The 564,657-nt window shown below is 42.2% G+C and overlaps 9 protein-coding genes and 2 long non-coding RNA genes across 34 annotated transcripts; 6 read left to right on the top strand and 5 right to left on the bottom strand.

Annotated features, from left to right (window-relative positions):
• Positions 1-29,962: 29,962 nt before the first annotated feature.
• OLFML3 (olfactomedin like 3) lies at positions 29,963-35,746 on the bottom strand. Its single transcript, XM_081914718.1, has 3 exons — positions 35,551-35,746; positions 34,214-34,499; positions 29,963-31,451 (listed from the first exon to the last, which is right to left on the bottom strand). The coding sequence occupies exons 1-3, from the start codon at positions 35,656-35,658 to the stop codon at positions 30,667-30,669; spliced, it is 1,179 nt and encodes a 392-aa protein (XP_081770844.1). The 5' UTR covers positions 35,659-35,746; the 3' UTR covers positions 29,963-30,666.
• Positions 35,747-49,506: 13,760 nt separating this feature from the next.
• HIPK1 (homeodomain interacting protein kinase 1) lies at positions 49,507-89,384 on the bottom strand. Of its 6 annotated transcripts, none has more exons than XM_081914714.1 (16): positions 88,949-89,384; positions 79,562-80,639; positions 76,685-76,808; positions 75,161-75,280; positions 74,110-74,196; positions 73,482-73,666; positions 72,682-72,844; positions 71,979-72,201; positions 70,584-70,705; positions 63,498-63,632; positions 57,478-57,620; positions 55,909-56,091; positions 55,267-55,482; positions 54,053-54,285; positions 52,890-53,026; positions 49,507-51,754 (listed from the first exon to the last, which is right to left on the bottom strand). In XM_081914714.1, exons 1-16 carry the CDS (start codon positions 89,016-89,018, stop codon positions 51,284-51,286), a joined length of 3,690 nt encoding a protein of 1,229 aa, XP_081770840.1. In that variant the 5' UTR covers positions 89,019-89,384; the 3' UTR covers positions 49,507-51,283. The 6 variants fall into 6 exon arrangements, with proteins under 6 accessions (XP_081770840.1, XP_081770839.1, XP_081770838.1 ...); XM_081914713.1 differs by lacking the exon at positions 88,949-89,384 and adding an exon at positions 88,754-88,910 and having other exon boundaries at positions 57,478-57,617; XM_081914712.1 differs by lacking the exon at positions 88,949-89,384 and adding an exon at positions 88,754-88,910.
• A 22,810-nt stretch (positions 89,385-112,194) lies between these two features.
• Positions 112,195-117,812, bottom strand: DCLRE1B (DNA cross-link repair 1B). Its single transcript, XM_081915257.1, has 5 exons — positions 117,677-117,812; positions 116,197-116,396; positions 115,939-116,104; positions 114,742-114,924; positions 112,195-113,574 (listed from the first exon to the last, which is right to left on the bottom strand). The coding sequence occupies exons 2-5, from the start codon at positions 116,383-116,385 to the stop codon at positions 112,460-112,462; spliced, it is 1,653 nt and encodes a 550-aa protein (XP_081771383.1). The 5' UTR covers positions 116,386-116,396; positions 117,677-117,812; the 3' UTR covers positions 112,195-112,459.
• Positions 117,789-133,255, top strand: AP4B1 (adaptor related protein complex 4 subunit beta 1). 3 transcript variants are annotated; one of them, XM_081915256.1, is made up of 11 exons: positions 117,789-117,914; positions 119,776-119,923; positions 121,711-121,935; positions 124,356-124,486; positions 124,866-125,013; positions 126,340-126,836; positions 128,504-128,587; positions 129,484-129,587; positions 130,458-130,665; positions 130,969-131,253; positions 131,488-133,255. In XM_081915256.1, the coding sequence occupies exons 2-11, from the start codon at positions 119,811-119,813 to the stop codon at positions 131,913-131,915; spliced, it is 2,223 nt and encodes a 740-aa protein (XP_081771382.1). In that variant the 5' UTR covers positions 117,789-117,914; positions 119,776-119,810; the 3' UTR covers positions 131,916-133,255. The 3 variants fall into 3 exon arrangements, with proteins under 3 accessions (XP_081771382.1, XP_081771380.1, XP_081771381.1); XM_081915254.1 differs by lacking the exon at positions 117,789-117,914 and adding an exon at positions 117,925-118,658; XM_081915255.1 differs by lacking the exon at positions 117,789-117,914 and adding an exon at positions 117,925-118,080.
• Positions 133,256-133,521: 266 nt separating this feature from the next.
• Positions 133,522-144,018, top strand: BCL2L15 (BCL2 like 15). 4 transcript variants are annotated; one of them, XM_081915506.1, is made up of 5 exons: positions 133,522-134,189; positions 137,034-137,129; positions 140,735-140,853; positions 141,118-141,333; positions 143,831-144,018. In XM_081915506.1, the coding sequence occupies exons 1-5, from the start codon at positions 134,057-134,059 to the stop codon at positions 143,867-143,869; spliced, it is 603 nt and encodes a 200-aa protein (XP_081771632.1). In that variant the 5' UTR covers positions 133,522-134,056; the 3' UTR covers positions 143,870-144,018. The 4 variants fall into 4 exon arrangements, with proteins under 4 accessions (XP_081771632.1, XP_081771633.1, XP_081771634.1 ...); XM_081915507.1 differs by having other exon boundaries at positions 137,040-137,129; XM_081915508.1 differs by lacking the exon at positions 137,034-137,129 and having other exon boundaries at positions 133,525-134,189.
• A 1,265-nt stretch (positions 144,019-145,283) lies between these two features.
• On the bottom strand, positions 145,284-148,382 carry LOC309371745. The gene is made up of 3 exons (XR_014169271.1): positions 148,216-148,382; positions 146,228-146,378; positions 145,284-145,386 (listed from the first exon to the last, which is right to left on the bottom strand). It is a non-coding gene; the product is annotated as an uncharacterized lncRNA (long non-coding RNA).
• Positions 148,383-155,161: 6,779 nt separating this feature from the next.
• Positions 155,162-192,199, top strand: PTPN22 (protein tyrosine phosphatase non-receptor type 22). 6 transcript variants are annotated; one of them, XM_081916329.1, is made up of 22 exons: positions 155,162-155,378; positions 155,473-155,583; positions 164,889-164,997; positions 168,010-168,086; positions 169,278-169,373; positions 171,538-171,576; positions 173,320-173,391; positions 173,508-173,570; positions 174,106-174,248; positions 175,005-175,071; positions 175,456-175,533; positions 176,140-176,232; positions 179,460-179,536; positions 180,381-181,087; positions 182,322-182,402; positions 183,124-183,254; positions 184,478-184,505; positions 184,958-185,038; positions 185,817-185,917; positions 186,918-186,948; positions 189,146-189,223; positions 190,865-192,199. In XM_081916329.1, the coding sequence occupies exons 2-22, from the start codon at positions 155,497-155,499 to the stop codon at positions 190,927-190,929; spliced, it is 2,304 nt and encodes a 767-aa protein (XP_081772455.1). In that variant the 5' UTR covers positions 155,162-155,378; positions 155,473-155,496; the 3' UTR covers positions 190,930-192,199. The 6 variants fall into 6 exon arrangements, 5 of the variants coding, with proteins under 5 accessions (XP_081772455.1, XP_081772457.1, XP_081772456.1 ...); XM_081916328.1 differs by lacking the exon at positions 155,162-155,378 and having other exon boundaries at positions 155,391-155,583; XR_014169572.1 differs by lacking the exons at positions 155,162-155,378; positions 185,817-185,917 and having other exon boundaries at positions 155,390-155,583; positions 190,865-190,888.
• A 5,904-nt stretch (positions 192,200-198,103) lies between these two features.
• Positions 198,104-234,554, top strand: RSBN1 (round spermatid basic protein 1). Its single transcript, XM_081916344.1, has 7 exons — positions 198,104-198,619; positions 216,478-217,148; positions 224,593-224,730; positions 225,361-225,503; positions 226,421-226,588; positions 227,387-227,495; positions 228,957-234,554. The coding sequence occupies exons 1-7, from the start codon at positions 198,163-198,165 to the stop codon at positions 229,317-229,319; spliced, it is 2,049 nt and encodes a 682-aa protein (XP_081772470.1). The 5' UTR covers positions 198,104-198,162; the 3' UTR covers positions 229,320-234,554.
• A 1,954-nt stretch (positions 234,555-236,508) lies between these two features.
• PHTF1 (putative homeodomain transcription factor 1) lies at positions 236,509-269,830 on the top strand. 6 transcript variants are annotated; one of them, XR_014169571.1, is made up of 20 exons: positions 236,513-236,676; positions 237,456-237,531; positions 239,284-239,340; positions 241,173-241,242; positions 244,156-244,314; positions 252,246-252,411; positions 253,575-253,718; positions 254,686-254,824; positions 256,602-256,772; positions 258,005-258,082; positions 259,740-259,958; positions 260,917-261,045; positions 261,483-261,755; positions 263,282-263,413; positions 263,973-264,059; positions 265,994-266,149; positions 267,426-267,521; positions 267,813-267,938; positions 268,332-268,437; positions 269,005-269,830. XR_014169571.1 is itself a non-coding variant. In XM_081916327.1 (19 exons), the coding sequence occupies exons 2-19, from the start codon at positions 237,487-237,489 to the stop codon at positions 268,350-268,352; spliced, it is 2,268 nt and encodes a 755-aa protein (XP_081772453.1). In that variant the 5' UTR covers positions 236,513-236,676; positions 237,456-237,486; the 3' UTR covers positions 268,353-269,830. The 6 variants fall into 6 exon arrangements, 5 of the variants coding, with proteins under 5 accessions (XP_081772450.1, XP_081772449.1, XP_081772453.1 ...); XM_081916327.1 differs by having other exon boundaries at positions 268,332-269,830; XM_081916324.1 differs by lacking the exons at positions 268,332-268,437; positions 269,005-269,830 and having other exon boundaries at positions 236,509-236,670; positions 267,813-268,303.
• A 530-nt stretch (positions 269,831-270,360) lies between these two features.
• MAGI3 (membrane associated guanylate kinase, WW and PDZ domain containing 3) lies at positions 270,361-383,150 on the bottom strand. 4 transcript variants are annotated; one of them, XM_081916276.1, is made up of 22 exons: positions 382,752-383,150; positions 339,309-339,425; positions 334,879-334,998; positions 331,771-331,980; positions 327,608-327,788; positions 325,776-325,855; positions 324,669-324,726; positions 318,575-318,669; positions 317,083-317,271; positions 312,991-313,599; positions 310,835-310,881; positions 305,844-306,000; positions 301,060-301,151; positions 298,808-299,000; positions 296,828-297,016; positions 291,493-291,678; positions 284,948-285,050; positions 282,638-282,740; positions 279,970-280,113; positions 277,837-277,975; positions 276,436-276,524; positions 275,180-275,319 (listed from the first exon to the last, which is right to left on the bottom strand). In XM_081916276.1, exons 1-21 carry the CDS (start codon positions 383,083-383,085, stop codon positions 276,475-276,477), a joined length of 3,396 nt encoding a protein of 1,131 aa, XP_081772402.1. In that variant the 5' UTR covers positions 383,086-383,150; the 3' UTR covers positions 275,180-275,319; positions 276,436-276,474. The 4 variants fall into 4 exon arrangements, with proteins under 4 accessions (XP_081772400.1, XP_081772399.1, XP_081772402.1 ...); XM_081916275.1 differs by having other exon boundaries at positions 296,828-297,019; XM_081916274.1 differs by lacking the exon at positions 276,436-276,524 and having other exon boundaries at positions 270,361-275,319; positions 382,752-383,148.
• Positions 382,863-423,705, top strand: LOC309372693. Its single transcript, XR_014169622.1, has 3 exons — positions 382,863-382,953; positions 420,681-420,833; positions 422,367-423,705. It is a non-coding gene; the product is annotated as an uncharacterized lncRNA (long non-coding RNA).
• Positions 423,706-564,657: the final 140,952 nt, after the last annotated feature.

A 564,657-nucleotide genomic window follows, 5' to 3' on the forward strand; every position in this document is an offset into this window, starting at 1 on the left:
GAGGAGTGAAATGCTGACAAAGTCTTCTTGCTTTATTTGTTAGTATTCACTGTTGTAAATCACTTTTTGAATCTTTCACTGAAAAGTTGCCTGCAATTTTCTGCTTTACTTATCTCAGGGCTTCCCTATACTGGAGCAAAATGTGGATTTGCACCTATTACTGAAGGGACCTTCACATGATATTCTCCTCTTCACAGTGTTGTTCTGGACCCTTCCCCTGTTAAATGTCAGGTTTTCTAATCCTTGGTAAGTCTGAAATGACTAGCCAGGATCATATTTGAAGTGGGGAAAGGTCTGGGACAATACGAGGATAGAGAGGACATTGTGTGGATGCCCCTACATTAATGGGGATCAGGGCTGTCTTAAGCATATGCGGCACCGGGGTGCAAAGATCCACCTGGTGACCCCCCCCCCCGGTTGCCAAGTTCCAGACGCACATGAGGGCAGAGCCGGTCAGCCGCCTCAGTGTCTCGCTGGCTTGGTCGCCTCTAAACTTGCAGCGCAGAGCTGCCCGCAGCAGAAGAGCCCGTTGCAACACTCCAACCAACAGGTGGGCTCTTTCCCGGACTCAACTCTCGGGCCCCGAACTCTCGGCTTGGCGCCCCTAAGAACCTGGCACCCAGGTGCCTTGCACCCCTAGCGCCTATGGGTAAGACGGCCCTGATGGGGAGACAGGCAGGTACAAATCCACATTTTGCCTCAGAGCGGACAGCCCACAAACAGATCTCCAGCTCTAAATAGGCAGGAAAGCAGCAGTCTTGATCTTGAATCAGAGTCCCAAACCAACAGTGTGGCTCAGTCCCTCAGGCTGCTTCCAGTCCAGCTAAACATATTACAGTATTCTCTCCATCTGTGTCCAAACTCAAACAGCTACAAGCTAGTTTTTCTGTCCCTCCCACTAGCTGAAAAGTGTTACCTTCCAAAGGAGAGAGAGAGAGATTTCCAGTCATGAAGGAGCATTAAATGTTCCCTTTTGTTACGTCTCTGACCACCCATGAGTTACTTGATCACAGTAATCAAGGCAGCCAAATTTACAACAATATAAAACCTCCCGATTTGAGTTTGCTTTCCAAAAGGGAAGCGTTTTACAGAGAACCGGGAAGGGGAGGGAATGTTATTACTTAGCTAACTTCTATTAAAGCAATAAAATATTTGGCAATTAAACTAGTAGCAGCTACAACCCCACAAGGAAAGAAGTGATCCAACAGGGCAGCCACAGAACATATTTTCCGCTAACCTTTCATTACTGTAAGTGATGATATCGCATCCAAGTGCGGTGCTTTGCAAATCCAGTTCTTTTTCCAGTGCCCAGGAAGCTAATGACTTTATATGCCCATGAGATAGATTGAGGCACTCACTGAGCCCTTGGTTTGTATCCCTCAGAACAGAGTAATAATAATCCCTGTAGAAGCCTTTCTACGTGTGACATCCAAATGGAACCTGAATGGAACAAGAAGGTTGTGTTGCTTCTTTTGCAACAGACCAGTGGTCCAAAACAATCTAGAAGGTCTATATTCAAAGATTTGTCTTGGTCAGTTCAAATCAGTTTTTGACATTGATTCCCAGGCACTCTCTCTTGACTCTTTGCACTATAGCCCCATACCTTCCAAAACTCTCACATCACCTCCTACCCACCAGAATATGCCCCAACTTGTCTCTATGAACCAGTGGATTTGGCTGTCTGTTGTTTAAGCTGTTTCTCCACCCATCTATGTTCAAACTGAGTATTTGTAACTAAACACAAACATTACATAACAGCATATTGTTGCATGCCACCTCAAGATTCCAGGGGTTCCAGGCACTCACCCAGGGTTTGGTTTCCTTCAAAATTAGGTACAGCAGACACTGTGGTGTCTTTGTGATAACTGGTATATTTGCACATATACACAACCTGAGACTATGATGGAGAGATTCACAGCATTAACATCCCAAGAGGGCCATGTTTCTCCCTGGCTTTCCAGTCTGCTTCCTGCTTCTAGTAGCTTCTAGCTCACACACCTCAACTCTGGCCCTTGCGTTTCTAACCGCCAGTGAGTTGAAGGATGGGGGCCCACCCATTTCCCACCTGGCACAAAACCACTTCCTGTGTTACCTTAATGGCCCATACTTAGAGGGCCATTGCTTCACCAGGAAGCTGGCGTGGCTATTCCAGGATTTGAATCTGTGCTGGATCCAGGAATTAGAAAAGGGCTCAGGCAAACAGCCTACTCCTGGCCTTCCAAATGAAATTAAACCTGGGTAAGTAGTGTGCCCTAGAACTTCTTTCAGCATGGAAAAACCGGGTGCATGTACATGCATAGCAATACAATCTGAAGATGGGAAGGAAGCTATCTGTTTATACAGAACTGTCAGCTGAAGCAACTGCATTTCTGATGCAAATCAATTGTTCCTACATTCTGATGGATTTGGTACATTTCAATTATTGTTTCCAGCTCTCCATTTTCTTCTCCAGAGTGAGAAATGTACCAAGTTTAATTAATTCTAAGACTCAGTTCAATTTTTTATTTTTCCTCTCTGTGACCCTTATAAATATTGAAAGCGTGGGGAACAAAGAGGGAGAGATAATGTGAGGTTTTAAAATTCCAGACAGGTAGCCGTGTTAATCTATAATAGAAAAAAAAACCACAACGATGCCTGTGGTACTTTAAAGATGAACAGATTGACAGCACAATCCTGTGCATGTTTACACAGAAGTAAACCCCACTGATCTCAATGGAAGATACCTGGGATTAAACCTTATTGAACTCAGCATGACTTACTTCTGAGTAGACATGTATAGGCTTGTACCATTGTGGTGGTTAAATGTCAGAAAGATGAGATGTCTGTTTTTCTGTGGAGAGTTTACTAAGAGTGACAGGAAGGCATTGTATTTCTGTTGATGAAAAACCAGAAGATGTGAAGGTAAATCAAAGGAAATATTAGAGTTATTGAGAGGCCTGTTAGGGAAGTGAATGCTAATACTACAAATTAATCTGTGTCTGTAGCCTGTATCGGAGAGGAACATGTCCATGGAATAATCACCTGCTCTTGGTTTTGCTTTTTAGGAAACTTGGCTTACATTTCTGTTGTTCTCTCCAAGACGATAATTCAGTGAGTTGATCTATGATCTCCCAACCCTTCTAGTTTTCTGTCAAACTGAGACACTTTGTGCTAGAATAAAACAAATTACTGCAGCTAGTTCAATCACTGTATAGTCTGGGTTCTTTTCCAGGCTACCCAAGGCACAGATAAAAAGCAGATAATGCAGGCTGTGCTGGAACCCTTGTGTACTTTGCACTTACCAGTGCTGAGTTTTTAATTGATGTTCACATGTTATCCAAAATGCATACATTTCCTGTATTTTGTTATAAATATGCAAAATATATTCCTCTTCTCCCATGCCTTTGGCTAATTAAACCATCCATGGCCTTTTAAATTGTGGGTGGGGGCAGGTTGGGTTTTTTATTGTTGTTATTATGGTATGGTTTTTTGTGTTTTTATACTGCAAACTGCCTGTGATCTTCAGGTGTGCGTAGGTATAATAATAATCACAATCCATTCCTGCCAAGTAAAACACCAGGGGCCCCCTTCAAGCTCAAGCCAACAATGGCTCCTTGGCATTCTGCAGGCATTCTGCAGGCAAACACACCCTAGCTGACCCACTTAACCTGCTGTCCTGCCTCACACAGAGGCAGCAGGGAGCATTATGATGCTTCAGAGAACAGTACTTGGACCCTACCCTAGACAGATGCAGAATAATCCATTTCCATAGGGAAACGTCTGTTGCCCTTAATAGAGAGAGACTGGTTTTCAGCCCTCAAGCAGAAGGGTTTTGCTGAGCTTTCCCAAATTCACTAGCATTAACTGTTCGAGCCCTGGTCATTCTTATCCAAGCCGACAATGGCACCCCGAAGTCCTGCTTCCCAGGATCCTGCTGTAAATAGGAGAAGACAGAACTCCAAGGGCCATTGTCACTGAGGATCCTTCCATGAAAATCTGGGGAAAGCAGTAGGGAAGTCCCTAGCCTTGCTAATGATGAAACAGACCAGCATAGCCAGGCTGCAGGCAACATCAATACGTCCTGGTTACTGCTACCTGCTGCTTCCGTTCTAGGTGGGATGCTCAACACTGTTTGTGAGCATAACAGATGGCAATTGGCATAAAAGGAGCTGAAGATCGCTATGGACTGAGGTTAGCCTCTTGCCGTCTTTCACCCAGTCAGTTAGATGGTTGTGGCTTGGATGCTCTGGAAGTTTACACAACTTTATTGCATAAATCTCCAGGTCTTCAGGCACTAGGCCACTGAATACCAACCACTGGAGAGCAGCAGTAAAGGTAAAGGCAAAGGGACCCCTGACCATTAGGTCCAGTTGTGATTGGCTCTGGGGTTGTGGCCCTCATCCTGCTGTATTGGCCGAGGGAGCCAGCGTACAGCTTTTAAGTCATGTGACCAGCATGACTAAGCTGCTTCTGGTGAACCAGAGCAGCGCACGGAAACACCGTTTGCCTTCCCGCCGGAGCGGTACCTATTTATCTACTTGCACTTTGACATTCTTTCAAACTGCTAGGTTGGCAGGAGCAGGGACCGAGCAATGGGAGCTCACCGCATCACGGGGATTCAAACCGCCGACCTTCTGATCGGCAAGTCCTAGGCTCTGTGGTTTAACCCACAGCACCACCCGCGTCCCTATGGAGAGAATCAGTAGGAGAGGGCAAATACCTCCTTGCCCTGCATATGGATTTCCCTGAGGTATTTGCTTGGCCACTGTGCAAAGCAGGATGGTGGACTCGATGAACCTATAGTCTGATCCAGCAGAACTGTCCCATTAAACTTTAATTAGTTTAATGTAAATGCCCAGTGCACTTCCTTCTTTAAAAGTCTCACCACGGCAGAGGATTTCGCGCAGCAGCTAAGAAGGGCAGGAGAGGCAGCATCTTCCCAAAAAGGAGTCCTGGAGCATGCGGTTTGTAAATCAAAAATAAGGTTTATTTACAAAACACCAAAAAACAACCCTGGCGACGAACCACACATCTCAGCAAAACACACACCCAAAAGGGAGAAAGGGAAGAACAAACAAACAGGGGGACTATTTATACAGACTCATGTTCCTGGAAGCCTAATGACCTCCAGCTGCTCAGTGATTAGAGCGTTTCTGCTACTCTTTTAACCCTTTGATAGCAACACCCCCTCTCGCTCGTAACACTGAGCTGTACCAACCTTAATACAAATTTAAACCTGAACAGAAACATTTATGAGATTGCGGACTCAAAGCTTTTGTAAAACCGTCTGCGAGATTTTCTTGGCTTGGACAATACTTTAGTTCAATTAAACCTTGTTTTACACTTTGGCATACATTTTGATAACGGATATCCAAGTGTTTTGTGTGCGCCTTGAATTGACCTGATTTAGCTAGTTTAATACAAGGTTGATTGTCTTCCCACACTCTGATAGGTAGGGAACATTCTCCAAACAATTCTTGTACCAGTTGCTTATAAAATTCCAGTTCTCTACATATATCTGATAACGCATTGAACTCAGATTCAGTTGAACTTAAAGCTATAAGTGATTGCTTTCTTGATCTCCAACCAATTAGTGCATTTCCAAATTTTATCGCCATTCCTGACACTGATTTTCTATCTGGTCCAGCATCTGCCCAACTGCTGTCGGCCCAACATTCAAGTTGTGTGCTGCCCTCTGCTGATAGTTTTAAGCGAAAGCTTTTGGTAGTTTGGAGATACCTTAAAACTCTTTTTACTCCTTGCCAAGCATGCATTGATGGTTTTTCAGCTTGTCTACACAGCATGTTGACAGCATATGTTATATCGGGCCGAGTCCACTGTGCAATGTGGAGTAGACTGCCTATCGCTGACTGGTAAACCCCGGGATTACAGAACTCTGCCTTTTGCTCAGTTTGAGCATCCTTTGTGTAACTTAACTCCATTGGGGTTTTAACACCAGCACAGTTGTTCATTTTAAACCTTTCCAGCAACTGCTGGATTTTAGCTTCTTGGCTAAGCCAATAGTTACCATTTTCATCTTGCTGAATTTTAACTCCTAGATAAACAGATACATTGCCTAGTGATTTTATCTGAAACCTTTCGCCAAGCTTTGTGGCAAATTGTTGTGCAAGTTTATCATCCTTTCCACTGTATAATAAATCGTCAACAAATATCAAAACTGCTTCTTGTTCACATCCCGAGCCTTTTAGATAAAGACACGCATCTGCTGCGCTCTTTCTGAACCCCATGCTCTCTAGAGCATCGTTTAAGCAGGAATTCCAATTACGGGCGGACTGTTTCAACCCATAAATGGATTTGTGTAGGCGCCAGACCTGGTTTGGCTTGTCTCCTTCAAAACCTGGTGGTGGTGTCATATAGACTTCCTCCTGTAAGTCTGCATTTAAATAAGCCACATTGACATCAAAATGAAACAGCTTATTTCCCTTCTTAGCTGAAGAGGCTAGAAGCATTCTTAATGACTCCGATCTTGAAGTAGGGGCATAGATTTGAGAATAGTGAACACCTTTGCGCTGCGAAAACCCTTTTGCAACTAGCCGGGCTTTATATTGCAACTCTTCAGTAGTTGTGGGCTTTAAACGATATACCCATCGACAACCTACAGCTTGTTGCCCTTTCGGAAGCTCTGTACTTGTAAACACACCGAGAGACTTCATTGAAGCCATCTCTTTTTCCATTGCTTCCTGCCACTTTACGGCTTCTGAGCTTGGAAGCTGTTGTACTTCCATATAGCTTTCTGGCTCACACTGTGCCATATTTACGTATACACTTGTCACCTTAAACCGCTCTGGCGGCTTGCCCTTCGTGGCGCGTTTTGACCTGCGCAATTGCTCCTCTTGTGCCCCCTCTGACCGTTGGCTGTCAGAATCTGTCTCAGACTTTATGTCTGGACGTGCCTCTAGGGATAAAGACCTCCGTTTAGATACCTCCCTTGGGCTTGGTGTTGCAGGTGACCTGCTTTGCTTTTGCTGTCTGCTAGGCCTACTGACTGGCGAAGTTGGAGCACTCCTAGATTCTGGCTTTTCTACCTTAGGAGAAGAACCTCGTGCCTGATCAGAATCTGCATCTGAACCATGTGCACCATCCCTTTCTGGCTCATCACTCTCTGGACTTTCTTTCTCAGCATGAATGCCTAAATCATCTCTCAAAATGTCAGGGTTAGCGTGTAAGTGAGTCCATCCGGACTGCTCACAAAAATCAGCGCTCCTACTGAGGACCACTCTTGTAGTATCCCCACCTGGGTCCACAAACCTCCAAGATTTGGCATGTGGTTCGTACCCGCAAAAGATGAGTTTCCTAGCCCTTGGACTTCCCTTTTTCCTTAACGCTTTTGGGATAAGTACATAGGCTTGAGATCCAAACACCCGAAAGTAATTAACTTTGGGCTTCTTCCCATATAAAGCAAAATAAGGCGTAGTATCAATTACCGAATTATATACTCGGTTCAGAATATGAGTAGCCGCCTGCCAGGCTTCCGCCCAGTAACTTTGAGGAAGTTTAGCATCAAACAACATAGAGTTTGCCAACTCTTGCAGAACCCTATTTTTACGTTCGGCCACGCCTCCTTCTTGGGGGGAATAAGGTGTAGACAGACGATGCTTAATTCCCTTTTTCTTAAAGAAATTCTGCAACACAGACCCGGTAAATTCTGACCCTCTGTCTGTCTGAAAAGCAAGTACTCTAGTACCGAATTCAAGTTCTACCGCATGAACCCAATTTTTAACTGTTTCTGCAGTATCTGCTTTTGTTTTGAGAGGAAAAAACCATGTAACCTTTGTTTTGTCATCCGAGAGACACAGTGCATACTTTGAACCTCCCATGCTAGCAACAGGCATTGGGCCACATAGGTCCATATGCACAAGTTGGAATACTTTGTCAGATTTCCTATCTGAACTGGGATAGCTGCATCTATGAACCTTCGCACTTTTGCATGCAGTACAATCCAAATACTTATTACATTTGTTCAATTTGCACCCTTCTGATAATTCAGGTTGCCTTTTAACATACTGAAAATTAATATGCCCTAAACGGCGGTGCCATAAATGAACACAAGAATTATGGGTAGGCGTGTTCACACAACCAGCATGGACCTGTTCAACTTCATCTGGACTTGTCTCAAAATAATATAACCCATTTCTGCATTCCACCTGCAAAAGAGATACGTTATTCTTTGAAATAGTGCAAACCCCATTTTCAAACACAGTTTTAAACCCATTTCTATCAAGTTCTGACACAGACAAAATACACCCCTTCAGTCCCTTTAGCACGTAGGCATCAATTTCTGTTTGCAAACAATTTAAGAACACTGTGCCTACAGTCTCTAAGGAACGTTTAGTTGAATCTGCCATTGTCACAACTTTAGGGGTTTGCAAATGTCTGCAATTCTGCAAACGGACACTAGATGGCGCCACCAGGTGGTGAGATGCACCACTGTCGATCAACCAGCGTAGATTGCTGCTTTGGCCACGCCCTTGCATCAACGCCATTGCTGAAGCCATGTGCTGTGTGCTGTGGGAGTAGCCACGACCTCCTCCTCTTCTTCGACGTCCCCTGGAACTCCTTGTCTGGTAACTAGGGGTAACGGCCTTGTTGCTGTCTTGACCAGGTTCACGTGTGCAATTCCTGATTAGATGGGAAGGGGAACCACAGCGAAAACAGTGTCTAGCTGCAAAAGCATTTACTGTGTGCTCAAACTCAGCATCAACACTCTTAGGCACAGCATAACTCCCCTTTAAAGACAAACCTCTTTCTCTTTGCCTTTTATCCTGTTCATCCGCAAGCCGAGAAGAAATGTATTCAAGGGTTAATTCAGTTGAAGGCATAGCTTCCAAAGTTAGAGCTAGAGTCTCATAGCTTTTATCAAGAGAAGACAACAATATGTATGACTGCTGCTCCATAGAAAAAGGAATGCCCAGCTGTCTTAGTTGATTAAAGGCAGACACCATTTTGGCAATATGTTCTTTCACACACGCTCCCGGTTGGAGACGTAAATCAAACAAACATCTTGTAGCATGGATCTTGGCCCCCGCAGTGTTTCTGGAATTTAACCGCTGCAGAACCGTCCAGACCTCATGCGTGTTCTTTAACTCAGAAACATAAGGCATTTGCTCTGGTCCCACTGCCAAAACTAGTAGACCTTGGGCTTTCCTGTCGCGTTTCTGTGAAGCTGCTGCTGCTGCTTTGGCTTCTGCAGACGCGTCTGCAGCTGCCTGTAAAGGCGGTGCTTCAGTACAGCTCCACAACTCTTTTGCTTGCAACCAAACCCTTACTCTAGCCTTCCAATCTTGCCAATTTTTCCCATTGAGTCGCGTAAACGGGACAGTAAAACTTTCCTGGGACTCTGCCATCCTCCCTGGGGCTTAGGAACGATACTCACACACCTGTAGACCGTCTCCCAGCTGCTGAGGTGGCTCCTTGAGGAATCAGACGTCTTCCAGCGAGTACAAACTGCGCAGTGCCTCTTTAAAACTTTTCTAGGCACGTTGCAGGACTCAAGCTGCTTTGGAGGCTTTCGTTGTCAGCAACCGCTTCTGTCTTCACTCCAGTCCTTGCATAAATCACTCTGAACTGCTCTCCTTATCTCCTTCTTGACGTACAAACACCCATAACCTGTCCCATTAAACTTTAATTAGTTTAATGTAAATGCCCAGTGCACTTCCTTCTTTAAAAGTCTCACCACGGCAGAGGATTTCGCGCAGCAGCTAAGAAGGGCAGGAGAGGCAGCATCTTCCCAAAAAGGAGTCCTGGAGCATGCGGTTTGTAAATCAAAAATAAGGTTTATTTACAAAACACCAAAAAACAACCCTGGCGACGAACCACACATCTCAGCAAAACACACACCCAAAAGGGAGAAAGGGAAGAACAAACAAACAGGGGGACTATTTATACAGACTCATGTTCCTGGAAGCCTAATGACCTCCAGCTGCTCAGTGATTAGAGCGTTTCTGCTACTCTTTTAACCCTTTGATAGCAACAAGAACTGTTATATTCTCATTTGTTTATTATTTTTAAGTTCAACTTGTCATTTATTTCAAATGTCTTTTGAGTAGATCACCTGCATAATGCTTATGTAACTGAGCATTACCACTTCTACCCAGCAGTCTAATTCCAGTTACGGAACAGGTAGTTTATATTGCATTAAATGTATTGGCATTTCCATTGTCTACTCCTTTCAATGATTCATAGAATTGGCAGTTGGCAGTCTAACACAACTCCATAGCAAAAGGTTTGAATGTCAAGGCACCACCTCCCTACAGAAAAGCTTACGCCATTGATGGCTACCTTCTTCAGTCTTGGTAGCACTTGAGCATCCCCAACCCAAGCACAGTGTCATCAAAGAGGAGTGGAGTACGCAAATGGAGAGCATATCTTTGCAAGAGAAGGTACCCAAAGACTTCTGCGATATCAATATTGCCTTCAGCAGGATGTTTCATTTAAGAACATAAAAAGAGGCTGCTGGATCAGACCATTGGGCCATGTAGTCAAGCATCCTGTTCTTCCAGTGGCCAACCAGTGGCAGTGGGACAGTTGTCCCCACCCCCATCAAGTTAAACAATAGAAATACTAAACTAACTTACCAATCATGTCGGTTCTGTCCCCCCCCCCCCAAAAAAAGTCCTGCCCTCCCCTAACAAAAATCCTGGCTATGCTCATGAAACTGGAGTAGAAAGTGTACCTCAAACACGGCTGAAAATATATTTATTTATTTATTCAGTATAGTGACCCTGAGCCTGCAGAATCCCCTCCCAAATGAGATTGGAAAGGCACCTTTCTCGCTGAACCGCAGGCAGACGACTAAGACTTTCTTGTTCCAGCAGGCATTTAAGTCGGTGTTTGGTTTTATGATCATTTATTATTATTTTTATCCCGTTTGTATGGATTGTTCTCATCCACATCACTTAGAAAGGCAGATAATTAAGCAGTATATAAATGCCTTAAATACCAAAGGAGCACTTGTGGTTTCCAGGATCTGGTATTCAGAAGCAAGACTGCCTCTAACCATGGATTTAGCCCTTATGGATAACAGCTGGCAATAGCCTTCTCCTCTGTGGATTTGTCCAATCCTTTTTGAAAGCCATCGCTACTTCCTAGGGCAGCAGATTCCATAGTTCAGATGCTCTTGCACCAAGAGGTCTCTTAAAGTTGCTCATGGACAAAGGAAAACAAACCCTCTTTGCCCTATGTTGTCCAGATTCTACATGGGTGTGATATTTCTGTGCTTTTAATAATTGAACAGAGCTTCCCCTCCAGTGCAGTATTAACTTAGGGCAGGCTATACTGCTTTGACAAGTCCATAGAGCAGCATTTCTCAAAATGAGCCAGGAACCACTATTGGGCCTCAGGGACATAACCCCCTTGCCCCACCAGCAGTTGTGCCGTGGCCTAATGACAGCAGCAGCAGCAGCAGCACAATGCAGGCATCGTTCACAGACATGTGTATAACAATAACAAGTTGAGAGCAAGGCTCGAGAAGAAGAAAGGGGAAAGAGAGAGGGAAATAGAGAAAATGGCCAGGTGGGTGTTAGGGAAAGCAGAAGAAAGTGGCCGATGGACTGAGAGGCTGGTAAAGGAGACAATTTCAAAATAGGGATTAGGTATCAATAGAAAATGATTGCAGTAATTGCCAGATGGCTCAACCAAGCTCCGCATTGAATCTGTCACCATTTTTCAACGAGACCTATCCCTGTGCCATAATTATCTGAATGGTGAACTTCAGTGGGTCCCGAGGAAACAAAATTTGAGAACCCCTGCCATCGAGTCACTCTTGCAAATCTTTGCCTGTTGTTGTTGTTGTTTAGTCGTTTAGTCGTGTCCGACTCTTCGTGACCCCATGGACCACAGCATGCCAGGCACTCCTGTCTTCCACGGCCTCCCACAGTTTGGTCAAACTCATGCTGGTAGCTTTGAGAACACTGTCCAACCATCTCGTCCTCGGTCGTCCCCTTCTCCTTGTGCCCTCCATCTTTCCCAACATCAGGGTCTTTTCCAGGGAGTCTTCTCTTCTCATAAGGTGGCCAAAGTATTGGAGCCTCAGCTTCAGGATCTGTCCTTCCAGTGAGCACTCAGGGCTGATTTCCTTAAGAATGGATAGGTTTCATCTTCTTGCAGTCCACAGGACTCTCAAGAGTTTCCTTCAACACCATAATTCAAAAGCATCAATTCTTTGGCGATCAGCCTTCTTTATGGTCCAGCTCTCACTTCCATACATCACTACTGGGAAAACCATAGCTTTAACTATACGGACCTTTGTTGGCAAGGTGATGTCTCTGCTTTTTAAGATGCTGTCTAGGTTTGTTATTGCTTTCCTCCCAGGCTAATTCTTTGCCTATTAGACTGCAATTTATATCCTATCAGAGGAATGGGGTCTTCAGGGCTCTAGGAAGCACAGAGGGTCAGTTAGAAGACTTAATTTAAAGAAACACTTCTTCTCTCTCTCCCCCACCCCAATTTTTAATACATGAGGAATTGATTAGGAGACAAACACAGAGCAGTTAATAAGCCTTGCTGAGCAAATGAACACAGTCCACAGGGCATACGAGCCTTTCCAGGAAAAGTTTGCCTGCAGTTCTTCAGCTCTACAAAACATGCACATCTTTTCTCTAAGTGTGGCGATAAATTGACACATATTGGAAAATTCATGTGTGGCTGGAAGGCAAGGGAAGATGAAAAACGCATGGAAAATTAAGAAACCAAACAGTGGTTAAAAGAAGCCTGGGGTCTGCTCTGCAGGAAATCACTGGAGGTGTTACAGAGATATACAGACAGGCAGATTTTCAGTCCAGTGCCAAAACAGACAATTTAATCTAGAGCTGTGCACAAATGGCCTCTCAAAATTCCGTACCCTGTTTGTGGGTAGATAAAGGGGAAAGAACCATTTCACAGAGATGGACAAATCTGCCTATTTCTGGTCCATGTTGCTTCTGTGCATGTGTTACCCATAGTACCATCCCATCTCATTGTCACCTGAATACATCTCAAGAATCTCAAGATTTAATCTCAAGAATACAGAGTTTAAATGCATATTTCCTCCCAAAATAGGTATCAAAATTTTAATTGCCTCTCAGATTATGCTGCTGAGAACTGCTTTGCAATACTATTTATTATTATATATGTTGGCCACTTTTCTTACCAAGATCAATTACATTAGACATACAGGCGGCGGCCCCCACTTACACAGGGTTTACATTCCAGACTCCCTCTTGCATAAGATAACTCATGTTAAGTGGGCAGCCTCCAAATGCATATTTTTCCCTGCTCTCCAGCACTCTCCCCAATCCAGTTGAAGCTCTGGGACCGGCTGGAGGATGCACAGGAAATTGGGTGCTGCTACTGCACTGCTCCATGTGCTAGCTGTTAGATGGGGAGGCTGAGCAGCCTAAACAAAGCCCTGCTGCACCTCAGCTCTCTTCAGGGCTTCTTCTGCCCACAATGATGTCCTCTTCAGGCTCCAGGGAGGGTCTCCTTGCGAGTCGTGAGGACTCTCAGCTCTTTCCCTCCATTTCTGGGTATGATTCTCGTTATTTATTTCCCAGTGTCGTGCATAGAATGTACATAAGAGGGGGGGGGGGTTGCCTGTACATTAAAACAATTAAAAGCAACACTAAAAATCTAAAAACACAGCGAAACAGGTAAAAGGTTAAAAAGAAACCACGCAACTAAGCATTCAGAGACGAGTGATACCTGTAGGACAGGAAAGTTCAAATCCAAGAGGGCCATATGGATAAGCTGGAATATAAAGGAGGAAACAGACCCTGACAACAACATAGCATGGCTGGATTCTGGCCATCCTCCTCTTATTAGATTTTTATTACAATGTAAGTATATTATTTTGAAATTTTAATAAATTGGGGTTTTTTTAATGAAAAGACATCAAACTGGTAATTATAGAATTTATTACTATTGTCTTTTTACTGCCAGAGAAAGGCACGTGTGGGACTCTCTGCCTAAGGTACCAAAATAACTAAGCCAACCTTGGGCACTATACTTTGACTTGGGTGTGGGAATAGCATTTGCTGTTCTTTCACAGGTCACAAAATATATTGAACTGACTGCATTTAATCCAGTACTGCCTTTGTCCTTTCACTGAATTCCACTGCCAGGTTAAGGGTTTGCCACTATTCGCTTTGTCCTTTTTTATATAATTAAAACATACTTGTTTACTTGATTGTACAAAGATTTCAGTAAACTCCTTTCTGAAAGATGGTCATTTGGCTGGGGTTAAGAGTTCAGCACACACACCACGAGTCAAGTGGAGAAATTATCCAACTATGAGAAGGCTTGTTGTGTTGTCGAGTTAATTTTCAGGTCCCTTTTCGAGGATCAATAAGTGCTAAAAGAAGGGTCCTTTCTTAAAAAAAAGAAAAGTGGACAGTTGCAAATAATTAGGACAATAGATTTTGCTCCCATGAGGTAAAACAGATGGATTCAGTATTCTGTGCCAAAAAAAAACAAGTCACCTGAAATAAAATGAAGCAACGAGTAAATGACTTATCAAAATTATATGGAGTGTGATAGGCAGAAATCACACTACTCCCATAACAACAGTAGACACTGTAGGAAGCCTTGTCCCATGGAAATGACATCCCTCTCCTAATGTCTTTTATACAGGTGATTTGTACTGGTTAATGTCTCCAGAAACCTGTACCTAAAGGTTTTTGTGAACAATTTGATTAGATTCCATCTATTAGAACTCGAAAGGCATGTTTTCCATTAGAAAACAGTACTCAAAACATGTTTCTGCCAAACCTCTTTCAAGGACACAAAGGAAGACAGCTAGATTATAAACCAGCCAGGTTTCAAGTTTCTCAGACTGGCTTTGTTTTTCTCTAGACAGAATTAGTGCTGTGCTGAACCTTTCAAAGGGTCCCTCTCCTTCAGGAAGAGTTTGGGGCAAAATGAAGTTGCCAGCAAAGAGGCCAGGGTGGAGGAAGAACTTCATTGAACTTTCTGGTGAAGGAGGGGGAAGTTGGGATGACTTAGAATCATAGAATTGTAGACTTGGAAGGGACCCCAAGTGCAATCTAGTCTAGTGCAATGCAGGAATGTCAACTGGATCATACATGACAGGTGGTCATCCAGCCTCTGCTTGAAAACCTCCAATGAAGGAGAGTCCACAACCTCCCAGGGGAGTTTGTAATGTTGTATATTTTATTGTTTTAATATGTTGGTCACAGCTTTCTTTTGGTCAAAAAAATTGGCAAATAAATTAATGTGGCTATAGCGTTGCTATATAATACAAGGAAATAGAGTGGCATCACAGTGTCTCTTCCAGGGCAGTAGGTGTGTTACTGCTACAGGTAAAAGCCTTCTTCAGTAATAAACAGATCCTAATGCACCATGAGCCACATAGGACAACTTCAGTACTGTTCAACTCTGCAATTTGGGGAGATACTAATGTTCATTGGAATTAACATCTTGGTAGCGCTGAGATGTGTCAGTCTGTGAAAACCAAAAAGAAAAAAAGCAAATAGTTTAAGAAAAATGAGCCTGAAGAAGGGCCATTTTGGCATAAAAATCAAGGACTATCCCCCAAACCCTTGTGTCATGCAGGTTTCTCCTACCATTTCTGTCAATGAGTGTTTCTCCCTCCTGCTGTGTAATCTTCCCACCCTCTGTGTAAGCAGTGCTAATGATGAACATTATCCCATAGCAAAGCACATCCATCTACGCCCACATGCGTGAAGAGGCTAGCAATCGAGTACCTTGTTTATAAGTCACCTTTGATATTCTGCTTGTACTAAAAGCATGCAAGATCTGTGATGTTATTAAAATATGCATAGGTTAATGGGGAAATCAGACCCATGAGCTCTGCCAAATGCTTCATTAATGCTCATTCTTTCTCAGATCAGAATAAAGTCTAGCACAGAAATATTCACCCTTGTAATTTGATCGATTCCCCTCCCACCCTCATCCTGGTGGTCCTCACTATAATTGTTCTTCTTTTATCTGAAAGCCACCTTGAGTCCCTGTCAGAGAAAAAGGTGGGGTATAAATACATTTTATTTATTTATTTATTTATTATTATCATTATTATTACAACAAAAACAATTTGGCTGGCACTGGGAGCAAGCTCTGCTTTATCTGCAGTCTAAGGGGACTTATGTCACCCAGAAACCAACTTTGAGATAGCTATCATCTGTATAGTTCTCAAAACAAAGGACATTAATGCTGCAACCCCAAACCTACAAAGGGGTAAGCCCCACTGAACACGGTGTGATTGCTTCTGAGCTGTTAGCTGGGAGGTTGAAGAGCCTCAGCAAAGCCCCTCTGCACCTCCAGATCGTGAGGAGACCCTCTCCAGAGCCCATAGAAGCCCATAGAAGATGTCCGGGGTGGGTCTCCTCATGAGCCGGAGGTGCAGAGGGGCTTTGCAGAAGCTGGTCAGATCTCTTGTCACACTTCCGGGGGCCACCAGAGAGGTGCTGGAACACCATTCTGGAAAGTTCCAGCTGAAAAAGCCCTGGTTGTAAGTAAGCAAGGAGGCAGCCAGGCAGGTGAGGGATGGTTGAGAGCAAACTGAGGTTTTTGGGGCAGAACCCCGTTCATCCTAACAGGCCAGGCAGCGTTGATGTGACATATACAAGTGTCTGCATTTCAGTGTTAGGAATTCACATAAGATTGTTTGGTCATTTTTATATATTCTATTGACCACAGGCCCTCAACTTCTTCCTTGTAAAGTAAACATTTTCACAACCACGCTACAGAAATACATGAAGTTTATTTAGTGCCTTGACTTTGTTTATTCTTTTGCATCCATTGATTGACCAGGGATTACATTCTCTAAATTTGGTTTTATCCTCTCTACCTGGTGATCCCAAGGACTAAAAGATAATTTACAGAGATCAGTCCACTGTTTTAACGCAAACACTTTACCAGCTAGATTGCCACAGGCCAAAGGCAAGTTATTATAGAGGTGTCCTTGTGGAACTTTCATTTCCAGAACATTTGTCAATGTCCAGGCCTCAATATGTTTTTGGAAGTGATGCAAGATACATTTGCTGCCTTTTGCTTTGCAAAAGTACAAATTATATTTATGGGGAAACGCTAGAGTTGCCATAGTTTTTGAGCTATTTTTTAAGGAAAATCTCCAAAAAAAAATTCAATACTTCCACACGCCTGTGCTCTTTTAGTGATTTTTGGAAATTCCGCTCAGACGCTATTTCCGATGGATGAATCCTGGATATGTCCAGGACATCCCAGACACATGACAGCACTAGGAAACACTAAATACGTGGGAAGGGATACAAGCCACAAAGGTATCTCAAGCATTGCTGAAGTACTCAGTGACAAGGGAAGGCAGACTGACTTTTGGGAAAGGGAGGATGGAAAATGAAAGAGGATGTGGGGGATGGAATGGAATATTCTAGCATTTGGCTGGATTAATGGTTGGAACCCTGAATAGGACCACTCCACTGCAACATTTTGTTGCAAGTCCCACTTGTTAAAACTCATTTCTGCTATATGATCAGTAGCTCTAAAAGGGGTGCGTGCATAAAAGGCTTGATAGATTCAACCCTGTATTGATTTTGTGATATTGACACTGAAATACATGCACACACATACACACACACAATGCCTGTTGAGTCCATCACTGTATTCTCTTTGGTGCCTGCTAAAAACATTCTTGTTTAGACAAGCCTATCCAGATGCTTGAGGCAATTTTAATCTGCTTTAGTATTTTAACTTTTGTATGTTTTAAAGTTATGGTTGTGATTTTTTTCTTGATTCTCCTGTTTTAACATTTCTCAATCGCTTTGAGGTTTTCTAAAATCAAGCAGTGTATAAAAAGTTGATGAAATAAGTAAATAAAAGATGCGAAAAGTGATGCAAATTTGTAACAGACTGTATGGAATATTTTCAATGATTTGATCGCTGGTAAATGAAAATCTGTGGTCATGTTTGAAACGAGTAGTTAATGAAATGTTGGCTAATGAAATTGAACAAATATTCAAATAAAAGTTAAAAAATAAAGTTTCAAACATTTAGTTCACCTGCTGCTTGATATATAAGGGGTGAATGGGATTGATTGCTCGAAAGGTTTTCAGTCAAAGCATTTAACAAATCAGCCCAACTACTGTGCGCAATGAAAATGCCAGAGGAATAAGCATGGTGCTCTGCTTGGCATGGACGGTGCTTTGAAGTATCTGCAAGGTAAACAAATAACCTTCCCCTCTTTGGCCCATCGGTGAGAGTCAGGAATGCAGCTTCTATCCAGTTTGTTAAAATATACAAAAGGTGGAAAGCAATATTCCCCATGTGTCTCAGGGTGCTCTACCTGCCCTGTTGCCATGCCAACAGAGCAGTGTTAGATTACACTTTCTGAATATTATGTGGAATATGGCAGAAATTGTGTTAAGGGGAAATTATAGAAAATTGCTGTTTGCCAGATGAAAAATATTATTAGAAGGAATTTGTCTGAGAGACAGAGCAGAAGAAAAAAATAAAAATCTTAGAAATAAAAAAGCCCATGTCCTGTGATACAATGGGTTAGTGCCTCCAGCTGTTAACCTGAAGGTTGCTGGTTCGAACCCACCCAAGGATGACTGTGGGCAGGATTCCTGCATTGCAGGGGGTTGGACTAGATGACCCTTGGGGTTCCTTCCAACACTACAATTCTATGATTCCTGTCAGAGAAAGATAAAGCCCTATACGGCCTAGGACCCTTGTACCTACGGGACCATCTCTCCTGGTATGTCCCACGGAGGACCTTACGGTCTTCAAACTAAAACACCTTGGAGATCCCAGGCCACAGAGAGGTTAGGCTGGCCTCAACTAGAGCCAGGGCTTTCTCAGCTGTGGCCCCAGTCTGGTGGAACGCTCTGTCACAAGAGACTAGGGCCCTGAGGGACTTGACATCTTTCCACAGGGCCTGCAAGACAGAGCTGTTCCACCAGGCCTTTGGCCGAGGCACAGCCTGACCCCTTCCTTTGGCAACCCTCACAGAACTCTAACCCAATGGTTGCCATTAATTTGATTCTGAATTGATTTTAGAATGTATTTCAATAAACTGATTGTAATTTTATGTAAATTGTGTTACTTTTACTGTTGTTAGCTGCTCTAACCCCAGCTTCAGCTGGGGGGGCAGGATATAAATAAAAGTGTATTATTATTATTATTATTATTATTATTATTATTATTATTACCTCCCTGTGCTAGGTGGTTTCTCTAAAAAAAAGGGAGGAGCTAATAGCCAGGAGAAAAATTCATTGCACTTCACACAAGAAGCTAACACAAAGATGGGGAACCTGTGTTCCTGTAGAAGATGGTTGGACAACAACTCCCATCATCCATGACCATTGACCACACTAGTTGGGATTGATGGGAGATGGAGTCCAACAACATCCAGAGAGCCACCAGTTTCCCTGAGCTAAAGGAGCAGTCAAAGTAAGCAACTGCAGTTTGTCACTCATCACCAGCGTAAGAGCCAGTGTGGTGTAGTGGTTAGAATATTGGCTTAAGACCTGGGAGACCAGGGTTCAAGTCTTGGGCCTTGGGCCAGTCACTGTCTCTTAGCTTAACCTATCTCATAGAATTGTTGTAAAAATAAAAAAGGGAGAGGGGAGCTCCATGGAGTAAGGGTGAGATAGAAATGTAAAAATGAATCAAAATATAACTAACGTAACCCAGGGTCCGACTGCAACTGTTATGGGATATTATGAATAGCTGGAAATGCTGAGAAAGTATGATGTGTGCATACACACACACACACACAGAGAGAGGGGGGGGTATTACTCAAAACACTCTTGAGATGGAACTGGACTTTCCTCTGGTTAATACCAAGATTCCAAGATGGTGGATGGAACAGGATATTCCTGGTAACCAGCCACACTCAACCTATTCAGTGGATTAAGGTGGGATTGCCACCTAGGAAAACTTCCTCCACATCCAGGACAGCCACTGCATCTCTTCCCTGTGACTGGCAATGTGGTAGGTGAAGGGAGAAAGAGATCTGCTCAGTTTGTAGCCTTAAAATAATTCATAGGAACTCAACAGCAACAGTATCATTCATGCATTCATTCATCTTCCCATTATAGCCCACACTTCCTCCCTTGTACGAAGGTGAATTTTACATTCATTATCTGCTCACTCTTGCATCTGGCTCTGCTCACTACTGGATTGCGGCCCTTGGGAAGTTGCCCAGAACAGAATGTGGCTCTGAGGCCAAAAAGGAGGGTTCACCACCGCAATTTAAAGGAACAGCAGATCACAAAGCCTACAGAGGAAATGAAACACCCTGATTATCCTGGTCAAGCCCTTCACCCATGAAGAGGGGTCTGGAGTCCTTCCTGGATGTAAACATGAATGACGTGGAAGTATGCCTTTGTGCCCTGTTTGCTCACCACCATGCTTCCCTGGCAGTTACCAAATGCTGAAAGAAGCTATCACCCATGTTTCTGTCACATCAGTCAGTAGCAAAGGGTGCAAGCACAACCCATGGCCTTTTATTGTAGCAATAAAGTCTTGTGCATTTTGCTTACTCATGGGCTCATCAGGTTGAGCCTCAGAAAATGCTGAGGAGCAGGAGGTGGGAGGGACAGCAACCAGGCCATTCAAACCATTGCTTCCTGTGTTGTCCGCCTGCTGCTCTTCCAGAGTGAGCAGGAGTTGGGGGGAGGGAGAGCAAAGATGCAGATAATTGCTTACTTGTGCACATTTATTCCTTTAAAATAGCATGCAAATTTTAAATTGCCCAGTGCATGTGTATTTGATGGGACTGCATGCGAGCGCCTAGTTTGAGGAGCAAATGGCTCTCTCCTGCTGCTGACTTCTGTAGGTCCAGTTAATTTAAATGTTAATATCACGTGATTAGTTCCCCTGCTGCGTGTTAAGATATTCATGAGAAAGATCTAAATAGGTTGCAATTCCCTCCCCAATCACACCCACCCTCCCTCACCCACTCATGCCTTTGATTGCTTAGCTAGGATTGCTGGATGAAAGTGTGAGCAATTTACTAAGCAAAGATTTCTTTGGAAGTCACTGGCAGCGCAGCTCTTTTCTTCCCTGTCCCATCCCCACCCACCCTATTTCACACTTCTGCAGCAATGCCCACAGACAGCCATTTATGATTTATATGGTTTTGAAGACTACAAGGGAAATGTTTCAAAAACAGGATGCTAGGAACCCAAGGCGATCCTTCAGAGCCAGACCTGAGCCTATGTACACAAGACTGGCTAGGGTTGCCAGAATTCAAAAAGTAAAATGCCTGACACCTGCAAAGTTGTTGTTGATATATTTTTTAGGGAACCACCCAAATTGTTGAAATCAAGGAGGGGGCCAGGCCCCCTCAAAATTCCGTGGCTGCCGTGCACATGTGTCCTGCTGATTTTTGGAAAGTGATGGGAAAATGCACTGAAAAGTATGAGATGAACAAACAATTAATGGGAAGATGTGTTAACAAATCAGGATGCAAGCTAACCAGAATGAATGCAGGATAAATGCTCATTGTCATATAACCACCCAGAAAACAATTGGAATGATTGTTGATCAAAGACTAGGCACGGTCTAACCACTACATAAGCTTTGTGCAAGCAATTCAGGACAAATACTGAATAAACAAGCCAACTGGAGGAGCCCTGTGTGCACACAGTATTATTAGTACTTCCTAGAATGACATTGTTTGGCAACTTCCAGAAGGGTGGCCATGTACCCTTTCCCTCTGAAGCCATTCCTTTACGTTTCGTCCACTGCTGTTATATATATATATATATATATATATATATATATATATATATATATATATATATATATTTGCTTTCGTAGATTTTCACGGGTACAGGAATGCAGGTTTTGGTGTCCTCGGGTGTCTTCCCGTGTAAAAGTTGGGGTGTCTAGGCGACGTTTCGACGAGGTCTCACTCGTCATCTTCAGGCTGGTGCTTTCGGCTTCTTGTTACTGGAACAGAGCAGGATCTCAGTGTTTGAGTTCCTATAAATACTGTTGAGGGGGTGTGGTGTATAGCCTCCAATGTTCTGGGCAGAGAGGAAGTTCCCAGGCTAGTGTGCCTTTTCTTCTTTTGTTCCTTAATTACTTGAGGGATATCTTGAGTGATTTCTTGAGTGATATCCTGAGTACCACTTAGGTGGGTCATTAGGTGTGGATTAGTTGCTAAAGTCTTTGTGTCTTGACCTCTTGAACTTTGTGAAGAGTTTTTCTGAGAAGATGGCTGTACTGCACTTAGTTGTGCTCTGGCTTGGCTTCGTGTATAGGGGCGAGCTGTGGTTTTGTGGCCTGTGTCAGCCAGATCTGTGTAGGGATTGCAGGGGGGTGCAGCATCCGGAGGTGCCACCATGGTTTGGCTACTGGATGGTGTCAGATAAATTACAGACACCATCCAGTAGCCAAACCATGGTGGCACCTCCGGATGCTGCACCCCCCTGCAATCCCTACACAGATCTGGCTGACACAGGCCACAAAACCACAGCTCGCCCCTATACACGAAGCCAAGCCAGAGCACAACTAAGTGCAGTACAGCCATCTTCTCAGAAAAACTCTTCACAAAGTTCAAGAGGTCAAGACACAAAGACTTTAGCAACTAATCCACACCTAATGACCCACCTAAGTGGTACTCAGGATATCACTCAAGAAATCACTCAAGATATCCCTCAAGTAATTAAGGAACAAAAGAAGAAAAGGCACACTAGCCTGGGAACTTCCTCTCTGCCCAGAACATTGGAGGCTATACACCACACCCCCTCAACAGTATTTATAGGAACTCAAACACTGAGATCCTGCTCTGTTCCAGTAACAAGAAGCCGAAAGCACCAGCCTGAAGATGACGAGTGAGACCTCGTCGAAACGTCGCCTAGACACCCCAACTTTTACACGGGAAGACACCCGAGGACACCAAAACCTGCATATATATATATATATATATATATGCTTCAGGATTACATTTCAAGCATCCGATAAAGTAGACTGCATTCACAAAAGCTAATGTCACAAAAAGCTAATGTTAGTCTTTTAAGGTGCCGCAGGGATTCCTGTTATTTTCCAGCAAAGCTATGGGAAATATTAGTATAAATGAACTATAAGTTGTTCATGTCACATATGGTTATATATTTATTTTTTAAATGTATACCCTACTCTCCGAGGAACACAAGCCAGCGAAAAATTCACAGTCCCAAAACAATATTTCAAATTAAAACAGCCCCCATGTTAATCCCAACCATGAAAGCCACAAGAAGAAACAGCATAGTAATAATTCTAATGCAGCTCAGCACCAGACAGAAAAACAGACTTTTTTTAAAAAAGCCACCTCTTTACCAGCTGCCTAGAACCATAAAGTGATTGAGCATGGTGCACCTTGCTTGGCAAGATATCTGCAGGTGGGCAGTAATTCAGAAAATACCCTAACCCTGGTTGTGTGATGAGATGAAGAGAACTGGAACAAGGTCAGGGGTGCTGATTGGAGCATGCAAGAAGGAACACATAGAAGAAGGCAGCCCTTAGGCTATCCAGGACTGAAGCCATTAAGACTTCCAGCCATGCCTGAATGATGCTTCCAACCCATTGCTCCAAGAATTAAAAGATAGAAGTAATCAGACTCCTAAAGTCATCAGCCACAAGAGGTCACTATAGACATGTTTAAGAAGTCCAGTCAATATATGCTACACTTATGGCAGCTTGCTAAATTCTGAACTTTAAGGGGAAACTTTTCATTGCGACAGGCTTTATTACAGTTCAAGGACACATTCCAGACAGGCAAAAAACATTCAAGGAAGGTGCTAAGGATGGCCAAAGATGGGCGTGATTTGGAAATGGTCCCAAGGGCGAGACAGAGAGGCTTTGAGGGCTACATTTGACCCCTGGAGCTGAGGCTCTCCAGACCATCTGATTGAAATCTGCCATAACTGAATTATGGTGAATCTATGCTGTTTCGTGTCCCATTTTCTTTTTTCCTCGTTAATTCCATCTCCCCTTGCCCCGCATTGCATGCCCAAGTCATGCCCTAGTTGCTTGTGTCAGTATTCCTGCATGTAGGGATCTCAATTAGCAATTTCCAACTACATGGAGGGTGCCAGCAGTAGACCAATTATTTCCATCATAGTGGGTCACAAGAACCTTAGAGTGTGGGTGCCAACGACTCAGAAGTGGCAGTGTAGCACACAGTGCTAATGAACGGGTGACTTGTACTGGGAACTGACAGACGAAAAGAAACACCAGCCTTTTTTCTTTTTCTGTCTATCCGTATTAAAAGCATTTTGAGCCACTGCATTAGCCACCAGCTCATCACTGAAGAGAACAACCCCACAAACAGCAGCCTTTTCCTGACCAAGCAGAAGGTAACTTGCAAAAAAAATTCATTTGAAGGAATAGAGCTTTGCAGCAGTTCTAATAAGAAGGCTGGATTAAGCTGCAGAGCAATGAGTCTGGATCCCTGACTGAGAGCAAAACCAGCTCTTTTATCTGAACATTTTCTCCCCTGGTCGACAAAATGCTGAGCTCAGCAATTAAGAAGCTCCGAGTTTGGGGAGAGAGGTGGTAGATGTAGCTCTCCTTTCCCTCTGTGCCTCAAGGCTGGAAGCGCAGAAATTATTTGGCCTCAGGCCAGTTGCCAGCATCTGTTTACAACATGACAAAAGCCCTCGACAATGCTGTCAAAGAGCAAACTTTAGCCTCGAAGGACACAGCCCCAAGAGAAACAGAGAAGTGTGTTTGTTCCTATCAAAAGAAAGCTAAATAAGATTGCAGCCTGGAAACCATGCCTGTCTCTTTAAAGTCCTACCAGCTACAATTCCCTGCTCGTTTAACAAACGTCAGTTCCTAGGATTATTTAAGGTGAGCGCTTTAAATGTGCACAAAATGTATGGTGTAGATGTCTGCCCCATCAAAGGCATAGGTTGTCATACAGCCGGACCTAGCCGGGATTCGGCCGTCGGAAACAGCATCTGGGCAGGAAATGCTGCAATGTGGATCTTGGCCAATTTCCTTTTGAAAAGTTCAACAGCTTTGAGCAAAAATCTCAACAACTTTTGTGTCCAGATTTTCACTTTTTGAAATATGGCAACTCTAGCATAGAAACTTTTGCCAGGTTGGAAAATATAACAGGTAGTGGAAGGTGGGGGAGAGAGTTTTCTTTTTACCCACAAGCACAAGTGGCCATTTCCCTCCTATTTTCCCCTAGATGAAGTTCCTGGACCACTTATACTCTTGGGTCTTAGAATCCCAAAGAGGGAATGGTCATTATCATCCTCCTCTCCAAGCTTCAAACCCACAACAATCTCCCACCAGACCCCAAAGTCTGGGATGCACATAAACCCTGGTCATCCTTTTTTACTGAACATTTGTGATTATTTTGTCCTCTTTATGCAATTGAGGTAGCCACATGCAATCCTGCCTTCAATGCTGTTTGCACTTGAAAAAGCTTTGAGCGGTCACACTGCTTCACTTCCAGTCAGTGCATATCCCATAACTTCCTGCAGACTTTATATACCACAAATGTTCTGGTTTATTTTTGTCCTGCTTTTGTTGTGTTATTGCCCCTCCAGACAGCAATAATGTGCTGCTCGATGAACAAAGCAAAGCAAAATAAGTCCACCACTAATGCACTATTATTTGTGTTAATAACATATTGCAAAAGACATCCACAATAAGACGTTAGTCTGGAGGGGGCCTGGGGCACACCAAGAGAGTAATCCACACTATGTCTCCACACTTGCTGGGAATTTCTTGAAGCCAAGCAATTCTCCAGCCAAGCTGTTGCATAAATCTCTCTCCCCTCTTCTTTTCTGCCTATGTATTTGCAATCAGACCTTAAACTTGGAGAAACTGAAGATGCAGCCAGCCAAGAAACTGTGGAAAAGGTCCCATAGGAACTTCTGCCTAAAGTTTGCAAAATGCTTTTTCTGAAGTCCAATCGGTTCTTCTACCTTGCCAGCCCATCTCCACCCTCCACCCATCACCTTTTCTTTGGCTAACTTGCCTTTTTTGTTTTATTGGAGTATTTTTTGTGGTTTGTTTATTTTCTTCCATTCTTCCATCATGGAACCCAAGGCAGTGTGCATGTGGTTCCTAGGCAGTCTAGGACTGTGTCTCTTTGGTAGAGCATATGCTTTGCATGGAAAATGTCCCTGGTTCAATCCCCAGTGTTTCCAAGTAGCAGAGGCATAGCATGGGGCGGGTGCCTTGGTCCCAGGTGAAATTTTGAGAGGGGGCACAAACAGGCGCCCCCACAGCAGGCTCCTTCATTGGAGCCTGGCTCTGTGCTAGAAGAAGATGTGCCATGACTGTGGCACTTGTGCCTGGCACAGCTCCACTTCTGACCCAACAGCGGAGAGCAGGCCTTCTTGGTTGTGGCAAGGCATGCCCGGCTGCAGCAGCTCTGTCACTGGGTCAGGTGTGACCCGGTGGTGGAGAACAGGAGAGTTGGCTGCAAGGCACCTTGCGACCAGCTGCAGTAACTCTGTGGCCGGGTCACATCTGACCTGGCAGCAGAGAGCATCCCACCTCGGCCAAGGCGAGGTGTGCCCAGTAGCAACAGCTCCACCTCCATTGCCAAGTGAGGCCTGGTCCAGCAGCAGAGAGCAGGGGGAGAGGGAGCGGCAAAGCTGCCACCTGCTCTTCTTGGCTGTGCCCCAGCCATAGCAACTCCGCTGCCAGGTCCGCTGCCCCTTTCCTATCCTGAACTGTGGCGTGTGGGAGAGCGGCCTCTGAGCCCTGCTTCCCTTGGGGTCGCACCCCAGGCAGCGCGGGCATATGCTCCGCCGCTGCCAGGTAGGGCTCAGACATATCCCATCTGGAAATCTGGAGAGCTGCTACACATCAGTGTAAACAATACTGAATTATTTGGTCTGACTCTGTTCCTACTGTATGTCCCTCCCATCCAGGTACTGACCAGACTCCAGCCTGCTTAGTTTCAGCAAGGTAGGACCCTCACAGTCCATATCATACACAATTTTTCCATTCTGGGGTCTGGGGTTTTGTTTTTATGCTGTACCTCATCCTGGTATATGTACAGATGACGAGCAGGTTAGAAATATTTTTAAGGGGAAAAATATGGCATAAATCCTATTCAGTTCAGGAATTCCTACACACAATTTAATCCTTTTATGGTTTGGTTTGCAGTGATTTTCCAACTCTTTTCTAACTCTTGTTAGCCTGATGGGTTCAAGGCCCAGTCAACCCACAGTTTGGAACCTAAGAGTTCGGCTGTTTTGCCTTCCTGGGAGGATGAGCCATCTATTAGGACAGAAGTAGTCAAGCTGGCAGGAGATTCTCTCCCATTTGTGGTTGCATTTTTAAGACAATGGAATGATTCAAGCCAGGACTTGGCAGATGTGAGCAAATGTTTGTTAAAAAAAAAAATCTTGCTGAAGAGCCCTACAGCTATTTCCCTTTCTCCCGGCAGGGAAGGGAAATGTAGTCTAAGAAGAAGGTTGAAAGAAAACTTCTGTATCTTCTGAAAGACCTGATGCAAACAACGTGTCAATAAGCTGAGGCAGAAGAGTAATTCTTGGTGGCTACAAGCAATCATTTGCCTACCATGCAACATACCATGGTGTGCTTTTGACTGTAGGTAATGCTGACGTCTGTAGCAAATGGCCACATGGTGAGGAAAATGTTAACACATTTCCTTCAAGTGCGGATGTGTCATAAAATTCCTCCTCCCAATGGTCAATTGTATGAACACTGTACTTAAGAACCAAACCAGATGTGGCATGGGCAATCCGTGCTTCGGATTTTGTGTAGTTTTCTTTTACTAATATGCAGTCTGATATGGCTACATTGAAGATCATGGAAGAAAGAAAAAGTTCAACTACAATTTCCAGAATTATTTGGAGAGGAGTCATGTGCTTTAAATGTACGGTACACACACAAACATAGTCAGTGTCCACAGGATGGGCAAGCTGGAGCACTCAACAAGGCCTCAGCCAACAGCCAATAGCATCCAGCGGTCACATGAAGTCCATTCAGGTTAGAGGCCAGACACCTTGCTATCAACCTGGATTCACCGCAGGTGAAGTGGAAGCATGCCTGGTGAGAACTATGGAACACCCTCTTACCCCCACCCCCACATCCCCCACTCTGTCTAGGCCAGGGGTGTCCAAACCTTTTTCAAAGAGGGCCAGATTTGATGAAGTGAACATGCATGAGGGCCGACCAACATTGTTGACCTTTTTTTAGGATTGAAGTTGTGAGCTTTTTTAAGGAGTTAACCCCAGAGTTATTATTGAGCTTTTTTTTAGGATTTTAACCCAGAAAAATAAACAGACTTTAGACATGCCTTGCCTAAGCCATGGCTGTCAACTTTTCTCTTTTCTTGTGAGGAATCCTATTCAGAATAAGGGAAACATTGACAGCTACGGCCATAGCACAGGACACAATCATTGTTAGGTATAATTGTTGAATTGCACACTGACATGGATAATGCCTGCATGTGTAATGCTGAAGGGTTTAACATTGGAAAATTCCATTGTGGTATACTAAAGCTAAAAAAGAGCTTTCTGAGTTTCTAGCTGGGTCGATTGTTCTTTCCTTTTTCACATGAGTGTTCAACCTTAGGTCACATGATTAAGGTATTCAATTGCAAATTTTGAAGGGAGTTGCCTTTGTCTTTTGTTCCCAGGCACGGTGAGAGAAAGATGTGCTAATAATGCCTCTCCAGGAGAAACAGCCTCAGGCTGGAATTTAGGCTGTACGTGAAGAGAGAGAGAAAACATGGAAGCTAGGTCTGTTTCGAGTTATATAATATTTCAGAGAAGATGCGGAGCCTACGCTATGTCTTATGGAGCTATTTGGATGTATCATTGATTTGTTCTTGTACCAGTTATGAAGTTCTTGTTAGTAAAGCTTTGAATCATGTTTACGGGCCTGGACCATTTTTATTCCCAAAGGAGTCAGCATTTATGCATCCAATTGCTTCAGGCAGCGCAATATTGATATCTGCAATAATCACACCCTACAAGAGAGTTTTAAGAGGTTTCCTTGTTAAAGGACATATGGAAATCACATAACTAGCATTAGGGACATGTGGCTTAAAACACATTTTCTCAATACTTATCAGAGCTGGTTTGTGGGGAAATGCATCAGAATGCAGTATTTCAGAAGAAATGACAGGATAGATGTGGATTATGGCAAATGTTGGAGATGTAGTGCTTCCCATACAAATGGTGGGAGCTTAGTAGATGCAAAAGTAAATGGGAGTGTGTACACAGCTCAGTATGGGACGCAGGTGGCGCTGTGGGTTAAAGCCTCAGCGCCTAGGACTTGCCGTCGAAAGGTCGGCGGTTCGAATCCCTGCTGCGGGGTGCGCTCCCGCTGCTCGGTCCCAGCGCCTGCCAACCTAGCAGTTCGAAAGCACCTCCGGGTGCAAGTAGATAAATAGGGACCGCTTACCAGCGGGAAGGTAAACGGCGTTTCCGTGTGCGGCTCTGGCTCGCCAGAGCAGCGATGTCACGCTGGCCACGTGACCCGGAAGTGTCTCCGGACAGCGCTGGCCCCTGGCCTCTTAAGTGAGATGGGCGCACAACCCCAGAGTCTGTCAAGACTGGCCCGTACGGGCAGGGGTGCCTTTACCTTTACCTTACACAGCTCAGTTAGCAAAGAAAGAACCCAGAGGCAATGGCATGAGAACAGAGCCAGAATTAGACAAATCCAGCAATTAGTAAGAAACTGTAATACAAATGGAAAAGGCGGACAACCTGAAACATGACCAAAGGCTCCGAGTGCAATCAATTCTCATTGACTTTTGGAGGGAACAGAACAGCTAGATAGGAAAGCTGGGAATTGGAAGAAAGCTGACTTTGTTTTTGTTGTGAGAGATTTCAGGCAAGCCAGTCTCAGTAGCTTTCATGAGCGGCTTTCTGTATAGACTAATCTTTAACAAGGCACTAACTTTCAGGCAAACAAGAACCACCATCTCAGAAGGGGGCCACAAATCAGAGAGAGATCTCAATATGAAGGCTGGGCCAGAGCAGCTCCCTCTAGTATTTTCAGCGGCATATGAACAAAACAAAACTAAAACCGATACAGACATATTCTGATTTATAGAAAGGAGATTTAAATAGAACAACAGAAATAATAAGGTACAACAAGCAAGCAGGAAACTGCCACCTGGACTGTCCAATTAAAGCTTCTGGAGGGCAAAGGAAAGCAAGAAGAAAAATACGTTTTACATTCTTGTTAAATTAACCAAACCCTATGGGATTATTATTATTATTACTGCAGTGCCTGGCCTTAGAATTATCATGAGTGCCTGCTCACTGCCTCATTTGGGCAGGCAGCTTAAGATCCTTCTGGGCTGTCATTCTGAAAAGGGAGGCATCTATGAAATAGCAGGGCTCCTGGGGTGATGCCAATTTGATTTCTAAGGCAGTATGGAAATGTAGTGGGGTGCCCCTGCTTCAAAAATAGAGCTGATTAACTCTATTCCCCAGTATTTTTTATGTTTTCAAGCATAATGCCCCCCCCCCACACACACCTAAAAAAAAATAATCCAATTTTAAGTGAGCTGGGGAAAAAGAAAGAAATGGCGAGTCCTCCCCTCCTCAAATGCAGGCAATTTCTGCATTAAAAATGTTTCATGTATCAGGAAGTCCAGTCTACTCCATGCTTGCTGGTTTTCTAAGGAGCTGAACATGCTATGTGCATGAGTAGGCAGCTGAGTCGTATCTGCAGGGAGGCAGTGGAGCATGTTTCTGATGTGCTGTCCACCAGAGCTCTAGGCCTTTCTCAGACTTCGGTCTTCTTCTTCATCTCCATGCGGTAAATAAGCTGATAGCCATCATCCCAAGCATAGATCTGCCTCTCTTTGGGGTTGTACTTCATGCTGGAGTGAGAGCCATATCGCTTGGGGAAGTAGACTAGGGGAGCATCTTCATTTGCCATTGAGCCGCTGACATCAAAGACACACTGGATACGAGACCGGCTGGGCAGTCGCGTGTTGTACACCACATAGAGCGCACCGCAGATGACAAAAGCGCTCTCTGCATTCTCCCGGGGACATGGTGTGTCCCACATTTGCTCAATGTCCAGGGTTGCAGGGTCTAGCTTGGCCAGTTCAATGTTTCTTTCATTCTCTTGTGTGGCATAAATAGCCCAGATCCCTTCCTCGTCGGCCACCAGATCGATGTAGTTATAGGATGAAAGACCAAAGACAGGGATCTGCTCCTCGGCAGGGAAAACTGAACTATCCACAATAGTCTTGTTGGCCAAGCTAAACTTGATGACCTGGAAAGTGCCGTGTCTTCGGATATAATAAAGATGGCCTCCATATACCAAGTGTCCAGTGCCGACCCATGGATAGGGTAGCTTGATGCGTGCAGCCTTTCGTGTAGCAGAGAAGAGCGTGAACTCTCTCATTCTGGGGAAGACATACACGGTGTCATTGCTAGTGCCATCAAACACATAGATCTTCTCTGAATTTCCCACTGGGTCTTTGGTCCAGAGCCCAGCAGTGCTGCCAAACCGCTTTAGGATTTTCATGGCTTTCACCTGGGACACTGTGTCACTGCAATCTATAAAGAATAGTCATAGGATAGTTAACAGTGTGCTTTGCTCTCATTCTCAAATCTATAGCACAAAACTGCAAAGGAATCGTTAAAAATAGTGTACAGACATGTGGGCAAATCACAAATTCCAGAATATTTGTCCTATTCAGAACCTGATGCCTTAATTCCTACTGTTCCCACCCCTTGCTGAATCTGAGACTCTTGGGACTGGTTGAAAATTGCATTTCCATTCATTCGGTTGTATTGTGAAGAAGGTTGATGCCTGAAAAAGCAGTGTGTGCATAAAATACAAACATACACACATAAAATATATACCACCACCCATCCTCTTTGTGAGCTTCCTGCAGACATCTGGTTGACAAATAGTACTAGATAAGACCAAAGACCTGTCTTCAAAGTGTCTCTTGCATTATGAAAATTGCAACTCCTAAAGTGGCAGAGACATTTGTATTCGCATTATATTCACAGAAAGAATTAATCGCATGTGGAAGATATTCTCCCAGTCCTGCTAATTCTGCACTTTTCTCTGCATGGTCCTCCCTCGTGAAAGGGAACTCAATAAATCTTGCCTCCTATTCCTTTCCCCCACCCCTCAAAAAACATGCACCCTTTGGTGGACTAGGGGAACTGCCCTCAAAGTCCCAAATCACTGTTGAAGTGAAGCTAGACTTGCTTGCTTAAAAAGCAGCCTAAACAAGACTTGGCCTTTTAGTACTAATATAACAAGCTGTTTCTGATTTATTTCTGGCAAACTGAATTGATTCTCTCCTGGCTTTGGCTTCTCTACTACATTGTGCAGCTTAGCTCTAGCAACAAAGCTTTCATTACTATCTGTCTTGCAAGTCACTTATTTCAATAGCTGATTCTGCAGCAGAGCATACAGTTTCCATTGGCCGTCGCTTAAAACACTGAAGGTTGGGACTGAGTAGCCTCCTTGACCAGTTCTCCTCAAGGCCTAAACTGCAGGGAGAATGTGTTTGGAAGTTGGGAGTATATTACATAGCTGTGCAGAGTTTCACAGCTGCTCCTTTTCTGATAAGGGATCATCACTGCATGGATGAATTATAGGTCTATCAATGGCAATCTTCTATGGCAGCAGCATCCATATTCAGAGGTTGCATACTGCTCATTGCCAGATGTTGGAGGAACAAGGATGGCTCACTCTATCTTGCTCTGTTTGCTTGCTTTGCAGATGCAGATAAATACTGCCAGCAATGCATACTTGAACCAAAAACATTTGTTTAGAAATTATATTTTGTGAGAATTATGATGCCAGAAATGTATTTATATACATGTTTTCATGCAGATGATATGAGGAATCATAGATTAATGCAGAAAGGGGATAGAACAGACATGCAACTGACATGGATGAGAAACTTACAATTAATTCATGTCAAATTTATCTGTACAGTGGTGAGTGCATCTTAGCAGACTTTAATCTGGAACAAAAGGACCAAAAACAACAAAGCACTGCAGCATGACAACAGTCATATGTGAGGAGACACATGAAGAGCTAGCAATGTGGCAAACTGACTTTCTGGAATATGGTGTGATTTGTCTCAAGGGCACACAACAATGGAGTCTGTTCCAGCAGCGGAAGAAATATACTCTCCCAGCTTCCCCGATCACTAGCCCAAATGGAAAAGCCTTTCACAGGGAAGTCAGACTTGTGAGAAGCATTGGAGAAATTGCATGACTCACAAAACATTATGCCTGGGAGAATTGCTCACTTGCAATGGCTGGGATGTGTTTTAGATACCCCAGCTGCAATCTTGCTCACAGTCTGCTTAAATCTGATTGAAGCCAATGGGACTTCAGCAGCCTAACTGTGCACAGGATTCTACCCTGCTATGTCACAAACTTGTTAAAGTACGCTAGTCCCTTATTTTATGGGAAGTAGCTGCTGCACATATATTGCAAAAGATCTTCCTTTCTATGTCAGAGGTAACACATTGTCCCAAGATTCAATCTACTGTATAATATTTTCCATCCAACCAACCCAACTGCTTAGCCATTGCTATTGAAATTCCTGTGTAGACTGTAGTTGCACCGATGTCACAAATCCCTATTGGACAGTGCCTGTGACATTGCTTAATAATTAATTACCCTGCTCTAGCCTACTCCACTCCCTTCATCATTTGGCGAGCATTAAATGTTCATTTGTTGTTGTTGTTTAAAAAAATATTTAAAGGCTTTGCAGTTCCTCACAATGCATATCCACTTCCCTCCCTCCCTCCTGCTGCAGCAATGCCTCCCCATTTTGTTGCCCTCGGGACTCCTTTGCCCGAAAAAGGGCAGGAAAGAAATGCAATAAATAAAGGTTTGCTAAACAGAAGAGTCATTTTGCCAACAAAGAGACCCCTTCTTCCTTCTCACAGAACTGTGAACAGCCTTCACAAATTTCATGCTGCCATTTTCCATAGGCCTATCAGTTAACCGCTACTATCCAGAGATCGGAGGGTGTGTGTGCATTGAAATAGGTGTCCAGCTCTAGACTGCATGTGATCTAGTCCCTTTTAAAAAGTCACATAGCAATATTGGCTGTATTCCTCTCCCAAAAACACAGCTCTCTCCTCTGCAACTAATCACGGATGTTTGTGCCATGGGGACAAAATATAGCACTGATGGCCAATGCCGAGGGACTTGTAGAAGAATCACACAAAGCAAAACAACAACAACCACAACCACAACAACCATTGAAGCCTGCCTTGCAGGATCATCTGGCACGGCCATTAGTATGAGTGCATGCTGTGAGGTTGTCCACTCACCTGTCATTTTGTCATACTTCTCATTCTTGCGCTTCTTGGCATTGGCAACTTGATTCTCCATTAGTTTGTCATCCACCTCCACACAGGGTGGGGCAGGATTTTGAGTTTCAAGGTAGTCCACCTCTCGCTCCAGCCGGTCCACTCGCACTGCAGTGTTTTCCACCTCTGAGCGAAGTGTCTCCCGGTCTTTCTCCACTGACTCCAGCATGGACAAAACCTTGTTCTTGAAATCCCTCAGCTCAGTGGAGTAACGGCTGCTCTGATCATGCCACTGTGTGATTCGCTCCTAAGAGAAGGAGGAAAGAAGATAAGGCACCTTAGGAATGCCAACTTGACATGCTAAACTATTATTATTATTATTATTATTATTATTATTATTATTATTATTAAAATTTATATCCTGTCCTTCATTCGAGGATCACAGGGTGGTTGACAGTATTAAAAAACACAAAATTAACCTACCCACCCTGGGACTCTGGTCGCCATGTAGAGTCCAGGTTACATTTGTCTTGACAGATTGCACGAACATCTAAAATCAAGAATCAGGCTCTCAAAATTGTAAGCTTGGCTTTAAAGTCCTGGCGTGTTAAGATGCCTGTTCATTTTGAGATGTTCTCATCTGCCTTTTGGATTCTTAGCCATCCCTATGCACTCTGCAGTTACATTATCAAGACTTTCTGCAAACACATGCTTGTTCCTAGCGATAAGAAAACGCCATGCCTTTATTTTAGATTTAAAAAGCCTTTGTCTTGACACTTTTATTACCCTATCCTCCCAGTCAGAGAGTGCTCTGCATCCAGCTACCGATGCTCTGGATAGCTGCCGCAGGATTATCAGATGAAGTTAGCTGATAAGCATACAGAGTGCTGTAGAACCACTGAGTTTTGAAACAAAAGATCCAATTATGTTCTAAGGAGCTGCGACATTATGGAATGAGGAGCAAGGCTTTAAAGCTTGGCAAAACATTTTCAGAATGTCTTGCATTTCCACACAGGGAAAAGACCCAAGAGTTCCAGATCTACTACCCCAGACTCTCAAAGATCAGACCACCTGCACCTACAGGCAATAACCTTCCATAATGGTCAACAGATAATGGACAACAGACCATTATGGTTCCTTAGCTCGAACTGCAGTTCAATAATAATAATTTTCAAACCTCTGCAGCTCTAGAGGAACCTCCCTGCCCTGCCCCAAGTTAGGTGATTGCTATTTTTCTGTCAAAGTTAGATATTCAAGTAACTGCAGAGCCAGCACCCTTAAATCCAATCTGGAATGCCCTTCGCCCAGTGCGCACACCAGGCCCAGAGGAGGAGACCATTCTGCTCCCGTGCTCTCACCTCTAAGACAGCGAGCCTCCTCTCCATGTACTCCATTAACTGATGCTGTTGCCCGTCAACAGCATTGGCCACGATAAACAGCAGAAGCAAGGCATGTTGGGGAGCCATGGTTGCAGTACCTGGTGTCCTGCGCTTTGCCCGCTGTCTGTGCGCTGCAGTCGAGCTCACACCATTGGAATGTTTTGACAGTTTCTCCGTAAAAAATGGGGGAGGGAGCACAGCCTCATTTGCTGCACTTTATTAAAACCAGATGGCCAGTTCTGGAGGAGAGAGGCCGCTCTATCCCATGAAGAGAACAGCTGTGAGACTTAACTCTTTCACTGCCAGAATCATTCAAGCACCGAGGATGTGTGGTTGAGTAATGCCTCAATTGTGGCAATGCCACTGCCTTCCATTTCAGAAGGCTTTCCCCTGACCATTGTTTGATCATTCTTGGTACCCTTTTTTTAATGTTTCTTAATCTGCTACTATATCGGCAACAGGCTTAACCTGACCCTTAAGAACAGACCCTGTTTCTCTTTATTTGAATTCCCCAAATTCCTGCTTTTATTTGTTTCACTTATGTTTATTGGTTTTACATTGTTTTTTTTAAATGATATTTAATATATATTGTGCACTGCTCATAGATTTACAAATGATTAAGCAGTTTATCCATGCTTTTGAATGAACAAACAAACATCCGGAAGGCTGTAGTTCCCACTCTTCATTCAGAACCTGCAATACTATTAGCAATGAAATATAAGCTAAACTCTTTCCTAGTATACTTGATTTATTTTTCAGCAGCAACAACCCCTAAACAAATTTCAGCTATGATTCCTTTTTTTCTTATTTGACTTGATTATGTAAAAACAGCATTTCAGGATGGTCGAGTCCCTTTTTCCACAACAATCGCACATACGCTGTGGGTGTGAAGGTGCAGAGATTTCTCACATCCACTGGCCATGCTCCAAACAACGTGCCACAGCTGAACCTCAACAGAAAATACAACTTGTAGGCACATGGGCTCTGCATATGCAGCCCAGAAATCTCAGCCACAGGACTATCCACCAGGCCAGTTGTTGGTGGTGGTGGTGGTGGGTGGATGTTTAATACTACAATCTCTCAATATAAAATACGATAATTATGTTCTAGTTGACATAATTCCAGGATTAAAACTGCTGAGTCAAGAAAGACTTCCCCACCCACCTCCCTTGCTCATGGGGTTATCTGAGTGCCATTGATAGAAATGTCCATCGTATAAGCCAATCCATGTACTGAAGCAGAGAGAAAGGAGTGCCAAATGAATCCCAAGGAAAGAATTAAATTCAATCTTCTAGGAAGCATCTAGAAGCTATTGCTTATGTACTAATGTCAAAGCCCTAGTTCTGTGTTCTTACTTTGACATCAACCGGCCATCTCCTCTGCCCCTTCCATTCCCCTGATCTCATTCCATTTCTTGTTGTGAAAATCACATACTGAAAGAAGCAAGAGCAGAACACAGAAGTCTCTCCAAAATTTTGATGCTGCAGCCAAAGCAATGACTAGAAAACCACAGGGATGCTGATTTCTGGAACTAGAGCGAGATGCTATACATGGGGCAAGCTCAAATCTCTCTCTCTTACTTACACACATTCCTAGAGATGGAAAAATCACTCAATTTTTGTTTCAGTGTCTCGTTTCAGATACTGAATTTTCAGTTGTCCACATTTCTGCAGCAATTTGAGATTTTTTTAATTATAAAAAATCTTTTAATTTCATCAGCATTTCTGCTGATAAGCATACTTCTGCAAGCAATTTCCCCTGATATAATGTGTTTTTGTATATGTATTTGTATGCACAAAGTCAGGTTCTGAGAACGGCATCACAAAAATGTCAAAGAATAACTGTGTTTCAGTTTGCATATTGGCTTGAGAAATGTGAAACAAAATCAAATTTCACCGCTTTCCTAACCCTTCATTTTGCAGGATTTCACACAGTGGGCTGTTGTATGTCTTGTTCTTTGGAAAATGTGTTTTTCTCACCATCCCTCACCAAAGTCTGCCTCGGGGGCCTAATCCGTTCTGCCGGTCAATTTAATCCGACCCCCATGGCAGTATATGTCCTGGGGTAAATCCGTAAAAAATGCTCAGCAACTTCAATCCTAAAAAAAGCTCAATAACTTTGGTCAGCCCTCATGCATGTTCACTACATCAAATCTGGCCCTCTTTGAAAAAAGTTTGGGCACCTCTGTTCTAGAGGGTCTCATTTAACCTGTGTCCCAGGGAGCTTGCTTTGACATTTCCTAGAAAAAATGCCCTTGTCTAGTTTCTGGTCCCCAACTGCTAGGGAAATTTCTTGACTCTCTTTCTGCTAATGTGGAGTAGAGATGTCATAGGCTAGGGGTTCCTCAACTGAGGAACCAATCTGAGGGGTTTTCCATTGTTTTAAAAAAGCACAGTTATATCACATGAGATATTTCCAGTGAGGGGTGGCTAACAAGGAGTTCAAAAGAAATAAAGTTCTTATTGAGTGTCACAGTTATATGGGCAAGTCTTCAACCAGGTTCTGTGCCCTAAGAATGCCCCAAAACAAAAATATTTTGCAGTACTGGTGAGAAGTCATATTGGGCTTTATTTCTGTGCAGCCCTTTTGCTGCTTTCTTACCTTACCACCTCCCAGATTATCCTATTACTTTCCTTACATTTTGAACTAGTTTATTCAACATGGAATTTGATAGTAGAAAATAAGATCTGAATTGAGTGGATACATTTTGTACTCAGAATCTGATTCCCAAGTACAAAATAAATGCACATAGTGTCATTTATGAAGGGTGCCTAGGTACACAAATCTTGGCTTTCGCATGCTAACTAATCCTGAAAAAGTCACATATCGTTTGCAGGTGTCATCCACAATTTATACATATAGACACAGTTAATAAATGATGCCATTGCACATAAATTTTATATAGAGGAATCAGATCCCAAGTACATAGTGTATCAAGTGGCAAAACTCTTGATTTGACATAAGCAGCAAATTCTAAACGTTGGCTCAAACAATATGACAGGACCCACACATTTATGATAGAATAATGATCGTCTTGCTACTCATCCTTGGGAAGTCAATGCAGTGGTGATAACTCAAAAGGACCATTTAGGCCATCAAAGTCTTGAGTTCCAGGCAGGGTGCAAGTAGGACTATTGCATGCAAGTTTTATGGAGTAAAAGAAGTAATGGGGTACTAGTTGATGAAGTGATTATGGGAAAGACAGAAGGCTCATTCATTCATTCATTCATTCATTCATTCATTCATTATTGCAGTCTTTAATACTACCTGGGCTACTTGAGAACATTCAACAGGTGTTTGACAGATTCAGTTGCCTCACCTGCTTTCAGAACATGCCTCCACTTCATATGCAATGCCAGAAGTGCTGGTCTTTACCCACTCGGATGCTCTACAATGGTCAGAATATGTTTTCATAGGGAATGGACCTCTGTTCTCATTCAGACATGGAACACAAAACAAGGCTTCACATCTTGCTCTAAGGCTTATGGCCAAATTAGTTTATGGTTCCTACCATGTTGCAACTCTAGAGTAGTTTTCAAACAGAGGTTCCTAGAGTTTATCTATCATTTTTTCAGAGAAACTCAGTAATAGCAAGTAAAATTCCCTGGTGCCTGCCTGCCTGCAAGAGAATAATCTTGGTAGCTTTAATAGGATATCCTACTAGAATAGTTTTCCCAGTAGTGATGTATGGAAGTGAGAGCTGGACCATAAAGAAGGCTGATCACCGAAAAATTGATGCTTTTGAATTATGGTGCTGGAGGAGACTCTTGAGAGTCCCGTGGACTGCAAGAAGATCAAGCATGTCCATTCTTAAGGAAATCAGCCCTGAGTGCTCATTGAAAGGACAGATCATGAAGCTGAGACTCCAATACTTTGGCCACCTCATGAGAAGAGAAGACTCCCTGGAAAAGACCCTGATGTTGGGAAAGATGGAGGGCACAAGGAGAAGGGGACAACAGAGGACGAGATGGTTGGATAGTGTTCTCGAAGCTACCAGCATGAATCTGACCAAACTGCAGGAGGCAGTGGAAGACAGAAGTGCCTGGCGTGCTCTGGTCCATGGGGTCACAAAGAGTCGGACACGACTAAATGACTAAACAACAACAACTAGAATAGTGCACCCTATTCATTCCCATGGTTGTCCAATAGACCCAGCACGAGGGATAGTGGTGTTCCCTAGAATATGGCCCAAAATCCTCTGTTAAATTGTTCCATACAAGTCTGTTGAATATTGAGCATGTTATCTGAAGGTAGATAATCTGAAAAACCCTCCTGCCCACCCTCCACCGCAAAATCCCTTTTGCTCAAAGAAAGAGCATCACTGAAAACCAGTTTTTTTCTTAATTAAATGATTTTTGAACCATTTTCCCGATTCCTTGCTCCTATTCTTTATTTTATTTATTCCTTGTTGCATTTATTGCAATTATATCCCACATTTTCCTCCAAGGAGCTCAAGGTTCTTCCCACTTCTTATTTAATCCCCACAAACTGAAAAAAGGGAGATTTGAACATTTATAATTGAGATGAAGACCACTAACATTAACTGACATTGAAACAGTAACCAATGGAAAAAGGCCTGGAAACATTTGAGTTCAAATGCATTGCATTTGATTAAAGTGGGGGTTTCTTAATTTAAAAAAAAAACCCTCACTGACAAAGACAGTTAGAAATGAGCCACTGCTTGCCTGTATTAGCAAAGCAATCAGGTCTTCAGCAAATCTCGCAATAGATCAATATCTCTCTGACAGTCTAGTAGCATTATTGTAGAATGCAAATAGTTTCTGATTAATTTCAGGAAAGAACAAATTCCCTTTTTCTGGAGCTTCAAGGTCACATGCCCTGCCATTGGACAAGCTAGAATGGCTCACAGGAGCAGCTGTAAGGAGCAGCTGATTTGCCCACCCAAGAGAGAAGTCAGGGCTCTACACCAATTCAGATCAGTGGCCCATCTAGCTCTGCATATAACTGGCACCAGCTCCCGTCCTATTTCCAGGAATCCCTGGAGATGCCAGGGATTGATCCTGGATCTTCTGCATGCAATGCATCTGCTGAGCTACAACCCTCCCTGCAAGGAGAGAAATGAAATGGCAGGTTTGCTTAGGTAGATAACTCTCCCCACACTATTACTCCCACCATCATCACAAGGGTAGCACTGCATTTGAGTTCCAAATGTTCATCTTTGGTAGGGTAAAAAGAAAGGGAAAGTACAGTAGCATATCCAGTATTTCTTTCTAGGTTCTGCTACAAAATTTAACATGAAATTGTTGTGAACAAAAATTGCCCTTTTCCTTTATCCAAGAGCCCATATAGAGTCCTTACATAGGTTCCCTATTGGTAGGAGAAAATAACAGAGGCCAACCAGAGAATATTGAGAAGCAAAGCAGCTAGTAAGCTGGATCTTTATTGATCTGTTGCAACAGGGTGCTCCCCCTACACGCAGGAGAGGAGGAGGACCCAGAAGAATGGTGTGCAAAGCCTTATAAAGACTTTTGAAATTGCCCTCCTGTAGACCACCCCCAGAGACATCATACGTACATCACAGAAGGGGTGTAACCTAAGACCACCCCTCAGATACATCACACCTACATCACAGAAAAGGCGGTCTAAAACAGACATTTGAATATTGTTTTTCTCCTGTTGTTGTTTATCTCCTGTTTGGCAGGTTATTTGATTGGATTGCCTGGGGAGCCCGGCCATTCTTTTGTAGTGATAAATACTTAGTTCCTGGGCCAGGTCACAGGCTCACACCTGAGGAAAGAGACAATGGGGAGGTTTCCCACTTTGACCTTGCAGAGAAAATATTTGGTCAGTTTAGGAATCAAAATGGTTCCAGGTTGGCCTTCCTGTGCTGATCTGTGTATGTGCTTGGCTGGTACACTTATGAACATTACCATATATCTAAGACCATAAAATTCCTATCACAATATGAGCTAGAGATTCATTTGGTCCCCCGCCAGCAATACCAAACCACTGCTGCTCTTTTTGGCGTGCATTTATTTTTCCATGATGGGTCACTTGCCTTTAAAGCAGCGTTATTGGGCAGCCAATTTTGTGCACTTCAGATGTTTTAGCATTCCAGCTTCCATTCTTCCCGGTGATTGGCTATGCAGAGTTGTTTTCCAACAGCTTCCGGAGGCCACCATGTTGGCTGCCCCAGTCTGCTGGGTAAACAAAGCAGCTCTACATTTTTCTACCTCTTTGGCTTTTGTGTAAGATAGCTTTTACTCAAAGGCTTATGATGCCACCTAGAGGCTGCACCAAAATCATTTCAATATTATGCCATCTAAATAAATACAAACTTTAGCAGAGGCTCTGTAACTTGCTATAAGGACAAGATTACTGTACTTTTCATTAGATAGTCTTGCCTCTTTTCAAGCAGCTGAAAAGGCCCTTTATGTGTGGTATGTTTTTTTCTTTTCTAAATGTACTGAATAAGGTGGTCACTTCCTTATCTCGACAGAGGAAATGCATCACCAAAAATGACAAAAAATGAAATGAAATGTTCATATGCTAATTGATACATAAAGATGCAAATTTAGAAATGAGTAGAAACAATTTTGGGTTTTTATCTTCCAATTTTATGCTGCGAACTTCCCTGAGATCTACGAATATAGAGTGGTATGCAAATTTAATAAATAAAACAAATTGAAAAAAATTGAAGTACATCTCACATCATAGTGGAATGACCATAACCAGATGGCCTATAATGCCTGCTCATTCTGCTGCCCAGGTGTTTTTGTTTAGTCCTGTCTGACCCTTTGTGACGCCAGAGACCAGAGCATGCCAAACACACCTGTCTTCCACTGCCTCCCGCAGTTTGGTCAAACTCATATTCACTGTCCAACCATCTAGTCCTTTGTCATCCCCTCCTCCTTGTGCCCTCAGTCTTTTGCTGCCCAGGTACTAACTGCTAAAAGCAACTTCTAGGCCCCTGCTCTTCCTTGTATGGTCCTTTATCTTCAAACCAAACTCAATTCAGATCTTTCAAACAGGTGTTTGCAGGGGATGCCCTCGAATACAAAACAGTCTTATGTAAAGTAGGTCAGCCTAGCACTAAAGCAGTGCTGGTTAGGCTTATGACAGGTAGATATAATTAAGCAAGGCTTAATTTGAGCCAGGGCTCCAGACTCCAACTTTCAGTGTTAGGGCACTTGCATGCATCTGTCAGACAAGGCACCCCCTGCAAACACCTTTTCCTTACACTGCTGTGACAGTTCTCCACAGACTGAATATAGAAGCACATGAGATAATACACTAGAAACTGTTCCATTAGCTGAGACCTTAATGAGGAACATAGCATTCTTCCATCTAGGTTAACACATCCCGGGTAACATGGTTTACCTATCAGCGTTTTTCTTAAGATCTCATATGCATTGAACACCACAGTCTGTTTCAAGAACTGGTGCAACATTGTGAAATTTGGAGCTCCATTACACAAGCTTTTGTGTAACAAATAGCCTAACAGAAAATTAGGGTACTTCTGAGAATGAGCAGAGAGGGGCAGGGTTGACCAGACATTGTGGTTTCCAGATCTGATCCCCATTTCCTTTCATTATATGTAGTGGAAACAATTTGATAAAGGATTAGAGAAGGTGGTGCCAAAGCCATGCCCTCCAAATGTTGATGGACTACAGTTCCCATAATTCTTGACCACTAACCTTGGTGGCTGATGGGAGTTGGAAGTTCAGCAACGTTCAGAGGGCACCACATTGGCTACTTCTAGAGCAGAGGAATGGCCAGATTTGGGAAGGAGGGCAGGGGAGATTGTGCAGGTAATTACTTCTAATATAAACATCTGTTCATACACCTCCATAAAAAACAGTGCACATTCACAAGAATGCAAACGCATAAATGGTAATTTCCAGATTATTCAGTATAATGCTCACTAAAGCTAGGGATGCCATATGTCCGGAATTTCCCAGGCATAGCCAGTGTTCAGCCGTCTTAAACAGCATTCGGGCGGAAATTGATGAAATGTCCAGGAAAATCCGGACTTATGGCAGCCCATGTTGGAAGTGTAGATTCAAAAACCCTTTTTAAAAGAGATTTTGCAAAAAAAAAGCTCAACAACTTTGGCCTGAAAAAGCTCAAGGTTTCATAGTCCTGATATTTATAGCAAAGTACCCCAAAGTTTGCCAACCCAAATAAGCAACAAGGACTTTTAAGTATTTGCTGTTTCCACAACTTTGGCGTTTGAACTATCAACTGTCAGCCTAGCCTACCTCTCAGGGCTGTCGTGAAGATAAAAGGGGGAAGGGAATAGGGAATACTGGATGGAATCCCATGTCACAGGGTGACAAATACCCCACCTGCACAAATATTTCAGCTTGCCAGACACAATGATCCCCATTTCTCCCCGCCCCCAAACCACCGTAAGCTGCTGCAGTTATAAGGTATTTTATTGTTTTTGTCAATTCATTTTGTATGCATATTTGTGTATTGTTGTGTTTGATTATTACCCGCTTCTCACTGGCAGGTCCCTGGGCATGATACCAACATTTAAAGGTCAATGTTAAAAACAGTTAAAAGTGTCACAGGAATAGAGTGGGTCCTGAAAACCCCACCTCTCAGATGTTGAAGGCCAGATTAAAGATGGTTACTGTATATTAATAAATAGCAGCTCATTAATGACAAGCAGACCAGTAGTGATGTGGGGGTGGGAAGGGAACATAGAAAATCAAAGAGGAGGGCCTGCAATAGCACCATTTTCTTTTCTTGGTAGGAAGGAAACCTCATTTCAAGGGAGTTGCTTCTGCATAAAACATACCGAAACCAGACATTTCTGTTGTGTTCTGTAAAGGGCAGCACACTGGTGAATGAATGAAGGAAATAACGTGGACATGAAAAAAGTGCTTCCAACAAACCTACCCCAGTATCCTCCCCCATCCAGCTTCTCCTGCTGCTCTGGGAGGGACAGTGGGTCTGTGTATTCCTTCCTTCCTTCCATTCCTTAGCAACAATGATTAAATGTCCTTAGCAATGGTGTTGCCTGCCAAGTGCTCAAACATTAGAGCTGTATCTGTGTATCGGGAGGTTTGGCTGGCACCTTTATTACACACCTGTAGGCGCCTGGTGAAAATGTTCCTCTTCAACCAGGCCTTTGGCTGATTGGCATCCAATGCCCTATTGAATGGGTTGTTCTTGTTTTTACTATGCGTTTTGTAGTTTCTATATTGCAATTTTATGTTGTGAACCGCCCTGGCATCTGATGTAGGGCAGTATACACATTTAATTGAAACTGCAGCAGCAAAGAATCGGGGGGGGGGGGCTCCTGGCCTTAACCTCCCCCCATTATTATCCCTTTTACCTTCCAGCAGCCCTGCAAACACATACAGGGGCATGCACAAAGCCACCCACACTCCCTAGACAATATTTAGGGCTCCACATCAACTATCCAGAGTATTAGCACTCTTTATTTTGGTACACAGGAAGCTGCCTTATACAGAGCCAGACCATTGGTTCATTCTAGACAAGTGCAATGACTATCCGTTGCCCTCTGGGGTTTCTTGCCCCAACAATATCTAAAGATGTCAAAGACTGAACTTGGGACCTTATGCATGCAAAGCAGATGCTCTACCACTGAGATTAAAATTTTCCCAATTTTTTATTTTTAAAGGAAATCTTTCAATTAGACCTTGGGACTTGTAACCATAAAACACGAGTCATAAAACAGCAAATGAATAGAGTACAGAAAATTAACCCTTTTTATTGATGCATTGCAATTGTTCTACATTTTTACCATATTATGTAGAAAATACTTAAAATACAAGCTACTTTGTAAAACCAAAGACAAACATTGAATCCAAAGATAAACTATGTTTTCACAATGGACCATTTTCCCATATAGTTAGTATTAAATTTTTTTAAATATCTGTATTTCCTTTTGTTAAAATGATTTTTACATTACCCCCTAAGTACATTGGCAATACAAACATAGATCAGTAATTGTCAGAAACTACCTTTATCTAGCGGATTGTAAAAAGGAAGAGCACAACCAGAAAAAATTTAAACTCTACACAGTAAACTAGCATATCAAATACATTTAATAAAGTAGGAATTCCATTGCAATACCAAGGATTCAAGCAGAAATACTAACATTACATATAATGCACTGCTACATGTAGTGAGTTAGATAATAGTTCAAGCTGAATCTGAAATCACACATTATATAAAGTTTAGCAACAAACAACTATGTCAACATGCGGCACCATTCATAAGTTAAAAATTAAAATGAAAAAGCAGGGCTGTGCCAATCCAATCACCTAGAAGCAATTTAATTTCATGTATTTTTTAAATTAAAAAACTGAGTCAGAGGTATAGTGCTGCACTGGTCAACTATGTGCAAGCAGTAAAGCTCTGAAGTTGGTTTTGCAGTGGAGTATCAATAGCTGTGAGATGAGAGTTCAGCTGTCAAGGGACAACACTAAGGAATTGGTTTAACTCATCTCAAGAGTGACTAGGTGAAACATTTTATCTTATTATAAAAAAGGCAAATTACTGTGCAACCCCCACCACCGGCTGCAGAACTGAACAGTTGCACACATGCAAGTCCCACAGATTTCAACAAGACTTGCACACATTCAGCTGCGTGCAAAAATGCAGCCCCAGCATTTAAGTCTTTAATTTTACGTAAAACGTTGCTTTTGCTAAAATAGTATGTTCACATATAGACTGCACAGCTATTGCCTTACATCTCTCCATCCGCAGGGAGGCAAGCTGGATATTGCAATGGGAGAAAAGGATAGGGCCTAAGGCCTAATTCTCACAAACAGCAAATGCAGTTCAGTGTGTGAATTGAGACTAACACAAAGCCAATGTTGTGTCATACATCATTTTCTGCATGCTTTTGGGGGGGGGCGGAGAGATTCTAATTAGCTTAACACTTTTTATGTGCAGGGAATTATGCTTTTGGGGGTGTGGAGGTGGTATGCCAGAACATCCCATCATGTGCACCCCCACCTACAGCCCAAAGTAAGAGGAATCCAGGCACAGGGTTTGCAACCACATCTGCTCTTTGTGAAAACGAGGCCTTGGTCGGGCAGAACCACTAGAACTGGCCTGGCTAGTTTCAGGGCAACAAAATGTGTGTGTGTGTGTGTGTGTGTGTGTGTGTGTGTGTGTGTGTGTATATATATATATATATATATATATATATATATATATATATATGAGAGACAATTCATCAAGGTTAGTCTAGACCAGGCATAGGCAAACTCCGGCCCTCCAGATGTTTTAGTTAGGGATGATGAGAGTTGCGAGCCCCAAACATCTGGAGGGCCAGAGTTTGCCTATGCCAGTCTAGACTGACCTTGATGAATTGCCTCAGATATTAAAAAAAAAAACATTTTGTTGCTCTGAAACTAGCCAGAGCAACAATATGACATTAAATGGTTCTTATCCCTTAAAAAGACAATTAAAGCCCATCAGAGTTACGGGATAAGAAGCATTTCTAAAGATTGTCTAGACCAGGCATAGGCAAACTCCAGCCCTCCGGATGTTTGGGACTACAATTCCCATCATCCCTGACCACTGGTCCTCTTAGCTAGGGATGATGAGTTGGAGTCCCAAACATCTGGAGGGCCAGAGCTTGCCTATGCCATTAACTCTGATGGGCTTTAATTGTCCTTTTAAGTCAGAGGTAGGGGACCTGTGGGTTTCTTACATGCAAAATGTTTAAAGCAGGGGGGGGAGGCCTGTAGCAACTGGGTTTTAAAAACACTCAGTAGTAGATTTCCAATGTAAAGATGGCTTTCAGTTAAAATTTTAGGGAAACTTTCAGACCAGCATTTTGAATTTACTTCCCTAAAATTTTAACTGAAAGCCTTCTTTACATTAATCCACTGCTTGAGTGTTTTTAAAACCCAATTTCAAAAACACTCTTCAGGATTTCTGCGAGGTGCATTATGATTTTATCTCTTTGGGTGGAAAGGCACAACTCTGCCCTTAAAGGTCTTGCCATAGAATTTGGGGAGGAAAAATTAAAAATGGGCGTGGCACTAAGCAAGAAACCATTTTGATAATGTTACAGCAACAGAAAGTGTTGTTGACACCAATGATGTAAAAAAAAGAAGAAATGCCTTTTTACTCTTTTCCTCTGTATTGATATCTTTTCCTCTGTATTAATCTTGGAAAAGATTAAAAAGAACTGAGAGCAAAAGTACAGTAAAAGGTTCACAGCTAGTTACGGTGTTAACCAAACACTCTCCTATTGCCAAAAACAACAGATTCCTCATTATAAAGGAAAACTGTAAGGCTTGTGGTCCACAAACTTAATGCCACTTTCCCCAGTAGGACTAAGATCACTGAAGGAAGGAAATGCACACCATCAGCTGGCCAGTTTAAGTGTGCTTTTGTACCACACTTGATTTTCTGGGTTCTGTCAAACTACTGTTTCATTTCACCACTGCCATTATCTAGAGAATGATCTTGTCCAAATCAACTGATTTGGAATAAACTGGTTTGGAGAGTGGTATTGCTACAGCAATAAAAGTCTTTGACAGCCTTGAAAACCCAGTTTGTATTCTGTCTAGTCTGGATCATAAAGCTAGTTAGTTTTGGTACATTACAAAGAATTCAGAAATGAAGAGCCCATTTCTGAAAAATGCATGATAGCATGCTATAGCCTTGCCCAAATGTGAACAGGGCAATAACCCTGACCCACTGTTTCAGAAATGGGCTCTTCATTTCTGAATTCTTTGTAATGTACTAAAACTAACTAGCCTTATGATCCAGACTAGACAGAATACGAACTGGGGTTTCAAGGCTGTCGAAGCCTTTTATTGCTGCAGCAATACCACTCTCCAAGCCAGTTTATTCTCCATTTCGACAAGATCATCCTCTATACAACGGCAGTGGTGAAGTGAACAGTAGTTTGACAGAATCCAGAAAATGAAGTGTGGTACAAAAGCTCACTTAAACTGGCCTGCTGATGGTGTGCATTTCCTTACAATACCAAGTGCTACAGCTCTCGAATCTTCCCCAAAGCGCCACATTACTAGTGGTGTTAAATAAAACTTCAGAATATTATGTGCTTTCCAGCAGGCTCTCTTTGGTATAAAAGTTCTTAACACCAAACTAGTAATATTTTACAAGAAACAATCTGCTACACACAAGGGGGAGAAATATAATGTCACAATATAATTTATGGGAAAGTAATTGCACATGCTTAATTACCTCTGCAACATCAGATAAATTTCCCAATGCATTCCCAGCACAATACCCTATTAAAGATGCATCGACAGCTAACAGTATAGGTAATATCGGGGGTGGGGTGGGGAAAACTTTACTCCAAATAAAATACCTAGGACACAAACATTTGTGCATCACCATAGTTTGTAAAGCCATGGTTTCTCAGATTCATGTATATGTAGATTTCCTCAATTGCTCAATATAGTTGTAAAGCCAAGGTTTCTGATTCCCTGGTTTACTGACTGATAGTCAACCACGACTTGTCCATTCAGACATAACACCAACCCACGGTTAAGAAACATAGTTTGGCAAAATGAATGGACAAGTCATGGTGATGCACAAATTGACAATGACTTAGTCACTGCTCTGCCTCCTTAAGACTGCTGAGCAATTGAGGAAACCTACATATACATGAATCTGAGTGCACAGAGGACAGAAAATAAACGCAGACAAGCAGCTCTGTACCATCAGTTTTAAACTATGGTTAGCAGAAACCATGTTTGGCTTTGATGTCTGAACTGAGGCTATCAATTTCAGTTGGAATGTGTTTAGCACACCCTTAAATTTCTAGCTGAAATCAACAGACGTGAAATACTTAGCTCTGGCCAGATCATTTATGTTGGCATTGAAACTTAAAGCAACCTTTTTTTACCACTTATGTATCCTCAGTTGGATACGCTCAATGAATTGCTTCAGTTTGACGGAGAGCGGAGGGGCTTGCTGGTCCATCATAAGGCAAGCTCACTGTAAACTCTAGTCACACTACATAATCATTTAAGGCACTACAATATTTGGGGGTGGGGGTGGGGGACACACCAGTCACACATACCTGTGCAAAACAAATCAGAAGGTATCCTTGTCTCTCATGCGGCTCCATTTTTCTCTCTCTCAGTGCTACAGTGATGAGCTCTAGACAATTGCATTATTTCACATACATTCCAACATGTATCAACTCATTTTGGTTTAAATACAAAGGAATAGATAAATTTCATCCCCAGAAACATTTAAGAGTTAGACGAACACTAAGTACAGAGTTCAAGTATAACCACTACACATTTTGATTACAAAGACAGAACATTTGGGATTAGCAGGTAATTTTGCTTGTTATATTTTGTTCTAATCAATATGTACATATTTCATTTTCTGTAAAATATTAAAACACCACCATTACAAAACTTCTAAAATAGTTTTAAATTCAGTAATAAACCTTTAAAATCTGCAATTTATGTGTCATGTTTTTGCAATTCCTACATGCACTTACTGTATACAAGTCTTAATAAGAGCGCTTTAAAGTTTTCTGCCAAGAAGATCCCAGAGGGATATGCAGGAGTATAAAAAATTGTACATATCAGTAGGTTGATGTTTTGGTGAATTTTGGATTCCTCAGATAACTAGATCAGGAAATGAAAGATATGAAGGGAAAGAGACCCTTGCATTTCTGGGAAAGGAATCCAGCTCCAAATGTTATTTTAAAAAATCAAACTGAAAGGGTGTAATTGTCTGAGCTCCTGATGAAGTCTATGGAAATGAACAGGTGATGCGTTATCTCCTATTCAATTCAGCAAGTCCCAATCAGAAGAAGTTCCCAGTGGCTCCTGCCCTCAAGTCATAATGCAAACCTATGCATTTTCAGCACAGAACAAGAGCTTTCCGGCAAAACAGTCAAAAACCATAGTCTAGGCTGTGATCACACATACAACAGAAAGTAAATTCATACTTTCTGCAGGTTTTTTTTTTAATTCAACTTTATTTTAGCGATTCATACATTAAAATTTTAAAACAAGAGGGAAAAGATTTATGGTGTAAATGGAGACTGATAATAAAAATTGCTACACTAGCTTTAAACAAAAGACAATTAAAACCAAGAAACTGGGGAGCGAAATATATAGATATATATATATACATATATAAAATATACACACAGAGAAATGAGAAGGTAACTGCTTTTGCAGAATTCAGCTATTGCCTATCAAGAATGTGAATTACAAAATTAACTTTAAAATACTAACTCAAGTTTATAAATCTGCCCTAGCAACCTAGAGTTAAATGTGCATTTTTAGTGGCAATATGGATTTGTGCAAGCTGCTAAAATAATTTAAACAAGTACTAAGGTAAGTTTAAGAGTTAAAAAAATCCAGCCTTTTCACAAAGTCCTTGGTTTCCTTTCCCCATTTGATTAAGATAACAATAGCTTTAAATAAACGGGGGTTCAGGCCTTTGATGTTTTTTTTTTTAAAGCATCCATGAAAGTTTAACTGTAAAATCTGAATGTGAATATGACTCAAAAGGTTCTGCCCGGTGTTTACCTGAGCTTTCCCCCAAACAGCAGGGCTCCACCAAGTGACAACCCGACTCTAGACAGCATACAGAGAATTGTCAACAAGAGGAAGGTGGTCCCATTATTCTCCTCCGACTCTGCAGATGTTCCTGTTGTGGAGCTGTTAGAATATTGCAAAACCCACTGCAGATCTCATCACTTCTACGATCAAGTTGAAAGCAATTACCATTAATCCCTGCCCAAGAGCTACAAGTAAGAGTACTGATTAATCTTGGTAGGACTCAGTGGGTATCCAGTGTAAATAGCAGATCCTCTGGAAGCACCAATATAGGATTGGGTGGCAAACTGATGCTGATACTGAGCAGGTGCTACATTGGCAGAGGTTAGCAAGCTGGGCCCCACACTGACTGGGACCTGGTGCACAAGAGTGCTCGGGTGGGTTGTGTATGTGGTGTGCCGGGAAGAGCCCTGAGGGGAAAAGAGATGCGCGATGGAGTTGGTGGAGCCCAGAGTGGCAGCAGTAGTGGGTGCGTAGGTGTACATGTGAGGCTGGCTCGCCGTTGCTGCTGCCAAGTGGGGATGCACTGGGCTACTATGCTGGAAGGTGTAGGGAGCCTGAGCGATCGTCGTTGGCAGGGGAGCGACATAGGCCTGTTGTCTCCGTGGAGCTGGGTTTCCACTTCTCTCTTGTGAAGCCAGGACAGTTCCTTGCTGGTTCTGCAAAGCAGGGGGAAAGTGCAATGGATAAAACATTCAGACGGACATTACTCAAAGAACCCGTATTAGGAGCCATCCATGTAGATGAATAATTCGAAGGGCTAAGATGGAACAGGCTTGTTCTCTGTTGTTCCAAAGGACAGGACGGAAATTAAAGAGCAGCAGATTTTGGCTAAACATTAGGACGAACGTAAGAGCTAAAAAACAATGAACAGAGGTTCTTTGCTGGAGGGATTTAAAGCAGGGGCTGGACCACCATTTCTCTGGGGTGCTGCTGTTGCATCCTGCATTGCAGATACTCCACTAAGAAAGTGGTTGGAGTAGATTAGCTCCAAATTCTAAATATTCTAAAATTATCAGTGCTTATTCTGAAGCAACAAACTAATGGCACATGCCAACTCTGGTTTCAGCTCTAAAGAGAGATAGATATTACTTAGAACTGCTCAATATGGCATCAAGTTGTAGCACAAAATGTTTAGCTGGAAACACGAGAGAAAGACAGTATGATAGCTTAGTTTGAAAACCAAGATTCTGTGACACTGCACTCTCCCCAGTACTGAATGTGGTTCAAAGCCTAGATACCACAGCAACTCAAAAATCTTTCATATAGTAGAGGTTCCTGGAATGTGCTGGAAGGAACAATGTGTGGCAGATCTGGTGCACAGGCTTTATTTTGGCCCAAAACTGTAGGGACATGAAGTACAAACAGAATTGACAACTGAATTCAAATCTGCCTGAATACAGGTGACTCCCCACTTATTTGGGGGTTACGTTCTGGGCCCCTGTGTGCATTAAGTGAAATGGCTCACAAGGAGACATTCCTCGTGGTTCCCGAGGAGACCTTCCCCAGAGCCCAAAGAGGACATCCTCTTCATGCCCTGGGGAGGGTCTCCTTGCAAGCTATGAGGGCACTCCAGTGCTCCCCACTTCCGGGTTCCCCGCGCCATGCATGTGTGGTCGCGCACAAGTGGGGACTTGCCTCTACTACCCCTTGCAATACTCCATCTATAGCAGCTCCCTTGTGCTTCATCATTTGGAGTATTTCTCACTGTTCAGCTTCACGAGTCATTGCTAATGTCCAACACCACAGCAGGATCTACAGCCAGTATTCATCTGAAAGGAGAGCCCTGATTACCTGGCTAAGGTTGAGCGGCTGTACACCATTTGTCACCACCCGGTGTTGCCGGTATCCTGTTGGCGTGATACAGCACCCTGATGCTTGTCCACTTACAGACGCCACCGGCTTGGTCTTGCTCAGGCTACTCAGGACACCTGCAATGTTAAATCAGTGTTTAGTCCACAAGATAGCCTCACTTTGTAAAGGAGCTGAAACTAGATATTGTGGCTGGAAACCAGCATAGACTATGAATTCCCCCACCCCCTTGCCACAATAAACAGCAGATTCATGTCATATTAAAAACTACTTCTGCTAGTACCCTCCATTTTAAAACTGATTTGCCATACAGCATGACGGCAATAAATTGAACTTTATTCCAAGTGTGGTCACAGATTTCTATGAAGGTATTACAAAAATAGCAGTTATCAGAACTTTTATTGCTTCAAAACTGCTCCCTCCACAAAACAAAGTTTGAAACTGGGGAATATTAAATGCAGCTCTGTTAAAGATGCATAGCAACCAGTTACTATGGAGGGAAATAATTGTACAAGTGAAGAGGATTATCCTAAAATGACTTGATAGCTTTACAAGCAAACAAAGGAGCACCTACACAGAGGGGGGGGGGGCGTGTTCTGCAAAGCATGGTCCATAAAACACTCAACCTAGTTCCAATTTCAAGTTCAGGATAATCTTATTATTTTGAATATTTAAAGGCCAGTTCTCTGGGCAAATGCCCATCCAAATAAGAAACCTATGTTTAAATTGCTCAACATAGCAAGTCCTCCACTCATCAAGAGCAACCATACATCTATAATGAACACATGGCTGGATAACTGTTTTAACTGTTTTTATGTTTCATATATGTTATTATATAGTATATCACTTTGGGAAGCCTTGTGCAAAGTGACACAAATACAATTAAAATAAATAGAGAGATAACTTAGTGAATGACGGCGGTAGTAGAAATACTCTTATATTGGAGGGGAGAGTTGTACTGTATAGATCTTTGCCCCTCTCTAGTAACAACTTTATTGTATTTTAAATATATACAAATGGTCACAAAAGATAAATACATACAACAGGGTGTTGTCTGTGTTGTTGATATATATATATAAAACCAACAGACTAAAATGAAAATGAGCTCCGTGATGGAAGACAGTTTTGCTGGCAACCATTCTTACCTGAGGCTTGGGTGGCTACGATACAGTCACTGAGCTGTGTTTTGAGAGGCACAATAATGGTGCGGGAGTTGGAGCTTTCAGCTGCCCCTCGGCTTGGCTCTAGAGTTCCCCCGGAGCTCCTGAGCGTGGAAAGCGCATTCGATGCATAGGGGCTATTCAGCGAGGAGTCTGAATCAGGGGAGTCGTTAACGGTAACATAGCTGATGACATTGGATCTCTGCTTCATGCCCAAGCTAAGAGAAAAACATTCAACTGCATTATTACAACATTTCACCAAATGTATATCCAGGACATTCAGACACACAAAGGAGTCAAATAAAGGGCTATAATACTACTTGCTGCAAGCTTCACAATTCTAAGAATTGCATTAGGTATTATATTTGTACCCCATCTTTTCTCCCCAGTGCATACATGAGGAGTACACCATTTCATTCTCAAAACTGCCCTATTTAGGCTAGGCTGAGTCAGCTTCAGGGTGAAGTAGGAATTGAAACATAGGTGTTTCAGTCCAAGTCCATCATCCTATTCACTGCATCACTTTGACTCAACACATTTTCTAAAGCACAGCCCCCCAACCACCCCTTAGCGTTCAAGTCAGGGGAGACAAACCCAGCAAGTATTATGTCTAAATTGGTTCATACAATTGAAACTTCAAGCAACATTTCTCCAAGTCCATGCAGATGCACTGCTGCTTTTTCTCTCCCACCCCTTCTCAGCTTTATATTTAATTCTGTGCCTCCCTCAATTTTCTTTAGCTTTTACCCTTTATAAAGACAAAGAAATTTAAAGGTTTGAAGTGGTTCACATTCCTCTAAAAACCGTTTCTGATATCCCCTGGAGTGTGCCAGCTCAATTTACAGTGGAATTAGTATTTTATTACACTATAACTTATTTTCACTTACTGTTTAGTTGACTCATACAGAACAAACCTATGCGGCATAATCCACAACTTCCTTGCATGACTAAAAATGGTTGTGTATTGGTCCCTAGCTACCAGATCTAGCATAGAGTCCAGAACATCTGACTAGAGCTATAAAAGCAGTGTTCAGTTATCCACCACATCCCAAGAAAGATGAACAATCCAATGGCTATCCCCTCAACACTTAAAAATGAACCTGCTCAAAAATTCTTGAGTGGTATTCCTGACTAATCTTTGGAATTCCCTAAAGGACTGCATTAGCAATGGTCCCTTAGGAAGGAGCTAAAACCTCTACCTTGCAGGCTTGTATTTGTTGTCCTCCTCTTCATCAGTGTCACTGCGGATGGTGATTACGCTGACTGGGGGGCTGGGAGTGTCTGGAATGACTATTGGCTGGTGCTGCTCCTGCCCCGGAAGGAAAGCATTGGAGGAGGAAGATGTGGCACGCAGAGGGCTGCTCCCAATTAGAGAGTAGACTTGAGATGGAATTGCCTCTAGTGTAGATGCAGGCCTACGGGAAAATACAATGATGGTTATCATAAGAAAATCCATTGGTGGGCAATATTGACACTCCCTTGTTTTAAAGGGATTTATACTAGCTTGACTAGTGAAGCTTAAAGGACAATGTACAAATCAGTACAAAATAACATCAATTAGAAGTCACAGGAGGCCCATATCAGTGAATGTCCCAAACACCGCTTGAGATTTTTCATACTCCACGTTTAGATGGCTTAAACTACAGAAACATCTAAACTACAGAAACATCTGTAGGTGCCAATACATGACAGTTTTCAGAACAGGACTGTCAAAGTAAGATTTAACCCAGTTTTAACTTTACTATTAGGCAACACACAGAGTCTAAATAATATGGGTCTGTTTGAAAAGTGCTTTCTCTCTATTTTGTTCAAGAACCATCACAGTGGGAAGAAATCCTTACTTTGTGGCACTATGAGATGGCTGTTTGTTCTTCTTTGCTGGCACGACATTATTTTGCTGCTGCCTCACAACATGAGCCACTCCAACATTCAAAGGCTGGGTTGTAGCCAGAGTCACATGGTTGGTCAGCAAAGATGGCTGCTGCATGATTGTGCTGTATTGATTTCCATGTGAATGGGCGTTTCTGAAGGCAAAAGGAAAGAATGCAGAAATGCCCATCTTAGGTACTGTAGAAAAGACATCAACTCATTGAGTAGCTTTCCCCATCCTTGTGCCCTCCTCTAGATAATGGTGGACTACCCCAGCCAGCCTGGCCAAGTTAGAGGTCACCAGAAGGTAGGGGAGACTGCCCTAGAATGCATGATCTGATGTTTGTCCTTGGTTTGCCAATCTGAACAGACAAGCACCACAAGCTTCCCAAGAGGGATGAGGAGGGGAGAATTACATCCTTAATCCTAGTAGATTATCAATAAAGTACAGTGCCCTTTTCCCAAAAGCCACAAAAGAAAACAACCCAGTCTTGCATAGCTTTCAAAACATACCTAAACTTCACCAAACTCAGGAGAAGGAGTTCCATTGTCTCACTGCCAATTCTACATGCACTCATTATAAAAGTAAAGGTAAAGGGGACCCCTGACCATTACGTCCTGTCGTGACCGACTCTGGGGTTGCAGCGCTCAGCTCACTTTATTGGCTGAGGGAGCCGGCATACAGCTTCCGGGTCATGTGGCCAGCATGACTAAGCCGCTTCTGGCGAACCAGAGCAGCGCACGGAAACGCCTTTACCTTCCCGCCGGAGCAGTACCTATTTATCTACTTGCACTTTGACGTGCTTTCAAACTGCTAGGTTGGCAGGAGCAGGGACTGAGCAACGGGAGCTCACCCCGTGGCAGGGATTCGAACCGCCGACCTTCTGATTGGCAAGTCCTAGGCTCTGTGGTTTAACCCACAGTGCCACCCACGTCCCTCGCACTCATTATACACACACTTAAAACACTTGTGTCAGGCATACAGGTATCAGAAGGCAGAGGTCAATACAATGCTATTAAACAAGTGATATAAGCATAGATGGGGAACCTATAGGCCCTTCTGATGCTATGGACTACAACTCCCATCAGCCCCAGCCAGTATGTCAGAGATGATGCACGCCTAAGAAAATCTGGAGGACCACAGGCTCCACACCCCTGTTATATAGAAAATGAGATGAAGTTTCACTGCTTATTTTACATCTCAAAATGGTGCAAGAGTTCAATCATTCATTTCGGACAAGCCACTCCTGAGGCTCAGGAAACTCTGCTGAATGGAGCGGGCTGCGGAGGCAAATCCGTAAATACTGGGTGGAAACAACATCCAGACGTGGAGCTCCCACTTGCGGCATTTGCCTCCACCCAATTTTCAGGGACTCCTCCCCTTCTCACTGCACTACAGTTCACCCCAGAGACTGGGGAGGGAGGAGGTCCAGTCCATGGGAAGCCAATTCTTTTAGGTCCAACAATATGCCTGCATCTCCTTGTGTTTCTAGTCCCCAAAACATGTAATTTGGAAAGATTACTTCTATTTTTCTGCTCACCTCCAGTCGGCCAACTGCTGGTTGCTTCCAATTGTCTCTGGAATCACAGCTGTAGGCTGAACAGAATTGTGCAGTGCAACCCCTGGAAGTTGTTGCCAGGTAGAAGGCAACAAGATCTGCTGGGTGCCTCCAGGCCAAGCCTGCTGCAAGACAGCAAACAGAAAAAACAAAAGGTTTACTAAGATTAACGTTTTAAAGTCTGGGGAAGAAAAATCAATTTGTTCAAAGTAAAAGAAGTAAGTAGACTGTTAACTTGCAGAGATAACGGCATGTGAATGCATTTCTACAAATAATTTTACAAAGGAAGTGAACAAGATATTCAGGGATAAAACACCCCCGTCACTCTGGTTACGTTTACATCACAGAGGCTACCTGCCACAGAGTTTGATGTTCATATTGTACTGCAGAAAATGTATCAGAATGCATCCCAACTATTGGGGTGGGTAAGCCTTGGGGACTTCAGGACATGGGTGTCTGGGGAGAGGGAGGATGAGTTTTTAGTATTATTTTCTTCCAATGCCAATGGTTGGTAATCACATGGGAAGGAAGTAAATGTTCACCAAAAAAAAATTAGCCTGAAATTTGCCTTTTTGGAGTTACCTGAATACCTACCCTGCTCACCAATTAACTTAGTATACAAACTCATAGATGCTTGCACAGTGCAGCAAGCTTGTTGCACACAACCCATGCAAGGATCTCTGCATCCACACTTGGAGAATAGATGTTGGTACAGGGCAGGAGGGAAGTACAGCAGGATTGGCTGAGTCCAAATGGTTGGGGAACAACTGCTTCGAATATCACACATTATAGAAATAAAAACGTTGTGGGTATTCCAAAAGGTAAAATGAACAAGAATTGAGAGTTTCCTTGCCTGCGTATGAAATACTTTGGGCAAATACCCTTAAAAAATTGATAACTTGCTATTACAGTGGCTTTAGGCACATCAACTGCACATAAGATCCAGCTGTTAGAACTGCAAGAGAATACAATTATTTGGCTCTCAGGGGTTTTTAAGTATCTTCAGCATTTATTTTATAAAAAGAATGGCTATAGATTACAAATGAAATTTAAGTTCTTACAATTATTTCTCAGTTACCAGGGTCTGCACATTTTAGACAGGCTTTAGAGGCAAACTTTGTTTCGAGTAGACTCTGGACTCAACTGCATTGGCAAAGAAAAAGCGCTTTATATAAGTTGTTTATGCATTCTAACACTACGACACTAGATGGTGCTGTGGAGTTCCATTTTTGCCAACCCAATTTCTCCTAAAGTTTGCAACGCATTGAACTGAAACGCTTCTTTGATGTGCCTAGTGTTAGGATTCTTGCTCCTTGTTTGCAGTCATGAGATTGTTTTCTATCACATGACTGTGTATGTTTTCATTCCACAATGTGGGAAGTGATGGAGACAGGATGTTTTGATGTTACTGTGTTCCGTGAAGTGGGACTTTTGTCCTTTGTCTCTTTCTCTTTGCTATCTGATGAGAAAGAGGAAGGAGCTAAGTCAGAATGCTCTGAGTGTATTATATGTAAATAAAGTAGATTAGCCAAAATGCTGAGCCATTGAGTCTGTCACGCGAAATGCAAATACTCTGCAGGATCGCTAAGCGTGCTAATGCCTTTTGGTATCAGTCACTGTGATGTTCAGGCTGGAGAAAGCTTTTGAAGCTCCCAAATGACTGACCAGATGCCCTACTTTTGAAAATGTTGGTGGTAGTCCCTAATAGACAATGGATTTTAGGCATGCTAAAAAAAAAAAGACCAGGGCTGAGTGATATCTGGTTTTAACCATTGTGGTATATCAGCAGCTAATCATCATGATATTCCAATATATCACAATGTTGGAAATTGGAGATCAGGCATAGGGATAAGGGTAGGAGCAGTCACAGAGATAGGGCGGGTAGGGTGCTTGCAGGTCAGGTGTGGGCATGAGGCAAGGAGCAGCTGCAGGGATGGGATGGGTGTGGTGAGGAGAAGAGGAAGCAGAGTCACCTCCACTACATGTAGTTTGAGTGGGAGAGGACTAGGGGGTGCTTCAAGCCACTGTCAGTGGGCAGCTAATAAATATGAATATCCACTGTGGCCGCTGCAACTTTCCTGCTAAGTAAAGCTCCTCTACCTCAGTGCCAGGGGAAGGTAGTGCCACAGTGGCTTGAAATGAGGACCATCAGCTGCCTTGTTTTCCCTCGGCATGAGGCATAGGCACCAGGTGCAGGGGGGGCTGGGTGCTCCAGGGCCCCCTGCACATTCCTCATGAAGTGGCCAGGCACCCACAATTTTCTGCACCAGGTTTGCACACGCCATGGGGGAGCAGGGGAGAGGGAACCCGCTGGGCAGAGGCCAGCATGAGAATACTGCCTCAGCAGCAACACTGCTTTGACTCTCCTTTCCACCTCCAGGGTCAGATCTGCCCGAGGACCAGTGCTGTGGCTGGACGCAAGGGAGCTGGCGGTTGCCACACACAAAGCCCTTAACACAGTGGTGTCCAAACTTTTTTTCAAAGAGGGCCAGATTTGATGAAGTGAAGGGCAGTGAGGGCCGACCAAAGGGCCAAACAAAGTTGTTGGACCTTTTTTTAGGATTGAAATTGTGACTTTTTTTAGGATTTTACCCCAAAGCTGTTGAACTTTTTTTAGGGTTGTAGTTGTTGAGTTTTTTTAGGGTTGACCCAAACGTTGAGATGCCTTTCGGAGCAAGGAGGCAGGCTCCAATGAGGAGGTTGCGCCCCATCTCAAAACTGAACCCAGGCGTGTGGCATCTGCATACACCACGGGCATGCTGACATCAAATGCACTCAATCATGCGATGTTGGTGTTGCCTTGAAATCGGCTGCCCTGCTCTCCCTTGTGCAAGGAGTGATATATTGCTGCATATTGCCAGGTCAAAATTGTTAACACAGTGTGATTTCAAAACTGATTTTGGCCAACATATTGAAAAATCACACAGCCCTAAAACAGACCCTAACATTTGTGATGTTACCATGAAAAAAGGGAGATAAAATTAGTTGAGGGGGGAGGCAAGGGAGGGGGCCCTGGACCCCATGGGTGCGTTCCGTGGACCCCTAATTGGGAACCACTGGGATCCAGCCTCTGTGGCTCCACTACAGCAGGGGTGGCTCGTCTGGTGGGACACAGAAGCAGCACTAGCCTCCTTGCAGTGGAGTTGCTGGGATGGAAAAGGTAGGGATTGTGTGGATGCACCAGTAGGAAGGAAGGATTGGCTCTGTAAGCAAGTCCACACAACCCCAACCTTGCAGTTGCCTTTTCCTTCCTGGTAGATGGCACCAGCTCCATGGCTGAGAGGCTACTGCTGTGCCTCTGCCCTACTGAGCGAGCGACTCTAGAGAGCAAGAGATTCTGTTTTGTGCCCACTGCTAAATGACGGTTTACAAGGGAAAGGTGTGGACAGAGTGTATGTTTCTAACAACTCCTCCCCCTCCAAACGATGACACAAAGGCTGCATCCTGGTGCAAGGCATAGCCTGTTGAGATTTTCTTAACTTTAAAAACAGATTAGTGTTTTATAGAAGGTAGTTGTTTTATTGATAATTTGTTAATTATTTTTTATATTTTTTGTTACATTTGTGATGTTCTAATATGTTATTTATTGTATGAAAGCAACTTTGCAACTCGTGTGAGTGAAAAGCGGCACAAAAATACAAAAAAAGTGAAATCTCTACTGACAGCTTCTTTAAAAGCTACTCCTATGGTAGACTTCCCCTGCTCATCACAATTAAATGTGTAATGATCAGTTATAAGCTTGCAGCACTTTCCATATTTAAATTCAAACCCATCCAATAACAGTGGCTTCCCTACACAGAAAGTCTTCTTAAGATACAAGTTCTGCAGTATATATATATTTTTAGAGTTCCACACATATGGTCAAACTGTGAAACCATGCACACATGCCATTTTAAGTTGACATATTTCTGCAATTAACAGATCCACTTTACTGGTTCCAAAAAGAAGCCTTCAAGCAGAGAACTGCTAACCCCTCTGCCAATACAAGCGGAATAATAAAAAAGAGAGAATTATGTTAAAAGTCACACCATGCCTCTTTCCAAAAGCCAACACCTGCACAAGACAAAGCAGAGAGTTTAATACAGTGCGAGATCTAATGTCCCACCAGGAGGCAGAAATCGGGCCTTCCAAGCGACGAACTGCTTGACAGAGGAGGGACAAAAATATGCAAAGCTTAGCAAATGGCTAATGCAAACTTAGATGAAGCGGCAAAAGGGAGAAGTGTTGAAAGCACTAAAGGTGAGCACTTCAGGCAAAAGGCTATTAGAAGCCAAAATTCAGAGAGAAAAGCAGGACCCAAGTAGGCAGGTGGATTTAGTCGGGAGGTGGGGGGTGTAAATTCAGTCATTGCACCACACAAGTACAGAAATTAGGATGGGGTGCAAAATTCAACATTCCAAGAATGTAAGTTTTTGTCTGTGTTTTTAAAGCTAGTTTTTAGACCTTAAGGCTGCAAAGAGGTTTGAAAGAACACAGGCAGTGCCTGGTGAAATCAAAGAAAGAAGTGGGGGGGGGGCCAATCGCAAAAGGATTTCCAAGTTGTCAGTGCCTTGCAGAGCTCTTCTCCCCTTCCCATGAGCCAAAAGAGAATTGAATATATATACAAAGTGCTTAATTTGAATGATTTATACCGATCTTATACAGCTTTCCTTGTCAATGAATTTTGATTAAGAGTATATACAGTCGAGTATATACAACGCTGGATTAAGTATTCTACAATGTCCAAAGAGGAATGTACCAGATTACTGGATGAGAAACTCAAGTCTTTTACAGCAGCTAGTCACAGAACATTTAGGTTCTGCACAGGCATCCATGTTTCCACAATTGAAATTCAATCTGAATTGAATGAGGGGAGGCAGACAGGAGACCTATGAAATCTTTTAAGTTGTCTTTTCAGCACATGCAATTATATAACCTTTAAGATCCCATCCTGTCTGCCTTCTTACACTTGCTATGGTGTAAACAGCAATGCCAAAAGAAGCAGTTCCTCATCTGGTGAGACTTTGGTTCTGACCAGAGCCAACAATGCTCCAGAATGTATCTATTTGAAGATAAAGATGCTCATGAATTATCACTTTAAAGCCACAAAAGACAACGATGTATGTAACAAATGGAAGTGTGCTTTGCAAGACACGTGAGGACACCAGGGTTTCAAGTGCACTGCAATGTTTCCATAAACTTCACTGATCTGATTCTGGAGTTTCCAATTGACTGTTTTTTGGCACCTACAGTGTGAATTCTACTGAAGGTACCAGTAAAATTCAGACAGAGAAAGAAAAATTTGAAAATGGACACTTCCCTTAATATCTCCAGCAAGTTTAAGAACAAACTATCCTGAGAAACAGTTTAGAAGGTAAGAGCTCACCTTTAATCTCAACCAAGAAATGCAAAAGGAACTAAAAGTATTGGTGGGAAGCAACATCTCTCTGAGGATGATGCACACTGCCAATGATTGGTCAGAGGTAATGAAAAGCCAGGGAGAATTGGAGGTCAGCATTGTTCAACAGAGGTTAAGAAATCTGTACTGTTAAAGCCGTTTATTAATAAAGTATTTGCCGATATTAGAAGTTTTCAGTGCCTGAAACATTTCTACATGCGAAGAAGCTTTAAAAAGCTTAACTTGTCAAATCCTGGCTGCCCAGATGCGTATGGCAGAGTCAACCTAAGGGCCATACCCCTTGTTTTCAATCAATAAAATGTTTTAAAAAGATAGGAGAGTAAAGAAAGAAGAAATGCAATTACCACTCTTCTCAGACTAGGAGAAGAGATTGATCAACACACTAGGCTAGTAAAGAACAACAGTCAATGGATCTGGATTCTTTACAGAGCAACACTAAACATCAGAGTCAGACAGTGCTTCAGCAATGTTGGGGAGGAAAAACAACGAGACATTAAGATGTAGCAAGAACACAGCCACAAGATGGCACATGCTTCCATGCCCTCTGCAAGTCTAAGTTAAAACAAAAACTCCGTTAGTGAACACAATCAAGGGAGGCAATTACCAGTACTGCAGCCGTCTGTTCTACTAGCGCTGGCCGGCCGGCTGCGCAGTTCAGAGTAAAAGGCACCGCATACTGCGGCGTGATGGTGGCTACTTGAGGATGAAGAGTTGCTACCATTAGTGGTGTACAGCTTCCCTGAAATGTAGATTAGGCAGTGAGTGAAACAAATGTACTGAGGAAACAGGCCCAGAAAGGCTTTCTCCGCAAGGAAACTAGTGGCGCTTTTGAGTGGCTTGCAGAACTCATGGGTATGCTCTGATATAAATATGCTTTTCTATCAGCTTAATTCAGTATCTCTTGCCTGAAGTGATATTAAGTACTCCTGAATTTCAGTGAACAAACTTTTGTGTTTACAATATTAATCCTGAGGAATATCTAAACTAGTGCAGGGAAGGCTTGGAAAGACTAATAGCCTCCAAAATGTCCTATTGGACATGTAAGATTGCAAAACCAGTGTTCTGGTACTTTAAGATAAAAACAGCAATACCTGCCTGTCCGTTGACTTTGTTTAAATAAAAGGCAATTCAATGATCAGAATAATTTCATTAAACATCTCCACAACCAAACTGACTTAAAACTTCACTTTCTAATAGATAAGAATCATTTGTTTTGTTGCACTTACAAAGAATACCATATTGGATTTCTGTTGTGCTAGTTTGAGTAATTCCAAATGCCTTCCGCAATAGATATAAAAAAGGACAAGTTATAAAGTGCATCTTTCATTTAATCATGCCTGACCTGAACATGTTTGCAATGATATCACCCAAGTCCCATGGCAAAGACCACAAAATTATATTAGCCATTTATGTAACCGTTAGGCTTTCTGGATCTTCTGGTCTGAAACAAACAGGACTGTTGGTCTTACCTGAAATGTATTTTTCCTTTGAGTGATAAGGTGTTCTCTGGTGGAATATGAGTTCCCTCTAATGCTCAGAGACAGAATTACAGCTTGTTTAAGAAGATTCTGCTCACATCCAAATAGTTTATGGCTGTCCAATCTGCTACAGCCCACACGAACCACAAGAATATAAAAACAAACAAGGAAAACATACAGGAAAAACACTGTTCAGATGGGGTCTAGGGGCTTCATTTTGAAGTGCCAGAGAGCAGGTTCTCTCTCGGCAACCCACTTTTTCTTCACTACAGTGTTGTCATACGTAAAAGCACATGGTGAAAAGGAAACTACAGAGAGAAGTGCTGAATACCAAGGCAAGAGACCCGAAGTTTGAGTCTGGCATCAATTAAGATTAAGATTAAGAGGCTGACATCCAAAATGAATGATGTCCACTCTGGCTTCCTTCAATGGTACTCCCTTCTCTACGTTGCTGGTCCACCATGGACAGAAACTTACGTCACTGAAACTGGAACCTGTCCACGCAGGAAAAGATAGTTGTTTCCTTATATTCGTAGCCAAGAGCAATCTTTCAAGCTGGAAAGAATCACCTGCATATGACTCTTTGGAAAACCTAGAACAAGACCGAAGTGACAGAATAAAATGGCTGGTATTGGTTGCAAATATCTGTAAGTGTCAGTCATCTCTATGGATTGAACCTGGATTCAACTAAAATGTCCTTTACTACCTTCTCGCCAAAACGTTGTCGTCCCACACAGGGTTCCATGGAGAGGTTCAGATGAGAAGCTTGATCCACATTCCAATGCCACAGCCACAAGGTGCATCTCATTACCACACCAACCACCAAAGTCCAGGACAAAAAAATGTGTAGAATCCACTGAGTTGTCCGCTATAAGTACACCTTCAGCAGAGTCTTACAGAGTCACACTGGATCCTGTTGAGAATTGTCCAATAATTCTGCACAGCCACAGAGAAGCATGAGAAAATACAGGTGCAGCACAAGCACAGTTGATGCACTGGGACCACATTCCTTCCTGAGACCAAAGTCCAATTTGTGCATGTGAGTCTTCAAACTGGGCATCCCACACAAACTAAAGCAATCACCGTTCCAATGGCTGGGAGCTTTAGCTGATCCATTTAAGACTGATCCATCGTGGAAACTCATTGGCATACCGGACCAGTTCTTAGTATAGTCCTCTCTCTTTTCCAGAGTTTCGAATTTCATTTAATGGGGAAATGGGACAGAACTGACATATGATTGAACACATACAAACATGGAGTACTGAAAATAGATTGGTTCATTCATGCTCCATAAGTTGGAAAGAAAAGAGGCAATTCCAATACATTTTATTATTTCAAGGAAAAGACAGTTCCAGAATATATACAACATTTACTGTTTGCAGCATCTTAACCATGGAAAATACATTTTTCTTCCACTGGAAGAGTCAATACTTCAGAACCGCTTAAGATTCAAACAGAAGTTTACAAAAATTGACAATGCATTATAGTACTTTTTCATCAACAAACACTAGTTTAATATTGGGACTAATCTTTGAAACAGTCCTTAGCCACTGTAGGGCTTGCACTTCCCAAGGGATAACTTTATGCATCTAACATCTATCATCTCACTGGTTCTTCTGAGATGCTCAGAACAACAGGACTTTTGAGACCAATTTTAGGGCCTTGCACAAGCACCAATTCCAATCCTTCTGGGCGACAGTAGCGTATCCTTTTCAGATTTAGCAATCTGATTGATATCAAGGATGGGAAACCTACGACCTCCCAGATACTGTTGGGCTCCAGCAGCAGGTTCCCCATCCCTGGAAACAAAAATGTTTATTTTTAACTAGCATCAGCCCCTCTTTACTTCTTGTGTAATTTTCTGTGGACATTGCAGAAGCGAGGTACAGTGGTACCTTGGTTCTCAAACTTAATCCATTCCAGAAGTCTGTTCCAAAACCAAAGCGTTCCAAAACCAAGGCGTGCTTTTCCACAGAAAGTAATGCAACATGGATTAATCCGTTCCAGACAATTAAAAACAAAACAGCAAATCAACATGAATTTTACTATCTAATGAGACCACTGATCCATGAAATGAAAGCAATAAACCAGGCTGCAATCCCAGTATCAAAAACTGGCAGTGATCTGCCCACTGCCATTGGAGGGGGGAGTTTAAATGGAGGGGGAGGAGAAACACTCAAACTGGAGGGACGAGGAGTGTGTGGGCAAGGAGGTGGCTAACTAGATGTGGGAGAGGGGAGTTTAAGGGAGGGGAGGAATGTTAAAAAGGAAGCCCTGTTAAACAGGTAAATGATGGAGGAAAATCTTAAAAAGGAAGCCCTGTTAAACAGGTAAATGATGAAGGAAAATCTTAAAAAGGAAGCCCTGTTAAACAGGTAAATTATGAAGGAAAATCTTAAAAAGGAAGCCCTGTTAAACAGGTAAATTATGAAGGAATCTTAAAAAGGAATCCCTGTTAAACAGGTAAATTATGAAGGAAAATCTTTAAAAGGAAGCCCTGTTAAACAGGTAAATTATGAAGGAAAAGCAGTAAAGTGTCTTGTAAACCAAGAAATCTTTAATAATTTTTTTAAAAAATACAGTCATCAAGTGTCCTTTGTTTTAATAATAATAATAATAATTTTTATTTCTACCCCACCCTCCCCGGCCAGAGCTGGGTTCAGGGCAGCTAACAGCAATAAAATAGTAAAAACATAATAGGGGAAAGGGGGGGCAAATCAGGGTTCAGGGCAGCTAACAGCAATAAAGTAATAGTAAAAACATAATAGGGGAAAGGGGGGCAATTTAAAATACAGGTTAAAATGCAATTTAAAATGCAGCCTCATTTTAAAGTAGCTGATAAATCTTAGCCTCTAGTCTTCCTACTTTCTGAAGGGCAAGCGTCATCATAAGGCAAATAATGGTTACGAATACCAGTCCTAGGAGTTTTCACAACAGGTAGAGTAACCTGCATAATGCAAAAAAAAAAAAGCCTAGGAGAAGCAGCACGTTGTTTGCTTTAATCTTTGACCATTTGAAAGCAAATGGATCTATTCCTCTTCCTCGCTTACAGCACAGTTTTGCTGAGATAAACAATGCAGTTTACAACGAAGATGGCAACTCTTTCATATCCATTGTCCATGTTGCTCTTCCTTTCACAATATTCACAGTATCTGCCAGTGAAGTGTTGGGGGCCTGCACAGAAGCTGCCCAGGATTCACGTTCCTCCATTTTGACAGCAATGCCGGTTCAGTTTTTTACTTTCAGTAAGACCAATGAAAGGCACTGTTGGCTTGCTGAGCTGTTTCCTGCTCTCATATCTTTGGTTCATCTGATTGAAGACATTTAATATGGTGTGATCCTTTGGGACTGTGGCATCAGCAATTTCTTCAACAAGTCTGTGCTCTTGTCTGGACTTGTGCACGTGAAGGCAGACTCCCTTCGAGCAAAGTCAGACTTCTACAAATCCACCAGAATAATTACGGCAACAGGTACCCTCTCCTCGTACCATTGTGACTGTTATTACTTATATATTACTGAAGCCTCTTCCATTTGCCTTCTCTCTGGGGTGAAGCTGAGGCAACTAGAAGAAATGCAAGCCGGTTTATCCATAGGCTTGTTAAGATCCAGAGGCGTCATAGGTTTTCAGAGAAGAGGCAGGAATGGTGCCTATTAGAAGGAACTTCCTCAACCTCTGGTCCTTCACTCCAGTCATCAACGTCTGAAAACTCCTCTTCAAACACAGCATCCTCAATCTTCCAACTGCCTATAGGCAGAAAAGCTCTTACACTTCTTGTGTGCCTTTCCCTTGGGCCACTTGAATCCCATAGCTCAGCTGGTACAACAGCCGGAACTGCTGGAGCCAGAAGTGATACTGGAACAATAACTGGCTGAGGAGCTTGAGCAGACACTGCCAGGAGTGTGAGGAAATGACTGCAGGTTGTTGTTAGGCACCCGACAGCTCTTTAGCAAAGTCACCTAAGAAGGCTCCTTTAATCTGGGAACAGCATTTGTGGAGTCAACTGAAGCTGCACCCAAGTAAGATTACTGGAAGTGCTAGGCAAAGCCTGGAAGAGAGCTAAATTACAGGGCAAACTTGGATTAGAGGTCATGATGATGTTACAGAGAACAGCTGTGAACAGGAGCCTTATGAGGCACAGAAATGGCCTGAGATAGAAGCAGCAAAAAAACAACCCCAAAAAATCCTCTTCAAAAGGTGCCACAAGTCGTGACTGGACCAACATTACTTCCACCCCCTCAGAAAGGGCCTCCTTATCACCAATGGCCTGAAGCAAGCTGTAGGAAAAATATCCAAACTCCCTCCAGCCTGCCTTTTTACTCCAGGCAGATCCCAACCTTGTGCCTCCAACTGTTTTTGAACTACAACTCCCATCATCCCTGACTAGCAAGACCAGTGGCAAGGGATGATGGGAATTGTAGTCCAAAAACAGCTGGAGGCACAAGGTTGGGAAACACTGGATTAGAGGACAGCCTCAGCAGAGATTATCCCACCATGCCATTGGATTCTGTTCCACAATGTGCCTTTAGCAACCTCCAAATCAGCAGCACCATGATTTGTTAAAGCATGCTGAAACTTAAAAAGGAAACTGTCACCACAAGAGGCTGGAAGAATATGATGCTTTTAGCTGCCCTAAAGACTTTGGCTTTAGATTTATGTAGGTTTTTGTCATTGCCCCACCCCCCACCCCGCTCAAATGTGGCTGAAGTTTTCCTCAACTGCTGCAGCACTGGCTCAGAGCGAATGAGGATAATCTCCAGTGGGGGTGGGAAACAGACTAAGCTTCTGTGTCTTATGGCCAATGGCTTTGCCAAACAGCTACTTAAAAATGGTGCACTGCTTTGGCACTGGTTGGAGCTCTGGGGAGAGGCCAACAATGGCAGGGTGTCAGCATAAGAACCCAACAGCCACTAACACAGAGAGTAAAAACTGGTTTAACTCCCAAGGGCCTGAAGTGGTAGGGAAATGGCCACTAAGGAGGAAAAAAATGAAAGGGGGAAGCCTTTCAAAGAGTCACGGAAGTGAGTCAAGTGACAAGGTGAAAAAAGCAAATGTAGAAGGGATTGAAACAGTCATTGAAAGATGCTGGAAGCGGACTGCCAACCAGACCACACACAAAAATTGTCTCTCCTCAGAAAACCCCCCCAAAGCGAAGTTTCTTATTTGATATCAAACTCACAAGATCTTCCTTTCCCCTTTCTTTGAAGATGTGGCAATTTAGTTTTAGAATTCTTTTGTTCCAGCATGGGGGTAGTGGATTCTATGAAAATAACCACATGCTGAATGGAAATCGCTTCCAAAACACAATACTGAGCAAATCTGAATAGCCAAGTGTGAACCCCAACTGCCTCAGAGTGAAGGCAGGAGAAAGCCGTGTAAGGTGAGTGGATGTGAGCAAAATCCTCTGAAGCAGCTGCGATTCTGCCTTTGAAAGCTAGAGGGAGCTTTCACCCCACCTGAGAACATGTTCACTCAAAGAAAAAAAAATCGCCATTAGTTTTTAGCAAAATACAAGTATGCCTGGAAGCAGATATCACTTTGGTTTTTCTAGTAGGATATAAAATGGGATTAGGGTTCCAAAATAATATATACTGAAATCTAATTATTTGATATCATCTAAGCTTTTATGAATACAACATCACAAAATGAAACAATGCAGTTGTAACAAGTATTCTTGTTATGAATGGGGGCAGGGTAGAAAGAGTAAGGAAAAGGGAAGAGGAATCGACTTAGGACTCAACGTAGCCATATGAAATATTGCACTAATTTTTTAGCTGATTTTCAGTTGTGAACACATTCTGCTTTGTGTTTTTTTTTAATCTGTACCTGTGAATGAAAACTGCCTAAAACTCAGGACTTCATTTATAGCTAAGGATTTAAAAACCACTCCGCATTCAGATAATATGTGAGCGGTGTAGAAAAACAGAGTATCCATAATAGAATTCTAATAGTATTATAAAAACTGAGAAGAATTTAAAACAACTTTATTTTAGCTAATGGGTTAGCCCATTTATTAGGGCCAAACCTTTAACATAGATAGATTAGATAAAAAAAGACTAATTTCCATGCTTTATTGTCTTGTCTTTGGTATTGGAAGGCAGGACTCTGCCACCCAACTTTGAGTAACTTCTGGTTCCCAACTTTAATCTAGAACAAACCAGTAATTGTATTCGGGGTAATTTACTGACATTTTAAGGGCTCTCCTTACGTTTACCTGTGTGAGAACTCCGGACTGGATCTGTAATGGCTGAGCTGCTGGTGCCTGTGGCACAATTGGAACAGTGTTGTCCATCCTAACAGGGAAGCCAGAATGCTTTGTGGTTGCCTGAAGACCAGCTGTAGGAAAGAACGAAAAGAGAACAGTTAATCTACTGCTTTTAATTATCTGAACACTTTTCAGAGCCCACTTACCAACAAACGAAACAAACACAAAGCAAATAATTACTGACACTGAGAAATGCCTAAGTCTATCTACACACTTGGTGCAGAAGACCAGCTGTACAGTCTAAGCAATATTTTTCTGGAATACCACCTATTCAAAAACACCTTCCTTTGTGGCGGTGGAATGCCACAAACCCATTTACTGATTCTGCTCTTAACATTCAGGTCATAATGGCATTTGGAAATTGGGATGCCAGCTGTTGACTGAGAGGCATCTGTATTGTTACAATAAAGTTTTTCCAGCTCCATGAGAAGCTTTATCCCAGGCTGCAGCTACTGCAATCTGGAAACTGGCCATCTACTGCTTGGCTACTGGCAATATCTTTGTATTTTCCAACTTTACTGAAAGTGTTTTTTAGAGGCCAATATGGAGTAATGCTCAAATAAGATATAGGTATATCTATAGATAATGTAGCTACAGCTCTCTTTGGGATGTACAATGTGTGGCAATGCATTTTGAAATAGATTTCAAAACATGGGGAACAGACAACAAAGCACCATTGCTCTACAAAATAGAACAACTGTAATTCCACACATACTACTGATGAAGCCAACTTTGGCAAGAGGTTGGTTCTATCAGCAGGCTACTGCAGTTGAGCTCACTCAATAACTTGTCTGCTATATAAAGGTCTGTAATGGAGACTCATGTGCCTACTTCAGTAAAAGTAGCTGTACATCCACAAGAAAGCAGCCTGTGCAATACTCATGAAGGAAATGGGGGACCACCCTGCACACAATATCTGCACCCTCCCTGGACTCGCTCAGTAAGAAAGGTGTGATATAAATTGAATACATAATAATAATCCCCAAAATCCAACTCTATATGAAACAATAAATCCAAGTCTGTCCGCAGCAACCCTCAAATCATCTTGGATTCCTCCACTTAGCCTGGAATAAGCGTAAGCGAAACCATTGCTCAGCTGCACACTGTATCCTATTTTACTTATTTCAAAACTTTCAGTTTTCAGAATTTGTATACTGAGCACCATGTTAGAGTTTTACTTTTAACTCTTAAAACATGAAATGTGTCAAATTATACCTTAGTGGCATATATGTAATATATGTGCACCTTGGCTGTTATAGCTTTAAAACTACTATATATTATTTTTGTAAATAGTATGGAAAGACCCCAACACACACACACACACACACACACACACACACTTACTTTGAAAAGCAGGAGGACACACAATGAATGTTTGCTGAAATGGATCCGTCTGGGTGCAGATCTGAGTGGTTCCAGGCTGTAAGGAAACACTCTGCTGCGCCACACCAGTAACTGGTGCTGCAGATGATGGGTAGAGAGCAGACTGATAATTCAGCAGTGAAACATCTGAATTTGCCAGAGACAGAGTAGCAGCAGCTGTAGAATTTGAAGCCAACACACTAGCCTGGAAAACAGGAACATTCATCATTAGAACCAAAACATGCCTTTTGCTCAAGCATTTGAAAATCAACCACAAAAACCAATACAAAAGAAATGCTTCAGGCTTCCCGCTCACTTTAACCCAACTTTCTGTCTCGTTGACATATTTTACAGACCAGCTGGTGAGCAGTATAATACTAAACAGCTAGTTAGCTACAATGGGAAAGGGTGAGGGATGAAGGCAGGTCACAGGAGAGCTGCTCTGAGAGGTCCAAGGCCATGGTGAGCTTTAAAGGTCAATGCCTGGAATTGGGTATGGAATTCATAAGGAAGCCACTGCATAGCAGTAGCTGCCTATTACATATAGCATTGATTTCAGACTAAATTCATGATTACTAATCTAGAATAACATCTAGATTAAAGAGAATCACTCCAGGAAATGACGGAAGCAGTTTTTATTGGTTTTCATTCCTAACAACAACAACAACAACACAGAACTAATTACCTGGTGGTGCACAGTATTGAGCTGGTTGTTGAAACTCATGGTGAGGTTTGTGCTTGTGTTCGGTGCAACGTGTGTGGTGAATGGGCTTTTTATCTGATTAACTGTGTCATACATATTAACTCTTCGCTTGCATATCTCCATGTTCTGAAAGCAGGATTTCACACTAAAAGGAAATGAGATGTCAAAGATTTGTGTGGCTGTGAAACTGTAGTTAGTTACCAAGCATGTAAGGCTATGTGTGCTATGCTTCTGCACCTTATTTTAACATGCATCAATATAACCGTGAGTGCCATCCTCCCTCCATCAAAATCCCGAAGTTCAAACACTAATGATCACGGATTAGGAACCAGTATTTATCCAGATGTTGCTGGACTCAAACTCCCATCAACCCCATCTAGTATGGCAAATGGTCAGGGATAATCAGAAGATGTAGAGCAAATACTCTAGAAGGCCAGATGCTCCTGATCCTAACGGTATGCTTTTGAGGTGGCTGCTAAGCATCCACTTTATATCTGGGATATAAGGATTCTGACAATAAGAAATCAAAGGTGTTGATGGAATAAGTAGCTGCAACAACTTTTTGTTTTAAATAACTCCATTGAGGTAATAAATACACTTTGGGAATTCCATTGATTAAATCAAGTTTGCTCTAGTTTGAATTTATTTTGTGTTAATGTGAACTTCTGGAAGGCTTTCATATGCTTTCTTTTTTACTTGTCTCAACCTTGAGGGAGGGACAGGCTACAAGAGTGAATGAATAAATGAAAAGACATTGTTTCAAACATCTGTCAGAAACTTACTGGTTGCTATGTGGGAAATCCAGTAGATGGTTCATTGTCACAAACTGATGGTTCAAAGTCTTCAGCGGAGTAATTCTCTTATCTGCATCAATTGTCAACATTTTCTTTAACAAATCAATGTACTCCCTTCGATCCGCCTTCTCTGCCAACATGTCTGTTCCCTCCAAATCTGTAGACATATTTACCTTGTAGGAGAAAAAAATTGGAACTTGATCTCTGTTGCATAAACCATTGATTTTATAGCAGGGAAATTACTAGATACACAATATACTTTTATTCTAGGCTCTCAGAATGCAGAATCATTTCAACTTTAGACTCAGGATCTCATTCCTTCCTCTTCTGGTTTCTCTAATATATGGACGGTGGGGGGGGGGGAATCACACAGTTATATTACTTAAAAGAGCATGTTGAATAGAAGTGAAAATGAAATCTTACTCATGTTTACTCAGAAATAAGACCCAGTGAGTTCACTGGGGCTTACTCCCAAGAAGAGGGCACAGAATTGCAAACTTAATTCCTGATGAAGGGAATATAATTGATTCCTATGTAGAGCAAGTGTAAAATACTACTGCTCTGGGTAATTATGCTTGTAGTATAAAAGGCATCATTATTTTTCTCAGCAGCTCACCTGCGCCATGTCATCCAAACAGTTGAAAATGTACTTCCGAGCTTCCTTTGATTTTATTCCCGTCTCTAATTCATGTTCCTCTGGAGTCTATCAAATAAAATACATGTTACAAGCAACTCTAACAGGGTTTTACAGTTCAGTGCAATAAAAGCAAAGCTAGGTCAACAAGCAATCAGCCATTGACAAATGGAATGCCCTATGAAGCAGAAATGATAGGCCATCATAACCTTGCTACCTAAGCTTGTGAAAAATGACACTGTGCCAAATTAATGTTCTCATCTATATTCTCAAGGACAAATACAAGCCAACCTGAGCAAAGTATCAGATATTTTACAAGGCAGCCATAATGTGAACCTTCAGATGTTTCTAAACAGTAGTTCAAACTCTGAAAGGTGATTTTAAATCACTGGATGGCTTTACAGCAAAGGGGATTGCAAAGGGGATTTTCTGACAATATATCTTTTAGCAAAAAGAGGGTTTTGTCACTGAAAAATTTTCTGAGAACTAATGTTAATGGCCTTAAATTTTCTAATAAGATGTTATTTTGCTGGTGACAAAGAGAGCCTTCTGTGCGTGAATCTTTGTAACTCTCTAAAAGTGCTCTCCTTTCCTATAACATTCAGTTAGTTGTTTTAAATTGTTTTTGACATTGTTCTGAAAGCTGTAACCCACCATGGGACCTTATGGCAAAGGGCAGACATTAATTAAATTAATTCTAAAAAATGAATGTAATTGAAATCAAGAATATATTTTTTTTAAGTCCAGCCAAACGGAAAAGACTTGCTCCTGCATACAAATTAGTCACACCAATAGGTAGCTCTCTTTATTGTAACTGTTTCACTGGATGTACCCAGAGAAGAAATGCATGTGCTCAGTAGTTAAGCCCCACCAAATTTAATGGGGCTTCCTCGAAGGTAAAAGGGGTTAGGTCTCCAACCAAAGTTATCTTAACCTAGTGGTGAACATGCAATAACTAAAGGTTTTTCCTCTAAATAAGCTGCAAATACTGCTCTTACGACAATAAATTGAATGTCTGAAAAAAAATAAAAACCTTTAGTCTCCACAATGGGTATCCCAAGTTTGGATCTCTGTTAAAAAACCTGCTTGTTTTCGTTCCTGCACTCAGTAAGTACTCAGCTGGAAGTCCTTGCGTTTGTGAAATGTAACGAATCTGCAATGGAAAAAAGAAGTAATCTATGATAAAGGCAGAATGCTGTGTAAATAGTTAAATGCATTTCCTTAACAGATTACCATGCTGAAGCAAATACATTTCTTTGCAAACCTTAGTTGTTTAATATATTTTACTGCATTATCCAGTTCCAACCATATCTTGTGTCAGATTCCCAATTTCTTGTTAGGGCTGAACTGATTTCTAGCCTGGACCCAGGAAACAATCATTTCCAGTGGATTCCAGTGTGGTGCCAATGAACTCTGATGGCTCCACAACATATTGGGCAAGCATCTCAGAGCTGGGGTGTTGAGAAGGCCTTGTCCCACAAGCAAGGCACAGAGCTTAAATGCTCTCATGTGCTGGGTAACCTGAGCAGACATGGTGCTCTACTTGCCTGCATTTGATTTGTGCAATTTTAACCAGCCTACTTTCAACAGCATATTATTAAAATCAATTGTACTGCATGTCCAAACCAGGAGTCATGGATTGTTTCACTCCAAGCAAACCACGTCCAAGGTTTGTTCATTGATGCCACTATAAAATGTGATTTGTTCGTCCTGAAGAAAAGAATATAGCCCAAACCAATGGATTCATGGTAAACCATGAACAATGGTGTAATTGGAAATGGCAGTGAAAAAATGTGTGTGCCTTGATCAGAAGGAACCACATGACCCCCATCTACCCACCCAAATGAACATTCAAAAGAGCTGAGGGGGGTCCCACCAAGATGGACAGGCCAGGTATCTTGAACTGCAACTCTCTAAAAGTATGCCTGTAGTCAGCTTAAGCAGAGGTAGGAGGGAGCAGCACTGATTCAGGCAAAGCACAACATCAGTGAATATGTCCCATCCTCCTTCATCAACAGAGAGATGTTGTCATGGCCAGGGCAGAAGTCAGAATGTCAGCATATTATGTTATCTATCAGTAACCTATCCATTCAAAAGAAGTTTATACAGTTGGGTGATTTATATAATCCTGTAATTTCTGGTCTTGGGTATTGGAACTGAATGAAGCAATGCAAAGCACTACAACTAACCAGTGCTTCTCGCATGTGTCCATCTGAAAACAGTAGGACTATTGATCTAATCCAGCTCTCTAGATCAATTGTACAGTGCTCATGAATTAGATATTTATAATCCAATCACAAATGCATTTGCAGTGCAATCCTAACATTATTTCCTCAGAGGCAAGCCTCAATGAGTACAATGGCACTTATTCCTGATTGAATCTGCTTAGGACTGCAGGCTTAAATACCATGAAATCAGCTTAGGGCACCTTTTTGTTTATAAGAGTGTGGCTAAATTTGGACAGGCATTATCAAGTGCTAAAGTGATATTAAATCCAGTTCCAAATATGAATTCAGATTTGAATGTAAACTATATAAATATATCTACACAAACTTGCCTGATCATATTCTGATGCTCCTGGGTACAGTGGCCAACCAAGAAACAGCTCAGCTATCACACAGCCCAGCGACCACATATCAATAGCTTCACAAAATGGCAAACCAAGGATGATTTCAGGAGCTCTGAAAAACATGCAATAGTATATTTGATTACTAACAACTTCACAAATCCCATAAACTTGACTGAATTAAAAAGTTTAGATTATCAAATGTATAGCCAAGAATGAGCAAAAGTGATAGCAAAACCAATAATCAGTGCTATGGCATCTTAAAACATTTAATACAGCACCCCAGATAATGTATGGCATCTGGTAAAGTGTGCTCTGTCCTACAAATACTTATACCATAACAACGTTCCTAGCCTGTAAGATGCTGCAGTATTCCATTACTTTTAGTGCAAAAGAGTATCATTGATCACCCTCTGAAATCTATCAAAACTGATACAATTATCTCAAAGTACAATTTTTCTTCTTTAATAAATGGAACTAGCAATACATATAGTTTCTATAATACCAGCACAATGCAGTCTTCTATTCAATGAGTTCAACTTGGGTAGCCTAACAGAGCCATAGGGGTTATAACAACTGCTGTCCCTCTGGTGACAGGGGGACTCTTTGATCCAGAGATGCTCTAGAGGTTTGAGGAACCCTCTGAAACAGGGTTTGAGGTGGCACAAGGTACTGCCAAGGGTTACTGCCAAATATTGCTTCAATCCACATTCTGCTGACAGACTGTTCCTCTGGATCAAATAGATTTAATACAACAACACTTCCCAAACCTAAGCACTATATACTTCAAAGTAAAGCTTTTATGTCCGATGGGGTTTACTCTGTGGGCACAGAATCATGACTTTTCCACACAAACAACCTTCCGCTGTATGCACTCACATTTGCTAAGGTATAAGATCAGTCTGTTTATGTTTTAAAGGCAATACAGTGAGAAAATGATCTGACAAATTTAGCACACAACTCACTACAACATTTAATTTCATACAGCTTAAGTCCAGTGAGTAAAAGAAACATGGCTACGCTGGAAAATAACAACTTCATTGCCAGATCTATAGGATTATTAAAGGTTTTATCCCCAAAACAGAAGGAACATGTTGAGAAATGTGGTCGTAAACCTAAGCTGCAGTTGACCACCAAGTCCAACCTCTCTACCCAGCTCCATGTTTCTTTACCTAGTTTCCTTTCCTTTAGGAAAACAGTGGTTATCCTATGTCACTCAGTGAGTTCTAAGGAGGAATTTGAAACTATGCCCAAATTCATTATCCAGTGAGCCATACACTGACCACACAAAAATGACAAGAGATCCCAGTGTTGCGTTGAAACACTACCCTAACACACACACCCAAGCACTGTAGGTATTAATCAGTCATATTCTCCCAGCAAACACAGGAAAATCAACAAAGTCACCAACTCAACCATGTGTGATATCAAGATGGACAGCAGTTGCCATTGAACTATTTGTGTCAATCACCAAACCAAGTAGTAGATCAAATTCCCCTCCTTGTTCTAAATATATTTTGTTTAGATAACCAGCTGCATATTGTTATTTTCAGAGGCTTAAAAAAGGAATGAAGTGTTTATACATGAAAGGTACTGGGAGGAAGTAGATCACAATCCTTGTCTTCACAGTACATTTGAACATGGGATTGTGGATTATTGGAACTGAAAATCAGTCCTTTATTCTTATCTTACTAATCATGACTTGTTGGGAACAACCAACTCACAATACTGCTGGATCAGTCCATCAACATCTGATGGATGATTTATTAGGATTGGGTCCAGCATCACTTTCGCTGTGCATGTGTGCCAGTATCCATACTCAGCAGAGTTACATCTCAACACAGCTCCTTCCTGGGAAGTGTCTTTGGGGTTGAAGGTACACACAGTAGACAATAAATACTCATGGATGCCATAAAGATTCAGTCAAGTGTAGAAGTTTACTTGACAGGCATAAAAGCATATTGGTAGCGCATATATATATATATATATATACACACACACACACACACACACACACACAGGCATTCAGCACTGCTGTGGTCAAGGCAGCGAAAGTGATGCCAGACCCAATACTTCTAAAACATCCATCAGACGTCGATGGATTGATCCAACAAATATCTGGTTCAGAAATATCAATCCAGAGATCATGGCTTGCTTTTCCCAAAAGCCAGAAAGAGCAATGCAGGCAAGATTTCACTTGTGCACAGCAAGCCATGGTTTATGCTTATGACAACATGACTACTGGGTACCCATTTGAATATTGCAGCTGCCTGACAAATCTGATACAAACATCTGAGCTTCCCAACACTCCAACACAGGTACCACAATTTTAACACCAAGAGTGTGGCTTACAAGTGCCAACAGCTATATGTCAGGTTGAGCTCAAACTTGGGCACATCCAGAGTGATCTCAAACCCTTAAAATGTTTTAAGTGCTTATTCATGTGGCAAGGATGACTACCATTGGAGAAATATAAATTCCCCTTGGGGATTTGTGTGGGCTTTTGAATTCTGTCTATGTTATTCAATCTACTGCATTTTACATCCCAAATTCTAGAAGCATAGAAGTTCTTTTTCTAAATGTTAAATAATGACATTCCCCCCCCTTGCCATCTTCAGTCTGCTTGAAGCAGTCAGGCTTCTGAGTTCTCACTCAACTTTATCAACCCAGTTATTTGCAAAATATTTGTAAATATATTTCAAGTTGAAAACACAAATGGAAAAGAAACAGGCAAGGATAAATGGGAAGCAGACAGAAAGCAGACAGGCATGATTTAAGGAGACAATTTACCTATCAAGTGCCACAGGATGAATGCCATGCAAAAAAACAAAAACCCTTGTTGTTTAAATAAATGAAATGGGTACTTACCTATAATAGCGTGATTGCAAGTAAGTAGAACACACAGCTTTCGACACATGACTTGCAGAGCCGAAGTCTATGACCTTCACCCTATATGGCTGGCGTACAGGATCAACCAGCATGATGTTCTCAGGCTTCAGGTCAGCATGTATTAGACCCAGGCTTTTCAGTTTCATCAAGGCAGTGGCCACCTGCTGCAAAATTGGCCGAATGTATTTCAGAGGCAGGGGGCTAAACTTATTTTGTTTTAAGAAGTCGTACAAGTTTTGTTCCAGCATCTCAAACACCAGGCATGTGTGGTTTTTATGTTGAAAACACTCATAAGAGCGGACAAAGTTGTATTCATCAGCATTCTCACTACTCAGCCGGGACAGGATACTCACTTCAATCTGCCCCTGCCTGGCATAGGAAGGGTGGTTTTTCAGGATTTTGATAGCTACAATCTCCTTGGTGCTCCGCTTCCAGCATTTTGCCACCTGCCCAAAGGTCCCTCGGCCCAAGAACTCCAGGACTTCATAGCTGTTTGTCATGGAACAAAGGATTTCATGCTGGACCAGCTGGTAATCCCCTTCGCCACTGGAACTACTGCTTTTCGTTGTTACAGTGGTGGTAGTGGCCGCAGCACCCACCGCAGGTCTGTTTTGCAGCATGAGAGGTGGATGTTCCTCAATAATTTGCACGCTACCGTTGCTGTCAACTTCCTCACTTTTCCTTTTTAATCCACATTTTTGGTACGGTTCCAGCAAAGCAATGTTAGCCCTGTGTGTTAGGGCCTGGCTGCTTTGGAACGACGTTGTTCCACCACTGCCTGTGCTGTCGGCTGCTGTGACCACAATATGCTCAACTGAAGGAGCAGGGAGATGGAGGCTCTGGTCATAAGCAGGGATGCTGAAGTTTGCTACCTGGTGAGAGGAGCTGGCTGGCCCTTGAGCACCTGGGAGGTTTTTGCTGTGACTGTAATACTCGTCACCGTTACTCGGTCCTGAAACATCCCAGCTAGAGGGCTCCACTTTCAGTTTCTTGGCACTGCAGAAGGCACTCGAAGATACTGATGGGGGGGAGAATACCTGCAGCTGAGAGGCCATACCTGAAGAGTAAACAAAGAGCTAATTAATGAATAAGCAATAAATATATCACACAACAAGAAATCACACTTGGGAAAAAGAGCCAGATTCACAGCTCTCTTTTTACCCACTAAGTAATAATGGTGAGTGTGTGACCTCACCAAATGTTTCCCAAAGGTAACAAGGGAAATGGCTCTTTCCATAGATTGCCTACAGCTACACACAAACTGCCACATCAGCAGCCAAACAATATTACATTCTTGGTCACCCTGGCCAGCGAGTATTTATACATAGGGGGATCAGGAACAAAGAATAAAAAATATTTTTGGGGGGTACAACTTTCCTTTAAGTGGTCAAATACGTAGTTACAGGGAAAACTGCTGAAATGTTACTTTAAATCAGGTGTGGGAAACATGTGAGTTAATAATATGGCTTTGAGTAGATGTGCTGGTTAAAGTATTGTGGGGTTAACATTTGCATTAATTTGCTGTTTTATAGGTTCTATCATTTCCTTTATGGTCTACTACATACATGTGTAATCCACCTGACCACGACCAAACAAGTTGTCCATCCTACCTCTACCGAATTACAAACCACCTACAATTAAGGACAGAAGTTACTATGTCATCCCAATAATTACTCCCAAAGGATACTCCCCAACCTCACTCCTAGAAGCAAGTCATCCCTAAGGATACTTCCCAGATCCACAGCTTGACTGTGCTGAAAGTATTTTTTTAAAAAAAAACCAACCAACTGGCTTTTAGTTCATTTCAAAGGTGCCTTGAGAACATGGAAGGAAAAAAAATTTTTTAAGTACAACTTAATGAAAACTAACACTGACTAGAAAACACTAACAAGCAGAAGGGAATATGCCTGACTTCACCATCAGTATTGCAAAAGGGACACCAACACTGCCTTCAATTAAGCAATGTCAGGATCAGAGGCTACTCATGACTGGTGCTGATGAGCTGATGTTTTTTTACTGTAGCTTTACTGTTTATATTTTGCTAAATTTCAGTGCTGTGGTTCTGTGTGATAAAAAGAAATATACATTAAAGTATTAGAAGTAAACACTAGCAATTTCATTATGGAAGGTTAAAGGTAAAGTCGCGGACGACTTTGGGGTTGCACGCTCATCTCGGTCTATAGGCCAAGGGAGCCGCCGTTTGTCCGCAGACAGCTTCCGGGTCATGTGGCCAGCATGACTAAGCCGCTTCTGGCAAACCAGAGCAGCACACAGAAACGCCGTTTACCTTCCCGCCAGAGCGGTACCTATTTATCTACTTTTACTTTGTCGTGCTTTAGAGCTGCTAGGTGGGCAGAAGCTGTGACAGAGCAACGGGAGCTCACCCCGTTGCGGGGATTCGAACCACCGACCTTCCGATCAGCAAGCCCTAGGCTCAGTGGTTTAGACCACAGCGCCACCCACGTCCAGTATGGAAGGTTACCTTCAGATAAAAACATAAATGGTCTAACAGTTTATGTCTCAAGTGTCACAGAGAAAAGGCGGCAGGCTCCAACTGGCCCTTCAAAGTCCAATCCAAATATTTGCTTGTTGTCAAGCCTATTTAGGGGAACAGATTTTAATCTGCAATGCCTTACAAAACAGGTTATGGACCAGCTACCAGCAGCCCAAATAGCATGGCCAATAGCTGGAGGTGAGGGGAATTATAGTTCAAAGAATTAGTTCAAAACATTCAGAGGGTAACTTTTTGATCATTTGCTTTTACAGTGAAAGGAAAGTAAGGCTCAACAAAGGAGACTGGCAAACACTCTCTCCAACTTGCAGAGCCTGGATTTTAGAAACGTGTTTTTAAAGACTAACAGAGCATTTGCCAACAGCTATTCAAGCCATGTTTCCTGCAAGGCCTTAGTAGTAGTGTGACACCAGACCACAGCCAATTCACACATGTTTCTTTTGACTTTGACTAAAGTTTAGATGCTTTCATAACTGTTCTCATGTTGCAAACTAGTTTCTCCATTTTGAAACAATAGTTCATTCACAGAAGTGTTGACACTTTTGTGCCAGCTAACACTGAAAAGTTTGCTAGGAGTAGAAACAATGCCAATGAAGCAACTTATTCCATCAATACAATTTGACATTGTCCATAGAGGACAATGACAAGCTTCTGCTTGTGTCATCATTCATAATGGCCCATGTAAGCCGCCGCTCTTTTACTCACTGACCTGATTCACACAACACAAAGCACATGAACAAGCAAACATGCAGGTTCCCAAAGACAAGACTGGTTGCTTTGCTCCTCTTCTGAGCCCAATACTGTGGTTTAGCTTAGCTATTATGTCAAAATGCAGGCTTGCCGTTTTATTTCAATGCAGGCAAACCATGGGCCATAGTTAATATTTATTCTATGGCTTACTACTCATGATTTGTCTGGGGAGATAAACAGCAAGCCTAGGTTTGGACATAATGCTAAGCCAAACTATGGTTTAGCTCAGAGCAGTGCAGCAACAGCGTGAGAGAAGCAAAGGAGCCATGTTCTTCTCTCTGCAAATTCACATGTTTGCTCTTTCATATTAAGCCATTGTTTGGCTTACTGCTACAAGTAATCTGGGACGGTCAAAAGAGCAGCTCTGAAAAAAGTGTATCAATTTACTTAGTAGGGAGTTCTATGTAGGATTTTGGGTATGTCACTACATGCAGCTATGAAGACTGCCAAATTAACTCTAAAAATTCTCAGAAACTCAGAAATTCTAAAAGAGAAGGGAGTCCAAGATGGATGGGGGTTACTTAAAGTAGGAGGCATTTAGTATGGCAGCATAAGATCTTATGGATATTTAAGAACAGCATGCATTAGAAATTAACTCATTGTTGCCAGCAATGGTGAGACACTATCCAGAGGAAGTTACACACACTTGAACAACCAATTTAAAGTATGCTTTGGTCTCTTCTAGACTGCACATATAGAATTCAAGTACAGTATGTCTCATCAGACATGAAAACAGGGTGTTCCTTAAAATCTTTTGTGATGTGCTGGAAGACCAAGACAGTCAGAAAACAAGAAAACATGACACAGGACAAAAGCCTGAGCCAAAGCAGCCATTTCAAAACCCTGCATCAGATTGCCAACTGAAGTGACACACACATTACACAATATAAAGCTACCAATTCCTGGAAATAACAACTATCCTAAGTACTGGCAGCCTAATGTTCAACTGGCTATTCTATTATCAATTTGAGCATTTAATGCAGAATGGCAAATGTGACCTAACAGGCATTACTGAAACCTGGTGGGATGACAATCATGACTGGAATGTAAAAATTGAGGGGTATAACCTATTCAAAAGGAACAAACCAAACAGATAGGGAAGAGGAAGAGCATTACATGTAAAGCATGTATACACTTTTTAACAAATCCATGACCTGGAGAATTGAAGGCATATTGAGAGACCATGGATAAAAATTGTAGAAGGAGAACAAAAGTGACCTGACTGCAGGTGTCTGCTATAAACCTTCAAGCCAGACCGAAGAATGGATAGTGCCTTCCTACAGCTGATTACCAAACATTCAAAAAGGAGAGTTCTAGTAGTCATGGGAGACTTCAACTACCCTGATATATGCTGAAACTCTAACTCTGTCAAGAATGTATGGTTCAACAAATTCCACCACCGGCAATTTCATTTCCCAGAAGATGGAAGAAGCAACATCTCTTGGACCTCTTTCTCACCAACAGGGAGGAACTGATTGACAAAGTGGAAGTTCTGGGAGGAAGTGATCATGTCCTCTCATGTTTCATTATACAGAGGCAACGGAAAGCTGAGTGTAGTTGGACATGCACTCTGGGATTTCTGAAGGCTGATTTCAAAAAGCTTAATGAACTACGGGGAGAGATCCCATGATCAGAAATTCTAAATTCTAAGATGGATGGGGGTTACTTAAAGTAGGAGGCATCTAGTATGGCAGCGTAAGATCTTATGGATATTTAAGAACAGCATGTATTAGAAATAGAAGAAAGGAGAAATAATGAAGGAAGAGTATACAGTTGCAGGGAGAAGTCAGGTGGGCCAAACCTCAGAATGAGCTCGGGCTTGCAAGAAAGGTGAAAAATACAAGAGGTTTCTTTGGCTATGTTTGAAGCAGAGAAAGAACAAAAAAGTAGTAGTCCGCTGCATGGAGTAGTGCTATGGGTGATAGAGACAAGGTGGAACTGTTTAACACCTACTTTGTCTTGTCTTCACCCAAAAGGAAAGCAGTGCCCAACCTGGTGATAAAATAAACGATGCAAGGAGAGAGCTGCAGCCGAAGATAGGAAAGAACACCTAGCTGCTTTAAATGAATTCAACTCTTCAGGGCCTTGGAGAACCTGTGAGGTTCCTACAGTCTGGGGGCAGGTAAATGTCCCCACCTTTGAAAAGCAGAGGAAAGAAGACCCAGGTGATCAGCTTAACAGTGATACCAGGAAGTACCACTGTATTCTACCTTGGTCAGATCACACCTGGAATCCTGTGTCCAGTTCTCAGAACAATTCAAGAAGGATATTGACAAGCTGGGACGTGTGCAGAGGAGGGCAACTAAATTGTATTTCTTCCAGATACAGAGAACAGTAGTATGTTTAGTTTTTCTGAGATCAGCTAATCCATTTGTTCAAGCTGCCTCAGTGGATTAAATCAGGAGAGGTCTTCTCTTCCCCGCCCCCCAATTATGCTTTAACCACTCACTGCAAACATCTTTCATATCTTACTGTAATTAAGCCAGGTTGTAGTAAAAGTGACTGCTCTGATCTCTAAACCAAGATAGCAATGTCTTGTACACACTACTTATTCAAGGGCAGATTAAAGGAACAACATGAATGTTTTCTCTGTGATTTTGGCAAAGACTCAAGTGTTTTCAAGAGCTAAAATCCTTTCCAACAGTTTATTCCAACTCTGTCAGGAGCATGTTGCATGTAAAAACCAGTAGTTAAGAAGGGATGAGTTTGGCTCCAAGAGATGGCCTTTCAACTTCTCACTCCCAGACAACATCTGTCCCCAAGGATAAATGCTGTACTAAAAACATCATATTAAGTTTCAAAGAACAACCACAACACAAGTTTCAATTTCAGTAAAACACTTTTATCAGTATCCAGGAAACTGTTTTAACTCCCACCCCATTTTGTATGTAAGCTAGGGCAGATGCCACATCGGCAATGTTCATGTTTTATAAAGTTGATCTTAATGCAAAATGCTATCAGTAAAAATGAGCACATTTTTGCTGCCACCAATTCTTCAGCCATGTCAACAAGTTCACACTAGCCACTCATCTAGTTCTAAAAAAAAATTAGGGTGTGATCTCCACAGTGGCAGGTTCTGCATTTCAGGGTGTTGTGACCTAGATAGCTTTAGAGGTGGGACTGCACTAATACAGTGGTACTTCAGGTTACATACACTTCAGGTTACAGACTCCACTAACCCAGAAATATTACCTCGGGTTAAGAACTTTGCTTCAGAATGAGAACAGAAATCGTGCAGTGGCAGTGCAGCGGCAGCAGGAGGTCCCATTAGCTAAAGTGGTGCTTCAGGTTAAAAACAGTTTCAGATTAAGAACAGACCTCCAGAACAGACCTCCAGAAGTTCTTTACCCGAGGTACCACTGTATAGCAGATTTCATTTGCTACATCAATACACATCCAGAGCTTACGAAGATACCACAGTCCTAGACTACATAAGTATTTGGTTCTGAAGAGGGCATTTAGCTTTTGTTCATAAGCAGGAAGTAAAATTAAAGCTATATTCTGCTTCAAGCAATGTAGTACAATACTTGCTTTAAGATGTTAATATAAAGCATGTTATCCCTCATGCACTTTGTGGGGTCTGAGGAACAAACTAAGGCCAGTTTTTTCTACAGTTGATAATATCAGGCTTTGGCTTTAGTCTAGCTAAAGAATTTGCTATTTATACCTGTACCCATCTAGGAACACTGAAACAAGTTATTTGGCTACCCTCTGAATACAGCACTAAATACCTGCTTTGACTCCAAGCATAATCATTCTGTGATGTATTTAATAACAGCGTTTGCAACAACAGAATGCCACAATGCATGCAAAGCATTTGAGTTTATCAAAACCACCAGCTGTAAACCAGGAGTTCACTTGTTCAGCTACTAAAATGTCAAGTATTCTCATAGTGAAAACTTTTGCTATGGGAATAGAATCACAATACCACAGAGTGGAATTCACATGAGCACATTTTACTGAAGAATGACTTACGCTTTGGTTTTTCTACTTGTTAAAACACTAACATGTTTGCTAAAGGTTTCTAGTTCAGTTCAACAGAACCGCCTAGCAATCCCTCTGCAGCTCTCCCTCACAAAAATCTCCAAGTAGGGCTAGAGTCTCTCCCATCTGAAACTCTGGAGAGCTCGTGCCTGCCAGTGTAGACAACATTAGTGCTAGATGGACTAGTGATCTGACTCACTATAAAGCAGCTTCTTATGTCCCCATAATCCACACCCAAGCGTCCTGTTTGAAGGATTCCAGCGGACACAAGAAATGAAGACCATCTGAGAGCCTGTGCTGGACTATGGACTACCCACTCCCCACAACAGGGTCATTCTGCTACAGGGCAGGGAGAGGAGCAGCAGAAGACTTTTTAATATGTTGATTTTCTTTAGTACGTTTTCTTAAAGTGTGCTTTAATATTTGTATAATAAATGTAATTTAATATTTCTGATAAGCCACCCCACCTTGGAAGGATATATATTTTGAGAAGGGCGATAAAAACCTAAGTAGTAATTAAATGAATAAGCACAAGTACAGGAAAGCGGGCGATGGCGGAGGAATATGCCTCTGGAATAAGTTCTTAAAAGGGACTTATTTCAGTGAACCGTAGTTTAAACTTGGCAGAGGCGGAAGGCGGGCGGGGGGAGAGAGAATATGAAAATGCCCTGCCCACTCACTAACCGGAGGCCCCAGCGACGGGCGTAATGGGAAAGGATTACACAGCGCCCCACTCGCTGGACGTTTTGGTTGTTTTTTTTACAGTGAGAAGGGGAACCTTGTGGATTAACAGGTTGTTACGGAGCGGGGGCCGCATAAGCAAGAGAAATAAAGGAACCCGAGTCTCGCCCCTCGACGGGCGACTCCCCCACCTCCCAAGAACTACGCGATCTGGCTGGCAACGCTCGGCCTCCGCCTCCCCAGCCAGGCCTCAGCGGCCCTCGAGTGCGATGATGGCGGCCTCTGAACCCGAGAAGCGACCTGCCCACAGCCCACGACAGAGCGCCGTCCCCGCCCGCTGCATCCCACCGCGAGGCCTCCCCTCGAGGGGCCGCCCGGGCACTTACTCGCCGCCGTTGGGGGTGTCTCAGCCACGGGCCGGGCCGGGAGCTGCCTGCCGGTGCCGGGGGACGAGCGGGCGCATCCTAGCCCCGGGACACGGGGCCGGCCCGGGCAAGGGGGAGCGCGGCCGCCGCGGCCTTCTCGAGGCGGCCAGCACAGGGGCAGCCCCCGGGCCTCTCGGATGCCGCTGACGCCAGGCTTCGGCCCCCGTCGCCCGCCCGCCAGCGAGCCCGGCCCGGCCCCCGCCGCTCTTCCAGTCGCCGCGCCCTCTGGGCCCCTCCGCTCAGCCCAGCTGCTCCCGCTCCGTTCCGCGCCCCTCTCTCGACTGAGTCAGGCGGAGCCAGCCGAGCGCAGCACGCCAGCTAACGCCTCACGCTCCGAGCGCCCAGGCGGAAGCAGCCGAGCGCCGAGGCGGGGATGCGAACAGCCGCTTTCTTTTCCCCCTCCCCCCGCTCTCCACGTGATCAGCGGCGGTTGAGCCGCGCCGAGGAATCGAGGCTCGCCGTCGTGACGGGAGACATTTTCTCCGATCGTCGCGGCCGCGATACGTTAGCAAAAACGCAAATCATAAGCACGCAGCCCCTCCCCAGGCACCCGGATCCATCGCATTTGGGAAGGAGGGGGTGGGGGAAAGAGAGATACAACCCTGGACGATCAGAGCCCAGATACTAGGGGCGTTTCCAATGGAAACGGCAAACCCCGCTGCCCTTGAAAGGAGCGCCTCCATGTTACGTGCGCCAAGGCACAGGCCGAGAACATGGAGGGTCGGCTTCCCCGAGCCTAAACCCAGGAGACGGGCCCTCGTGGCGGGACCTGCCGCCCGTGACGCAGCCGACCATGGCCTGAAAGATCAGCCGGGGCACCTTGTTCGGGAGCGAGATCCGCCGGCCGCGGGGAGAGCCGCTTTGGGGCGCGCAGGCACGGGCAGAGCGCCGTCCTCTTCCGCGGCTGCTTCGCCTGCAGCATCCTAAAGGAAAGGCTCCCCTTTGTGGCTTCACGCGCCACGTGGCTCCCCCGCCACAGCTCGACCCCGGCAAGCTGCGCAGCGCCGCACTTACTTATTTTCCATTTCGACGTGGTTATCACCCCGCTATATTCAGTTCCTCGCGCACGCCTTTTAGTTGCCATCTTCACGCGGGTTAAGATCAGCTGAGCCCAAGTTCCCAAGTTTCTCGCCTCTGGATCGGCACAGGTCCTCTCTCTCTCTGATCAAGCCCAACCGATCCGCCGAAGACCTAGACAACGACTGAAAGGGACAGGAATCCACTCCGAACTTGTCTTCAGGATGATTCTAGAGTTCTTTGCGCTTCCAAACGGCAAACGAAGTATTTTTACCGGTCCTGAGAGCATCCGCAACCGCTGCTGAAAGAAACAACAGGCCATTTCTGGAGAAGGCGAGCCAGCCTTTATATAGTCGACTCTGGTCTCACCTGGCCAGAACAATACGATTCATATGTAAATCACATCACGTTTTAGCGCCTTTGTGAATAAAGTTTTAAGTGCTTCACGCTTAGTCCTACGGTCCAATCAACATTAACGTAGATCAGCCTTTTGAGGGGCAAATCTAATCAGCAAGAGTAGTTGCCCAGAGGGATAACTGAATATAGTCATATAATCTGTAGTTGCAAAACACTCTTAATGCTGTGATCCTGCCGTTTTGCTAAGGCAAGGGAAGTTCAACGTTCTTGTAAATTGAAATCTGAAAGGGGCTAATGGTCATGAGATAACATGCTCATTTATCATGGCTTCTAAAAGCATTTAGCAATTCAGTACATTTGCCTAAGGCAAAGCTAAATAAAGTTTACTATCCTTATTTTACAGATGGGTCCAACAAACAGTTCAACATTTCAATAGGGTACAAGTATACAGAACAAGTAGGCTCACTTTTAAGTAGAAAGCCACTCTGCCTCCATTATTCCCCTCTAAACAAAGTCAGTATCTGCAATAAAAATTAACAAAGATGTTAGTTTCAACTTAGAATTAATAAACACTGAAGGCTTTGCACTGGCTACAAAGGAATGCTTTGGGGGTTTTTCCAGCTGGGGCTGGATGCTCTATAGGCCAGACGCCAGGACCCTGCAGCTCAGGGATGCCCCAAATGACCACACAGATGATTGGGCAGCAGCAAGCAGAGCTAGTTCAGAGCCCATCAGGGCTGACACTATTCACTGCAAAAACCTTTCTTACTATTTTATGGCCAAGAGATAGCTGGCCAGGCATGTACATAATGCTCTTTAAAGGAAAAAAAAACTTAAAAAATATATTATTCTTTCTATTACAAAATGGTGCTTATTCCCAAGTAAATTTATTTACCACCCAGGCAGGAGAAGCAAAGCTCATTTTGTTCCTGCAGTCATGATGCTATGATTTAAGTGTGTTTAAAATGCAAAACTGCACATGCTCAGAGCATTTTTTTTAAATCAGGGTTGGCATGCTTCCCCCCCTCAACGTGATAACAGTGGGGGGGGGCAGAAAAGAAGTGTTAATTTGGAGCTTCACAACTGAAATATCTTTCCTTACAATATACAGGTTCAAGAGGGAAAGGGGGGCATTCTTCCCTTTTCTACTTTCCAGTACCATGTCTAGCAATAAAAATGGTCACATTTTAGTCTAGAAACCCTTATCTAGTACAGCAGAGAAATGTTTGTGGGAGGGGGGGGGAACACTGTCCTTTCTCCCTCCCCCAAGGCCTGAACAGAAGTATTTTGTTATATATCCCCATTAGTGCTAAACTGCCCATTTTACTGCAACCTACTATCCTCTGTACATCTCTTTTATAAACTGAAACATTACTTAAGAGTTTCAGGTGGAGTCTGTTAGGCACAGAAATAGCTGGGTTAAGTAAAAGGTAAAGGTACCCCTGCCCATACGGGCCAGTCTTGACAGACTCTGGGGTTGTGCGCCCATCTCACTTAAGAGGCCAGGGGCCAGCGCTGTCCGGAGACACTTCCGGGTCACATGGCCAGTGTGACATCGCTGCTCTGGCGAGCCAGAGCTGCACATGGAAACGCCGTTTACCTTCCCGCTGGTAAGCGGTCCCTATTTATCTACTTGCACCCGGAGGTGCTTTCGAACTGCTAGGTTGGCAGGCGCTGGGACCGAGCAGCGGGAGCGCACCCCGCAGCAGGGATTCGAACCGCCAACCTTTTGATCGGCAAGTCCTAGGCGCTGAGGCTTTAACCCACAGCGCCACCTGTGTCCCTTAATAGCTGGGTTACTGAAGCTTAAAAGCCCATTTCTCAGGTTGCTTCTAGACTTCACTCATGAGAGGAGCAAAGGCAAATGTCTTGTGCTTCCTGGGTCTACCCCTCTCTGTCATGTCTAAAGTAGAAATTTGATGCAACCTTTTGCTGTGAGATGTACACGCTATCCCCAAATTGTCTCCATTCCCCCCCCCCAGTAGAGTTCCTGCTTTTTAATAGCTGCATGAGATGCTAAAACAGTAAAGCTTTCCTAGCATAGGTATATAGTAGTGGAGGAGAAAGCATCACCTGTTAAATATCTTGCTGTGCAGCAGCTAAAGACACAAGGCCCAGCTATTACATGCAACATAACACACCAAGCAAATGTTTTCCTTTTAGAGAAGGTTTCTAGCTCAGTGTTAGAGCTTCTACTTTGCATACTAGAAAGTCCTGGGTTCAATCCCAGGCAGCTCCATGTAGGGCTGGGAGAGAGCCAGTTCTGAAATCCTGGGGAGCAGCTGCGAATTGGTGTGGATCATACTAATGCGAGATGGATCAATGGTCTGACTCAGGATAAGGCCGTTTCCTTTTTGGCTATTTTCTAGTGTAGGTATAAAAAGGTAAAGGACCTCTGTCCAGTCGTGAACGACTCTGGGGTTGCAGCGCTCATCTCGCTTTACTGGCCAAGGGAGCTTACGTTTGTCCGCAGGCAGTTTTTCCAGGTCATGTGGCCAGCATGACTAAGCCACTTCTGGCGAAACTAGAGCAGCGCACGAAAACGCCATTTACCTTCCCACCGGAGTGGTACCTATTTATCTGCTTGCACTTTGACGTGCTCTCGAACTGCTAGGTTGGCAGGAGCTGGGACCGAACAACAGGAGCTCACCCCGTCACGGGGATTCAAACCACTGACCTTCCGATTGGCAAGCCCTAGGATCAGTGGTAGCAAGTTCTATTGATAGCAGAATTAGTGGCTGCCCTCCAGATCTTTAATATACATTCAAAGCTCACACACAGTACACCCCAAGGATTAGGAGAATTACAATTAGTTAAGAAAGGCATTTCAGGTCTGTGAGAAGTAAAGTACAGATCCCAGGATTCTTTGGGCAGGGGTAAATATGCTTTAAAGGTATGGCGTGTATGCAACCAGTGTCACATTATTGCAAGGGATGTTTAACTCTGTTTCCGCTAAATTGGAGTAAGAAAGGTCAAAAGCATCTGAATAGTAGCCTTTTCACCCTTCTGAAAGCAGTGTTGCGACCAGAAACAGTATTTTACAGGTGAAGGTGGCTGAAAGTTAAACCCTTAACAATAACACATCCAGCTACAATCTAGGGATTGCAGAGGGGACCAGGGAGCTGCTAAGAAAACTCCAGAACCATTTCTAGTCTCTCTGCCAACCTAAGAGTCAAAATCCTAAACCAGGGGTAGGCGGTCCGGGAATCAGTGTGCTTTTACATGAGTAGACTGTGTCCTTTTATTTCAAATGCATCTCTGGGTTATTTGTGGGGCCTGCCTGGTGTTTTTAAATGAGTAGAATGTGTGCTTTTATTTAGAATGCATCTCTGGGTTATTTGTGGGGCATAGGAATTCGTTCATATTTTGTTTCAAAATATAGTCCAGGGCCCACCACATGGTCTGATGGACCGACCCCCTGCTAAAAAAGTTTGCTGACCCCTGTCTGAACCTTTGAAATTTATAAAGTTTCCTTCCAAGCCAGTGCTTCACCTGGGATAGAGGCATTAACATGATAAAAAGGGGTTGATGGCCCATCTGAGAGGAATTATTGGGCCTGGGCAGACAGAGGTTGCCATGGTGATGAAGTGTGTGTTTGAGGTGACAGGAAAAGAGAATCTTTAGAGCAAGGTGTGTTGGGAAGAAGAAAGAGAGAGAAAAGACTGAGATCCATCTTGTATAGGTTCTCTGAAGGCTGGTCGGGAGAGATGCCAATGGCTCCACTGCTGATGGTCTGGGCACTGACCAGATCCAAACCTGCTTTCCTTCAGCAAACTGGCTGCATCATGCTTTTTCAGAGTATGGCACATGAGTGTGTTGTAAACGAAAATCTGCCCTTTTCCCTTATGGAGTATCCAAGAGCCCATATAGAGTCCTTACGTAGGTTCCCTATTGGTAGGAGAAAATAACAGAGGCCAACCAGAGAATATTGAGAAGCAAAGCAGCTAGTAAGCCTGATCTTTAATCATCTGTTGCAACAGGGTCCTCACTCCCCACACGCAGGAGGGAGGAGGAACCCAGACATTTTTAATTCTCTGCCCTGGAGCTCAAGACCACCCCTCCATACATCACAGAAGGGGTGTAACCCAAGACCACCCCCCACAAACATCATATCTGCATCACAGAAAAGGTGTTGTTTTTCCTGTCCACCAGGTTATCTGATTGCCTTTCCTGATAGTCTGTCACCCATTAAAATGCTGATTACTCAATTCCTGAGACAATGGGAAGGCTCCCTGACCCCGCCCCCTCCTTACAGAGAAAACTTTTGGTTGGTTTGGGAATCAAAAATGATTTCAGGTCAGTCTTCCTGTGCTGATCTATGTAAATGCTTGGTTGGTACACTTATACACATTTAACATCTTTCTAAGACCTCAAAATTCCTATCACAATACCCCCTTTGGTGCTAGAATTAAAAAAAAAAAAAATTGCTCCACAAATAATAAGGTATGCTGTAAATGTATGCCTATGTGTAAGTATAGGATATCACATAAAAATAACACGTGTTGCATTTTGCTACTGAATTACTTGCGGCATTCTAACACTTTGGAAGAAACATTTACTCAATAGTGGTCTATGTTTCTCACTTAGCAGGAAGGTCCAATAACGATTGGAAATGCAGTTTGTTTTGTTTCTGCCTTTTTTGTGTGTTCTCAGGTGTCAAACTTAGCTCTCCTCCATCATACCACAGCAGCAACAATCCCTGGCGAATCCCTTTAGGGCTTTCGTATAGACCATGTCACCTTGCCATAGGTTTGGACATGTCGTGAGAGAGATGTCCTTGCCTTGACCTTTCTATGGGATTTTATTATTATAGGCTCTGGTTTTGCACTGTGGGGAAGTTGCTCACTTGCCCTTAAGGGACGAAAAAGCTAGTTGCAGTCTGGGTACACTTGTTGAATTCAAACTGAGTCCAATTAGAATTTAGATAGCGCCATGGTTCTCACCTTTTCAAACCAATCTGTAAAAACACATTCTAAAAAGGGCACCTGTCCAAATTAGTCAATTTAACTCTATAAGGGATCATTCCTGCTAAATCAAGGCATATATACCTTCATGAATTTGCTGTTTCATGGATCCTGAAGCTTGCCTTTTTTGTGTGAAATGAATTAAAATAATTTAAAAATGGTTAGAGAAGGTTGGCACACTGCAGAGTGCCAGGTGGAACATGATCTAATCTAAATACTGGATTACGCAATAGCCTGATCTATTAGCAGGCTTAAAATGCATGAGAATCCTCCACTGGTGTAAGCAATAAGACACTATATATTGAACATAAAAAACAATTACAGGACACACAATAATTGGGTCCCCCCTTTGTAGAACTAACATACTGTCAGACACATTTTAGCATTCCTACATAATATCACACAACAAACTAATTAAAAATCAGTTGCATATCTTGAGGCAATCGTGATCTTTTACATATCTTTTCAATCCTGGAGCACAGAGTCTTGAGGTTTAAAAGTGAGAGAGTGTCTTTGCAATTCAACTTTTCCCCTTTTGTCAGCCCCCCTCCCCCGTCAGTCTATATCCTTTGGAAAGAGAGAGCTGTGGCCACTCTGGTCTCTTTTGTTGTTGTTGTTGCTGCTGCTGCTGCAGGTAATAAATAGCCTTGCAATCAGGAGGAATTGGGCTGAGGGTTTTCCATCATTGGGTCTGCATTAACATCTGAAGAAGGGATATCCTGTAAGGGGTTTTTTAGGGACTTAAAGACACAGTTAGAAAAGGAAGGGGCAAAAGCCAAAAATAATAAAAAAAATCTCCTTGAGTTATCTTAGGAAGGTACAAATAATAAAATCTTAGTGTGTTAAGCATTTTATTCATTTGAATATTATTATCACATTTCCATATAATTATTGTTATTATCTACTAAGTTTGTTTGCTTTCATTCACTTAGTTACTCCACATATACAGGAAGAAAAGGGTAGAAATACAAGAAAGGTGAAAACAAAAATAAATTAGATTACCAGTCAGATGAAAACAGACTTGACACAAAGACATCAGATTTAGAGAAGAATTGGGTATTATTAAATAATACAAAGATATTATCAAAACCACACAGATTACTATTGGACTGAAAAATAGGAAAACATTGGGGAAAGGCTTAAAATTCACCATGTGCTATCTGATAAAAGAGAACTTCATGAAAATGGCTTACATATGGTACCTGATCCCATCCAAATCAGTCAGAATAAATAAATATCAGCAATAAGTTTTGGAGATGCAACAAAATGAAGGAACCTTATTCAACATGTGGTGGACATGTCCCCAAAGTAAAAAAGAAAAAGAAAAAAGCGCATGACCTATGAGGAACCAAAAATAAATAAATGCTAAAACACACAATTGTTAAAGAAACTCTATGCTTATCTATTTTGGCATTCTAACAATGAGCATCCCAAATGAAAAGAAAAGAGTGTTTCTTGATGTGATAACATCGGCTAGAATGTTAATAGCAATATACTGGGAAATGAGTGGCAATTTAAAGTTGTGCAAGTACCTTGAACTAGCCACAACGACAGAACTAATAAGAAATACTCAGACGAAAAGGTAAACAAATACTATTCCACAAACAATGTTTGGTTGTGCTTAGAATAATTTCATAGATATAATGGGAAAACTGATTAACAAATGAAAACAGATTATTTGTAACTTAAAAATTGTCAAAGCCACTAACACAAATGCAATTACTTTTCTGAGAACCTTGGATATAGAATATTTAAATTACTGTTTGTATCCCCTCATTATTATTTGTACTGTGGGAGAAAAGAAGGGACAAACACTTTTTTAATTTGTTTAGTCTTCTTAGAGGTTCACGTATCCTGTTTGAAAGGGGAAATTATTTCATGTGAAAATCTGTCAGGAAATGCTGTTCCTAAAATGCATAGGTATATATGCATTTTAGGAACATTATAAAATTCCTAATTTTATAACTATAAAATTATAAAATTAACTATAAAACTATAAAATTCCTAATTTTATAACTATTATAATTTTATAACTATTATAACTATTATCCTAATTTTATAGCTATTATAAAATTATAAAATTCATTAAAATCCTTTTTTTCCTTTTCCTTTTCTTTTTTTTTAAGTAAAAACTACTCAAGATTCAAACTTATAGTAGGAGTACTCTGATATTTATACCTGTGGAAAGAATTTGGCATGTTAGATTTGGAACTTGGCACCTCTTGACTTTTGATGGTCCAGTACTTAACCCCTTTTGTTTTGTTTATTAAGTAGCCCCTGGAGCAAAGGACACATAAGGGTGATTTCCCTCAATGGTTCCAAGTTTTTACATAAAGAAATTTGAATATTTTTTTCTCCTGCAGGGCAGAGCTTTGTCAGTTCTTGGTTTAAACCAGGTGGGAAGTAAGCACCAACCAGGCTTCTTTCCCATCAGGAGTCTGCGGGTTCATTTCTTTTGAATGAGGTGCACTCATTTTATAAGACTGACAAACTCTGAAAAGGGGAACCTAGAAAAACTCCTTAACTGGAAATGTGGGTAAGCTCGAAAAGGGGTTGGACCTGGCAAACTCCGAAGGGAAAGGGACCTGGGGTAATGGACAAACTCCGAAGGGAAAAGGACCTGGTGAAACCTGGACAAACTCCAAAGAAGGGGGTCTGGGGAAACCTGGGCAACTCCAAAGGGGGGACCTGGGCAAGCCCCAAAGGGTCCGAAAAGGGGGAAACCTGGACAAGCTCTGAAAGGAGAAGGACCTGGGCAAACTCCGAAGGGTCCAAAAGGGAAAAATCTGGACAAACTCTGAAAGGGAGGACCTGGACAAACTTTGAAAGGTCAAGAAGGAGGAAATCTGGACAAACTCCGAAAGGGGAACCCTCCCTCTTTTAATTTCTGTTCATCCTAACCCACTACCCGTGTGGGTTGTCCTGGCGATCCTGGGATCTCTTGACTGTTGCTTTGCTTCCTCCGGTTAACCCTGCTGGACCTCCAGTTATGTCCAGACCCTGGGATCGCTCGAGGACTAGTTATTCCTCCTGGCAAACTGCCTGGAGCGTGCTGGATCACCAGTCCTTCCTCGCTCCCAGAATCCGGGTAACCAAATGTCCCTTCGTGGGTCGCCATCTGTTGTAAACGAAAACCTGCCCTTTTCCCTTATGGAGTATCCAAGAGCCCATATAGAGTCCTTACATAGGTTCCCTATTGGTAGGAGGAAATAACAGAGGCCAACCCAGAAATTCCTATCACAAGTGCAAGATATGAACTTTCCTGTTATTTGTATGTCTGTATGAATTATACATACATATTACATTCACAAGGGCCAATAGTTGCTAAGCTTTTTTTGGCAAAGATTTTGACAAACTGCTTCCGGCTGTGTCTGGGAAATTCTGGATGTATTTCCTACTATATGGAGATTAGAACAAACCTCCCATGAGTAGAAATAAGTACTTTTTCAAGGTATTTGATTGGTTATTAAAAGCCACCAAGATTAGAATGTTATGCACATACTTACATAGGTAAAATTCCTGTTGAGTTTAGTGGGACATTTCTGAGTATACATGCACATAATCGAGCTAAAGGACAGGAAAACTACATTCAATTGATATAGGTCAGAAATTTAATTGTAATCATGGCTTCAGGGGACCCCCAATAATCAAAGATTATTATTATTATTATTTTAGTATGCAGTTGGACAGAAAATGTGGTTGGGGGAATAATGCAATTGGAAATCTGATTATGTGCAGTCTGAAAAATGGGAGGGGGGTTACATATTAGGCAAATGTTTTTATTAAGATCTTAAATAACAGACAATTAAAGGAACAGCATGTACATAGATTATATAAGTGTAAAATGTTCTCAGTTTTCAGATTTAAAGCAAACTGCCCAGGCCATATTAAAACACCACCTTTTTGGCCAGATCCTCATCTTCTTCACCTGATATCATAGTTTGTTTTAGAGGCAACTGCTGAACTGATCGGACCAGTTTCTTTGTTAAGCTAATGGCCTTAGCTTGGGCTATAAGCACCCCCCATGTGGATGGCCAAAGACCTGTTGGGTCTTCCTTCTATCCCACCTGGATGAATGGCAAGTCATACTTGAAGTAGAAGAACACTAGCCAGGGCTTAACCTTTTGTCCAAGTCTTGGGCTGGAAGCTGGGAAGAGACACAGAGGCTTGTCTTGCTCTATGTGCAGAATCCAATGCTTATAGCTATGTGAAGGAAGAAGTTAGTGAGAGGAAGTGAGAAGGGGTGCAGCCCCTAGTCATAGATCAAAATAAAGAGATCAACGTAAGCAACTGAAAAATCATGTTTGTGGGGCAAAAAATCATTTCCAGAAAGCAAAGCAAACTTGCCTGAACCATAATGCAGTTTAATGTAGCCTTTGTTGGTATGGACTGACTACTGTGCAATCAGTGTGATTACTAGCACAGCCGATGAGCATTCCACTGTCGGTCTGCAAGGGCAACAGCAAATTCCTGTGTCTATAGAACTTCCCCAGCTTTGCTGTGTTTTTCTCTCCAGGGTTGCAATGGCAAAACCCCTCGGGAGATGTGCTGCAGAACACACTAAATGCTATTTGTAGCTCACATTTTGTGCCTTTTTGCCATTATTTAAGTGGCAACAGTAGTAGTAGTTTGATGACATCAGGAGCTCATGGGGGTTAGGGGGAGGAAACCAGAGGCTTGATGGGAGATGGGGGCTAACAGCTAAGTATATGTATGCCATCTTGGGTTTAATGGCAAAAGGACGGAAGGATAGAATTGTAAAGAAAAAAACAATCTGCAAGCAGTCGCACCTCCAATGAAATCAAGCTTGTAGATGATTCCTCCCCTCTCATTTTATCCTCACAACAAACAAATGAACCAGGGTAGGCTGTGAGATGAGTAGCTCAAGGGCTGTGCACACACCACACATTGAAAGCTCAATCCTGCCCCCTGAGAATCCTGGGAACTGTAATTACGTCTCACAGAAATGCAATTCCCAGCACCCTTAGCAAACTACAGTTCCCCGGATTATTTGGGGGGTACTTTTTAATGTATGGCGTATACACAGCCAAGGTAACCCAGTGAGTTTCATGGCAGAGTGGGGATTTGAGCCCAAATATCCCCTTTTCTGATCCAGCAATCTAAAGCACCTGCTGCCCATCACATCCCTATAAGCATTTCGAAAATCATGGCACTTAAATTCATGGCACTTAAAAATACTTTCCGACCAAAAAATTACATTGAAATGTATGTTTCAGTGAACAAAAATGTCTATAATGTTTTAAACTTGCATGAAGGAGAATTGACATATTGCCAGCTCTTATTTAGAGGCTGATCCAAGCCTTGTTAAAAATTGGAGGATGTCTCCCTTTGTGCTAGTTACAGGTAGGTAGCTGTATTGGTCTGCTGTAGTCGAAACAAACAAACAAACAAACAAATTCTTCCAGTAGCACCTTAGAGACCAACTAAGTTTGTTATTGGTATGAGCTTTTGTGTGCATGCACACTTCTTCAGATACACAGGGTGGGGAGGGGTATTACTCAGAAGGATGGTGGGAATGGGTGATTAGCTGATAGATGTGATAAACCTGTTGACGACTCTTAACGACTGCAATTGGTCTTACAGGAAAAGCAAGGTGTGAGATGGCTAAAAATAGCTTTATCTTGTATAATGAGATAAGAATCCAATGTCTCTATTCAGACCAGGTCTCTCCATGGTTTTAAGTTTGGTAGTAAGTTGCAATTCAGCAACCTCTCTTTCCAGTCTACATATTTCTGAAATTGTTTGAAGAAGTTAAAACAGTTCAACGCATCATCAGAGATCTACCACCTCTCCTAGACAATGACAGTTCTCTTTCTCAAGCTCTGGGAGGAAGACAGCCTACAGACAGCCACCCAATCTTAAAGAACTCCTCACCCACAGTAGGAGAACACTTCAATCTCCCAGGACATTCTATACAAGATCTCAAAGTAGCTGTCCTATTACAAAACAATTTCAGAAATAGATACATGATAAAGCTATTTTTAGCCATCTCCTCCCTTGCTTTTTCCTGTAAGACCAATTGCAGTCATTAACCCTCTCACTATATAGAAGGGTCTGGTGACTTCTGTTTCAGTGTATCTGAAGAAGTGTGCATGCACACGAAAACTCATACCAATAACAAACTTAGTTGGTCTCTAAGGTGCTTATTATTTTGTTCCGTTTGTGCTAGTTTCAGGAAGAGATTTTTTAAAGCTGCCTTTAATATGGACTTGAGTTTTTCCTTTAGGAAAATCAGACAGAAACAGAACCTGCTTTTCCTGCTGCTGCAATGGTAGGTTGACACTCCTCACTCTCATATGACAAAGGACATTGTGCAGCTGCCTGATCTCCACAGCATAATGATTTAAAATAAAAACAACCTCCTTTTACCTTCAGTTCACCCCTATCCCCCATTGTTACCCAACAGGAACAACTGGGAAACTTATGTTGTCACTCAGTGCAACCCTATTATTAACAGAGTTTGCACATGAAAGGGGAAAAAAATACACCCCTTATCTCCTTTGTCAGATGTTCCCCTGACCAGTGTTCTGGGCAAAACCGATACACTGCTGTCCTTTCTAATGGATATGTTTGCATGAAACAGTAAAAATTAATTTGACTAAACTGTAGATTTCATTGTGAAATACAGTAACTTGAAACTAGTATCTTATTGAATAACAAAACATGTAGAATCAGACTCAGAACACAGTGGGAGGGGGAAGGATTGCTATAAAACGCCTCACCCTCGTATAATAAACTATCTGTAATCATTTTTCTTTGAGTGTGATGGGGGATGGAGAATAACAGCTTACCGTAATTACCTACTTGGAATGTGCAATACCTTAACTACCGATTTCCAAAATTCCAATGAAAATGTGCTGAGAAACACAGGGAAGCACTTTCATAATAAAATATGGTGACTAAATATGCATTTACATCTTGATTTTAGATTTCATGCTTTAGAATCTGGACACTTTTGACCACACTGGGAAACGTTACTGTTTGAGATGAGAAACACTTTTCTTTCTTTCTTTCTTTTTAAAAAAGTAACCTTTTGTCTGGCTACTGTTGTAAGTCTTTGTAGCAAGAGGCTGTTTTCAGTGTTATCTGTAGTAGGACTTAAATAAGATACCTCTCAAGAACGTTCATGATTCTCTCTATATATGGAAGTGAATAGCTTCGGTACAAAAAATAAGGTCAAAGTGCTTTTCTGAATGTGAGCCCAAACCCAGGATAAAATATGTAGGAAATTTTGTAAACAGCTCAAATCAGTTTCCTTTGCTGCTAGGTGGGGGAAGCTTAGGTCTTCCTGTTACACAATGTTTGTGTCAACAGCAGGAAAATGTGAGGCTATTTGACAGCAGACAGCAATGAAGCAGCCAAAAAACGGAAGCTCTCTATTACCGTCAGTGGGGCTACAATTTCTGCCCAATTGCAATGTAGAAAGATTACTAGAGCCATAACGAGACTGAGTGACTCTCAGAACCAAGTATTTAAAAAGGGAGATAAGAATATCATCCTAGAAACTGAGTGCCGAATATTTTTCATCTTCTAATGTAGGGCCACCCCCACCAACAAAAACCCCACCACCCTATCCTGGTCTTTAAAGTTTGAACTGCAAAAATTAGCAGGAGGTTTTAATGCCATTGAGCTAAACATGATCACACACTAAAAGGCTGAGGAGATAAGGAATCTATATAAGGAACCCTTATGTATAGTGAGAGGGTAGGGAGGGGTATTACTCAAAAGGATGGTGGGAATGGGTGATTAGCTGATAGGTGTGGTAAACCTGTTGACAACTGTTAACAACTGCATTTGATCTTACAGGAAAAAGCAATGGGTGAGATGGCTAAAAATAGCTGTCTCATGGATTCTTATCTCATTATACATGATAACGTTATTTTTAGCCATCTCACCCCTTGCTTTTTCAGACCAATTGCAGTCATTAACAGTCTTAACAGGTTTACCACACCTATCAGCCATTCACCCATTCCCACCACCCTTTTGAGTAATACTCCTCCGCACCCTCTCACTATATATAAGGGTCTGGTGACTTCTGTTTCAGTGTATCCGATGACGTGTGCATGCACATGAAAGTTCATAACAATAACTAAGTTAGTTGGTCTGTAAGGTGCTACTGGAAGGATTTTTTAAAAAAAATTTTAATTTCCCCCCAACAATATTTAAATCAGTCCAGCCCTTGTTTGTAGAGTTAGCAGAGTTGGAATAGCCCCTGAACTCTCTCTTGTCCTTTTAACAGCAAAATTCACCAGGTGAAACATTTCATGGCACACCATCAGTGACTAATAATGGCAGGGTTCCTGTGCCACTAAGAAGTTGGGACAGGCAGAAATTCAAGAGGTGCAGCTTTCCCTTCCACTGATGGGAAAAGTTGTAAAAGTATTGCCTGTCCCACAAGAGTATAGGAACCGTGCTTGGCTGGGGTTAGATAGTTAGGACAGGAGTGTCCAAACTGCTTTTGCTCATCTTACACCAAGCCCAAAGGAGACAGTTGATGGCCTTGGCAGAAAGAGCACACAACAGCAATTGAGGGTAGAAGTGTCATTTGCTCTGTCGCACAGCAAAGGACTGAGCTGCCAGTGATAAGATTCAAATATAGAAAACTGTGCTAAGAGCTCAGTGCAGACAACTTGACAGGAGAGGTTGACCTTGCTCCTGAGTTCCGAGGTTGCCCAATTGAAAACGAGGACTACAGCCCTCAGAAACACTATTTAATATTTTCAGTCTTCCTGTAAGCCTTGCTTCTGGAAAACCATGTTCATTATATAATGCTGATAAAAGTGGCAGAGCCCAAACAGGTAGGGAATGGAGCTGCGAGCCAAGAAAATTCTCAGGAGCATGCCTGAGCCAGCGCTTCTCGTGAATAGTGCTTATGTGGAAGGATATGAATGACCTTGTAATTTACAAGGCTTGGTAGCTATACTTGTGCTCCTCAAAGAAGTGTGAGGTGTTCTTTTGCATTAAAAGAGCAGAGGATGAGGTGTCAATAGTCTAAGCCAGGGGTCAGCAACTTAAGGCCCATGGGCTGGAAGTGGCCCGCGGCGGTCATTTGACCGGCCCACAAGCCACCCCCAAACTGAGCTGCCTGTGGTGCTGGAAATCAAGTCTGTGCAGACACAGACGCCGAAAATCATGGGTGCACACGCACAAATGCCGTAAATCACGGGTGCAGGCGCTTATGCACACGCAAGATCTGGCCCATGGAGGGATCTCAGCAGGACTGATCCGGCCCAGGCAAGATAAACCTTGCTGACCCCTGGCCTAAGCCATGGATAGGCAAACTAAGGCCCGGGGGCCGGATCCGACCCAATTGCCCTCTAAATCTGGCCCGCAGACAGTCCGGAAATCAGCATGTTTTTACATGAGTAGAATGTGTCCTTTTATTTAAAATGCATCTCTGGGTTATTTGTGGGGCATAGGAATTTGTTCATTTTTTTCTTCAGAATATAGTCTGCCCCCCCTCCAGGTCTGAGGGATAATGGACTGGCCCCCTGCTGGAAAAGTTTGCTGACCCCTGGCTAAGCAGCCTCAACCTGGAAATTTGCATACTGAGGCTGGCACAAAGTGGTTCATTGTTTGTATAAGGATTTGAGAAATAATTCCATGTTGATTGGCCCATACCTGGGGGAAGATTGGTGTTAGGGTTTTTAAGAAAGAAAACAAACAAGTCAGCATGCAAGTTAAAACAAACCAAAGGATTTTAAAAGCCTCAGTCATAACACAGATGCAAATTCTCGCCTTGCTGATGCAGCAAAGAAAGATAAAAGGGAACTCAAAGCTAGAGACTGTATCTTCTATGGAAGTCTCACTTTGCAGTATTTTGTGTTCCTGGCATCCCCACAGAAGGATTTCATAGGTTGAGTCTTTCTTGATCCAGTTTTAGACAACTGGATAGCTCAGTCAATAGAGTATGAGACTCATAATCCCAGGGTTGTGGGTTTGAGCCCCGCGTTGGGTGAATGATTCCTGCATTACAATGGGTTGGACTGGATGCCCCTTGTGGCCCCTTCCAACCAATTCTATGATGCTATGATTCTATACGCCATCTCCTTGGCTTGCAAGGACTATAGCTCAATGGTAGAGCATTTGGTTTGGATCCAGAAGATTCCAGGTTCAATCCCTGGCTTTTCCAGGCAGGGCTGGAAATATCTCTTCTGAAACCATGGAGAGCTGCTGCCAGTCAGTGCATGCAATGCTGAGCTATATGAACTAGTGGTTTGTGTAGGTATAAATAGCTTCCTGTGTTGTTGTTGTTTACCCATCCTTCATGCTAAGGTCCCAGGCCAGGTTCCTATTTCTTGACACACTTGAAACATCTTCACAACTTAGGTTGCTTCCTTAGTAAAAGTGTTTGAAGATATCAGATGTGTGTTCACATGATGCTTCAGTTCATGGCTGTCATTTATCACTTTGTGTTAGTCTCCTGCCTAATGGTTGTCACAACAGCTATGTGAGGTAAGTGACTATTAATCCCATTGTACAGATGTGGGAACTAAGACTGGCAGCAACTTGCTCAGCCCTCCCACATGGAATTAGATGTATATTGAATTCTTAACATTTTATTGTAATTCCCTCGCCCACAACCGAGATTGCCATTTACCCCTGTCATCCACTGCTTCCAGTTCTGGATGATACATTTTAAGAAAGATGTTGATAAAGTGTGCGAACCAAAATGGTGAAGGGTCTGGAAACCAAGTTTAATTTCAATGGGTAGACTCAATGAAATTAATGAAGCTAAATAACTTGTGTGCATTGATTTCAATGGGTTTGTTCTCTTTTTAAAAAATGTATTTTTATTAAAGATTTTCTTGATTTACAAAGGCATGTGCAATGTCTCTCTCTTGTATTTTTTTCCACGTAACACTTTTTTTTAAAAATTGGTTTCATTTGTTGAGACATTAGTAGGAATAGGGGTCAATTGGCTACAACTCCAGGTCCTCTGAGTAATGGTTGAAAGAGCTGGACAGGTTTAGCTTAGACAGAAGAGAATATTAAGGCATGAGAATTTTATTTAAATATCTGAAGGTCTGTCATTCAGAAGGTGAAGCAGACTCAGTGGGTAAGAATTTAGTGGAAGCACATTTCAGATAAACAGAGGAGTAGCAGGAGCAGGTAGAACAGACTGCTTCCAGGAGAGCCAGTGTGGTGTAGTGGTTAAGAGCAGTAGTCTCGTAATCTAGTGAACTGGGTTTTATTCCCCGCTCCTCCACATGCAGCTGCTGGGTGACCTTGGGCCAGTCACACTTCTTTGAAGTCTCTCAGCCCCACTCACCTCACAGAGTGTTTGTTGTGGGGGAGGAAGGGAAAGGAGAATGTTAGCCACTTTGAGACTCCTTAAAGGGAGTGAAAGGCGGGATATCAAATCCAAACTCTTCTTCCTACTGATTTAAGCAGAGACTGGGAGTGGTGGCCATCTGTTGTGAATTTTGAAGTGGCAAGTTTTCTTCATTGAGCAGAAGGTTGGACTAGATGCTATCCAAAGTCCCTTCCAGTTATTCTATGGCTCTGTGTGAAATTGTTCTGGCCATGTTTTCTAGCTGGAAAGAGGCAATTCCAGGTGAGTGACTCATACAGAGGCACACAGAGGGTGTGGGTTCCTCTAAAGATGGGTTAATCTCTATTTCTACATTGGGAGCTGCTGAGCAATCTAAATGAATGTCTGGTTTAGAGTTGAGAACATAAATAGCTGCACCCAGCAGAGCTGAATAAATAGACACATTTTCATGAATGCAATAACTCATAAAGAGACACAGTGGGCAGCCTCCCATGATTTAGCTGTACAGGAGCCCTCAATTGTTTCAAGAATCAATTTCTCATAGCATAGTAGCAGTTTTATCATGCCAGTTTGGGAATTAATTCCCAGCTGCAATAATCATGTTCTGGTTACGTGTTGTTATTAGGCAAAGTTTTTGGTGGTGGTGAGAAACGCTCTGATTTGATTTTTCCTGGAAGGGGATGTTATCACAGTGCAACAATCCTATGCTCTGATATAGTGCTAAACCTCAGCTATTTGTTTTTAAAAGTGAGATCTAGAGTCACAGATGACTGCAGAAGAAGAGATGCATTTCATTTGAAAATGATTGAGAATACAAATGAGTTCTGTCTACTCAAAGTCACCCAAGGCAACAGAGAGATTAAAAAACCCCTAATAAAACTGATTACAGCATGAAGTAATTAAAATATAATATAATCATAGAGGAGGAAGATCCAAACATGAAAAAGTCTTGAATAATATTTATCAGTTGCCCAATAACAATAGATCTCTGAGCAATGTCCACAAATAATAAAAATGCAAAGAACAAAATTACGAGCAGCAAAAAAAAACAGTAAGCACACCTTGCTGCTGTTGTATTACAACTAGAATAATGCCAGGGTGACAGTACAGGGGAGTAAAGGTTAGTTTAAAAAACAGCCACACTGCTAAGAAGTTATTTGCATCACCTTTTCACAGATCAGAAAAGTGCTGGGTGCATAGGCACATGCAAGCATGCTCATGCGCACACATGTACATGATAAAAAAAATCATATCTGCTCAAGGCTGTTAATGAGGTTGAGTCTTCTTAAAGCCGATAATGTTCTGGTGGGCAAAACTAGTGTCACCTGAGGGTGACTTTAGCAGGAAGGATGTTGGTGGACCAAGGGGATGTACAATCACCTGCTGTCAAGTCCCATTACTGCAGATAAGGAACACACACTCTTTACTTCAGCAGCTGCCAGCTTTGGAACCAAGTGTCATCACTCTGGGGGTTAGTTTGGCCAGACACTACCAGTTTTTCACTTTGCTGCCAAACTTGGATATTTAATGAATACAGTTAAGGAAATGCATATGTTCTTAACTGTGGATCTGTTTAATTAAACAACTGGCAGATTTTTGAGATGGGCAGACCAGAACTGCTACTTAATGTTAAATTCGGAGACATCACGTTACTTATATAATCTGTGCCGCCCATTATTTTGTGAAAACCACTCTCCTTTGATGTCAGGGTTGGAGTCAGACATAGGGCCAGCAACAAAATAATAAATCGTCCAAGACCAGTGAAGTTAACTCTTTATTCAAGGAAACATTCCACAGCTCTAGCCTGCAAGGACTGAAGTTCCCTGCCTTCCTAGTGCCCACTAGGACTCCTTCTCTCCAGGGTCTTTCCCATGCAGTTTCAGGCTCTGCTGGTTTCATTTCTTGGCATGTTCTAGGAGACCAGGAGGGGAACTGCTTGCAGCAGGAGAGAGAGACTGAGACTCCTTGGCTTCTACAGCATCCTTCCTGTCTCTACCCTCTCCAGCCCTGTTTTCTGCCTTGGAGTATGAACTGTGCTCTGTCGCAGCCTCTTCCTGTTCACAAAACCCTGTCACCTTCTCTGCTTCCAAACCACCTCCTCCCAATCTGCTCCTTCTCCCTCTGACCAATCATCATTGTCCCACCCCAGTCCCCTGGCTCTGAGCCCAGTGGCGTAGCGTGGGGGGTGCAGGGGGGGCCGGCTGCACCGGGCGCAACATCTGGGGGTTAGGGGGCACAAATTACTTGCTTTGCCCCAGGTGCTGACAACCCACGCTACGCCACTGTCTGAGCCTCCCCCTGGGGTTTCTCTGGCTGGTGGCTCCTACCACCTCAGCCAGCCTATGGCATTTGAGCAGCCTTGACCAACCTTGCACCCTCCAAATGTTTCTTCTACAACTCACAACAGTCTCAGCCATACCAGAGAACGTCAGGTTGGTGAAGTCTGCTACCACATGTGTCTCAATAAACATAGCTGTAGGCACACCTGTTCTCTCTAGCTATTGGTGGCCAGTTTAGATTTTCAGCATTTAGTTTCTTTTTGCATTGCTGTATAAATTGCTATTTTCATCCGATTGTAAACTCTCTTTGGAGTCGCTGCCTCTGAATGCCTGCTGCTGGGAACCACAAGTGGGGAAAGGGTGCTATTGTGCTGAGGTCCTAGGGTTATTAAACACCAACTTTCCTTTTTTGCAGCCACCAAGTTGACATTTCCAATGAGTGTCCTACAGCCATAGCCAATTTAGTACTCATCTGTAAAATTGGCATTTAGCTTACACTGAATCTCATCAGACTCCTTGTTTGGAGAGACCCTTTTGGAAATCTTCAGAATGTGCCTGGGATTTTTGGATATGTAGTTTGGTGTGATCCTCAAACGTGTCCAGTTTATTGTTCAGGGCTGGCCCTGGTTAATATAGGAATTAGGTAAATAACTTCATTTGCCATGCAGAACCTTGAGGGACTCCATTCCCCTGTGCTGTGAAAACTGTCACTTTAAAAAACAGGAAACCAAGGGCAGGAATAAAGAAATGTTCAGTCCGTAAATCAAAGATTTTTAGAAAATCCGTATCTGTCTGTATGTTTGTTAACACATTTTAATAATTTTAAGACTTGTGTTACACTGCATACCTTCCAACCCACTGGAAATAAGGCTTTTCGTGTATGATAAATTAATAGCCCAGCAGTTGTGTTCTTTAAGAAAACAGGGGTTTATGCCATTACTTTTTAATTTGTCTAATATTTCATCACATCTATTTGACATATTTCTCCAGCTGCACTGTCTGGCAACACTGGTTCAGAGGTATCTTCCCAGCATCTTCTCCAGCAAAAATTAGGCAAATAATTTGTTTTGTTTCCCTGCATTATTTCAGGATTCCCGTTTACATTTTTCTAATGTATTTCCTACTGCATATACAGTGTTCTGTGTCTGCTGCTTCTGGGTGAAAAAGAATCAAATTGATCTCAATTAGGTTCTCACCAATTATCTCCCACTCCTGCAAAACACTGTCTCTGATGCTGCTAACCCTCACCTATGACATACTCACCAGAGGTGCATTTACATAACCCACCCCACCTTCAGCTGCATTTTGCATGCTCTCCTATATGTGGTTTTTGCATTCAGCTTGGAAAGCTCCCTCATTTGCTTTATTACAAAACTGGCTTTAAAACAAGAGTCAAGCTCTTGCAACAGATGCCCTGCTATGCCAAACCTTCAATGAACTGTGAGCGGTAGGGAGCAACCCACTAAAAACTGGTGAGAAACTCAGCAATGGAAAATGCTAGCAATAGGCAGGAAAACTCCTTCATAACCCTCAGGTTTCCCCCTCCGCAAGTGCCACAAGGCGTAATTAAAGAGGGCCCACCTGGGCTGGGATCGGAGGCTTTCATTTCTGAGCTGCTATTGCTTTGAAAGCAATGATTACTTTAATACCACTGCTGATTACATAAGGGATATCATACAGCAGGGTGTGGTGTTCTGGGAAAGAACTACAAGTACTAGGAAAGCAAGCAGCCACAAGCAACACCAGACATGCTACTATCTCCCAGCAACTCTCTTGCTGATCTTTTTCTCGTTCTAAAGCACACTGGTTTTGTGACAGAGAGGATAGTTTATACATACTGTTCTGTCCTGCTGTTGTAGCACACAGGTTTTAGTGTGCCAGATGGCTTCTGACCAGCAGCTATTTTGCAGCCATCGCAGTGACAAAACTCTGAAAAATCGTATTTTCAAGGGCATGGCAAAACACTAGGCATATCACCAGAAGATGGGATAGTTCTGGAAAGCAGGAGATAATGAACCCATCTGACTATCTGCTCCAACAGGCCTCCCCGTAATGGCGATCTCCTGGGAGGTTCTTCCATTTGCTAGCGAACAATCATGGCTGCACTCCATTTGACTAAACTCTGAAACAGAAACATTATAGAGCTGATACAGAGCTCAGTTCCAGGGCCAAATAATTTCTTAGGCTATCAGTGCAAAGACTGTTCTTCTTCTACAGCATAATAAATTATCCCACGTGGAGACCGTGGCAACTGATAACCCTGTCTGCTAGAAGTGAACATGAAAGGCAGCTCATTTATGCCTAAAAGCAGCAGCCACTTTTGTTATCAGCCTGTCCCTATGCAAGCTGAGTATCTCTGAGTTCAGTGGGACCAACTCCTAAGAAAGTCTGTAAAGGATTGCAATGCACAAGCCCCCTGAACAATCTGTGGCTTGTTGTAAGTCGTTTAAAATGTACTATAAGTAGTACTGCTATCAGGGGCCTTCGAAAGGACACAGTGAGACCAAAGAATAAAGCAAGTTTCATAAAATCGCTATTGGCCCTGTTATGGCAAGGATAACATCAAATGCAGCACCCCACTGTCAGAAGGAATATGGGGTTTTTTTCTTTAAAAAGTAATAAACAAATTGTTACTGATTTTTGTTGTATGAAAATTCCTAGTAATTGTCTTTGGGAAAATGCAGTTCTTCCCCCCAGTAGGTGCACCATAGCTCTTGTAAATGCCTTCTGGAAAGAAACCCTAGCCTGCTTGCAAAGCCTGGACACTGGCCATGATAACACATGGTGATAAACAATTTATCATGTGTGTATGCCTATGTTGTTAAATCATCCTTTTAGAAGTGTTTTAATTTTACTTTTTACTTTCTTTAGAGGCTGAGTGCTCCTCCAAGGAACCACTCAACCATGGGAGTGTTCACCTAGCCCTCAAAAAGGAAAACAACAAGTCCCAGCAATACCCCACCATTTTCTAAATTTTATGAGTTGGATGTGCAACAAAATGATGTGGTACTGAGAGCCCCTGTTCAGTATTCCATACAATCATGTCTTCTTCTGGGGTATTCCATTCCCCTGCCCACCTAGTTTTCAGAATTCCACCCCCCTCCCACCCAAAAAGACACTCAGCGTTCTGTTGTGATTTGAGTATGCTCTCTCCTCGAATGAACTGGAGGTGTTTGTAGAGGGGGGTGTCCTGTTAGGCGCCCCCCCCAAAATATTTTCTGTATTTCTGTAAATCTTGGAGTTTCCCCAAATATTCTCTTTTGCCTAGTTAGCCACTTGGGGGCCCAGGGCAGGGCACACATGAGATGGGGCAGGGCGTGCCAGAATTCCAGTGCCCAGGCCCCGTTCCACTCTGGTGCTCTGCAGACCCGTGTTGCATTTTCAAGCAACATGGAACCTGCTGGGAGTCCACCTACCGCCTTCCCCTTGGCTGTAGTGCCTGAAGGTGCCTGAGCCACCACATCACTCCCAGGAGAGACACATGGCTCAGGTGGAGTAAGTACTGCCCCCCACCCCCCAGATTCTGGTGGTACTCACCAGCTTTATTTACTATCAGAAGAAATGCTAGGGAAATGCTCTCCCCTCGCTAACACTGGTGTGTATCTTTCCTTTTAAAGCCTTAAACGGCCTCGACCCAGTATACCTGAAGGAGTGTCTCCACCCCCATCGTTCTGCCCAGACACTGAGGTCCAGCACCGAGGGCCTTCTGGTGGTTCCCTCATTGCAAGAAGCAAAGCTACAGGGAACCAGGCAGAGGGCCTTCTTGGTAGTGGCACCCATCCTGTGGAACGCCCTCCCACCAGATGTCAAAAAGAAAAACAACTACCAGACTTTTAGAAGACATCTGAAGGCAGCCCTGTTCAGGGAAGCTTTTAATGTTTAACAGACTATTGTATTTTAATATTCTGTTGGAAGCCACCCAGAGTGGCTGGGGAAACCCAGCCAGATGGGCGAGGTATAACTAATAAATTATTATTATTATTCCTGATATTTGTAAAAACCCATGGTTTGTTGGTAAAACCCAACAGGTTAAACCCCCCCCCCCAACAACCACCATAAAGCATTTATACAATATTCTGCTCTTGCCAATGGATTTGGGCTAAGGTAAAGATAGAGCACATGCTGGCTTTGATCATTATGTTGATAACCCTCAAGAATTAATAAGCAAAGCCTCAAACTTTGATGCAGAAGTTTAACACTGATTTTACCAGTGTCTCTTATGGGCAATAAGACCTTTTATATAAAGTATGAGACCACTTCCCCCAGCAGTATTGAGGAGGATACAACTGTCCTATCTTGAAATTTATATACCAACCATACACTACTGGAGTTTTGCACAGTTCTCTTTTATTTAATTCAGAAGAAAATAAACTTTACTAGAAAACAAGTGGGTGGAATTCAAAGTAGTGTCAAGGTGATCGCTCCCATCATTGCAAGCATTTCTGCTTCTCCCTCCCCTCCCCTGCCCCACACACTGTTATTGGGGTTCTCCTCACCACTCAGTGCCAATTTGGGGAGGGGGGGAACTGAGAGAAGCCCTTTTGCATTAGCAGATGTCCTTGCACTGGCTGCTGCTAGTTCTGCTATTCCAATTGCAGATTTGCCTTCCTCGTTATTCCATTTTGTGTCTTTTCCTTTTCAAGTAGTTATCTACTTGCCAGTCGAAGTGTTGGAGAGAAAGTTGCTTTGGGATGTTGAGCGGAGATAAATCATATTCCTGAAGGAGACCTTGGGGAGCCTGTTTATCGACAGGCTGGAATGTTACATCTGCTGGAGAGGCGAACGGGTCATGTGTATCAATCTGAGCAGCATGTGATGTTGAGGGTACATGGTTCTCCAAGGCCAGATTCCCCATACATTCACTGCCTACAGAGGAACAAAGCATTCTTTCTGCATCCCTTTCAAACCAGGACAATGTATTTGTGTGTTTCAATGTCACAGTTGCCTGGCATTTTTGACACTGATTGACACTACTGCCCTTCAGCTGAAGTTTGGAAGATGTCGTAGATTCAGACGTTATTGCTCTCTGGCTCTCAAGATTTTCTTGTTTTGCCGTTATGTCTTTTTGCTCCTCCTCAACACAGTCAGAGCAAAGCAGAGATTTCTCCATGGGCTCTGGGCTGCTTTGCTGGGAAACCTCTGCATCACAGCCATTTTCACTCTCACTGCTACATATTTCTGGGGGGTCAAAGCAAACCCCTTTGGGTACATGGTGAGAGATACTCAGTTTCAGCTGTTTGGAGGGCCTTTCCCACTTACTGATTCCTTGCTGCATGAATATTTTCACTGATTCGGGGACTTTGGACTCCAGTGGTGTGCAGTTTTTAGCTGTCAAGTATTGTTGGAAATACACCTGACATTCTTCTTTCTTTACCACCGGGATTATAGAGCAGGGCTTTAGCCAAGCTACAAATTCCAGCAACTCTTGGAAAGATGAGTGGTCTGAGTAGGGAACAATGTGGATGTCAGGGTGCTGGAACTTCAGCGGCCGGCTGGTAGGGAGAACAGCTATGGTCGGATGGCTCTGGTTCCAGCAATTCATATTTGCTTGGCGGATTTCTGAAAAATCCACAGCATGAATCCTACCCATTCCTTCCTCAGAGGTGAACACATCCTCCATCTCCAGCAGTTTCATAAGTTCCAGTTTCTGGGGACTTACCACAATCCAGGTGCCAAATTCCTTGGCCAGTTCCACCAACAGCGACTCTTTTCCTAAACTATAAGTACCTAGAAGAGGACAAAGAACTGTAAGCATTTCAAAGGCCAGACGGCATGAGGCACAGTGAAGTTTATTCAGCAGCTAATAGTACCTTAATCTCAGGGCTTCTGATACAGCAGCAGCTTAGCTGTTACTCTGGAGTTCAAGGCTGTGTATACACTATATCTTTAAAGCACATTCTGAACACAATATTTTCCTCAGGAATTCTAGGCACTATTGTTTACCTCTCAGAGAATAATCATTCCTAGCAACCCTTAAACTACAGTGCCCATAATTCTTTGGGAATGTATGTGGATGCGAATGGGATCTGTTCCGGAGTGCTGTTCGCATCCCGAGCAGAACGCAACCTAGGTCCACGTGTGCCGCGATTTGCCGCTTCTGCGCATGACGTCATTTTGAGAGTCTGCGCATGTGGCGAAACCCAGAAGCAACACATTCCGTTACTTCCAGGTCGCCGCGGAGCACAACCTGAAAATGCTCAACCTGAAGCGACTTTAACCCGAGGTATGACTGTATAGTGTGTACATTTTCCAAGTAATTCTAGCCTGTCCCCAAGTGAGTGCCTGCCCCAGTGGTTAATGATCCTTGCGCTACTAAACTCAGCTATGAATTTATCATCCAGATTTTATGGATTCACATCCTTCAGAGTAATTCATTGTACAGTATCTATTTTCACATATGAATTTGGGGAAAATGTGCTTGTAAACTTCATTTGAAAAAGGTAAGATTTCTTTAATTCCCTAAGATTAAGGATTCCCAAACTGTGGCCCAAGGACCACCAGCAGTCCACAAATCCAGGTAGTCTGTGGTTATGTCTGTAAAAATGAAAAATCTTTACTTGGTTCATAAAGACCCTCAGCAAATTTCAAGTGGTCTGTGGGGGAGAAAGTTTGGGAACCGCTCCATGAGGTCTATACTTGTGTTCCTTTCTGAACAGCCATTGAAAATTCCAGTGTGTTAGCCACCCTGTTCTTCTATTTTCTATTCAGTAGTTTTGAAACCGTGCCTTAACCAACATAGGGATGGTGAACCTGTTCCTGGACTCCAGCTCCCATCAGCCCCAGCTAGCATGGCCAAAGATCAGGGATGCGAATTATAGTTAAGCAACACCTGGAAGGCCTTGAGTTCCTCACCCAGTTTAAGAAACGTCTTCCAAACCTATTAGGACTGCTTACCAATCTTAACCTGGTGATGGGGGTGGGCTCTGATCACCTCTTTGATCTGTTCAGTGGCCTTTTGCCGGGATGGTATGACAATATCGGGGTGGCAGTTGGTATTGTCCAGGTAGAGGCTGCTGATAAGCTTTGAGTTCTTCAGAGCTGGTTCCTGTTGCAGGCTGGGAGTGTAGCGGAAATCACCTGGTGAGACACGGATGTTACATACCCGTCAGGGGAAAGCCACTTGAAGGGTTAAAATGGAAATTACGGTTAAAGTTCCAAAGGACTAAGCTAAGGACAAAGCCAGCTTCTTTGGTTACTGTGGAAGACATTGCTGCAGCAGAGTTTATTATTAACTGTTTCTATACAAATTTCAAGTCTAAAATTATTGCTTTGTTCCCCCTTGTGAAACAACCAGAGTGGAAACCCAACCAGATAGGTGGGGTATAAAAAAGAAAATAATAGTAATTATTATTAACCATGTGTGGCTAGTAGGCCTGGGCAATATATCAATATAGAGGAGGAGCAGGCAGAGCCAGAGCAGCAGCTGGCTGACACGTTGTCACTAGAAAGCATTCCAGACCCACCATCTCCCAGAACCTGGTGGTCCTTAAAAGTAGGAGAGCAAAGAGCTCAAAGACAGAGGGCACTTAGCAACACCTGTAGAGGTGGTGATGATGATGAATGATGAAGTGGGAGAGAAGGGGGTGGTGGAGATTCACTCAGAACAACCCCATTATCCACAAGGCTGGGTTCTATAGACTTTCTCTGTAAAGTTTGAAATAAAAAAAGGGCTGTAAGAAACTTTCTCCCTCATCTGCCTCTGAGCTGCGACTTGCCACAAACCACTGTTGTAAATCTATACTGTCTTGCTCTTCCTCTTCCCTGGAAGGGTCAGGATGGGAGGCTGTCTCCACCACTCCTCCTCTTCTGTCCAGCCCCCGACTTCTCAATAGACTAACATGGCTACCGGTCCCAGGATATGGAAGGCACATGAGACCAGCAACTTGCTGAAACTAAGGTCTGCTTGCTACCTAGCTGGAAACCATGTTTTTGTTCCATGTTCTATCTATCTCTGTATGTATTTCATATCTATATAAGCATGTAATTTTAAAAATAATATCTGGAAATAGGCAAGGTGTTTGTGCTGAGAAACATATTAAAGAGGTAGCAAAAAGCACAAAGGAAAATGTTAGATGTCTCTCATCAACATACCTGTGTAAAGGATGACACCAAAGTAACCTTCAAAAAGGAACATGACAGATCCAGGACAGTGGTTAGCATCTATCAGGGTCACAGTCATAGTCTCTCTCTTTATCTCATCTAAGGCCAGGACATGGCTGTCTCCAACTTCCAGAGGGTAGATCCATTTTTCAGGCACCTAAAAACAGAATGAAGGCATGGCAGAGTCAACTGTAGGCATCCCCTAAGTTAAAGTGGTGGAAGATCGCACACGTGTGTGTAAAGATCTACCTTCAGTCTAAGATGCAGAATTCGACCAGTAACCGGAGAACAATAAATAGGTCGGTTCCACGTGCTGGAAAGCCCCACTGTATGGTCACTGTGCATGTGAGAAAGAAAGAACAAACGAGCCCTCCCAGCTTTTCTGATATTCCAAAAATCCACCGCAATGGGTGTGCCTGCGATGAGAGTTCCGTTCATCAGTCCAGCTCCTGTTAAAAGAAAGGCGGAAATTCTGAATACCAAAAACAAACAAACAACCACCTCAGAAAAGTCAAGGGTGGATGGGGGCATCAATAAAACTACTAATGGCCATAGAATTGGATCAACAAGAAATAAAATCTGAGATACATGTTTTAACAGGAATATAAAGATTCACAAATAAAGAGATAAAAGGAGAGACAGGGGTTGGAATAGTGGTGCTTGCAACCTGATCCTTAAATGTATTCAGAAGTTCTACTAAATTTTAGCAGCTGGTAATTACTTAATTTTCTAAATTCTGGGAAAGTGAAGGCGTAGTTTTATCACTGTCTTCTTCAAGGCCTCTCTCACAAGTAGGCATTCATCAACTGCCACATCCAGGTGTGCTCCCTCTGCTAGTTTTTATCAGCCACGAGGGGCAAAAGGGCAAGGGGCCAAGTGGTTGCTCGGAACAAACCAAGCATCTTGTTCACATCCTCAAGCGTTACCAACTAAAACTCATCCAACACAACAGGATGCAAATGAGTCACAAACAGCTACCTTTGGTAGCTACCACATCCTTCAGGCCAGACTGTGAGAATGAGAAAGGTTGGGGAGAGGACTGACAAATAAGATTATAAGAATATGAGCTCCATAGGATAGAACTTTGATACAAACTAGTATGACGGCCTAACAATTTGGATTGAGAAGCAACAGCAGGTAAGATGAGGAAGCAGGATAGTTGCAAGGGGGACTCTAAAATTACAGGAAGGAACTGTACCGGAGTGATGGTACAAAGGACACCTACTACCCTTTGGAACTCCCTGCCTATGGATACCAGGCAGGCACCTTCACTGTACTCTTTTCGGCGCCTGTTAAAAACATTTCTATTTATACAAGCCTACCTGGCTGCTAAGAAAGTTTTAATCTTTTTTTAGTCTCTTGTAACTTTCCCAAAGTTTTAAATTATTGTTAAATTTATTGTTTTATCTTTGTAAACGGCTTTGAGGGTTTTGGTTTTTTACAATCAAGCAATGCATACATTTTTATAAAATAATACACGTTTCGCATCTGGTCCCAGAAACGCTTGCCCACTTCGCCTCGGAGCTCTCGCGGTCCTGTCTCCAACCCCGAAAACCAAAAATTGTAGCGAGGAGTAAAGGGAGCTTACCAGTGGCGTAGCGTGGGTTGTCAGCACCCGGGGCAAGGCAAGTAATTTGTGCCCCCTAACCCGTGGATTTGCGCCCCCTAACCCCCCAGATGTTGCGGCCGGCTTCCCCTGCACCCCCCACGCTACGCCACTGGAGCTTACTGTGCTATTTTGTAGGCCTTCGGCATAGAGAGCAGGGAAAGGGAACGGGCGTCTCCCTCCCGTTGCTAAAATGCTTTGCAGTCAGCGGGTTGAATCGGAGCGCCGGTACTGGAGAGCTGCTTTCATTTTTGCTTGCAGGGAAGATCGCCAGGCTCCCCGCCGTTCGGATCGCCCTCTGCACCGTCGGATTTTCCCGCCGAAGAAATCAAGACAACTCTCCCGCTCCCAAGGCGCCAAGGTATTCGTAGAAACACAGCGCTTTCTGCGAAACGGAAACAGGACTGCGCCACATTCTGGTGGAGACCGGCTTGCTAGGAAGCAAACGCCCCGTGTCCTACAGTTTGGGGACGCGCGCAGGAGTAGATGCGCGTTTATTACCGAGCAGCCGTTTGTTCAGCTACTCGGTGCGTAAAAGAAATCTGGCTGGGAATTCCGCTGGCTGGAGGCGAACTCCCTTGGTTATTTTGGGGGACGGATCCCCTCTGGGAGGGCAAGGAGGGAGCAGCTGCCTGTAAGGAACAATGGAGAAATTGCAGAGTTTTAGTATAGCTGTGGCTTTACTATCCTTGATGGTAACAACAACAAGGGAATATGCTTCTTTCTTGAAGCGCTAGTTTCCACCCGCCTAACGCGCCCAGAGTTTAGGCATCACTGTGCCGTTCCGCTCCCATTTATTTCCTAAAGCCTAGACCAACACAGGTAGGCATTTCACAAGGGAGAAGTCTTGCTTCTTCTTCGCCTTGAGGGCACTTCCAACACAGGAGCCTTTTTCAAAGCGTGAGAAGCCAGGAAGCCAGTGTGGTTTAAAGTGCAAGCGAGCTTTCCTCCGCTCGGCTTCGCGCTCGTTCCCGACGACGCTTTAACCCGGCGCTCATGGAGGCCGAAACCCGGAAGGAGTCGGGCGAGAACCAGGAAGACGCCGGCCCCTTTTGTTGGTCGGTGAGAAACTGAGCGGCCGAGGGCGGGCGAGACTCGCGCCAAGGTACGTGGGGAAATCGACCGACGACCCTGGCCGGAGCCGATGTCCCGACTCCCGCCCCACCTGGCGGCTGCTTCCTTCTCTCCGGCAAAGCCCAGGGCCTTGCAAGTTGACTGCTGCGCTGGAACTGCTAGGCTTCCGAGCGCGGGGAAGGGCGCTAGCCCAAGGCACACTTTACGCACAGAAAGGGTCCCAGGTCGAACCCCTGAAATTCCTGGGTAGAGCTGGGACAAATCCTCTCCTGAAAGCCTGGGGAGCCGCTGCAAATTATTGGGCGATAGAACTTGTTTTGGCTGTATGGCATCTGCGGTACTTCTGAGTGACAGTTGCAGGAGAACATTGTTTTGTTTCTTTATTATTGCATACTGCATTTACACCCCAGCTTTCCTCCAAGGAGCTCAAGGCAGCATACGCATTCTCCATTTTTTATTACATTTATATATCACCCTCCATCCGAAAATCTCGGGGAGGTTCACAAGATAAAACTGCAGGGTAAAAGCACAAATAAAAAGAACAAAACCAGAACATTAACTCCCCCCAAAACACATTTAATCTTTGCATCCCTGCAAGGTAGGTTAGGCTGAGAGAGCGTGACTGGCCCAAGGTCACCCAGTGAGCTTCCTGGATGAGTAGGGACTTGAACCTGGATCTGCCCAGTTCTAGTTTAGCACTCCCAAATGGCTCACGATTACTCTAACCTGTCTTACTTCTAAGACTGATTCCCAGAATGTGGAAGGATATTTCATGGACTAGAACCTAGGAGGCCAGGGTTAAAAACCACTCAGTAAAGCTCCCTGTGTGACTTTGTCTTGTTGAGAACATAAGAGACTTCCTTCTACTGAGGCAGACAATTGGTCCACCTTTCTCAGTAAGTATCATCTACATACTGAGTGGCAGCAGCTCTCCAGAGTTTCAGAGTTATCTACCAGGAGATGTTGGAGATCGAATCTGGCACCATTTGCATGTGCTCTATCATTAAGCCAGAGCCCTTCCCAATAATAGGAGAGAGCTGTTATCCTTATCTTCTGCCACTGTGACAAACAGGTTTCTGTACCAAGTTAGGCCCCTTGTTTGACCTGGCAGGGTTCTTTCTCTGTTCTTACTACAGATTTCTCCACAGTCTTTTCTCCCTAGGTGTTTAGGAGTCCATCAGAGATGCCATACTTAGGCTCAGAGGATACAGTGAAGGAGCTGAAGAGAGCACTGTCTAACCCTCATGTGCAAACTGACCGTCTCCGCTACAGGAATGTTATCCAGCGAGTGATCAGGTCTGTGGCCTGGACTGCTACTTGGGCATTGTAGTTGGGGCTCCCAAAATGCTGGGTCCTTTTAGTTGCTCAGATGTGTATGAACTGAGGATCTTGTGACCCTAGTAAGGCTGTTGTTGTTGTTGTTGTTGCCTTATTGGTTAGTAGGCTCATGCTGACATACAATAAAGCCAATTAAAACAACTAAATGCAGACTACTAATTAAACGGAAATGGAAATGAAAGAATTGGTAGTATTAAGCAGTATTTTAGATTATTCAAAAAAAAAATTGAATTATTCAAATAAATAAAAAATGCAGCTCCAACACAGAATTTAATCTCACCCATTGCTTGGAAATGAAACAGAAACCTGATCAGAGGGTGAAGACCTTGTACAAGGTAGCACAACTGCCTTTTTCTGTTTGTCTTCTAGTTCCCTATTCTTATCACTCTGTCATGGACTAAGTTATCTTGTCCATGCTCTAAAAAACAAATAAAAATTCTGCACGTATGTGCCTCAAAGTTCATGTGAAATATCACTGAACACAGTGATGATGATGATTTATTTATTGAATTTATATACCGCACTATACTCAGAGAATAAAATCTAAATATAAAACCACAAAATACATAATCAGAATAAAAACAACAACCCAATAACCCCACATTTTAAAAGGGCATAGGATGTCAATCAAATCAACCAAAGGCCTGGTTAAAAAGTAATGTTTTTGCCTGGCACCTAAAGGTGTATAATAAAGGCGGCAGGCGAACTTCCCTGGGGAAAGCATTCCACAAATGGGGAGCCACTGCAGAGAAGGCCTGTTCTCGTGTTGCCACTCTCCTGACCTCTCAAGGAGGAGGCACATGAAGAAGGGCCTCAGAAGATTACTCAGGATCTGGGTAGGCTCATATGGGAAGAGGTGGTCCTTGAGGTATTGCTGTTCTGAGCTGTTTAAGGCTTTATACGTCAAAACCAGCAGTTTGAATTGGCCCCGGAAACTAATTGGTAGGCAGTGCAGTTGGACCAGGATTGGTGTAATATGCTCAAACTGTCTTGCTCCCGTGAGCAACCTGGCCACTGAATTCTGCACTAGCTGAAGTTTACGAACTTTCAGAGGCAGCCCTACATATAACGCATTGCAGTAATCTAACCTTGAGGTTACTATACATTATATTTGCATATACTTCTTATTTTGCATAATTCTACTTCTCCTCTTCTTAAAAAGAGACTGAGATATGCACAGCCCTGAAACTCACCCCAACTACTGGAGATTCTGTTTGGGTCCCTTTCTGGCTTTTAAGATTTCATTATACCCTTTCAAACAGCATATTGCCAATTTCTTCAATTTGCAGAAACTGTCCTTTAATGGACGCAGCCCTAGGCTGCAATCCTAATCACATTTACCTGGGAGTAAACTGCATTGAATTCAGTAGGATTTATTTTTTAATAGATATGCTTAGGATTGCACTGTTAGTTTGGTTTTGTGATGCAGAGATCGAGACATGGATTGCAAATTGATTTATCGCATTAGGCCAAATGCAGGTAAACCTTTTCTCTCCTGGAATTTTGCCTGCTAAACTTGCTGCTCTCTTGTGATTAAGAACTGGTTACAGTTTATATATTGTCTGATGCCATTCTTGTTATATCTTATTGTCTCTTGCCATTATTGTTATATCTTAGGAGTTTAAAGTAGGCTGATACTTTATGTAAACCACTTAGAAACTCTAACAATTAAGTGGTATACAAATGCTTTAACTGATAAGAAATACATAGATGCTGTGCTTAAATACTTTATCTCTTATTTGCAGGCATATGACCCAAGGTGTAGATGTGTCCAGTGTGTTTATGGAGATGGTCAAAGCTAGTGCCACAGTCGATATTGTTCAGAAAAAGCTAGTGTACTTGTATATGTGCACATATGCTCCTCTGAAGCCTGATCTGGCTCTTTTAGCTATCAACACCCTTTGCAAAGACTGCTCAGACCCCAACCCCATGGTTAGGGGCCTCGCCTTGCGAAGCATGTGCAGTTTCAGGTAACAAAGTGGAGTGGTGCTGCTTGTTTTGGCCTTATGGGGAATAGAACTTGTGTCATTCAGGAGTGGGAAATCTATTTCAACCCAAGGACCACATTCCTTCTGTGAACAGGGGCGCCGACTTATAAAAAATATTGGGGGGGCCCATACTGACTTATAAAAAATATTGAGGGGGCCCAAGACCTCCAAACCGCTGCTGCTGGGGGAACGAAAGGGGCGAGCCCCGGGCTGCCCCGACCTTAAGTGAACCTGTGAGGGCCCGCCCTTTGCGGCAGCCGATTGGCTGCCGCCGTGGGCGGTGAATATTAATGATGTATCATTTTTGTGCTTCATGCTGTGGCCACAGACATGTGATCTGATGTTGAATTTGGGGTGACCCAATGCAAAAATCCTGAGAATCCCTGTGGATCCATGCTTTGTAACCACGTTTTTGCACCATTGCAGCCCCAGGCAACAGTGGGTGTGTGATTTTTGGGGGGCAGGCTGTAGCCATGGACATGCTATGTCCTCTGATGGTGAATTTGGGGTGACCCAATGCAAAGATCCTGAGGATCCCTGTGGATCCATGTTTTGTAACCACGTTTTTGCACCATTGCAGCCCCAGGCAACAGTGGGTGCGTGATTTTGGGGGGGCAGGCTGTAGCCATGGACATGCTATGTGATCTGATGGTGAATTTGGGGTGCCCCAATGCAAAGATCCTGAGGATCCATGTGGAACCATGCTTTTTAACCACATTTTTGCACCATTGCAGCCCCAGGCAACAGTGGGTGCGTGATTTTGGGGGGGCAGGCTGTAGCCATGGATATGCTATGTGATCTGTTGGTGAATTTGGGGTGACCCAATGCAAAGATCCTGAGGATCCATGTGGATCCATGCTTTTAAACCACATTTTAAGTGGGGAGGGAAGGAAAAACACAGAACGGACAAGGAGCACGAGAGGGGTGTGCAGAGAAGCAGCTGGCTAAGAATGCAGGGGAGGGGTATAACGGCAAGGAGGAAAGGAAGGCAAAAGTTTTCCCTCACCTACCCACCCAAGCCAGCCAGCTCGCACGCTCTCTCTCTCTCTCTCTCTCTCTCCCCCTCCTGCCTGCTTGCCTGGAGGGGAGGGGCTTTCCCTGTTCTTTGTTCCGTTTGAGCAAACACAGCAAGGAAACAGAGGAGGGTGGGCAGTAAGACCCTGAGGCAGAATGCAGGAAAGCAGCCGCTTCCTCTTTTTGAGGGAAAAATACGGTAATAATTTTTTTAAATTATTGGGGGGGCAGAGCCCCCCCAAACGAATTTTTGAGGGGGCTCGGGCCCCCTCAGGCCCCATGGAGTCGGCGCCTATGTCTGTGAAACTTTCCTGGGGCCACATGCCCCAGACCAGAAGCAAAAGTAGGCCGAGCAATGATTATTAATTTTACCTCTGTACATAGCTTAGTTTCAACACACACATCCCACTTCCCTATATCCAGACAAGCAAGAAGTCTTGTCTGTGTTCAAGGGCACATTCCAGCCAGGCAGAAACACTTGAGCATGGTGCAAAGTAGGGCTGCTGAAGGGTGTGGCTGGGGAGATTCCTTAGGTCCAGATACAGAGGCCTGTGGGCCTGGGCTTCCCCATCCCTGTGGCTTAATGACAAGACCAGTCTTAAGTTTATGAGCATAAATATGGTCCTCTCACTAGTTCTGGGGTGCAGATCCAATGCTTGATGAATGGAAAGGAGGTACATTCCCACACTGCGCTTTGTGTCATCACGAGGGAGGGGTTCTGCTGCCAAAGTTCACTGCTCTGTTTGCCAGGGATTAGATGCCACCTTAATTACAAGGTTTTGTTGGGCTGGTCTAGCTAAATCAGCTTTGTGGAATTGTACCGCCAGCTGCATCTTATTAAGCAACAAGGGGCTTCAGGATTATAAATGCTTACTATGCAATAAAGTGTGGAAAGAAAAGGAATTAACATGCGAAGTAGTACTTTGGGGTGACTTCCCCCCATCTGACTGAAGCCATTTTAAAGTGGTTTGTGCATAGAACAGAAGTCCATCTCCTTTTTTTAAAATGAAATCTTTTTTATTCACTACACATTTAAATTAAAACATTAGGCATAATCATCAACATTTAGGATTCCCCAAATCCTTAAGACTCCACCCTTCCATGGTTTCCATTTTCAATCTTTTTCAACTGCGTCATATATTTTCCTCTATTTTTCTTAAACTAATCCATTTTTACCTTAGTTTTTAGTACATTACAAGTGTTACCCAAATCCTGCCAAAGTTTTTAGCTGTCAGAAGTCCATTTCCTTGTCTTAGCTAACTATTGGAAGCCTGTCGCAAAGCACCAGTGTCTGTTAATGTAATGAATGGCAGGTTGCAGAGTAACATAAAATACACAAACAAGGATTTAGGAGGAGTTGGAACATGATGGCCCTTTAATATTCCTAGGATGCCCAGCATACAGGAGTATATCCAACAGCCAATCCTGAATGGTTTGCGAGACAAAGCCTCCTATGTAAGGAGAGTCGCTGTCCTCGGATGTGCTAAGATGCAGAAACTGCAAGGGGACTGCGAAGTGGGTAAATATGCATGCTTATTTTTCAGTCTATTTAATTTTCCCCAGACTCACACAAGAATAAAAACGGGAGCATGTCATTTTGGTGCTGTAATGCAGAGACCGCAGCATGACTGCTGTGGCATAGTTTCACTGCACCCAAAGCCCTTGGAGGCAAGATACCACTTTAAGAATGTATTTGCCCTGCTGGTTGGAACTCTCCCTATCACCAGTCACTTGGCAGCAGTACTTTGCAAGAAGCTGGCATGCTATTGAGAGGGTCGAGTTATTTTGTTACATGTGCATGCACATAACACCACCGCTGCTTGCAAGAGGCACTCTCCTAGGCAGATGATTATTGCATTAGAGTTGGGGAAATTCTCTAACTTCCATGCTTGTTACAGATGGCGCACTAGTTAATGAGCTATATAGTTTGCTTCGTGACCAGGATCCTATTGTAGTGGTGAATTGTTTGAGGGCGCTAGAGGAGATCCTGGCACACGAAGGAGGAGTTGTCATCAACAAACCCATTGCCCACCATCTTCTCAACAGGTAAGTTCTTCCCCCAAACAGTTTGTGAAGTCCATTGTGCTTTGCTTGTAGATTCACAGAAGTCAACTGCCCAGCAATAGGTGATGCTGATATGTCACTCAGCTATTGCCCTTTTCTTGCTGTGTGAAGTTGCGGAAATGTTTATGAATTGTGTTGTTGCTGTGCATTTGTGCTAGTGTATGTTGTGTGTGAAGTAAGCCACCTTGTGGATCATTTAAAAAAGGGCATATGTATTTTACATAAGGGAAATGGGTGGTTAAGGGAAATGGATGGTTACCTTGCAAATTCTGATTCTGCTGAATAATACTTGGTTGGCAATCCAGTTTGGGAAATATCAGGTACAGCATTGAGAACTTGCTTGTTGTGGGTCTTGCTAGGAATGAATGATTGGATATTAGCTGAGGGGGGGGGCATTATTTTGAACCTACATTTGAATCTTGGGAGGGAGTTTGAGATGCCGTTTATAATCTGATGCTAGTAATGTAATGATAAAATAATTTTAGAATTTTCCTATGAAGGTTTTCTTCAAGCATGTGAGTCATTACTTGCTTAGGCCCTGCCCCACAGTTTCCTGCACTTAAATGTGTTGTGCAAGTATATGGGTGTGAAACTAACAAGTATCAGTATTGAAGGCTACTAAATCACTCTTACCTTTTTCTTAGTTCATCTCATGAGGGCATATAGGTATGGAATCTTAGTCTTCCATCCAATAATTTTGCCTTCTGAAAACCCAAATCTTAATATTTTGGGTTAATTATGTTATTTCTGTTAAATATTTGTGAGGTATTTTGGGGTTTTTTTATATTGCAAGAGAGTTCCCTGCAGTGGAGAAGGGGTTCTATGAATGGATTCCTTCTCCCGCTCACTCTGCTAGGCAAGACCAATCAGAGTTGAACATGTGGATGACTGAGCAGAAGAGCCAGCCTTGCCTTCAGTTCCTTCCTACTCAGTTCCCCCTGTTTTTTATTAGCAGCAGTTATTTTGGTATCCACCAAACTCTTCAACCTATTTTACCCTCTCTCCTTTTCAGTTCCCTTTAGGGAAGGAAGAGTAGTTGTCACACCTGCTACAGAAAATGTCTTGTTCTAATTAAAACATAACAAGTAGATAAGTTGAGACTCCTATTTTTGCACACCTAAATTGTAAAGTAATGTGGAAGTGCAGAATTAGTTTTCCAGCAGGTCTCTCAGACTCTGCCTTACAAGTGGTGGGTAAAGATGCAAGTCTAGGAAAGAAATGGCCGGAAGATTGTGGAAGCCAAGCGAAGGTATTGCAATTAGCAATTCCAGTAGCCAGTGTACTGATTTGGGTTTCTTCTCTTGGTAGGATGCCTGACCTAGACCAGTGGGGACAGAGTGAAGTGCTGACTTTCCTCTTGCGCTACAGTCCCCGCTCTGAAGAAGAGCTCTTTGACATCCTTAACTTGCTGGATGGATATCTCAAGAGTAGCAGCTCCAGTGTGGTGATGGCTGCCACGAAACTTTTCTTAGTGCTGGCCAGAGACTTTCCGCACGTGCAGGAAGATGTGCTGGTGAGAGTGAAGGGCCCGCTCCTGTCTGCTTGCACCTCTGAGAGTCGGGAACTCTGTTTCACTGCCTTGTGTCATGTGCGCCAGATCTTAGACAGCCTTCCCGGCCATTTCAGTAGCCACTACAAGAAGTTCTTCTGCTCATATTCAGAACCGCATTATATCAAGTGCCAGAAAATGGAGGTTTTGTGCAAGCTGGTAAACGATGAAAATGTGCCACAGATACTGGAGGAACTAAGAGATTACTGCACTGACGTGTCAGCAGAGCTTGCACAAGGGGCAATCTTTGCCATCGGTAAGTGAGCTAGCAGGATTCCTCCATGCATATAAATATTCTCTAAGACTGGGTGACAGAAGGACATATGCTTTATTTGCCAACGCCTTAGAAACTGAGAAAAAGATTAAGACCCTCAGAATAGAAATAAGTGAAACAATCTGTTCCATAGTAGTTTCATGGTTGAAGTCTTGAAGCCATGTAGTCCAAAATAACTTGCTGAGGTTTACCAGTGATTTCAGCAATGCTGCTGAAAAGACAAACATTTATTGCTTCTCTTGATAAAGTTCATCTGAGATTCTTCTGATAATACGTGGAAATGAATTCTCAACAGTATACAGGATAACATTACTCATGTTCAATGAGAACGGAACAGCACAGCCCTGTGCATGTCTACTCAGAAGCTAGTCAGTGTTCAGTGGAGCTAGTCTGAGGACTGCAGCTTTATTTAACTGTTTAGTTCTGATCTAAGTAGTTGGGAATTTGAGGGATTAGACACAACATTCAAGTCAAGGCTCATCTTGTTGGAATTTGCCCCATTGCTAACAGCAGCATTTCTCTGGCCTGTAGGGGATGTGTTATTCTTCTGAATTTTTAAAATTCTTGGCAAGAACCCAATTTAGTGGTATCAGCTTCCTCTTCCTAAGTATTTATGCCCAGAAATTCTTTGCTGAGTTTTCTGCATTTCAGTTTTATTCAATCTTCTCCCTTTCTTGCTTTTCTGTTTATGGCCAGGCTAATCGGTCCCTTCTTGGCTGCAATAGAAACCCTGCCCAGGGAGCAACCCAACTTAACGGTGGTGGGCCACCAACATCCACAGTTCTGCCACTCACGCCTGGAAAAGGGGTGGGGTAGGCAAACAATTTTATTTACCTGGTGCAGCGATCAGGCCTGACTTGGGCTTGATGATGCCATTGTGTGAGAGAAGCAGGGCCAGCTGAGATAGAGTGGATCCTGCACCCGCTCATTCTGCACTGGCCCCAGAGATTAGCAGACCTGGTTAGAGGGACACCTCTGCCAATCAAACCGTCTCGCCCACATGTCCAGTGCGGTGTAGTGGTTAAGAGTGGTAGTCTCGTAATCTGGGGAACCGGATTCAATTCCCAGCTCCTCCACATGCAGCTGCTGGGTGACCTTGGGCCAGTCACACTTCTTTGAAGTCTCTCAGCCCCACTCACCTCACAGAGTGTTTGTTGTGGGGGAGGAAGGGAAAGGAGAATGTTAGCCGCTTTGAGACTCCTTAAAGGGAGTGAAAGGTGGGATATCAAATCCAAACTCTTCTCTTCTTCTTCCAGCATTTTGTTGAGTTACAAAAGTGATGGTAGTACTGTTGATGCATTTCAGGCAGGGAGCTAGAGCTTCATTCAGTGCTAGTCTATACATCACTGGCGGAGGTACTAATGGTACTAGTTTGGGCTACTGAGTCTGAATAGTCAGCTACTTTGCTTGGGCACAGCAGTGTTCCAGGGACACTTCCCATCTTTCTGGCTGAGTGCTCAAGCACCAAACTGGAAAAAAAAGGACAGCTTGGGTTTGAGAAAACTAAATAATTGTGACTGAAGAAATAAAACTGCTTCTTGTTCCATCTCAACTCTCATAGAGGGAATACGTTACAGTGGTGTTACTTGGATAAAAGCTTGAGTTGAAGCTGCCTAACCAAAGCTTGGGTTGTTTTGTGGACTTAACAGGCAACATTGCAAGGACCTACACAGAGCAGTGTGTGAGGATCCTAACAGAACTCCTTGAGCTGAAGCAGGAGCATATAACTTCAGGTAACTATCTCCACCCTTCTGATTGAGATTTGGTTTCCGCCTTACCATTTGGTGGTGTACAGAACACAACTGTGCTATCTCCATTGCAGTTTCCATCACTGTACCATTCCTTCCTTGTGCCTCTTTCACGTGATCACTCTTTGCTTCCTTTTCTTCAAATTATCACGTGCTTACAGATGCTGGATAGATTAGACTTCAGCCCACATTGACCTGCTTGTAAACTGGAAAACAGTGTTTGCTGTATCTGGGTTGTGTGAAGAATTGTTTGCTTGAAACAAATACCCCAAACCATGCAGATGAAACATGAAAGTGTTCATAAAGCTGGAGCAGAATGCTATGGCCAGGATAATTTCCATATATCAGTGTTGTAGTTTTGTAAAGATTATGTTTTTCTGGCTAAAATGTTTGTAAAAGTTAAAAATTGTGTGTGTGTGTGTGTGTGTGTACACACACACACACACACACAATCAGTCTCCACAAGACTGATGATGCTAAGGCTTGGTTTCTTGCTGTCAAATGGGCTTTGCCAACTCAAGGAACTTAGGCTCCCGTTACATGTTAAAGAGATCAACAACTATGACTTTCTGTAGACACCTGAAGGCAGTCCTGTAACAGGAAGTTTTTTATGTGTTTTTATGTTCTGATGGAAGCTGCCCAGAGTGGCTGGGGCAACCCAGTCACAAGTGGGGTACAAGTAATAAATTGTTGTTGTTATCTTAGTGTGTATTAATCTTGCTTGCTATGGTTTTGTGTTTAACTGTTTTATTCTGGCTTTTAATGCCGTCTGTTTTTTAAGTATTGAAATTGTTACTATTGCGAACTGCCTTGGAGGCCTCTGTTTGGGCCAAAAGCTCATATAAATTGTTCTCATAAATATTTTTCTCCCCACATTGTAGCTGTAGTTCAGGTGTTCCGGGACCTGGTGTGGTTGTGTCCGCAGTGTATAGAGAATGTGTCCCAGGCTTTGGGTGGCTGCGAGGAGACCATCCAGGACAGTGAGGTAAGGGGAATGTCTTTTTGTGTCTGGCAGAGAATGGTACTGATGGAATGACTCAGTTGAGGGCCTGTTAGAGTCTTACATGAGCCACGAGAGTTGTGAAATACAACTTGGAATCTAGAATTGTCCATGAAAACCCCTTAAGATTATGCTATTGGGAAATCCAGGTTCTAATTTCAAAACATTCTGGGATCGTATCAGCCTGCCCTCTGTCTTGTAGGAGGTCTGCACTATCTCTTCCTTGTTAGGTGAAGTGCAAATATGTGGTCTATTTGCAAAAAACAACAACTATGGCACTTCAACTTGTATTGTGCTCCAGAAATGTAAGCTGAGCTGCACCTGTCTTTTACAGGAATATTTCTATGTAACCCCTCTGCTTTTCCAATTCAGTCAAGGTAGGGCTCCTGATCAAACCATTCTAGAGTTATGCATTGATCTGAAAGCAAAGGGCCAAAAAGGGTATCCTTCCACCTTTTGTTAAAGTGAGAAAGCAGGGAAGAAAATATTTAGCATTTGGCTAACTCAGAAGCAGTTGGCACAGCTAGGTGTGCAGGAGCAGGCAGGCAAGACAAACACTTGATTCAGTAGTGTGTAAACTTAAACTGGGTGAAGGGGTAACCATAGGACAGAGTTGCATTTTGCAACGTGGATACACTTTCAGAATCTTCAAATCAAAAGGGCTGCAGTATATGGGATTTGAATTACCGGGTGAGGCAGTGTCTGAACCCACTTCACTCTGCAGAGATCTGCTCAACCCACCATTCTCTGTGACGGTCTGTGAGCATTTATGCCACTAGCTCTTGGTGGTATAAGTAAGGGGTTCTAAGTGAGATAGTGTGGCCCTGTTTGTGAAGTATTCTGGTTTTTTCTCAGGGCAAGCAAGCACTGATCTGGCTGCTGGGGGTACATGGAGAGAGAGTCCCCAATGCCCCCTATATTTTGGAGGATTTTGTAGAGAATGTGAAATCAGAGACCTTCTCGGTTGTGAAGCTGGAACTGCTAACAGCTTTGGTGCGGCTCTTCATAGGACGTCCAGCTGAGTGTCAGGACATGTTGGGTCGATTGCTCTATTACTGCATAGGTAAGTACAAGCCTTCCAAGATGTCTGCTGTATTAAGAAATAGGCCAATGCATCTCTCATGAGGATGCGATGTATTGAGAATTGTCTGACAAACTCTGCAGTTCTGTACGTTGAATCATTTCTTTCCTTGCTTCCCTTACTGCCAGTATCATATACCCAGAGGTGGTAAGGGGAATCACACACTGTATAGAGGCAGAGGTCTATGCAGCTCTTTAGCATGGAATCGCTAGGGGCTGTGATGAATAAAAAGTCTGTGTCGTGGTGCACAATAAAAATAAAACAGCGCATCTTTATTTCATCCAGAGGAGGAGAGAGACATGGCAGTTCGGGATCGTGCGCTCTTCTACTATCGTCTTTTGCAAGCTGGCATGGAGGAAGCGAAAGGGATCCTTTGCAGCCCTACATCTGATCACTCTCTGAGGTTCTTGGAAGGGCAAGCTGAAGGCTCTGTGAATGCGTGGGCCTCTGACTTTAACTCACTGGTGCCTATATATGGCAAAGAGCAATGGGCAGCCATGACAGCCAGCTGGGTTACTGGCCTTCCCCATGCAGATTCTCCCTCTGAAGATCCCACAACGGTGGATGAAGGTAATGGATTCACTTGCCCGTTCCTCTGGGCTTTACACACTCTGTTTTCCTGAATGAAAACCAGACCCTCTGTTGAATGATGCTGCTTTAAGCATCTGACACTGTTTGCTTGATGCTGTTCTTTTGCCCTGCTCAGTATGGGCTGTGAAGTGTCTTACAGTTCTGATGTTCATGCTGGGATGTAAAGTGATCTGTGTTGCCTAACTCTGGCTTTTGTTTCCTCTTTTTTTTCAGAGCCCCTGATACCAGAAAAGGAAGAGGAGGTTCCTTCTGTCGACACCAGTTCGAGCAGCCTGATTCTCAGACCAAGCATGTGCATGACTGCCGAGCAGTTTGAGAGGACATGGCTAAACCTGGGTTTGGGCTGCCAGCAAGCTGTTCCCTGGCAGGAGACCGTGCAGCCAGACACTGTACAGGCTGCACTTCAGGTTGTCCATATCCAGACTATTGCTATGAGCAAGGCTGGTTCCCCGCTGTGGAAGGCCTACCTTGTTGCCCAGGATGATACAGGCTGCCTTTTCCTGACTGAGCTGCTACTTGAAGTGGGGGCTGCAGAGATGCAAATGTTGGTGAAGCAGAGTGAAAACAAGCCAGAGGCACTGCAGGCCTTCATTGCAGTCTTGAAGACTGTGTTGGGAACAGTGGCGGGATTGACATCCTGATTCTTTCAGACCACTGATACGGGTCACGAATAGGATGAGACTTAAGTCTGTTTGCATATGGCATTCTTCAAATTATGCTGCAGCTCTTATGAACTGTTTGTACAGGAGAGGAATGCTTCCTCGCAGGCTGAGCAAGATCCAGATGCTCAGTCCCACTCCCTTATCTTGGAATATTTTGGTGGGAGCTGCCACTTGGCTTGACACCAGAGAGGAACAAACAAGAGGGTGGGGAATGCTGCTTGAAGAATGCTGGTTTTATGTTACTTTGGTTCTCGTAGTGGATTTGAGTGATTTTTATTTTGAGAATCTTTTGTAAGCTGCCTTTCAGAGTGGATTGGGCCTACTTTGGATAGTTTAAAGGGGTCAGCACATTCCCAGCAATGGGTTTGATGCATCAATCATCTTTAAAGTGCTGAAGGATCCTCTTTTAAGACTACCTTTTCTCCTCATTCCCCCACCAGTCTCTACTCCCCTGAACTCTATTCACCCATTAATGTTGCAGAGCCACATGTTTCCCCAAAGGATTCAGAATTGATAGAAGGGGATGAGGAATATTTAATCAGAATGAAACGTGTACAGAAATGGTGCACTATGATAGGTGCGTGGTCACAGCCCTATGGTATCGATTGTAGAACCTTCCGCAAAGGTTATGCACATTTTTTAGCAGAAAGAATTGGTGGAACCGTTTAAATGGGAAGCTTGAGTGGGAAAGAAATGGAAGGGGGAGGGGGAATCTTCAGACCAAATTTGAGGTACACACACTTTTGCACAAAAGTACAGCGGTCTAAATAGGAACATGTATCTCTGGGACGGATTATCTATTCTAAGATACGTATAGCCACTCTTGCAGTTTTACCTGCAAACTTCATGGCTATGATTTGAGCACAGTTTACACATGCCTATTAAAAAACATAAAAAGAAAAGACTAACCCACAAATGACTCTGGATAAAGCATTAAAATCTGATAATACAATACAACATTACTGACTACATGGTCGGGGGGTGGGGTGGGGTGTTAAAACCTGGCCGTAGGTAATGCCAGGAAATACTGAACAACAAAAGTAATAAATGACTGATGAAAAATCTTTTCAGACATGGTGGTAAAATTTATTTGGGATCTTGAAAGCCTCCTCAGACTGTGTAATCATATACGTACCTAGGAGTAAGCCCTGTTGAACTCATTGAGGCTTACAACAGTGTAGACATGTATAGGATTGCATTGTTGTGACACAGAACAAATAGTACTAAACAGAGTTCTGCATTTGTATTTGCACTCCAAACTTTACTCACTATAGATGGAAATTGATATATAAAATGAAACATAAATATATTGTTTAGTGCACAGTGGTACCTCAGGTTACATACACTTCAGGTTAAATACACTTCAGGTTACAGACTCCGCTAACCCAGAAATAGTGCTTCAGGTTAAGAACTTTGCTTCAGGATAAGAACAGAAATCGTGCTTCGGCGGCGCGGCAGCAGCAGGAGGCCCCATTAGCTAAAGTGGTGCTTCAGGTTAAGAACAGTTTCAGGTTAAGTACGGACCTCCGGAACGAATTAAGTACTTAACCTGAGGTACCACTGTACTGTGCTAGTCTTTATCTGTTCCATATGCACATTTTGTTCCTCCATGTCTAACATACTATTTCGTTTGGAAAAATCTCAGAGTTGAAAAGAGTGATATATTTAGGGATATTATATTATATCTAGGAAATACTTCTTTGTTTTGCAGGAAACAAGTAAAAATACTATAATGAATAGAATGTGAGAAGCTAATACATAGTCAGTTGCCAGGCACATAACTATAGTTGCTCTTAGAAGAACTTGACTGAGGTTCTGGAAAAGAGGAAGAGAAAGCAGTACTAGACTTTGCTCCCTCATAACTTCCTTGTGGTGACTTTTACTGTTTAAAGCAGATAGCTATGCTAATACTGATATGGGTGTAGCTGCAGCTGCAACGCAAGAACAAGCTTCCTCTTGTAATGTAGCCTGGTCTGAGGAGAATCTAGCTTTAATCTATTCTGGCCTGCTAGGAGGCTGGGTGCTAGAAACTTTACATGCGCAAAGTTGTGCAACCATAGGAAGAACAACTGGTGGAAAGCCGTGGCAGCGACTTGTGTTTCGAATAGAGAACAGCTAACATGAAGGACTCTATGACTTTTGAGGAACAGGTGGAGCAGATTGCAGAAGCACTGCTTGCTGACTTCCCGGGGCAAAAATCAAAAACAGAATTTCGTGTCCTACAATACCAGGGTGCAAGTGTGCGTTTTGAAGGTAAGATTATTTGTTCATGGAGAAGTATGAATGTTTCTAACCACTTCCCGCTCTTCTAGAGCTGTGTAATCAGGAACTGCTGATTAAAATTACAGGCAAGCAAAGAGGCTTGGTTTAAAAGTTCAGCACTTCCGTGTTAAGAGCATAAGGAAAGTTCTTAAAAAATCCTTACGTTGTAGTGCATTGCATCTAGAATTGCTCGCTGGTTTTAAGACACTTTAACTGATTAGCCATCTGTTCACTGATTAATGCACTAAATACATTTTTATTTCCAAACTGTAATTTCAGTAAACATCTCTAAGAGATTGAAACGAGTCTGTGATAACAGACTTCTAGTCAGAAGAAAAGGGCATATTAGATAAACATGTATTTTAGTTCCCCTTTTAGTAAATCGGGGGGGGGGGGGGCGGAATGGCCCAGGCTTGACTACTGTAATTCGCTCTAAGCGGGGCTGCCCTTGAAACTGTCCCACAAACTCCAGCGGGTGCAGAATGCTGCAGCGAGGCTCCTTACAGGGTCCCTGCCGTGGGAGCATATTAACCCAGTGCTTTACCAGTTGCATTGGCTCCCGGTAGAGTGTGGGGTCAGGTTCAAGGTGCTGGTCTTGACCTTTAAAGCTCTTTGTGGCTTAGGGCCCTCATATTTACGGGACCGCCTCTCCTGGTTTGCCCCGCAGAGGACCTTAAGGTCCATGAATAACCATAGTTTAGAGGTCCCGGGCCCAAAGGAAGTCAGACTATCCACCACCAGGGCCCAGGGCCTTTTCAGTGATGGCTACGACCTGGTGGAATGCTCTGTCCCATGAGACTAGGGCCCTTCAGGATTTAACCTCCTTCCATTGGGCTTGTAAAACAGAGCTATTCTGCCTGGCTTTTAATTTGAATTCAGTCTGATCTTTTATTTCCTTTCTCTTCCATCCCCCTTCCCTTTTATGAAGATTACCCGCTCTGAGACCCCACAGCTAATTTTCCCCTGGCCTCCTCGCTGGCCCAAGTAGGACTATTTCAGCCAGCTAGCCCTGGGGATTATCTAATGCTTATTAGATGGATTTCCCCTAAATTTATTTCTGAACTTTGAATTTTATTGTTATTCATGTTTTTATACTGTATTTTATGCTGCTTTTACAATTAAGTGTTTTAAATTTGTTGCTAGCCTCCCTGAGCCCAGTTTTTGAACCGGGAAGGGCGGTTTATAAATAAATTTTATTATTGTTGTTGTTGTTGTTATTCAGTTCTGTCTGAACCTTTCAGTCCTACTGCTTTAGCTGTTAAAACGTTTAGCTGGTTAATAGTCTGCTAACACTTGCAGGTACAATAAGAGTTTGTTGCTTTGCTGCCAGAATGCCTGCTACGAATGAGGCTTGGTTTTGCATTGCTGTAGTAGCAGTTTGATATTAAGTCAATGGTTAACACTGAAGTTTGTTTATAGTATTTATTCCTTGTTCTTCATTACAGAAGGATTTTCTGAGCACCTTAAAATATGCCTGTGCCCATATTGGGGGGGGGGGGCTATTACACACAGGTAACTGAGATTCAATTTTCCCATGTGTGCAATTATGCAGGGGTGTTCACAGAGAAGTAGTTTTTAAAAAATTGCCTCTGAGTTCTAAACCAATGTTTCCCATCCACACTAGTGGATAGTCTGTGATGGGGTATAGCCGCAGGGTATGTACATGTCTTTATCCCCTCAATTATTACCCACCCTGCATTACAATTCCCCCCCAAATTGTATGCATTTACCAATGCATATAGCATACTTTCCCATGTATAAGACGAGGTATTTTTGTTTAAAAATTAGGTTAAAAATTTGGGGTCATCTTATACACGGATAGTGCATAGGGCCGATGTGGGATTGGTTGCTGCCGTGAGCAGAAGATTGTCAGCGGCAATTGGGCGTGTTATTGGTGGCTGTGGCAAGGGCTGGTGTTGATTGGCTGTTGTGGCGTTTGGGCGGGCGATTGGCGGCTACTACCTGCGAGGGGACAGACGATAGGTCACTTTGGAGTCCCCAAAAATAGGGGGCGTGTTATACACAGGGGCGTGTTATACAACAGGAAAAATTCTCAGGAGGTGCACAAGAGAAGAAGAAGAGTTTGGATTTGATATCCCGCCTTTCACTCCCTTTAAGGAGTCTCAAAGCGGCTAACCATCTCCTTTCCCTTCCTCCCCCACAACAAACACTCTGTGAGGTGAGTGGGGCTGAGAGACTTCAGAGAAGTGTGACTGGCCCAAGGTCACCCAGCAGCTGCAGGTGGAGGAGCCGAGACGTGAACCCGGTTCCCCAGATTACGAGTCTATCGCTCTTAACCACTACACCACACTGGCCACTCATGTTAGTAGGGTATTTTACAACGGGCAAAATGAAGGCTTGTGAATTGGGGTGTGGTGAGGAATACACACTCACAAACATTTATAACCTCTCACTGAAAGCAGATTCCTGCTGAAGACTGTTCCTGGATCTCTCACCAGAAAGCTGGCTAAGGAAGTCTGCCTGCTTTTCTGCTTCCTCTGATATTTCCCCACTTCCAGCAGAGGATGGTGCTCTAATTAACCCATGACAGGATGTAACTCGGGTGTTTTGCAGGTAATTAAAACCTGTTAGGAGAAGGCAATTTTTAACATTCTCCAAGTTGGAAACTGTCCAAGGCTGTTTCTCCTTGAAATTCAGTCAAAACCTATGTGCAAATACAAGATCATTTCATGTATTGTTCTTTGTAATGACTGCAAAGATTGACACCCAGTGAGTTGGGCGGTTGTCATGGTTGCTTCTTACTTTATTATGAGCAACCCAAAAAGGAAAGGCGTTGGTAGCATAGAAAGTTACAATTGCCATGTCTTTTGCCAGGCTCAGATCCTTTCCCGCTTGCCCGTGTTACAGCTCAAGGCAGTGTGACAAGAGATGAAGTCCATCAACATCAAAGTCAGATCTCACGCTTTCAGGGTAACGTACATATCATTTTTTAGGAACCTTATACTGAAGTAACATAGCACAAAGTAAGCTGATGCTACCAGAAGAGCAATGCTTTACATATTATGCAGCACAAATTCAGTTTTCGGCACATAACCTACTGTGAAGCAGAGAGTTTTGTCTGAACATGCTCTTTGTCACTCTAAAGCTTAGCACAGTTCTAAATACTAACACTCAGTGCATTTGGACATGGCAGGACAGTCAGCCCAAGCTGGGCACTGGCAACTCACTTGTTCAGTTTATATCTCTCCTTTCTTCTGAGGAGCTCAAGGCAGTAAACACGTCTCCCTCACCCTCCAAATTTTATCCTCACAGCAATGCTGTGAGGTAGGGTTGGGTTGAGAAATGGCAGGTGTCCCAAAGTCAGCTAGTGGAAAATTGAACCTGGGTCTCCCCAGCTTCAGCACCCTGCTCAGTATTCCTTACTGGCTCTTGAAATTGCCATGTAAGCCAAGGCCTTTATGCTCACTGGAATGCAGGAGTATTTTAGTATAGGGGATGTGGTATCACCCCTCCTGATCGAAATACACAGGGAGATCTTGAGATGAAGAATGAAGTCAAGGAAGCACCTGAAAGAGGAAATGTTGTAGTAATGGGTGACTTAAACGGCCCTCACAGAGACTGGCCACATATATGTTAAGTCATGACAGATACATTAAATTCCTTGATACCTTATTGATCATGGAAGATGTAGTGGTGCTGGACCTAATCTTGATTGGTGCCCAGGACTGGTGCAGGATATAATGGTGGAGCCATTATATTTCATTTTATATTTTATATTATATTATTTATTTATTTTTACCCCGCCCTCCCTGGCCAAGGGCGGCTAACATCAGGTATAAAAACAATTGATTAAAATACTTCTTAAAATGCAGCCTCATTTCAGTGGAAGCCCAGATCAAAAACTGTTTGGGGGGAGAAAACATCAAATCTTCACCAAGGCCAACTATCTAGGCTGGTCCTACATGTACTAGAAAAGCCAGGAAAGTCCCCAAATAGGGGTTCCATCACAGAAGGAAAAGGAAAGAGGGGGAGGGGATCAGGCTGATTCCAAGCCAAAGGCCAGGTGGAACAACTCTGTCTTACAGGCCCTGCAGAAAGAAATCAGATCCCGCAGGGCCCTGGTCTCATGAGACAAAGCATTCCACCAGGCCAGAGCCAGTGTTGAAAAGGTCCTGGCCCTGGGTGAGGCAAATCTGACTTCCTTAGGGCCCGGGACCTCTAGAGTGTTGCTATTTATGGACCTTAAGGTCCTCTGCGGGGCATACCAGGAGAGGTGGTCCCGTAGGTACGAGGGTCCTAGGCAGTTATTTGGGAGCAGTTATTATAGTGCTTTTAAATTAAAATTCATAGAATTGTAGAGTTGGAAGGGACCATGAGGGTCGTCTTCTGCAACCACCCATAATGCAGGCATCTTTTGCCCCATGTGGGATTTGAACTCATGACCCCAATATTAAGAGTGTCATGCTCTACCAGCTTAGCTATGTATGTAGCCATATGTTGTAAATGGCCAGTTGCAAATAAAATCTGACATGGCCGCATCTGATTTCAGAAGAGGAAGCTTCCCCAAATGACAAGATTGCTAAACAGGAAAGTGAAAGGCAAAGTTAAGAGGGTCAACTCTGAAATACATGGGAAATAATGCCTGCCAAAGGAGGGGGGAAGGATAGCTATGCCACCATGCATACATAGGGGGCTTCTGGAGTTCACTGCACCAAGGATGACGGTCCTTGATGTTATAAGGGCCAGAGCATGCGAATAGCCTTGTGTTGTCTGGTCTACAAGAAGAGGGAGCCTTTTGCCTTGAGATTCTCATGACAGCATGGCTAAGGCTGGGCCAGAAGAAGTCACTGTCACCCTTATCACACAGTAGCAAACTAATGTGCATTTAAGGAGAAGCTGCAACATATAAGTGTTCATTGTTCCTCTCTAGCCTTTATGGATTTTATTATTATTTGGGAACAGCATTGTAAAACTGGGTGGGCAAAAGGTAGGTAATAGGTCTCTGGGTGGTTTGCAGTAGATCACCAAGGATTTCTGACACTGAACTCTATAACAACACATGTTGTTTAGTCATGTCTGACTCTTCGTGACCCCATGGACCAGAGCACGCCAGGCACTCCTGTCTTCCACTGCCTACCGCAGTTTGGTCAAACTCATGTTTGTAGCTTCAAGAACACTGTCCAACCATCTCATCCTCTGTTGTCCCCTTCTCCTTGTGCCCTCAATCTTTCCCAACATCAGAGTGTTTTCCAGGGAGTCTTCTCTTCTCATGAGGTGGCCAAAGTATTGGAGCCTTAGCTTCACGATCTGTCCTTCCAGTGAACACTCGGGGCTGATTTCCTTCAGAATGGATAGGTTTGATCTTCTTGCAGTCCATGGGACTCTCAAGAGTCTCCTCCAGCACCATAATTCAAAAGCATCAATTTTTCAGCGATCAGCCTTCTTTATGGTCCAGCTCTCACTTCCATACATCACTACTGGGAAAACCATAGCTTTAACTATACAGACCTTTGTCGGCAAGGTGATGTCTCTGCTTTTTAAGATGCTGTCTAGGTTTGTCATTGCTTTTCTCCCAAGAAGCAGGTGTCTTTTAATTTTGTGACTGCTGTCACCATCTGCAGTGATCATGGAGCCCAAGAAAGTAAAATCTCTCACTGCCTCCATTTCTTCCCCTTCTATTTGCCAGGAGGTGATGGGACCAGTGGCCATGATCTTAGTTGTTTTGATGTTGGCTATGATCTTAGTTGTTTTGATGTTGAGCTTCAGACCATATTTTGCACTCTCCTCTTTCATGCTCATTAAAAGGTTTTTAAATTCCTCCTCAATTTCTGCCATCAAGGTTGTGCCATCTGCATATCTGAGGTTGTTGATATTTCTTCTGGCAGTCTTAATTCCGGCATGGGATTCATCCAGCCCAGCCTTTCGCATGATGAATAACAACACATAATATCACCCCAATCAGTTTGCTGAACAAAGAGGGGAAACCAGTAAATAGATTTTTGTGTGTTGGGACTATGATCTGAATTCTAATCCTGAGAGCTATTTTGTGAAGCAAAATACCTTTAGAGGTGCATTATCTCTTAATTCTAAGTGTATGTCTGCCCTTCTTTTGTATTTGGCGCCAGCTGGTGGACATCTAAGTTTTGGGGGTGAGGGTGGGGGTAGTGGACCCACTCCTGTTACAAGAGGAGAGGATGTTGGTGTCTGCTTGGAGATCCAGGAGCTAATGTTTCCTAACAGCCTGCATCCCTGCCAGAATATCAAAGCGAGGTGTGATGACCAAAGATATATGGGCTGGACAGCTGCAGGTTGAGTGGGAATTTCTCTCTAATACATGTAAAATAAAATAAACCTTTTCCAGCCTCTCCACCTCACCTTCCATGCTTGCTCTGTTCTCTTTCCCCCTCTGTTCTGTGTAGTCTTGCCTTTTTCACTGTGAGTTCTTTGGGAAAGCAGTTTTGTGTAGCCCTCTCCAGACGGTGCCTAAAGCTGTCTGGGTTACGCCTAGATCTAATTAATATTACTAGAATGTTACTAGGACTTAAAACATAAGTCTCTGTTTACTTTCTTCCAAGGCGGAGGTAGCGCTGCAAGCCCTTTTGACCCAGTTCCTATTGCCAATACACTGAGACGCCTAGGAGATCAGTTTAATGCAGACTTGGAGAGACCAGCGCGGGAGGTCATAGAGGCAGAGGTAATATACATTCCTACCTCTCCAGCAAAAAAACACCACCTCAGTCTCTGAGCAGGGAACTTCCCTGCTCTGAATAAAAGGGGGTGCATGCATGACACACGTGTGACGTGATTATGTCTCGCATGCTGGCCCCCTCAATCGTGGGGGCAAGCCGGCTCACCTGAGTGTGTGAGCGTTATTACAGCTGCTTCCCCAGTATATTGGCCCTTTATTTTGCAGTCTTGTGTGTACTGTATGTTAGAAATTCCCAATCTCTGTTTACAGGGAAGGAAATTCAAAGAAAACGTCGAGACTCTCAGCAAGACCTGGACAATTCAGAACCCTGGGCTGGAATATGAAAAAGCTTTCCTAGTTGTCGCTGTAAAGTTGCTTAGATACATTGCAAAGAAATCTTATGGTGTAGCCCAGCCACGCTTACTCACAGAGGCAATCAACGCAGCTCCAGAAGTGAGACACTATATTGAAAGGCAAGGTGGCTGGGTGAGTTAAGTTAGCATTTGGCTACACAGTCCAACCATCTCCATTCAGCAGTTCACCCAGTAAAGTGTAAAAACTCCCAACACTTTCTCAATACAGTGATGTATTTTAGTTTGTTTTCAAGATTTATTTCCTGCCTTTCAGTCGGAAAACCTTTAAGGCAGCTTACAAGGGTTAACAGGCCAACAGGGCTGACCTAAAATCTCCAGGTTTGCCAGGTTTCCTCCAGGTGGCAGAGGGAAAGGTTTCAATCCCCAGGTGGGTGAAGGTGCCTTAAAAATAATAATAATTAAGAAGACTCTGCATGTAGCTTGTAAGCTTCAGTCCAGCTAGAGCTGGCTGCAAATTACTGCATACATTCTAAGGGGGTGGTCTGCTCTCCTCCTCTCCCTCTACCAATTAACCTCTGTCTCCAGGGCTCAGTGGTGGGAAGAAGAAAAACTAAGGGCTGCCTCCATGACATCACCTGGGGTCGCCTCTAGGTCTCAGGTTTGAGCCCTGAAATCTTATGGTCTGGGATGCTCTTGACCTGGCAACCTTACAACTTACAATTTATTTATTTTTACTCATTAAATTTGTATAGTGCCCTTCATCCGAAGACCACAGGGCAGCTCACAATATAAAAATACAAAATGAAAACACAAAATACATTTTTTAAAAACCCAAAAACCCCAACCAATACCCCCCCCCCCGCAACACATTTAAAAGGACATAGAACGTTAATCACCCTGGTTAAAGAGAAACGTTTTTGTCTGGAGCCTAAAGATATGTGATGAAGGCGCCAGTCAAACCTCCTTGGGAAGAGCCTTCCGCAAAATGGGGAGCCACCACGGAAAAGGCCCGACTTGGTGTTACCACCCTGCAGCCGTCTCATGGAGGAGGCACATGAAGAAGGGCCTCAGAGGATGATTGCAGGGTTCAGGTCAGTTCATCTGGAGAGAGGTGGTCCTTGAGGTGTTGGGGTCTTGATCCATTTAAGGCTTTATAGGTCACATCCACCACTTTGAACTAGACCTGGAAACTGATAGGCTGATAGTGCGTTCAGGCCAGGATCAGTGTAATATGTTCCAGTGTGCAACCTGGCCATGGAATTGCGTATCAGCTGACGTTTCCAAGTCTCCATAGGAAGCCCGGTGTGTAATGAGTTGAAGTTATCTAACCTAGAGATTACCAGAGCATAGATGACAATAGTTTGCAATAGAACAGTGCCAAATTTAGGGCCATGTGGGTGGTTCTCCCGCACAGGGTGCTGAGCTGAGGGGGCAAAAAATAACATTAATAACAATAAAAAAATTCCTTCCAGTAGCACCTTAAAGACCAACTAAGTTAGTTCTTGGTATGAGCTTTCGTGTGCATGCACACTTCTTCTGTGTGTATCTGAAGAAGTGTGCATGCACACGAAAGTTCATACCAAGAACTAACTTAGTTGATCTTTAAGGTGCTACTGGAAGGAATTTTTTTTGTTTTGACTATGGCAGACCAACACGGCTACCTATCTGTAATTAATAACAATAGTAATTATATATTTATATGGGTACATACGGAGAAGATCCATTAAAAAGCATCTGTGCCAAAAGGAATTATTGTGAAAATAAATATTATGGGGTGCCACCAAATTTTGTCCTTGCTCAGGGTGTTGTTTTATGAAAATCTGCCCCTGCAACAGAATAGAACAACACGCACAAACACAGCTGATGGATGGTAACAGTATAATTCCAGGGCAACTGGCCATTGGAGCTGGGAGGATGGAAAGCAAGATTCCTGCAGCTGCTCCTTCTCTGTCTGATGTATGGAAACAGGATAGCCTATTCCTAAAAAGAAGAGGGTGCAGCCCCCGCAATGGATGGGTGCCGTTGTGTTTAGAGGCCTGGGACACAGAATATAGATGGAGACGATGTTTGCTAAATCAATAGCTTATTGTAGAGCATTTTCCCTGCTTATAGGAGTCCTTGCTTCCAGAATTGCCATACATCCTGGGACCAGAGCATTCTGTTCTGAATCAGGAATGGATCTGCTCAAACTTCACAGGCACCCCCCGCCCCCATTTTGTCTGCATGCCCAAAGGGCCGGATTTAGGTTTGATGAGGCCCTAAGCTACTGAAGGTAACGGGGCCCTTTATATGTCCAGCTGTCCTTTGTCAACAACAAATTGTCGCTGTTTTTTGTGCTGAATATATGCTATATGGTAATTTAATAACACAAAACACTATTGCTGTATGCAGGTTTTATTCTTTTTTTTATCTTATATTTTGGAAATGTACATCCAGGTTTTTTTCCTTTAAATTTTTTTGGGGGCCCCAAGAGAGTGGGGCCCTAAGCTATAGCTTGTTTAGCTTATACATAAATCTGGCACTGCATGCCCCCATTACTTCCAGTATTTCTTTCACACCTTGTCTCTGTGTGATGGGATCTTTACAAGGTGCCTCTAAGTTAGTTCTTTTATTTCCATTTGCTGATTTTTCTTCGTTTTTCCAATTAATACCTTCTTTTTTCATTTTAGGAGAACCTTGAAAACAGAAGAGGACAAAATAATCCCTAATATATCACTTTTAATAAAATATGCCCAGCTCTGCTTTGCTACTCTAAGAGAAATGGAGCTGGAAAACTTTCCTGCACTAGAATTGCACTCGACCTGCCTTTGTTTTGTTTTAATTTAAATCACCAAATAAAATAAAATGATGATGTCTAGGTGTTGTGTGCCTTCAGTGATGCCAAAAGTCACTCATGTGACCACACTTCCACACAACATTCCATCTTTCAATGGCTTGGATTAACTGATTGTATGTTCCTGTGATAACTACGGTATATAGTTTTGTTTTGAATACTTGGAAAATTGGGCCACATATTTCAGCTCAGCTCACTGGGTTTATCTCATTTTGCCATCTGCAAAAAGAAGCCTAGTTTGTTTGTTTAAAAAAGCTTTGTAAAGCACTTTAAAAGAAAAAAAGAATAAAATGGGGGGGGGGCACCCAACAGAACTTTAAACATGCTCACTCTGGTCATCCTTTGTTACAGGGCTATGGAACTTGTGGTTCCTTAAGATGATGTTGGATTCCAATTCCTTACCAGCCCCAACCAGCAATGTCCAACAGTCAGGAATGATGCAACCTGTAGGCCAACAACCTATGGAGAACCACAGGTTTGCAATCCCTGCTGCATAAAACGGGAGACCATTTCCCCTCAGTTTCATTTAGTGCCATTTTCCCCTATAGCATGGAGAATAGCTCACTTCAGGATGTTTTACTAAATTTGATATCTCCGAAATTTGATACCTCCTTTAAAAAAAAATAATTTAAAATTGATTTTCTTTTTTCTCATCACAAATATACTTATATCCATAATATATAGTTTGCATTACATCTCTCCCTCCCTCCCTTTGGACTTCCCTCAACTTCCATTTCTGATTTATTATCCTCATTATTATATTCTGCTGCCCCCCCCCCCCAATATATCATATTTTCCCATTGTTACAATATTTGCAGAAACAAAGAAAGAATATTGACTCGATGGCAGGATTTAAATAAACTGTCACAATGTTATGGATAGGGAACAAATATTGATAGCTCCTTAACTTGTTCATGCCACTAGTGCTCTCTGCATTCTAATCTCAACAATAAGGCTGAATTGGTTATGGGTGAGTAGTATAAAGGATTCTGCTTTTGCTGATGATTAGGCAGGTCAAAATCACTTTCTCCCAGGGGTGGCCTGAGATGTTTTGGTGTATCAGACCTGAGGCACGCTCCCCTCTGCCCCACAATGAAGGGTGGGCATGAAGCCCTCACCTAGCCTCTTCAGCCCACTGGGCTGAAAAGAGGGAGGAGCTTTGGAAAGTGGTTCTCCTCTACAGCTTCCTCCTCTACAGTTCTTTGCTTTCCTGGGCCAAAGATTTTCACTAATAAATCCAATAGACTGTAAGAATCCTCAGGGTAATAGTTGACAACAAATACACTCTTACATTATATAGATATGATGTTCCAATGAATCAGAATGAAAGAAGCCACGAGAAGAATCATGAACACCCAGCGTAAAATACCCCATGGGCTATAATTCCAGTTTCTAAAACAGAGGAGGAAAGAGGGGGAAATCCTAAACAATTGCTCTTACCGATTTTGCAAGAAAGTAAATTACAAACTGGAGTCGTATCTCAACCAAAGGAAATTTAACCATTATGAGCACTGTATGTTGTGATGGGGAAAGACAAGCTTTTACTCTCCTGGTGATGATACACACCACCACCCTGACATTTGTATACATCTTGGCACCATAGGGAAATTGTAGTTATGCCTTAACTGTGGACCCCTCACCCCCACAATTGATTGCTGCAGAATGAAAGGTGTTAAATGCTAGTTTTTGCCTTCAGCAAGAAAGCAGATAGAAATCATAAAACACATGGAGCAACTGCTTAACAGGGTGTCCGCCTTAGGCCCAGGGAAATACTAAACACAACTTGCACAAATCATTTTATCAATGCAAATAGCAGGTGCATGAGTGGGGGAGATAAGGTTTGGAAGTGGGTGTTGGTGGTTGAATTTCCCAGTCCTTGAAAGTGATGCTTTGAAGTCACATAAAAGTGATGCATTTAAGACACATAAATAGTTATGCTAATTATGGTCAGATCTTATTCTACATGCAATTTTAACCATCACTGATTAAGTCAAAGGGAGCTTACCAAATTTTGTGTTCAAACCCAATCAGAGTATCCCCACCCCCAAACTGGCAAGGATAACATTTTTTCATTGTCTCCTTTATTGGGAATGTGACAGATAATGAACTGGGGCTCATGGTTTCTAGTATGCACACCAGAGCAGAAATAAAAGCTTGATTTAGAAACAAAATGTGGATTCTGTTTATGCAAAGTTAGCCACCAAATATAATCTTGTGATTAGATGGCACTTACCTTTCCGTGACTTTATGATGACAAGTGGCATTGGAAGACAGAGAGGTGTTAAAATTAAAATCGGAAATATCTGGGAAAGCTGTAGTAACCTCAGCTGTAGATGAGGGAGTGGAGGGAGGACTGGTTTGCACATAGTGACGTGTTGTAGGAGCTGAATAATAGCAATGAAATATAATTTGTTATATTTACAGTCCTGGGCAAATTGCTTGTGCTATGAGAAAGGTAGTACATTCTTTACACTGAAAAATACTATGGAAATGATTCATAGTTATTAGCTGTGCAAGCAATGAATAATGAAAAATAATTCTTGGTTTAGGGTGCGATCCTAGAGTCTCTGGAACTGGCATCAGAGTGGCCGTAAGGTAAAGTGGATCTTTCTAACTGTCAGAGGCAGGCAGAAGAGGATTTTTGTTCTGGCAAGTCTCCTCATTGCAGCCATGGAAGCTCGGATTCTTCGCTGTTCTGTCATCAGTGGTCTGTCATCAGCAACAAAGGGGGACAAGCCAGAGTAGACTTAGGCTACCAGACGTCCCCGTTTCCCGGGGACAATCCCTGGATTTACAAATCAGTCCCCATACAAAATCCATTGAAGTTGAAAAGTGTCCCCGAATTCATTGAAAAAACCTGGTAACCTTAGAATAGACCGGGGAAGACATTGGATTCCACGTCATGGCCTGATAAGAGCTGGGATGTGGGTATAGTCCAGGGCCTATCTACTCAGCCAGCAACCAAACAATACCAAACAGTGCAATCAGCCCCACCTCACCCCCCCAAAAAACCATCACCTGTGGTTTATATTAAGACTACGGCATGTGGGAAGTTAAACACTTCCTCTCCCCTCAGTGGTCATGATTGCTCCTCCCCATACTGCAAAGGGGGTGGGAGGGCAGAAAAATTATAAAGAACATGCTGCTTTAAAAAAATCAGTAGGACAACATACCATAGAGAAGGAAATGGCTAGAGCAATCAATACAGGCCAGAGTAGCAGCATGACAGCCATTCCATTAGCTTGTATTCCAGCCTGAGGCTGTTTTCTCCAGGAGAGACACATTTGCACATCTTTGTCTTTAGTTGCTTGAGAACAAAAGACAACTCCCACAAAATGGAGATTGAAACAAAACAATAAATTCCTTGCAGTAGCACCTTAGAGACCAACTAAGTTTGTTATTGGTATGAGCTTGGCAGATCAACACAGCTACCTACCTGTAAAATGGAGATTTGCAACTGAATACCTTACTCGTGTGATCTAAGGTTAGGTGTGTGACACTTTGTTATTAGCAGCATGAATGAGAACAGGCGAAGACTGTTTGTATAAGATTGCACTGTAAGTGCATAAATTACTGGGAAGTTCTATGCAATCCTTAATTGCTCCAGTTATATATGTAACTGGAATGGCAATTTGGGGGGGAAACTACGCATATTTTTCTTGGCCTTCCTAATGTAACATGACTGGTGCCTACTGAGTAATCCAGCATTGTATTTAACAACCCTCCTGGTAGCCCTAAGTGCCCAGAAATTCTATGCAGATGAGCGCATGGAATTCTATGCTGGCAAGGGAGAAGGGTTAGCAGTGGAAGGATACATTGTTCTGTCTTTTTTCTTCCAGCCCTCTTGGTTTCAATTCCAAATGTAGAGGAAGGAAAGTTTCTTTGTCCACAACCAAGCACAGAAATGGTGGAGACTTGCAGAGAGGGGACAGATCACTTTGCCATTTCGTCCCTCCTCCACCAGTCTGCTTGGTAGAAGTCCTTTTTTTAAAAAAAACCCAACAACAACCAGGCTTTAATGCTTACCACAGAGGAAAGGACATCCCTTCCTCTTTGGCCAGCATGAAAATACAGGGTAGTATAAAAAATGGAGGCTGGTAACTTTTGTGTAGTTACTGTATTTACAAGGCTGACTTACTCCATCAGAGCTGGCAACAAGAACTTTATTTCTATTTGCATTATAACAATAAAGGTAGTGATGAGACTCATATGACACCTTACCTTTATTTACCTTCAGTTTCACTGAAGTCATTATGTCAGCAAAAGGCCTTTCAATTCCACACCAATATGTTCCTGAATCATCTTCTATCAGTTGGTGCATTGTCACCCAAAAGACGCCTTTCCTGTTATCAAGGAGTGTCAATCTGCTTTTATAGTTCCACTTTACAAACTTCTTTGTTTCTCCTAAAATATCACAAGATGTTCGGGAACTTCCTCGGCACCAGTATTTATTGTCAAATCTGTATTCCATATCATAGAAGCAAGTTATTGTTGTGCTTGTCCCCTCTGTGGCTATCTCTTCTGTATTTTTCTGAATGAATGCTGTAAAACAATCTGTTGGGGAAAAAACATGGGGCGATATGTCAAAAATGTAACTGGGTAATTGCATCATACTAAATGTGAATCAGCTTCCATTCTCTGCTGCAGCTATATATTAGTCCTCTCATGTTATAATGTTTCTTAACTGCTCCTTACGGAAAAAAACTGAAAATATATTTACGGTGTGTGTGTCCCATTTTGTCCTGCTCATTCAAGGTTGCTCAATTTTTTCCACTAGGAAAGCCTAGGTGGTCAGGTACCTGTGGTCCTTGCAGCTGGACTACAACAACCATCATTCTTGACCAAAGGCCATGCTGCCTGGAATCAAAGGCCAACTACAACCGGAGGGCCATTGGTTCCCCACCCTTGGGGTAAGCAGTAGAGTGGAACAGTCAGATTTTGGAACTAGAGCCATTTTGAAATGCTCTGTATTTTCACAACTGCATTCTATAAATTGAATAAAAGAAAAAAGAATATATATTGACCCGTGAGAGATATATTTTCCCTTCTGCATTTTTATGTTGTGAAGCTGCTCTGAGTATGGGCCTTGACAGATACTGAATGGACTTCAAAACATAACAGTGTCTGATTCAATCTAAAGCCTGGCTTGAAGTATTACTCTGTGGGTGGGGGGCACCAGAAAACATGGTGTTTGTGCTTCAAAACACAGCAAAGCAATTGTAAAACTTTGGCGCAGGTTTAGAGTAAATCGGGCAATGTTGGATTTGGGGGGGGGCGGCGAGTTAACTATGAACCCTGGTTTGATGCATAAATTTCTCAGCTTGGGGGCTCTGCAGAATGTGGTGTTTGCACCATAAAACGCTGCAAAATGGTTGCAGCACTTTGGCCTAAGTTTGGAGCAGATGCCAGATTTCGGGGTTCATATGCTGAAAAATTATATCTTCATAAACACCATCAAAAGATAGGATGGAACAGAAAGTTGCTTAAAGCTAAATGCTGCCCCCCTCAATCCATACCCACCCTGCCACAAATGTGCCCTTGCTTGTGCCACTGCACCCTCTCTGCCTTGTTACTGCCACCACACCATAGGCATGGCAGGGAAAGCGCAGTGGTAGGAGCACCGTAGCAGCGGGGGGGGGGGGCCAGCCGCATTGGCCCAGGCACAGTGGCAGAGGAAGCAGCAGCAGCGATCGGCACATTCCTCTGGTCCGGATCTGCTTCTTGAGGTGACACCCTCACCTCGCCTCATGGGCAAGCCAGCCCTGCCATTTCCCCCTATTCTACCAGTTCAATATCCCTTTGCTCAGGATTGCAGTGCCCTTAATATCCTTTCATAATTTGGTTGACTGCATCGACTACCCATCTGGAAATCAGAGTAAATGAAAAACTTTCTGGATAAGATCTGTTCCAAAACATTTTTCTTACCCACATACAAAGAAATCCAAAGGGTGAAGCAGCGATTCATCTTGCGCACTGTCTATGAACAAACCCATACAAGAAGAATCCAGGCATTGATGATAACTTTTTCTTGCTTTAGGAAGTAGGCACTCTCTTGTGCTGCTCATCTAATGCCCCTCTGACTCTGACCAGATGAAGTTATACCTGATAATTCACAGAAGTATGATTCACAGAAGTACCAACCACAGAGCCACAGCATCTTCAGAAGGGAAGTGGGGCTATCAAGTCTTCCTCTCTGCCAGACGAATTCTCCCTGCCAGACATTTTATGTCCCCTTAAGTTTGTACCAGCCACCAGGGCAAAGCCACTTCTATGTATTTTTTGCAAAACCTAAAATCAAACACACATACAAACACGTGCTTACTTCTTCTTCTTCTTTCAAAATTGCACTCAGAAATGCAAATTGCAAACAAGGAAGGTGGGGAGGAAGTCTAGGAATAATTCAGGGTGCTGGCTGTTACCCATGAATCCCTAAATGTATCTGACTATTTGGAAGACCTTCTTCTTCAGCTGCCCATTGTGTTCATCGTTGGAAGCTCTTGCTCCACTGCTCACTGACCGGGATGCATTATATAGGTTTTCCTTGGTAGTTGGTGGAGCCAAGGTGATGGAACTCCCTCACTGAAGAAGCTTACGTTGTTACTTCTGTGTTTGATTGTTTTTCAGTTCTTTGTTTTAAACTACTTCTTTGCTGTGATTTTGCAGTATATTGCCATTTTAAATTTGGAATAGGGAACCTGCAGTTTGTTCCTTCAGATGTTGGATTATTGATGGCGTCTGTCCATCTGCTGCGCCTTTGGGGGTAAAGAAGAAGAGAAGAGTTTTGGATTTGATATCCCACTTTATCACTACCCTAAGGAGTCTCAAAGCGGCTAATAATCTCCTTTCCCTTCCTCCCCCACAACAAACACTCTGTGACACCTCACCCCACCTCAGTGGGGCTGAGAGACTTCAAAGAAGTGTGACTGGCCCAAGGTCACTCAGCAGCTGCATGTGGAGGAGCTGAGACATGAACCCGGTTCACCAGATTACGAGTCTATCGCTCTTAACCACTACACCACACTGGTGTATGTGTCAAAATGCTGGAGAATTACAGTGCCTGCTGTGGCTGTAGAGACTGATGTGGGAGAGGCATGTTTATCGGTTTTCATGCTACAAGTACACCATGGCATTTCTTCTCTCTGTGCTCCTCCCAGCAGTCATTGCACCTCTGGTCACTGCCTGAGGATACACAACCTGACTGTGTGTCTCCAGGCACTGCGATTGCCATGCGGCGGGGATAGTGTTGCCAGCCTTCACTTCCCCTTTGCTTCTTACACAGAGGGCCCCACTCTGTGCTAACAGACTCTCACTTCGTGGCTTTTGAGCTCCATAACACCTTTTACGCTTGCTGTACACTCCAACCCATCTAGGTTCTCACCCACAGTGGTATGAACTGCTGAAAGACCTCTTGTTAATGTTTGCATGTCAATCTGACATTAAAGGCACAGTTGCAGTGCCTTGTTTAAACATGTCCCTACCCTTATGGAAAATACGAGGTCCTGTCCTGTACTGTCAGGATTCATTTCCTGATATGAGGCCCATCTTAGTGGTTAGGCTCAGCTGTATCATGTATATAATTTCTTTAGCAACCCTAAAGAATGAAACAGGATAAGTGACTTTTCTGACCCTGGAAGGTCAGCTATCCTTAGAAGGGCTGGTCCAATACATTTTGCTGCCCTTTCACAACACCCAGTATCAGCTGCCTGAGGCAGATGCCTCAGTGTCAAACATTAGGGCCGACCTAGACGAAATATCAACAACCTCAGATATGCAGATGGCACAACCTTGATGGCAGAAAGTGAGGAGGAATTAAAGAACCTTTTATTGAGGGTGAAAGAGGAGAGCGCAAAATATGGTCTGAAGCTCAACATCAAAACAACTAAGATCATGGCCACTGGTCCCATCACCTCCTGGCAAATAGAAGGGGAAGAAATGGAGGCAGTGAGAGATTTTACTTTCTTGGGCTCCATGAAAACTGCAGATGGTGACAGCAGCCACGAAATTAAAAGACGCCTGCTCCTTGGGAGAAAGGCGATGGCAAACCTAGACAGCATCTTAAAAAGCAGAGACATCACCTTACGAACAAAGGTCCGTATAGTAAAAGCTATGGTTTTCCCAGTAGTGATGTATGGAACTGAGAGCTGGACCATAAAGAAGGCTGATTGCCAAAGAATTGATGCTTTTGAATTATGGTGCCAGTCCCATGGACTGCAAGAAGATCAAACCTATCCATTCTTAAGGAAATCAGCCTTGAGTGCTCACTGGAAGGACAGATCGTGAAGCTGAGGCTCCAATACTTTGGCCACCTCATGAGAAGAGAAGACTCCCTGGAAAAGACCCTGATATTGGGAAAGATGGAGGGCACAAGGAGAAGGGGACGACAGAGGACGAGATGGTTAGATAGTGTCTTCGAAGCTACCAGCATGAGTTTGACCAAACTGCGGGAGGCAGTGGAAGACAGGAGTGCCTGGCGTGCTGTGGTCCATGGGGTCACGAAGAGTCGGACACGACTAAACGACTAAACAACAACAACAGACATTTTGCACTGGAAATGGGGAAAACATATCATTCATTTATAACTTTGTTTCGTGATATGCAGAGATGAAAGTTGAAAGAGCTGCATTCCATTTAGAATCTGCTGCCCAAAGTGATCTTGATGCCTCATCATAAAATCACTCCTTTCCTTCTACCAAGTTATTTCAAATAGGACCAGCTCTGCAGTCCCTTGTGAGCTTCCTAAGCTCCACATGACCTAAGGTAGCCTGCTATTCACTGTGGTGGACACTGTCTGAGGTCAGTGATGAAGTAACTGCAGTCCAGATTCTGCATGTGGCATAAGAGGAGGGCACAGTCTTGTCCTTTGCCCCTGGCAACAAAATGTCTTGGGCTGGCCCTGGTTTCCAAGCACCCAGTAAAGTCGGGTTTGACTCTCAGTCAACCCCTCGGCCTTTTCTGGTGCATCTGAGTTCTGTGGAGACTTTATTTTCTTGCTTTGTGAGGTCTGCTCCTGCAAGGAAGCCCTGCATATAGCAAGGTTTTATTGGCTCAAGAGAGAGCTCACTGTTCAGTTGGTTAGAGCGTGGCGCTGATAGCACCAAGGTTGCAGGTTCCTGCATTGCATGGGATTGAACTAGATAGTCCTCAGCCTCTTCCAGCTCTATGATTCTATGAGATATCTATAAGAAGCGCACACTGAAAATCCACTTTGTAAGCTGCAATTTAAAACAATCTGTCCTATAGTGGCTAAAATGCAAAATCTGGCAAAGGAAAACTGCAGTTATTAACTTGATTAGAAGCCATATTCCCAGTAACAGAGGAATGTGTCAAGCGAAAGTGCACTGCCAAGTTTTATTAGTAGTTTATTTTTAGCCTAAAAGCCCAGGATGGCTATACCTGCTCATTTTATCTTCCCAGAGCAGCTTTGAAAGGTAGTTTTAAGGGTCCTTCAGAGAACTTCACAGCTGTGTGTGGGGAATTGAACATTAAAATTTCTCCTCCCTCTCTTCAGCACAGGAGATTTGCTGTTTAGAAAAAGGAAAAACACACCAGGTCCAGAGTCTTGGCTCCTTTATGAAGTGAAAGAAGTGAGGACGGGGGTGTTGTTAGAGTGATTAAATGTATGGGGAAAGTCTCTTGCTGTTGGCTATGCCAGGAAGGGCTGATGGGAGTTGTAGTTCAGCAACATTTGGAAGCCACACGTCAGGTGCGCCTGCCCTGTTTTGCTATTATTAGCTACCCTTGCTCTGTGCTAAGTGTTGCAACTATTTTTATTTTAGACAGTTACCTATGTAAATCTGATAATAAATATGGCACAAATATGCTGCTGGTCCCTAGCACATTGGGGCGAGGAACTGCCAGTTCACCACATAGCTAGTTTGAGAAGCACTGCACTACTACCATAAAATTTTATGTTATTTTCATTAATATATTCATTTTTAAGCACATTTCCACAATGGTTTGGTTGGAGAACTGCATTTAAAAATCTGGGTAACTGTGACTTTCAAAAGATGGCTGTGTTTTGGTTCTCATATTGTTTCAAAAAGTGCAATTGAATAGATTCACCTTTAAATGCTACCTGAATCAAATTTCTACCTCAGCCCTAGCTTCCAGGATTCTTTGGGAGAAAGTCATGTGGTTTGAATGTGCATTGGATGTATGGTGCTTTAAATGTATGGTGTGGATCTGCTTACTGTTGTGGCTAATATATATTGTTTCTCATGTGAACTGGAAGGGCATTCTTTATGTTAAAACAAAGGGCCAGTTTGTATTTTGGCCCTTCATCGGGTGAATTCAAAATATTTGGTTTGTTAAATTCTCTGCTGACAAGAATGTTATTGGAATTTCAGTATTGTCCAGCTATAGGTGAGATGTCGTTTCCCATTTTAATATGAAAATTTGAACTCAATGCTGATGCTTGGGATCATTTCTAATCAACAGCGAATGGTGTTGGGTTGATATGTGCTTTCGTCCGTCAAAACCCCTTGTGGTGAAAGCCACATAGGAGAGGAATAAACTTTGCCTTATTTAGATTCTATTTTGACTATCTGATTTTCTCCGCAGCACATGGGAAATCACAATTATTAGTCATCCACATATGGAAGCCAATAAACAGCTGGGGGCCATGTTCCCCTTTGGCGGAAAAGCTCTGCATTTTTTGCATAGTATTTTTGTGAGTTAAGTAGGAAGGATAACCAGGATTCTGTTTTTAGTTAGTTTTCCAAAAGCAGTGATTGACTAAAGATATTCTGGACAGTGTATGGATGTTCACAGCACAGTCACTCAGACAGCATGCATTCCAGGAACTGGCTAGTCTCTTATTCATTGACCCCTGTGTAACTTCAACATTCTAACATAAATGTCTGATTCTGACGTGGCTTCACAAAGTTCATCCCAGGCCGTGTGAAAGGGCGGTGATGACTGAATGTTTTGGAGTTTTCCGGCAAAGTTTAGGGCTGAGGCGTGACTAATGCATTTAGAAGTTAAGCCACCTCTCCAGGGGGAGATGGATGAATGAGAAGGCTGCTTATCTACACAGAGATATTTCAAAGTGGTGATTGAAGAGAGCCTTGCTAATGATCCCTTTGGTGGCTTCTATCAGGGATCAGATGCAGCTTTTCTGGAGCTGATTTTTATAGGGGGATTTTTCCAGTTCATCAAGTGGAAATTGCTTCAGACCAAGGATGACCTGGTTCTCAAGAATCTAATCTGAGCAGCAAGTCCAGCAGAATCAATGCAAGCAAAGCAGAATGCCTTTTCTTTTTGAAAAACGGTGTATTATTTCATTCTTGTAAAGGGAGGCACTAGGGCCCAGCGTGGAATAATTCTTTAATTTCCCCACAGTGGGTGCTACACACATACTAATTTCCTTTAGGTCTTGTGATGAAGTAAGTAAACCACAGACTTCGACAGGAACTTCCCCCCCTCGTTGTAGTTTCCACCGAAGCATGACCTTGTCATGTCCATCTTTATCTCTAACAGTTCAGCTTCACCTGGTTTTACAGAATGGATCAAAGAGAAATTATCACGCAAAATCTGGAAACAGCCCAAAGCAGAAAGCTCAACAAAGAGGAGTTCACTAAAGAATTTTTGGTAAGTAAACAGCAGCGATATTTCTCAGTCTGAATTCATTCTAAGGGGAAGCCTTCAGCTACTGTGGAAAATGTGCGGCTTAACAATTGTTGAGTCTTCTAGCTTGTAAACAATTAGTTGCACCGTTGAAGCAGCATTGAAGGAGCGAAGGTGCAAAAGTACAGTATTTAACTGTTTGGCTCTTACGTGCTTTACCGTTTCAAAACTAGGTCCTTCCTGTTTCTTCTCGTGAGACTGTATTACTATCGCTTTTGGCTTGATTGCAAAATCATTTGCTGCTAATTTCCTACTAACACGGGGAGATAAAAACAGTGTTTGGATTACAGGTGGCCAATGGGGGCTAGTGGGGATCCTGGCCCTTTTGCCTTCGTGATGGTCACATAGCCAGTGTTGACACCATGTTTGGGGGGCCCTTGGGCAAAATGCTTCCACCTCCATGCTATAGGCAACGTTCCCTTTGAGCCCAATGTGCACCACTGCCCAGGAGGAGAGGGCAGGAGCAAAGTCTGCCAATCTGCCTCCTCTATCCAATGCTAAGGCATCCCGTGTTATGACAAAATGCTTTCTTAATGGTCATTATATTATGCATTAGCTTTTAATTGTCAGAGTCTGTATTCTTTTTCCATTTTATATCCCTCTGACCTCAATATTTCCCCATTTCCCCAAATCATGTGCACATATTCTTGCCAATTTAGGATCATGTATCTGCTGAAGGGGACTGCAGCCCATGAAATATTATGCCATAATATGACAGCCTTTAAGGTGTCATAACTCTTTGTTGGTTTGCTATCACGAATTAATGCAGCTACCTCTCTGGAAATTACTCCTCCTTGCTTGTGTTCTTGAAGAGGGCAGGTGAACTGCAGGAACTGTAAGGAGGTGGAGCAGAGCAGGGTACTCTGGGGAACGCACAGTGGACCTCCTTCTGGGGTGAGGGCAAGGTACCCAATGTTGCCAACATCAAAAGTCAGTCCTATCTTTAGAATCTATGTTTAGAAGGCTACCCAGAGTGGCGGAAGCATGATTTGGCTAAAACTGGAGGGGGGGGGAGTGAGGCTTCTGGATTTCATTAAACTATGAAATTCACTGCCACAAGTGTTGGCAGCAGGGGCTTCCCATAGATATTTGGGAAGATAGGCAGACAGGCCTTTAGTCTGACCCATCAAGGCTTATCAGAGGCCTCCCATGAGAGGATTACAAACGGTTTTTAAAACTGATATTTTTTTGATAAACTGCTTAGAGGTTTTGTTACAAACAAGCAATATATGTGTTTTGTTAAATGAAAAAAAGAAGAAAAAAAGAATGGCGGCAGGCGTTATTTATTTGAAGGACAGCTTGTCCCCCACGGCTGTGCCCTGCAATGGACGTACAGCCACCTGGAAGTGTTTGGTGGGTTGCAGGATACATTGCATACCCTCCAAGTGTCTGGATCACAGAAGCCAATTCCAGCTTCTGTTTGGATCCTAGTATGTCCCGTTTTCTGGCATGAGTCCTCACGCTGGATTGCCAGACTGAAAGATGCTCACTCTGGCACGACCCAGTATTTTATGAATACAAAAGCCTACATGGGGTATCAGTGAAGAAAAGTGTTTAGAATAGTGATTTTCTTCAAGTTACTTTAATTTATGTGTTTGTGTTTTTTGGGGGGAGAAGGTTGTATTTCTCACTTTTAATGCAGATGAAAAATCTGTATTGCCTAGAATGCCAGTCCAATTTAAAGCAGTTTTATTCTGTACACCCACCCACCAAACCTGCTGGATCACACCAATGGCCCATCTAGTCAACCAACCTGTTCTCACAGCAGCAGACCAGATCCCTGTGGGATGTCCACAAGCAAGACATGAGTACAATAGGACTCTGCCGACCTGCAATTCCCAGCAACAGCAGAGGAAGAACTTAGCCAGCGTGGCTAGTAGCCATTGATAGCTTTGTCCGCTCTGAATTTCCCTAATCTTCTTTAAAGCCACCAAAGTTGGTGGCCATCACTGTCTCCTGGAGAAGTGACTTTACCTAATTGGGTGCACTCTTCCCACCTTGGATCAAATCTATGCTTCCAGGTGTCATAAGAAAGCTGCAGAGATAGTGCAGGATAGTACGCACCCTGGAAATGATCTCTTTCATCTTCTGCCTTCTCGAAGAAGGTACAGGGTTATAAAGACTAGGACTAGCCGCCTGAGAAACAGTTTTTATCCAAATGCAATTTTGGTTTTAAACGCAGTGTAAGGTAGTCTCTGTGGGAGAATATTGTATTTAATTATGGGGTATCAGATTTTTTAGGGGGTTAACCAGGCTGGCATAGCAGGCTTGTTGGTTTTTGAATATCTGATGTAGCTTTTTTTCAATTTTGTTGTTCTGTATGGGACAATGACAATAAAGATTATCGTATCGTATTATATTGAACCTATGCCCTGCACAGATAAGAACTTTATTTTTCCTGTCTTGATTCTTACAAATATTCAGCTTCATTTGATGTCCACAAATTCTAATGTTATGAGAGAGGGAGAAAATATTTTCTATATTAATTGCATAGAAAAAGTGGACATATATATTTTTTGTGTGTCCTGCTTTTCCCTGGGAAAACCCATGTTTTACTGCTGAATTGGAACAAATGGCACTGGTGGTTTTCTGTGGGAAATGCCTGTGCCTGAAAAACACAGTACAAAGGGAATTCTGGGCAAGCCCTCTGTTTACAGTGGTCCTTTTGGAGTTCTTCACAATCTCTTTTTGTTTTAATGACCCTGGACCATTTCATATCATTAGCAAACTTGGCCACCACAAAGCTCACCCCTAACTCTTGACCTTTCTTTGTATTCCATTACTGCAAAGTTTACTCAAGAACCTTTGGTGAGGTACTTTGTTAAAAGCTTTTTTTGAAAGTCTAAGTATACTGTATCAGTTTGACCACCTCTGTCTATATGCTTGTTGACTCTCTCAAATAACTCTAACAGAGGTTCATGAGACAGGACTTGCCCTTGAAATCTTGGAGCATGCATATCAATAACATTCACAAGTGACTCATTCCAGACTGAAAAGCTTTCTTAGCATTGCTTGTGGAAATGCCCACAGAGCTTCTTGTGTGATACAACTTTCCCCCCTCCCTCCGCCAAGGCATGAAGTCCTGTGGGGCTGAGGGTGTACAGGCAACTGGAATGAAAGGGGAGCAAGGCTAGTCAAAGAAATTTTGATGCTTGGTGTGAAGGACAAGATGGTGCCCTCTTTCCTTATTCAGAAGTTGACTGGACTACAGCTGAATCTTACACCGGCAACAGGACAGCATCCACCACCCCACCTAAGACCTGCCCTAGTTTTATAGTGGGAGGAAATTTAAATGTAATTGAGAATGCAGGTGGACATTTTCCAAGCTCTTCCCTCATTTCCTTTTCTACTAGGAAAGAGTGAGTCCATTCACATAGCCACGAGAAAACCTGAATTATTCCACACAGCACAACACTCAATACCCCTGTGTTAGTGAATGTTGGCAGTGATTAATCAGCAAAGATAGCACCTCTTACTCCTGGGAACTCTGTCTGTTAGGATGACTACTTAAGATTCATCAATAAAGAGTGACATCAGTTTGAAAAAAGATTTCATTGTGCTATATAGAGACACAAATTTAGAAGTTATTATTATAAATTAAAAAGAAATAGAGTGCTTTTCACCTTGGTGGGGAAGACTGTGATCAGATGACCTGTGTGCCTGCTTGGTTGGTGGTCCAGATACTAAATGTTGATGGGCAACTTCAAGACCCCTCCTCTTGCTGCTTTGTGTGGTTCTTTTTCTTTAAACTAGACTTCGTCGCCTTTGAAATAGAGGACTGTCCTCTATAAAGTAGGACACATACCCCCTATTGTCATATGTGTGAAGGTTACTCAGTGGCAAGGTAATGCTGAGAGGCACGCAAACTCTTGCTTCAAATGTTCCCTTCTTGAGGCCTGGCATTAAAAGCAACTTCCTTTGCTTAGGCCTTGCAGTAACAGAATCAGAGAGTTGAAAGGGAATTCAGAGTTCATCTAAACCAGTTCCCCTGCCAGTGCAGGAAATCCATCATTACATCATCCTGAAAGATGGCTATCCAGCCTCTGCTTTAAAGCATCTAATGAAGAAGAAGCCACCATCTTCTGAGGCAGTCAGTTCCATTGTCAAATAGCTTAATGCCATCAAGAAGTCCTTCCAAATGTTTAGCAGAAATCCCGTTTTATTGAAATTTGAAACCATGGGGTTCAAGCCCTATCTTCTGGATCAAAAGAAAATAAATTTGTTTCATCATCTGTGTGATAGACCTTTGATACATAATCAGCCTGTTGATCCAAGCCAGTGATACTTCCCTTTCTTCCCTTGTTGAGTGTGATTGACAGATTGACAGGGACAAAGGTAGAGGGTAGCAGAGCATCAGAATGGCCTCACCACCCTCCCTATCCTAGAAGCTGTTGAATTTTGAGCCCCTCGGGGTGCCAAAATGAGCAGCTATTAGAATTCATTCTGTTTATTGAGAGAGAGAAGAGCCCAAGGCTAAGATCACCTCAGGCAGTTCCTCCACCATTTTATTTCTATGGTAAATGTGACATGGATCATCCAGACTTCAGAGCTACTATCCTGCCAGTTAGGATTTCATTCACTTGGTCATTTTTAAAATAGTTTTGTCTCAACCCATATTGACTGTATGATGCAGGAATGATAGGTTTTGGACACCATTAAGACTGGGGGGAGAAATGCATTTATACACCCACCCACCACATTTCACTATCAAATTCCAGGACAGTTTCCATATATTAAAGCAACAGTACACCATAGGAACACAGGGAGCTGCCTTATACTAACTTAGACCTATGAATCTTGCAATGAGGGTCCCATGGAATGAATCTAGGCTAATCTCTTTGGAATGTTTGGGTCGAAAGGCTTGTGTCTCAATTGAGGAGTTGGGCCGGATGGCCTTTGCATCTCTTCCAGCTTTGTGATTCAATGATTCTCATAGTGGGGGTTGCTGAACTGTTTTGCAATGAGTTTCTGACTCATCTGTTCCCCCACCCACAGCTCTTCATTCTGCATTTTGGTAGCATTATCTTGAATTACTTTCCTATGGCAAATGTAACACACAGGCCATCAGCTCCTGGACAAATATACGTAGTAGTTATATTTCTGCAACTTCCCTGTTGTTATGGATGAGGGTTGCCACCTTGGTTCTGGCAAAATATAGGACAGGGTGGGGTGGGGAGAGCAGTTGAGGGGGGGCTCTTTCTTGTTTCATCTGTGCTGAAGTGACTTCAGAGCAATCCATTTACAATCTATTGCAGCCTAACAGCATGCCCCTCTGGAATTTGACACACACACACACACACACACACACACACGAATTTGTAAGTCTGTCTGTGCTTGGCTACCCAAAGCTTAAATACATGACCTTTCACACCATTTCAAATACATGCATTTGGAGAGGATCCCTCAAATACATGCATTTGGGGAGAGGCAGACAGACAGACAAGGAGGAGAAGAAGAAGACCTGAAATATAGGACAGAACTGCTTCAATACAGGACATAGTGTTTTACACGGAAATATGGGACAAGTCTGTAATAGGTGGAAATGGATGGTGGGCACAGGGGCTAAGGTGTGTTGGGAGTGTGCATTATATTGATCTTGTGTGTTGTGCTCTTGTCCACTGTTAACTTGTCAGTTGAAAGCTGTGGATTTTGTTGAAGCTGTACACATGTAGATTCTATCCGCATGACTGGCGATTCTCTTCCCCTCCTGCTCCATTGATTTGCTTATTTTTATATTTTAAAAAATGTGCCCCTTTTTCCATATGAATTTCTAAAAGCAGTTCAACAACTAATAAAACATCTTGTATGTAAACTGATGCCACTTAAAGAAACCAAACAATAAAAACAAAAAGAACAGCAGGAAGCAACAAAAGCCATACAAAAGCCAGGGGGTAAAAAACCAACCAGTTTATTTTCAAATAAACTGAAACATCATCATCATTATTATTTGCAGGTGCAGGGCGCTATTTTCAGGACATTTCAAGGAGTAAGCAGTATGGTTCCCTCTTGCTAGGACGTTTTACAATGTTGCTGCTGCTGCTGCAAGGTCCCTGCTATAAGTGGAGACCACCCTGGCCTCAGTGTAGGATGCAAATCTGAGCAGAAGATCTCAAGTGCTGAGATGGGGGAACATAGAAAGCTGCCTTCTTAGTAGTTCATTAGACCAAACAGACTAGACATTATGTTTTTGTTATATATTGGGTTTAACACATTTTATGTTACAAGGCGCGTTCTAACCAATTATATAAGCATTGGTAGACGAATGTTCTAATGGCAAGTAAGCGCATGCACTTCCAACTGTCAACTGTCAACGGTCAGTTCATTGCTCAGGTTTATTATTGTGTTGTCCAGTCAGTTTGGTTCTTGTGTTCCTATGAGTGAGCTGTTGTCACTGTCAAATGTTGAATAAACTTAGTTGAGGAACTTATACTGCCTTGGGCTTCTGACTTTTTCCGAATATTTAACAGTTTTGCATAGGGGAGATTGTCAGAGCTGAGCTGTAGGGAGTCATCAAGAAAACACTAAGAGCATAGGAGCCAACTCCTGGGGCTGAGGTTCTTGCACTCCCGCTATAAAATAATTGCAAAATGGATGGGCACTGCCATTCAAATTGTGTGCTTACACCATGTATTGTAATCGATTATGTGGGGCAGGGCTTACCTGTGCTCCCCCATATTTTATTCAAGTTGGAACCCCTGGACAGAAGTAAGAGGCCTGGGGAGGGTGTGTGTGTGTGTGTGTGTGTGTGTGTGTGTGTGTGTGTGAAGCCAGGGAATATGGAGATAGTCATGGCTATGGAACAAGCAAGGAGAGTCATAAGGTGCAAGATTATTCACCAGTTTGGTCCCGGTATTTGCACTTAAATAATTTATTTTTATGTTGCAATGAGACCGTAGAGTGGCTAGGATTTTAACTCTTTTGAACAATATAAATGCAAACACATACATATAAATTTGGATAAATGACTTTTGTAGTATATTGGTGGCTGTGCAGCCCTTGTATAGTGTGGCTGTATGAGACAATGGGAAGGAGAATTACAGAGAGCAGTCCTGTTGCTGGTGTTCAGAAGTGAGATGGTTTTATGATCTCATGAAAGACAGTGGGATAACATAACTCTTCAAGCACTGCCTATCGTGCAGGGGAAATATGTTTGTGACGCAGGGGCTGCAATTTGAAGAGAAATGGTTGTTAAAGAAAATTCCTCTAGAGTCTTCTGGCAGGCATGTAACACCGCTGCAGCAATGAAGAAAATGTATGCTGCTTCCTCCTGTAAATGTTGGAGATGTAATTGTAAAGATTATGGTTTTCTTCATACTTACAAAAGGTTTATGGAAAGGCATTTTAAAAGTCATATTATAGATAATTGGAGATATGCTAATTCCACAGGTAGAACTGCTAAACAATTTGTGAAGTGGTGTAAAAGAAGAAACACAGGATATCGGTTAGCAATCTTACAGGAGGTGCTAGAATGCTGACTGTAAGAAAGAAACAAAGAAATAAAGAACACGGAAGCATGTCAATCTGTAGAAAAATGGAATAGAGATATATGGAAATTATTAACAGCTTTTATTACTAATATAAGGCTGGGCAATGACAGAGCTATGATTAATTTCATGAATAACTAGGAAAGTGTATACTGTTCTGGAAGAGAAATAAATAAATAAATATTGAGAAAACAATTCCCCCATGGATGTTAACAATGCTGTGAAGATTCATTATTATTTTTATGTTGGTTAGATGCTTTATACAAAAAGTCTTGAAAAAATACAAACAGTTAAAATAATTAAAAATAGGAAAATTTAAAAACAATGTACTGTACAACGCAGAATTCCCAAAATGCTCATCTAACTATGCAAGAAAGAAAGTCAAGCTTTGGACTACAAGAACCCAAAGCTCAATAGGTATTTTTATGGGTTTATGGGATTATAACATAACATTTTTCCTGCTCCATTTCCTGCTCCATAATAAATCCCTCTTCTCAGGTAACTCTGAGAACTGTTGATCTGTGTAAGTGAACAGGGATCTCCTAACAACTCTCAGGCCTCTTAACAAACATGGGAAAATGGATCAAATTTGTTTTTATTAGCCAATATATCCCATATTCTTAAAAGTGATTTAATTGTTTCCAGAGTCACCTGAGATTTCCAATATTTAGATCCTAAACATACTCAACTCCCTCAACCGTTCCTCATAAGGCTTGGTTTCCAGCCCTGAGTTTTGCACCAAACAGATGTTTTGTGTCATGATTTGTTGTGAAATGTTGACTTTTTTGGATTGGTTGTTGTGCTGGGCAATATTATGAAAAGTGGTAGAGAGGAGGACAAGGTATATCAGCTGAAAACTATAAATAAAATGTATGTAAATAGACACTATGCTAGTTACTATCACACACCGTATTTCCTCACTCTCTGTAACAGCGGTCAGGATGAGATGGGAAACCAGTGGCAATTATAAAACGCTTTGAGGATTGCCAAATTGTGCCAAAATTGGCTAAATTTAGCTCAGTGGTACAGCATCTGATTTGAATGCTGAAGGTCTCAGATTCAGCCCTTGGCCTCTCCAGGTATGGCTGGAGAGAAGCTAGTCTAAAATCCGGAGAGCCATTGCCTGTCAGCCTAGATAATACTGAGCAAGATGAACCAATGGTCTGATGCCATATAAGGCAGTTTCCTGTACTCCAAGTCTACTAATATTCCTGCCACCTCAGATTTTTTAAATCCTCAGAACTCTGTTTTATGTATATATTTGCTTGTTTTGTTTAAAGAACTTCTAAGCTGCTCTTCATCCAAGAGGATCCTAGGGTGGTATATGACAATAACAACCATGACAAAAGATTATTTTATTGTGTCATGGGAATTGGGTTTCCAGACAATTCAAAAGCAGGAAGAATGGACCAGTATTTGTGTGGGGAAAATGTAGCAACAGAGCTATAGTTGAGCTTCTTCTCTTGTGTCAATAGAAGCATTTTCATATTTTCCGCATGTGTCTGAAGAGTGTATTATTCCACCACATTACACCTGTGTGACGCCTGCGGAACGAGTATTTTTCTATGAAGCCACATCAGAAACATATGTGCCTGAGCTGTACATTGTTCCTGCTTGGTTCACAAACTTTCCACTTCTCAGAAGCTTCACACTGCAAAGTAATGACGACTGTTTGGTTCTCTGTGTGGTTGTCTCAAGAGAGGCTAGTCAGGAAATAATGGGAGATGCAGGCCTGTGACACTGTCTATATGTTCTTTGTAATCTCTCTTTATGATTTAACAACAGAAACTGAAACGGCAATCGGCAACCTACAGAGCTGACAAAATCTACCCAACGGCTACATCCGAGCAGCCGGAAAATATCAGCAAGAACCGGTATAAGGACATCTTGCCATGTAAGCTAGGAATTAAATATTTATCACCGTAGTTTTTAATCTTTCCAGCCACTGTATGAATGAGGTGACGTGTATTTGGGATGTGTACACCCTCTACTTTTAAAGCACATTATTTCCCTCAAAGCCCTGTAGTTTACCCTCACAAAGTTCCAGTTCCCAGCAACTCTTAACAAATGTCAGTGGTCAGAATTCTTTGAGGGAAAGAATGTAGAGTGTGTACACAGCCTTGGAGTGTGAATGGCCCCTGTGCTTGTTATAATTAATATCATGTATACAGCTTGGATCCTAAATTAACCTAAGGACATTATTGCCTCTCTGCATCTCAGGTAAAGTGTTTGTTCTAGTGAGGTCTTCAGGGGTGGGAGGCGGAGAAGAATAACAGGTTCTATCCTGTTGAGGGCAATTTCCCCCTTCTCAGCAGCCCATTATGTCTTTTCCTATATTGTTCAGGAGATAAACTTCAGAGAGACTTTTTGGGGTGTGTATAGGGAGAGCAATCTTTCCTTTCATGAACTTTCCTTTCATTAACTTGCCTTTGGACCCAAGGCAAGTTGTATGCAAACATGCCTTTGGACCCAAGGCAAGTTGTATGCAAACATGCTATTCACACACACCACACAAATGCAGAGTGAGGTGCAAATAAGAATGAGTATGTGGTTCATACTCAATACACATCAACAGGTTGGTACAATGATACATGTTTTCTGATACATCTCAGAAAAATGATCAAACAAGTTTAGAAGGGCTTTTAAAAGAACCCTTGTTTACCTTCCTGTCAATAGCAATAGCTAGAGGAGAGGAGATATCACAGGGATTAATCAGTGGGTGCCTGCGAGACATTAGTCAAAGCAGCAATTATGGAAGCACTAGCTGGGTTGAAATCTCTTTTCCCCAGCAACTGAATGTTTTCAATCTCAGAACTGGGAAAATGCTATTTCCTTGGTTTGGATATAATACCTTAGTGATGGTTATGTACATTGAGCATAACAAATGTGTCACCTTGACACATTCTGACCACAAAAAACAATACCCATTCTCTGAAAAAGGCTCTTAATATGTATAGGTTCCATGACTCATGTTCACCTTTGCATGCTGATAGACTTCTTAGGTCAGTCATTCCTTTTTCCTCTCTTTCTTTACTGTTTCATTCACTTGTGATTGTCGGCTGATCAGGGTACAACTACCCACTAGTTAGGAACGTGGGTGGCGCTGTGGGTTAAACCACAGAGCCTAGGACTTGCCGATCAGAAGGTCGGTGGTTCAAATCCCCGCGACGGGGTGAGCTCCCATTGCTCAGTCCCTGCTCCTGCCAACCTAGCAGTTCGAAAGCACATCAAAGTGCAAGTAGATAAATAGGTACCACTCCGGTGGGAAGGTAAATGGCGTTTCCGTGCGCTGCTCTGGTTCGCCAGAAGCAGCTTAGTCATGCTGGCCACATGACCCGGAAGTGTACGCTGGCTCCCTCAGCCAGTAAAGTTAGATGAGCGCCGCAACCCCAAAGTCAGTCACGACTGGACCTAATGGTCAGGGTCCCTTTACCTTTACCTTTATCCACTAGTTAGCTGACATAGTTTCCTAACCTCATATTTTACTTGTAATGCTATTACAGAGGTAGGGAACATTTAGAGGGGAACATCAGTTGGCTTAACCCTTCTCCTCCCACCATTCTTCTTGTTCCTCTCTCCCCCTCCTCACTGTGGAACAGCTGGGGAGGGGTTGTTTGGCACTGTTGTCACTGGAAGGGTCAAGCACATTCACTGTCCACTCACCACCCCGGCATTATCAGTAGCTGGCAAATATGTTTGCTGAAATAATTTGCAGTTCTTCCCTTAATTAAACAACATAGATTCCTCTCTGAGATCTCGGCCATAACAACTTTGGCGATACGTAAGTTATATTTTGCCGTTCTGGAAGCTGCAACTTGAGTTCTCTGAACTCCTGGGCATTAAAGCTGCTCACATGAGTAGATGCTTCCTGTGAAGGAATAAAATGGGGATTGGAGTGGCTTCTGACCTTTTGCCAGATGAAAATGTTCTTGGATATACTGAGTTGTATCCAGTACTGTGGAAGCAGAACTCCTCTCACACAATGGGACTTCCATTTCCTCTCTTTCCACCATGCTCTCTCAAAATCTGCTCTCTCTCTCTCTCTCTCTCTCTCTCTGTGTGTGTGTGTGTGTGTCCTCCAATACTTTGGAGTTGATTTTGAGAGCTGCAGGGGAACAGAACTTCCATGATAGGCACAGAAGTCTCTTGTATGAACAGAACCGCAGCATTGGATGCAGCACGCTTAAACAAAACCTGGTTTTCAAAGGCTTGGATCCAAAAATCCTCCTTCCCATTGCAGCCTCTCAAAACTCCCCTTCTGAGGGTTGCAGCTGTGTATGTTCAAATCAGCTACTCGGCCCATTCATGAGTAGAAGTGCCTTTCATTTGAATGAGAAAATATTTGGACCCAACCCCAAGTTTATTAGATACAATTTATCAACACCATTTAATTTAATATCTAATATAGATATTCTGTGGGAGAGATGGAAATAGACTTGGTTGGGGGATGGATTGGAGTGTGGCAGGAGATGAAAACACTCTGGGAGCAGGAAACAGAGACGGATATATACCCAGTGGTGCATATACTTAGGAAGGAACAACCTTTTGCTCCAATACAATGCAAAACAAGCTGTTTTGATCCTTGTTGGTGCAGCACAGAAGAGGCTAAGGTCACGCGCACACAAAAACCCTGAACATTCTGTGATGCAAATGAGCATGAGCAGTGCTGTTAGTTATTTCTCTCTCTCTTTCTGTTCAGGCCAGGAAATATTATGGGGAGCAGCACTAAAAAAAAGGTGCATCCTTGTGAAAGTGCTTGGAATGTGCCTGTGCAGTTGGGTGACAAAAGGGTTTAAGGGTGACCTCTCACAAAGCAACTGTCACAATGAAGCTTGACTTGGATTTGCTGTTCTAGGATCCGTTATATAATGCAGCTGAAAGTTGTTTCATTTGCTCTTCCCTATAGATGACCACAGCAGAGTGAAGCTCTCCCTTATCACGTCTGACAAAGACTCTCATTACATCAATGCCAATTTTATCAAGGTAGTACCTCATTTGGTGGCCTGTCGCACATGATTCGCATGGACCATAGGCTCTGCTGAGTGAAAAATACAGGCATATCTAAAGCAGTCATTGAGCCCCTGGAGACATTTAAAAACTGGGAAAAACTGTTGTGGGTACTGCACACACACACATAATATATGCATGTACACAATGCAATCAGTCAATAATGGGAACGACAGACCACAACTGCATATAACCTCCAATAATTTGCCCCCCATCCTGCAGTTAGGATTGCAAAAAGCCTCTTATTGGCTACAATGGAAGGCTTCTATCAAGCCTAATTTCAGTGGAAGGGGTGGCCGTGGGACAACTGGAGAGGCCTATGTGACGCCTGGAACAGCACTCATGATTGCTGGTTGGTGACCCACAATCCTTAGTCAGGTTTATATGAGAATGCAAATGGTTTAATGGAGAAAGTGCTCCTCACACTGAAGAGATCCCAGGAGTGGCGGGTTAATGAAAATATATTTGAAAAGTTATAGGACCTTTGAAATATCTTGCGTTTGGGCTTCTAATTTAATCCTAGGCTACGTGAGTTCCTTCCACTGCCTTTCTCACTAAGGAAGCACTCTAAGGAAGTTGTCTCCTTTCAACAGTTCTCTGTCCCATTTAACAGCAGGAAGTCACACAACCTCCTTTTTTTTAGCAGTCCTTCTGACGTTAATGACACAACCAATTTCAGGATATTGTTACGAGTTTTTGGGTGCCCAGATCCCCCGAAATTCCTGGGTCTAAAAAAAAGTTAGAATTCTGTGTCTGTTTTGCAAGCTGGAGGGGGGCGGGGCAGAAAATGGGTGGCCTGTTTTATGCTGCAGTGAGCGTTAGTCACAATGTTTGGGGTTTCTTAGAATCTGGAGCTGCAGCAATAGAGGGGACAGGACCTTCTTGGGGTGTGAATGCTCTGCATTCTCTCCATCTAGGCTTGTGTTGTATATATGTGTAAGTAAATTATATACAGTATAATAAAGACACCACAGTCTCTGCTGTGCCTCATTGTTCCAAATGGAAACACAGACGCTGATCAGTGTGCCAGGTACCCCTAGAATCTCACACCGTTCGGAGATTGGGGAGGCGTATAACAGTATAATGGGAAAATACAAAATACTCCAGAGTGGATTGCACCTAGATGCTTTTTAACAAAAACTTGTATTTTATTTATTTCCTTTTTAGGGTGTGTATGAGCCAAAGACTTACATAGCTACTCAGGGCCCCCTTCCCACAACTGTTGTTGACTTCTGGAGGATGATCTGGGAATATAAAGTCCTGGTAAGCTCCAGATCAGTGCTACTTACAAGTCACTCCTACAGTTTTACATTCAAACATTGCTTGCTTTTTCCAGGGGAGGGATGGGGTCCCATGAAATGAATTAAGCCAAGGGGATGGTTGCACTAAGTCTGGAGTTTACAGACCTTGGTTACAGCTTGTGTTTAGTCAGGAGAGAACTAAGCCACAAGCCCAGTTTCAGATGGTACACTAATCCAAACTATGGCTTAGCTCAGTGTGGTGCAGTAACAAATCAGCTTGGGAGAAGTGGTCTGGACACACATGCACGTATATTAAGCCATTGTTTTGTGATGTGCAAACCAGGCCAGATTGTGGTTTGTTTGGAGTTAAACAAGCCACAATTCCTGGTTCAAATCTAATGCTAAGCCAGAGATCATGGTTTGTTTCCTTCCTTCGCTAATGATGAGGTTATGACTTATTGCGATACGCAAATAATGTATTCTGATTCATACCTATTGCTTTCTGCTAGACTTTGCTCCTCATGTTTCAACCTGCTTTCAGCCTGCTTTATCATGGGTTTTCTTTTCAACATTTTGCATTCATGCACATGTGCAGTTGTACAGTGAGCATTTTCACATAAACTCTCCCTGGTGATGCTTACATTCAACAGCCCATCCCATACACTAACAGCAGATGCTGAGACTTGGCAACAGTGGAAGGAACCTAAAGTCAACAGCTACAACAGCTGCTGGATAATTCCTGGACAATGTGGTAGAGTTTAAAAGTGCCTAAACATTGAATCCCTTGTTTTTCCAAAACCCACTAATCCTACATAAGCAACTAAAGGTTGCAGCGCATACAAATTAGGGAAACAAATCAAATATGTACAGCTTATTCCGTTCCCAGGATTTGAGACTTCTAGCTATATAAAAAGGAGGAGTTCTTACTTTAAAAAAAAAAAATCTAAGCCATCCTACTGCACACAGCCATTTTCTATAAGTGACAATTCTGCTCAAAGGCATCACCAGCCACTTGCTGCATATTTGCATGTCCCATGCACACACTGGAGGGCAGGGGCAGTCATATGGCATCATGCGTCACTTGTACGCATCCCAATTTCCCTCCTGGTTAATGCACATGTTCCCTTATTGTGAAAAAATCTGATTAGTACTGTCAAGGGAGGTATAGCTGTGGGAAATCCAAGGGTGTGGTGGAACTGTTCTATTTTTGGAAGAGTTCCTCAACCCCGCCCCCATGTGTTACATGGCATTTCTTTGGAGCAGGGGTGCTCTACTGCCACACCTCCTCAGTGCTTGTTTGACTGTTAGTGCTTGTAGGCACACCTGAGCCATTTTATCTCCAGGAACTGCAATGCAGAAGTTGGTGCTTTTGCTTCAACTAGTGACCCCGTGGGAAGAGAAGGGAGATGGAAATAGTGCTGGGCATGGAAATTTGTTTTATTTTTCTTCGTTGCAAAGTGGGACTTTACACCTGGTGTAAGCCTAGTTTAGAATTTTGTCGCTAGACTTTTTTTTTTTGGTGAACAAATTCCAAAGCTATAAAGAAAAAAGAAAAACCTTCCCATTTCACACACACCACAATCATTTGAGAAGCTTGCAAAAAAACAAAGCAAAACAAAACAAAACCCAGATGATGCATCAAAGGCCCTTGGAGTGAAATGGGAAGTCCGAGCAACTCCCCCTCCCTCCCTCCCTCCCTCCCTCCCTCCCTCCTTCCTTCCTTCTTCTCTCTCTGTCTTGCAGAATCAAAGGCTGGCTTATTGCGCATCTCTCATGCAAGTGCAGGAGATGTGCAACAAATGCAGGAGCAACTGTACACCAAACATTGCATGTTGCTGGACAATTACAAAAATCACACCCTGCTTGATTCTTGATGTGGCTGCTTGGTGAGGTGGAGCAAGCAGGGGGTGGAGAGTATGGAGAAAGAAAAAGGGCTATGCAGGAACAAAACAGGCACTATCAGACATGCACCATCCACTGGTTTGGATGGGAAGCAACAGTGAAAATATAAAACTAGCAAAGGGGTGAATGGAAACGTGCTATTTCATATTACGATAAAAATGGAATGAGAAGGAAAAGAAATTGGCAGAGGTCTACCTTGTGGAAGTGCCCAGTATTGAAAATTTTCCTATTTCATTTGTGTAGCTGAATGGCGCTCAAGTGTCTTTTTATTTTTCTCTTTCCAGGTTGTGGTCATGGCTTGCATGGAATTTGAAATGGGGAAGGTAAGCTCTGTGCCAATGGATAGCACGCATACACACACACACACACACACACACACACACAGAGAGAGAGAGAGAGAGAGAGAGAGAGAGAGAGAGCTTAATATAATAAAAAAACTCTAAGAAGTTTGCATTAAAAAAAATCATTCAGCAAATTTCCTAAAAGCTAAATAAAGATAAAGTGAAAACCAAATTATATATCACAAGTAAAACTGAGCACTTTGCAAAAATAAAAAAGAAGGTCATCCAGCAGAGCAACCAAGGATGATTCGGATTCTGTCCCAAAAGTGGACTTGACCTGAAATGTCAATATAATCAAAATATTGCAGAGAATCTGTGTTTTCCTCAAGTGGTGTCTGTATAAGATAGTGCTAACTCACCTGACCACCAATCCATCCTTTCTGAATTATCAGAATCTTTAAAAGTCTCTTTGGACTGTGTGTGTGCCACTGTGTCTTTTCTTGGTGGAATTACTTTTTGTACAAGCTAAATCAGACTGTTTAATGATCCCAGATCTGGAATTTGACACTTTCAGGCTCTTGCATCAAAATACACACACACACACACACACACACACACACCCTCCCTCCCGCAACCCTGTATTAATTTTAAAATTCAGACAATGAAGGAGAAAAGGTAAAAGCACCAAGAGTACGTGTCTGGATACAACTTTGGCACCAAACCTATGATGTGGGAATTCCGTGACTGAAGCTCCCAACATTTTTTATTTTCCTTTATAATCAGGATGAGTGCTATGGCATGGCGGGAAAGTGGGGTGGTGGGGGTGGTTAACCTTTTGTTCCATGCTTTGTTCCCTGGTATAAATTGTACCCTCAGCCTCAGAGCTGCTATTAGTCATGGAGAGAGAAATTTACAGTCACTTGTACTTGTCAGTGGTTGTTGAGACAATTATGACTTCAGTAAGTTTTATAGGGCCATAGTTGAGCAGTTTAAAGTTGTCCTTTATGGTTTATCAATGGATACACCAATTATCTCTGTGTGCGGATTGCTTCTCATAATGGGTTCACAGTTGAGCCAGGCTGTGTATATGCCAGATCTTCCTTAAGCTCCCATTTAAAAAATAGGTTTATGGCTCCCTGTTTCTGTTTCTTTATTAGCACCAGCCCCTTGTCCTTGGACTTTCCCCAGTATTTCTAGTCAGTAGTTCTCTTATTGCAAGCGTTTTGATTCCCCTCCTCCCATTCAGTATATCACCTGCTTCAACAAGAAGCCACAGAAGTATACAGTGGTTGTTGAGCATCCTGCCCAAGGTGTGCCCTTCACTGGGGGAAGGGCCATAGCTCAGTGGTAAATCTGCCTTGCATGCAAGAGGTCCCAGATTCAACCCCCAGCATCTTCAGGTAAGACTGGAGGAGATTCCTGTCTAAAACCATGAAGAGCTGCTGCCATTCAGTGTAGATGATACTGAACTAGATGGACCAATGACCAGACTCAGCATAAGGCAGCCCCCTATGTTCCTATGTCTGTGGCCAGGCTTAGAAACCAAATGAATTCTATAAACAATTAAGGCAGCCTCCACTACTGTATAGTGAATGTCTTTTTTTGAAGAAGTGTTGCGTTTGAGAGTTGCCAGGTTGGCCAAACAGCTGAACACATCACTTGTGTGGCTGAAACTTTCCCTGACTGGAAACCAGTTTTTGTGGTGGGGGCAGGGAAAGGAAGATATGAGAGTTGACAAGGCAAGAGACAGATAAACACAGTCTCCTTCTACTTCTTTTCCAACAGAAGAAATGTGAGCGATATTGGGTTGATGCAGATGAGTCTCCAATCAATATGGGCCCTTTCTGCATATCCTGTGTGAGTATAACCATGCTTATCCCCCAGCCTGTTTTAATTCATAGTTTGCATTCTGATTAATGCAAATTGTTGCTGCTTACCAGCAGAAAATGTCATCCTGGTTTGTTTTCCTATAGGAGGCTGAAGAAAGGAGAAATGAGTATGTGATTCGCACTCTGAAAGTGAAGCTGAATGACAGTGTAAGTCTGGGAACATATGGTAGGAATGCTTGGGGAAGTAGTCTGTGCTGGTGCCACCGATCAACCCATTTATGTGAATCCTTTTGTGGTTCCAATACACCACTTATGGTGGTGGTAATAGAGTCCGATGCTTCATAACTGCAGGAGCTTACATCCAGCAGAAACTTGAGGAAGTAATCTTTGCCCAAGAAGAGTTTGAGTCTACAACTTGTACGTAGGTATAAATGCTTAAGCTCCATTAAGTTCAATGGGTCTCATCTGTCACACTGATGCATTCATAGCATTTAGAACTGTGAATAGGGATATTGGCATGGAAATCTGAACAGCCACAATCTGGATATGCTCAATGGAAAGGTGTAGGTATGGTGTCTTTGCAGATATGTAGGGTGTTCAGTTCAGCCTAACTTTGCATCCTCAAATGGATACAGTGGCATGTGTACCCACAACAGTCAAATTACCCACCCACTACTTCCACCACCTTCAAATGAGGATGAGATCAATCAGAGTCACTTCTTCTCCTTTGGTGCCTTTACAGGATAGCCGAACTGTCTACCACTTCCATTATAAAAACTGGCCAGACCATGATGTACCGTCCTCAATCGACCCTATTCTTCAACTCATAGAGGAGATGCGCTGCTATCAAGCACACAATGATGTACCTATCTGTGTACACTGCAGGTGAGGCTATTTGGCAGTAGAGATTTATTCTTTTTTTATGCCAAGGGAGAATGCTCAATCTCTGTATTAATGCTCAAAGGGAAATATACACTCAACTATAATCTTGGAGGCTTACAATTATTTTAATTTTGCATCTTCTCCTTTATCTCCCCTCTCTGTGGATTCTATATTCTGATTATTTTCATGTAATGTTTCCTCCACCAAGTCAATATGTTTTCTTAGTTTTGCTGTCCAAAAATACCTAATCCTGTAGTGAGGTTAAAAGATGCATACCACTTAGTTCAGAGCAAGAAATTAAGTGAGTTCGGCAAATAGATCAGAAATATAAATTGGGGGTTGATATCAACCTCAATTTGAATGGATGACATTATCTGCCCCCAATACAGCTCCTGGGAAAGCACATAAAAATCCGTTCAGGAGCTATTTTAGGACCAGTTCAGGGGAAGGACAAATTTTTCTTAGGTTTTTCTGTAGATTGACACTTGTTCCGATTCAGCAATAAAAAGCGGGTTTTCCCAGGGCAAGTGGCAGGACAAAAAACCCAAAACTTTCTCAGGCCTGTGATAATAGATTTATACCAAGTACTAGTAATCACAGGACAAACAAATGTGTGGATGGGCCCTGAGAGATTTTCAGGGAAGGTTGAATGTTCTTTTATTAAAATACTGGAGGAAAAAAGAGAGCTGGATGCTGGATGAAAATGAGAGCTGTTCTTGCCCTTCTTCCAACAATCCCTTGTGTCCTTTTTTCTATTAGCGCGGGCTGTGGAAGAACAGGAGTCATCTGTGCCATTGACTATACGTGGACTTTGCTAAAAGACGGGGTGAGTTTTTGTTTCCCTGTTAAACATCTTTGTACTGTTCATGTGCCACTATGTCAGGCAAGGAACTTCCCACCGATGGTAATATAACTGTCATGAGATGGGAAATTTTGCTGTCTGTTATGCTGTTACTGGAAATGGGAACTTTTTCACCAGCTGATGTGTATAAACGCCCAGAGTATAGTGTAAATATCCAGAAGATATTGTTGACTGGGTAATGTATGGATGCCATCAATCAATCAATAGGAATTACTGAAACTCTTCAGTAAGACTCTGAAATATGAATTCAGTTATAAGGTGTGTTGCGACACAGAGTGGATGGCTGGATATGGGCATTCTATATCACCAACAGTTCTTTGTCTTTCCTCTCCCCTTCATTATCTTAAGATTCTGCCAATGAACTTCAGCCTTTTTAATACGATCCAGGAAATGCGAACACAGAGGCCTTTATTAGTGCAAACACTGGTACGTTCAAAAATATTTTTTCTATTGTGCAAAGTCTATATGAAATTGTAGAAAGCATGTTTGCCTTATAGAGAGACACTGCTGTGCTCTAATGAGGAAATCCTTGTGTGTGTGGCAATAATGTACAAGAGCCCTCTTTACATGAAAGCCCCCTGCAGAGACATCAAAGGAAAAGGTGCAGTTATTATCAAAAGAAGGGAGATCAAAGTTTAAAATGCTAAGGCATTCTGTGAATAATGTGCCAAATAAACTGGCTGGCAAAAGGGCACGCACAATCTTTCAAATGCTTATTGCCACCAGGAAATGATCTGTTATCAAAATGATGATCAATCATTCCATGAAATCTTTAACCCATTAAAAAGGTACTGTCCCAGAAAATGGAGCAGTGCCAGAACTTCAGTTTCCTCTTATACATCAGCAAAGCTCAGCATGAAGCTTAGTCACACCCACTGATTAAATGAATCTCCCCAACTTTGGGGATAACCACTGCTCCTTAGCTTGTATGCCAGAAAATATCAGTATAGCTTTCAAAGTCTATGATGAAGTAGAGAAATGAATGAACAAAAGTGGCATATCTCCATGTGATTTATTGGCATCATTTTACAGGAGCAGTACAAGTTGGTCTATGATGCTGTGATTGAGCTCTTTAAAAGGCAAATTGAGGCACTCGCTCATCATTCCGATAACTTTGCTATGGAGGTAAGTGTACAGTGTCTGGTTACAAATACAGAGCATTTCCCCCCAAAATGCAGCATTCCTACCAATGCTAGCACCAAACAGGAACTGGAACAGGAAGTACTTCAAACGTTGTATTTACCCTTTGTAGAGAAATTCAGATCTCAGGCCAACAGTATTGCATTCACCCAACCCTCGTTTCTTGCATGCAAACTCTCCCCTGTTGCTGGTTTTTTGTGATGCCTGATCAGTTATCCACCCAATGTTCCATCCGTCCATTTGGTTTCTAAAAGCTAAGTCAGAAGGAGTGAGCAGGCGTTGAACAGAAAATCATCCTGTGTTCACTTCTCTAAGGATTGGTTCATTGATGATGATGTCAATATCCTGCAATGTTGTGATTCCACAGCATGGAATTTCCAAAATGTACATTCCACCCTCTCTTATTCACAGAACTGCAACCTACTCATTTGCAATTACACATTAAATGAGTGTTCACATTATTGCCTTAGAGTGTTGTGAAGTTGCTTTTCCCCTGGTGCATTTCACAGCTGTATCTTCCCTAGCCATTCACTTTGGCAAGGCTTCACTACACTCCTGTTTGTGTTCACATCATGGAGCATTTATGGGGTGGGAAGCAAGTCTTTGTCCTATTCAAAGTTGTCCATACCTTGGCCAGAGGTGAATGAGGAATGGCATGTGAAACTGGTTGAGAAACAGCACACCCAGCAGTAGTATTCTATAACAAAGTACAGGATACATAGGCTTTTTGAATAACATCATGTGAACACGGATTAAAAATGCAGCACTAGAAACACATTGAGTGCACAGTAAAGAGAAGTGTGAACACAACCTTTGCTACTAAGTGATAAAGGAAAACCTAAGATAAATTCAAATGCCATTACTCCGATTCTTTAACTCCCAACTGAATCTTACCCACACCAATCCCCCTCCCCGTGTGCTTGTTGTTGTGTTTGCGGAGACCTTCTGCTCAAGCTGAGAGAGTCATTTTCTTTCTCATCTGCTGTGGGCAGTTATGTGGTCTAGCAGAAGTATAGGCCAGGGTGACAGAGGCAGCATTTCAACCAGGATGTGGTTTCACAGATACTGGCTGTTTTTCACAGCTTTTAGGACCTTCAAAAAGGACCTTTGAAAAAGCAGTTTACCAAAAATGGATTTGGGGCTGAGACTGACTTACAATATCAAGACAACAGCAAACCCACACCTCTGCGGAGTCTCTCTGAATGATTAACCTGAGGGCCTAGAAGGCCCTAGATAGAGAGCTTCTTTGAGAGAAATTTGAATGTAAGAGTATTTATTTTATTTGTTGTTGTTACAAAAAAGCAATAAAAAGTATTTGGGTAAAAAAAAGAGAGAGAGAGAGAGAAATTTGGGGGCATATCTCTTTACAGAAGCTAAGTGCATGCATGTTTAGGTTGCAGTACTAGAAGAAAGTGCACAAGCAGATGTCCCACCATGAAAAAGGATCATATGGCCTTGTGATCCACCCCCCCCCCATGGTAGGCTGGAGACAAGTGTGGGCTGAGAATTACGGCCCAATACAGTTGAACCCTTATTTGAAACAGCTTGAATCAGAGGGCACATCCGGACAAGGTTGTTCCACACTTGTTCTGTGTGCGCAACTGGTACATGAGGATCCACACACTCCTATTTCTTTCAGTCTCCATATTAATTGTTATTCCATTCCTTGAAATCCACACCAGTCAGCAGAGGTTGACAGAAAATATCCCAGGTGTGGGTTTTTATCCCTTCCCTCAAGCACACTTCCTCCCTCCCCCAGTTCACTTAGGTTGTGTACACATTACCATTTCCTCTGACTCCAGTGGGCTCCCACTGCTGATGTATGAAGCAGAGAACACGTGGCATTAGCCACAATCTGTATGTATCCTGTAGATTCTTGAGGATTGTTTCTGTTTGATGTACTTCCCCTCAAATCAGCTTCCAACTGATTTGAAAAGGCAAGATGCCGTTAAGCTGAGGTGTGCACAGTCCGGATAGTTGTTGTGCATGCGCAGATGGGAGCACATGTGCAGGTGACAGCTTCATTCAGTTCAGGGGTGGTGGTGTAGGCACAGAGAAACAAATCAGGTAATGAGCATTGAATGAAGACACCCCTGCCCCCCCTCTGGTGTACTCAGCAAGTGCAAACATAAAGAGGGGACATGCCCATACTTTAAGCCACTGATGTGTACATAGGCTTAAACTTCATTTTACTTGCACTTAAAAAAATAAAAATAAACTGCACAATTCTGATTCTCATCAAAGTGCCAGCAGAGAACACTTCAGGGCCCTTCAAAACTGGAGTCAGTCATGATGGAAGACAGAAGCAATTTGCTTTCAGGGGTGTTATGTTTGCACCAGTCCTAAGCAAAGTCTGATCTTTATGTTACCAGTTTTTATATGGAAGACGCTGGAGATGCTTCTGTCTCACAGTAGCTCCAACAGCTGTTCACCATGTGGAGCACTGCAATAGTATGCAATGTGGAAGCATTTCCAATAACTCATGAGGTAGCTAAAATGTAAGACTTGGTGCTGAGTACTACGCAGAAGCCAAATACACTGAAGTAAGATGGGTGATGAAAGAGGGACATACCACATTAATTATAAGCAATAAAAGTGAATCAGCATTTCCTGGAGAGCTTAGAGAGAGGTACCCTACTTGGCAGATTCCGTAGTAGTCTAATATTTATCAAGCCACTGAACTCCAAAAATGTATTTAGAGAGCAGGGATGTCCTAGATAAAGGAGCAACTAGATAAAGGAGTTCAGTGATTATCTGTTGTAATGGCAAATATCAATTCCACATTCAACAGTGTAGCCCACTCATTCCACTATGAAAGGTGTGGACACATGACTATAGCCAAGGGAGGGGCAGCTGCCCCACACCAATCAAGTAAAACAATAGAAATACTTAATTAACTGACCAATCAAAATGGTTCTGCCCCCCCAAACAAACGTCCTGCCCCCCCCCCCCGCACAAAAATCTTGGCTATGCCCATGTGTGGACCTCACAGAATACAGATCTTTTAGTCCAGACCTGGGCATGATTTAGCCCAAACATGCATTTGGCAACCAATTTCTTAAATATTTTGTCCTATATTTATATGGTGGTAGTGCTGCTGTTGTTACCCACCTTACATTGGGCTGTAAGCCAGTACTACGTCCACCTGTTAAAAACCAATGTTCTGGTTCTGTGAGTCTACAAACCTATATATTTTTTTGTAACTTTTGTAGTCTGAAGCAAGCCATCCAACAGCTACAGCATTCCAGGCTCCACATATGGAAACGCCTTCTTTGATGCAATTGAACAGGTAAGAAAAGATGCAATTCTTAAGTATAGCACACAATTCGGGAAAGATTATGCACTTTAAAAAGGCTGTAATCCAATGCACACTTATCTGGGAGGAAGCCCCATTGATTGATCTCAAAGGACATGCACAGGATTGCACTGTGGAGCCCACTAATCTCAGTGGGACAGTTAAATATTTATTCTCTCTTTCACTGAAATAAAGTAGCCTTAGCTCAACTTTGGTTGGTTTATACCCATAGTCTCAACCTAGCTATGGACCAGGATTGGGGATGCTGTGTTTTACCCATAAGTCCCAGCCAACATGGCCAGTGGTTAGAGATGGTGGGAGTTGTAGTTCAACAACATCTGGAGGGCCACAGGTTTCCCATCCTTGCTACAAAGGAAACAAGGTTACTAAAGTAAAACAATTCCTACCTGCCTCTCCTCTCTACTGACTTTGCATCAAGGAAATGTATGGAGGTCATCTTGTCTATCGGCAGCTACTGTCTATGGTAGTTAGTTGGAACCGTTAAACACAGAGGAACTCTGAATGCTACCAGTTGCTTTGTGAGAACAGTGAGAGAGGGCTATTGCCTTTATGCGCTGCTGGTAGACTTTCCAAAAGCATCTGGCTGAATACCAAGGTAAATAAAATCTTGGCAGTCCCCAGGGTGTCAAAAAGACATTTTTCATTTTTAAGAAGCTAGTCTGGGTTCTTTTGGTTGATGTTTTTTCATAGGTGGAAGTAAAGTTTCTGAGTTTTCACTTATCCCTAGCCATTTTGCAATGCAGTGGAACTTTGTCTGGATTGAGAAGGGCCTTCCTGAATAGTTATACCTTTGACAATCATGTTCCCTTCGTTTCAGTTCAGTGCAAGAGGAACAGGAGAAATCTCTGAGCCTGGGTCATGATATAGGCACTCGTGACAGATATAGAGATGGTGCTTCTCTGGTCAGACAAGCAATTTCAATTGGATCCTTGAGCTTCAGTGCCACCAGAAACATGGATGCCGCAGCAGTCTTGAACTCTTGGTTGCCAAGACAGCCACTCCATAAGCATCACAGTTTGGACTTCAACCATCTCCTTTGGGCAGAGCTACCTGCCACTTTAAAATCAGGAAGTGAGGCTGGGATCAACTTAGATTCAAAGGTGCCTCTAACACGGACCAAATCGACCCCTTTTGAGTTATCATCACAGAGAGCGTCCCAAACGTTGACAAGAAAGGACCCTGGCTCCTGTGAGGGCCTGCAGCCTGGAGGATTTACAGCTGACTCTAGCCTTTCAAATAAACTATCAAGCAACACCAAGCGTTGTCTATTTGCGAAGTTACGCCATCAGTCCTGTACTTGGTCATCAGAAGATCCTTACTTTTCTTCCCTGTCATCGGACGAACCATGTTCCCCAGCGCTTCCTGACGCTGCTGCGAATCTATCTGAAACAATTCCCCGGCTTGCTTGTGCTGCAGATGCCAGAGGTCAGCCCTTGGAAAGTCCAGCAAGGGCCAGCTACCCACCATGCAGCTCTGTGGCTCAGGATAGCCAACCAGTGGGTGCAGTGGAATCTGCCTGCCAGAGTAAGTCCTTGAGAGGTTGTGGGTTCCTCCTGCAGGGGGATTTGCATTACAAAAGAAAGTTGTACAAGGAGGCTGTTTTGTTGCCCTAACAGATCAAGGGGTGATAAAATTTTAAGTTTGCACATGGCCAGAATTGGACTTTGCTAGTGCATGGATGAGGAATCAAGATGGACAACTAACAGCTTTTTCATATGTGGAGATTAAATGGCCTTTGAGCGTCTATGTTTTATTCTTTATGTGAACATCTAACAAATATTAACAGAAGAGATGTATATGGGTTATCATAATGTTTTAATATCTAGAATTCAAACTCCTTGCTTGGCCCACTGCTGGGAAGGGAAGGAGGAGAAATGCTGCACAACAACCCAACACTTTTGGGTGATGGGATACCACAGTTGTAAAAATCTAAAATCTGAAAAAGTATGAATAGTACTGTGCTACTCTGTATTCTGATAAATGAGGAATGAGAAGGAAAAGAAATTAGCAGAAGGTTTCCATGTGGACTTTGGATACACAGGATTTATGGTTGATGGGGGAAGGAAGTGTAGTTGCCAGTGCTACCACTTCCAGTGCCATCTGGTGGTCACTTTGTTTATTTTTTGAAAGTAAATGCTTTCGTGCTTCTGCACTTCAAGATTTTGCAACAGCGATTGCAAGCTGGTGGTGTTTCCCTATTATACATTCGGAAGTTTGTTCATGTTTCCAGTGTTCCTGATATGCTTCATTTAAATCAACAGAGAAGCTTGTTGCAAGACACTTTCTGTCCACATTTATGGCCTGAATAGTGCTATAGACTTGGATTTTAAGATGCGCATGGTTTTCCTACATAATGGCAAAGATTTTTGTCCATAAAATGATAGTGCACAACTGAAGCAGGGAAGGTTCTGTAGCGCACATGTTGCAAGCAGAAGTTCCCATGTCCAATCATGGATTTTTCTAGCTAAAAGGATTTCAGCTAGCAGTGTTTGCCTAATATATATATCTTGGAGAGGTATTGCTGATTCACAATAAACTGTTTGGATCTGAATGGGCCAACAGTCTGACTCAGAATAAGGCTGTGTTTTTTATTTCATGACTAGTTTTCATAAAGGAACATTGCGAGTAGCTATGCAATGCAACCAAGGTCAAGGAAGACCATGATAGATGAGAGGTCTTGGTTATTATCTTGCATGTCTGCAATAGATATTTGTGTATACAACCCAAGTCCACTAACTTCAGCATTTTGGCTTAACAGGTTCTTCCCAGGTGGATGAAGACATTCCTCCCCCATTGCCTAAAAGAACCCCTGAGTCCTTTATTGTACCTGGAGAAGATGGTGAGTTCAAGTATCATCTAAGTGAATACAGTTGTGTTGATGGCAGAACAGCATATGCAAGATGAAGTCATCATCTCTTTCAAGGGTGGAGAACCATTTTGGCCCAGTTGGCCAGATAGTTTTCTGTCATCCTCACCCCAAAAGCCAACTTCGCCATCCAGTGATTGACACTGAGCATAGGGCTGGCAAAACACCTTTCCATAGATTTGAACTCACTGCCCATCACCTGATGGATGGTGAATTCAAGCTGCTTTCTACAGGGAGTGGCTGCATAATTGAGTTCCCCATGGGGAAACTAGTCACACAGTTGTTCAAGCTTGCTTCCTGCAGGGGTCAGTGGCATGAAGCAGTCTGCATGGAAACTGCTACTGAAATGGTGGGGGAAAGCTCCATTTTAGCAGCACTTTCAATGCAAACTGCTTCATGCTATTGGAGCCAGGGTTGCTCCCATTGCCGATCAGCTGCCCATTGCCTGCCATGCCTCGCTCCAGCACAGAAATGATCAGGAGCTCACTTTAAGCTCCCTTTGTAGCCATTTGGTACCTGACACATATGACATTAGGTGTGGAACAGGTTGGTGTGGTTTGTGAGTTGGGGCCCCTGTAAGGCCAAATCTGAGCTGAAGGTCCCCCATCCCTGATCTACAACTTAGACTAAGATAGTGATGATCTGCAGAAAGTTTTAAAAGATCCATTATGTTTTCTAATTTTATCCATTGCAGATGACTCTGTGTTGCCAGATTCAAACCACCAATCACTGTTCAAAAATGAGAAAATTGGAATCTCTAAGGAATGGAGCGGCGTGTCTCAGCTGAAATTTTCTGATGACTCTGTGAGACTGAGGCCAAGTAAGGTAACGCATTAGAGATTTTATACATCTCCACCAGTAATATTGCTATATAGTTCACCTGACTTCTGCAGAAACAAAGGCTGCTACTTTATATAACTAAATTGCAGCAGGAATTCAGTTCATAGCCCAACAGCCGAGGCTAGGACAATACTTCTGAAAAAACAAATTGTATTAAGTCTGAGTGAGTCAACTGGCAGTAGAGAGGTCCCGCAAATTCCAGTGAAGATGGGAACATCTGCTAACGAACATTCTTCTTCCTAAAATCCATTGGGAGCTGATGTGACTAACTAGGAAGATGCCACAAAACAGGGGAAATGAATAAAGGGCTTTGGCTTTTAGCATGAGCAAGTGGGACCTGAGACAAAATGTTGCAAGGTTCTGTTCAGGCTTCCAGCCAGCTAGGCCTTCTGCAGGATACTCCATTCTGTCCATTCTTTTCCTCCAGTTTTCCACCCCACCCTTGTTAGTCAGTGTTCCATGTCCACAGAGCATTCTCAGTTCTCACTGGGCTGTTACTGCAATTTCCTGAGCTGGTAAGGGCCCGGTAACAAATTGACAACCTGTGCTGATCTCTGAGTAGATGTGTTATATGCTGACAGAGTAGCATCCATCTTATGCAGCTACTACTGTGTTGCTGAAACATTGTTCTGCGGGTAGGGCTTTTGTAATTGTTATCATTCGCAGCACTGCTAAATTTGCTTCAAGCTGTTATTCTTATTTGTTCAGTTCAGTACAACAGTTTTTCAGGAGTTGGAAGTAAATAACACTTTCTGAACCTGAAGGCAGATAAAAGACAGAAAGGAAGGGCATACTGATATTAGTAGAAACAGGACCAGGGCGCTCTGGTTCTTGCTAACACCACAGTTGAAAATCCCTTCAGCAATTTAATAGGAGAACTCTTCTGAATAAAGGTAAGTGGCTTGCTTGAGTGTCACTTTCAGTGGTCACATTTTTAAAATGAGCAGAATGCCCTTTCTTCTGATTTAGTTTTGAAAAACTGAAATAGGATTTTTGTAAATGCATGGTTCACAAATAGCATGTGGATCCACCTTCCACTACAATTGCACGCAGCATGTAATTCTTTAGGAGCACTGAGTATGATGCTGTTTGGGGGCATTGTCAAACCTTTAGAGAGTTACAGCTGTCCATCACCTACTTACTAAAAGTTAAATGCATTTATATAGAGTTGAGGGACGATAAAGTATTCTCCTTTTGTTTGTTTTCAGAATGCAAAGCTGCAGAGACCCAGATCAGGTAAACATTCTCCTGACATTTCTATGAATTAGTCTGTGCTACTACTACACCTGTTTGCTTTGTAATGAAACAGGGGTATATCCTGTTCTAATCATGTTCCATCATTCTAGCAATGCCTTGCTTTTATTGTCAATGGAAAACTTCTGTTGTATAGATGGTACATTACCAAATCCTGCTCCTCATTGTCATCTTGTTCTGTTAGCATTATTGCAAAATACTGAAGAGCCAGTGATATTAACACATGTTTTAAGAATTCTCCCTATGTATGTGGGAGCTTAAGGTGCATACATGTTTTCTTGGGATGAATTGTGCTTAACACTGATAGCAGATAGCAGAACTGAAGACATTGCAGACAATGTTGGCCTGATGCTGGAGAGGCTCAGGGGTTTTTTTTGAAAGCAAGCTAATGAAAATGTTTTCTTTAAATTATTTTGTATTGCTTGTTGTTACAGAGATTCCCCGGGATCGGTCTCCTTCCCCTCCCCCCCTTCCTGAAAGAACTCCTGAGTCCTTTATTCTTGCAGATGAGGAATGTAAGTACAATAGCTGTGGTTGTCTTATAACAACATTATTGGGTGGTGATTTTAGTTAATGCATTTTCATTTGAGGAGGTAGCAAATACAAAGTCAGGTTTGAGAAGGTCTGGGTGAAATGTGCTGGAGGAGAATCTTGTTGTTGGCATCTGTCTGTCTTGGGAGACAATGGAGGAGTGTGCCTTTGGCGGTAAAGTCAAATCTTTTGAGAGTTACAGCACCTGCTGTGGCTGTAGAGTCTGATATTGGAGAGAAATGTTTTGTTGCAGCTGGGGCAGATGGAGGAAAATCACAGCAACAAGAAAGGAAGATAACAATGAGACTCCATATAATCACATTCAGAACCCACCTTTTGTCAGTAATTCCTATTAATACATACTTGTGGCATACTGAGAAACAATACCGAATGTCTATAAATCAAGTGATGCAGCCAGAGAACCTCAGAAGGGCAAAAAAAAATCTCCAATGTGGTTTACAGTCTAGTATTAATTATACATTTAATTATATTGAAAGAATTGCCATATTTTGGGGGGAAGAATTGGTTTGTTTTCTTTTTCTTCTCAAATGATGCCTTCCATATATAGCAGGGGTAGGGAACCTTTGACCCTCCAGATGTTGTTGGACTACAACTCCCATAATCCATGAACATTAGCCATGCTGACTGCTAGGGCTGTTGGGAATTGGAGTCCAGCAACATTTGGAGGTCTACAGGTTCCCCCATGTATATGGAAGCGTCGATACAGTTATTATTTTGCTAAGTGTGTTTTTGTTTTTCTAGCTCAACCATCTGTTACGAACAATGCTGTGAGTTTTGGAGAGTCTGTGATTAGATCAACAGACAAGTCATCAAAGGAAGCAAAATGCTTCAGGAGGAGTAAGGTAAAGGAGCATAGAGAATGCATAAGAAGTGGAGGGAGAGACGGCTGTAACATTTCTATTAGCAGAGAAGCAGGGCTTCCCCCATTCCATGCTAATTATATAAGTTTCAGCTGTGCAGAAGTTCTTTATCTTTAAATAGAGAACTGTCTTCTGACGGAGGGCTGCCTTCTGTTAGGTAGACTGTTAGGTAGACTACCCATGACTACCCAACTTTCCAGTTTTAGCCCACATTATGCTGCTTAAAAACACAACCTAACAATTGTTAGGTGTCTCTCTCCCCCACTGACTCCATCCATAATATGGAGAAGAAATAAGTTTTTAACTGGTAGATCCTCTGGTAAAAACCAGAGCTTGGAACATTTCTCATTCACAACACTAGGGAGCGCTCTAAGCAAGAAAGAGAAGCAAATACAGTACTGTACCTATGAAACCAGAAACTGCAGTTTTGCTACCTGTGCAGTTAAGCTGTAATAATCAAATATGTAAATTAACAATGATTCACTCTTTTCAGAAGGAAATATACCCAAGGACCTTAATTTCAAATTAATGGCCCATTGTGATGCAACTCGAGGCTGGCTTTGTTTCACCTTTAAAGGGTTACTAGAGCCTCAATGCAAAGGGGAACAAAGCTCTTCATCTTCTAACTGGACGAGAACTCCATTCTGCTGTCCCAGAATGAATGGGAAAGAATGGGCTGCTTGTGTTGATCTAGGGTGCTTCCACACAGCAATTCATTGTACACTCAGCGCTTCTCAAATGTCACCCTATATCCCCCCCATCCAATTTGATCCATGTTTACCATTTCCATTTTATTTTTACTCATTGGATTTCCTGCAGAAATAGTCGATCCAGATTAAATGAGTTGGGTGGGTAGAATATGGGACAGCCTTTTGACAGGTACTCATGACAGTTGCTCCCTGTAGTTTATTTTTTCAAAAAATCTGTTCTTAATAAGCAGGGTTTTTGCAACACCGTAATTTTTCTGTGTTTTTCCCCCTAGAGCTTGAAAATTTTACGAAATGTGAAAAACAGTAAGTCTTTTGAATTTATAGACTGTCTGTATTTTGCATATTCACTGCGGTGGTGCTGTGTTGTAGTCTGAGGCGAGGAACCATAACCCCTAACAATTCTATTGGGAGATGAAGGCACTCAGTAGTTTTGCTGTATTAATAAAGACCTATCACGCAGCTCCACTGTTTTTCACTGTGCATCTCAGAGGGTTTCAGAACCAGGAATTAATTAAAGATCTACATTTATCTGCGGAGGTCTCATTGTGAATACTAAACAGAGAAGGCAATTTCTAAAATGTGAAATCTTTGTGTATACTGCTTGCCAAGCCTCTCCCACATCTTTTCAGTATCTCTTCTGTATAAGAGGCAGGTGAACTATGCATTATGATCACCATGGGTCAACAAGATCCTAATGCTATTATTCCCATGAAGCAACATTCATTATGTGAACTGGGGCATTATTTCATTCCACACACGATAGATGACAGGCCTTTTAGATTAGACCTACTTGGGATGGTACCTCTAGCACAAAACATTATTTTTTTTAAATGCTGATTTATAAAGCTTTGCTCCATGCACCTGTTGATGCAGGTTCCTGCCTTCAAAGGTTTTCCAGGAAACCTTGATAAATCTTTATGGTGCTCTTCCTGTGTGTCCTTCTTTGGATTAACAAAAGCAGGAAATATCGCTGCCAACGTTGCTGATTTGGTAGCACGGCATCTTCTAAGATGTGCATTGTAACAAAATCCAGGCAATATCAGCAGCTAGTGGTCACCTTGTGGGTGGAATATTTTTAATGTATTTCTTGTTCCTCTTGTCTTTAATGTAACAATGTAGAGTTTATTGCCTCTTTGTTTGGTTGTAAGTCACTTTGGGTTGCCCTGGGCAAGATAAAGCAACTGGCAAATTTAATAAAGAAATTTTATATAGAGCGATATAGATATATGAATATATGCTGTATTGTTTTCTTGTTTTTGCAATTAAAAAAAAATATTTTTAAAATCTAAGGGGGGCGGGATGGAGAGTATTATTTTAGCCAGTTGGGCCTGAGATGGGGAGAGAGGTGGAAGCCGGTTAGGTATTGGCAGAAGGAAGGAGGAGAGTGTCAGCGCTAGACTGGTGAAGAGAGAAACAGTCAAGAACTGGGATCTATGGACAGCTTTCCTCTGTAGTGAGCTACTAAAATGCATGTGGCAGCTTCTCAATGAAGAACCCTGGACTAGCTGTGCCCACCCAGGCTGGCTACAGGATCCTTCTGGACAAGAATAAGTATAGGAGGACTTCCTGTTCCAACTGAACCTCGCTTGAGCAACAAAGTCTTCCTAAACTCTGATGTGTTCCAGTATCATTGGTTGGTCTTTGGTATTGGCCTCTGGATTGCTCTTCAGCCTTGCCTCCTAACTTGTCCTTTTGGATTCTGACTTTTACTCTGGCCTTCGTCCTATGGCTTCTGGCACACATCTGGATACTGCCAGCAGTCCAGCCCCCGACAATACAGTTGGATTGCTGTGTTTGCAGAAGGCATGTCTACATCTGGGCCTTAATCACAGGCACCAACAAAGGGTTAAATAGAGCAGGATGTCAAGGTGAGGCAGAGGAAGAAAAGTAATGTGAAGGTTGTAGAATGTTGCCCCAGACACAGCTTAATATTCTGTGCCTCCTGGAAAGATCCTTCAAGTTCTGTGGTGCGTATTAAACATTTTTCCAGCTCTATGCAGGCAGCTCATCCATGTGCAGCTCCTGAACAGCTAAGAGAGTGTTTAAATGACCCAATAATACAGCCATAGGCCTTTGTCACTTAATAAGCACTCCTCCCCCTCCTGCAGAACAGTGCTTGTGGGGAAGACCCGTGCAATTTATCCCTATTGTTGGGTCATGTGAACCACTTAGCAGATGCACAAGAACTTGCTGACAGATCAGTAATTCCTATGTGACTAGAAAAACATCTCAGGAGCAGAGCAACCAGTATACAATGCAGAATACAGAATACAGTGGTCTTCAAAATTCTGAGTTATGGTTATTCACTCTTGTGCCCAGCCTGAGTACCACAGCCTCCCCAGCAGGAATCATGTTTCAAGAAGCCTGTGATGTTTACATGGGCCATCAGCTCAATCCTAACAATGTCTACTGAGACATTGCACTCAACATGACTTGCTCCAAAATAAGTGGGTTAGGATTGCAGCCTATTGGTCCCTAAGATCTTCCTTTCTATTTCTAGGTATTTGTGGTTCACCTTCAGTTTTAAAAGTTCCAGAGGCTCATCAATCAAATCACTCCAGCTCTGTTTTGAGATTTGGTATGTTGTTGTTGTTTTAAAAAGTGATGCTCCCTTATTTGACTAACCATGAAAAAACTTAAGGGTAGTGTGGTTGTTGTTTTGCTACTATGGTTATTGTTGCACATTGTTTTAGTTTATAGATATTAGAGGAATGCACTCTATACTCTTGGGTCTGATGAAACAGTCAACTTGTGTTGTTTTTTTAAGTAATATTTATTAAAGTTTCAAAAGATTACAAAAGTAAGAAAAAAAATAATAAAACAAAAAGTTACAAAAAACTGAAAAAACCCCCAATTAAAAACAAATCAATTTTTCCATAACTTATCTTTCATTTACTTGTTTCCTTGACCTCCTCACACCTCCCTTTCTTGTATTCTAGTTCAGTTAGTTAATTCAGCAAATCCTTTCCATCTTTGTTTTTATCTTCTTCATTTATCTTAGTATATTTTAACTTTACATTCTCACCTGTTGACAACCCATTTTTACATACTCCTTTATAACATTACTTCTAAAACCACATAACTTCATTCCAGCATCCTTCTAACATTCCTTAATTTTACAATGTTTCTGTAGATAGTCTTTAAATTGAAACAGTCAACTTGGAATCATAGAATTGTAGAGCTGCATGAGACCACAAGTATCATCTAGTCCAACCCCTGCAATGCAGGAAGAAGAGTAGAAGAAGAGTTTAGATTTGATATCCCGCTTTATCACTACCCTAAGGAGTCTCAAAGCGGCTAACATTCTCCTTTCCCTTCCTCCCCACAATAAAAACAAAAAAAATTCCTTCCAGTAGCACCTTAAAGACCAACTAAGTTAGTTCTTGGTATGAGCTTTCGTGTGCATGCACACTTCTTCAGATACACTGAAACAGAAGTTTCCAGACCCTTCTATGTTTCAGTGTATCTGAAGAAGTGTGCATGCACACGAAAGCTCATACCAAGAACTAACTTAGTTGGTCTTTAAGGTGCTACTGGAAGGAATTTTTTTTGTTTTGACTATGGCAGACCAACACGGCTACCTATCTGTAACTCCCCCACAATAAACACTCTGTGAAGTGAGTGGGGCTGAGAGACTTCAGAGAAGAGTGACTAGCCCAAGGTCACCCAGCAGCTGCATGTGGAGGAGCGGGGACACGAACCCTGTTCACCAGATTACAAGTCTACTGCTCTTAACCACTACACCACACTGGTGTATGTGTCAAAATGCTGGAGATTTACAATTCTTGCTGTGGCTGTAGAGACTGATGTGAGAGAGACATGTTTATCGGTTTTCGTGCTACAAGTACACCATGGCATTTCTTCTCTCTGTGCTCCTCCCAGTGGCCATTCCTCCTGACAGAGCTATCCCAGCACCATGCTTGATGGCTACATATTGTGAAACTATAACAGTAGTTTTCAAAATACTTACTTCTGGGGTTGTTACACTCTCTTTCCCAAGCCCACTCCCAGAGTAAATAATTCCAACAATGTGATATACAGTATAAATGTCAATATATCAGACTCACTTGTCATTAGCTGAATCAGACAGCTGGCCTCTTTTATTATTCTTGTGTGAGAATCACATGCCAGTCTCTTAGAACCATAGAACTGTAGAGTTGGGCGGGACCACAAGGGTCCTCTAGACCATAAGTAACATGTTATTGGTTTTGTTTTCTAGGCTTTGCAAACCGGTTTTCAAAACCCAAGGGACCAAGAGATCCACCACCAAGTTGGAACATTTAGTAGAACTTTGCTGATGCCCTTTGTCTCTGCAGGAGCCTTGCCTTCTTCTGTCATCAGTTCAGCAATTGGAGTCTGTGGCAAGACCATCATTTGGAACAAAATGGCTTTTGTTGTCGTGCTACTGGAAAGATAGTATATGTGACCACTATAGACAAAATATAATACTGAACTGTGAAAGTTCCTGGCTTCTGTTCACATTTCCAATGAAGTACTATTTGTCGAAACTACACACTGCCAAACAAAGAGAAGTGCTGGGGCTCACACCTTTCCCAAAGCAACAGCATCTTTCCTGGGGGTGTGTACTCCATTCCAGGAGGCATTAGCGAAGAAGTGGCTCAGCAGGGGGAAATGCTGAAGATGAGAGGCACTGTTATTTATTAGTAATTATTTTGTTCCAAGAATTGAGTGATATTCAGTTGTGGATTTTTCAAGCTCAGACCTTTCTTTTGAAATATATCAGAAACTGGTAGGGAATTTCTCTGTTGTATTCTCACGCAGAGAACATTTATTTCCATGAATGTAATGGACACCAGGTAATCAATGGTGGACACAGAAGCAATAGTTGTATCCTGTGATGTAGCTGAAGTAGGAGGTCAGCCACCCACAGGTGCCCTGTCTCTAAAAAATCAACAAGTAAGCAAGCCGTTTGGGCTGCCTACATTTAAAATAAAACCAATCATCCTTCAAACAGCCATTGGGATGTCTCCAAACCAACTGCTTGGTTTTGATCCTGAGTCTTGTTGAAATTTTAGGGAATAATTCCTGACCATTTTAATACTCTGGCATGTGGCGCCTCAACACCTGCAACAAGATTTTCTCCAGCTGGGATCTGTTTCCCCAAACGTTCAAAATTAGGAGTTTTTTATTTGCCCTATCTTTTGCAATCAGAACTTGAAATTCTCTCTCACAAGTTTGTGGGCTAGAATTTTGGGATTGCAAAGCTTTTATACTTTGCACTGAAGCAGTATTCTCCACGCTCAAATGTTCAAAGTACTGGTGTATAAACACATAAGGTGCATTGTGCAAGGGGCACCTACAGGATAAGGTATTTGCATTGTGGAAACACTCCCAGATGGCTGGAGCAAGTGAGATGTGGTACACTCTAGAGAAGAGAACAAAGATGGGTGGTGGGGGATCAGGCACAACTGACAGACTTTATTTCTGTAAAAAAAATGACTTGAAAAACAAACTTAAAGAAACCCTAAAGCATTTAATGGAATGTTTATATGGGAGTTGCAATATAATAAAATAAAATGTTTTATTTATCTAGTATGCTGGTTACTGCTTCTGCAGATTGCATTTCTACAAAATTCAATAGTGGTGCATATTTCAGATTTATCTCAAAAGTGTAGAGCACTACCAGTGGCACTGTCAAAAAGAAGTTACTTAACTTTTAATGACATACTTATTGAGTTGCCAACAGCTACATTCTGAGTACTAATATTCAGAACTCTGATAGATAAGGGACTGGCTTCCACTTAAAAGCAAAAATTTAAGTCAGCCATGTAGGTCAAGGACTCATTTGAATTACAAACACAAATGAGTCAGAGAATGCAAATTGGGTTGCATGTATGAAAATCTTAAGGCAGGTTATTCAATTTTTGATATATTTGCATGGCTCTTTTACCGTGGGATTCATTGTGTGTCTAATACAAAGAGTGCTCCTCTCACTGTCAGGTTAGCATCTGTTCTAGTTGCATCTAGTTGCTGCCTTGGAGATGAGGAAAGGGACATATTCAACCTCCCTGGATCTCCCTGACAAATGCATGGATGGACTCCAACTGCGTACTGTACGATAATGTCTATATCTTATTTGTGCTAGTGGAATCTATTTTTCTGCAGGGGTGTGAATTATTTCATTTTCTATTTAAAAGCATTTATAGAGCACTTAATATTTTTAAAAATATCTAAGAGGTGTACAACATAAAAACAATAAACAATATTGCTATGACAGCTTTGGGGTGGGTGGGCTGAATGTCTGCCCCCCTTCTAATTCTTGGAATACCCAGGCTAGCATCCTGGTGAGGTGATAGCCTGGGTGATTGGTCATTAAGGGGAACAGTAATAATGGGTGGGGGGCCCTCCCCAGGGTGGGGGAGCGTCCCCTAATACACAGATAGTTAGAAAGGCAAAACCAGAGTTCAGAGCAGAGAGTTGGAGGGATGCTGGAAATTGTAGGTCTGTGGGAATCGGTACCGTTCTCAGGATGTTGATGTGGGCGTGACCTGTTGGTTTTAAGAGATGTAAGAAAGGATGTATACAAGTTTGATAGAGGACAACAAATTTTATGGGAGCTGCTGCATTTAAAGAGGGAGAAAAACGGAATTATACATGGGTCTTTCTAATGCTAAAAAAAGTTGAATCTGCAAATGGAGTGAGGCAAAATATTCCTGCCTGCCATATCTGCACCTCCATGCAACAATAGAACTTCATTAATTCTCAGATCTACAAGGACGTTCTTGTGTCATGTCTCCTCTGCCAGTGTAGAATGAGTGAAAAGAAGAACTGGCCTTACACTGGATAAGCCAGCTGTGTTTCCTCTTCTTCAGACAGCAACTAGAGTGCAGCACACATCCCCTTCAACAGCCCAACAGCAAGACTGTTGCTGGGCAATCTGTTTCTAGATGGACTGGGCTGCTTACTTCCTCTCTTTCAGTCAGCCTCTTCCTGATTTTGGAGAAGCAATAGAAAATCCTGTGGCAATCAAGGCGTAATTTATGCTTCATCTATTTCAGAATAATCTTTTAATTAGGCGAATGCTAATAGGAACCATTGTAGCCAAACATTCGAACAACAGAGCACTTGCCAACTGTTTTAGTACTCTGTGTGCAAATCTCGATTTTCCTAATTACTCAGTTCACAGATGTGTTGAATTTCTAATTTTGCCATGAAGGATTTAATTAAAAATAAACATGCTTAGCTCAGATCTTTTTTTAAAGGAAAGAAACCTGAAGTTAAGTGCAGATTCGGGAGTAATCAAACCTATTTTCTTTCCTTCTGTTTCTGGCTGTGTGAGATTGTACCAGTTTGTATTCTTTTAAGTATGTTTTCAGCTAAATAGATTAAGAAGAAAAGGTGCTGTTTCCTGTGGGTGTCCGGCTCGTTCTATGGGTTCAGTATATTCCTCATTGACTAGAGGCATAAAAAGGTCTGCTGGATCAGGCCAGGGGCTCAGCAAGTCCAGCACTCTGTTCTTGCAGGGACCCACCAGATACCTATGGGAAGCTTGAGGTATGGAGACAGATCTTAGACACAAGTTACATAGTTTGGTTAGACTATTGCAATTTCACATTTGAATTCTTTAAAGACTCTTGGGTGGATGCCAACTGGACTGCGTGATTTGCTAAGTTTTCATTTTGTCAATAAGGACTAGAACTTCATCTCCCACTGCAAACACTGAAGCACTATGCTTCAGGTGAGCAGGGAGGTGGCAATTTACACACCTATTTTATATGATGCAAATCTAAACTTGAAAGGGAGAGAGAGAATGCCAAAGCCAAGTAGCAACTATATATCAGTTCCTTGTCTTTCAATGTGCATTTCCAGTTCAGACTACTTTTGTATTTTGTTTGGAAGGTGGGGAAGATTTTAGAAGTGGCTGCTTGTCAGCCTGGGGCTGCTACAGTTTGCATAAGTACATCAAATAGCAATTAGTGGGCTTGTTTGCTTTGAAGAATTATCTCCCCTTAACACAAAAGTATTTGGGTTCATATTTGCAATATATGGAACACCTCAAACTAAATGCCTCTAAAAACCAATCCTTATGTAAAATGCAGTATGCCTAGCAACTGTATTCCATGAATAGTGCAGTCCTAAAGATGTTTATTGAGAGGCAAGTCCCACTTTATTGAAAGGTGCTTAATCCCAGTTAAGTATGCACCACAGCACACCCTAACCAACTGAAACCTAGGGTTGTCTCAAATTTGTCATTTGGAAAGTTTGTCTATTTGTCAGCTACTCAAGTACTTGATACGTTTGACATTCAAGGTGCATGTCTTCAATTTTTGATAGTTGACATGCTGTAGTATTTGTTAAATTGTACTTTAATGTGTTTTGAATTGTTTTAATCCATGGGGTTAACTGCCTTTGATATTTAGGTTGGAAGGCAGGATAGGCATATTTAAAACAAACATTATGGCAGTACTGGTAATAGATATATCATTGTGTCTCGCTGTAGTTTCTAAAACTTTCCACCTGCTGGGAACACCTTCTGAATTCTCAACTCAAATAATTTTTGCTTTCTGGAGTTCATTTTTTCTCTCCACAAATTCTTGAAGTATATATTATATTGGGATGGTGAACCTTCAACCTGTGGTCCAAATGCACTTTGGGGAGGGCTCCCATACAGTTTGCAGTCTTGCTTCTCCTTTCTTTTCCTCCCCCCTCCCCTCCCAGCAAGTTCCTGGAGGGGAAGAACAGATAGCTCTATTCCTTCATTGGAGCCTGATGCATTTCTGTGAGAGCTGCTGAAAAAGGAAAGCCAGAGAGAGGAAGAGATTTGCTCTGAGCCGTGGTAAAGTGTGGCTACCAGTCCTGCTGATCAGCAGCACACAGCTCCTTCTTTCCCACTGCTCAGCTACTGCCTGCCGATCAACCCAGAAGGAAGCTTACCCAGGAGGAATGGTTTTAAACCCTTCTAGTTTTGATGTCAAATGGTTTTTGGATATGTGAATGCATACAAATGGGTCATCCTCACCTACTTTTGGCTCTGGTCTACTCACCATCACCATACACAGATGATTCCCCACCTATACTTTAGATCTAGGATTATTTGAGGAACTGTTGAACTGTTAAGTGCTTTTTCAAGAGATTTTGCTTTAAGCTATTTATGCAATTTATTTTGTGTATTACTACTACTACTACTACTACTTTGGGTGAGACATGTTTTAAGTCAGATGTCACACTTCACTTTGTTTTCGATTATTTTGTTTTACAAGAAGAACCATGATATCTCATCAACTGGAGATGGGTGCAAGACACATATACTAAGAGGACAAAGGTTTGTTTTGAATTCTAGAACAGATCTAAGCTCACAGTCTGTTCCTAGTTACCCTAGGCTTCCCTCATTTTGGCTGTCCAATTTAATGTGTGTGTCATTTTGTTGTTGATATTATTAGAACGGTGAGTCTGAAATGCTGAGGCACTGCAAAACACTTGAAGATATACTAGTAGAATGGGCTCAATCTTCTGCTCACCCTTGCCTAGGGGTACCATTGGTCCTCACTACCACTCACTGTGATCTGAAAGTATGTCTCAGAACATACACAGCATCTTGGATGTGCCACAGCTCAGTACTTTGCATGAAGGAAGTCTCTGTTGAATCCCTGGCATCTCTAGGTAGGGATAGTAATATCTCTTGTCTGAAACCATGGAGAGCTACTGCCAGTCAGAGCAGACAATACTGTGGTAGATGGACCAGTGGTCTGACTGTGTATAAGGCAGCTTCCTATACTGTATTCTATTTTGTTTGGCTTAAGTAATGCAAATTTCTTATCCTGCATGATACTGAGAGAGTAATGTGTCTAAAAAGTATATATCCTATAAGCAGATGTACAGTTGAGATGAATTCTATCTGCCAGACTCTCATCCTTGTACATACTGTACTGTACTCAAGTTAACTTTGATCTTCTATAAAATACAAAACAACAGAGCTCCCTCTAGCAGTGATTAACTGAAATATTTGAGTGACCTAGTTTATCAGTCTGAATGCTGCTGCTGCTTCTTCATTAAGTAAGTATGAGCTGTCCAAGTTCAAATGCTTTTTGGAGTTCTCTGAAAAAGACCTGAACTTTTTATGCTTTATGGTGGCAGAACAAATATCTGCCATGAGGGGATTGCTAGTTAGGCAAAATAATACACCTGAGCAGAGTATTGACAGCTTCAGGATGAAGGACCTAGATTGCAGCATTTGCAGAGATAACTAGGCCAGAACTTAAAATGTGCACCAAATGCACTATTTGTTGAAACACAGCTTCCTAAACATCTGTTACCAGACACCTATATGCAGTACTAATTGCGGAGGGAAAACATTTATCTTTGCATCAAAGAGCACTTTCGAAACTCACTGGACCAATTTATATTCTACAGGATCAGGAAGAAAAGGAAGTATGTTGGTAATTACAGACAACACAAATCCTGGTTCTTTGCAAGTGCAGCTAACAGCTTAACCTTTGTGTTTTACATGGCTCTTCCAAAGTTATACCTCTTGTCTATGAAGATGAGATTGTGAAGTTGGTTTCCTTTTCAAACTTTTTAAGATTATTTTTTCAGTTTCAACAGCAGGCCCATGAGCTTCTCTACACTGCTGCTACTTGGGCAAAGACATACCTCTTTTCCTGAGCAATTAACATGTGCAGGATTGGGGGGAGGTATGTTTGTGTGTGGCTGCTGACTTATTGGACAAATCAGTTTTCTTTTACTGACACAAAGATCCATTTGTTCCTATCAACACTATTACCATAAAGTATCATGACTAAACCTAAAATAAACAGTATGTAGTCTGTGACTCCAACGAATTCAGTAGGATTTCTAAATTTTGTGCATGCCACTTAAGATCAGATAATTAAAATAGTCTAATGTACCTTTTACTTCCCCAGTAATTTCACAAGTTACACTTTCAAGGGCAACTTTGCCATTGTGAAACCTGTAAAAATTAGTAATCAGATCTAGAATTTCGTGCTCCCGAAGCTGGCTTAAAAAACCGGTAACATAAACGTACAGAAAATAATAATGGACCCTGCTGAAATAGAAGTCCTCTCTCTTCTTACTAAAGTGCGGGTTAGCTGTTTACTTAACAATGATGAAATGCACTCTGTATGTGCTCAGAGACTTTATCGTCAAATGCTGTTTTTTATTTCCCGGAATTCAAATTTGCAACTAAAAATAGGTTCCAAAATAACCCCTAAGGCACAGCAAAAAGCTGAACGACGACTGTCTTCCGTCCCTGGTGGCAGCAACGCCGCCTCCTCCTCTCAGAAGTAAACGAACAGTCCACGTGATTAGGCCGCACTGCGTGACTCTTCGCACGCTCCTCTCCCTCAAGAACTACCCGGAGCCCAAACGAAAACTTGCTTTCCCAGCAAGCTGTGCGCAGCCGAGCATGCGCTTAGTCCCTGAAAACTACAGCTCCCGACGTGCCCGCCCGGACTACAATTCCCAGGGGGTACCAGGCGGCGCCTGCGCGGTGGCAGCTGGCGCTCGGGCCATTTAAATGTGTGTGAGGGAGACGGTGAAATGGCTGCGCAGGTCGCTGCAGTGCGCGCCGTGTCCCGGGGCGCGGAAGAGACGCCTTCGCTCCCACTTGGCGACCGGCCGGGCAGACCCAGGGGAGGGGGGAGGAAGCGGAAAGGCCCGCCGGGGGAGCTCGGAGGGTGCAAGAGGGCCAAGCTGAGCCAGCAGCCGCTCGTGGTGGGGCCCGCTCAGGCGGAGCCGCCGCCGCCGCTGCCGCCGGCCGCCGTCCCCGGCCTGTCGGCGGCGCCCTCCGTAGCGTCCACGGCAGCGGGGCTCTTCACTTTCTCCCCCCTCAGCCTCCCCGCGCAGGCTCCGCGCTGCGAGCGGCGGCATCACCACCGGCACCGGCACCGCCCGGACAGCGCCGACTGCGAGCCGGGCCGCTCCTCCGGGGGGAAGCTGCACAAGGGGAGGCGGGGAAGCTCCGGCGACGGCACCGTCGGGCGGCCCAGCAAGCGAGGTGAGCGGCGGTGGGGGGCGGGCGCCCGTCGGTCCCCCTGGGTCGAGTCTCCCTTCTGGGTCGGGGTCCTTGCCCGGCAGGTAGTCGCGCGCCCCACGCCCCTCGGTCTGTGGCGCCCCACGCCGGAGGTGAGCGACACCCCCCTGCTGCCTTTCAGCGCATCTGCCAGGTCCGGTTCCTGGAGGCCAGAGCGGGGGAAATGCATCTCTGTGCGTCGCTTGGCTATTAGATTCTGCATGCTGAAATTCGCGGCGGGATAGTGGGCCCAGTCAAAGGCAGAGGTCGCTGCATTTGGTTCTGGCGACGGAGGGTGCCCCTTCGAGCTGCCAGGTGGGGTGGCGGAGTTTGCTTATTCTATACCTGTTGGAGGACTTCACCTTCGTTTGTCAGTTGGCTAGCGACAGGTTGGCTTGCTAAGGCGCGCCTGGCCCTGTCAGAGTTCCTTCTTGCCTTTTAAATGCTTGTGCTTGTCATTCCTCAGCTGCATTTCTTCACTACGTATTTAAGTTAATCTCTTGCTTTCCTCCAGATGTTGCATAGTGATATGTTTAGTTAGTTGCCTGTTTTGTTAAGGGTTAAAGGGTGAGCTAAAGTTCATTCTCTCTTTTGACAGTGTCTTATCTGTCTTATCTTTATGCTTGCTCCTGATTTCAATTATGCAGTAGGATAGTAGCAGTAGGATTGCTCTATGCAGTGTGTTTCTTGAAACCTCACTCTTGTGGAAATAGAACTTAAACAAAGATAAAAGTGAACTTTTTAAAAAGAGCCGGTGTGGCATAATGGTTAGAGTGTTGGAGCATGATCAGGGAGACCAGTGTTTGAATCCCACTCAGCCATGAATGAAGCTCACTGGGTGACCTTGGGCCGATCATCATCTCTTAGCCTAAGCTACCTCACATGGTAAGGAGGATGAAATGGGGAGGATGAGAACCATGTACACCACATTGAGCTCTTCAGAAGAAAAGCTGGTATGTAAAAAAACAACACACACACACTTAAGAAACATGGTTCTTAAGAGGACTGAACACTCATTAACCCAAGAAGTCCAACAAGTACATATATTGGTACAAAATGGCTGTTTTTGGACTAGTGTTAGTGGGGTAGGTGTCCAGAACATAATATTGCAATATTATTTTTACACTTACAAAAAGTCTTGATCTGAACATTTTGTTTTTGATTCATTGAACAGTTTTTTCTAGTTTTGCAACTTTTAAAAAAGTCAGTAGCTAAATTGTTTAATTAGGGGTGCTGCATATCAAAGTCTTACATGCATGTTGGGAGCATAAGCATGTTATTGTGCAGACTTCTGAAACTTTCATGTGAGCATACCTGAGTCTTTTGGAATGCTTAAAGTGTATATATTTAATGTCTCTAACTCTTCCAATATTTTTCCTTTTAAAAAAGAGATGAGTGCGTTTTTAAACTGCCCTGCTTCTAGATAGCTTCCCCTCTTTTAGACAGTTGGCTATTCTTCAGAAGTCTGTGGTACTAACAGTTGCATATCTAGTTTTGGAATTGCTTTAGTAGAAACTTTTGATCTCTTCAGTACATGTGATCTGCTTGTGACATGTTTGTGAGTATCTCTGAAAAATCCCTGCGTATCTAATAGAATAGTGGGGCCTAATGCTAATAGTACAATTCTAGCAACTGAAGGTAGCCATGGTGCTGTATCACTTTAGGCAGAATTTGTTTAACACTCCTATACATGTTTACTCAGATGTATGATCCAGTTGTTCAGTAGGATTTACCTTTGTGCTTAGTATTGCAGTCTAAGGATAGCTACCAAATCTCAAACCGAAGCTTGAGATTTCTAGTTTGGAATACAGCGTGGTAGTTACTAACCATATTATGACACTAATGACATATTGATAAATGAAACAGTAGCAGACCTATTATTATAGGACACTATAGTATTGTAGTGTAATGATGACTTTTAACCTAGGCAGTTGTCAGCCATGCTGTGACATTTATTATAGACATGAAGGCAAAAACCATCTTTGTTCTTTTTCCTTGCTAATGAAGCAACACCATATTTAAGCATATAAGATTTTGATAAATGAACACTTGAACAGTAAGTCTGTTAAATATCACGATGGCAGAAGAACAATTTCACTTGATGCCTATCAGTGCTGGTATCAAGAAAATTTATTGTAGGCCTGTTCTTCAGGAGAATATTTGAGTGACCAAGATTCTTGCTATGTTAAGAACATATTATGAAGAAGATATTGAAACTTGAAACACTTGTGTACAGTGAAAAGTTAAAGAAAGTCAGTACTAATGTAAGGTAAGGTTCTTTCCATTTATTTTTCCTGTAGTGAACAGGATATAATCCACAAATTTTGCTTGCTGTATACTAGACTGAGAATATTTTAATTATTGCTTTCCTGTGATTTATTTAGTAGGACAAACCAATGTGGAATAACATCAGTAGTGAAATCCCACTTGTGACTTGCAAGTAGTATTTGGGTAACTGTATAAGTGCACGATTAGACCTCTTAGTTTATGTGTCAAAAGTAGCGGGGGTGGGTGGGTGAAATTCATCACATTAGTTCATTAGAACTCTGCTTTGCTTAATGTGTTTAGAATTACCTTTCAGTGAAAAATTAGAATCCCTCATATTCACTGTGGTTAGAATGCACTTACTATGAAAAAGAAGCATTGTAATGCTTACTGAACTTAGTTGAAACTGTTATTCAGAGGACACTCTTCAGTGAAAAAGAGAGAGAAGAGCCTAATATTTTGCTCTATTGATGTGTGTTACTTAGGCCTTTGGCTGAAGAAAAACACTTCCACTTCCTTGATGACAGAGTTATATAATAAGACCTTTTTATTTTTGTACCATCACTTTGAATGCTACACACAGTCTCGCCTTTGTTTGCTAAAGATTTTTAAAGCACAGGCTCTTTTCATGCAAAGGTAATTGAGCTGTAGTAGGGCTACCTTGTCCTAGTTCTGCATTTACTGATAATTATGGCTCTTTCTATAATACATGGCAGCAAGCCCAAGTTGGGTGTCATGTACATTCAACAGTCCTGGCTCTTGTGTGTACCTGCATAACACACTACTTTTTATATAACCACTCAGAAACGCTTGTGGCCAATCGTAAGAATGACAAGAACTGGATTATACCAGAGGTGCAGATAGTTTCTCATCTGAGAAGGCTAAGAAGCAGCTATTCCTGAGCGAACAGCAGATGAAGAAGCTGGGTGCCAGAAATAATAGTACATAAGCCTTCCAAACCAATAGCTATAGTTAAAGAACATGGAAAAAGTGCTGTCAACTTCACCAGTGCAACCTTCTGTTACCTCAAAGACCAGAATATCCCCTGATGAGGGTTTTATGAAAGCGCTAGTAGTTTAGTCTTCTCTAATTTGGTGGAAATATATTAGTTGGAAACCTTTTTGAGAACAGAAAAACCAGGACACTTACGTTAAGAATCAAGATGAAAGATGAGTCTGTATAGAATCCTTTCTCAAAGATTTTGGGGTGTGGGTGTGTGCCATTTATTTGTGGAATTCTAAGGTGGTGGACCTTCTTGAGAGCAGAGGGAAGAGTGGGCATGTATCAAAACTATTTGCTGTTACCTGATGCATTACCTGAAGATCACTTTTACACATAGTATGAGTCACCAGATGACCAATGAGCCACCAGATAAGGTTTCTACCATATAGTTGCCTAGTTCTGTATTACTAAAATGACAGTATAATTTTAAATGCAGTACAGTGGTGAACATATTCCTGCCACACATTCTTACATGTAGTAAAAGTTCAGTAATTTACTAAATGGAAAGGTTTTCCTACATTGTTGCTTGGATGCCTATATTCATGCAACTTCATACAGTTTCCTGGAACTGGAAAAGCTTGGGCACTATGGAATTGGTGTCTCCATGGAAGCTAGTACCAAGATTATAGTAGTTTGTAGTCAGTTACAGGCAGTAAAGCAGTAATGTATCAAGCACCCCTACACCTGGCTTTTTGTGATATGGGGAATAAATATATACTTATAAGATACATGCCAAATATGGCAAACTTTGGCTGTGTATGAAATAGCTGCCATGAAGTTTGTAAAGATCAACACACTAGGGGAGCTGTAGCTCAGTGGGTAGAACATATGCTTTGCATGCAAAAGGTTCTAGGTGCAAGCTCTGGCTTCTTCAAGGAGGGAATGTTCCCTGTCTGAAAACTTAAGGAGCTGCTACTAGTCAGTGTAGACAATATGAAGAGCTGAATGGACCAATAGTTTGACTTTGTGTGAGGCAGATTCTAATGTCCCATAATCCTGTGACTTCAAATGCAATAGACAATATGTTCTATGGGACTAGTGAAATCCTAGATGTCTGGATTTCCTAAAACAAGTAGTAACTCCTAGTAAGGTTGAAAAACTTTTTCAGTAATGTCAGAACAGTGTGAGAACACTTTTTGAAAATGTCAGTAGTAGAGGTCTAAGTTGAAACTGGTTTACATGTAATGCTAAACCATAATGTAGTGCTACATGAATGAGTGACCCTGAGTGAAGCATCAAGTTTATGCTCACCCTCCCCTCCTGCGAGACTAGGAAGGCAATTTATGCTAAGTTTACTTTCAGTTTTAAATATTGGCATAGCATTATCTGCTTACTACAAACAAATTGTTTGCCAGCTTCAAACCATGGACAGCACAGGAAGGGGTGGAGTGTGGGCTGAAAACTGTTCAGAAACACTTCAGCCTTGTTCACATATTGCTAAACATGGTTTAGTGTTATGGTGAATCAGTCAATTGTTCAATAAAGTTCCATTTAGTTTTCTTTAAAGCAATACTTCATTAATAATACATGACATACGAGCAGCTAAATCCAACCCACGGTGGCTTCAAAGTTAGTCCAATTTATTTAAATGAGCTTGCTTCTAAGTAGGATGTTTAAAATGGGATTTCAGTTGTGTAAGGCATAAGGCATCCTACTTAGAAGCAAACTCATTTAAATAAATTGGACCAACTTTCAAGCAACCATGGGATTTCAGTTGTGTAAGGCATAAGGCGAGACACAGGTGGCGCTGTGGTCTAAACCACAGAAGCTAGGGCTTGCTGATCAGATGGGGTGAGCTCCCATTGTTTGGTCCCAGCTCCTGCTCACCTAGCAGTTTGAAAGCACATTAAAGTGCAAGTACTGTAGATAAATAGGCACTGCTTCGGTGGGAAGGTAAATGGCATTTCCATGCACTTCTCTGGTTTGCTAGAAGCAGCTTAGTCATGCTGGCCATATGACCCAGAAGCTGTCTGCGGACAAATGCCGGCTCCCTTGGCCTATAGAGCGAGATGAGCGTGCAACCCCAGAGTCGTCCACGACTGGACCTAATGGTCAGGGGTACCTTTACCTTGAAGGCATAAGGCATATCAGAGTCCTCCATTCTGTGCTAGTATTGGGAGAGCCCCACCAGTGATATTTAATGTGAAGTTTTCTATTGCTGTACTTTCTATAGAAAGCTTTCAGTTGCTAAAAATTCAGTTTGATAAGATTAGTAATGTAAGATGGATATATTTTGACACTCTAAGAAGACTCAGTATATTTTGACACTCTAAGAAGACCACTGCCATGCTGTTGTAAATGTTTTGTTAAAAACATTTGTATTTTCATTGTATTTTTTTGTGTGAGCTGCCCTTAGAGCATCTGAAGAAGGCTGGGGTAGAAAAGTAATAAATATATACAATGTCAGTCTGAGTAGTCTCAAAAGTGTAACTTTTTCAGGTGACTGTTTCTAGGATGCATGTATATAATTATGTCCACATTCAGATAACTCTTCAGATGCCCTATAATAATAATAATAATAATAATAATTTATTATTTGTACCCCGCCCATCTGGCTGGGTTTCCCCAGCCACTCTGGGCGGCTTCCATAGAAACCAGAAAACACTAAAATATCATACATTAAAAACTTCCCTGAACAGGGCAAATGCATGACATTTGCATAATTAGCATGTTTTAATTTTTAGAAAAAGGAAGGCATTAAAAACAAATTACTATAGGTTGTATCTAGTACTAGTGCTAATCCTACTTGGAGCAGACGTATTGAAATTAATAGACATTGCTAACTTAGGCCCATTACTTTCCGTAGGTCTACTATGAGTAGATCTTAGTTGGATATAATAGCTCAGTTGGTAGAGCACAAGATACTTAACTTCAGGGTTGTGGTTTGGGCAAAAAATTCTTCCATTGCAAGGGGTTGGACTAGATTAATCTCATGGTCCCTTCCAACTCTACAATTCTATGATTTCTATTTCACCTTTTCCCCCTCATAGAACTCAAAGTGGTATACATGGGTTTCCCATGTGGTCGTCTATCTAGAAACTGATCAGACTCAGACGTGTGTTGCTTCAATATGGTAGCTGCCTCACGAGCAGTGCTAGAAATTCCTCAGGCACCAGGCGAGTTTTGTGACTGGTTTGGTGGTGTGGGTTCAGTTGTGACCATGTGGAGATCTTTGGATGCAAGGTTGGCAACTGACATCTCCATTTGGCTTCACCCTCCAGCTTTCTTAAGCAGGTAAGCAGAAGGGCTTATTTATTGAATTTATATCTCATCTTTTTCTCCAAGGGGGGGGGGGTACAAGGTTCACCCACCTCCTCAGTTAATCCCTACAGTGACCCTGTGAGCTATGTTAAGAGGCTGTGACTGGCCCAAGGTTACTCAGTGATCTTTATGACCAAGTGGAGATTTGAACCCTGATCTCCCAGGTCCAAGTCTCATGCTCTTACCACTACACCACACTGGCTTCGTAGAGTACTTCTGCTATGGGGCAGCTATATAAATTAAGTAGGTACATAATATGGAGAAAACAAAATGTAACTTTTCATTGAAGCTTGAATTTGTTTTATTCTGGATTGTTTTATTTGATGTGTTAATGTGTTGTAAACTGCTTTGAGATTTTTTCTTTAAAATATAAAGCAGAATAGAAATGAAATGAATAAAAATAATACAAATATTCATCTCCCCCCCCCCCATGGTGCCTAGACATTCTATTTTGGTGACTTTAACACAGGTTTAAGGTGCCATTTGATGCCTAGCTTATATACCTTGAGTTTCTAACACTGTCAGTGAGGCTATACATTTAATGGGGATAGGTGTGTATATAGGCTGGAAAAGTGTTAGATGCTTGCTTAAACCTAAGGAACATAATACAGCCTTAGTTTTTTTGTTTTTTAAATTGTTTCTACATTTTACAACATTAACCATCTCCCCAACCAAACATGTAAGATAGTGGAATAATGGGTGACCAATGCACATGGTTTGTGACATTCCAGGTTTTACAATATATAAAATAAAAACCAACAGTCATCTATAACAGCCAATGAAGTCTAAATTCATTAGGGAGTGCACAGATACTTTTTCTTCCTATATGCATAAAAATGTAAAGCTGCCTGGAGAGAGTTAAAACACAAGCTTGGGTTTGAATGACGTGCCAATTCAGACTGTGATGTAGTTTAGTGCAGCAGCAGAATTAATGACCAGTGGAGAGGAGCAAAGCAGCTACAGCCTCCTTTCCCAGGGCCTGCATATTTGGTGGTTTGTGCTATAGTTTAGTGCTATTTATGAACCAAGCCTTAGTGCTTGGTCCTCACAGGAATCCGGTAATCAGACAGTAAGGGTAATTTATGTACTGAGTGTAATGCCAAGACCCTTGCGAACATGGGCACACTTATAAATCAGCCACACAATAGCTTTGTTTGCAAATAACTACCATGTGAAGCTATGGTTTGCAGTTGCCTTATAAGCCAATAATTGTTTTTAAAATACAGTATGTTGGTGTTACGTTGGAACCCAACAGCCTTGATTAAGTTGCAGGGGCTTGTGGCAAGAACTGATGAAAAACAAACTGAATTCTGGAGAAACAAGACATGGTTTGTGCATGAGATGATATGTTGAACAAACCATAGATTGGCACTATGTATGAATGCAGCCAATAAGTCCACACACATGGTAATCACTTGCTGAAATAAGTCCACACAAATGGTAATCACAGTCTGAAATAAGTAAAAAAGCAGTTATTTACATTTTTTTCTGAAAATCCTTTTCTCTAGGGATGATTTTGACTTGCTATATTCAACTGTTAGTTAACAAATCCTAGTATAATAATCCACTGGTAAAATAGGTCAGGTTTTGTGGAAAGCTTCCTATTGATAACCATTGAAGCTTACCGTCAAAGGGGAGACTTGGGGTGAAGCAAAGCACATAATCTGGGTGAGAAAATTCAGCCTACACTGTGTAGCTTCAGCAAGCTGGCATGGCTTACTGCTGGTGATACTGGCCAGAGACCGTCTAACTTGATGATACATTGGTGCTGATGTAGTTGGGAGTAGCAAATAAGTAGAATGCAGGTTCTGAGTCTGCATGAGATCCCAAATCTTGGCATCTCTTGTCTTAATTGCATAGGCCCTAGGATATTGCTGGGCTCCAACCTCCATCAACAATTACCATTGGCCTTGCTGGTGGTGGTCACAGGAATTGGAAGCCAAAAACAATTGGACAGCTACATGAATACTTTCAGAAATAGTGCCACTCAGTGCTTCTGAGTTCCATCCTGAGCCATTGTCTCTGTGACTTTAAAACATGGGAGTCTGCCAGTTACTGGTCAGCTTCACTGATCAATGCTGGTATAAAAATATCTACCTGGATAAACCGCTACTTTTGATATCTTTTGTATGGACCAGATGGGCTTTGAAATTGTTGAGGTTTGCTGTATACCCAAAGGCTATAATTTCAGTAGGCATCTTGAAACTTACTAGAATGATTAGTTCACATTAATATCTAGATACAATCTCTTGTTAGCCATTTTTGCTACTAATTCTTATGATAGCACTGTACAGTACATTTCACTTTAATATAAAATCTCCAAGGAGAGAGTTTAAGACTTAAAATTCTGCAATATGATGGTCTGCCTCAATTTTTAATACCTTAATTTTTCATATCTCTTGGTGGGGTAGGGGACTTCTCAATCCATTGCTGCTCAGTTGTTTAAATCTTCAGATGTCTGAATCCTAGACATTTGATCCCTTGGGTGCAGTATGACACTGTCAGTATATTTTGCTTGCCCAATTTTGTTGAAAATCCATCAGGTTACTCCCCCTCCCCCCAAAAAATATTGAGGGTTTTTTCCTAATTTGTATCACTTTTCTGGATCTCTGCTTTATAATTGCCTATTATATTGCAACATGTTACTTTACAAACAGTAACACCAACAAAGTAACATTACAGAGTTGCCTTTTTTCTTATAAGAGTCCTTCCTCATAAAGCAGAATAGCCTTTTGAAGGGTCTTTAAAATGCTCACTCAGCTATGAGGCATGATTTGATTTTTTGTTGTTGTTATAAGGATCCAGAATAAGCAATTTATAGGTGTGTCATTGTTAGCTGCTGGGGCATTAAGTTGTTAGGAGTATATAATTATGGCTTCCTTTTTACTCAGCATTTCTGAAACCTGTCATAGCAACTTATTGAGCTTTGATCTCAGCGAGATGAATTCAGGAGGCTATTTGAGTGGTACTTGCTGTATTCAGGGACTCGTGACTGATGATAAATCATTCTGACTTAAGGCAGTGCAACAAATAATCAGTGGTGCCTAAAATAACTATTGTAGTTGTGTATGGTGTCTTCCTTGGTTGTGCTGGCGCTCTATATTCCCTAGCTGCTTCCTCTTGCATACTTGCTCTCTTTCTGTCTAGCAGCTTCTCCAAATGAATCTGCATGCACACTGCACAGGGATTTGGGAATTTTATTTATTTATGAATTGACTTCAACATGCGTCAAGGCAATTTACAAACATATCACAAAAAAAGAAAAAATAGTTTGTTTTTTAAAAAGTACAAAATTAATTGATAGGTATAAAAACAATACAAAATGAACATCCAAAGCAGAGACTTTCTAATCCAGCTGGAAAAGCCTATTGAAAAATAGGAATAGTGGGTGCCTGTCATATCTACAGGAATGAGGTTCCACAGATCAGGAGCAGCCATAAGGAAAGCCCTGCTCTCGGTTGCTGTGGAGCAAACGTCCAATATTTTGGGAACTGAGGGAGAAACTCTTCCACAGAATTCAGTGACCTACTGATTATATAAAGGATAAGATGATTTCTAAAGTAAATTGGTCCTGAGTAGTATAGGGCCTTTTACATTAGTACCAATACCTTGAACTTGGTGTGGTATCAGGCAGCCACTTCAAATCATGTAAATAAAGTATGTTATGCTGGTGGCCAGATTTGATGAAGTGAGCATGAGCTTTTTTTTTAGGATTGAAGTTGTTGAGCTTTTTTTAAAGATTTTACCCCAGGATACAAACTGCCACAGGAGCTGGATTAAACAGACTAGCGGGCCGCATTAAGCCCAATTAAGCTTTAGACCAACTTCAAGTATATCCCTACATATGCTATTCCAATCTATTAACAACCACAGTTGTCTTACCAGCTGAAGCTGATAAAAACGTACGTACTTCTACTCACAGGTGACAGTTGTGGCACTAGTGACAGAGCTAGAACTAGGAACACCCCCAAAGCATGCACTTGCTCCTTCAGGGAAACGTGACCCAATCCAGAGCAGGAACTTACCCACTCCTGGGACTCAGGAACCACTCTCCCATAGAGCCTCCATCTTGCCAGGATTTGGACTTAGTTCTCATCTAGCCCACCATTGCATCCAAGGCCTGCTCAGCCATTCTCAGTTCAGGTGCTATGGAGAAATAGTTTGGTATCATCAGTATACTGGTGACACCTCGATCCTAATGACTGCTCCCAGAAGCTTCATAAAGACATTAAATAACATTGGAGACAATGTCCTGCAGCATCCCATAGATCAAGAACAAGAGGGTGAGAAGAATTCATCTAATGGCATCTTCTGGAACTGTGCCAGGAGATTAGATCGGGACCATTGCTGAACAGTTCCCTGATACCCCATCTCCCATAAATGCTATGCTTAATAATGTCAAAAGCTGGTGGGGGATTGAACACTAGCAGCAGAATCATGGCTTCCCTGTCCTCTTGATTAGGGTAATAAATGAAGACTTACAAAACTGATTCAGTCCCAAACCTGGGCTTGAATCCGGATTAGAATGGGTTTAGATAATTTGTTTTCTCCAAAAAATCTGCAGTTGCGCTGCTACAACACTCTCAAGTGCCTTGGCAAAAAAGCGGGTGTCTGCAACTGAACAGTAGTTGTTGAATGCCATTCAGGCCAGGTTGGTTTTTTTCTAGAGTGGCCATACTACGATCTATGCAGGATTGCCATCTTTTGCCACTAGAAAATTCCCCAGTGTGATCATATCCTCTAACTGGCATATGTAGTATTTTGTGCATATGAATTAACTTGTAGTATCTGGCTTGCCACACTGCTTTTCATTATTGGTGCCAATTGCTTGCATGCATTTATAGTTTCTGTTGGTGGCACATTTGATCATATCGCCTGTGAGGCCACACCACTGGCTTTTTCCTCCCCATTAATGCACAGGAATTTCCCCATTCGTATAGTATAGTACTGTATAGTATAGTACTGGAGGGTGTGTAAACTAAATTTCCCAGGATCATTCCATCCCATTGAGAATATGATGCATGATCCTATAGATGTCTGTTTACACAGAAGTAACAGCCATTAAATTCATTCAGGCTTACTTTAGTGTACATAGGATTGTAGCATTGGTTTTATAGGTCTTATTTTCTAGTAAATGGATGTTGGATTGCCACCTGGATTCACCTAATATTCTCTGGATTGTGTTCTATTTTTGAATTATGTTTATTTAAAGAACAGGATTATGAGTACCTGTCTCTTAAGGTCCAAACTAGACATGACAAGAGGTGTCTTATCTAGGTTGGCAGTAAGCTCCTAATGTAGCTGCAACAGTCTATTCCTAACCACTTCTGCTCAACAATATGCCCCTTTGTAATAAATTAGACTTACTGTAATTTCAAGTAAATACATTTAGGACTGCAGCCTAAGGCTCTGATTGTCCCTCCCACAAACTTTCTAGATACTGTGTTACTTTGTTCCAAGTTCCACCAGTGCTGAGGTATGTGTAAAGCTTGCATTCACATGCTGCTGAATATGCTGTTTGAATATTGGGTTAATAGGTTCTCACTGTCATATTCCCTGTATATATTTATGAGCTTGCGAATGTTCTTCAGAGTAGTGTTGAAAAGAAAAAGCTTTCTTTATTTGTTGTCTTCTATTTTACCTGATGTCCCACAATCTGATTATGTCTGTAAAGTACTCTTCTGTAAAACAAACAAACAAAACAACCCTTTCTAGCAGTTTAAGGCAGGAAATGAGCAGACCTTGTAGAACTACCTATTACACACACACACAGACACACACACACACACACACACACGCCGCCCACTACTTGAGATCTACCAGCTGAGGCCAGGTGCAAAATAGTGGCTTGTGAGGGACAGACATCCATTTAAAATTAAGGAAATTGTGCCTCTGAGTACAGTTGTACCTTGGGTTACATACGCTTCAGGTTACATACGCTTCAGGTTACATACGCTTCAGGTTACATACGCTTCAGGTTACACACTCCGCTAACCCAGAAATAGTGCTTCAGATTAAGAACTTTGCTTCAGGATAAGAACAGAAATCGGGCTTTGGCGGCGCGGCAGCAACAGGAAGCCCCATTAGCTAAAGTGGTGCTTCAGGTTAAGAACAGTTTCAGGTTAAGTACGGACCTCCAGAATGAATTAAGTACTTAACCTGAGGTACCACTGTATATGCTTAGTCCAAAGTTTTGTTTTCAGTACCAGAACTGACCACACAACAATCCATTCCTAGTTTTCCCTCAGTCTTTTTTCTTTTTCAGCAATTTAACATGCGGGATGGGGAGCCCCTTTATTACTCTTTGACTTATTTCTAGACCACTCTTCTGCCTACTTAAAGAATTGTGTAACTTTAGTTCGTTGCTGGAAGCTCCAGCAACTTTTTTTTAATCTTGGGCAAGTTAAACTTCAGAAGCATGCAGCTTCAAGTGTTCAAACTAAATACAATACTAATTCATTCCAGGATGAGCTGTACCAATCAGTGTTATAGATTGTCAAATTACAAATAGAGTTATTTGTCTCTTGTATTTGTCTCTGTAATCCTTCTAGTGACTGTCTTTTGGTTTTGCATAATGCCTCCGCAGAATTCTGCTTCCCTATCCTTCCTTCCTTCCTTTTTTTCAGGACTTGGAGGGAACAATCAATTAATAATGGTCAATGGTGTGGGCTTTCTAGAAAATTTGAAGTGAAAAAACTTCAAACATGAGAAATAGTAACGATGTCCTTTTATGTTCTGTCTTCTCTTGCTGTCCAAGTCTCCCATGAAGAAACATTCTGCATGCCTGGGCTGCCTTGGTCTGTTTTATACGAAGGAGTAAAAGTGGATTGTGCAAATGCACTTTTCCTATCCTGTCTGCCAGGGTACATATATACAAGATGCACAGGCTGATTCCTTGTACTGATAATCAGGACTGCTTGTATTTTCTGCATCCAGTCCAGCTCTGGTTACAAAAACTAACAAAACCAGAGCATTATAAAGGACCACAATATCAAGGAGCAGCATAAAAGTAGCTAGCAGAATTAAGAACCAACACTAGGCAGTAGAAACAAGTATTTTTTTGAAAATTATAAAAATTATAAAAAATTGGCAATATAAGTATTAAGGGACATGCCAAGTGAAGCAGGAAGAGCTTTCCACAGTTGAGATGTCACCACTTATTAATCTCTTTCTCATGTAGCCCACCATGCCTCAGATATGGGGGCCATGGGCATAGCTATGATTTTTTTGGGGGGCAGGCCTTTTGTTGGGGGGCAGAACCTCAGTTTACTATGTACCGGTATTCTTATTGAATTTGGGGAGGGACAGCTGCCCCTCCCTGCCCCTCCGGCTACACCTATGATGGGGGCACCCAAATAAGGGTCCTGTTTAAGATCTCTATGTAGCCCCTAAGGTATAATAATAATAATAATAATAATAATAATAATAATAATAATAATAATATAATATTTGTACCCTGCCCATCTGGCTGGGTTTCCCCAGTCACTCTGGGCGGCTTCCAACAAAGATTAAAGTAAAGGTAAAGGTACCCCTGCCCATACGGGCCAGTCGTGTCCGACTCTAGGGTTGCACGCTCATCTTGCTCAAGAGGCCGGGAGCCAGCGCTGTCCGAAGACACTTCCGGGTCACGTGGCCAGCGTGACTAAGCTGCATCTGGCGAGCCAGCACCAGCGCAGCACACGGAAACGCCGTTTTACCTTCCCGCTATAAAGCGGTACAGTGGTGCCCCGCAAGACGAATGCCTCGCAAGACGAAAAACCCGCAAGACGAAAGGGTTTTTCGGGTTTTGCGACGCTTCGCTAGACGATTTTCCCTATGGGCTTGCATCGCAAGACGAAAGCCCATAGGGAAATCTCGGGGACCTTTTTTTAAATGCTGGCGGTGGGGAGCAAAGCCTTTTTTCCCCCTCCGGACTTCAGAAGAGGTCCAGGAAGGCCGGCGGGGGCGAAAGGCTTTGCTCCCCACCGCCAGCATTTTAAAAGCGGTCTGGGATAGCAGGGAAGCGCTTCCCGCTATCCCGGACGGCTTTTGAAGGCAGGCAGGGGGGGCAAAGACTTTTGCCCCCCCGCCCGCCTTGGGAAGAGGTCCTGGACCTCTTCCCAAGGTGGGCGGGGGGCAAAAGTCTTTGCCCCCCCTGCCTGCCTAACCGGGGGCTTTTAAATCGCCCCGGGACTGTCCGGGGCGATTTAAAAGCCCCCGGACGGCTTTTGAAGCCTCCCTCCGCCGCCCGGCTTCGGGGCATCGTCCCGATGCCGGGCGACGGGGCGAGAAAGCCTCCCCCCCGCCGCCCGGCTTCGGGGCATCGTCCCGATGCCGGGCGACGGGGCGAGAAAGCCTCCCCCCGCCGCCTGGCATCGGAACCATGTCCCGATGCCGGGCGACGGGGCGAGAAAGCCTCCCCCCGCCGCCTGGCATCGGAACCATGTCCCGATGCCGGGCGACGGGGCGAGAAAGCCTCCCCCCGCCGCCTGGCATCGGAACCATGTCCCGATGCCGGGCGACGGGGCGGGAAAGCCTCCCCCCACCGCCTGGCATCGGAACCATGTCCCGGTGCTGGGCGACGGGGCGAGAAAGCCTCCCCCCGCCGCCCGGCTTCGGGGCATCGTCCCGATGCCGGGCGACGGGGCGGGAAAGCCTCCCCCCGCCGCCCGGCTTCGGGGCATCGTCCCGATGCCGGGCGACGGGGCGAGAAAGCCTCCCCCCGCCGCCTGGCATCGGAACCATGTCCCGATGCTGGGCGGCGGGGCGGGAAAGCCTCCCCCCGCCGCCCGGCTTCGGGGCATCGTCCCGATGCCGGGCGACGGGGCGGGAAAGCCTCCCCCCGCCGCCCGGCTTCGGGGCATCGTCCCGATGCCGGGCGACGGGGCGGGAAAGCCTCCCCCCGCCGCCCGGCTTCGGGGCATCGTCCCGATGCTGGGCGACGGGGCGAGAAAGCCTCCCCCCGCCGCCTGGCATCGGAACCATGTCCCGATGCCGGGCGGCGGGGCGGGAAAGCCTCCCCCCGCCGCCCGGCTTCGGGGCATCGTCCCGATGCCGGGCGACGGGGCGGGAAAGCTTCCCCCCCGCCGCCCGGCTTCGGGGCATCGTCCCGATGCCGGGCGACGGGGCGGGAAAGCCTCCCCCCGCCGCCCGGCTTCGGGGCATCGTCCCGATGCCGGGCGACGGGGCGAGAAAGCCTCCCCCCCGCCGCCCGGCTTCGGGGCATCGTCCCGATGCCGGGCGACGGGGCGGGAAAGCCTCCCCCCGCCGCCCGGCTTCGGGGCATCGTCCCGATGCCGGGCGACGGGGCGAGAAAGCCTCCCCCCGCCGCCCGGCATCGGAACGATGTCCTGAAGCCCGGCGGCGGGGCGGGAAAGCCTGGGCGCGCTTGCAACTCTCCGCAAGGAGCGCGCTCCTTGCGGAGAGGTCCGCGCCTCTCCTGGACCTTTTCTGAAGGCAGGCGGGGGGGGCAAAAGTCTTTGTTCCCCCTGCCTGCCTTCCCAGGGGCTTTTAAATCGCCCCGGACAGCGGAGAAGTCCTCCGCTGTCCCGGGCGATTTTAAAATGCCGCCCGCCAGAAGAGGTCGGGGGAAGGTGGTTTCCATAGGAACGCATTAATTGATTTTCAATGCATTCCTATGGAAAACCGTGCATCGCAAGACGAAAAACTCGCAAGACGAAGAGACTTGCGGAACGAATTAATTTCGTCTTGCGAGGCACCACTGTACTTATTTATCTACTTGCACTTAAGGGTGCTTTCGAACTGCTAGGTGGGCAGGAGCTGGGACCGAACAACGGGAGCTCACCCCACCGCGGGGATTCAAACCGCAAACCTTACGATCAGCAAGTCCTAGGCACTGAGGTTTTACCCACAGCGCCACCCGCGTCCCTCCAACAAAGATTAAAAATACATTAAAAAGTCACACATTAAAAACTTCCCTAAACAGGGCTGTCTTCTAAATGTCAGATAGTTGTTTATATCTTTGACATCTGATGGGAGAGCGTTCCACAGGGCGGGCGCAACTACCAAGAAGGCCCTCTGCCTGGTTCCCTGAAGGTTTGCTGGACCTCAGTGTCCAGGCAGAACGATGGGGGTGGAGACGCTCCTTCAGGTATCCCAATCCCAGGCTGTGAAGTGAGTTAAATGGCAAATCCATTACTTTTAATTGAGTCCACCACACTATAATAAACAATAAGCTAACCTGGAGACTGCCAGGAGCCATTGTGCTTAATTAATTGTTTACTGTTATGCTAACTCTGGGTTTGCTGGTTATAGGAGGGATGAGATGCTATATAAAGTACTGAAGCACTACCCCCAGGCACTAGAAATCTTTTAGCACCACTCTACCTTTTTGTGAGCTCCCATTGCTCGGTTTCTGCTCCTGCCAACCTAGCGGTTCGAAAGCACGTCAAAAAGTGCAAGTAGATAAATAGGTACCGCTCTGGCGGGAAGGTAAACGCTGTTTCTGTGTGCTGCTCTGGTTTGCCAGAAGCGGCTTAGTCCTGCTGGTCACATGACCTGGAAGCTGTACGCCGGCTCCCTCGGCCAATAAAGCGAGATGAGTGCCGCAACCCCAGAGTCGGTCACAACTGGACCTATGGTCAGGGGTCCCTTTACCTTTACCTTTTGAAAGTTTACCAGTAATTGTTCATCACTTCTCAAGCTCAGCTTATTTTATCTGAATTTTACATTATAGAACAGGCATAGGCAAACTCGGCCCTCCAGATGTTTTGGGACAACAATTCCTATCATCCCTGACCACTGGTCCTGTTAGCTAGGGATCATGGGAGTTGTAGTCCCAGAACATCTGGAGGGCTGAGTTTGCCTATGCCTGTTATAGAATTACAGCATCAAAACAGCCCTGCTCACAATTCTCAAATAGGCTTGACATACTACTGTATAACTAACAGATAAATATGCAAACAAATACTTCTTGAACTGCTATGTGTTGTATAAATCACGTAAAGGAGCACTTAATAATGCTGAAAGTAGCTCATTTTTTTCTGTAAACCTACTGTCTTGATTTTCAAAGGTAAAGCAATGCAGTAACTCCCCTCAAAAAGCTTACTGAAAATCTTTTCAGAAGTTAGTCTATTCCAGCAAAAAAAATCTTATGGTACCTTACAGTTAGGACATATTAAGTTTGCTAGTCTTGAAGGTGTCATAATATGTTCTCTTTCTGAGACCCAAATTCCTAACCTGATATATCCAAGCACTGAAAACTGTGAAGATTTTCATACTGAGTGTCCGGGAGGTGGGTCAGGGCTTTTCTTCCTAATGTTCTTGACTATTTTTATGGTGCAACAATAGAATTCTAATTTTCTTATTATTTCTAGAAAGCCGAGATGAAAATGGCAAGACCCAGAGAGCTGACAGTCTTATTGTAAAGAAAATAAAGAAAAAGAAGAAAAAGAAACACAGAGAAGATATGAGGGGGAGGCATCTGAAAATGTATAATAAAGAAGTGCAGACTGTTTGTGCTGGTCTTACCCGTATCAACAAAGAGATTTTGACTCCAGGGGAGAGTGATAACTTGGAAGAAAACAAGGAATCTTTTAGGTACCTAAAAGATGAGCAGCTGTGTCAGTTGAATTTGGGCATGCAGGAATATAGGATACCCCAGGGGGTGCAGTCTCCATTTACTACACACCAGGAGCATTCTGTTCGCAGCAGCTTCTTAAAAACAGGCACTAAATTTAGTAACTTTATTCATGAAGAGCATCAGTCAAATGGAGGAGCTCTGGTTCTTCATGCCTACATGGATGAACTCTCATTTTTGTCTCCAGTGGAGATGGAGAGATTTGCAGAAGAGTTTCTTGCTTTGACATTCAGTGAAAATGAGAAAAATGCAGCATACTATGCTCTAGCTATAGTTCATGGGGCAGCTGCCTACTTGCCAGACTTCTTGGATTACTTTGCTTTTAATTTTCCTAACACTCCCGTGAAAATGGAAATCCTTGGCAAGAAGGATATTGAAACAACAACCATTTCAAACTTTCATGCTCAGGTAAGAGATGTCATTCTAAAGACCCAAGAGTATTGGAAACTAAGCATATTCACCCGAGAAACTCACAAAGGAGCGCTAGGGCAGAAACGCAAACATAAATCTAGACAATTCTGTCAGCTACTGCCTTCCAACTACCTTTCCTTCAATAACAAACCTATAACTTTGTCTGTTTATAGGATGATAGTCCCTGCAATTTAAAGCCATGTACTGTATTTTTTGCCCTATAGGATGCACTTTTCCCTCTCCAAAAATGAAAGGGAAATGTGTGTGCGTCCTATGGGGCGAATGCAGGCTTTCGCTGAAGCCTGGAGAGCGAGAGGGGTCGGTGCGCCCCGACCCCTCTCGCGCCCCGGGCTTTGGGCAGATATCTGTGAGCCTGGGGAGCCTGGCGGGAGTTCCCACGGGCTCCCAAGGCTTGCGGATAGCAGCCTGTTCTGGGGGCTGGGGTTGGGGGAAGCTCAGGCTTCCCCCGCCCCAACCCCGCGCCTGGGGGGGAAATAATATTTTTTTTCTTTTACCCCCCCCCCCGCCTCCAAAACTAGGTGCACCCTATGGCAGTGTTTCCCAACTGGTGTTCCGCGGCACACTAGTGTGCCGCGAGACGTTGCCTGGTGTGCCGCGGGAAAAATTAAAAAATTCGAAAGATATCCGGAGAGGCGGCCTTCAGGCGAGTTTTAATTTTAATTTTCCTTCTCCCACTTAATGCCCCACGCTTGCCCGAGCAGCTTGCAGTCCTCGGTAACCACGGCGACCCGAGGGAGGGGAGGGAACAGGGAAGTCGAGGGCGGCGGCGAGCCGCGATGACGTCAGTGGGCCGCGCCGCCTCGCCCTGGCACGGTGTGAGAGCCCCGGCTAGTGGCGCGAGCTTCGGAATAAGTGGGATCCACGTGCGCGAGACCGAGATCGCGGGTAAGGAGCTCAGCCCTGGGCAGGAGGAAGCGGGGCCGCGCGTGCGGGCCACATCCCCACAGAGAGCGAGCCTCCCCCGGCCCACCATTCCGGGCAGGTCCACTTGCATGAGGGGGCGGCGATGGCGACGGCCGGCAGCTTGCCTGCAATGCCATCCCTCGAGCAGGCGAGGAGCCCGGAGGCTACCAGATGCGAGTCCTCTTTCCCACCCTGCTCGGGAGTCCAGAGCACTTGGTCGCATTCAGGATCTAGAGTGGGGAAGCGGGGCTTGTGTCTGGGCTGGACACATTGGGCTGCCTGTGCCGCTCGACCTGCGGGGAGAAATCAGGGTGGGAGTCACGACCGTGAGGCAGGGCTGCCAAGTGTGGCAGAAGAGGACACGGCCGTCGCACCTGTCCTTAGGTAGGAGCTTCTTCCGTGTCGACCTGCTGCCCTAAAGTCTTGGCTTTTTTCTTGGCTTTTTGGCGGTTGGCACAGAAGGAAGGCAAGGAGGAGGGGAAAAAATTGAAACTTACACTTTCGTGCGTCCCTCCCGGCGTGACGCTGCGCGCTGACGTCACGGGGCTGTAATGGTGGTGTGCCTTGAGATTTTTTTCATGAAACAAGTGTGCCTTTGCCCAAAAAAGGTTGGGAAACACTGCCCTATGGGCCGATGCGCCCTATAGGGTGAAAAATATGGTAGATTCTGTGCTATCTAGGCTGCTTCTGAATGCCTTCCCACTCCAACTAGTACACAGCCTTTTTGAACCATAGTTCCCTACTTTCCCATTTTCAGCCTGTCATTGAACAAACATGAGTTATTATTATTATTGAGAATATTTCAATTGAACAAAATATACTGGAAATTAAAAGTGAATCAAAAATAATAAAAAAGAAGTAAAGGTGGGTGAATGTATATTATATTATATTCAAGCAGCTATATATATGTGTGTGTATATATATATATATATATTTTGGTGTCCTCGGGTGTCTTCCCGTGTAAAAGTTGGGGTGTCTAGGCGACGTTTCGACGAGGTCTCACTCGTCATCTTCAGGCTGGTGCTTTCGGCTTCTTGTTACTGGAACAGAGCAGGATCTCAGTGTTTGAGTTCCTATAAATACTGTTGAGGGGGTGTGGTGTATAGCCTCCAATGTTCTGGGCAGAGAGGAAGTTCCCAGGCTAGTGTGCCTTTTCTTCTTTTGTTCCTTAATTACTTGAGGGATATCTTGAGTGATTTCTTGAGTGATATCCTGAGTACCACTTAGGTGGGTCATTAGGTGTGGATTAGTTGCTAAAGTCTTTGTGTCTTGACCTCTTGAACTTTGTGAAGAGTTTTTCTGAGAAGATGGCTGTACTGCACTTAGTTGTGCTCTGGCTTGGCTTCGTGTATAGGGGCGAGCTGTGGTTTTGTGGCCTGTGTCAGCCAGATCTGTGTAGGGATTGCAGGGGGGTGCAGCATCCGGAGGTGCCACCATGGTTTGGCTACTGGATGGTGTCTGTAATTTATCTGTGGAGAGGGTCTGGGTTTGGGTCTGGTGTGGTTGATTGGTGATGGCGTTCTGTGTGCCTCTGGATCTGGCGTCAGTATACACTATACACGAAGCCAAGCCAGAGCACAACTAAGTGCAGTACAGCCATCTTCTCAGAAAAACTCTTCACAAAGTTCAAGAGGTCAAGACACAAAGACTTTAGCAACTAATCCACACCTAATGACCCACCTAAGTGGTACTCAGGATATCACTCAAGAAATCACTCAAGATATCCCTCAAGTAATTAAGGAACAAAAGAAGAAAAGGCACACTAGCCTGGGAACTTCCTCTCTGCCCAGAACATTGGAGGCTATACACCACACCCCCTCAACAGTATTTATAGGAACTCAAACACTGAGATCCTGCTCTGTTCCAGTAACAAGAAGCCGAAAGCACCAGCCTGAAGATGACGAGTGAGACCTCGTCGAAACGTCGCCTAGACACCCCAACTTTTACACGGGAAGACACCCGAGGACACCAAAACCTGCATTCCTGTACCCGTGAAAATCTACGAAAGCAAATATATATATATATATATATGTATATTATATTATATATATGTATATTATATTACATATATAATATGCTATATATATATATATATAATATGCTATATATATATATATATATATATATATATATATATATATATATATATATATAATATGCTATATATGTATATTATATTATATTCAAGCAGCTATAACTCCATATATGCTTGTCTAGTATATAGGTATATAAATGTAATTACCATCCATATATATATATATATGAGGACACCAAAACCTGCATATATATATATATATATATATATATATATATATATATATATATGGTTATTTATAACCTATGTTTTTTATAAACATGTTCCAAATATCTTTATACTTGCCCATACAAAGTCTATATCTATAAGCAATCCATAAGTTGCAAGTGTTGCCATATCCTTAATCCATTGACTTTTAGTCAATGAGGCCATATATTTATCCTTCCAGTGCATCAGTATCAGTCTCTTGGCGATAGTAAGGGTGAGAGACGCAGGTGGCACTAGTAAGGGCGAAGGACGCAGGTGGCACTGGTCTAAACCACTGAGCCTCTTGGGCTTGCTGGTCGGAAGGTTGGCAGTTCGAATCCGCATGACGATGGTGAGCTCCTGTTGCTCTGTTCAAAAGCATACTAGTGCAAGTAGATAAATAGGTACTGCTGCGGCGGGAAGGTAAGCGGCGTTTCTGTGCATTCTGGATTCTGTCACGGTGTTCCGTTGTACCAGAAGTGGTTTAGTCATGCTGGTGACACGACCTGGAAAGCTAGCTGTGGACAAATGCTGGCTGCCTCGGCCTGAAGCAAGTTGAGTGCCACACCCCATAGTTACCTTTGACTGGACGCAACTGTCCAGGGTTCCTTTACTTTTTTAGTAAGGGCACAAAAAATCCATTTATATTGTCTACTTGTCAAATTTCATATAGTAGGTACATAATTCAATAGAATATTTACCTCTGAAAATTCTAACCAATTCTGCACAGTCATGTTTATACAATCCAATACTTTCTCTGAAAACTTAGTAAGTGAAGGACAATGTGTTTTAAAGAAGCATTATGTTTATTACATATCAAACAATATGCTGGTTTAGACAGTCTTTTTCTATATAAACATAATGGAGTCCAGTAGATGGTAAACATTTTCTGTTGCATAAGTCATAATTTCAGATCCATAGTCACCTTTACTAAGGAAGCTGAAACACTTTCCCACTGTCTAGATAATACAGGAACATCCAATTCTTTGTTCCACTCATTTCTTAAAATCTGTGTTTCGAATTGATTCATTAATAGCAAATATCTATAAAAAGTAATCGCAGGCTTTTTAGTTTCAAAGTATTTGATCAGTTGTTCAAATATCTCTGGTACCTCAGAAGCTGTAAAAGCTGCTGGTCCAAACAAAGTTGTTAACATGTGTTGCAGCTGCAAATATTTTCATTGGGCTGATAGAGTTGTCTCTTAAAATAATGTGTAAAATTCATCTTTCTCATCTGTCAGTTGGTTCAGAGTTAGTATGCTCGCTTCTGTGCAATTCATCCATATTACCATCTTTCTCCCAATTTTTAAAATTGGGTTTCCCCACAAAGTCAATTTAGCCATGAGAAAAGTGATCAATTTTATTTTTATTAGATATTATATTCCATATTTTTCTAACTGACATTAATTGTTTTGAGAGACTCCCTAGCTCTAATGTACTTTGATCCTAATGCTATATATGTATATTCTAAAATTGCCCAAGTCAGAAAATTATTATTATGGGAGCTGTAGTTCAGCAGCATATGAAGCGCCACAGGTTAACCAGCTTTATTATGACATTTCATTGGTTTCGTGGAAAGGCCATATTGATCTTTTGGCACTGAAACATACAGGTTTTTAAAGTGCTTTCTAGACTGTCTAATTGCAGTTGAGACAACAGCTGGTCTGGGGGGACAGACATGTGTCCCCAAATTTTCATGCTGTTTTAGGTGTACTGATCTAAAAGTCATGTGATATGGACCTACGGTATTTTGAACTGTCAGAAGAAGGTTTTCAGCTCAACACTATTTTTTTTCCTTTGTAACTCAGTTAAGTAAATTTGTTCAAATTTCTGCAAATGCAATTAAGAAAAAGGAACAATAGGTCCATTTACTGCTATTGTTGCTGTGTGTGCACATCCATGCTGTACTAGTCATTTATTGTCCACAGCCTTGTTCAGCATCATATTCCAACTTCCATGTGTTCCTTCCAACAGTTCCTTCCACACTAGTACGTTTCCTGGCTTGGCTTCAAGGCTTCTCTTCCCTTTCAGAAGCTATAACCTTGGTAATATAGGACATAGCCTAAGTCTACGCCCTCTTAGGCGAGTCTAGAAGGATGTTTGCCAAGTATAGCGGTACCTCTGGATGCGAATGGGATCCGTTCCAGAGCCCCATTCGCATCCTGAGCAGAACGCAACCTGCATCTGCGCATGCGCGGGTCGCGATTCACCGCTTCTGCGCATGCGCGTGACATCATTTTTAGTTTCTGCACATGCCCAAGTGGCAAAACCCGGAAGTAACCTGTTCAGTTACTTCCGGGTCGCTGCGGGACGCAACCTGAAAAGATTTAACCCAAAGCTACTTTAACCCGAGGTATGACTGTAAAGTTTTGTTTGGAGCATGTATTGCAGTCAGTATCTTCTCTGCAAGTTTCTTGTTTTGGTTTTTTTCAAATGAAAGCCGATGTTCAGGACATTGCTTAAGTATCTTGGAATCCCAGATCAGCCTCATTCGGTCGTAGGATTCCTCTACTTGTTTTAAGCTTGCATTTTGTTTTGTTGGTTGTACACTGCCTCTGTGACTGTCTGATAAAGAATGATTAATGAATAGGTTTTTATTTATTTTAAAAATGCTACTTTCACTCTGGTATCAACATCAGAATGCAGAATGTTCAGTCTTGAGATCAATTGTGAAGGGTACATAGACAGTTAAATTATCCATATCGGCAAAACACATGATTGTATGCAGAGGAAAGATCCATTCGTTATTATTGCCTTTGTTCTGGGATAAACTTCAGTTAAAATGTGCATGTTCCCTTCACCACAGGTGAAAAATATATGTGCATGGTATTTAAACATTTGAATCCAAGTGCAAAATATTACCGTATTGGCCTAAATATAAGCCTCACTTTTTTCCCAAATTCCAACCACGAAAAGTTAAAGTGCAGCTTAAATTTGCGACCTTACAAAAACTGGCTTTTACGATATCGCTGCTGAAACAGACATATGGTAAAACGGAACAGGTGTGAGTGCCTGTGGAATTTTAAGGGAGCAGCTTATATTCAGGTATTGTCTTTTTTCTCCCCCCCCCCCTTGAATTTTAAAAGTGTGGCTTATATTCAGGTGCGGCTCATATTTGGGCCAATATGGTATGTAAGGCATCCCTTCCAACTCTATGATTCTGTAATTCTATATGCTTCTGAATGAAATCCAGTTTAGACTTCAGAGCTGCTTAAATGCCACTCTGAAGGTGTAAGGGCATTGAGCTTTCACACAGATTCTTTCTTCCTTTCCCCTCTACTATACACAGTTAGAACAGCATACCTTTGGTGTTTACAATGAACTGTTAACTTACTCTACATAAAAATCTTCAGAAGATGGTGGCAGAAGAATCCATAGTAGGGAAACTTTGCAATGTGGAGGTGTCTGGAGTGGACCTCCCTTTCTGCTCATGTGTTGGCGGTGGGGAGGAGACAGCAGGGGAATTCCACAATAGCCTGTACACCGAGATGCATAGGATTGCTCCCAAAGTAGCTTAAATGTTTATTTACTGCTATGCTTCATCAACCTTGTCTCTTAGGATGCCAATTGGGTAGCTATCTTTCTCCACCACAGGTAAATTTAAGAAAGCCACTTTTTAGTATTTAGATACACAATTACTAAAAATAATAATAATAAATGTTTCCTTGACAAGAGATGGCTATAGGAAATTATTTGCTTATATGGCTTACATTAGTTTTTCACTTAGAATCCTTTTTGTTACAGCATTTTGGGTGAAATGCAAAAACTTGGATGAACAGATGTGTTTCAACTTTTGTTTCCTTTTCGGTATTGTTCAGGGTGGTATAATGTCAGTTCAGGGCACCTGCCTAATCAACTTGTTTTGATACCTACCAGGGGAATTTTTTTTCTTCAGTTCTTCTCCATTTGATTGTCACCTTTAGTTCAATTTTTTTTTGCATTTTTTAAGACTGTCCACGGTTCTTCAGTTTTCTCTAGATGTTTTGGTGGTTCCCTCATGCAGGGTGGTAATGGCTCTTCCCTGCAGATGAATGCTGCATGATCTATGCTCAGAAGGGCCCAACCTGTAACCAATTGCCTACAAAAAGAAGAAATTCACACATACATCCAAGTGTTTGTTTCTTCACTTTTTCAAACAATTCCAGTACTCATTTAGACTTCACAATAACATAGTACACTATATTAAGCATTATGCAATGGTATGGAGTAAAAACACATTTTTGCTTTATTTGTACAGGTCAGTCGAACATACTGCTGTGGAACCTACAGAGCAGGTCCGATGAGGCAGATCAGTCTTGTTGGAGCAGTAGATGAAGAAGTTGGAGACTATTTCCCAGAATTTCTTGATATGTTGGAAGAATCTCCATTTCTTCGTGTAAGAATTAACTTTATTGCATATGAGAAACTGTAACATATTATTAATCACAGAATAGTTAAGCATAATAATGAATACATGAGTCTGCCTACTACAGGATCTGGGAACTTTCCTCAGCCTGAGGCATTCCATAATGGGGCTTCTTTTGTGGGGAGGGGGTGCACATGACAGTGGTGGACATGGCCGGGGGTGAAAGGATGTGGTTCCTATCTTTTGTACAGTAGGCTTCATTCCATGTATCAAAATTCAGAGTTGTTTTACAAATCCAACTAAGCAAGAGATGTTACCACGGCCCAATGACACATTCTAACCAGGCAAGATCATTTGAGGAGGACTCAAAGCAGAGCTGGTGAAGGTGTGTCTTGCATTCGGCCCCCATGCCTGAGGTTTCCCACGCCACCCCACTGTTTTCACATGACTGAGTGGAATATATATGACATATTTTGTGTATATATGATTATTTCCATGTAGTATAATCCTGGTTTTGTAAACACATGTCTCTCTATCTCTCGTGTGTGTGTGTGTGTGTTGTGTGTGTGTAGGTTTCTTTTCAATAAGGAAGCTGTGCCTCTGTTCAGTAGCATTTTGTCTTGCTGACCACCTGATTTGGATTTCTTTTGCTTTATACAGATGACTTTACCTTGGGGTACTCTTTCTAGCCTCAGACTTCAATGCAGGTCACAAAGTGATGATGGCCCCATAATGTGGGTAAGACCAGGAGAACAGATGATCCCAACAGCTGATATGCCAAAGTCACCATTCAAACGGCGGAGGTAATACTCCTTAAATTTATTTTACAGGAAAGTTTTCATGCTTGCCACAGAGTTGACTTCACAAAACTATTTACTGATTCTGATTTCTCAGCTGATCATATAATTAGTACCAGCTTTTCCCATACTGAAATTTAACTATGCATTGCAGAACAGTAGTCATATTCTTTTCTCTTAGTCACCTCAGTGCCATGTATTCTTAACTCCTTCAGGCAGGGACTTGCCTCTGTTTGGTAAAATGCCATGTATACTGATGGTGCCATTGTTTTGAAGTTCAAACTGTATACATTGCAGAGTATGTGGAGCATTTAAAAACCCTTTCTTCCTCCAGGAAATGGGTAGCAGTATATTCCAGCTTAAGCACCTAAATACAGATTATGACATGTAATGTCCCTGAATAGCAATACAGCTGGACACACCAGCATAATATTTGTGTAGAGGTAGAGCATTACAATTCTATATCTTATTAAATAGTTGACTTTTTAAAGTGCCACCATATTAATGACTTTCTAAGCTTCTTTGGGTACTGTTAAATTGAAATATTATTAGAGGCATTTGGCTATGTTCACTGACCCCTGACCTTACTGCACTTAAGGGTGAGGTTTGATTGGGGCTTGTAAGTGTCTTCACTTGAACACATTTTAGAAGTCTTCCTGTAATCAGGATTCCATTTTATATTTGAGTTAATAAAATCTTGAAGTGCCACAGAGGTTATGCAGAGCCCTTGATTAAAAAAAATTCGTGTGATTTGTTGCTATCATTTGTTTTTAGTCTAGGTAAAACTGTAAAACTGTAGCTAAATCTCTGAGTATACATGACTGCCTCTATAGTAGAGCTGGGGAAGCTTTTTTTGTTTTAAGATGTCAATATCCCCACTGCATAGTTCTAACAGCCTTCTTTCTCTTCTCCCCACTTCATAGATCAATGAATGAAATAAAAAACCTCCAGTATCTACCTCGGACCAGTGAACCCCGTGAAGTTCTCTTTGAAGACAGAACAAGAGCCCATGCTGATCATGTTGGGCAAGGATTTGACTGGCGGAGTACAGCTGCTGTTGGAGTGTTGAAAGCTGTACAGTTTGGTGAATGGTAAGTGTGGTGTAGTAAGTCAGAATATGCTTGGAATTCTTTTGAGCAGATCATTTGGAAAGCTGTCTAGTATGCTGCACTAGAACCAACAAACCAATATTTGTCAGGAATATTTCATTTGTACTAAGCAAATAGTTATACACCAGGGGCTCTCCAGTCTTGTCATAATAAACTACCCTGAGTTAAACTTTGAACCACCATAGAAACAAAGTGAAACTGAGTTTTTGTTTTCTGTGGACCTCTGGGGAAAATGGAGAATTCCCAGTCTACCCAGAGCCCTGCTGATCATAGCTTAGTTCGTTATAGAATTAGGGGGATTTGGGAGTGGGTCCCTGGCCTGGTCATACATTTAGATGGAGCAGGTCTAAATTCACTGAGCCTTGCCAATCGTAAGGTTTGAATCCATGCAACTGGGTGAGCTCCCATTGCTCTTTCCCAGCTTCTGCCAACCTAGCAATTCAAAAGCATACCAGTGCAAGTAGATAAATAGGTACCGCTGTGGCAGGAAATTAAATGGCGTTTCCGTGTGCTCTGGCACTCATCACGGTGTCCCATTGCACCAGAAGTGGTTTAGTCATGCTGACCGCATGACCCAGAAAGCTGTCTGTGGTCAAACGTTGGTTCCCTTTGCCTGAAGTGAGATGAGCGCCACACCCCATAGTCACCTTTGATTGAACTTAACATCCAGGGGTCCTTTACTTTACCTTTGCCATACATTTAGAATACAAATGGGCCCCATGTATAATTCTCAATATGTCTACTAGCACATTCTCACTGGAAAAGTCTTCATTTTTCTAGGAGTGACCAGCCTCGTATAACCAAAGATGTAGTTTGTTTTCATGCTGAGGATTTCACAGATGTAGTTCAGAGGCTTCAGTTGGATCTACATGAACCTCCAGTGTCACAGGTAGCCAGCTCATTTGTTGAAATCTATACTTTGCATGTTGCTTCAAAGCATGATGTTAGTTGCCTATCCCCCCCCCCCCTTACTGCTGGTATATTTACTATGAAATCACATTACCAGAATATAGCATACAGATTTGAAAAACAAACATGCCCTTTTTTAACCAGATAATGTTACGTTTTGACAAACATTTAATTGGATTGCAAGTGGAAGCACCTTAGATTGTAGTTCATTCCCCTGCCACAAGCAGGATCATACAATTACTAGAGCCACATTGACCAGAGTGTGTTGAACAGTATTGGGGACATTGCCTCAACAGTGCCTCATACCAGTGCTTCATAGAGCCTTACCATTACATGCGGCCTTTCTTTCCACATGAAATTCCCACATATGAAATGCATATTCAGGCATTTGTTCCAAAATTTCTGTTCCACAACACTGGCCAAACATGCACTATCATCTGGATTTTGCAGAAGTGATGACACTGGATTCCTTTCCCTTAAGTGCAGTTTAAACTTCTGTTAAAGGTTCTACCCTGTTAGTGGACAAACATACTGTGTGTGTGTGTGTGTGTGTGTGTGTGTGTGTGTGTCCCCTTGGTTCCTGCAGGTTTTCACTGACTGTAATAAGACATTGTGGGAATAGAACTATATGAATTTGCCCAAGCCTTAAGACTGGTATCAGAGGTCCTGCTCTAGCAAAAATGCAATTGGTGGTTACTAGGGGTAGGGTGTTCTCACTCGTGGCACCATAGTTGTCATAACTCACGCAGGAAAGAATTCTACAAGTTCACTCCCCCCCCCCACTTTTATATTTTGAATACTTTAAAATTACCTAAGGTATCTTAAAATTGGTTTTAATATTGTTGCATTTTTATAATTTGATTTTGTCTGTATGTGTGTTCTCTTCAAAGTAAAGCACTTTGAAAAATAATTTTGAAAAGTGGGGTACAGTTTTTAAATAGTGTTGAGAACAGAAAACCCTTGAGCTAATCAAGAAGTTGTTTTGATCAGTCAAGTAAGATTATTTGTGGGAAGTTTGCATTTCCTTTTGTTTCACAGCTTCCCTGTGACAGAAAGGCTGAAGCTCTGGTGTGGCTGTCACAAACTTATGAGTTGGAAGTTTTAACAGTTCACTATTTGCTTGAACCTAGTATAAAGTATAGATATACCAGCCATGATTAAATGCTGCATGTTTTTGAGTAGCTTTTCTCTGACAGTCATGGGGATTTCACTGTTTGCTTTTGCTACCTGAATATGTAATCACATCTTTTAAGTTGCACCAAATGTTGTACTTGACTCATTAGTTTAGCAGCAGCAGCTCCAATTCCAGACTGTTGGTATTTGTGCCATTATTGTGGCTAATAAATAACTGAAGGCTGGAGGGCAGAATATGTGCACTGCGCGCTAAATGCCCACTTTGGGCCTGGCATCTGGTTTACCTCTAACTTCTTTTCTCCTTCAGTGTGTTCAATGGGTCGATGAAGCTAAGCTAAACCAAATGAGGCGAGAAGGGATTCGCTATGCTAGAATCCAGCTATGTGACAATGACATCTACTTCATCCCTAGAAATGTCATTCATCAGTTCAAGACAGTGTCAGCTGTCTGCAGCTTAGCTTGGCATATAAGACTCAAACAATACCATCCTTCAGGGGAGAATTCTCAAAGTACAGAAAGCATTTCAAATATGGACACTAGCATCTGTGATGAGACTAAATCAGAAGGTGAAGATCAATGTGTGCTTGTGAAAAAGGAGTCTGAAGAAGTAGGAACAGAAGTACAGACAGCAACAGTGGCGTCACCATCATTGTTTTCATCTCTGTCGTGACTTGTTCTGCAACAAGATAAGCTGGCTCAGCCCCTTCCAGTTTTTAAACTAGAATCCGATCAGCAACACAAGCCACAGGATGGTCACATGTGCTCTCTTGTGTGATATGTACATAATCATATACATTTTTAAACGGCTTTTTAAAATTTTGATGTGAAGTTATAGTTTTATAACTGGGTTATGTTTTATTGGAGAAATCTTGCCTATAATTCTATAAAGAAAGGTGACATTCCAAAATGTCAAGCATATCTTTTTTACACAGATTATGCAAAGTTAGAGTTGTATTTTACTTCCTTAGTACAGCATGTAGTAGTGGACTACATTTTTCTTTGTAATTCAACATCTCCACAAATGTTTTCCCCCTCCTTCAGGAACATTAAGTATTTAACATTTGGTAAATCTGATACCCCTCCGTCTATTTTATCTTTAGCTTTCAGCATAAAAGTGTTGGTTTCTGTGGAGGAGTCACAAAGTGACTCTCCCATTTGATTAGTGGCTTGAGTGAAAGAGAAAGCACAGCACTTTTAATGATCAATGACATTTGTGAGAGAGACACTTTGAAAGCCTAGAGAAAGCTCAAGTTACCAGCAGTGTAGATTAATCCTAATTGCTTATCAGCACCTTCACAAAGAAGCTGATATCTGAGATTAGTTGCAGAGTGTGATCTTGTTGAATTGTAATACCTGACATAACACTTCCCATACCTCTGCTTTTAATGTTTGTGGGAATATTACTTTTTATATCTTCCCTGACTGCAAAATGTAATACTAGTGTCAAATGAAAGTAACTGTTGGCAGTCTCCCTGAGGAAATTGCCATCTTAGAGCACTTTAAGGCTTTACAATATTCGAACCAACTTGGTGGCTTGTTCAGTTCACAGCAAGCACCTGAGGTGGAAACCATATGTTCCTTTTCATTGATGCACTTAATCCAGTAGAGTAGGCTTCACAGTATAAATTGGTTGCCTTTATTCTCAAGAATTCTATATTGCTGTTTCACAGGAAATCTCATGTGTACTGCTATTTCCACATGTAACTCTTGGGTACCCTAGTGCTGTGTTGAAAGGTTAAATGACACTCACTAGTATGTTCAGTATCGTTAGCAAGATTGTTTAGCACTCATACAATATTTCCCAATGTTAACTATAGTCAACTTTCATTCATTATTTGTATGCTGAATTACATTTATTTCTGGTACTAGAAGAGATGGGCCCTTCACATGTAGGATATAACCTTTGTTAAGGTGTAATCATAGTTGTTAATAAGCAACTCCGTACTTGTGGGGTAGGAGAGAGATCTGCAGCACTACATAAATGCAAGTAAGAAAGCAGCTGTGTTTATTTCAACACATCTTTATCAATCTTTTTGAAAAGAACTGCAAATATTAATCTGTTTCTAATAGCAATTACTTTGTGCAATATTATTTTGTGTAGATTATATGCATATTAGTACCTCTGCACAGAGGACAGTTTTAAACCAATAGCAAAATGATCAGAAAATATTGCAGTGATTTAGATAGAACTTGTATTGCTCCTGATATATACATGTATATGTATTGTCTTTGGTGCAGACTGAAGACAAATAGAAAATATTTCAACTTAAAATGAATTTTCAGATTGGAGTGGTGATGAATTGTTAAGTAATCTGTGTAAATAAGGTGTTAGGATGAAAACCTTTTTACAAAAGGTAATTTTTTAAATGCAGGAGTGTAGCTTTTAACAAAATTCTAGATTGACCAGTACTGGTTCAGATGATAACCCCTGTGTACTCTGGCTTTTTCCACTTTTTTACTCTTGTCCAGAAGAATTTTCATAAGCTTTAATAGGCTCTGCAAAGTAAAATTCTTCACAGGCAATACAAGTTTCAGTGCATGATTTATATTTGACCAAGTCCATCTTTATTTTTGCATTTCTCTTCCATCCATTTTACTAGTCTTCCAAGCACTGATTTCCCTTTACCCATGCATTGCACATAGCTATATCAACAAATATAACACTGGTCTTTACAACTTAGCATGAAAACAGCACTGTGTATTATCACTCAGGAACTGGAATTTTTAAAAAAAAGTTCTTACAGTTGAAGGGAAAACTGTTATCTCTTTGTCCCAAAATAAAATTTCGACAGAATTTAAAAGAACAAATGTGAGTAACAATGTGTACTCACAGAAACTCCATTCCCACGTAACAAAAAATAATTAATACATGGACAAACTTCTGTGACCCTTTCTAAGCTTCTAGATTGTATTCTGCCCTCTATGCAGCCAGGAGAATTTCTGCTAAGTTTGCTTTTTGTTTCAAAAAATATGAGTTTAGCATCCTATGCTAACCAGGAATTCCAACATACAGCCATGCTTAGTTGTTGAACAGTGGTAGCTGGTTCACACATGCTGATATAAGAGGAAAGTGAAACTAAATGCCAATGAAGTCTTCCTCCTGGACATCAGGGAGGTTAAAGTGCATGAGTCTAACTTCTGCGTAGGCTTTTTCCAATACAGGCACTTTGTGCATTATGCACTTATAAGCATTATATGTGAAAGTGGCTTAAGTGGTAGTTTAGGACCAGACAGAATTAAAATGGAAATGTAAGGTGGAATTCAATGTCACATGCACTATTGCAAATGTTCTGTCTGAGCAAGCTATTTAGCTTGTCAGATAGAATGACTCCCCTTATCTTCCCTATGTCCTGTTCTGGGGGTATTCCAGATCTCTGAGCCAAATTGGGTGGACATGGGAGGGAAGTCCTGTTGCGCAAGCAGAAGTCTGATGAGACTTGTCAGGTGAATCCCACCTAGAGTAGACCCATTAAAATTAATGAGGTTAACTTAGTCATGTTCATGAATTTCAGGGGGTCTACTCTGAGTAAAAGTTAGTTCAATACCATTCATAAAAAGTTTTTTGTACACATTAAATTATAGCAGTGGGCATAAAGTACAACAGAAGCTTGCTTTCAAATGGATTTACACCCTGCAAAAGGAGTATGGATCAATCTTTCATGGCCTCTTATGTGTCTCTGCACCCAATAGAGATGGAGAATCTTGGAGTGATGTTCTGTGCTTTTCCAGTTCAGTATGTTAGTGTTGAATTATGCTGTGTTGTATGTAGTAGCATTTTGAATATATTTCGGACATTTAAAGATAATTCTTTCTGTCATGTTCACTTATCTTAATTTCATTTTAAGTATATTGGTTTGGATTGAGAATTAATGCTCCACTGGGTTCTTCTTGTGCTGGAGGAAGCAGGGGGGGGCAGGGAGGTGATTTACACCCAATGCCATCTTCCTACTGTAGCCCCCCTGAAAATTTTCTCTGGAAGACAGGGAGACCCTCTGGAACAATGTGGGAGGTGGTGCAGGAAAAAAATCCCCTTCTTCCTCCAGTGCTCTTTATCCTAGTTTCCTTCAGCTGTCAGAGGAACAAGTCTGGATCCAACCCATTATCTTTTACAAAAATACTTTTCAAAATGGTTCAGAAGCACAAATTGTCATTACTTCTAAATTCTAGGGTCAAGTACCAAAGAGTTCTGTTCACACACTGAGACTTTGTTGATTTCGCTGCTGAAGCTTTGGACTGTATTCTAGATTTTTGGACTGTATTCTAGATCCAATTTCTGGGGGAATGAGAGGCTGCAGTGGGAGAACAGGCTGCTCCACACAGTGCATGTATGGCCCTCAGGATCTCTGCCTTGGTCTCCTTTTTTTAAATAAAGAGACATGCCATGTAGGATTAGCATGGTGATAAATTACCTGATTTGGGCAAAGGAAGGCAAGTTTAAACATTTGCAATAAAAATGACTACTACTACGAACCTGAAAAATAGGAGTGACAGATGACTGGGTTCATATTATCCAAATAACTGTTTATTTGGTGAACAAATACCCTTTAGCTCTCAGAGAAATAAAGTATTTTTAGAAGTGAACTTGCAGGAAGATACTGGGAAGTAACATCTTGCATTGTTCAGAAATTTCTCATGCCAACTTAATTGATTATTGAATGCCAAGATGTGCAAATAAAATTCGCTTAACAAGAAATGCAATGTTATAAACTATAGAGCTATGTTTCACTTGGAGTAGACCCACTGAAATTAATGAACATAACTCAGTAATTTCTAAGGTCTACTCTTGAGTAAAACTTAGTTACAAAGTGGAAAAGGAGTTCAAAGGCAGAATTATCTTTAGATTAATTTATTAGGTAATTTTCCAGCTGGGAAGACTTTTCTCTGTCCAATTTCTATAACTGAAAACCAGTTATTCTTTGATATATATTGTCTCAAAACTGTAAAGAATCTGCTAGCTACTAGCAGTTTCACAAATACGGTTCTTGTCTAAAGTTTCTGAATCTCTCCATGTTGAATAAATATCCCACTGTTCCTTAAGGACCAAAGAACAACATTAATTTGTGTTCAGTGAATGGTTGTATTGGGCCACTGATCCTTTTAGCAAAGCAGCAAAAGTAAGATTAAGAAATAAGTGGAATAGGCATTTCACACCCCACCCCAAATATTTATGAGCAAATATCTATTTTGTAAATAACTGACATGTTCTCTTCCATGAAGATGGAACATGTGCAGGGTTCTTTATATTTAAGGGACACTTACATTTATCACACAGATTTTCCCAAACAGTAAAAGGGCTCTTGTTTTGTTGGTAGTTTTCCTACATGTGAGGATGTAGCTGCTTATCAAGAGATAGGAGAGTTCATTTATTGCTAAGAGCCTATGGATGGACATAAATGTTTTCTCATGCTGCCATTCACATGCTTGACTATATTATGAGCAGTAAGCTCTTTTCACATGGGGCACAATCTAGCCAAGGTTAAGCACTTTTAAGTTCCTTTGATTTTTTTTTTAATGGGAGATAAGCTGGACTTTCCATTGGAATCTGTGAAACTAAATGTGTTTAATGTTGGCAGGATTGCACTCTCATTTCTTTTATAAATGCTGAGTATTTATAGCCATATTGGTTGTGTTTGAAGGTTGCTATGAGTGGGGTTGCTTCAGTTCCTGAAAGCTTTGTACTGTAGATAAATTTTATGTTGGTCCAATAAACAACTTTCCAATAATGTTATGGCCTTCCATTGATATACATAATAGTTTTAGGACCCAACAGCACATGTAGTTGAGAAGGGGCTTCTCTTAATATAGCACTTTCAATTCTGTCTAAGCAAATACTTATCTTTACATGTTGTATAAAATAGATTTGTGTAGTGTTTTGTGATTAAATTCAGTTTTGATTGGCAGCCAAGATATTTTTCTGTGGTTTTAATATATCTAAGGTCTTTGCATATAGAGGATATGTACAATTGTCTGGAAGACTGTTTTTTTCTTTTTCTTTTTTGGCTTTGTGTGGCCTTAGTATATTTATTGACATTTAGCAAGTGTTTTAAAGAGGTTTTTATAATAGTGTAAACTGATGGGAAAATTTTAAGCCTCTCTGTGAATAATCCTCTAACGCAGTGCATTTCTTTTAGTAGCTGACTGTACAAGCGTATCAAACTGTTAAAGTTATTTCTTTGTAAAACAAACAAATAGTACAATGGAATGCATAGATTTTCCCCCTGTAAAGTATTTTTTTAATAAACAGAAGTCTGATTTGTCCTTAATGAAAACTGCTGTTTGGCAGAAAGACTGTTAGAATATTGGGCAGGGGCAGGGATGGACTTTAATAATCTTTTGTAATATGGTGCCTTGTGTGAGCCCAAAATTTGGTGTCCCCAATGAATCTTCTCAAGTTACGGATCTGCTCAATTTTTCTCCCCTTGGCTCAGCATCTAGTGCAGGGGAACCACCTGCACTGCCCTAAATCTGGTGCTGACAGGGTGGAAGAAACCATTTTAAATTAGAACTTATTACTGGCTGCAAATTAGTCCTGAACTAGACGGTTCCACTGACAGTCATATTGGAAACAAGCAATATGGGAGGGTAGGAAAAATACAGCTGAATCTTTCTGTGCTGAGATGTAGGTATATTTGACACATTCAATAATGAGTCTTTTATAAATCTGAAGAGCACAATCTTTGCTTTTCAGTGTGGCTTTTTTTTGGGGGGGGGAGGAATAGAACGGTAATCACAACCTTGCAATCTTCCTATATTGTATACATTTGAAGTGCAAGAGATAATGCAGTAGTTAAAGAGTCTCTACCCTTTATGCTTCCCGCTTACTACGGGAGAAATCATAACCTGTGCTATCTACACCTGCCAGTGGAGGAATGGAACTGTCCTGCCTCAACACTGCTAAAGAGGTGAATTTCCCAGATTACCTGCGTGCAATCCTTAAGCCAAAAGCAGTGCCAGGAACAGCACTGAGGAGCCTATATGGAACGTATAGAGCTATTGTAGGGATTGGTTTTTTAAAAAAATTCATGTAGTCTGATCAACTGCATTGATCAGGCGCTTATAACAGCTGTGCTTGCATGATCTCCAGAGTCCTATTTGCCGAAACGGAGATTTGTCAGAGGTGCAGCACTGGGTTATCTACTTCGTATGTCATGTAAATGCTTACAGGATGGGCTGCTTAGGGCAGTGGAACTAAGAGCCATGCACCTATGAAGTGGATATTTCCCCCAGCTGCTACGTGCAAGCACCGTTTGCTTCTAAGTACAACCTAGCAGTTCGAAAGCACATCAAAGTGCAAGTAGATAAATAGGTACCGCTCTGGCGGGAAGGTAAACGCCGTTTCCGTGAGCTGCTCTGGTTTGCCAGCGGCTTAGTCATGCTGGCCACATGCTGTACGCCGGCTCCCTCCGCCAATAAAGCACCGAAACCCCAGAGTCGGCCACGACTGGACCTAATGGTCAGGGGTCCCTTTACCTTTACAGTAAATACATTTTATAAAAACTCATCAGAATGTCAACAGCTACAACTTTTTTGCAATTACAGAGTGGTATTTAAGTTAACAGATCAACTATTATTTTTTTGATGCAGACAACTGATGATGATGATAAGTAACTTACTTGCATGTATAACTAATTTGTGCTGTGCACCAACAAGGAACCTGGCGGAGTCCAGATGTTGACTCCGCTTTCTTTATCTCGCTCCCTACCCCCCCCCCAAACTGGCCAGTGCCCCATTGCCCCTCCTTTCCCCGCTCTCACGGAGCCCTTCGCCCCTCTTGCGTTTAACGCGCAACTTCGCGCTCCGCCCCCCCCCCCCCCCGCTTCTGCTGATCCTGGATTCGGCGTTCGGCTGCCGCTGCCTGCTGCCGACGTCCCTTTTGCCGAACGGCGAAGAGAAGATCAGAGGGAGCAGCAGCGCTCGGCTGGCGCTGCCTCGCCCTGAGCAAAGATGTCGGCTGCGGCCTTTCCCCTGATCGGGCCGGGAGCCTGGTCTCTCCCCTGGAGCCGCCGCTCCGCGTTTCCATGGTAACGGTGAGAAGCCACTGAAGCGGCGGAGGGCAAGCGCTAGGCCTCGGCGGGGGGAGGACCGCGGGATTAGGGTGGAAACGGGCGGCTGCGGGCTCCTGGGGCAGGAGAGAGGCAGGGTGAGTGTGTTGCGGGGTGGGGTAAAGGGTGAGGCTCGGAGGGGCAGGAAAGGAACGGGGGGCGTATAGGGCTGGGCGTCGACGAGGTGAGGCGAAGGAGGGATGGAGAAGAGGAAAAAGGGAGCTCTGCAGCCACGTGTGGAAAAAGGGAGGTTTTAAACAGAGGAGTGGTTGGGTTGGCTGAAGATTGCGGCTCCCCGCTTGCAAAGGGGAAGAAAAGGCTGGGAAGGGCTGCGTCGCAACCTGATCGATTCTCAATATCGGCTCGGGAATGCGCATCTCAAAACCCTCCTGAGAGGAGGTGGTGTTGTTTTTTTTGTTTGCACCGGAGCATCCCTGTGGCATCACGGCGGTGATTCCTAAGCCGAATCCATCCGTAAAACTTTTTAAGTTTTCCGTTAAAAACACAAGCAGCAACAACCCGGGAGGATTATGATTTAAAACGCGTTGGAAAATTAAAACAAGCTGTTCTTCTTCTGAAAGCAACACCTGCATATCGTTAATGCAACAGAAAAGATTAGAGCCACCAGCCCAGCTGGACTGTTCTTGGCTGGCCTTGGGGCAAGTTGGCCAAGGGCACCGGCTTCTGATGCCACCCTCAGGTTGTCCCCTGGATGGTGCTTAAGATCCTAGGCTTGGATAATGAGCTCTCTTTGTTTTATTCAGGTAATTTGATTATTGATTTTGGAGATGCCAGATGGCCTCAAATGGTGAAGATGCCATTGCTTGGTACCAAAAAAAGGTCAGTCTCCAGGCTTATTTTTGTAATTACTTTTGTCTGTTGTACAGATGTGTGTGGGTTTCCCCCATTCTGTAGGTTGTAATTAAAACTGTACCTGAAGAGGGGAAAGGAGGAGGGTTCTAAAGAATATTCATGTTTGTTTTGAACATGGTACTGCAGACTACATTTTTTGGTGCCTGCTACAAAGTTATTGTAGATAGTTTTTGTGCTTCAGGCTGCAATCCTATACATGCTTACCTAGGCATAGATTGATTTCTTAAGATGGGTGTGTGAAAATTATTATGCACAAAGTATTAATTATGTATGCATTTTCCTTGATTATCTTCTTTGATGTATGATGAATTCCAATTCCCCTTGAGTCAGCATTTCCTTTAACTTATAAAATATTGAAAGGTTTTTGGAGGCTTTCTTCATAAGTTAGTACTATATTGTTTAAGTTTTGGAGATGTCAATACTCTCCTAAATTTCTGGAACCAGGAAAGCATTAGAATTTAACATAGGCGCCGACTCCATGGGGCTTGAGGGGGCCCGAGCCCCCTCAAAAATTCGTTTGGGGGGGCTCTGCCCCCCCAATAATCTCCGGCGCCCCTCCAGCAGAGCGCCATCGCCGCCCCTCCCCCAGCCCAAAATGCACAGGGAGGGGCGGGCTGCATGCCTCCTGCCCTCCCTCCCGAGCAAAAGCTCCACCCAATTTCCTTTGGAGCTGATTAATAGGCGCAGCACGCTCTCCCCTATTCGCTCACGAGGAGGCGGCGCCACTTAATTTGCATATTCATGAGCTTATTTATTATTCATGAGCTTTCCCGGGCCCCCCCAATATTTTTTATAAGTCCGCGTCCGTGGAATTTAACTACCGGTAAGCCCCATGCTGGATGTAGCAGGGATTCAGTTGCTCAGAATGGCTGTGTCATTAGGCAAAGGCAGGGATATGGGCCATTAGCAGAGGCTCTGCCAGACAGCAAGAGGGTGGGGCCTCTTCTACCTCCTTCCACTGAGAGATAGTTAGCAGAGACAAAGGCCAGTAGTGGTAGAAGGATTAGGATTATGGTTTTGCCTGATACAAATTTGAGGGAAAAGGTGTCAAATCTGTAAGCAGCAAGCTGGGACAAGGGGAAAGAGGGCCATAGCTTATTTCTGATGGGATCCACAACTGTTGTCATGGGAGAACCAAGACCCTCTTGTAGTGTAATGCTGGAAGCCCCTGTATTGTAGGCTCAGGTTGTATATACAGGTGAAACTCAAAAAATTAGAATATCGTGGGAAAGTTCATTTATTTCAGTAATTCAACTTAAAAGGTGAAACTAATATATGTGATAGGCTCATGACATGCAAAGTGAGATATGTCAAGCCTTTATTTGTTATAATTGTGATGATTATGGCGTACAGCTGATGAAAACTCCAAATTAACAAACACTTGTATGTGTAAATAAACTATACATCATGAAGACACCACTGTCTCTACTGTGGAAATATGAACCCTGGGTAAGTGCCTGGGCCCCTGGAATCTCACTTGTGGATATTGGGGTGGCATGGAACAAATATTAAAACATACAGTTTGCCGCCGCCCCCCCCCCCCCGCATTCCCACAATGCTTTTCATGCCCATAGTTTTAAATAGTGGGATCCTGGGTAATACCTTGATAAATTACTTAATGTCTGTATTGTTAATATTTTGAATTAGGAGATGGAAGTAGAATACAGGAAGCAGTTTAGTTCCCTAGACTCCTCTTTAACTAACACAACTCTTTTTCAGATTGGAGCCTATGATCAGCAGATATGGGAAAAATCTATAGAACAAACTGAGATGAAGGTAAAAATCTCTTTTGTGAAATGACAGAACTCAAAAGTACATTGCATTTTGACAAATAGATACGCATGTGAAATAAGCATGCCCAAGAGGATTGTGTAGCATGTGATATTTCCTAATTACAGTTGCCCTGATCTGATCCAAGGGCTACTTGTGGTTTAGGAAGTTCTGAAGGTGCACACAAGCTTTCTACATGGAAAGCAATGGCTTTCTAGTTCACTGCAACATTGAAGACAGCTGTGCAGATGCAGCCTCATTGCCATAAGTGATGAAGTCTGTGGTTGCTGGGAATTTGATCCCAAAGGGTCAGTGGAGCTCTAGGTTCAGATTATAGTGTTATGAGAAACTAGAAAGAAGCTGTACTATGCTGAAGAACTGGCAAACTAGGTGTGTTTCATTCTGACAGAAATGAATCACAATAAAGGATCTGATCTGGACGAGTATGATATGAAGATTGTGACCTTTATATTAATAACTGTGTTTTGTGGGAGTTTGCTCATTTTCTCCTGGTTTTATCTTGGCCTGGCTTATTTTGTTTTGAATAATTGTACTTGGTCAAATAACCTGTGACTGAGAGATTTGCATATCTTTGGCAGATTAGCTAAAGATTGAAATTGCCTGTACTTTAGTCTTTTTGAAATACTACAGAATTGTAGAATTAGAAGGTACCCCAAGGGTCATCTAGTCCAACCACTGGCAAAGCAGAAATCCTGCCCACAGCATAATGTTAGTACACAACAAAGTACTAGCTGTAACTGTACAATTTCATAGGGTTGTCATACACCCAGAATTTCCTGGACATATCTGGAATAATTTGGTTGTTAGCAGTGTCCGGGTGGAAATTGGGAAATGTCCAGGAAAATCTGGACATATGGCAACCCATGTCAGCAGTGTAGTTTTTGCCGATTTTCCATAAAACTAGCCAACAAAAGTCAACAACTTTTCTGTCCAGACTTTCACTGTTTGAAATATGGTGATCCTAAATTTCAGCTATGTGACTGTTGGCCTGAAGAGCCTAACAAAAATGTATATGTGGCATATTTCCCTGGGGGATCATATGAACATAATGAAAACTCTGCTGGATCCGACCAAAGTGCCATCTAGTTCAGCATTTAGTTCTCTGAGGGGCCAACCAGATGCTCATGGAAAGCCTGCAAGCAGGACATGAGTGCATCTATTACATATTTCATATTTTTATTTATATTTCACTGCTGTTGACAGAGAGTTGTCCTTTACACTCACAAATGCAAACTGATTCATTGAAGAACTGTATTATTTGCCTTTAGTTATTTTGCAGATTAAGCATAAATAGGCAACCTGAATTTCTTTAAGTGTTTAATTACTAGGTTTTTATCTACAGTAGTGCTGAAATTTTGCAGGAAAGTTCTGGATGGTTTTAGACATTACATGGAAGGGGATAGTAGGTTGTAAAATATGATAGGCTTGAGGTACTGTAGGAAACAGGAACTAGTGCAAGGCACAAAAAAACCTCATTTCATGCCCCATGACTCCCACCCCAATGTTCTCAGGTCTGTGTACTTTTAAATATACATTTCTCTCATGTTTTCATATAAAGGGTGAGCATAAAATTTGCTTTTAAAAAATAAATAAAAAGCTAGATAAATAAGTAACCTCATCTCAGAAGTCCTGTGACAGTACACAGCCTCTGTGCTGCATATACATGCATAAGTGTAAGGAATTCAAATACCCAGAGAACATGAATGATTATTTATAAGCCAGTCTCTTTGCAAATGAGATTAGAACTAGGAGATACAGGTAGACAGCCTATTATATTCACCACAAAATCTACTCATTCTTTATGATTAAATTTATAGGGCTTCAAAAACAAACCCAAAAAGAAAGGCCGCATTCAGCCTGATCTTATAGATGTTGATTTAATCAGAGGTAGGTATTGTGTGAATAACTGCATTTGTGCTCATCATCACTATTTTACATGAGTCTGGGAGGTCAGGCAATTATTTCATCTTTTGGATAGGTATGACATTTAGTACAGTTTTAATTTTATTTATCCACAAATTTCTGTCCCACCTTTCGGACCAGTGGCCAAAAAAAGCTGCTTATAATAATTAATAAAATAAAATAAAAATAGTAAGCAAATAATAGCAGGGGAGAAATCATAAAAGCTCAACACAATCAAAAAGTGTGTTGAAATCATGATTTCATGAAAACTGAAAGGAGTGGTGGGACCATTAGTGTAGGAAGATGCAGGCACAGTAAAAAATCATTTTGCAGCATCTCTGCACTTCTGAAGTCAATAGGGCCAGTGATGAATGCAGTGTACAGGCTGGATTAGGTTGGGAGAAAATTGCCCTGTAAGTAAACTGGTCCCAAACTGTTTTCGGATTTATAAGTAATAAAAAGTGTTGTGAATTGGTTCCGCAAGCCAATTGGCAGCCAGTATAAATTGCTTTCTAAAGTATATTACTCCAATCTTGTTCAAGTGACAAATAATGGCCAGGCTGCTCCATTTTGCATCAGCTGAACTTTCCAAACACTTCTCAAGGGCAACCCTATGTAGAGTGCAGTAAACTAATCTAGAAGTGACAAATGCATGTGTAGCAGTGGCCAGATAGGCTTTCTCCAGGAAATGGCACTCCTAGTGCACCAACCAAAGCTGTGCAAAAACTCTCCTAGCCCCAGCCGGTATCTGACGATCCAGCAGCAATGCTGTGTTCAGGAGCACCCTCATAAGGATCTGTTTCTTCAAGGGGTGTGAAGACCTCAACCAGAACAGACTAAACACCTAATCGTATCTTTGTTTTCCTACTTACTGATAATAGCTTTGATGAAGCCTGGCTTTGTTAGCTTGCACCTATTCTGATGTAATGGAAAGGGAAATGGGGGTGAAATCAGCATGTTGATGGCATGCAGTCCTGGTGTGATCTCCCACTTCATGTAGATCAGCCTTCCACAGCCTCTAGATCAGTGTTTCCCAACCTTTTTTGGGCAAAGGCACACTTGTTTGATGAAAAAAATATCGAGGCACACCACCATTACAGCCCCGTGACGTCAGCGCGCAGCGTCACGCCGGGAGGGACGCACGAAAGTGTAACTTTCAATTTTTTCCCCTCCCCCTTGCCGGGGAACCTCCAAGCTTTGGGGGGTGGTGGGGGGGGGGAGGAGGCAGCAAAGCGAGGGACTGAGGGTCCCTAACCCTAACCCTCACCGATCACCCGGGAAAGCATGCGAACGAGGAGCCCCCGTGTCCTGCTCCCGGCAGCGGACGGCACAAAGCGAGGAGGCCTGGACAAGGCAGCACGCTCCCCGCTCTCGCTGCATCAGGGCTTTTCTCCTCCAGGCCGCTTTCGAAGTCCCCTTCTCCGCTCCCAAGAGCCGGAGCCGCTGCTTCCAGGCCCTGTCCGAGCCCCGACTTGTGGCCTCACTTCGAGGAGCGCCTGTTGCTGGGGACGGGGCTGCATCCCCCTCAGCCGCCGCCCCGCTTCCTTCCAGGAGACCCGACGGCTCCCCCTCTCCCGCTTGCCCTCCTGCGCCCGCAGCAGACCGAGACCTCCCCGCCCCCGCCCGGCTCGGCCCTACCTGGGCGCCTCCAAGCCCGGCCGGCTCCGCGTCGCGCTCCACGCCGGGCAGCTGCTGCAGGGGCTGCGCCGCGGCCCGGCTGAGCGCGCCCTGGAGCCACCGCGCCGTCGCTCGCGAGTCCCTCCGAGAGCCCGCGGGACTGACTCCGGAGTCGCGAGGCGGCGCGTCACCCAGGGAAGGGGCGGCTTCCCACAAGCACGACGACCGAAAAGAGCCCAGCAGAGCGCGCGCCCCGGAGGACTTGGGGGGGGGGTCTGTAGGGCATCAGTGGCCCCCAGAATTCTGCCCGCCCCTCGCCCCATTTGATCCAGATTTACCCTCTGGGGAGAGCGAGCCCCGGCCCAGCAGGGGGCGCCCTCGCTCCGTCCGGGAAGCAAACGCCCTCGCCCGCCTCCCTCCAGGCAACATCTCGCGGCACACCAGGCAACATCTCGCGGCACACTAGTGTGCCGCGGAACACCGGTTGGGAAACACTGCTCTAGATATTTTGAATGCCAATTCCCATCAGCCCCAGCCAGCATGACCAATAGTCCGGGATGATAAGTATTGCAGTCCAAAACATATGGAGGGTACTACATTGGAGGAAGTTAATCTAGATGTTAAATAGAGTAAGATGGAACCCTTCAGGGACCCCGTTGTCTAAGCAGGTGAACAACAGCCTTCCAATAGTATATCCTGGAACCACCCTTTCAGATAGGATTAGAACTGCAGAAGAGCATTCTAAACTGCGCTAGCAGAAGAGGTTTACACTTTACATCTTGCTGTCTATAGCAGGGGCAGGGAACTTTTTAATTTTTATTTAAGAGCTGCATTCCCATTTGGCCAACCCTCCAGGGGTTGCATGCCAATGGTTGACATGGCCACACCCATACAACCCATGCAGCATACAGGCACATGTTCACTCTCCCTGCTAAGCAATTGGCATGGAAAACCTTTCAAGCCAGATTGCTGGAGGGTGGGTGATCTTCCTAGAGATTGCAGTGGGGGAGGGAGGGTTAACTGCAGAAACGCTACCCTTTAGCAACAATTATTCAGTTACATGAGCTCCCACTTAGCCTGAAATGATACTTCCCTGGTGCAGGTTTCACACTTTATCTATTTATAAGAACTAGTCCTGAGCAGCCATGAAGTTTTGCAAATATTTTCCTACATCCACAATTTTAAACGGAGTCTTGGACTGAGTAAGGGAGGAAAAAAGTCTAATGGATTTTCCCTTAATTCCCAGATAAACTACCTGTGTTTTTCATGTATGCTTTCTAGGTTCCACATTTGCCAAAGCTAAACCTGAAATCCCTTGGACATCTCTGACAAGAAAAGGGCTTGTGCGGGTGCTTTTCTTTCCCTTTTTTAGCCAGTGGTGGATACAAGTAACTTCCTGGCGTATTTTTACATGGCTGCTAGCTCTCTATCTCCTACAAGGTGAGTAAAGATTGAGATTATGTTAGAGTACCTTGAAGGGAAAAACAAGATGACCTATTTTAGGATGGTATAATCAATCTGATCCATCAAATTTAACAGACCTGCTCCAGGCAAATAGTTGGAGGAAAACTTTTGCAAGCAAAAATCAGGAAGAAGAAGTCAGGAATCAATCGTAAATCATTCTTCACTTTTGCAGCTTGGTGGTGCATTTGCTCCTTAACATCTTGGAAAAGAAGTGGTTTTGAGAGAGAATCTGTCCCTGTAGCTCATCTTCACAGACGTGACCTGGTAGAAATAGCAGTCTAGGATTCTTGTCTGCTCGCTTTTGAGCTTGCTTTGCAACACTCTCCTCATTTCTGTCTCCCCTTCGTATCATTTCCCTTCTATTTACATGGGTCATGGGATAACCTTATGATCGCAGAACACAAGCTTTATTGTGTGGACTGCAACAGCACTTGATAAACACATTGTTACCTGATTTTCATCATTTATCCAATTCTTTTCAAAGTGAGAGAAAAGTCATGCAAATAATTTTGTTGTAAATTATCCGTCTTAATAATATACCAGCCATGGTGGGAATTATGAATTAGAAGAAATCTTTATTTAGTTGGGAGTCTTTTTCCTAAATATTATCTTTGTACCAGACTCTCCTCCATTCAGGGATTCCACTGATAGAGTGTAATGCTTCAGAATGCTTATCCCAGCTAGATTAAAAGTTTAAGTAAACCCTTTTGTGGAGAGCATGTTGTCAGGTATTTGCTTTTCCATTAAACAATTCCAAAGCTGTGTGCTGTTTGTTTGAGACTTAATTGAGAATATAAGCTTGTTATATTATGTGCCATGTGAATGCATATATGTTAGAACTGGCTATGATTAAATTTTAATTGCCACACAATTTGTGCAGCCTGTGGTAAGATATATTAATAGATGTTTTGTGGTATAGCTAAGATTATAGGATGTGGTTTCACATATAAAGTTCCTATATGGACATTGCAAATGATTCAAGAACAATTAGGATTATATCAGGTAATTACTCCCATTTTGTTAGGAAATGATCTTACAGATTTACAAGATCTGCTATCATACCCTACATTTCAGAAACAACTAGAAGTTAAGAAGTTGGGAGAACAGGCCACATTAGAGGTATACTATAGAAACCACATTATGACCGGCTAACCAGGTGAGGGTAGCCAATGGGTCTCAAACCTTTGGTGAGTTAGGGACTTCCCCTGTTTGCAAGTATCTATGCTTCCCATTCCCACTTGAAAAGTAGTCACTGCTGACTTCCGGAGGCGGCGCAAAACGGCAATGGCGGTCCTCTTTACTTTGTGAAGAGGGGCTCCGCGAAAAAGGGTCGTCCGCTGCGGCAAAGCGGAGACCCATTAAGAAAAACCGCAGGCAGAGCGAGCCTGCGGCCGTGGGACTCGGCGGGCGCCAAAAGCCCCCCCAGAAACGAAGAAGGGACCTCGTAAGAGGCTCCGGAACGTGAAAGGGGGAGCGGCGCTGTGAGTTCATCGCTCTTTTCGTGGAAGTGAAGCCGCGCTGCTGCTGCCGATGAGCGCTGACCTTTCTTCTTGAAAACATCGGAATTGGCTGGAACATACCCGTGAGTAAGGGGTATTAAAGATTGGACTAAATTTGGGAAATTTGGCTGAAAACGGGAGGCGAGTAACAGGAAGTCCGTCTTCCGATCCTGCTAGCTGGATCAAAGCAAAGACTTTGAAGTGGGCTGAAGCGCTTGAAAAAGATTTTAAAAGCAGGACAAAGGGGCGTAAATTGAATCTGTACTCAGAAGATAAAAGGATATATTGGTTAACTTAGTGGATTTATCTATTTTGGAATTCTCTTCCTATTTTTGAACTAAGCGGAGTTAAAAGGGGAAACCTAGTCGCCGGGCTGTCAGCGCACGAAGGGAGAACTGTCAAACTGCTGAAACTGTTACCGGAGTCAAAATTGTTACATAGACTGAGATATTAACGTTCAAATATTGTTGCTGGGACCTTTCTGACACCTTGTGGCACTACTTTAAGAAATAGAAACCTTCGGAAGCCTCCTTTTGTATTTGGGAATTACAAAGGCTCAATACGGGGAACAAAGGAACTTTAATGGTGGAAAAGAACTTCTCCTTCCTTTGAAACTTTGAAACACTCCCTCTAGAGGATTGCGGTGATATAGAGGCCTGGGAACTGTATTTTATTGGGATTTTTTGTGGTTAAATTGTTTACATTTTGGACCTGTCTTTCTCATGGATTAAAAGACTATTTGACCTTGAACAGAGGCAGCTGTGGAATGAGTGGCACAGGGAAAACAAGAGCAGCTAAAGCTAAAGAAAAAGAAAAGAAATCTGTGCAACTAGTTCAAACAACCTTAACTCATCAACGCAGATCATCTGTCCCAGCTGTGCTGATAGCACAGGAGGTGGAAGCCGAACCGCCTGACACAGAAGATATGGCAACTGGAGGATCTGAGACAGTCCTGAAACAAATTTTGGAACAACTGGCACTTCTAAATAAAAAAGTGGACGATCAGTCATCTAAAATTGACCAAGCAACATCCACTATTAGCAAATTAACGGATCAGGTTTCCCAGCATACACAGGCAATTGAAAAATTGCAAGGAGCTACGGCGGAAAATTATAAATTAGCTGCGGAAGCCAACCAAAAAGCTGAGCAGGCGAACAAAAAGGTTGAGGAGATCAAGGGGGAAGTAAGGCCTCTGAAAAGACAGGTAGGGGAACAACAAGCCTACCTGTCACTGGTGGAATTGAAAAGTAAGGAAAGTAACCTCAGGCTAAGGGCTGTCCCAGAATCGGAATTAGGTAACCTAGAGGGCTTTTTGACACTTTTATTCTCTAAATTCTGGGGGATTGAGGAAGATAAAGACTTTAAAATTGTGACGGCCTTCAGACTGGGAAGATCGGTAAAGAAAGACAAGGCCAGAGACTGTTTGGTTGTCTTGAGAACAAGAGAGGAAAGAGATAAAATATTGGGCCTACATTTTAAAAAATCTTTGGAAGTAGAAGGTAAAAAGGCTGAAATCTATAGAGACATTCCTAAACACCTATTGGATCTTAGGGCCACATATATAGATCTGACCAAATTGTTGAGGCACAACGCAATTCCCTATAGGTGGGAATTTCCGCAAGGACTATCATTCACCTACAAAGGAAGGAAAGTAAGGATTAAATCACCTGAGGACCAGCAGAAGTTCCTGTACGACCACGAGGAGGACCTCCAAAAGGGAGCTGCAGCTTCTTGGCCACCGCCACCGGGATTACCACCTGGATGTACACCATCTGGATCTGGACCAGCACCACCACCTCCGGGATCGGAGGGAAACTTAGATACCCAATTGTGACACCCACTAACTGATCAAGGATGTCTCTGCAACTTCTTAGTTGGAACATAAATGGCGGAAATTCTCCAGAAAAAAGGAAAAAAGTATTTCATATTTTGAAAAAAGAACAATTGGACATTATTTGCTTGCAAGAAACACATGTGACAAGGCTCCATAGAAAAGTGTTAATCAACAAAAGATTAGGCCAAGAATTTATTTCATCGGACAAAGTTAAGAAAAGAGGAGTGGTGATATATGCAAAGGAGAGCCTGTCACCTAATTTTTTATTTAAAGATGAACAGGGCAGAATTTTGGCGATTGAAATTCAGACACAAGGAGAAAAATTTTTGATATTAGGAATATACGCCCCAAATGAAGGAAAATCGGAATTCTTTAGGAAGCTGCACGAGACTATGCTGGATTATTTAGACTACAACAACATCATTATGTTGGGTGACATGAATGGGGTTGCATCTGTAAACATGGATAAATCGCAAAGTACTACTATAACGAAAGACGGCAGACTACCTAAAACCTTTTTTGAAATGACTGACAATATGGACCTGACTGACATATGGAGGGTCAAGAACCCTCTAGGGAAAGAAGGAACTTTCTTCTCTGAAGCTCATCTGACATGGACGCGAATCGACCAAATATGGATAACTAGAGGACTGGCACCTAAGACCAGAAAAGTGGAGATCTGCCCAAAAACCTGCTCCGACCATAATGCTTTGAAAATGAAATTGAGACTAAGTACAACCGGATCCTTTAGATGGAAAATGAATGACACATTATTAAGAGATCAGGAGATTGTTAAGAAGGCCCAAAAAACTTTAAAGGACTACTTCGAGATAAATCTAAAGACTGCCGTGGAAAAAAGAATAATCTGGGACGCAAGTAAAGCAGTTATGAGAGGGTTTCTAATACAACAAAAGACGATTAAGAAAAGGCTCTGGAATGAAAAGAAGGAGAAGATCTTGGAGAAAATAAGAGAAGGAGAGAAAAAATTAAGATCTAGGCCCAAGTCGAAGGAAGTGCTGAGAGAAGTGAAGTTTTTCCAGGCACAATTTTCGAAATTGATAAATCAAGAGGTGGAATGGAAAATTAAACAAATTAAACAAAGATCTTTCGAATCAGCTAACAAGTGTGGGAAACTGCTAGCATGGCAGTTGAAAAAGAGACAAAAACTTAATACAGTTACAAATCTAGAGATCGAAGGGAGATTGGTTCAGAAACCCGAGGAAATTAGAAAATGCTTCCAGAGATATTTCAAAGAACTTTATTCACAAGGGCCGCAAAAAGACTTTGAGGTAGATCAATTTCTTAAAAATAATGGATTACAAAAAATACCCCAGGAAATGAGAACAATCCTGAATTGTAACATCACGCAACAAGAAATTGAATGTGCCATTCAGAAGCTCCAACTGGGCAAGTCTCCAGGCCCGGATGGACTTACTTCTAAATATTATAAGACGTTGAAGGACTATTTGATACAACCTTTGTTAGAGGTCTGCAACCAGATTATGGAGGGGAGGAAGGCACCGGAAACGTGGAAAGAAGCTTTCATCACGTTGATACCAAAATTGGAAACTGAAAAAACCCAACTTAAAAACTACCGTCCCATCTCACTCTTAAATGTGGATTATAAAATTTTTGCAGATATTTTGGCTAATAGGTTTAAAAAAGTATTAAATGAAGTGACTCATAAGGACCAAGCAGGCTTTTTACCTGGCAGGCATTTGTTTGACAACACAAGAAACATCATTGACATTTTGGAATTTTTACAAACAAACCTTAGCACAAGAGCGGTGCTGATTTTCATCGATGCAGAGAAAGCCTTTGATAATATTTCTTGGATGTTTATGAAGAAAAACTTGGAAGGGATGGGAGTGGGGCGGGGGTTTGAAAATGGAATAGAAACAATCTATTCAGAACAAAAGGCTAAACTGATAGTAAACAACGTGGTGACAGAGGAGTTTAAAATTGAAAAAGGGACACGGCAGGGGTGCCCCCTATTTCCTCTATTGTTTATCTCAGTCCTGAAGGTGCTACTGAACATGATTAGAAAGGACCGGTTGGCACAGGGAATTGTGGTCAGAGTGAAACAATATAAACTGAAAGCATTTGCAGATGATTTGGTATTAACATTACAGGAGCCAGTCTCCAGTACTAAAAGAGTGCTAGAAATAATCTCTGACTTTGGTCGGGTGGCGGGTTTTAAGTTGAACAAACAAAAAACCAAGGTTTTAGCAAAAAATTTGACAACTATAGAAACAGATGAGTTCATGAAAGAAACAGAATTAAATGTGGTTAAAAAAGTAAAGTACCTAGGGGTGTATCTGACCTCCAAAAATTTGAATTTGTTTAAAGATAACTATGAGAAATGTTGGTCAGAAATCAAAAGAGATTTGGAAACATGGTCAAGATTGAAACTTTCCTTGTTGGGCCGAATAGCAGCTATAAAGATGAATGTATTGCCGAAAATGCTATTTCTGTTCCAGGCCCTACAGATCGTGGACAAGGTGGAATGTTTCGGAAAGTGGCAGAAGGATATTTCTAAATTTGTTTGGCAGGGCAAAAAGCCCCGAATAAAGTTTAAAATACTAACCGATGCAAAAGAAAGAGGGGGATTTGCCCTGCCAGACTTGAGGTTATATTATGAATCTGCAGCCTTCTGCTGGCTGAAAGACTGGATTTTGCTGGAGAACATGCTTTTGGCTGGCACGCATATTTGTGGTATGACAAGGTTAAGATCCACAAATTGTTTAAAAACCATATTGTCAGAAGGGCAATTTTGATGGTCTGGACAAAATATAAAGACTTATTGGAGAGTAAGACTCCGAGGTGGCTCTCACCGGCGGAGGCCAAAGCACGTAAGAGACTTAACATGGAGGCCTACTGGCCTAAATACTGGGAAATAATTGAAAAAGTTGGAGACAACTGGAGGCTGCAGAGCATGGAAAAGCTAAAAAACAAGGTGCGAGATTGGTTACACTATGCTCAAATTCAGGAAGTGTTTAAAGGGGATAAAAAGGTTGGATTCCAGGTGGAAAAATCGAAACTAGAGACAGAGTTGTTAGAGCCAAAATCCAAGTTACTTTCGAGAATGTATAACTTGCTGCTTAAATGGAATACACAGGATGAGACAGTCAAATCCGCCATGATAAAATGGGCGCAGGATTTAGGGCATAACATTATGTTTGAAGACTGGGAAAGGTTATGGAACACCGGAATGAAATTTACGGCATGTAGTGCCTTGAAGGAAAATATTATGAAAATGGTATACCGGTGGTACATGACCCCAGTCAAGCTTGCAAAGATATATCACCTGTCTAACAACAAATGTTGGAAATGTAAAGAGGCGGAAGGGACATTCTTCCACCTCTGGTGGACCTGCCCGAAAGTGAAGGCCTTTTGGGAGATGATTCATAATGAATTAAAAAAGGTACTTAGGCTTACCTTACCCAAGAAACCGGAGGCCTTCCTCTTGGGCATGGTGGACCAGAAAGTGGTTAAGAAAGACAGAATTTTCTTTATGTATGCTACTACAGCAGCAAGGATCCTGATCGCAAAGTATTGGAAGACACAAGATCTACCCACACTGGAAGAATGGCAGACGCAGTTGATGGACTATATGCAATTGGCCGAAATGACTGGCAGAATCTGAGACTTGGGAGAAGAAGCGACGGAGGAAGTCTGGGAAAAATTCAAGGACTATCTGAAAAAACACTATAAGCTGTATGAATGCTAAAAAATGCACTCCTTAGGAAACCATAGCTTCAGTAACTGTAATTTAATGAAATGGAAATTAAGGTACAAGAAGACAGAGGTGGAGTAATCAAACAATTTTATTGTGTTGAAATTAAAACCTTTAAGACTTGGGTTACAACATTTTTGCGATTAAGTAACACGATAAAATGAAAGATACATTAAGCTCTTTAAACAAGTTAACAAATTGCTGATGTTTTGTAATACAGAGAATGCAGGGGTTGGATGATGTGGGGAAGTCTAAGTATTGAAATTTGTAATTTGACCTTTGTTTTTATATTTTATAAACTCAATAAAAATATTATATATAAAAAAGAAAAGTAGTCACTGCTTTGCCTTGCAGAAGCATTCATGTTTAGTTGGCTGGAGAGAAGCTAGTAAAAGTTTCCCCCCTTCCTTTTGAAGGATGAAACCATCCCGTCAGCAACACCTTGTTATCCGTTGTGTGCTCAGCCAAAATGAGCAAGTTCAGGTGTGAGAGTTTCCTAGAGACCAGCTCTTCCATGTGCTTGGACCAAGCAGGATTGGCCCCCTTTTGCATCAACTGCAGTGGGGGGAGATCCCCTGCTAAGTGCTGGCTTTGGATGTGTGAGAGAGTGCCCTGTAGATAGTCACCAGTCTTCCAAATCTTCAACCCAGTCAGATGGGTGGTATATAAATTATTATTATTATTATTATTATTATTATTATTATTATTATTATTATTATTATTATTTTATTATTCACTTGATTATGGCTCCCAGCATTAACAAATAGGTGTTTTTATGTTGTATTACTAAAATAAAGGTTTGCCTGGCAGACAACTTACATACATTTTTTTTCTTCAGTCATAGCAATTGTGTTGTACTACATGATGCCAGTTGTGAGTGCAAGTGAAATTATTGGACCATTGTGCCTTATGCTGCTGATGGGGACTGTACACTGTCAAATAGTATCTACACAGTTATCGAAGCCATCAGGAATTGACGGAAGCAGTGTGGGCCGGAGAAGAAGGTGAGAGAGCAAAGTCAGTAGATTGGAAAGGGTCTCAGTTTTTAAGGTGCTTGCTGGAATTAGAACATATGGTTAGGCACTACAGTGGTACCTTGGTTCACGAATGGCTTAGCTGACAAACAAATTGGCTCCTGAACACTGCAGACCCAGAAGTAAGTGTTCCAGTTTGTGAACATTTTTTGGAAGTTGAACATCTGACGCGGCTTCCGCAGGTTCTGCTTGAGTGCAGGAAGCTCCTGCAGCCAATTGGAAGCTGTGTCTTGGTTTTTGAATGGTTTTGGAAGTTGAACGGACTTCTGGAATGGATCAAGTTTGAGAACCAAGGTACCACTGTACTTAAATGTCACCTTTTTGTGTCCTTGAGTGTATGTAAATTCTCCCTTCCATGTTGGCTGGGACTCCTAGCAGAGGTTATAGGGTTGGCCTCTACACTTGTTGTGATTTGATTCCACTCTTAGAGGTTCAGGCAGAACATGATGACATGAACTGTAGGGTGGATGTATCTGTCATTTCTTGAATGAAGCAGTGCATTTGTATTTTCAGTTCTTACTGCTATTACAGGCATTGTTGGGGATTTAGAATTCTCTTTGAACCCACCCTGCTTCCAAGTTCAATAGGCCTGGGAATTGTTGGAAGGAAATGAGATAGGATCATATAGGTGAGGAGTGATGTGTACTGCGATAGGGCATATACAGACCAAACAATGTTCATCATTCCAGCCACAGTGGCATTACCAAGACTTCTTGGATCTGGGAATTTCTAAGAAAACATCTTGCTCCTTTGCAAGTATTTCTTTTTAAGAACACGGGGAAGGAAATTTGGTATTTTAATGGTTCCACAGAAATGCCAGATTCAGCAGTACATGGCTAGACCCTTGGTATTGTCTCAGCCATATCAATCTACTGCTGAGAGAAGGCAGAGAGAGAGAGGAAAGGAAGATTTCATATATAATCAGTTCATTATGGTCACAATGGATTATCTCCATTCATGCTCCCATGTGTTTATCTGACTCTACCCATGCACACACAGCCACACACACTAAGTTCACACTGGTAATGTTTGTCTTCCACCTATGTAATATGTGTCAAGGATTCTTCAAGGAGTGAGAGTTTGGCCATCTTACAAAACTCTGATCTGTTGCTAAAACATTTTTTCTAATGTAGGAAAATGCGAAAATTTGCAGGAGGCGATGGCAGCATTCCATACTCTTCCTTAGACAAACTCAGCAGATCTGAGGAGCCGTCAGAGTTTTCATCCAGAATCAGCAGCTTCTTTGACTCAGTATTGCGGAGAAGGAGCAGGGAGGGGTACGGTTGGTAGTGTTGGCTTGTTCCGGAGGTAGCAATTATATATATTTTTATCTAATATTTTTCTATCTGCTGACCTTGCCTCTGTTACATCATATTCTAATTTTATGGAATGTTGTCTTTTGTAGGCGATTTAGTTGTTTTTATTTAAATGATGTAAGTTGGCCTTGCTTAGGCATGAGAAGCATGACACTCAAGAGAGTGCAAATGGATCTCCTCTACCCAGTGCTATTTTTCTAGAAAAAGAGGTGCCTGGAACTCACCACGAACACCTCCCTTGTTCTATTCTAATGGCAATGGCGCATACCTGAGAGGTGCTGGAACTGTGTTCTGGTGAGTTCCGACTGAAAAAAGCCCCGCCCCTACCATCATACTTTGCAATCACCCTGTCAAGATAGATTAGGCTGTGGCAGTCCCAAGGCCCTTCATGGCCGAGCAAGGATTGAAACCTTCATCTCCCCAGTGATTGTCTAATACTCTAGCTACTGTACCACACTGTGATTTGCCTCTGAAATGGAGAGAGTTGCATTGTTCTCTTTGGGATAAAAGATGAGGTGTTATTGAGAGGAATTAATACTCTCCCAACTGGTTTTCAGTCAGACAGAGGAATTGTTTTGTTCATCTTTTTTAAGAGTCCACTTTTCAGTAGATTTTAAAATAGCAATGGGAAATTTCTCTTGTACATAATTATGTCTGGCCTGTTGCCCGTGCCTTCTCCAGGGATTTGAAACTTTGGAACACTTTCTTTTATTTCCAAGAAAAAGAAAGAAAGAAAGAAGCCAGTGAATGTCTGTGCTTATTTTTTTGATAGAAAAAGAAATGGCTAATTCTGTAATCCCTCTGCCATTTCTTGATTTATTATTATTTTTATTATTTCGTGTATGGATCACTTCCTATGAAGCATCTCAAATTCACTTTAAAAATGTGTAGAAAGAAGACATGCTATCTATAGCATTTCCTTCCTTAGGATTAAAAGGGGAAGACGGGTAGCGGATAAAGGGACTGAAACAGAACATAGCAGTGGTGTGAAACGCCGGATTTCCAGATCTGACCATAGCTTGCAGCGGTCCAAGGAGGCGGTCTTACCAAGTGCAGAAAAAACCCTGGTAAGATATGATATGAGTTTGATGCTTTAGTTTTCCAGATGCAAATGTCAAATGGGTTTTGTAGGAATAGTGATATATATCACAACCCCCCACATATTTCAGAAAGCGTGGAATACAGCTTTGTAAAATGTACTTTGTTGCTGCAAGCATGGATCATTAAAATGATTAGCCATTTATTTAATCATGGAAATAATATACTCTGCAAAGCAATTTCATCCTGCCTAGATATTGCTCAGAAAGTCAAAAACCATGTCTTTTTTTTTCTTCTGTGGAGTTTAAATCTGTAAAATCCCTCAAGGGAAGAGATTAGATTGAGGCTGCCATCAAACGCCCTTCGGCCCCCGCTTTTGGATTGAGACTTCCCCCTGTTGCAAAATCATCTAGGAGGCTACTTTGGATGAAGAATTGTTTTTGTTACCACATATTCTTATTACTAGGGACACTGGTGGTGCTGTGGGTTAAACCACAGAGCCTAGGACTTGCCAATCAGAAGGTCGGTGGTTCGAATCCCCGTGACAGGGTGAGCTCCCATTGCTCGGTTCATGCTCCTTCAAACCTAGCATGTCAAAGTGCAAGTAGATAAATAGGTACTGCTCCGGTGGGAAGGTAAATGGCGTTTCTGTGTGCTACTCTGGTTCGCCAGAAGCAGCTTAGTCATGCTGGCCACATGACCCGAAAGCTGTACGCCGGCTCCCTCAGCCAGTAAAGCGAGATGAGCATCACAACCCCAGAGTCATCCACAACTGGACCTAATGGTCAGGGGTCCCTTTACCTTATTCTTGTTACTTTATCATTATTCATTACCTCTCCTTTTTTTAATTGCTTTATTGATTGTAAAACAAACAAACAAACAAACAAACAAACAAAAAGAAACAGCCAACAAAAAATCCAAAGGTTAATACGAATTACAAAAGATAAGTTAATTTCGTACAACACAACCTCTGTTATGACTTCCATTACCTCATTATCTCTTTTAATCCTACCTTTCCTCCAAGGATCAGAGGGTGGCACATGTGGTCCCCCCCCCCAAACTTTATTCTCAGAACACACCTGTAATGAGTGGTGAAAGATGAAAGTCAGTTAATGACCCAATGTCACCCAGTGTGTTTCATGGCCAAGCTGAGATTTAAAGCCCCTTGATGGTAGGGATACCTGCACTGCATCCAAACTCCTTCAACATGGTAGATTACTTTGCCATGCTACCATGTAGGAAAATAGCATCCAAACTCCTTCAACATGGTAGATTACTTTGCCATGCTACCATGTAGGAAAATAGCAATGCAGGTACTTCTGACAGCAACTTAGCCCTCTGTCTCACAGCCTGGAGCAAATGGCAGTGCTTTTAGGAGAGTAATAACCATGCTGATAACCATATGTCGCAGAAACTAAAGTTTTGGTTGCAATTCCTCTCCTTTGTTGTTTGCTTGTACAGCGGTACCTCAGGTTAAGTACTTAATTCGTTCCGGAGGTCCATTCTTAACCTGAAACTGTTCTTAAGTTGAAGCACCACTTTAGCTAATGGGGCCTCCTCCTGCTGCCGCTAATTTCTGTTCTCATCCTGAAGCAAAGTTCTTAAACTGAGGTACTATTTCTGGGTTAGCGGAGTCTGTGACCTGAAGCGTATGTAACCCGAGGTACCACTGTAGTGTTTAGTTGGTACTATTAACAAGCAGTTTTCTACTTACTGGTCACTATTACACAGATTAGCTACATGAACATGCCGAGTTCGATCTGCATGATGTTGACTAGCTTTGATTCTAACTTGTACTCTTTTCAGGTTAATGCCAGGCGCTCTGGGGTTTCTGATGAGCTGTCAAGTGAGGAGGATACAGATGCTGTGAGTCAGAACATTTTGTTGCGCAGAAGTGTAGAAGGTGCCCCTAGTGAAAATCAGAGCAGGAAACCTTCTGTAACTACTTCTGCTTCTCCAAACCAATCAGTATCACAGGTAAGTTACAGTTTCTGTAACAGTGATTGCTGTCTTAGAGAAGTAATTACTCCACTTCCACAGACCCAGCTTGGGTGTCATCTTTGATCAGAAGCAGCTAGAAAATAAGCTGTTAAATTTTATTTGATACAAATTTTATTTGTATTTCAACTCCTCAGTACTTGGGGATGCCTGAAAATGAAATGAATAATGCTTATTGGGAATTGACATAAAATGAAAGCCACATTTTCTAGTACATTTAATGTATTGATACGGTCTGTGTTCTAGATGGACATAATAAAATATAAAATAGAATCACAGAACTGACACTGACATCTAGGATGATGCCTTTCTGTTTTGGTACCCTTTGGTACCCAAAGGCCTTTTCTGACTCGCTATCCCTGTAGACTCAGTAGTTTTGCTTGTTCTAGAGTAAACCCAGAATGAAACATGAGTTTAATGGTACTTAAAGAAAATAAAGCATAAGGATTTTAGACATGAAGATAAAAATAAATCTATTAAAAATACTTCTTAGATAACAGTATTTTCAGATGTTAATGATAGGAGTAAGTAGTTCAAGATTAGAGGCTTCACATTTCTAGCTATCTAAAGTTAATTTTAAAGCAAAACTCATTTGCTGTTGATGAAAGGAAATAACTTCAGAAAAGTTATATAAGAAGGTCCCTCTTCTTATATAACATCAAGGTGCCTGTGGTGGCAGCAGAAAAACAGGAGGTGATGGTCTCCTAAGTGGCAGCTAGAGTTTGCAGTTGTCATAGGCTTAAGGGAAATCATTTGGCTATTTAGATGACATCATACACCTGCATTTTTAAAATTAAAAATCCCAGCTATTGGAGCCTTATGCACAAGGAAGTAATGCAAAAGTACCATTTGATATATCAATGCTGTTAGCTACTCTTGCCTTTTCATTGTACACTTCAGAAGTATGGATGGCAAGATGTATGTATCTATGGTGGCTCCCCGTGGGTTTTAGAACCCTGATTTTCCAGCATTCTACAACTCGCATAAAGACCCCACTTCACTTTCTGCAAGTTGGAAGGCAAGAAGAAATGGCAAAGTGAGGTGGTGAAGGAGCAAGATTAGGACTAAGCCCCCACCCCTGGTTATGTTTATGTAGGGGTGTGTGCAAGCACACACACACTTTGGACAAGAGAAATGGGAAGATAAGAAACAGTACGTTCATTCCCACATGTAAAAGTTCTGCACTTACTGTCTTTTGTGGTCTGAGGCAGATCAAGGAGGTCGTGAAATCTATGCAAGACTCTGACAGCATAGAGGAATCGGAACTGGACGCAACAGTTATTCATGAGGTACCAGTTTACCCAAAATTTTAGATTATTACAGTATGTCACATAAGTTGAAGAGCCTGGATGCAGATAATGACCCTTTTTGAATTTGGGGTTATCTTTAGTCCTATGTGAGGAAATAGTTGCTGATGTTTTATTCTTAAATGACATGACCCTTTCAGTGCAACTTTAATTGGGTAGGTGATGATGGAAAATGAAATGAATGACACCTGTTTCCAGTTGAAACATACTACTTTATCTCAATGTCTGCTCCTTGCATTGTCTGAAAAGGCACATTGAGCAGTTCATAGTCAGCAGAATGGGAATAAATATGTGCTCCTTACTTGAGTATTGCATCTTTTGGCTAAATATCTCTAGGTATACCTGTAGCTGACTCAAATATTCATCATGCTTTGCTATACCCAATGTGAGACTCAGAATGCATTCTTGTTGTAACGGTAAAATGTTCTTCTGTGGTGTACCACTTCTATTTAAAAGCGAACAAAGGAACAGGCCAGTTTATTTTTAGGAATACAAGATTCTAAAGTGTATAGCCCACTTAGTTTTGGGGGTGAAAAGGGAAATCATGACATTTTATATAGCATCAGAGTGGAGAAATGGGAGATTTTTGTTGAACATTGAATGGCTTTTTTCATTGACTCTTCAACAGTGGGGATCTCTTGATTTCACTGCTTAAAAATTTGTTTCTACTGAGAAACTGCATTTTGTTAAAGCTCTCCACTGACAATAAAATTCACCCCAAAATATCACACAGTGCTCTGTGACTGGTGTTCTTTGGACACTGATCTCTTGTGTTAAAGCAGATATGTTGCTCTTTCCTTTCTAAAACCAAATTTATTTCTGTATGAAATAAAATTTAAATCTTCTTACCTGCCTTCCACCACTGGCAAGTCATAAAAATGTTGACTTCACTGGTGCACTGGAGCTCCAATGAATCTATTAAAGCAGAAAACTAGCACATAAACTGGTTTATCTAACACTATTTTTTCTGCTGCAAAATTAAATTCTGGGCAGGTGAAGTATCCCTATTCTTAGCTTGTCTCTAGGGTCCTGCATTACATATTGCAATGCTTCTGGATGTGTATAGGACACATTTGTCTATTGCATATGTACTTTGTGGTAGTGCCCATGTCTCTCTCCCACCGGCTTTCATTTTATCCTCACCAAAACCTTGTCAGCAGCCAGTTTGGGAAAACATGTGATTTTTCCAGGCTACTTGAAGAAGAGGAGGAGAGTGTTTTCAGTCACAAGTACACACTTGAGAAGCTAGTGATTGTAGCAGTTGCCTGGTATGCATTTCTGCAATCTGTGATTGAAATGCATGCTCTTTCTTACCACTGAGAATACTTATGCTTGCTATCAGCACCCTATTGAGTGTAAGTACATGAGTTCAGCATGATTCTCTGGTCCCTGGAGGGCACGGTTACATGATTCCCTTTGCAGGGGGACTTTGTAGCAAATGCTAAGCTAGCAGACCCAGTGAAAACATATGGCAGACAATTTTTCTTGCTAGGAATAGGATTGGGCTTGTTTGCTGCGTCGCAGCTTAAATCAGTAAAGCATTGTACAGGCTAGTGTACAGGGGCAATTTGGGCCTCATTGAAGTGGCCATTTAGTGACTGGTCTCAGCTGAATCAGTTGGCATGATGTTTCCTTGTAGGAGTCCAGATCCTATCATAGTAGTGGATCTCGGAGTGGCAGTGCATCCCACAGAGACTCATCCAGCACCCGCCATGACTCTGAGACGGAAGATGTGCTGTGGGATGATTTGCTTCACGGGCCTGAGTACCGCTCCTCCTACACCAGTGACAGCGAGGGAGCCAAAGGAAAAGAAGCAAAGGGAAGCAAACGTGATCTGAAGGAGGATGTTTTCCAGCAGGTTTGTAACATGCGAAGTGTTTTCCCCATCGCTGTAAATTAAGTGAATGAAAAGCTAGAGTCAAACTGCTAAAATCTCCCCCTCAAGCAACAGGGCATGAAACTCCTTTGTCAGGAGTTTCTGTGCACAAAAGTCACTTCTCTTTGCCACTTATCTGGGAGTGTAGTTGAGTGTGTGGTTCCGTTCCGGAGTATTCCCACTCAGCAGGAAAGAGTGTTAGCTTAGGCACATTCTGCTAGATGGCCTCAGCGATACAATGGCAGGGCTAAGGAGATTTTCATAAATGGCGTGGGAGACTTGAATCCTGGTGCATGACAGTGATTTTTCAAGTGACAAAGTCTCAGCAATGGCTATGGGGCATTGGAGAGTTATATTCCCTAAGCCTCCTACTAAAGAAATTCTTCAAAGTGAAAGGAGTTTTGTTTGTCAAATTGGAGAAAATTTCTGATATGTACCTGTGACATTAGTACAGTTTGCATATGAAATAAAGGCACTCTCTGGGCAAGCATAAGTATAAAATATTGTGCCCTTCAAGTGCTCAGAAAATGTACTATTGGTGGAAGCCATGCTGATTCAAAGCAGCAAGTGATAAAACAATTGTGTCTTTATTGCGCAAAAAAGATTTTGAGGAGACTCAGCTTATAGGGCCTCATAGATCTGGTGAAAGCTTCTTGTTCTCAGAATTACTTTGCCCTTCAACCTGCATAATGTTAAAGCCGTCTGTACGTTAATATAGGCAATGATGGCATCCAAAGTGTGCAGTAAGGATAGAGCCTGGGGCCTTGAAGGCTGTTCATGCATATTCAAATAAGGTCCATCTCTTGAACAGTGAAGTTTGACGTCTTAGTGGCAAAGTGTTTGCTAATGTGTCACTAAAGCTACTGTTTTGAAGCTATTTTTCCCCATGTTAGAGACAGATTTTCCAGAATGTGGCTCCAAGATGCGTTTTCTTCCTCAGAACCACTTGTTCTGGCTACAGAACACAAACCCAGCCTCTACCAAAGTGAGTGCCCTCATCTGGGAGGGGAATGAGTGCAAGAAGGTGGACATGTCTGTGCTGGAGATCAGCGGGATCATCATGAGCAAGGTATGGGTTATGTGCATTGTTTATTTGGCGAGGAAAAACGTGACATTTCTTTTCTGTGCATTTTGGGTCAGGGTTAAGATGCTATCATTGCTTTATACAAACTATTAAAATTGCTCCAAGTTGTCCCCCACCTTAGCAACTTCTGCTGAAACATGACTGTGATATGGACATTCAAGGCTGCGGGAGACTGCAGCAGCCATTTAATTGTAAGGAGAAATGTGGTCAACAAAAGCTTACCATAATATATGTGTTCATTTTCAAGACACTGCCCCCCACAAGACACTGCCCCCCCCAAAAAAACAGATTAATGCTGCTACCATTCTGGAAATTGCTATGGGGAGAAATGTTTTTTTTTTTCGGGGGGTGGGGGGTAACTGTTACAATGAAACATTTCTTGCAGGCTGTGAAATTTTGCTCTTGCTTTCCCTAACCAATAGGTCAATGCCTATCAGCAAGGAGCTGGTTACCAGTGGCTGGGAAATACTGTTACTATTGGCTTAGCTTTCCTTCCATTCCTCTATCGACTCTTCCACTCCAAAACCCTGGAGCAGTTATGGTCCCTTTCTTTAAAAGAACTTTTATATATCTTTTGCGGGGCTCCCACCATCCCTCCGGTCGTCGCCCTTTCAGCAATCATCTTCCTTGAGCGCCTGTGCCTCACCTGGATGTTTTTCTTCATGATGTGTGTTGCCGAGAGAACATACAAACAGGTTGGTCTGAACAATCAAGCCTTGGGGCAACTAGTAGGCCAGAAATGCCATGGCAGTGAAATGGTTGCCACTGAAAGCACCAGCCTAATAATAATAATAATAATAATAATAATATTTATACCCCGCCCATCTGGCTGGGTTTCCCCAGCCACTCTGGGCTGCTTCCAACAAAATATTAAAATACAATAGTCTGTTAAACATTAAAAGCTTCCCTAAACAGGGCTGCCTTCAGATGTCTTCTAAAAGTCTGGTAGTTGTTTTTCTCTTTGACATCTGGTGGGAGGGTGTTCCACAGGGCGGGTGCCACTACCGTGAAGGCCCTCTGCTTGGTCCCCTGTAACTTGGCTTCTCACAGCGAGGGAACCGCCAAAAGGCCCTCGGCGCTGGACCTCAGTATCTGGACAGAACGATGGGGGTGGAGGTATACTGGACCGAGGCTGTTTAGAGCTTTAGCACCAACACTTTGAATTGTGCTCAGAAACGTACTGGGAGCCAATGTAGGTCTTTCAAGACAGGTGTTATGTGGTCTCGGCAGCCGCTCCCAGTCACCAGTCTAGCTGCCGGTTTCCGGGTCACCTTCAAAAGTAGCCCCACATAGAGCGAATTGCAGTAGTCCAAGCGAGAGATAACTAGAGCATGCACCACTCTGGCAAGACAGTCCGGGGGCAAATAGAGTCTCAGCCTGTGTACCAGATGGAGCTGATAAACAGCTGCCCTGGACACAGAATTGACCTCCACCTCCATGGACAGCTGTGAGTCCAAAATGACTCCCAGGCTGCACACCTGGTCCTTCAGGGGCACAGTTACTCCATTCAGGACCAGGGAGTCCCCCACACCCACCCAGCCCCTGTCCACCAAAAACAATACTTCTGTCTTGTCAGAATTCAACCTCAATCTGTTAGCCACCATCCATCCTCCAACCGCCTCCAGACACTCAGGACCTTCACCGCCTTCACTGGTTCTGATTTGAAAGAGAGGTAGAGCTGGGCGTCATCCGCATACTGATGAACACCCAGCCCAAGCCCCCTGATGATCTCTAGGTATAGGAGAGGACAGAACCCTGAGGCACCCCACAAGTGAGAGCCCAGGGGTCTGAACACTCATCCCCCCCACCACTTTCTGAACATGGCCCAGGAGGAAGGAGTGGAACCACTGTATAACAGTGCCCTCAGCTCCCAGCCCCTCTAGACGGTCCAGAAGGATGTTATGGTCGATGGTCTCCTTCACTTCCTTTCTCCCAGATAGCCTCTAGTATCACAAAATGAGTGTGATGTTACCAGGTTGCATCTTTCCCCTCTGCATGCAAGTGGCAGCTTGTGGAAAGAGTCTAAATGGATTATGTTTTCCTCCTCATTTGACACCTTGCAGTAATGTGTTTCCTAATCTGGAGAAATGTTATTGAAGGTTTCCTTAGCATATTGTTTATTAACCTGACTGCAGTAATGGTAAGAGGAGGATGTGGTTGTGAGTCCCAAGTGACAGCAAAGTGCAGTTTGTCATGACAGAAACTTACTTTTCTTTTACAGCGGTTTTTGTTTGCAAAACTTTTTAGCCATATCACTTCTGCTCGGAAAGCCAGGAAGTATGAAATCCCTCACTTTAGACTCAAGAAAGTTGAAAACATTAAGATCTGGCTATCACTCCGGTCCTACCTAAAGGTATGTCTAAAAGCATTGGCATCTCAGCCTAAACAGAAGATTCCAATTGCTACTGTATGTTTTCAAAGGAGTGAGACTAGCCCTGCCTCTTTTGTACAAAAACTATGAAAGAGCCTGCTGCCTAGGACTGTGCGGCTGTTTTCAAGTGAGTGCTTGTTCCACCAAGCACTGAGTGAGACCAGCCCCATCTCCCTTGTGGCAAAATCTAAGAAAGGACCTGCCACAAGGGATTGCATGCTGCACTTGGTGAAGAGGTCTCTTCCCGGAGAGAAGGCATCAGCTGGCAATGGGCTGGTGCTTAGCAGCAATTTTTGATAGCTTTGAATCATGAGTCAGTTTTGAACTGCATTGTTTGCTGAGTTGTTTATATGCTATTGTGTTTTTATGATTATGTTGATAGAAAATGTATGCCATTTTCTCAACAATTTTGAGCTCAAAGCAGCTCACAATAACAATAGCACTAAAATTAGCAAATACTGAATCAAATTGAACTGTTTCTGTTCTCTTTCTTGCACACTTTCCTGCTTTTATAATTCAATTTTTTTTGTGTGTGTGGCAGAGGCGAGGCCCACAGCGATCTGTCGACGTGGTTGTATCTTCCATCTTCTTATTGGCTCTTTCCATTGCTTTCATTTGCTGTGCACAGGTAAGATCTCAATAATTATTTGAAGATACAATGCTGATAATCAAATTTATATATCAATGCAGTACTAATACAAGCATCTGAATTTGGGTGTATGATGCAATGTGAGGAGTGTTCCACCTCAAAGGGAAAAGTTTGAAAATTTTCTATTTAAAGAACTTGAACTAAAAAGCTGGACCTGAATTTACTTGTTTCTTCCTCCTTTTCAAACATTTTTTCAAACATCACTTTAAAAAATTGTAATCCAATGGGCAGGAGTCCCCGCCCCCCCAGTGATGTGTTAGCTGTTCCAGAGGAGTTCTTTGACTGAATAACAGGATAAAAACAATTCTCTTTTTTTTAAAAAAAGTAGGTTTATAGCTAAATTTCCTTTTTGATTTGGTACATTTCCTCTCCACAGAGGAGAGACCTTTATAGAGCAGGCATGGGGAATCTCTGGCCTCTGTGCCTAATTAGGCCCAACACACATCTTGTTAGCCCAAGAGGCAGTTTTCCCCAGACCACGGCCACTTGTTCCACCCTGAAAGTTTATGTGATGTCAGGTGAGTGACAGGTGGAGACACAGTTGCCCGTGAACAAGTAAGAGCCTTGCCACCCGACCCTACTCAACTCACCATTCCCCTCCCCCCTCTTTTCTTCCTAACCTAACACTGTATGTAACACTAATGTCTCACAAAAAATAAAACAGATCTGTAGAAAACGCTTCTTGAAAAAAGAGACAATGCACGTTTTTTTCGTAAACTAAGAAATCTTTAATAAAAAATACATTTTAAAAAACACAAGTGGGAACCTTAAAGTGGCAATGCACTAGTGGTGACACCAAGCCTTCGTTACCAATGTACTACCAGTCAGCTAGGATTGCTTATGCTAATAACTTCCCCATGGCGGAACTCCATAGTACAGCTCATCCTAGCAGAAAACAGAGGTTGAAGTCAGTGTCTATCAGCTCCCTGGGAACTCTTAGTCAGCTGATCCTTCCAGGGGCTTGCAAAGAGCAGACCAGGGCTCTTTGGAAGCTCCTTTCACCTTGCAAAGTGCCCTGTTTGGTGCTTTGAAGAGCCCATAATCAGCTGATTGGTGCTTCAACTATGCAGGGTTTTTTGTATACTCCCATCACCTTACATGTGAGGTGGTGGCTTCACCCAGGCTTAGGGGAGTTAAGGATCTGGCCTTCTAGCCTCATCCAGTTCTCCACCTCTGTTATAGTGGCTGCTTTACATGCACTGGAGAAGCACCCAGCTGTTCTTTTATATAATGCAAGCTGTTCTAAATGACACTATAGAGAAGGTAGCATCTAAACTCAGTTACAATAATTTCAGCTTTTTGCTTCCTTTAATAATCTATTTCATAACTGACAAGATATCCCAATACAACTGAACACTGAACTCAAGTGACCAAGCATGGTTTAAAGCACCAAGTTTGTTCAGCTAGCAACTTAAGTCTTTGGTGCGGACACTTGCCACTCTGTCAGCTTTTTCTCTTCCCATAGTTTAGGTTCCTTGCTAGACTGGAGACAGTCATCTGTTGCAAGATACAAACTCACAGGGGCATAATTCTGCCCTTGCTAAGCCCTCCGCTGTGACATGATTAATTCAACTGAGAAATAGGACAGGGAAGATGCTATAGAAGCTAATGGGGCAGGTAGGAGGAGTTATTTACATTTTCCTCACCTGCTAATTCTTTCCTTGCATTTCTGTTACTTTAGGAAACATGTTCAAGATTATTTTTTGCTTTTGTGTGAATGATAGTGGTGTTCTTGCTGTGCAGGCTCTTTAAGTGCCCTACAATTTTTTCCCTAAAGATAATCAGAGAAATATTTAAACAGGTAGACAATAGCATTGTGAGATGAAATAAACGAAGTCCCCATTTTGTGCTGTAGCAGCTGTTACAGCTAGTAAAGGGCAGTTTGCTGATTTTGTTGTGTTTTTCCCCCACAGGTTTTAAAAGGTCACAAGACATTCTTGAATGCTGCTTACAACTGGGAATTCCTAATCTGGGAAACAGCCCTGCTTCTCTTCTTGTTGCGTTTGGCATCCCTGGGCTCTGAGACCAACAAGAAATATAGTAATATTTCAATTCTACTCACTGAGCAGGTATTTTGCCTAACATGTACCCTTCTTGTGATAATAGGCTATCAAATACATAAACTAAAATTGATAACCTGGGGTCTGTTCACTAGAAATTATTTGCCACTTTCAGTTTGCCATTCATGCCTGTAAATTGTTAGAATTCCTGATCCATGATTGCAGTCATGGGATTTTTGTCTATCACATGACAGTGTATGTTTTGACTCCGCAGAGTGGGAAGCGACGAAGACAGTATGTTTGTGTTACTGTGTTCCGTGAAGTGGGACTATTGTCCTTTGTTCTTTTTCTCTTTGCTGTCTGATGCTAGAGAGAGAGGGAGCCATGTTGCAATGCTCCATGTGTGTTTATATGTAAATAAAGTAGATTAGCCAAAATGCTGAGGTCTGTCACGCAAGGTTTGCACAGTTCACAAGTTAGTCTGTTACTTACCAACTTAAATCTAGATAAAATGAATTTATTAGTTTTGAAGAACAAGCTGGTTTTCAAGCCAGGTGCTTGAAGATACTGGGGTCATTTTGTTAATAGCTACAAAGTGCAACACTTGCACATTTAAAATGTAACAAAATTTCAGTGTTTAATTTTCATCTTTCAGACCCAGTGCATGGTCTGAAGGCTCATGAGGCTACTGCCTTGCTGAAGCTAAGCAGGTCTGGGTCTTGTCAGTGCCAGGATGGGCGAGTACCTAGGGTACCAGATGTATGCTGCCTTTAGTTCTATAACAAAAAGCAGGATATAAATGATGCTGTATCCAATTCCTTGTATTCCTGCCCCACTACTTTTCCTCCTACATGGACTCTTAAAACATACCCTTCATGAAGCACCTGTCTATGCAGCCAGAATTTGTTTAGACATCTGTCTTCTAAGCCTATCATCTCCCTTTCTCTGAGGTACCCATGTTTCCGGTAGAGAGACTAGCTTGTCTCTCATTTTGGTGCTAGGGCATATTGTAATTTGCTGACCCTCCTTTGGTATGCAGGCAAATGATTGATTTTTTTTTGGGGGGGGGTAACTTCAAGCATTTTGTGGACTGCATCTAGGTGTATTTTAAAGCTCCTTGTGGGGGCCTGTGTTTCTGCTGCTTTACTTATGAATTGATGAAAAGCACCATGCTAATAAAAGGGCAAGTATTAAGTTACTTCAGTTAATAGTGCCTAAGGCTAAGGATGGATGAAGAAATGTTGCTTATGCTGAGCATGCCTCCTATCCCTCCTATCCCTATAGGTGAAGGACAGACTTGGATCAATAAAAGATGTGAACTGTTCTTTTTTTAAATCTGTTGCAGATAAACTTATATCTTAAGATGGAGAAGAAGCCAAACAAGAAAGAACAGCTCACACTGGTGAACAATGTCTTAAAACTTTCTACCAAACTCCTGAAGGTGAGCAGTTCAGAACTATGTAACTCTTTGCCTATTTAATACTTGATAAAATGATGTTTGACCATTTGAAGGTTTTTTTGTGGTGCCCATTGGGGAAGGGGCAGAGCACATGCTTTGCATGAATGTCTCGGGTTCAGTGCTTGGCATTTCTAGGTAGGGATGGGAAATGTTGCTGTCTGAAACCCTGAAGGGTCAGTGTGGACAGTACTCACCTAGATGGTCCACAGCGTAAAGCAACTGTCTATGTTCCTAAGCAAGACTAGCCCGTTAACTTTCCTTTTCTGATGGCAGGAGTTAGATACTCCATTTAGACTGTATGGCCTGACAATGAATCCCTTAATCTACAACATTACTCGTGTGGTGATCCTGTCTGCAGTCTCTGGTGTTATAAGTGATCTACTGGGATTCAACATTAGAGTAAGTATTGATGTGTCTGCATGCAGATTGGCTAGTTCAGTTTGGTGTTTTTCTGTACTCAAGTTCATACACTGAAGTACAGCCTTCCCTTCCTATGGGCTTGGTGATGCTGCAACAGATACTGTTACCAATGAAACCAGCAATTGGGCGTCACGATTCTGGACCTTCAGTTTGAAACCAAACCAAACCAAATCAGAGAAGGTTGCTCAGTTTAAATCATTGGTTTCTGTTTCTTCATGTGTGTAGCCTGCAAATGAACAGTGATCTGACAGTTGTTTGTATATGCTTTAAAAGGCTTATTTTTGAACTATGAAACTACGGTTTTTTAGATTGATTTTTAAAAATTCAATTGTTAAGCTACTCTCCTGATATAATGCCTACTTAACTTTTTAGTTGTGGAAAATCAAACCGTGACTTGAAGAAGAAAGAAGGTTGGGCCCTTGTCCAGTGCCACAAGAGTTATCAGCAGTCCTGCATGGGCTTGGAATGGCATTTGAAGGTGCTTCTCTCATTTTAGTAGTCGTCACATCTTATGTTTTTCATACATTCTGTCCAGACCAGAATAAATTAATTTTATTCACAGTGAGGCCATGGCTTGAAGAAATGGTTAAATAAACCTTAGTAAACGGGCTTCTTAGAATACAGTTATCTGACAAGCCTGCAGCTCCCATGGAGTGCAGTAGTATGAAATCATACAACAGATATTTGTTGCATAAACAAAACCACTGCATCAAGCCAGTCATTTTCCGACCTGAAAAGGCTTGCTGTTAAGTCACCTGTAAGGGGAACAGAACTTAATGCATACTACGAACATGTTAAGGGACATGTTTTTAAAATGAGGCTGAGCATGGTGCTATGTTCTAAGTCCAGAGAGGTGCTTGTTTTTGGCAGAATCACCTCCTTTTGGTAGCTTGCTCTTGACCTACTTTAAAGTGCCTCCAATAAAATTTTCTTGAATGGCACTAGACTTAGCAGCAGAAGCTGCTGGAGGCCTTGCCTACTGATGTTGATTTATAAGAGAAGGAAATTATATACTCAACTTGTGGTGATGGATTTTTATCTCCAGGCATGCAGCGGTTGCTTAGGAACACACAAACAGCTCCAGAAGGTGGTTTACAGTAGGCCTGCCACACACACCAGGAGAGATGATAGTTTTTATATGATTAGCATTCTTCAAATAACTCATTATGTGAACTCAGACTGATCTGAACAAGCAAAGCAATCTCTCCATGAGAGAATACAGCAATGTTTAGATGCTTCCAGAGAGAGCAGATATTCTACAGTATTTAAGAGGCAATTAGAACCAAATTTCTGCTGGGATAGATTACAACACCCATTGCTGGCATTTAGCTGCACGGAAAGTGGGTTGGACCTGAAAATTTTCCCACTGCAGGGAGCTATTGATTAAAGAACTTTACACACAATCCTTCCCAAGTAGGGTAAGTATTAGGGCTGTGGACAGCTTCACACAAGAAAATTTTCTATAGCTGTACTGATTTTCACATATGGTATACATATGGTTTACCATACATAAATATTTAGAACCTACATGGCAGCTTCTGAATGTACATGCAGCAAACCCATATTTCTATGTTTTTCTATATGTGATACTATATTTTTATTCCTGAATCCACATGGAACTATGTGAAGTAACTCTAAAAGGGCTTACCAAATTATCACTGAGTGGTTGGTTGCTGTCACTAGTATCTATGGAATAGTTGAGTATTTTTAAAATCAGCACTGCCTGTAGCATCTTAAGCAAGATATACTTTGTATATGATACTGTTTATACAAACAGCTTTGTACGAACTGTTTATTGTCATACAATATTCTTCAAGTCCAACTAAATGTTAGTAATCTGGATGAATAAAACAAGTAATGTAAACATTGAAGTTTTGCTATGTTCTTTTCTGATGACAACCACTGTGTTTACAGGTAAAAGGGCCATTTGTGAGAGATGAGTTGGCTGCAGGTGGAAGGATAATTTTACATTGTGCTACAGCTGTGAGAAAAGTAAAATTAAACCTTTGAGATGTTTCTACACAAGCAGAAGCATGAACAATGCTCTTGAGCCTATGTATTTTAGAATTTTTGAACTTGTACCTTTCTGCTGTTCCTGATATTTTACATCCAATCTAGAGTCATAATGTAGCAGGTGGCTAACACAGTCTCTCTGCCCAATAGTTTTTTGTGGCCCTGCAATCCCTCCCAACCATTTCTCTAACTCTCTTAATTTGATTCTGCAATGCCAAACAATTTTGTGATCTCCAAAATTTCCCCCTTTTGAAAAATGGTCATGCCCACGTTTACAGTGTTAGCTGGGGCCAATGCAGCCCTTGGCCTGAAAAAAGTTATATACACTTGTTCTAATTCATAAAATACTGAAGAGGTGATATTTTCATAAAGTACAGTACTCCAGAAGCCATGAACTAGAGTCTCTTTTTAATGTATCTATATAAAAAATAATGAGCGATTTACAGGTCTCTTTCTAATCAGAACCTTAGAAGTATATATATAAAGGTGCTGTACAATATATAAACATTTACATCCAGTACAACCATAGGTTTCTCAACATTCCAAGGCCACATTGCTAAAGTCATTTTATGCAGTTAAGTACAGATACAAAGTCTCTGGGTAGAAGGGCTCACATCAAACAGAGGACAACAAATTAGGTCACGCCATTAAAGGTTAAATTGCATATGGATAATGATTACTTGCTGAATAATGGAGGGGGGAACCATTTTAGTTTTACTAAGTCATCTGGATATTTCTGCAGTTTTCATTCAACACTATTCTGTGACAGAGTATAAGAATCTTGAAGGGATGTTTCATGATGTTTGTCAAGGTATTTAAACTACATAGGCTAACTCAAGTATTAAATATTTTCACAGTAATTTTCTACAATATTTGCACATACGTCCTACAGCAACTTGAGTTCTTAAATGAGAGAACAAAAGACACTTCAAAAAACAATTTTCTTAATATTAAGAGTTTAACCAGCTGTCTTTTAAAAAACAATTTGCTCAAGAACTGGTTTGTCTTGGTAGCATCACACCACAGAAATGCTTAGGAAAACCAAGTCCAAAGAATATAGGGCTTTTAAAAACCTCCTGTTCAAAACAGGAATTCATTTGAGCCACATTAAACTTTTAAAAAACTCAGGGAAATTAATAAGCAACACAGATATTGTTGGGATGGGAAAACACCATTTAAAAATAAAAAGCACAAACCCATGTGGAACTGTAAGATACTGTAAATTCACAGCCAACATACATACACCTTGCACAAATTTTTAAAAAGGTGAACAGATGTTCTAACGTAACTTAAATGTGCATCATCACGCCAGTATATGTTTCTGGGTGCCACATGAGCAAATCCATCATGAAAGTGCAGGACTATTGCACAATAGACAACCTTGCACCTTTCAATTTCCCATTCTGGCCAATGCCATCAGGCATCCTATTGAGGCTCTGATTACAGGTGCGTTTATGCTTTCAACTTTTCCTTCTCAAGCATTTTCACTGTCATTGCAATGGTCAGCTTGAGAGGTGGTGGTGAGGAAAGGGCTAATCAACAGCTTTCTAGAGACCTAGTGCTTTTAAATGGGCAATTGGATGTCACTTAATGTCAGTTGCTTCTGATCAAGCTAGCAGGATAAGCACAGCAACCACACGGATAGTTATACAAAACCAGTAACAATAGCACCAAGCAAGTACACCTCTTGAAGTAGTATTCTAGGCTTCAGTGAAATCATATCTCACACAGACAGCATCTAAGGAATTTCATTCTTCAACAATCAAAGTCCATTTCAAGAGTTCATAGGATTACCACTATCCTAGATATCTTCACCAATCTATTCCCCATCACACTCAAAGCCTTCAGACCCAGCAGGGCAAGGTGAAAAGGGTATGTCAGCAATCGAGTTGAATGCAAAGCAATAATCTTCTGAAAGTGACATCTCTAAAGCCCTCAGTGGCAAGCCTGTAGTTACTACGACACAATGCCAACTTCAGCTGTTCTCCAGAATAAGGCTGAGCAGTCTCATGCAAAAGTGAAAATCGAACAGAAATGGTAAAACCTTGAGCAGATAGATGGGCTCTATACAGATAAATATTTCCAAACAGCAATGGGAATGACTTTTCTCTTATTCCTACTTGCTCAGGGGAAGTGCCACAGTAACAGTAGTTACTGCACATGCAAAGAACTACACATGCAAAGGAAGTGGAGAAGCGTGTCTCATTCAGTTCAACAAAGCAGTAAAACTGACTGCCAGACTGTCTAAAGTAGAATGCAACTGATAAAAAGAAAGGGTTAATATGTCAGCAAAACAGAAATGCCACCATTAGATTTTTTTTAAAAAAATGCTTGGACTTTACTGTGCAAGAAAAATAGTACTGTGCATTTTTTTTTCTTTAGTAGATAGGGATTTCACAAAATAGAGGGGAGAGGAAGGGAGAAGAATGTTAGCAGTAGTAGAGATCTTAAAAGACAATATTAACAATGTGTCCTTAATTTGCAGACATCCATTTCCCACAGTGCTGCTATGCTGGAAAGAACTTGTTTTGTCCCATCTCAAACACACACACACTCCCGCGCAAAAAGCAAAACAAGCTCAAAACACTAAAGAGCTTGCAGAACTTATTAACCAGACATTGCATTAAGACATTCCCAAAACGAACACACACATAAACACACAGGCAATGAAAGTTCCATTACAAAACATTCTGCATGTTTGAGAAATCATCACTTATACATTGTAACTAACAGAACAGGTAAAAAAAGGACTGGAAGAGAAACTAATGGATGAAGGAAAGAAAATAAGCTTGAGAAGAAAGGGGAAAGAATAAAATATAAAATAGAGAACAAGACTTGAAAGCTGGAAGAAAGAAGTCTAATACAATTAAACAGCCTACTGGAAGAAGAAGCTCCCTGACAAAATGTGGAAATCTTTGATTTAGGGTAACATAAGGGGCATGGATCAAACTCTCTGCTGAGATGGATCTAACTCACAAAAGCTCATTCAGAGGCTGCCAAATCCATTGCTAGAATGATGTAAAATTCAAAGTCTCCATTCTTGCAGCTTGCCATCTCCTTAAATCCCATCACAATTAACTACGTGTCTGAGGTGCAAATGTGCTCCACTGTTAACATTCCTCACTATCATATTTACACTCACGCAGAAGTAAGAGAGGTACGCAAAAAAATGGAAAACAAAGTGAGGTCTTCTAGTAATAGCGATAAGCAAGGACGATTCTTGAGAATTTGACTTTGGCGGATCGGTTTACTCTGCTGTGTTTTAAGATCTTGAATTTTGAGCCAAGGCAGGAAATATTCAAGTGTTTAGACAGCATTAAGCAAAAAAACAAACAACAGATGGGAGATGCTGACAAACAGCATGGCAGTAAGCTTGAAAGCATATGCACACTCTGCATGTTTAATAACTAATGTTAAAAGTGCTTGTTAAAAAATAATAATCAGGACATAATTTCGTGGCAATCCTGAAGCCACTTACTTCAATATAATCACGCTGAAATTAAGAGAACTGTTGTCATTTTTAAACTACTCAGCTTTCAGATTTAAATTTGTATCATATATTTTAAAGTTGGAATGGGCAACTCAAACAAGGTAGTGAAGAGAGCAAATGACAAAAAAGTACATATAAAGGGGCACTGTCCTGTTTAAAGTTATTATGCTGGTATTGACAGGTTTGAGGAGGGTGGAAGAGAGCTTTGTGAAAAAAGGCATTTGGGGCATGTTTGCTCCCTGACTCCAGAGAGCCAAGAAAACCAAGCACATCTAACTTCTTGCCTGAGCAGCGAGAACTCAGAAATATTCCCTATGTAAACATGCAGCATGCTTGAGTAAATACTCATTTTAAAACTTTTTTCCCCTTTTCTGTGGCAGTGGAAAATGCAGAAGATTCAACAGGATACAGTAGATAACTTGGCACAAGAACAAGAGTAGTGAGTCATGATTACACTGATAATAGGCATTAAATAATTTTGTTCATTATCTCACAATACTATCAGAAAGCCTTAGCAGTGCAACATCAGGAGCAGCAGGACACCACCTTCAAAGGGACCAAAGGACAGCAGCTTTTGAAGAGTTTCATATATGCAATCCAAAAGGTCCTTCATGCAGCCTAATTTAACTTCCCATCAAATGTACTTTCTGTTCATCACAGTGTCTGAAAAAATGACAGTTTTGTGAAAAGAAAAACTGTTTTAAGTGGCCACATTAGAAACCTGATTAAAATATGTTCTAAAAAAGTTTGTCAGTCAAACCCGTTTGTCTGTCACACCTGTTGCTTTTGTGACTCTGCTTGCACTTGGTACCTTCCAAGGTCCAGGAGTTATAGCTTTCTTCACAGGAGATCTGCTCTCACTTTTGAAAATTCCATCCTCTTTGGTTTTATCAGCTGACTCCAAGTCATTGTCTCTGTATTTGTTCAGGACAACAGGCTCTTCTGCTTCAAGCCTAGTGTTGTTATCTCCAGAAAGTACTGAATCATCAGGAAGGCCTGCCATTTTTAATTGGTTGGAGCTTTTGATTTTTTCATCTTCCAGTGTTTTCTTTCTAAGTTGATTAGCCTCAGAAAGTGGAAGAGACTGCTCCTCTTTGTTGTAATGTGCTGTCTCTGAAGGGCATTTCTCATCCTTCTCAGATATGTTTTGCTTTGTGACTTTTATGCCTTCTAATTTCACTTTTTCTATTGGTAGCACAGTTGTGTGCTTTTCACAAACAGGTGTTCCACTTTTAAATTCTGTTAATCTTTGCTCTGTGTTCAGATTATCTCTGCTTCTTTCTTTCTTTGGATATTTCTGGGGACTGGCAGATCTGCCTCTCTTTTCCTTGACAGGGACTTTCCCAATATCTGCACACTCAGTGGTTCCTGGGTGCTTGTTTTCACGTCTTTTGGGACTTTCTGGCAGGTCTAAGCAACCCTTGGTGGTTTTTTTAGGTTCACCCATTCGAGGGCTGTTGCATGGTGCTTGATTATGGCCTTTGGAAGTACTATTGCTCAACTTTTTTGGGCTGGCTGATCTGCCTCTGCTGGTTGCATTGCCCACTGCCAACTGTGCAGTACTGTGTACCACCTTATCACCTGGACTGGAGGGGTGGTCCCGTTTGTTCACATTCTTTTGTGCAGAAGTTGCATTCTTAATCTCCAAGTGGTTTTCCATTAAAGTGCTTTTCTTTTCAGGCACAGTTTTCTTCAGTTCTTCCAGTTTCTCAGGCGTCTGGACTTTCACTAAAGCTTCTTCTGGTCCTGGCAAATGAGATGCTTCAGATGTGGAAGCAGAATGTGAAGATGAGGGAAGTGGTGTCTGTTCACCGTGTGTTACACTTGAGGACGTTGGATTCAAACTATCCAGATCACCTGCATCGAAACAAGGACAAATATGCCGCTAAGCAATAAGGATGTTTTTTTGACATTTAAAGCCCTTCCAGTTTTAAGCTATGTAAAAACACAACAACTCTTACAATGAAAAACCAACTTATGTCTCTATATGGCAAGACAACAAATTAGGTTTTACAGACTGCAGGTCATGTATTCTTTTGCTAATAACTGTATTTAACAAGTGCTGCATATCCCCCATATGTGCACATCCTTCCCTGCTTTGCAAACCTGATTTCTGTGCATGCTCAACTCTTCCACTACAACAACAAAAAACTGCAATCTACATTAACTCACTTTCCTGTTAACCACAACATTGCATGATAATTAAAACACAGGGTCTAGGGAAGTGTATGCATGGGGTTTGCAGAATGGGCTGGAGAGAGAATAAATGAAAGGGACACAAATCTTCAAAATCGTGCTGAGTATGTAGGGCACATTTAATTCAATGTAGCTTATAACAATATTCATAAGCCACCAATTCAAAAAATAATAATAATAATTCATGGTGGTATACAATAAAACCATGAAATCACAAAATACACAATTTTAATAAAAGAAACAAAATGTCCAATACAGCTTGATTTCAGCCTTTCTCAGAGGCAAATACTATAAATGAGTAGAGAACTTCAACAAAGCATGATGCCTTTAACCAGTTATAGTCCTTGACCCCAGGGAAAGTTGAAACTGAAATGTGCTGAGTATTTCACATCTTTCTTTAGAGTACCCCACATACCTTTGCACTGTTTTGAGGCTTTACCTCTTTTTGTTTGTTTGTGTTTTCATGCTGCCCTCTGCTGTTTTTCTCAAGAAAGAGTAACCACCATAGTGCATGTTACATAGAACAGTTGGGAAAAATCACTGATTTGGAGGATGTGCTAGGAAGGACAATGATCTCTGCTGACACATGGAAAGGCTTTGGGATTTATTTAGCTGGTAAGACTTGTGAAATGCAGGACTCCTAAAACTTATTCTTCTGCATCAGTGATAGACTACACTTAAGCAATACATGCCAAAAGAAAACTGAAAACAAGGAGAGCGAAAAACTACCGTTTGAAGCAAATAAAAAGAGGTCAATCACAAGACATGCAGATTTACCAAGTCTTTAAGGAAAGACCAAGAAAAGCACTGAAAGCTTTAATGCTGCTCAGGTTTCACGTAGGAGCACAAACTGGAAGGAGCCAAACCTGAGGGAGGAAGAGAAAAAGCCCAGGACTATATACCAAAATCACAGCACACAGCAAAAGACTTCATCAGAAATGTACGATTCACAAGCAGAGTGCAAGAGCTGGCATAGTGAGAATAAAAAGAATCACACTATTCCTTACTGTCCTGTGTTTGCAAGACCTGCTTGAGTACGCTTCACTAAGGAAGCCTGGTAGTCACAGTGTCTTAAATAAACAGACCCTCAGGTCTCTGTGGTCGCTCTTGTATGTGTGTCCTGAGAGAAAATGCTGAAAGATGCTGAAGTGTCCCTTCCCCCCTTAGCCACTTTCTCAAGTTCCCATGTCTGTTTAGAATGTTTGCACCCAAAAGGGATCACCTCAATTTTTTTAGGGTTATTCAGTTAAGGGGCGAAGTCTGTTGCAAACTGCTCCACTCTTGTGGAAAGTTACTTTCAGACTAATACAGCTCAATATAACCCGTTGATTGATGTCGCTTTCAGAGACTATTTGGCACAAATTCCTGTAAAGAAATGAAACAAAGGGGTCCACTCATGGGAAAATAGACTGATCTCACAAGATCCTCTGGGAGCTGAGACTTCTGTGTCTTTTATCAGTCCTTCCAAATATAGTCCCCAACATGTTTCTTTTTCTCTAGTGCTGCCTTCCCTAACCAGGTAAAGTCCAGAGCTTGTAAGACTACAGCTTTCACGATCCCTGACTACTAGGCTATACTGAAGGGGTGCTGACAGTTGTAGACCATCTGGAAGGCACCACATTGGCTACCCTTGCTCTAGTGCATTTGAACATTATTTACCTTTGACTGGGGGAATTTAATGCCTCTACATTATTCAAGTCAATTCCCTCTCTCTGTGTGTCTGCCTGTATCACCTCTGCAAAGACTTCAAGGACTGGTGGGTGTGGATGGCAAAGGACCTACATCACTGTTTCTCTTGGGGGATAGCTGAGGGTTGGGTGAGGAGGGAGAACAATGCCTGGGCCTTGGGGATATACCTCATTTTCCTCTAAGTGATACAGGAAGACAAGGAAGAAAAAGAGCACACAGTCAGCACAGAAGGAGCAGGAAATGGGGAAGATTATTTCTAGGCAACTAGCTGACTCTGGCAAACAAAGCTCTCATGAAACTCTGATCTGCCTTCAGGTATGAAAGCAGATATAGATGTAAGTCTGTTTGACCTTGTCTCTGGAGGAGATAGCAGAGTTAATGCTCTTCTAACACTGAAGAACAGCAGCATCTGCAACATACAGAACAGGCTAAGACAGTCACTCCCTCTCATTCATCAGATCCATAAACAGGACAGAAGTACCATATTACCATGATCTGGTATTAAGCCGGTTCCTGGTCGCAAAAGGAGGAGAACTTTATTTCCTCCAGACTGAATCAATTCAATGGCTCGGGTATGGGTGATTCCTTGGGTTGGTTCCCCATTGATCTCAACAATCTGGTCCCCAACCTGAGGAAAGAAAAGCATCCACATTAAACACAAAGGGCACATCAAATTCTTGCCTTATACGTAGAACCTGTTTAAGTAAATCCTGTTTTGTCGCATATTCAATTCAAAGTGGCTAACAATATTCATACTGTTATAAAATCTGCTGAACTCACAGCACCACCCATGAATAGCATCCCAATTATCACCTGGAATTCCAGGTACTGACTTGCCCTCTAGATAACTTCATAACAGCTTTACATTCTGTGAGCTGGCTCCTACATATGACTGCTGAAGGACAATGCTAAAGGCCAGCTGTGGAACTGGGGGCAGAGAGAGATGGAAGGGTTGTCATTGAGGTGTGAAATGCAACCCAAGAATTACAAAGTGTATATTGCAGTGTTGTTAACTGACCAGCAGATGCCACTGTTACATACAAGGTAACATGCAGGGCTGGATGGAGCCTGACACCTCAGGGAGTAAGGGAACAGGTTCCATTTAAGGTGGGGAAGCAGCATCGCATTCTAGTCGTTTGGAGCAGTTTCTTGCTTGAAAAATAGAAACAACTCGCAGTGCTATGAAAAACTCCCTCTAGATATTTACTGTGTGGTTGAAAAGACATTTTGAAGGAGAAAGAGTTCAGTGAGAACATTCATTTAGGCAAGAAGATCTACAGGAAAAAGCATGGGACAGCTCTTGAGGCTCCGATTTGTAACTGGTTTCAAGTTTTATTAGCTTATGTGTATTTTGTCCAATTACAGGCAAATTCATCACTCCCTTAGACTTCTGCAATAAAAAGTGTGGAAGCAACGCCTTAACAGCCATATACCACAAGCAGCACAGCTGCATCTAGGTTCCTAGAAACAAAATATACCGTGGGCCACAAGAAACATCCTTGCAGATATAATTTTATGGTTTGCAAATTGATTCTAAAATGAAAAGTGGTATACTGCAGTAATAAAATTTACATCATTAAATTCGTTTATAGCATACATCTCAGTGAACACTGTAGAGGCTTGAGAAAGAGTCTGTTCAAAACTGCAACCAGCAGGGAATAACTGTAAACAAAGTCTTCATTTTTCTCAGTGTTACCAGGTGACCAATGAGGTTACTCTGGGCAGATGGGCCTTATAAAAAATGGAAAGTATTTGTTTTATTTGTTTAGAAGTGTAAAGAAGAGAGTATGATCCAATGAATAGTGTGTTGGAGGTCCAGTGCCCTGGAGCTACTTTTAGAGGCTCCTGATGCACACCATTTGTTAAAAACAGTATGCCAATATGCTAAGCGGGACATATGCTTGGCAGTAGGAAAGAGGTTGAGACTCTTGAAAAAGCAGCACTGACAAAGTCATATAAGAGCTCACTCCCCTGCTCATCCTCCAAAATAATATATAGCAACCTCTGTCAACATTGCCCTTCTGCTTGTTAGGAATTCATGCATTTGATCCTATGCTTTTGACACCTACTTTGGCATTTGCCAACATAAGCTACTTATTATTTCATGATAATAGAGGTTATGTCTCCCTTTTCTACTGATTCACCATTAGGTATATTAGTGTCTGGGTGCAACTGTATAAATTCAAGATTAAAGTGGGGGGGAAGAAAGGTGGGAAACATGAATATGCGATTCAAGTTTGGGGCTCTAGTAAGGGACACTACTTGAGATGAAGCCCATAGCATATTTCTGGAAAAAAACAAGTACACCCTTAGAGCAGGGACGGTCAAAATGGTGGCCTCCAGATGCAGGTGGACTACAACTACCTGGCCAACAACTGGAGACTGCCACATTGGCTATCTTTGCTGAAGAGTCCCAGCAAATACTCTGGTAACTATTTGGGAGTTGATGCAAACAAGGTAGAGTGGCAATGACAATACTTACTCTGAATAATAATAATAATAATAATAATAATAATAATAATAATGCCTGAAACACCAAGCAAGGTCAGCCAATTTAGTCTTTAAGAATCTTAGGTGTTTAAGCCCACCCCCACCCCAAAAAAACACCTATTAGGTACTCACATGAATTCTCCCATCTTTAATGGCAGGGCCATCTTCAGCAAGCCGAAGAATAAACAACCCCATGTTATACTCCTTTCCTCCACGAAGGCTAAATCCAAAACCTCGAGGACCTCTCTCCAATTCTACAGGATAACATCCAGGGATCTGAGCAGAAAACATAGAGCAGACTTAGATCACATTGGAGAAAGACCTTCCTTACTATATTGTTAGAGAAAGCTTCAATTTCTTAAATTCAAAGGATGATCTAAGCAGAAATGAAGTTCATATATCAGGCAACGTACACACACCCACACCCACACCCACACCCACACACCCCTTCAGCAATGCACCCAGGAAGAGCTCAGGCACAAGCTTAAATTTCTTCACTCAGTGAGATCATGAATTTGGGGTCTCCTACTTCTGTTCTTTACTTCTCCATACAGTGAAGAAACTGGGGAAGAAAGTGAGCCTAAGACAGATCCTGATCTCTCAAGTACAAGCTCAAGGAGAAAAAGTTGACTCAGGCAGATCTTAACATAAGATTGCAAATGAAAAGTGGCTTTCCTAAAGATCATCCTGATTTTTATTTTGACTGAGAGCCAAGCCCCATATAGGGGCTGCTGCAAAGTGCTTACCCGACTTTGGTCTCCATGCTGCAGATGTAGCATTTAAAAGTGTTTTGCCCTGTATATTAGCTGATATGCATGCATATATTTGTGCCAGCATTAGCCATTGACAGGGATATGCAATATAGCTCAATGCTTATTTAGTCATATTGGGTGGAATCCAATGAAGTGCTAAGTGAACAGTCTGTCAGCACAAGGATTTCTGCTTGACAACGGAACGTTCTTTCCCTCTCCTCACCCCCATATCCCCTACGTATATTCTAGGGTTTCTCCTAATCCTCTGGTGCAGATTTAGTAATTCCTCAAGTAATTCTACATGTAGACTCTATTTACTTTAAAACTTACAAGGCCAACATAAGTTCCGAAAAAGGATTTCTTTAGCACCAAGGTCTAGGTCAGAAACTCTGCACAACTGTAATAGCTATGCCTCCCCCCCTTCTGTTACTTTTAGAAGTATGAGGATTTAGTGAGAAGATTATTATGAGTCCCTGGAAATACAACTATTCTAGCTTAACTAGTTACAGATAGGTAGCTGTGTTGGTCTGCCATAGTCAAAACAAAAAAAATCCTTCCAGTAGCACCTTAAAGACCAACTAAGTTAGTTCTTGGTATGAGCTTTCGTGTGCATGCACACTGTGTATCTGAAGAAGTGTGCATGCACACGAAAGCTCATACCAAGAACTAACTTAGTTGGTCTTTAAGGTGCTACTGGAAGGATTTTTTTTGTTCTAGCTTAACTAGTTAGGGATAAACTGAAGTTGCAGTGACATTTTAAGTTCTTTATCAAATTAGCCAAGGCTTCTATCACAGATGTAACCCAGCAAGCTTTATGTAAAGCATAGCACTCCATCCTTAAACAGACTACTAGATCTTCCAAAAATATCCCAATTTCCCACTTCATATTGATTCTAGGCACCTGAAGATTAAATGATTTAAAAAACCCTGCCAGTTTAAGACCAGAGTTCAGACTGTCTCATGCTGGCTCAAGAAATACAAAGCTGAGAAACGAAAATCTAAGGTTGGCAGTTTAACATAAATGATGCTGTGCAATGTCACAAATTGTGCTTTCTTACAACTTACTACCCGTGCACCCACACTTTTGCTTGTTTTTTCAGGCCCAAATCCTGATGTGGAGGATGGAGTGCCTAGGACCAGCAAACATGTCCCATGTTGTCCTAGTCCTGTATTGTCTTATGAAGCACCTGAGCCTTACTGTAATGCTAGAGGAATTCTTCTGCAAGTTGTGGTTTATTATTAAACACTACTTTTGTTAAATGTGGCGATGCATAGTTGTGGGATGCACAGCTGCAGGGTGGCTGTTCATATGTGTTTATGGTGCCCATGGCAGTTTGTCAGGTTTCCAAATGTGCCCCCAAACCTATGAAGATTGGTGAACTCTGGTACGGTCAGTGTATTGCGCTGCTACAGACATTGCACATGGCAGCCACCAGGTGGCTCCTGAATTCAGAACAATACATTCTATGGGGTCTGCTTCCAAATTAGCCCATCTCCACCCTCAAAACCACCAATGGAGTTCCTGCACTTTAAATATTCCAATCAACTATGTGGAATTACGTTCTGCACAAAATGTGGCTGCTGCCTCTTTAATTTCTAAGCTCCAATACAGTACATGAAGCACTTGACATTTATAAAGTTAGAGGTGATGGTAACAGAGAATAACAGAATCGTAGATTGGAAGGGACTCCGAGGTTAATCTAGTCCAACCCCTTGCAATGTAGGAATCTCAACTAAAGCATCCATGACAGATGACCATCCAACCTCTGCTTAAGAACCTTCAAGGAAGGAGAGTTCACAATCTACCAAGGGAGTCTGTTCCACTGTTGAACACTTCTGCCAAAAAGTTCTTGTTAGATTTGAACCAGTCCTTGGAGTTCAAAGCAAGGAGTTTCATGAATTTTGCTGCTTTTATAGCATTTGTAGAATATCCACTGCAGTGACTGTGACACAAAGTCTTACCTATCCCTATATTTGCTATGGGAAGTTTCGGCCTCAAACAATAGATACCAGTTTAACAGAGCTGTTGTCCAGAGAAGAGTTTATACCTGAGATAGTTTGCTCCCTGTGACAGATGAAACACCTTCCGATGACGAGAAGTGCTTGAAACTGTTGCATTGTTCTTTTCCAGTATCAGCTTCCATAGCACTCCTGAAATTAAAGGAAGCAGAGGGATGTTTGTTTATTTATATAAACTGGGGCAACCCAGTCAGATGGGCAGGGTTGATGTCATTATTATTACTACTACTACTACCACTACTACTTGTTGGTTTCTGTTTCCCTCACTGAGCAGCAGCTGGTAGTCATGGGACTATGTTTTCATTCCACAGTTCTGTTACTGTTGGATTCTCACGGGAAAGGGAGACTGGATGTGACGTTCACTGGTTTCCTGTTTCTTTGTTCTGTCGTTTCTTTGTTGGAGTTGCTCTCTGCTCTCACAGAGGCAAGATGTATGTTTGTATGCTCTCAGCATAGCTTAGAAATAATGCATAGCAATGTAGCACCATACCTGCTTCATCCTTTCATTTGCGGACTGGGATTAAACTCTGCTGGGCTCAAGGCAAGATGAGCCATATCAGCTCAAGGGCCGGAGCTGAATAAACTAACACTATTATTATTATTATTATTATTATTATTATTATTATTAAAATATATCTCCCAAGGCAAATGGATACCAACAACAACAATTGTGGTCTTCAGTGGCAATGTAATCATGTCCTACATGCCACTGCTGAAATCTGAAATAGCTCTGGATGAAAACTGGAGAGCATCCATGGCGTCCTCAGCTGGCAGGACAGTGGCTTTGGCAATACTGATTCTCTGCAGTGCTTTGAAGGGGATGAGGAAGAGTTTTTCCATGCTCTGCCTTTGCTTGCAAAATGCTCCCTTTAAGATCAGAGTGAGATGGGGACTTAGAGCAGGAGGGAGAGGGAGTCTTGCAAAGCCTTTTGAGGGTCCCCCCCTCTTCCCTTTTATGTCCCTAATCTTACACCAGACTTTAATCTCCACTCATGGGTTGATGAATGGAGATTAAACCCTGCTGCCTACAGTGAGTGATTCTGTTCCCTGCTGAAAATAGGAACATGCAACCAATGTAGGGAGGTGCTGAAACCGAATGGTTCCTGGAAGTCTCCGACTGGCCATGTTGGAGGCTTCTTAGTGACAATAGTGTTCTGCTTAACAATCCTAACATACCGTTGTCTTTTTTTATTGCAGCTTTTGCCTGCCTTCTAAATAGAGCCCTGGGGAAGGGAGGAAAGACAACAGAAAAAGCAAAGCCAGAAAGGGGGCTGGGCGGGGAGAAGAGGTTTTCTTTAAAATATAAAGTTGTGGGGAGGGAGACTGACAATGATTTTGAACAAAGGGGAGAAGCAATGTGGGGGGCAGTCTGCAGAGACTGAAGAGGAATAACTGGAAGACAAAGCTCCATCCTGGGCAGGAAAAGAACTAGAGGAGGTATCTTGGGTTATATGGATGACCCTGAAGACTTTCATGAGTTTCCCTGCTTTCCTAGGCATAACCCACCCAATGAAGAAAAACAAGCATGAAGCAACATACATACTGTATTTTCCTGTGTATCGGATGAGATTTTTTGACTCAAAAATCACATCAAAAAACTGGGGTCTTCCAATACACAGATAGTGGCAAGGGGGTGGGGAGCAGCGTGCCGCCAGCCAGCTCGTTGGCGGAAGCACGGCTTCCCCCGATGCCGCAGCAAGCGGGGAGCGATCTGGGGGGTGTTTCCTGCCCACAGCTACATTGGGGGGGGGGGGGAAGAAGCTGCTCGTTGGCGGGAACACACCTTCCCCTAATGCTGCTGCAAGCTTCAGGCGCTCCATGGGTCGTTTCCCGCACGCAGCGGCATTGGGGGAGGTTGCGCTCCTGGGAGCGCAATCTATGGAGTGTTTCCTGCCCGCAGCTGCGTGGGGGGGGGGGGGAGAGAGGCTCAACAACTTTGGGCTATCTCCCCTCATTTTCCTAAAATTGAGTCCCCCAAAATAAGGGGGTCTTCTACAAGGGGGCGTCTAATAGACGGAAAAATATGGTACTTCATATTTTATATAACAGGGCATGTTTCTCCAGTTCTAATTCATGCCCAATTCATTTGGCCCATGATGCTGGGATCTATGTCTCCTGGAGCAAAAAAGGTTTCCCACCCTTGATGTAAACATAACCCCTCAAGAAACCAAAGGCGAACAAGTCCTCTGCAATGGGACTAGATCAATTCCTGAGTTAAGAAAGCGTGCCAGAAAATTAACTTGTTTTGACCATAGATAGAAAAGACAAAAAAAGTTACCTTCTTGCTTCCCTTTTTTCTAAGTGGCCTAAAAATAAGAAAAAAACAAAAGTATTTGTACCTGTCAGTAGACAAAGAGCTGGCTGGCATTGTTCCCATCGGCCGATGCTGTAGGGCTGGACTCTGCTTGGCAGAGTTTGTTCCTGATGGGGGACCACGATGCTCTGATCAAGACAGAAGAGAGAGATTAGAAGTACCCTGCACATTTCAACAGTATTTTAAAAAGGGGGGGGGGAGTCAAATATACTATTTTTGTGGCTTCTAGTTCTGCTCTGCCTTAATGCACTGAGTATAAAAGCACTTTGCCTGCTGAAAACCCTCTCACACCGCCATTAAGAAGCAGAGGTTCTCCTTTTAATTAGAACTTAATTGGACCAAAGTACAGACATGTGCTAGAAGAGATGAGATCACAAAGTGTGGAACAAACCACAGGTGCAGGGAGGGAACCTATGGTATATTTATTTAAAGTTTTCTTCTTTACATTTATGATTCGGCAACCCTCCTCTGAATGTTAGTCCAAATTATATTTGTACAAGCAAGGATGGAAGAAATTGGATTATAAATATGGAATATAACATCAAATGGAACTGTCTCTGTAAATAAAGGAAAGAGGGAGGAAAGCTCTATTTTGCAAAAGGTTTATGATGGAAACTTAGAGCTGACTCTTCCCCATCCTTTATTATTTACAAAGTGAACTGAATAACACGAAGAGGACTTGGAATTCAATTTGATTGGAAGTATAATTGCTCATATATCTTGAGTTGGAAGGAAGGATGAAAGGTGTCTGTGAACTGCCAAAGAACTGATAAGGTTCTTTATTGAGTTATCTGCAGTTTGACAGACCGCTCTTCTTCCCAGGCTGAAAAAATGGTGACAAAAGGTTATTTACAGTCATACCTCGAGTTGTGTTTGCTTCACGTTGCGTTTTTTCAGGTTATGAACGCGGCAAACCTGGAAGTGTTTACTTCCGGGTTTGCCGCTTTGTGCATGCGCAGGAGCGATCTGCACACTTCCCTACATGAAAACCCCTGGATGGATCTGCTTGACTACTGGCAGGCTTAAGGACTCTGGAGGGGCTTGTCTGCAAATTTCATCTACTTATGTGAAAAGGAATAAAATAAGCTGCAGCAGTTCTTAAAATTCCACATTATATTAAATGGAGACAAAATAGGTTCAGTTTTAACAGATCTGATTTGGACATGGATAATGAATCAAAATGGAACTGCAGAGTGGATCCAAAGCAGATCAGGCTGCCTCCAAATGCTACAGACACAAGACCAAATTTTGAATCTTAGCAGAATAAGGCCTTACTGGTGCCTCTGCCTCCAACACAGCATACACAGTGATTAGATGAGGGGCGGCAAAACCCTCCAAATGTTGTTGGATTCCAACTCCCATCAGCCCCAGCCAGCCTGGCAAATAGCTAGGGATGATGGGCCCTGGAATCCAGCAACATCTGGATTAATTTCCCTGGATTAGATGCTCACAGTAAGCCCAGCCACACTTACAAAAACAAATGCTTTCTGAAACATAAGGCGCCACTCAGAAAGGAACAAAGCATATTCTAACAAAACAATCTCCCTCAGTGAAAAACCTTAAAGAACAGATTTTAGCCCAGTATGAACTGGTAAATATTAGAAGAAGCAAAAAGGCTTGGATAACTTTGAGTCTAACGACACTAGGTGTGCCGAGTTAATGCTTTCCCTCCTTTAATGCAAATTCATTCACATCTGGAATACTTTGTGGTAAGATTAATGGCCTTAACACTATTCCTTAACACAGATTTCTACATTAGGTTCCATTTTCCCAGCCATGCAAGAAAACCCTGTAGAGTTCAGCACAGAATTGCTTGGCCTTATTACTATGAAATGCCTTGAATATCCCCGCCCCCATAAAGACAAATGTCAACATTTTCTCCTGTTTTACACTCAAGAGTTTTAATTAATAAGCACAGGTAGGGAAAAGGCCATCTGTCTGTACTCATTCCCCTCTCCACTGCTCATCCCCTTCCGCCTGCATTTCTACTTTCTACATGACTGGGGCTGACAAGCTTCTGTTTTGAGCAAAATGCTAACATAATGCTTTGTGGAGCATGAAGCACAATTTGTTTTTCTTTAAATTAAAGAGACTATGGGAACAAAAAACAGAGAAAGTTACAAGTTGGCATTTCTAGATGCTAAAAAGAGTTTAATAGTGGGTTTTTTAATTTCTAGTTTAGGGTGTTTCAACTAATGGAAACACAACAAGGAAAAGCAAAGTCAGTAGTAGTTAGTATGCTATGGTGATGCAGGTTCAAAAGCTGCTTTTCTTTCTTTGTTTATAGTCCTACTGATCAGTTAATGGATGGAGGTATAGATCATCCTTATGAAACAGAACATAAGAAGAGCCTGCTGTATCAGGCCAATGGCTCATCTGGTTTAGCATCCTGTCTCACTGTAGCAGGACCCATGCACAAGTCCACCCTCCACTCCAGCAATTTATTCCTACTACTGAACCAATCCCTGATCCACAAGGTCCTCTTATTCCATGGCTGCTATGCTTACTTAGGAATCTTTGGTGAACTACCTTGTCAAAAGCATTTTGAAAACTGAAGTACACTATGTCAGGCATCCCCAACCTGCCGCCCTCCAGATCTTTTGGCCTACAACTCCCATGATCCCTAGCTAACAGGACCAGTGCTCAGGGATGATGGGAATAGTAATCCAAAATATCTGGAGGGCCGAAGGTTGGGGATACCTGCACTATGTTTACCATTTCACTAATGCTTGTTGGCACTCTCAAAAAACTCTAATAGGTTTGTGATATGTGACTCTGCTTCAGCAAGCCTTGTTCTTCTATATGCTTGGTTATTTAATCCTTAACAATACTTTCTGCCAGTTTTCCCAAGACAGATGTTAACTTAACCTGCCTATAATTTACAGGATCTCCCTGGATTCAGTTTCTAAAATTGGTGTTATATTGGCTAGTTTGCATTTTTCAGGTATGGAGTCTGATCTTAGGGACAAGCTACTTATTTTTGTTTAGAAGATCAACCATTTCACAGTTGAGTTCTTTGAGAACTCTCTGGCTGCTGCCATCTGGACCTGGTGACTTGTCAGTTTTTATTTTGTCCATTAGGCCTAAAACTTCATATCTTGTCACAACTATTTGCCTCTGTTCCTCAGATTCCTTTCCTGCAAAGAGAGATTCCTGCAAAGAATTCATTCAGCTTCTCTGCAATCTCTTTATCCTCCTTTAGCACACATTTGAATCTCTTGACATCCAAAGGTCCAACCACCTCCTTAGACTAGGGTTGCCATATTTCAAGAAGTAAAAATCCAGGTGGCCAGCGGCTAAACAAAATCTATTCAGCTTTTTTTCTTTGTGCAAAATTTTTGAGCTTTTTTATTTGTGAGGTTGCTAGCAGGGCCACTGATGTCTGCCACTGCCGATTGCGCTAATTCCCCAACAGGGAAGAGGCAGAGGGCCAGCTCCAAGCACTTGCCGGGCTCTGGCAACCCCAGTCCCAGCTCTCATCATGAGTCCCTAGCTGTCACCTCCTCTAGCACTCCCAGCCCTGGCGCTACTCACAGACTTTGGGCTCCAGGTGGCCCAAATGGAGCAGGAAAAGGAAGCAGCAGTGGTGGTGGCTTCCTTAGTGGCCACTGCCAGCCCAGGGTGGGAAAGAGCCACGCAGGCCTAGTAGCGATGCTGGTAGCGTGCAGGCCTCGCACACATTCACCTCCGGCCAAAACGAACGCTTCCGCTTCTGGGGCACAGTTTAAAAATAAAATAAAATAAATCTCCCCATAAACCCAGGCATTTCCTATAAAATGCAACCCTCCCCCCCGGATGGGGAAGTAGGAGCCCAAAAGAAGACATGTCTGGGATTTTCAGACATACAGCAAGCCTACCCTAGACAGTCTGCTATGAATGTATTTAAAGAGCCTCTTGCCATTGGTCTTAATGTTTTCAGCAATGCATTCCTCATTGTTATTTTTTTTTAGCATCCCTTACTGTTTGTTTGTACTCACCACCCCACAAATGTTTGAGTTCCCTTTCCTTTTCATTTGGACAAAACTTCTATTTTTTGAAAGAAGCCTAATAGCTTCTTCAATTCTGCTCTTTAACCACACTGGCATGAACACTAGCTCCTCCCTCAGTGATATAGCTGTAACCACCAAATATTTTGTGATCTGGACACTTGCACATATTTCAAGTACACCTACCTGAACTCAGCTTTATATTAAGCAATTTTCTATAAATCATTAACTTATGTAACCCACAAGAAAGTATCCTCTGAACCTTGTAGATGTCTGACTGCCTGGTCTTTCTTTTGCAATCATTTTTTTTTCTTTATGTATTCTTGGGTCCTCTTTTTACCTTCAATTTTATCTGCAAAAATCCAGGGAACAGAAAATTGGGTACATCTCTAAATTTCTGCAGTTGGCTCACTTCTCAAGCATTTAGAGCAGTGTTTCCCAACCTTGTGCCTCCAGCTGTTTTTGGACTACAATTCCCACCATCCCTTGCCACTGGTCTTGCTAGTCAGGGATGATGGGAGTTGTAGTTCAAAAACAGCTGGAGGCACAAGGTTGGGAAACACTGATTTAGAGAAAATAGCAGATTGTGGTGGCAACGATTCAAACCCAAAGACAAAAGAGACTACCATGAGTTGTTTTAAACTGTTTTTAATGTTGTATTTTAAATTGTTGTAACCTGCCCTGGGGGCCTTTTGGATGAGGGGCAGGAACAATAACAAAAATAATCTCAATGTCATCTTCTCTCCCCTTTAATATAAAAAAAATGAAATTGGGAGTGGGGGGAAATGTGAAAGCCTTTCCTTGAAAATAATGGATGTTGTAAGTATAAAAGCCTTGACAAGTAGATAAATTATGTCTTTGATATTCTGTCACAAGTCATAACATGTGAAATCAGTGGAATCAATATTATGGCAGGTTGGTTTTAGGTGATTATTATTCAATACTGTAGAAAGCCATCTTTCTGGCAAAATATCAATAGCAAGTTTAATTACATGCACAGGCAGTAGTCTGGAAAAAAGCATACCAGTAAACTGAGCTAAAGAAGAGCTTCCTTTCAAGTGATTAGATTTTACATATTTATACTGAACTGCTTGTGTAGGGAAAATACTATATGGGGACAATGCTACATCAGCAGATGGGATTTCAGAATAATAAAAAGTCATTTTGTTACTTAGAGGACTAGGTTGTTTTGATGCACAGTATTTTGCATCAGCCTGGCTGGTTTGAAGGGAGAAGTTAGATGTGACAGGAGGAGATTGCCACCCAATCCCTGCAAAGTGAGATGGGAAAAAATTAAAAACACAGCCCTATTCTTACCTCATTCTCTACCCCCTCTCCCAAAGTTGGACTCCATGAAGTAGCCTCTGCTAGAGGGATAAAAGTAACTTGGTGGGGACTGACAGCAGATCGGTGGTTCGTTTTCCACTCCTACTTACCCATGTAGTACTTTAAAATCTTCCTTGCCCTGATTTTCACTCATTTTGTAAGGACTTGGCTAATGTCTGGGTAAATGAAAATTTTGCCAGATGCAAAAGCAAGTTTCTTTGGTGGGGAAATTTCAGGTGCAAGCAACCACATCTAATTTCAAAATGGTGGTGGTGGGGTTAGAGGAGGGCCTTCAATGGAGATAATAAGGTCTGGGAAGACTCATGGGATAGAAAGCTCCAGGCAATCAGTCTCCAAACTGCTTGATGCTTTTTAGGTAATGGTCAAGTCCTTTGCCCCAAAATGGACTGACAACTAGTATGGCCATTTAAGAACTGTGACATACGCATGCTACAGATGCTACCTGAGTCTACATGTAATACTGGTCTGGGTAGGAGCACGAAGTGCAACTCCATCTAAAACAGATTGATCACCACCTCCCTGGCCTACACCACCTACAAAAAGGACCTCTGTCTTAGTTGGATTGGGTTGCACTTTGATGACCCTGATCCAGTTCATTACTGACTCTGGACTATGATTCAGTATCTTCACTGTCCCATCCCATTCTGAAGAAAAGGAGAAAGGGAGCTAGGTGTCACCAGACTGCTAATGACATCGCAATGCAAATCCCCAAAAGACTTAATTAAGCAGCTTCATGTAGATGTTGAACAGCACTGGGGACAATAAAGAACCCTGCAGGACATGGCACAGGGACCATCAGAAGTTCTTTCATACCACTTTCTGGAATTGACTGTCCAGATAGGAATGAAACCAGTGGAATACATGACCCTTCAATCCGAAACCCATTCAATTCATTGAGATACAGTGGAACCTTGGGTTGTGGATGTAATCCATGATGGAGGGACGTCCACAACCCGCAACACTGACATCCTGAAACGCCACATCTGTGCATGCGCAATTTAGCGCTTCTGCACAAGCGTGATTTAGTGCTTCTGCGCATGCAGCAAAAACCGGAAGTAACCTGTTCCAGTACTTCTGGGTTTCCCACAGTCCGCAACCCGAAAACACGTAACCTGAAGCATCCGTAACATGAGGTATGACTGTAGGTAATATTGAAAGCATCTGAAAAGATCCAGGTTGTGACCATGTGGCAGCTGAATCTTATTGTACCTAGAAAGTACAACAATAACATTCTTACCTTCTTCAGCAACAACAGTGAGTGTGACAGTGTTCCCTGCATCTTTGATTAACTGCACAATGTTTTCATGTGAGAGGTCTACGATTGATTGGCCATTCACTGCTGATATTCTATCTCCCACTTTCAGTTTTCCACAGTGATCAGCTGGACTCCCTTCAATGACACGCCCAATTTTATGCGGAATCACTGAAGAATGAACAAAAGTCATATCAATGTCTCTACTACACACTGTTATATGGGCACTGTTATCCATTATCATTTACACAAACCACTGCATGAGCACACAATGCTTAGTCTACGAACCATGAATCTAAAAAGTCTGTACCTTCTGGAAGGATTAACTGTGGAAGCCTCCATCTGATAGCCTATGACCATAGTGAAATGATCATCAGATCAAAATATGTAGTACTCAATTTGGAGTTATAGGCAGTGCTGGATTACCCAAAATGCAGATTAAGCACGTGGTTAGGGAACCAGCAAAGATGGGCAAAAATGAAAAAGAGAGGGTTAGTTTTGTTCGTGTTGTTTAAATGATATTTGATATTTCAGAAAAAGACAGTTTGTGATGAACTCATTGATCTAATGAGTGACGAAGTTCATTCAGTTGTTGTGGATGAAATAAGTACTGCTGGGTAGTTCAATTTATCTGTCGACTCTACACCTGGTATTTCACCTACTGATCGGTTGTACTAAGACATGTCTCTCACACAGATGGAAAACCTTCCCCATGTTAAAGGTTGCTTTTAGAAAGGGGTTCAAAAGCTTTCTTAGCTGCAACCATGTCGGGCACAGGAAGGGGAATGCATGTAGGGCTGGTTCAAAAGGGCCCAGTTCCAACTGAACCCAGGGGATATCCATTGAGTCTTTAATAATTCAAATCAATTGTTTTAATTCCAAGACCTCATAATAATATTTAAGATGCAACATCTCTGGGCCGCCCTACTAATGGGGGTCTATACAGTGCTATGTTTCCCCCTAGATATAAAACTTAAATAAGGCTTGCCACTGAATGAAGTAAGGTTCTCTTTTCTTATTCACTTGCTGGTCAGCTACACAAAGGGGAGCAAGATTCCCACTGCCATGTGGTGGAAATAGAGAAACTGCCCATTGAATTTGAAATCTCCTGTCTGGCAACTTTATCTTACTAGATCTTCCCTTTAACTGCTTAACTATTATTTACTATTCTCCAGTTTTTTGAGGGTGATCTTATTAGCTCTCCAATTATTTTGAAATGTATCATCAAGTGATTCTGAGGTGCCCTCCTGCTCAGCTTATGGGTCTGTGGAGGGAAATTATTAAATCTACATGCATCTGTTTATTTTGCCATTATTCTACTTTTCTGAAACCCTGAAGGTCTAAAGCAGAAAGAGACTGAATTCTGCCTAGATCCTTGCAGCTGCTCATACTCCCTCTGTGATTAGCTGCTCACACAACACTGCACATATAGGCAGTTTTTGTTATGATTCCATTCCCAAGATCCCAAGTATCCATCAATTTTTTATGCCTGCTGCTTTTCCCCACACATGTTGTTAGCACCCTGGGTGACATCTTACATACCAAGTAAACTAGAATCACTCCAAACCTTGCGTGGTAGCTGGAAGTCTGAACTGCTTTGTATAGAACTGATGCTTTATTCTAAACTATGCATCACATGAAGGAAACAGATGGGACAGAGGTGTGCGGAGCTGTACTTAGCAAAATTACCAAATGGCATTTCAAACTATGACAGTAAATCTCATGCAGTTTCAGAAAGCCACCAGCAATTTGAGATTATCTTATTCAGGCTTGTAATTGATGAAATAGCTGCCACAAAGAAGATGACAGATATGGCTTCTAGTTTTTAATTCTATTGGATGTCTACCATGTGGGTTTTTTTGGTATTTCTTCTCAGTTTTAATCTAATTAATGTTATATTGTGTCTATAAATGAAAAGAATAACGTGTCAATATAAACATACTACACATTGCAAAATCACTACTACTGTTAAGACTTTTAACTCAAGAGTTAACACAGAGTGGGCTAACTTTCAATTGTAAAAAAGTATCAAAGTGCAAATTGTAATGAAACAAACAATACTTTGAAAGTATTCCACAAACCCTAGGCCTGATATTATTGTCTTTATGATGCTGAAAAAAAATGTTCATTATCTTCCAGAACTTTCTACCAAAGCTCCCCATTTTCTGTTCCAAACGATACTTCTTCCATTGGGTCTGGGTTTTGGTTTTGGTTTTTTTTACAGGGGGCACAAGAATGTTTTGCATTATGCAGCATCAGGATTACACAGAAAAATTGGCTTAGTTATCAAAAACAATTTCCTTTCTGATGTGGTCTAAGCACTGATTAGGCAGCATGAAAATAGTATTTCATATTTCTAACACAGGGCACATAATCAACTCAACAGCATCAGAGGGTGACAGCTCCAGTTCTAATAGTTTCCATAGCAACTGCCTTTTAAAAAAGAGGATGACTCTCCAAGTACTGACCTAGTACCATTGCAATAGCTATTTTTTACACTGCTCCTTGCTACTTCATGAAGTGTACTGTGAGAAATCAGTTTACATACAAATCATTCTTAAAAGCATAGTCTCAGACAATACAATCTGAAAATAACCATTATATTCTTACCTTTTTTCTGTGCAACTAAGTGGGGAAAGAGTCAACTATGAAAATAATCCTAAGTGTCTCTTTCCCTCTCTCTCTCTCTCTCTCACACACACACACACTTTAAAAAATCACTCCATTAACAGCAACCAAAAGAACAGCTATTGAGAAAATAACAGATTAGGATTTATGGTCAATGTACCCAAAAGGAATCCAGAAATGAACATTTTTAACAAAAAAGATATTGGATGAGTTTAAACAAATCTGCAATTTCATTATCTGTATTTTGTTTTAATTTTATGAACAAATATTACTAAAACAATATTCTGGGAAATATATAGAATTTTTTGTCGTAGTTATTCATATGAGGTAGGAAAAATCTAAAGGTGTTCAGGAGAATATAGCTGAGAATTTGTTTTTAAATATATTCTTAATGAACATGAAATTAACATTTTATTGTTTTGGTACTAGAAGAATAAGGTTTCTAAATGTATTTTTGGTTGACATTTGACCAGAAAATGCCAGGCTTACCTACTCTTTTGCCTTTAACAGAAGCTTAATAAACAGGTGAAACTCTTCATATTCACTATACATCAGATCTGATCTGATCGTGTCTAAACATATCCAACATGTTAAGATATCTGCAGTCAGTTTTACTGACAAGAGTATCTTTGTTCAAGTGTCAAGTAAGGATACAAATCCACTATTGCACACATGGACTCCAGCTTGATTGGTTTTCCTGAGTTAAGTCATATTTGTTGTTAAATGCAACACACTATGCTTCCCCCCCAAAAGAAACATTGCAAAAATCTTCCATCTATATTATATATGCCACAAATCTATGTCTGAGGCACAACTAGCTTTCTGAGACTGCATTTAATTTACATAGGGTTTTAAGATGGATAACTATAAAAACAGCCAGCAGGCTAAAACAATACTAAGAACAGTAAACTGATTAAACATTTCCAAGTTAAAATGCCATGGGCCTAAGCAATTAAAATGTTTTCACCTGATAAAGAATATTCATTGGGATTGGTTTTAGGAGGACTGCCCCCAGAGAAGGCATTCCAAAATCAGGTGCCACAACAGAAAAGGGCAGATCATTGGTCACCACATGGATTAACTCAGTAAACTGAGATGCATGAAAAAGAGCCTTACCAAATTACCATAAAGAAGGGGGAACTCCTTGGGATACCTCAGTCCCATGCAACAGGGGCCCTAATAAGCACCCCAAATTAAGCCCAGAAAGACACAAGAAACTAGTACAGCTTTTTCTTAAAGCTAGGAAGATATGCTCTGAATAACCAGGGTCAGACAACCAAGGCCAGCTGCTTGTTTTTGTACAAAAAAAAGGCCAATGCAATTCTGGGCTGCATCAATAGGAGTATAGCATCTAGATCAAGGGAAGTAATAGTGCCACTGTATTCTGCTCTGGTCAGACCTCACCTGGAGTACTGTGTCCAGTTCTGGGCACCACAGTTCAAGAAGGACACTGACAAACTGGAACGTGTCCAGAGGAGGGCAACCAAAATGGTCAAAGGCCTGGAAACGATGCCTTATGAGGAACGGCTAAGGGAGCTGGGCATGTTTAGCCTGGAGAAGAGGAGGTTAAGGGGTGATATGACAGCCATGTTCAAATATATAAAAGGATGTCACATAGAGGAGGGAGAAAGGTTGTTTTCTGCTGCTCCAGAGAAGTGGACACGGAGCAATGGATCCAAACTACAAGAAAGAAGATTCCACCTAAACATGAGGAAGAACTTCCTGACAGTAAGAGCTGTTCAACAGTGGAATTTGCTGCCAAGGAGTGTGGTGGAGTCTCCTTCTTTGGAGGTCTTTAAGCAGAGGCTTGACAACCATATGTCAGGAGTGCTCTGATGGTGTTTCCTGCTTGGCAGGGGGTTGGACTCGATGGCCCTTGTTGTCTCTTCCAACTCTATGATTCTATGATTCTATGAAAATGAAGTTTCGGAGATACCTTCAAGGGGTAGCCCCTAATGCAACATGAAATAGTCAGTTATGGATATTACCACAGCATAGGTAACAACAGCTAGACCGTTATTTCTTTCCAGTTGACAGCACTGGTTGTACAAACATAGCAAATGTATTACTTCAGAGGAAACAACTCTTAGGCTGTGTATACTACAGAACAGGGGTTGCCAACATGTTTTGACTCATGGGCCCTTTTACAAACTTGAGAAACTGCTGAGGGCTTTCTACCCATCCACCCGTTGTTTTTAGGTAAGGAATGGGAGTGGGAAACCCTCTTTAGCCTGAGGGCCATATTCCCTTTAGGACAACCTTCTGGCAGCTGCACGTCAGTGGTGGGTAGCGTCAGAAGCAAAAGTGAGCAGAGCAATGACTGCAAATTACACCTTTGTATGCCACTTTGGCTGTTTCCCTATCCTCCATTCAGACCTTATAATGGTCCAGGGATACATTACAGGCGAAGCAAAAACAGGTCAGGAAGGTGCAATGCAGGGGTGGTGAGGGGTGTGGTCTAGAAAGATGGGGTGACTCTGGGGAGGAGATGTGGCATAGGAAGAGTCTCAAGGGCCATATAAAAAGGCCTGGAGGGTTGCACTCAGCCTCTAGACCAGAAGTTCCCCACTCTTGAGGTAAAGCCTTAAATTATTTGGGGAGTAAATGTTAAATGGTTCAGACAATGGAAGGATGCAACTCCAGCCCAACTCCCTTGATAAGCAAGGCAGACAACCAATTTTTTAGTACTTACCACCAGGTGGTGGCTTGTTTTTCGAGGTAAGAATCACAAAGCCAAATCCTTCATTCTCCTTCCGTTGCAGCACAACATCATAGGCTTCTGGGAATTGCTTGGTGTGTAGCTCTACTCGGTTTAGCCTAGGAGAGCCGTTCTGCGAGGAAATGGGAACTTGGGGTGATGATTCTTCTTCTAGTTGTTTATCTACTATTGAATACCACAGAAATAGACAGAGGAATGAATCAGGAATGATGCTCAGTATGTAGCTAGATGTATTAACATTTACATGCAACCAATAAATTGAAAAGATATGTGCAGAGCAGCTAAAAGCAAAAAATGGATTCAAAAGTGCACCCCAACACATTAATATTTCAGATCATTAAACAATTAAAGAACACATGCTATGTTACAACTAACAATATAAACATTAATTATGTGTTTAGAAGTGTTTCTCCGTGTTTAAATCAACACCAAACTGTGCTTGTAAACATACTACAGTAGGCATTGCCCCAGTTTTTAGCACAGAGAATGCCAAGAGGTTATTTTAAACATTTTTTTATTCATTTGGAAAATCATAATCAGGGCTGATATTGCATAAAGTGCTCTCCAGAAATGTAATCTTTATAAGAACAATGATCTCATGTGCCCTTGAGTCATGGAAACAAGGGAACTGCCAGCAAATTATTGTGCCTTTTGAATGGGTCCCATTCATGAGCATCTTAAGATTTCTTTTTCTTTAAGTAATCTCACTGAAACAATGAGCACTAGTACTGTAAAGTACATGCAGCACTATAGAAAATCTAGGCTGGTCATACAGGCTGAGGTTCAAAGACAAAAAGTGCTTTTCTTTGGTCAATCCGTTCATACTTTTCAGATGGCCTCCCCACATACTCAGTCAAACTGATCTTCTCATTCTATAAGAGAGGCTGAGAGGTACAATATAAACCTATTTGTTACTTAACACATCTTCATTCTAAACAGGAGACAGAGAAGCTGCCTGTCATCTCTCTTTTCCCTTTCTTATCGCTGACTTGTGTCCATAACAGGAATCAAAACATATCATAATATTAATACATTAACAGCTTCCAGGTATTCGGAGTTGGGAGGGCAGGAATCAGCAAGATGCCTATCGAAAACCCAACTTTAGCAAATGCTGGAGGAAGGACTGGCCCATGACGATGGACAATATGAGCTGATCCCACTAACCATACCACTCCCAACCTCCAATGACTTCTAGCTGTGAATTCAGTGGGAGCTCAGCCTTCTGTTTCTGTTCTAAGCCATGACCCTAATCTAGAGCTATAATACCAGTTGCAACAACATAACAGTAACTGCCACCATCACCACCAGTAAGAAAAAATACCGTTGCCATAAGGAAGGCAACAGTCCACATGGCAAATTGCTGGCATTCCTAGCCACCTCCATCAACTGGATTTCTTTCTTTTTTAAAAAAAGATTTGAATGCATATACATTGCATATAGCAATATTCAGCAGTACTTCTAATGTACCAGATACAAGAATGGCTGGGTAGGCAAAGAAATAAGTGAGCTTCTCATGGGAGGTCTTTTTAAAAAACAGGCTGGAAGCTGACTAGAGGAATACAATTCCCACTCGGGCTAGTTCAGCAAGCCCTACTACCAGTCTCTTAAATGATGTGAAGCTTTCCCAAAAGCGAATCAATATTAAATATATCATATTTCTATACTGAAAGCTAATGTGGGACTACTTAAAAAAACCCTGAGTATGAATTTCTTTAAAACCTCAATTGTGGTATTAATTCTGAAGCATTAAGAATCTATTAGTATCTTACATCGATACATGGTCGTTTTTACTTTATCACTTTGATTTCTTTCTCATAAATTACATAAAATTGATCATAAGAAGAGTGGATCATCCCTGTAAGAGACATGGAAACACACTTTGGCACTAAATCACTGCCAGGACAGGAGGCAATACCAAGTACAACAGACAGGCTTGACAGATGTGGCACATACCACCAAAGAAGATCTTTCTGCGGACAGTCAGCAGCACCTGGCCATTTCGTGCAGCACTAGTCATTAAATCCAGAACCTGCTTGTGTGATTTCCCTTTGACCAGGATACCATCAATGCATACCAGCTCATCAGCAGCACGGAGTCTACCATCTTTTTCGGCTGCACCCAGTGGGATGATGGCTCCAATGTAGATCTAACAGCAAAGCAGAATAGTTATGCAGGATAAGGAATGCACATACATCACAATATTTAATTGTTCTGGGTTCACCCCCAAATCCCATGTTCCCACAACACTTAAGGGTGAATGTGTGTGTAATCAGTTTTAACAAAAACGAAAGCACCAGGAAAAGTAACATCTGCATCTCGCATTGCAAAACTATGTCCTCTATGGCTGCCTTGAAGCACAGAAGCATCAGCTGGTGCAAAATTCAACAACCTACTTTCTGTCTGGGATGTGTCACTCTAAGCACATTACACTAGTGCATTAAAGTCTTAGATAATGTAAGAATGAACTCTCAAGACCTCAGCCTAGAATACCCATTCAATTTTACAATCTATGTACCATCAAGACTTCAAGAACACGTAGAGATGTTCACAGTTGCTGCATCTCCATTATGGAATACCCTTTCCCTGAAAAGACTGACTCCTGAAGCTTTCAGAAACTGTTAATGTGCTTTAAGCTAAGTTAACTTAGATAGTGGCTATGGATAGGGAAAGACATGGTGGTCCAGTCACTACAATTGGGAGTACTACATTTTTAACTCAGTTACCTATGCTTAATCCCATGGAATGTGGCAGAGTATGTCAAACTAAAAACAAACAAACGTGATCAATGGGAGTTTTGATTCACAGCTCTGCTTACTTGCCTTTATCACCACTTACAACCCTAGAAATGACAGGATGAAACATTGTAGTCGCCCTCTCTGATGCAGAAGGGTCTTTTTATACTGAAGAAGGATGATGTGGGGTGTTCTGTGGGTGCATTATGGCTTTTCTAGCTTCCCTTTCCGACTGCAGCCCCTTTCACCCAATGCAAAACTGTTCCTGAGCATCAGGAGACCTTCCAGACCAGTGTCTAATGCAACGTGGAGGACATGCATTCAGAAAACAAACAACCCCAACTCCTCCCACACAAACGCACTGAAGTTATTTCTGCTCACGTACTGGGCTCTATGGATCCCGGCCCTAATGTAGGAAGCAGCCCAACAATAAGCACGTTTGGGTGTTCCCATGCAGAACAAGAGCAGGGGTGTCCAACTAGAGGAAACAAGGAATGCTTCAGAATTTGTCAAATAAAAAGGGCCAAGCCTGGTAAAGTTTAGCTAAAGCATACAGATGATGTCCTTCCACTCAGCATTTCCCTGCTCCAGCTGAACTGGTTGCCACTTGTGAGGAAAGGGGCAGTGTGGAACATAATGACTTCACTACAAGCATATGCATGAATTCAACTTTACTGGGAGATGTGGCTTGCCAACAAACAGGCCTTTAATTGAATCACGCAATTTGGCCCTTCAAGACTTCACATTCCATCTGAAATTTAAACCCATCACATTTTCAGTGTAGCTGTTAGTTGTATTGGTACTGCAATTTAATCAAGACACAGCTTTTGTAATGATAAATAGTTTTTTATATTTTCAAAGAAAATTGGCTTTTGCAAATAAATAAACAAGATGCTAATCGTTAAATATATTATGTACTTATTGGCAGTTGTCTGCCTGGATAAATTATTTTTGCCTTATTCAGATTTGACCTTAGCATGTCTGTTCATATTATCTCTCATCTATTGCTAAAGTTGATAAAAATCACCTCAGTGAGGACCGCATTGTTTCCTCAATTTCACTGCTCAGTTTTACTTGAAAAGCTATCTTCTGCCTTGTGATTGGTAAATGATAAAACTCCTTCCCTTCTTCTGATTGCTTCGATAAAAAATGTGTGCAAGACTTTAGGGCCTGGAAATTTGATGGCTTTCATATGGAGAAAGCCAATAGTTCTCACCCCAAATCATCTTCAGAAGTTTAATGAGTTCCCTATCAACGAATCAAGCTATAGGTAAAAGTATTTCTTTTTAAAGTTTAGCCACTGATTATAAGAACAGCACAGTTACACTATCATGAAAAAGAGCAAAATATTCTATCAGTGGAATAAACAAATTGCAACCGAGATACTGATAACTTAGTTACTTTATAACTGTGGATTAGCGAAGACAATATTAAGGACAAATAGGATTTACAACAGCTAATGTCTTTACTCACTGACTGATCTGGACCATCTCCTCCAAGAACACGGAAGCCAAAGCCAGACTCTTGCTTTCGAAGAAAAACATCCAAATCTTTTGTATTTGGAGCTAGTTAAGATAAGATGGAGAGAGTTATGTTTGCACTGGGCCATGCTTCCACATTGCAAAAAAGCATAAGCAAAAATGAAAACTTAATCGTTTTATAGATTTTTTAAAAAAGAAATGCTCATTTCTGAAAGTATTTAAAATGTTAAGACACCTGCATGAATTAGACTAACACCCCAGCTGCTCAATATACATACAAAAATATACAAACTGAAAAACACTCGAGCCCCAACTAATCCACTCAGTGAACTAAACCTCCATGGGTTAAAATGGCAGATTGGGTTAAAATGGCTGCAAACTATTTACAAATACTCTGTTAAAGCCTCAGAAAAATCAAAAGAAAAGTTCAAAATAATGTTACAAGGAGATTTGGGTAACTTTAGTTTTAAGCCCTATTTAGATGTTATTACACCATTCAGACTGTTACCTGGGAGTGGGCCTTGGACTCATCTGCTTCCTCCCCCTGCTCCTCTCATCATGGAGACAAGTGAATGACCAAACAACTTTCTGGGTTCATTCGCTTCTCCCATGGTAAGATAGACAGGGGAGGGAGTGTACAATCCTGACTCTTGCTCCCAATACTTCCCTTAGTAAAATCTGGGAAGAGAACACGACCTCAGAGTGTGTAACTATAGTAGGCTCTGGTGAAGATGATATTTGAAACCAAAAAGATAGGTATTAGCTTTTAGATGAAAACTTTAGTAAATGGCACTTAGGCATTCCAACAGGTCAAAACTGGTGTTAAGCTGATTGAAACAAACTTTAGCAGTTATAAGAATCTACCTAAGAACTGCTAAGAACCAGCTTAAAACCAAACTCTTGGGGCACGCTTTACCAACTCTCTCAAAACTTTCCCACTTAGCCAAATTATGTAGATCAAAAACAAATGTTAAGTCAGACAAGTGAAGCAGGTTCAGGTTCAGATTTAACCTTTTAACAAATTTTACCGTAAGCAAATTTCTTCAGCTGGTAGGGAACAGTGTCTTGCAGGACCTTACAGACTAAAAAATGTATTATGGAACAAGCTTTTGTGGACTAGAGAAGTGAACGGTAATCCACAAAAGCTTATGACATAATACATTAGTTAGTCTGCATTGTTTTTGCTGCAGCAAGCCAACATGGCTAACCCTCTGAAAATTCTAGTGATAAGCCAGTGATCTGGCTGCCTTTGACAAAGACTGCTTCCAGGTGACCGGACAGATTTTTTTAAAAAAGTTCTCTGTCTTTGAATCACAAATAACTTACCTAGGTAAGTGTGGGCAAGGTATGCTAGTAAACAACTGAATGACTGGGCTTCAGATAGGACTATCTTCAAGGCAAACTTATCAAGGTTATTCACAAGCCTTCCAGAATTTACTGTCATTAAAATTATGTAACTCCTTGTAGGAATATGATACATATATTAGTATTAATTCAGGATAATTATGATTTCTGTAGCTGTCTTCATATAATTGCCACAAATTTTAATGGGAGTTCATACTTCCCAGCTTGTGACAGCTGAATATTCTGAGCCAGCTTCATTGAGACTTTTTCTTACACTGACTGTATATACAGGGAGTGTAAAGTGGCATGAAACAAGACCATATCAATTTATGTACATCTTTTTAAATGTAAAATAACTATGATTTGAATAGGGACCACTGGGTGGTCAAAGAGAATATAACAGAACCTGCTTCAACTAGGTTGTCCCCTCCCGTGATCATCTACCACCAGCTGCCCTCTGGGAAGGAACTATGAGGCAGACAAAGATAACACCAGATGTCTATTTCTGCTTCAGTTGCACTATCCTGTGGGAAGGATCCTGAAGAGTTGTGCCTTTGTGATTTTCTTATTGTATTTTTATTTTAATTATTACTGTTAACAGCAGGATATAAAATATTGTAAGTCCAATGTTTTCCCATTAATATTTACAAGCTGCACTAGGTTGTGGTGTTGAAGCACCACATTTCAGCTATCATTTTAATTCACAGTTTATAGTTAAAATTGGTTTTAATTGTCAAAAGAAATTTGTCTAATCACATAATACTACTACTAATAATAATAATAATAATTTATACCCCGCCCATCTGGCTGGGTTTCCCCAGCCACTCTGGGTGGCTTCCAGCAAAATATTAAAATACAATAATTCATCAAATATTAAAATCTTCCCTAAACTTCCCTGCTGATAATATGCAATCCTGATTAAAACACATCTTAAGGACAGAACTGGTGGAGTTCTATAATCAAACTTCTATTGACAAAATTAGGAAAAACACTGCTGAAGATGGAATAGAAATGAGACGTCCAACAAAATCTTAATGACAGTTACAAAACAGTAACTAGGTCAATGTCAGAAACTGACTACTGATCTTCCCTACTTCACATATGAAAATCATTGCTGGCTAATAAGTTTCTGAGGGGCAGTGTTGAGATATTTGCATTAGTATCATCTCTACTGAGAGAAAGAGTACAATATTAACAGCATTATGAGACACCCTTCTTCTGAAGAAGAGATCTGTGTCTGTGGTCAGGAAGGGTAATCACATGTGTTCCAATCCTCTATAGCAGTGTTTCCCAAACTTGGTTCTCCACCTGCTTTTGGACTACAATTCCCATCATCCATGTCCACTGATCTTGCCAGCTAGGGATGATGGGAGTTGTAGTCCAAAAACAGCTGGTGACCCAAGCTTGGGAAACACTGCTCTATAGCAAGCATAGGCAAACTCGGCCCTCCAGATGTTTTGGGACTACAACTCCCATCATCAATGACCACTGGTCCTGTTAGCTAGGGGTGATGGGAGTTGTAGTCCCAAAACATCTGAAGGGCTGAGTTTGCCTATGCCTGCTCTATAGGTACCAGAGGAATAAATTTTAAGGTCCAAGCTCAGGTGGTTTAGAGAGATGGTGACTATATGGTGACCAAACTAATTTTATAATTCGTACAAAAAGAACCTTCTCTTCTACTCAGTTTGTACCATATCCCTGATCTTATCTATATGAAAGGATTTTAAACTCTACTGAAATTTATTGCATATATACTTGCCTACCAGTGATGCACCTTGTCTTTTCTAATGTTTTAGTATGAAATTTAAAAACAGAGGCAGCCAGCCAGCCAGCCAGCCATATAATTGCATCTGTTCATACAAGCTGTTTTAAAGCAACAAAAATAAACAAAGATACAATAAAATACAAAATACACCTCTTGCAAAATTGAAATAAGTGTTTTCAAAAATCTTACTTTATTATTACATAAGTTTTCACTGGCTAAAGTCCTCTTTGTCAGATGCTGAATTGCAATGTCTAGGAACTAGAAGTGACGCACCAGAGCCTATAATAGTTTAGCTTTAGGTTCAGTTCTGTAATGCTATTACAGTGAGGGCAACATTTATTTCCTATTCCTGATGAGCTTTAGCTAGAGTGTGTTAAGACTTCTCAGCTGTTATGGTCGGGTGGTCCAATAAGATACCTAAAGAGTCCCAGCAGGCATCTAGTAGTTTAAAGAGAAGTTAAGGGTCCCGGTGAAGCCAATGTTAGGATCCATCATCCTGTTTTTAACATACTGAAGCCTGGAATATCTTCCTCCTTTTGGACCATCCATATCTCCTCCACCACCAGGGCTAGTTTCTGCCCACAAGGCAGCTTTCTTTCCTATGTCATATACTTTCTTGTCATAACTTCCTAATCACCCTTCTTCTTACTTTTCAAAGGCCTGAAACATTTTGGCATTTTTCACACCACTCATTGGACATTTCAATAAATGATGGGCAAAATAGCTACTTTGAAAACAAATACAAACAGCATTAAATAATGCTGCTGGTTGCTCACAGCCGCTGTCTGCTGTAACAAGATGGCTGGAGAACTTACTCAAGTGTGGTCTTGGATTTCTCTGCAACACCATCTCCTCTGAATATTTTAGTACTTGTTCTAAGTTACTTTTTTCTTGTCAGTGCTTGTATTTTATTTCATTGTCTTTGGATCTCTCTCTTCAATGATTTGTTGCTTCATTGTATGAGCTCCTACTATTTAGTTCCCTCTTCTTCCCAGTGGCGTAGTGTGGGGGGTGCAGGGGGCCCCGGCCGCACTGGGCGCAACATCTGGGGGTTAGGGTTAGGGGGCGCAAATCCACGGGTTAGGGGGCGCAAATCCACGGGGCACAAATTACTTGCCTTGCCCCGGGTGCTGACAACCCATGCTATGCCACTGCTTTTTCCCTTTACTTTCTTGGGCTTATTGGCAACTGCAGCCTACTTCCTCACTCACATCTTTGTTTGCTTACCTACATCTTCCATGGATCATACAATTAAACTCCTGAACTGAAAAATGTGTATGGAGTTATTGATTCAGATAAAATGGCTGTCAACTGGGTGTTTCTGGTGTTTCCCATTTGGGGACAGGGGTCTTAGGTCCTTTAAAATTTGTTTCAGTTAAAATACAAAAGGCTCAATGTATGTATGTGGGTAAAAAGCAGTGCCCTAATTTATAAAATAGGAGCTTTTGCTCAAGTGTACATGGTCAGTAAGTGACTCTGGAACTTAATCACCTGTTCTGAGAAACTATTTTACCTCTGTATTTATTGGGAGAGAAAAGCACTCTGTTAATGTTTAGAGATACTATTTTCTACTGCACCTCCTTTTAGGACTGAGCTTGACAATTCTCAGATCAGAATGCATTTCCGGTAGCTTTGCTGCAATATGTATCTTAAGTCTATGTACTCACGTTTTTCTTCAAACAATGTTTTAGACTTCAGGTAGACTTCTGAAGGGTCTAGCTTTGGGGACGCTGACCTTAGAACACTGGGTGGAAAAGGCATGGGTTGTGGGGCTGATTCACTGATGGTCTCTTGGCTTCCTGAATTTTCTTGCTTATCTAGTTTCTGCAGAGGGTGGGGAGAGAGAAACCAGAAATATACACTTGTACAAAGTTGCAAGAATATACCAACTCGCTTAAACAAGTGGGAGAAGCCGTAATGAGCACCATAACAACTCAGCTCATAACAAGTATGCTTCAATTAATGCTTTCTAAAAGGATTATTACTGCTTGTGGTATTTGAAAGTGTTTTCTAATGAAATGTTAATCTAGAACTGCAAGTTATTGAGTTTATGGCAGGGGTCAGCAAGGCTTATCTTGCCTGCGCCGGATCGGTCCTGCAGAGATCCCTCCATGGGCCGGATCGCGTGCGCGCCCACGATTTTCGGCGTCGGTGCATGTGCGGACACGATTTTTGACGCTACAGAAGTGAGTCCCCGCACTGCAGTGCACCAGTTTAGCGCAGCGGGAGAGCAGGCGGCTCGGTTTGGGGGCAGCTCGTGGGCCAGTCAAACAACCTCCGTGGGCTGCTTCCAGCCCATGGGCCTTAGGTTGCTGACCCCTGGTATATGGTCTTGATCTGAAACTTGCAAGTTGTTTAGTTTATGGCCTTGATTTGAAACTTTAAATATGAGTACAGTGGTACCTCAGGTTACATACACTTCAGGTTACAGACTCCGCTAACCCAGAAATAGTACCTCGGGTTAAGAACTTTGCTTCAGGGTGAGAACAGAAATTGTGCTCCAGCGGCGTGGCAGCAGAAGGAGGCCCCATTAGCTAAAGTGGAGCTTCATGTTAAGAACAGTTTCAGGTTAATAATGGACCCCCGGAACGAATTAAGTACTTAACCTGAGGTACCACTGTAGTTAACTCATGAGGTGAAAGCAGTAAAAACAGTGGAATAAAGAATGATAACTTCAGAGAACATCACGTGGCCTTAAGATTCCACTTACCAATGTACCTAAAAAATTCATCACATCAAATCTACTTCTGCTTTACTCTCTTTAGATAAAACCTCTGCTGCAAGCTCAGAAAGTATGTGCCACTGAAGCTCACTGGATGGCATTGAGCCAGTCCCTTTTTCTCAGCCTAACCTACCACACAGAGTTGTGAGAATGAAATGGCAAGTGGGGAAACCATGGGCAAAATACCAAAATAATGGGTTGCATCCCACAAAGTTGTCCCTTTTGTGAAAGGACTTCATTTGCACAATATGACTTCCCTTCCATTTCCTCTCCTCATGTGCCCCCAGCTTTGAATCTGCTCCAGAGGGTTGGAGGAAAACCCAGAAGGATTATGGATAGCCTGTCAAAGATTACCCCGTCCTTATCCTGTAATGTTTTGTCATGCCCTCCCCACAATAGGGGCATTTGATGCAGCATAGTTGTGAGTTAGGAAGTTCCCAAATCTCCAAATTGGCCTTAGGCAAGCTGGTATTTTCTCTGCCTCAGCCCACCAACTATAATACAAGGGAAATAATAGTACTGAGCTACTTTATAAAGCTGTTGCAAGAATTACTGAAATAACAGGTGTTAAACTGTTGCAATATTTTAAAGCATTATATTAAATGAAATCTGTTACAATACTGATAGCTTCTATAAGGGAAAAATATGGATTGGTTACAGTGGGTTGTAATGTTGACATTTGCATTTAACTAATCTACATGCAATCTATGCCAGTTTGTTTCTCTATACAGTATACTTGTGTGAATAGCTGCTACAGTTGCAGGTGTTCCCCCTGAATAACAAGGGGAAATCATTCACAAGGAATTAAACAGCTGAAAGTAAAAGCCCTCTAAAATTCCTCCTCACTCTGTGCAGAAGAGACCGCAAAAATGGCTGCTCCAGATCAAATGTACGTTTTCAGTGTTTCATAAAACTAGTTGATTTTAAGATGTTTGTTCTAGATTGAGACAAAGCCTGAAACGTGTCTGCAAATGAGCGCATATTCATCTGCAGAAGCATTTGAATAGATTCATGGCTGCCAAGAGAAAATCCCTGAAGGATTTTACAGTTGGAAACTTTCCACATGTTTATAAGCATAAGAATTTGCCCTTTTAAAACCAATTAGCTGACAAAGTAGATGTCACTAAGCATTCAGTTTATGTTTAGTGAACTTAAAACTGTCTGTGCATTTTAATGCATTCCTCCAAAGATTTCAAAAAGTGACCTTAGTACAACAGCTAGTGTGTTCCTGTTCTTCAGAGCTTTACTCAAATAAAATTAGTGATTCTTCTAATCATTTACTGTACATGATTTCCTAGTTTTAAAAATAGTTGCCGAACAGTATTCTTGCGCTAATAGAAAATGAACCAAATGCATTCACATAAGAGGACAAAAACATAATTTTGTTCAGCATAACTCTGAAATTACTGTAGTTTTCTCCCTATAGGACGCACTTTTTCCCCTCCAAAAATGAAGGGGAAATCTGTGTGCGTCCTATGGGGCGAATGCAGGCTTTCGCTGGAGCTTGGAGAGCGAGAGGGGTTGGTGCGCACCGACCCCTCTCCAGGCTTCAGCAAGCTATCAGCAAGCCGAGGGAGCCCCGCAGGAGGTCCTGCAGGGCTCCCTCAGCTGTGGATAGCAGCCTGCTGCCCGGCGCCCTGAAGCAGAGCGCCTCACCGCCAGGCAGATATCTGCATCCGAGGGAGCCCTGCGGGAGGTCCTGCAGGGCTCCCTCGGCTGCGGATAGCAGCCTGCTGACCGGCACGCACATGGCCTTGAAGCAGAGTGCCCCGCGTGCCGGGCAGACATCCGCAGCCTGGAGAGCCCTGCAGGAGTTCTCCCTAGTGCCAGCCCCACAAGCTCGGGGGACAGCGGGGAGGCGGAGCGCCACCATACCGCTGTTCCCCGACCTGGTTTGGTTTCCCTGACCTGGTTTTGGAGGGGAAATAAAGGAATTTTCTCCCCCTTTATTTCCCCCCCTAAAAAAAACTAGGTGCGTCCTATGTGACGAAAAATACAGTACTTTTTTGAGTATGAGAGAAAAGGCCCTATCAAGTACCATTCATGAAAGTAATCTTTCAATGCTTCTTACTCTAATTTCTAATTTAAGAAAAAAGTACATTTAATCAACCTGAAAGATATTGATTTTTGTGAAACTCAATCATACCCTGGATGAGTATTTTGCCAGGAGTGGTAACAATAAAAAATGGAGTCATGACAATTATGAAAGAACCCAGTCTCCCTACTTAAACTATACTTGAGAGCAACACTTTTTCATGTCTCATTCAGCACTTTCATTTAAAAAAGCAAAGAAAAATATGTGCTTGTGCATGCATGCATATCCTACTGAAAACCATAAACTGAAGACGAAGGCAAAGCAAATATGAAGTATGTGTTTCAACATCACATCTTATCAGTTTGCACACAAATGAGATTCAGAGACAGGTAAAAAAACAATGAAGATTAATATACATGGTACACTGAAAGATAAAAGAAGTGCTCATAACTCTCTTTTTTTATTAATCTTGGAGGGTAATCAAGCTGGATAATGCTTGCATGAGTTATTAGACCACACTCTTCTACTAGGATGCTGACATATATTTTATATGTGTTAGGGCTGGGCGATGTTAGGTTTTCAACACGGTGATGAAATATTGTGGTTTGGCAATAAACCGTGATGTTGAAAGAAGTTGTATTGGCCCCAAATGGCGAGGGGTGAAACTGTCTCAGCTGTCACTGCAGTCTGTTTTTCCCTCAGTGCACTGGAGGCAGAGGGACTTAGGAATGGTGGTGGTTTCACCAGCAATATATTGCTGAGTGGAGCTGCCATTGCGCTCTGCCCTTCATACCTGGGCAATATATCGATATGCAAGGCCTAATATGTGTACCCAGAATTTTTAAAGTAATTTTACTTTAAACAGTGCACCACTGTGCACTGTAAAGAGTTCAAGAAGGGTTCGTAAACTCTTTTTCACTTGGCTCAGCACTAATACTCACAAAAATTGTTTTAGCGGTACAACTGTTTTAAACTTTGTCCTTAAGTGGCATAGCTAACATGCTCACCAGCCCTTACCTGTGCTAGGCCTTTTCCTATTCCCTATCTTGGAAAGGAAAACAACAAAGTAAAGGTTGAATACAGAAAGGCAGCTCGTTGATTCTATTCAATCTACACAGCCTTTCCTTTGCTATTATCTACTCCAATGAACAGCAGAGTTTGGGAGCTATTAATGCAGTTGAGGCAACAAGCAAAATTCATTCCCCTCTCAAATTAATACCAGAAAGAAAGCCGATGGAGGGGATTTTTACTACACTCAGAAATTTAGGAATAAATTGTCCTTTACAAAAGTTAAGGGAGATATATAAATAATTTCATCCAGATTTAAGAAACACCAGTGGAGGCTAGCAGCTATTGTACAACTTAAATTTTATGTCAGTCTTCCACCACAAATCCTGAGCAGAGAGAGATGTTTTTCGCTGCACACCATTCTTATGTGGAAGTGAGATCAAAACTTATACCTCAAAAGGAACCTGGGGGCAGGGCCGTCTTACCCATTGGCGCTAGAGGTGTGGGACACCCAGGTGCCGGGCAGTCAGGAGCGCCAGGCCGAGAGTCCAGGGCCCGAGAGTTGAGTCCGGGGAAGAACCTGCCCATCAGTTGGAGCACCGCAGCGGGCTCTTCTGCTGCGAGCCTTGTGCAGGTTCTGTGCCAAGAGTTTGGGGGTGACTGAGCCAGCGAGACACTGAGGCAGCCGGCCAGCTCTGCCCTCCTGTGCACCTGGGACTGGACAACTGGGGGGTGGGGGGGTGGACGCTGGGCGGATCTTTGTACCCCGGCACCACATATGCTTAAGACAGCCCTGCCTGGAGGGCTATAAAAGAGCTAATCTGAATTATCATCAACTTACTTTATAAATAAAAAAATTGCAGTCAATTCAAACAACTCTGATCAATACTCACATTATCAATACTCACAACATTGGAACTTTTAGTAGGTGAGGAAGGGCCTAAAATAGAGAATAAATATTAATATAACCCATCACACCACTATATTCTACAGTTTTCTATATCCGGTATACTAATCTGGCGGGTTAGAACTCTGTATTCTAGAGGTCTTGTCCAAGCATTCACAAATCCACTTGTAAGCTTGCCAAGGAGAAAGTGTTCCAGGTTTCTAGTGAGCAGGCCACCTAGAACCTTACACATCCCTACCAAAGAGGTCTTATTTCTACTGCAGTTTTTAAGATGATAAAGAACAGCACAAGTTCCTTCCAAGAACTCGAAGATACATCCTCTGTTTGGTTAATTTTACATTATAGAAAAATCTATTCTATAACTTAATTTGTTCTCCTCACCAAAAAAAAGCCTTCTAAAAGCCTACTACTAAAATCACAATAGTTAATGAATTCTGCAGTAAATTCAGGTGTCGAGCCAGTATTATAATCTGAACCATGACAGTATAGCTCAGATAACAAAGTAGATTCCAAAAACAGGTCAATAGTTGTTGTTGTTGTTTAGTCGTTTAGTCGTGTCCGACTCTTCGTGACCCCATGGACCAGAGAACGCCAGGTCAATAGTACCATGGCTTAATTGCACTTTAGGTAGCAATTAATCCCAACTTCCCGAACATTTGATAATAGAGATAAGAATCAGTGAACCTACAAACAGATGGCATTATAAACAGGTTGTTTTCAGTAAATCAGCATCTTTCAATTTGTTCCAAGAACCATGGAACAAGTTCATCTGCCCCAGACACAGTGATATAAATTAATACATATATTTTCCATTCTCACAGGGGAATTCAAAATCCTTTTATTCCAACATTTATTTTAAATGTTCTGGGTGCCTCATACAATTAAATACAATAAAAATTTGTTTATCTTCTTAGTAATCAACCATTGAGCTGAAGAGGGACAGTGAGCATATCAGCTTTCCAACAGAAAGAAAAGCTTACAGGTATAGTACAGGAAGAAAAAAGAATATTGTGGCACCTTTAATATGAACAAATGTATTAAGTTATAAGCTTTTGTAGACTAGAGTCCACTTTATTTGAAGTATCTAATGACGTGAGCTTTAGTCCATGAATTTCTTAGTCTTTAAGAAGTCATGGGACTCTCAGATGTTTTTGCTGCAATACAGCTAAACCTCTGAAAAACACAATAAATAGAAATTGGAGTGTTCCCTCTGCCTTCACCACCCACCCACCTACCCAAGGGTGGAGGGGACAACGATCTATAGTTAACATTAGTACCTAGGCTAACCATATAACAGATGGCCAAAACTTCTTGCAAAAACGGAATTTTCCTTACCACAGGAAAAGTGAATCCTATCAGTCAGTTTTCACACTGAGGGCAATTCCAAATCTGAACTCCCCCAAAAGTTGTATATAAATATATGCAAGATCATTAGAGGTATTTGTATTATTTAGCCACTTTAACTAAGATCACTTAGAGCTGAAGTGACCTGGCAAGTTGGGCAAACTGATATCACAAATAGTACTATATGACAATGCAGAGCCCACCAGTAAAAGAAAGCTTACACTTATGCTTAACACTTGATTATGTGACCCTCGGCAAGGTGAAGTTAAGAAGCCAAAATAAGCAACCAGAAAGGACAGACAGTAGATCAAGACAAATGAAAGGCAAACCAGGAAACCACAAGTGAAGTTCTTATCTGGCAGTACTCAAGTATTCACCTTTCATGCATTCTATCTACAATATATTTGGGAAAGCTGTTTGTTCACTATACATTTGGACACCTCTTAAGACTGCATAATCAAATTTTGCATGTTGGCTCCTGAGAAGCAGGATTTTGTCTGTGCTTGGACAACTGCACTTCATTTTCAAGGTAGAATGAACCTGTCAAAACCACACTGATTTAAACCATCAACATGTATTAAGACAATGTATGTTGAAAAAAAGATCTTACAGTGTTTCACAATTCTTGGTATCTTTTTTTAAAAAATGAAAAGAGAGAGTATGACATTTTCTAGTTTTATTATCACCCATAAATATAAAAATACACAGTGCAAAAGAGTGATAAACTTACATTTACGCCATTACACAGTGCTTAAAAGTGACAGATATTTCAAAATACATAAAAATGTCATTACCTACCTCCCCTTAGGATAAGCAGTGGCACTTCTGCTCCAACTGGAAACTGCTTCAGTACTTCTACCACCTGAAGGTGAGTTAAGTTCTGCACATTCTGATGATAAATCTCTTTAATTATATCCCCTTTCTGAAGACCATGGCACCACTGGCTATCTAAGATCATCTTCACCTTCTGCCCTACAGGGCTGTCAGCTATTGCAAATCCAAAACCTTTAGGTCCCTTGATCAGAGGAATTGTGACCAGTTCTGCTTGAGAGCATCCTGAAGAAGACACTGAGGCCCTCTGTTCGTTGAGGTCTGTGGAAGGGCCATTCAAGCGTCCATTGAGTAAGATATGCCCTGGCTTTCCATTCTGGTCCAAAACCATTGTTCCGGGTATTAACTCTTGGTTGATCATGCAAGTATCCCCTTTTACTATTTGCTGACCATTTAAGACAGGAGTGGCTGTAACAATATCTACAACAGGGTCCTCATTTTCATCAGGAAGAGGGTATCCACGACACAGAGTCATGTTCACATACTGGTTGACAGGAACCAATTGAAACATCTGGACGACATCAGCATGGGTATGGCCCAAGACACACGTGCCATTTATGTCCACAATGACATCACCTGTTAAAAGCAAACAGGACACTGTTAATACAAATAAACATTATTCCCATACCTTAGCATGAGCAGGAGGTTAGTAACCTCTCTAAGGGAAAAAACTGGAAACTACTCAAAATACTAGCGAAGAAAGATAGCATTATTTCCTTTTGCTCATTTGCAGCACAAGGCAGGATTTCTCTTGCATGTAATCTGTGTTTTGGCTCTGATAAGATCACACAGTTCTAAATATATAAAGCTTAATCTGCAGCAGACTCTTGCAATTTCAAAAGGGAATCAGTGAGTTTCAAAATGGAAGCAGTGTACATGTAACAGTAAGCATATATTTTAGTTTACTTCATACATTCTAACACATTTCAAAAGAAATAGACTACTCTTCTAGCTTCCATGTATAGTCACTGAAAAAAGTCATACAAGTTTTTTTCCATATTAAACTTATTTCATAAATAATTTTGCCTTTTAAGAACACAAAAGCAAGTATGGAGAACATGCATCTTTCAACTCTACACAAGAAAAATCAGTAGAATCTGATAAATGCTATCATACCATATGCCCAGTCTGATGATGGACAACTTCACAAACAGCCCTCCTTGTAAGCAAGCCAGTAAACCAAATGAATTCCTACTAGCTTTTTTATCTATGATTTATTGCAATGGAATTTCACACGATTCAGATCTAACAATCTAAGACATCTGCCCAGTAATTAGATGTGTGTGGAAGTAAGGAAAAAAGATTATAGAGACTAGAAATGAGGGTCACAACCTTCTAAACAAAATATGAAAGCAACAGCATGAAAAGGCAGAACCTGTCTGAGAAAAAAGACAAAAGGTGCGAATGTTCAATGTGGAGAGTGACTCAAAGAGAACATTCCATAAACTGCTGTTTTTGTGGTGGTCAGAAGAGAACTCTAGGAAGGTAGTCACTCTGCTCTGAGCAAAAACAGAGAAAACCAAGCTCTCAAACAGAGAGATAAAAGTCTGGATCACAGATGTGAAGGTCAAGGGGGGCAGGAATGGGGTGGGGTTTCCTCATTTTTCTCCAAAGCTTTTTAAAGTTTATTTCCAAACAAATGAAAAAAAATGCATTATGGAATGTTTTCTTTTACAATGAAATACATGTTTAAGGCAAGGTGTTCATATGTTTACTCTCCCCAAATGATTTCTAAAAACTATGTAGCAGGAGGACCTTTATGTAAGACTTATCAGAACATTACACAGAGGACAAGCAAGTCATAAATTGTACAAATGAAGAGTACAACTCTCAATAGATTTCTACCTCGAGAGGGCACTGCCGTTGCCACAAGAGAAGAAAGCCTTTTGGGTTGGTGGGCACATATGAAATTTTGAGAAAACGCTGAGGGTACAGTCACAAATGACTGCCACCAAGGGTGTGGCCTAACACAAAATGGCCGCTGCTTGCGAAAGAATCAAATAATTGTAGAGTTGGAAGGGAGTGTGAGGGCCATTTAGTCCAACCCCCTGGAAGGCAGGAATCTTTTGTCCAATGTGGGGCTCAAACCCATGACCCTGAGATTAAAAATCTCATGCTCTACCAACTAAGCTATTATATCCCTCTAAGTTCTACTTAGAGTAGACACATTGAAATTAATGGACCTACGTTAGTAGTGTCCATAATTTCAAGGGGTCTACTCCAAGTAGGACTAACACTAGATACAACCTAATACAACCTGCAAGAAAAGACACAGGAACATAAAATTGTTCAAATGTGAACAAATGGATTGTTCAAATATGAACAAATGGATTAAAAGTTTGAAAAATCTTTCTGCTTTTCCAGACACTATTAAGTCTTGGTACTTATGCCGTCTAATCCTGGTATGCTGCTGTAAGTTAGACAGCAAATTAGAACATAACTGAATCCAGTAAACATATTCAATAGCTACAGCCAGCCATACCATGCATAGTCAAGAAAACAAAAACAAATGACCCCTTAATGATAGCTGGCAAGTATTTTTTTTAAAAAAATCTTTATGGAATAGAAAAGAATACAATACACCTAAAATACATAAAAGTCAACTCACCAGAATAGCAGCTGAACAATACTGGCCAATAATAAGTGTGATATTAGAGGCAGAATGTCATATATATGCTTCTCAAAATTAGGGGTGTATGAGGAGATTATAACAAAATTAATGTTTTTGCCTTTGCACTGTGTTCTCTCCTCCCCAAACAACTTGGGAACAATCCCTCCTGGCAGGAGGAAAAGGTGATGAGGATCAAAATGCCTCTGAAATGCCCCTCCCTATGAAACAAAACAACTTGGGAACAATCAAGAAAAAGGAGATAATAATGATGATAGTAGTAGTGGTGTCATAATGATGATAATGATGACAATGATAACGCCTCTGCCCTGCCCTGCCCAGCTGCCCTTTGGGAACAAGCCGGGAAAAGGCGATGGTATTGATAATAATGATGCCACACCACACCCAAGAACTTTGGAACAACCAGGAAAAAGGTGATAATGATGATGGCGCTAATAATGGTCATTATGCTCTACACTGGACTTCCGCCCTCCACAAACCACTTTGGAACAAACAAGCAAGGTGGAGAGCTTAAAAGTTTTTTTTATGTGCCAGGTAACTCCAAGTGAGCCTGGCGCAAAAAGAGCTTTTAAGCTCTCCACCTGGCTTGGATTTATCTTGCACAATACCAACCAGCCTGCTTTCAACAATGTATGGTTGAAATCATGCAAGTTAAATGAGTGTTAGATGCAACCGTACACAATATGTAGCTGTACTTACAAAATTATGACTATTCAATGAATGAACTGGTTCTAAAGATTCTGAACCTGTGTCTACCGGTCAATTATATAGAGAAGCATTTATACATTTTTTAAAAAAGTGATTCTTATGTAATTGTGAAACAAATAAATGATCTGGAACACTGGATGTACTGCGTAACAGAATGCACCAATCTTCAACTACTTATTTTGTGGCTCTCTATATTCATTTGAAACATGTATTAAACATCTGCAAAATGGCCAAAGACACAAAAAACCGATTAACAAAATCTTGCACAAGAACTCTTACACCACCAGAATAGCATGCAATAAGCCTGATGTTATGTCATGCATGGCTAAGAATGTAGCAACTAAATTTAGAAAATCCTGAAGGAATCTACAGCAGCTGCAATCTACCCTGGTCTTAAACTGGAGTCCGAAGAGCCAAAAGAATAAAAGACTGAAAAGCACAAACGTTAATCTTTTTAAATCTACTTTAGTCTTCTGAACAGAAAAGAGTAACGGCAGCAAACATAGCTAGATAAGGAGATGCAATACAGAAGACAGGTGCTTCCTTTAAACACTTTGTTACTTCATTTTCACTGTTAATGAAACTTTTGAAACACACAGCAGCAAACTTCAACAGTACCATCACTGAATTGTTTTCACCATCTGTTTTCATAATCTTTGTATCACCATTTGTCCAAACTGCAAAATAAATATGGAGGGGGGGGACGACGACCCTTAATTCACCTGGTGCAATTTTGCCATCCTGTGCAGCTGGTCCATCTTTCAGTACATTCTTCACCTGCAGAAACTCATCTGGTCTGTCTCCACCAATGATTGTGAAGCCGAAGCCCATATTGCTTTTCTTCAATGATGTCCGTATGAGTGCTCCTATCAACTGGGATGGGTCTCGGGTGAAGAGAGACTTCACTGGTTCTGCAGCCAAGCAAAAGGGTTTCCCATATAGTCATTCAATAATTGGGGCCGCAGCTAAAGCTAACTAATATAGCAGTAATACACAATCTAACAAGAAAAATGACTGCAAGAATAGTCAAATAAAAGCAACAAAGGAGATGCAGGGGAAAATATAGCATTTGGAATAAGATTAGAAATAAATCTCCATAGCAGAAATCAAATGTGAAGTCATAACCAATGAAATAGCAGCTCCAGTTCCAGCCCGGGGGGTAGTGGGGTAGCCAAGCTAAGTATGGATTTGCCTTTATCTGGTTAAAAGGATAATGCTAAGAAAGAAAAGAACCTTTTGAGTTTCATGTTAACACAAAAGACAACTGGAGATTATGACTGTTCCAGTTATCCTATGTTTGATGCCAGCAGTATGGCTGGGCCATAACTGTTTATCAAATGCTGTGATTAGAACTGAAGGCAGGAACCAGAAGACCTGAAGCCACACACTTGCTGCGCCATCTTCATCCTGTGTCCAGATAGCCAAATCACTGTCTGTCCATCCACACTATGGAGTAGCCAAGCTGATTACAACAAATGCCTTTAGGATGCCTTAAGCTCATTATGCAGCTATAAGGCCACCAATTTGTTTCAACTGCAGAGATTGTTATAAATATACAGCACAGCAATACTGTCTTATGGAGTACTAATGCACACCTATGACAATGTGTGTATAAAACATAAAGCCTTCAAATGGAAGCAGTGCCATTTGCATATTTTCAAATTGTCACGTTGTGTATTGAAAATGTAATTATTATTTCAATCTTTAAACATTTTACACATACGTCATGTCTGTAGGAAACTCAATGTAGCACAAAGCTTCTAAATACAAATGAGGACCTCCAGATGATGCTGGACTCCAACTCCCAACAGCCCCAACTGAGGGGTGTTTAGTATGAGGGATCTTTGAATGGGAATCCAAAGCAAGCCTCAGCTTCACTTTCAAGCAGCAGTAATAGCAGCAGATGGCACATCCTGCATTCACCAACAAAAGCTTGGTGGCCAGCCTACTAATGGCCCTTAGGTATATAGTATCGCACATAAAGTGCACTATAAGGTGGAAAAATATTTATGCTAATAGTTTCTGAAAGATAGATAAATAAGCTACAAAAATAAACACAAACCACTCATTGGTGAGATTAATAAAGTAGTACTTAATGGTTTGAAAATATTTTCTAAAATATCTGTTAAAATTATCTGACAATTCTTTCCCTGTGTGATAATGAAAGCTAACACGACTGTGTTCAACATGTAAAGCTGCCATTGAAACCAATACCTGGATTTGAAGGGCCTCCATCCATCTGCCCTAGCTGTTTTTTCCGTTTGGCTTCCAAAACTGGATTTTCAAACTGGGTTTTCTGGTTAATATGACTGAAAAAATATACAAGACATCAGTGAAAATTTAATTGTGAAATATTTTTCATAAAATACTACGTGTGGACCATACTGATGGATGAGAAACTTAGGGCTAAACTAAAAAACTCAAGGCTAAACTGACAGAGATAAATTCACTATTTTATTGTTTTTGTTTATTCCGTATATCAAAAGGCAAAAGAGAGAATCAAGACCCCATTGAACACATGGTCATTTATAGAAGGACTCAGACATTAACTCATACATGGCTTGTCTTTATTGTTTGCTATCTTAAAAGCTGTGATATAGGAAGCTGTGAAATTGTTCAGTTATATTTTCTTTTCTCTATTAGTTATTGTAATGATAAAATGTAAATAAAATGAATAAACCAATACTGACTTCAAGTTTAATATCTGCTTCTTCAGGTTTTTAAAGAAATGTAAGTTTTGACTAGGAAGCTGCCTGAATCTCATTATGATACTTTGGAAGCTTTAATAATGTAATTCAAGAGAAAACAGCTAGTGGTTTGCAAAATTCCAAGTTTACGTCTTAGCAGTATCTGAATGCACAGTAAAATTATAACAGTACGATAGCATCTAACACAGGGGTTTTGTTCCAAGGGTTCGACATATACATGAAAACCACATATACCCAAACATTTGGAGTCACGCCATGGCTCATGGGTGAGGAGGAGACAGAAGGAATTGCCAGTATTCCCAGAGCTTGCACACCAAGCGGGCCTTGCCCAGCAAGCATGATGGAGAGCTTAAAAGCTGCTTCTGCACCAAGTAACCCAAGCAGATTCTGCTTTGCTTGGGTAGCAAGGCCAACTCAATGTGCCAGCTGTAGGAAGCCGGGGATACTCTTGCAGCAACATGGGTGGCCTCGCAAAAGCATCACACAGCCAGTGCGCTGAGTGGACCTTGGAAGCAGGGTGGAGAGCTTAAAAGCTCTTGCCACACTAGATAACACCAAAGGGACCCAGCATAAAGAGTTTTTAAGAGCTTCACCTTGCTTGGATTTAACTTGCACAATTTCAACCAGCTTACCTTTAATTGAGGGTGGTTGAAATCTTGCAAGTTAAATGTGCACAAGATGCAATCGTACTGTGCTGAAGAACCAATGCAGATAATTATAAGTCTCATTGACAGCAATAATAATCTTTGTCTGGAACAGTTATGGCTAGCTTTTATTGGCTTCTATTCAAGTTACTGCAGATTACAATCAATCTCTACCAGTCTGGGAATCAAGTCACATATTTCTTAAGTAGAGGCATTTTCATGCTACTTTGTACCCGTAGCATACCACGTGCTCATTAAATATATATATATATAATTATTCTGACACATTAAATATATAACATTGGAAGGTATTACATCAGAACACTTCTCTGTAATTAAAGATAATAGAACTCTTGTGACCTTTTCCTATAAGCATTCAGGTTGAGAAATCCTAGTACCTTAAAAAAGAAAGAAAAAAGAACTATTGACTGCAGATGAACTATTCCAGTCATATATTTAGGAGTGTAGATCACATGCTTTCATTTGTAAAACAAATGTTATAGAAATTTAATCACAGCTTCCTCAAAAGGTGCCAAATAAATGGATAACCAGACAATGCGTTCTAGTTCTCATTTATTGCTCCCATTCATATCTCATCCTTCCTCCAAAGACCACATGGTGACATACACATAGCAGTTCCATTTGTCCATACAGCTGTGTGAGGTAGGTTAAGAGAGAATGAACTGACAAAGTGAGCCTTATGGCTGAATGTGTTCTGGAATTCATTGCCAGATGAAGAACTCAAACTCAGGATTACGTTCTGCCAAATTCTTAAATGCATACCGTGGTATATTTGAGAAGTACATAGTCAGGCAAGAATTAAAGGTACAGCAGGTGAACTGCATGGCTAAGCTGAAACATTGATCCAACAAGCTACACACACCCTGCCTCTTCTTTTTGAAGATAAGGTGAGCACAAGACTTAGCATGGCAAATAACAGTTGTCTGTGCTCTAGGCAAGCAAATGGGCACATCTGCTAGTGGGTTGGTCCTGTGGGGTTTGTTTCAATGTACTTGGTGCCAGTTCAGTATCCAACTTACTCTCCTGGAGGAGGCTCCTTACTGATAGGAGGAACCAGCAGCTGCATAGACCCTATAGGAGGTGCCTGACTGATATCACAGGGGTGAGACACTTCTCTGACAACCTGCTTGAACCTTCACCAGAATCAAACTCCTGACTCTATTGATCACTGGCCCCCTCCACCAGCTCTGACATTCTCAATTTCTCGTCCTTTGGGTCATCTAGTTCCAATTCCCTGATTCCCTCACCTTTACAGGATCCGCCCATCACCTCTGTGATATCTCCAGAGGGCTCATGACAGAGTGAGGACATGAAATGCAAGCCAACACTCTATCTACTCCACCTTAACTTCTCTAAATCCTACAATAAAAGTTAAATCTATGTCTATGTCATTGGCAGATATTGTTCATAACAGACAACTGCTGGTGTGTTACTTCTGATAGCTAGCATCAAAATAAGACACAAAATAATCTGGTCTAAAGATAGTAATTCATAACTTAAAGCTTGCTATGCTTAAAAAGGCATCAGAGTATAATCAGAGCTTTCAAAACATCCTGGGAGAGCCTATTAAAAGATCAACCTCTCCAATGTATATCTCATTTGCTGCTTACAGCCCTTGAATTCCTATGCAACATATGAGTATATCCTAAATCAGAGGAAGTCGTTTGTTCTTGGGCCATGTGTGGCCAAGATCCACAATCTGACATACACATGTCACCAAGCTTACATCTATGAAAACCCTGTATAAACAGAACTCCCTCAACTGGAAGTTGAGATTTTCAGGATTCTTCCCAGAGCAATATATTTCATGCCAGATACTTGTTGAACACAACTACAGCCAAGCAAAATCACACATCTTTAAAAGGTTTTCCTGCACTTATATAGCATATCTAATAGGATTGACAGTGACCAACCTTGCTTGATTTGCATCGGTTTATTATTTCTGAATGACATTAAGAATCAAGATCAGAGTTAAACCTTATGGCAAATCTATAGATTTGTCCACTAACATTTTGGAATACCCCTTAGGATAATGTTTAACAAAAAGGGTCCATTGAATGGATCCAACAAAACATGCCAGAACTGCCTCATTATTACCTGCATTCTACATTACTACATATTTGAGGAGACAGAGCACTCTGTTATGCCAATGACAGGACGAGATCAGGGAAGGGCCATAGGTTACCGGTAGAGCATCTGCCTTGCATGCAGAAGGTCCCAGGTTAAATCTCTAGCATCCCCAGGTACGGCTGGTGAATCTCCTGGCTGAAATCCTAAGAGCCACTGCCAGGCAGTGTAGACAATACTGAGCTAGATGGACAATGGTTTGATTTAGCACAAGGCAGCTTTCTATGTGTATGTGCTTATATTAATAATACTAGTAGCAATTTCATTTTTGAATCACTCATACACACACTCTTATCTCTCTGTCATGGACAAGGCCTTGTGATATTCTCTGAAGTACAGTGCAATAATTAGTGCAATGATTCAATCTACCAAACACTAATCTTCCTCCAAAAATTGGTCTCTGCTCAAACTTTAGAACCTTCCAGACTCACATCTGCACTTCTAAACACAGGAATTTATGGACATATTACGGAAAACACGTTTCTTTTTCCTGTATGAAATAAAGTAGCCTCTAATTATCCTGAATGCTGTTATAGAGGAGCACTTTTATAAGGAAGTCAAACTAGAGCTTGAGGAGGAAATATTAACTGTAATAAGACTAAAATGCCAGCATTTCTACATAAAACTCACAATCAATTTTCCAGAACAGATTACTTTAAAACCGGGCATTAAGTGCTGAGGAAGAGTGACCTGGGTAGTCCTAATACGTCATCTAGCTTTGATTTTTGTTTGTTACTTACAGTGCAGTGGAGATATTGAATCAAGGACACAATAAAAGCATCTCACGATCTGTGCTAAAATAAGCCATGCTTTATCCAGGGTGCTTGTTGTATAACCATCGCAAGATAGTAAGGTGTAGTATTTTGTATTTAAATAGAAACATGCAGAACTATAAGGATAGTTATAAGAGATATTTAAGCTATTTTGAGAAAGATCATGTTTCAGAGAATCAAAATGTGCTTTGGAGAGTTTCAGATGTACTGAAGCAACCCTGTTATTCTTGCCTGATTTTTCAGTGGCTTTCAATGCCAAAATCTAGGGTATTCTCCTTAACTGACTTTGCTTTTCCAATATTGCTATATTTTTGTAGACCATTTAGAGATATTTAAATAACAAGCAGTTTAGAAATGCCTTTAAATAAACTAAACCAAATAAACAATTTAGCCCCCACACTGGAAGTTTCCCATCTCTGTCCTATGCAGTACTATTGACAAAGTAGGGTATTTGTTAGAAAAACAAAACAAAACAGGCACTCAGTTGTGGGCAGAAAGCTAAGAACACACTACTGCTTCACTTGCTGTAAGAATGTATGTGTCTATCCATCTATGGAACACGAATGCATACTATGTATGTGCAGATGTTACTCGATTCTTCTGGATACATTAACTACCGTATTTTTCGCTCTATAGGACGCACTTTTTCCCCTCCAAAAATGAAGGGGAAATGTGTGTGCGTCCTATGGGCAAATCTGTATCCAGGGCAGCTGTTTACCAGCTCCATCTGGTACGTAGGCTGAGACCCTATCTGCCTGCAGACTGTCTCGCCAGAGTGGTACATGCTCTGGTTATCTCCCGCTTGGACTACTGCAATGCGCTCTACATGGGGCTACCTTTGAAGGTGACCCGGAAACTACAACTAATCCAGAATGCGGCAGCTAGACTGGTGACTGGGGGCGGCCGCCAAGACCATATAACACCGGTCTTGAAAGACCTACATTGGCTCCCAGTACGTTTCTGAGCACAATTCAAAGTGTTGGTGCTGACCTTTAAAGCCCTAAATGGCCTCGGTCCAGTATATCTGAAGGAGCGTCTCCTCCCCCATCGTTCTGCCTGGACACTGAGGTCCAGCTCCGAGGGCCTTCTGGCGGTTCCCTCACTGCGAGAGGCCAAGTTACAGGGAACGAGGCAGAGGGCCTTCTCGGTAGTGGCGCCCGCCCTGTGGAACGCCCTCCCATCAGATGTCAAAGCGATAAACATCTACCTGACATTCAGAAGACATCTGAAGGCAGCCCTGTTCAGGGAAGTTTTTAATATGTGACATTTTAGTGTATCTTTCATCTTTGTTGGAAGCCGCCCAGAGTGGCTGGGGAAACCCAGCCAGATGGGCGGGGTACAAATAATAAATTATTATTATTATTATTATTATTATTATTATTATTATTATTATTATTATTATTATTACTATGGAGCAAATGCAGGCTCCTTGGCCTGTCCTGGAAGCCGGAGGAGGAACAGAAGGGTCTCCTGTTCCTCCTCCCGCTTCGCAGCAACGCGCCTGTCCAGCGAAGCGGGAAGGAGGGGCGCTCCTGTGAAGGAGGGGTGCTGCGCAGAGAGAGAGAAGGCTGCCCTGAAGAGGCTTGGTGCGGTTACCCCAGAAGCCAGAACAGCCACACGGTATCCCAGAAGCCAGATCCCTCTTGCTGTTCTGGCTTCTGGGGTTTAGAATAATTTTTTCTTGTTTTCCGCCTCCCAAAACTAGGTGCACCCTATGGTCCGGTGTGCCCTATGGTGCGAAAAATACGGTAAATATTGGCCTCCTAATCATGGTTTTTAAGCACAATAAAACTTAGGGAAGTTTTTAATGTTTGAAGTTTTATTCTGTTTTTAATGTTATGCTGAAAGCCACCCAGGGGGCTGGGGAAACCCAGCCAGAAGAGTGGGGTAAAAATGATGATAACAACAACAACAACAACAACAACAACAACAACAACAACAACAACAAGTAGAGCTTTGCACTTATTTACATATCATGCTATGTTTCTCTATGAGATTATAAAATCGAGCTATGAAGAAGCGTGAGAAAACTTACTCAACGTAGTATGTTCCATACTGAGGATCTTCTATTTTCTCCCAACCATATGGAAGCTCTGTAATTGGAAAATAACAATGGAGTTTATTAATTATAGATTATATTTACATTTAAATACCAATGGTTTGCTGTGGATTATTTATTTATTTTTGCCTTATCTACTTCAATTCATCCAATGGGATTTCGTACTGCAGATCTATTTCTCATATTTCTTACTTGCAAATACTGAAATTAACTGTGGCTGGGCATGCTGCATTTCCTCACTCATTTCATTGTAGGATTTAAAAAAACTCATTCTAGAACAAAAGCAGTTCTTGTAGTCTCGCTTTAAAATAATTTATCATGACATAAGGCCACCCTCACGTACCTCCTGCCTACACATTTCACTTGTATGCCGTTCTTTTATGCTAGAAAATGTTGCATTTATATGTTAATGGAGGAGGTAAACACAGCTGCTACATTACCACTTTCCTCTGATGTTGCCAAAGGTGTTAACAATCAACTAACCAGTTCTACCTTTGCCTTCGGGACTAAGCTTGGGTTAAAAAATGCTGAAGCTCCTTTTATTGTGCCTGGATTATTGTTGTTGTTGTTTAGTCGTTTAGTTGTGTCCGACTCTTCGTGACCCCATGGACCAGAGCACGCCAGGCACTCCTGTCTTCCACTACCTCCCGCAGTTTGGTCAAACTCATGCTGGTAGCTTCGACAACACTGTCCAACCATCTCGTCCTCTGTCATCCCCTTCTCCTTGTGCCCTCCATCTTTCCCAACATCAGGGTCTTTTCCAGGGAGTCTTCTCTTCTCATGAGGTGGCCAAAGTATTGGAGTCTCAGCTCAGCTTTGTACGTATCCATAATGCCTGAGACTACACAGAACTGCATCAATGCTCTGAAGCCCAGGTTTTTCACAGCCTTCTCTTATTACAAACTACACTAGCTAGAACCAAGTTGCTAGATAGTTTTAATTTGTGGGTAAGATAACTTTTCTGACAAATTATATTCAAATGTGCAGTTTACTTGTATGGGTATTAAAACCAAAAGTATTTTTGCAATTTCAACCAGAGCTGAACTGAACTTTACTTAAGTAACAGGATTCTGAGTTTCTCACCTCCATCTTCACAGTCTTCAGGAGCTTTGGCTTTTTTACAAAGGCGAGGATCCAGCCAGGTGGTAGTTTTGGTGTTGTGACTGTGGGACGCAAAGGATCTAGTTAAAGATTGTTTACAAAAGTCCCCATCACATACAGATTCTTCCCTATTACGCAGTCTAGCATGGATGTGGGTTAGACAAACATGCAATCACATAGGCAATATCCGTCACAGCAAAGTGCTGAGAGTAAAAGATCCATGGCACACAGTTGCTCCATTTGTGGAACTGGAGCTTGTATGAAGATAGGTTTTGTGGAAAAAAGATTCCTAAGGAATTAATTCCCACTTATACAAATATTCCAAAATAGAAAACTAACTGCAAAACGCAACTGTGTTTTGCAATTGTTTGAAAAATACCACCAATGTTATTTGTGATGAAGAGGCCAAAGAGGGAAAATGATACATTTCAACATGTTTGAATCATGTTCTTTTGTATAGTTGTGAAGTAACAATTCACACAAGGAATGAAATAATAATCAGCCACAAATGGTTTCAGGTTTATGTTTCATGGTCACAGTTCATGCTGTTATTGCTACAAAACAGCAGGCATCTTTTGCGTGAAGGTTAACCTAGGTTACGGTTGTCAAAAAATGCTGGTAACTTAGCATTCAATGCATGATGAATCTAGTGGTTCCATGAAACTGCGTGGGTGTATGTGTAAGTTCAGCAGAGAACAAACAGACCTACTGAAACAAAAATACACATGTCCCTCCTGGCTCTCTTGGAAATAGACATAAAAACATACCCTATTCATCTTGCTTTTAAGAACTTATACCTATGTGAAGATACATAATCTCTTGTGTCATTTAAGATATGGAATGGTGCAATTTTATACCATAAAGGCCAGAAAAGATGGAGATCTATTTTTCAAAATGCAGCACTGTGTTCTCAAAATATTTAGATAACTGAAGGCTGTATGCAAGATCTGGGGTGACCTTACTATCTCTAAATTGGCAGACAGGCTAATACTTGTACTAAGAAGATACAACTTTAAGAATGGAAGCTTTGAATTATTTTTGTAAGTTTCACTGATTAACTTGTCACATATTTAAATATGGATATTTATGGAAATGCCTCCTATAAAAGGAAGCTTGTCCTCAACAATCTACATAGACCTTCAATTTTGGGAAATGCTTTTTTGAGAGAGAGAGAGAGAGAGAGAGAGAGAGAGAGAGAGAGAGAGAATGTCCTTATAAGAGAAAAATGCAACACAATTGCTCTTTCCTTAAAATTAACCTTTGTATTAGAACATACCAACATTATCTCTTGGGGTATGGGCATAAAAATCCAAGTCTCCCTTAATCTAAACTGGGGGGGGGGGCTGTATTAGATAGAGGTGTCTCTTTGCCCAGTTCTCCCTCTTGTCAGCCACTTAACCCATGGGCAGTCCAATGGAAGGGGCCAGTGGAAAGTCCTAAAATGAGGCTGAGCTCTCTCAGATTCTGCTGGGTCTTGAGTCAGTTTCACTGCCATCATATAATGGCATCAGGCCCAACAGGGGACTAATCACTGTGCCAGTATGCAGTGATCAGCCCCTACTGGGACTAATCATTCCCCCCTACATTTGAGTTTCCATGAGTAGTAGGGTTGTGGATGTGGTAGTAGCTCATCTGCTCTACAAGGCACCATCAGAAGGTGAGGAAGTCAGGATTGTGCCCTAACGTGTAAGGACTGGTAACCCTTTAGCAGGCAAATTAACTGGCAAAAATAATATCCTCTTAAACAAACAAAAAACCTTCAGTCACTTCAATCAAAACTAAATTGAACACAAGCATACCAAACTTGTACTCACTCAATGAAGTAGATCATGCCTGTGTCTGTGTATGCCATCTCCCAGTTCTTGGGTAGAGGCTCTAGGTTTTCTTCCCTTGATAAATAGTTTCTGAAATCCATCGAACTACTTGTCTGACTGTAACTAGGAACAGGCTTCATCCAGTCGGAAGAATCTGAATGTCTTTCTTTGTTTTCTACGGCTGTTTAAAAGGAAACTTGTTAGTTTTGTCATATATTCATGCTGACTTGCACACAAAGGCACCTTCTTGGCTTGGTTATAAAGCAAATGTCAAACATAAAATTCCATCCATATTGTTATCCCATGTAATTTGCTACTGCAAACTTTATATACCTGAAATCTCTATGCTGCAGATATGACCGACTAGATCTATCATTGCATTTCCTTTTACCATATAATATTTTCACTGTTTATTAGAAAATGTGCATGTTCTCTCTCACATGTAACCAAACATGTTACATGATCATAATGAAGGAAATGAAGGAAATGTCAATGACTTCCGTTCTGCAGTTTATTGGCTGGTACATTGAGCAAGGCCTCTGGCCCAAACTTTGGATGCTATATTCAGATGTGTGGAAGTCTGACTTTGCTCTGACTTATGCAGGAGAATATCAAAGGATTTGGTAAATTTACCCTTTAAGACAGTAAAAACTGGATGTCATTCCCTATTTGGAAATTTAACTTTTAAATTTACTTTTAAAGATGAACAGTATTTTCAAGTATCACCTTATTTTACAAATATTTTCTCACAAGTTCCTCATTCTGCATGCCTGCAAAATTGAAGTTCCAAGGATGACTAGGCTAATCAAGATCCAGGCAGCAGATGAGAAACCAAAGCTACATGCAGAGACTTTGCATATCTATTTCTGCCAAGTGCTGTTCCTTTAGAAATTGTTATTCCCTCTCCCAATGTTGTTTGCCAGTGATCTGCAAACAGTTTCACATTATGTACCCGTGTAAACTATAAAGTTTGTATCCGAAGCAGTGCTAACTCTCTTATTCCACTAAAATAAGGATTTTACTTGTGCAATGAAACTCCTCTCCCCATTTCCCTCCACAATCCAAACACTCTACAGCATATTTGGAGAAGGTGCAGGGTGTGCCTGGAGAGCGGGGGGGGGGGGGGAGATTCCATTGTGCAAGTGTAAAATATTGCACTAATGGGATGAGGGGATTGGATACCACTCCAGGTGCCCTAGGATGCATCTCAGAACATGCATGTGGAGCAAATGGAGCAAATTTAGACTCTAAAGCTCTAGCATACCCTGAAACAATGATGCGGCATTAAATACAGAGTTTTAGGATGTCTATGCTTTAATGAATTCAGTAAATCAAGCCCCAAAGCTTTTATAGCTCAGAAGCTACATCACAATGCTACTTAAAGGTCATCTTATGCTCTTTATAATAATCTGATTCATGCAGTCACCTTGAAAATTAAATACTAAAGACGACTAGCAAACAAAGATGCATGTGGAATGATCACTGCAAGTCACTCAGCTATTATTTTCTGGCAGTCCTACAACTTCCAGGAGACCTACAAGGAAAAAATAAAGAGTCTCTCTCCTTGCTGAATCTAAGATCATGAGAAATGATTGGGAAAACCCCTGGGGTGTACCTTAAAGATATGACTGCCTTACAAATAGACATGAGCAACCCACAGAAAGCTTCTGGCTTCACAGCAACTCTGAAGGAAGACACACTGTGACGTGGCAGCTAAAAAAGCCAATGCAATTCTGGGCTGCATCAATAGGAGTATAGCATCTAGATCAAGGGAAGTAATAGTGCCACTGTATTCTGCTCTGGTCAGACCTCACCTGGAGTACTGTGTCCAGTTCTGGGCACCACAGTTCAAGAAGGACACTGACAAACTGGAACGTGTCCAGAGGAGGGCAACCAAAATGGTCAAAGGCCTGGAAACGATGCCTTATGAGGAACGGCTAAGGGAGCTGGGCATGTTTAGCCTGGAGAAGAGGAGGTTAAGGGGTGATATGATAGCCATGTTCAAATATATAAAAGGATGTCACATAGAGGAGGGAGAAAGGTTGTTTTCTGCTGCTCCAGAGAAGCGGACATGGAGCAATGGTTCCAAACTACAAGAAAGAAGATTCCACCTAAACATTAGGAAGAACTTTCTGACAGTAAGAGCTGTTCGACAGTGGAGTTTGCTGCCAAGGAGTGTGGTGGAGTCTCCTTCTTTGGAGGTCTTTAAGCAGAGGCTTGACAACCATATGTCAGGAGTGCTCTGATGGTGTTTCCTGCTTGGCAGGGGGTTGGACTCGATGGCCCTTGTGGTCTCTTCCAACTCTATGATTCTATAATTCTATGATTCTACATTTGAAGTTTTCACTTTTGTTTAACCATAGTCTTTCATTTCATCTGAATGGACAAACTATGATTTACATTAACTATGGATTATTTAAAACCTAAGGCTCACTGCAGCTTGTTCACATCACACTAAATTATGGTTTCCTGCATTGCAAGGGGTTGAACTAGATGACCCTCAGGGTCCCTTCCAACCCTATAATTCCATGATTCTATGAGACATGTGAGACTCGCCGTGTTAGTAGTTTTGTATCTTGAAATTCCAAGAGAATGTCAACACAGTTCTTTTTCTCTCCAAAAACAAACAAACAAAAAGCTTGCAACCAGAAAGTTTCACAAATTACTTTCAGTATATTAAACGAGACTTCATTCAAATGTATTTGTGGTCAAGTTCTTAACTCAAACCCTGCAACCAAGAATAATTGGTTCAATTCAGATATCATGGCCAAACATCTGACTATCAATAACATGCTGTGGGCTCACATACCATGGCAAACCATGGTTACTACATGTTACAAAATAGAGGAAAACAGCATGCACAAGGGAGACAGAATGTACACATGGTAACAAAACATAATTTGGCCATGATATCTGAATCAAACATTGTATTATCTATTATGCTCTGTTGGCAGCAGCCTGAAAAAATAGCCAAAGGATGCCTGGAGTTTGGGTCCCACAAAGAATTATTACTTTGCTCATCTTTTTAAGTAAACTCCTCAATTACAAAAGTGTTACAGTGGAACTTCAGTTCCCGAATGCCTCTATTGTTGTATGTTTCAGTTCTTGAATGCTGAAAACCCGGAAGTAAACGCTTCTGTTTTTTAATGTTTTTTGGAACCCAAATGTGCGACACAGCTTCCGCTGAGTGCAAGAAGCTCTTGCAATCAATGGGAAGCTGCGCCTCAGTTTTCAAACGTTTCAGAAGCCAAACGGGCTTCTGGAACAGATTTTGTTCAAGAACTGATGTACCACTGTACTCACCAATGGCAGTTATAATTGTAAAGAATAAAAGTGATTACATGGTTCACAATTCTTGGAGTAAAATACTACCCCAAGTAACACAGTAAGCTGGAAATATTAAGCAATCTCAGGGTAAAACAACCAGATCCCTATTTATTTGTTTGTTTGTTTGCTTGCTTGCATGCTTGTTTGCAATATAATTGAGCTAAGAACAGAGTAAGAAAGGATGAAGGCTTGGATCATGGGGCAAACTATACTGTTTGGGGAAGAATCTTTTTCAAACCAGCCCCTGCCCCCGGTAGGCCTGGGCAATATATCAATATATCGCCCAGATCTGGTATGAAGGGCAGGCCACAATGATGACATCACTCAGTGGTACATCATGGATGAAACCACCATCTCCTGAGTCCCTCTGCTACCAGTGACCAAAGGAGAAACAAGCTACAGCTGGGCACTGGAGGCAGAGGGACTCAGGATATATAGCTGAGTGAAACAGTCATCACACTCTGCCCTCATATCGCCACAGAGGGAGAAACAAGGTCCATCAGTGAGGCGCCGATACAGCTTGTTCCTCTCTCGCTTCTGTAAACTGCTTGGTTGGATGCTGGGCCTTTAGGAATGGGGAACATGTGATCCTCCAGATGTTGTTGGGCTCCAGCTACCATCAACTCTAGCCAGCATGACCAATGCTCAGAGACAACAGCAGTGGTAACTGAGCATCATATGGAGGGCCACAGATTCTCCACTGCTAATTTTATGTATAATTTGCCCTGCGTTGCAGGAACAGGTGAGCCTATACAAATAAAAACAAAATAGAGAAGATAAACTACAGATAAAAGCACTGAATTTAATTTGATGTTTAAATATTGTGATGTACTGACCTGTGCCTCCACTACCATTAACTGCTTCCTTTTCTTCCTCCTCCTCTTCTTCAGGAAATGAACTGTCCATTTTTTGCATCTTGCTGACTGATGTGGTTCTTTTTCTTTGAGATTCTGGATCAAAATCATTATCAAAAAGCACTTGGTCTACTGGATCTGGTTGAAATGGGCTTGGCTCGGCTGGAGGTTTAGGGGTACCATAGAAATTTCCTTTTTTTGTATATACAAGGAAGAAAACATATGAGCATTAATTAGGAATTATAATAAGGATTTCTGAGGCATTCTTTTTCAGAGGTAGGCACCTCATTCAGCATTAATTGCCAAATTTTAACTTCAGCACTAGTCTAAAGCTCAGCTAATTTATATTTAATTAATATAATTTGCTTGCATACATTCTCAGTTTAGGATGTTAACCAAGGTTTTTGTGGGGGTATTATAAGCTCTACAATTACTTACATACAATATTCAAAAAAAGACTCTTTGTATCCTTAAAAATCATGACATGAATTAGAAATAATAATCTGAAATAAGAAATGTAAGTCTTAATAAGCTTCTGTGTACCAAGTTTTTCAGACATGTTTTCATAATGGTCACTTTACAGGCATGCTTGATGCTGGTGTACACCATTGTTTTCCGCAGGAAATTGTGTGGATGACATGCTCCGGATTTTGAACATCTATATATCACCTTGGTATCCTAAATGGGCCAGAGCTCCCTGATGTGTATTTACAGAGATCTGAAGGAGATGTATATGTCACACACTTTTTGTGTTTGCTATGGGACTCTATACAGTTAGAGAAGCATAGTGAGGCACTCTTGACCTCTACACATGAAGTGGGGTGATACCTTCACTTTAAATATAGAAAGATTGTACCCACTGGAGTCCCGATGTCTGATAGGGTTTGCTTATATGTGGCTGTGAATGGATCAATGGGGCAGTGTGCGTGTATGTGAGAGGAGGGTAGTGAACATGCTCTATTTTGACTGTGGTCCTGCCCACTGTTGGCTTGAGGATCCCTGACAGGTTACCTCCAAAGGAATGTGGGCCTCCAGGGGGAAAGCACTCCCCACCCCTGTTCTAATAGAAGCCCCTCCCCAATACACTTAAAAGCTAGAGGTAGACTATAAGCTTCCATTGTCTATGTGCTTAATTCTCTAAGTACTTGTGTGTTTCTATAGAATACAGAGATTAAGTAGCATATTCTACTTTGCATGAAGTCACCATGAATGGTGATATACTATAATTTTCAAACATACCAACAGAGTAAGTAAGAAACCAAAAGTGGTTGCTCTATATGGGCCTTCTAAAAAATAAGGGACTTGTTATTTTACTTTGTATTCACTAATGCCCCAGAATGAGACCTGCAAGAGCAACAATGAAAATGAAAACCAATTTCATTTTAACACACAGCACATGATAATTAACTGATCTGGAACAATCTGCAATTTTTGGCAAAGTGAAGTCAAGAGCAAATTTATTTTTATGGAGAAATATGTAACAGCAATTTACACAAAGGCGATATTACACTGCTGGAAGTTTAGTCCCATGCTTTCAAATGGCAGCATGCTCTCCAAATAAAGCTATTAGCTGAATATTGAATTACACCTAAAAATACTTCTATTTTAATATGCTGCCTCACTTGAGGGATTCCGGCAGTATTTTCCAATAAAACAAGTGCTCTGGAACAAAAATTTAAACAAACTGCTTTCAGTCCTTAATTAATCATATGATTTGAATATGGGAATCTTGTGTAATACAGAAGAGATTGCCAGGACTCCAGCTATGTTTTGAAACTAAGCATTTTGCCCTTGCAAAATATTTTAGAAATCCATACCAAATGTCATTATCAGCTTATGCTGGCAAGGCAAAATAGTGCTGGCAAGGCAGAGAAAGTTAATGTTTTGGCAAATGCTGTTACCTGATTAGAAGCTGTCATTTAGAAAAATGTTGAAAAGGAAGCCAATTTATGAAGCTTAAAAAGAATAATCAGTACAAATATTTACACAAAATCAGTGTCTTAAATTTAGAGGATTCTTTAAACATTTAAGGGTTTAAATGGCAGTTTAAGACCAGTTTTCAAATTATGTGTAACTGCTCTATTTGTGCATATGCAAATACACCACCCTCATAAAGCAAAACAAAAAATCAAGAGTCTATACTCAGTTGCTGCATTCATATTATATCTCGGCTTAATAAAACAAGATATGAACAAGCCTTGTGCTGGGCGCACAATTACCTTCCTTCCTTTCTCAGCTTGATATATGGAGATCTCCAATTAACACTATTTTCCCATTATGTCCAAACAGGGAAACTATGGTTACCTGTTTCAGAATAAGTCAGATCTTAAACCAACTTCAGAAACATGGCTTAAGATCCTGGCATGTTCTAAACCTTGGAGTTGTAGCTCCCTAGTTTGCACATAACAGATAACCATGGTTAATTGAAGACACATGAGCAAACGTCTCATGTGTCTCTCATTCAAACCAAGCCAGTGAACATGCTAAAAAACTGAGAAGCCCCTTTTAAACCACATGCTAGATTTTGTTCTCCCTGACATTTAGGACTAGAGTATTTTCCTAACAATGCAACAATATACTTCTGGGTGCCTGGCTGTAGCATTCTCTGTCTCTACATTAGGAAAGTCAGCACCACATTTTATCAGATCTGCCCTATTCTTAATAGTGATGCAGAAAAGCATCATTGAATGATAGTAGTGCTCATGGCTAAAAGCAAGGGCAGAATAGGTTAACTTCAGTGTACCATTATATTTGTCATTTACAGAGGTGCCTGCAAGCCCAGGAGAGAGGGATTGGTACCAATCGCCCTGTAGAAATCTAGACTCTCAAACCATGTTTTCTCCTTGGAAACTGGAGAATTAAACTTATTGGGGGGGAATCTTGTTTTTAATAATCTAAATTAAAAGTACTTTAAAAAAAACAAAATTCATTCCTCTGGAATATAAAATAAATGTAATATTAAAAAGCAGCATATAAAAACAGGATTTGTCATGGAAGAATTAATCTGTAAACAAAATAATATATTATTGCATCTTACAAAATATGGGAATCAAGACGGTGAATTGATTTTAAGGTTTTTTTTTAACATACCATCATATGTTCCACTTTCTAGCAAGGCTCCACTTTCTTCTAGTGCCTTAAATTGTTCAACAGGTATAAAATTATAGTCCACCCCAGGGACCTCCCCATCTCTGGGAGCTCTTGTAGTGCCTAGGGGAAAGAAAGAAGGAAGAACAGCTGTAAAATTTCCTAGCACTGTTGGTTTACAAAACACTCGGCTTGTACCAGAACTTGACAAAAAAAAAATTATGCTGCATACAAGGCTGTCGCCTCAGCAAGATCATAATCAGAAAATTCTCATTCAAAAGCACTCTAGTTTGTGGAACTAGGGCAATAAATTATGTAGCATTAATATATTTTAACAAAAGAACCAACATGATTTTATGCAATCTACTGCTATGAAATGCATGCATGCGTGCATTAAAAAAATGGCTATTTGAATATTCTTTCACATTTTAGCACTAATGCACTTCTCTCTCTCCAAACTCTCCCTTGAGAACAGGGATTGCCAACTCCTTTAGCCTAGGGGGCCATACGCATTTGAATTCAGCTGCTGGTGCACTGAAGGGATAACAGAGTTTGGAATTTGCAACTGACTACTATCAGCTAAGCTTTTGAATGATTTTTAAAACAGTTTTTATATACGGGTAACTGAAAGTAAAAAACACACACAAAGATGCTGAGCACAGTAGCCTGGTTTGCCTTTCACAGTAAACCATAGTTACAAACTATGGCTTGCCATATCTGAGAAACAGGCTGGTGCACACTGCGTAAATTGTGCCCATCCCACTCCTTCCTTTATCGACTGGGTAAGAAACAAATGACAGCATTAGTTTAGCATTACATGTGAACTAGGACTTGTACTTTGTTTCTCTTGAAACAAATCATGAAAGGAAGTGCCACAGGATGGGGGTGATTTTAGCAACTCCTCCTTCACGGTAAGCCATGAAAAGTTTGTAATATGGTTTAACATTGTTTAGGAACCGGCCTATTGGAATTATATAATTTTATTGCTGGTGCATCCAGTTACATCCCATCACACTTTTTGCTGTGAGCAGATTTAGCATTTCTGACTGCAGGAGCTTTTGATGTCATGCTTTAGCAAGGGCAAAAGTACCTCACATTTCAGTTTCAGTTATGTTGCCCCCTCTAGCCGGAAGTCTCTTCCAAGCCTGTCATTACTTTGCTTTTGTTTATGTGCAATGCTGTATTGGCTACAGTAGCAATAGCAGTCACACCTGACCAATATTTAGGAAATTATAAGCATTAACATGTTAGGACATTATATTTCAGCATAAATTATTTGTGTAATTAAAAGTTAAATGTAAACATCTGATTAAAATCTTATTGCCATCTATTTAGGGAAATTAACCTATTTGGAGAGGTGTAAGTATCAAAGTTGGACGCAGGTGGTGCTGTGGGTTAAACCACAGAGCCTAGGACTTGCTGATCAGGAGGTTGGCGGTTCAAATCCCCGTGATGGGGTGAGCTCCCGTTGCTTGGTCCCTGCTCCTGCCAACCTAGCAGTTCGAAAGCACGTCAAAGTGCAAGTAAATAAATAGGTACTGCTCCGACGGGAAGGTAAACGGCGTTTCAGTGCACTGCTCTGGTTCGCCAGAAGCGGCTTAGTCATGCTGGCCACATGACCCGGAAGCTGAACACCGGCTCCCTTGGCCAATAAAGAAAGATGAGCGCCGCAACCCCAGAGTCGGCCACAACCGGACCTAATGGTCAGGGGTCCCTTTACCTTTTTAAGTATCAAAAACACTGAGGTTACCTATGTCACTTATAAGACCAACCAACTCTTATTGAGGTGCTTTGTCACTTTTGTAAAAGGGACTTTATAGGAAAGTATGGGTTGTTGGTTTTTTGTAGTGGTATAACAGAGTCTGATGGTAAGCATTTGTGGGAGATAGTCACTCCTTGGCAGTTGAAAGCTACCCCAGGAATATCTGGCTGAATGGGAATTGGAGCAAGGACAAAGGGCGAAGATATAATAAACTTTTTTAAAAAAGAGCACACAAAGGAAAGGAAGCAATGAACAAGGAGATGAAGGAGACCAAAAAACAAAGGAAGACAAAAAATTCTCCATGGAAAGCAAAAAGACCTGTGCTAACCAGCTGGAGGGAGGAAGAACCTGCAGGAAGAGGAGGCAAAAGGCTTTGAAGACCCTGCCTATCATATCCAGAGGGAGACATCACCCTGTTCACTGAATGTCCTCCAGCTCAATCCAGCAAATAGCAATTTTATAACAAGGGTGGATTAAAAAAAGATTTTCTGTTATATAAACCGATAGGCAGTAATTCCAATACAATTTATTACCTCAATAATATTGCAGTTTGGGCAAAATTGACTTTCCTTTCGTGTTTTGTCATGTTTCTCACCTGCATCTATTAAATAAGTCTTTTGATCTACTGAGATTTCTGAACTGAGGGGAAGTATTTGAAGAACAAACTTAAACACAGCCTCAAGGTTTTTTCCAGTTCAATGAACTAATTCAAAACATTCAAATAGTTTAAAGTTAGGCTTCCAAAACACAGCAGATTCAAAATATTACTTTGAGGCCAATATACATTTAGTTTACTCAGGCAATAGCATTTTTCAGCAGATTTTTTGTGTTGTTAATACAAAGGAGTACTTATTAATGCTGGTTAATTTAAATCTTTATTGTTTAATAACTTTAAGTAAAAGATACCATTTTGAATTATGGTGCTGGAGGAGACTCTTGAGAATCCCATGGACTGCAAGAAGATCAAACCTATCCATTCTTAAGGAAATCAGCCCTGAGTGCTCACTGGAAGGACAGATTGTGAAGCTGAGGCTCCAATACTTTGGCCACCTCACGAGAAGAGAAGACTCCCTGAAAAAGACCCTGATGTTGGGAAAGATGGAGGGCACAAGGAGAAGGACAGAGGACGAGATGGTTGGATAGTGTTCTTGAAGCTACCAGCATGAGTTTGACCAAACTGCGGAAGGCAGTGGAAGACAGAAGTGCCTGGCGTGCTCTGGTCTATGGGGTCACGAAGAGTCGGACATGACCAAACAACTAAACAACAACAACAAAAGATACCAAAGTTTAAGAGAGAAAAATTAAGATACTGGGTGAGATCCAATGCTTGTCATACTCACGAGTAGATGAACTGAAATCAATGGCTGATTAAAGACTATGACTTAGTTGGATATCACCCACTATCTAAATAGTATTTGGCTCTGTGTAGAGCAAGCAAAATCTATGCCGGTCCTGATGACATTCTTTGAAGACATGTCTGGGAGACACATATATCTTATTTGGAGGAAGTATTAAAAATGTAGTATTTTGGAAATTAATATTGGAACTTCATATGAATACCATTCCATATGACCTGTTGACAGGTGGTTTATGTTGTTGTTATGCAAGATCCATGGTATTATTAGATTTTTTAGAAATAATTGCCCACCTCATGACAGTAAGGATTGCCTTAACCTATAAATGGGGAAAATCCTGGCTTGCCAGTAGAAAATGAAAAGTCTCGTGAGTTTTAGAAACCACATTCTTGAGCAAGTTAACCAATATTAAAGTCAGAGAATAATCTCTTTAAAAATTGTGCATGGGTGGGTATTGATACAACCTCATAGATTATTAGGCACTATGAAGGAGACTTACGTAGTGATTTTATTGTTTTATATTAGATGTCCATAATATTTCATTCATTTTGATTTTTTCCTCCTTAATGTATTAATGATTTGTGAAAGTCTAAAAAATAAATTAAAAAACAAAACTTGCTACCAACAGAGCTTAAACAAAAAAAAGTGTCTGGGTAGAGAAGGGCACTATATTTTATGGTACTGGAGTAAAAGGAATATGGAAGCTATTTAAGCAAACCTGTATATAAACATTCTCCTTAAAGTTTTACATAGCTACAAAAATAAACTAAGGTCAAGTTTCTTGTGTTTACCATAATCTATTACAATGAAGAACGAGACGAGAAATGCTGATTAAGAAAGAGGCAAGTATGGAAATCGTGTGGTCTAATATAGCATATTGTTCTTCTTGTTATTAACATTTGTTTATTATTTTACACACAGAGAAAGTCTAAGAATGGCATAATAAATGGTTTAATAAGAAAAGACTAATAAAGAAATAGCAGGTGAGATAGAAAACCAAGATACTTCAGCACTGCAGATAAATAAGCCCATCTCTCAAACTTGGCTCACAGGAAGTGGTAGAGATAAAGATCCAGCTTTTTATATATTATATATTTTATAATTTTCAATGGCTTAAAAAATGGGAAAAGGTTCAGGAAGAGGTGGTATACAAATATCTTAAAACAAATAAACCTATTACCTTTTCACTTCATTCCATTTCATACTGTTGAATAAGATGGCTGAGGTCTATACATATAGTATGTATTCTTTATGGAGTTCATTTCAGATATTGAATGTTTAACAAAATAGTTATGTTGGTATGTTAAAACACTTACATGGGATTGTTCTTAAGTAGAGATTATCTCTGATCACCTGCTGTAGTTTATGATCAATTGAACCTTTCTGGAACTGCAGACTTAGATAGTGACGCAAATCTTTGTTGATGACTTTGCCTGTAAGACAAGAACAGAGCATCTTAGAATACTGTAATCTGTAATTCTACTAATGAATTACATTAAAACACCAAGGACCCATAATTTATAAGAAAGCACTTCTCAGATAGAAGACACTTTGAACAAAATAAATGGCTACACCAACACTTTCAATGTTGGTGCAACCAACCATGCTTTTGCAGCCATCAACAGCCATACTCCCTGTGGCAGATGGGGAACCTGTGGCCCTCAAAATTCCCATCTTCTATATAAAACAGCTGTAGAGGACAGACAGAGTTGACACAATAGAAGGAAGAGTTCCCCTAGCAACAAACTGTATTGGGAAAATTTTGATGTCTAACATTTTACAATTTTTTATGTGCTGTGGGCTGCCCAGAATGGCAGGGGAGACCCAGCCAGATGGGCGGGGTATAAATGATAAAATCAGCATCATCATTCCTTCAGCCATCTGTTGTTCCCAAACTTGGAAACAGGTTCAAACTTGCATGATCGTCTCAAGCAAATGTGGCAATGGATGGAGCCTAGCCCATCTATCTATCTATCTATCTATCTATCTATCTATCTATCTATCATCTATCTATCTATCTATCTATCTATCTATCTATCTATCTATCTTATCATATCTCTCTCTCTCTCTCTCTCTCTCTCTCTCTCTCTCTCTCTCTCTCTCATATAGCGGAAGTCAACCAAGTGCCTGCTAAAATAATAAAAAATGTAAGTATTTCAACAAAAGACAGAGATTTTCTTATGTTTACTGGCTACTAAAAGACTGACTTTTCAACATTTGTTCAAGTGGTTCATCCATCTCCTTGTCAGATACACAAAATTGTTACAGTTCAGTATTAGGACATTTTGCTAGGGCATATGCAGCTTTGTAAACAGTTCAACTGTGTGTTTACAAAACAAAACATGGAGGTACAGGTTGATTTGCAGCATATTCCCTATTCTTACAAACTAAAAAAGGGAACTGCGGTAGAATATTCTATACTCTCAAAAAAATAAAAATAAACCCAAACCCTGTGGATAGAAAAATCAATTTCCAAGTGTTCTGCTTCGTAGGGTGCAGCCATTTTCTAAGGATAATTCAGGAACAACAAAAGCTGTTACAATAAAACCCTGAAGGGAAACAGAAGAAAAGCAGACAAGACAGTGAAGGGAAATAAAACATCTGAAAGCAGCTTGAGAACAGTAAAATAATTAGCTGCTTCAGGGACTTTAAACAAGGTTTAGTGCTTAGTCTTATATAAGAATATTTTCTGTCTTTTCTATACAGTCCATTTTAGCTGTATTTGCAAATAAAGCTACACAATGAAGTGTTGTTTAGTAGGTTATACCACGCATGATCTGTGTGGTAGTGCATACAGCTTGGTTACCAGATGTTTCCTGGGGACAGTCCCCGGATTTACAAATCAGTCCCCATACAAAGTCCATGGAAGTTGAAAAATGTCCCCGGATTCATTGGGGGGAAAACCTGGTAACCTTAGCATACAGCTTTGATCCTCACTTCAATAAGTAAAATAATAATAATAATAATAATAATAATAATAATAATAATAATAATAATATATTTATACCCTGCCCACCTGGCTGAGTTTCTCCAGCCACAAACAAACCATGACAGAGAAATCTTAGTGTGATGTTCAAACTTGGTATCAATTTTTTTTACCCTAACAAACTAAAGTTGTTAAACAAGAACAGCCCATGTTTTAAGGCACCATGCTAAGACTTCTACCCAGATTGTGTCCCTGCGCATGCAAGGTAGAAGTGCTTGGACTGTGTGTACCAGCATGCAGGTATTATTAGTATTTATATTTGTTTGTTTGTTTGTATGTTTGTTTAATTTCTATACCACCCTATATCTGAAGGTCTCAGGGTGGTTCACATAAAATATAAAATACCTACAAAATACAATGGCTTACTAAACCAAACATTATGGCTTAGTGTTAAGTGCTAACTGGATAATCATAACCAGAGTCAGTGTGGTGTAGTGGCTTGAGTGTGCTGTGTCAGGTTTAATCTTAGTGAGAGGAAATAATGCACATTTTCACAATTTTGCCCTGAGGTGACTAACCTTACTAACCTTTTCAGCCCCCAAACTGTGCTTCCGTTTGGTAAACCCTGCAAGGACCACACGCCAGCAGCTGGCATGGCCAAATTGAGCACAGTGACTCAACTCACTCTCTCTCTCTAAAACACCCACATAGATAACATTGTAATAATCTAGTCTGGAGGTAACAGAATCAGAAACAACAGCCCAAAGCCCTAGGAAAGAAAACTTTTTTAAAAGCCGCTCTTAACAACTGCCACCATCATACAGAGAAAGTGATGAATAGAGAAGTTCCAATCCATGTACCCGCTCTTTCACGGGGAATGTAAACCTATCCAGAATATAGTCTACAGATCTGAAGGGCAACACAAGCTGTCCTTAGCCAGAGGGCCAAGGGGCAACCTTGTCCCATCCATTAGTCACAGAGGGAGTAACTGCAGGAAGCTTCCTTTGTCCCTCCTGGCTAGATTTAAGAAGTTTGTAACTAAAAGAATGAATGCAGTGCCTGAGTTTGCTTTTCCCCTTCTTCCTTTTGTGCTGTGTTTTTTTATTAGGTTTTAAGCCTGAGGGCAGGGATCATCTTATTTTTTATTATTGTAAGCCACTATGGGAGACTTTTTTGGTGAAGAGTATGGTGAAAATATAAAAATTTCATCATACCCCATATAGCATTTTAAATCCATATTAGCAACCTAATAAAAACGTTCACATTAAGATTTCCCTAAGATGAAAAACATTCTATGTGCCTTCAGTAGCAGGAACAGCCTTTGTAGCTGGTCCAAAGTATTATTTTTTTAATCCACAAAAAGTTCATCTGCCTTAATGATATTAACTCAGATTCTTATAAGCATTTGTAGCAAATGGAGCCAGGATAGAACTCCTATGCAAAGTGATTCTTTCATTTTGGAGCATCCAGATGACTCCAGCACTGTCTCTTTTACGAAGAGCCATCACAGTTCAGCGCCTTGGACATGACTCAAATTGGGTGGGAATTTACAAAGATTCTGAAGAAAGAAAAAAGTTAACAAATCAGGAGCTACATAGCCTCAATCAATACTGCTGCTTCTAAAGCAAACTGCTGCAGTTTGCTATGCCACAACACTCCTGGTTTTTATAGAATAAATTTTTTTAAAAGACATTTAAGGTTTTTTAAACACACAGGTTTTTAATTCCTTAACACTTTTAGAATGGTAAAACATTTTATTTTGGCAATCCATGCCGAAACCTTGCAGAAAACAGGGGGGGTTTTTTGGTCACCTTTGCTTTGCATAAACACAACTCAGAGCACATATGCTACCAAGTCCATTCAATTATGCACCAGTTGCCTTTATGTAATGACAAGCTAAATGCTGAATAACAACCATATTGTGAGAAGTAGGTCGCACAAAGTCATTATCCTGAGTTTAGAACTCAACAGTACATGCAGGAAATAGGCTTGTTTTGAATCTCTTATCAAAATATTAATTAAAAAGGTGTTTAGATTAATGTACTTCAAGAATTAAGAGAAGAAAAGGTCAAAGTTCTCCTTTATTTGACAACTACTACAACTCTAGTTCTACTTTACGAAATTAGCATGTGAAGGCTCTGAGCATGCCCTGTTGAAGCAAAGCTACAGTATTTGACAGTGAAGGAGCATGCTACGATGCTGACAGTTGAGTGTGAATTTGAGTGTGAATTAGACAGGAAAAACTACTTTTCAACCACAATCAGTCCAAAACATCCATTATCAAGTGGATCTTACATTGCCAAGCTATTAACTAAAGAGGACATAAACTATGTTTCATTAAAATCCAAGTTCCAAAAAATATGTTTTTGCGTACAAAATATAGATAGAAAAGGCTGGTTTGGACAAAGTAGCAAATCACAACTTATTATTACATTAATGAGCTGCAACTAGCCTTGGATTTGTGCCCACCCCCTTCCAGTGTGGCTATGAGGATGAGAATGAAAGCTTTAGTTTACATTTTAGATTAACCAGTTTTCTGTGTCTATCAGCCCAGACAAACTAAGGTCAATTTTCACTATGGTTAGTAGAAACAAGCCAACTTCAAACTATTATTCCTAGTAACTGTAGTTAACTGCAGCTTGCTCAAGTTTAGATGAGGCAGAAGGCTGTGATCTTCTTGCATTAATGCCAGAGAGGGGAACAGGATGGAACTCATTCTCATGGCACTAAGCAAGGGAAGTACTACTCTCTATTCCAGTGGCCACATCCCCTCGCCCCTGGTCACAGTCTTCACTGGCTCTGCTTTGCACCCGTTTTCTGTTTTCATCTGGCTGGAATGTGTACAGTAAAGCCTCCAGCTTCCCTGAATGGAGGGTGGGGGGGCATGTAAAAACTATGGTCCTATAGAAAGGTAAAATTAATGTTCACTGCTCTGCCCACTTTTGTCTCTGGGACCACAAATAGAAAAAGGAGATCTGTGGTGCTCATTGGTGGAAGATGTGGAATTAATCAAGAATGTTATCATTTAAGTCTAAACAAGACCTAATCAAGAATTTTATCAGCTAACTTTATAGGGGAATACAAACTTTGACTTAACGTGTGCCATGTACCCTTTTCAATCTGCCCTTTGCTATTCATTAATAGTTCTGCATTGAATTGTTAAATGTTTTATTTAGGGAGTCTAAAAGCCAAACAAAGTGTGATGGAAGGTTAACATTGCCCACAGTTGTTTTTTTAAATTATAGCACCTGCCGGGGAGAGGAATCAAATCAAAACAACAGTTAATTCACACACCCCCAGTGCCACAGTCTCAATACAATGCCCTTCCTTAATAGTTACTATTTATATCTTTTAAAGTCACAGACAATTCTTAAAAGATATCTCCTACACCAGGGGTTGGCAAGGCTTATCTTGCCTGGGTCGGATCGGTCCCGTGGAGATCCTTCCGTGGGCTGGATCGCATCCGCACCAGTTTAGCACAGTGCACAAGAAGGCAACGCGGTTCGGGGGCAGCTTGTAGGCCGGTCAAACAACCTCCGTGGGCCGCTTCCAGCCCATGGGCCTTAGGTTGCTGACCCCTGTCCTACACCATATCTAGCTGCATCCTATGTACTATGAGAGCATGGAAAAGCTCAAGCAAATAGAAGTCACACATCCATTATGAATCTCTAATTCATGCAGACTGAGGACTAAAATTGCTAAAATTAAGAGGAAGATGCCATACATAACTAGATAATTGCATATTTATTAACTGCAAATTTATTAGCTTCATGAAACTTTGCAATCAGGAATATTTTCCGTTTACTTAAGATTTGTTTATAAGGAGCATACTGCACAACCACTCTTGACAGAGAAGCGCGTCACAACTATGCTTGATGAACTAAATACATTGTTAAAACCTGACACCACTGCTGTCGCTTATGTCTTAAGAACATAAGAAATACAATACTATCAGATCAATCTCATTTATCAATGCATTCTCTTTCAGGATGACCCATTGAGGTGCTTTAAAAAGGTGCTAGAAGCCCAGCCATAGACTACAGTATTATATAAATGTCTTACCCTTGTGCCACACGTAAATTATGTATTGATCCTTTCACTTTTAGCTGCCACAGAATGTAAGACTATAGTAGCTATACATTTTCATTCTTCACTCACCTTGACCCATTTCCAATTTCACTAAACAAATCCTAAAAAGCCCTAACTTAAAAAAAGACAGCTGAACCCTTAAGTAGTACTTAAGGGGCTACAAGCACCTACTCTGATGCGTAGGCGACATTCTTCTTCCACTTAGCATAGTCTGGCACTTAATACCAGTTTCTTACTTTTTAAGTTTCCCCTAGAAATGGAATTTACTGCACAAGAGGCTTATATAACACTAGAGCAAGCAGTTTCAATTAACAAATAAATTGTCAGGTTTTTCTCTCCCTGTCCTTTCATTATACTGGTAGAATTAATTAATCTACCAATGTTAGATCAGAGTTAGCATCACAGTAGAGTTACAGGGAAGTTGCTCCAAATGACCTTCAGAACCCAACATCAAAACAAAACCAAAGTTATGCTAGCGAAAACACTAATCAGGATTTTAACAGATTCATGCACATTTAAAACAGATTTCAGCTATAGAAAATTTCTATGAAACTGGGAGTATGAGTTTGGTTTAATACTCTGGTTTAGAATCACAGAGTTAAAACTAGAGAATTGTATTCAAAAGTGATCAGCCAACTTTATTAAATTCCTTCATCAGCCAGGGGAGGACTAGAACCCCTGTGCTATTGTACTGTGTAGACAACAAAGGCTAATATAACACTAAATCAAACCCTGGCTTAGCTGGGGTCACTTGGGAGCCAGTCCATCCACATTAAGCCATGGTTTGGTGAGTGTGAGATGCAACTGTGGCCAATGAGGTGTTCAACTTAATATACTGTCTCTCTTGGCTCTTGGCTCCGATCAGCAGCATATACAACTGTAGGCAAAAAAGCCAACATTGACTTATTAAGAGTTACAGAATACTTGAATATCAGCAATGATTGCAAATGTAGCAGCTATTAAAAATAAAGACACAAAAAAACCAACTGGCTGATAAAAACCAGGCAGAAGAAATGAATGAGTAAAAAGACACCAACCAACCAGTGTCTTTCAAATTAGCAGTGTTGTTATATAGAGAGATGATCTGTTTTAAATTTCATATTATTTGCAAGGAAGCAATTGGATCAGAAGGGCAAATTCAAGTTCTCAAATCAATCAACTCTGGACTCAACTCAAAATCAGCTTGCTGACTGCCAACCCTCCTTGCAAATTCCCTCTTGTTTCTCAAGTATACTTGCCAATGTGGGTAGGGAGACTGGTGGGGTAGAAATCTGGATGGCTTTCACAGAAGCACTGTAGGTCTATTCTATTAATGTTTAATAAATATTTCCTCCCTGACAATCTGAAGTCTGCAGTAAGCTCCCTTGTGGGTAGGAGATGGCTAGTGTAAGTAAAGGAAGTAAGGGAACAAAGAAAGGATTGATACTCAGCTACAACAGAGTGCCTCAATTACCGAAAAACAGTGGCAGAGTACCTTTTCCTGGCAGCCTGGACAAATGGCAGTGGGAATTGTGTCCTACTCTCACCTCCAATATAGACAATAATATCACCATACAGTTATTAAGTGAAAAGAAGTTTCCATTATATATAATTATAAAACAGGGACAGAAGAAGACTCCCTAAGGCAGTAACACAAACATTTTAGAGGCAAAGAAAATAAGTGACATTCAATAAATTACATTTACGAATGGCTTGAGGAGAAATTTTGCGTGGTGTCCAAAGTGCACCAGGAAGATCGTCCTTAGAAGGAGGTTCTATAATCTGGGCATATCACAGAATAGTCCCTCTGTCCAGGCATCACCTGACCTCTGCAGGAAAGGACACCCTCAGAAATTTCTCATGCCAATGTTACCCTAAGCAGCCTTGTACAAAAAGAGGTACCTGGTCCCAGCTGGCTGCTTTCCCAGATCCAGACTAGGCAGTCTCTTTTGCAGTTCCAACTCTTTTGCTAGATCATGATCCTTGCTCTGAGCATAGTGTGTACATACATTCACCAGCTGCTATGTACACATTCCTAAATACTCTTTAAGGACACACAGTACAACCATTTTCACCTTCCTTTCTGGAAGAGATACTTCAAATAAGTTTGTCATGGAAGTGGGAAACTACTCAATCTCATAAGGATCTCAGAAACCATCTCACTACCATCATCTGTTAAGAACTTAAAATAATAGCTAAGTGAATTCCCTGCATAATATGATCCTTTCAGAGCAGTTTTCCTTGTCATGGCTGAAACAGATACCTCAAAACTGTCTAACCCTAAGGATGAGTTTGTACAAAGATGGACTCTTTAGTTTCTTTCCATAATTTGTATTCTACATTGGTGAAAATTTGTATTAACTCACGTATTTAAACATCCACAATTAGAAATGAGTAGTTGTTCCTACTCCTTACTTGTGCTCCTCTCAGAGAATTCTGAAGGGGAAAGCAGCCTTTTGGAAGCTATGGTTTTTTAATGCTTGTATTTTGTCACTGTGTGCACTACAGTGGCATCTAGTGGTTATAACAGACTTTCCAAAGTGGAAGAATATCATTCTGAAGTGTTTCCCCCCAGTGGGAGGTGGTGCAGAGGATGTGTAATTATGTGGATTCACTGGGTGACCTTGGAGATAAATGCTTAGAAGCAGAGCTCACAAATATAAGCGCGTCAAACCAGACAACTGGCCACCAGTTTACATATATTACGTAAACTCACTATGAAGTTCAGGTAGGTAGAATATAAATTTAGATAACTGGGTGTAACACTGCAACTACCCCTCTGGATTCCCCCTCCATTTATATCAATTATTTTATATTTCTCCAAAAGAGCAGCTCAATATACAACAAACACAAAAGCAAAATACATTGATGATTAGAAACATGTAGAAGCTAGTAGTTAACTAACTCATAGATTGTTGTTAAAGAATTAAGCAAAGTAATTTAAGTAAATAAAACAAAAGGATTTCATTTAAACATAAAAATGGACTGAGAAAGTTGTTTGCTACTTATTATTAACTTCTGTATCACAATAATAATAATTTTCAGTAAGGTGTCCTGAAAAAGAGTCCAGGCTACCATCCACAAAATCCTTCCTCTCCTCTTAGAAACTCTCAAATTATCATCAGTCTCCTTGCTTTTGTCTTCAACAGCTCCTAGGTTGTGGGTCCTCATCAGTACTCAACTGGCAGTCTCCCTAGATGCAGACAATTTTTATTGGACAAGGTAAGGAAACGTCTAGGTTTCCTCGCAACAAGAGGACTATTTAGTTGCTAGGCAACACTAAAGTGCTTTCTCTCAGGGCTGAATAAGCTGTTAATAACTAAAGTGAAGTGTACTGAGGTTTGTGGGGAAGAAACAGTTTGCTGGTGGTGACATGAAAGCTTCTAAAGAAGAGGTGGCTAACCTGTGGTCCTCCAGATGCTTCCATCAGCCCCAGATAGCATGTCCAACGGCCAGGGATGGGAACTATAATTTGGCAACATCCAGAGGGCCACAGGTTAGCCATCCTTGTTCTAAATGATAGTGCTTTGGAATTGTTTAGCGCAGTTTGTATCTGGTTAGGTGCACATTTCTCAAAAGATCCAGATAGAGTTAATCACTAAGAGATATACTGAAGATATACTGATTATTATTATTATTAAACTTTCCTGAACATAGCAGTAGCAAAACTTTACAAAAACTTTAGTTGTAATACATGGTTGGATGCCTAATGGCAGTTCTAATGGTATTTTCTTTCATCCTCTGTACTGCTGCCTTAGGCACACACAGCTTGCGCCCATAAATATTTTATTGTGATGGAAATGTGTTAAAATTCACTCTTTGCCAAAGCACCCTAGAGGAAACAAAACAAAAAAACCCTCCCAAACCTATTTGCATTTCAGTCACTGCAAATCAATGCAATATAAGCTCTAGAATAGAGCATCCCAAATCTGTGGACCACCAGTGGTTCATGAGCTTCATTCAGGTGGTTCGTGGCATTTCCTCTTTAAATATTCATGTTTAATTTTAATTATATTTTACTGCTTGTATTGTATTGAATTACAATTTATGGAATGCACAGTGTAATGTGATAAAATACAATATATAACAAATAAAAGAAGCAATAAAATGCAATTAAAAATCACATATTGCACCATGCAACACAATTGCTATAACAGGCAGAAAAATCATAAAGTAGACCGCCAAGATCATCAGTTATTTTCAAGTGGTCCATTGGGGAAACAGTTTGGGAGCCAGTGCTCTAGAAGACTGGATTTCAAACAGTCTTTGGATTTAAGCAGCTCAGATTCAAGCAGTTATCAGTCTTCTACTATATTCTATTTTGCTTTGGTTCAATATCATTTGATAAAATTTCCCTAAACGCTTTTGAATTACAGAACCCCTTTCCTATTAAAAGCATACTATACTTAATTTGAAGCCTACCCTGCCCCCACAAAAAGAAAAGAAAAATCACTGGCAAGAGTGGACTAGGAGTGTAAAGCTCAAAGAAAAAAAGAGTAGAGATTTCAGACACAAATATCCATCATATTAAGCAAAATTCGTCCGACACAATCTGCGTATTTCTCAGATTGTTTAAGGCTGCTTCTTATGGCAGTCAAAGTTCATCTGGGTCAACTGTTGCAAATAGCAGCATCAAAGGAGAGGACATAATTTTCCTCTGATGAAGCCAATAGCAGCAGGGGCCAGTTTTCATATGGAAAATAGTGCTGGGGAAAAGGTTTAACCTCCCTCAGTACTCCTGCCCCAAACTCATATATCTTCTGGATAAAGCTGGACAGAGGAACACCTCTGCTCCATATAAACTCCCTCCAGCATGGCAGATTGGGGTTTTTGATTGCTCTGTAAACTTGTTCCAGTGCTAAACACACACATACACACACACACACACACAGAGAGAGAGAGAGAGAGAGAGAGCGCATAGATTGAGCAGGAATAACTGATCTGTTTTCAAAGTTAAATAGTGAGTCATAAATTAAAAGTTGAATTAGTTATTTGACCAAGCACATACCAGCTTTTGTATAATAATACAACTGTAATTCATACAAAGTGGCAGTTTGATCAGACAGGGTAGATTATATTCTGTACGGAAGCTCACTTCCAATTTACATAAACATTTAAACACAAATAAGAAAATATTTGGCACAGAAGTGAATTGGTTGTAGTAGGCATCTATACTGCACTTGTGTGCTACTTTCACTGGGACTTTTTTATTTCCTAAATTATTCAGTATTCAAACTAAAATTCTATTTTGAGGATAAAATGCTGCAACATTTGGATATCAGTCATTAAGAAATTTGCACTTACTCAGTTCCAGTTATAGGATGTTTGCTGAAAAAAATACCACTGAAAGTTCAGCTTAGGATGCTGAACAAATGTTGCCGTTTTTACCATGCTTACAGTGAGACTAAAGGTGCTGACCTTTAAAGCCCTAAATGGCCTTGGCCCAGTATACCTGAAGGAGAGTCTCCACCCCCATCGTTCAGCCCGGACACTGAGGTCCAGCGCCGAGGGCCTTCTGGCAGTTCCCTCACTGCGAGAAATGAGGTTACAGGGAACCAGGCAGAGGGCCTTCTCGGTAGTGGCGCCTGCCCTGTGGAACACCCTCCCATCAGATGTCAAGGAAATAAGCAACTATCTGACTTTTAGAAGACATCTGAAGGCAACCCTGTATCGGGAATTTTTTAATGTCTATTTTTTACAATATTTTATGTGCTGTAAGATGCCCAGAGTGGCTGGGGAAACTGAGCCAGATGAGCGGGGTATAAATAATAAAATTATTATTGTTATTATCATTATTATTATTATAAGCAATACTGTACATCTTTATTACTAAAATATACAACGGAAGCATTTCTATATTTTTTTATAAATATGAACATGAACCTCTCTTTGAATTTCTCTGGAACTTTCTTCACGTGAGCATATCTTAAACGATACAGAAAGTCCAGTGTCTTTTTCAGAAGCAAATCACAGCATGCCATATATACTTCAAAAACATGTTATCTTTAAGTTGGTTGGGACAGTCAAGACACCCTGGTGTTGCTAAACTTCCTGATAGCACTTTTAAGAATTAAATCTAGTATTTTCCAAGAATTCAAAATGTCTACAGTACCTCTCCCTCCACAGGTGTCATCACAGAGCAAAGAGCAAAATTCCCAAACCTTGTAAATTATGACTCTGATTTGATATGGGCTTGGCTTCAGACTTATTAATGTATGAGCTTTGAGTATCCTGAAACTGAGTGAGACAAGGATTTGCATCAGCTTGCTTGAATTCAGAGAGGATCTACACTTAGTAGTAGCCTGTAAAACCTTCTCCTAAAGGAGAACCCAGAACCAGGTTTTGAAAATTGTTTAGTTAACTTTTGGTAGTGGACACAAAATTAAACATTAATGGCAATCCAAAGTGGGGGCCTTCTTTCTAAACACATCTATACACCCAAAACACTATTTTACAAAGAACCTTTCATCTACTACAAGTGAGGAAGGAAATAATCTCTCCTACTTTAAGGTATTTTAAAAATCTATAATAAAAAAACTAGTTAAGGAGCATCTCGGTGAGAACACTCACACCTGATGCAGAACTTTTCTCAAAAATGTTAGGGATAGTCAGAAGAGAAGCTAAGCTGGAAGGTGCACAACCCATCCATCAGAGCAGGTGCAGGTGAGCCTTCAGTAGATGAGAGGTATACCAATGTTGCCTTCTTGACTAAATAATTTAAGTCCCAAGAACTTAACTGTGAGACTACACAGAGATCACAAAGAAAAATTATGGTCGAGAAAGCAAACAGATGTTACAATACTGTATGAAAGCTTGCCAGGGACATTTGACTTCTTCAAATACAAAATAAATAAAGCCAGGGCTGCAGAACCATTTCTACCTTAAGATGAGGCAGTTGTAACTGTATTCTGAAGAACAGATGGAAAGTAATATTCAGTCAGTAGCATGGCGACCAGCATTTGCTGCTATGGGAAAGCAATTCAAAATATTCAGAGAAAGATAGAATGACTTCATAAACACTTCCCCACCCTTTCCCTGCGCTAATGTACAAGCCAAGTTTCATTATTTCCAATCTGTACTTCCAAGAATGGTCTTGCCCCTGACAATTAAGATGAAATAGTTGAATCCCCATTTGCAGTCTATACAATCCAGACAGAGGTTTACCATCACATCTGCAATTACCAAGATCTTAGATTTAGCCTGAACAGAGTACAGAATGAGAAATAGCAGACACCACTTTCCCATAATATACATATTGACAAAGCTGAGGCTTTCAGATTGTGTTAAAAAGCCCCAGAAAAACTCAAGATAAACATTTCATCCCACTTTTTCTGAGGCAAACTGGTTTACTTAAAAACAAAGTTTGAGAATCTCATTCAACATAACAAAAGGAGCCAGCCCGGCTTTGGCAAGCAAGATGAGCCTTCTTGGAAACCCTCCCCTTTCCACATCTGGATGAAGCCTGGGATATATTTTGGCTCTGTGCCTCACAAACCCTGCAAGGTGACCGGAGGAGGAGGGACAGGGCTTGTTTATAATATTGGGAAGAACTGCCCTCCCATTCAAAGCTACAGCACAAGATCAAGAATGGGATCCCTGCTCATTGGGTGAGGGGAGATTTTGCTGACAACCAACTTTTGGTTTGCTAGCAAAGCCGGCCAAAATTTGTGAACCCTTGTTTAAAAACATGATTCAAAGATACAAGAAAAATACCATTAACTTAAAAATGAACATTAAAAACACCAGCAAATGTAGTAGCCTAAGAAACATTATTCAACTCTATTGAGATTATCAGTATTCAAGTCTATTGAGATTATCACCAAAAACATTGGGAGAGCATGACACCCACTTTATTAGAAGTTTTTATAAAAGGAAAAAGGACATATATTCCAGATATAGTATCTACTCCACTGGTAAAACAAAGAACCAGATACAAAATAATGGCAGTTGTCATAATCAATCTACTTATTACATTTTTATCTCACTCATGTTATCTACACAATCAGCCCCAAGCAACTCAAGGCTTCATGAAAAGATCAGGATTTGATTTTTGATGGGTACTAGTATTTTGTAAGGCATTATGGGAACTTGTGGATGGATGGGGTATACCTTTCTGTAAATATGAAAAGGTATAAATAGAAGACTAATTCTTTTACTCAGGACATCAGCAGCATTCAATATCCTCAACCATGGTATCCTCCTGGACCAGTTGTTTGGATGGGAACTGGTGGCCCTGTACTTTAGAGGTTATATTCCAATGTGCATGGATGTTCAGAGAGAGTGGTCCCCCTAGGATCTGTGCTATGGAGTCCTTTGGGCACTATCTTGCTCCTAATGATTTTAGCACCTACCTGAAACTAGTGGTCATTAGGAGATTTGGAGCAGCATGTCACCAGTATGCTAACAATATTCTCTGTAACATCCAAATCACTTTCAGTGGCCAAGAGTGGTCCCTCCCCCCAAAAAAATTGAACTGGTATACAAGCTACATCTGTTCTTGGGGAAAATAGCAGCACCACAGTGATGCAGGCTTTGGTAACTTTAAAACTGGACTATTACAATGTGCTTTACATGGGGCTACTCTTGAGGTTGCTTCAGAAACTCCAGCTTCTCCACCTGCTGAAAACATTTGTTTCTGCAAGTGTTTTTAGAGAATTAATTTGATTCCGTATAGGTCAGTTGTTCTGTATCTTACAATTCTATAATTTTATATTGCTTTATTGTTTGCTGCATTGGTATTATTTTATGATGGCAGTTTATGTGTGTTCTTATAGATAGAATAAAAAAAATCCCCTTCCATGCCATTTATGTCACTGACTACAAAGCAGTGAATACCAGCTCTGCCGCTGGTAACTTCTGACCTGATGGCAGAGAGCAACCCTCCTCAGCCACAAGCTCTTGGGTTGGGGCAGGGTCTAGGGGCTCCTGTTGAGTGCTCTGTTGTTGGTTTTACTGCCCCAACTGTTTGAAATTGTTTTTAAACAGCTTTTAATTTGTCAGTTTAAAATTTTGGTTTGGCTTTGTTTTTTATTTAAATAAAGGGGCGTAGGATGTGGCTGGGAAGAGGGGAGTGGGGGAGAGCGGGAGGGCAATCATAGTGGTTTAGAGTAGGAGGAGGTATGGTGTGGGAGGTGGGAGAGGCAGTTGGTGATTGTGGCTTGTGCCAGCCCCTCTTCCAACTTGGAGAATTACTGTTGTCCTATCAGCCAGTCCTTGGGTCTGCAGCTGCTGTTGTTGAAAGCCAGGTAGAGTCGGAAGAAGACCTCCCTCATCCATGATCTGATTGTGGCTGAGGAGGCTGATCACTGAGACCTGGGTGGGTGAGCAGGATGCAGTTGGTCTCACCCAGTTGTGCCCACCTGGGTACTTGGTACAGCATGTACCAGTCACTCCAATTGGAGAATAGCCTCTACCGAAGGCATCATGGACTTTGAAGCAGCACAAACTCAGGACAAGAAACTGCTAAGAGGAAGGCACGTTTCGCAAATCCTCACTGTGATCAACTCCTGCCCGGAAAACTATGCCCCCACTATGGAAGGACGTGTGGGTCCAGAATTGGTCTCCACAGTAATTTATGGACACACCATTAAGATCATTTTCATGGAAGACAATTTTACTGGCTATGATTGACTTGGTGCTACATCAGGGTAAACTTGAGGGTTGGGGAGGGGGAGTTTGGTTTTTTTTGTTCTTGTTTTTATTATGTATTTTGTGTTTTTATCTTATATTTTTATGTTGTGAAGTGCCCTGAAATCTAGGAATGAAGGCTGGTATACAAATTAGTTAATTATGTATCTGTACTGTGCTCTACCAAGCAAAGGGTGTTAGCCCTCACACTGGGCTTTTGCAGAAGGTGCAAACAGGAAACAAAGAAAACACCTGTTTTCCTCTCTTCTTCACCATGGTGGAACATGTTGTCTTTCCCACATGTAGGGCAAAAGCCTCAAGGCTTATGGAAAGAAAATTCCCCCAAAACACTAAAAAGATTGTAGCATATATTCTAAAAGTTTCTTTTAGATTTTTCATTTTAAAGTGAAATGGATGCCAACAGATGCTCATTTTTTATTCTAATCCTAAGTTCAACTCAGCTAAGAGAAAAATGAAGGCTTTGGGTGAAAATGCAGACAAATAGTGCCAGCAGTGGTAAATATGATGACGTTTTATTGAATTTTATTTCTAGGGAAGCTAACATAAATGACTATCAGTCACACAAAACATGTAGGCGTAGTGTTTTGTACTGCATTGCTACAATAGCAAAGTTAAACATTAAATGGCTCTTGCCCTTTCATTTCCTCATAGCTACATTAGAAGCTAGACAAATCACCCTCATTTAGCAGTTAAGCACATGTATAGTTTTTTTATACATGTCACACATCAAAACATCAACAACATTGCTAACAATAATAAATAAACGTAAGAGCATAAAAGGGAACCTCAAATAAACACAATTTTTATCTTACATGGTTAAAAATTTCTATGGCAGTCCCTCTGACCTCAGTATGACTAACATAATCAGCACTTTGCCCACACAGATGTTTGACTTTATGTTTGCTGCCAATGTTCTGAAGCTCAGAAAATTCTTTTTATTTCCCCATGCTGTGCTTATTGTGTTACATGTGTGCCTGACTGCCAAAAACTGTTAACTAAGCAGTTGTTAGTACACTGCTGGGTACTACAGTGATACAACATCTGTTTTCCAACATCTCTCATTTGTAAAATCCATCATATTTGCGAAGTAACCTGAATAGATGTGATGGGACAGTGGAACACCACAGAGAATAAGTAAAGGACCCAATGTATATTTTTTCTAGGAATATTAGAGCTTTCTAGATAGAACATCACTTGCATTGGGCAATGGCTTCAGTTGTTTTAGCAAAACCCGTTTGCATTTTGGCTATTTCTGGCTTTGTCGTTGTGGGAGAAGCTCCCCAGTCTCTTCACTTTTCCTCAAAGCTCCAAGAACTCTCAGACAGAACTCCCACTACAGACCCCTGTGTATACCAACCTTTTATGAAAAGAATCCTAAAATATCTGTCTGTCATGAGTATGAAAACCAAATCATGTTAGACATGGTTTGCCATTTAAAATTCACAATACTGCATTAAAAAGAAAATGATGTTCACAGTTCTCATCTGTAAATGGAAAGAGACTATTTCTGTACTAGGCTGAAAAGACATCAGTCTTTGCCTTGCCTAAGCTGGCAAAAGGCAGCAAATACTTACATACATGATTAGTTAAGAATTACAGAAGTCAGTTCACTGTCCAAAATTGGGTTCCGATGTTCGGGGGAGCAGATGGTAGACTGATATTGCTTCCAGGTATATGTTATTTCCAGAACAAAGAACTTGGAAGCAAGGAGAAAGGGGAAATTCACTCTACAGTTAGCCATTTTGAACTGGAAAAACTCACTTGAATGAAAGGGAAAGACATTCTAATATTCAGATCAGCAGTATCCATACTGACCATTGCACACATTGATTTTCTAGCCCATGACAAAAAACCCAACAGCCCAGTGATCAGCATCATCTGCACTTTAATTTTCAAAGGCTTATCTGAATAAGGAGGTAATGGAAGGATAACAAAGAGGGAGCCCACAATATGGGCTTTCTCTCATGTCGCAGTCAACTGTGTTTCCGATGTTGATTGGACCAAAAGAAGGTACTCACCTGCAGTGGTGTAGCTAGCTGCTCGGGTGCCGGGTGTGGCCCGCGCATCCTGTATCAGGGAGCTAGGCAAGCTAGTCATGAGGGCAGGGCACGCTGTATGGAGCCTCTCCCCCGCCTCCCCCTCAGCTGTAGGGCAGCTGAGGGAGAGGTGGAGGGCAGACGCAAGCCCCACACTGCAGTTTCAGGCAATGTGGAACCAGGAGAGACGTGTGGCTCAGGCACGCTGCAGGCCCCACGGTAAGAGCTGGCGCCCAGTGCCAGCCACGTATCGTTACGCTTGTTGACTGAACTAAAAAGTTTATTGAGCCCAATTTATTATTGTTTTTTAAAAATCATATTTTTGTCATTTTGTCACTTCCCTCAGTGATGACACCCAGAGTGGCCCACACACACCCTTCCTCCACCACTGCTCACCTGAGGATTTTAGTACCTGGGAAGAATTCTATAGGGCAGTGGTTCCCAAACTCTTTTCTTTGGGCCAAACTTTCAGAATAAAAAATTGCTCATGCCACACTGATTTTTTTTATTGTTAAGAAATATACTGGAAAACAAAAAGAAACAACTCCTAGCAGTGCTTGATTTTGCAAAGAGATCTATCAATATTCTGCAAATAATTTTTTTTGTTGATTATACTATGCTATACTACATGAAATGTTTAAATGTTTCTTTGATTGTCCTTGAATCTTCCTGCCACACATGCCATCCTCTTCTGCCACACCAGTGTGGCATACCATACCTTTTGAGAACCACTGGTATATGAGAATATGTTTTGTGTAACCTGGGCCCAAGCTACTGTTTGTCCAGAGTAAAAAAACAGCATGTGTATGTCTGAAAACATACGGTACATAGAAATCTGGAAACCTTGGTCAATAGTCCTCAGAAAAAAATAGTTCACTACTTAATTTCAACTATAAGTGACCATTTTCACAAATTATAGGTGGTAGAAAAAATGGTTAACTCTTTATTGTACCATAGGACATGGTTCCAAAAGTTGATACAAATAAATGTGCTCAAGACTCAAACTTCAGGTAGTTCCAATCCTACTTAGATGATCGTTTCCAGAGGGTGATGTTTGGGTACTGCTGTTTAGCCCTGTAGAACCTTCAATGTGGAGTTCCTCAGGGTTTGATTTTGTGCTGTTTAACACACAGCTGTACTTTCCCTTTAAATCTGCAGGTGTGGCGGTGGATACAGCACACTGTTGTGTTGCCTCAGTAATGGATTGGATGAGAGCCAAAAAATGGAAGCTCATTCTTGTGGCGATCACACAGGGCCCCCGGACGTTTGACGGTCTATTGACCCTGTGCCACCACTGCGATTGCTTTTTCCGCTGCCACCACCCTGTTTCTCATGGGGACACACAGAGTCCAGACAGTTGTTAACATAAACAAATAATCAAGTTTATTTTTAAATGCAGGAACAAGCTTATGGTTTCAGTTAATTTTTCTTGTCAGTTTCTTAGATCTTAGTTCCTAACAACTTCAAACTGATTATTCCCAACTATCTATCTGACTCCACCTGACAATTCCTCTCACTCTCTCACAATACAACTCTACCAACCCACACCTAATCCTCCCTCTTCCTTCTTCAACTCCCAAACCTCAACTGACTTTCAAAACCTCCCACTCTAACTTTTGCTCCTCCCTTGCATTCCCACTGGCCAATCACATCTCACTCATTTAACCCTTTCCTAATGACCCACCTAGGAGGCAAACGCCACAATTCCAAATAAAACTGAGGCACTGTTAGTGGGTGGTTCCTTAGACCGGATGGCTAGACCGGAGGTTGCCTGCTCTTGATGGGGTTACACTCTCTCTGAAATACTCTGGGGGTACTTCTGGATTAACTGCTGTCACTTGATGCTCAAATGACCTTGGTGGTGCGTAGTGCCTTTCATTAGCTTTGACTGGTGGCACAAGTGTACCCATATCTGGATAAGGATAGCATAACTTTTGTCATCAATGTTCTCGTCACCTTTAGGTAAGGTTACTGCAATGTGTAGTAGGCTGCCTCTGAAGATGGGTAAGAAACTTCAACTGCTGCAGAATTCAGTGACCAGGTTACTCCCTGGGGCAAATTGGTTTGAGCATATTATACCTGGTCTGACTGCACTGGCTGCCAATTAGTTTCCAGGCCCAATTCAAAACTTTGGTTTTGATCTACAAAGCCATAAATAAATAAATAAACAAACCCCACCCATCTAGCCGGGCCTCCCCAACCACTCTGGGCAGTTTCCAATAAGGTATTAAAAATACGATAAAACATCAAACACTAAACAGGGCTGCCTGTCTTCTAAAAGTCAGATAATTGTTTATTTCCTTGACAACTAGGGGGAGGGCGTTCCACAGGGCGGACGCCACTACCAAGAAGGTCCTCTGCCTGGTTAAATGGCTCAAGACCGCAATGCCTCAAGGAATGCTTCTCCCTATATGAACTAACCTGGACCCTGTGATTATCATCTGAGGCAATTAACATCTGAGCCCCTTCTTTGTGTGCCACCTCTGTGAGGAGTCCAAAGGGTGGCAACACAGGAATGGCCTTTTACTATGGGCTCCCCATTTATGGAATTCTCTCCTTAGGGAGGCTCATTTGGCACCTCTGTTACATATCTTTATTTGCCAGGCAAAAACATGCCTCTTCTCCCATAGCCTTTTAAACTGGAAGGGGAGTTATTATTTTTGCTTCTTACTTTGTTGTTTTTTTGTTTTTTGGAGAGGGTTTGTATTGTAAACTGCCCTGTGTTCCTTGGAGGAAGGGTGTTATAGAAATTTATTTATTTATTAAATGTACAGATTCAGTAAATTGCTGGGTAAGCCAGATGGCTGAAGGGAAATCCCGCTGGCTACAGATAAGTAAGGAAAATGAAGAACTTGATTATGAACCTGGGAAGCTGCCTTATAGTGAGGTCCATCTAGCTCAGTATTGTCTATACTGATGGCAGCAACTCTTGTCAAATTCAGACCTACCTGGAAATGCCAGGGAATGAACCTAGGGTTTTCTTCATGAAAGCCAAATATTCTATCACTGAGCTACAGAGCCTTCTCTTCTGCACACAAAACATATTTAGATACCTCAATGTTTGATTGTGTTTTATGCTATGTGATTGATTGATTGATTGATTGATTGATTTTAAAAAACTCAGTAATTAAATATATTAAATGAATAATTTTTAGAAGCCTGGAGGATATCTGAAGTCAATAGTAGGATATTTTCCAAACAATATTAACAGTATTATGCAGGAATAATAAAAATATTTTTCTCCAAAGTAATTATCTCCATTGTGCTTCCATTTCATGAAAAGAACAACACACATCTCAGTTGATTACCTCAATTTATCATCATTGCAGAACAAATGCTACTTTCATAGCAAATTATGGGAGCATCTCTATGCTACTCAAGAGCTATTTAAAGCAGAAGTGAATGAAGGGTATCACTACTGTACAGTACTTAAAAGTGACAATTTGACCTTTTTTTGGGGGGGGGGAGAACAAGATGTCCAAAGCTATTTAAAATGGAAATGTCAATAATTTACTTTGGTTGTTTCCCTACTAGAGCTCTTTAGCAATGCTGAGGAATTGCTTTTCCATAATTAACTAATAGTGATATCAAAAGAGGTTCCATAAAGCACTTAATACAGACCTATAATGTCCAGTGATGCCCTTCTCCCAGTCCAAGATTTGTCTATATACTATCTACTCAGAATTAAGTTCCAATTCAGCAAAGTTTCTTGTAATCTTAAAATTTCTTCTTTGCAGATTCAGGCCATTTTATTGCATCATGATGAGCATGCGTGAAAAATTAGTAATGAATTCTCCCTTGAATCACCTCTCAATTGTTCTAGGTCAGTTTCTGTTTCTGTTCCTGGACTGAGGGAGACTTCAGCTACTGTTTGCACTGTTATCCCCCACCCTGCCAAATATCAGCAAGTGCTAAGAAGTGAAAAGGAAAAAGAGGAGAGGAGAGCCCTTCCACAGTAGGAGCAGAAACGGATACTGGGGGAAATGAAAGGCTAGCCCAGTATCCATTAATAGACTGTACCATAGTAGCAGACGGACGCGGGTGGCGCTGTGGGTTAAACCACAGAGACTAGGGCTTGCCGATCAGAAGGTCGGTGGTTCGAATCCCCACGACAGGGTGAGCTCCCGTTGCTCAGTCCCTGCTCCTGCCAACCTAGCAGTTCGAAAGCACGTCAAAGTGCAAGTAGATATATAGGTACCACTCTGGCGGGAAGATAAACGGCCTTTCCGTGCGCTGCTCTGGTTCACCAGAAGCGGCTTAGTCATGCTGGCCACATGACTCAGAAGCTGTACACCGGCTCCCTCGGCCAGTAAAGCAAGATGAGCGACGCAACCCCAGAGTTGTCCGCAACTGGACCTAATGGTCAGGGGTCCCTTTACCTTTACCACAGTAGCAGACTAGTGGTGAACAATGTCCTTTAAGATCTATGAACAGATTGCCAGCTCAAGTGAAAAGTACTTAATCAGCCAAGTGCTTTCAGTACTTTTCTTTATGTGTATGTTGCTACTTGCTTATCTTCAGATAAGTGAATAAACCTGTATGCCATATAGGAGGCTTGAGCATCTTTGAGTTTGTTCCAAAAAACCTTTGAGAACCAGTCATTACAAGGTGTTAGTAGTCGGACATCACATCTACTGTCGCTAGTCAGGAAGAAGTAAAATGGGCCGCACCAACAAAGAGAAAACATTTAAAGCCCTAATGGTACTTCGCATGACCACACTATATAAAAACTATTCTTTCTTGCAATTGATTTTGTTACAGCTTCTCTCACCCTGCTACAAATTAGGTTATAAAGCACACAACACACACAATACTAGAATGCAACAAGGCTGGCATCCAGGTGTACCATAATCAGTGAATGAACAAAAATGACAATTCCGGGGGGGGGGGGGCTAGTGAGCAAGCAGTAATGCTATGTTTCTTCTTCCTTGTATTTATTTTCATTATATACAGCAGACAGTATGAGGAAAATCCAGGAAAATCCCAACCCAAAAACTAGAAAGAAGTGACAGAAAAGCACCACCATGGTAAAATAAACTCATCTGTGTATCATTAAAACAGTGTTACGTAAGGAAGGAGCAGAGATCCAAGAAAACTGAATCAATTTAGGGCAACCTTCCCAAAGCTGGTACACTCAAGATTTTATGAACTCCCATCTTCCCTGACCACTGGCTATGCTGCCTGGGGTATATGAGCTGTAGTCCAAAACCTTTGGAAGGCATCAGGTTCAGGAATGCTGATATAGGGCATCAAAACCTAAGCAAAAATAGCAATGCCCAAAGAATCCCTTATCTACTGCATACCGATTAACATATGGCAAGGTTTGTTCATCTCTTAATGCTCTTGAGGATCTATCAGTAAAATAATAATCTCAGGAAAAACTGGCAGACAAAATCTCTCTATGAAGTCAGCACTAAAACATATTCTGCTTGTTTGTATGTCAGACAAATATATTATTAAAATAGTCGGGTTTTGTGGTACCTTAAAAGCTAACAAATATTTTGGAGAACTAGCTTTCATTGACCTGAGTCTTTGGCATCTGGTGAATTCATCCCTGGATTGTAAAAGCTTTTATGTCTTGAAATATTTGCAGCAGAACAAAACGTGAATGTTTTTGCTTTAAATAAGATTAAAATAGTTACTGTAATTTTCAAAAAAATTAATAATAATAGAATATATCCTGTTTCATCATATAAGCTTAACAGCCCTGCTGGTAAACAGTGTTTTGAAATAGACACAATGTATTTTTACTGGACAAGGAATACTGTATAAAACTAACCTGTGCAGAATTTGTATGATGCCTTATGAGCTAAAAAGGAAGATACTTACCTCCCCTTTAGCAGAGCCAAAGAATGCCTATTCACTTCTGATAGTGAAATATTTTTTTTACATTCTGAAGCATATCTTGTGTTGTTTCCTTAGCACTCCTTTGGAGCTGTAACTATGGTCTTTTCAAAAGTTACAAATACCTGCAGTACTTTAAAGTACACAATTTATGGAACTGGACAGCAGTAGTCTATATATTTTCAGCACAAACCAATCCTATATATACATATGCAGCATGTAGCCCTTTAAGTGCATTGTAAGCTGGTTAAGTGGCTCACCCACTAATATCAGCTTTAGCAGGATGACTTTTCTAATGCACAGAGCTTAACATCCAGTTGGGGATTCAGATTCTGATTAAGGTAAAGTTCAGGCACCCTGGAATATTTAGGGTAAGGAGAAAAGGGAAAGACCATTGCAAGCTTTGCATACATTTTAACCATTCAAAATTTAATAAGATGATTGTGTCTCTTTTTTCATAACCACATCTCTAAGTTAGACTCAAACATTTAAAGGGGTTTTTTGGCCGCTAAACTCGAAATCATGCACAAGAATGTCATGTATTCACTGCCATATGTGAATGTGACATAATGTAGACATAACATAACACAACATACTAAAATCACTTTCTCACTGATATTTTGATAAACATCTAGTGATTCAGCAGAGCTGATATACTTTGGCACCTTAGTTGTATAAAAAATACTTTTCATTACCCTAACTATGAGAAAAAATAAATCCACTGGATTAGGTATTTTGTAAACAAGCTCTATTTACAGAAGCCTGCATTTCACAGAGATTTTCACATTTTAATTATGTACACCCACCCACTCATTGAAGATACAAATGGCTGACCTTCAGTAGGAATGCAGCAACACCCTCCTGGAATGGAGAATAACAATAAACAATTTAGTCTCAAAGTACCATAAGGACCACTTGATTCCTTAGGCTCAGCCTCAATCACTGAGCGCTTCTGATGCAGCACTTTTAGTAGCTCCACATAACCCTTAAAATTCATCTGGCCTGTACTAGGGGTTGAACTTTTAGTGTGACAGACCTTGCTCTTTGGAACTCCTTGCCAATAAAGGTCATTCCTGCTCATTTTTAGACGTCTTTTAAAACCCAGTCAGGGCTTTGGAACCCAAAATCCTTTGCCAACTACCTTTCACTGGTATCTACTGCAAGTAGGTAAGGAAATGGATCATGACATATGTTTGTAGTTGAATTCTCTACACAAAGGCGAGAGAAGTCCCTTCACTAATGAGTTTACAACCTAATCTCACTGAAAGATAGATCAGTAAAATTGTATAATAGGGTTTTATCTTCTCACTAGTATGTCTGATGAGCTATTTTCTTCCAAATTATTTAGATCAATAAAAAAATGAAACAAGCTATTAAGCATGATTCTACTGGATTAAAATGGGACTCTGCTCCTCTCTTATATAACAGGATTTATAAATTCCTCTAAAGTACATGCATTAGGAGGAAATTACTTTGTGCAAACCTAAAACTTTAGGGTTAGGCTATTTCCCAATAGCGTTCCAGTTTTAGAGGAAATCAACTGGATGTTAATCCTCTTGGCTTTAATAACTTGCACCACTGATGTCTGATTCAGTTTTTCAGTTATTCTTCTTCTAGGAGAGAGTTCACTGTAACTCTTATATTCACAAAAACAAGATATTCTATGTTCCAATATATGCAATCTCAAAGCTAGGTACAAACATTTAACTGAAAAACCCCTCCTAGTGTAATATTATTACAGATAGTGTGTGTGTGTTTAACATGCAAAATATGATTTCAGTGACTGATCATTGGATATAAAATCAGCTAAAAATGATAGCTATATTATGCTTTCCAACTATTTAGGTATTTTTAAACACCTGTTTATTTTAAAAAATATAAAAGAAAGCACCATCTCTATTCAGAGCCTCTGGATCAGCAAATCCTGCTTAAAATGTAGATGTAGAGTACCTCTAGAGCAAATTCTGTACTTAGCTTGAGGGAATTAGAGTTATGGAAGTTCTTGCCACAAGGAAAATGCTGTGGCAAATATATTTAGCACTTTCCATAGATGTATTAGATATCAGTAGAATTACTTTTCAGTTGTCGCAAGGGAGCTCTGTACATAGAAAGTATGAGAACTCCCACTCTACTAATTACACTGGGTAAAAGTAGGCCTCTCTATGTAAATGAAGAACCAATTTGATAATTTCTTAGATATTAATATTTACATTCAGTCATAGGGAATATGAACAGATAAGAAAGGGGGAGAAAGAAATTGCATAAGAGAGCCCTATAAGGATGAGAGAGAGACTTTCATGAAGGTAGAACAGATTGGGATGCCACAGTGCACCATGGGAGTGCATTTTGAAGTAATAATGGATTTCCAAGTGAAATCATGTTTCTGGATTACTTTAAATCTCTAATTAGAGTCTGCGGTGGTCAAGATAACAATTCTGGTTGAATTAAGGGTTTATATGAGATCATGAGAAATAAAGTTTATTTTGGAAATTTAAAAAATCACTTTCAGAAGAAAAAGTGAAATCACTTTCTAATGGGTGCAGAAATTGCCAAGTGTTGATGAACTGAAATTTAATAGGTACCAGCAACAGCGCAGAATCAGATTTTTTAATTTTTTTAATCATTACTAGTTGTATCTAATTCATTGTTAATTCTGATATTTAAATCTCCTCCAAGAATAAATTCACCTTATTTGAATAGAATGAACTGGGTAAACAATTCAAAGATAGTTGGGATGAGCTGGCGGTATTAACAGATCCAAATGTCTATTTTTCATTGTTAATGGTAAAACATGTCTCTCCCATCTTGGTCTCTACAGCCACAGCAGGCACTGTAACCTTCCAACAGTTTTAATTCACCCCACCTCCAAAGGTACACTACTCCATTGTATCTGAAGACAGACATGCCAACTGTAAATGATCCAGCTCCCTCCCCGCTCCCTCACATTTGCTGGTCCTGAGAGGAGGACCAGGGTGGATCTATACACAAGGGGGGGAAATGCTATAAATAAGTCAGAAATTAGATCATTTTAACAAAATAAAATAAAACGCTATGGGAAATCGCATATAAATCTTTCCTGCCCTCTGGCACCATCTGATGTTGCATTTTTATAGCACATTCAAATGGTTTCTTTCCTAATGTAGCTGAGTCCCTAGTCCCCTTCTTTAGGCGGCAGACTTTTTCTTTTTTTTAAAAAAAATAGTTTTTATTGCAGGATTTTCATAGACAACAACATCTCTGTTCTCAGCTCACAGAGTCCTTTCTACAGGTCAGTTACCGTATTTTTCACTCTATAAGACGCACCAGACCACAAGACACACCTAGTTTTTGGAGGAGGAAAACAAGGGGGGGGGGAATTTTTGAATCTCAGAAGCCAGAAAAGCAAGAGGGATCGCTGCGCAGCCTGGATTCGCTCCATAAGACACACACACATTTCCCCTTACTTTTTAGGAGGGAAAAAGTGAGTCTTCTAGAGCAAAAAATACGGTACATTCAATGTGAGACACTGCTGTCATAGACATTGTGAGGTTGTTGTGGGGAAGACTTTTACAGGTCTGAGAACACATCTTCTATCAATCTACAGCTGCTTCAGTCAAAATTCCAAAAAATCATTAACCACAGAGACTTCATTTCTCAACTCTATCAAGTGATTAAATTATGATGAAGCTTAAGCAGGTTTTACAGTTCATCCACAACAAATTCTGCAAGAAGCAGGGCAAGTGGCCTAAAGGAACACTTGTGAAGGTGGGGCCAATGATTTCATCTTTGATAGTTGGGAGCTATCATGAATTCCCAGGGCTTCCAGATCCTGGGGAAGAGGATTAAGCACCATGCAGGTAAGGGGTAGATTCCCTCTGCAACCTGTTCTTTGATAGGGCTCTGAGCTCAGACTACCAGTTAAAGGTATTTTTAAATGCTAAGAGTTTTTGTAAAATCATTCAGTTCTTCATTTGAAATGCACAGGATTGCATTACATTACAGCTGACATTCTGGGCTGGATGTGTGCTTTTTAGTTCTGTTCTTTTTATTATTATTACTGCATTATTGTTGAAGCAGCAATTTTAAACTACGTAAGCTGCCTTGAATTTTACCCTGAGAGGCAGAGTATAAATATTTTAAAATTAAAAGAAATTAAGCAACTAGCCAGTTGTTTGTCTGCAGCCTTGTATTTAAGCAGTAGCTTGGTAGGTATACGTAATCAGGAATTCTAGCAATGAGTGAACATGCTGGTGAAGAAAGCACAGGTTGCTCTGTTCCTTTTCTCCTAGCATAATTGATTTCTGGGCTGGCAAAGGAAGGAAATAATCTTTCTCCACAATCCACCCAGACCTTCAGTGGCTACTAGGATTGGTTCAGTCCTCCACTAGTCCACTTGGTAGTTGGCTGTTTTCTACTAGCTTCCTAGGAGCCTACTAGCACTGTGCCCATACAGAACGGGGGGGGGGGGGTCCTCCTGTGGCCAGCATGGGAAAAGTGACTAGTAAAAGAAATGTTTTCCAGGCTAATAACTTCTGTGGATGCATGTGTGCTTATTTGGTATCTCAAGGATGGTTTTAGGTGTGATGCAAATGCATGTTGACTTAGAATCTAGTGCTACTATGTATATCTGAAATAGCCCCAATACATCCTCAATAAAATGGGAAACATGGAAACTTGCTTTATTGTCTGCATTATATAATCAATATAAGGGTTAAGAAAATGCTGCTTAAAATTATTCCAAAGGGCTTCTAAAATATATAAGGATGTCTGGTACAGTATGTTAGGAGAGGGGTAGCACCTCTGATAGGGGACACGTCATGCTTCTTCTGGGGTAGTTTCTCCACCTTTGCTCCCCACCCTACACTCAACTCTCATTTGTGGCTCCTAGAAACTGTCAGCATATGACAGTGGCCACAGCCTGGGAAACGGCTTTGACTGGTCGGCTAAATCAGGTGAGGGTAGTCAATGGGTCTCAAACACTCAGTGAGTTATTAAAGGAAGGAAGAAGGAAGAGCCTGCTGGATTATGTTTGTGGCCCATCTAATCCAGAACATAGTCATCATGGTTTGCAGCCATTGATCCCCCATGAATTTGTCTAATCCTCTTTTAAAGCCATCTGGTGGCCATCAGTACTTCTTCTGAGAGCAAATTCCATAGTTTCGTACATGAAACAGTACTTTCTTTTGTCTGTCCTGAATTTTCTAACATTCAGCTTCATTAGAGTGGACTGTTAATTTGTGAGTGTGTTAGACAGACCCCCTTAAACAAGAAAACAAGAAAATTCAGATATGTGCACTCTGAAAATCAAAAGCTTCCAGAATGACATATCCCGAACAATTAGCTTGTAACAACTAAAATATCCCAGCCTAGTGGTTTACCAGAAAACTATTAAAAACCAGTTGGAGTAGTTTGGTCTGTTGGGACACACATTAAAGGCTTGCATTTACAAGTTTGCTGCACCACAATTTAGTTTCACATCAATGCAGTCATCTGAAAATATTGTCAAGTACAGCAAAGTCATTTGAAAAGCAGCCAAGTCTTTGGATATATGGCAGAACACTAACATAAGCCAACCACTGAAAGCTATTGAAAGTAGTGCCATGTAATCTATTTTTTTCCACACTTGTCTCAAAGTGTGGCCAATAAAATGAATGTGAAATTGCTTCTTTTTGAAAGCCCAAGAAACTCTCAGGATCCTTTTTAATGTCTACTCAGGTGTAATGCTCACCAATTTCAATAGTACTTTACTCCTAGGTAAGTTAAGAGTTCTATTTGTTTGTGTTATGCTTCAAAATGATATGGCTCTAAAAACTACAACACAAAAGCATGCAATACCAGGAGATCTCTGAGGCCAGCACAACCCAAACTAAGCTGCCTGGAATCTCCAAGATGATTACCTTTACAGAGTGCTTTTTAGTGCTTACAACCACAACACAACCGGAACCAACATTAAATACTAAGGGCTATTTATCAGTAAATTTAGGTTATTTATAAGCTGCCTTTTAGGTCCAAACCCTCCCAAGGAATCTTAACAGTATAAAAGACAAATTTAAAGCCAGAAATATAATATATACTATCAATCAACAATAGTTAAAACAAAAAATCACAAAAAATAGTTAGAAGCAAAACAGCATCAAAAATATAGCAGCCCAATTGAAATCCTTGGTCAAAAGCAGCAGAAAAAAGAAGTTTTTTGGGCAAGATTAAGGGCCTGCAACAGAATTTGATACAGACTACTTCCACCTATGGGAAAGCTATTTTAATACAGTACATGAAAGGGTTTTATCCAGTGGACAGATCCCACAGCCAGAGGAGGAAGGAGACTTTTGCTGATTCCCCCTAAGCCTGCAGCCCCCAGTGCCACCTCCAAACTGCTATAGCTACGACTGGAAAAAGATGCAGACATATACTGTACACAACTTCTTACAGTCCCATGCAATCTTCATTATTTATATCCATTCATATAATTTTAATGAGTCAATTAAGAACATACTCAAACTTAGCATGCATTATCTTTGCAGCAGCTTATCAACTTTCAAAAAAGCACCTTTGTTTGAGAACATAACATTTGTTGGATTTTAATATGTTTTACACTCAGCTTTCAAAAAGCAAATCACTTGTTTGAACAATCCTTTTCCCCATCTTACTTATATTTCAAAAAGAAATATACGAAATAACCATTCATCCTCAATAAGATGAGAAACTTGCTTTATTGTCTGCATTATATAATCTATATAAGGTTTAAGAAAATGCTACTTAAAGTTATTTCACAGGGTTTCTGAAATATATAGGGATGTGTGGTGGTATGTTAGGAGAGGAGTAGCACCTCTGATGGGGGACACGGCATGCTCCTTCTGGAGTAGTTTGTCCACCTTTGGTCTCCACCCTGCACTCATCTCTCATCTGTGGCTCCTAGAAACTGTCAGCATATGACAGTGGCCACAGCCTGGGAAATGGCTTTGACTAGTCGGCTAAATCAGGTGAGGGTAGTCAATGGGTCTCAAACATTCTGTGAGTTAGGGACTTTCCCTGCATACGAAGACAGGCTGCAGCAGATTAGGTAGACAAGACCAATAGTGGGTGGGTCCAATGGGCAAGGAGGTGGTTACTACACGTGCTGTAGAGAGAAATGAGGGGCAGAAGGGGCTCATCAACCTGGGAAGGTAGCCCACCTAGGAGAAGGAAAACTGATCCAAAACCTCCACTTCCTTGCAGCTATAAACATTCATTAGAAGGGCTTCGGGAGTAAACACTGAGGAAAAATCCATACCCACTGCCTTGTGGGACATGTTTGGGAGAAGAAAACGCTAAGGAGTAAACCCTACACAAATCCAGAGTGGAGTCCCTAAGGTGGTTGGATGGCATTATGGAACGTCTCCTTCCATCAACTGCTTCAGCCAAGCTGGTGCCAAATGTATTGTATTGCTCTGCTTTCCTTTGAACCACTTAAGTGAGGTCAAGAGGGGAGTCTTGTCTTCTGGGCAGCCCACGACTTCCATACACATTGCCCAAGCTAGCCCCCAAGGAAGGGGATTTCAGTACTGCTAATGCAGCGAAAACAACATAGTAAGCAATAGTTATGAGTTATTGGTCTCTGCAGTCACAACAGGTGCAGTGATTCTCCAGCAGTTTGACTTCACCCCCAGAGAAACACTCGATTGTCTCTTGAGACAGATGGATGCCAACAACAGAATCCTAGAGAGAAAAGGAAGGAAGCCTGGCAACAGCACACAAACGTACCAATATATCAAATAATATTTAAGCAGCTTAGTAGAAAGTATAAGAATCCCATGTTTCGAAAGCAATTTCTCTAGTTCAACTACTAGACAGCAATGGTAACAAAATCCCTTTTCATTTAACACACACACACACTTAAAATGTGATAGAGATTATACATACATATAGATGATGACTTTAAGAGTTCAATACTGCAGCATTCTGCTACTCTGAAAAAATACATTTACATGAGAAGCCATACTTTATTTCTAAATAAAAGACCTGGTGGCCACTCTCTTTAAGTTGGCTTTGGAAGCCTTCTTAACAAGAAGAAAATTGTTACACTTCTCTGTGAACCTTTGTTCCAGCAGTCAGACAGTCAAAACAGTTGGTAATCAATCCTCTGCCCATAGGAGGAAGGCAGCCAAGCCCGGGGCTGAGTGTATTCTTTGCTAAATAACAATATATAAATTGTGTGCCCGCGTAACCCACTGCCATGTTATTCATTCAGATCTGCAGGAGACCTTGTTTTTAGTCCCTTTACTATTAGGACTGAAGGTAGGTCAGAGCAGGGCACTTTTCACTTATAACTTTGATTAAAATCACCCCAGATCCCTCCCCTAATTTTTTTTTATAGAAGATTACTCTTTACCTGTGTGTAATTAGTATATTTAAAACATCTTAACTATGGCTATTTACAATATTCTTTGATATGTGGCTTTGTTTAGATAGTAAACAGAAGTAATATAAATGATGGAAGTAAGAACAAATAGTCTTAGGATGGTGAGTGAGCAGAACAGATTCTATCTAAAAGTTATCTGTCAAAATGCCAGGGCTTTTTTGCAGTTATTTACCTTGGCAGAATGAAAGACATTAAAACTTTTATCTGAGAAGTCTTTTGATATGCAAGAATGTTAATTAGCACGCTAAACACAATGTGGTCTGCTTAATAAGCCTACATGGCAGTGCTTCTTCTAATGCCTTCCTTTTGACTCAGAGAAATTATAGTTCACCTACTTTTTGAAAAGAGTGCATTCCAAAGTTCCTAGACCACTACAGTAAATATCCTGCTGCTTAAAAATGACAATCAGGCATTCATAAGAATGAAACAAGGCTATTTTGGAAGGGAAAGTTTATACAAGTGATGGTCTTTGATGTGGGTTTCAAAAACAAACTAGATGCAAGTTTGTTTGTTTTTAAAAATGGTAAAATAGATTTTACGACTTTCTGTAATCAAACAGCTGTGTTCTGTACCTGTTGAAATTTCCAAACTATATCTAAAGGGGAGCTCAATATACAGATGATCACACTCTTTTGAAATACTACAATTTGGGGTTGCCAAACATTAAGAGGCTGAAATATCAATAGCTATATTAAAGACACCCAAGCATTTGCATAAGATTTTACATGTTTATGGTCTATTCTCAAATTCCAAAGGGAGGTTTGCAATACCATATCTGACACGCTAAGGCTTTTTGTCTGCATCACCAATGTGATGGTTTATTTGCACATCAGTAAAAGGAGTGGAAATTATAATAGGGATTCAAGATTGGGCCTTCTCAATAGTGCCACCCTAGCTATGGAATTTCCTTTCCCTAGGGGCACTGAAAGCTACATCCTTGTTAAACTTCTGGCAGCACCTTAAAATTTTTTTTATTCACCTAAGCATATGGTAGATTTGTTTGGTCTGCTTCGATTTATGGGATTATATTGTGTCCTATTTATATTTGTTGGCATTTAATAGTGCCTTATCTGTTTTACATACTGTATTTTTAACTTTGTTGCCTGACCATTATTGTAAACCACTTTGTGATCTTTCTGATGTGTAGTATGTAAATACTTAAAATTAAAATAAAGATGGATTAACATTACATTACATAATGTTTGCAAAAGCATTGCATTGAAGTATTCTACTAAGGAATGCTAACAGCTGCTAAGTGGGCTGAACAGAAGTGAAAAACAAACTTTTAAAATTGCATTACCTTATTTGTTCCAGTAATCCAGACTAATATTTAGTGCAAAGTCAAACTCAAAACTGAAGGAGACTTGTGGGCTTATAGCCAAATAAAGTATTATCTATCTATCTATCTATCTGAAGGAGAGGAGTTTGACAAACATGATGAGTTCAGCTGTCTCATCTCTTACTAGAATGGAGTCCAGACAATCCCCCCTGCGAAGCCTGCTCCACTACATAGATGATGGATTGCTATTTTTCAGTCTAAACTTTTTCCCAGCTCCTACCTCTTTTGCATGGGGAGGAGCTAGGAATACCTGTAAACCCTAGGCTTAGAAATCAGCCTATTGTCTGCACAGTGGAGCAGACTGATTGGGAAGAAGTTTTCCAGACTCCACTCCCAAAAGAGATAGGGCAGCTGACATCATCACACATCTCACCATCAGTCTGAGTTTTAACACGTATTAAAACTTGTTTATCCCAGATGAGTTATTCAACATGCTCCTTTGCCTATGGGTTCTACATTCATTTATTTAAAGATTTCTGCACCATCTAGTCTCATGGCAATTTAACTATGGTACTGGCCAACTGTTGCAATTTGAACAAAAATTCCTTCCTTCCTTGTCCTGTCTTCAAAAACACTAGAAACCAAAGACTTGTTTGATGACTGTGTTTATGCTGCTAGGGATTAGAACCAAATCTGAGAAGCACAGCAGCTTGAGGCTGCAGGTGTCTGCTCAGCTGCTGCTCCCCTGAGCCATAAGAGGCCTGTGCAGGGAACTAATGAATGCTTCCAGACAGCATGCTTGTGAATTGTGACTGGGAGAGAGAGTAGGCTGGTTTCTATGACATCATGCTAATATTCCCTGCTGCTACCACATCTTGATTGGTGTCCTCTCTGCACAGCTAGTGTGGAAGAGCAGCAGGAGTGATGCAATTAATGGGTAGCTAGGGAGGCTGTAGAAGCAGCTGCTGCCACTACACTTACTTTTTGCAACAGGGGTGAGAAACATTTTCTGGTCAAAAGATCAGATCCTTATCTCCCCACCCCTGTAGGGCCAAGACTGAATGCCCTTTTGCAAAGAACGCTACCTTCCTGCCCAATGGCCAACATCACTCAGTGGTGTTAACCCTATTCTATCACAATGACTATTACATTCATGTTGAGGTTATATCCCCTTCACCTACTAGGCAAAATTATGTAACTCAGCTTCACCTGGTTCTTTTAATTTCCTGCACACCATCCAAACATAACCCAATAACAGCCCACAATCTACAATCTTGCCTCCAGGCTGCATCCTACTTCCCCACCCCCTAACTTGCTGCTTTCTTCAACATCTCGACTGATTAAGGGTTCTGTGACACTTTGGTTGGCTCCAAAAAAGGCGCGGTCCAACTGTGGATTTTCAAGTTTTTCTGCTTTTGATGTTGCTGCTGTAGGACAGTGTCCAACTAATTATGCCCGTATAAGCGCTTGCATAGCAGTGAGAAGCTTAACTGGACAACAGGAAAATTCTGTCTAAATAGTCAAACTTTCTAAGGACATTTCTGAAAACTGTTGTATACAGAACTTCACCACACATTTCCTTGAACCAGAAACAGTGCAAACTGCCATACTAAGTGATTCTAACAACTCCACATTTTCACCTGACAGTGTTAATTGATAAAATGTCATATCAACAGTCCGTCTGTTAGTAAAACAGCTAATTTGAAAGAGCAATTCACTACAAGAACAAAATAGACAATGTAAAGTGTTCACACTGCATTTTAACATCACAGAATTAAAAATGTAGCAAGATTTTAAAAACAATCATTAAGCTTATTTGAAAATTGGCACATACAAAGTGAATAAATTGTAGAGTTCTTTAACTCGAGATAACCTAAAATAATGTGCTGTTTTTCTGTGCCAACTACCAGAGTATAAAACAGACCAAATGCATCATAGTAATCATTTATGCGAGGGGTGAAGAACCTCTGGCCTGCCAAGCCACTTGGCACAAACCACACCTGCCTTTCCCACATCCAACATCAGGTGCAGGAAACTTGAAGCCAGAGCTGAAATATAGAAGAATCAAGCTGCATCCCACAAAGCAAAAGGGTTTCTATGGGCCATCCTATGTCATCAAGTGATTAACAAGTGGGCAGTTTCACTCACTTGTCAAATTGGTCTACAACAGGCATAGGCAACCTCGGCCCTCCAGATGTTTTGGGACTACAACTCCCATGATCCCTAGCTAACAGGACCAGTGGTCAGGGATGATGGGAATTGTAGTCCCAAAACATCTGGAGGGCTGAGTTTCCCTATGCCTGGTCTACAAGGTAAGGGAATTCTGGATATAGCCTGATAACCAGATCCTATTTCCCATAGCTAATTCATACTAACAGCAAATTCATTCTAAGCATGGATACTTATGTGGCTAAAACAGCCATATCCATGTATAATAGACAAATATCCACAGACCTGGGGGAACTCCCAACATTCAGCACTTGATTGATATTTATATAGCACCTGTAAAAAGGTAACTTAAAAAGGTTAAACTGCCAGGCTCTTTCCACAAAAGGTGTTCATTGTGGGAACGGTGCTCCTCACACGTTTATTTTTATTTTTTACTTTGCAGCATGCAAATGATGACACTGGCATCAAAATACTAGCTCATATTTTCCTTCATTTACCTGATATTTACCCTTTCTTGGCGAAATCCAGTCTTTTTAAACAAAAAAAAAAAAGTTACCAACAGTTCATTTCCAATATCTAATTGACTTGTTTGCAAATTAAGTCCCTGCCTGGAAGTACCCCTAGTGTCAAAATGGTCAGAATAGTTATTTGAGAAAACTGATGCAGTTACTTATTTTAAAATTCAAGATTATGGACAATATGGTCTACTGTAACTGGGGACAAGCACACTGCAGTTCACCTTCAAACTGTAATCACCTAGAAATAAAAAGACTGCCTAAGTTATAGAATGGAGTGTACCATTTCAGATGTGAGAGTAATTAAGAGTGTGCCACCACATAAAACAGTCTTGTGCAGGCAACAACAGCAAAAACAGCTGGCTGGGTTAGAGCCTGTTTCCCAGAAGCCCTAATATTTTATGCAGAGTACTCAGAAATGCTGCCTAAACTGGTGCATTCTATTTATGCTACCTGAGGATTCTACCTCCACATTCTTCTGCATGTATAGACCACCCCGCCCTCATTGGGTAGTTTTAAAGAATAACAGGTGTTACAGATGTCACTGTTGCCCATACTGAGAGCTAAACTGCATGTTACATGCAAATGCATAATGGCAGCCTAACAGCCTTTATAATGGGGAAGAGCCATTTCAGGAGAATGTTGGAGGAAGAGGGGTGCCTTTCCTACGCTAAACCGCATCCTCTCTGTAGTTTGGCCTCAATATGCAGTACCTGATGAATCTACAAATTCACACTGCTGCTTAGGAGAGAGCAATGATTTTTCTTGAGAACAGAGGGTGCTAGAAGACAAGGAATTATCACAATCTTTCACAGATGTATTACATCAGATTGTTCTTAGCAGGCAGAACATGCTTAAAGTTAAGGCCCCTTAAGACCAGCAATCTACAGCATCGACTGCCTCAAGTTCTCCCTCATCACATTCAGGACTCCCCACATCCATCTTTTGATCAGAGAATGTTCAGCTATTTGGCGCCACTACTCTCCCTAAGAAACAATCCCAGTAACTCCACTTCTCCTTCCCTACTCTGCAGAACATAGCCCCCATGATGAACTTGTGAAGTTGTATATTTTTAATGCTGTATCTCCCCCTCAAACCCCACCCCCCCACACACTAGGCGGCTAGGTAGATAGACATAGTGAAATTAATGGCACTGTAATAGCTAGGCCACATTGCATCATACACTATTGCAGGAGAATTAATTGTTTTCTCCGGTAATACAAACTGTCTTTTAAAGACGACGGTCAGCCAACAGAGTCAAATAATCTGCATTGCCTCAATTCTCTATGACTGTATGGAGTAGAGAATTGAGTCTGCAGATAGGCCTGCTGCATGAGAATCAAGAACACTTCAGCAAACCATAAAAGGAACACTACAAGGCATGTACGTGGGTGGAACTTCCGTCCACAAAACTGAGAAATTGGAACTCCATGACCAATCTTTAATCAAGCCATAACAACTTCCTTCCTTCACAAATATTCATTACAACTAAAGAAGCTTGTCATGTGTCTGGTCTTCACACAGCTCTTGCCACTGTTGAGGCTAAGAAAATAGATTTAAAAGGCAAGTTATACTGTTCTTTAGCCATCTGTAACTCTTCACCCACAAACTGACCATTCCTGCTGTATAGCAATAATGGAGCAAGACATCACTGATATGAGTAGTGAAAAACACTTTAAATAATAATTTAAATCAAATTCTAATAATAAGACCTCATATTTTATATGTCCATTCAAAATACATACTCCTAGATAAAACCATGGTAAGAGCAATCTACTTGCTCGCTAAATGTTGATAGCCCAAAGTTTCTTTGAGTATTTGTAACACAAGTTTCCTGTATTACTAAAAATGATGATGATGATGATGATAATTCATTTTGCACAAAAATGAAGTCTTGTGTTGGACACTATGCTAGGGTACCTCAAATCAGGCAGTTTTCCAGTAGTGTGGATTTGGAAGGGCCCAAATCATATTCAGGAATATAAAACCCAAGTTCCTTGTAAATGTGGTCTGGGACCACCACAAGCCAAAGTGTGTTACAAGGACAAGACCAGCAAGTGTACTGATGCAACACAAAGATCATGGAATTATATATATATTGTGTTAGAGGCATATATTATTCGATTTCTTGTTCAGACTGCTCATATAGCTCTGTATCAAACAAGTAACTGGGAACTATCAGTATCATGCAAGAAGCTGGAATGGGAGCAAGACAGGCAGAACACTTAGAAGGAAATTATTTTAAAAGTGGTGATGTGTGTTGAAGCTTGTTGGATACAGGTCTCTAATAAATGAAATCAAGCTCTCTTGAATGTATGTTATAGAAAGCCCTGGCTCACATACCACATGAAGTGGTCTAAAACTAATGGTGATTTAATGTGATTGGTCAGCATGTTGATGCACACTGCTCAAAAGTTACTGCAGCACTGCTCCCCAGCTGTGCCTGTACCAGAGTCTGGTTTGTTGTGTTGTCTGAATCTGGCTCCTGGTTCCTCTCCAAACAAGCCATGTACTATAAACCAAGAACAAACCTTGGTTACCACATGCACCTTTTTTAGAGAGAAACAAATCACAAACCAGGGGTCGGACAGCAGCCTCCAGCTTCTTTTGGTGTGGCAGCATCTGTGAGGACCATAGATTGTTTTAAACTATGTTGCATGTGATGTGTGACCTAGCCAATGATTTGCATGAATCTTCATAATATGAATGGAAACAATTTCTTCCCCCAAATGATCTAAATAGAAAAAAATGTAAAACACCCTTAATTTGTGATCAAATCTCACCACAATCTCATTTCAATAGAGCTCCTATGCAGAATCCAAAGCAACTCAATTTTAATTGAGTTCCCAGACACCTTGGGGAATCAGGAAAGCAGTTTATGCATCATTTCCATCTTTCCAAGAAACATTCATCCACAGGACAACATTTAGCGCATATTCTCCAAGCAAGGTAACAGCTAATAACAGCCTGGCTGGAATGTCACATAAGACAAATGTGGCCTAGAAACATATTCATCAACTTCTCCATCTCATCAATGTGTGAAGGATGCAAGAGAGATAGCTCAGGGTAAAAAGAGTTCAGTGAGAGTAAAAGATTTGAACTCCATTGATCCACAGGATCACAGATCAGGCCTTGGAATGCTTATTGTGTGGCAATAATTAGTTTTTTTGCACAGGAGTCACAACATTTGCAGAACCCAGGAATACAAAGCCAAGTCAATTCTACAGCCAAAACAAATACAACTCCTCTCAACTGTACAAAATGCCATACAGATAGACACTACCAAACAAATAACATGGCATTGACTAAGGTTTTTCTGCATAGCCAATAACAGATAAAACATACTGAAGCAAGCCAGCAACGGTTTCCACAGAAAAATCTTTCTTGAGTTGCACAGAAAATGCTAAATCAGGGTGGTCCAATGCACGGCCCTCAAGGCACTTTTGGGCAGCCCTCAGCAACATTTGACGCCCCAGCTGAGGCACTGGGCTTTGGGAAGGAGGTATGACGACTCCTGACAAACCCTAGAGTCCTCCTGCCTCCTTTCCAAAGCCTAGTTAGTGCTTCCCCAGCTTTTGGAAGGAAGTAGGGGGGCTTTGGGATCCTGCCAGAGTCTTGTGCCTCCTTTCCTAAAGCAGCTCAAGGGCTGGGGGAGGGGAGGGGCTCGAATTTTGGCCTCACTCTCCTGCCATGTGACAAAGCAGTGTGCAGACTATGGGTTCCATGTCAAAGTACTCTTCTGGCCCACTTGGTATGAAATGTTGGACCACCCTGGGCTAAATTGTTGTTAGACAGTGCAACAAAAGGAAAAGGTATTATATGCAAGATTCAGAAAACAGCAAAAGAGGAGTGTGGATAAAATGAGGGAACCTTTACCTTACCTAAAGCTTAGTTGCAGCAGTCCACATCCCCTGCTCTCCTTCTGTGAAGACATATGTTTGAAACTGCTGTCCTAACCTAGCTTGCCCCTTAAGCCACCTGAATACATTTCTATACAAGTGGGTCCATTTTCTAATGCATGCTGTATATGAAGCAAGTCAGTTCATTTAGATCTCTGCTTCTCACCACCTCAAGGTTATATTGTAACCTAATCTGAGTCTCTGTCTCACTTTACCCTGTGAAGCCCGTTATTTATCAAAATGTGTTCTTATGTGCCAAGAAGCTGATTGACTGATGGCAGAGTAGCAAATTGAACTTGGGTTTCCCACACACAACCATTATATTCTACCACTGCTTCATATTTTCTGAAGTTTCACTCATTTCCACAATAAAAAGGAAAGGAGTTAGAAAACAGCCTGATTATTAGAAGAGTCTTGCCATTTACATTCAAACTACAAAAGTTTTACAGTTAAGTTAAAATGAATACTTCACTCTCTTATACTGTATTGGAAAGCAATCAGAAGTGTCAAACAGCTATAAGAAAATCCACAGAAGGCCTCTGTAGCAAAACTAAAGCCAAACACAATTCTTACTTGAAAACAACTAAGGTTAATACCTACTTGCAGCCCAACTTTTCCATATTCAGCCATACACTAACAGGAACTTATATACACATTTCTATACGCCATTGAAAACATCTTTTTTGAAGCTGAAAAGTTAACAGTTGAAGTTACTTTGCTATCATTTCCCAAGTAAATTCATATATGTGGCAAGATAGCTATAGAAATAGATACTAGCTATAATTGAAAAGCACACAGGAGTTACATTTTACCAAAATTGAGTTGTGTCACGTAACGAAAGTTCATCATAATTGTCTACTTAATATTCATATTTGTGCTGTGCTAGAACAGCTATAATTAGCTTCAAATTTACAATTGTAAATCATCAGACTCTATGATTGCAAGTAACAGTGCTTAGCAATAACTTGACATTTGAAATGCATACTGGCAAGGAAGCTAAATAATTAACACAATTATTTGATATCTCCTATATATACACAAATTAACACCACCATGGCAAGATGAGACTTCCATTAGAAAAATGAAGTTGACAGAAATGCAAGAGTCTTATGAATCACTGCAAATACTTTGCACTAGGTTCCAGGCCATACACAAATATAATTATGTAATTGCATAACTAATGCTTACTCCACTTCATGTTAGCAAAGGGTATTTTTTACATTTTGTATAAATTTCTGGTGCTGAAAGCCAGGACATTTCTACTACATGACTATAAGCTTTTACTTTCAAATTTCAATTTCTTTCATGAAGCAAGCACTCTAGGAAAAAAGCTTAGACAGATCGCTTGGGGGAGTAATAGTAATTTTATCAGTCTCCCAAGTTTTCCTGTATGTCCTCTTCTACTGAAAATTACCCTATTTCACTATCAATTTACATATTGATTATGTACTGATGTACATATGCTGCCGTAGATCTGAAAATAATCACCACAAATCATTTTACTTCAAGGTTAGCCTCTACTACTATATTTTGCTATGTCAAACTGAAGACAAACATAAGCAGAAAGCTTTATTTCATAAGCTATTATAAAAACTATTAAGTAAAATAATCCCATTTCCTGTGTAAGTCTTAAATAAAGAACAGAAAGCTGCATATTCTTTAAGTACAACATTAAGCATTCAAAACCACACATTAAATTCAGTATAACACATTCAAACTTAAACAAAATAGAGAATTATCTTGTTGCCCTAGAGACACTGTTACATTCATATGTTACATTCATACTGTATTCCACACAGACAATACAAGCACTTATTTTAGATATTGTAAACTTTCTCTAATTCTAGAAAGGAGTATGTTAACTGTAAAAAACCTTGAAGTGTGAACAATGGCAAAACACAAGAAGATCAGAGTAATTTATAACACTAACAGCACAGAGAAGTTTTCATACCAAAACCTATGTTTGATATGTTTTGTTCCTCAGGCCAAAATATCACGGTTATGTGATGGCAAATATTCATAGGAACTATAACAGCTTGTGGGGCATAATCTGTCAAGTATTGCTCCCCATACAGCAGGAGGAATTTTAAGACAAAATAACACAGCTGAAAATACAGGAAAAACCCACGATGAAAGGCTGTCCTAAAAACAAACTGCTAAACTCTGGCATCTGGATTTACCTTTGCTTATAAGAACTACAGTGGTACCTCTGGATACGAGAGTTTTTTAAACAGGTATGACCAGATGCGTCTTACTAAATGAACAGTCCTTTCAGAAAACTGACCAAAGAAAAGGAATCACCTTTCTTGCCTCTCTCTGCTGTTCATGTTTCTGCCATACAGAAATACTAATTTTATATGAAGAGATAGTGAACAAGCCCACAACTAGCCTAAATGATGGCTTTTAATAATGCTCATTCACTAATCTTCCCCAAGAGTAACATTAGCTTTCAGTAAACCTCAGTGCTCTATAAACTTTATTCTCTCACACAGCAATATACAAACAACTAGCTTTGCGGAGGAATCACTGGATTATGAATGCCACAGGGAAGGCTGAAACAAAAGGTTAATCATAGATGAAAATCAGTTCAACAATGTTAGAAATCAAATGTAAGGCTAGGAGTCTATTGTAACATGAATCTGTTCCACTGAAAAGAGCTGCAGGGTCTACATCACAGATACAACATGCAAGAACCTGTTTGCTCAAGCATGAAGAACAATTACAGCAGCTCCCTCCCCCAAATATACATGCAACTAAAAGCTTCCCCCTTCCATTGAGAATGAATGGCACAGAAACACAAACACATAAGAATCATGCATTATGGCAAACTATTAAATAGTTATAATGATTCTTTCCTCAACATAGATTGCCAGGATAGTGCATAAAAAATCTTTATTGCTGAACACCAAGGTTACAAGTAACTGTGCCAAAAGTCAAAGATTTTTTTACCATTCTGCCTTTAGCAATAGTGTTATTTGTAAAAGAATAATTAATCCACTGTAATGAAAGTCAGACACCTTGAAAGTACTAGGATGACAACCATATCTAACACTGTGCAAAGCAGTAGACCTTACTGGAACAAATCACATACAAACCCAGCTAAGGTTCTTTGCTACCACAAAGCTTGCCAGCCCCTCTCCAGGTTAAAGCAGGTCTTGCAAATGGAAGCATTTGAATAATGACACTAATACTGGGGCGGAAGGTGGATACTGGAGTAAACAGGAAGGGCCAAGTCTGCTCAGGGAAGGGATTTAGCAGATGTGCAAGGGGGGGGCTTGGAGAGAGAAGATATGTCAGGGTCAGGTTTGCTTTAGTGGGAAAACAGTGGTGGAAGGCAGCTGTACAGAAGGCATGGAATAAATAAGACACAGGGAGGCCAAATATGCCAAGGAAAAATGGGCAGGCAGAGATTAGTGCTCCAGGAAGTACCGAAGTCGGGTGACACAGGTAGGGCGATGTGTGCCCTGAAGGGTAGGAGATATGACAGAAAGATAGCTTCGTGATAAGGCGGCGAGACGAGCGCAGGTTAGGCAAGCTAGATGCGCCAACACGAACGAGGAAAACATAAGTAAGGGGGGAGGAAAGGGAGAGAACGGATGGAGGAAAGCGTACTTTGGCAGAACAGGCAATGGCGAGGAGGACACTGCCCAGAGTAGAGGCTGGAGGGCGACAGGGCACTGTGCTTTGGGCGGGAGAAGAGAGCAAAAGAAAGGAAAACAGGGTGGCTGCGAGATGAGCAGGGTTTGCAAAGGTGAACCTTACAATGGAGGAGACCAGGAAGGGACCTAAGGCGAGGGGGGGGGCTATTTGAAGAGGGGCAGGTGCGCCTGGGTGGAGCCGAGGGCGGCGACTCGAGAGGCCAGGCTCTCCCTCCCACCGAGAGGTTAAAAGGGTAGGGTGGGGGGGGGCAGAGAAATAAAGAAGCCTCCTAACCTCCCTCTCCCCCCCCCCTCGCGCGCAGCGGACGTTTCTGGCGACCGACGGACGGACGGACTGACCTGGCCGCACGGTCTTGAGGCGCACCGGCTCCCTGAAGTGGCGGATGACGGCCAGGGTGTCTCGGTGCGTGAGGCCGCTCACCGGGGTGCCGTTCACCTCCAGAAGCACGTCCCCCGGGGCGGGGGGCTTCCCCGAGAGCAGGACGGGGCCACTCCCGCCGCCGCCTCCGGACTCGGCCAGCGTCGGCAGGCGGCCCCCGAGGTAAGGGAACTCTCCGCGCTCGGCGCCCCCGCGCAGGAGGTCGGGGTCCGGGCCGGGGCCGCCCCCCCAGGACACGGCGCACTCCTGCACCTTGCTCAGCCAGTGGCGCTTCCTCCGCAGCGTCTTAGACATGAGGCCACACCATGGGCGCCCCTCCGCGCGCGCGCTCTGCCCGCTCCCCGGTCCCGCCGAGCTCCCCTCGCGGCCGGCCGGCCAGCCCAACCTCCCGCGCGCGCGCCCTCGCGCCTCCTTCGGCCACCACCGGCCGCGACTGCCTCCCAACTGGCGCCCTCAGCGCGGCGGCGGCGGCGGCGGCAGGAGCACGCCCCCTCCTCCCCTTGGACACACCTCTTTCGCCTCCTCCCTTCCCCTCCCCGCCGTTGTCTTAAGCCCCGCCCCACATTCCGGGGGGTGGGGCCAAGTGGGTTGACGTCAGGAGATAAGAACTTTCAGGGACCGGGGAGAGGGGGAGGGGTTTGCGGCAAGAACTTCGGCGGGGAAGGGGAGGCGCGAAGCAATTCAACCCTCGGCCTTGCCCCGGAGCAGCTCCGCAACTCCGACCTGAAGCTGCTTTTTCCTCGAAGTTTGCAGTACCCGGGAAGCGTGCTTGCAAATGCGGCAGACACGGCCGGAGCCCCTCGTGGTCTTCCTCTCCACCAGTATGCCCAGAGGGAGAAGTCGAGGTGGCTCCCGGGAGGCTGAGGCAGAGGCTCCTCCGCCTCGCCACTGCCTTTCGTCTCTGCTCCCTCTGGGCATTCTGGATCGGGCCCATCCTGCCGTCTAGAGGAAGAGACCCAGAGGCAGCTGCCTTCTTGGCTTCTCCTCCAGAGCAGGCAGCCAGGCATGATAGAACAGCAACAATAGTATGGTGGTACCTTAATGAATCATTAAAAAGGCATTGCAGCGTAAGCTGCAGTCTACTTTGTCAGGTGCATGAAGTGCTGCAACGGTGAGAATCCGGTGAGCAAAGTTGATGAGCTTTTATTTTTTTGGCCAAGTTGTGTTGTGCAGGAGATGGAGCAGTAACTTCTGAGGAACAAAAAAAATTCTTTCCAGTAGCACCTTAAAGACCAACCAAGTTAGTTCTTGGTATGAGCTTTTGTGTGCATGCACACTTCTTCAGATATCTGAAGAAGTGTGCATGCACACGAAAGCTCATACCAAGAACTGGTATCTGAAGAAGTGTGCATGCACACGAAAGCTCATACCAAGAACTAACTTAGTTGGTCTTTAAGGTGCTACTGGAAAGAATTTTTTTTGTTTTGACTATGGCAGACCAACACGGCTATCTATCTGTTTCTGAGGAACAGTGACTTCTTCTATTCTGCTCACTTCCTCTGGGCTGCAGAGGTGGGCCCAACTCCCACCACAGACCAGAGGAAGAGTCAAGGTGGCTGCTCCTATAAACTGACACCCACTCAGTCCCACTTTGGGTAGGAGAGAGAAAGGAGTAGGTGCCCCTGCTGTCAGCAGTGGTGTCTTCTGCACCAAAGTGTCAGCTACTTATGTGTGGCTGAGGGGCCCTCCCAAATTGCTAGGACCTCAACAGTTGCCTGATGCTGCTGACCTCTGCCCCCCCCCCCCAGCTCTGGTGCCAAAGGAAAGTGGTTGTGGGCTGCTTTGAATGGTGCAGTTCTAAGCCCTTGTATTTGACCTTAGCTATTTCATAAACAAATCCAAAGTACTTTTACTTGAAATTCTCACGTGCCAATGGAATTTACTGCCAAATCCATGTTCTCGGCTTTGCACACTGTGAGCCTGAGCAGATGTGTGCTTACTTGAAAATTACTCAGAGTAGAGTGGGGCTCAGCCCCAAGCATCCATAGCAATTTAGCCTCTGAATATTTGCACACATAAATAGTGAAAAACAATACAGAAGGTGCTCAAAGCTACCCTGTTCCCATTAAGAACAAGGACAGTGACTTAAGGATTTAATGGGCAAAAGCCATACTAGCTTCCTTTTCATACTATATCGGATGCTTATCATGATTACAGTAAAGCCCAAAGCCCCTTTTATTCAGAAGTCTCAAGATAAAGAACCATCAGAAGAGAGAGCAGAGAGCTTGAAGATGATCAAGGGTCTGGAAACCAAGCCTTATGAGGAACTGTTGAGGGAGTTGGGTATGTTTAGCCTGCAGAAGAAAGGACTGAGATATGATAGTCATCTTCAAATATCTGAAAGGCTGTCACATGTAAGATGGAGCAAGCTTCTTTTCTGCTGCTCCAGAGGGCAGGACCCATACTATTGGATTCAAAGGAGATTCTAACTAAACAGCAGGAATAACTTTTAAGGTAGCAGGAGCTGTTGCCAGTGGAATAGACTCTCTTAGAAAATGATGGAATCTCCTTCATTGGAGGTTTTTAAACCGGTTGCATGGCCACATGTCATGGATGCTTTAGCTGAGATTCCTGCATTGCAGGGGGTTGGACTAGATCAGTGTTTCCCAACCTTGGGCCTCCAGCTGTTTTTGGACTACAACTCCCATAATCCCTAGCTAGCAAGACCAGTGGTCAGGGATGATGGGAATTGTAGTTCAAAAACAGCTGGAGGCCCAAGGTTGGGAAACACTGGACTAGATGATCCTTGGGGTACCTTCCAATTCTACAATTCTGTGAGAAGTAAGTCTTATTTAATTATACTGGACCTACTTGCAAGTGAATGGGGCTATGATTGCACTGCCAGTTTCTGAAACTTAACCTTTGTACATTTCTGCCTATCACCAGCTACATGTCCCCTTCTGTCCGTTTTCCCTATTAAAACAAATGCAATTCCAGAAGAACCATTGTTGTGTTAACAGCTCTCTAATATAAGTACAGATTGCAATATTTTTCTTCAGATATATTTGATTAGCATAGGAGAGAAGAAATAAAGGAACATAAGATGTAAGATTTTCTGTACACACACCTCACTGCCACAACCTTCAATATTTATTTTATGAAATTGCGACTCCTTGCTTGACTGCTACAACATTTCAAGCCCATTGCCATTCCCAGGAGTGTCACAGCAACAGGCCTTTGTTTGATATCTGCACATTTTTTTTATAGCAAGAAACTCAAATCAGGCACAAAGCACGTGAGAGCAGCAGGACTTGCAATACAAGACACTAAAACCATTGCAAGTCCAGCTCTACTAATCCACCTCAGTATAACGTGCCTTTGCATTAATAAATTATTTGTTTCTTTACCTTGTTTACTCTGGCCTGCTATGGAGTAGCTTCCTATGTACAGTCTTTTCCTTGCCTGGTGCTCTCCAGGTGTTGCTGGACTCCAGCTCCCATCATCTCTGACTGTTGTTCATGCTGGCTAAGGCTGATGGGAGTTGGAGTCCAACAGGCACCTAGAGCGCACTAGATTGGAAAAGGCTGCTATGTAAATCTCCCCCACTCCTTCCCTCAATTATCACCCAATATTAAAAATGAAGCAGGGAAAACAGTGACAGCAAAAATCTGCTAGCAGGCTTCTTCAGAAATGAAGTGTCTTGGTCTTGCCCCACATTCCACATCCACCTCTCAGTAGCAGCTCCCGGATTCCATAACTTTCTGCCTAACTGTGTGCACCTAGCTCCAACTTTGGTAGTATTCAGAAGACAAAATAAAAGTTTTCCTTTTTACCCAGGCTTTTGAAAACTCTTGTTTATTGTTCAGCCTCTGTTAATTGTTTTGCTTGATGCATTGATTATTTTTGTATTGAATTTTCCTGTTTTATTGTGATACAACACAACCTAGGACTTTTTGCTGAATGGTGGAAAATAAACGTATCTCATAAATAATACCTTCAAAATCGCTCCCAGGTGGTTTATTAAACAAAATGGCAATAAAAATACAATAGTAATAAAAGAAAACAAACTTTTAAGAATTGGAACAGAAAACCAGTAAAACGAACATAAAAATCTTATACAAAATGCTTATACAGCTGAAAAAACATCTTTACATGGCACTGGCAAGATAACAATATAAGCAACAGACAAGCCTTTCTGAAAAAATATTCCACGATTGGGGTCCTACCACTGACAAGGCCCAGTCTATAGTTGGCATTCACCATAACCACAACAGTGAAGGAACCTGATAGGGCTCCCACAATGATCTCAGGCAGGTTCACATGAAGCTAGGTAGAATTTTATGTATAACCTATGTGGATCCCCATTCCAGACATATGGCAGACACTTTTTATTAATTGGCTTTTAATGTGCAAAGTGCTTTATGAGTTTCCAGTCCCATCTTAAGCCCCAGCGAGCACAGTGGGATTTACTTCTTGAGAAGAATGCCATTCTTCTCTGCACCTTTTCACCAACACAGCCATCTTGAGAGGTGGGTCATTTGTAATTATCATTTAAAATGGGTATTTTGTGAGTGTCGCTTGCTCAAAGCTACCTACATAGTTCTCAGATTCATGATCAGTAGTCACTGGGTACCGTATAAGAAAGGAGTTTAGCGGTATTTTTTGTTGTCTGCTATTCAGGCCCAATTCAGTTGTACAAGGATAAACAGGCACAAGTTTTATCTTAGTTTGTTATTTAACTGGCTTGAATAAAACAAAGTATCCTGTATTTGGATGTAACAAAAACAGAATCTATGAACTGTCTCCCACTGTGTGTGGAATCAGGAAGGTTCATACCTACTTGCTTTCCAAATGCTAAATCGTAATTTAGAGTTATATCTGAACTGGATCTTAAACATGGACCCTCAATACAATATTTTACCATGACATTTCAGTTCAGCTTTAAACTGAAAAACAGAACAAAGATTTTTCAAATTTAACTAGGAAACTTTCTCAGTGGTGCTATGGACATGCATTCAATTGATTAAATTTGTACTTCAGTGTAAATGCTGGATCCTGTACTTAAAAAGGGCCGTGTTTGTCTTGTAGCTTGTTATTTGCATTCAATGTGGAGTTACAGTGGTACCTCGGGTTAAGTACTTAATTCATTCCGGAGGTCCGTTCTTAACCTGAAACTGATCGTAACCTGAAGCACCACTTTAGCTAATGGGGCCTCCTGCTGCTGCCATGCCGCCGGAGCATGATTTCTGTTCTCATCCTGAAGCAAATTTCTTAACCTGAGGTACTATTTCTGGGTTAGCAGAGTCTGTAACCTGAAGCATATGTAACCTGAGGTACCACTGTACATCTAAAGGGTTACATTACATTTGTGTCATGTTTTCTGGTTCTAGGGCTTTCATGAGAAAAGTCCATCCCATATCTCCATGGCTCTAACTACTACTCTAAGACTGTGAGACTGTCCCTAGAAAGGCCTGGACACAATTTGAAGGCCAGTATCTCTCCCCATTGCCCCCGCTCAGTCAGTTCCCTTTAACACACACACACACACACACACACACACACACACACACACACAATGAGCATCGTGCCAATGCATCATCTTCTGTTGGGTTTTCTATGTTATTTCCCATTGTAAAGACTGTGGGGCTAAATCATCGCAGCTATATGAAATGTAATTAAGAGAAAAGAACATGTTTAATCCCATATTTTAATAATTGGAGCTTTGGAGAAGGAAAATGGAAAATATAATATGAAGAATAATCAGATCTGGTGTGTGTGAGTTTGAGTGAAGCAGGGAACTAATACAAAAATTAACCATGTTATGGTTGCACCATAGCTGCACACAGCAATTGGCAGATCATTAGTGCGACCTGTCAGTCACTGAAGCAGCGCTATCAAAGGGAGAGGGAAATTCCCAGCCTTAGTGGCAACCTCCAGAAGGTGATGAAGCTGAGGCACCTCAAGTCAGTACTATGCAAGTATGCAATTACTGACAGGCTAATTACCTCTAGCCCAGGCTCTTGCAATCACCTGTGGCAGCCAGCCAATCCCCAACCATATGCTTGCCTCATAAGGGTAACCAATAAAGGTGAGGATTCATCCTCCTTCTTTGATCACTCAACAGTAGCAGCCAATGGCTCTTACTAGAAAACCCAGTTTGGGGCTGCTTATATACCATACATTTAAAACACATTTTTCTCTTGGACACATACTGGGATCTGTAATTTAAGAGTGCTAGGAATTGCAACTCTGTGAGGAGCAGAGTATACTTCCCAGAATTATTTGGGGAGGGGGACATGTGCTTTAAATGTATCATGTGTATGCAGCCTTAAACATCAGCAGGTAAGCCTAGAGTTGAGCATGATGGGAATGGAGCATCTCCTCTTCCAACAGACCCTCCCCACTCATACAGCCCTCAGCTTGGCGATTCCCTGACACCCAAACAATTGGAAGTGGTCTATTGAGTTCACTACTAATAGGCTTACTCAATAGGAGCAAGAGACACGGTGTCTGTCACCACTAGTTTAACACTTAACCCAGTAATAGCTTGTCTCAGGTGACTTAAATCATTGAAGAGAGGGGAGAGATGAGGGGGACTTGGAAGTAGTTGCCTAGGAACCATTCAAACATCTATTGGTTCCAGGTTTTGACAGGAAACAATAGGGGATATGTGGGTGGCTGCCTATTAATGTCTACAAATGGACTATTAACACATTTAGTTGGAAATAATTTTAAATGTCTTTTAGAAGTTTAAAATCTGACATGGCCTTTAACGGAAAACACCCCTCACTGCCTTGGATACATTTATAAAAAGGCTATGAATCTGTTTACTGTAATTGTGATTTTTAATTTGCTTTTACTTTATGTCACTCATATGACTTTAGTTAACGGTCAGCTAATAAACTGAACCAATTAATTAATAGCTAGTGTTCTATTTGGTACCTCAGTTCTTGACCATTGGGGGTCAGGAAGGAATATTTTCCTTTGTGTGGGTCCCTTCCTCAATAGTTATAATTACTGAAACTATTGCTGTGTATGCATATCACCAATGCTGTTTTTCTAGAAAAAGATGCTGGAACTCACTATTAACACCTCCCTCAATCTCTTCTAAAGGCAATGGCGCCAACCTGAGAGGGGCCAGAACTGAGTTCCAGCAAATTCCAGCTGAAAACCCCCCTGCATATCACCATAATTAATCATAAGCCAAGAACAAACCTTGGCTTCAGATCATGGTTTATTTGGAGCAAAGCAAACCATGACCCCCAGTTCAGACATAACAATACGCTGGGGAACCTTGTTTGTTACTTCTGTTCACTAGTGGGGAGGAGTAAAGTGGGAGTAGTCTGGGCATTCACAGCAAACTATTAACTATGAGAGAGCCAGTGTGGTGTAGTGGTTAAGAGCGATAGACTCGTAATCTGGTGAACCAGGTTCGCTTCCCCACTCCTCCACATGCAGCTGCTGGGTGACCTTGGGCTAGTCACACTTCTCTGAAGTCTCTCAGCCCCGCTTACCTCACAGAGTGTTTGTTGTGGGGGAGGAAGGGAAAGGAGAATGTTAGCCACTTTGAGACTCCTTCGGGTAGTGATAAAGCGGGATATCAAATCCAAATCCAAACTATCATTTACCACAACATATGAACAAACCCAATGTTGGATGGTGTGTGGTTGCAGGTTCCTTGGAAAGCCTCAGTAGGTAGGTTCTCTTTGATTGCAATTTTTGGTACTAGGAAGGAAGTTCTCCTGGGAAGGTGAGTTGGACTGCCTTCCCTTGTAGGTATGACTAGGGTTGCTAACTTAACAGCAAAGTCAGCCTGTTTTACTCCCGTGCCTGAACAGCAGATATTAGATTAGAACATGTTTTGCAGCATGGAGATGAGCACTGTCATCTGCTAATGTTTGCAAATCAAGCTGCTCTCAAAGACACTGGAGCGTTGACTGGTAGAAGTGTTAGCAACACTGCGTGGCTTGACTCATGTGTTTGAGTCATCTAGAGCTCTATAGCCATTTTCCTATTGTACAGCAACAAGTCTGCCTGTGTCTACTGCTGTCTGAGTTGAACAAGGAGATTGAAGGGTGTGTGGGAGGTGGATGGTGTTGTCGTACAACATGAACGGGATGATAGCTTCTTTGTCCCTTCCACTCTGATTTCAGTTTGATACATGTGAATATGAAAAATCATCTTTCAGAAAACTTCTCTTTCCCCTATTTTAAATTCTTATGATGCATCCTGCCGTTCAATTATTTAGGTCCTCTCTCCGTTACTATTTTTTCGATCCAGCTCAATAACATTTTCTTTTAACGCACTTTCAGTTCTATTTCTTTTCTTAGATGTAGGACCTTTGGCTTGTGGCTGCCTGCATACATTTGCCTCTCAAGGCTGAGATAGTCAACCTAGAACTCTTTTAAAAACATCATGTGCTCTAAGAATACACACAATGGTTCAGCTCAATGTATCAGGAAGGCTCAATAGCACTATTGTTTGCAAGCATAAAAGGGTGTGACATAAGATAGTTCAAACACTTGCATTCCTTTGTAGATCTCAACAGGAAGAGCAGGTAGCTGCCTTAAATCCCAAAGGAGCTGCATTCTCTGCTGTAAAACAACGATAGTTTTTGTTTCAATGACCGTCTCCTGAACTTCATGTCCCAATATTCTTGTTTTATTACACAACAATAGACTCTCCAATAACAGCTTTGAACCCTGAGCTCTTTTACATGGTTGATAAATCCAGGCAGATTTAGAAAATGTCTAATTTCTTTTTAGTTTGGAAATGGCTATAAAACCTTATCCATGACGAACTGGTACATAATGTCTTTCTGTTTTCCAAGGCACGCAATGCTTTGTACCTATGCAGTGCCTTCATTTCTTCACCTCATATAATATTGCCATAACAAGGTGCCTAAAGATTGTAATGATATTTTAATCTTGTAGTAAAATCATTTTATAAGGGCTGCTCGAAAGGAGGAAATAACAATGTTTAAAACTTGCATGGGCAGCTGGGGGGGGGGAAATAAATGAGTGTGTCGGAGCGGGTGGTCACAATGAGTCAAATACATTCATGTTGTAATTCCTGCCTGAATCTATGATGTTACTCTGAAGGCGGGTTTGGCTCACTGCATTCAAGTGGATTTGGCTGGCTGCCAACAAATGTGAAAATAACTGTCACAAAAAATATATGCTTTCTTCACACCTACATGGCAGAAGTGAGAAGACTGAAATGTTGTAGTATTAAGAGTTTTGGACATTAGAGGTGCACTAGCAAGTAATTTTAGACCAGAAATCTAATACTTTGCATGGAAGCTGTCATATAAAAATAAAGGAATAGTGAACTATATTCACAAAAATGTTTTTTTACTGCTCAGGTTTGCATATCACAGTACAGCTGTACCTCAGGTTAAGTACTTAATTCGTTCCAGAGGTCCGTTCTTAACCTGAAACTGTTCTTAACCTGAAGCACCACTTTAGCTAATGGGGCCTCCTGCTGCCGCCGTGCCGCCGGAGCACGATTTCTGTTCTCATCCTGAAGCAAAGTTCTTAACCTGAAGCACTATTTCTGGGTTAGTGGAGTCTGTAACCTGAAGTGTATGTAACCTGAAGTGTATGTAACCTGAGGTACCACTGTAAGCCCAAACTATGGCTTAATTTAGCATGGCTGTATGAGCATGTGGGCTCCTGGAGAGCCACTCTCAGCTGCTTTGCTCCTTCCTGGCCTTTTTACTGCTACACCACACTGAGCCTAGGCAAGGAGATGCTTAGCACAGGGGTGGGGACCTCTGGCCTGTGGGCCAATCTTGGCTCGCCAGGGGATTCAATTTGCCACATGAGGCCATTTCCCCCAAACTGGTGATGTCAGCTGATGGGCCAGGGCACAGGGCTTAATCCTGCATTGGCTGTGCAATCCTGTTCCCAGTAGGGAACAGAGTTGTACAGACTAGGCAGCAGGATTTAAGATTGGGGACTTAACAGGGAGAGGCCTCACAAAGGCTTTTGCAAGCTACCTCCCTCTTCCAAGTTCCCACTTCTTAGCATGTTGTCTGAACCCAGTGTCAGGCTGTTTTGCACCCCAGGCAAGGCTAACTGCTTGCCCCGCCGCCCCCCGCCACTGCAAAAAGTTGACAATTTCAATTTTCAAAAACCACATGTTAGCTGAGAAGGTGGTTATCAGCCCCTCCCCATAGATCAAGTGCTCAGTCTGATGACAGAGAGGGAGACATGTACCCCAGAGGGTTTTTAAAAAATACTTAATTTGCCACTTCTGCCAAAGCCAGTGGGGTATTGGAAGGCCAGAGAAAATGTTTTGGAAGGGTGCTTGATTTGGGCCAGGAGTTAGCCACCCTTGCTGCAAATGAAGGCAATAGAACTAAAATGTGGATAATTATTCTGCTCTAACAGTTAAACAAGGGATGCGGGTGGCGCTGTGGGTTAAACCACAGAGCCTAGGGCTTGCCGATCAGAAGATCAGCGGTTTGAATCGCCGCGACGGGGTGAGCTCCCATTGACCGGTCCCTGCTCCTGGCAACCTAGGAGTTTGAAAGCACGTCAAAGTGCAAGTAGATAAATAGGTACCGCTCCGGCGGGAAGGCAAACTGTGTTTCTGTGCGCTGCTCTGGTTCACCAGAAGCGGCTTAGTCATGCTGGCCACATGACCTGGAAGCTGTACGCCAGCTCCCTCGGCCAATAAAGCAAGATGAGCGCCACAACCCCAGAGTCGGCCCTGACTGGACCTAATGGTCAGGGGTCCCTTTGCCGTTACCTTTAACAGTTAAACAGGTAGGTAAACAGGCCAGAGAACAAAGTCAAGCAGGATTGCGTCCTCTCTCTGCCATTCACTAGTAACCAGAGATGATTATAAATGACAGAAAATATTAAAAAACAGCTGAGCTACAACCATTGGTCAAGTTTTCCTTCTCTCCAGATGTCGTAGAATGCAGATTACTGAAGACAATGCTATTTCTTGGATGTCAGTTTCTTTTTGGTAAAGGTAAAGGTACCCCTGCCCATACGGGCCAGTCGTGTCCAACTCTAGGGTTGTGCGCCCATCTCACTTAAGAAGCCAGGGGCCAGCGCTGTCCGGAGACACTTCCGGGTCACGTGGCCAGCGTGACGAAGCTGCTCTGGTGAGCCTATAAAGCGGTACCTATTTATCTACTTGCACTTAGGGGTGCTTTCGAACTGCTAGGTGGGCAGGAGCTGGGACCGAAAGGCAGGGATTCGAACCGCCAACCATGCGATCGTAGTTTCCTTTATTTTCTAAAATGTGCACAATACCCAATGCCCCCCAAAATAAATAAACAGCTCCCCCAAATCAAAGGTTTCCTTCGTTTCCTGATGGTGAGCAAATACAGACTAATGGAGCAAACGGGGCAAGCAGTTCCATAGACTCCTCTACACAGGGAATATTTTATTTCCAGATTCCTATATTTGTTCTGATTTCGCCAAGATATACAAGGTGAAATATGATCTCCAAGATGAACCAAAACTTTCTGGTGGATTTAGCTGGAGATAATAAAGCAGTTTTGTTTAAAAAAAGCACTGTAGCTTTGTAGGGCTTAGTCAGCGGATTAATTCTTGAAATATTAGGGCTAATCTGATTCACTTCTGACAAAATATGTGAGTAGATTTGACAATGTCATGAATAAGTCCTTGAAAGTGTATTCATGCTTCAGGGTCCTCAGAAATAATTCACTGATTTTTGATGTTGAGCAAACTAAAAGATTTATATTGCTCACAGGTATCTTTATGGACAGCTGTCATTGCATCAGCTTAAATACTGTCTGTAAACTCATCTCCAACACAGGCCTGTACCTTGCACCTTATGCATGGTGCAATGGTTTTGGCTTCCCTCGTTCTAGCTCCACTGCTGTAACAAAAACAGAATATTGTTTTGAAAACAGGCTGCCAGCATTAATCTGACTCTCTGCCATTGTTGGCAGAAGATATGCAGACTTTCCTTCTCCTATGCTGATTTCCTTGTTTCACCTCGCAAGCATGTAAAATATCTGAGCTCATCTGAAGATAACCAGGAGGAATGTATGCATCTTAGCTATCTGGCTACCTAATGCACTGCAGAGCGAAGAATTATGTATTTACATATTGCTAATGCGTAAAATCTCAGAGAGTTAGAGCTCCATCACACCTGAAAACAAATGTATTTAGTTGAAAGGGCAGCACAAAGAAAAATAAATTGCTGCATTCACAGTGGCTATCAGTATTCAATACATGTTCAAACTCTACTCCCAAAAATGCATTCTTTATTGGTATTATAATTAGAGGAAGATGCAGGTTCAAGTCAATAGATCTCTTCAGTAGGCAGGGAAACAGTTTGTTTATTACATAGCTGGGACAAAGAAAAAATAATCTAAAGATAGAAAATGCATCATGAGACGAAGCATATAATGACAATGTTGTGATTAGCTTTTTGCAAGGCAAAATGGGGGGAAGCTTTACAAATACAAAGGACTATTACAAAAAAGTAAAAAATAAAACAAGAATCCTTTCGAAAATAAATTTCTCACACCTCTTCAGCTTCCCTAGGAGTACCATTTTTGATGTGCCCGAGTGAGGAGCAAGAGAGGTGAGGAAGAAAGGAACAGGAACAAAAAGAAAAGATCTTGTTAACAAGTGGAGCAGCTTCTTAACATTTCATCTGAAGCATAGGGGTAGGAGCCACCTGCCTCTCTGCTCCAAGCAAGTGGCTTCCCTGTGCTTTCCCCCAGCTCTGTTTATAAAGTGGTCCTTTATTTCCTTTTGTCTCCACCATTCTGTGACTGTATAGAAAATTATCACATGGCCCTGGTGAACATACTTCTCTGCCAACAACCCAGGGATGGAAGTTCCAATTCCTAAATGAAAGAATACTGTAGACTGTTCACCTCTGCCCAATCTCCCTTCTCCAAGGGAAGGGGAGCTGGACTGGCCTGTTACCCAGGATCCAATCAGGTTAGGAGAGGAAGCAAGTTTATATCCTTCAGGAAAATATCTGGCTACCATTCTCATATTATTGCAACATCTCAAGTTAATCCAGTTGTCGCCCCTGGCCTATTTTCCCTCTTATAATAACCGAGATACTTTAAAGAATTCAGAGGCTGGAATTGAACGTCACACTATTACAAATGTTCTGTCTGCGCAAGCATCTGCAAGATGGAATGATCCCCCTCCCCCTGTGTGCTGCTCTGGGGGCTTCCCCAACATCCCCCCTGTAAATGTGGGGTGCATGGGGAGAGAAGAGAGGGCAGAAAGCCCCACTGTGCCAACAGGGCTTGCTGGATTAATGCTGCCTGACATTTTCAATTATTTTAATTCACAATCATGTAGGGTGCCAATGCTTTTCTTCTTCTTTGCAATGCTTCTGTGCCTTTAACAGCCATGAAGCTTTCCTGATATGAAGCTGCAGTGACTGAGAAAGCTTCAGTTCCTGTATGTCTGCTTGTCATTCAGCTGTCAAAGAACCAGGAGCCCAGCAAAGAAAAATGACAATAAACAAGCATTTTAAAAGGTGGAGGGAGAAAGACATCAAATATTACCCCATTCTAAATACAAGACAGAGACTATGTAATATGTGGCTTTCTGGCATATTTCTTGCATTATCTAAGTATTCCTGCTGTTAGCACGATTGGGAGATTTTTATCCAAGGGCTAGCAAAAAGCAGTGATACAGAGCACAATCTGGGCCAATTCTGCTTGGTGGCAAGCTCCTATATATAGCGGAGTACGGGTCCGGGCCTTCCTAATGCCCATGGTCAGTACACACACAAGTGGCAACATTTGTAGACCAGGTGTTTCCATGCAATTGTACACGATTCAATTCTTCGGCGATCAGCCTTCTGGACCGTAAAGAAGGTTGATCGCCGAAGAATTGTTGCTTTTGAATTATGGTGCTGGAGGAGACTTGAGAGTCCCATGGGCTGCAAGGAGATCAAACCTATCCATTCTTAAGGAAATCAGCCCTGAGTGCTCATTGAAAGGACAAATCGTGAAGTGAGGCTCCAATACTTTGGCCACCTCATGAGAAGAGAAGACTCCCTGGAAAAGACCCTGAAGTTGGGAAAGATTGAGGGCACAAGGGGACGACAGAGGATGAGATGGTTGGACAGTGTTCTCGAAGCAACCAGCATGAGTTTGACCAAACTGCAGGAGGCAGTGGAAGACAGGAGTGCCTGGCGTGCTCTGGTCCATGGGGTCACAAAGAGTCGGACACAACTAAACAACAACGGGGTTGCAGACATAAGGCATATGAAGCATATATACATGCAATGTTTTGTTTTCATACAATGTGTTTTGCATATGTTCCTGAAGTCTGCCCCTGTGTTTCACCTATCAAAAGGAAGCTACCTCAGACCATTATTCCATCAAGCTCAGTATTGTGTACATCGACCAGCAGTAGCATGGGGCTAGGGCAGTGACTGGGACTACACTGAGCCCAATGCTGTCATATGACGGCAGCAGATTCCATGCTGGCTCAGGTCCTCCTTCTCACCATCCCTGGAAAAATCATTTACAGGGCTTTCTGATGGCTCCACTGGCTGGGATCCCACTGGTGGCTTTCCACACATCTGCACATTTGGCAGGAAGCATCACTACAGAGGGAACAGCAGCCAATGAGAAGCCGGTGCAGGGATGACAGAGGGATACATCTGCCAATTTCCCCTTCCCCAGTCCTGGTGCAAAAGAGACTTTGGATTTCTCTGGATCTAACCAAATGTTAAGAGAAGATAAGGGTGCTGGAGATTTTAGCAAGAAAGCATTAAGTGCCTGCACACATTGCTCCCCTGGTGAAAATGAAGAGTGTCTTTACAAAGAACATAAGACAATACTATTCCAGCACTTGAAGCTCCTCTACAATGTTTTGCTGGTACTCTGCCTATATGTTTCTGCCCACGTTCCTACTGAACAATATTTGATTAACATTTAAATTTATATACTGCTTTGTTACCAGAAAGATATTCAAAACAATTGACACCAAAAGAATGTAAAAAACAACAACATAATTACCCTTTCAACATTTCATTTAAAAATAGCAGTTCAAGACAACCATTAAAAACAGTAGTATGGAAATTAGAATTCATTCAAAAAAGCCAAGCAAAACAGATGTGCTCATTGAGCAAATAATGTTCAATAAGCTGAAAAGCTAGGTTAATGAGGGAGAAGGGCAGTTCAAAGCTAGACATTAAGTATTCTGTAAAGATTAGTTTCTCGAAGGGTTTTCTAGAGCAGCATATGACCCTAGCATAAAGATAATTGAAGATTATAACTTAAAAATGCAAAATAAAGGAGTTTCATTGCAGAGCTGAGTGTCACATCCACAGATCCTTGCCACAGATTTCATGAACCTCAAGAGAGTTTGGAATATAAATGCAAAGTCTTAATGATGATCTGTGTTGGTTTGGGCTGACGGAACTTCATTCTCTACAGATTCCATGTAGAAACTGTGACAAGACATTAGACCTCTGCATCAGCTCGTACTAACAGATACAAAAACTGCCATCTGTGAGTCTTTTAGAAACATCACTGGCATTTAGGTGCCAGTTAATATAACCAAGAATAGCATGCGTTCTGGCATATAAAGACACTTGAACATTTGTTTTCCTATTTAAAACAGCACGCATAATATTCTTAGGGGGCAGTTCATAAATAACTGTTAACCATAACTTGGAATAAAAGTCTGGACAATAGTTACAAGTATCCCCAAAAAGTTTTAATAAAAGTATGTAAGATTTAAAAGGTGTGAGACAAGAGTGGAAGCCAGTGCCAGATATAGGGTGGGGTGGGCGGTTCCCCTGCACGGGGGGCACAAAACTGAGAAAATCAATAATGGAAAAGATCCATTTGAGGATGCCAAATTTTGTGCTCACTCCGGTCACCATATTACAAAAGATTCTCTTACCTGGTGGAAGGGAAGACTATTAGTGGCCAGAAGGTGTGTCTTCATGGACAACATCCAATATAACATTCAGAAGCTGAGTTGGCGCTTCATCTAAGGCAGGCATAGGCAAACTCGGCCCGCCAGATATTTTGGGACTACAACTCCCATGATCCTTAGCTAACAGGACCAGTGGTCAGGGATGATGGGAATTGTAGTCACAAAAACATCTGGAGGGCCAAGTTTGCCTATGCCTGATTTAGGGACTCCCATGTAACCATCCACTGCACTCCTGCCACTAATTTGGGAAGTGGTGCACCCACATTATCTGTCATCCATGTCAATTCTGTTTTTTTCTTACAAAATACTGTGCTTTGATGCATTTCCCTCTAAACCAGCTTTTATCCAAACTGAGAAAAAGAATGATTTGCGTGGACAGGCGGAGTCCCCAGATCCTGCGCGGTCCCCCCGTCATGTGGAATAACGACTCAAGACAACGTGCTATGGGATTAAATTGGCCACAACTTTATTAAATTTCAAATGTGGGTAGACCTTGGCTCAGGCATTGGGTGTTCTCCCTCCCCAGTCCCCAGCCAGGGACCTAGGGAGCATCAGGGTTATCCAGTGTGTGTGTGGGGGGTGGGCCGGCTCTGGAGAACATATGTTCAAGCAGAGATAGCCGCCCCCGTAACGCCGCCGCCGCAGGGGAGAGCAATGACGACCTTCCGGCGTACGGTCAAAGCCTCCCTTCAGAAACCCCTTTAACGGGGAACCCTGGTATCGCCGCCGCAAAGAGGAAGATGGACAAAAGGATTCCGCCCAAGGCCTGATACCGCCAAACTTGTGACGTTTTGCTACGGGAAAGGTGAAACCTGCCAATGCAGGGAAATTCCTTTCCGGCCCTTTAACAGCGACCTTAACGTAGCAGCGCCCGCATACCTGTGAAGAAAAGTTAACCTGCAAAACCTGTGAGGAAAATTAACCTGCAACATAAGACATTGACTGAGGGTGGGTAGGGTGGGAGAAGCTCTGGAGCCAAGTGAGAATTCCCAAGTAAGATCCTCCCTCCTTTGTGTGGGCAGGTAATCCCTCCCCTACCTGGCCTGGTCTCCTTGGCAACCCTTCCCCAGGTGGGATTGGAGAACTGACTGAGGTAGGCGGAGACCTCCAGGTATCCCACCTGAGGGAAGGCAAAGCCTAGCCTATGCTGTTGGAGCCGCTCCAGATCTAGGGGCTGCACGCGTCCACGCAAAGGGCGCCCCCCGTTTTAAGCGGGGAGCGGTCACTAGCTGTGCTTTCAGCCAGTACTATGTATACAGCTTTTGGTTTTTTAGATTAAACATGTATTCCTCAGGACCTACAAAAACTTGAAATACAAGTTTGAGTATAACAGGCACACTGTGGGGGGGAGGGGTGATACACATACCACTCATTGCAAAAGAAAGGCAATTTGTCTACCCCTTCCTCTCCAACTTGTTTACTTCTTAATGCACAGGAAGCATCCTATGGAGGGAGAGGCACAGGGAGAAAAAAGACTAAGAATACTGGGACTGCCTAAAGCAGTCATTCTGCAAGATTTACTAGTGATGGAGTTCCTGCACCTTAGAAACTGTCAGAAGTGAAGTAGATACAAGACAGGACTTACAGAAGCCACAATGCCACCATTCAGGTAAAGGTAGGACCCCTGGATGGTTAAGTCCAGTCAAAGGCGACTATGGGGTGTGGCGCTCATCTCGCTTTCAGGCCAAGGGAGCCAGCATTTGTCCACAGACAGCTTTCCTGGACATGTGGCCAGCATGACTAAACCACTTCTGGTGCAACAGAACACCGTGACGGAAACCAGAGCACACGGAAACGCTGTTTACCTTCCCACTGCATTGGTACCTATTTATCTACTTTCACTGGCATGCTTTCAAACTGCTAGGTTGGCAGGAGCTAGGACAGAGCAACAGGAGCTCACTCAGTCATGGCAATTCAAACCATCAACCTTCTGATCGGCAAGCCCAAGAGGCTCAGTGGTTTAGACCACAGCACCACCTGCCTCCCCTTGCTGCCATTCAAATTAAGGGCCAAAAGCCTGGGTAAAAATAAAAATCTTTGCCTGGTACCTAAAAATAGATAAAAAAGGTACTAGACATGCCTCCCTGGGGAGAGCATTCCACAAGTTGAGGGCCACTACTTGAAAGGCCTGGTCTTGTGTTGCTACCTACCAAAGGATGAGAAGGGAGTCAGCTGTTGATCACAAGGTCTAGGGTCAGTTCATGTAGCAAGAGGTGGCCCTTGAAGTACTGAGATCCTCATAAAGCATAGAGCCTCATAAAGCATAGACCTTTATAGGTGCAATGGGAGGGGTTCCCCACCCCATGCAAACCGACATGTGCGATTCAATCCAAAACTGGACCTTAGCAGAGAGCCAATGGGTTAGGGCAGTGGTTCCCAACTGATGGTCCACGGACCCTAGGGGCTCCATGCAAACCACCCAGGAGGTCTGAGGCACCATTCACCTAACAAACTTACTACAGAGATATCAAAATTTTGAAAAGGCGCCCATGGATTGGCTTTTGAAAAACAGGGAGTCTGCAGCACTTAGCTCATTATGAACCACTGGGTTAGTGCCCATAAACATCAGACCCACCCTGCTTGGTCACACCCAAGGTCCATCTTGGCTAGTGTCCTATTCTCACAGTGGCCACATAGCTTCCTATAGATGCCTGCAAGTAGGACAGCAGTGCAGCAATGCTCACAGCATTAGCACCCAAAGGGGGGCTTGCTTCTCCCATAGGCACAGCCTTGGATTCAAGCAGAAGTCTGGCATGGCTCTTTCTCAGTTGCCCAGCCTGCAGTCTGCTTCTAGCTTCTTACTCACACACCTCAACTCATTTTTCCAACCACCAACCAGCCAAGGAAGGGGGACCCACCTATTTGCCCTCTGGCCCTCCTTTGTTACCTTAACAACCCATACTTAGGGGTCAGAGACTCAAGCATACTGTCTACCCCCAACCCATATGATTATGCTGCTGGTGTGCAGCCAATAGACTGTTCGAACTTGGGGAAACAATATTTTTTAGTAGCCTTTAGTTAAATATATGAATGAATTTATATCCTATGGTAAAAATATTGTCTTGAAGTTTGTTGTTCCGGCACATTGCAAACATTACCCAATACTCAATGTTTTTGTACCTGAGCCGGATCCCAGACGTCAGTTTTAAGTTCTACGGCTCATTAGCTTCTTAAACCAATCAGACACATTTGTATCCAATATGAAGTTTTGCATACTTTCACAGTGATTAACAAGTACAGTATCAATTCCAAATGAGTAATATCAGCCTCTTTCAGACAATATAACAATGTTCTTTTAAGTATCCTGTCATCTTGTAAACTGTTGTAATCATAAACAGTTCAGTCAATAAATCTGTAAGCTCTCCTGAGCCACTTTGCCAGTTTCAGTAGTGTTCACCATGCGGAGTCAGATAATAGAAATTGCAGTGACTGTTTGACATCTCCCTAACAGTGAGGCTTTGACTTGTTGTTGGGGCATGTGCTATGCCACAGCTTAAAAGGAGGAATTAAATGGCTTGTCAAAATGAATGAAGCAGAAACCCAACTATAGCCCGAGATATGTGAGTTTTTTGAAAAACGATGAACCAAACATTTTTGAAAGTGATGGTGCCAGGCAAGGTTACTGGTCAATCCTGAAAAATACACAAATAAATGTGGGCAGTGCTTTAATTAAAGAGCAAGAGGTAGGCAGGGTATTAATGAAATCCATAAGCTCCGATTCCCTCCAGTTTAGCCAAATAATGGTCCTTCTGCACCCCTTATAAAACCATCATCAAAGTGGATAATCCCAAAAAGTATGGGGATTGGGTCACTCTGCCCCCTGTAATGCAACCATGGACTGGCCTCAAGTACATTTATACATTTAATTTTAACCAAAAGAAATGCAGTTCAGTTAGTACTTGAAGTTCCGGTTGTTTGGTGACCCTTTATCTGCTTCCAACAGGCAACAACAAAATCCTAAGGATTTCAGCAAAGAACAAAATCCTCATGTCTGATGGGCAGTCACCATCTGCAGTCTCAGGATACTAGAAATAAGCCAATAAGACCCTTGCTTAAAGAAGGTCTGTAGCCAGAAAAGTAAATGAGTTAGCATGCAGCTCCTTCCCCACCCATTCACCTCCTTCCAGGAGAAATCTTCTAGATACTCTCTCACCAAATAAAAGAACCTTTATTCATCTCACACAGCCAGTACTGTGTTAAGCAACTAATCTACAAGTTGACTTTGCCCACCGATAATCCACATACATTTCCACTCCAGGCATCTCTGTGCTGCCAGTCGCCTCACTTCACCTTGACATTGTGTTTTTGTTTGTTCTCATCTCTCTTTGTATTATTTTCCTTTGGACATGAGTACAATCTGTGTCTGCTTTGTTTAAACGTCTTTCGTGGGATTTCCAAAAAAGATGAAGCGGGCTGTAGTTTTAACAGCTGCACAGAAGGGAAAATTCTACCACTTGCAGCTTTCCTTTATCTCTGCAGTGTTCAGATAAGAAAATATGCATCTACTGCTAGGGATTGATGAATATGTCAATTTCGGTTTCTCTCTGTTCCTCCTTTTTTATCCTTCAGTTCTCCACATTTCTGCACCAATTTGCATTTTTTAAAAACAAAAATCTTAACCAAAAAAACTATCAGTATTTTGTGCTTTGTAAAATACACATTTGTACAGAATGCTGCCTGTACCCATTTTTACAAGCAATTTCCCCAGCGCATAAACATGCATTTCCGTATGTCATTTTCATTAAAATATACAATTGTATGCAAACTTCCCTCCGATATATGCAATTTGGACAGGTTCTTTTAAACCTTAAAACTAACTGCATTGCAAAATCTCCTGTAGAAGTGCGTATTTCTAATGATGGATGTTTTGCAGTTTGCACATTGTTCTGGGAAGTGTGGATTCATAGAATCATAGAGTTGGAAGGGACCATAAGGATCATCTAGTCCAACCCCCTGCAATTCAGGAATATGTAGCAGTCCCATACAGGGATCAAACCCGCAACCTTGGCATTAACAACACACTTTAACCAACTGAGCTATTTCCCTGCTGTTTGACTCAAACCAAACAGAATTTTCTCCTCCATCCCTACTTACTAGAGTGCAGTAGAAAGTACAGGATACCTCCCATGATCTGGACATGGCTATCCTGCCCCCTACAAAAATCACACCATTTAAGGTTGGCAGGGGACTTCTGGATTGCAGGAGGCACAGAAACTGCTTCACTTTGTTCTTTGAAAGGAATAAACTATAATGCTTCTATGAACACATGAAAGTGAGGAAAACCATTGCAAGAGCAAGCTCTGTCACAACTTATTTGCATCCATTAGAACACAAAAGAAGAAAACTGTTGGTGACAAGGAAAAAAATAGGTATAAAAGGAGAATTCCTGGGTGTTAAGATCCAAGGTTGGGGCAAGTACTCACTAACTTCAGCAGAGAATTTAAATCACAAGATACGCACAGAAATACAGACTGTTAGACCTTTAAAATATGCCCCTCTTCCCCTAGTATAGAAAAATACCACAAATTTGGTAAGTTAAAACCAGTTTACTTACAAACTCTCTGAAGGTCAGATTCATGTGCTTTTCCATAAAGCTGCACAAGAAGTAAAACTTGGCTTAGTTATAGTGGTGAGAGCTACTAAATTATCAGTATAGGAACTCAATAGTGGCTTGTTAGTGCCATGCAGTCTGAACTTGGAGCAGCCAGCTCAGACCTCTGCAAGAGAGCCCTTCAGCGATTTGAAAAATGCCTCCCATTTTCTCTTCTTCAAGCTAAACATACTCATGTGTTGCTTTGCGGCACAGCTAGAAAGTCTCAAACTGATTGTAAGGGAAGACAGAACCGAGAGAAAAAGTAAGGTTCTGCGAGAGCTCCAGGAAATTGCCACAGCAAGGAAGAAGTGGAAACTGAGCTCTTATATAGCAGCAGCAGGTGCAGCCTAATTGCTAGCAGCACCTGTGTTGCTTATTTACTTAAAGGAGCCCACCTTTCCCCAGGAACCTCCTATGGCAGCAGAGTAGGAAGTTTCAGGTCTTCCTGGCTCTTCTGGAGTCCCTAAGTCAGTGTGGTGTAGTGGTTAAGAGCGGTATTCTTGTAATCTGGGGAACCGGGTTTGAGTCTCCGCTCCTCCACATGCAGCTGCTGGGTGACCTTGGGCCAGTCACACTTCTGTGAAGTCTCTCAGCCCCACTCACCTCACAGAGTGTTTGTTGTGGGGGAGGAAGGGAAAGGAGAATGTTAGCCGCTTTGAGACTCCTGAAGGGGAGTGAAAGGCGGGATATCAAATCCAAACTCTTCTTCTCTTCTTCTCTAAGTCAGAGGAAGGAAATGCCACATGCTCAGGCTTTTAGGCAAGCACTACCCTGACCACCTCACAGCACTATTTCTGGTGCCCTTCCCCATCAGCTTTGGAGCCCTAGCCTCCATTACCCAATGAAGAGGCATCTGACTCCTGGTCCCTGACACCCCAGTTCTTTGAAGACTTGCTTCCACATTCCCAGCTTTCTGCATTCTTCTGAACCTGTTCCAAATTGTTAGTATCTTTCCTAAAATGTGGCACAGACTTCATGTTACACAAAACCTTTCATCATATCGAAAGTTCATTTTGTAAAACTTGAAAAGCTGAACGTTCCTATGCAGGCATCCCCAGACTCGGGCCTCCAGCTGTTTTGGGACTACAGTTCCCATCATCCCTGACCACTGTTCCTATTAGCTAGGGATGATGGGAGTTGTAGTCCCAAAACAGCTGGAGGGCCAAGTTTGGGGATGCCTGCTATAACAGTATAAACTGTGCTCTTAAATGGTATCTCCCCACCTATTTTACACCTCTTACCTTCCTTTTTGGTTATAATTTATGCACCTGCTCCTCTCAATTCATATTATAGAAGTTCTTGTTCTAAACTTCCATGTTTAGTTTGTGGTTGCATATTTTGTGGAAATTTATTGCAGCTGGCATTTACAAGTTGTTAATAAAGTTGTGAATGTGTGTGACAACTAGTCATACTTCCCTTGAAAGAGCAGGTTCATAGCATGAGGATGTTCCTGCATCCATCTTTCTCGCCAGAGCCCCAAGTAACTTCTGTGGCTAAGGAGTGCCTTCAACCAGCTTTGACTGGTAGAGCAGCTACAGTCATTTCTGGACCAGGATAACCTGTGTGCTGGTAGCCTCCACCCTGAATTAATACAATGTGCTTTATGTGGGGCTGCCCTTGCAGTTGGTCCAGAAGCTGCAGTTAGTGCACAATGTGGCAACTTGACTGCTCAGTGGGGCAAGATACCACCAACACACTACCCTCACTGTTGAAATACTTGAAATGTCTGCCAATTAGCAACCAGGTTAAGTTCAAGGTGCTGGTTTTTGCTGCATAAAGTGCTATATATCTTGGAACCAGGAAACCTGAAAGATCATCCAAGGAGTGTGGTGGAGTCTCCAAGGAGTGTGGTGGAGTCTCCTTCTTTGGAGGTCTTTAAGCAGAGGCTTGACAACCATATGTCAGGAGTGCTCTGATGGTGTTTCCTGCTTGGCAGGGGGTTGGACTCGATGGCCCTTGTGGTCTCTTCCAACTCTATGATTCTATGATCTCACCCCTTATGTACGCAATCATTCACTACACAATCAGGTTCAGGGCCTCCTCAGGAAGTCTGTTCCATACAATGTAGGAATTGGGCACCTACCTTTTGGAATTTCTTCCCCTTGAATATTTAGACAGCAACCATCACTGTTGTCTTTTCAGCACCTACTTTAAGGTTGAGATCTTTCCCTGTCTGCATCTGTATTGGTATTGTTCTAAAGATGTTTGATCACATTTTGTTTGCTGCCCAGGGCTCCTTTGGGAGGAATGGTGGGATCTAAATGTAATAAATAAATATTTGTCCTTGCCTTACTCTAGGCAAATCCTAAGACTGTGTATTGCAGAGGGAAGAGTCCCAGCAAGCAATCTGTTCCCTCACAGGCCATGACACACGCTGTAGCAAGGATCATAATGATTAAATATGCATGAATGCCTTACCTTGCCTGCTTATGAATATTTACTGCCTAGGGTATAGACAATTCTGCAGCTACCTTGCCAAAACATTCCCCACGTTTTAACTCTTACAGCTTTCTTGATCTCCTGTGTTAATATATGCTTTTCATCAATTTAATCTCATTAGCCATGGTTCAATCTGCCAGCACTTCTCTTCCTTCTGCAGGTGTTTTTCCTTAGTAATATAAGTCCTTTCTACCATACAGCTGTAAACTTTCATTGTAGCAGTTCAGTGCCCCTTCTCATCTTCTCAGTAATATGGGTGCAGGTATTTTAGTCCAACTTTGAGAATCAAGCCTTTTAAAAGATGCATTTTCAGGAACTGGATCAATCCTTTGTCAGATGTGTACCTAGGGTCCCTTGTGCTGTTGGCAAAGAGTTATACAGATCTCCCCCCCTCCCCCCCGCATAACATTTCTTGCATTTAATCTTACCACTACAGTGGCGTCACGTGACCACACATATATATGTCATACAATCCATTGTCTCCAGCTGTCTGCCTTCATACTGCCTTGCCATTTCTCCTACTGCTCAGCTCCCAGCTCTTGTCTAAACTCATAACCTTATATATATAACTGGAGACAGATTTCTGGGGTGATTTTGCGCCCCTTCTTGGACCTGGGCCCCCAGTGGGGGCTGGTTTCGCCATCCCCTAACTGCGCCTCTGTCCTCTGTCAATATTGCATCAATAAAAGCTGGGAGAAGCTGACAGCAGAGTCTCAGATGCAAGCCATCATAGAGTGGTTGCAGCAGGAGTCAATGTCTTTCTTTGCACTTAACATTTTCAAAGCAATATGTCTCATTGTCTCTTTAAGGGGAAAACGTAGCTGGAGAGCTTTCATTTTGCCTAATCATGGCATAAAGGCTACAGTTATCGTTATTTGCATGGACATGGCATAAAGGCTACAGTTATCGTTATTTGCATGGATCTTCTGAACTTGGTATTCTTTTAATCTTCCTGTTCACAAAAGCAAAACAAACAAACAAACAAACAAATCAACCCTGTGAACCCAATCTTTTCCATCATTAGTTCCAATCTCATTTGCATTGCAGACTAATGGTGTGGTGGTCATATATGTATTAAACGAAGATAGCTCTGTCCCTGCCTCTGACAAAAGACCTCTAGAAACTAAAGGACAAGCCTGCCAATTTCAGGTTTGAATACATGAATAATACACTAAATAGGAATGCTTATATTTTCCGGTCTCTGATCATCATTTCCTAAAATCCTCTTTTCCAGCTTCCTTCTCAGTGATGGCCTATTTTCCAGCAGTATCTACCTGAAGCTGGCTTGCATTTTAAGCAGTTGAGCCATGTCACTGGTTTTACATCATTAATGGGATTCAAGGAGTCTTCGGCAGACTTGTCAGGTTTCGTTGTCATATTCACAGAGATTAGGAATGGATCATGTGAACCTTTAAGTAAATGCTCATTTCTTCCCAAGAGCTGTAATCCACTACACGGTCCCTATGGGAGGCCACGTGTTCTAGTTCCTTAACGTCCCTGCCTAGAATTCATTCCGATTGTCAAGAAAATATGTGGGCAAAAGCTTTCAACAGGAGCAGCCAATGTGATGCATTCCATGTATTGATAGATTACTCCTCCTGTCATCCCCAACCACTGGACAAGCAGGCTGAGGCTGCTGGAGTTTGGAATTGGACAACATCTGGAAGGCACCATGTTGGCAGCTGCTTTGCACATTATTACATTTCACACAGGGACACGGGTGGCGCTGTGGGTAAAACCTCAGTGCCTAGGACTTGCCGATCGCATGGTCGGTGGTTCGAATCCCCGCGGCGGGGTGCGCTCCCGTTGTTCGGTCCCAGGTCCTGCCCACCTAGCAGTTCGAAAGCACCCTTAAGTGCAAGTAGATAAATAGGTACCGCTTTATAGCGGGAAGGTAACGGCGTTTCTGTGCGCTGCACTGGTGCTGGCTCGCCAGAGCAGCTTCGTCACGCTGGCCACGTGACCCGGAAGTGTCTTCGGACAGCACTGGTTCCCGGCCTCTTAAGCGAGATGAGCACACAACCCCAGAGTCGGACACGACTGGCCCGTACGGGCAGGGGTACCTTTACCTTTACGTTTCACACATTTCATTAAACTAAATGAAATAAACAGGACATATATGTGCATGGCTATCATAGCACTTTCACAAAAGTTACAGCGCAGGTCAGTCCGATGTATATTACAAGAGGGGCATCTGAATATATGCCAAATATCAGAAATTCAGTGAAGCCAGTGAAACAAACTGGACAATCCCAAAAATTAAAATCCAGAAGATGAAGATTCTGAATAACTTTGTACATTTGGACTTATACAATTTTCCTTCATAGAAGTCTCTGGCAGTGGTTCTCAAACTCCCCCCCCCCCCGGACACACTTTCAGAATAAAAGAAGAAGAAACAACTCATAGCACTGCTTAATTTAGAACACGGAACACAACTATTTTGTAGTACGATCATAGGACATCCAGAAAGTATACTATAAAACAATGCAGCTACATAAGAACATGAATCCTTCCCAAAATCTAACGATAAATGAGCCTCTTATATATGTACCTTAAGTATGTATTCAAACTCAATGAGAGGTGTGAGCTTGCTTTTGCTCATCATTTCCTCATCAACACAAAAAGTCTCTTTTCTTATCTTTCATATTTGTCAGAGTTGAAAATCCCTGTTCACAACAATATGCCACGGAGAACTGCAGAACAATAGTCAATGCTCTTGAAGAGAGGCATAGATACTGCTTCTGATTGTATAGCCAAAAAGAGTTCAGTGGCATACTCCCGTGTTTCATTTTCAAGGTGCAATCACTCAAAATGCAGAACATTTCCTCCTCCTCATTCAATGTCAGTCCTGAACAGCTGCAATTCGCAATGGGGTCCCCAACCCAGTCAAAATTTTATGTAGACAACAATTAGAAGTAATGATCACTCTTTCCTACTGGTGTTGCAATATGTTCCTGTATGAGGCCATACAATTCATTGCTCGTCTTAAAACTTTTTACCAGTGGGAACATTTCGAGGTTATGTTGCATCGCTCTTCTACACCAGAGCTGAAGCTTTTTAAAAATGCAGTTTGTCTCATAGCTGTCAACCTTCCCCTTTTTTGTGGGAAATTCCCTTATTCCAGCGCCATTTCCTGCTGCTTCCCGCTGCTATCCCGGATTGTTCGATACCCCGTAGACTGTCCCCGGGACAGGTGAGGCTGCTGATCCCTTATTTTCGAGGCTGCTGATCCCTTATTTTCAAATCTGAAAGTTGACAGCTATGGTTTGTCTGTATCTGTGAGAATATTGTCCTTGCAGCCCTGCAAGAGCTCATCCAACCAGGTAAAGATATTGGCCAAATATGCCAGCTTTGCATGCCAGTCATTGTCACCCAGTCGGTGGTACAACGTATTCTCTTCTTGTTCCAAAAACTCTCTTTATTCGTTCTTCAGTTCCAACATCTGATTTAAAACATTTCTGTGGGGCAGCCAGTGAACCTCAGAGTGCAGGATTGGGCATTGATACTTTGATTCCATTTCTTTTCAGAGTTGCATGTTTTTAGTGGCTTTACTTAGATGAAATTCAGGGAACACAGTCTGATCGAGAACCAACTTCAAATCAGCTTCAAGGGTCTTAGAGATTAATGACTCTCTGTGTAAAAAAACAGTGAGTTGATATTACATCTGGATTTTTCTGTTTGATGAGTGCCACCAAGCCTCTCACATTGCCTGTCATACATGGCACTTCATCCGTACAGATTCCAATACAAGAATCCCAGGAAACACACAAAAAAACAACCCTCAGACACAGTTTAGAAAATATATTGTCCTCTGGTGTGTTTTACTTGTTTGTTGCAAAGTAGAAATTGTGTAATTCTTTCATCATTGTGGATAAATCTGACATAGGCAATCAACTGTGCTTTTCCACTAAAGTCGGTAGCTTCATCAACTTAAATGGCAAATTTAGAATTTTTCTTCATGTGATGGCCTGGGATTCGGACTCAGAGGCTGAACCTGAAGAATCCCAGCTTGCACAGGAGTCCCCGCCTCCAGAACCAGCTGAGCCGGAGCTGGGGCCTGAGCCTAAAGGCTCCTCACTTGTGCTGGATCCTCAGGTGTAGGCACCAGCTGAGTCTGCTCTGGCCCCTGAGGTGATGGAGGACCCATTGCCTGCAGGTGCTCCACTCTCAGCCCCATCAGGGGAAGAGGAGGTTGCCTCTGGGTCCGGTAACCCTCCAGCCTCTCCTGAGCTGCAGAGGCTCAGGGCAGAGAGGCGGAGGGAACTAAGTTCCTGCAGGAGGAGTGCTCGCCTCCAGGCCAGGAGAGGTGAGTCACTTGTGGACCGGGGCCGCCCTATGCCTCGGGGCAGATAAAAGCCAGTCAGCCCCAGTCCCAGGTTGCGGGAGCAACATTGTTGGTAGCCTGTTCCTGCCTGCACCCTGCCCTGCTCTACTGCCAGAGTTCCTGACCCCACCCGACTCCCTGCCTTGGACCCCGCTACAGCTTTAACAGACAGCCTCCATTCCGCACCCTCGACCTCGGACTGGACTTGGACCTCGCTGCACAGATAACCCTCAGGACCAGCACACTTCGTTTCGGAAACAGACCTCAATATTAGCTGATATATAACTATTCTTCTGTGAATTATGTAATCAGACAAACGAATATCCATAACTTGTCACTCAGCATCACCACCAAACAACATTTTCACAATCAAGCTGCAGGCAGGCTTAATCAATTTTTCAGCTATTGTATGTGGCTTTGTCTGTTAAGCAATCAATTCAGCCGCTTGGTAAGATATAATTTGCATCTTATCTGAGACTTAATAGCATTTCAAAATATGACCGTTGGCATTTCTGCTCTTCCAAAGCCTTTCAAAATATTGAACATTATTGTTTGCCAGATTTCCATGTTTGACAACAAGACGTCTTTTCATCTTGTTTGGGGACATATTGGAATTGGAAAAGCTCCTTACCACAGATCAAACACATAGATTGAGGGACATTTTCATCTCCAGTCCATGTGAAACCAAAACTCAGATAGCTATCCACATATTCTTGACTAAACTTTTTTGGGGGGACAGTTTGCTGGGGCCTGCTACTGGTGTTGAATTAGATGAATCCTCTCCAGCACTCAGTTCAAACAGCGATTCTAGATTACAGCTAGCATTGTCTTCAGTATCACCTGGTGCTCTTGCTCTCAGATTTCCATTTTCGGCAAAATAAATAAATGATGATATTCTACTACGCTACACTGACATGTTTAAATGTTTCTTTGACTGTCCTTGAATCTTCCCACCACACTTGCCATCCTCTCCTGCTACACCCTTTGAGAACCACTGGTCTATGGACCAGATTTTGCAGCAAGATTTGGGATCAAGCAGTAGATTGGTCTTAGGTAGAAATGGCTAACTTGTCTCTGTCAAGGGTAGCATTCCCTTGGGGATAAACTGTCAGGGACCACATGCTGCCAGTGGACAGGTCCAAAGCAGGGTCACAGCCACAAGTGGATGGGGTTGCAGCTTTTCTCTCTCTCGCTTTCAGCCATCCCCGTCTCGCTCTCTTCTCTTCCCAGCAGGCCACGGTGGGAAGGAAGTTCAGCCCTCTTGCTAGGGGCTGCTTTGATAACTTACAGAGCACTTTTAAAATGAGTGAGGGCTGCATGAAATTAGTCTGAGGGCTGGTCTTAGGCAAACATATAAAAGACCCTGGTCTTAGGCAAACATATAAAATAGATCTGAAAAAGCATGACTCTGTCAAATGGATAGTCTCCTGCTGATGCATATCTGCATGAAAGTGTCTCTTTTTTATGAAGTTTAGATCTTGTATGGCCCAAACCACATTTCTCTTATGGACAAAAAGAATATGGAGAATATGTTGGTGTGAGGTTTCTTCTCTATCAAATCTATAAGTGAGGGTCATGGCCTCTGGAGCCCACCGATGGTTTTGAGGGTCCTTTGAACTTGGGAGCAGAAATACTGCTGTCCCTGTCTTCTGTCCCAGAGAAAAAAGACTTCCACGTTATTTCAATATATTCTCATATCTTGATTGATAATCATTACTATTCATTCTTTAAAGATTTGAACCTGTTATTATCTCTGAAGTTCTTTGGACTAGTTCACATAAAAAGATTGTCTTTGAATACAAGGAGTCCTTGGTTCTCTTTGGGCACATTGCAGATAGTAAAATATGCCCACACATTGTCCATATATGAATCAAGAAATCATTGAAATTTCTCATGTACAGTGGTACCTCAGGTTACAGACACTTCAGCTTACAGACTTCGCTAACCCAGAAATAGTACCTCAGGTTAAGAACTTTGCTTCAGGATGGAAACAGAAATCGAGCAGCAGCGGCACGGCAGCAGCGGGAGGCCCCATTAGCTAAAGTGCTGCTTCAGGTTAAAAATAGTTTCAGGTTAAGAACAGACCTCCAGAACGAATTAAGTTCTTAACCCGAGGTACCACTGTATATAGGGGAGAACCCTGCAATAAGCCTCTTCAAAGAGTCACCACTTTCCCATTGCCATGAACTGCATATATTGAAGCCAGTGACGAAGGGGAGAAATTTCAATATCTGTTCAGCCCTTCCAAATGAGCGGTTCCAGTTGGCAGAGAATAGAAACACTGAAGGATTGAAGGCAAACTATGGTTCTAATTTGCCAATTGATTTTTTTTTTATTGCTGCAAAATAATTGCTAGTCTTTCAAGAAGAGCAAACCAAAGCAAGGGTTTGAAATGGAGCTGAGAAGATAAAAAGCGGCTGAAAATACATCAATTAGCTATTCCATTTTATTAGGAGAAAGTGTTTTATATTTAATCAATTGTTAATTTGCAACCAACACCCACTTGTATTGCTGAAACTATTTATTCCATAGCAATGTAATAGGATGAATGTTAAGTTCTATCCCCTCCAATGAGTAGCGGTATATGCCTCCTCTTATGCTGAGGAACAAACATTTAGAAGTGGCAGGGTTTTTTTTATGGTGCTGTTTGTAATTTCCTCTGAGTTATTTTGTTGGTTTCAAAGTATTTTCAAGCTGCAGCCAGTATCTGAACCTGACAGCTGCTTCTTGCAGTAGAACATGCATGTCCTAAGGCAGTGTTTTTCAAAATTTTCTACCTTTCGGGAACCCATGCGCCACTCTCGGCAAAAGAACCCATACAAGTCTGCCATGCAATCCCTGCATGTTGCAATAGATTGTAGGGCAGATAGAAAACAGTTTTCGGCTTCATATTCAACTTCGGGGGGGAGAGAGAGTTCACATGCCAGCAGTGGGTGTAGCCACCTGTCCTGTTCTTACTGGGCTCCTGAGTAAACATGAAGCTTAGCAGCAGCAACACCAATGGGGCAGAAACCATAGCAGTATCCAAGGCAAGTCCAAGGTCCAAGCAAGCAGAGTCCACTGCAAAGAGTCAGACAAGGTCAGAGCAGCCCATGGCCAGGTTTGTCATAGACAGGAGATCTAATAGTAGGCAAGTGACTGGGACATAGACATTGTTCCAGTAGCTCTTCCAGGCCAGCACTTGGGGAGGGGGTTGAGCTAGAGCTGCTGGAACTACCACCCAACTTCATCTGGTTCCTGTCAACACCCATCTCTCCAGAGGTTTCTCTGAGAGGAGGGTCTTATTTTTGAGACCTCTACTCCTGGTGAATCCTTGTTTGTAGCTGGGCACTTCCTGGGTTGGCAAATAAGACACTTGGACTCTGGGTGTGGACAGCCACATTTCAGGCTCATTGCAGGCACATCTTGATGCCTCATCCCCAGATGTAACCTGATCCAGGGCTTGGTGCAAGGTTGGCAGCACCTAGTGCAGTTCTGAGGACTGCCCTTGTTGGACATAAAATCAGCCCACAGTCTCACATGCACAGAGATGCATACAGGTTCCAACCTCAGCTGCTAGATGCTCATCAAAATATCAGTCTGGGGAATGAGGAGGGCCTTAAGCCTCTCCATCTACCCCAAAACGTTGCCTGCTTTTATGTTTATCTTTTTGTTGCTAACACCATCATCAGTGAGGTCTCTGGGGTAAAAAAAAAAAATGCAACTGGGCATTCAGAAGAGTCTCCAACACCACCCTGCTGCCGTTGGCCCACTGCCTTAAAGGAGAAGTGCAAGCTGTTTAAAAAAGTGCTTTTGCAAAGCATGTCAAGGCAGCCTGCAGTGCTAAGCAGGATTCCTTCCCCATCAGTCAGTGCAACAGGAGGGCAATCCTGCTTGATCCAGGTGTGTGAGACAGCTCTCTGCAGGGAGCTTTCTTGTGCACCTGAAGCTACTCAATTTGGCTGAGCATGTAGTAGAGAGCAACATGCCTTTGAAAGGAAAGGGAGGACCCCCTCCCTCTAGCAGTGCCTGCTGCCTACTTTGAAGTCCAAAGCACCAAATCCCACCCCCCACCCCTGCACCGCAGAACACTAGGGCGGCAGTGCAGTTGGACTCACATCCTGTTGGTCGGCTTCTATACACATCTGTTAGGCCACTGTGAGAACAGTATGCTGAACTTTGTGGCCCTTTATAGTCTGATACAGCAGGGCTCTTCTTACCCTCTTATGAACCACAATTAAGCAAAGTCTTACACTTTACTGTTAAAACACACACTCCATAGTATGAACAAATTTATCCTCCAAGTGTATTGATGATCAGGTCAAAATGGTTTGTTCCAATTGCATTTACATATATCAAGGAAATCTACTCTGATGAAAGACAATAATTTGAAGAAGGAAAAAAAATCCTTCCAGAACCAGGAAACATTGGCTTTTGGGCTGATGATTATGCCACAGAACCAAACAGTAATCCTACTTGCTCAAAAATAAAAAAAAATCAGGAAGGAAACAGGGTGACAATTCCCACGGCTCTCAAATGTTTATCATGCAAAGTTTATTTTGCTTTCCTACCTGTTATTATCAAGCTTGCAAATGAATAAGCTACTTGAATACAGCTCTTAGTACTTTTATTGCTATCTAGGGTGAAATGAAATAAATAATAATAACAACAACAACAACGGCATTTTAATCATGTACCTTTATAGGAAATTGTGTGACTGGGATAATTGATACCAAGAGGAATAACTATAGAACATAGCTAGCAACATTCCATTACTTTAATGATTTTTACATTTTCAACTGCAGTGAAAATGGCTTTTATATTAAACAACCTTGAAATATATATTCACTGCTCTTTTCTGAACTATTACCAATTCTGACAGTAAGAGCTGTTTGACAGTGAAATGGATTCCCTCGGAAGGTGGTGAACTCTCCTCCCTTGGAGGTTTTTAAGCAGAGTTTGGATGGTCATCTGTCATGGATGCTTTACCCTCAGGGCGACTTCTAGAACTACAATTCTATGATTCTATGTCCCACTCAACATATCTTCATGCATTCTAGTCACCATGTGCATGTCTGCAGCAATTACAGATTACACACTCAGGGTAACCCATCACAATAGGGGGTGGGGGTCAAATACCAACAGTTTGTGGAACAGAACATTTTGGGAGGCCCAGCTTTTCTGAAACTTGCACCACTGTGACACCATAAGATGCAAGTTTCTTTTATTTCTTCACAGCTATTAATGGTAGATAAATGAGTCCTGTTGTCATTTGCATTTAATCACTTTACATCTGAGCAGGGGAGTACCTAGGGGTTGGCCAACTTGACCCCCGCCAAGGGCCCAGGCCCGGAGAGCATATGCACAAAAATTGTGCCTCTCCACTCTGGCTTGGAGTAGCAAGGAACCCACCAGTCCCTCCACATACTCTGTGAGCTGCTCCTCTGCTCCTCCGAGTGGCCGTGCAAGGCACACAGAAAGAATCCAGTTGCTGGTGTGGGCCACTGAAGCAGCACTGCAGGCCCCCTCTCCATTCTCCTCTCTGCTCTGCCCTTCCCAGCTGTCAACTGGCCACTTTCAGACTTCCACCTGTTGATGCAGTTCTTCTTTCTTTGACCACAGACCTAGGCTTCCAGGCAGAGCATCACAAGTCCTCTAGGTGAGCCAACAACAAGAAGAGACAGAAACTGTGATCTAACCAATCTACTCCCTTCTCTACCAGCTGTGTCTCTCTATTCTCTGCTTCTGATCTGTTTGAACGTGAGCCCCAACACAAATGAATGAAATAACAGAGAAGGGTAAAGTGTACTTTGACTGCCTAGGTCAAAAGTTGTTCCAGACACTGAAGACAGATTTTCAGTTCTGGTACTGTTCAGGTGAAAAATGAGTAAGAGGCAGCTGCTCCCACTCACAAATATAGCAAGCACACATTTAGAATTGCACACACATGGAACTAATGCAGAGAAACACAAGGACATGGGACTCATTGACAAATATGCTTCGACTTCCACCAACAGCCCATAAGTAGTACCCTTCTCCTCCCAGCCCACTTTTTAGCAACTGACAAGATGAAACAGCAAGAGAGTGGGAGGCAATTCTTGAGATACTGTAGACTCAAACTTTTACAGCTTTAACAGTCCCAACAGCAAGGACCTTGAATTGAACCTGGAAGCAAATTAAGCAACTAATGTAGCTGGAACAAGGTTTGTGTAGCATGATCTGATCACCTGGCTCCGGTCAAAACCCTTACTGCCACATTTTGCATCAATAGAACCTTCTGGGTTGCCTTTAATGGCGAACTCCATCTATAGTGCTTTACAGTGGTCTAGCCTTAAATTGAGCAGAGTGTGTTGCTTCCAGAGTTTGTCGAACTCCAGCTCTCATTATTCTTGGCTATTGGCCATGCTCGCTTGGGCTGATAGGAGATGGTATCCAGCACATCTGAAAGATACTACATTGACTAGGCTAGAACATGAATCTCTAACCTAGACATGCTGGTTATCTATCATCTATCTATCTTTCTATATCTGTATTCAGTCATGTGAGCCTTTGTCCACCAATAGTGGTACAACCCAGACTATAAGTTTACTATTTCATTGAGAATTAGGCCTTCGAAGTCCATGTAACAGTCAGGTAAAGCAAACTGCTGATATCACCATGTGATGAGGGACTAAGAGACTCGTGTCTATCCTAGTCTACCTGGTGAATTTTTAAGAAAAGATGACATTTGAACCTCACTCTTAAGTCACTACTTACTCTCAGTTTAGATCTTCTTATGAAATTGTTCAGTCTTACTAACGCTGTTCTTCTCTGCTAACATGATGGAATATGACCTTAGTTTCCACCTTGTCCTTAGTCTGTGAGCAGTGTGGCATATGTATCATTGTTGAGTTCCTTCAGACCAGTTAATTCTATTAATAATTCAGTGTTTAATCATTCAATTAAATGCATCATTGTCCTCATCTAGAGGGCAAAACATAGAATATTATCCAGTTCAATTAGCATCCCAGAATATTCCTTGATAAAGGGTTTGTTGTTGTTGTTGTTTGAAGGATAAGATTTAAAGAATATATAGGCAGAAGGCTCCAAGAATATCCCCACACTTTGTACCACATAGTCATTATTTGGTAGAGCAATTATCTACTTCATTTGCTAAGGCCTTTATTGAATTTCAGAGTTCCACATTCCACACTGTTGTCGCTGGGACACTTACCAGTGGGGACCAGCCCAGAAGTGGATTAAGAAGTTGTTTCTTCCTGCTACTGTGGAACTAGATAAAGGGAAGGTTCAGTGAACTATAGTTACCGTAGAGGTATTGCACCATCACAAGAGGGAGGTCAAATGGTCATGAGCTGGCCTCTTGGGATGTGGCCTTCACTGCAAGAAACATGTTCTTAAATACAAAGCTTGGAGGATAACCCTTGGGAGCTCTTTCTGTATTCTGGCTGTTCTAACGCAATTCAGCACAGAAAAGCAGCTCAAAAGTACATTGATTAAATTATTAATGTTTACTTGATGCAGCCCATTGAATAATTAGGAAAGGAATGCTTTGCTTATTTTCAGAGATACTGTCAGATTTTTTAAAACTGTGCGCTAGTACAGTGAAGAGCCCATTAGTAGAGAAAGATGAGAGAGCATGTTTGTTGCCCTGATAGCTTTTCAGTCAAGGATCTACAGGGCTGAATTGGAATACCTAGTTAACACAAGCACTTGACAGGAATTAACCCCTTCAAGCCAAAATTCCTGCTGATGGGCATTGCTTCCATCCAGGTCCCAGCAGAAGGGGAGAGGAAAGGCAATATGGAACCTGGTTGCTGCATTGGAGACAGGTGATCTAGAGAAGGGGTGGGCAATCCATGACCCTCCAGATGCTGCCAGACCTCACCTCCCACCACCCCTGATCAAGGAGCATGCTGCTTGGGGCTGATTGATATTGGGAGTCCAATAATAACTGGAAGGCACCAGGTTCCTCTCCCTTGAACCTCAACCCTACTGTGGCAAGCTTCCAGTTTCCAGTAATTACTGTACATATACATTCACTGTTAAAGTAAAGGTAAATGGACCCCTGACCATTAGGTCCAGTCGTGACCCACTCTGCGGTTGCGGCTCTCATCTCGCTTTATTGGCTGAGGGAGCCGGCGTACAGCTTCCGGGTCATGTGGCCAGCATGACTAACTCGCTTCTGGCGAACCAGAGCAGTGCACGGAAATGCCGTTCACCTTCCCGCCAGAGCGGTACCTATTTATCTACTTGCACTTTGACATGCTTTTGAACTGCTAGGTGGGCAGGAGACTGTTAAAGTAGCTACATACAAATATAACTTGTCTTCTTGTGCCATTAATAACTGTGAAGAAGAAGGAATTTCAATGGGTGCAGCATCTCTCCCTCATTAGATTACAAAAAACGCACCTACTCCAATTCCCTCTTTCAAAGAACAGTTGACAACTCAAGGTGATATCTAATATTAGTCATAAGCTGAGCATACCCACTGCAATAAAGAGGTCTGAACTTAGCATTACTCAATTGGATATCAGCCACATAGCACAGGCCTTCCATGCATTTAGTCACCAGTTTGTGCATCATTTTGTAAGTGCAACTGCCTCCACCTCTGTAAACTTGTCTCATTAGTACAGCCTCCAGCCATGTACTCCTTTCCAATGAGCGTATACACTCTCACCTGGAGTGCTCACCAAATGGCTCATCTTCCAGAGGATTTTTTTCTTTACCTGTAGGCCCATCTACTGGGAAGAAGCATGGAGGGAGCATAATAGTAACAACAGACTTCTAACTGCTTTCCATGATCTTTCATTGCTCCGTAATCCATCTCTATATCTGGTTAATCTGCCACATCTCTTTTGGCTGCATCCTTAATGTGAAATAATGCTGGAGAAGTCCACATTTGGCCCACGTTGCCTTTGAGCAGAGTGTTTGAATCCTGTTCCATTGCTGCCTGCCCTCCTCATTTCTTTCATAGCTACGTGGTGGGATCTCCTTTTGGTGTCCACACAAGCCATCTGTGGAGTAACAGTCCTTTTTTGCAGGGATTGCTAACTTAAATGTGCCTATTTGCTCCAGTGACCTCCTAAGTGGGAAACAACTGTGAGGCCTCTGGCAATGACTTCCACCTGTGTCTGCCACATAAAGTCTATGGCTAGCAATACCCTCAGCGTATTTTTGAAAGGTAATGCCTTGAGCACTTAGGTCCAGATCATGGCCTCAGACATTGGTTTCATGCAGATGCTAAGACCTGTTTGTGTCAAGTGAGAAGTAGCTCTGCAATGAGAGATGTCTCCTTAATATGGTTCTCAAAAATATGCCCTATTTACAATTTGGTATAAAAATAACCAAGCACTTGACAGATATTTTCTAGACTGCTGCCACAACAAAAATGTGTTTCATGCCTGTAAAGCAACAATGTCAAAGCAGTATTGTCGCTTCTGTTATTTGTTATCAGCATAATAGCAAAAGAACTCCTTTGGAACAAATAGAATATAATATGCATTTCCAGAGTTTTTTTATGGTTATAAATTGCCATTCTGTGCTGGAGTCACTTGCAGTCATTAGCAAATAATGACAATATAATGATAATCTTCAATGCTCATGAATCTCGCACCAACCTTTCTGCTGAGCTTATAATTAAGATGTCAGAATTAATTTGTCTTGGAAAGCCGAGGCTTTTTTTTGTTTTTAAGAGGGGGGGGGGCAAGATTGATTCCAGCTTCATGTACAGATAACAGTCTGACTCTTCTGCAGTGGCTGCAAGGATTTTCCATAGTGTGAAGAACAGTGCACTGGAGTGGAAATGAAGCTCTCTTCTCTACGTTGATAGATGTAGATGTCAATTTTTGTAAGTATAAGACGTAAGGAAGAAAATAAATCTGCTTTGCTTAAAAAGAAAACATACTTTTGCAAGCAGATAATCAGGGATACCAAGAAGCTTCCTGCTTCATCAGCGGACGCATATGTTTGTGGCAGGGTAACGCTGTATTGTCTCCTGGGTTTAGTCTTCTGTAAATAATTCCATGTCCTATATTTCTTTCTCTCTACTGTACAGAATATTGAGAATGAATAAGAGAATCTAGGTTCTGAATATATACAACAAAAACCAGAATAACACCAACAGAAATACCCAAGCTCCGTGCTTAACTATCCTAGCTGCTTATGCCTGGCTTCTTATCTGACCAGTTTTACAATCCATCTTCTGTAATTTTATTATGGTTGATTCTTAGGTATTGCAGATGAGCTCATCCATCAAACCAATTGCCTTGAAAATTAAACCTTTTTAAAGTGCTGCTTTACAATTTGCAAAATATATCAGAATGTGGCAGTGGGTATTATGGGACAAGTAAACTTCACTTAGCTTGTATTGCCCAATATAAAGAAGTTGATTGTTAAATGGGAAGGCTGTGAGGCAGGTTGGGTGAGATTATTTGATTGCAAAAATCTCAAAAAATAGGAATGATTAATTCAGAGGAGGGAGAAGTTGTTCCACTTTCTATCAATTCAGTGTTCATCTTATTTTGAAAAAACCGAGAAATTCTGTGACTCTCAGATGGCTATCTGAATTGCTGCACATATAAATTCCTTACCCATTGCCTGGTTGTATGCACCCATCACAACCATCAAATATAAATTAAAAAATTTGTCTCTCACTCTAATCTTCACCACCTTTTTTGTCATAAAACAACAACATAGTTCCCCTCCCCCCCGCAAGTCACGTATGTAGGCTTAAAAATTTAACAGCTGCACATGCTGCACATGTGAGAGTTGGCATATGCAGGAATTCATAGTGGGCAGCAGGAACCTAGTGGTCATATAAATCAGACAAAAGTCAATTTTGTTGGAGGCTGTGGTCCAAATGGAAAGCAGATCGCACACTTTCTATAGACAGCACAATATTCCAACTTCCCAATGTTTGTTACCTGTTAAATTTCAAATATTATGTGATTATTCAAATGGTCTAAAAGCCACTTCTGGAAAACCAGCAGAATCTAGTGGAAGCTTAGTGCTCATGCCCCTGTTATTTGCTTCCAGGAAAAAAAATCTGTTAGCAATTCAGTTAACTTAGAAAATCATAGGTGTTATGCATTGTAATTTCACATGACCAAATTTGGGGTGGTATTCTTCCATACAGCTTTTTCCTCCCCACTATTTAAAATTTAGAATGGTGATCAAAGGGCCACAGTTCTATAACTGCAGGTAATGCAGTGTAAAAGGAATCTTCAAATTCTTATGTTTTACTGTTAATCTGCTTTATTGTAGGTACTTTAAATTTGTTTTTAGTTCTGTTGCATGCTGCCCTGAGAAGTTGTTTTTACAGAGTCTCAAAGATGTGCTCTCCCAAGCCCACATTCTCAGCATGTTCACATTCTTCTCTCAGTGACAACTATGCTGACTTGGTCATGTCCACAGAATGGAAGATGGCAGGGTCTCCAAGGACGTGCTCTACGGGTAGCTGGCTTCCGGCACCAGGCCCATGGGCAGACCGACTCTGTGTTACAAAGATGTCTGCAAATGAGACACGAGGGCTTGCAACATCAAACCCACCATGTGGGAATGTCTTGTGGATGACCTCAGTGCCTGGAGACCGAAAGTCAGGTTTGACTTCACCCCTGAAGGTGCATTCTTCCATTGTCTCCTGAGAAAGACTGATGCCACCACCAACTCTTTAAAAATATAATGGGGTAGATTACCTGTAAATGAGACTTTCTCTCTCTCCAGCTTCTAAATACTGGCTTAGCTTTCCTTCTGTTTCATTAATTTATTCCTTACAAATAATGATGCTTGCTTTTTTGAAATACACATCATTGTCATTATGACACCTCTTTCATGTTATTTTTGAAAACACACTTTCCATTGCACGTCATGGTCTCTAACAAAAAACCGCCACAGTCCACATAGTCACAGATGTGGCTGTCAACCATTTTTCTCCAGATGGAACTGCACTGGCCCTATTAAAACTCAGCATTATCAAGCTTAAAACACATTATTCCCTCTAGTGGATTCCAAATGCTGAAAAGCTTGTAGCAAAATTAATTAAAACAAATTATGTTTGTGGAGTAGTCAAGGGTGTATACTCTCCCACCCACCCCCTTTAACAGTCAACTAGCACTTAGAGATGATTCATATCTTTCCCCATTGCAGCCATATGTCTGGAGCACAACTCATTAGTACCATATGGCCAGGGGCTCCTATCGTTATAGCTGGTAACTGAGCAACATTGGGATTCAGAGCTGGGCACAATCAGGTGATACACCATCCGGATTTCTGGGTGATGCTTGTGTGAGTAAAGGTTCCCACACAGTCAATGTGACCATGTGGTTAAGCTTCAGTCACTCCATAATTGCAATCATGTGGTTGAATTGATGTCTCCCTCCCCTCCTGCAAATTAGCTTCCTTTCTTGAGCAATAAAGAAACACCATACTTTAAAAGCTCCTGTTGTATGTGTCATTCAGGAATTCCTGTCCATATATATATTTTTACCTCCTGCCCATTCTGAGATTTGAACCTCTGATTCAAATACTGAGACCTGCAACAATTCTTACTTTAGCGTTACTGGAAAGCAGAACAGCTTCCTTTTAGAACTGCTTAAATGTTGCAAGAATAAGATTTCAGAGGAACTTTACTGTGTGTTCTTTTTTTTTAAAAAAATACTTAATATCACAGAGTTCAAGATACCATTGTCTCTCTGGTTTCATGAGGTGTGCTAGGATTACCACAGCTACTCAGGTTTTGTGTTTCCTTTGGAAATGAGACACAACAAAGACTGTGGTGTCTTTATGATATATGGTTTATTTACACAAATATACAACCTGAACCTAGGATGGCTGTCAAGTGTCCCTTATTTGAAGGGACAGTCCCTTATTCCAGCGCCATGTCCCGCTGCTGTCCCTTATTGATGGATGTCCCTTAAATGATGTCCCTTAAATTTCAAAGGAAGAAGCTCCTCTCCTTCCCTCCCTGCCAGCCAGGGAGGAGGGAGGCTCCAACTGTGTTGCTTGGCTGTGTTGCTCACCCAATAAGAAGTCTAAGAACGACTGGGGGTTGGAGCTTGCATGCCTTTTGTGTGGCTAATTAATGCAAGCTGAGGAGGTTTTTGAATTCTGGACGCCATTTTGTTGCACGTGCTGCTGCAAACTTTGCAGTGCAAAGCCAGGCCGGGGAGCCATCTTAAGTTGAGGCTGCATACGCCTTGTGGTGCATGTGATTCAGATTCTATTCAGTTGAACCTCTGGTTACAAAGTTGGTTGGACAGTGTTCTCGAAGCTACCCAGCATGAGTTTGACCAGACTGCAGGAGGACAGGAAGACTGGAGTGCCTGGAACAGGTGAGGCTGCAGGTCCCTTATTTTGGCTGCTGGTCCCGTATTTTCAAATCTGTAAGTTGACAGCTATGCCCTCTACCCCTGAAAACTCTACTACTGGGCTTTCTTCTACTTAACTCTGACCTCAGGGAGGGCTTCACCCATTTCCTGTCACGGCTAAAATGGCCACTGTTTCTTTAATGCGAATACAGCTGGGTCAGCATGACTCAGCGGCCTGCAGCAGGTTGTATATATAAAGTGAAAAATGTTAGTTTGTGCTGAGGCTGGTGTCTGGGTTGGTTGGTTAGTTAGTTAGTTAGTGTTGGTGTGTATAGTTGTTCAGTCGCTTTTGCACAAAGACTTTTAAGAATAAAACTCTGCAAGGATATTCTCGTGGACTCTTTTGTGCCACAAAGGGTCCGAGGACCAGGCTGAGGAGACAAAGGGAGGTCAGAACCCTTTCCTTCTTTTTTTTGCTTTTTACAAACACTGACATTTCCCAGCTGGTACAGCCTTAGCTTTGCTGATGGCTTTCTTAATTGGCCATCACCCATCCCTTTTGTGTTATTTTAATGGCCCATCTCTCAGGTGATTACTACACCAGGAAGCCAGACTGGCTGATATTTTAACATGCAAGATTCTACCTCTGGCACCCAGAAATTAGAAGCAGAGTCCAGAAATTAGAAAGGGAGCCAGGAAACCCCACAAAGATATAACAATACCATACAAAGACTGTTAAGGACTTTGGTCTTCTTTATACAGATTCATAGCTGGCCTGTGAACGTTCCAATTGGAGAACAGCCTTTACCGAAGGTGTCATGGGCTTTGAAGATGCTCAAACTCAGAACGAAAGGGAGAAACGTGCTAAGAGGAAGACACGCTTGACAAACCCTCACCATGACCAACTCCTCCCCGGAAACCAATGTCCCCACTGTGGAAGGATGTATGGATCCAGAACTGGCCTCCACAATCACTTACAGACCCACTGTTAAAACCATGTTTATGGAAGACAATCTTACTCAGCTATGAGAGAGAGAGAGAGAGAGAGAAAAGTAAATACTGACCTTTCCTCACTCATCATCACATATCAGGCACAGGGAATAACTCCCTGTGCTAGGAAGCTACACAAGAAGTGGCAACAACAACAAATTTCCATGATCCTGGGGGGTCTTTGTTCTTGTTCAAGGCTGGTCACTTCTACTGTAGTGCACAATGAAGTTGCCCTTTTAAAAAAATTCAACGGGGCATGAAGGCTATTACCCATATTAGTCTAATGGGGTGTCACTAGAGTGGGGGAGACTCCAGTGCCTTTAATGGATAATAGGCTGATAAATGGAGAGTTTCCCCCATCACTGCATTTTCCTATAAGGAAAAGCCACAGCCATTTATTATGTTCTTTTTATGCATCTTTTCAAAGCAGCACTGAAGACCGGGGAAAAGGTTGTAACTTTATACAACACAACGCTATACAACTGAAATCTGTCATTTTCCTCTCTGCATGAAGCTCTGGCACTGCCAGCGATAAGTTAGCAGGGATAGATAAGAAAGAAGATAAAGGCACAATGCAAAACCCCTTATTTCTAATTTTATGGGCAGTCTGATCCAAATGCCAGTTTTCTGTTGGGAAGCTAAATTGGCTCTAATCCAAGTACTCCATCTTCAACAGGCTGCATAGGCTGCAGCCACAAAATCCATGCTTTCAGAGCACTTTATTTAATTAAAGTGGATAGTCTGAACTTACAAATGTTCTATTCTAGGAGAAACAAAATTCTAGCAGCAACCAATTAAAATGTATCTTGAATGAAAACTACTTTCAAGTATCCTTATAAGGATTGAAAATGGAACATGTAAAAAAAATAATCTTCATTACCAACCCTTCAGGTCTTCATTTTTAATCCATTTTTTTCTGCTCAACCCGGGATTTTCTGAAAATGGTATTTTGTCAACATATTTTTAAAATATATATATACAGTTTAGTTTCCAAAAGCTTGGTTACTAGAAAATGTAAAGTCACATCATTTTTGTGTGTTTTTGCAAGTTGTTATATATATATATATATATATATATATATAGAGAGAGAGAGAGAGAGAGAGAGAGAGAGAGAGAGAGAGAGAGAGAGAGAGAGTGTCAGTCTCTTATTTACTAGAGTTTTCTGGAGGTTACTATTGCAACACAATGTTAAACATATTTACTCAGAAATAAAATTCCCAGTGTGTTCAGTGGGGTTTGCTCAACCTAGGATTGCAACCTAAGAGTAATCTTCATTGAACATGCTGGGACTTAATTCTGAATAAACATGCATGATACATGATCATACTATACTTATGTCAACCTTACCAATATGGAACTGTAGTTAAGCATATATGGCTTTTGCAAAGTGTTTGTGTCTGAGTATGTCAATATTAAAACAAAATCCCAAATTGTAAATTTCTGGCAGAACTGGAAAATATTTGCAGTAGTTTTGGATGTGCAGAAACAATATTAAAGATGTGTTAGCTCATTTTATTTGACACTACCTGTAATGCCTCCTTTGTGCTTACTAGGGCTAAGTCTATAGTACACCTTTATAGCACATTTGAAGCGCTGTAGTAAACTATAGTGCAATCTACTCAGAAGTAAATCCTAATGAATTTGATGGGAGCTTACTTCCAGCTGAATGGCATTAGGAGTACAGCCTTACTAAATTTTTGACAGAAATGACCAGGGAATTTCCCCCCAGATCCTACCCCAACCCCCAGCCCTAGAACATATCTGAAATACGAGGGAGTGAGATATGCTTTTCCCCCATCTCAAAATATACTGGTGAGAAGTAAGTGCCAAGGCAGCAGTTGTCACCTTTTAGAATGCAGAGGAACTTCCATTTATTTTTCTCTAACATTACATCTGCCTGTAGCATATTAATATATATAATTGTGTGTACGGAAAATATATATACTATGCACACATCCATTTGGTGTGGAGCAAGTGTTGCCCAGTATTCTCCATGTCAAGCAGTTAATTTAATGTAGCGTCTGTCTCCAGAAGTTATCAGAAGGCGCCACAGTCACACCAAGTGCAAATCTCTTGAAATTTCTGTCATATGGGTGGTTTTATTGAACATGTGTTGTATAATCAATTTAAAGTGGTCTTAAAGCTGGTAAGAGAGGTGCACTACAACAGTCTTAAAGATGCAAAATCGTCTTGGAAGCATTTTTTTAAAAAGCCCCCCATGCAACACACACACAAATCTTGCTGTAGATGCATAAGATTCCCAGTGACCGATTAAAAAGGACACACTTGACCTCACTAGCTGTTTAAAGGTCATCACTGAAGCATGCCTAAAACAACCCATTGGCAGCATGGCAGCATTGCCATTTACAGGAGCCCTGAGCAGGAACAGCTTGTTTTAATTTCTTCATTTTAAAAGACAAGAAAATAAATCCCTATATGCATTCCCACCGCTGCATTTGCTTGCTTCCTAGCTTACAGAGGCAGTGAAGGCTAGGTATATTCTAAAGGATGCTTGGGGCCAATCAAAAATTCATGTGCACTTGCTTCTCCATATGTGTTTTTATTACTAACAGATTTTTCAGCTGATACTATACCAGGGAATAAATTATTTAGCTGAACTTACTAACTTCTGCTACTTAATTTTTCCATTACAGTTACATGCTTCTGAATGGAATACCATAGCTTCCCTGTATACTTACATGCTGGCCTGTTAAAATGATGCTTTTACGTTGAAGGCAAGATGCAGAACTAGCTTTAACTCAGGTCATGGTACAGTGCAACTGCTAATCAGCCATTAAGAGTCTTGAACAGAGATGGCATGTTCATGCAATCGCTTGTTATTGGCTCCGGTAAATGTTAAGGGCTGGTCAAGTGTTACTGATGAAAAGATATGTGTTTTAATTTGATATAGTAACTCTGCCACATTTATTTTATCACATCCTATACACCCTCCCAAAACAGGTTCCCTATTCTTTTTTTTTTTTAGGAACATGGGGATAATTTTTTAATTGTCATATGTTGCACGTGGATTATTTCCTTCTATATTCCCAAATACACAATTTCTTGCCTCATCTCCATGCATATATACCTATGCTCAGTGCTATTTTTCTAGAAAAAGAGGTGCCGGAACTCTCCTTGAATACCTCCCTTGTTCTCTTAAAACTGCAATTCCTGTGAGTTCCCCCTGAAAAAAAGCCCTGTCTTTGCTGAAAATGGTAATTTCTATCAAAAGTTTTTTTGCAGGGAGGGGTCCACTTGAGCAGTAATATTCCAGGAGGAGAAGTATTATTAACCAACTCCAAAGCACATGTCATCATACACTGCTATAACGTTTGTATGTTGTTCACCCTCACAACAATCTTACAAACTAGAAGTAACCTATTTGTTGTTGTATGGGTGGGAAATTGAGACTTACGGCGCTTCCATACTGTTGCTATTTTGTGATGGAATCCAATCACATACCAGCAAATTCAGGTCACACAATTAGAGTTGATTGGGAGTTATTGCACTACAAAGCCACTTCCCAAAATACTGGACTTTTTGCTATAATGAAAGTGACAGGAAAATGCATGGGAAAGTTTGGGGCAACACTTGCTTGATGCACTGTTGCCTAATATTCCTGTAACAAATCTGACTGAATGTTCAATAAGCAGGTTGGAAAGTCCTCTTCAGAGGATCCATGCCAAAGATCCATGTCAGAACACTGCAGTGACCTGTGGCTTTGACACAGATCGACAAAGACTTATGAATGGCTTGGCTACTCCAACAGGAAGATCTGCTCACAAGTCAATGCTAGTCCTGCTCAGAGTAGACCCACTGAAGTTAATAAATATAACTGACTTATGTTCATAAACTTCAATGGGTCTACTCTGAGTAAGACTTCATTGAATACAACCCATTGTCCAGAAGTGGCCTCCAGATTCCAAGGCTGCATCCTGGAAATTTCCCACCCCTCAGTTTCTTGCTTTTACTATTTAATTTTTAATTTTTAAAATTTGAAAAAAGTTTATAATATAGTTTCATACTGTTGCTAGTCATTTTGCCCTTGAGGAAGTGAAGTACAGTAGAGTCCCTAATACGGTTGGATGGCACCTTGTCCATTTGTCTCGAGAGACAATGGAGTGTGCCTCTGGGGGTGAAGTCAAACTGCTGTGATAGCAGGAACTAAGTGACCACCTCTTGGCCTTGCTGATGTGGTCCAAAGGAAAGCAGAGCAACACCTTTGGCACCAGCTTGGGTGCAGGAGTTGCTGGAAAGCGGTTACAAGGTGCCATTCAAGCATCTTTGGGACTCCACTCTGGATTTGTGTAGGCTTTACTCCTTGGCCTTTTCTTCTCCCAAAGATATGCCACAATGCATCAGAGTTTTACTTCTCCTAGATGGGCTACCTACGTATAGTTAAAGCTATGGTTCTCTGAGTAGTGATGTATGGAAGTGAGAGCTGGACCATAAAGAAGGCTGATCGCCAAAGAATTGATGCTTTTAAATTATCGTGTTGGAGGAGACTCTTGAGAGTCCTGTGGACTGCAAGAATATCAAACCTCTCCATTAAGGAAATCAGCCCTGAGTGCTCACTGGAAGGTCAGATCGTGAAGCTGAGGCTCCGATACTTTGGCCACCTCATGAGAAGAGAAGACTCCCTGGAAAAGACCCTGATGCTGGGAAAGATGGAGGGCACAAGGAGAAGGGGACGACAGAGGATGAGATGGTTGGACAGTGTTCTCGAAGCTACCAGCATGAGTTTGACCAAACTGCAGGAGGCAGTGGAAGACAGGAGTGCCTGGCGTGCTCTGGTCCATGGGGTCACGAAGAGTCAGACACGACTAAACAACTAAACAACAACAACAGATGGGCTACCTTCCCAGGTTAATGGGCCCCATCTCCCCCTCACTTCCTTCTACAGCATGTGCAGAAAACGCCTACTTGACCTTTGGGCCCCTATTCATCTCGTCTGCTCAATCCGCCAAAGCATGTCTTTGTCTTTGCATGCAGGGGAAGTCCCTGAGAATGTGAGATCCATCAGCTACCCTCTCCTGGTTTAGCTGGCCAGTTCAAGCTGTTCATGGGCTGTGTCACATGCCGACAGCTTCTAGGAGCCACAGGCGAGAGCTGAGTGCAGGGTGGGGACCAAAGGTGGACAAACTACCCCAGAAGGAGCATGACATGTCACCCACCAGAGGTACTACCTTTCCCCTAACACCCCATACACCCCAGTTCTTACAATATTCTTAAAATACGGTAACTACCTCCTTGGATGTCATTGTTCATTGTTGTTATTGTTAATATCAAAGAAGCAAAATAAAAGAGTTTTAAAAATAATTTGCCCTTCACTGTACACACTTGTTGTGTGCCCATACTAATGGCTGGAGACTGGGCAGTGATGTCTTCACCAGATGGAACTTTATGGTAAATTTCCCTGCCCCCCCCCCCAAATCTGGAAGCAAGGCAGGCTTCTCACATGTACACACCTGGGATTCAGTGTGACTTGAATAAGGATACAGTGCTCAAGTTGGGTTGAAACTAGCTTGGCAAAAACTGCATCAAAACACAGTATTTCATTAGAAACTACAGTATAGCGCTGGGACCCGGGTAGCTGTGTGTGTACACAGATTCAAAAATGAGCAGTGGGAATGTACTGGAACCAGAGTACAGTGGTACCTCGGGTTAAGAACTTAATTCGTTCTGGAGGTCCGTTCTTAACCTGAAACTGTTCTTAACCTGAGGTACCACTTTAGCTAATGGGGCCTCTCGCTGCTGCTGCGCCACCACCAAACGATTTCTGTTCTCATCCTGAAGCAAAGTTCTTACCTGAGGTACTATTTCTGGGTTAGCGGAGTCTGTAACCTGAAGCGTCTGTAACCCGAGGTACCACTGTAAACAGTAATGTATACGCAGCCATAGCCTAACTTTTCACAAGCTTTGTGCAAGCAAATCAGGGTCAATAATCAGGTCACCTGGAGGAGCCCCTACATAATTCTATCTGCTCTGTCTGACAACAGCACGTCAAGGTCTCATGCGGTCATCCTTTCCCACTCTGCTGAGAGCACTTGTGGGCTCATCCATACTTTTGCTTCTTCGCTTTCCAAGCACAGGGCTGACCACTTTCTTCATTGGCCAACTCCCTTCCCAGGAAAAACCTGCTCTTTAGCTCAAAATCAGAGTAAACATCAATCCAGAGAAAGCCCAAATTGCCCTTTGCTCCGATTGAGTGCTAAAAGGAAGTTTCCCGGGGGTGGGGTGGGGGTTTGCAACAGGTCAAGAGGAAGTGTGGATAAGCCCCTCTGAGTGAGCACCCACAAGAGGACAGTTCTGTTACCGTGCCTCACAAGCTCATCAAATTGTGTCTTGACTTTCGCAACAGCCAGCATGACTGTGCCAGCCATCAGCTCTGGCACCGTTAATGGAGCCACCTACACCAGACACGACTAATGCAGAATCTTGGCCTCTTTGGGCATGTGTCTAAAGCTGTGGCCAATTCTGATTTATAAAGAAAGAAACATTTATCCCCATCTACCTTCTCCACCCCACCCCCAATTTCTAGCATGTAGCAGCTGTTACTAGCACTCAAGTTTTGTCTCCACTTTACAGAGCTACTTGGAACATTTGTTACTGCCTGGGAGTAAAATAGGCACAGAGAGCCTGGTTCCAGCAATGTCATACGTGATGGGAGCATATGCATTGTTCTGCAAGAGCTCTCTTAATTGAGTTGCTCTCAAGCACTTTCTGAAACAAGGTCAAGCATGTGTGTGGCTTAAAGCTCTGAGTCTTTGGGCTCAGCTTTGCAAAGTAAGAAAACCCTACCATTAGCTTGTCTTCCCAGTATTTTATAAATGTTTAGGCAGCGTAAAGATTTCCCTGGGCTTAAAATACAAGAAAGTCCAATTTTTGAGAAGCTGGAGCCTGTTTTTCTACTGTGGGCAGATACCTTATAAGCATGACTTTTTAAAAAATAATATTTATTAAAGTTTCAAAAAAGTTACAAAAATGAGAAAGAAAAAATGAGAAAAAAACAAAGAATATAAAATACAGAAAAATAAAAGCAGTTAAAAACATTTCCCTCTTTCCATGTCTTATCTTTCATTTACTTATTTCCCTGACCTCCTCACATGATTTAAGACTCAAGTCTAGAGAAATGGGAACCAAATATTTTTGGATATCACATCACATCTCATCCTAGTTCCCTACTTGGTTTTTAAAAATGCTGTTGCTGCTATCATATCAGCCTCTTTTGTATCTGCAGAATGTTATTCCTCCTTTCCTAGGACAGCTGAAATAGCAAGCAACTGCAGTATGCTAAGGCTATTGCATATATAGCATAGCTGACTGCCCTTATAGCCTTTCTTTTACTGAACACTATACAGGGAATTTCATTCATAAACTCAGTAGCTGGCACTAATCAGCACTCGTCTTCTGCCCTTTCTGAGCCAGACTATAAGATGCTCTCTCTTGGTACTTTAAGACACTGATTCTATCTTTAGCCATTTTCAGAAGCTTTGCAGTAAAAACTAAGGAGCAATTTGTGCCCCTTCAGTTACTATCTGTGTCAAAACACTTTTGCAGAAGATTCTGTAAGACTGCTCTATGGTGCTGTGCAGTTTCTGCTGAAATGGCCTGTGGTTGCCTTTTGGGGAAGAAGCAAAGGGGACAAATAATGTGTTCTCAATCAGGAACGGTGGTTGCCAAGTTAGGAGGATTTATTTCAGTATGTGGACAAAATCCTTTGTATCAAGTATTTAGCACTGCCTATTTATGGGGGAGGAAAGCTGAGCAGAGATGTAAATCATTAGAATGATGCCATGGTAAAACCACAGATATCCCATCTTAGTTGGACATACAAGCTTCTTCACATCAACCTCAGGAGCAAAGGATCTCCAGCACAAATGACTATGTACAGCATAGCCCTGATTAGCTGGTGCTTCTGATATTGTGCTTCCACTTCTCTCTCCCTATCTCTCTGGAGTAGCTTTTTCAGCTTGAAAAAGGAGACTGATAGGGTTTTTGCTGAACAAGTGTTTTGTGAGTAAGCTCGCTAGCAGCACTTTAAAGGGTCTCTAAAATGCAGACACTCCACCTGAAGCACGGAGGAAGGGCAAAGGGAGAAGAAATTTGCAATTGATTCAGAGGTGTACAAATGACATTTTAAGAGCATTCATGTCTGCGTTTTGTTAGAAGCACTCTGGGCAGCTTCTAACAAGAGATTAAAAATACATTTAAACATCAGTCATTAAAAACTTCCCTAAACAGGGCTGCCTTCAGATGTTTTCTAAATGTCAGATAATTGTTTATTTCTCTGACATCTGATGGGAGGGCGTTCCACAGGGCAGGCGCCACTCCCGAGAAGGCCCTCTGCCTGGGTCCCTGTAACTTTGCTTTTTGCAGTGAGGGAACCACCAGAAGGCCCTCGGCGCTGGACCTCAGTGTTTGACAACATTGCCAAAACACAACTCACATGTTATTTTCCCAACCTCAATGATGCTACCTTGTGGTATTGCTTTTTGAGATGGGCAACCAGAACCATACACAATATGCCATATACAGTCACACCATAAATTTACAACACAGCATTATGATGCTGCCTGTGTTGTTATCACTCTTTCCTCAAAATCCCTCATAACTCCATAGTTACAATTCCCTGCAACCCTTATTTGGGCTGTTGCTCAAATACAGGATTTTCACCTGCTATATCTGCCCTAGGAAGCAGGACTCTAATTTTACAAGGTCTCAGCCAAGAGGAAAAGTTGAGCAGTTCAATCAAGTGTGCTGACAGGAAGTGACCGTTGCTGTCTACTGCTCTACTACCCTAGAAGACTAAAAGTTGTTTGTGGATCTGCATCTGGATCTGGAATTGTTACGCAAATTGTCTTGGTCAAATTTAGTTAATATTCTCAGAAGGTTGCTTATTTAAATGTCTAGTTCTCATGGTTGCACCAGACAGCCAACATGCCTCTCCTATAGATGTTCTCTGTCCCTAAGACAGGCATCCCCAAAATCGGCCCTCCAGATGTTTTGGAACTACAATTCCCATCATCCCTGACCACTGGTCCGACTAGCTAGGGATGATGGGAGTTGTAGTCCCAAAACATATGGGAGGCCGAGTTTGGGGATGCCCGTCCTAAGATTAGGAATAAATGCCCTCTTTTACAGAGTTCAACTATTCCATATATTGGCTTCAGCCTCTCAACAGCCTTAAGCAACAGCGAGCTGAAGAGTCAATTAAGGTCAATGCACATCAAATGTGTTTGCATACATATTGATCCAGCCAACAATTGTAGGAAGACCAGCCATGCAGTTATATTGTGGGTCTGCAATTATAGATCCACCAGTGCACCATGAATAGCCCTTTCATAATAATTTAGGAAATGTAGCATGCGACCAAGAGGTTGTAACTTAGCAGCCTTACTAGCCTTGTGTGTGGCATTAACCCATCCTTTCCCAATATGAGCTCAACTAATTACAGGCCAGATACTGGCTAATATGCTATGACAGCTATCCTAAAATATAACTCAATGGATTTTTCCGCAGGAGACTTAAAACAATGAATGCCGTGCACATCTTTATCCTCTCCATTTTTGCCTTCATCTTTGCTACAGTCAGCATAGTTTAGAATAAAATGTCCAAGCTGGCAGAAAGCCAGCTCTAAGCTTTATATGACAATACTATGTGTCAGTAAGGCATTGCTTTCTTAAGGTGGATTGGTTAAGTTGGGCTGAAGTTACTAAAATTAAACAGGAACTCTAATATTTTAGGTTGCAATGTGGCTCCAGATGTTTCTTTCTGTGATTAGATTTTGCAAGGTGCTGAGAATTATGACCCTTTGGAAATTATTTAGACATTCCAGTCTGCCCCATTCCACACCATAGCAGTACAAAGCTATCCTTGAAAAGGATGACTTCCAATCTTCCAAATGCATAGGGAGATTGAGTGGAATGGTGTATGAGGATGCAATGCCTGAAGGCAATTCTGAACCAATGCAATGCTTCCATGAAGGCAGCCTTCAAGCTGAGCAGCTTATTAAAGACCTATCAAGACAAAAATTAAACAGACCATTAAGCAGCACTCCAGTGGATTAGCATTGGGCTGTCTCCCTTACACTGTAGATTTCAAAAATTCCTTTGAAGTTTAGGCATTAGAAAATCACTTTCCAAACCACATAACTACGAGCCTTAGATGTTGCCTAAAAGCTCTGTGGTTGAGGCATAGCTGAGCTGACTAATCTTTTTGGATTTAATGAGGTTAATGAACGTGCATAATTTTGCATGGGAGCCGTAGGTGGCCTTTTGGTAGGAAACATGAAAACAAGCAACAATACACAGTGTTGAATGGAAGCCAGCCAATCTAGTCAGGCGAAAAGAATGGCTGGCTAGTGTCAGTCATTCTGACTGACTGATTAGTAATGTTCTTCCCTTAAAAGAGTATTTTCAGCAGCTTTATTCAAAGCCCCATTAAAACAATTACAAGTCTCTGTGTAACAAGATCACACACTGAAATTCAATGAGTTCATCTTCAAACCCATTCAGCCTCAAAAGGAGGTCACATTTTAGCAAATCATGAACAAGATTAGAGGCCTACACCCAAATATTTGGCTAGGAAATTCCAATCAATACATGAAATTCAGCACGCACCAGTGGCAGTCTAAGTCTCTGAGTTCCTAGGCCTACAGCCCCCAACTACCAGGTATCCCCTGGATGTCTGGCATATGAACACAATATAAATGAATTAATAATAACAATAGCAATCATAATGTACCAACAATGTAGAGATCCTCCTGTACCTAGGCTATATACCAAAGATTATTCAGCCCTGTCACGAGTCCCCCTGGAGTTGTCACGGGGGTGGGGTGGGGTTAGGCCCTGAGGAGTTGGAAGAGATTGGGGAATCAGATCTGCAGGACCCTGACTCCCAGGGAGGGCTCCAGCACGATGGAGGTAGACCTAAGTTTCTCCCATTACCTTCCTTCTAGATCCCTGCCCTCAGCTTTTCCAACCAAGAAGCTGCATCCAGCACCTTTCCCTTTTACACAGGTGCACACCTGCCTTAGAGGAGGCAGCTGAGAGGAAATCTGATACTGTGCCAGCATCACCCCACCACCTTTGTTGCCTAGGACATGGAGACATCAGAGCTGGCATGCACAAACATCACCAAGCGAGCCTAATAGAAGGAGTGCTTGCTTGCTTGCTTCCCAGTCTGAATGCTATGCCTACCCCACCCTTCAAAAGGCAAGTGCAGGTGACTTGTGTCTTGCCCTGTCTTTGACTTGTCATGTAGCTGCTGATCCTTGCAACCGCTGACTTGCCTTATGTACCATTCTAATCTGAAAATAAAAGTCTTTGGCAAAACCTGAGCTGTGAATTCCAGTTCCTCCATGAAGAGTTTGGATTTGATATCCCGCTTTATCACTACCCTAAGGAATCTCAAAGCGGCTAACAATCTCCTTTCCCTTCCTCCCCCACAACAAACACTCTGTGAGGTGAGTGAGGCTGAGAGAGTTCAGAGAAGTGTGACTAGCCCAAGGTCACCCAGCAGCTTCATGTGGAGGAGCGGGGAATCGAATCCAGTTCACCAGATTACGAGTCCACTGCTTTTAACCACTACACCACACTGGCTCTCATGAAAACCCAGGACACTAAGCACAGACTACCAAAACATCATATCTCTCTCTCTCTCTCTCTCTCTCTCTCTCTCTCTCTCTCTCTCTCTCTCTCTTTCTTTCATACAAATTATTAACAGGAAGGCATATAAACATTGCACAAGTCTATCAGGATGAATGCTCATTGTGTAACCGCCACACAAGCTAATCAGAACAAATGCTCAATAAGATCAGACATAGGGCTTGTCCACACTGGAGTTTACTGTGTATTGACAGTTGTTTGTGCTCCCATTTAATTTGTGTAGTCCACATGATGTTACCCTCAAACAACAACACTCTTCATGCTTTCCCCCTGCAAATTTGGTTTTACCCAATATGAGGATAATCTGATAAATTGGGGGATATTGAGCTCCAAAACACTCCACTCAGGGCCACAGATTACCCATTTTGGTGTTTGGAGAGGGGTAAATCAATTGCCATTTTCTACTACTTTTCTTTCCATGCCCACTTCCTCAAAACTTTCATTTCCTTTTCAGCTGTGCATATAACTATTTCTGGTGTGCTCCTGAATGGTTCCCTTCTCCTTTTAATCCCTCATATTCACACAAAACCAGAAAACCTCACAAGCAATCCACATTAAAAATGTCTAGACCAGATATATTAGGCTGAAGTCTAAAAAGTGTATGCTTGCTTTCACTTCTTTTCCAGTGTGCTAGTAAGGATACACCAGGAGCTTAGCTTTTTCTATATATATATATATTTCTTTTGATCCCTCAGATTTGAACAAGTAAACCACACAAGTAAATTTACAACTGCCTGTGCGCTTTTGCACATTTCCTGAGCAAAAAATAGTAATAAGATGCATGCACAGCGATCTGCACTCAGTTTTATAATTTGTATCTTTGAATTGCTGCACGAGAAACAGAAAGTTAGATTCTTAGCAACTCTAGCTGAGCGTCTGTTTTGTTCTCCCCATAGATATACAACTTCTTTGATTTATGATCACTGCACTTTAGGCTGTCCTTGAGGTGATGGGCCCACATGAAAGGTCCCATCTTAATCTATTCTATTGGGCTGAATTTTCAGTGGAGTTCAGAAATGTTGCCTAAGCACTTTCAACTTCATATAACTTTTTTTCATTATCAGAGTAGATATTAAAAATTCCAAAAGGACACACAGGGTGGGGAGAAAGGGCCATCATCCTTTGAGGTGAATTTATCTGCATCTGCAACACACTTTTTTAAAAAGGGAAATCGGTTGGCTTTTAGAATTTTAAACAAAACCTTGTTGATTTTCCATCGCTGTAATCTGGGGAAGGATTATCATACTAAATCAATCACTTACTGTTTTCAAGCACACTGAGAATGAGGCGAAAAAGTACATGGAATATCCGATATCTGATTCACTGCTTCCCATGACTTATTAAAACTTGCATACGCTTTCCAGCAGAATTTTGCCTCAAGGTGGAATGAGACTTACTGATGAACATGTGATAGCCAGAGGGGGGAAAGCAACTCTATGTTGATCTCTACTTACTCTCCCACAACCCTGCCCCTCTTACATTTTTCTTGATCTTGGCTCCAGAATTTGGGCGGGGGCATATTGGGAAAGATGTCTTCCAATACCCCCACAGCCAATTCTGGAGACTACAGGGAAGAAGTGGGGTGGAAGCCCCATTGCGCAAGCGGAAGTCCATTTGTGGGAGTTCCACTGATGGGGTTTTTTAGGTGCATCTCGCCCTTAAAAGTCTTTTAAGGCGCTGTCTCTTCATTCATTCTGGAGGAAAGAAAAGAGAGACTCACAATGAGACAGAGCACTTTTAATTCTGGAGCCCATTTAGCTTGACACTGTTAACAAGCTGCTTATTTATTTATTTAAAGCTCCTGTGTGTGTACTTAGACAAGCTCATTAGATACAGGCAAGACATATGGCAATAAATAAATGAATAGCTGTCTATGATAGGCCTAGAAAACAGGCAGTGCTACCTTGTCAGAGAAAAATAATGGCCAGATTGGCTTGCATTCACAAGGGACAACCCAGCATTAGGATCTTGCTTACAACCTGCTTAAGGAAGGCTACAACTGTGTACACAACATGCAGCTAAAAGCACATTTAAAGCACATGAGTTCTCCCAAAGAATCCTGAAAACTGTATTGTGCTGAAGGTGCTGGGAATTGTACCACTGTGAGTGGCACACTACATTCCCCAGGATTCTTGGTGTGTATGCATCCGAAAAGATTGCTGTGCAACTCGTTGAATCTTTAGATGACTGAGGCTCTAGGAAAGAGGCTCTGCAGCAGGAGTTCAGGCACCATGCCAAGCTGACAAAGAGGCTGATAGTGTCAAACACAATCTGATGACCCAAAAACATTTATACAAAACACAGCTGTCTGGAGACAAATGCACTGTCACAAGACAAACTGTTGAAGATCTGTAGGACCATCACATTCACTGCTGTAAATCATTGCATCCTTTCTGTGTGGCTGACGCTGTCATGCAGTTTCCAATTATCCATTCCTCTAACAATAAATTGTAGCTGATTGTCATGGTTGCCTCTATGCCTTCAGCTAACAGCCTACGTCCTTTGAAAATGGCATCATTGGGCAATTAATTAGGATTTCCAGTGACCATTCAAGATACAGTATAGTAGTCCTTTGGTTCCATATGAACTGCACACAATATTAATTTAAAAAATAATTTATGGTAATAGACCAACGTTAATGTGAAACCACCCTAAATCAGGTTAACGACAAGTATTTTGGTTATAAATAAAAATCACACATGAAAAATGGGACCACATAACATAAACAGCAAGTGTTCAGTTGTCTGCCAAGCGCTATTGACAGGTTGCAACTATCCTACTTATCTGTACCAAAAAGGTGTTACTCAAAATTCTGTGCAGTCTATGAAAAACCTATGCAGTACAATTAATTAAGCTTGCTCAGGGGTGTTGGAATTCCAATTCTAATGTCCACTAATCCCACCCTTCAGCACACAGTGGCCTAATCCAAGATTGCCCAGGCCCTCTGTGATGTCAGAGTAGTTGATCCACTGGCACCTAAATGAGTCACGACAGCAAATGGCATCAAGAAGTCAGTTGGCAAAGATTGAGAAAGAATGTTTAAGGATGAATTGTTCAAAGGACAAAAAAAGAAGCACAGGAAAAAAAATAAAAGTAAAGGTAAAGGACCCCTGGATGGTTAAATTCAGTCAAAGGCGACTATGGGGTGTGGTGCTCATCTTGCTTCAGGTCAAGAAAGTCAGTGAACTGTTGGCCTTCTGAATGGCAAGCCCAAGAGGCTCAGTGGTCTAGACCACAGCTCTACCTGCATCCCCTACAGGAAAAAGTATATACAGCCTGTCATAATGATGAAGCTGTAAATAGTTGGAAAAAGAAAGAAAACTGGTAAGATGATCAAACATGATTTATCCCCTCATGTATTGAAATCCTTAATCCAATGGTTCCCAAACTCCACCCCTCTGCATGGACCACTTGGAATTTGCTGAGCATCTTGGCAGACTGCTTAATGATTTGTTTGTCTGTCGTAGCAACTGTAGTGTAGTGGCCTTGATGTTGTATGATTTTTAATTTGATACTTATTACTTCATTTATTTCTAATGTATTTTATTTTATTGCATTACACTGTGAATTCCATAGAATTAAAAATGCAATACAGCAATTAAAAAAATGGAACAATTAAAAATACAATTAAAAATCAGTATGGATATTTAATGCAATGGATGTGCCATCTCCTATTTTCGACCACAAATCCACAGACACTCTGTGGATCACCTGGATGAAGCCAGTGGACCACTGGTGGTCTGCAGACCAGTTTGGCAACCCCTGACTCAGACAATGTCGTATATCATAACATAGTATACTTTAGACTTTTTAAAAGGCTCTATAGCCTAGAGCAAGCTTCCCCAACCTGATGTCCTCCAGATGCTTTGGACTACAACACCCATCAGTGGTCCCCACATACTCCCAGTCCTCTAATTTGAAGGTGTCCTCTGCTTGAATACTGTTGGGTCTAATTTGGGTTTAGTAGCACCTGGTCAGCAGACTGAGCAGGCATACAAGTCACCTGTTGCCTTCCCCATTATGGTGAGATGTTTTGTTTTTCTATTTAAATCTTAGTAATTATTTCAAAACCTGCACCTACACATATAAATTACCAGTTGTGGATTTTATGCACTCTGGTGTCCTCTTTGTTTGATGCAAAACCTCCCTTTTGCCAGTGGATAACTAGCCACCCCTAGATGGGAAAAGCTGGTCTGTATATCATATCATTGTTCTTGTTTGAATGCCTGGTATAGTACATCCCCAAAACATGTCACCATAACATCTGTATCCATGTATCAGGCTAGCCCAAGGATAGGGAACATTTGGTTCTCCAAATGTTGCTGAACTGTAACACACATCAGCACTAGCAAGCAGTAACATCTGAGGATGGAAGCTTCATTACAACTACGAAAGAGGAAAAGAACAAAGTGTGTCTGGATCCATCTGTCCACCAGCTTTTGTTTTGTCTTAGCATTGTTGCTGTAATCATACTTACTGGGGTGTAAACTTTCTTGATGTTGCAGTGAACTTCTTTCATGAACAATTATGGAAGCATTCTTCAATGCCTAATGAACTAAATGGGCCTAAGTGTATAAACCTTCACTTAAATAGAGGAATTCTCAATGAACAAAGTATTATTCTTACAATCTGAGTCACATTCATGTATTGAATGACAGCACAGAAAGAATTAGTGAAAGGAAAAGATGGTCCAAAGACTTCTTAGCAGTCTTTGCTAAATATAGCTCAACGTCAGGCAGCAATGACATAACGAACATAGAGACTGAATGAGAAATGGTATTTGATATTTACTAGGGAAGCTGAAGTCATACACAACAGGCTGACACATAAATTCATTAGGCTGCAATTATGGTGATCAGAACTTTAGGCTGTCCAATTATTTTTTAGCAAGTGCAGATAATTAACTGCAGGTTCATGTCAAACCCTGCATGGTGCCATGAATCAGGTTCCCAGGATCAGTGGGAGAAAGTGATATTTAATCAAAGTATGTAGACACTCGCTTGAGCAGGAGACTTCATAGCAAATTAATGGGAGATCAGAGAATGCTACATCTGTTCTAGAAAAAGAAAGAAAGAAATGCATCTCTCGCCTTGGAAGTTCCAAAGTAGGAATTAGCAACTTGTTCTGCACAGAAGGTGACATAGGGAGCGGTTTAATCCTGATGTGAGGACCCCATCTATTGTTGCTCATGTTATTAGCAAAACATATTGCCATATGTGAACTCTTGGGGCAACCCAGTGAGATGGGTGGGATACAAATATAATACTGATGATGACGATGGTAAACATAATAACAATTACTGCTACTACTACTATTCTGCATATTTGTACAGATCCTGAAGCTTAAGTGTTACCAGGTTGGCTGGTTATTAAAGTTATTTTGTAGTCTTACATCCTCCCCTTTTATGTAAAACACAAAAAGAGCAAGCTGATTAACAATGGGATGAGTACAGTGGTACCTCGGGTTAAGTACTTAATTCGTTCCGGGGGTCCATTCTTAACCTGAAACTGTTCTTAACCTGAAGCACCACTTTAGCTAATGGGGCCTCCTGCTGCTGCCGCGCCTCCGGAGCACAATTTCTGTTCTCATCCTGAAGCAAAGTTCTTAACCTGAAGCACTATTTCTGGGTTAGCGGAGTCTGTAACCTGAAGCGTATGTAACCTGAAGCTTATGTAACCTGAGGTACCACTGTATAAGAAAGCAACAGGATAATAACAGTTTAAGTTCCACCACAAATCCAAGAATTAAAAGCTATGGGGAAATTAAAAATACCTAGTACTAAAAAGACATCAAAGACAGCATCAGGTAAGGTTCCCTAGGGAGAGGATTCTACAAGTTTGGCACCACCACCAAGAAGACACTGCCACCAATCTCACGTTAAATATTTGGGGCACTTTGAAGAAGACCTTAGTGTTGGGGTGGAGAGCCAGGTGTGCATTGGGATTTAAAGTTACAAGAAGCCATATGAGAATGGATGTGCAGACTGGATGCTAATTTCTTCAGGGAAGTCAGAAAAGTTATCCATGCACCTCATTTGAAGTAGCTCCCAGTGACCACCCAGATGCCCCCTTAATGTGGAAGAGCTATATTGCTGAACAGAAGCAGCAATTAGAAGAACTGTGTAAACTGTTATTGAGGATTGCTCTGTGTATACTAAATGCGGAATAAACCAGCCTTTTACGGTTTGCAAGGATGGAAAACGCTGCTGCAGCTATTGTGAAACCTTAAAAGTAAGCATAATGCAGAAATAAGAATATATTTTGCTACTGTGGGTTAAGGGTTCATTGGCAAAGCTACATGGGAAAGAAAAGGAAAGCTGTGTACTTTCTGGAAAGCCCTAATTAAGGATCCCCTCTTGGCTCAGACATGGTAATCACGTAGTGTGTCTGCATATTGAATGCAGGGTGGGCTGGCGCTTAGCAATCTGCAGGGATGCGCAGCTGGAATAAATGGCTGTAATTACTGTAAAATCTTAAAAGCAAAGAAAATGTTTTCTAATTAAACAAGAAGATGGCAACAACAAAAAATGTACAAAGAGCTCATTGAGCAGCGCATGGTGAGAAGGGCTCTCAGCCACAACAGACTCCGTCCTCTACAACCTACTGCTGTGTGATTAGTATTTTAGCAACATTTCAGCTCCATCTCACGAGATGGATTCATGGCAGATATGCATGAGTTTTGTGGATAAAAATGCAGAGCTTATTAGATAGGAATTCCTAATCTAATTAAAAATAAGGGCCTTTCCAGACAACAGCTTCATTGCACAATTTGGATACTCCAAATGCCTCTCCTAAGTTAAGCACTGTGGTGAGACTGCAGTTTTCCACCCCCACCCCCCAAAAATTCAGTATTCATACACTGGGAAAATGTGATCTTCCCCCTCAACTCTAGCCCCCACTCCTGTTTAGACTAGATACCCATGGACATGAAACAGGCACACTCCTCCCCAAGGCCTGTGCCTTTTTGAAAAATTATATTCTGAAAGCTATTCTAAATTTATGTTTCTGGCTGTTTTAAAGGTGGAATGGTATCTTGCTCCACCGATTTCAGCAGCAGCCCTTAGTAGAATTTTATAATCAGAAAGGAAGGAAAAATTATGACGAATACCAACTATGTCACTCCGTACCCATAACCCCAGGCCATTCTGTGAGAGGTTTTTCCTTTAAAATAAATCCTGGCAAAGACATTTGCCCTTTTTTATTTTTATTTTTAAATTATCCCCATGTGCAGCGTGCCTGCAACCTGTACAGAAAGATCACACGCCCTTCCATTTCATGAGAACAGGATGTCTCTGTGACATTTTAGTACGGGGAGAGCACAATCCAGCCAAGGCTAGGCACTTTTAAGTCCCATTGATTCAAATGAGAGAGATTTAAGCATATAAATTAAAGACATTTAAATGCAAGTGCGTAGTTGTGGCTGGACTACACCCTTGGTTTGTTTGTTTTTCATTACCTAGAAGGCCCTGAAACAAAATGTGTATGTAACGTATACTATATATGCATGGGCGTAGCCTGGGGGGGCAGGGGCCAGCTGCCCACTCCCAAGAACAAGTAAAACAATAGAAATACTTAACTGACCAATCACATTGGTTCTGCCCCCCCAAACAAAAGTCCTGCCTCCCAAACAAAAACCCTGGCTACGCCCATGTATATATGTGTGTGTATATATATGTATAAAGACAATCCTAGACCCAGAACAAGCCTACTGCCAAGTCTGGCTCTCTGCTATGGGATGTTTGTGAGTTTCTTAAATTTGAAGAGTACATCCATCTTGTTCCCTGCACAAAGAAGTTCCCTGGAGTTCAGAACATGGTCACTGTTCCATTACTGTGTGACAGAAATAAAGTCAGTGTTTCTATCAAGAGAATTTAGAACAGCCAGTGTGATAAGTGGAAAATGTACTGCACAGGTACTTGAATATGAGGCAGATAAAATCAAGGGGTATCTGCAATTGTGCATTTGTTTGCTTCCAACTTTGTACACAGGAGCGAAAATCTGGGGCGTCAACAGTGATAATGAAGGAGCTATTTCCTAATTCTACAGGCAATACAGCATTCCAAGGTGATAAATACAGGACAAATCTGATCTCAGATTTTATACTAGTATATAAAAATGGGGTTGGGACAAAGAAGATGGGATTTGTTGGGCATGTAATTCTCTTCATCTGTGCTTTTCTTTCAAAGCACCAAGTAGCTTTCCTAAATTTCTCAGGTTACAAAGAAAATATTACAAGTGTGCAGACCCCAAAAAGTTGGTTAATCGGAGAGCCACAAGTTCTTTTGCCTGCTCTCATTAGTGACACTTGAATAAAAAGTATGGTACATAAACACAAGATGATCTATCACCCGTTTTCTTGACACCCAACACAAGGCTCACTTTCTCTACACTTTTTGCATTAGTTTAGTTATATAACTGCCTGATGAGCATCCCCAGACCTTTTATAACTGACAGATGACTCCTGACCCAACATGTGAAAATCACTGATTTTCAAACTTTCTCCCTTCAAGAGGCCTTTTCCATACCAGCCTGCTAAGTCGCACATTGTGGAGGACATGCTCTGGATTGGAATGTGCAACTACAGTGGTACCTCGGGTTAAGAACTTAATTTGTTCTGGAGGTCCGTTCTTAACCTGAAACTGTTCTTAACCTGGGGTATTCAGGTTCTTAACCTGAGGCCTCCCACTGCTGCCGCTGCCGCACGATTTCTGTTCTCATCCTGAAGCAAAGTTCTTAACCCGAGGTACTATTTATGGGTTAGCAGAGTCTGTAACCTGAAGCGTCTGTAACGCGAGGTACCACTATATTTCAAACAAGGCACTGCCCAGAGGACTCTTAGGATTTAAAGTAATCCTGAGTGCACATCTTAGAATCCATACAACAATTCCTTATGGTTGCACATTGCAGAGCAAGACCAGCTATAGTGGGCAAGCTGCCATTTTGGGTGTGTTGCTTTTAGCTGTTTAAGTAGAAACTTACTACAAGATGAGTTAATGGTTAACAAACTTTATTTCTGATGATGCCTGGAAGCCTGCACAGAAACATTTCCAGTCCAACCACACCTCTGAGTCAGCTCTCCAGGAGTTGGCCTCCTGGGTCATAGCTGAGAGTGGGTGAGAGGTCAATGTGTGCCCAGAATACTGGACTAAATTCCTGTTCCCTTACAGCTTTGGCAAACTCCTGTTCAGCTTCCTTCCTGTTCCCGCTCTTCTATCTTTGGCTTTGAAATCTTTTGCTAATGTATATACTGGAAACTCTGGCAAGTGAGCATCGCTAGCCGGGGATGGTGATCTGAGAAAAGCTAAAAGTAAAGCAGCTCCTCTCAGAACTGATGCTCAAATACATTTTCTAAGTAGCATGATTGCTGCCAATTTGTGGAAGTCTGCATCACTCTAGAAAGCATAGCTGCTTTTCTCCAAGGAGAGAGATGCCAGATATTTAGTTGCTGATGCATATATTATGTTGAGAAGCTTATCCACCATTACTGATCTCCCTGAGACACATGTCCATAGAATCCAGATTTCCACAGAACACAGTCTGAAAAACACTAGTGGAAAAAGGAGAGAGGAAAGATGTATAATAAGTAGTATAACTAAGTGGAGAGAAACTCAGGAATAGGGATGGGGGAGAAATTTGATTCTGTTTGCATTTAAAGCTGAATTTATCAAATTTGCACTTACCTAAACAGTCATCCTTCAAAATTTGCACTTTTCCAAATTTTGTGATGCATTCCCCAACAAATGTTTACAAAAATGTTTTACAATATATTAGTGATGATAACACAAAAATGCATTTTATTAGAGAAACTTATGCAAAAATGTGTACATTTGTCAAAACTGCACATAAAAATGTGTTTATTAGGAGAAATTAACATGTTGAATAATTTTCATGAGGCTTTTTAAAAAAATAAATCACAATTGCTGAATGTGAGCTGAATTTGAGATTAGAAAAATGAGAAACTGAAAGGACTGAAATTGGCACATCCTTCCATCCCTTCTCAGTACCTTGAAGGGAAATAAACTGACTGTGCTCTCTTTGCAACTTGCCCAGAGCAGACTGGCATGTAAGTCCACAGAACTCAATAAAGATCTTAACTGTATTCCGAAGCCTGCAAGTGCTGTGTCTTAAATGAAACAGTGTACATGCATCAATCTGGAGATTATTTTTTAAGAAGATGAAAGGAACTTCCTGGATTACAGTCTATTCATCCATCACTCTCTGGTTTGCATGGTGTAAATTTGAATACTGCTGTATTTTGTTTGTGCTTGCATCATAAAGCACCTTGGATTTGAAGTGGTGGGTTACAGTTTCAGCTGCACAGAGGCAAGCTCGAGCATCAGTGTGACAATAATAATGTTCATTTGGGGCATCAGGTCTTTAAAAGCATTTGCATCTCTTCGTATGTTTGTCCCCTTTCCCGTTTCATACTAAAATGTTCTCTAGACCCCTCATTTCAGGTTAACAAGGCTGTTCAATTCCGACCAGGTTGTTTAATCCCAACCATTAAATAAGGTTGGCAAAGAGAAGATAATTAATCTCAGGATGGATCAAACTGAGTGATCACTGTGTCTGGGGATAAGTGACTCTTGGTGCAGTCAGCAGCCCAGTGGCCAAGCTCTGCCAGGGCCTATTTGAGTGAGCAGAGATCTGACAGCAAGATAATCAGCAATGGCTACATAGAATGAGGATCTCCAAAGCCCTCATTTGGCAAAAGGCAAGGGACGTCTGCATTGCATCCTAACTCACTTCTATTTTATGGAATTTTGGTTTGTGGTGCTTACAGCAGCACACATCTATAGTGGACAACAGACACTTTGGGGTATCCCAATATTGGAGGTTTAGCCTCTAAGCACATTGTAGTCACTTGGCTTGGAGTGGCCAGTAGATTTGGCGAGTTTCTGCAATGCCTGGAAAGTGTCTTTTCTCCATCCCTTCCCTTCCCTGCCTTCCCAAACATGCGGCAGAGCCAAATATTTTGGAAAGGAGCCACCAGCCTGTTTCCCTCGAACCTGCCAACAACAAGAACATTCTGACTCAGATAATTACCCAAATGTATTGTATTTTCCCTTCCTGCATTCTTGCACGCATGTGCATGGAAAAGAAAAGGTTTTTAAGAAACTTATTTCACATTCCATTACTTGGCATCATAATGCAATGCATCGTAAATTTAAAAGCAAATTGCTTTCTACAGTGATGCAGGCTTTCCCAAATTGGCAGCAATCATACCGCTAGGAAAATGTCTTTGGGCATCAGCTCCGAGAGGAGCTGCTTTACTTTTAGCTTTACTCAGATCACTATCCCTGGCGAACAATACTCACTTGCCAGGGTTTCCAGTTTGTACTGTAGCAAAAGATTTCAAAGCCAAAAACGGAGTTGCTGGAATAGGAGGGAAGCTGAATAGGAGTTTGCCAAAGTTGTAAGGGAACAGGAATTTAATCCAATATTCTGGGCACACTTTGACCTCTCACTCACCTTCTCTATCAAAAGTTTTTGATAAGAATATAAAAGCAACCAGGTTGGATTCTGGTCCATAAATCTCAGCATCTTGTTTCTCATAGCAGCCATATCACATAGAATTATAGAATGCTAGAGTTGGAAGGGACTATGAGGATCAAACCTATCCATTCTGAAGGAAATCAGCCCTGAGTGCTCACTGGAAGGACAGATCCTGAAGCTGAGGCTCCAATACTTTGGCCACCTCATGAGAAGAGAAGACTCCCTGGAAAAAACCCTGATGTTGGGAAAGATGGAGGGCACAAGGAGAAGGGGACGACAGAGGACGAGATGGTTGGACAGTGTTCTTGAAGCTACCAGCATGAGTCTGACCAAACTGCGGGAGGCAGTGGAAGACAGGAGTGCCTGGCGTGCTCTGGTCCATGGGGTCACGAAGAGTCAAACACAACTAAACGACTAAACAACAACAACATGAGGATCCTCTAGTCCAACCACCTGCAATGCAGGAATATGCAGCTCTCCCATATGGGGATCAAATCTGCAACAATGGTGTTATCAGCACAATACTCTAACCAACTGAGCTACCCAGGCTCATTGACTCTGGAAAGCTCACAAGTAGTGCATGACAGCAACACTTCTCATTTGTTGTTGTTTCCAAGACATTGTTCCCTGAAGGAAAAGACAAAATGGGACATACCTATTGCACACACAACTTTACCAGACCAAACCTCAGTCTACAGCCTGGTCTCAGTTGTCCATGATCCAATGACTCCTGCTGAGACTACTGTGATGCACTCTATGTAGGGCTGCCCTTGAGGGCAGTTTGGAGGCTGGCTTCAGTGGAGAATGCAGCTGCGAGGTTGTCAAGTTGGGCAGGCTGATGGGACCCTGGGTCACCACTCCTGAAAAGTCTGTGCTGGCTGCAAGTGAGCTACAGAGCCAAGTTAGGATATTAACACTAGCATTTAAAGCCCTAAATCAGGCTTCCTCAACCTCGGCCCTCCAGATGTTTTTGGCCTACAACTCCCATGATCCCTAGCTAGCAGGACCAGTGGTCAGGGATGATGGGAATTGTAGTTTCAAAACATCTGGAGGCCGAGGTTGAGGAAGCCTGACCTAAATGGCTTAGGACCCAAGTATCTAAAGGAGCAACTTCCCCAACATCAACCATCTCAGGCCTTCTGCAGGAGAGACCCTCTTGATGGTGCTGCCTTTGGTGGTGATTCCCTATTTGTGGAAAGCCCACCCTGGTGAGATGCATCTGTCTCCCTCATTATTGTCATTCAGGGTAAATTTAAAAACATTCTTGTTTACCCCAGACATTTATGGCTGATAGAAACTGGCTGTGGCAACCATTAAATTAATAATTGTAGGGGCAAGTAACTGCTTTTACATGTTTGTAAATTGATTTAAATTCATATATATAGTACAGTTTTGATGTTTGGCATCCTGGGCTTTTTAGGAGGAAGGGCAGGGTACACGTTTAATAAAATAATTCACTCTAACACTGGAAATGGGACAACACCCTCCACTGCACTTGAGGACGCCAGGGAGCACATAGCTGTCAATGTTTTCCTTTTTTAAAGGGAAATTCCCTTATTCTGAATAGGATTCCTCGCAAGAAAAGGGAAAAGTTGACAGCTATGAGGGAGCATAGGGCTGGATGAACAGCAAACATAGCTCTGTCGCCCAACAGTTGGTTCAAAAGCAATGGCAGTAGGGTGGGGAGAGCTGTCACTGCCACTGTCCAGCATTTGCTATCTGAGGCAACTGCCTCACTCTTGCCTAATGGCAGGGCCAGCCCTGCTAGTGACTGGTATTCAGGGTTCTTCCTTTGATTCTGGATTCTATAACCATTATAACTAACAGCCATTGATAGACCCAACTTTAATGAATTTACCCAACTCCCTTTTAAACGGGTCTACAGTGGTACCTTGTGTTACAGACACTTCAGGTTACAGACACTTCAGGTTACAGACACCGGTAACCCAGAAATAGTACCTCGGGTTAAGAACTTTGCTTCAGGATGAGAACAGAAATTGTGCGGCAGCGGGAGGCCCTATTAGCTAAAGTGGTGCTTCAGGTTAAGAACGGGCCTCCAGAACAAATTAAGTTCTTAACCCAAGGTACCACTGTAATTCCCTTTTGAAGTTATGGCCTCACAAGGCACTGTGGCATGCTTCAGTGTCACAGGAAGGGGTGTTAACTTAATGGTAGAACAATTCCTTTGCATACAGGCAGTTGCAAGTTCAATCCCATGCATCTCCAAGTAGGGATGGGAAAGACTCCCTGTCTGAAACCCTAGATAGCCACTAGTAGTCAAAGTAGACGATGCTGAGCTAGATTGACCAGTGGTCTGACTCAGTATAAAGTAGCTTTCAGTATCCTCTATTCAGCTGCCTTGTGCCCTGAACCAGAACAATACTAAGGCAAAAGACAAGATGGTGGTTCTCCTCCCCATTTCCATGCACAGCCTGACTGAACATGCAGTTGAACACTGGTGAAGGGATAGCATCCTCCACCACACCAGAAGGTGGTAGACTGGCTTGGAGGATGCAGCACACTGGTTGGTGTGCTGAGACTGTAGGGTTGCAGTCATAGGTATCTATACACAGCCCTAACGAAACACTCATCATGGGTGGGTATTCTCCAGACAAGACCCTCCTTATGAAGATGAAAGGATGACATGGTGATTGTGATATTGTATGCTAGGCTAAATCACTAACAGGAGATGCCCTGCCAAGAGAGGAAAACAGGATTAAGAATTCTGCTCTTGCGATGCGGAAGAAATGTACTTTGGGTTTCAAAAAACTTTCCCACAGATATTTTAATCTGATGAATTGCTATTTACATGAGATGAATGAAATGCCCCAAGCTTCACATTGTGCTGCCTGAAAATGCACAAACATCAGACTGAATCTAGCTGTGATATTGCAACAGCTGATTTTTCAGACACCTGTTTCAGGGCTGACAGGTTCCCTGGTGCAGTCTGACTTCTTATTGTCTAACAAGCATTTAAAACGTGTCCCTTTCCACTCTTCTGGATGACCCCAAGGCATCTCCTGTTGTTCCCATCTCCTCAGCTTCCTGGCACTTCTCAGACTTAAATGCATTTATCTGCACAAGTCCCTTCCACAGTACAAACGCAGGGCTATGAGTCCCATGGCATTAAGTCAGAAGAAGCTACGGTGGTGTTCAGATTTTGTCACAGTAGGACTTTGCAGTCAAGAGTACAAGTGCCCTCACACCATCACATACAGGGCAAACAAATAGACTTTACTCTTGTATTGCAATAAACCAGTGGTGGGGAAGTTTTCAGCCTGGGGGTTGCAACCTTCTGAGGGCTACATGCTTGTGGTGGGTGGGTCCAGATGTAATAGTAGTAGGAAAAGTAAAGAGTTAAATTTTAAACTTTTATACAGTAGGCTATTTTCTACATAGGGTTACACACTCTGCTCTAACCTCCATCCAACAAGCAAGAAACAATACGAGAGTTCAAGGACACATTCCAGTCAGGCAAAAACACTTGGGGTGCAAGGTACAACCACTGAGGGGAGAGCCATAAGGTCCAAAAAAAGAGGCTTAGCGCCTTGGTCTGTGATTCCCCACCCTGCAATAAACCAGCCAGGAGTTTGCATTTTCAGCTTCCAAAACTGCTGATCAGCCATTAGGCTGGGAGAGAGTGAGAGAGCACGCACAGATTTTTTGATTCGATCTGGGCACCTCCTTTCTTTTCTCTTCCTTGATTGGCCTTGTTCCTCTTAGGCAACCCAAAGAGGGGACTGGAATCATCCATTTCAGGACACACAGCTTTCACTTGTGTTTGCAGCCCCCAAACTGGGGCTTGTGCCTAGGATGTGTTATATATGCTCTTCTGTGTAGTAATTCTGGTGTTTCTTTTAGGCCTTTATGTGTCTGTGTGTACTTTTTCATGATTTTAAGTGTTTTGAGTGCTGTTTTTGATAGGGTTACATATTTAGTTTTTTGTTTTTTTAAAAAACATATTCATTTTGTTTGCTTTTAGTTGCATTTGTTTTAGTCTGTGCTGTGAGTTGCCTTGGGTCCTTCACTGGGAGAAAGTCGGGATATAAAATAAAGAAATAAATATTTTCCCTATGGACTGCATTGGGCCGGAAAGAATGAAATGCTGTTTTCTATTTTGGCAGATCTGGAAAGGTCCTCTGCCCCCTATTGTATAAATTCAAAATGCCTTCAACTCTACAATGACGCACAGACATTTCCTGCTAAACTTCAATAATCCCTTACTTAACTCCTTTGTCATTTTGACTCAGCCTTTTGCCTACTATGAGATGGAACTGAAATGCTTTTGATGGGATTGATGGGATCACCTGACTTATGATGCTACTAGCTGTACCTAAAAAAGCTTTTCACCACTAACAAAGTGCATCATTTTTACTTAGTCTTGAAAAATGGGTGGGGGAATACCCTTTGGAATTCTGCTTGCCAGATGCTGAAATGTTTATTAATAGTATTTCGTTTTATTTTATGCTAGACACCTTCTAGATATGGCATTCACAGCTCTGTTTTTTAAATGGAGCTGAGATTCATTGGTGTCTTGCATTCCAAGTTCTGTCCACCACTCCTAAATGGACTCTCCCTTTTCCACACTACAGCACATACTCATTTTCTTTGTTTGACAGACTTCCACTTCATATTCCTTATTTGCAAAGAGGGATTAGATGTCTTGGAGGCAAGGACTATGGAAGACCTATTCAAAGCCGAGAATATAAAAAAAGCAGTTCCAATCTAGCTGGGCTGTATGCCGACTGCATCATAACAGGATTGAATATTATTTCTCCTGCACCATTGCTGCTTTGTGATTAAATGCCATAAATATTTATGATTTATTATAGCTTCTTGGGAAGGGCTTTGCTTGTGATGGCTCATAGATCAGGGTAGCACTAAAAGAAAATAAAACTATGTAAAATTCTTTCCCAGCTGCTCATTTATAACCTACTACTACAGTTTATAGAAACCAGAAGGGAGCGACAGAAATGGAGTCATCTTGCTTCCTTTCCTTACCCTGATAAATGATGCTCCACGAAAGATGCACTTAATAGGAATCTTAGCTTCTACACATCAGTTACCACCTCCACTTGGAGTTACCAGAATAGCTCTTATTAAAAGATCCTATAGAATGGTAATCACTTGGGAAGCAATTTCTGTGAGCTCTTCTCATATATTTCAGCAACAATGTATGGGGAAATATTCCATAGGAAAGACACACAAGGGATACCCTGAATGATGATAAACTGAGAAGGCAAAAAGTACATCTATGCAAGATTCCTGCATCTTGAATTACCAGTAATTTTAGCCACAAGAAGTGCCCTGCAGGATCAGTCCAAGGGTCCATCTAGTCCAGGCTTCTGTTCCCACAGTGGTCAACCAGATCCCTATGGGAAGCCCCTGAGCAAGACCTACGGGCAACAGCACAACTGGTATTCAGAGGAATACTGCCTCTGATACTAAAATTACCACATGGACAGCATGACTAGTAGTCATTAATGGTCTTATCCTCCATATTTATGTCTAAAGCCATTTTAAAAGCCATTCAAATGCATAGCCATATCTACAACTTGTGGCAGTGAATTATTCAAGAAGAATTTTATTTTGTGTGTCCTGAATCTTCCAGCATTCAGCTTCATCAGACATCCCCAGGTTCTATTATTTATTTATTTATTTATTCGTTAATTCATCATCATCATCTCAGTCAGGGTTGTGGATTTGAGTCCCAGCTTGGGCAAAAGATTCCTGCATTGCAGGTAGTTGGACCAGATGACCTCATGGTCCCTTCCAACTCTACAATTCTATGGCATCCTAATATTATTGTTATCATGTTTATTTGTATTCTGCCTTTTTCCCTGTCAGAGACCCAAGGCAGTTCACAGGTAAAAAAGGAGCAGCTAAAAACAGAGTAAAAAAAATCATGAAAAAACAATTAAACATTAATAGGATTCAAACAGTATATAATATCTATTAAAACATACTGATAATTACCATAAAAACATCAACAGCCCCTTCCTTTAAAAGGAACAGTATTATGGGAAAGGGAGAAAACCTCTCTAGCCACATTCTCCACATCATGCATAATTTTACACACCTCTATCATGCCACCACTTACTTGCCTTCCTTCCCCAAACCTAACCCCTCAAATGTTGCAACCTTTCCTCATAGAGGAGTTGCTTCAGTTCCTTAATAATTCTGGTTGCCCCTTTCTGAACATCTTCTAACTTTATAATATGCTTTTTGAGGTGCAGTAAGCAGAATTGTACATACTGTCCCAAATGTGATGACTTCACCACAGATTTTTATAATGGCCCTGTGATACTGGTAGTATTATTTTCAGTCCCTTTCCTACTGATCCCTATCACGAAATCCGCCTTTTCCCTTCAGATGTTCCAACCCTGCTGTAGATGTTTCCAATGCTGTTCCACCTTAATGGAGAACCTAGTAGCACCACTGGACATTCAGGAAACTGTTACCCTCTGTAATTTGAAAGGGAAGGTGTCCAAAGCATTACTGAAGGGAAATACAAGGAAAATTGGAGACACAGCACAATAAATCTCAAATACAATCACTCACAAGGGGAGTTGCACAAATACAAACTCTAAATTTCTGGAGATCCTTGTGTGGGTTTTTTCTCTGCTGGAAGGCTCTGTGAGGCTACGCCAGCCTTGTTCAGGAACACTGAAAGCTAGATTTCATTTTTAAGAGAGATACCCCTGAGCTAGGCAACACTGTCGTTCCAAGAGAACCAACACACTGCTAACTAATGTATCTTGCTGCTGCATAATTCATGCCCTTTTAGCCGTGGATAAAAAACTTTGCAATTGCTAATGTGTGAGTGTTTATGAAGGCAGAGGCAGTCAGAAGAACCTGAGATTTGGTTGGCAAAATCTACTGTGAAAGAGCCAAGTTTTCCTTCTATAAGCAGATTAAAAAGTCTCTTCTCCCTCCACTCTCATATAAGTGGATGCACTTGGCACATCGTAGCTAATAGCCTAGGTTGTTCTCTCAAGGCAGATGTGCTAATTACACATCCTGGAGAATTCAAAGAAAGATGATAGAAGGTGGTGCTGGGGAGGGAAGTGCTGGAAGGTGTCATTTCCCATTCTGGCACAGCAACGCTGCATTTCCCTTGAGAAACTAAAGCTTTGGATTGACATGCCTGTATATCAATAACCAGCAACAACAAAAAGTAAGCGAAGCCTTGTAAAATTAGATTGTTCATCTGCTAATATGAATGGAAGCAGCGTCTCCCCAGAACGGGATAGTTTCCAGAAGAGAGATGTTAGAAGCCAGTCCTTCTTGGAACACTTGCTCTCTAATCCGAACTGTGTGTGGACTGGAGACAAGGTTGTGCTCGCAACAGTGAATAAAATGTGCCCTGCACATAGTTAGAGAAACTTGCCTTAATTGTTACTTCACATGTTCCCAGATTAAACTGTGGCACAAAAACACAAATCCCAAAGCTCAGTGAATTCAAGACAACCTCGGCACCATCCACATGGGCAGAAAACCATAGAACACAGGGTCATTTGAGAACTTTGCCGCTTGTCACACAACTTACATTATGCCTTCTACACCACACGTAATTAAGCAATGCATTTAATGTTAATTGTTTTCCTTTTACCTCACATGTCTAGGGTCTTTTAATTTACAGTACCTTTTAGTTAATTCTATTCATGGGTACATGGGTGGTGCTGTGGGTTAAACCACAGAGCCTAAGACTTGCTGATCAGAAGGTCGGCGGTTCGAATCCCCACAACTGGGTGAGCTCCCGTTGCTCGGTCCCTGCTCCTGCCAACCTAGCAGTTCGAAAGCACGTCAAAGTACAAGTAGATAAATAGGTACCGCTCTGGCGGGAAGGTAAACAGTTTTTCTGTGCGCTGCTCTGGTTCACCAGAAGCGGCTTAGTCATGCTGGCCACATGACCTGGAAGCTGTACACCGGCTCCCTCGGCCAATAAAGCGAGATGAGCGTTGCAAAACCAGAGTCGGCCACGACTGGACCTAATGGTCAGGGGTCCCTTTACCTTTTTATTCATGGTATTTAATACACCATTTTCCAGGCATGCCTCACAAAGTAGTTTATGTAAGATTGTGACAATAGGCATAGGGCACCTGCTCACGCCACAGGATTTCTCCTTCCTCTCCACCCCACTGCAGCCCCCTACATGCCTCCCAAATATTCTCTGGAGGGTTGGAGGACTGTTCAAAATAGATTTGGCGATGCACAACGGGGCAGGGGAAGCGAGGGAGAAGAAAACCCCAAAGTTCCATGGCACAATCTGACAGATAGAATTGAATGTCACCCAGGTGTTTTTAAACTCTTGCACCCAGTTTATTTCCCCCTAACAGGTTTTGTGCTGGTTTTAAATTGATACTCTTTCCTGCCAATGAAAATGATCCAGGAAAAGGCTTTCTGCCCTAGATGGTTTTTACTGGTCCGGGAAAGCAGGAAGCAGGAATTAATGAAAGAGTTAATGGGTGACATATAAATGTAATAGGCAGATATACATTTTTCTGGTTTGCTTTCTTTGGGCACATCATTCAGTCTTGGCCTTAGTCTGTACAATGGGTATATTAACATCCTATCTGATATGAGTGTCATCAGTATGAATGACCAAAAGTTGGAGCTATCTGATCCTAGACTGGACAGGCTTTGATACCTCCTCTGTAATAGGAAGTAGTGCCCGTGATATACTGCAATACTGTTAAGGTGCTTCTACCCTATTTTCTCAAAATTACTTTGCTCTACACTTGCGCCTTCTCCATGCTGCATTAACCACCTGCTCCTTTTCAGTCTGACTGGAGCAGCACAAATTACCGCAGGACACAGTGGCCCAGTATTCTTTGCAATGCTGCAGGGGATTCTAGAGAGGCATCTCTCAGCATATTCTGGCAAACCAAGCTGGATGATCAGAGTTAAATTAAATTATGTACACTATTGCCATTTTGTTTGTGCAACCATAAACTAAACAGCAGAACCTGTGAATGTCTCATGCAATTACAACTTGAATAAGCAAGTGCAATCCACTGCAATATGCTACAAATTAATGAATTGGTTCTTAATTAGAATATAGTTATGCTTCCGGCTCGAGAAAATGGACTTTTCCAGAGGGGTGATTAAAACTGCTCTTTACTGCAGCAGTGAATATCAGGTGTGCAGAAAGCTATCCTCAAATACAAACTCTACATTTCTGGAGAGCTTTTTGTGGGTTTCTTCCATGCCGGATGACTCTGTGAGGCTATGCTTAACATGAGCCTTAAGATTATTTAACTAACTGTACAATTTAAGGTTGCATCACTAGTCTGATGTTCTGTAATATAACTATGGCAGGGCAACCAGTGCCCTTTTCCTGAGTGCAACCTAGGCAGGGTAATACAGTGGTACCTCGAGTTACAAACGCCTCAGGTTACAAACGCTTCAGGTTACAAACTCCACTAACCTGGAAGAGTTACCTCGAGTTGAGAGCTTTGCCCCAGGATGAGAACCCGAGGTATGACTGTATATACAACCCGAGCCTATGACAGGGGATCACAGCATTAACATGTCAAGTGCTGATTAAATTCTAACACAATTTAGGGGAATCTGTCACCCACAAACCCTGGTACCCACAACTCATAACAATACATCCTACAATGTTTTCTGTTCTGTATGTAGTTTTTCAGTTGCCTTTGAAGGTGGTAAATGAAAAGCCAGATACTGGTTTGTTCAGAGTCTTAATATGGGCGGCAGGACCAGGCGGAGGGGCAGCACTACAGCTTCCCATTGACAGAGAGTCAACACAGCAAAGCATGCTGTGAAGAGGTTTTTTAAAAGGTCAAAACTGGTAGAATTAATCATAAGCTAAAAGGTTTTTTTAAAAAAATACCCATGTGTTCATCAACCTACATAATGCCTGAATTACATAACTTCAGCAAATTTTATCAAACAAATTAGTGTTAATAAATGCATATACTGTAATAAGATTTTCACTATCACAAAGGGACTGGACTTCACAACTGGCTAATGGAAGCTAATGCCCGATTACTAATTTCAGCGCAAAAATTAGATCCTTGGTTTTATACTAGAGTTACGCAACCTACTTCTGGAAATAGCTGGTTGTGTTTATAATTTTAACTTCTACTTTGCCCTGGGGACTGCAAGTCTGTTTAAGGAATCCTATTGATATTTTAAAATCTGAGAGTTAAAGGGCAGCTTATCCCCAAGAGATATCAAGGAATGCTACCTTGAAAGGTTGAGAAATAAGAACAGACAAAGATTCTTGTACCTGCAGGAAACAGCCCAAACTAGGCCTGTTACAGAATTCTAGAACATTACCTGGATCATCCATCTGGGACGGGTTCTGATCTACACTTTGGGATAAATCACTTCTATAACAGCTCAAGGATCAAGAGTAGAAATATTTGACAAAGATTTAACCCAATCTGCATTAAACTTTTCTCAAATGTTTCTGGCCGGGGCAGACCGGATTTTAAAAAATAAACTAATAACCACCTCAGAACAGATAAAAACAACAGTGAAAGGTTTGGGACGGCATGAAACATCATTCCAGGAAGTGGCTTGGCTTTCTTCCTTCTTTCTGGTCCAGTAGCGTTGTGAAATGTGTTGCATCTTTGCAGCTGAGCTAGCAGCCTTCCCCAATGTGTTGTAAAATTAACTAAATGGCCTTCCGAAGCATTAAATAGAAGACAGCTTTTTGCAAATTGCCTGTAGCCCATCAAAGTGTGTGGGGCCTGGAAAAACGGATTTGCCACGCTTGGAACCAGATGTGTGAAAGAAGAATGCTGCATAGAAAACCCCAATACATTATCCAATGCCAAGATATTAAGAGATAATTTTCAAACACACCAAAGTCCCATTAGCTGTTACTTAAAAACTGCAGCAATATTTACCCGAGGGGTATTTTTTCTCATGAAATCTGTGACTCAAGATGGATCAAATTACAGTCATCACAATTCAGCACAATCTAGATCAGGGGTCAGCAAACTTTTTCAGCAGGGGGGCAGTCCACTGTGTGTTGGACCTTCAGGGGGGCCAGACTATATTTGGGGGGGCTGAATGAATTCCTATGCTCCACAAATAACCCAGAGATGCATTTTAAATAAAAGCACACATTCTACTCATGTAAAAACACCAGGCAGGCCCCACAAATAACCCAGAGATGCATTTTAAATAAAAGGACACATTCTACTGATGTAAAAACACACAGATTCCCGGACCGTCTGTGGGCCGGATTTAGAAGGCGATTGGGCCGGATCAGACCCCTGAGCCTTAGTTTGCCTACCCATGATCTAGATGTATTGATGACATGGATGAGGGTGAATATGCATCCTTTGGCAAAATGGATGCCAGAGTGGGGCATGGTTAATGTTATATTTACAACCCAACCTTCTTCTGTTATGGTACGGAAGGTGACATAGGTGTGGTTCCCAGGTGGTCTCCCATCTGTGAAATCTATATGAGAAATGGAGCATTGTGTGCACTCTTCCTCCACCTTCCACACTTCTCTTGCCACATAAAAAAGCAATGTTTATCACCCAGCTGTGTATCACCCAGCAATGTGTATCACCCAGTTGACCACCAGTTTTATGTTCTAAAATAATAATAATAATAATAATAATAATAATAATAATAATAATAATATATTATTTATACCCCGCCACCTCCCTGCACAGGGGAAGGGTCGTGGAGAAGTCCAGTTGTACCAGGGAGTGATCTCTTTTACTTAATGTCAGATTACCAACATCCGTAGAGGTAAACACCAGGTCTAAGGCGTGTCCGTGGCTATGAGTTGGGCCAAACTTATTCTGAAGTCAACATCTCCCAAATACATGATCCAACTAAAGGGGCTCACTCCATATCAGGCTTAAGAAAATAATGCCTGACGATACCCAGGGAACAAAAGAACAAAACGATTGTGATGCAAAACAATGCCCATATGTACCACCACGAAAAACAGACCACTTGTGCTTACCCTGCTGACAGTGAGGCTGGTGCCCATTGGACCATTAGGGTGGAAGGCAGAGAAACCAACAGTAAGTGGAGCCAGAACCAATGACAGGCAGAACCAACTAATTGTAGTTTTGTCCTCCTCTCTTCTGAATACTACCAGGGCAAAACTGAGACTAAGGAGAAAGCTAACAGGCAGTGCCACCCTCTGTAGGGGTTATAAGAAATAAGGTAGTCAGGTGGGGCTGGCTGAGGGCAGACCAAGGGTGGTGGATCAGTGCCTCATTCACCCTAATGGAGAAACCCCCACTGCTGATGCAGTAAGGAATCATTTCCTAAAGCACTAACTGTCTTCTGCACATTATTGGGAACAGTTTGAATGATTGAATCAAGATAGCATGGCTAAGCAACAGCCTTGCAAGGAATCTACGTGTTGGTTTTATCAGGACGGTCCTGACAAGTGTGATTTAGCACTTAACAATCCCGTTGCTACAGCAACATAGCTCATCCTCTCTGTTTGCTGAGTAACCTGAAGGGCACTGGCTTCTACAGAGTCCAATATACTCTCTGGAGGGCCCCAGCAGCTGTGAGCTTCCACAGCTGGGGAATTTATACTGCTGCTCCAGAATGCTTCAGCAGGATCACCAACTGAGTGGATTAAGGGGAGGGGGGAGACTCTCCTGCAAATCCCTTAAATTAATTGGATAGCTAAACACTTGGCACTAGTAACATTGTGTCATTCTATATACAAATTGTAGCTTAAGTTTAAAATTTTCATCTGCAAATTAAAAAAAAACTAATTGAAATGTAGGCTGCTTACAAGATAAATCTTTTTGTACTAATTATCTTAATTATAGGCTTTTAATGGCAAGTCACAGCTGAAATAAAAACATATGTAAATGGCAACTTATAATGATAGCCGCACCTGGTAGTACTTGTGCATAGTTAATAGGAACATTAATGAGTAGATCTGAGAAAATGCATACAAATGTAGGTAGAGTCACATGAGCTGTGATACAGTTGTATGTAGCTTTAATACCAAGTCTAAATATCAGGGTTGCATTTAAACACCATTGCCAAGGTCATAATTAACAATAAACACATTGCCCATCCACCTTCTGCAGTTTTTAAAAAGTTAGTTTCACCAACTATATCAGTTCCATTCAAGTCAATAACACAACCAGCTTTTCTTTCCATTTTTCAAAATGTTTTTGCCCCTTAAAGCTGTGAAGAGTTTGGAAATTATGACATACAAAATCTCAATTACAAAATGCTTACCTTACTTTTAAAAAAAGGATATCTAAATGCCAAATGACAGAGCTTCTCTGCACCTTTAATAGCTGTGCAGAGTGGAGAAATTTGGCCAGTGTGGCTTATCATACAAACGACACCTGCTATAAAGCCGTCTTCTGCATAACAGGGGCGCTGTTCTCTTTTGAATCCAGCCTCATGATTCTGATGCTTCTACAAGAGATTTCTGAACACTGAGGTATCTGACTTCTCCTTTAGAACTGCAAGATGGAGAGGGCTAGTGACACAATAGACCCTGAGTGTCTACTACAGTGGAGCCCAGAATGCTTTTCTGCTAAGTTCCAAATGCTGGAGCAGACCAGATGGCAGCTGAAGCAGAACTGAAGTGAGTACAACTGAACATTGGTAAGAGCATAATTGTACCTACCATGTGGTGACAGTGAAGAAAATATTACTTTGTGACTAGCTGTCAAGGGTGGTGAAGGCCTGAAGGTAATGTCTGCATCCTTAGAAACCTGTTGTGACAAATTTGCAAAGCACTTTGTGGGCAAAATTACTCCTATCTCCTATGACCCCAACACCACATTTTATGCAAATCTGGAGGTGTCCAGAGCACCATCTTGTCCTGGTTTTTGAAATCAAGTATCTGACCTACCATCAGTTCTCTTGATTCTTGCCTGGCATGGCTAAAGAGGGAAAGGGTGGCCTGAATATAATGGGAGGGGTGTCTCTCTACCCCATTGCCAATGTTGGATCACTTCCTAGTAAAGTTTGGACATTTGGTAGCAGCCCCACCTTGCAGGAGTGGGGGACCACCTTGGGGACTAATTGATTTTCCACCCTGGGGGATTTTCCAGTTGATAGGTAAAGGTAAAGGGACCCCTGACCATTAGGTTCAGTCGCAGACGACTCTGGGGTTGGGGAGCTCATCTCGCTTTATTGGCTGAGGGAGCCAGCGTACAGCTTCCGGGTCATGTGACCACCATGACTAAGCCGCTTCTGGTGAATCAGAGCAGCGCACAGAAATGCCGTTTACCTTCCCGCCAGAGTGGTACCTATTTATCTACTTGCACTTTGACGTGCTTTCAAACTGCTAGGTTGGCAGGAGCAGGAACTGAGCAACGGGAGCTCACCCCATTGCGGGGATTTGAACCGCTGATCTTCTGATCAGCAAGTCCTAGGCTCTGTGGTTTAACCCACAGCGCCACCCGCGTCCCATTTCCAGTGGCTAGAGATTGTGATTTTGTCAAAGCCTTGGTCTCACATTTTGGCAGGTGAGATGAGGAGGGCTATCAACATGATTGCTCCTCAAGATCCTCTCAGTGTTGCACAGCTCTCGCTGTTCCTTGCAGACAACGTAGGAGGCTGGGAGATGGCTAGAGTGCAGGTGTCAAGTCACTCCGAAGTTGACTGAAGACTTGTTAGGTTACATAACCAAGCATTGGTAAAGATGGAAAATAACTACTTTATGTCTCCACTGCAATCTCAAAGAGCCATTCTGCAGAGCACTTTTGGATGGTCCAGGGACTGGTCATGGCTGGAGCTGATGCTCCCATGATTTAGTCTGAAACATATGGAGGGCACCAGGTCTTAGGCTTATTGAGCAGATGGAACTAATCCTCATTCTGGTGTTCTAAACAGTAGCAGTCCTACAAATAGGGATAGCTATATAAATGTATGTAGGAATGAAAGAGAAGGGCAAGCTCTTGGTCTCACATATTAAATATTTCTATAAAACAAACATTTCTATATTTCACATATATGATGATCTGAAACTTACCCCCCCCCCCCGAAGCTAAATGGACTTCAATGAGATTTAAATCTAAGTATGTAAGTTTAAGTGTGCCACCTTAATCAAAATTCTAATTTAAGGAGCTATGCTATTTTTCAAGTGATTGAACTTTTGAACTATCATATGGATTTCAGTGATCCAGAACAACTATTCATAGGACGGCAGCATTCTTTCCCCAGTAAGTCAAGGCTTGTTGGTTGAATTCTGGAGCAGAGTTGCCAGGCCTCTGCAGAAGACTGCCTATCCCACTGTCACACCAGCGCTCGGAGAGAGATTCTAGTACAGGCATAGGCAACCTCGGCCCTCCAGATGTTTTTGGCCTACAACTCCCATGATCCCTAGCTAACAGGACCAGTGGTCAGGGATGATGGGAATTGTAGTCCCAAAACATCTGGAGGGCCGATGTTGCCTATGCCTGTTCTAGTAGGATCATTGGTGCTTGTTAGTGTCTGTTACCCACATACCATAATACAAAATATGGCCAATTCCATTCCATTCAGAAAGTCACCCCCCTTCTTGCAACAGATCTCTTGAAATCTGGCGGCTCCACCTTTTGTCCTCCATGTACTCTGGACTTTGTGTGTCTTGTATTTCATTCTCTGGTTTAGCTGTCCTTATCTTCACAGTTACTTAACCACAATCTACAGAGAGCTACAGAATTCTGCCATGCTGAAAAACAGTGCTTATTGTAAACTTAGCCCTTATCTTTAGAAAAAAAGATGTACAAAAAGCGCTTGCTTGCTTTGATCTGTTACTACTGGGTGCCAACAGATGGATACGCAGGCACATGCACACACAGCATCCATCCTTCTTATGAAAGTGTGTGTGGAGCCGAGGGTACGGCCTTGAAATCTCTTTACTGATTTCTCTGCCGGAGCATCTCAAAAGAGGATTGCAATTCTCATGGCAATCTACATCACTCTGGGAGCTGGCGTTCTCTAACAGTGCAACAATTCAAGGCTTATATTGTTTTGTTTTTTTGTGGATAAGGAGTCTAAAAATCTAGCAGGCTCTGACAAAGGAGGGTGGCAGGCCAGAAGTAAAGAAGCTGTGGGAGCAGGATACAGGTATACTGTATATAAAAGAATCATTGGTATGGGAAGGCTAGAAGACTTTTAAGTCAGATAACAATGTGGGACATGAAGCAAAAGGTTGCAGTGGGGTGTCCTTCTGTTTGGGATTCCAGCCAGCCATGCCCCTTTCCAGGATATTCCATTCCACACACATCTGCACCCGCAAAAGCTCAGCCAGCATACCATGCCCACTGGGCATGCTCAATTCTCACTGAACTGTTTTGGGGATTCCTCCCCTTAGCCCCCCCCCCAAATATGTTTTGTTAACTGCAAATTTTAGGCTTCCCTCTGCTGATAAAGCTCTCGTGTGTGAGGATAAGTATCCACATATGAGTACTAGAATTGAGTGCTAGTATATACAGTGGTACCTCGGGTTAAGTACTTAATTCGTTCCGGAGGTCCGTTCTTAACCTGAAACTGTTCTTAACCTGAAGCACCACTTTAGCTAATGGGGCCTCCCGCTGCCGCAATGCCGCCGGAGCTCATCCTGAAGCAAAGTTCTTAACCCGAGGTACTATTTCTTGGTTAGCGGAGTCTGTAACCAGAAGCGTATGTAACCTGAGGTACCACTGTAGTATAGTGGACTGCTATGGAGAGAGACCCACAAAGTTTGGTCTGTCGTGAGTCTTCTAACATTCAACTTCAATGGATGGCATCCATCAGTGTTATGAAAGAGGGAGACAAATGATTCATTTTCTCCACACCATGCTTTTAATTTTTTTATACCAACAGAAAAGCCTCAGATAATAGATATGCTACATCCACAGCATTCCCATGATCCACCAAGCTTGTAACTCTATCAAAAAAAGAAATGAGATTCTTCTGGCATGACTTGTTTTGATGAAGCCATGCTGGGCCTTGGTAATCACAGCATCCTTTTATTCCTGATATCAATGTCAAACTTACCAGTCATTACCTGGGTCTTCTCTCCCCCCCCCCCCCCGGCAACAGCATTTCCTCCATCTTCTCCATGCTTGCTCCTTCTTCTTGTTGTTTCGAACATAGCCAAACAAACCTTTTGATTATTTTAAACCTCTCTTGCAAGCCTGAGTTCAGTCAGAGCTTGGCCCACCTCACCTTCTCCTTGCAACTGTTGGCCACTCATGGCAGATTTTGAGTTCCAACAGATATCAGGGTAGTTGAAGTCCCCTATGACTACTACCTTTTTGAATGTTTGGTAATGTGCTCTAGGTGTAGCATGGGGGGTCATGGGGCTGTGACCCAGGGCGCACATTCTGGGGAGACACCCCCCCACAGAGCCCCCCACCACACACCCTGCCAGTGGTGGGGGCTGGAGAGCATGGAGGGTGAAGATCACCCTCTTCGTGTCCTGGCCCCGCCTGGCATGCCCAATCCTGACCCAGGGGTGGAGAGCAGCTGCGGCACCCAGCATGCTCAGCTGCAACTCTGGAGAGTGGCTGTGGTGCACCTGGCTGAGGCTACTCCTTCCCTGGGTCAAGGCTGACCTGGGGGCCGGATGCGGCTGCGGTGCCCAGTGAGCCCGGCCAAAGTTCCTCCTTCCCTAGGTCAATCCAAGGAAGGAGAGCCAAGGCTCCTCTTTCCCTGGGTCAAGGCTGACCAGGGGTGGAGAGAGGCTGTGGTGTGCGAGGAAGTTCCTGCTTTCTTGCAGTGGGATGGCAGCTCTGGCAATGCTGCCGCCCACTCTCCTGGACTGGGGCACGCATGTGCCCCTGCACTCGTGCCGCAGCAGGCTCCCTCTGTGCCCCACCCCTTTTGGGGTCGCGCCCTGAGCGCCAGATCCAAGCACTATTTAGATATGCTCCGCCACTGGCTCTAGGAATGCATCGTCCAAGTCCTGAGTCTGGCTTGGAGATCTGTAGCAGACACGCAGAGTAGGCTCCCTGTTGTTTCTATCTCCTAAAGTTTTTACCCATATACCCTCAATCTGTATTTAGCCTGCAAGTCATGGATCTCTTCACAAACGTACAAATCTTTAATGCTACTCTCGCCGCCCCCTTCATGTTTGATCTATTCCTTCTGAGCAGGTTGTACCCCTCAATTTCTACATCTCATCACACTAGGTTTCAGTAATGCTGGGTAGTAAATGCTGTAACCTTTTCTCATAGGATAGTTGCTCCAACCCCTTAATTTTGGTTGTCCTTTCCTTAGCCGTCCCCATCTCAACAATATCATTTTAAAGGTGAGACAGCCAGAACCATACACAGAATACCAGGTGCCGTCTCAACATAGATCTGTACAATGGCATTATGATATTGACAGTGTTATTTTCAAACATTTCCCTAATGATCCTTAACACAGAATTAACCTTTTTCACAGTTGTTGCACACTGGGTCAATAGCTTAATCCACCTATCTACTGTGATGGTTAGGTTACTGGTCAGTCACTGCCATTTCAGAACATAGGGAAGGGAAATGCTTCTACACTTGAGATATATGGTTGAGAGAAGGAAGGGGGAAATAGTGAGAGAACATTGAAGGGGGGGGGGATTTTGTTCCTAAGTAAATGTTACATAGAGAAAATACAATGTCATTGAAAGACCCTATAGTTCCATGTTGATGAAGTTATTATGTCTGCCTACACCATTCGTTCTCTACATTACAAAAGGTGAGAGCCATGTTGGTCAAGAGCCATGTTGGTCAAGAAATGGGGCCATGCCTACAGCATGCCTTAGCACACACATTATTTAGGAGAGAGCAGACCATCAGTGGATCTTTCAATGTACTCCTCTATGCATCCAGTCTATAAATGTGAAAATGTATCAAGGCTGCAATCCTATGTGCACATACTTGGGAGCAAACTCCACTGAATATGGTGGAATACAAGCATGGTTTAAGTGAACATGGGCAGGATATGGCTGTACAGCTTCCATATGCAACTTATAACCTAGTGTATAACAGACATTTATCACCAAGCCTCTACTTTTGAGAAATGACTCTCACTTGTGTCTATTTATACCAAGAGAATTAGATGCCATAAGGCACAGATTAACTGTGGTGCAGAGGGACCGGCACAGCTTAGGTTGTGGAAATATTGGAGTCCGTTAAAGGGCACGGATGGATGCAAAGTCTGCAAGAAAGAGACCCTCACCCAAGCAAGGATTTGAGAGGGAGTTACTTGACAAGATGTCTCTCTATGTTTGTGCACCCTCTTCACCCTGCAAATTTTAGCATGCAGCAATTCTGAACCCCACACACTGAGTTCTGCATTCATCTTCAGGTAACACTGTGGAGATTTCATGGCTACAGATGGCCCATAAAAGGTTTATGCTCCTGTTTCATGCCCATCAATCACAGACAGATTTTCTGGTTGGTAATGGGATTGCCCCAAACCTTTCTGGCACAATCTTGCACTTCAGTTGAAGTAAAAAAATAAAAATAAACCCCAGATATTTATTCTTTGATTACATTCTAAAAGCATCAAGATAGATTTCTTATGATTTCCCTTTGTTCTTCTATTATAAGCAGAACAATGTATTTTAGTAGAACGTAAGAGTAATTCACAAAGAGACTGCAGGCCATTAATATTTCAATGTCTTCTTAAACTAGAAAAAGGACATCAGAATATTTCTATGACTTTTTTTTTAATGAGAGTTTTCATATGGTAATGCTGGCTGAGACTTTCCATGAATGGTAGAATTTCTGAATAGCACCCAGAATATTATGAACAACAATATTTCTGGACAGTGGGGTGCTATTAGAAACCTCATATTATTCACTGACATGACCTCCTTATTCCAAAAGCCTCAGGAAGGCATGAGAGCTACAAACTTCATTTTTATTTAAATATCAAAGACTGAAGTTCTCAGACCGCTGAATTCTGCACCACCAACTATATTTCCCACTTCAATAGCTATCATGTGGTCATGTGGCATACACAAATCTTGAATAAATGCAGACTATCCCATGATAGTGATATAAATACCAGATCTCTCTTCTAACCTTGATCCAAAGGGGTTTTCCCCCTCAAGCAAGGAGCATGACTCCCCATGGCAGCACAACTGTTGAAAAACATTTTGGGCTGAGCTCTTTGCCAAAGTGGCCAGCCTATACAGATACACATTCAGTCTTGGTCCAATATAGTTTGTTGCCTCCTCCCTGCAAAAAAATATCTATATACCCTGTGATGTATTGGAGTGTTTCAAGGGATGGTGGAATGCAACTCCAGGAGGCATGCTGCTTCAGTGGAATCTCTCTGCAAAATACTGTAACTGAAAATGATTGTTTGAGTTGCTTTTGTAATTTGGCCAACCTTGTTTCCAGCCCCATACATATCCTCACTCCTGCTTTAGGCTGTTCCAGCCAGCAGTGCTGGCCAATAGCTTAGATGGCTTTAAAAGGAAGTTGGACAAATTTATAGAAGATGTCTATGGCTCAATGGCTACTAGCCATTATGGTTTTATACAACTCCATGATCAGAAATAGCATGTCTCTAAATTCCAGTTGCTGGGGAACAGGAGGAGATGCTATTGTCTGCATGTCACATTTGTGGACTTCCTGAGGACATCATCCAGTTGGCCACTGTTTGAACAGAATGCTGGACCATATGGGACTTTGGTCTGTTCCACCAGGGCTCTTACATTCATTCACTGTATCTGCTTATTCACCTGGAGACCACTATTCCACTATTCTCCTTCCTGCTGCTCTCAGCCCCTTGCCAATACCTGGGCTGGAGAAGTAATGGTACCTTATGAAAGGCTTCAGGAAAGCAGAGCATCATAATTTGACCATTTTAACTAATGTCCTCCTTGCAGCCATTTCCAAATTGCACAAAAGGTAAATTGTTCCAGTCAAGAAAAGATTCGAGTCATCCCCTTCTTGGGAAAAGAATACATTTGTCCATGCAGAGGAGCCTATAGCAATAGTGCTGATGCAGATTTTGCAGAGCATAAATAAAAGGGTAATTCTTTTATGTTGTATCTTCTTCTCCTTTTTTTTATCCCAGAGAGAGGAAGGTATGAAAAGCTTTGCACACATGCTATCCATTATGTGGGATACACTGGGAACATTCATCTGCATTGAAGCAGCTCTAATGCCAAAAGAATTTCTGATGCAATCCTTTTGAAGATATATTTTAGAACAGTCATATGAACTTGTACTTAAGAATCTGTGTCCCAGGGCATCAATAGCATCTGTTGACACAGGCCATCATTCAAATCCTGGACTGCTAATGCCTTCTTTAAAAAACAACAACACCCCAGCCTGTAACCTGCCCCTCCCCCCAAACTCTGACCAAGTGGGTCTCTTTGGAAAGCAGTCCTAAATCAAAGGTGGTAGGGGGAAAGGGCTTTGAGTGTTTGTGCAGTTAGTGAAAACACAAAGGCTTGCACTTCAACTGGAAGGACTCATTCTAGGTTGGAAGACAGAAACAGCAAAAGAAGGAAAGAGGAAATAGACCATGACATGTGACAAGTGAGCTGAAGGGACAGCAGGAAGGTATTGCACTGGCTCCCAGCAGCATCAATCAACACTGCAACAGCTGGAGAAAAACATGCTGCCTCCATCCCCTTGACAAGTTGTTGTGGAGTAGTTTGTGTCTCCCTTGGCAACTGATTAGCTCATTTGAAAGGCCTACGTTTCACATGACTATTCCTCAAATACACATATAGGTAGAATGCATGCAGTCATATTTAAGAGAATCACTGAGCCATATATAGGAGGACAGGAAACAATATATGTATATTCAAAACACTCTCATTCACACTCTCTCCTGAAAACTGCACAGAAATGGGAGGACAATTGGACCAGTCTGGAGTTCATCTACCTGGGGGTGAGGAAGAACGGTTCTCTAAGAGTTTCCAACACATGGGCATCAACATTTGCTTGTCCTGAGGAATGGCCTTCAGCAGTGAGCCCTGTACTGCCAACACCTTGATTGTGTAGGAGTTGAACAGCAGCACTGTTGTCATTGGAGTGAAAGCAGTGAAGACAACAGATGTTGAATACTTCTTTGTGCCTGGCCACCAAGAAGCACCCTAAGGAGGTACTCTAAGGACATGCTGTTTACTTCAGGGAAGGGGAAGAACTGATACGGCTTTAGAGACTGGCAGCATATTATTATAAAAACAGAACTGATTTAGAATTCTCAGCATTCAACAAAGCAAATATTACAATTTTGCAAGGCCTCTGCTGCAAATTTTAATTTGGGGTTAGCCCCATGTCCACTGTAGTATCTAAGTTGGATACAATAAAGCTTCCTTATTGTGTGTGTTCGTGCGCATGCATGCCACAGTGATACATGCCTTAGTTACATCCTGTTTGGATTACTGTAATGTGTTCTATGTGAAGCTAACTTTGAAAAGTGCTCAGAAACTTCAACTGGCTCAAAGAGCTGCAGCCAAATTGCTGACTGGGGCTAGTTATAGGGGCATATGACTCCCTTTTTAGAATAGCACCATTGGTAGTAGCTAGTGGTCTGTTTCTAGGCATAATTCAAAGTACTGGTTATGACCTATAAACCCCCACATGGCTTAGGTCCAAGCTATCTGAAAGATTGTATTCCCTTGTATGAACTTGCCCAGGTTTTGAGATCTTGGTGGGACCAAGAGACGGGCCTCCCTGAAGATCTCAAAACCTGGGCAAGTTCATACAAGGGAATATGATCTTTCAGATAGCTTGGGGCCTTGTTGGTGGCTGCTCGCAGATTCTGGAACTCCCTCCCTGGAGAAGCTACCCTGGCTCCCTCCTTGTCCTTCCACAGGCAGGTTCCAACAGGCTTTTGCGAATCAAATGCTTTTAATTAAATAGCTAGTGCTGTGCTGTTTTTACTTGTATGTTTTAATTAGATTTACTTGTATGTTTTAAATAGATTTAAATAGATTTTTAAATAGATTTTGTATATGTATATGTACCTTTCCCTTACCTATATATGTATATCGTTTAATTCTATTAAAGTTTAATCGTTTTTAATGATAGGGTGTGTTTTTTGCTACGTTTTGCTAGTTTTTATCTGCAAGCTGCCTTGAGACCCATCAGGGGAAAAGGTGGGGTATAAATCAATCAATCAATCAATCAATCAATCGTACTTATTTAATGTTGCTTGCTAGAATCCATGCAGAATTGCTGTGCATGAAGTCCAGATCACAAGACAAATACTCCAAACCTAGTTAAGCATTCCTGCAGGTCATTTATCAATGTCATGCTGAGGAAAAGAGCATCCCTCCAGCTGCTCAGTCGCTGATGCCGGCAGCCGAATCTTGTGTATGTTGAAGCAACAAGACCTTGGCTCAGAGCTGCCTGGAGCTATTAAATATCCAGTTTCCATTGTGTAGTAGTAGATGAGGGTCTGGGCAATTTCAACCGCAGAATCTTAGATATGACTGGGAATCTGGGTGTTATTTGACCTCTTGAAGTTATTAAAGAAGAAAGAGAAGGAGAAGCTTAGTACAGAAATACCTTTTGGTGAATGGAGTGCATAAAATATTTCGCAGCTTAGGAAAAAGAAGCCTTCAAGCAAGAGATCTAGAGGCTGTTGTTATAAACAGCTGCACATAGTGATGATCTAATGAATTAACACAAAGGAGCAGGTGACAGGCTGACAGTACCACCAGCCCTGTCACTGTGTGTTCCTACAATAATTGCTGCAAGATCTCAAAGGCCAACATTTCAGAGGCCTCATCCTGAATTTCAAAAATGTTTCTATATGTGCAGTATCTAGTATCCTGTAGGTACTATTACTACATATTCAACCAAAAAAGACTTCTCTCTTCCATCTTTCTAACCAAATTTAAAGTCATGCTGAAAAATTGACATATGGTCATCCTTGATCCCATAATCAAATGCAATGCACTCCAGATGTTTAGTTGTGATTATCAAGATTTCCAATTCATTATAGTGACAGAAACGTTTTGCATGAGTTGTCCTTACGGGGGCATAGCAAAATTTCTTCTTGCCTATGTTTTCATGGACCGGTGACAAACCTCCCTATCCCTACCCACTCCTCTCTTCTCTTTCTCAAACTACAAGTCCTTGAGTTTGCTGGGTGCTCTCTCTCTCAGTTCTAGAGGAAAACCTGTGTCAGGACTAGATGACCCTTGGTCTATCTATGATCTCACAAGATCTAGACAGCCCATGCAGATACACCAATAAAGAAAAATAAGTCTGCTTAAATATCCTCTAGCACAAATTATTATTCAGTCTCAACTTTCGTCTTCATGCAACAATAGCCAGGAACTCCCTTGCATACAATAAATTGTACCAATTTTAACTCTCATGCTTGGGAGCCCTGAAACAGAGATGATATTTAAAGAAATAGAATAAAAATAAGTCATGTTCCAAGGAAATAACCCAGATTACATGCGCATAAAGGAAATCTGCATTTATTCACTTAGGCTGTGTACACATTCCCATTTATTGTGCATCCAGCACTGGTTTGGGAAGTGGTGTACAAAGGACAGTAGCCACAGTCTATACCTATTCTCTTTCTATCCTGTTATTTCTTATGAAACACTGCATTTTGATGTTTTCTCCCAAGCCAGCTTTGATCCAAATTGAGAAAAAGAAAGCCCTAGCTGCATTTTAAGTTGGGAATGTGTACTCAAGTCTTATTTTGCTTAAATGATTCTCCTTTCTGGTAACAATTGGGAGAAGCAGATAATGATGAACAGCAACGCAACAAGCTCTACTCCCTCTTGTCTGCTCTAGATTTTAACAACATATTTTCAAGCCTTATGTATGCTAGGAATTTGTCTCCATCCCCTACTGTCTGAAATCTGAAACACTGAAGGAAGTTCAAGACAACCTGCTCATTCTGATTTGTTTGCAGGGAGATTAGATGACTGCATCATAGCAAGTGTTATCCCACACTTCCCAGTGCATCTTCCCATCACTTTCCATTTTGCAAAAGGTCTGTTCTTTTGGGGAAGTGAGTTTGTTGTGCAAGACCTCCCAGCTATAATGGCACAACCTGAATTTGCTGGAATGCGACTGAATCCCAACCAAAAATAGTCAGTCTGGAAGAACCCTTAGAATGTTGACTTCTGTTCCTAGCACTCAATTCTGTGCTGGTGTGGAGCAATCCTGGAACACACGCAGGATTCTTCCAGATAGTTAAAGTGGGAGGCCATGTCTCATTACCTCACATTTTATGGGGGCTCAGCATGACGCCACCTGCCTTGCTTTAATCAGCCTGCATTTCCCACGCTACTGTAGAATTTTATCCCTTACCTATTTTGCAATGCATTTCTTTAAAAAGGAAATGGAACAGTAGCACAAAGTCTAGAGGTGTGGGTGTTCTTTATCACTACCCCAACCTCTTTTGACGTCTGTTCCTGCTGGTTTCCACCTCATTAATTACATCCTCTTTTTGCTGCTGCTAATCTGATAGAGCCCTTACTTAGAGAGTTCCAGTTGCCCAATGTCTTTGTGTGTGTTCAGCAGTCTTCAGGTTTTATTACTTGAAGAGGGAACCTAAGTAAAACAGGACTGTGCATAAACGACTTTAGCCTCATCCCCTAACACATAGGACCCCCTCCAGCTTCTTTGTGTACTCATAGGGAATTTCTGCAGCAAGTAGGCTTGGGTATTAGTGGAGGCTCTCTATGTGAGTTGGAGTCAATCTGATGGACCTACTACAGTGCTTGTGCAAGGATTAGCATTAGTACAATGGGATTTCCCCTCGCTCCTCCCCCTGCATGCATCCCCAAATCTGCTCCAGAGCTTTGGGGGAACCTTTAGAACAAGTTTAGAGGGCACACCTTGAGAAGAGAGGGGAAGAACATTCTATCACACAAGCAGAAATCCTTGCACTGAGAGAAGATTTTGTTTAGCACTACAGTAAATATAACCCAATATACTTATTTATTCTTTGGATTTTTTAAAAAAATGGGTGGGGGATGAATAAAACATGGTGACTGGTTATCGCTTCATGGAGAATTGTTATTAAAGCCAGCAAGTCATTAGCACAACAGTCCACCAAATTATCAGCAATCAGCTCTAGCACTTCATTTGGATGGCAAAACAATGTATTCTTCTTCCCCAGTAGGACATAACAATGACAATTGGTAGCATGAGCAGGTAGGCAGATTTTGTATCTTAGTATTGAATTAGACCTTTCCAGGCTACCTTATTTATTTGCATTGTGCGTTTTGGAACATGTTCTGAGTAATTAGTTAAGAATGCCAAGCGCAGAGCAGATATAGATGGGAAGGTGCTTTTCTTTACTTCAGCACTTCAACTCAAGTACAGTGGTACCTTGGGTTACAGATGCTTCAGGTTACAGACTCCGCTAACCCAGAAATAGTACCTCGGGTTAAGAACTTTGCTTCAGGAGGAGAACAGAAATTGTGCAGCGGCGCAGTGGCAGCAGGAGGCCCCATTAGCTAAAGTGGTACCTCAGGTTAAGAACAGTTTCAGGAGGGAAAAGGTGAGTCTTATAGAGCAAAAAATACGGTAAGTTCTTAACCCGAGGTACCACTGTGATCTTTGGAGATCTTCTTGTAGGGGTGGGGTGAAAAGAGAAACAGTCTCACTATGGATTACTAAATGAACTAGCACCCAAGAGTTTCAAGCAAAACGCAGCAGGATAATTATCTACGTAGTAGTTTGCCTTGCAGTGTTAGGAAAATTTAAAATACACAATGTACAGAGCTCTTGTTTTGGAAATAAACATGCACACCCTCTTTCACACAGAGACACTCTAGGCTTTCTATAGGTGGTGAGAACAACCTTACAGACACTTCTTTTGCTTAGATTGGCCTGATTCAGATGATAAAGTTGTGGGAGATTGCAGTCAAACATAACTATGCACAACTGCTAGTTAGTGCATGAAGGGGTTAAGGACCATGGAGCTGTATCGCTAGAAAGACTCAATTAGGTTAAGCCCTGTCTCCCTCTCTCCATCATGGAGGACATGTGTAAGCTTGCTCCTGAGCTTACAGCATGTGTTTGGAACTTATACTTGCTGCTGCGTGGAACATGCATGTCTGAAACACTAAATCTGTAAGTAAATCATTTTAAACTTGCTTAACAATATTATAGAATTTTGCTGTAGCCACTTAGTAGAATTATATATCTTTTAGAAAATGCATTTATTCTCTCTATATAAGCTATGTATCAATGAATGGTTTGATTCTTTTATTCCTGTATTTCTATACTTTGTCAACCTCTGAACTGCTAAATTCCTGGTCTATCTCCTTCTGCATACTGCTTGCATAGCTGAAGGGCACAAATGGTTAGGATGTTTAGGCTACAGGCTGTACCCTCTTTGAGATTCCTCAAGATGTGGGAAGCTATAGGAATGCAAGGTTAAGGTTAATTCTGAAGGTCTGGTTGTCAAAAAAAATAGAAGATATGTGGGTTAAGCATGATAACTGAAGCTCCAGAGTCTGGAGATTCACACGCTAAAGGAAGGGAAGAAGATAATGGAGAGGAAGACACTTCTCACCCCTTGACCTGTGCCCTCTCTTGATGTATGCATTCTATGAGATAATGAGATATTATGATGTATGATGTTTAAAAGACCCTATAAAAGCTTTGTTAAAATGTGCCTTCAAGGCAGTTCTCCTAACGGGTGGTTCATTAAACACCTGGTTTGGGATAGCTGTCACTATTGCTTATCTCTCAATAAATTGGGTCCCTATTGGATGCTGAGCTTGTATATCTCTCTTGGTTGCATTTTTCTTTAAGGTGCTTTACCCTCATTTGAGCATGAATCATTAAGAGGTGGTTTAGAAGTAAATTCTTACCACAACAATGTGTGGTCTGCTCATTGCAAGAGGGGCAGAAAGAGGTGAGCTGCTGTGTTCAGCTGAACAGGATAAATAGGTTTAAGGGACCTATATTCCTAGCACTTTACTGCCTTGCTTATTTTTGTGAGTTTAATACTCTGCTGCTGGGGCTCTGTGGGTACAAGCCCCACATTTTGAATCCAGGCAACCAGCCAGTTCTTCTGTTCTTCACTGCCACACATGGTTCCACTGGAATTCATATATTTTCCTCTCACAAAAGGAACTATGGCTTACCAGGATTGTACAGCCATATGGGGGCTCCCAGAGAGGAGAATGCAGCCATTTTGCTACTCCCTTATTTGTTTGTTTTTACTTCTGCCCTGTGCTGAGTGAAGACAAGGTTTGGCTTAGTGTGTTGTCCAATCCTGGGTTCATGGTTAAGCTTTCTCTTTCCTAACAAACCTTGGCTACAGCTCATGGTAGCAAGGAGGGAGTTTAAGCATGAGCCTGGCTTTGGACAATGTGCTCAGCCAAACCTTGGCTTAAAAAGGGTAAAGGGACCCCTGACCATTAGGTCTAGTCGTGACTGACTCTGGGGTTGCGGTGCTCATCTCGCTTTATTGGCCGAGGGAGCCGGCGTACAGCTTCCAGGTCATGTGGCCAGCATGACTAAGCCACTTCTGGAGAACCAGAGCAGCACACGGAAACACCGTTTACCTTCCCGCTGGAGCGGTACCTATTTATCTACTTGCACTTTGAGGTGCTTTCGAACTGCTAGGTTGGCAGGAGCAGGGACCGAGCAACGGGAGCTCACCCCGTCGCGGGGATTCGAATTGCTGACCTTCTGATCGGCAAGCCCTAGGCTCTGTGGTTTAACCCATAACACTACCCGCGCTCCTTCTAAACCTTGGCTTAAAAGGTAAAGGTACCCCTGCCCCTACGGGCCAGTTGTGTTCAACTCTAGGGTTGTGCGCTCATCTCACTTAAGAGGCCGGGAGCCAGCGCTGTCCGAAGACACTTCCGGGTCACGTGGCCAGAGTGATGAAGCTGCTCTGGCGAGCCAGCACCAGCGCAGCACACAGAAACACCGTTTACCTTCCTGCTATAAAGTGGTACCTATTTATCTACTTGCACTTAGGGGTGCTTTCAAACTGCTAGGTGGGCAGGAGCTGGGACCGAAAGATGGGAGCTCACCCCGCCGCGGGGATTCGAACCGCCGACCATACGATCGGCAAGTCCTAGGCACTGAGGTTTTACCCACAGCGCCACCCGCGTCCCATAAACCTTGGCTTAGCTTGTAGCAAAATAAATCTCTGGGCTGAAAGGAAAAACTCTAGCAGCATTGAGGAATAACAAAAGGGTGTTTATTGCTAGCAATAAAGGCTCAGTGGGATCACTCTCCAAAAGCTGAGCAAAGCCCAAAAGGGTGGGGCCTGCTTAATATTCATAGCTGTTATCTGTTAAAGCAATACATATGCATAAACGTCCTCCAATCTAAAGTTACAAGATAATACTGCATGCACACTCATTATGGGTTCTCCCACGGGGGCAGGGGAAGGTCTGCACCTCTATCACTAATTACATGTGCAAAATAGAAACCAGAACACCAAAAAGAAAAAAAGAAAAGAACAAATAACCCATGACCACCCAGCATATGAACTCCAGGCTCCTCCTTTCCTTTTTCCAAACTTAAAGGTGCAATACATCAGGATCACACAAATTCAACCAGGTTGACGCATATTCCTAACTGCTGCACCAGTATAGTTCAAGCTCAAATCACATGATCAGCATAGGCCATAGATGACTATGCCCTTTTGTACGCAGAAGTCCTACCAAGGTGTTATTTACATGGCTTAGCCACAAGGTTGCACTGGACTTAATTGTATCAGGGTGGAGTCAGAAGCTTCCTGTTGCTGTTCTGTTCTTGTTTGAGAGTTATTTTCTGTATATCTGACTGGTGTCTTCTGAACTTTTCCATCATACAACTAAACCCCTAATAGCATGTGATTGTCCTCACTTCCAGACAATCTCTTTATTGAGCAATAATTTTGATTTGTTGGCACAAATTATGCAGGAAGGTTATTCAATGTCCTCTGCTTATTTAGGATTCATTATGATTTGTTTGCAGAGGGCGTATGATGCTGCTTCTAGCAATTTTTATTGCACTGCTTTCCCCCATCACTTTCTGTAACAAGTGTGATATTTTTGCAAGAGGGTTTGTTGGGCAAAAGTGCCATAGCCACTTTAATTGTGCAACCCAACTTGCCAGTATGTGTTTCAATCCCATTTCCCAAACCATGACAGTCTGGAAGTGCCTTTTGAGTATGTCCAGACTAGAGATTTAAACTTGTCTAACAGCCATTTCCTCTAGAATCTTGGGAATTGTAGTTCTGCAAGGGAGAAGCCTAGAGATCTCTTACATAATTTTCAAAACCTGTGTTTTCAAAACCTACAGTCCCCAGGATTCTTTGGGGGAAGCCATGATGGTGAAAGTGGTATAAAACCAATATACAAGTTTGGAGTTTAGATATGCTTATATAGTTGGGTGAACTGGCATAAATTACTTTGTTTTGTACATCACTAAGTACTTCATTCAGTGAAGAAACTAAAATAAAAGTCTTGAGTTTATGAAATCAATGTTTTTGGTAGCCTGCTGTTCTCCCACACCCTGGGAGATGCACTTAACTGGGGAAATGACAGGCACTTCTCTAGTATCTGTAATGAACTAAGCAAAGAATTGTTCTATTGCTCTGAGAAGAAAATATTGAGCTGCATTTAAGAAACAAAAGGAATCAATGAAGCAGTAATAGGAAGGTGGCTACAGAACACCATCCACTGAACACTCTGAAAAGTGTGGCTTCAATTGTATCAACATGGGCATTAAAATTAGATATATTTCTAAATGAGTGGTGGCTAAACTGTGACCCTCTGGAAGAGGGGTCAGCAACCTTTTTCAGCCGTGGGCCGGTTCACCATCCCTCAGACCATGTGGTGGGCCAGACTATATAATTTGGGGGGTGAGGTGAACGAAATCCTATGTCCCACAAATAACCCAGAGATGCATTTTAAATACAATGGCACCTCAGGTTACATACGCTTCAAGTTACATACGCTTCAGGTTACAGACTCCGCTAACCCAGAAATAGTACCTCAGATTAAGAACTTTGCTTCAGGGTGAGAACAGAAATCGTGGTCCGGCGGCACAGCAGCAGCAGGAGGCCCCATTAGCTAAAGTGGTGCTTCAGGTTAAGAACAGTTTCAGGTTAAGTACGGACCTCAGGAACAAATTAAGAACTTAACCCGAGGCACCACTGTAAAAGGACACATTCTACTCATGTAAAAACACGCTGCTTCCCAGACCATCTGCGGGCCAGATTTAGAAGGCGATTGGACGGCATTCAGCCCACGGGCCTTAGGTTGCCTACCCCTGCTCTGGAAGGCTGTGACTGAACTACAATTCCCACGGTCCCTGCCCATTGGCCATGCAATCTGCAGCTGGTGAGGGTTGTAATTCAGCAACATGTTTTAGGTGTTTACATGTTTTAGATGTTTCATTGTTTGTGAATTTCCTGCCATGAGTAACTGGATAAATTGAATAACATCTGGAGGGCCACAGAGTAGCCACCCCTGTTCTAAAGCATGAAAACTATTCAAAGTAAGAGGAAAGGCTTTGTGATAATGCCTGCTTCTGGTGTTTCAGCTGCAGCTTATTCATTAGCCAGGCTCTTCTTCACCAATCCAGAGCCCTTATTTACTAAGGCTTATTAGAACTAGCCTTCACTAGAACATTAGCTTCTACTTGCAACAAAGGTTCTCCATTTTAAATGACCTTTTAAGGTTCTTGCAGGAAAACAAAATCTTGAACATTGTAATAAAAGCCTAATAATTTCCAATAAAACCCAAACCCTTGCAGAGAAAATTCAACATTTCCATATTCATCTGACATAAAGCAGAATGGCCCACACTGATCAGGCTGCACCTCCTCAGCTGGAGCTTTGGTAATAAATATCAAACAGCTTATGTTTCCCATTGGAATACAAAGAACTCCGCTTTGCTAAGGTCCTCAGCTGAGCTATTATTGTAGCTGGCTGTGAAGAACAGAAGAGATGGAGGATATGTACACATGGAGCTTATGCAGAGAGGCAGTCTGGTCGTTAGAGACCCAACAAGCGCAGAAAAGGTTTCCAGCAAAGTGAGGAGTATGAAAGTGAAAGCATAATGCAGAGAAGGAGCGCTATGAATGATTCAGCAAAAAGAAGGGCAGTCTACAACTAACCTGTTCCATCAGTGAAAGGATTTATGCTTGTACAACAGAACGTCCCCTCTCATTTTCCCCTCATACTCCCCTGACCCTCCCAAAATGTTCTCCAGAGGGTTGGGAAAACATCCAGAACTGATTTAGCAGGTGCACAGGGGGAGAAGATGGGGGCGGGGGATTCCATTGCACAAGTGGAAAGCCTTGCATGGATGGGTACATTTGATATACAGTGGTACCTCAGGTTAAGTACTTAATTTGTTCTGGAGGTGTGTTCTTAACTTGAAACTGTTCTTAACCTGAAGCACCACTTTAGCTAATGGGGCCTCCTGCTGCCACCACGCTGCCGGAGCACGATTTCTGTTCTCATCCTGAAGCAAAGTTCTTAACCCGAGGTAATATTTCTGGGTTAGCGGAGTCTGTAACCTGAAGCATATGTAACCTGAAGCGTATGTAACCCGAGGTACCACTGTAAATAAAAATGTTTCTAATTAAGGGGTGCTGCTTACTGTTAGACCAGAAGTCTATCCCTCCTTTCAGATATGGCTGACCTATAACTCCCATCATCCCTAGCCATCTGCCATGTTGGCTTTCGCTGGTGGAAGTTGTAGTTCAGTAGCACCTGGAGAGTCACAGTCAGTCACCCCTGCTCTATATGCGCGCGCGCTCTCTCTCTCTCTCTCTCTCTCTCTCTCTCTTGCACATGTTCATTACACCATCAGCATCATAAGTGCTGCTTTCTCATAATGTGATCCAATGCCTGTGGGTAGTGTAAATAAAGCCATCACATGGGCAGAGTCCAGGCTCATTTACACGAATCTTTCTCACCTAATAGCTACTCTCCCAGGGAAGCAGGCCCTAATTTCATAGGGATCCTTCATTTATTTATTTCGGATATGTGTGTGTTACCCTTCAGTTAAAAACTCTCTGGGCAGAACATGTCAAAGCAATACTAATGCAATGATAAATATTAAAACCACAGGAGCAACGAGGTGCAACAGAAGATGAAATCCAGCAAACTCACAAAATGGTCATTGGGACTTACTCCCAGGTAAGTGTATATAGGACTGCAGTTTTCCACAGCACTTATAGATATATACACTTCCATCTAGAGCTTCTGGAATCTGGGTGAGGTAGGAATCTGGGTGTTCTATTGCAGTGTTGTGCTTATGAGAACAGAGAATGTCACACATGGGTGTACAAGGTAGGCGGAAGGTAAGGCAAATCAAATCGGAGAATTCTTTCCCATGCTGCTGCTTTGCTTATCTCCATTTTTGCTAATGTTTAAACTAGAAACAGCAACCTTCAATGTTCCATTGAATTCTGAAGTAGGGATATTATTAATAAAAGCCCAACTCTATCTAGCATTAATTTTAAAAAGAGGAGCACATGACTGGAAGCTGAGGAAGAGAAAAGCACATTATTTGCCCTCAAGGCTCTGAACCAAAAGCAGAAGAGAAAAAAGAAGTGGGTGGGGGTGGAAAAGCTGCTCTTGGTGGTTTCTCCCCCTTCAAAATGAGCATTTGTGACCTGCCAACACCATCATTCTGTCCATGCCTGTCTTGTCTCCTGCTGAAGCAAAAGCTTCTCATATAGAGTTCAACCTTTTGAAGATACGCAGCTGCCTGGATTACTATCAGAGCATCAGTAGGGCTCTCAGCAGGCTTCTCTACACCTAGATAGACTTATCTGGTCTCTGTTGCTGCAGCAATCCAAGCATCTCACGATTCTGAATGCATTTTTAATACCTCAATCCCTTTTTCATGGGCAGGCAAGTTATGATCTCTTCTGCACAGGCAGAAACTACAGCAGAGAGGGAGAAATAATCCATGGAGTGTAGGACTCTCCTTTTCCCACTTCCTCAATGTGGCAGGGAGTTCCATACCCATTCATTCAGATTTTATGGATTGCCAAATCCTGTATTTACACTGCAATCCTATGTATGTTTACTCAGAATATTGCTCCTCAGTTCAGTGGGAGATTTACTTGCTAATAAGTGGACATAGGATTGCAGCCTTAATTTCTTAATTAATTTCTTAAATGAGAAGATACCCTCCAGCCAGGTAGCTTATATACATCATAAATCCAGATGAAGGGGAAAACAGGCTGAGGAAATGACATCCTGCACACAGCTGGAACTATTCCAACCTTTATTGCTAATTTTTGTGTTTTGGATTTGAGCCCCTGTATAAAAAACAAATTCAGGGATTAAGCTATGAATTTAATCGTATCCTTGTGGGTACAGGAGTCTTTCCCTAGTTTCTTAGTCTCTGCTAATCCAAAGTGTCCTCTTATTTGGAAAATATGGCTTAATATGGCACGTAAACATTTACTTATTCATATACTACCCTTCATCAAAAGAATTCAGGGAGGTTCACAGAATAGACCATCCACAAAATTTCCCCCAGAAGGAAGAGCTGCTGTGTTCTGAAAGCACAGCAGCTCTGAGGTTCTTGGGATAGTTGGAACCAATTTCTGTTCTGGCTGTGCGAAAATCAGGTCCTTGTCAGGATAAGGGAGTTTGTCTTCAAAATAGCATCATGTGGGCGTATAGCACGTTTAATGCCCAATGCTATAAACTGCTCAGGCAGATTAAGCCATCCCACTCACTGACCAGAATATAATCAGAGATCTAGAGTTACTCTTCCTGGCACAGACATATTGTTGGCATTCAAAAAGATGAGAGATATGGGAGCACAGGGTAAAAAAAAAATTATGCTGAGAAGAGGAAGAATAATGGGCAAAAGTGCCCTTACCACCTCTAATCCCACAAAATAAAATCCACCCAGAAGTAATCAAAAACCATATTAAGCAGTTTACATGAAAACAGCATTAGCGGAGAAGAGCAGTGGATTCTATCCATCTATCTTAATATGGCAGCTCTGAGGACAGATTCAACATCATGTGTTTTTAAGGTGCATGCCTCAAACATTTCATACCTGCGCCTTAAAAAGGTAGCATGAATGTAAACAATGTTATTTTGAATATTATAGTTCTGCCACCCTCTGAATTTATTCCTCTGGTATCACAAAATGGGCTTTTGGAGGTGTGGGCTCTCCCCTTAAGAATTGACCCGGACCCTGTGATCATAATCTGAGGCCCTTCTTTGTGGGCCTCCTCTATGAGAGGTTCAGAGGGTGGCAGTGGTTCCCCATTTGTGAAATGCTCTCCCCAGGGAGACTTGCCTGGCACCTTTATTACATATCTTTAAGCACCAGGTGAAAACATTTCTCTGCAACCAGACGTTCAGCTGATTAACATTCTATGGCTTTTTAAATGTGTTTGTGGGACAGTTTGTGCCAATACCTACCTGGCAGGTGCTGTCTCTATTTTCGATGCCTATTGAAGAGCTTCCTTTTTCAACAACCCTTTAAGGTAGAGATTGTTTTTATTCTTGCCTGTATCTGTAGTTGATTAGAAATTGTTTTTATATAATCAATATAATAAAACATTTTTATCTATGAAATTATTCTATATACAGTTTTATTGTTGATGTTTTTCTTGTTAACATCATCTCTTTGAGATGTTGAGTGGGAAGTCATCCATTGATGAAATAAAATAAACAAATGAATGCTGCATAAAACCACTGTTTTAAAAGCCTGCTAAGGATACTGCAGTCATATTTTATAGGCCAGTTATTTTTAAACTGTGTTCTGGGGAAGTATCTAATTCCTCAGAAGCTTACTGGGGTTGCTTGGTGAGAAGACCAGTAATGTCAGACAAGCTTCTTTTTGAAAAGAAAAAGCTAGGGGCACTTTCTGAATGCTGTTTTTTCCAAAGGTAGTATTCCAAAATATATTGTACCAGGTTGTGTAATTATAGTTGCTTGGGAGGTCTTGTGCAAGAATTGGCTTCTCTAGAAGGTCAGTGTTTTTGCAGTAAGAAAAGTGAGGGGGAGATGCAGTGAAAAGTGTGGCAGAACCCTTCATTTAACATACCATCATCTAACCTCCATACTAACAATTTGGACTGAATGTTCCTTAAATAGCCAATGTCACCTACTCTCCTTGCAAACAAATCATGAAAGACCCCTAGTCCACCATTACTAACTTTTCCTTGCAGTGTGTAACTACAGGGATGTTTACTATGTGTCACAATACACCAGCTTCTCTGTGTTGCAAAGGGGAGGGAGATCCAGCCACAAAAGTGTGCGTTCCTCTGCTTAACCACACTCTCCATTTAAGAACTTGTTGCTACTAAGGGAAATTCTTTGTTTCCCTGCACCCCGCCTCCCACCAAACAGCACAGAAGCTTTGTGACTTGGCTTCAAATATGGGTGGTGTACAATTGGAGACCACAAGCATTTTAATGAAATGAAGATAAAAGTTTACTGAATTCTTTTTATAAACAAAAAAGATTCTTAGAAAGAAACAGAAAGGTTACTAGTATACAAGCAATTTTTGCATGGAGCAAAACATCAGTCAAAACAAACTTAGCAATAAACACAATCTACTTCCCCTACCTTTCGTCACAACCCTATAAGGATGTTCCCTTTGTATCCTGAGATCATACCTTGATCTGTTTATCCTTTGTGTGAAATCCTTCCCTGATTTGGAAGCCAAAGCAAGTTACTGAGCAGATATAACCTCTGGCCAGGTGACTTGCAATCCCCAAATTAGGGTGGTAAATATCAGCTACAAACATATACATCAGGTGTATATTTCTTGCTAATACAAAACAGTATATTATGATACCAGACAATGCATTTCTTTCGCACTATGTATTTAAGCTTAGCTCACACAGGAAACAGTAAGGCTCTATAGGGCTGGACAGCACCCCAAAGGAATCTGCACCCAGGACCTTTCTCCATCCTTAAAGTATTCTTGAATGGCCACAGCCTTCTAAACCAGTGGTCAGCAAACTTTTTCAGCAGGGGGCTGGTCCACTGTCCCTCAGACTTTGTGGGGGGCAGGATTATATTGGGGGGAATGAACAAATTCCTGTGCCCCACAAATAACCCAGAGATGCATTTTAAATAAAAGGACACTTTCTACTCATGTAAAAACACCAGGAGGCCCCACAAATAACCCAGAGATGCATTTTAAATAAAAGGACACATTTTATTCATGTAAAAACACACTGATTCCCAGACAGTCTGCAGGCTGGATTTAGAAGGCGATTGGGCCAGATCCAGCCCCCAGGCCTTAGTTTGCCTACCGATGTGCTAATCTAGACAGACACTTAACATGGAATGCATTTCCTGACAATCTATTGGTGGTATTCATCTAACTTGTACTCAGAGAAGACCTATTGAAATCAATAGGCCTAACTTAGTCAAGTTCTTTCATTTCAATGGATCTATTCTTAGTAAAAATCTATAAAGCAGAACACTGTTGGTATAAGCCAGTGGTTTTCAACTAGTGTGCCGTGGCACCCTGGGGTGCCTTGAATGATGGTCAGGTGTGCCGCAGGCAACACTTCCCTCTGTCCCTCTTTCCTTCCTTCCCTCCTCTGATACCCTCTTGTGCCTCTGCCTCCCAAAGGCTTGCACAGATGTTTGTTGCAGCAGCTGTGGCTACAAGTCACCACGCAAATGGTACCTCTGGGGCTGGCCAGCGGGTGCTTCCCAGGCCCCTGTAGGGTAGTTTGAGGTGGCACCTTTCTTTGGGGTGGGGGGGAGGCAGCTCAGAGACCTGGGGTGGCAGCTGCGGCTACCCAGACGACTCCCAAAGAGAGGGGAGAGAAGAGGAGGCTGAGGGAACATTCCACAAGGGAGGGTGTTCAAAAAGGGATGAGGGGCTGCTGGCTCTGCAGGCAAGGGGTGATATAACGGGGCTCCTGAGCCCCACGGGGTGCTGCAGAAGGAATGTAGTTGGCCAAGCGAGCCGTGGACCCAAAAAGGTTGAAAATCTCTGGTATAAGCAGTTAAATTTGGATAGTTTGTGTTCTGTTGACTTTGGCCAACTGCTACCCTACCCCAAGGTGAAAAGGTTTAGGCTGCTGGATATCACAGTTGCTAGGGAGCAAGAGTGGGAAAGGGCCACAGCCCTTCAACCATGCTTTTGGGCTTAAAGGTTGTGTTTTCATTTTGCTTTATATTACACAGATTTTGCATAGGCTGCCGTTGGTAAAAATGCAGGGCATAATCCATCAAAAATAAAAGTAATATTACTTACCACATATTACTGGTACCACTCAATATGAAAGGGTTCTCCCTGCTGTAAATGTTGCAGAATGTGTGACAGAATGTGTTCCAGGCTGACAGGAAGAAGGATTATGAATGCTGGGCATTTCATTTGTCATCAGCACCCTGGGCAGTTAACCCCCTCATAAGAAGAAAAAGTTAGTTCAAGCCTCTCCCAAGCCATTTCCGGCTTAATGAAATTTCACACAGAAATGGATATAACATCTTTTTTTCCTTTTCTTTTTTTTCAGTGTCCAGAGTATTACTCTTTTCCCTTTTTTTTTTGCTGCTTTGACAGCCTGCCTTCTGCATTTAAGAAGAGGTTCTATGGAATATTTAACAGCAGAACAAGGCAGGCGCTTCAAACATGTGCTACTATATGCTCCTTTCTTATCTCATCAAAGGCTTTTCATTCCTCTCCTCTGGAAGCTACTGAGACCTCAGAAGATTTGGGATTTGAGGAGTTTGCCTGAAAAACAAACACAAACCAAACAACCCCCCTGTGACTTACTGTTTTATTTTAACAAAGAGGGCTTTTTCCTCTATTCTTTTTTTGCCCTTTCTTCCTTTAGGTGCTCTGCGAGATTCATTTCCCTGACCAGCCCCCCTCCCTCTGCGTTGGGGGGGGGGGAGAGAGGCAGGAGCTTAAACGTCACCACAACTTGCCAAGCCTCCTGAGCCAGATTCACGATGAAAAGGAAATAAAGAGCCTACGTTATTTCAAATTCTTCCTTTAATCTTATTTTCTGTACAGCTATCTCCCTATCCAATTACTTGTCTTACAAGTGACATCACAATATTAAATTTCTGAGAGCTAAGGCGCTTTGAAAAAAATTAATATAACCTACATTGAAGCAGACATGGTTTAGACAAGATTTTATTTTCTCTCACTGGTGCCTGGCAGTATCAAAGTCACTGATGTGGTATCAGTGACTTCATGCTTAAATGAAGGCTCTTCAAATATGCACACAATTTAGCTGTTGTAAGACAGCATTGTAAAAGAAAAGAATCCTAACTTGCTGTTAAACTTGCATGCATTGAAGTTGAAAGGCTGAATGAAGCACATTGCTGCTGAACATTCTGGGGAATGGTTCTGATGTAACAACAAACCGTGGTTAGACATTACATGCCTAAGTCTTACGCTTGTACACTCTCCACTTTGTCTGCCCTCTAGCAATCCCCTCCCTCCCTTTCTGTTTTGAATCTAGCCACAATTTGTCATTTAATCTAGCTGGCAAACTGGTTTGCACCGGCCCTGTAAACCAAGGTTTGATCATGGTTTGTGAATAATATTTTGCCAGCTCAGATGATATGGTAAATGGTGGTCTCCCTCAAACTAGGAAAGGAAAGAAGAGGGCAACTGACACACATGAAGGAGAGGCAGCCTGGCAATCTGCCAGGCTGATCTGCATAGCACCAAAATATGGTTTGGCATTATACCTGTGCCATCACATTGTGGGGAAAGTGTGTGCTTTTTATAGATGATGGATGACCACCTTCCTTCCAGGCAGCCTCAAGCACTGCCTCCTTTTATTTTAGAAATTAAGCACTGCCTTTGTGAAGCTGGGAAAACAGAGATGAAAGCAATGCTGGCAAAGTCTGCAAGGATGAAGACTGCTTTCTTGCTGCCCTGAAATGTCAAGAAATTGCCTTCCCTGGAGCAGCTGAAGTCAGAATGCTGCATTGCATTATGACTTTTCTGTAATGGAGTGGCTGCTGGCAACTAACCCCTGACGAATGCCTCGCCCCGTCAGTTCCTTGGAGTCAGAAGCCATTCTATACTGTTGCCATTCACGCTGAACCTTTAAAGGTCATCCTTCCATGGGGGAAGCTGGCTGGTTTCATCCTCATTCAGAAAGCTGCTCTGCCTTGTCATGTGATTGCTCTGAAGAGTTGCAAGGGTCTGCTTATTCTTGTTCACAGTTGCTGGAGAAAAGCACTGTTTTATTATGGGTTGGCCTTGTGCATTTCACACTACAGCGGCTCCTCTACAAGCCTGCCTGTTATTTTAATTCCCAGGAGCTAGTAAGACAGAACTGTAACCAGTACTGACTTTTAAAAAAATCTGCAGCTAAGGCGACCTCTCCAACAGTGTGAACTAGTGGGAGAAAGCTTATTGAATTGTAAAAACTTGTAAAAACAACAAACCCCAGTAATAAAAAGTCCAGGTCTAGAGATATCAGCTCAATTAGTGAGCCAACATTCACTGCATTATAATTCCTTAGTTACCATGGGGAGATGGATGTGGCTGTCAGAGTGGATGAGGGCGCTGGCTGAGGGTGGGAGTGACAGGTATAAGGAGGGGTGGAGCAATGAGTCCTGTTGTGATGTCACCTGGCAGACAAAATGGCTGGCAAGGGTGTAGGGTGGATTGCTAAGGAGAGGGACTGGACTGGGCCAAAAGGGCTGAGTTGTATGGGCTATTGGCCTACACAGCACCCCAATTGGCTCAGGTGTGCCTGAGTGTGTTGGGGAAGGAGTCTTCCCCTTTCCTCGTATGCATACATGGGTAGGCAAACTAAGGCCCAGGGGCTGGATCTGGCCCAATCACCTTCTAAATCTGGCCTACGGACAGTCCAGGAATCAGTATGCTTTTGCATGAGTAGAATGTGTCCTTTTAAAATGCATCTCTGGGTTATTTGTGGGGCATAGTAATTCATTCATCCCCCCCCCCAAAAAAAAAATATAGTCCGGCTCCCCACAAGGTCTGAGGGACAGTGGACCGGCCCCCTACTGAAAAAGTTTGCTGAAACCTGGTTAAAACAAGGAGCCCCCGTCATGGTTTACACAAGATTCCTGTCGGCAGCAACTGTGCTCTGGGACCCGTTGGGTCTGGATGTTTCCAATTGCTGTGGCTAAGTAGTTAGGGAACAACTCTGCAGAGCTTGCAGTGTAGGCCTGAATCCTAGGAGCATCCTCTCTTTTGTCCCTGAGAATTCATTTCCCCCAGGTATGCAAAAGGTAGGTGGGCACATGTTGGCTGCTTCCCTTGGTGACGTTTGAACTCCTTTTGCCCATTTCCCAATTCTGTGCTCTGTGGAGTGGGCACACTCTAGTATTGTGTCTGTAGTGATGCGGGGAGTTTGCCTTAATCATCATACGTTCATGGGTTTGCTGCTGTGGCTACATGAAATGTGGGTATAATTGCCTACACATTCCTTGACTGGCAAGCTTTGTCAGTGTTGCTAGGGAACCTGCTGGTGTGCGTGCCATTTTTCTGCCATTTTGTTATCCTATTTTAAAATATCCCCACCCGAGGCTGAGGATCGTTTCCACTGGTATCTCCAGCAGCATCTCTCCAGACTGGTATTAAGTAAATATAAATATGCCTTAGCCTGTTAACTCATTTGGAGTATGTGCAGTGCTAAGCAGAGTGACATTTGGTGTTGCTAATAGCTTTCTTCATTACAGGGACATTAAGAGAAAAAGGGATACACTAACCAAACACAAAGTCAATTAAGAATCTAAATTGATATTTGCTTTTATATAAAGCCAGACAGCCAGCCAGCCAAGCTGAGGGAACCTCCCATTATATTTCAAAAGGTCACTTGCATTTTAGTTAAGTCCTAGCACTTCACTCCTACCCTCTTCGAAACATTTACACAATAATCTTGTTTCTCAACCCCACTGGGCTTGCTTTAAAATTACTGAGCGCCAGGGCCCATTGTCTAATTTGCCTCTCCCTGCTAATGAAAAATAAGTTAATATGCAGCTTCTTGAAAAGAATGAAACGAAGAAACACGGAGACATTACTTAGAAGTAATAGGACGTAATTACAGCTAGTTGCATCCTGTGCAGAGGGAAACAATTCATTTCTGACTTAATAAAATGAGAAGTCAAAGATTTATACGTCATCCATTTATTTATTTGTATACCCATAATCAGGCTACATTATGGTCCATGCTTAATCAGCTGCAGCAACCTAAGGGATGCCAGGCCAGCAAAACAGTATTAATGCAATAAATTGCATCTTATAAAGTGTCATTCATAAAAAAAGCAGCAGCAGGCAAACAGCCGTGCTGACATCAGAAACTGTGCACAGCTGAGCCAAAAGAGGGGAAGCGAAAAGGAATAAGTAAGACAAACATCTGAAAGAACCAATAACTGCTCCAGCGTAATGGTGTTTTTTTATTCCGAAGAAAAGCCCCATTTCATTTCAGCAAAGAAAGAGATATTCCATCTTGAAAACGCCAAACATAAATGATAGATGAACTCATGTTAAGTACTACTGTGGGAAACACAGGGAATATAAGTCCACATATTCATAGACCTACCCAACCCTCCACTCTGAACTGCTGGGTTTTTCTGTCACTGGTAAAGCAATTGTGCTCAGTAAGCAAAGTTCAGCGACCTCTCAGAGGAAAAACAGGCACCTTTGAGGAAAGGAAGTCTCAAAGGCCTGAGGGACATGAGACAACAGGAAAGGAACTTCATTCTACAAAATAAAAGGCGAAGCAGCAATAGGTAGCATTGCATGATAACAAATGGCCTTCTAAGGAACATTTGATACATTACACCACAGCAAACTTGGATTTTCATTGACAAGAGGACACAGCTAATCTTGGCTCCTTGGCAAATATACCCATGCAACATTTAAATTTGCAAACACTCAAGGCCAAACGAGACATGAAGTGGCACCCATTTTTGCTATTCAAGTGTCTCCCCTGTATATCATCATCATTTATTAAATATCTGTACCAGGCGGTTTACAATATACATGCATGCATGTATAATGGGGGTGGGAACAAAAGGGAATAATTCAAATAGACCAGAGATCCATCTACTATTAATTCCATGGTTGTAGAACAAAATTAATGATGACAACAAGGATGTACTGCATGGGGTTGGGTTTTTTTTTGGGGGGGGGGTTGCTATTTCTTTTTCATGGTTGTAATTTTTAAAAATAAAAATAATGATTAACCACTCATTTCCTCACCTCATCTCACTGCACTCTATTGCCAAAACTCTGTTTCTCCTTCAGCCCAGCTCCAAAGCCAGAAGTTAGCCAGGGTGGTTGAGGGTGTTAAACAGATCCTCCATCCATTCCATTCCATACTTAAATGGGGCAGACAAATGAAGCCCCTGATGTCACATCTAGTCCGGCTCTCTGTTGTGTCATATGTACAGGGGGCGGAAACTGATGAAGCTTTTATTATTTACTATTATTTAGGGATGTGGATATGATACTATCCATATATGAATAGATTGAACTGTCAAGAAAAAGACCACCTGGATATGTACTTGCATATTGAATCTATGCATGTTTATTATAAGATGCACTGATTTCCCTGGGTGACATCAAACAATCCCAGTCTGTTCATGCAATGGACTTCCACTTATGGAAATGGGGCTGGAGTAGGAGGAGAGGAAGGGATGTTGCAGTGCGTTCTCTGGTACGATGCTGGACACTGCCCTTGAGGATTTACTTCAGAAGCAAGAATGCACAGGGTTACAGCCTTAAGATGAGACAAGAAATATACCACTACTATGAATTAGCTCAATCTGGTACCATAAAAAGAGAAGTGTCAGGGGGATGACATATTGCTTGAAATTACTTGACCAAGAGGTGTGAGAAAAACACCCCAGCATACTATACCTTTGGGAAATGATGACAACAAACTACATTCCCAGGAGAAGTGCGTTCCAGCACTTCTCCTGGGAATGAAATCAAAGATCCCCAAGAGATGTTTGAACATGGAAATGAGTTACAAAGCGTTACTCTGGTTTATTTTCAGAGGTACAGTTAAATACACTTACTAAAGCCTCCACTTACGATGGCTAGTCTTTTCCATCACAGATGGAGCAATTATACTCGGTAAGTAAAGTTCAAAGACCTCTCCAAGGAGAAACATGCTTCTTTGGGGAAGGAAAGTCCCAAGGGACTGAGAGTGAATCATTTAGTCAAATGAGGCACAATAATTCCCAGGTGATCACCTGTGCAGCTGTGACTCATTTGGCTGCACCTGCTGATGCCAAATGGATTTTCTCCTTTCAAAAAGGCTATTTCTACCGTTTCCTCTATGACAGGGCTGATCCTTCAGAAAGTTTATGGAGGTAAATATTGAAGTTCTGAGGATAGGAAGATCTTTTTACCCTCGGCAACTCCTTTTTCAGAGTTCCACAACGTGCAGATTATTATTATTTCTTTAGAAAAGGATAATAGTTAATAAATTCTATTACTTTGGTATCTGTTCTCCTGGATGTTGCCACCTTTTTACTGGCCCTGCTCCTGTGCTTTTATCAGTATTCTGACAAAAATACACATTTAACAACTGAAACTTTTCCTGACACTTTCCTCTTTACTACAGTAGGTAATGTCTGTGTTTTCAGTGTGCTTTGAAATGGTCCAGGGTCTATACAAAAGCTGGCAATTTCTGCCATCGTAACAACTGTCATGGCTCTGTGAAGTACCATTTCTCCATAGTGACAGGAGTTTAAGGCCATTTATGTTTCTCAGATATTATGCTTCTATTTCCTTTTCAGCTAGGCTGTCTTTTCATACCTTTGTTCCATGCTATTGATGCAAAAAGCAGAAGCAAAGGACAGAAAATTTGAAGTGTATGCATTTCTGCAGGTTAAGCTGTTCACAAAAGATGGCCATAGAAGCCCTGGTACTGTGCAGTGAATCAGAATGCACATAATATGTGTTCCTGGAATTCCTCAGGATTTGTCCTGAGCAAACAGAACAAGCTCTATATAGCAGTGATCTGAACAACTCCCAGGCTTCCAAGACTGACTGGGACCAATGAGTGGAGAAACTCTGCACCCCCTCCATTTATTCAACTTTTGAACACTTTATTCCTATCTCCCTTCATTACTATGATATACCATGATTTATTTACATGATTTATCCCATGATGATATATTTACACACATGAATGATTCGATCACAATTGCTCATGTTGCAGCATTTGTTGAATGGCACCTGATGTACATTTTCCCTGCAAAAACACCCACCAACTCAATATTAATGCAGTGCTTGTGATGCAGGTTAGTATTGTGAGATTTGCAGGAGAAGATTAACTCTTTGTACTAACTATGGGTGTAGGGCCATAAGAAACCCCCCCAAACGGCCTTTCTGAGAAAGGAGAAGTCCGTCAGGAGAACAAGGTGGGCATTGATGAACAGTCTCAAATGTTTATTATTCAAGGTTGTAAAGAGATAAGCAGATTTAGGAACGCACACTGCCGTGGCATAGTGGGGCTGGTGGGGCCATTGCAGGAAGGAGGGAGGGGCAAGCCCATGTAAGGACATAGGAAGTTGCTATAACTTTCAATTTCCCAGAAATCAGGTGGTTTTACAAGAAATCAGGTGGTATTGTATTCTCCAAATGTATAAAAAGTGGGCACACCCTGACTGGGGTATGTAGATTGCAAGTTTATGTGCCTTTGTCCTGCATATGCATTTCAAATAAATCCTGTTGAATCCTGCAAGGCTGGTTGCCACTTCGTGTGAATCTGTACTCCGGGGACCCAATAGCAGATATGGAAAATGTCCAACATGGGGAAGACTGAAGCTTAGTGATAGGGCATCTGCATTGCATGCAGAAGGTCCTAGGTTCAATCTCTAGTATCTCCAGAGCTGCTGTCAGAGTAGACAATAATGAGCTAGATGAATAAATGGTTACTGACTCAAAATAAGGCTGCTTCCTATGTACTATTTGTTTGAGCTGTTGAGCCAGCAGCCTGTGAGAAGGGAATCCCAGTTTGCTACACCAGGCGTTTGCTTTGGCTGCATGCCTCTAAATCCAGCCCTGGCCATCTAGTATGTTATAACACAAGTGATCCAGCTTTTGGAATTTAAATCCTGCCTGGGGACTGGAGAACACTTTTGCAATGTACAAAATATGTTGCAATCTATCCTAATATTACATCCAAAGAACATCGTACCACAGCACAGCCCGAAACAAACAGTCCCTATGCATTTTTAGCTCACATGAGTGCTGGAGCAGAATGCTCTTCCTTTCCAGCAAGGTCCTGAGATGACATTAATGTTGAGCAGGGAAGGGCAGAATGACCTGTGCATTGCAAACAGCCTCATTAGAAAGAGGTGTGAAAGCTCAGGCACAACATAGACATCAAACTATAATGTTTTTACTGGTGCGAACCAGAAAAGCATATCAAACCAGCAAGGCAGAGCCTGGTGCCCCAGTATACATTTCTGCCTGGGCTCATTCCTAATTGGATATTACTGCTCTAGCTTAAATGGGTAGGCATTAACTTTAACTTGCGAACCAAGGTGCAATTAGTTGGGCATAAAGGCACACTGAAGGGATACTAATTACCTTCTAAAAGATGAATAGAATTGAGTCAGGGAAGCAGAAAATTACCTTTGTGGGAAATCTGCTTAATAGTTTAAACTGGAGCTGCTGCCGCTGAGCTCTCACATCCTTCCTATAAGCTACAATCTTACTCGGATGCAGCAGGCAGGACCTGAGCTTGAGCCACAGCTAGAACACAATTTCCATCTTGCAGGTGTCTCAGGCTGCAGCTGTCTGCATCATGGCAGTGCTTATTACCAGCACATACTGGCTGTGAAAAGTGACTAGTGGAGCTAGAGAGATCCCTTAAGTGTGCTGCCTGCTTTTGGCAGAGTCCAGATTTCCCAGCCTACCAGAATGTGGGCTGAAACCGATGAGGGAAGGGATTGCACCAGAGGGGCACATACACATTAAAAGATAACCTTGAAACTACACATCTGTGATTGTTAATAATGGCAACTGTATGGGGCTCCAACTCCCTAGACGCAATAAAAAAACAATGGGAGGATGACATAGGCTATGAGATTAACCCCAGAATGTGGTCTAAACCCCCCTCCCTTTAAATCCATATCAATGAAAATGAAAGAACTCACTCTGAAACTCACCTACAGGTGGTACCTAACACCAAGAAAACTAGCGCTAATATGCCCAGGAACCTCATCAAAATGCTAGAGAGGGTGCACCTCCACAGGCACATACCTCCACATGTGGTGGGAGTATCCCAAAATCTAGCTATTCTGGACAACAGCCATACGAGAAATATGTAAGATAACTAAGCAAGTATTAGAAATCACCCCAGAATTGGCCCTACTAAACATCTTCCAAGACAATAACGCCCATTTACACCACAAAGAACTCATAACCCACCTGCTTTCAGCAGCCAGAAACATCATAACCAGACATTGGAGAGACCTGTCAGGAGTAAGCATGGACCAATGGTACCAAATAGTATGGGAAACAGCCTTACTAGAAAAATTAACCAATAAACTGAAACTGACATGGGGACAAATAGAAGAAGATGCCTTCACCCCGGTATGGCTCCCCTTTATCACATACACAGCCCAACAAGACAATGACAAAAATTCACCAACAACATACAAATCAATATGGATAACCTGATCTAAAACACCCACCCACTCCACTCACACATGAAAACAAAGATCAGCACAGCCGATCACAAACAGACAACCGCACCCTAGGCCAACCCCAACCTCTCTCACAACCAAAGAAACACAAGTGAATAGCAGAGAACCTGCACAAGCAACACTGACACAAAATCCCACATATATTAAGTAAAATAGAAAAATCGTCACCCGTCCCCACCCTCACTCACCTTTCCCCCCTCCACCTCTTTCCCCCTTTTCTTCCTAATGTTTCAACAAATGAAACTGATCTGTAAAAAATGTTCCTTGGGGGAAAAAGAGAGAGAGAGACATTGCACATACTTTTGTAAAGCAAAACATTTAATAAAACATTTAATAAATAATAATAATAACAAAACAACAACAACTGTATGGGGCTCCTATAGTGGCTGCCCTGCACTATACATTTAAAGCACACGGCTTCCCCAAAGAATCCTGTGAACTGGATGTGACCTGTCACAGACCTTAACAAGCTAAGCTTTAAATATATCATATGAATGCATTTCTAGTAAAAATATATACAGTATGTTAGGGTTGGATTTCTCTTAGTGGCAGCATAGATGGTTATAGCCACATTCTGGAAGGTCATAAAAGGTGTGATCTTAAACAGTTGGTATAAAAGAGTATGGCGTATTGCCCCTATGGAAAAGTTGCTGCACATATTGGGACTGGCAAGAGGAACAAGTTATTGTCATTGCTCTCTAATGGATGGTTAGGTGAAACAGTGAATGCCACTTATAAGATAAGTTGAATATTGCTGACTTTGGCTTTTGATACCCATCCAAGAAAGCACTCCTATTGACTTGAATTTCCATTGATCTCAAAGGGACTTATGCCCTTGACACTAGAAAACAGGGACACCAGTTTCATATTAATGCTGCACACATGCTTAGGAGCAACTCCACTAAACTCAGCTTGATTCACTTACAGCAAACATGCATAAGATTGGTGATATGGCATGTTAACAAAAGTTTTGTAACAAGCATATTTACCACAAAATACATACTATTGCTCTTCGTGGGATTTGTTCTCCTATAAAATTGTTTTAAGATTGGGCTGCTGGCCTTCAGATCAATAGCAAATAGTTAGGGACATAAACAAATCACCAGCATCCATGATATTCAAAGTTACTTGGGGTAAAGCCATAACACATAAAACACTTTCAAACATTACAAAAATGTGAAGCATAGGGAAAGCCGATATCTAAAACTCACTTAATTTTTATTTGAGCTCCAAGAAGAAGAAGAAGAAGAGTTTGGATTTGATATCCAACCTTTCACTCCCCTTCAGGAGTCTCAAAGCGGCTAACACTCTCCTTTCCCTTCCTCCCCCACAACAAACACTCTGTGAGGTGAGTGGGGCTGAGAGACTTCAAAGAAGTGTGACTTGCCCAAGGTCACCCAGCAGCTGCATGTGGAGGAGCGGAGACAAGAACCCGGTTCCCCAGATTACGAGACTACCACTCTTAACCACTACACCACACTGGCTCTCCAAAAGATACAGGGTACCATTGCGAGCAGAGTCACAGGCATTCAACTGATGTCAGCCCATAAATGATTTTGGCATTGACCTGGGATATGAGCAGACTTGTCCTTTCCCCCAAACATGCAATATTAGCCATTCTTCTTGGCTCTCTTCTTGCAAAAATAGCCCTTTGCTGCTGGAAATTAAATGGCTCAGCTGGCTGAAAAGCAAAACCAATATTGACATTTTGATGGAACAGATAGAAAATGAGCTGGTTTCAGAAGCTGTCAACAATTGGGAATAGGCTGTGCTGGGCAAAGCTCAGGGCACAGATGAGAAACTGAAGCTCTAATCCCACCTCTGCTACAGTAGCTTTGGGGAATGAATAGAACTAACTGTAATTTCTCAGTTTAACCACAACAAGAAGAGAGTAGCACACATTTTAATACAGTGCCACGAAATACAGATAGGAATGAGGAATAAATTTGATTCAGTTTGCATTTAAAGACAAATGTAACTAATTCAAAACAATAGGACATAGCCAGCCTTTGAAATTCGCAGTTCTTTGAATATTGCAAGTAACGTGTACCAAAATGCATACACTGCGGTGCAGTGTGCGTAAAAAGGTTCATATAGTTGTGACAATGACATTCAAAAATCTTCAGAACTCTGCTTTGCAAATGTGTGTATGTTAGGCAAAATTGCACAGAAGCTTTGCATGTTGGAAGGAAATGCTAATGAATTTTCAGGAGCACTTAAAAAAAAAAAGGCAAACGGAAACTGATGTGGAAATGTGGAGAATTGATCTAATGAATGGAAAAATGAAAAGCAGAGAGAAACTGAAACTGCCTCTTGCCCAAGGTGACTTCCTCATTTTGCTTAATGGTTTTTGCCAGCTCTGCAAAACCAAACCATCTGTTAATCTAGTTGAAGGTTATAGAGCCAGTATCAGAACTTCTTCTTCTTCTTCTATATTCAGATGACTATATATTTTATTAAGCCTATGGGCCATTCAGTCACTAGGCCACCAACCTTGAGCATAAGGGCTCTTTAACCTTCATTCAATGTCTGGGAGGAAATCACGCTATCAGTTTTTGGGGTGCATTTTCTGCCCTCATGAGATTTCCAATGTATGGTTGGGTATTCTTATCTAAAATAAAATTTGTGCATGTGGTGTCAGATGACATGTGCATGACAATACCTAAACACCCAAAGCCAGAAAACACACAGAGGAAGCAGATTTTCTTCTGTGCAATAAACATTTGTGCCTGCATATTGAGTCAACAAACACTTACAAACAACAGAAACTATCTTTTAAAGTGGAAATGTGATAAAATATACTGTAAATTGTCTAGAAAAACAACAACTTTGCTATGACTGAGAATTAAAATTAACTAATGTTAACAGATTTGTGGAGTGTTTTTCTTTTTCTTTTTAAAGATGTGTTTACTGAGTTTTCAAAACAACTTGGAAACAAGACACACAATAAAGAAACAAAGAACAGTGACTATGTGCAGCACATTACTGCAGTTAGAATAAAACAAACAGAAGGTTCAGTGCACCCTTGCAGACATCATAATATAATAGATTCCACAAAGGAACATTTTGGAAGTAAGAGTAACATAGCAATAACATGGCCTTGCCACATAGAGCCATTGTGTTCTTGGGGACCTATGAAGTGTTATTTTTATTTATGAAGCGTATACCCTATTTTTCCATGTATAAGACGAGGTTTCTTTCCTAAAAAATAATGTCAAAAATTAGGGGGCATCTTATACATAGGGCCATCTCCCCCCATTTTCTTATATCTGAGTCCCCCAAAATAGGGGGCATCTTATACATGGGGGCATCTTACAGACGGAAAAATATGGAAAAATACTGAAAAAGGCACCATACCACATCAAAATGATCTCATTCCATAACCCTTCTTAAAACCCTCCTATGATGGGTTAAATGTTCAGAAAAGGCAATGTCACACACCCTTTCAAACCAGCTGTCCCTAGAGCAACTCAAAGCAGAGCTCCAATGTTTGGTGATTTCAAGTCTGACTGCAGTCAAAAGCAAAGCTAGCAGTTCCTTGTCAGTAAGGGTGGAGTTTTAGTCACTTTCAGCAGTCAGGAGAGCTAATACTGGGTCTGCGATTAGACAAGGGTTTGTTATTGCTGAAAGATCTGTGAATATAGCTTGCCAATAAGCTGTTACTTTTTCACACTCCCACCACATATGAAGGAAGGTGCACTTGCGACCAGAGGCTCTGCAGCATAGCTGTGATGCATTTTTAAGAATATGTGACAGCCTAATGAATCAAATACCAGTGTAGTAAAAGCTTGAGGGAGGTTTCCTATATTTTGGTAGAAACTGTCTTAATGGAATATTTTTCTAACTTCACTAATAAACCTGACCTTAGTTATAGAAATGTCTCCAAACTGTTAGGATATTTCCGTTCCACCTTAAAAGGGAGCAGGCTTTGTGAGTCATAGAGTCTGCGTATTTCCTGTTCACAGGATGTTTCTGTTGTGTCTATGCTTTCGTTTCTCTCTCTGTGCCTGAACACGCAAACAGGCAGTCATGTTTTTTTCTTTGTTCTGACCAACGCTGAATAAACTTCTAAATAATGCTCTCCTGCATGCATCTTTCGCTGTGCGAATTCTGCTGATAGAGCGTGCATCAGGTCTGGAATGTGGCAAGCTATTTTCTGGAGATCGTGTCGCTAATTGCTGATACTGTAACTACGGGAAATCGATGGATCGTCCGGAGGCAACGTGGGGGCCATGATGGGCTTTATCTCCCTGGCAGTATCCCAACACAAACAACAATATATAGTCAACCTATTGATACCCCAACACTTTTTTTTAACCTTTCCCTGATCTATGAAAAAGGTTTGGGTGTTTTACTATCCCAGTCAGCTAACACTGGCTGCATTCAATGCATTTCTGGTTAAGTTTGTTTTGTTTTGTTTTCAGAAGGAAAACTTAAGTGGATGAAAATTGGGGGTGTTTCTCAGGTGACAACGTCTGCAAACAACTACCCTGTAGTTGCAGTTGTGTGTGAATTACGTAACAAAAAGTGCATCAAGGATACATTTATTGCCCCACACAATTAGATCATTTTGGGGATTAGAGTAGCCATATGTCCTGCTTTACAGATGGCAAGGGGTGTGCAGTTTAAAGAGAAAGAACCATAAGCAGGGAGAGCAGGGGCCCTGTAGTCACCCATCAACAGCAAGCAGCAGATTAGTTGACTGAGCAGTCACACAAGTCACCTGGTCTCATTCTTCTCCACTACACTGAGATGTACTGTGTTTCTGTTTAAATTATGCTAAATATTTTTATATTTGCATCAATACATATAAATTAGTGTATGCATAGCTAATAATAATAATAATAATAATAATAATAATAATAATAATAATAACAACTTCTTTTGGGGTGATGGATTTCCTCTTTTCTCAGGAACGTGTAAGTGACTGTTTGGGATAGTGTCAAGTTAAGGAGTGCAGTTGACTTAATCCCAGGAAAAAGAAATGTTTTAGCATATAAATAAAGGTATATGCTCTCTATACACTCCTCTCTGGTTCTGGAGTTAATAGACAAGATTAAGGCCCATTTATCCTTATCTACAGAGTTTTTTTAAGAAGCCAGGTTCCATCTATATGTAAAGTTCTCTCTGTAAAGCTTTCTCAGAGAAAGCTGCAACTAGCAGGACTGTCTTTCCCACATACTGCTTTGCACCAAGCAAGGACCAAATAAATAGTTGCTCTTGGCTTTGAAGTAGAAATATATTTTCTGACTCCTTTCTATTTGCATGTCTCCCCTCATCTATAATTCAGACAAAAGATAGGAACAAACATCTCTCCCCACATCCCAACTCCTTTATGGCCAACAGAAGGTCCAACTTTGCACATAACTCAGGGGGATACCTGAGCAAACATTAAGTACAAAATGCAATATTTCAAGTTAGGGAAGGGTATAATGGTGTGTTTGGGGATTTTGTTGTGCCCCCCAGCCTTTGAAATGAATGGACTGCTCCTAACCCTGCATAGGATTGGACTGCAAAGGTCTCCACGCTTATCACTTTTTTAAAAACCCACCTTTCCTTTAATAAGCTTGTTATTAATCAGCTAAAAACTAATTAAAACCCAAAAAATCAGCTTTGCTAAATTACTAAAAGAAAAGTCAGAGTTTAAAAAAAGAGAGAAGCAACCATTAAAATAAATTATAAATTTTGTTGATAAAACAACTCAGCAGGGCACAGCACACAAATGGAGCAGGGGGCTTAAATTCATCCTCAACCTGAAAGTCTTCCTAAGCAATTCTTTTGACCATCTCTTGGAAGGCCATTAAAAAAGGAAGCAAGACAGACTTCCCTCAAGATGGAGGTTCAGAGAGTGGGCACGGCTCCTGAAAAGGCCCTCTTTCCTGGTCTCAACTTAGCACAGACATCAAGAAACACTATGTGGGGGCTCAGATGAAACTCTTAGCGGACTAGCAGGCTCATATTGGAGGAGGGGGTGGCTCTGGAGATTCCTGGCACGCAGTACACATAGAAATATAGGAAGCTGCCTTACAGTGAGTTCAACCATTGGCCCATCTGCCTCAGTGTTGCCTATGCCAATTGGCAGTGGCTCTCCTGGGTTCCAAGCAGGGTTCTCTCCCAGCAGTTGCTCTATCACTGAGCTATAGCCCTTTGGTTTTGGAATGAAAATTCCTTCAAGCAATCAGGACAACAGGTTTATAGACAAAATATATCCCACTGGGTTACTAGTAAAGGTGGACTTGGACACAAATACGTCCTTAAATGGCTCACATTAGCAGGTGAATCCCTGGAACCAATTTTAAAAACATTCTGTACCTAGATTTATAACATACAAACATTTCATATCCTACTACACTGATAATTCTGAGGACAGAGCTGGTAATTTTCCAGATTAATTAATTCAGAGGATGTGAGCAGACCGATAGCAGTTGGAAGAAGGAATCTCCTTAGCCCATGTCCCCTTCTGAATACAACAGCACAGAGGAAAATCGGAGAATGCCATATTTGATGTTATGGACAGAAGGCTCTTTTAATTAGCTGTGTCATTAGCTGTACACTAGCTAGTATTTTAATGTGATTTTCCCTAGAGTGTTTGCCAGGCGACTAGAAACCAAAGCTAAACCCCACTCAGATTGGCATTTCATCCTTTAATGTACTCAGTGTTTGGATCTATAAAGCCACCAGGCCTTTCACTTTGAAGTGTCTACTGGCTAACTTCCAGCTGGTGGCTGAGAACAAGTATTTGTAAAGCTCCCCCCTCTTTAGATCTTTGGTTTTCATACCAGGATGATTCCTTAAAGTATCTTAAGTATCTTAGTACTCTGCCTGGCTGTGCCAGGGTATCTACAGAAGCATAAAATTCACATTTTGCTTAGCCTGGTGACCCCGTCCCTCTTTCCATATTACCTTTTCCATAATACTAGTAGAATTTCAGAGAAAGCTACCTTGGAGGACCTGTTTTCAACAACCTACCTAGCAATGTAAACTTTGCTTCCAGGACCTCACAACTGCATTTCCCCAAGTCTTTGATATGGACTTGCACCACAACCACTGATCTTCCCCAGCAGTACTGTATCTATCTATTTGGATGATGGACAACACCCACAACCTTTGTGCCAGGCAGGTAATTCACCCTGCAGTCTGCATGCCCAGTACACACCCAACTATCTGTGTTCCTAGTGATCAAATCACTCATCACCAGAATGCCTTCACCCTCACCCTGCAGAGATGTATTCTTGGCACACGTGGATAGCTGCTCATCCCAAGGAATGGTAAAGGTAAAGGGTAAAGGGACCCCTGACCATTAGGTCCAGTCGTGACCGACTCTGGGGTTGTGGCGCTCATCTCGCTTTATTGGCCGAGGGAGCTGGCGTACAGCTTCCAGGTCATGTGGCCACCATGACTAAGCCACTTCTGGCGAACCAGAGCAGCACACAAAAATGCCGTTTACCTTCCCGCCGGAGTGGTACCTATTTATCTACTTGCACTTTGACGTGCTTTCGAACTGCTAGGTTGGCAGGAGCAATGGGAGCTCACCCCGTCGCGGGGATTTGAACCGCCGACCTTCTGATCGGCAAGTCCTAGGTTCTGTGGTTTAACCCACAGCGCCACCCGCGTCCCTAATCCCAAGGAATGAGTCCCTTCTAAATGATCATTTCCCACTTCTTCAGAGTGAAGACTTCTGTCCCCAGGAACCTCATTCTCCCTGACAGTAGGAGGGCTATCATCTTGGGAGTGGGGCACATATATAATGTCCCCAAAGGCATCATCCATCAACCTCTCTGTCTCTCTCAGCTTTTCCAGATCAACCCCCTTGGCCTCAAGGGAACAAACTTTCCTGGAAAGCCAAGAGCTCACTGCATACCCAGAAAGCCATTTCCGAGATCAGGAGGAGAGGGGGTTGCGGGCAGAACCCCCTCCCACCCTCGCGGGGGCTGGCCCCTTGCCCCTGCGAGACCCAGGGAATTCCCGGAGCGGGCCTTCAAATCGGCCCGCCAATCTGCGGGCTGAGGAGGTGTGGCCAATTCATACTTAAGGCCAGGCACGCCCCGGGATCTCCCTCTTTGCCCCTCCTTCACCAACTGAGAGGTTTTACCTGTTGTGGATGTGCGGGAATTTGGCGTCGGAGGACGGTCTGCAGCTTGGCGCTCATTAACCTTAAAAAAACAAAACAAAAAATTGTACCAAAGAAGACCCTGGGGGAATTCCGTATGATCCATAACCTAGGGGGCGCTCGGTTAATGACGCGATCCCTCATGAACTTTGTACAGTGAAATACGCCTCCTTTGACAAGGCGGTAAAAATGATCCGCAAGTTCGGGCGAGGGGCCCTTCTTGCCAAGTGCGACATTGAGTCGGCGTTCCGCCTTCTCCCTGTTCATCCTGATGACTTCCGTTGGTTAGGATTTAGATTTGAGGGGGCGTATTTCATTGACAAAGCAATGCTGATGGGCTGCTCCGTCGTCTGCTCAGTCTTTGAGACGTTCAGTACATTCCTCGATTGGGCCTTGCGCCACAGGACAGGGTCGTCGGGCGTGTCTCACTACCTGGATGATTTTATTTTGGTAGCAAATAGTACCCAACGGTGCGCTGCCCTTTTGGAGGCTTTCACAACACTGGCAGGGGAACTGGAGGTGCCCCTGGCCGCGGAAAAAACGGAGGGGCCAGCAACTACTTTGGTCTACCTAGGCATCGAGTTAGACACGGTGGCCCAAACATCTAGGCTGCCCAACAAAAAACTGGCTGCCCTTAAGGCGCTGATTGAACAACTACTGCCACTAAGGAAGATTACCCTGAGGCAAATTCAATCCCTTCTGGGTCACTTAAACTTCTATCCAACAGGAATATGGAACAAGCAGTGCAAAACACTGGAAAGCCCCCATACCCCTGCTGGCTTTCTACCCACATAACTGTTTTTGTAGTTTATTTACTTTATTAGTAAATAATTTACTTTAAAATTGGGGGAGAGAGAAAAAGAAAAACAGCTGGAAAAATACCGATTCCTCACTACTCCTGGCTACATACTTGGGGGGTGTTGCTGGCAGCCTTTCCCCTTCCTTGCTCTCTTCCTTCCCAGCCTTAGGGGAGAGGACGGGGGACTATGCATGGGGCGGCCACCGCTTTGCCGTGCTCCTGGCTGCATACCACAAGGTTGTGAATATAAGCCGCACTTTAACTTTTCATGGTTGGAATTTGGGGGGAAAGTGAGGCTTATATTTAGGCCAATACAGTATAAATAGTGCTGGTATGTTGATGACATACTCATATACTGAGAACATATACTGGTAAACCATACCAGTGTCAGGGTATGTCCAGGGACAGGGGTATAATTCCAGGGATAGTCCCAGAATTACAGAAACATCCCAGTTTCTGATTTGATCCCGGAATATCCTGGTTGTCCTTTTTTCTCCCCTCCAAGTCTTAGAGAACAATTAAAAGTGTGGGGGGGGGGTAGGTGCAAAAATGGAGTCCTGTTATACTGAAAATAAAATACCTGCATCAAATGAAGGAAATGGTCTCATTATTAACCCCACCTGGCATGACAGATTCTGATAACCTAGATAGGCTTTACAGTGTCTCAGAATTACTGAAATAGCACCCATATTCATGAGAATCCTTAGGCCAAGAGCTTTCCAAACTGTGTGTCATATATTAGTGTGTTGGCTGCAGCGTGTAAGTGTGTCGCGTGAACGCTCTTCGCACTCCTCCCGGGGCTGGAAAGGGGTTAGTTTAACCTCTGGTTTGCTAATAAAACTGCATTCCTGTGTCGCAAAATGCTGCATGTCTAAAAATTGTGTCACCAGCATGAAAAGTTTGGAAAGCTCTGCCTTAGGTGATGAGATGCTGGAGACATTACTTGTCTAGTGTTCTAATAAAAAGAGGGATTATATAGGCCTCAGACTACAGCTTGGTGTGGGATTTGATCTTAAAGGGTCCCTTTGGCTACACTGCACAGCAAAGGCACTGATGAGTTTTGCAAACTGGTACTTTTATCAGTGGCATAAGCACTTTATTGCAGAGCTGGGCTACTATGACAACAGCTTGACAAGGTAGCTGCCTTTTGTAGCTAGCAGAGGAGAAACACCCAGGCTTTTTGGACACTTGTGGAATTAACTTCTATTTTTATATTTAAGTTAGGCCTATCTCCAGATGGGCTGATGCTTATCTCCTGAAATGGAATTGAATGCCATACAGAAGTCATTGTCCCAGGCAGACTGGGGATTGTTACTTAGCTAAGTTAGCTTTTTGGGGCAGTGGCGGGTGTGTGTTTGTGTGTCTGTGTGGAGAGACAAATTATATCCCTCCACATGGAAACTACATTGCGTTAAACTTGTAAAGAAAGGACTTGAAGGGAGGGAGAGGAAATTTGAAATGATTTTATAAGGAAGTCCTACAAGCATCCTTATGGCAACCAACTCATATTTAAGTAAGTGTGTGTGTGTGTTCATAGAACTTTGCATTTTAACCCCAGGAGCGGAATTCTTCTTGCTTTTTCAACAGTTTGCAAATTGCTTGAGTGTCCCCTTTGGAATATTCATGGAATCCTTCCAGGATTCTAATTGCCCCTAAGCATTAGGTACCCATTTAGCAATATACAAGGTTACCAACATGCTATTTTCACATCATCCCAGCTAGCTTCCTGGTATTAGCTCTTAGCACCTTCCTGATTGATAATTGCTTGCAGTAAGGCAGCTAATTAATCACAGGCAGAAATCCTGTGATTAAGGGCCATTCAGAGAAGGCAATAGCTAACTGGAGAGAGAAGCCAGCAGCAAGTATCTCAGAAAAGCAGCATCTTGTGACTTACTGATATAAAAGATCAGGATGAGGAACATTTTCAGCCCAAGGGTCACCACATGCAAGCGGCTGTGTTACACTTTGGCTTGATAGGGCTGCAATTTTTAGCTTTGCTGTTTTCATCACAGTAGGACTTGTACAGAACTTATTGAGGAAAAGGAGCCATTATGCATGTGCAGAGTGCCATTGTCTCCCCTCTCTCTTAAAAAAGCATCAGTAATTTTCTGCTCATTTATGGAAAGGGGCTGAGCTTCCACGTAAGTGGAAGCATGATTTTCAGAAGAGATTGATTCTATACTTCTTATTTAGAAATTGAGCCATACCTCCATACACAAGTTATTGAATTCATGTACTGCTTAGACCTAAACATCCTTTGCAAAAAAAAAATAAACACACAAAAACTTTTAAAACATGAAAAAGCAAGTTGCTCACTCAGAGCTATCTGTGGTTCTGTAACTCCTGCCTGGCCTGCCTGCCTGCCTTTGCGGTAGGCTTTGGCATCAGACCAGAACGGACATGGGTAAAAACAAGTTACATTAGCATTTTATAGCACCAAATCACTGCATATCAAAATACTTTGATGCCTGACTGCCTTCTATGTGTTTCAAATGTTTTCTACTGGACATTTTCTGTTACACAGAAGTCCTACAGAATGAAACCATGTTCTTCATAACAATGTAGTTCCACTGGGAAAATATATGTACTTAGAATCATATAACTGTAGAGTTGGAAAGGACCACAAAGGTAATCTAATCTAACCCCCTGCAATGCAGGAATCTTTTGCCCAGTGTGGGGCCCAAACCCACAACATTGAAATTAAGTCTCATGCTCTACCAACTGAGCTATCCCACCAAACCTTTTCTTAGACTGCAATCCTAGACCAACCTATTTGTGAATAAGCCAATTAAACTCACTGAGACTTACTTCTAAGTAAGCATGTAGCATAGGATTGCACTGTTTATGTAACAATTATTGGCTGCGATATACCAGGACAGACAAAGTCTCAAGCTGAAAGAAGGTTCATCAAGGTCAAGGAGAAGGTTCATCAAAGGAGCATGTCAATACTAACACAAAATGGCAGCTACAAGATTATCACTCCATATTTCTTATGAGGAAAGGCTAGCGCATTTGGGGCTTTATAGTTTAGGGGGGAAATAACGAAGTGGGAGATAATATAGATCATAAAACTATGCATATGAAGTAAGTGGGTGGAGCACATTTCTTCCACCCTTTCCTATAATAGTAGAACACAGTGAAACTGACTGGAATTTAGTTCAGCACAGATAAAATGTGTATTCACATAACCCATAATTAATAAATATTGTACTGCTACAAAACTGAGTAATAATCATGAACTTAGATGGCTGGTTGGACAAATTCATGGGTCACACATTCCCAAGTTCTTGATGAGATGGAACTTTGGTCTAAGCTAGCAGGACTCTTTTTATATCTGTGTATTTTTCACTATATAAACCTGGGCCAGAAAGTTGTTTTAGGAATACGCAAATCCTCACCCACCCTCCCTTTTAATAATAAATTCTGCTAGTCATACCAAAAATCTTTGTTTTACCTTGACATCCCTTAAAAAAAAATCTACCTGAAGAGGAACCACCAAATTAGCTTTGAATGCTGCTCGAGTCAGATCCAATGGCAATATAGAGATGCTTTAAATCAGGCATGGGGGACATGTAACATTTTGGAAGCCATTGGACTACATCAACCCCAGTCAGCCTCAATAGTTAGGGATAATGGGAATTGTAGTTCAACAACATCTCTAAAGCCACAGGTTTCTCATCTCTGGCTGAAACTTACCTAAGAGATTTTGCTAGACTTACTAAAAACCATTTAGCTTCCCTTCAGTAATTCTCTTAAACCAGGCATGTCCAAAGTCTGTTTCAGGGGCCTAATCCGGCCTGCCTGTCGGTTTAATCCAGCCCCTGTGGCAGCGGATTTCCTGGGGTAAAATCCTTTAAAAAACCTCAACAATTTTGGAGTAAAATCATAAAAAAACTCTACAACTTCAATCCTTAAAAAAAGGTAAATAACTTTGGTTGGCCCTTTGGTAGGCCCTCACGGCCCTTCACTTCATCAAATCTGGCCCTCTTTGAAAAAAGTTTGGGACACCACTGTCTTAAACCATCAACACTCACTTTGGATTTAACTTCAGGTGAAATTTTAGTTGGCAACTACAGGCAGAAATCAAAAGAACAGGGTGCTTCCACAAGAGGGCTTAATTGCAAACAGGCCACTGAGATATCACAAATGGGTAGTGATTTGTTTATCTTTTAGTTAATGAATCTTCCATGGAAAGAGAGAATCCTGACTGAATTGGGGAGGGGAGAATATAGACTGTCATTCTGATGCCACCAGCACTGTGTGAATGCTGCAAAAATTATGTGAATGCATGAGGAGCACTCACTCCACAATAAACACCCATCTGAAATGACCTAGATGCTATGCTGCCTCTCTAGCCACAATATCTTCTAAATGATACATAAGCAGAGGCTGATTCCTTCTCCTCTAGACTATGGAACAGGAAATCAACCTGGTGTCTTATTTTTCTGGCACTCTTCTGCTGAGATAGACACAGTTGGAGCTGCCAGTGCTGCTAGAACCCATGCTGCTTGGAAAATAGAATACCTGACCTGCTGGAAATTCTGAGATTTCAACAGTTATTTTCATCCTGACATGAGGAGAGAGAGAAAAGAAATTCACAAGAACCTGAGAACTGCCAGACTATGTCAAGTCATATGGATGGTCCTTTTTGCCAATGTCTTGTCCATAATAATAGCCAGCAACTGATGCTTCAGGGAAAGCATTATTCACGTTAAAAATATCTCCAAAGAAATCGACCCTCTCAAATAAATGTGCTTGGAAAACACTAAAAGGAGAGAAATAGTCGTTATGCATAGATCTACTGCATATATGCTTGGCTATGAAAAATGCATTTGAAATCTACAGTTTTTGCATTGTGCTTTATTGTTTTAAGCTAGGGGTTTGTTTGAATTTTAAATTTATTTGGTTAAGTTTATTTTTTGGTTTAATATTGCATTTTTCTATATCACTGAATTTTATCTACCCTTTCATAAACTATCCTGGAATCTTTAGATAAAATGTGGTTAAGAAGTATTTTGAATATAATAAATAAATACATCAACATGAGTGTGAATTTCACTTGCCATTTTTTTTCCTAACCAGAAGAAGAGGAGTTCAGATTTGATATCCTGCTTTATCACTACCCTAAGGAGTCTCAAAGCGGCTAACAATCTCCTTTCCCTTCCTTCCCCACAACAAACACTCTGTGAGGTGAGTGAGGCTGGGAGACTTCAGAGAAGTGTGACTAGATTTGCACTGCTCTGTATCCCCATGAATGCAGAGAGGGTTTTTTTATCCTTGCAAAGTACAAAGTGGCCAAGATTTTTAAAGGTCCTGCATTAATAATGGGGAAAGGTCTGGTACATCACTAGGATGGAATTTACTCTTTGCTCCTCTGTGAACAAGCCCAAAGTAGCCACTAGCTGCTTTCACCTAGGTAGTCAACTGTACAAATGGCACAACCATTATTAAACTTAACTTGGGGAAGGAATGTAGCTCAGTAGTAGAGCAACTGCTTTGCATGAAGAAGGTCCCAAGTCCAGTCCCTTGCACATTTGGAAAGACTACTGCTTTCTGAAACTCTTGAGAGCTGTAGTCAGTCACAGTAGACCATAGTGAGCTAGGTAGACCAGTAGCCTGCCTGATTCAATATGAAGTTGCTTCCTATTGTTCCTGTTTGATGTTTCACCTGGAAATGTGGCAGCCCCATCTAGAAAGGAAGGATGGCTTTAGCCTTGCTTCCTAGGCTACTGACAGACTTTTCTCTTCACAAGTGTCACTCTGAATGATGGATTTATCCAGCTCTGAAGTTCTCTGAAACAGACACCAAAGTGTATCTGTAAGCAGCTGGTTTATGCAAAACCAAACTTGGGCATATCAGAATGACAGCATGACTGCAGTGAAAGTTCCTGTGTGTACCATAGTGAGAATCAAGTAATGGTGATGAACTATATATGGCAATAGAAACCTTATCATTTGAATATCCAGGCTGAAATGAAGTCTACCTCTGGAGAAAAGAACCTGGAAGCTGGAGTATGTCATCAATAGCAAGGGACCAGGCAACTCTGAAGATTGATGGAGGAGACTGATTTTTTGTGTTGGCATCCATTATCAGCCAGCTCCACACTCCATCTGCAGCTCCTTCTGCCCCTTCCCTTTGGATGGAAGAGCCTGGAACTATGGCATCAACTGTCAGGGATCAGATGAGATGATGTCATGGAGAGTTTAGAGGTCACCACATCAAGAAGATAGATGTGAACTTTCTTGTCTCTCTCCAAGAGGAGCATTTGCTGTAGTGTTATAACTATTTGTCAAGTATATGGCAATTTACCTGTGATGTACAGTTTAAAATATTAAACACCACACACTACACCAGCGTGGTGTAGTGGTTAAGAGTGGTGGACTCTTAATCTGGTGAACCGGGTTCGCTTCCCGGCTCCTCCACTTGCAGCTGCTGGGTGACCTTGGGCTAGTCACACTTCTCTGAAGTCTCTCAGCCCAACTCACCTCACAGAGTGTTTGTTGTGGGGGAGGAAGGGAAAGGAGATTGTCAGCCGCTTTGAGACTCCTTAGGGATATCAAATCCAAACTCCTCTTCTTCTTCTTCTACTTTGACTAATGGTTTGTTTTATTGAATGTTATTGCAAAATGCTTTGTAAGCGCAGTGGTGTAAAGCAGTATACAAATGCTGGAAAAGAATAATATACGGATTATGACCAATTTTAACTTTGAAAATATTCCCCACCCTTCCTATTTCAATGCCAGAAATCTCTCTGCCTTCTTTCAGGACACTGCTAATACAATTATGGCATTGAGAAGAGTGCATTTACTTGTATGAGATTGTGAAAGGCTTTAGCTCCATCCTCCCCTCTACTTAAAACCAAGGCTTCTCTAGAAGTCTGGCTTTGGAACCAGTCTGTCATGCTGTGCCATTGCATTAGCCAGCGACAGAACAACCAAGATTTAATTCAAGCTGCTGCTACTCTGAGCTTATTACAACATTTGACAGCACCATTTCCCAGGAAAGCATAATGTTTCAGTCATATGGCACAGTTTCCTGGGATTTACGAGGGTAATTAACAATCTGCTCTGTTTGAATTGCCTATAAAAAGCTGCTAGGGTCAGATGAATGGGGTTTAGGGCAAGGTTTGTGCCAGGACCATTTCAATACCTGGCTAGAAGCATCTGCTTGATAAAGGGACTGAGTAGGGAACACAAGGCTGAGTGTGAGGTTGGTCTCTTCCTCCAGCCTTTCCATGCAGAGACTTGGCTCTAAATGGGGTTCTGACTCCAAGTACCAGCCTGGAAAAGAAATGACTGCTTCTAAATTTGGTCTAATTAGACTAATAATCCTGCATCCAGGTGGGTTTCTTTCTTTTTAATGAAAATAGTGTCTCAGGACATTTTCAGATATTCATTTATAGGAATAGTATGTCATTCTTTAAAAGAGTTTTACACCCTTGGAGTGGCTAATGTAACATCATAAAAACAACTGATGATATCCAACTGAACAGTTCCCCAAGTGCTGTGCAATACAACTTCCTCCCCACCCTCCTTCTCTCCTTGACTTATTAAAGATTGCTGAGGGGTTATGACCAGGACATGGTCAATACATCCTTTCGGAAGAGAGTGATCCTGGGCACCTTGAAAGAGGTGATGATCCAACCACAGCTGAAAAAGCCCACCATGAACCATTGCAAATACTATAGGATGAAATTGAAACCAATTATCTTGACCCAATCCCAGTTCAGGTCTGGTTATAGAAATGAATCAGCCTTAGTTATCCTGATGGATGACCTTTATTGGCAGAAGGAAACTTTTTACATGATCTCTCAGCCAGCTTTGGATACCATTGACCATAGTTTCCTCCTGAACTGATTGCTGTGAGGTGGACATTTCGGGGGACACACACTGTTTTACAATGGTTTTGGTCCTATCTCTGGGCTTTTGCCAGCTTTGGCTGGTAAGACAGCTACAGCCTGACCATTGTTGTCCACAACTTCCAGGCTGGATTACTGCAATGTATTGCAGATGGAACTACCTTTGATGTTGACCCGAAAGCTGCAGCTAGTACAGAATGAAGCAGTTTGACTGCTCACTGGACCAGAATATCAGCATCATATTATGCCTCTGTGAAATAACTGCACTGGTTGCCAATTAGCTCTAGGGCTTGGGCTTGTGTACAAAGCTCTGTACAACTTGGGGTAAGGATACCTAAAAAATAATCTCATCCCTTCTATACCCAACTGATCACTGTGCTGCTGAGAGGGTATCCTGCAGATACCATCTTATAAGGAGGTCTATTCCACAATCTTGGAACTGGGTCTTTAGTGTGGTGACACCTCAACTTTGGAATTCCCTCCCATTAGATATCATACAGGCACCATCTATATTGTCTTTTTGGCATCTATAGAAGGGTTTCCTTTTTCACTGTGCTGACTAGGGAGGATAGGAGTTGTAGTCCAAAACATCTGGAGGGCACCAGCTTGGTCAAAACTGCTATAGCGTATGCTCTTCTCTGTTTGTATACAGAAAATATTGATGCCTTTAAAAAAACACACCACTACCACTCAAATTTGTATTCAAAATGCTAAGAAACTTTGCTGCAGGACCTAAATACAAAAAAGGCAATTTCCCCTTGAAGGCAATCTCGAGGGTAATCATCTATCCACCAGTGCTTATCTGGCTGCAGAAGAAGCCATGCAGTTATGAGTTTAGTGAAGAGAGAGCTCACATATACATGGGCATCTTTATTTATGAGATGCATTATTTAACACTTTGACATGCAGCTAATTTAAAAATAAGATTTATCAGCAAAGAACACTACTCTCCTGCTGCCACACTGGAAAGCGACACACTCAGTCGAGGCACTCCTGCCACAATACCAGTGCTGACTGAGCACACTGAAAACCACAACTTTGTCTTTCAGGTTTCCTGCCAGGATAAATATAGATCCAAGCTACGGTAAGTGTGGCTGCTCAGGGAAGCCAATCGGCTCCCCCACCCCTGGCTTGGCCTTCACTTTGTGTGCATGCATTTTATTTTTTTAATGAGGGGACTATTTGGTACATCATGGCTTGCATGCAGCAATTTCTATTTGGTTGTGAAGCTCCTTTGCCAGAGGCAATAATGCTTCTGAATGCCAGTTGCTGGAAGCTGCTGTTGCACTCAGGTCCTGCTTGCAGGCTTCCCCAAGGCATCTGCTTGGCCAGTGGGAGAAAAAGATGCTGGACTAGATGGGTCCCTGGCCTGATCCAGCAGGCTCTTCTTATATTCTTATGTTCCCTTGGTGTCCATGGACTTTGCTGTATCTCAGCTTATCCTACCTCCTTGTGAGGTGTGTCCTTAGAGGAAGAGTAGAGTATAGCTATGCAAACAAGTCATAAATAATGCCTTATAATTAGGTTAACTCTGCTACTAGACAGACAAAAATATTTAAGGTCTTGAGGCAAGCTGCAACCAGATGGCTACGCTGGAAGTGCTGTCAAGTATGGAAATTTGCCATTCTCTTACTGCTGGTCTTCCAAGTCCATCCAAGTGGACTGAAATGTCTAGAAACACAGATAGCTGCTTCATACTGAGTCAGACCAATAAACTGGTTTGCAGCGGCCCTCCAGATTTTCCAACAGGGAGTGTTTTCCAGCCTCAGATGTACCGGTAGATCTCAGGGACTGAACCTGGGACCTTCTGCATGCCCACCCATGCATTGGGGTGAAGCAGCTGTCTTGGGCAGTGGAAGCCAAAGACCCCACCCACCCTGTTACTTCTGCCACCGGTGGAGAAGCAGTGTTGGCAGTAGGGAAGGTGGGGCTTCCCAGGTAAGGGTGGCAGTACGTTCCTGTTTTGCCTCAGGTGGTGAAATAGGACACACAGCCCCTGCATGCAAAGCAGATACTCTACCACCCAAGCAAGCTTGACCACTGTTCAAGGACATGTTCCAGCCAGGCAAACACACCCAAGGAGAGTGCAGGTTGTGGCCTGGTGAGAAGGGATGTGACAGGGGAAAGTCCTGAGGGTCAGATGGAGGAGTCTGGAGGGCCACTTTCAGTGCTTCATGTAGGGCTGCCATGTCCCATGTCTGAAACGCTGGAGAGCTCCTGCCCATTAGCACTGACCAGGGTTTCCCAAACTTGCATCTCCAGCTGGGAGAGAGAGCTGGTGAGGAGGGGGGAATAGGCATTTGGATACTTTATGCAATTTCATTTATGTGAGAGGGGGTCTGCATAATTGGAGGGGGATGCCTGTATTAGTAGACATCCCACGTACCACTGTTGGGCCAAACTGCTCTTGTTGTGGGAAAGGAATGCAGCTCATTGGTAGAGCATCTGCTTTGCATGCAGAAGTTATCCTTGGTTCAGTCCTTGGCATCTCAATGTAGGGCTTGGAGAGACCCCTGTCTGAAACACGGAAGAGCCAGTCAGTACATACCAGTCTTTCTCAACTTTCTCATCCCTGACCACTGTTCCTGCTAGCTAGGGATGATGGGAGTTGTAGTCCAACAACACCTGGGGACCCAATGTTGAGAAAGGCTGGTGTAGACAATACTGACCTAGATGGACCAATGGTCTGACTGAGTACAGGGCAGCTTCCTATGGACTTCTGCCAAGAGATTTTAAAATTACACGGCAGGCAGCCAAAGTCTGCTGGTAAAACTGTGTATTTTGGTCACTGAATAAAGCAGAGGGAAACATCGTTTATTAAGAGGTACCCAAATCCATTCAGTTAATTTTCCTGTGCCCCCTCCTGCTCTCTACACAGCTCCCTTCTCATGAATCCTTAAGCGTTCCTATCTTTCTGGCTCAGGAATAAGAACTCCGTCTCATCAGACTGGAGCAGTAGCAGCCTTTGCTACTGTCATTTCTCTGTCCTTCCTGCCCCTGAAGATTTGTCAAACATGTTTCATTTTATGATGCCATCTGGTACAGACCAGGAAGATGTACTTAATACTCAAGAAAGAAAAATGAAGTGGGCAAATGGGGGGGGGAGCCCCCACGAACATCTGGCACCTGATAATCTCCAAGCCTTTATTTAAAAAATCAATACTGATTATGTGCCACAAATGGGAAAGTGGCAAAGCGAAAGGCCCCAATCCGGCTAAATAAATAAAAGGAACACAGATTAGCTGGATTTGTGTGTTAAGAAATGCCTTCATCCTTGCTCGTCTCTCTGCAAAAGTACCGGAAGAAAGGCCATTTCACATGGTCTTCTTACAATGTGCAATGAATGTGTGAAATGAGACATTCAAACAGAAGGAGGATTAAAGCAGTAGCAACAACACACACACACACACACACACACACACACACACACCGTTCCAGATTCATAAATGACTGCTTCTGCTAGAGTGGGTTCTAAGACTAGAAGGCAGTAATTTCCCTGCCTGAGGACACCCTTGTGATTATCCATACCAGAGGAAACAAAGAAAGGCAAACTACGTATCCCGCTCTGTGGAATTTCTTGCAGTGCACTGGTCCTAAAAGATCTACAGTGGCTCCCAATACATTTCCGAGCACAATTCAGAGTGTTGGTGCTGACCCTTAAAGCCCTAAACAACCTTGGCCTTGTACACCTGAAGGAGAGTCTCCACCTGCATCATTCACCCTGGGCACTGAGGTCCAGTTCCGAGGGCCTTCTGGAGGTTCCCTTATTGTGAGAAGTCAGGTTGCAGGGAACCAGGCAGAAGTCATTCTGGGCAGTGGTGCCCTCCACCACATCTCATCAGATGTCAAAGAGATAACCAGTTACATGACTTTCTGAAGACATCTGAAGGCAGCCCTGTATCGGGAAGTTTTTAATGCTTGATGTTTAGTTGTGTTTTTATATTATGTTGGAAGCTGCCCAGAATGGCTGGGGCAACCCAGTCAGATGGGTGGAGTATAAGTAAATAAGTACGTAAGTAAGTTGTTGTTGTTGTTGTTATTATTATTATTAGCACCTCCTTAATTAAGGAGCAGGTATGTATTGATGAAGAGATGAGCCCCCTCCAACATCTTAACACTTCAAGGAGGGATTCAGGGTATGCAAATTAGGACTACATCCTCCAAGAAATAAATTATTATTTAAGATGCCAGACTTAGCCCTGCCTGGGATCAAACTTGCACTGACGTTACGATGTTATGTAATAGTATACTTGCTTGGGCATAAAGTGGAGGAGTAGTGGCAGGCAGCCATCTAGGTTAGGCAATAGGCTGACATCAGATTAGCTTTGTTTTGTTTGGGCAAGTGTTAAAAGTGATCTCAGAGAAATGCTGAGAATGACAGCATGTTAGGTTACCTAGGGACATGCAACAGAAACACCTCCCCTCCAACTATAGCTTTAATAAAATAAATTGAGCAATGAACTGAAGCATATTGTGTCCTCAATTATCCCTGATGAAACAGGTAATCCAGATCAGGGGAAATAAATAGTCTGTTTACATCCATGTATTTTAAATGGCATTGGTGCAAAAATATCTGGGATCAAGAGCAGGTATCTTAGTCAGCAAACTAACTAACTTTCTTGCTTGGTCATTTCTTATATCCCTATTTATTTAGTTCTAAACTGTTTCATAGCTGACAGTGTGAAACATAGATTAGTGGAGTAGGGATTGCTTACCCTCTAATCCCACCTTTCATTACTTCTTCGCAGAGCACATAGTTAATCTATGAATCTCACTCCCACAAGAGGAAGTGATGGCCAGCAACGCAGATGCCTTTAAAAGAGCATTAGACAAAGCTATCCGTGAGGCTTTGTCTAAGGCTACTAGGCATGATGTCTATGTTCTAGCTCCACTGTCAGAAGCACCATGCCTCTGAATGCCAGCTGTTGGGAATTGCAGGTGGGGAGAGTGCTATTGTCCAGCTCGCAGGCTTCCTGCAGGCATCTGGTCAGCCTTAGTAAGAACAGGATGCTGGAGTATATTGCCCACTGGCCCATAGATGTCAATGTTTCCCTTTTTTAAAGGGAAATTCCCTTATTCCGAATAGGATTCCTCACAAGAAAAGGGAAAAGTTGACAGCTATGCACTGGCCTCATCCAGGAGGCTCATTTATGTTCTTCGTAATCCCCTCCCTCCACTTTCATATTAGCCGCAAAGTTAGTATGTCAAATTTGGCAGAATGCAGACACATTTTTATGCCTGCCATTGCTGTCTTATTGTATAAAGTGAAAGACTTCTCACCAGAAAATGGAGCAAGAGGCAATTGATGCAGCAACAGTTGACTATATAGCCCTCTTCAGGCAAATGTCTCGTGTATTCTATCAGTGTGTTAGCAGGGTGGTGCTGGTGAGCCCTGCCCCCAGATGCTAGGCACTCTAAATAACCTTCACTACTAATGTCTGTGTGTACAGTATACACATTGCCGGTGGGGGAACCCGGCTGTATGCACATCCCTGCAGATGTCTGTGCTGTGTGCACAAATGTCAGGGGGCTGGGCTAACTGGAGTGTGTGACATCAGGGGAGGAGCTAATGAGCATGGCCCCACTTCCTATTCGCATGCTGAAATAACACCCAAGTAGTTTCACCTAAACTGGGCTTTATAGACCACACTGTTGTATCTGATAACTGCTGCTAATAACGTAAGTTGTCTTTGTCAGCTATACATATTCCTCCAACTCCTATTCTAGTTTCTGAGCTGCAGGCTGGTGGACTCCTGTATGAGAGCAAAAGCTGAGCCAGACAATTAATTTCTATTACTTTCCTGGCTGAAGGAAGCCTGTGTCATCATATCCAAAAACCATATAACTTGAGGAGGCTGCATGATTCAGACTCTCAAGGTCACTCAGATGCCACTAATTTTGTTGAATCAAACTGCAGATTCAATTGCCAAGTCCAATTTAAACTATTAGCCTGTGATTCTCTTGGCCAGCCCATCTATCTCAGCATCCAAAAAGACAACTCAGCATCATTATTTCCTTCCAGATGTAAGAGACTACTCTCTGCAAACGTAGCCACGGAAACAATTGCTTGTAAGTGAGGTTGCCAAATGCAGCTGCCTACTATGGATTCTCTTGCCTTTAAAAAGACAAGTATGTAAGTCATTTGTTTGCCAATGTTATGTAGACCACCCCTATCTAGGAGTGCCTTGCAATACTTAACTTGCGCATTCAATGGGCTGATGAAGACAAAGCACACTTCAAGAGGCCATGGAAAGTACAACTTATCTGTCAGAGACCACAATCTAATACACTGCAAATAGGAAAGAAAAAGAATTCTGCATTCCAGAAAGCTAGATTTAACAAGCCCATTCTAAAAACAATTTTATAAATACTATTTGATCTACTAACATCCTTAACCAAAAGCTGCATGAGATACTAGGTTAGATGACATCAAATTTACAATGCCAGGATTTGGGACAATCCCTGCTGCGACAAGAAAACAATGAATTGCAATCACATTTGGAAACTTTAAAAGGCATTTAGATTCACAGATGCATTTTATGAAGGTAGATGCATTTCATTAAAGCAACTGCAAGACAAGTAACAGAACAACAGGGACAAATGGTATTACAAACTTTTGTACATGCAGCATTTTGCAAACATCAAATACTACTAAAAAGACTATGCAGTGATGCATATGGACACGTGGACATGAACAAAAGTATTTTTAAGTGAGACACCATCTCCAAAGAAATACTGTATTAAAACACTCTTAGCTATTTGCTCAGAATTACATTTCAGGAAAGCAGAAAATTGAAAGGTTCATGAGAGCCCCTGCTTTTCACATAGCACCTGGAGCACACATTTTCTCTTAAAGCCACATACCAAATTGCTCTTGTAAATGGCCTGCATGCTGTTAGAATTGGATAGTACATTTAAGGAAAGGAGAGTAGCAGGGTTGGTTAAAATCTCATTGAACCTGTAACTGTAACAACAACTGCCAACCAACCATTGTATTAGTACTGCAAAGGGGCAAATTTAACAGGTGTGGAAGAAGTGTTGGATCCTTTTCTCCATCTTGTGCTGTTCTTTGCGTGCATGTAGGATACAAAGCACAAAGCAAGCTATATTTTTTCTTCAGCATTCTAGAGTCTCCATCGATTCTTTTATAATTGGAGGCAGTGTGAGGGTTACATGATTCATGATTCCAGAGCCTCTTCGTCACCAGCTGGAAATTTCACAGAACGCTGATCAGGAGCGTAAAATATATAATGTGACTGATTTCTTCTTTTTTTTAAAAAAACTAGTTAGCATGCTAATATGTTTTTAGTCTGGAAAAGAAGTGGCAGGCAAACAAGGAGAGACAGCAATGAGGTAGATTGATGAGCCTGCGCAAGGCCAGGGCATCAGCTTGCAGCAAATTAAAGCTTTTGCTAAAGGCAGGAAGAGCTTTAAAAAAGCAGACAAATGTCCAGCTTGACAAGAGGGAGAGAATGATCCAATGGCTAGACTTCTAGGAGGAATTAGGAACAGCTAAGGTAAAAGTCCTTCTTGGTCACAAAAATCCCAGAGATAATCATTTGAGCCTCGTAGTACCATATGGAATGGGTGTGTGTGTGAGGGAGAAAGAGATAAGAATGCTGGTGATATATCTTCAAGCGTGCAGAATCTTGGATGCTGCAAGTCCCAGTAGTAAAGCTAAGGATGTTAATGGGGATGGGAGCTTGTCGTAGCAGCAGGAGGACATCCTGGCTTCTTCACCAGCCTGACTCATCTCTGCCTCTTGGCCTCCCTCCTCTCTCGCTTCAGCTTCTGCTTCTGGACTTCCACAGACTCTCCTTGCTCACTAAACCCTGTTACCTCCTCAGCTTCCAACACCCTTTCCTCCCAGCCTTCTCCCTCTTCTCCCTCTGTCCACCCATTATTGTCCCACCACCAATCCCCAGCCTCTGAGCCTTCTTCTCCTAGGGTTCTCCAGCTGGTGCCTCCCACCATTCCTCTGCATCCAGCCAATCCATGACAGACGAGTGCTACAGCACTCTCCCCACTTGTTATTCCAGCAACTTGTATTTGGAGGCATACTGCCTCCGATTACTCACCACTGAATAAATGGTTGATGAGGGTGTGATAACAATATCCTGCCAAGGTATGTCAGAATTTGCATTCATGCTAAGATTCAGGAGCTCAAGACAGTGTATCCAATCATGAACCTCACCTTTTAATGCTGCTTCTAGGCTATCCTGCTTGCTATTGATCTCATGTAACCCACAGCTGGAGCCCTTTTATTTACAGAAGGATAAAAATGTTTAAATTGTATATAATATCTTTTTGCTACTGTTGGCAAATTGATCATACAATCCTGTAAGATTACGGCTGCAATGCTACATACATCGATGTACCAGTCCTATACATATTTAATCAGAAGTGAGCCGCATTGTGTTCAGTGGGGTTTACTCCTACAAACATGTACTGTATAGGATTACAGCCTTAAAGGAGTAATCTCAGCTGGTCACAGTGGGGTTTCCAAATAAAAATGCCAAAGACTAGCCCACAAATAATCTCTCCCTTATTCTCATTTTATGTGCCAAAGCTATAACATTGATAGCAATGTGCAAATTGTACCACACTCTACTAATCTCACTTCTTCTCATTCTCTGTTCCTAGGAAAACAATTCAAACATCACCCTCTGAACTCCTTCAGGTTTAGTACTTCTGCCTGTGTTCCCCCATATGAGGAAAAGAAACTAACAGCTCCCTTGCAGCTCATCAGATTTTTATATCTTACCTAGTACATCTAGAATTTCACTGGCCTTGTGGGGCACATATGGATCATAAACACACACAAGAGGGGTTCTTTCATCTGTTTCTTGAAACTTCCTCAAATTTACAAAGCAAAATTGGAAATATACAGTTTCCTTGCTGAAGTAGCTGATGCCTCGCTGGTTGGGACAGAAAACCACTGAGAGTTTTTCTCCTGGCATTTCAATCTTTTTTTCTGCTTCTACAGTGGTGACAGGAGGCTATTTATCAGTCAGAGAAACATCAACACCACAGCAAACAAGGAGAATCTCACTTTCCTTTATGAAAAGGCCTGACTTAACAGTGACAACAATGGGCATATATGATGTGCGTACATGCAAACTGTTAAGATTTCCAACCTTTTAAAAAGACAATAAATACTTCAAAATTCTTTCTAATGTGAACTGTGACAAGAACAGCATTTTGATAATCTATTCAAATGCTGTTTGCATCTGTTTTCTCTGCATGTGTCTATTGTAACATGCTCATATACTTAGTGAAATGGGATCAAGAAGTACCACTTATGTTTACTTCAATGATGTGCTGCTGACACAAATCACTATAGTGCATCATTGTTGTAAGTGTTGCTTTGTGATCCTCTTTCGCTGGGCATATGAGCCCTTTTCACACATTACAATGGGTACACAAAGGGTGGTTTGGGGGATAAAGGTTCCTTACAGCTACCTGGTTTTTGGGAGAAAAGTTCCACACAGAGATGGCTGAAAAGTGAGATTCACATTTTTTTTTAAATAGCAGTAACCTTTGCTGCTTATTGTGGTATTAATTTCCTGGAAATTTTTTTGACAGAACACAACAGCTCCTGTTTCATTTTCATCACTGCCATGGAATGGCTGGTGAGATCAGAGACAAATTCTGAAGTGGTGTGTGATCAGTTGATGGGAGAACGAGTTCTGGTGTGCTTTCTTTGGAGTTGGAGGGCAATGTTCCGGGGTCTATAAAAGCCCATCTGCACTATACATTTAAAGCAATATCGTACCACCTTTTAAATTATTTTTCCTACAGGAGATAAACATAAGAAACCATAGCCCTCTTCCCCTCCCTCCTCCTGCAGAAGAACAGACACTGAAGCAATAAAAACAAAATCACTGAAAATTGTCATTATATCACTTTAAGTAATCATGGCTTTCCTCAAAGAATCCTATAACTACAGTTTGTAAAGGATGCTCAAAGTTGCTAGGAGACCTCATATTCCCCTTACAGAGCTACAATTCCTGGAGTTTCCTGAGAAGGGGGATTGATTGCTAAACTATTTTGGAAACTGACTCTGATGGAAATATGCGTATCCTAACAACTCTCAGCACCCTGCATTTCCCAGGATTCTCTGGGGGATGCCATGGCTGTTTAAACTGATATGATACTACTTCAAATGCATAGTAAGATGGAGTCTTAGATGTCTTTGAAAAATTATTAGAAAATTTCATAGTAGCATATCATATCATATCAAAATGGCTGTTAGTCACAACAGCTAAGTGGAACCTCCAAGTGCAAAGATAGTATACCATGTGTGGAGGGACAAACAAAGGAGAGTTGTTTTGCCTTCAGGCCTTGCTTATAAGTTTCCAAGGACAACAGAATGTTGGACGAGATGGGCAACAGGCCTTGGAGAAAAGTGTGGCTGGGAAAGTAAACTTACTAGAGCAATATTTATCTTACCCATTCAGCCTTCCTCTGTTCTCACTTGACTTATGCAAAGCTCTTGCTGGCAGGGTTCATCTTTCTCTCTCTGCCCCCAGACTGAGGCTCTCAAGCAGAGCATCATGAGCATAACATGAGCAAAGAGGGAACCAAAGAAAGACAGATGAAATCCATCATCCCATAAGAGGGTGCAGATTTGCAGAACATTTTCACAAGGTAATTTATATGCATAGATGCAATTGTATGTATTACTATAGTTTAAATAGAAATATAATGCACCTCACCACAGAGGAGAAGACTGTTGTCTAAGTGCCCACTTAATCTGCTGTCCAGGTGCTGGCTGAGAATGGGCAACTTCAAGGCTTCTGCTTCCCCTTCTGAGGGTTCTTTATCCTTGAACTGGACTTGAGCCAGACTGCCCTTCAAGCAGAAGACTCCTTCAAGTAGAGGATTGTCCTCCAGGTCTGACAGCCCTTCAAACAGAGAGCTGACTTCTGTCAAGCAGGACGTATGGCCACCCAATATCTAAATAATTGTCTGCTCTACCGCTTTCTATTTCCTTCCCCCCAGACTCCTGAGTAGAGGGGAAAGCAGAGATCTCATAAACAACTAACATGATAGCAGACAAGGGCTGGGAATGGAGGAGAACCCACCCACCTAAGCTGCTTCCTTTCCAAGCCATTTCCTGAATTTTGAGCATTGGGGTCTAGACACAGATCTCGAATTCCATTACTGTCAGAGTGAAAAACAGACAGGTGGTGATCCCAGACAGCACTTGCCAAAGCAAATGTTAAGAGCCAAAGCACATGTTACAGTTAAAGGTAAAGGTACCCCTGACCATTAGGTCCTGTCACAGACGACTCTTGGGTTGTGGCGCTCATCTCGCTTTATTGGCCAAGGGAGCCGGCGTACAGCTTCCGGGTCATGTGCCAGCATGATTAAGCTGCTTCTGGCAAACCAGAGCAGTGCACGGAAATGCCGTTTACCTTCCCACTGGAGAGGTACCTATTTATCTACTTGCATTTTGACGTGCTTTCGAACTGCTAGGTTGGCAGGAGCAGGGACCGAGCAACGGGAGCTCACCCAGTTGTGGGGATTCGAACCGCCGACCTTCTGATCAGCAAGTCTTAGGCTCTGTGGTTTAACCCACAGCACCACCCATGTACCCATGAATAGAATTAACTAAAAGGTACTGTAAATTAAAAGACCCTAGACATGTGAGGTAAAAGGAAAACAATTAACATTAAATGCATTGCTTAATGCCGTTTACCTTCCCACTGGAGAGGTACCTATTTATCTACTTGCATTTTGACATGGTTTCGAACTGTTAGGTTGGCAGGAGCAGGGACCGAGCAACGGGAGCTCACCCCGTTGTGGGGATTTGAACCGCTGACCTTCTGATCAGCAAGTCCTCAGTGGTTTAACCCACAGCTCCACCCGCATCTCCCACATGTTAAAGTTAGACAGTTCTAAAAGCTGCCATGGACATTCAAGCCACATTATACACTGTGCATCAAAGGAATTCTGGGCACCGTGGCTTGTTAAGGCTTGCTGGGAATTGTAACTTTGCAAGAGGTAAAAAATAATAATAATGTATGGGCACTGTAGTTTAAGGTGCTTCAAACATGCTTTCAAGATATGGTGTGTGCATAGCCTTTGTTTTCCTTGCATGCAGTTGCCCTGATCTAAATCTCCACTAAAGCACAGTACAGACACAGTAGGGATTTCTTGGGATCTCTCACAAGTACTGTATACTTCGAGCATGGGTCATGTACGTACATGAGCACATTTCTCCTGACACACAGCATTGATGTGCATATGGCAGAATGCCTTCATTGTGTGGCTTTCAACGACTAAACCAAAGGGGTCCTCTGAGACATCCTGCCTCCTGACATTGATCATCAGGAGAGACCTTCCCTCCCCTGGCCCTTAGCAGTATCCCCATATCAAGCATTTACAGCAGAGTTCAGCCAGACAGGGAGAGGAAAACCTGCACTGCCTCCTTTCTTCCTCTGCTGACAGGCTGGGCATGCACTTTCTGGAGATTTGAGTTGACAGTAACACAAAACAACAACATTAAGAAAATAATAATAATAATAATAATGGCAGAGGCAGCTGTCAAAAATGTCATGTTCTGTAACTAGCAGAGGGGGCGGGGTGGAATCAAGGCTGTCAGGCTTAGGTAGTAAAGTGAACATAGTCAGAAGGAAAGGAAGGCTCACTGGTGGGGAGAAGAGTGAAATTACAGGGACTTCATGGAGACTGAGCAAATTTAAGGTTCCTGCTGCCTCAATCCTTGAAGAAAGAATTAGGAGCAAACAAGTCTCATATGTTATAGCCTGAATGTACATATTGGGCTACAGCTTCTGAATGTACATATTGGGCTATGCTTCCCTGATTATTATTTCACACTTAAGAGGTAAAAGTCACTGAATTCAATAGACCTTTTTCCCAGGTAAGTGTGTAGATCAGGGGTAAGGAATCTGTGGCTCTCCAGATGTTGGTGGACTCCAACTCCCATCAGCCCCGGCCATCATGAGCAACTGGTTGGGGAGTATGGGAGTTCTCTTCCATAAAGAATACAAAAAGGAGAAATCTTTTCTCAAAGGTGCCGCCTCTTAAGAACATCTATTGTAGCTCAGCATGTTTCAGAGCCGATGTTCTTTCTTTATGAGAAATCTATAGATTATTAAAAGTCAACTGCTGAGAGTTATGAACAATGTGCTATAAATATGGTTTTAAATTGCCCACCCTGTACTGAAATTTCCCTCGCACAGGTTATGTGATGTGCAGTGCAACCAGACACATACCCCATGCTGTTTCCATTAAAAGAGGTTCTGTTGAATCAAATGGGTCCCTTTTTTTGCAAATTACAGATATGTGTACATAGGGAGGAGGTAGGCAGTCCTATTAGAAATGCAGACTGCTGGAACTGGTGTATGGCGTACTCAATCGGCTTTAAGTTCCTACAGGCAAAGTTCTGTCTTTTTGTTTTCAGTCTTTCCATTATCTTTTTACTCCATCCCAGAGAACAGTGCTTCTCAAACTGTGGCTCAGATTCCACAGACAGGTCCCAATGTGTTCTTGGGTGGGTTCACCACAGACCACACACAACCCCCCCTCCCAATTTCCATAAGCCTCTTTTCTTTCTGCAGACCAACACCACACCGTGACTACGAGATGGCCCCTTTAAGATACAGGCTTCCCTATTCCCTGTGCATCAGATGGAGAACATGGGGTCTCCTGCCTTGTGCAGAAGACGGGATTTTGGCAGACGCAGCTTGTCATCCCCAGACACTCTGGAAACACATGCACATACAAACAGGCACAAGAAAAGGAACATGTAACCATTAAAGGTACAGGAGCCCTATTCTTCATTGCAACCTGTCAGCCAGGCTGTGCCAGAGAGCAATATATCAATTTTAAAGCTATAATCAAGCTTGTGATAAAGCAAATCAAGACGCAAGAAAAGGAGACTGTGGTAAGTTAATATGAGGAGCTGGCATGGGACTTCTCTAGTGGCCAATTCAGCAGGCCGTGAATGGCATGCCATTACAGACATCTGCCTGCTGTTCTTTTGGATACATTTGGCACGTTCCTACAGTACAGATGGCTGGCAGGCTTGTGTGAGTCAGCTAGGAATTGTTCTCTATGTGTAGCTCCAATACTTAAACCTCATGAACATATTCAATGCTTCGTTTCCCTTGGGGAGTGGCAATGGTGGTATCAACTCTCTTGAAGTGTGCCTATGGCCAAGCATTTTTTGCAGCAGTACTAAATGGAGTCATCAATACACCTGGAGCCAGCCTCCTTCTATATCTCTGCTCCTTTCATGGAAAACCTTTGGGTATAGATGGCTGTTCTTTATTCTGAAATCTCTTCTGGGTTGCCAGCTGACCAGAAAACAGCTACAAAATCTTGCCTGTTCTGCTTGTGCCTTAATAAGCAAGCTGAAGAAATTAGCAGCTGATGAACTATTCACACAGCAACAACAAACAGAAATATAGTATTAATCTCACCAATGAAATGAATACATGTAATATTACCTTTTTTTCTAATAATCTCAATTTTTGTGGCTTCAGGTTTTTTTAAGCAAGGCAAAGTCTAGAGGTGTGAACAAAATAATATTTTTTTCCATTGAATGCTTTGACTCATCCCTAATGAATCTTGTGAAGAGCTCAGCAAGCAGTAGAATTGAAAAGGGGGTGTGGAGAATAAAGTAAGGAGAATTACACACACTTTTGAGTTCTAAATCACCCACAGCTTCTCACCAGAAGAGGCCAGAATGTTACTACAGACAGCTTGATAAAGACACCATCTCAATGTGCAAAGAGCCACAGGAGCAAAAGGAAGCGTGGGAAATGTTTTTTAGCAGCCTTACCTGAAATTCATTTCTCAAAGCAGATTAAGAAGAGAAAGTGCCGTGAAGTACTTAGCGTGGAACTTGATGAAGAACAATACTGTGAAAATGTGACAGTGCTCTTCTTCCAACATTTCAGCATTAAGAAGGGACACTTCCAGAAGCCTATATACTAGTAGGGGAAGTAAAGAGCAGTAGGAAATATTCTTAAAACATCCACACCACACATCTAAAGTATTCCTACACCACTTTAACAGTCATCATGGCTTCCTCTGAAGAATCCTGAGAATTGTTAGGGGTGATGGGAATTGTAGCCCTGGGGCATATCACCTAAGAACTCTCACCACCCCTAATATACATGTTCCCAGGATTCTTTGGGGGGGAAGCCATGTCTGCTAAAGTAGTATCAACAGGCTTGTGTAGAGGGAGTGGGCAGTTGGGTACACCTGCCCTGGGCCTCGGAGGGTTCAGCCAGCAGCTCCCCGATAGGCTCTGGATGTGCCTGGGAATATTTTAAATGCACGGTGTGGGTGTGTGATTTATCTCATGGAGTTCTTCTCCATTAATCCACAAACAGGTTAGTTAAGGAAGAGTCCTGGTGGTCATGAAAGCATAATAATCCAAAGCCCCACTGCACGTGACTGGAAGGGATTTGTGTGTGTTAGAGAGATACCCAACTAAGCTGGCTCCCCACCAGCAACCACAGAGTGATCCAAGCATAACTTTCTCAGTATCGCACTTCCATCTGCTCACTGAATGTGTGGGTGACTGAGAGTGCCATCAGCAGGATGCTTGACACTGGTAGCCAGCAGAAGGCTCTGGAATGGGGTATTCTGGAAAGTGGGGCTCAGTCAGCCTAGGATTCATGGGCTCCCAAGCCACTCACTGCTGGTGCATGGGGTGGGGGTTGAATTGCACCCTAAAGTTAGCCTACGCGGTGAGACCAAGCTAGGAGAACAGAAGGCCTTGTGTTTAAAAAGTGAGTGGACTGAATCCCAGAAGTCAGAAGCAATGCTAGTTTGTACCACCACAAAGGAATGTAGGGTGCTGCTTTATATTAGTCAGCCCATTGATCCATCCTGGTCAGTGCTGTCTATACCAGAGTTCACCAACAAAGTGATCATGGGTGCAAATGTACCTACAAAAACCTACCCTGACATCCACAGGGTTTCCTTACTTAAATCAGGCTTCAGAGAAGCATCCTATTGTAGCCAGTAGAATAGGTTGGGTTGGGTTGGGGTGTGGGTGTGGGTATGGTGCCCACAAGAGTTTCTTCTGCTTGCAAATGTGCCCACAGGCCCCCCCAAAGGCTGGAGACCCCTGGTCTATATCGACTGGCAGTGGTTTTCCAGGGTTTAGGGCCTCTCCCATGACCTTCCTGGAGATGCCAGGACCTTCTGTATGCAAAGTAGATGCTCTGGCACTGAGCTATGGCCCTTCCCCTCCCCTTGTTTCAATGCATTCAGAACAGGACACCAAACTATTGAAGTGAAGATCCAAGGATCCTCCCACACTCCACTGGGAAACAGAGGCCTGAAAGTGATCCTTGAACTCATATTTCAATTGTAGGAGAGGGTAGTGTTCTTCAGTAAGGAAGGGAGTGCTTCTGCCAGTTAGAAATGGCCAGCTAAGCCTGGCAGAATATTTGCCCCTATAATATCACTTGATCTATAAGTGTTTGTAAATTCCCTATCCATCATTAGAACTTTTTTCAATCATCTCGTTATTTTATTTTATTCAGGAATTTTTTCTCTCTCTGAAACTTTTAAAATCACACTAATAACGCTACTTGGGAGAAGCCCATTATGCATAATCAAGCCTGAGAGCTCTTATCGTCCAAAGGAAATGGATCTGCCTTACCCTCTTGCACTGGAATGCAGATTAGATAGCAGACAGCAGCTGCACAAAAGCACTACATGCAACTGGGCAGGCAGGATCTTATTAAGATCTGATTGTGTTCCAATATTTATAATTAAGAAAAAATAAAGGCAATTCTCTGGGGCCCCAACAAGGAGAGATTTTTTGAAGGATATATTGGTTTGCAGTTTTATTAGCTGCTTTTCCAGTGGTAGAGAGACCAGATTCTGAGCCCTTGGAGATTATATCCAACCTAAGGTTATGAAATTCTGCTTGATTTGAAATTAGGAAGCCCATATTATACGTGTTCCTAGCAGAAATGCAACCATTCTAGCAATTAATTGGATCTTTTTACTTAGAGCACTGGGGGTGGGGGCTAGCAGAGATTCTTGCACTGAGTGAAGCATACGTGTTCAAAAACAGGTGAGAGGCTGCCAGCTCTGCAGGGAAGGGGTGACATAACCGGGCTCCTGAGCCCCACAGGTGTGCCACAGAAAGAATGTAGTTGGTCAATGGAAGCCATGGACTCAAAAAGGTTGAAAACCTCTGATGTAGACTGATCTGCCCACAGGATAATTTTTCTGCCTAGCCGCCCTGGGCTCTTCTTATACCCTAGCAGGCATCATTCCAATGCCTTCTTTTTCTTTCAAGGGTACAGATAAGAAAACTAGGACTCACTTCCATAGCTCGCTGGTCATACAGTCTAAAGTGCTCAGTGCAGGAGTCATCCAAATAAAATGTTTATGCATGTTGAACATGGATATTTACTACCCATGTAAGGTTGCATTGCAGCCTGTCACCTCTGATTACCCTACACCGTGTTGAATTTGACATGAGTCACTCCATCACCTCAACATTAGTTATGTAACTTGATTAACATTTCACGAGTCTCTAGATTGTTCGTTCCCAGTTGGGGAGACCTGCTCAGTGAACTATGCTGTCACCAGCGGCTTGAGCAAAGCTACTATAGAGGCTAGAGTTACACTCCCCTTTCCAGGGAAAACAAAAGGTAAAAAGGTAAAGGACCCCTGAGCGTTTAAGTCCAGTCAGACTTGACTATGGGGTGCGGCACTCATCTTCTGCCAACTCAAACAGGGTGGAGACTGGATTCAATGCCTTAAAGGGAGAGGAGAGATGGATTGAAAAGCACAAAAATGCAGAAATGCTAGTTCTCACAAGAGACAGAGAAACTAGAGAAGCAGAGAGAAAGAATGACCACATCATTAAAAAATTCATTTTATCTGTTTAAATCAATTTACTCCACATTTTGCCAGAGTGCAAATGCGCGCATATATATATATATATATATATATATATATATATATATATATATAATTTTATTACTCAAAAATGGAATGCTCAGATTGATTTCAAGCTTTACGATGCCAACTTTTTGTGATCATGCAACTTATTCATTCTGTGTTGCCGTAAAGCTATGTACTAATAGTCTACATTGCAAATAGTCACATTTCCTTGGTCTTGGCAGACCTAAGCCCCAAGAGAGGAAATGATTGGGAGTTTTGCAATTGCTTCTGCATTAGCATGCAAGAGAGTGTAGCCTTGCAGCAGCATTATTACTGTGGCTGACAACCTTGTGTCCCTATGGAACCCTCCAGCCAACTAACAGCAGAAGCAGCAAGAGTTTTTACACCTGGCAGTCGGGAATCCAAAATAGACTTAATATTGCATGCCTGGAGGCGTATATAACCACACACAAGCATGAAAGCAGCTTGCTCCTTGTAAAAACAAACATCCTTTATGTCTCCTGGAAAGCATCGTCACAAACCAGGTCCATTTTTCTTCTAGGAGTCTCAGCATGAAGTATAGAGGAGGAGGAAAAAAACCCCTCTACCCCTTTTGTGGCAGTGAAAGGCATCTAAAGCATCTTTCCAGGATTTCATAAAATGAATTCAGGAGGACATTTTACGATTAGCAGAAAAGAAGTCAGGTGACTTGCAGCATAGGCTAGAGGGCATGTGTTTCTCTGAGTTAATACACAGAGTTGATTAGATCCAGTGCTATTTTTCTAGAAAAAGAGGTGCCAGAGCTCACTATGAACTTCTCCCTCTTAGAATGGCAATGGCACCCACCTCAGAGGTGCTGGAGATGAGCTTCAGTGAGCTCCAGCTGAAAAAAAGCTCTAGTTAGTTAGACCAATATCTGATGAGGTTTCTATGCCATCTCCAGACCCAAAAATGAATTCAGAAACGACTCCCATCTATATGTAGCTTGCGAAGGGCGCTGAGGAGACCCCTGTTTCCCTCACTGAGCTACAGTTCCCAAAGCTCCCTGGAAAAAGGACTTCATTGTTAAACTACTCTGAGAATAATAGCTATTTGAGTGGGAAAGGGTTTCCTAATGACTTAACAAACTACCGTTACCAGAATTTTTTGAGGGAAGCCATTGCTGTTTAAAGTGGTATGGCACATCTTTAGATGTAGAGTGCAGATGTGGACAGAATGGAAAATTCCAGGCAGGAATTCCTGCTGAAGAGCATTATCCACCGCAAGCCCAGTTCAGTCATTACTAGGGGAAAATTATACAGGGGATAGCATATGGGGAAAATGGGTTTGTTAGTTTCAGTCCTTGGCTACTATTTTGTTCCTGTTAAAATCCAGTTGTTTCTTCTCCAGTGCAGGTAGAGAAAAGCTATAAGCCGGTTCAAAAGGTATTTGCATATTTGGCTTCCTGCCTCAAAGTAGGTAGATATTTATTTTTTTGGTTTTGTTTTATATCCCACATTTTCTTCAAGGACCACATAGTGACAAACATGGGTCTTACCCCTCTCCATTTTATCTTCTTGTGTGGCAGGTTAGACTGAGTCAGTGCCTAGCCCAAGGTCATCTCCAAGAACATAAGAAAAGTCTGCTCAATCAGGCCAATATCCCATCTAGTCCAGCATCCCATTCTCACAGTTGCCAACCAGAGGCCTATAGGAAGCTCACAAACAGGTAAAGGTAAAGGGACCCCGTTAAGTCCAGTCATGGCCGACTCTGGGGTTGCGGCGCTCATCTCGCTTTATTGGCCGAGGGAGCCGGTGTACAGCTTCCGGGTCATGTGGCCAGTATGAATAAGCCGCTTCTGGCGAACCAGAGCAGTGCACGGAAATGCTGTTTACCTTCCCGCCAGAGCGGTACCTATTTATCTACTTGCACTTTGACGTGCTTTTGAACTGCTAGGTTGGCAGAAGCAGGGACCGAGCAATGGGAGCTCACCCCGTCGCGGGGATTCGAACCGCCAACCTTCTGATCAGCAAGTCCTAAGCTCTGTAGTTTAACTCACAGCACCACCCACGTCCTAATAGCAAAAACCCTTCCCTCCCACTTGCGGTTTTCAGCAGCTGGTATTCGAAAGCATACTGCCTCCAACCCAAGGAGCTTCATGGCTAAGTGGGGTTCTGAACTCTAGTCTCCCAGTTCAACACTCGTTCAACACTGGCTTCGAGCCCAGAAAAATAGCATTAATGAAACAACTTTCAGCAGAAAGCAGAAACTTTCGTTACCATAAAGTTGCTGCTTTCTGATGGCTCCTATTGCATTTCACCGCATAATGGTCTCATTTTTAATGCTGATTTTTTTTAAAAAAAGGGGGGTGCAACTATTATGCACTGACAACTATTACATGTTGAAATACAGTAAATGCATAGCTTAGCCTAGGTCTCTAACCCTGCCCCATACCCCACTTAGAGAAGCAGGTGGCCCGCTGCAGATGCCCTCCTGCCTCAGGCGCGAGCCCCTCTGCCCCTTGCTCCCCAACGTAAGCTGTTACTGGCCACTGGGCACATCCATGGGCCCCACCTTGCCGCCACTGCATTTCTCCTCCATTGCCGGCTTTTGAGCCAGGCCTCCTCAGTTTCCACCGCCTTTGTTCCCCGCACAGGGCCGCCTCATCCTCCACAGGCTGAGAACCGACTCAGCCAACAGGCAAGTCCCACAGACAGGCCTGGGAAGAGGCTGGGAAACAGCTGCACCAAGAGCCATTTCATTTACAAAAGTGGGGAAATGCTACTGAGAAAAACAAAACGCTTCAGAGCAAAACAAAACGCCCCACTGGCAAGGCATTTTCACCCCTGTGACTATTATGCAGGGAATGCTGTGGGGACCGATTTAAGGGTCTGAAAAAGGGATGTGTGACTATTACGCAGTGGCAACCATTATGAAGTGAAATACAGTCTATATCTGGAAACTCCCTAAATAAGGCAGTTTCTTTTTAAAGACAAGCCCTTGATCCTGGTGCCTGGGCAGTGCCTGTGTTTTTTGTCTGCTAAGGCAGCAATGTTACCTTCTGGTTGTAGGGCTGTTCTTGTTTTGCTTTGCTTTAAAGTCCTGGCTCAGTAGTGGATTATGAGTGGTTTCAACTATTGCAAACTTATATTAAAACTGAATAATGCACATTACAAACAATAGCATTTATCCCCATGAGAGTTTGTAATCCTGAATGCCACTGTGCTTGAATCCAAGCCCTATTTAGCACTCAAACACAAGTACAGTGGGACCTCAGGTTACAGACGCTTCAGGTTAACAGACTCTGCTAACCCAGAAATAATACCTCGGGTTAAGAACTTTGCTTCAGGATGAGAACAGAAATCACGCAGCGGTGGTGTGGTGACAGTGGGAGGCCCCGTTAGCTAAAGTGGTGCTTCAGGTTAAGAACAGTTTCAGGTTAAGAACGGACCTCCAGAACAAATTAAGTTCTTAGCCAGAGGTACCACATGAGCTCTTTCTGCCATTCCAAAAGGGCTCCCAAAGAATAAAGAGGATAGGAAAGCTCTATATTGACTGTGACTTCACCCCAAGTCTGAAAATATTCTTTAAAACCAGTAGCGGCTTATAGCCATTGCAACTGGTAGGGTAGACAGCAGGAAGCCTTTCAGTAGGTGGCGCCAGAGCCGTCTTTCCTATAGGGCTTAGTGGTGCATCGCGCCAGGGCGCCGGCCTCTCAGGGGCGCCCCAGCAAGTGGGGGAGCTGCGTGGCTTTGCCTGCGGCCTCCCTTTTCCCTGCACCCCTGCCAGCTGTGCCCCACCAACCATAAGGCTGGGGGCCTGCAGCTTCCCTCCCAAGCCAAGCCTCCTCGGGAGGAGAGTGATCCCCACAGAGGCTTAGTATGGAAGCTGCGCCTCACTAACCATATGGCTGACAGGTACGGAGCTTCCCTCCCAAGCCTCTGCAGGGATCGCTCTCCTCTCGAAGAGGCTTGGAAGAGAAACTGCACTCTCCTCCCACGGAGGCTTGGGAGGGGCGCAACTTCACTCCCAAGCCTCTGCGGGGATTGCTCTCCCGCAGTGGCATGGGGGAGAGTTGCCCCCCCCCCCAGATGGCTGGCAGTGTGCAGCTACGGCCACCTCAACACTATCCATGGTAATTTGGGGGCGCTGGGCAGATATTTGCATCCCGGCGCCGCATCTGCTAAAGACAGCCCTGGGTGGAGCCAGAGCCAATGGCAGGCAGAGGCAATTAATTTTAGTTTTCATAGGATCATAAAGTTGGAAGGGACCAAGAGGATCAACTAGTGCAACCCCCTGCAATGCAGGAATCTTTTGCCCAACGTGGGACTTGAACCCGTAACCCAACATTAAGAGTCTCATGCTCTACCGACTGAGCTGGTCTCCATTTTCCCAATTAGTTCATCCTCCCTACTTAGTTCTACAAAGGCAAAACTGAGGCAGAAGGTGACAGCAAGTGCCACTCCACCCAGGACCAGTTGTAAGTAAGAAGGCAGGCAGATGGAGGTCTGGTTGAGGGGACACTGAGGTTGGGAGGGCAGTGCCTCATTCTCCCTAATGGACTAGCCTCCCCTGTTTCAAACAGAATGTACGGTTTAATGGTTCAGGCATCTTCTGAGACAAACAAACAGGTCTTTATTTCTAAAATATCCTTTTTAATTTAAATGCAAATGGAGGTGTGTGCTGAGTTATCAGCAGGTCATTCGTGCCAACAAAGCATATAATTGGAGAGGGTGTTGCAATTGGGCTTCTACTTCCCAGGCATTCTTTTTAAATTAATTAAAACTTTATAACGGAGGGACCTGGCTTGCTTCGCCCTCCCTTTAGCCTTCTTTTCCAACCTCCACCACACCTTCCTTCAGTACTTCTCAGTTAAAAGCAAATTTCTTTAAGGAACTGATGCAGCATTGTCAATCATTCCCTTGTGTTCAGTATACGTTTGGGGCCCTGCACTGTTCTGAGCCAGGCATTACGGACAATGAATCTCAGCAGGATTCAGAGTGATTTCTCTCTCTCTAAATACCAGGATGAATTACATTTACGCCTCCGAAAGAGACATTAACCAGAATGTGAAGCCGCTCCTTAAAACTGATGAACAAGCCAGTTTAGCAGCTTAGACTGCACGCAAGTGATAGTCAAGTTAATGAAATGTCTTTTGTTCAGATCCCCATTGTTAAATATAAGAAAAATACCTTGCACCAGGGAATGACAAGTTGGAATGGGTTTGTCATTTAGAGATGTAGTAGGGCTGTTAGCCACGCAAATGACACCTTAACTCTTTCTTGCTTTGTGCCTTCACTACTGCAGTGTTCATCCTACTTTAGGATGAAAGGCAGGGTAAAACTCAAAGGACAGAATCAGTGGGAGGGGGCTTAGAAAAGAAGCCAGTTTCCGAATCTTCTCCGATGAGAGGGGAATTACACATTCTCCAGAAACTCTCATTTATGAGTCCATAAATATGAGTTTTGATGACATCTCCACTGCTGTCCACTGTGATATGTTTCAACAGTGAGGTTAAACTAGGAAGAATAGAGTGATTCCAGATGGGGTGTAGAATCAGTGTTGCTCATGCACATATATTTTTCACATGGTCCACATCATCATCATCAAAATGGAAGCCCTTACTTTTCCATTTAATCCAAATGTCCCCTTACCACAGAAAATCCAATACCTAAGTATAAATAACACATAATGCATGCAGTTTATTAGCCCACAGGGGGTAGTTTGTCACATGTATGGTGTTTTTCCCCAGCAGATGTTCTCTTTTACCACACCTCTACTTTCATTTCTCTCTCACCTGAGCACAACTAGCCATTTTGTTTTCAGCAATCCAGGATGATAGAAGCAGGTCTTATTTGCACCAATTTTCCCATGCTGAAAGCAAATCAGAAATCCAGCAATCTGGTTTGGAGGTGTTGTTGTCACAAGATGTTCACACAGATTTTGAAAACATTAGTGGGGAAGCCAGAAGATGGGGAAAATATGCTTTCCTCCATTATCCCATAAATATAAAGGACTGCAAATTCCAGATAAAAGTTGTAATTCACAAGAAACAGTTGTTCCTTCCCCCTCTTTTGGAAAAAAAAAATTGTGTTATCCATTTTCCATCACTGAATACTATAATAATAGAATAATAGAGGAAACAATGCTTCTCCCCTCTCATCAGGCTTTCACCCCTACTCATTCTCCTATTTTGAAAGAGCCTGCTTTGATTCTGTCTTGTCTTTCTAGTTATCATCCTATATTTCTCTCTTTCCTTTTGCTTTTAAGCTTCTTGAATGTCTAATGCTGACAAATTGTCTTTTATTTCTTTTTCTGATTGTTTGCTTGATTCCTATCAGTCTGGTGTGGATTCATTTCATTCTGTCACTAGCTACGGTAACCATTCCTTCTAATAGCAAAGTGGGTGGCCCTGTGCCGATCAGTAAGACAGAAATACTGGGCCAGCCACAAACAAGAGGGAACTTTCTGCCTACCCAGGGGGATCCCGTCCAGAAACTTTTGACCTGTCGGAGGGTCTGGCGCCTCTGCAGCTTAAATGAGTCTTTGGAGGAGGGGGATTAATTAGGATTGGAGGGAAATTGCTTACTCTGATCCCTATTAATCCTCAAAGGACAACTGAAATTGTAAAAGAGGCAGAGCCCCTATGAGCTTAAAGGATTCTGGAGGAGGAAAATTCGGGTCAAGGTATATGGCCACATATCCCTCAACCCATATTTCAAGTAAGAACTGATACAACACACTGGGAGGGAGAGGGAGACCCTGTCGGGTTTACAATAAGCTTCTCATCCACCCCTGAACTTAAGCAGTTTAGCACCAATGCACAATATTACAGGCGTCCCCCCCCCTCCACTTACATGCATTTGACTCACGCATGATCGTGTATATGCAAGGTGCCAGGAAATAATTAAATCAGTTTAAACTTCAAATAGGTGTGATAAGGGCAAAAACAGCCCCCAAGAGCGGGAAAACTTCAAAAACGGCACAAAGAGATGAGGAAAATGGCTAGCAATCCCAGGAGCCTTTGCACTGACCTTTGAGGCCTTTGGAGAGTTTGAGAAAGGAGACTTGGAGAGAGTGACTTTGGTGGAGTTTGGTGGATTAGAGGGACTTTACAGGCTTTTTAGATGTTGCTCCCCACAATATACAATTTCACTTATACACACAGTACCTAGGAACTTACATAAGTGGGGAGACACGTGTAAAGGAGCATTTCCACACCTCCATTCCCTCACAAATCTCTGGATCCTAACCCCACATACCCCACATACTTGAGGTCTTCTATTAGCTATGTTTTGTGTTTACCTTTCTGTCCTTTTATTTGATTATTCATTGCCAGTAATTTCATTTATTCCCATGTATTTCAGTGGAAATAGGACGATTCTCCAGAGACAGGGTTGTAAACAACGAAGGCTTACGCCTACTTGAATTATGTAACAACTTTAATTTACAGATTGTGAATGGTTCAACAAAAGGCGATAGAAGTGGGGAGTTTACATACTTCTCCCCCCGAGGATGCAGTGTCATCGACTATTAGAGAGGGACTAAGCACAATATCATAGAACCTTCTCAATACAAACAAATGACCCAATTAAAATGGTCCCAGGAAATGAGTGCAGCAGTGGGGCAAAAACTTACAGCCAACCTGAGAAAACAAGTACTATCCAACTTAAAGACCACCAATCTCTACAGTGATATACCGAAAATTTATAATGAAATCTTCCAAATGTTCGTAGAGCTCAGTACTCCACCTAAAGTTTGGGTACTTAAACATAGCGCTAGCCCTTGGTTTGATGATGAATGCTTCCAGCTAAAAAGAAAACTGCGCCAAACATTTAAAAATAATCGCACTAAACTAGAGCCCTCTTATCTTGATGAAAAAAGAAAATATCATTACATTCTGGCCGAAAAGAAACAGAAATACGCAACCCAAAAATGGCTACAATTATTCGACTCAATTCAGAGTAAAAACAACAAAGCGTTCTGGAACTTAGTGTACGGAGGATTGAAAGCCGAAAATCAACTAACTCTACCACCAATTGAAGAATTCAAATGGTCCCAATACTTTACATCTGTATTTAACAATCTACACAGTGAACTTAAAGGAAATGAAACCACTAAAAACAAAATTAATAAACTCCAGGAGTGGCCAAGGGTAGAGGAAGAGGAAATTAGAGAGATAGTTAAAAATTTCAAATCGGGGAAATCTCCTGGGCCAGACGGTCTACCAATAGAACTATTTAAGACCTATATAGATTGGTGGGCAGAACCCTTAGCCCAACTGTTTACTCTCATAGATAAATATGGGATCATACCTGAGATATGGTTAAGATCAATAATTATTCCAATCTTTAAAAATGGCGACCCAAAAGAACCAAGGAATTATAGACCAATAAGCCTATTATCAGTGATAGGGAAAATCTACGCCAAGCACCTCTTATCTAAACTCCTTACCTGGATGAAGAATCTAAATTTACCAGGGAAAGAACAAATAGGTTTCTCCAAAGGTTGCTCCACACTAGACCACTGTCTTGTACTTATGCACTTGGTTGAAAAATACAGATTCCAAAGGCAATCTAAGATATATGCTGCTTTTGTAGATTTTCGTGGTGCATTCGACTCAATTGACCGCCCAAAGTTGTGGAGGAAACTCGCAGAATTAAAAATTGATCAGCGCCTATTGATCCTAATGCAAAATCTACACTCTTCCAATACCTGCCAAGTCAAACTTAACACCAAAGGTCACCTTTCATCAGACATCCCTAACTCGAAAGAGGTAAAACAAGGGTGTATCCTTGCCCCCTTTCTATTTAATTTATTTCTATCAGATTTGCCAGATAACCTTCAAAAAATAGAATCACATGCCCCTAAACTTAATCAGAAACCAGTTCCTCTCTTATTATACGCAGATGATGCTGTCCTACTATCATTAACGAGCTTGGGTCTGAAACGTCTTATATCTTCACTGATCCTTTACTGCGAATGCAACAAACTCTCTATAAATTATGAGAAGACAAAAATTTTGGTCTTCTCGAATGGTTGGAAATTAGAGAAATGGAAAATAAGAGGGCAAGAAATCCAACAAGTGAAAATCTATAGGTATCTGGGAATCTTATTCCAGAGCAATTTAGGGTGGGCAACCCATCGCACAAACGCCATAAAACAGGCAAAGTACACCTCATCAGCAGTTGCCCGTTTTTACTATCAGAAAGGTAATCAATTTATTCCTGCGGCCAATCAGATATTCCAAACAAAAGTGCAATCCCAGATATTCTATGGAATCCCGCTATGGGTCCAAGCATATAACAGTGATTTTAAAAAGATTCACTCCAGCTTTCTGAGACGTATTCTTGGACTCCCAGCTACGATCAAATACGAAACAATGTGTGCAGAAATAGGCATACACACAATGGAATATTGGGCATGGTCCACCTCAATAAAGTACTGGTTACGCTGCCATTTTCGCTGCCCTCCATCAAGTCTGCTCGCCGATTTGCTCAATGACTCCTATAAATCAAGATGGTATCAGCACCTCGAAAAAAAGATTGAATCTTTAGGCATCGAGCTGGAGCCCCTGTACAATTCTAATGAGCAATACATTTTCCATAATATCCTAACTAGACTAAAGGATGTCGAGAGACAAAATATTATGGCAGCTGTAAACAAAATTTGCTCCCCCATATTCTATGATTTAAACATCTTAGATAGCAGAGCCAATTACGTCACTAAATTAATAATCCCAGCCCAACGTAGGGCTTTTATGCTGGCCCGTTTGAATGTTTTTCCCTCAGCATTTGTCAGGGGAAGATATCAAAATATTCCTAGAAACAAGAGATTCTGCAGATGTTCTATGAATGTCCCGGACACTGTAGAGCATATTCTCTTTCATTGCCCATTGTACAGTACGCTCCGTCAACGCGTGCTGTCCCCTCTCTCGGGTGGTCTGGAACCCCAGCAAGGTGAATGTGTGGGACTCTACCTATCCGACGTTGACCAAAGGGTAACGGCGGGGGTAGCCGAGTTTTTGGTAGCAGTCCTCCAAGGAGCAGGTTAACAAAGAAAACCATTGACTCTATATGTATATATATATATATATGTATGTAGCCAACTGCTGCCCTTTTATATATATTTCAAGGCCTTTATATGTTATTTTCTCTTTTATGGTTTTATTCGCATAATGCCTAATAAAGGTTTGATAAGTAGTAGTAGTAGTATTTCAGTGGTTTAAGTGTTTGTAAGTATGTCATTCCTAGATTTCAGTCTTAAATCTCTTATTCTGCCAAACTTTCTTACTGTCTCTTGGCTGTTACATCCTGGATGTTTCCTCACTGTTTAAAACTTATTATTTCTAATAATGAGTTAGTCAAAATCAAAGCAGATCCACTGGAATCAATGGTCCATTGGTTTCAATGTGTTTACTCTTAACCTGACTAGCATTGGAACTCACCCTATATTTTGGTGCCCCATTCCCCATTCCCACCACAAGTCTTCTTTGTTTCTGGTTTCTTTTCTTTGTCCCTCAACAAAATTCTTATTTCTTCTTTTCCCATGGTTTATAACTTGGGGCTTGTGTTTTACTATTTTCTTCATTCATTTCAGTATTGCTGATTTCAGCGCCTTCTTGCTCTTTTAAAAATTGATCATTTCTTTACATCAATGCAGCTAAAATACTGGCTCTCTCCCTTTTCTCTACCTGATCCCTGTAATGCTGTTCTTACTGGCTTGCTCATTTCTCATATTTCCCCTGTTTTGAATTCTGCTGTCCATCTTGTGTTTCTGCTTGTTGCTTTTCCTCACAACTATGTATTGCTATTTTTCCTCCACTGGCTTCCCTTCTTGCCCTCATTTCAAACCTTCATTTTATTTCCAAATCTTTACACCAGAACTTTCCAAACTGTGTGTTGCAACACGTTAATGTGTCAGCTGCAGTGTGTAGGTATGTCACGTGAATGCTCCTCCTGGGGCTGGAAAGGTGATAGAGAGCCAGTGTGGTGTAGTGGTTAAGAGTGGTAGACATGTAACCTGGTGAACCAGGTTCGCGTCTCCGCTCCTCCACATGCAGCTGCTGGGTGACCTTGGGCTAGTCACACTTCTTTGAAGTCTCTCAGCCCCGCTCACCTCACAGTGTGTTTGTTGTGGGGGAGGAAAGGAAAAGAGATTGTTAGCCGCTTTGAGACTCCTTCGGGTAGTGATAAAGCAGGATATCAAATCCAAACTCTTCTTCTTAACCACTGGTTTGCTAGTAAAACTGAATTACTATGTCGTGAAATGATGCATGACTCAAAAGGGTGTCAGCAACATGAAAAGTTTGAAAAGCTCTGCCTTACATGCTCTTGCACCAGACAGCCTCTCCACCTCCCCCCATTTGTTCTGCACACCTTTTGTTTCTTTGCTTCAGTCACTAAAACTAAACTTTAGTCATATGCTTTTTTTTTCTTAACTTCCTACAACAAGTCTCACATCTCTATCATTATTTTCTGAGGACCACCTAGAGATTAGAATACACCATGCTTCTAAGCAAATTAACTTGGAAGTCAGTGTGCTGGAGTTTTGTAAATAAATTGCAGCAGTGTGCAGAAAGAAACAGTCTGACTGGTTGAAGGGATAAAGGGTTTATTACTCATGGCAAACAAAGCCATTCAGAGTACAAGCTTTACATGTGGGCAATTTGGAGGCATGAGCTGACTGAGCTTGGAGAAGGAGGAGAAAGGAAGTAAAGCCTGGAAAGAAATGCCAACAAATAGTTAACTAAAAGAGATGGAATCAACGAAGAGGGAAAGCAGGTTGCCTTTCTGTCCATCACCCCCAACCCTGGTTCAGGTAACAAATTGCAAGCATTGTTGCTTTACTCCCAACAAATAAAGCATCAACTAAATGGCTGAGCAATCAAGACAAAAACAATCTTGTTGCACCTTAAAGACTAGGCAGAGCAATCCAAAGCCCCTTTGGGCAGAGATGTCCCTCCCACTGGATCCTGAACTGGTCCCACTGCCATCACATGACAGCAACGGATGTGACTGCTGAACCAGCTTCAAGCTGGTACAGTGATTTACCTGTCACCACCTTCCATGCTGGCCACTGTGCATGGCAGGGTTGTGAATGCAGTGGTAGTCATGTTGTTGTTGTTTAGTCGTTTAGTCGTGTCCGACTCTTCGTGACCCCATGGACCAGAGCACACCAGGCACATGAGCCAACAGAGTGACGCGGCAGGTAAAAAAGCCAATGCAATTCTGGGCTGCATCAATAGGAGTATAGCATCTAGATCAAGGGAAGTAATAGTGCCACTGTATTCTGCTCTGGTCAGACCTCACCTGGAGTACTGTGTCCAGTTCTGGGCACCACAGTTCAAGAAGGACACTGACAAACTGGAATGTGTCCAGAGGAGGGCAACCAAAATGGTCAAAGGCCTGGAAACGATGCCTTATGAGAAACGGCTAAGGGAGCTGGGCATGTTTAGCCTGGAGAAGAGGAGGTTAAGGGGTGATATGATAGCCATGTTCAAATATATAAAAGGATGTCACATAGAGGAGGGAGAAAGGTTGTTTTCTGCTGCTCCAGAGAAGCGGACACGGAGCAATGGATCCAAACTACAAGAAAGAAGATTCCACCTAAACATTAGGAAGAACTTCCTGACAGTAAGAGCTGTTCAACAGTGGGATTTGCTGCCAAGGAGTGTGGTGGAGTCTCCTTCTTTGGAGGTCTTTAAGCAGAGGCTTGACAACCATATGTCAGGAGTGCTCTGATGGTGTTTCCTGCTTGGCAGGGGGTTGGACTCGATGGCCCTTGTGGTCTCTTCCAACTCTATGATTCTATGATTCTATGATTCCTGTCTTCCAGTGGTAGTCATAGTGCACCTTAAAGCCCTGCTGGGCTGGCAAGGGAAAGTTAGGATGCCTTCCTAAGAAATACAGGATGGCGTAGTGCAGCTTTCATGGACTACAGTCCAGATTTGCATTTGACAAACATATCAACATTCTCAAACAGGTGATATCAAAAGCAAAAATAAAACTGCCAATTAATTTGAATCCACATTGCCACAGGACGTGCTACTGAACAGAGTAAAGTTAAAAATGGCTATTCAGGCTCAAAGCAAGCAGGACAATTTCTACAATTGTCGTTAAGTTTCCTTATACCATATAGGGGAAAAATTAATCATCCCAATGCTACTTTATCTGCATCCTCAGGCTCTGCTGGAGACCCAGAATCTCTCATTTTACAGATCAAATACTAAGGGCAAGGGGAGGGAGTTGCTTGCAGCCTCCTTAGGGAAGGCTGCTTCATACTTAGCATATTTACAGAACAGTTGGCAGAGAGCTGACTCATCAGCTAGCCTTTGCTTACAGTTCTTGAGCCTTTTGCCAGAGATTGCATTAGTGCTGCAATATGAACTGAGCTCCAAAGGACATTATGGTAATTTCACTTCACCTGTGCTACTGTCAGGGGCTATTGCTGATGGGGCAATGCAACTGAACAATTAACCTGATGGTAGAGAGAGCACGCTGCCTTGATTCTGCTCTGGAGCATGCTTCTTCAGCCAAATCATCACTGTGTTCCCAGTGCTTCTGTGACCTCAGAGCTAGAAGGAGTATATTTGGGTCTCATTCATAAAGCAGACAGCTGTAATATACACATTGATGGATGGGGCCTTGAAATGCTCTTGAAGTATAAAAGGACAGCTTGAAATACCCACCTTTTCTTTTCCTGAAAGTGAGCCAGCACTCATACATTTTAGAAGGGGAGACGTCCTATTTAAGGGGGATTTAAGGGACAGGAAGCTGTTTTATACTGAGTAACACAATTGGTCTATCTAATTCTGTCTTGTCTACACCGACTGGCTGTGGGTGTCTGGGGTTTCAGACAGGGGGCATTCCCACCTGAAAATGCTTGGAACTGAACCTGGGCCCTTTTGCATGCAAAGAATGGACTCAACTACTGAGCCATGTTTGGTCTTCCTCCTCAAACTGATATAAGGTTGAAGTTATTTGGAAAGGGAAGCGTTAAAGTGATAGAACTGATTCATAGAGGAGAGGCATACCGCTGAGAAAGAAATGGCTAGAGCAATCTATACAAGCCATAACTAATGAAACAACCCACTAACAGTTGTGTGATGGGTCATTTACACTTGGAGAAATTGTGCAGCTGTTCTATGGTGCTTTAAAAAAAAAAGGATTTTGTGAGCTGGGAGGAAACAAAGAAACATTAGGAGTAATATGTTTTCATCACAACATCCTGCAGATATCTGAAAATGTGAGTGACAAGAACTATTCCACATAAATGCCCAGTGTGGACGCAGCATGAATAGATTACAAACAAAAACTTTAAGAAAAAGGTGTGACAAGCAAGAATTAGCTGTGTGGGTTTATAGTGACAGTATGGACAGAAGCCTTTAACAGCTTCTGCAAAAAGCAGCCAGTGCCGCCATTCCTGTAATTACAGGCACAAGGAACAATATAAAAGCTGCCCTACTTCACAAGGAAAGACTGCCTAGGTGACAAAAGAACTCATTCTCAGTGTTTTATGTTTATATTACAGAGTGCCTTGTGCAACCAAATACTGAAGTCCATTGTTATCTTCCTGGGGCCATAAATTAATTAAGAAATGTATATTTTTAGAAAAATGTAAGCACTGCAAATTCCTTCCTGTAACCCAAGTCTCAACATTATTATCTCTTGGGACTGACTCCAGTCCTTCTCTCACTGATATAGATGGTAGGGTCAAGGGCGAAGAGCTACGAAAAGCTTGGCCTGTCGTTCAACATCCAAAAAACCAAAGTGCTGCACCAATAAGCCCAAAAAACACCTCTGCAGTGCCACAAATCCAACTCAATAGTATAACATTGGAAAGTGTTGATCACTTCTCCTTGCTGAGCAGTTCTCTTTCCACAAGGGCCGACGCTGATGCCAAAATCCAGCATTGCCTGAGCTTGGCGAGTGCAGCTTTCTCCTAACTGAAGGGCAGAGTGTATGAGGACCGGGACATTCGCATGGAAACCAAAATGCTTGTTTACAAAGCTATTGTATTACCAACCTTACTGTATGCTTGTGAAACTTGGACCACTTATAAACGCCATCTCCAGCTCCTCAAAAGATTCCATCAACGGTGTCTCCATAAAAGTTTACATATCACTTGGGAAGACAAGCAAACTAATGCCAGTGTACTGCAAGAAGCAAGATCACAAGTTTCAAAGCAATGATTCTTCAACATAAACTTTGTTTGACTGGTCATGTTGTTTGGATGCCTGATTATCGTCTTTCAAAGCAACTACAGTGGTACCTCTGGTTAAGAACTCAATTCGTTCTGGAGGTCCATTCTTAACCTGAAACTGTTCTTAACCTGAGGTACCACTTTAGCTAATGGGGCCTCTGGCTGCCACCGTGCCGCCACCGTGCTATTTCTGTTCTCATCCTGAAGCAAAGTTCTTAACCCGAGGTAACCTGAAGCGTCTGTACTCCAAACTTTAAAATAGAAAGTGTAATACTGGTGATCAACAAAAGAGGTTTAAAGACTCTCTCAAGGCAAATCTTAAAAAATATAGTATAAACACTGACAACTGGGAAACATTGGCCTGTGAGCGCTCCGATTGGAGAACAGCCTTTACCAAAGGTGTGTTCATGGAAGACAATCTTACTCAGCTATGAGTGATTGCCAAAGAAAAAGAATATAGAACAGGTTGTGCTTCTTTTGGCAGCAGCTAGAAGTTGAAAAATGCTAGAAGTCTGCGAGTGGGCCCTCTAACGAGGGATGGATGAGTGCTTTGGGTTGCCAATGGTTATCACCCTCATGACTTGCTTGTGGGCTTCCCAAAAGTGTCTAATTAGCCACTGTGAGCAACAGGATGCTGAACTATATAGGCCTTTTGGTCTGATCAGCTAGGCAAGCTTTTATATTCTTATACAATTTATTTCTCACATTACATTCAAGTCACAGCAGCATGCCCTGGCACATGACTTCAGAATCACTGCCTTAAACCAAGGGTTGCTCTAAATCTCAAAACTGTCTCTAAAGAAGTAAAAGAGCATCAGAGCAACATGCTAAGCTTTTGATAAAATAAGCAGAAATTTAAGAGACCTGCTGAGCAAATGCCTTCTCACTGTCTATAGTTCTCACTGTGAGATAGCCAGATAGATAAACACACACACACACACACACACACACACACACACACATTTTGGGTTTTGAAATGATAACTAATATTCCTGAGTCTTTCCTGCAATAATATATGTTATTATATTACAGCAGACCAGACTTAGGAATATCAGTTGTCACTTCAAAACCAAAAGTAAACTCTCTAGTGCTCCTGGGTTTTGGAGAAAACCTTGACAGCGTGAAAAATGGAATATAACCTCAAGGCTCAAGAGACCTACCTGACTCAAGAGAGATAATAAATGAAACCCAGCAAAATGGCCACACATTATTAGGTCTTTAAAACTACTCATGGCTTGAAGGGGGGAATACTTGTAGTTGGAGCTATCCCAGTCCTGAGGGTGTTCAGTGCTGAAAACAGTTTCATCAGCATTTTTATTTCCCCCTGGCAGGGGTGCTGGACCTTTTAACAGAAGCCATCCTGAAATTATGTCACACTTTTTAAAGTAGTTAGGTGCCCACCCCAGCACACACTGTACCAATTTAGACAGTACTAAGCTGTCCTCTATAATAACCTCATTTATCGATGATCTGACAAAGTGAGCTGACATTATTCAGCCAGTGAAACTTCCCCAGCAGCCCTTCAGTTTGCTGAATTTCACGTGCAATTGTTTCTGGCATAGAAACACCCCGCCCCCAAAATAAGAGGGGAAAGGCTGAGGTAGAAGCAACAAGATGGACACTCTGAGGTTCTGTACAACCTGGGAGGGTTTGGGTCACAACAGACAAGACACACAGATGCTAGGTAGATGGGCTGCTGAGAAACACATGACAAAATGTCGACTGGGATCTTTTGTTGGAACTATGGGCAGTAGTAGATCAGCAAGGATTTCTGACTCCCAGTAGTTTAGCAATAGCAAATGAAAAATGTTCTGTGCCATGGCTGGCCTTGTGCTATTTGCTCCTTTTGCTTCACTAAGGAAATTTATGAGGACGATCCTGCAATCTTACACAGTCTCACTGAACTCAGTGTGGTTTACCTCTGTGTAGACATGCATAGGATGGTGCAATTGAATTGGTAGCTTGAGCAAGTCTTTGTATAGTTCTTCTGTCCAGTTTTCAGAGTTTTTTGTTATACTACACATGATGTGCAGTAATTTAGATGTAGATTGAGGTGTACCACTTATATATTGCCAATTATAAGATAATGAATTATCAAAAAATGTAAGGAAAGAGGATATAAATTTGCATTAGAATGTGCATGTGACATTCTGTATGTATAAATTATTAACTGTAATTTAAACAGAAATCTATTTAAATAGATTAAATGGGCATCTCACCATAGCAGGAAAGACTGTGACCAGGTAAACTGCTTTTTCCTCAGTCTGCTGCCCAGATAACTAGCTCTTGTTAACTTCAAGGTTTTTAGGAGGGATGAAAATTCAGAGCAAGGTTTAAATACAAGCTTGTGCATATATTAAATATTAAATTGCCATGCATTTCAAAAGAATTTGATCGAAATACTTTTTAATACTTCAGAATAACCAGAGATAAAGGGAAAAGCTTTGATAGCAGTGCGGTGCTGAGCCATATTTTAAAATATATGTGATATTGTTGATGCTTTGGAGTTGGAACAGCCTTTTGAAAAACGAAGTGAGGAGCTACTCCTGCCACTGCTCTCTAAATGTATTTGTGCTAAAATACAGAAGCCCACTCTGAATGGCGCCTGGGGCTCCCAGTGTAAGTCAGTTGCCTTGTAGCTGACCTTTTGGCACTAGAACATTGGACTCAATACACTTGAAGTGGATGCAGTGCAATTGAGGATATACAGGGCTGAATTAGGATATGGATAGGCATACAGTCTGCTTGCCCCATATGCTACTTTTGCATGTGCTTACCCATAGGTAGTTGTCATAAGGTTCTCTGTTTAAAGGGGAGCAGGTTAGCAAAAAAGAGAGTTCTATTAAAGAACTATGTACAACATGTTTTCTCTCCTTTAGGTATTTTCTCACTAGCTTCTAGCCCTGTCTCCTGCTTGGACCTAACCTCCTAAACTAAATATGGAAGATGTCTTTTACAGGTATAGGCACATTTTACCTAAATCTAGTGGGGAGGGCAGAAAACACGGCTGTCGAACTTTACCAGGTTTCTCCAAGCACAGATATTGTGCCCACAGTATGAGTGAATTACGCCCATTGCAATATGTTGGCAAATACACACAAATTGAGTCCCATGTTGAGTCATCTTGGGATACATTGGCAGCTGGCTGCCTTTTTTAAAAAAGCCCTGGCTCTGTTTATTTTCAGGAACCTGTTATTTTTGCTTGTTTAATTAAAAGGTAGCTTTGCCTACATGAAAGTAATTGCTACCAAAAAAAAAAAGTTTTCATGCCAGGTGCTCTTTTACCCATCTCAGATTATTAAGCCTGATGCCAGGATGTCGTGCATAGCTAGGGGTGGTGGAATAAATTGCTGTAGAGACTGCTTCAGCCCAACAGCTGTGGTGATCCTCTCCAGGCAAAGGAGGAGGCAGGAAGAAAAACTTCTGCAGTGCTGACTGCTCTTGGCTCTCACCCATGTTGGCTATGCCTACAAAATTCTAGCATTCCTCCTACATGCTCCGCCTCTACATGAATGTTGGCTGTGTGGAGCCTATGGCACAGAGGAGACAAATACTCAGGCACACTAATGAATAAGGCTATCTGAAAGCTCTCCTCGTTTGGATATAGAGGGATCCACGCCACCAGCACAATAGCTTCCATATGGGAAAAGCAAGCAGAGCCCGTGGCTCTGACCCTGCTGTGCATATCATCAGAGGGATTGCGTCCCCCCCCCCTTTCCCTCTCCCCAATGCAGGACAAAGTGGCTGTCAGCCAGTGAGATAAAGCGCAGTGTGAAATGTTATTGGCAGAGAGGAGGAACAGCCTTCCAGCAGCTGTGATTCAGGATCCCTGTGGTAGCGAGAGCATGGTAGGGAATGGAGATGAGCACGAGCGCAGAGTTGCCTGCACTGCCCTTTAACAGCACCCATCAATATACATTTACGGTTTAATCAACATATGTCCCTTTAACGGAGCAAATCAATAGCGACTCGTCAGAAAGAAAATGAGATAAACAGCAGCTCTAATAGCATTGCCTTCCCCCCCATGGTTACAAATTCCAGAATTGGAGCAGAGCAACAGGGCCGCCGGGATGGATGCAATGAAACATGCTATAATTTCAGGAACTCAGGCCTCCGACATTTGCCTGGTTTTTTTTTTTAAAAAAATAACGTTCTTTATATAATCACCATTGATCTTAATGAGTCGAGGGACAGGGATAAAAAGTTTAGATAGCTGAGTTATTCAGTTCTAGAAAATGGGTGAAGTAGAGTATCTGCTACAAAATGTCACATGCTTAGTCAAGAGGAGAACAGCTGAAGGATGAAACCAAAGATTTTGTGGGGAAAGTGGGCTTTCAGGAGGGAGTTTGTGTTTTTTGGTGTGTACGGTTCATAATTACACTTTTCTGTTCAGTTCAATGATACGTATTACTCTAAACTACTGTTATAATGACTTTAGAGATAAGCAGCAAGTTTGCTTAGCTGAAAACACACACAGAGACACAGAGAGGTCTGTTGCTGGGCTATACCATTCCAGACTGCAGGTGGGGAATCAAATGTTTAAATCCCCACTACCCCAAATCACATAAATAAAATTTGCTGAAAATTGCAAACATTGCACACCAGATAAAGGCAAGAACTGCAGTGACAGAGACTGGGGAAAGATGCAGTTAAAATGAGTTTTGTAAAAATGAGTTTCAGAGAAGGATGGGTCGATACCATTCAGCAAACTGCACTAATGATATTAGCCTAATGAGGCCTGCCCTATCCTCTGAATTTTCAGCCTACCCTTTCAGAGTCTCTAATAGTCTAATTCAAAGCAGAGGCATGCTACACTCTTTTTCAACCCACATTTGTATATGGGTAGAGAAAGAGTGTAGCATGGGCGGGGCTGTGTCAAACAATTTTTGAGATGAAAACAAAGGATATGGTAGGATCACAAGATGGCCATATATCATAACGATTGAGAGGAAATGTTACCTTGAGAAGATTCTGTCACCTGAAATATGGTCATAGAAATGGGCTTATACTTCTTCATCCACCAAGGATGTATTTTCTTCATCCACCAAGGATGTATTTTCTGCGGTTTCAACTGACAGGCTTTTTTAAAGTTCCCTCATCTAGGATGCTGCCAAAGTTGTGGATGCACGTTGTTGTTTAGTTGTTTAGTTGTGTCCGACTCTTCGTGACCCCATGGACCAGAGCACGCCAGGCATGCCTGTCTTCCACTGTCTCCCGCAGTTTGGTCAGACTCATGTTTGTAGCTTCGAGAACACTGTCCAACCATCTCGTCCTCTGTCGTCCCCTTCTCCTTGTGCCCTCAATCTTTCCCAACATCAGGGTCTTTTCCAGGGAGTCTTCTCTTCTCATGAGGTGGCCAAAGTATTGGAGCCTCAGCTTCACGATCTGTCCTTCCAGTGAGCACTCAGGGCTGATTTCCTTAAGAATGGATACGTTTGATCTTCTTGCAGTCCATGGGACTCTCAAGAGTCTCCTCCAGCACCATAATTCAAAAGCATCGATTCTTCAGCTGGTGGATGCACAAGCCAGCCTATATCAGTCACATGAGTCTTCTGGCCTATAGGATAGGATGGTTGTACTCTCCCTCTTTTTTAAAGTATAAAGTTTAGGTTCAGTTTCATCAAAATCTCTGTTGCCTTTTTAGGAAATGTGCTTAAAAACTGATATTTTTCCAAAGCTTCACATTTTCAAGCTGTTTTCAGCCAGATTGGTAACAAGCTCTACTTTTGGGTGGGTGAAAAGAGGCTGCTGAAAAGTTATATATATATACATTTTCATTTTTGATCTGAGCCAAAAGAGCAGCATTGGTTGCGAAAAGTCAGGCACTGCAAAAATGGAATGACAAAACCAAACCAGGCACTTCTCTGGTGTATAGTTAGTGCCACATGGCAGAATGAGGCCGTCTGCTCAGGAGAGGCAATGGGGAATGATGGTGAAGCACCGTCAACAAAGTTCCATGTGCCACATAACCTGCCCAGCACTCCCTAAGTTAGCTTGTTGCCCTCAGGAGTGGCAGAGGATGATTTCCTGTCAGCAGTACTGAAGTAAGAGTCAAATGCAAGAGTCCAGTCAGCTTTTGTATGTGGAATGGGGTGAGGGTGGGGTCACCATTTCGTCTTTCTCCTCAGGCAGCAAAATATATTGGCCCAGGCCTGGTTAGTAGACTTCCCTGAGGAGCTGAAGGTGGCATTTGTAGTTCCTTCCCGCAATGACCCAATGACATAGCGTAGCCTGAGAGACAGAAAGATGGTCTGCACAACACAGTAAGCCAGACTCTGGTTTAGTGCCACTGTGAGAATGTGCAGGCTCCCATGAAGGAACTTGCAGCTGCCTTGATTACAGCTTCATGCCCAGTGAGGAGCCCTGTTTAGGGAAGTTTTTAATGTTTGAAGTTTTATCCTGTTTTTAGTCCTCTGTGGGGAGCCACCCAGAGTTGCTGGGGAGGCCTAGCCAGATGGGTGGGGAAAGCTAATAATATTATCATCATTATCATTATTATTATTATTAGCAGCTTAACCATGAGTCTCACTTTAGAAGGCACACTAAGCCAAACCTTGGTTCAGCCCAGCAGTAAAAAGTACTAAGCAGGAGCAAAGTTGTTGCCAGCTCCTCTCTGGGAGCTAGGTCATAGTCTCACTAAACCATAGCTTGATTTACTATGATTTGTGAACCAGTGTCCTGGTCTACCTGGTGACAAGTCAGTAAGTCAAGTCCTAAGTTTAAAATTGAGGGGACAATCCATGCAAGCAAAGTCCAAAATCCAAAGTCAAAAGGTCAGGAAACACAGCCCAGGGTCAGTGCAAGTAAGCCAAACCTGAAGTCCAGCAGTCAGGATACAGTCCGGAGTCAAGCCCAAAGCACAGTCCCATGGAGGTTCAGGAGAATCCAAGCCAAGGTGCATCAAGATAGGCAGTTGAGCAGACCCAGCACATCAGCTCTCCTTCCCTTTTGTACTTTGCATGCTGATTGCAGCATCTGGGCTTGATGAGGCAGGTCACCCTCACCTGTTCCAAGCCTACTCTACTTGAGGAATCACACACCTCCTCACAGAACTAGCGAGCCCCACCTGGCCAGCTAGGGAGCTGGGCTGTGGGCCCTTGCCTGTCTTAGCCTCCTGGAGCACCCCACCCACTGTTCCCTACAACACAGAGCCCACCATGTTCATGGAGACAGGGCCCCCTCTATCTCTGGTGATGGGTCCTGTTGTTCTGGTTCCTTGCACTGAACCCCATCCCCTGTCACCCTGTGAGTACTTCCTTCCTCATCCCCTGTCCTCCTCTCTGTCATCCTGCCAGTTCATGACAACCAGCTCAGAGCTCAGACACTGGTATAAGCTTCGTGGCTGAGTGAGAATTAGGACCCAAGCAAAGCAGTGCTTCGTTAAGAATCATCTGGTGGGTGTGTTCTCTCTTTTTTATTTCTTGTTTCTGATATGGGATTTCCTCATTATCTCTTTGTTGTGGGCAAAGAGCTTTGAAGGGGGTGGCTGGAAGTCCAAAACACTCACAAACCCATAGTTTTAATTGGACTGTGCTGCAGGGAAAGAATGAGGAAGAGGTTGGGGAAGTAAATGAAAATTATATATACATACATACATACATACCTAAGTATATATGTACATAGCTTAAGTTAACTGGTTTACAAGTATGTACTAAGGTGAATAAGAATAAACTTGAAACACATTTTGGGGATTATTTTATAAAAGAAAATTGTTGGAAAATGCAAACTAAAATAATGAATCCTTTGAATTTCAGCTACACAGCTTTGTACAAGCCTCATCTATTCTGACTTACAGATGGCCCTAAGGGGTTGACTGTGGCTTATTCACATTGTGATAAATGGAACTACAGCACAATGCAATGATGAGAGTTGCATCTCTCAGCACCAGCTCTTCTGTCTTCCAAATAGGTTTTCTTCAATAGGGAGAAAGAGTGCCTAAAAGTAGCACTGACTTCCATTCATAAAGTGAGGCTTGGATGATGCTTTCAAAATTGATTCTGGGTTTGGAGAACAAGGACTAGGGCAGGGTGAGCAACTCACCAACTGCTCTTCAGCTGAGAATGGGGAAAGGGCTTTGATGTTGTGCAAAGTGTGCACATTGTGGCACCTTACTCTGTAAAAAAGATCTGCTGCCAAAAAGAAAAAGAAAGAAAGAAAGAAAGAAAGAAAGAAAGAAAGAAAGAAAGAAAGAAAGAAAGAAAGAAAGAAAGAAAGAAAGAAAGAAAGAAAGAAAGAAAGAGAGAGAGAGAGAGAGAGAAAGAAAGAAAGAAAGAAAGAAAGAAAGAAAGAAAGAAAGAAAGAAAGAAAGAAAGAAAGAAAGAAAGAAAGAAAGGGGGGAAGTTTTTTCAGCAGACTTCTGTTCCTTGGAAACATTCAAGAAGTTGTAAACTTCTGCAACTGCATGCATGCAATTTCCAGAAGGCAACTGCATTATAGTTCCTGCCTTTGTTTGAATAGCTGTAACTCAGGACTTGCAGTTTAGCTGTGCACCGTCCTCACTGGCATTCTTCTGCTGGGATTGCCAAGTCTCTTTGCCTTTTGTAGGGTCAAAACTTGGAGGACGCTGCCTTATACTGAGTCACACTGCCTGTCAATCTCTATATTGTCTACATGGACTAGCAGTGGCTCATCCCAGTCCTGCCTGTAGATGTTTGGGATTAAACCTAGTACTTTTTGCAGGCAAAACATGTTCTACCCTTGACCTATGTCCCTTTTCCAAAGAGAAAGTACCCTATACATAAAGGGTATTGGTGAGCTGCTTCTTCTTAAAAACAAAAACACTTTTCTTCCATTGAAAAAAATGCTAGATAAAGCTTGAGAGGAGTTACTAAGAATGAAAACATGTGCATCTGTTTCTTTGGGAAATAGCTTTGTGGGTCTTACTATTTGATGGTTTGGCTTTGCCAACTTCTGAAACTCAACTCTCAACAGCACTGGAGTAAAGTGGCCATCGATCTGTTAAAGGTTCTCCACCTGCGGGCTAGAAAGTTGCAGGGTAAAGAGCAAACTGAGGAAAGGAAGTGGATTTGTCCTTTTGTACAACACATTGACTTCACAGCAACGGTGTTAAGTACCGGCTGTCTTAGTGTAGCATAGTGTTAAGATGACAGGATTGTTTTATAATGGCAGATCACAATTAAGAGCCCAGAGGTCACCTGTTCAGTGCCTTAACTCAGGGCACCCTAGTATTGCACAATCAAGTAAGAACTGAACGAAAACAACCAAGGTGGTGGTAGAGGTGCCTGAAAACGCTTTACTAAATTTACCCTAGAAATACTACTAATCCTTGCTCTGGATTTGTGATGCAGTGTAATTCGGGTAGTATGGATTTATATAGGTAGGCCAGCCTTCTCAACTTGGTGTACTTGAGCTGTTTTGCACTACAAATCCCACCAGCTTCTCTGGTGGCTTCCCCACCGAATTCACTCTGGCCTTACCCAGCCCTGGCTGCCTGCCCTACATCCAATCCAGGGAGTGACATTGGCTGTCGGCTTCCTCTTCCATAGTCTTAATATTGGCACTATAAAATTCAGGAGGGAGGAAGTTAGGGGCAAATTAGTTGGTTCCACCTACCATTGGTTCTGGTTCCACCTACAGTTGGCCTCTCTGCCATCTGCTCTACTAGTTTCCACAGGCAACCACCACTACTGGTTCTAAGGACAAGAAAATAATAGTTGTCTACTTTTGTATTTTCAAAAGGGACACACACATAGACTCAAGGTTCATAAAAGAGGAGAAAACAGCTGATGGGGAGAGGGCTGGAGGTAGCCTTTTTGTAGAGATGAGCCTAATTTGCTGCAAATAATTATTGTCAAGACCCTTATTTGTATTTTAATGGCAAAGATTCTCTGTGGATGTTTTTTTATTCTGATATGCAGCATTTTGAAATCAATGGTTTTCAACTGCAGTTCATTTTAATAGTACATGATGAACAATTTGAAATAGGATTTAGGAAGTTCTCTATTTGTTCCAGTCATTTGTTTAAATCACCTTAGATGAATGCCTTTCCTGTCTGAATTATTGGATTAAGTTTTGATTCTCAGAACACAGGTTTTGGAACAGTCCAAAAACTTCATTTTAGCTCTACTACTTCAACAGGTTTCTGAAAGCATCTATATAACTGCATAATATAAAAGTGTTCTACTTTTATAACAACCTCAGCTACTCCGCACACTTTTTTAAAGGCCACACAATAGTTGGGAGAGAATAGGTTAGATGTGTGTGATGCTTGTCTCTGGCTGTATCCAATAGGTGCCTGAGCCAGAAATAAATTTCTCATGGCATTATATTGCACCAATTGCATTTGGCTGGCAACCACAATCTCTTTCCAACAGATGTGCTGCCTTAAGGGCAAGATATCTAGGTCCCCCTGCAAGAGTAACTGCATACTTACTATAGCAAAAAAGCCATTGATTGAAAAGCCTTGCAGACCTAAGGAAAGATGAAAGTGCTACATTTTTCAGATAGGTGATATTTATACTCATTATCTCAGGGGTGGCTAACATGTGGCCTTCCAGGTGTTGCTGGACTCCAGCCCCCATCTGCCCCAGCCAGCAAGGCCAATTCCAGCAACATTGGCGTGAGCACAGGACAGTCACTCTTGAATTAGCTGAATCGGGTCAATTAAACCAGCCCTACCCTTACTGCACAGACACTCAAGTGAGTTGCAGACTGTTGCAGACTCAAAGTGAGTAATGGTGACCTAAACCAAGGTTTCGTCACCACTGGCAATCATCCCTATCCTCTGGAAGTAGCCTACTGGGTGTTAAATGTGTTTTTGTTCTCCTGTTGTTTTACCACCACGCTGCACTTGCCAAAGATGGATGCAAGCTGTTACATAGGTACACCCATCAGAATACTTCCAGCCCTTTGACAGTGATATCCACGGTGCTAGTGTGCCATCTAGGGGCTGCACTGCACACATAACCTTCAGCAGGAAGGGGTATTCTCCAAGAGAATTTGGTTTTTACAGTCAACTCCCCCAAGAGGAGAAAAAGGAGCCTGTTGCTGGAAGACAAACCCCTCTCCACCTGTAGAGGCTCATGGCTCATTAATACTTGAGCCTCGCCGTTCAGTGAGGTTTGCACAGAGGCCACACACTGTTTAGGGAGACAACATTAAACTCCAGAAGCCAGAAATTAAGGACGAGAAAAATGGCTCTAATGCAGTATCCAATTATCTTTAAGCCACCAAAGGATTAAGGCAAGAATCAGATAAACACAAAACTACTAGAATAAGGAATGTTATTAAGGAAACCCCAGGGAGGAAGCGATTGTTTTCCATTGCGCTCTCTCCCCCCTCTCCAAAGGCCCAGATCTTTAATCTTGGCTGCACCAGCCTGCAGAGTTAATTTTTAAATATGCTTGGTGAACTGAGGCTATTAAATATTCATGGTTTTATCTTCAATAAGTTTGGGTTCTTCCCCCTCACCAAAACTAGTTTAGCTGTATATTTTATTTGTGCTTACAAGCTGTCTGCTCTACTTAAAAGCGGAAGGAGCTGATTACATAATTCCTATTCACACATGATTTTGGACCCCTGCTCCCTAGTTCCCATGTAGCATGAATGCCTGTATTTTTGTAATCGCGCCATGCTAATTATTTATTATTATTTATTAATTAAATTTGTATACTGCCCTATTCCTGCAGGTCTCAGGTTTACAGGATACTGTATTAATAAAGGATACTAATGAAGTCAGAATGGCAGATTTCATGCTGGCACTGCCAAAAGTTGCTTTTGCCAGGACATATTTGCAGGTAGAACGGATGGATTTTAATTTTATTCTGCTTTCATAGGAAAGCAGGTATTTCTAACAACAACCCCAGGTGGTCTTGTTGCAAGATTCTGTAATCATTAGTTTATAATTAAGACATTTTGGTTTGCATCTGATGTTGCACCAGTTGGGTTTCAGTCACCCAACAGGACTTGTTTTCCTCTCCTCCCCACATGCACCCCCTAAATCTGCTCCAGAGGGCCCCCCAACCTTCTGGAGCCAATCTTGAGGGGCAGGAAAGGAAAAGGAAGCTCTGTTGCATGCATGGCAGTCCATTATGTCAGCAGAGCTGCAGCACTGGATACGGCCCGTTGATTTTCAGTTTCAAAATACTGATTTAAAACCCCAGCATGGATCTTTGTTCAGTGGGATTCAGCTATACTGGCAAGTATGGTTCTGATTCACAAACAAATAGCAGTTTGGAACTAAGCTCCTTGCCTGGACAAGACATGCTCAGATTGCAAGGATGCCTGTGAAAAAGGCAAACACTACCCCCCCTTCTGGCAAAAGCTCTAAGTAAGCAGGGCTGCAGCCAACTCTTAGTGAACAGAGGCTGTTTCGACAGCTGGCAGCAAAGCTGGAGCCTGTGCCCTTCTGGAAAAGCACAGTTCTGGCCAAGGCAGTCTGAAATTTGCTGCAGCTGAGAAACTGTCCTGTGGGTGACGGTATTTAGCTCTGCAGCAGCAGGAACAGCTAAGAGAAAAGTAGGGCAAAAGTTTTCCCTCCTACTAGAAGTGGCATCAGGCCAAGTGCGTGACTTGAATATCAAACGTGAGTCAACCATCACTCCCTGCAGCTGGGGTGCCCAGTGCACGTTTTTCCAGGGCTCATACAGGTGTAGCCTGCTGGTTTAGCAGGTAGCAAAGATAGGGTTTTACTACCAAGAAAGGGCAGAAAAGGGTGGAGCAAGTCAAAGGCTTGGAGCATCAAGCAAGCAACACTGCAAAGGAGAATGGGAAGCATGATTTGGTTTTTTTTGGGGGGGGAAGGCTTTATGTTAGAGGGGCAGAACTGAGTTATCCTCAATGTAATTGGGTCAGTTAGTTATGCATTTTATTTATATACTTGATGGGGGGGCAGCTGTCCTCCCTGCATCCATCCTGGCTACGCCCACGATGGAAGCACAAACATCGTCATCAGAAAAAAAGACTACCATAATGAATTCTAAACCAGTGCATTCCTGCAAGCTAGTAGAAAATAGTAGAAATGTACTGGAAACTGTATTTAATACTAATACAGTGTTGCCTTGGTTCCCGAACAGCTTGGCTCCCAATCAAATCGGCTCCCGAATGTCACAAACCCGGAGGTGTTCCGATTTGCAACTGTTTTTTGGAAGCTGAATGTCCCTTTCGGCTATGGGCATTGTTTCAAGGTCCAATCAGCCAATCAGAAGCCATGCCTTGGTCTGCAAACGTTTTGGAAGTTGAACGGAGTTCCAGAATGGATTGCGTTTGGGAACCAAGGTACCACCGTAGTTGGCATTTCATAAAGTGTTTAAAAGTGCATTGTATTCAGCGTTAATTCTGAAAGGAAAGTCAACCTCCGTATTGCATAAGGGAACCTGAGAGTGAGAGAACAGCAGCATGCGCAATGTCCCCTCAACAATATGGTTGAGATGAAATCTGAACCAAGAATTCTCTGAGTCACAAAACCACACACCCTTAGCCACTAAACCGCTTTGATATGTCACCTTAAAATGCAATTTTAAAAGCATTTGTGTCCCTTGACTTTGGCATTTGTACATTTATACATTTGGTTTACAAAAGCTCAGGACAGTATCTTATTAAAAGCACATGTAATATCTGCAGAAGTTAGCATTTTGATATTTGCTTCTTAAAAACAGTCTTGCCAGAACTCATCGCATGTTTGAATGTGGATTGTTTTATTTCTTCTCTGCCCTTCGCCGTAAGGTCCCTGTGCAAAAGCGCAGTATTAACATTAGCTAAAACAATTTACAATCAAATTAATAAGGTGGATTCTTAAAACATAGCAAAGGCCATGGTAAAGATGTGCATCCTCAAATTATGACAAAAACTACACAATGCAGGTGCCAGATACACTTCTGTGGGGGGAAAACACCACATCTTGGCTCCCCCACCCCCCTTCTAAAGGTGCTAGAACTGCCAAGGTCGCCTCTCTGCTGCTATTAAAACTTGAGTGTCTGTATGAGAGGTGGCAATCGCATAATCTAGAATGAGGTATGGTGGATGATCTCTGAACAATTAACAAAACACAAGTTTTGACACATATAATTGAATGTATCTATGGTTCTTACTTTTATCAACCAACACCACCAAGACTGGTAGTATGCTAAGTCTAATACATTAACCCTCTTGAAAGTTACCAAAATGGCCCTGGGCCAGTACAATGGGGGTTACAATCTGGAAGTAATATTCCGTCTAGATTGAAGGGATCTCTGAAGTGGTTGTTGGAACTAGAATTCCCTAAATTGGTACTTGAAGCTCAGCCAAAGGAGCAGGTGGACAGGTCTGTCACATATTTCATTCACAGTTGCCTCAGAAAGCTCTGCTCAAAAGTATCTTTTACTCAGGGGATTGAGTAATGGTTAAGCCATGAAAGCCATAGCTGTGTGCCCTACATTTGTTAGCCTAGGGACTTTTAACTCCCTGTGCAGATAAATGCATTTGGTGTCAGCTAAAGAGGCACAAAACATTATCTTTCCCTTGGCATACACACATTCAGGAACTAAGTGACGCAAAAGGTGTATAGCTTGAATTCAACAGAAAATAATTTGCTGTTCAGCTGGAAAGCAGAATACTGGAACAAAGCCGTGATAGATAACACAGTACTTAATTACAAAATTGTGAATGGCTTGCACGGCACATGCAAGCAGTTAAGTGCCAATTCTCAGATATGGGATGGCCAGTTTTGAAACATCCAAATGCCAGCTGGCAGTCTTTTTAAAATTTAGGTTTTATTGAATTCTCTTTTATGAGATTGGTTCCCCCATGTGCAGCTCTGATACTGAGAATGATGGAAGGAAGGAAGGCCGTTAAAGACTATGCAATGTTTTGCACTTCAACTCCCATCAGCCCCAGCCAGCACAGCTGGTTGGCCCAGGTTGATGACAGCCATAGTCCAAAGTATCTGAAAAACACCAAATTGGGGAAGGCTGTATGTAATACACTCTTCTGAAATCCTTTTTCAACCACTTCAGACCTCTCACAGAGAATATTCAGATTCAGTATTTTGCTTTCCTCAAATAACAGTGGCTTAATTTAATACATTTTTAAGATTAATATGGTGGGGAAATTAGTGAATTCACACAATCCCGCTTCCAGACCAGCATTCTGATATAAGTTAAAACATGTAACCCATGTAAACGTGGAAAATGTATTTCTTTAAATGAGATCTTTGATACCAGATGTCAAAGTGAACACAGAGCAAAGTCTGTTAGCGAAGCACAACTCAACCCACACTAAAGGCCAATTTTAGTTACATGCTGAACTGCTTCTCCCTCCACATATATTTCAAATTGAATGGCTAATTCTGCATACAAGGCTACCTTGCCCAATTAAATCTATAGTGTGAGTTGCTTTCTTGATCCAAGCTGAAGGTGAGGAGCTGCACAGCTTCATAGCATCCAAGTATCTGGGTGTTAGGACTCTCATTTGTTGGGGTCCACATGCCACCATTACAGCAAATAGAAACTTTGGTATACACTTTCACTGATGTTGGGTGCATATTGAAGTTTCATGCCTGCCTCCTTTCTTCATTATGCTTATGAGAAGCCCTGAAAGTAATTATGGGGTAGCAACTTATTTATAGCAGCATTGACAGCCTAGTACTCATAGCCTTGCAATATGTTCATATCATTTGCAGACAATTCTTTTCAACATATGCCAGTGGCTTTAACAGATAAGTGAAACACCCATGTCTTCCCAACGTAATTTCAAGGCTGTAGCATCTACCTAAAGTCTCTTTTTCATGGTGGTAGCTTATTATCATGTCATTGGAAATCAAGTCTCAGGAGTGGATAAAAATCAAGTTCAGACTCACTATAGTTATTCAGCATGCTCAGGAAAGCCACTTACAAGTTACCAGTATTCCAAGGAACAGAAATAACATTCAACAGGAACTCCTTCCTTCAGTACAAGTGTAAAATATATTCATACTGGACACAAGAAATGGACTACGCACTTAGTCCTTTGTAAGACTTTCCTCTTCCTCTATATTTACCATGAAAAACCAAGGAGTTCACTGTGTATCTTTATTGGATGAAGGTATATTACAATAGACAAACATATTACACATGCTATACAAAATATACATTCTGATAAGTGAGAAAAATATAAATAGATACAAGGAAATGACAGCTGCAAGCAAGGAGGCATTGGTTTGTGCTGCCTTAGAAATGTCCAGCTACAATTACTTTGGCATTGGCAAAAATCGAAGTATTAGTCAGTGGAAAGAACTTTCCTCCCATCAATTTAAACACAGAGAAGAGATGGGTGAAGCATGTTTCAAAATTAAGTGCCCTTGCTTCAGTCCCAAACAATATCCCTTACAGTGCCTCTTATTTTAGAATGAGAGAAAAAATTCACCCAAGGAGTCCCCCCGCCCCCCACAATTTATACCACACATAGAATGAGGCACTTCACAATTCTTAGATTCTTTCCTCTATGTGCAAGAATATTCTCAGCTCAGCTCAAAGATCCAGCTCTACTGCTAAATCCCATCACTCCTCTAAACCTGCGTGAATTACCATATTTTTTGCTCTATAAGACTCACTTTTTCCCTCCCAAAAAGTAAGGGGAAATGTGTGTGCATCTTATGGAGCGAATGCAGGCTGCGCAGCTATCCCAGAAGCCAGAACAGCAAGAGGGATTGCTGCTTTCACTGTGCAGCGATCCCTCTTGCTGTTCTGGCTTCTGAGAGTAAGAATTTTTTTTCTTGTTTTCCTCTTCCAAAAACTAGGTGCGTCTTGTGGTCTGGTGCGTCTTATAGAGCAAAAAATATGGTACTTTACACAACAATCTTGCCACGATGGTAAAGCACTGAAGTTGAGTGACTGACGAAAAGGCTTGGTCTGGTAAATTTCTCTCTGTATTTATGCTTTTAAGTTTCTAGCGTGAACACTCAGCACCATTTATGCCATGGTTCATTTGAATCCTGGCATATCTCACTCCAGTAATGCATGTTGATACAGGATGAGACCTAGTCACTGTACACTTTGCCAGCCTCTTTCCTAAAACCTGAATAAGGCATACCAGATTTTCTATGGGAAAGTCAAGCTGTCCTAACTTTTTCGGGGTGGGTGGGGGTGGGATGAGAGCTGCAAGTGCTCATTTACTGGAACAGCTTTACATCAGGCAGGAGAGGAATGCTTTAACTGGAGGCATGTGCTGCTGTACATGCAGAATCAGCAACATGAGATACCACTGCAGTACAGCCTTCCATTAATGAATGATTTTAACCACAGTGTGACATCATGACACACTTTTGACTTGGATTACAAAAGAGCAATTCATGCCAGTTGCCCTTTCTTCAAAAGATGTGAAGCAGACCAGATCAGCTTTAGCTACTGCATTACTCTTACCCTTAAAAGCACGTAGTACTTCACAAGGGGCTGTCTAAATGAAAGACACTTCTCTTGCACAACTCTTGGCCTAAGACCAAATCCCCTGACATCTGAGACTAAAGTGCCTTTGTTCTGTGAATGATGGAATGGCTCTCCTCCTCCCTCTCCCTACCCAAATATTGCATATCCAGTATTTTCACTTTTGCTTCTATAGATCAGATATGGGCTATCACAGACAATAAGGCATCAAGCAGTGAAGGAGGCGGCAGTTAGCAGTGATACTCTAATGCTGATCATATACATTCAGTACTGTGAAGCAAACACCTGGCAGAGACAAAGATAGATGGCTACATCTCTCTGCTCCGAGAAAGAGCGGATTTAGGCTTCTTGTGGACCACAAGCTGACTTGGCTTTAGATGTTTAAGACACTTTTGAAGGCCCCTGCTTTAGAACCCTGTAAGACTTTTGGGCGTAATATAAAGCAGGAATAAGCAGCATGAGAGTTGGCACTATCCACTACTGCCAATAAAATAAAGGCAGGGAACTGCCATGAAATGAGTTTGCACTTGTATAGCTTAGGTGCCTGGCTGGGCTCTTGCTGTAACTGGGACAAGCCCTCTGGGGATTCTTAAGTACAAAGGAAGAAGAAAGTACAGTTGTTCTCAGCTAGAACTCCGGCTTCATGTAAGAGGATACACAGCCATAAGAGAATCCCAGAATTCTAACTACTAAAAGGAAGCCTGCAATCAACCTGGCCCAGTCTGATTCATAATGAGCTGTATGCAAATAAGTTAACTTAACTAGGATCTCGATTGTCCTGGCAGGACTTTCTTACCCACATCATCTTAATATAAAATGACACCCAAACAGTCCAGGTAACACCTTTTACTAGGCTGTATGGAAAGATTGCTGCACAGAACAGGAGTTGTGGCTAATCTGCACATATAGTTTTTCATGTGTTTTGTTCCGACTTAAGAACATGCCAGGCCATAGATAATTATATCTAATTCCATGTTTACAGCTTGCAGGATATCTTCAAGCTGCACTCTAGAACCCCAAAATGTCACAGCATGTTAAGATTAGCAAGAACTAATAGTTTGACCTTCTTTACCCTGAGTTAACATTTCTTTGCTTGCAATTTTTCCCCAAATCCCCTTACTTTGGATCATGTGCTATAGGAGACAATTTGGGGTACAACAGCATGTTTGAAGGGTGAGAAATTCATTTCCATTCGTGCTGTGACAGCTGGAATAACCAATATTTCCTCTATGGCTAGCTACAGGTGTTCGTCTCATTAAATCTGAAGACCCATGTATGTCCGACACTTGATTTCTCTCAGATCTCACCAGAAAGCATTATTTGAGATATAAAAGTTCTACCTAACCTTTGACGGCTCATCCACATATAGACGTTATCACTTCCATCTTTCTAATCTCTAGGACACAGTGCTGCCATGGTGTTAATCTTTCACAGCAGTCATGAATTTTAGAAAATGACCCAACTTGACAGCTCATTTACCTGAGACTTTCAACAGTAACTGACACAGGAAAACACTTGAGCTAAGTTTGGTG

Source organism: Podarcis melisellensis (assembly GCF_964234715.1).
Source record: "Podarcis melisellensis genome assembly, chromosome: 6".
NCBI classification, from domain to species: domain Eukaryota; kingdom Metazoa; phylum Chordata; class Lepidosauria; order Squamata; family Lacertidae; genus Podarcis; species Podarcis melisellensis.

Coding starts and splice junctions, on each gene's coding strand:
- PTPN22 (XM_081916329.1), top strand. CDS start 155,497: ATGGATCAAAGAGAAATTATCACGCAAAATCTGGAAACAGCCCAAAGC. Junction 168,087..169,277: donor TCAATGCCAATTTTATCAAG/GTAGTACCTCAT, acceptor TTTCCTTTTTAG/GGTGTGTATGAGCCAAAGAC. Junction 181,088..182,321: donor AGTGGAATCTGCCTGCCAGA/GTAAGTCCTTGA, acceptor TTGGCTTAACAG/GTTCTTCCCAGGTGGATGAA.
- RSBN1 (XM_081916344.1), top strand. CDS start 198,163: ATGGCTGCGCAGGTCGCTGCAGTGCGCGCCGTGTCCCGGGGCGCGGAA. Junction 225,504..226,420: donor TCACCATTCAAACGGCGGAG/GTAATACTCCTT, acceptor CCCACTTCATAG/ATCAATGAATGAAATAAAAA. Junction 227,496..228,956: donor ATGAACCTCCAGTGTCACAG/GTAGCCAGCTCA, acceptor TTTCTCCTTCAG/TGTGTTCAATGGGTCGATGA.
- OLFML3 (XM_081914718.1), bottom strand. CDS start 35,658: ATGGCTCCCCAACATGCCTTGCTTCTGCTGTTTATCGTGGCCAATGCT. Junction 34,500..35,550: donor GGAGGCTCGCTGTCTTAGAG/GTGAGAGCACGG, acceptor TCCTTCTCTTAG/GAGCGAATCACACAGTGGCA. Junction 31,452..34,213: donor GAAGTATGACAAAATGACAG/GTGAGTGGACAA, acceptor TATTCTTTATAG/ATTGCAGTGACACAGTGTCC.
- AP4B1 (XM_081915256.1), top strand. CDS start 119,811: ATGCCATACTTAGGCTCAGAGGATACAGTGAAGGAGCTGAAGAGAGCA. Junction 119,924..121,710: donor GTTATCCAGCGAGTGATCAG/GTCTGTGGCCTG, acceptor TCTTATTTGCAG/GCATATGACCCAAGGTGTAG. Junction 128,588..129,483: donor GCAGGAGCATATAACTTCAG/GTAACTATCTCC, acceptor CCCACATTGTAG/CTGTAGTTCAGGTGTTCCGG.
- DCLRE1B (XM_081915257.1), bottom strand. CDS start 116,385: ATGAACGGAACTCTCATCGCAGGCACACCCATTGCGGTGGATTTTTGG. Junction 116,105..116,196: donor TTCTGCATCTTAGACTGAAG/GTAGATCTTTAC, acceptor TTCTGTTTTTAG/GTGCCTGAAAAATGGATCTA. Junction 113,575..114,741: donor CCATCACCAGGTTAAGATTG/GTAAGCAGTCCT, acceptor GTCCTCTTCTAG/GTACTTATAGTTTAGGAAAA.
- MAGI3 (XM_081916273.1), bottom strand. CDS start 383,085: ATGTCTAAGACGCTGCGGAGGAAGCGCCACTGGCTGAGCAAGGTGCAG. Junction 339,426..382,751: donor CCTCAAGACCGTGCGGCCAG/GTCAGTCCGTCC, acceptor CTTGTCTTACAG/GCAAAGTCATCAACAAAGAT. Junction 318,670..324,668: donor TATGGAACATACTACGTTGA/GTAAGTTTTCTC, acceptor ATATTTTTTCAG/TCATATTAACCAGAAAACCC.
- BCL2L15 (XM_081915506.1), top strand. CDS start 134,057: ATGAAGGACTCTATGACTTTTGAGGAACAGGTGGAGCAGATTGCAGAA. Junction 134,190..137,033: donor TGCAAGTGTGCGTTTTGAAG/GTAAGATTATTT, acceptor GTCTTTTGCCAG/GCTCAGATCCTTTCCCGCTT. Junction 141,334..143,830: donor TTGAAAGGCAAGGTGGCTGG/GTGAGTTAAGTT, acceptor TTTTCATTTTAG/GAGAACCTTGAAAACAGAAG.
- HIPK1 (XM_081914712.1), bottom strand. CDS start 88,856: ATGCTGCAGGCGAAGCAGCCGCGGAAGAGGACGGCGCTCTGCCCGTGC. Junction 76,809..79,561: donor TTGCAATCACGCTATTATAG/GTAAGTACCCAT, acceptor CATGTTTTTCAG/AGCTCCTGAAATCATCCTTG. Junction 51,755..52,889: donor AGCCGCTCAACCTTAGCCAG/GTAATCAGGGCT, acceptor CCTGCTTTGCAG/AACCAGCAAGGAACTGTCCT.
- PHTF1 (XM_081916324.1), top strand. CDS start 237,487: ATGGCCTCAAATGGTGAAGATGCCATTGCTTGGTACCAAAAAAAG. Junction 241,243..244,155: donor AGATGTTGATTTAATCAGAG/GTAGGTATTGTG, acceptor TATGCTTTCTAG/GTTCCACATTTGCCAAAGCT. Junction 258,083..259,739: donor ACGCAACAGTTATTCATGAG/GTACCAGTTTAC, acceptor GTTTCCTTGTAG/GAGTCCAGATCCTATCATAG.